The 484,507-nt window shown below is 38.8% G+C and overlaps 1 protein-coding gene across 2 annotated transcripts; it reads left to right on the forward strand.

Annotated features, from left to right (window-relative positions):
• Positions 1-24,839: 24,839 nt before the first annotated feature.
• On the forward strand, positions 24,840-461,726 carry zbtb16a (zinc finger and BTB domain containing 16a). 2 transcript variants are annotated; one of them, XM_020917836.2, is made up of 7 exons: positions 24,840-25,188; positions 38,248-39,578; positions 193,918-194,015; positions 326,358-326,444; positions 421,809-421,979; positions 447,584-447,754; positions 460,821-461,726. In XM_020917836.2, the coding sequence occupies exons 2-7, from the start codon at positions 38,374-38,376 to the stop codon at positions 461,048-461,050; spliced, it is 1,962 nt and encodes a 653-aa protein (XP_020773495.1). In that variant the 5' UTR covers positions 24,840-25,188; positions 38,248-38,373; the 3' UTR covers positions 461,051-461,726. The 2 variants fall into 2 exon arrangements, with proteins under 2 accessions (XP_020773495.1, XP_020773496.1); XM_020917837.2 differs by lacking the exon at positions 24,840-25,188 and adding an exon at positions 26,459-26,535.
• Positions 461,727-484,507: the final 22,781 nt, after the last annotated feature.

Consider the following 484,507-nt stretch of genomic DNA (forward strand, 5'->3'; position numbering starts at 1 on the left):
AGAACTGTGAATGGAACAAAGCACAACTCCAGTTTTTTTTTTGACAAGGAAACTCTTATAACAGCGATCACATGGGCCCTTCAATCACAGTCCTTCCATGACATTGGCCACGTTTACATGATGTTTTTAAATTCTGATTTAATTGTCCTGAATGAAATAGTTCAGAATTAAAATATACCCCTTCGAGACACGTTAAATCGACTTAATTTAATCTTGCTCAACGTCTGAGGGTGGGGAAGGGTTCTGATTGGACAGGGATGCGAACGTATTTAAGTCGACTGTAAGAAAACACACACTTCAGCTGCTACCGGCATTTTTAGCATCTCGGTTTGTCGTTACGCCACGGACACAAACATGATCTAAACTTTTTCCGCAGTCGTTCCAATGATAATGAAGCAGCAGCTGGAGGATTCTCTCATCACGCTTTACGTCTGTCAGCTGAGGAGGAGAAGGGAGGAAGAAGACAAATGAAGGCTACGTTTATATGATGATGGTCTGAACAGAAGATGCAAGAGCGGCGTCGGTCTTTGTTCCGGCTTTAGATCCTCGATCTCAGGAATTGTTGCCAACACAGAATGTATGGCTCTTCGCTAATTGGCTGGTGCCCGAACTCGCACTTTTGTGACTTTTTGTGAACTGTCTAGTGTATTCCGATTCCTGACCTAGTCTCTGTAGAGAAATTAAATTGAGCAGCGGCACTATTTGGCACTAGCCTGGCTAATACTTAAAGCAACAACAATATTTGGACATATAGAAGTTTCCAAGCGACACATTTTCATCAACTTCTCCTTCCACAAAGTTGTCCCACCATCGACTGGTTCTCCAGGTCTCGCCCATATCCATCTGTCTTGCCTGCGACGAACTGGTGCATCCAGAATTTGACAGAGGTGATTGCAGATCCTTCTCTGGTCACTTATAGTATCTCTGCAGATTCTGTACATTTGTGGGAACCTCCTTTAAGTTTATTAGAGTTGAAGGTCTGACACATGGAAATGATCCGACATGTTTGTTTCCGTGTACTGTATGTATGTGACGTAAACGCGTACATGACGTGAGCAGATCTGACCAGAGTTTTGCGTCTTGGGCAGTGTAGACGGAAACTCTAAGGTGGAGCATATTCAGCTTTTCCACTCTGGAGGGTGGTTTCAGATTTTTATGTTTTTAAGCCCCAAAAACGCCATCACCGTCCAAACGAAAGGCACTTCTGATAAAACATTTTGCCGTTTTTACCGGCAGACATTCTTGTGTAAACTGGCCCTGAGTCAACGGCTGCTCTACCTCAACCCAAATCCAAAGAGCAGTTGATGAAAGTCCGAAGCGAGTACTGGTGGAGCCGGATCGTCGGGATCACGTCAAAAGTGCGACCCAACGAGCATGCGCTAAACGACCGGAATTATTTTAAAGAAGAATAAACATTTACACGATCGAGGAATACATCAATTTGGCTTTAAAATCTGAATAAACCACCCACTTACTTCGGAATTAAGCCAAAGAATTCCGAATAATCATTTTTATTAGGAATTAAGTGTTTACGTGGTCTTTTTGGAAGTAAAGCTGTCATGTACACGTGGCAACTGTCCACCATTTTGACAGACCTGCCTCGAGAACTACATTTCAACTTTCCACTCCCCACCTTGTCCGTTCTTGTCAGTCTAACCCCGATAATCTTTTACCTGTGTGCCCGACGCCGACCCCTGACCTCTGACCCTCTGTCGTAACACCGCGCTTTTGTCCGGTTACGAAATGGAACAGGTAAAAAGCCCCTCGGATGACCACACAGCTTCATATTTGCCCACTGAAAGCTTACCTGAATGTGCGGGTAAACAGACAAACATCTATAGGTCAACATATTAGCCATTAGCTCGCCTCGCTCCGGCCCTTTATTATGTGGAAGGACCAGTACGCAGGTAAACATCGGCCTGGTCAGTCTCAGGTCAGCGGCTTTGAAGAGAAATGTGAGAATGCAGCGGATTTTACAAGATGCAGAAGCGTACAGGAGAGACAAAGCAAAAATACAGGTCAGAGCGAGCGCTGGTTTTACAGGTTTACAGGCAGGTTGACGTGATTTTGGACACTTTCTGTGATTGTGATTAGATTAGATTTGCGTCGCCCATTGCGCAATTTTCTGATCCATGTTATAATTTTATTTCCTCGTCAAAAACACATTTGGAGTTGTGTTTTGTTTCATTCACACATCTTTAACCATTCCAGATCAACAGTATCGACATGTTTTACATAACCACACATAATTTTCTTTCTTTAATAACTTTATTACTCTCTTTTCTTGCTGACAGTTGCGGTTTTATGAGCATATTTCCAGCATTATCTTACATTACACGCTGTTTTTCTCAAGTAAACGGCAAATTACACATCCTAGTCGGTGTATTTGTAGTCTGACCTTGCAGCATTAGAATTCGTTCACTCGATGGTAGGTGGGTACTTCTTTTATTTAAACAATCGCTACTATTTGGTCATGATGTATGTAATGCGCCTCTAACGGGACTAACTGGTATATTAAGCTTTTCCCAAATCCTGTAGGAAGAAGGGCAATAACGTCTTTCCCCTTGATAAAATTCACCAAACATTCTCTTTGTTCCGGCTTTAAATCCTCGATCTCGGGAATCGTTGCCAACACAGAATGCCTGTCTCTTTGCTGATTGGCTGGTGCCCGAACTTGCACTTCCAGGGTTTTTGCAGACCATCTAGTGTATTCTGATTCCTGACCTAGTGGCTGGAGAGAAATGAAATTGAGGGGAGGCACTAGGTGGCGCCAGCCTGGCTAGACAGTTGCAGCTTTCTGAGCATATTTCCAGCACTATCCTTCGTCAATGAGAGTCCAATAGGTACTTTGTTTTCTGCCAAATGCATGAGAATGAAAAATCCATCCATTCTGATCGGCCCAAATTTTGCCAAAGAGTGTAGTGAGTCAAAATGGTTGATTTCTCTGAGCGTCTGTGTTTGTAACAATTGTCGCTCAAAGTGCAGTTATTTCTCAATTAAATGGAAAATTACACATTGTTCTGCATAATTGTAGCCTGATTCATCAGAAGTCTGACCTCGCTGCATTAGGATTTGTTCGCTTGATGGTAGGTGGGTACTTTTTTTATTTAACCAGTCGCTGCTATTTTGTCATGATGTATGTAATGCGCCTCTAACAGGGCTAACTGGTATATTAAGCTTTTCCCAAATCCCGTAGGAAGAAGGGCAATAACGTCTAGTGGCTGGAGAGAAATGAAATTGAGCGGAGGCACTAGTTGGTGCCAGCCTGGCTAGACAGTTGCAGCTTTCTGAGTGCATTTCCAGCATTATCCTACATCACACACATGCTGCTTAATGATGTAGGGAAAACAAGTGTCCAATAGGACCTTTTTTCTTCTCCCAAACACATCCGCTCCTTCCATTTTGATTGGCCCAAACTTTGCCAAAGAGTGTAGTGAGTCAAAATGGTCGCCTGCTCTGAACGTCTGTGTTCATAACAATTGAAAAAGCCGCTCTAAATGCAGTTGTTCTCAAATAAATGTCAAATTATGCATCTTGATCTGTGTAATTGTGCATCCCTTGCTATTTTTATTTGAAAGGTTTATTTCAGTCAAAATGTACTAATCCAAATGTAATAAACACCATGGAAATGCAGGAAGTGATGTGGCTCTGTGCCCTCGACCTGACACCAGCTGTTTCCACGACTGGCACCAGGAAAGTGATTAGGATATTTTTATTTTACTTACAGACTTGATATTTTGCACTTTTGTAGCTAAGGCCCTGAATTAAGCCTTTTTTTATGTCCAAAAAGTTGTTTATACATGTTTGTTGTGTGTTTTGTATGAAAGAGTGTGAATTTTATTTTCAGATTTTTTATTTTATTTTTTTTTTTTCATTTGTATTTCTGGTCCTTTAGCTTTTATTCCAGCCATATGACAGAAGTACAGCAGCAGATTGTGAAATAACAGGTTGTACTGAAAAAAAGGATGTATAGCACTTCATTAAAGGGGTAAAAGGAGGAGTTTTAATAGCAAAATTATGAAAAAAATGGACTAAAATTGCCCTTAGGTCTGGAAGGGTTAACACACAAATCCTGCATTTTTCGGATGAGTTCTCCTCACAATGGCATTTGTAGAGAGAGAGAGACGGAAGATTGAACTGTACAATTCATCACGATCGAATCAAAATCATAATTTGAACGCAATTAGCAAATTTTTGAAGTACCATAATCGTCTCAACAAATAACAAAATCTCGTGGATAAACCTGCTCACCCTGTATTTCAAGTCTGTACAAAAATGCCCTGAAATGTGATGCTTCTGTTAGTTTTGTCAGTTCATATTTCACTCTTTTTTTTCTGCTTTCTTCGGGATGCGTTTAAAATGTAAACCTAAACTCATTCTTTAAAGGTGTGTCTCGCAAACGGAAAACACTCGCGCAATTAACTGATTCGATTTAGGCGTCAAACGCGAGTTGAAATGATTTAGTCTGAATACATTTCTGTTTTTCTATGCCTTATTTCATGTTCAAAGTATATTTTATTCATTTTATGTTTTATACATCTCAAAACTGCTCTAAAGTTCATATTTGTAGCCTGTGTTTATTTTAAATTTTGTGTAAATTATCAGTAACAAAGTGTTTTTTTTAGAGAGAAATGCTCAAAAATGCATCATTTAACAAAAAAAATAATCGTTTGAATAATTGTGATTTCAATATTGACAAAAATAATCGCGATAAAAATTTTTTTCCAAAATCGAGCAGCCCTTGTGACACCACGTGGCAATACAGGAAGAGCTCCACTGTGTTTTTAAACTCCATCCACCTTCTCTAGAATCATTTGGATAATTTCAGCCCTGAAATTGGCAGTCTCTACCGAACAAAAGGTAAAGTTTATGTTTTTGAGGAGGTAACAACTAGGGATGTAAAGATATCCAAATCTCACGGAATTTCACGGTACAACATTTATTGCGATATTTTGAAGTGGCTAATATAAAGATAGGACATGTTTCTGCTTTTAAAATACCTTGACAAGATTTTGGTGTGAATTATTTCCGTCATAATCCCAAGAATTCTAATAAAAAACATATTTCTTCACTGAAATGCATCATGGGATATGTAGTTCCCAATGTTTATACAGTAAGCTGTTGCCACTATAAAAGCATGTATTTAAGCAAAGGAACTTGTAATTTGATATATTGAGAGACTTTTGACGATACGATATCAGGATATTTTGGTTATTGTTACATCCCTTCATTTCTCAAAAACAACGTAGATGTTTCCCTCTGTTGTGGATGTTTGTGACAGGGGCATCACCTTGTAAGCTCACGCATTATGTTTTTTCTCTGCCCAGCCCTGACGACCTTTTGGCGGGTTTACTTTGATACTTTGTCCAGTGAATGTTTCTCTGTATGTAGTGATCTTCGGTCTCCCAGAAGACTTCTCTAGCTATTCACCTTTAAAGCAGCAGGTTTTGGCGTTTGCTTCTCTTGTTGCGAGGCGCCATCTCCTCTTACATTGTAAATCAACAAAAACCCCGTCCAGCCTGAATGGATTCATGAAGTTATGTCTTTTTTGAAAGTAGAGAAGATTAAGTACTCCAAGAAAGGTAGCATAAAGATTTTTTTTAGAAAGTGGCAACAATTTATTGACTTTTTTGAATTTTCTTATTGACTTTTTTGAAACAGTCTAAACCAGGGGTGTCAAACTCATTTTGGTCCGAGGGGCCATATCCAACCTACTTTGATCCCAAAGGGGCCGAATCAGAAAACTCATGGCATATAAACCCCAAAAATAACAATAAGTTCAAATATTTGTGCAGAGAAATGCAAATCTATTACAGAAATATTTTTTAATTGATGAACTCTTTTACAAAATATTATAATATTATGAACAAGCTGAAACTTTAAGAAAAATGCAATTTCAACACAAAGTTTTAACATGAACTTGTCTGTAAACAGGAATAAGTCAATTTTTGTTGTAAAATCCTGAACTCAGCTCCACTTTTCTCATTTTGGACATTTTTCTGATGAGGGTGTCACGGTCAACTGTCAAAACGATCGTCCTTTAAGAGCGTTTGGAAAGAGACAAGTCTTAATTTGTGCTGCTCTGGTGGGAGGGGCCACGTACAGAGACGCTGGAGACGCTGCTGTGATAAACACTGCTGAAAATTTACAATATTTTAATAGAAAATATAATTAAAATATTTTAGTAGAAATTCAGCCGAGGGCCAGATTAAAGTTCTTGGAGGGCCGGATCTGGCCCCTGGGCCGTATGTTTGACACCCCTGGTCTAAACCACCCACCCCTTTTTTTCTTATGATTTTTATTTTATTTTATTTTATTTATTTGCTTTTTTTTTTTTTTTTTTTTATCTGGTCCCCAAAGGGTTGACCAGGTTTTGTATTCACTCTGTGTGTCTCTGTGTGTGTCTGTCCACCCGCGATAATTTCACCATTTATGGACCAATTGTCACCAAATTTGGTACGTTGGTCAAGCCCCCGTGCCAGATGCTGCAAGTCCGAGGTCATTTGAAATCAAATATTCTTCAGAAAGTTCTTCACTTTTTTTTCTACAATCAGAAACGCTAAACTTTTGTGCCTTTGTTAACATTACTAGACGTTTGTACGACCATAAACGTAGATAAACAAAAAAAATCCTTCTCAGTATGATTTATTTTCTATGATCATAAACGATAAACTTTTGTGCCTTCGTTAACATTAGTATTAGTTTGTATGACCATAAATGAAAAAAAACAAAAGACAAATCAAGGCTGGCATCTTAAAAAAAAAAGAACAAAGAAAAAAAGTGATTGTATTTATGTTAGAGGGGTTAGGATTATTAATTTAAAATAAGTACATTTTTGCACTTGTGCATTTGTAAGATTATGTCAAGAAACCAGGATACTACATTTGATCATGTATAGAGTAAAATGAGTGTCCCGGTTTCTCAGTGCGTATGTACCGTATTTTCCGGGCTATTAGGCGCTCTGGATTATAAGGCGCACTGTCATTAAATGGTCTATTTTTAAACTTTTTTCACAAATAAACCGCACTGGACTTTAAAGGAAACACAACAGTTGGATGGGTCAGTGGGACTTTGTCGCGTTCACGGTGACTCTGGGCTTTGTTTAGTTGTGGCGTGTAGGGACACAGTGACTCAGTTGTTCAGTTGTGTTTAGAAGTAGCACATTGCGCTCGCTTTTTCGGTTCATTCCTTCGTTCCGTTCCTCGTCGGCGTGGAGTGATGAGTGTGTCTGCGGGTGTGTTTCGTTGCGCAGTCGCTGTCTGCTCCGTGTGTGTTTGTGTGTTCTGTGGGTGGTGCGGCTTTGTAGTTTACTAAAGTCGTACTGGGACACCTGAGTGGATTCGTGTATAGGGCGCTCTGGATTGTGAGGCGCGCGATAATTTTTTGATAGGGTTGGAGGCTTAAGAGTGCCCCCAATAGTCCGGAAAATACGGTATACACAGTATCCCGAGTACTGACATAACCGGGATACTGATGTGCACGTATACTCACTCATTGTTACATCTCTAGTAACATTATAACACGGTTTGAAGCTCACAAGAGTCAATTTTGTGTTATATAGGATTCTGTTGCGAGTGCAAACATAATAAACAATTTCAGCTGCATTCACATTTGAGAGAAAACATCAAGTCTGAACTGATAAACTCATTAAAAAAAACCTCATGTATTTCAGTTTGAAAAGGTCTAAACTACAGCTACAACAGATGATGTTTTGCTCCTTGCACATTCTATTACACTACATAATTGCAGCTTTTGCGATTTGATAATTGTGACAACTCAAATTACGATTATTTGTGCAGCCCTAGATAATTGGAGAGGTTGAAAGATTTTTCGACAATAATTGTATTAGTTGAGGTATTCGAGAGGTATTTTTAGTTCAGAATTGGAAAAAACAAACAAACAAAAAAATCAAAATGCCATTGTGAGGGAACACATTTCACAAAGTAAGAATGCACAGTGTAAAACAATGATTATATAATTCAGTGACTTACAATAAAACGCTGCAACAAGTCTGTTCGAAATTACAAAAATATATAAAATGGTATTATATGGTATTGTTACTGCAAAACCAGAGATAAAAATTTAAGTTATATTGTTGCGGGGCCTGAATTTTTTAGCAAAATGTATCTTGCCACAGTACAGATAGCACTCAAAAGTTTTAGAACACCCTCATTTTTCCAGTTATTTATTGCAATTCAAGTCGTGCAAGTTGAAAGAATGGCTTGAAATACAAAAACAACAAAACAAAAAAAGATAAAGGATACAAAACACAAGTCCAAGCTCTGCCAAAACTACCTCAGGAAAAAAGAACAAGATGGCAAAGCTTGAAAACATGGAGTGTCCAGCAGCAGCACAGTGTCCAGACTTCTGTCCAGATGAACTGGACAGAAGAGTGAAAACCAAGAAACCTACAAGTGCCACACATTTATGGGAACTTCTGCAACAGACTTGGGAAGAACTTTCTGAAGAATATTTGATTTCTATTGTAAAAAGAACGAGCCACGAGTGTGTTCAGCTGTTATATCTGCCAAAGGTGGACACTTTCATGAATCAAAAGTTTAAAATATGTTTTGGTCGATAAATTGATTCCATGATTTATTTTTCAACTCAAATTGCTTATTTATTCTAAGCTTTTCAAACAGTAAAAAAATGGAAAATGTGTGGTGTTCTAAAACTTTTGACCGGCATATTATATGTATGGGCCCGGTCAAGCAGAAGTAAACAGCAAGGTCAAAAATTCAAGTTAATGCATCTGATATAAAAATGTATTCAACAGATACATATGTACTCTAGTTTATGAAACTGTTGACCTTTTTTTCTGTACCATTTTTGGTTCTAAAGTTCCATACGTTTTAAACAGACCATGTATAAAACATGGAACAAAAATTATTTCCCCAATTTCAAAGACCTGCAAATCATGTAAATAAATGGATGTATTTCATCATATCTTGTGTTATTCCATCTTTGAACTGTTGATGAAGGTACATGATTTTTCAAAAAAAAAGATTTAAAATTATAAAAATTTGCTTGGAAGGACTGACATATTTTATACTGCACTGCACCTTTAATCTTCAATTCTTATAAATGCAACTATTTACAGCTCTTGACCGATATCATCATATTGTATACTGAATGCATTCTCACTGTATGCATTCAGAGCGTCCTGATTGTTCCCCGTGATGAGTCTTTAAATGTTTTTCACAATTCTCAGATCAGAGCTGGTCAGAAGTTTTAGACCACACTTTTTCCAGTTTTTTACTGTTAACCAAAACGTATTCTAAACTTTTGATTCATGAAAGTGTCCACCTTTAGCAGATATAACAGCTGAACTCACTTGTGGCTTGTTCTTTTTACGATAGGAATCTATCGAATATTCTTCAGAAAGTTCTTCCCAGGTCTGTTGCAGAAGTTTCCATAAATGTGTGGCACTTGTAGGTTTCTTGGCTTTCACTCTTCTGTCCAGTTCATCCCAAACCAACTCGATGGGGTTTAAGTCTGGACACTGTGCTGAACACTTCATGTTTTCAAGCTTCACCATCTTGTTCTTTTTTCCTGCGGTACCATATTTTCCACACTATAGGGCACACTTAAAAATCTTTAATTTCATCAGAAAACGACTGTGCACCTTATAATCCAGAGCGCCTTATATATGAATTTATTCGGGTGTCTTAGTATGACTTTAGTAAACTACAAAGCCGCACCACTTGCAGCGCACGTAAACACGCACGGAGCAGATAGTGAAAAATACTTGTAGTCACATGTATTATTCGAGGAATAGAATGGAGGAATGAACTGAAAAAGTGAGTGTAATGTGTTATTTTTAGTTATAACTGAACAATTGAGTTATTGTGAATACACCAACAATTTAGCATCTCAGACAGTATTTTTTTTTTACAAAGTTGAGAGTTATTGTGAACGCGTTAAATTAAATTTGACTGACTTATGGTGCGGTTTATATGTGAAAAAAGTTTGAAAATAGACCGTTCAATGACAGTGCGCCTTATAATCCAGAGCGCCTTATAGTGTGGAAAATACGGTCATTTTGGCAGAGCTTGGACTTGTACTTTGTTGTCTTTTATCTTTTTTTTTTAACCTCTGTCTGTTCAGTTCTTACCGTTGTAGCATTTCAAGCTCTTCACTGAACTTGCATGACTAAAACTGCAATAAATACCTGGAAAAATTTGGGTGTTTTAAAACATTTGAGAGGTCGTGTATCTGTACAAGACAAGACATGAAAATAGAATCAGGTACAGGCTTTTAATTAACAATTCTTTTAAAATCTGTAATTATTGACTTATTCTTTTTAAATTACCTTTCAGAAAACATTTACTGTTTATTCATGCAAAGTCTTCCCTCTCTTTAGACTGTGCAGAGTACAGACTGCGAGCACATGGCGAGCCCGGAGCGCTTCCTCCCCGACCCGGCCCGGCACAGGTCAGAGGTGACGGGTCAGGGGTCGCGGGGGCGTGGCCTCAGAGCCGGAGACGCCCCCCAGGTTTACACAAGTGTAAAAAGAGCCCATTGAGAGGCAAGGCATGGGCCGGGTTTCACAAAGCTGTACTGTTTGGAGCTCACCCCCCCCACACACACAGGAAAGCATGTCATCTGTGTACAAAGGAGCCCAAATCTACTTATCATATGGTAACATCTTGACAACGAGGGCTCACTGGGTCATCAATAGCTTTAAATATCCAATTCTGTAAACTGGATTGAAGTTTTTTTGGTTTTTAGGATGACCGAACATCGCTATTTACCAAGGACAGTCCCAGTTTTGAGCCTCGTGTCCCATGTACCAGCAGATTTATTTATCCAAAACCAGTGATTTGTCCCGGTTTTATACAAGAAATGTCCCAAGTGTCGCTATTTTTGACCAACCTGATCCCTTCCAAGTAAAAAAAAAAGGCATAAATTGACATTTGTTGAGGTAAAATACAAAAAAGCTGCTTTAAAATTACAAAAATGCAAAAAAAATGTGACTATACAGACTCACATTTGTGCCGAGTACATAAGAGCCTGGTCAAGCAGAAGTAAACAGCAAGGCCAAAAATTCAAGTTAATGCATCTGATATAAAAATGTATTCAACAGATACATATGTACTCTAGTTTATGAAACTGTTTACCTTTTTTCTGTACCATTTTTGTTTCTAAAGTTCCATACGTTTTAAACAGACCATGTATGAAACATGGAACAAAAATTATTTCCCAAATTTCAAAGACCTGAAAATCATGTAAATAAATGGATGTATTTCATCATATCTTGAGTTATTCCATCTTTGAACTGTTGATGAAGGTACATGATTTTTTTTTTTTTTTTTTATGTTTTTAAAATGATAAAAATTAGCTTGGAAGGACTGACATATTTTATAGAAATAGTTTCCTTTCATTTTGATGTAATATTTAAGTATTCAGAAGAAAGCTGACAAATGATGTAAAATCCTGCACCTTCTACTTGTTTGCACAATTTTCCCTCCGTTACCATGACCTTTCTTAATAAAAAATCTCATGACTCAAAAAGTAAGAGGTTTTTCAACCTAATCTTGTACCATATGGTAGAAAACTATATGAAGCAAATATTCAAACCAGTTTGTTAAGGATATGTAAGTGAGAACCAAGAGTTATCACTGTTTGGATTTATTGCCCAAAAAGTGCTGCATATTTCATTCCCTCCGTTACCGACATGAGTTTTTTAATTTTTTGTCAACAACTTGAAAGAATATCACAGGTTTAACTTGACCCTGTTGGAGTGTAACTCTTTCCTACATTCTGATACTTTACTTATTTCAATAGTCCCTCTAGTTTCTGAATAAGAGACATTTGAGTGTAAAAAAATCTGCCCCTGTTTCCCTCCGTTACTGCTTGACCGGACCCCTTTAGTTCAGTAGAGATTGGCAATTCCAGGACTGAAATCGTCCAAATGATTCTCGTGAAGGTGTTTGGAGTTTAAAAACACAATGTAGCACTTCCTGTATCACCACATGACATCACAGGGTGAAAATGGAGGTGGAGTCTTTTCAGTTCGAGAGAAGAACTCAGCCTAAATACGCAGGGTTTGTGTGTTAAACATGTGTGAATGAAACAAAACACAACTCCAGGTCTGTTTTTGATTAGGAAACAACATATATACAGATCAGAAAAGAGTAATATGGGCCCTTTAATAGCATTTGTGAATTTACCGTTTGGATATTTCAGTGTAAAGTACGATGTAATAAATAGGGAAAACTGAAAAATGCCAGTAGGAGTTTGTCTTTGCCTCACCTGGTCAAGAATTGAACCTGGAACCTTCTTGCTGTGAGCTGAAATTACTAATGTCTCTAATGTCCCAAATTCCCAGTCCATCTCTACATGCAGTATTACAATTTCCCTTTCATAATTTCACTCTTCTGCGCTCTCTCTCTCTCTCTTTTGGGTATAAAACGGTGGATTATTGCCAGATTAGGGAGTGCCTTTAGCCTGATCCGCGGGTAAGCCTCACAGCACGCAGCCCCAGAGCTAATGAAGCTCCAGTGTGATGGGCCCGGGATGGAGCAGAGGCAGAGATTCTCAGATCTGCTCCGGCGTCTGGAGGAAATGAGAAAGTGTCCCCCAAAAAGCCCCCTGCAGAGGAGAGGACTTTACACCGGGAGGCCGAGGAGAGAGAGTGTGTACAGAACAGGACAGAAGACACACAGAGAGAGATTTACACAAGTTACAAGTTAGATCTGTGAACATTCCAGGCAGAGCAAGGACATATTCATAGAAACAAGTAGGTGACGGACCCCCAGGGGTGTAGTGGGCGTGGTACTCGGGGGTACGCTGCCCACCCACTTCTCCCGACATGAGATAAAAAAAACAAAAAACTAATATAAAATAGCTACAACTTAAATGTCAAACTGGAGCTTTTGACAATGGTGAAAATAACCTGCACAGGCTCATGATATCCAGGACTGATCCAGGCCCAAAACAGAACTAAACCAGGAAAGTGTGGGACAGTCCAGAGGTGCGCCCGTGTCCAGGTCACAGCCAGTCAGACAGTCTTAAAAAATCCTGTACCACTTAAAAAATCCCCACTATACCACTGGTTGTATGGTCAGGATGTTTAACCAATTAGAAGAACACATGGTGCATGGTGCAAAACATTTGTCACACATACACACTGCGATATTTTTGATTGTTTCACTCAGCCCCAGCTCAAACTGTACGACCAAATCACAGGGTTTAAAAGTTCACAGCTCGTGGAACTACTTTAACAGAGCGAAGCCCTCACGACAGACGACTGGATTTCAGACAGGTTTGATATTCTTGCGACGAACGACTGCTGATCAGGAGCTGGTCACGAGGTATCAATCAGTCCTCGTTACCCATGTTTACTACATGAAACACGACACACGGTTAAGCCAAAACTCGGCCCGATCCCCCCAAAAAATCTGAAAAATCGCAGTGTATTCCCGGCTTAAGACGCCTGTCCTTTTCTCTTAAATGGATGTGACAAAAGATAGATTCTAGATTCTAAGGCTTGTTCCACTGTTGTGATGTTTGCTGTCACGATTTTCCTCTTTCCCGATCTCTTTCAGAGATCCGTTCCAGATTGATAAATGTGCAGAACTCAATTTGCATAGCTACTCCATCGAATCTGGCTCCAGTGCACTTTCTGTTGTCTGTTGTCATTTTGGTTTTAACTGTTGGTATTGACGCTCTTTATATGAGAATACGATCCTGGTAGTTTTATTTAACTTTTTTGTCCGTAAATCAAGATATGAACGTTAGTAACAGACCAACCTTGTGCCTTCTTTCCGCAAGGTCACACCCGCTACTGTGAGCTACAGGTTTGATTGACAGCGTTGCTCAGCTTCCAGCAGCCTTCCGAATAAGAAACTTGGCTCCAAATTCATCCCTATAACTACAAACCTCAACACGCTTCTTTAAACCGTCCATGTGCACCAGTGACACGATGACAGTCTGCTTATGAAACGTCCCGACCCCATTTTCCCTGAGCCAAAGACACTGATGCCGTTCCTTTTACCTGAGTCACAGCAGTTGTCCATCAGAGCCTATATATGTACGTGTATATATAATAGGCCCCAGAGCCGCGGGGGGCTGATTATCTGTGGAATTATCCGTCTATGATGAGCTATATGCTAAACTCACGTAACACTTAAAACACTGATTTTCGGAGAGCAGTGAAGAGGAGTGACAGGCTAGGAAACTTTGATTAATCAGATTTTAATATATTTTAAAAAATACATGGTTTAGTTGATTTAGTTCAGTCTGTTCAAGTTGACGTGGAATTTACACATGAGTGAAAGCAACACATAACGTATCCAAAACTGCATCTGTGCGTTCTCACCGTCAGAGTTCCCAATATGGACCACGTCTCCAAATTTGTCCCCATAACTACTAGCCCCATGAGCTTCATTTGGCTGGGGCCTAACGCTATGGTATACAGTTTATGTGAAATCCAAATCCACTTTATTTCTAAATCCGTGTATCATTCCTTCATTTGTTTTTTCAATATAAAACCAAAAATAAGAAAACAAAAAAACAACAGTTTTCTTCATTATTTGTCTCCAAAACCAAAATGAAAAAACAGATAACGATTTGTTTTTTCAGTTTTCGATTTTGTGTTTAAATGAAGAATGGAAAAAACGGATAACGACCGTTTACGAGACTTCCGTGGCTCCGATGCCGGACTTTTGCACCTCATACGGACTGAACCAGGACTGATCCAGGTCCGGGACCAGACCAGGACCAGACCAGGGCTGAGACCAGGACCAGAGCAGGACTGAGACTGGGATCAGAGTGGAATCCAAGCTTTTATGCCGAGCCTCCCCGGGGTCCGAGCCTCAGCTTCGAGGTTTGAGCCTCTGGTGTGGTCCCGGCCTGGTCCCAGCTTGGTCTCGGTTTCACTCCCGGTCTCAGTCTCGGTCTGGTCCCGGTCTGGTCTCGGTCTCAGCCCCGGTCTCAGTCTCGGTCTGGTTCCGGTCTGGTCCCGGCCTGGTCTCGGTTTCACTCCCGGTCTCAGTCTCGGTCTGGTCCCGGCCCGGTCAGGTCTTGGTCTCAGTCCTGCTCTGGTCCCAGTCTGGTCTCAGTCTCGGTCTCAGTCCCGCTGTGATCTCGATCTCAGTCCCGCTGTGGTCCCGGTCTGGATCAGTCCTGGTTCAGTCCGTATACGGTGCAAAAGTCCGGCATCGCAGTCACAGAAGTCGTTATCCATTTTTCATTTAAACACAAAATTGATGTACTGAAGAAAGTGTAACCGTTTCTTTTCAGTTCGCAATTGTAATTCTTGAAATCGTAACTTTTCAATTCATATTCTGATGATGCTTCAGTACTTCAGTAATACTTTTAATATGTGTGTTCTTGGATCAAAACGGTTCTTTTTCACTGTGCATATGAAAGGTTTTCATTCTGCACTCTTCTCTCTAATTTATGTCTCTCTTTTTTAATTTTATATCTTCATGATTATTTATGTTTTGATTAGTTTTTATTGTGATTTTAATGTCTTTCTTTTTCTGTAAAGCACTTTGAGTTACTTTGTGTACAAATTGTGCTTTACAAATAAACTTGCCTTGCCTTGTGATTTATCTCAGGGCACGGGCGGGTAACGGGTGTAACGTTAACGGATCCGGGCGGGTGCGGGTTTAACTTGGATATCATCACGAGTTAACGGGTGGGTGCGGTGCTGCGAGCGGGTGTGGGTCTCCAAAAATAGACTCGTGCCTGACTCTACGGAGACATACTGTGGGGCTAATCCATTCAACGCTTTAAAAACAAACAATAAAATCTTAAAATGATCTCTAAATAATTCTAAAATCAGGTTACTTGCAGATTGCCTGTTACTACGTCAACTGCAGCGCGTATTTCAGCACAGAAACTCATTTTCACAAGATCACACACGTCTGATGATCTGAAAACCGCTCCACAACGCCGCAGTGTCCGAGAAAAACAGAGTTCTTGTGGATTCTCTCCGCAGACCCATGCCTCAACCGGACCTGCACTGCGCCGAGGTCAGTGTGGCAGGGCGCATTGATTTGAAAGACTATCTAAATCTTGCAAGATTCCTGAACCGCACCGCACTTGTCTCGTCTGGCATGACCTCCAATTTACACCAAAGCAGTAAAAAGGCACGGCAAAAAGCGCGGCTATCACTTTTCATTTTAACCGGTTGAGCAATCTACACCGGCAAATTAGATTGGAGTTCTAATTTCTCAGCGTCGACAGTGTCTCAAGGCTTTTTTTGCAAGGGGAAGACAGGAAATAAACAATCAAAATAAACTTCCAATGCCCTTTCAAAATACACCACCGTCGTGTCCAGGAGCTCGGGCAATGACTCGTGATGGACTGCGGAAAGTTTACAGCCTTGGAGGATAAATATAAAACTCTTTATGACATGAAACGGGAACAACTTCTGAAGGAAAAGGCGCGTGGTGCAGACAACGAAAATTAAATTGTGAGTAGCCTAACTAATGTGAGCACTGCCAAGCTCCGTCCCTCCTGTCAACTTTTCTATTGTGATTTAAAACGTAATTAATCCGATCCACAATGAATACATAAGCAATTTAAAATAGTTTGGCGTTTGAACGTGAGAAAATACAGAGGCAAACGTGGCAGGAGCAGCTCTGTTTACACGAGAAAGCTTGCGGGTAAAAACGACAAAATATTTTAGCGTTTTTAAGTGCCTTTCGTTTAGGCAGTGACAGCGTTTTTGAAGAGCTACTGAGAACCGGGGGATTGGAGTGATCCTCACAACTCGGCCCGCTAGATCGACACTGGTTTAGTCTCGATTCAGTTCTATACCAGTCCTGGATTAGTCCCGGTCCAATCTTGTATCAGTTCTGGTCTAGTCCTGATCCAGTCCTGGTTTAGACCTATTTTAGGTCTGGTTTAGTCCTGGTTTAGTCTTGATTCAGTTCTATACCAGTCTTGGATTAGTCCTGGTCTAGTCCTGGTCTAGTCCTGATCCACTCCTGGTTTAGACCTGGTTTAGACCTGGTTTAGGCCTGGTTTAGGCCTGGTTTAATCCTGGTTTAGTCTCGATTCAGTTCTATACCAGTCTTGGTCTAGTCCTGGTCCAGTCCTGATCCAGTCCTGGTTTAGACCTGGTTTAGATCTGATTTAGGCCTGGTTTAATCCTGGTTTAGTTTCAATTCAGTTCTATACCAGTCCTGGATTAGTCCCGGTCCAATCTTATATCAGTTCTGGTCTAGTCCTGATCCAGTCCTGGTTTAGACTTATTTTAGGTCTGGTTTAGTCCTGGTTTAGTCTCGATTCAGTTCTATACCAGTCTTGAATTAGTCCTGGTCTAGTCCTGGTCTAGTCCTGATCCACTCCTGGTTTAGACCTGGTTTAGACCTGGTTTAGACCTGGTTTAGGCCTGGTTTAGGCCTGGTTTAATCCTGGTTTAGTCTCGATTCAGTTCTATACCAGTCCTGGATTAGTCCTGGTCTAGTCCTGATCCAGTCCTGGTTTAGACCTGGTTTGGGCCTTATTTAGTCCTGGTTCGGTACTGATCTAGCACTGGTCTAGTCTCTCTTATAGTCCCAAAAGAGATAGAAGCAGATGTCACGATGTCACGACATATCCGGTCGTAATATCAGTAAAACAGAGTCATTTACGGACTTCTTCTTATCCCGTGCGACCGGACTTTTGGGCGGTAATTTACAACTTAGACCCAGGGTGAATAGAACTAATGACAATAAAGGAACTGAACTGAACTGAAATGAGGGAATTCTGGATGTCTCTGCCTCCACACCCGGAAGAAAACGGACGATCGGAAAGATGGACGATGAACTCTTTACGACGCCAAGGTAAAATTCTTTATATTGACATAGTTTCGTTGCATTTTAACACAACACTGGTATCGGATCAGTAATACTTTTCCGCTTTTGACTCGGTATCAGATCAAAAACAGAAATCTCTAACATTGTCCTTCACTTGTTCAGAAATGGGCCTCTTAATATGACATAATGTAACGGATGAGGTGCTCAGATGCAGACTTAAAAGCTTTGCGCGCGTCATGAGTATGTGACCTAATGGACGTATTCAGACAAAGGATTATGGAAAACAACATGCACTTATTTCAAAAAAAGGGCATTAACTTGGAAAAAGGTTAAAAGCGGTAAGTTATGAGGTGGGATTGCTTTAGCGGTCATGACGATAAACGGAATCGGTTATTTTTTGGGAAGCAATTTATGGGTCTGAATTCAAGAGTTTTTCCTGTCACGGACGCCATTTTGAGGACTTCTGAGCACAGACGCGTTCAAGCGGCGGTCAAGGTTTCAAAGGAAGTCACGGAATTTCAGCTTCGGTCTCTGCTCTTTTTTTTTTTTTTTTTTTTTTGCGTTTATTCGATTACAGGTGTTTTTGTACACCTGGACTACAACAGGTCTAAAAGTGGACTAAACCTGGACTACAACAGGTCTAAAAGTGACTAAAACTGGGACTAAAGCAGGTCTAAAAGTGGACTAAACTGGACTACAGCAGGTCTAAAAGTGGACTAAACCTGGACTACAGCAGGTCTAAAAGTGGACTAAACCTGGACTAAACAGCAGGTCTAAAAGTGGACTAAACATGGACTACAGCAGGTCTAAAAGTGGACTAAACCTGGACTACAACAGGTCTAAAAGTGGACTAAACCTGGACTACAACAGGTCTAAAAGTGGACTAAACCTGGACTACAGCAGGTCTAAAAGTGGACTAAACCTGGACTACAGCAGGTCTAAAAGTGGACTAAACCTGGACTACAACAGGTCTAAAAGTGGACTAAACCTGGACTACAGCAGGTCTAAAAGTGGACTAAACCTGGACTACAACAGGTCTAAAAGTGGACTAAACCTGGACTACAACAGGTCTAAAAGTCTAAAAGTGGACTAAACCTGGACTACAAGCAGGTCTAAAAGTGGACTAAACCTGGACTACAACAGGTCTAAAAGTGGACTACTGGAAAGCTGGACTACAACAGGTCTAAAAGTGGACTAAACCTGGACTACAGCAGGTCTAAAAGTGGACTAAACCTGGACTACAGCAAAGGTCTAAAAGTGGACTAAACCTGGACTACAGCAGGTCTAAAAGTGGACTAAACCTGGACTACACAGGTCTAAAAGTGGACTAAACCTGGACTACAACAGGTCTAAAAGGGACTAAACTGGACTAAACTAACTGGACTACAGCAGGTCTAAAAGTGGACTAAACCTGGACTACAGCAGGTCTAAAAGTGGACTAAACCTGGACTACAACAGGTCTAAAAGTGGACTAAACCTGGACTACAACAGGTCTAAAAGTGGACTAAAGCTGGACTACAACAGGTCTAAAAGTGGACTAAACCTGGACTACAGCAGGTCTAAAAGTGGACTAAACCTGGACTACAACAGGTCTAAAAGTGGACTAAAGCTGGACTACAACAGGTCTAAAAGTGGACTAAACCTGGACTACAACAGGTCTAAAAGTGGACTAAACCTGGACTACAGCAGGTCTAAAAGTGGACTAAACTGGACTACACACAGGTCTAAAGTGGACTAAACCTGGACTACAACAGGTCTAAAAGTGGACTAAACCTGGACTACAGCAGGTCTAAAAGTGGACTAAACCTGGACTACAGCAGGTCTAAAAGTGGACTAAACCTGGACTAGATTTTAACATAAATTCTAACTCAAATTTCATTTTGCATCGTTATATTTTTACTTCATTGCTTCCTGTATGTTATTTTTATGCTTTTTTTTTCTGTAATGTTTTTATTTTATTATAGTTGCTCAAATAGTAAGAGACTTTGGGTTCTCCAGTTGCATTTAGGCTACTGCTTCACTTGAATAAAATTAAAATATAAAATTGTATTTCTCAGAGTATTTTTCAGACACCACATGTACACTGCAAAAAAATGAAACCTAGTCAAGTTAAGATGACTTGAATTAAGAAAGTTTTATCATGATTTGAGTAAATTTCATTTAACACTTAACATAAAATTATCTACCAGTGGAATAAGACTTTTTGTACTTAAAATACATCTTGCTACACTTAAAAAAAATAATAAATAATTTTACTTGTCAAGTTGAATTAACTCAAAGTCAAATGTTCTAAATTTAAGTCATTTTAACTCAACTAGATTTTTTTTTTTCTAGTGTACACCTGTCATATTTGAAAGTGTAACAAAACTAACTTGAGTAAAAGTTTTAAATCTACAAATGATAAAAGTTTCATGTTGACAATTTGAAATGATTTTGAATATGTCTTTTTCGCACTACTTCCTCAGATATGATTTTGGGTTTTTTTTTGTTTGTTTTTTTCTCATTTGATCCTTTGAAAACACCAAACCTTGTGTATTTTTCCTGTGTATTATTTTGAAGGTGCAGGAGTGTGTTTGTGCTTCTGCAGGTGGAGGAAGTCCTGGTCACATGATCTCACACTAATGCCAATGATGAAGCACCTGTGCGGGTGGTGCACTGTACCTGTGTGCACGGACAAACCAGAAACAGTAAGTGCACGATTCTACTGTCTTTCACTAATACTTTAAAGTACTTTTTGTTTACTGTGTTTACTGTACACTGACAGTTACGGCTGCTTGTTATATTTTGGTTTATTTTCTATATTTATGGCAATATAACCTTCCAAATTATTCTTAAAGATGCGACAATTTACTACAAAAAACAAACAAACAAACAAAAAATATTATTCAGAGTATAAACTGGGAAACACTGATCATAAATGTGACAAGGCAGTACAAACAAATTAACCCAAAATGCACTGCAAACATGATTTTATTTGTTTGTTTATTTACTTATTTTCAAAAATGTGACACAGCCGAACATGTTTCTACCTGAAAGTGTTTGTTATTATTCACAACACGACTTTCTGTGTGCAATTTTAAACAAGTAAAATAGTCCAACATATATAGAAGATGACATGATTTGTAACTTTACCTATAAAATCATTTAGCCAAATATTAAATGAACTGATGCAATTAAGTAAAAATGTGGCCTGAGTTTCAGAATTATTTCCGCAAAGTTTACATCATTTTTAAGTTTATTTATTTTTCTCCTGTTGCTTCTTATTTGTTTTAAGTGTCTTTGTGTCCAAAAAAACACTATACAAGTTTGATGCATTATTATTTTTGCTACTAAAGAACATTTTTGTAGTTGACTAGTCATTGATTTATTAAGATTTTTTATTTTTTTTTATTTTTTCCCAATTAGTTAACTAAACAAACGATTATTTATATTTTAGGCCTAATTGAGGTAAAATATTCTTCAATGTGGTGATTAAATCTTCTAACTCTGCCAAAAGACAAATACAAATATGAAAGAGTATTACTGACTACATTTATTTATATTTATATGTATATGTATTATATATATGTATGTGTATATAATATATGTGTGTATATATATATATATATTAAAACGTCATTTTACAGACCCAGATTCTAATGATCAAATTGCATTTTATTTATTTATTTAAATTTAAAGTCAGCCATAATTTAACCTAACCTACTAACCTAGTGCTAACCTACTGTTAGTGTCATATTGTTTAGTCCTGGTTTTAGTTCTAGTTTAGTCCTGATTTAGTCCTGGTTTTAGTTTTTCCTGGTTTTTAGTCCTGGTTTTAGTCCTGGTTTAGTCCTGGTTTTAGTCCTGATTTAGACCTGGTTTAGTTCTAGTTTAGACCTGGTTTTAGTCCTGGTTTTTAGTCCTGGTTTTAGTCCTGGTTTTAGTCCTGGTTTTAGTCCTGGTTTTAGTCCTGGTTTAGTTTAGACCTGGTTTTAGTCCTGTTTTAGACCTGGTTTTAGTCCTAGTTTAGTCCTGGTTTAGTCCTGGTTTAGTCCTGGTTTAGACCTGGTTTAGACTGGTTTAGTTTCTAGTTTAGTCCTGGTTTAGTTATAGTTTAGACCTGGTTATAGTCTTATTTTTGTTTTAAGTGTCTTTTTGTCCAAAAAAAAAAACACTTTATAAATCTAATGCATTATTATTTTTGTTACTAAAGAACATTTTTATAGTTGACTAGTTGTTAATTCATTAAGCTTTTTTAAATTTTTTTTTTCTTTTCAATTAGTTAACTAAACAAAATATTATTTATATTTTAGGTCTAAATTGAGGTAAAATATTCTTCAATGTGGTGATTAAAACTTCTAACTCTGCCAAAAGACAAATACAAATATGAAAGAGTATTACTGATTACATTTCTATTTTTATTTATTTATTAAAAACGTCATTTTACAGGCCCAGATTATGATGACCAAATTCCATTTTATTTATTTATTTTATTATTTATTGTCATTTAAACTCTGCCATAATTTAACCTACTAATCAATGTCTCAAAAAAAATAAAAAAAATCTGAATTCTTGCTCTATTTTCCTATGACCTCTTGTATAAAGCTGAGATTTTATATTTTATTTTATTTTTTATTTTTTTGTTTCGACTTGTACGTTTACATTTACATAATTATGACTTAGACAAAAACTTTATTGATCCACAAGGGAAATTATTTGGACACAGGAGCTCACACATCACAATATAATATAATAACAAAGAGCAAAAATATAAATAGTAACAATAAATTCTAAATAAATAGCACAAAAAGAGCAAGAGACAAAATGATATAAATGTAAATGCACAAGTCAAAATTAAAAAGAAAGACAAGTAATAAAATATAAAATGTGGGCTTTATACAAGAGGTGCCTCCTTTTGTCTTCTATCTTTTTTGCAACTTATTTATTTAGAGTTTAGTTTATTTTATTTTATTTAATGAGACAGGGACAGTGCACAGTCTGAATTTCCACCTGTCGTCTCTGGGCAGATTCATTGATTAATTGTATTTAATTTTCTTTAACTATCAGATATCGGCTGTTCTTCCTGGAGACTTACTATGTTTTGGGTTGGGTTTTTACTATTAGTATTTATATTTTTATACTCTTTGTTATTTTATTTATTGTAATGTGACAGTGTGAGCTCCTGCGCCCAAATAATTTAACTTTTGGATCAGTAAAGTTTGTCCAAGTCTAAGTTTAGTTTATTTTCTCGGATCATTTAACATAATCGTACATCATATTACAAAGATTTAACACACAACTTATGTATTTTACGTGTATCACTAAAGTTATTCTACAGATCGAAGAGGTTTAGGCTGAAGTTTTGACACAAATTTTGCCTAAACTTATTAATAAATACGACAAAATACAATTATATATTACTAAAACTCATCTTTTTTGAGAAAACGTGCTTAATTCTTTTTGGTTTACACACATACACACTGTACATGTTAATATTTCTACTTGTTGGTTTATAAATACACATAAGACACTTTGTATAATTGAGGTTTATAGTTAATCTGTAAATTCCATGTTCCAGTTTTATTGTATTTCTGTATATTTGTATATTACAGTGATTTAACACAGAAATGATGTATTTTATGTACGTCACTAAAGTTATTCTACAGATCGAAGAGGTTTAGGCCGAAGTTTTAACACTAATTTTGCTTAAAGTTATTAAAAAAATACAACAAAATCCAATTATATGTTACAAAAAACATCACAAAAACTCATTTTTTTATGAGTACAAAAAAGAAAACGTACTTAATTCTTTTGGTTTACACACACCCAACAGGCACAAAATCTAATACACACGTTCCCACACGCACACGCACACACACACACACACACACACGCACACACGCACACACACACGCACACACACACACACACACACACACGCACACACATTAGTATTCATGTCAATAGGTTTATAAATACACATAAGACACTTTGTATAATTGAGGTTTATAGTTAATCTGTAAATTCCATGTTCCAGTTTTATTATATTTCTGTATATTTGCATATGACAGTGATTTAACACACAAATTATTCTTTTTATGCATGTCACTAAAGTTATTCTACAGATCCAAGGGGTTTAGGCCGAAGTTTTAACACAAATTTTGCTTAAACTTATTAAAATATACAACAAAATACAATTATATGTTACAAAAAACATCACAAAAACTCATTTTATTTGAGTGCAGGAAGGAATACATACTTAATTCTTTTGGTTTACACACACGCAACAGACACACAATCTAATACACATCGATGCACACACACACACACACACCCACACACACCCACACTTATACTTATTGGTTTATAAATACATAGACACTTTATACTTTATAACTGAGGTTTATAGTTAATCTGTAAGTTCCATGTTCCAGTTTTATTGTATTTCTCTATTTTTTTCTATAATTCTGGTCTTCTATATGTATTTTTGTTTTTTGTTTTTTAATGTGTAAATTGTTTGAGAACCTTTTAATTTTAATGCTTCATCCAGACAGTTCCACAGATGGACACTTTTTGGTGGAGACGCATGGACTTTTGGTGCTTGTAAATCTAAAAGTTTACAGCTTCAGAATAATTTTAGACATTGTAGACGTAGTTCAGAACATACGAAATCTTACTTTTATTTGATTTGATTTGAATGAGTTGCTTTTTTTTTTTTTTTTTTTTTTTTTTTTGCACTCCGGAGTTGTGAGAAAAAATAAAAAATCCTCCGTGTCTCGTATGGAGCGCTATGGAATCCCCGCATGACCCCTGGTACAGTAGAGGCGTACAGTAGCGCACAGACACAGACAGAGGGGGCGTGTCCACCACCACCACCACCTCAGGCTCCGGTCCGCACCCCCCCCCCACCCCCACGCGCGCACACACACTCACACACACACACCCTCTCCACGTCCCTTCGCGCGCGCACGGACGCACACAGCAGCAGCAGCGGCGAGCAGCAGCAGCAGACGCAGCAGACGCAGACGCACAACCCCCTGTAGGTGTCTCACTTTGTCACCCTCCCCTTCCCTTCCCCAGTCAGTCAGTCACCACCACCAACACCAACACCAACACCGCCGCGGCTCCTCTGGCTCTCGCTCCTCCGGCTCTCTCCGGGCTCTCTCTACGCTCTGTGGCTGCGCTGTGACGGGGTTGACGTCAGCGCGCGGCGTCGATTCGCTCAGGAGCCCGACCACGGAGCGCGATCCAGTTTAGTGCGTGCGTGCGAGAGAGAGAGAAGCAGAGGGAACGCGAGAGAGAGAAAGAGAGAGGGAGAGAAAGAGAGAGAGAGAGAGAGAGAGCGGGCACTGCGAACTGCCTGACTGACTGCCCGTGCCCCTGCGTGCGTGGAGAGACAAACGGAGAGACGTGGATAACCCCAGCCCCACAAAACTCCCGCAAGTACCCGTGGGTGAGTACCGCTGCTACTACTACTCCTACTCCTGCTACTGCTACTACTACTACTACTACGACCGAGCGACAAGTGGCAGCGCTCGCGTCCGGAGATCCACGCGTCTCCCACGGCGGCTTTCTCCCCCATTCACCCATGTGCATATGTGTACGTCCCCCCCCTCCCAGGTCTGGTCTACACCCGCGCTTGTCCCCGCGCAACCTCTCCCGTCGGGGGAACTTTTTTTCGCTCGTGGCAAGTTACGGTGTTCGCGGAGAGAGGAGCAACACCTTGTGCGCGTGAACAAGTGTCGGTGCTTTTTTCTTTTTTTTTTTCTCTTCGAGCTTTAAGTTTACTCCTCCAGAACCCCCTGACGTGCAGCCTTGCCTCCTCTGTCGCGTTTTTAGTATGCGCTACGGCTCGCGGCGCGGGGGTTTAATCGGGCTATACCGCGGGACGTGAGCTCCCGGCGGTGATTTCGCACGACGTGACCATTACGTACATTTGTGTGCATGGCATGACAGCGCGCGTTGACATTACAACATCGCGCGCTGCACACTGCGCGTTACGACCGGGTTCGGCTGTCGTGTTTACTGTCCGCCGCGATTGGCACGCTTCACTCACGTCTCCAAAACAAAGTCCACCGCCACCGCCGCCGCCGCCACCTGTGATCCGATAGGACGCGCGTGTGTGTGCGTGCGTGTGTGTGTCCCCGGTGTAGCTACGATGATGGACTTTGGGATATTTTTCACCCCCCCCACCCCCTCTCCTCGTCTGTCTGCCCGTGCCAGCCGATCCGTGCGTGCGTGCGTGAGAGCGAAGTCATGTCTGGAATATTGAACGCTGTTTTATGCTTGTTGTGACTGGCGCTCGCTCGCTGTGCCACGGGTAGACACGAGCTCGCGATCCCCCCCCCCCCCCTCTCCAATTGATCCGCTCTGTCTTTCCCTCCTTTTTTTTTTTTTTTTTCCATCGCGTGCATTGTCTCCTCTCCTCCTTTTCCTCCTTTTCATCCTCTCCTCTCTTCATCTCCCCGCGTAACGTGCGCGTTTCGTTTCGCTGGGTTAATTTGTCTGCGTATACGTCGCTGTCTAGACACACGCACGTCCTGTTTGATTCGTATTTTTACCCACAGCTCACTCGCGCACTGCAAAAAAAACCAAAACAAAACGCCAAAACTGTAACTTTCCAACCGCGCGCAACAAGCATCGATCCTCGTAAATCCTCCTATTGGCACGAGGAGCGATAACGAGAATAATGCGAGCGTTTTTTTTTTTTTTTTAGGGTTGACCTCTGCGGACTGACTTCGCGCAGCCGTCGATTTTATCAACGTGACGTAAAGTGGCGGAGATAAAGTGCACCAAAAACGTAAAATGCAACCTTCATTCCTTCATTCTTGCGCACATCTGACCGCACGTACCCGAATGTCACGCTGCGTAAACGCCTGAATTACCTCCTTACTTGTTTGCAGTTCTCAAATTGTCCTGCTTTCGATTTCGTGGTACGTTTTTTTTTTTTTTGTTTTTTTTTACGTAAATGTATCAGCTGGATTTGAGGAGTTGGAAGAATCTCACGTCGTTAGGACCTTGAGTGCACTTGTAAAACATGTAGCAGGGTGAGCAGGGAAGCTGGCGTGTAAATGAAGAGTTCAATTGCAAAAACAGAGCTCTGTTGCCCAAAAAGTTTTTATTTATCAAGATTTTGTTACCATCTTCTCCAGTGACAATAATGTGTAGCGGATTTTATCAAAAAGCGCCGTGAAATAGATTTGGCTTTTAAAAATGTAAAGGGGCTGATCTGTTTTTGCAAATTAACTCTTCAAATGTGTCAAAGTTGGTTATTTGTGCAAGAAAGCAGTGTCCAGATTTGTAAATTTAGACTCAAAATGAAAAATAAATGAACAAATCAAACCAAAGTAATGTCACAAAGTGTCATTTTGCATCGCATGTGTTTATGAAAAGAACGTAAGCAATCCTAGAATTTTTTTATAAGTTGTCAATTTTGGTTTGTGTTTCGTTAAAAAGTCGAGCAAGCTCTCTTTTAGTGCGCACTTTGGAACAAAATGTGACTTGAATTTGGCAGTTGGCAGGATATTGTTCGAGCCGTGACCTCTTAAATGTCTCAAATGTGAAATAATGAGATTTAAGCGAAGTGAAAATGTTTGAAATTGTGAGAAAATTTTGAGATTTGATACTACAGTTGACGCATTTGAGGTTATTCCTTATCTGCTTGGGAAAAAGGAAAACAAAAGTGTGGTTTTCAGACTTCAGATTAGAGCTGAAACTGTGACCCGAATGTGGTTTTGAAAATGACGATCAAATGTTTAAATTTGAAAGTTTCGCCAAAGAAATCGCAAGCGGCAGGACGAGACAAGATGAAATTTTGACAATTTTGAAGTAATTTGTAATAAAAAAAGTAGTACAATCCATTTCACAATTCTAGCTTCACTATTTTTTGTTTATTTTATGTAATCTTAGTTCTGCTTTTTGCAACTAAAGCTTCTCAAATTGTAAAACTTTCACATTTTTGTCCAAACCAAATGTAATTTTAGGAGGAAAAAAAAAAGTCTCACGTGATACTTTTTCTCACGCGTGCACGATCTTTTGGCAATTTTGTCTCGCGAGATTTTGTGTCACGAGATCTCGCCCCACCCCTTGAAATCCCAGTGATGAATTTTAGATTTGTGTTTAAGAATTTAAGAATTTTATCTACTTAGAAATTCACAGGAGACCAGACAGACTAGACGAATGACGAAAGAGGAATTTGGTATTAACTTGACACAAAATAAGTTGCGAAATTGTAAAAATTATAAAAGCGGTTTCTTCTATCGTTTTTTTTAACAAAGTTAGTCAGAGTTGGCAGATTTCTTCGACTGCAGGCCTAACGCGAAGCAAAAACTATGACAGAATTATCGAATCGTCCCAAATTTCATATTGTTCGTCGTACAATAGCAACGTGAAGTTTTGGAAATTGAAAAATTGAGCTGCAATCAACAAGTACGAGGCTAGTCTCTAAAGGATTAAAAAAGCGTGATTTCACTTTTATTTTGTCTCTCAAACTTATCCAAATTGTGAAATACATACAATTTTACCCTTGCACGTAATTGGAGGAAATTGATCGCCGAGTTTGGCAAGAGCGGCTTAACTAGAAGCGTGATCCAAAGCAGGTTTTGTGAGTGAAATTGGTCTGACTTTGAAATCGTCGTGAAGAATCCCAGCCACAATTTGCATTCTTCGAAGTGATAAAAGCTCTATTTTTTACTACGGTGAATTTATTTTTAAAAATTTACAAGAGACAGGTGGAAAGACACAAGTTTAGGTTATCTGTGGTGTCTAAATTTAGGAGAAAAACTGGTCCCAGCGCTTGCAGAAGAAGAAAAAAACAACAACAGCAACTTCAATTTCAACCCAGATTTGATTAAGATGGATTGCTCCTTAAATATATTGTGAAATTTCCAGGTATTTGTCTTAAATTTGCTTTGCCGTAAACGCATTTTTCTCTCATGAATCGTCACATTTAGTTGGAAAGCAAAGGAGGTTCAGTCTCAGCTCGATTTCCTTTTCGTACGTGAGATGAGCTTTGAAAACCTGTAGTAAAATGTGGGAAAAGTTAAATTGTTTTGGAAATTTTCGTCACAAAATTGTTCAGGGAATGCATTTTTCTGCCGTGATTCTTTGGAATAGAGGATGTCCTGTCATTTGGAATTTATTTTATTCTTTTTTTTTTTTTATTTAAATGCTACAGTATGTGATTTTAACCCAGCTGTTGTTCGATGACTAGTACATTTGAACTTTGCAAACTGTTGCGCAAATTTAAGCCAGAAATTGTGAATTTAATGTGAAATTTTCCAAGTCGAAATGGTACAAAACTTAAACCAGAAGATATTGAAATTTAAAAGTTTATTCCTTCACTATTATATGATTGTGTTTTGTTTTAGATGAAACAATTGCGTTGATTGGAAAAAACAAAACAAAACAAAAAAATGCAATTCTAATTTGTAATTGCGGCAAAATTGCCTTAAAGGTGCATTGTGTAACTTTTCCGGTGGAGGGTCCGTTCTGTCGAGATGCTCATGTTTTGTCTGGAATATTTCACAGTATGGCATTAAATCTTTCTATCTTCATGGAGTTACAGGTCAGATCTGTGGAGAGGCGTCCCCGCTCACAGTCAGAATGCAGCTTTTTCTAGGTATTTTACCCCTGAAATGGAAAAGATAGAGCTGTCATTTGGAATTTATTTTATTTATTTATAATTTTTTAAGTGCTGATGTTTCTGATTTTAACCCAGCTGTTTTTTGCCACTACTACATTTGAACTTTGCAAACTCTTGCACAAATTTAAGCCAAAAATTTGAAATTTAGTGTGAAATTTTCCGAGTTGAAATGGTACAAAACTTTTAAAAAGGAGATATTGAAATTTAAAAGTTTAGAAGTCATTCCTTAATTATTGTATGATTGGGTTTTGTTTTAGATGGAACAAATGCATCGAAGGAGGTATTACGCAGTTGAAAAAAATAAAATTTTAAAATATAATTTGTAATTGCGGCAAAATTGCCTTAAAGGTGCATTGTGTAACTTTATTCCGGTGGAGGGTCCGTTCTGTCGAGATGCTCGTGTTTTGTCTGGAATGTTTCACAGTATGGCATTAAACCTTTCTATCCATCATCATGGAGACCAAACCAGACCAAGTTACAGGTCAGATCTGCGGAGAGGCGACCCCACTCACAGTCAGAATGCAGCTTTTTCTAGGTATTTTTCAGCAGTAAATCCCCTGTGCTGGAAAAGATAGAGCTGTCATTTGGAATTTATTTTATTTTTGTAAATGCTACAGTTTGTGATTTTAACCCAGCTTTGAATTGTGCAAACTCTTGCCCAAATTTAAGCTAAAAATTCGGAATTTAGTGTGAAATTTTCTGAGTAGAAATGGTACAAAACTTAAACCAGAAGATATTGAAATTTAAAAGTTCATTGCTTCATTATTGTATGATTCTCTTTTGTTTTAGATGAAACAATTGTGTTGAAGGAGGTATTACACAATTGAAAATAAAATTAAAAAATATAATTTGTAATTGCGGCAAAATTTCCTTAAAGGTGCTTTGTGTGAATTTTCCAGTGGAGGGTCTGTTGAACGCTTTTCTCAGTGGAGATGATATTGCTTTGTCTGGAATGTTTCGCAGTATGGCTTTAAACCTTTCTACCTATCTTCACGGAGACCAAACCAGACCAAGTTACAGGTCAGATCTGCGGAGAGGCGACCCCGCTCACAGTCAGAATGAAGCTTTTTCTAGATATATTTAAGCAGTAAAACCCCTTGTAATGGAAAAGATAAAGCTGTCATTTGGAATTTATTTATTTTTTAAGTGCTACAGTATGTGATTTTAATCCAGCTGTTGTTCGATGACTAGTACATTTGAATTGTGCAAACTCTTGTGCAAATTTAAGCCAAAAATTGTGAATTTATTGAGAAATTGTCTGATTCGAAATGGTACAAAACTTAACTTGAACGCTTTTTTCTTTGGAAATGCTGTTGCTTTGTCTGAAATGTTTCACAGTATGGCATTAAACCTTTCTACCTATCTTCACGGAGACCAAACCAGACCAAGTTACAGGTCAGATCTGTGGAGAGGCGACCCCGCTCACAGTCAGAACGTCAAAATCAAGTTAAAATCGCAGTTTTTCTAGGTATTTTTGAACTATAAAACCACTTGTAATTGCACACTGTGGAACATTCCAGGCACAGCAATGACATCTCCATGGAAACAAGCAGATGACGGACCCCAAAACCAAAAGTTACATGATGCATCTTCGACATACAAGCTTATTTTATTGATGCAAACACCAGAAAACATGAAGAATTTAAAGTACATCTCATATTCGTTTTATCACATTTTGTTGTTGTTGATTTGTTGTTTATTTACAGTTTCACCTTTCATCTTTTTAAAGCGAAATTGCGTTCGTATGGATGAGTCAATACAGTAGACTGATGACATAACGTAATGCAACATGTTCGTGACATTTCCCAAGGCTGTTTTTTTTTTCAATCACCCCAAACACGCCAAAGCAAAAACACAAAACCTCAAGGAATTCCCAGTCAAATTTGTCCATTTATTCTGCACTATTTAGTAAAGCTTTAACCACGTTTAAGCAAATCCGTTCTACAAAATCGACTTCTCAGAGCTTTAACCATGTCGTAGTTGTTTCCCCTTCTCGTTGTTGTTGTATTTGGAGCCATTCCCGTGTGTTTGAGTCATACTTTTAGGCGCCATATTGCAGATTAATCCACCGGTGCACGCCCACGGTGACGTACTTACTCCGTTCTCGGGTTTTATTTTCTTAATCTGTGATAGACTTCGGAATTGGCGGCGTTTCGTAGTCATTTTGGCGTAAATAAAGAAAAAAATCAGACTCTTTGTTGTGATGATGTTGCCTATGTTCCCTCATTTCTAAGGTCTTTTTCTTTTCTTTCTTTCTTTCTAAAATTAGGCCCCGTGTTCCCAAATTTCCTTTATCGTCAATTTGCATCAGATTTTATCCTCATTTCTCCCAATTTGGTCGTCAATTACAACCGACGTATTCTCCAGTTGATTACAGATGTAATGCAGAGGTCGTGGTGCGAAGGATCCTAGGTTGAAAGGACTCTAAAAACAAAAAATTACTTGATTTAGAGTTTAATTTTGAGAAAAATCGTAGAAATGAGGGAACATAGGGCTGAGGGATAAACGTCATCACAACAAAGAGTCTGATTTTTTTTTTCTTTTTTTGTGCCAAAATGACCACGAGACGCTGCCAAATCCGAAGTCTATCACCGATTTAAGAAAATAAAATCCGAGAACGGAGTAAGTGTTTGAATCATATTTTTAGGCGCCATATTGCAGATTAATCCACCGGTGCACACCCTCGATGACGTACTTACTCTGTTTTCGAACTTTATTTTCTTAATCGGTGATAGACTTCGGATTTGGCAGCGTTTCGTAGTCATTTTGGCGTAAATAAAGAAAAAAATCTGACTCTTTGTGATGATGTTCCCTCATTTCTAAGATCTTCTAAGTTTTTTTTTCTTTCTAAAATTAGGCCCCGTGTTTCCAAATTTCCTTTATCGTCAATTTGCATCAGATTTTATCCTCATTTCTCCCAATTTGGTCATCAGTTACACCCGACGTATTCTGAAGTTGACTACAGATGTAATGCAGAGGTCGTGGTGCGAAGGATCCCAGGTTGAAAGGACTCTACGTCAAGTCATTTTTTGTTTTTAGAGTTTAAGTTTGAGAAAAATCTTAAACATCATCACAACAAAGAGTCAGTTTTTTAATGCATTTGCTCCGAAATGACAGCGAGACGCCGCCAAATCTTACGTGTATCACCGATTTAAGAAAATAAACCCCGAGAACCGAGTAAGTACGTCACCGTGGGCGTGTACCGGTGGATTAACCTCCAGTATGGCGCCTAAAAATACGACTCAAACACGCGGGAATCGCTCCAATACAACAACTAGGTTAAAGCTCTGAGAAGTCGATTTTGTAGAAGAGATTTGCTTAAACGTGCTTAAAGTTTTACTAAGTAACAGAATAAATGGACAAATTTGACTGAGAATTCCATGTTTATGTCGATGTTTTCTGATTTGACACGGAAATCGGCGGACTTGTTTCTTTTATTAAACTATTTAAGCTTAATATTACGATTTAAAAGTGCACAAATGATTACATAATGATCCATAGGTGTCATAGATTGTAACTTTATAGCGGACATAAACACAATAAGTCTTCTTTAAACAACTAACTCACTGAACTGGGACAATATACAAAGGCAGAACAATGTGTACAAAGCGTGTAAAGCGTGATGTTTTGAAAGCTGTCGAGCTCTGGAATGAATGAATTATGCCTTGAATTTTAACTTATATTTTGTCTCTTATATATACAGTAAGTCGTAAGTGAAATTGTACATGCAAACTTGTTCATGCGATGCTTTTCTTTCTTGGAATTCTGTCATTGTTTTATAACAGGGGTCACCAAATGTTTTTTTCTCCGGGGGCCACGTTATCGGTCCTGACTGTGACGGGGGCCGGGGTCGGGTCGGGGCCGTATATAACAGAACTGTACGACAACGATGACGCAGGTTATTCTATGAAAACCGTCACACTTTCTTTACGTATCAGACAAACTGCACGGTCCTTACGCCGAACGAACGTCCACTGTTCTGTGAAAACTTTGCACTCTGCGTCAACTTTTCATACTTTAACACTCGACATTTTGCTGACGTTAACTGCACTACAGAACTGTCACTTTTTGAGCTCGAGATTGTCAGGTGACGAAAATTCTGCGGCAAATGTAAATACGTCATGTAATTATTTAAATATAAATACTTCATATAAACATATTTTTTTAATTGAAAGAATCAACAAAATACAAGACGCAGACGTGTTATTATTTGCAAAAAATAGGCCATGACAACTTTTGAGGATTATCGTATTTTGACTGTGGATTATAAGGCACACTGTCATTAAATGGTCTATTTTTTAACTTTTTTCACAAATAAATCGCACCAGACTTTAAACGAAACACAACAGTTGGATGGGTGAGTGGTTTTGTTTGTTTGGTGCGTTCACGGTGACTCTGGGCTTTGTTCAGTTGTGGCGTGTAGGGAGGGTGCTGTCTGGGACCAACGGATTGTCGGCGTGTTCGCAGTGACTCAGTTGTTCAGTCGTGTCTAGAAGTGGCACGTTGCGCTCACTTTTTCGGCGTGGAGTGATGAATGTGGCTGCGGGTGTTTTTCGTTGCGTGGTCGCTGTCTACTCCGTGCGTGTTTGCGTGCGCTGGAGAATAGGTTGGGTGTAATTGATGACCAAATTGGAAGAAATGGGGATAAAATCTGATGCAAATTGAAGATACAAGAAATTTGGGAACACAGGGTTTAATTTTGGAAAGAGAAAAAAACAACAACTTAGAACTGAGGGAACATAGGGCTGAGGGTGGTGCGGCTTTGTAGTTTACTGAAGTCGTACTGGGATACCCGAGTGGATTCGTGTATAGGGCGCTCTGGATTGCGTTGCGCACGGTCATTTTTTGATGGGGTTATAGGCTTAAGAGCGTGTCTAATAGCCCGGAAAATACGGTACTTCCTAGGGCCAGTTCAAGTGGTGAGCGGCAGAGGGGCTGGGGGACCGATCAAAGGGGCGTGGAGAGCCGAAATTGGCCCGCGGGCCTTAGTTTGATGATCCCTGTTTTATAGGATTAGGTGTTTTAAGCGCTTTTTACTTCAGCCTAAACCTGTTCGCTCGTGATCCATGGGGTCGTAGTCTTTGTTTTGGTTTGTTTTGTTCTGTAAAGCTGCAAAATGAGCGAATAAAATAAAAACTAAATAAAAACCGGTTGCTATGTAAAACTGAACTTACATTTATACACGCAAGTTTTATTACGTGTAGCAACAAGTGTATGTCTTTATGTGTCTTTCTCTTTTTACCACCTCCCTGTGTCTGTTTCTCTGTTGGTTTCTGCACACCTCTTCTCCTTCTTACCTCTTCCTCTCCCTCCCTCCCTCCCTCCATTCCTGGCCACTATACTCCCCGCTTCCCTCTCTCTCTGTGATAGGAATACTGAGTGCGACGCTATTTAATTTTAGGGTGTCTGCTGCCCGTGCCCGCTGCTCTGCGCGTGAAAACACAAAAAAACCCCAGCGTTCCTATTTGTTTAAGTGACAATGACAACATCCATATTTTTCTCCCCTTTCATTCCCGGCCGCCGTTCTCGCCCATAACGTGCTCGGCGGCGATTTGTATGCGTTCCCAACAGCCACGGACGCTACACAAATTGTCTGAGCCAGTCTACAGTCAATACGGCGCTCATTTTAAAGAACAATGCCAGCGCGCCCGGCCTGTTTACCATTCTCATAGCGTGTCCGTGTGTGTCTGATTTGAAAACCCGCCAGCTTAACCTTGAGATAGCCAGTTTGTAAATGCAGCCGAATTCACCCGGCAATTTGGCAGGATTGTTGACATGTGTGGGAAGCTGGTGTGCCGGGGTTGTGAAAAGTATCGAAAATCTGATATTAATCGAGGCTAAAACCAGGATCGAAACTAGACAATCATTTGAGGAATTAATGCTTACAAAAAGTCACATTCACAAAGCAAAAATGAACCTTTCTTAAAGCTTAAAACTCTTATTTTCTGATCTATGTTCTAATGTTGTTTCCTGGTCAAAAACAGACCTAGAGTTGTTTTGTTTCATCCACAAATCCTGCATTTTTAGGCTGTGTTCTTCTCTGAAAAACATTGAAAACACTCTGTTCCACCTTGTGATATCATGTGGCAAAACAACAAGTGCTCTGTATTTTTATCCGTTTTATTTATTTATTTAAAGCAAGGACAGTTCCACAAAAAAAACATTAATCTCGCATAGAAAAGATGCTCCGTGCAAGATTTAGCTACAAGCTTTTAAACTCCATACACCTTCACTAGAATAATTTGGATATTTTCAGCGCTGAAAGTACAAATCTCTACTGAACTAAAGCCGAAATCAGGTTTTAACTTGAAAACAACCACGTCGTGACATCACAAGGTGGAACAGAGCATTTTGAGAGATTTTTGGAGATATATACAGCGGCGTCTCGTGGTCATTTAGGAGCAAATAAAGGAAAAAAATCGGACTCTTGTTGGCTTGTTGTGATGACGTTTATCCCTCAGCCCTATGTTCCCTCATTTCTAAGTTTTGTTTTGTTTTTTTCTTTCCAAAATTAAACCCCGTGTTCCCACATTTCCTTTATCGTCAAGTTTGCATCAGATTTTATCCCCATTTCTTCCAATTTGGTCGTCAATTACACCCAGACTACAGATATAATGTAGAGGTCATGGTGCAAAGGACTCTAGGTTGAAATGACTCTGAATCATCCCTTTTAAATGTGATACGAAAATAAAAATGATTTGACTTAGAGGTTGACTTTGAGAAAAATCTCAGACATAAGGGAACATAGGGCTGTGGGAACATAGGAGACATACACAGACGAATAATAAAGAGCTACTCAAACCAGAGGCGGCGCTACCATTAGGCAAAAGTAGGCGGCTGCCCGGGGCCCCAAACCCTAGAGGGGCCCCCAACTAATTTGACCTCAGTGCCACAAATCGCCAAGGCCTCAATCTAAATCCAATCCAACTTTATTTGTATAGCACATTTTATAAACAAAACAAAACAGTTTCCAAACTGCTTCACATAGCAATTTAAAACGTTTTACTTAAAAAACACCCAGCAGAATTATGTTTCAACCATAAGGAAACTAATAGAATAAATAAAATAATCATAAAATCAATGAACAAAAATAATAAAATTAAAAATTTTATTAAAATTAAAATAGATAAAAACAATAAATAATAAATAAAATAAAATAAATAAATAAAGGGGGCCTCAGAGCAATTTAAATTTTCTCTCAATATGATATTGAATGAGAAAAATGAGAGAAAAATATTATATACACTACATATGATTTTTATTAAACAAAAATTGTACTAGCAAAAGGTTATTTAGTAGGCGACTGAACTAATACGACAAGTTTCCAATCCACCATAATTCAAATAAAGAATAATGAGGAAAAACAGACAATAAATATATTATAAAAACAAATATGGTGCATTATAGTGAGAGCCCCAAACTTAAGCTGACCTGGGGCCCCCAAATTGCTAACTCCACCACTGACCCAAACACAAATCCAGATCTGTTTTTGAGGACATAACATTCTAACATAACTAAAAATGAGTAAATTTAGCAATTTTATGACCTTTAAGAATAATCTTGAGCTGTATCAGAACAAGTATAAGAGCACACAGACTAGTACACGTCTGCTTGGTAATATAAAAGAAAGTACTATTATGTAATGTTGTCAAAATACAGTCTTTTTTTTATTCTCATCGTTGTATAGGAATTGTTACTGAGTATCGAGTCAGTTCAGGTTTCAGATTTCAGTATCATGCCATTGCTGCTCAGGTGGAGTTTGCTGTTTAACTGTAGATTTGTTGACCTGGTTTATGGTTCATTTCTCCGTCTCTACTGGGCCTATCCACATGAAACCACAACTGGCACAAACCCAAATGAACAAAAGGGAAATGCCTTTTTCACAATAGCTTCAGAAACTAGGGCCATTATTCAACCCCAAAGACGTAATTGTTGTCAGCCGTGAGATTAATATGGTAAATTTCAGCAGCCAATCCCGAAAAAATAATGAGAAGGTTCAGCTTTGGTGTGTTGTAAATTTGGATATTTCTTTCAAAAATAGTGAATCTCTCGTACAGTTTTAGTGTATGTGTGTATAGTATTTACACATAAGATTTAGGCAACTTTTGGTACTAATAAATAGGGTGTAACGATAATATATCATGATATCGTCTCTCAATAATATCGTGGGCCGTCACAATATATCGAATCATAAGTTTCTTTGCTTAAATTCATGTTACGGTGCAGCAATAGCTTAAAAAAAACAGTGGGAACTACATCGACCATGATCCTTTGCTCCATTTTGGTGCAAACTGCGTTAAGAAATAGCAGTTCTAAGCACTTTTAAGTCTTATTTTTTCAAGTTTTGTCAAGGGATTTTAAGAGAAAAAAGTGGCATATTCACAATTTTGTTAGCCTCCAAAAAATATCACAATAAATCTGTACGGTGAGATGAATATTGTGAAAATATAGTGAAAATATTGTGAAAATTTGTACCATGAGATTTGGATATTGTTACATCCCTACTAATAAAAGACATTTTAAAAGTTAATTACAGAAGTAGCATTAGTTTAAAATAACAACTGTACTCAATGAAAACCTAGGTTCAAGATGTACTTTTGTGGAGAATTATAAACTTGCGTTCTTACTTATAGAACAGTTAAACTGATGTAGACATTACATAAAGAAACTTATTGAAAGTAAGTTGTCATAAATTAGCTTTGTGAGTTAGAAAAACATTGGAAATCATGTTGACAGCTCACACAAATATGGGTTTAAATAGAATAAAATGGCTTTCGATTCATAGATGTCAAGCCTGAACAGCTGTATTGTTGCTTTTGTTTATCTGTGCATCAGAATTCACCGGTGCGATTCTCCTTCTTCCCGCAGGTCCTGAGTCTTGTTTACACGCGAGCGAGGAGCACTGCTGAGCGGGAGCAAAGCGCAGCCTCATGAGTGGGCCCCGATCGCTCCCACCAGAGACACCCCTACCGCTCCGACTGCCAGCTCCGCGCCATGGACTTAACTAAAATGGGCACCATCCAGCTCCAGAACCCCAACCACCCCACCTCCCTGCTGCACAAGGCCAACCAGATGCGCCTGGCGGGGACACTGTGCGACGTGGTCATCATGGTGGACACCCAGGAGTTCCACGCCCACCGCACCGTGCTCGCGTGCACCAGCAAGATGTTCGAGATCCTCTTCCACCGCAGCAGCCAGCACTACACCCTGGACTTTCTATCGCCAAAGACCTTCCAGCAGATCCTCGAGTATGCCTACACTGCCACGCTCCAAGCCAAGGTGGAGGACTTGGACGACCTCCTGTACGCCGCCGAGATACTGGAGATCGAGTATCTGGAGGAGCAGTGCCTCAAGATTCTCGAGACCATCCAGTCATCGGACGAGAACGACGTGGAGGTCAGCGTCAACGATGATGACGAAGAGCGCAAAGGCCACAAGAATTCCCGAAAGCATTCCGCCGATAGCCACTTTCAGCACGTGTCCGCCATGTCCGGGATGGTCGACCAGAGCCCGTCGGTGTCCACATCCTTCGGGGTTTCGGCGCTGAGTCCGACCAAAGCCGCCGTGGACAGCCTGATGAGCATCGGACAGTCCCTCCTCCAGCAGGGCTTCACCTCCGAGCAGATCCTGCACGCCACCAACTCGCACCACCACCACCTCATGCCCGAGATCAAGACGGAGATGATGCAGGTGGACATGGGCGGCAACGGACACGGCAGCCCGCACCACACGGAGGCCAGCAACGGCGAGCGTAGCGGCGAAGACCGGAACCGCGACGGACCGGGAACGCCAACGAGGAGCAGCGTCATCACCAGCGCCCGGGAGCTGCACTATGTCCGAGACGACGGGATGGGCGACCAGCCGGTGGAGGTCGGCCAGATGGGGTTGGAAGCCATGGCGGGGATGACCGAGAAGCACCTGGCGCAATTCTACTCGCTGCCCACCAATCACAAGGCGGAGGCGGTGATGTCGATGCCCGTTTCCATGGCGTCGGCGCTGCCCATGTCCCCGGCGCTGGCGATGTCCATGGACTTCAGCGCGTACGGGGGACTGCTGCCGCCCAGCTTCATCCAGAGGGAGTTCTTCAACAAGCTGGGCGAGCTGGCGGTGGGCATGAAGCAGGAGGCGCGCAATCAACACGAGAGGTGCAACGTTTGCGGCGCCGAACTGCCAGACAACGAGGCCGTGGAGCAGCACAGGTAGGACCAATATTTACTTTGCTTTTCTTCCGTTCACCCTCCTTATTTATTTTGCGTTTGCATTTTTATGCCCTAACTCTCAAACATTTCCCAAACTTGAAGTGCAACGTTGTTTTCATTTCCACCACAGTACACAATCACCATTTCACCTATTTAAATATATTCTTTGGACAATATAAACGTAAAGGTGCACTGTGTAACATTTCTGGTGCATGATCCAACATCTGCTGCTTTAATTAATAAGTTTAATGCCGTGCGGTGGAACATTCCAGGCAACGCACTAACCTCTCTAAAGAGCAGTGGTTCTCGACCTTGTCCAGTCGTGACGCCCATAGTAACAAGCACTCGCAGTCACAAAAAGTAAACTCCCCACAAAATGTATGATTTTATTTCAAGATATCGGCTGATGAATTTGTTACTTAAAAAAGGAATTATTTACAACTGACCTTTGCATTTGGCTCTTTTAAAAAAATACTCCTTTCATGTAAATGTGTACGCAATTTGGTACACCTGAAATAATTCAAATTCTGTACAGACAAGCAGGTGGTAGAGGTTACATGGTGCACCTTTTAACTATGTCGGGGGAGGAAAATATCTCTCTCTCTCTCTATATATATATATATATACCTTCCATGACCAATTTTCCAGAGTTTTCCCACAGTTTACTTTTTTTTTTTATATATATCTTGACATATCTTAAAATAAACTGATGAAAAATCATAACAAACTAAATGACAGTAGCAGCAGCAGTAGTAGTAGTAGTAGTAGTAGTAGTAGTAGTAATAGCAGCAGAAGTAGTAGTAGTAGTAGTAATAGCAGCAGAAGTAGTAGTAGTAGTAGTAATAGCAGCAGCAGTAGTAGTGCTTTAGGAGTAGTAGTAGGTGTATTAGTGGTAGTAGTTTAAGAATAGGGGCAGTAGTAGTAGTAGTAGTAGTAATGGTTTAGGAATAGTAGGGGTAGTAGGAGGAGGAGTAGTATGAGTAGTAGTAGGGGTAGTAATACTAGTAGTAGTAGTAGTGGTAGGGGTAATAGTTATTGTAGCAGTAATAGTAGTGGTAGTAGCAGTAGGAGCAATAATAGTAGGAGGAGTGGGAGTAGGAGTTGTAGTAGTAGTAGTAGGGGCAGTAGTAGGTGTAGTAGTAGCAGTAGTAGTAGTAGTCGAAGGGGTAGTAGTCATGGGGTAGTAATAGTAGTCGTAGGGGTAGTAGTAGTAGTTGTAGTATTCATATGGGTAGTAGTCACCGTAGTAGTAGTCGTCGTTGTAGTAGTAGCAGTAGTACAAAAATGGACTTCATTCATATTTCATATACAGTTTTATTGTAATATTTTGATACTTTGCAGCTGGTGTCATTGACATTCTCTGGGTGTGTGCCGCTAACTGTAGGCACTGCTCCGTCTGAGGCTTTATTAGACTTTAATCTGTGCTTTATTTTAACACAATCTCACCATAAACCCTGGAAAAAACAAGTTAAAATGACTTAAATCAGGAACATTCTACTTTATTTGAGTAGAATAGACTAGGATCTTAAAACTTTTTTGCCAGTGTTTGGTAATGTGTGCATTGTGTCGCCATGGTAACGCTTCAACAATCCCCCCATTAGCGATCGCCTACAGGTAGAACACCCCCAGCGCGACTTCACTGCGAAAAATATCAATTGTCAATGTGTCAAAACAACAACAACAACAACAGGCCGAGGCGCGTACACACTTAACACTTGTTTGTTTACGTTCACGACCTCGCGGCGCTAATATTTCTCATCTCAAATGGTTATCACGGCCCACGGGGAGAATAAGCTCGCTGCTATGTGTAAAATGTAAATAATTCTGGCAGATCCAACGCGAGTGTCTGGCAACCTCCGTCTCATCCCGTAATAGCAACACCCAGGTGACTGCGTATAAGCCACTGTCTGAGGCAATTAGCCACAGTTTGCGAGGTAGAAGAAGCAGCTCGCGAGTACTTACCAAAGCAGCGCTCTTTTATCCAGGACAGCCCCACTTGTGCTGTAACCGCCGCTGGGAGATATGGATGTCACTGGAGGATGGCTCTTTTTTGTGCTTTTTCAAGTCTAAATTTGGGCTAAGTGAAGTTATGACTTGTCAAAGCTGAAAGTGTGAAGCGAGGATAATGTGCCCCAAACCAGGATCCCTCCATTTTGTTATATTGCTAATTTGTCATGTTTTGGTTTACTTTTGTCATTTAAGACTAGTTTGGTTTTGTACTTGCTAAAACGAAGTCTAGATTTGGGTTAAAACGAAGTCTAATTTTCGGTTTAAATGAAGTGTGAATTTTGGTTTAAACGAAGTGTGAGTTTTGGTCAAAAGAAGTCTGGATTTGGGTTAAAACGAGGTCTAGATTTGAGTTAAAACGAGGTCTAGATTTGAGTTAAAACGAGGTCTAGATTTGGGTTAGACAAAACAAAGTGTAGATTTGGGTGAAAACAAAGTGTAGATTTGGGTGAAAACAAAGTGTAGATTTGGGTTAAAACCAAGTCTGAATCTGGGTTAAAACCAAGTCTGAATCTGGGTTAAAACCAAGTCTGAATCTGGGTTAAAACCAAGTCTGAATCTGGGTTAAAACCAAGTCTGAATCTGGGTTAAAACCAAGTCTGAATCTGGGTTAAAACCAAGTCTGAATCTGGGTTAAAACCAAGTCTGAATCTGGGTTAAAACCAAGTCTGAATCTGGGTTAAAACCAAGTCTGAATCTGGGTTAAAACCAAGTCTGAATCTGGGTTAAAACCAAGTCTGAATCTGGGTTAAAACCGTCTAAAATTGATTTTAAAAGTCTAAGTTTAAAATTCAGAAGTTGGGACCATGTCATTGTTTTTGCAAGTCTCAAGTAAGTCTCAAGTCTTTAGCCTCAAGTCTGAATCAAGTCCCAAATCAAATACAGGCAAGTCCAAGTCAAGTCTCGAGTCAAGTCCAAGTCATTTGCTTTGAGCTTCAAGTCATTTCAAGTCTTTAAACCAAAGTATCTTAGGTTTTTGCAATTTATATAAAATGTACACTTCACTGCACTTAAAAAGTCATGGTATATTTATATATGAGTATTTATAAAGATTTGTAGAAATGGTAATTTTTCCTTTTTAAATGTCTTGACAAGATCTTTGTGTGAATCATTTCGGTCAGAACAGAAAGAATTCAGATTTTCAGTACTAAATAACAGTTATTTTGTCATGTCATCTGCACTGAAATGGAAGGATCATGTTCTATGTAGTTCCCTCTGTTTTACTGTATTGTACTGTATATTACTGTAGTATATTTGATGATACTGTATTACAGTACTTCAGTTACATCCAAAGTAACAAATAGAGAAGTGGGCGCGATATGTTCTAGTTTGTTCCTGTAAAACTGAAAAACAAAAAAATTGAAAAAACAAAAGCATTTTCTAAAAAAAACATCTATATATTTTTTAGGAGAAGCATCAAGTCACTGACCTTCAAGTCTAAGTCGAGTCCCAAATCTTGGTCCATTTTATCAAGTCAAGTCTCAAGTCCTAAAAATAGTGACTCAGGTCTGACTCGAGTCCATGTCATGACTAAATTTGGGCTTAATTAAGCTGAGTGAGAACCCAAGATAATACAAATCAAAATAATACATTTTTTGTACATTGCTCATTTCTTTGTCATGTTTTTGTTTACTTTCGCCATTTAAGAGTAGTTCGTTTTTATACTTGTTAAAACTACGTCTAAATTTGCGCAAAATGCATTTTAATACGTCAAAGCTGAGAGTTTGAACCCAATAAGTTCCAATCCAGGAAACTTCCATTTTGCTTGTTTCCTTGTCATGTTTTTGTTTACTTTTCATGCTTCTTTGGATTATTTTGTTGTTTTGTTTGTTACTACGAGTTCTTCCAAGTTTTATCCTTGTTCTTTGTCACGTTTTTTTATTTTCAATCACATTTTAAACCACTTTCACTTTGATCAGAGTCATCATAACGTTTAAACTGGAAAAAACACCAAATTATAATCGAATCAGAAATGAAATAATATTTAAATCGCGCATCATTTTTTGTTAAAGTGAGTCAAACATTTGTGATTTCTGGACATATTTTGGCCTTTTTAGTTTTTACTTCTTTGCCCGAATCGCCGTTTGCAGTTCATTTGGAGATTCTTAACTAGCACCCCCACATTTTAATCCTCGTAAGTGTCACAAAATCTCGTTCTTTGTCGATCGCAGAAAGCGCCGCGCTCCTGGTGAGACCGGTGTCCTTGGAGTTTTTTGTTTTTTTTTCAATTTTCTTTTCTTTTTCGGTAGCGACTGGTGCTGTGTTTGTCAAGGAGGTTGCATTGTGCGCACTTCAAACCGAGCCTTGAGCGTGAGTGCTTATTAAGAAAATCAGTTCAATATTTTGTAAATGTGCCACTATGAGCTCATTTTAAGGGCCCATTTGTTCGGATTTCACGGCGAGTCGGGAGGAGAAGACGGGAGGGGACGCAGCCAAAACAATAAAACAACAAAACCGTCTGGAAATAAAGTGAACTGAACGGCGTTTTTAAAAGAGCAGGATCTGATTTTTACAGTTTTAAAAAAGCAACAAGTTCATTTTAAACATTTCGCAGACGTCCAAAGTTACTCCTTATGCATTCTGAGCAGAGTTTCGTCTACTATCTATAATGCTAATGCGCACTTCCTGATTACCAGATAGCAAAGTGCTTTAGAATGAGATGCAAACAGGACGCGGTGGACTTATTTTGACCTCGAGAGCTGCTTATACACTTATGCACACTTAGTTTTCATAAAAATGCATAGAGGTGTAGGGTCTGTTACCATGGAGATGCTGTTGCTTTGCCTGGAAAGTTCCACAGTATGGCATATCTAGTTTAATTATTCATTCAGTTGAAGTTGTTTTTATTGCTCAAAAAATTATAATAATAATAATTTGTAAACCTGGCATCATGGTGGTAACGTGGAACATTTTGAGCAAAACGGTAAGATCGCCATGGAGACATTAAAGTCGAGGAGAGGAGTTTGTGTTTATACTCTGCTCATGACTGGTTCAGTCCCGGTTTAGACCTGGTTTAGTCCTGTTTCAATCCTGTTTCAGTCCTGGTTTATTCCTGGTTCAGCCTTGGTTTAGATCTGGTTCAGTCCCTTTTCAGTCCTTTTTCATTCTTTCTTTAGTCCTGGTCAAGTCCTGGTCCAGTCCTGGTCCAGTCATCATTGAGTCCTAGTCCAGTCCTGGTTCAATCCTGGTTTAGTCCTGGTCCAGTCCTGGTTTAGTCCTGGTTTAGCCCTGGTTCAGTTTTTGTTTAGTCCTCATCCAGTCCTGGTTCAGTCCTGGTTCAGTCTTTATTTAGTCCCGGTCCAGTCCTGGTCCAGTCCTGGTTCAGTCCTAGTTTAGTCCTGGTTCAGTCTTCGTTTAGTCCTGGTCCATTCCTGGTCCAGCCCTGGTTCAGCCTTGGTTTAGATCTGGTTCAGTCCTTTTTCATTCTTTCTTTAGTCCTGGTTTAGCCCTGGTCCAGTCGTCATTGAGTCCTAGTCCAGTCCTGGTTCAATCCTGGTTCAGTCCTGGTTTAGCCCTAGTTTAGACTTGGTTTAGTCCTGGTCCAGTCCTGGTTTAGTCCTGGTTTAGCCCTGGTTCAGTTTTTGTTTAGTCCTCATCCAGTCCTGGTTCAATCCTGGTTCAGCCCTGCTTTAGCCCTGCTTTAGTCCTGCTTTAGTCCTGCTTTAGTCCTGCTTTAGTCCTGCTTTAGTCCTGCTTTAGTCCTGGTTCAGTCCTGGTTCACTCCTGGTGTTTGTGGCTCTCAGGTTTTCCTCTTTCTTCTCCTTTTTCCCGGTTACGTCTCTGGATAACCGTCCCTGATTGTCCTCCACCAGATCCTCTCCTCACCAACTCCTAAAAACGCACCATTTTCCTGAATGTCCCTCCCTGCTCTTCGCCCCCATCACTCCTGTTATCGGCCAAAACGTAATAGAAGCCAAAAAAAAAAAAAAAAAAATCTCAAAAAATCAAACACGAGTAACAGTTCTGAATCCACCTTTCATACCAAAACAAAGTCTCATCATGTCTAAAGTGGATCTCGTGAAAAGTCTGGCATGTGAAATTCGGTTGCCACTGTTTCAAGAGTTATTTCGTCAAGTCGCTCAAGCTGGGAAATGGTGTATCAAAGGAGATTTCCAAGCCGCCCGGCGCATTGATCTCGCCGCGCTGCGCCCCTGGCATACTAATGGGTTAATTTGGACGGGCTGATAGGCAGACACGGCGCAGTTTAATATTGGGCGCGTGTAAGGCCCCCGCCCGCCCGCCTACCCAGAGTGCCGCGCTGGAACCAAACATTGCATCACTGCTGTCTGCTCCGCCGTCAAAGCACATGAAAAGATACGAGCCGCGAGTGATCAGGGTTCCCACGCACGCACGCAGTCTGGAAGAGCGAGAATATAGTCCGCGTGTGAGGTGCCCAGTCATGGGAAAGTCATGGAAAAAAAAAAAAAAATGTTAGAATTCAATTTGTAGGGTTCAGATCAGGATGGGGGAATTAAAGCGGTAAAGACGGGTTGGACTAAAACGCGGTTAAGGTCGTTAAATTTAAGATTTTACAACCAAAAAAGTGAATTAAAGTGTTATTCTTCATCCGAGTTTGGGGATGTTTTAGGTTTAAAATTGTGTTGAGTTTAGTCCTGGTTCAGTCCTGGTTCAGTCCTGGTCAGTATTGGTTTAGTCCTGGTCCAGTCCTGGTCCAGTCCTGGTCCAGTCCTGGTCCAGTCCTGGTCCAGTCCTGGTTTAGACCTGGTTTAGACCTGGTTTAGACCTGGTTTAGACCTGGTCCAGTCCTGGTTTAGTCTTGGTTTAGTCTTGGTTTAGACCTGGTTTAGTCTTGGTTTAGACCTGGTTTAGTCCTGGTTTAGACCTGGTCCAGTCCTGATCCAGTCCTGATCCAGTCCTGGTTTAGTCCTGATCCAGTCCTGGTTTAGACCTGGTCCAGTCCTGGTCCAGTCCTGGTTTAGACCTGGTTTAGACCTGGTTTAGACCTGGTTTAGACCTGGTTTAGACCTGGTCCAGTCCTGATCCAGTCCTGGTCCAGTCCTGGTCCAGTCCTGGTTTAGTCCTGGTTTAGTCCTGGTTTAGAGTCCTTGGTTTAGTCTTGGTTTAGTCTTGGTTTAGTCTTGGTTTAGTCCTGGTTTAGTCCTGGTTTAGACCTGGTCCAGTCCTGATCCAGTCCTGATCCAGTCCTGATCCAGTCTTGGTTTAGTCCTGATCCAGTCTTGGTTTAGTCCTGATCCAGTCTTGGTTTAGTCCTGATCCAGTCTTGGTTTAGTCCTGATAGTCTGTTTAGTCCTGGTTTAGTCCTGATCCAGTCTTGGTTTAGTCCTGATCCAGTCCTGGTTTAGTCCTGATCCAGTCCTGGTTTAGTCCTGATCCAGTCCTGGTTTAGTCCTGATCCAGTCCTGATTTAGTCCTGATTTGTGGACTTAACTTTTCTGTGAGGATTTGTCCAGTAAAACCTCAAAATCTGGATTTATTCTTTGTGAAAAAAGCAGACTGTCTATCACAATCTCCTCTCATGTCAAAAAAAAACAAAAAAACATAAAACACAATTGTAAATGTTTTTAAACGAGCTCTAATATCACTCACATGTGTCTGAGCAGTTTTCATTCTCCAAATTTCACTGGATTTTTTTCAGATTTTGTGTTTTAAATACACAAACTCACATCATGTTCCACTTCGCTTTTGCCTCCAGTCTGGAATTTCGAAGGTTTTTGTTTACAATTTTTTAATACTTCAAGTCTGACTAAGCACTCGTCTGGGCAGTGATACTTTTTTGGCAAAATGTGCGCAAAAAAAAAAAAAAAAAGAGACCAATAACAAGACGACAAAAAGAATGCTTTGCCAAATATTTACAAAAATAGGCAAAAATTAGAAGCCAGCTAATAACTAAGTAGGAATAAGAAATATATCAGGAAAAATGGGAGTAACTTCTATGAAAACAACAAAAAATTGATAAAATACTACAAAAAATAAAGACAATAAACATACCGGAGAAAAAGTGGCTAAACATAACTGATTAGTATTTGCATGTTTTATAAATAACATAAATTTTAGTCATGAAAAAGCAAATTTTTTCATTGTTCATCTGATTTTCAAAGCACTTTCACTAGTATTTATCCATTTGTGAGGCTCTGTACATGATTTTTACGATCTTAAAACAGTTTTATTTATTAATGACTTCAGAATATCCTAATTTCTCACCAGAATTAAGTGAAAAAAAGCGAAGTTTTGTAGTCACTTTAATGCCAGAAACAACTAGCATGCAAACTGCGACTACAAAACACTTTATACTGTAATTAAAAGCAAAAAAATCAAGTATAAATGTTGATACTGATGCAAGATGAACCTCAAATAACTAAAGTTACTAGAGTTAGACCAGTGTAAACCCAGGTTAAAAAAGTTTCAAACTGGGACAAAATTGTGCAGTAAAGTTACGTCCTCAGCTTTGTTTCTGTTTATTTTGTCATACTTCTTTCTCGTGATCTTTTATTTATTTCTCTTCATGTTTTGATCTCGATTAGACTTGTCATAACAATGAAATCATGACTCACGACGACAATATCTGCAGAAAAAATGTGATTATAAACACGGGGGTATCACAAAAGCCGAAAAGAGAAATCACTCCTAATCGCTTGGCATTTCGCTCGTAGCTCCTGGCTCCTAGACCTTGTCAAACTGGCTCAAACGCCCGTGATTTGAGGGCACGTTTTAAGCCAAAAGGAGTCATGTTCCCTGCGACTAATTACACATCATTTCCCAACTGCCTCCCGTGTCAGGGTCACCGCTTCAACCAACAAATGCATGAAAAAAAAAAAGTTTGGGGGTAGAAAGAAAGGAAAAGAAAAAAAAGAAAAAAGTTTGGAGTTTTCTCGGTGCAGCCAGGTCAACTCGAACACGACCAGAATAGGTTCCAGATGTGGCACAGGTCACCGGTGTGAAACCCGTGTGGCGCTCGGGCTCGATCCAAAAGTGGCGACTTCCTGTATAAATTGCTGTTAGCGCGGCTCTTTCATTCCACAGTGTCCTGGATTATATCATAAACTACCCCACCCGGAGTAAACGGGGTGGTCGGGGGCGCAACAACCAAACAGAGAAATTACGCAAGAGCTTTGGTAGTTGATTTTTAAAAGGTTTATTGATCCACAAGGGAAACTGCACTGCAAAAAACAAAATCTAGTCAAGTTAAGATGACTTGAATTGAGAATTTTATCACGATTTGAGTAAATTTCACTTGACAAGTAAAATTATCTACCAGTGGAATAAGACTTTTTGTACTTAAAATATGAAAATGCATCTTGCTACACTTAAAAAAAGAAAAACAACAACACTTTTTTTCACTTAAAATAAGAAACAAAATCAAATGTTGCTTGAATTAAGAAAAACACAATTATTCCAATGGTAGATAATTTTACTTGTCAAGTTGAATCGACTCAAATAAAGGAAAAAGTTCTTAATTTAAGTCATTTTAACTTACCTATATATTGTTCACTAGAAAAAAACAACTTTACACCTGCATTTTATGATAATTAAACAGTAAAATAGTTTAAAATTTGTGAAATAGTATGGTTTTACAAGTGCAAAATATGATTTTTTTGAAATCAGTGTTTTTTTATTGCCCAATAATCGAGAACTGTACTAGTTGTTAGGTGTTAGTTTTACCGTGATTTTGAGTATATTTTCAGTGATTAAGTGATGAGCAGATGTAAATGCTTAGGGATGTAACAATAACCAAAATATTGTGATATCGTATCGTCAAAAGTCTCACAATAATATCGTGGGCCGTCACAATATATCGACTTGCAAGTTCCTTTGCTTAAATGAATGGTTTTATAGAAGCAACAGCTTATAAACATCGGGAACTACATATCCCATGATGCATTTCAGTCCAAACAACATGAAGAAATATGTTTTTTACTTGAATTCTTGGGATTATGATGGAAATAATTCACACAGAAATCTTGTCAAGGTATTTTAAAAGCAAAAAAGTGTCCCTCTCCAAAATATCGCAGTAAATATCGTACCGTGAGATTTGGATATCGTTACAGCCTTATAAATTCTAATGGTTTTACAACATTATAAAAAAAAATAAAGAACAGTTTAGAATTTCCAAGAAACACTTTTTACTTAATTTGCTTCTGTGTTAAAAAGGATGGAAAAATAAAAATTTCTAACCCCCAAAATTGTATTTGAACTTCACAAAATGTAAAATTTATGACAAAATCTGAAATATAACTGTACATGAAGTGAAAAAACTGTTGACTCAACTTTTCTGTGGAGATTTGTCCAGTAAAACCTCAAATCTGGATGTTTCCTTTATCAAACATGCAGTGTCAAGAAGTACACGGTTAGCATGCTAGTTGTTAGATGTTAGTTTCACCATATTTTTGAGTTATGCCAACCTAATCTATTTTTAAAAATTAGTTCTAGATCTAGATGGGTCATCAGAATGTTCAAATTATTATGTATATATTATATTTTTAGTGATTAAGAGATCAGCAGATGTAAATGCTAATGGTTTGGTAACATAAGAAAAAATAAAGAATCATTTTGAATTTCCAAGGTTCACTTTTTAGTTAATTTGCTTCTTTGTTAAGAACCTCAACCCCAAAGTTTAATTTGAGCTTTCCAAAAACTAAAATTTACAACGAAATATGTAATATATTCATAGAAACGGTAGTGGACTCAACTTTTCTGTGGAGATTTGTCCAGTAATACCTCAAAATCTGGATGTTTCCTTTATCAAAAATGCAGTGTCGAGAAGTACACTATTAGCATGCTAGTTGTTAGGTCTTATGTTGACCATGTTTTTGAGTTATGCCAACGCAAACTGTTTTAAAAAATGAAGTTTAGATCATTGTTATATATGTATAAATGTATAAATCAAAGAGATACAGTAAAACTAACAACAACTAGCATGCAGAGCACTTCCTGATAGTACACAGCAGACTTATTTTGACTTCCAAGAGCTGCTTATGTAATATATTTTTACAGGAGCAAGACATATTTTGTGTAAATACATCAGAAAAATCAGGTACCAGCCCTTTAGTTTAAATTTTTTAATGTCTTATGATGCACGTTGAGCTTTTCGCACGTGTTTTTCCAGTGGGTTTTTAACAAATTCCGCAAACTTACAAACATATTCTGCTAAAATGTCAAACAGGGAGCTGGTCTTATCGACTCTAACCTCTGTCCGGGCTATTTTACAGTCCGCAGTGAACACACAGACACACGGCACGAACCCCACACTCTGAATATACCAAATGAATCGCCCGCTCTCCTTGTAATTCTAGACGCAACCCCTCGCATTATTAAGTTAATCTGTTTGCTCGGGACAATCTCATCTCGGAGTTAAATTCAAATTCTACACCGGCTTTGTTGTTAAAATTGATTATCTGTGCATTCAGATGACTAAACACTGCACAGCCCGCGCCCAAATGTCGTCTTTTATGGTCACACGCTGCAGGTGAATGGGAAAATAATGTTATAAATCACGTAAATAAAAGAACGAAATGTATTACAAGTCTTTCCTCGTGTGATGTTTTTGTGTATTTACATGTAGGAAAGCATCAAATCGTAAAAATCGCACATATCTCGGACATATGATCATTTATTTTATTCATTTTGTCGACTTATTTGATACAAAAAACACACAGGATTATTTAGTATTTGAGTAAACTGGATTTTACCGAAAACAATCTTCAGAAATCTTCAAATTTCGCAAATCTTTAATAAGTCAGGCTTAGAATAATAAGTCTACAAATCCCCAAAATCTTGTGAAGTATAGCACTGGAAAATTTGTTGTATGTAGGTGCTTAGAGAAAAAAGTATTTTTGCATAAACAGACTCTGAACTTCACTTTATAAATCCACAACGGTACGATATTATCACGATACACATCTCACGATACGATATTTATTGCGATATTTTTGAAGAGGTTAATGTAATTGTAGATATAGGAAACTTTTTTTGCTTTTAAAATACCTTGTGTGTGAATTATTTCCATCATAATCCCAAGAATTCAAGTAAAACATATTTCTTCATGTTGTCTACACTGAAATGAATCATGGGATATGTAGTTCCCGATGTTTATAAGCTGTTACTTCTATAAAACCATGCATTTAAGCGAAGGAACTTGTAATTATTGTGATATTGTGGCAGTCCACGATGTTATTGTGCGACTTTTGACAATACGATATCACAATATTTTTGTTTATTATTGTCACATCCCTAATATTTTTATGACATATATTTGAGCCAAATGTGTCTTACCCCAGTACAGATATATTGTATAAGCAGCTCTTGAGGACAAACTAAGTTGCATAATCAGGAAGTGTGTTGTTAGCATGCTAGACTCTGCTCACTTCACATTGCGCTTTAACTTGTTACCTCAACGCCGTGAATAATTTGGATGCTCAGAATTCGTAAAGTAAGTGAGGAATAACTTTGAACCCTGAAAATAGTTTAAAGGTACGTCATTGCTCTGCGTGGAATGTTTCACAGTGTGACATTAAAGGGACAGTCAGGAATTTTTGGACATAGGGCGTCAGTTCCTCCTGAGCCAGAGTGTTGGAGACGTGTGGAGACACTTTTTAAAAATATTCCATCCAGTCCTTGTATTTGCAGAGGTCACTGGTGCTAGGCTAGTGCATGTCCATGGCCATAGTTATCCTGCCACTAAAAACAGTCTTAACCACTCCACAAAACACCCGAAGAAAATCTATTATTACACCAGACTGTCCATGTAAATGTCTGTGTTGATAGAATAATTTAAGAAGTAAAACCAACCTTGCATTTGAAGGATTTATGTCTGAGCAGCAGCAGTGAGTTGTACTTCCTGATAGAAAGCTTGGGAGCGGCGGACTGATATATGAGAAAATAGTCCCTCAACGTGCAACAATTCAAGCATTGCAAGGTTCGTTTTATTTCAAACATTATTCTATCAACACAGACATTTACATGGACAGTCTGGTGTAATAATAGATTTGCTTCGGGTGTTTTGTGGAGTGGGTAAGACTGTTTTTAGTGGCAGGATAACTATGGCCATTGACATGCACTAGCCTAGCACCAGCGACTTCTGCAAATACAAGGACTGGATGGAATATTTAAAAAAGTGTCTCCGCACGTCTACAACACTCTGACTCACTAGGAAATGAGGTCCTATGTACAAAATTCCTGACTGTCCCTTTAATGTCATGAATAATTTGGATGCTCAGAATATATAAGTGAAGACTAAAATTGAACCCTAAAAAACGTTTAAAGCTACGCTGTGTAGCTTTTTGGTTTGGAGTCTGCCACGTTTCTATGGATATGTCATTGCTCTGCCTGGAATGTTCCACAGTGTGACATTAAGCAGCTCTACCTTATATTTCTGCAATTACAGTTGATTTTATAGCTCAAAAATACCTTGAAAAACAGGCCCTTTTGTACCTCTCCACAGATCTGACCTGACCTGTCACAATATATCGAATTATAAGTTCCTTTGCTTAAATGCATGGTTTTATAGTAGCAACAGTTTATAAACACTGAGAACTACATATCCCATGATTCATTTCAGTGCAGACGACATGCAGTTATATGTGTTTACTGGAATTCTTGGGAATGTGATGGAAATAATTCACACCAAAATCTTGTTAAGCTATTTTAAAAGCAGAAACGTGTCCTGTATGCAATTATATCAGCCTCTCCGAAATATCGCAATAAATATTATACCGTGAGACCAAATTTGAACCCTGAAAATAGTTTAAATTTACGCTTTGTAACTCATTGCTCTGCCTGGAATGTTTCACAGTGTGACATTAAGCAGCTCTGCCTTACGTTTCTACGATTACAGACGGTTTTATAGCTCAAAAATGGCTTGAAAAACTGACCCTCTCCACAGATCTGACCTGTAACTCGGTCTGGTTTGATCTCCGTGAAGATGGAAACGTTTAATACCACACTCCATTCTCCGGCCGCACAAGTTACACCACGCGCCTTTAAATCAAACCCAACGACGCCTCTCTGACCGCGCAATTTCGGTAACGTTTCACCTCCGCGCCAAATAATGCCGAAGACAATGGCGCGACGGGCCCGGGCGATTATCGTGCGGAATAAAACGCGTGATGCTGTGGCTAATTCTACAGCACAAGGCATCGCGAGGGGAGAGAAGAAAAGAAAAGCAAGCTTCTGCTGTTTGGTATTCCATCCACAACATCCAATTCAAGGGAAACTAGCCCTGGGTCTATCTCTCTCTCTCTTAATCGTCTATTCTCATGCAAATGTCTGACCCTCGCTGTAATGTACATAAGTGAAAAAAAAGAAAGAAAAAAAACGGTTTGAAAAGAGCCCCGCGCCGCATATAGCTGTTAAACATGTCAGATAAGCATCGCGGCAGAACAATTGGCTTTCATTGTGGAGGGATTTTGTAAAAAGGTGTTAATACAATGAATCAATACTTGTGTCAGCGCGCCGGAGAGAGAGAGCGATCGGAGAGAATATGATATGCAATTGAATTAAAGGGTCTGAATGTGGGTTTCAGCGCGCGAGCCGAGGGTTAAAAAGGTAATGGTGTTGTAAAGTGGAGTGGCAACAAGTGAAGGAAGTCCAAGGTTGGTCGGCTGCGAGGACGGCGACGCGGTTTTAGCTCGGATCAGACGTTTCAGGGTGGATTTTGCACTTTCGCGATGAGGTGTAATCAAAATGTTGTCGTAAAAAAGTAAGAATTGTCGTAGTTAAGTACAAATACGGGCATTGTTGTAATACAAAAATGGCAATACAGTTTTAGTTTCAAAATTTAAGCTTGGATTTTGCGCTTTTGCGATCAGTTGTAATGAAAATTTTGTAAGAAAGTAAGAATTGTTGGAGTTAAGTACAAATACGGGCATTGTTGTAATAAAAAAATGGCAATACGATTTTACAGTTTCAAAATTTGAACTTGAACTGGATTCTTAAATGTATCTTATTGCGTTCTTTTTTTTTTTTTTTTTCCAGAGATTGATATTGGAATACAAATGTGATGAAAACATATAAAAATGTCATACTTTTATGAACTAGAAGATGCCAATTTACTTGAGGAAAAACTTAAAATTATAATAAAACTGAGCCCCTAATTCAGACATGTCAAACTCAGGCCCGGGGTCCAAATTTGGCCCGTGACATCATATCAAATATGTATTAGAGCTGCCCGCCGGCTACAGATAGACTATAGAGACATTATTTATTTAAAATGTTGTTATTATTTTATATTCTGCTTGTTCTAGATTCAATGTTTAAGCAAAACTATTATTAAACATTTATTTTAATAAGAAAAGGTTTAACATTACATATCTCGAAAGAAGAGAAAACGTGTAGATGATGTTGAAATTTTTCAATAGTTTGGCCCATGGCTTAGTCCCAGTTTTTAATTTTGGCCTCTGTGAATTTGAGTTTGACACCCCTGACCTAATTCCTTTTCTTTGGCTGTATCATGTTTTTATGCATTTTCTATATTGTTACTTACTAGGAATGTAACAGTAACCAAAATATCGTCATATCGTATCATTAAGTCACAATATGTCGAATTACAAGTTCCTGTGCTTAAATGCATGGTTTTATAGAAGGAACAGCTTATAAACATTGGGAACTACATATCCCATGATTCATTTCAGTGAAGACAACATGAAGAAATATGTTTTTTACTTGAATTCTTGGGATTATGACAGAAATAATTCACACCAAAATCTTGTCAAGGTATTTTAAAAGCAGAAACATGTCCTATCTACAATTTTATATCAGTCTCTGGAAAATATCGCAATAAATATCGTACCGTGAGATGCATATCGTGATAATAGCATACCGAGAGATTTGGATATTGTTACATCCCTACACAGCAAAAACTGGAGGGTTAAAATTTTAGGGTAAAATATTTCAGAGTTGTTTTTAACACCAAAAGTGTTATTTTCACCATTTGAAAGTTAAATGGGGTTTTGAGTCGTAGTTATTTGTCAGAGTTGATGTGGTTGAGGTTAATTCAACTTCCTCTAGTGTTAATTCGACTTTTCGTAGTGTTAATTTGGCTCCTCCCATTCATCCACTTCAAACTCTTGTGAGAGAAAACCAGTTTGAACCAGTTTTGTTCATAATTTCATCTTAAATTAACTAAAATAAAGTAAAAATAAAATAAAACAAAACTGTGTGTTGTTTAGCTAAATCAGAATAACTCTACAAAGTGTTATCTGTTTACCCTCAAAACATTAATAAAACTCTTGATTTCAGGGTTAAACAGGAACTTTGGTTCAGTGTTACTTAATTAACATTTCCAAAAATGACAAATTAACTCTAGAACAGATTGGACTCATATAAACTCTGAGAAAATGTTAAAATTGATTCTGTGAGAGTCAATTTTAACACTCCACTTTTTGCTGTGTAGTAAATATTATATCGTGGATTTATAAGGGAAATTCTTGGGATTATGACGGAAATAACTCACACCAAATCTTGTTGAGATATTTTAAAAGCAGAAAAGTGTCCTATCTACAATTTGATATCAGTCTCTGGAAAATATCACAATAAATATCGTACTGAGAGATTTGGATATCGTTACATCCCTATTCCTTACGTATGTTTATAGGTTTGTTTGTAAAGGAACGTCACACAAAACACCTTTTTTATCACTAATTTCCACATTTTCTTTCATGACGTTGCATTTCCATTTCCTGCTCTTTTGTACTGTAGGGCAGGGGGGTCTCAGGGGTCTGGGGGGGGGGTCGTCTAATACCCCGGGCCCCAGGTGTTTAAACACAGGCCCCTGCTCCTTATCTGTGCATATCACCGCAGGACAGATAACCCCGCTAAACTAAGACCAGACAGAGGTCCCATTACAAACAGGAACAATGGGGCAGCCTTCATGTTTATGTAGTTAGCCGCTTTAGTTTTGGCTTTGGTTAACTATTAGTGCCTTTTATCAACTATAAACCGAGAGATGGGGCGCGCATTTACCATTTTAACACAAATTTGGCGTAAAATTGTGTAATTACATAATCGTGTTAGAACGTAAGGCTGTGCAATTAATCGAGTTTTAATTCGAGTCGAATGAGATTGTAGAACAGCTGGATATAGTTTATTTTGGATACTTTTATGGTTTTCTATGCCTTACTTCATGTTCAAAGTATATTTTATTCATTTTTAATAGTATAGGTGCATATTTGTAGCCTATATTTGTTTTCAATTTAAAAGTTTTGTGTAAATTATCAATAACATAGCACTTCCTGATTATTGAACAAAAACCTTTTAATGTTCCGACCCTAGTTCTTTGTACTGTTTCTCTGGCTGTCTTATCTAATGCAGAGAAAATATGATTATGAAATTCTTTTATTCCCAGATTCAAGATTGGACCCAAAATCCTTTTAAGTCTTTGGGTATTTCTTTGTGGTCGAAGAAATGCCTAGAAGAATAGATCCACTGTCTTCACAAGTAAACCACAACTATGAACTAAACACATGACCTTTTCTTTTGATACAGTCAAAAACGATAAATTTTGTGTCTTCTTTATCGTTATTATTAGTTTCTACAGCCATAGCATGACATTTATTTTACTTTATGTAAATATTTCTAAAGTTCCGTGATCAGTGTACATAAGAAACCACATCATTTTTGAAACTATGTCATGAAGAGCGGTAGCCAGGCTGGCGACACCTAGTGTCTCTGCTCAATTTCATTTCTCTCCAGCGACTAGGTCAGGAATCAGAATACACTAGACCAGGGGTGTTAAACTCATTTTGGTCGGGGGCCGTATCCAACCTAGTTTGATCCCAAATTGGCCGGATCAGAAAACTCATGTCATATAAACCCCAAAAATGGCAATAAATATTTGTGCAGAGAAACACAAATCTATTACAGAAATCTTTTTTAATTGATGAATTCTTTCTTTTACAAAATATTATAATATTTTGAACAACCTGAAACTTTAAGAAAAAATGTAATTTCAACACAATGTTTTAACATGAACTTGTTTGCAAATAGGAATAAGTCAATTTTTCTTGTAAAATCCTGCACTTGGCTCCACTTTTCTCATTTTTGACGTTTTTTCTGATGAGGGTGTCACGGTCAACAGTCAGAAACGATCGTCCTTTAAGAGCGTTTGAAAAGAAACAAGTCTTCATTTGTGCTGCTCTGGTGGGAGGGGCCACGTACAGAGACTCTGGAGACGTTGATATGCTCAGCACCGCAGAAAATTACCAATATTTTAATAGAAAATATAATTAAAATATTTTAGTAGAAAATCAGCCGAGGGCCATATTAAAGGTCTTGGAGGGCCGGATCCAGCCCCCGGGCCGTATGTTTGACACTCCTGCACTAGACAGTTTGCAAAAACCCCGGAAGTGCGAGTTTGGGCACCAGCCAATCAGCGAAGAGCCAAACATTCTGTGTTGGCAGTGATTCCCCAGATCGAGGATTTAAAGCTGGAACAAAGAGAATGTTTGGTGAATTTTATCAAGGGGAAAGACGTTATTGTCCTTCTTGCAACGGGATTTGGTGCATTACGTACGTCACGACCAAATAGCAGCGATTAAAGAAGTACCCGCTTACCATCGAGCGAACGAATCCTAATGCTGTGAGGTCATGAATCAGGTTAGAATTGGGTTACTTTAATATAGTTTTTTCTTCTTCCAGCTCCTTTTCGAGAAATGTGTTTTTCTGTCGTTTACAATGTATATGTAGTATGTGTATGAATATTCTTTCTGTCTTGGCACAAACTCGAAATAAAAAACGAATCAATCAAATTACCTACTTTTTCCAAATTTTTGCTTCTTGACTCTTGAACAAAAACACGCTTTTTTAGAATAGAATAGACGCAGGCTTTTAACCCTGATTACACTTCTCCGCACTGTTTCATTGTCTCTCTTATGTATTGCAGTGAAAGTATGATTATGAAATTCTTTTATTCCCAAACAGTCCACTTAGAACACCCCACTATCTCTCGAGAGTACATATCTCCTCAAATCAACACAACTTTCTTCTCATTTTATACAATAACACTAGCTGAGACTCGGGCCTTTCAAGTACACAGCCGCCGACCGATTCAATAATTGGACCCAAAATCCTTAGAAGTCGTAGAGTATTTCTTGCCAGCTCTAGTTTCCATACACCTTTTAAAAAATACATCAATTGTCCGTTCACTAACATCTCTTAGCCTCCCGCCGTGGAACAAGACTTCTTCCCCAAAACTAGCCCCTCTCTCTTCTTCTTTTGTCACTGGAGATAAATAATTGGTGTTGATGCGCGTTTGCTTGTCTGGGAACATTGTTAGAGCCGCGCGCCGCTGTGGCCCTCCGCGCGCTCTGGTTTTATCATCAAACGTCCACTGATGTCCTCCCGCTGAAGAAAAAAAAAAAAAAAAAAAGCCTGAAACAACACGAAGCATCAAGCGGTCGCCTCGTGATAACTAGCAGAGGAGAGGAGCGTGCGAAATCTGCCTCCTCTGGGCTGTGTGCTGATGCCAGGGTTTAAACGGACTCACCAGCTCGTCAAAGGATCCCGTGGTTTAACTTCAACTAGATTTTTGATGATTTTTTATTTTTTTTTTTATCTTACTGTTTTGGAAGTTTGTATCAAGATTTAGATGTAATCGCGTCCAGTTTGGTTACATTGGTATCTCAAAAAGCCACCTGTTGAGATCAATACGGGCGCTGTCAAATATTATTCTAATCAACCGGTTTTAATGTTGTTTCGTACGTTTTTAACACATAAATCCTGCAGATCTGCGCCGAGTTCTTCTCTCAAACAGAGAACACTTCATTCCACCGTGTTTTTAAACCCCACACACCTTCACTAGAATCATTTGGATGATTTCAGACCTGGAATTGCCAATCTCTACGAAACAAAAAGCAAAATGTAGCTGCTTCGTGACATCACAAGGTGGAACTGAGCATGTTGAGCTTTTGAAATGTAGACATAAAAGATTACTCAAACATGTGTGAATGAAATAAAACACAACTCCATGTCTGTTTTCGAGGAGATAACTCTTCTAACATTCTAACATGTCTTAAAGCTCACAAGAGTCAATTTTGTGTAATCCAGAAGCTTTAATAAGTCACCAGGTTTTGTGGTATGATTTAAACCAGAGGTGTCAAACTCAAATTCACACAGGGCCAAAATTAAAAACTGGGACTAAGCCATGGGGCAAATAAAAAATTTCCACGACATCTGCATGTTTTCTCTTCTTTCAAGACATGTAATTATTAAACCTTTTCTTATTAAAATAAATGTTTAATAATAGTTTTGCTTAAACATTGAATCCAGAACAAGCAAAATATAAAATAAGAACAAAATTTTAAATAAATAATGTCTCTATAGCCTATCTGTACCAGCTCTAATACATATTTGATTATTTGATATGCTCTCGTGGACCAAATATAATTATATCACGAGCCATATTTGGTCCCCGGGCCTGAGTTTGACATGTCTGATTTAAACAAAAAAGTTAGTTTTTTTTCGTGATGATTTTAGTGTTTGCAAAGTTGGTATCGAGACCGAATGCAATCTCGTAGATAGGGCTCAGTATCATTAAGAAGTTGCCGATACGATATATAGGCCATGATACGATACATATTTCAATACAGTGCACTTTCTGTTCGATACGATATGTTTCAAATCGATTTAGTATGGTTCAATAAAAATAATGGCTAAATCAAGGCTGTGATACTAAAAGTTTTTGTTAAACCACTTCTTGTGCAAAGTTCATATGAAACACAAACATCGGCAAAACACTGAACATGTCAAATGTCGTCTCCTACTAAAAAAGCAACAAAACTTGAGCACTGTAACAAAATAACTGAGTAAAATATACCAAAATATACTCTTGGCAATATATCGATACAGCAGCCCACGATATCGATACTGTATCATCACATTAAACGATACGATATAACAATATTTCGATATTTTTGCACACCCCTGCTCGTAGAGTTTGGTTACTCTGGTGTCTCCAAAAGCCTCATGGACGCTTTATTTGTAGATCAATATGGTTTCAATTTAAATAACATTCTAATGGGCTGACCGTGTAATAAGTAAGTCAGCAGATTTTGTGGTATGATTTCATTTATTTTTATGCATGTTTGCAGAGTTGTTATCGAGATCGAGACACAATAGCATCAGCTCTGGTTTCTCTGGTTTCTCTGGTATCTCGTAAAGCCCGCTGGATCAATACCTTTGCAATGAAACTGCATTCTAATGACCCAATATCTTAATAAGCAACTCGACAGATCTTGTGATGTGGTTTCAGCTAGATTTTTGTTTTCGAGTTTTATATTTCAATGATGATTTTCGTGTTTGCCAAGTTGGCAATCGAAAGTTTGCAATCTTGTCAAGTCTGGTTAGTCTGGTATCTCGTAAAGCCACATGGAGGCTTGGTACTTGTTGCATGTTGATATTGAGGTCGGTGGCAGTCATTTCACATAACATTCAAGAGCCTTAAATATTGGGGAAGTGGTCAAAATTGTTTGGTAAGATTTGTCGAAATGCAGATGTTTGAACTGGTGGAGCCTCTCTTTATTGGTATGGTTGTCCAAGGTCTTATATTACGCAAAATTGGTTCTTGTGGACGCAAAAACATATCTGGAGTTGTTTTGTTTCATTCGCACACTTAAGGAACACTTTATTATTGGTCTGACTACCTTTTTAGCTTTAGTTTCGGTAGTTTGAATTAGGGATGGACATTCGATTAAATTTTCTTAATCGATCGTCGATTAATCTTTAAATTTATCATCATTATTATTACTATCTGCACTACTGATCTGCATAAATAAATTCAACTTTACGACATATAAACCGTAACCACTCTAGAGCCACATCAGCCCGTTTGAGATGATAAACTTTGCGCAGCTTAAAACCACATGGCTAATTTGCATAAACTAAGCGAAGGAAACGACACGACTCAGTGGAATACAGGTTAGTGTGACCATATTTGTGCTTGTCAAAACCAGAACACGGTACGGGGGGTGGGAGGTGAGGACTCGTCATCGACATCGCGCTACTCTCACCTGGCAAAGCTTTTTCATGTTTTCTGTGTCCTGGTGAACTTTTTCCTCACTGGACACCGAAACATCTGTGCTGCTTTGTACACTTTTCACATGGACTCGCACTTGTCCCGACCAGAACAGAAAGCGTGAAATTTCTTGTACAAGTCATTGTTAAATACGCATTTGTGCTTCGGCACGTTGCAGACCAACCGACTGTTCGTGTCTCGCTCCTTCTGAGTGCAGAGAGCTACAAGTAAGGACCCCTGTTTGGTCACGCTACGCTACGCACAGCAACCTACATCCGGTTTGTCGATGAAAATGAGCATAATCGATGAAATTCTTAATGATCAATTATCGATTAATTGACTAATCATGCCCATCCCTAGTTTGAATGAGACAAAACGCAACTCTAGACCTGTTTTTGACGAGGAAACAACATTATAACATCAGAAAATAGAGTAATATGGGCCCTTTTACGTCTCTAGATTTATTCCTCGATAAATGGTGATACTTCTGCAAGTGCTGACATGTTCTGCGCTGTTTGTTCATCTGCATAGGCCAAAAACGGTCCATGGTAAGTGCTTGAGTTTCTGGCATGTTCTGAACACAACCTGCAGAGCTACTGTACATTTTCGTTTTGGTATGAGGTAATATTATTGGAGAAGTTGCGGTTACGTGGTTGGGACTTTTGCGAGTGTGTATGTTCTTCCTGTGTCTGAATGGGTTGCCTCATGTAGCACAATCTTCTCATGACCAAAAATAAGAATATACTATTAAAAAAAACAAAAACATCTGGATTCTTATAACTTACATCTGAACTGAACAGAACCTTCCTTCCTTTCCTGAACCGTATATTCTTTTTACCTTACATGTACCTTGCATTAGGTTATATCAGCTGAAAAGGAACAAAAAAATAAGAGCACAATCCTAACCTGCAAACGTCGACTTCCTAAAAGCAACAGCACCGACAAAGCATCCATTAGAGAGCTCAATTAGACTCTATGTGAAATGACTCTGCGAGCTAAGTCGTTTCTGTCTGTACTCTGTTACATTTAAAGTATGATGTATAACCTATAATTCCGTACCCTAGTTTGGTCATTACTGATAAATATGCAGCATTGTCGCTATATGCTATAGAGTTGGAGGTTTTTATCCCCTTTTTAACTAAATAAAAGCGCGACTGTGAGCTGCTGGTACTATGTTCTTTCTATACCTAGTAGAAGTAGTGGCTATTATACTGTTCTGTTCTCCTGTTCTCCGCCAAGACACTTCGCCTTACGATTGTGTTAGTTTGACAGTTTAGTTCAGTCAGTAGGTGACGAAAGGACTTTAATAAACTGTATTTTACCGTTCAAAAGCTTTAAAAAACACGTACCCATGAGAAAAAAACTTGAACCAACCAAGAAATTCAAATATATTCAGGATTCTTAAAGGAACTGTTTTTAAAATGAAAGGTATTTTGATCACAATTGGTTGGCGAGTACCTTAATCCAGTGTTAACGACCTTTTTTTCTTGGGGATTCATATTTTAAAAGTCACAAACCTTCGCGACCCAAGTCAATAGACATTATTCGTAAATCACAAAATAAATTTGGATTAGACCATTATTTTATTGTTGACTGAGTGATCGTGTCTCTTTGAACAATTAGTATTACTCAAGTTTTAAACAAAATTGAACCAGCAGTAAAAGGATCCATAAGTGGCCTATTTGGACATTAAGTGTAGCCTTTTTCTTTTTCTTTTCAACCTTCAATTGAACCAACAATATTGGAACAAAATAGTCAATGAAATAATTACATAAACATTAGAAATGATACAAAACATGTCTTAACATTTCAACATTTCTAACGAGATAGGTGGGCCTGTCTGTGTTTTTGTAGCGTGTTCCAGTCCGGGGTGCAGGAGGAGAACGCAACACTCATGTATATTTCAGACCTACATGCAGATCGTTACAAGGCGACCCAAAAAAAAGACCCCCAAAAATCTCTTGCAACCCAGTCTTTGGGAAACAATGTCATAACCTGCATAGGGAGGAAACGTACAAGTCTTTCTCCTACTCAGAGGCTGCACTAGCACTTCTATGGATGCAGGGGTTTAGGTCTTGACAATTCAGATCAAAGAAAGTCCTTTTAGGTTTAAACCAACTGGATTTCAGCGTTGGAACTGGCAACCCAAATTAAACTCATTGCGCTCTCTGACTGGTTAATCGTCTTGAGAACCCTGACTAATTAATATCATGTAATTAAGAATAAAACTTTATTACCTATTGTTCTCTGTAAAATAATATTTCATTTGAACGTGTCGTATTGCCTGTTATACTGTTGTGTCCTCGGGCAAGACGCTTCGCCTTACGATTGTGTTAGTTTGACAGTTTATTAAAATCCTTTCATCACCTTTTGACTAAACAGTATTTTACAGTTTGAATGCTGAAGAACATCACAAGAACAAGAACCAACCAAGAAATTCAAATATATTCAGGATTCTTAAAATATATTATAATCACTATTGAAATTTGGTTTGTCGGTACCTTAACCTGCATAAGGCCAAGTTTTTCTCCTTCTCAGAGGCTGCACTAGCACTGGTTGATGGATACAGACGCTGGGGTTTACAATTTTGTGTAATATAGTCCCTTTAATAAGTCACCAGATTTTGTGGTATGATTTTAAATTAAAAAGTTTGTGTGTTTCGTGATGATTTTAGTGTTTGCAACGTCGGTATCAAGACCAAACACAATCTTGTAGATAAGGCTGGGTATCATTAAATAGTTGCCGATACGATACAAGCCTCGATACATAGGCCATGATACGATACTTATCTCGATACATAGGCCACAATACAATACTTATCTCGATACATAGGTCACGATACGATACTTATCTTGATACAGTGCACTTTTGATTTGATGTGATACATTTCAAATCTATTTGATATGGTTCGATAAAAATAAGGGCTAAATAATGGCTGTGATACTAAAAGTCTTTGATAAACCACTTTTTATGCAAAGTTCATATGAAACACAAATATTTTAACAATAAACAGTGAACAAATATACCAAAAAAATACTCTTGGCGATATATCGATACAGCAGCCCATGATATCGATACTGTTTCATCACTTTAAACGAGCCTCATGGAAGCTTTATTCGTTGATTGGTCGCTGATTGATGGATACCGGTGCTGGGGTTTAGTCAGTGACAATTCAGATCAAAGGTTTAAAAACTGGCAACTGTGCTCTCTGACTGGATAATCGTCTTGAGAACCGAGACTAATTAATATCATGTAATTAAGAATAAAACTGCATTACCTATTGTTCTCGGTGTTGTATCTGTTTTAGCCTCGTATCTGGGGACACGGGGAGGCCGAGTTCACGAAACGTAAAATCAAAATCTTACCCACAGTTCCTTTAAAACAAGCCTCCGTTCTGCCTGGCACGTCCTTATCCTCTCAGGTCGCATTGCCCTTATTGAATGGGGGGTGGCAGCGTTTGTAGAAAAAGGGGTTTTCTGACCACGTCCCGGCCCAGAGCAGCAGCTGGCCCGCACCCAATTATAGACGAGCTTTAAAAGGCGGCGCTTGAACTGTAAAGATTTACAGCACCGCCGCTCTGATCTCCCATCTCTGGCCCTGTCCTCACTGTCAGAGCAGCCAGATGTATCGATTAAAGACTTAACACGGAGGCTAGCGGCGCGCGCCCAATGGACTCACGCACACACATACACAAAACCCCACAACGCACTCACACACAAGCAGGAGCGCATACACACATACACGAGCGGAGAACGGTATTGCCTCAGATCAAACATTTCATTGCAGCCGGCCGGTCGCGTCCTGTCACCGCGTTACGTCAGGAGCGGCGGATTTCCAAGGAAGACGAGTGTTTGAAGAGAGGAGAGGAAGCGAGCGAGAGAGGGGGAGTGATGGAGAGCTGTTCAGTGGGCTGTGCAGACGACGCTAATGGAGATACATTGCAGACAGCGTCAATTATCAGGCGATTAAGAGCGAGCAAAGTCATTTTTGAATGCGAGGAGAGAGCGCGTCGGCATTGGACAGATGATCTCCGTAAACCATCGGAGGTGATTGGCGCATCCCCGCGTAACTTGACCCGCCTCGCCCCACCTGGCCTGTAGGATCGTCTGGGGTTGGGGTTGTGGAGGTGTTGGTAAAGCTCTTGGTGCAGATCGGCAGCCGTGTTTTTTTTTTTTTTGTCACTCTGTTCTGGCAGTAGATGTAACCTTTAAAGCGTTACCAAGAAGTGAATAGGCCAACTGAAAAGGGTTTTGTGGAGTCTCAGAGCAGCTACATCATTCTAAGCAATTATTAAACCACCTTCCGATCTCTTAAAGGGACAGTTCGGAGTTTTGGACATAGGGCCTCATTTCCTAGTGAGTGTTGGAGACGTGTGGAGACACTTTTTTAAATATTCCATCCAGTCCTTGTGTCTGTAGAGGTGATAGGCAAGTGCATGTCAACGGCCACTAAAAATACATTTTTCTGTAGCGTTTTTCCACCTTCAAGGCACTCAAAGCACTTTACAACAAGGAACCACTCACCTATTCACACACATTCACACACCAGTGTACACAGACACTGGGGGCAGGGTGGGTTAAGTATCTTGCCCAAGGACACAACGACAGCATTCATCTGTGGGAGCTGGAATCACACCGTCAACCTGTGGGGCAGTGAGATCTGACCGCTCAAACCATGATGTTTTTGCCAAGAGCGGGATTTGAACCGCCAACATTCCGTCAGTGGACGAACACTTTACCAACAAAAAACCCTAAGTAAATCTATTATTACACCAGACTGTCAACGTAAATGTCTGTGTTGATAGAATATTTTTAGAAGTAAAACCAACCTTACATTTGAAGGATTTAGTTGTATTTCCTGATAGAAAGTTTGGCAGTGGCGGACTGATATATGAGAAAATAGTCCCTCAACATGCCCCAGTTCATGCGATGCAAGGTTATTTTATTTCAAACATTATTGTATCAACACAGACATTTACACTGACAGTCTGGCTTAATAACAGATTTGCTTCGGGTGTTTTGTGGAGTGGGTAAGACTGTTTTTAGTGGCAGGCTAACTGTGGCCATTGACATGCACTAGCCTAGCACCTGCGACCTCTGCAAATACAAGGACTGGATGGAATATTTAAAAAAGCATCTCCACACGTCTCCAACACTCTGGCTCACTAGGCCCTATGTCAAAAATTCCGAACTGTCCCTTTAACGCCATTCATCGTCACTGGCAGACGCACGGTACATTGTGTTTTTTTGTTTTTGTGCTGGATGCTCTTCCTGTCACACCCATTGTAATATCAAGTGTCTTGCCAAAAGGCCTAATGACATAATTAGGTTAGAATGATAAGAAAGCTGGTTTGATGAATTATGGGTTCATCAAACTGTATTGTATTACATAATCATTGAAATAAAAATAGGCATGTGCTGTGTTGTGTTGCTCAGCTTGTGTTGCAATACAAAATAATGGAGTATGAATAGAGAGTTACGGAGAATTGTGTAAATGCAAACAATTCCTGATAATTTGCAGGTGAGAAGTTGGTAACAAATAACAAAAAAAAAAATGGATGATTTGTGTGAAGCTGTTTCTGTAGATGTGGCATGCCAAATCTGAGCTCGTTTGGGAAAATGATTGTAGTCCATGGTTTTTGGTCCAAACACGCAGTGGCGAGTTTTTGATCCAATATGACCAACTTCTTGTTCATCTTAGGGACTTTCAATGATTGGCTTTCTTGGTCGTCTCCTTGAGTTCTATCACTGTTCCAAATTTCGCGAACCTACGCCAAATTTTGCGTCTCAGCCTCCCATTCATTTAAAAATTCTAATTTTCAAGGCGCCGTTGAGTGGGGTTCACTTTCGGCATTGTCATGATGCACATTTTATCCAATTTGTTGCCAGACCGGTCGATCTGATACCGGTTTGGGGACTTTTCGGTGATGTTTAGGCTCTCAAAAACACGATCGTTTGCAAGGAAATAAATAAATAAATAGTAATAATAAGAAAAACCGACGAAGAGCAATACCCCTCACCAGTAAAGAAGTTAATGGTGAGGGGTATTGTTCTTCGTTGGGTTCTTCTTTTTTTTTTTTTATTTTGAGGGCCTAAACGTCGACGAAAAGTCCACAAACTGGGTATCAGATCGGCCAATAAATAAATAAAATTAAAAACAGTTCTACCAGGACTGTGACTGTACTATGATTGCTCAAAAGTCTTAAAACGTAATGGGATTTGTTGGGGTTTTAACAGCTAAGATAACAATAAAATATCTAATAAGTTAAATGTTTTGGGAGATAAAATCAATAATCGATAAAGAGCTATTAAAAAAAGTTAAGAGTTTGAGTTACCACATTGTTATGCAAGCCCACAGAGGGGAGGAGGTGGAGTGGGGTCTTGACGACTCCAATAACAGACTCAAAAGAATTAACAAAATTCCTTAATCGACCTTTCTGTAGTTGTAGCTGTAATTCACGTCCTAAGCACCTCTCGCGCATGTTTCTTTACCAGAATGGCCGCGGTTCCCGGGGGCCGCTCTGAGACGGACCCTGTGCTGATACGCTGTGGCAGGGCTCGCACACTGGGGCCCCCGGTCCTTTGTCCCGCGGGGCCCTGGCGCTCCATCGGGGGCGCAAGGAAAACATACTGTACAAGTGCCACACTACTGAGAGCGCTAATTACTGCCGCTCGCAGGTGACGGGCTAATGCGCGATCTGCCGCTTCCTGACAGGGTTCTGCGAGCAAAAGGCGCTTGGGTTGGTGAATTAAAGCTGAGATACTGTTCACAAAAAAAAAATAAAAATCTAGAATCATTTTGGAGTATTTTTTATTTTTTTTTCTAAGGATGTCTCAAAGGTGAAAGGCTAGACTTTTCTGAAGAGGATGTAAGTGCACAGCGGAATTTACTAAAACCACGAACCTTTAAGAACTGTATTTTTTGGTTAATGTAAGCATCAAATGTATAAAAAACAAAATGAGCTTGAGTTTTAAAGCCCAACGACGAGCATTAGCATAGATCGAAGTGTTGTAGTATTAAAAAAAAAATGTAAAGTTGATTTGAAAACAACATGCAAGATCTAAGTAATGAGCAAACACCCCTAAGCTATAAATTCTGGCTTAAAGGCATTTTTGCTACCTTAAAATCATGAAATACAGATCTCGTTTGTTTTAATTTGCAGCCGTGTTTTCCTAGTATCGAAATTATTCACAGCAATGGGTAAAAATAAGCGCTTTTCGCACTTGTTTCGCACCTGACAGTGGTTTAGATTCGCTTTTACAAAATGATTTTTACTTTATTACATGATGAAAAATATTGTGTAACAGCCCCTTTAAAGACCCAAATCTTTGACACAATGGTTTGCTCCGAGTCCTTGTGGTCTCTGCTGCACCTGTACACCGTTGGGTTTTAATCCGGTTCTGATCCCATTAAAGAGCTCTCCGGGTCAACACCACATGAAAGAGGATGTACCGAGACTCTCCCTCCTTTTCCCTCTCTCCATCCCTCTTTTTACAGTCTCCCGCTCCCTCTCTCTCTCTCCGTCTCTCTTCTTTCCCACTTTGGCATGACGCAGGGAGGGGGGCCAGCAGAAAGGGAAGCCCGGCGTACATGTATGTATGTGTGCGAGGCAGAGAAAGAGGAGGGGGGAAAGAGGGCAACCTTGCAGGCCCCCTCCATGGGAAGTATCAAACCAGAAAACCCCACTCTGGGCTTCTAATTAGCCTCTTTGTTGGCACTTGAATGCGGCTGCCCGGGACTGGCATGGGGCCCCGGCGGAGTGATACCAACATGCCCAAAAGCTCTAAATATGATTGGCCAAAAGCTACGCTGTGGTAGATGATGAAGTGCAGGCTGACCGCAGGTTTGACACTTGTTGGATGAGAATTTACTTTTTAATTTAGTGGATTGATGCCTGTATTGTATTATGTAATTGTTTACTGTAACTGTGTTGGCATGGCTTAACTTGGGTTGCATTGGTCACATTTTTCACCTTCAAGGTACTCAAAGCGCTTTACAACAATGAACCACTCACACATACTTTCATACACCAGTGTACGCAGACACTGGGGGTGAAGTTGGTTAAGGCCCCATCCACACTAGTATGTATTAGTCATTTTTGTTGCGGTTGCAGTGTTCGTCCAAACTACCGTATTTTCCAGGCTATTAGATGCTCTCTTAAGCCTCCAACCCCATCAAAAAAACGCACGTCCCGCAATCCAGAGCGCCCCATGCACAAATCCACTCAGGTGTCCCAGCGTGACTTCAGTAAACTACAAAGCCGCACCACCCGCAGCGCACGCAAACACGCACGGAGCAGACAGCGACCGCGTGGCGAAACACACCCACAGACACACTCATCACTCCACACCGACGAGGAACGGAACGGCGGAACGAACCGAAAAAGCGAATGCAATGTGCCACTTCTAGACACAACTGAACAGCTGAGTCACTGCGAACACGCCGACAATCCAGTGGTCCCAGACAGCACCCTCCCTACACGCCACAACTGAACAAAGCCCAGAGTCGACCGTGAATGCAACAAACAAAGTCCAACTGATCCATCCAACTGTTGGGTTTCATTTAAAGTCCGATGCGGTTTATTTGTGAAAAAAGTTCGAAAATAGACCATTTAATGACGCGCCTAATAGCCCAGAAAATATGGTAATCTGATGGAAAACGGCCTGAACACCTGAAAACGTTGATACAGTGACGTAGGAGCTCTAGTTGCCGTCCTTCTTGCACCTTCCTGATGCGATGGGTTCGTGACATCGGTCATGTGACGCTATTGCGGAAAACAGTTTAAACAAACCATAGACAAACGGGAAACAGCGTAGCTAGAACTACTTACTACTTTCACGCTTGCCATTTTCCTCGGCTCGAAATCGGCTGCTGCAACGTCAGACACGGCGCTCCGCTTCCTTGTTTTTACTGCCCACGTGATGTCCTGACGTCGTGACGCCAGCCTGGTCATGCGTTACGAAAGGCTTTGATCGCGGACACAGAAACGACGTGTCTGAACGCAAATCATTTCCGATGCGGTGATTCGCTTCAGTGTAAATGTTCCCTAAGTGTCTTGACCAAGGACATGATGACAGCGTTCATCTGTGGAGAGCTGGAATCATAGCAGACAATCTCAACCTATCACAGCAATATTCGAACCACCAACCTTCAGATCAGTGGACAAACGCTGTACCAATGGAGCTACTGTCGTCCATAATGTAATTCCTAACAACTTTTGATTCAGCTACAATAATGTGGTACAATTTGTAGAAAAGAAAAATCTGTATTCTGGTTTGGGTTATTTTATCTCCAGCAAAAAGAGTAAATTTGCGACATATGTTTCAAACTTTGGAGTCTGTTTGAACAAATACAAGAATCACATTTCAGAACACGGTTATACAGATCCAAACTAGAGGGTTTTCAGTTTAGATGCAGAATAAGACGAGGTATTTTCGCGTTTGTGACAGAAATTACGGTATTAAAACAGACGCAGTCTTTGCAGTTTGCTAATTGCGTCCATTCATTTCATTCATTTATTTGAACTACTTTGCACGATGGGTAGATTTCATCCTTTGTCCTGAGGTAAAAACACGAAACTGTCAATAGACAACTTCACAACTTTACTTGAACATTACACAACATTAAACTAAATAGAAAACAGACTCATAACACGACAGCACATCTGAGACATTACAAAGATGGCGGTTAATCTCGCGGCCCTGGTTCTGCCGTACCTACCGCGTGGCGTGCGACGTCTCGGGTCCTCGGTGTCAGCGCGAGCCCCGTAAGCCTCGCTGTAATCCCGCCCGGATCAGTTGGGTAAATCATGGCACAAAGCTTAAAACCATAATTGATTTATGTATTTGCTGACCGCAGACGCCCGCAGAGCTTAGCCACGGGAAAGAGTTGATGATGGATAGGCCTACCCCCCCCCCCTTTCTCTTCCTCTCACACGCACACGTTCACATATACACACACATACATATACACGAGGGAAAGGGAGGGTGTGGGCAATACAACAAAGCTTTAAAGTCTTATGAAAGTAGTGCCGTGACACCGGTTTAAGAAACAATGAGGACTATTTCACTCAAGACATGGAGATGATGCTAACAGATGCGCAGGGGAAATAAACAGCTTGCATGTGGTACTGTAAAAGCAATCGTGATGATATTGTTATGTAGACTTCTGATAGTTGTCTTGCAGGCAATCTTAAAACGGGCTCTAAATTTAGATTCCTAATTTTTGCATTATTAAAATCTTCAAAGTTCAAGCTTGTTTTGCTTTAACTTTCTACTAACTAAGGCTACGTTCAGACTGCAGCCTGACGTGATCCAAATCCGCTTTTTTCGCCACCTGTATCTGATCTTTTAATGACAGTCTGAACGATACAGATATATTTTTTCAAATGTGACCCAGGACACTTGGATATGTGCTCCTAAAACCGATACATATTCGATCTTTTGACATGCAACTTCAGTCTGAACGGTCAGGTCGCATTCATCCCACCTACACGTCATCAACAGGCTGGCTGCCGAAGACGTGTTTCCGCTTGTCAGAGTTTTATAAGTAGGCGCTCACAGATGTACACAAACATTCTTCTCGGCATATGAAAATTGTGTATGAACTCCATGTCAGTGAAGCAGCGAAGCACGTAACAGTCCCACCACGCCTGGCTGTGACTGTGGCACACTTAAAATTTTCTCAAAAAATTTACAGTAAGCCTTTTGTATTCATTCTGATTCTGCTTACTGACCTCGAACCAAGTTTACATGATACACAATGCTCAAAAATCTGTCAAAATGTTTTAGTACGACTTTAGTAAAAAACGAAGCCGCACCGCTTGATGGATTGTTGGAGCATTACAGCTACTGTAGTCAGGAGCCTCGTGGAGTCGTGTCCTTTTGTCCGACAGAAGCTGATAGCATCAGCAGCACAAGAAACGAGCTGTTTTTTTCGGTGCTTATAGTTTATGCAAATTATCCATGTGGTTTTTAGTTTTGTTTCTGTAAAATGTAAACATATGTGCACAAAGCTGCATTAAACAAATTATTACTCAATGTGTATTTGAATCCTCCTCAGAAAATAACAAATTTAAATTATCCACCCACATTCACATTCATAATACACATTCACCAAGACTTCCGAATTACGCTACGATCTGCCAATGGATCGTGGACTCCTGGGCTAAGGGATCAGTCTCAAGAGTCGTTTGTTTTGCTTAATGCCCCTTATAATCTGGTGCTCTTTATGTATGAAAATAGATGAGACAATTCAGCATTATTGATATTGCGTCTTTTAATCCGGTGCGCCTTATAGTCCGAAAAATACGGTAACTTGTAACATGACCATTTTGGAGCATGTGGGATTTAAAAAAAGCAAAATTTACTCATTCACAAGAACAAAGTGGACATAACCGCATCAGAATTAGACCATTTTAGCATCACTCTGCCGTGTATTATCTTCCGTGTCCCTCATGACGTCTTAATCTCAGCTGACATCCGGCTTTCTCAATGTACTCTTTGACTGCCCATCTCTTCTAATCACTTCTCCCTCTTGTTTACCCTCCACCTGTCAGCCATCTTCCAAGGTCTGCGCCGCTGCTCCCAGATTGTTGTGTGTGTTTGTGTGTATCTGTTTGTGTCCCTGGGCCCTCCGTGGTAAAAGCCATAGTAAAAAAAAAAGAAAAAAAAAAGAAGATATAAAAAAAAGCGTATAGAAAAAACAGCATTCCATTTCCGAGAGTGATCGCTGAGGCGTGTGGCTGTGACATGTCGTGAGTCAAACGGCATCATTTCTGCCAGCGCTGACCTTACAAATGACGCTGTAGGGGGCGCCGTTGCCATTAAGCGCCGTGTAAAGAGTAATGGGCTTTTATCCGCGCGCACAGGGGCTCAGGCGCTGGTCACTCGGCTACTCTGTCGACTTCGGAGTGCAAGGGAGATGGCGCCTCCGGAAAGTTCCATACTGTACCTTTTATTGTGATTTTCATTTTTTCAACTAGTGTACACATTTTTTGATTATAAACCTTAAAATTGGCTTTAATATAAGACAACAATGACCAAAAATCATCTTAATCACCTGTTTTGTTTTGGGGTTTTTACATAATACCATTCTCGATTATATTTTGTTTTATTAAAGCCACAGTATGTAAATTTTTAGCCATAAATTAACAGAGATAAAAGCAATTCGGTTGTGTTTATTGCACTGAAAAACATATATGCATCCTTCTCTCTGAGTGGGCTTGCATCTCCACAAACCTGACTTTTATTTGGCTTCCAAAACCACCAAAAATGTCAATACAAGGATGAATAATATGACCAAAAATCATCATGTTTTTTTTTTTTTTCTTCAATTGCTCACTGATTGATTATATTTATTTGGGTTTTTTATACATATTTGTTACACAATATGTAACTTTTAAGATAGAAAATAGACTAAAATAAAATTGTTGGAACATTTATTGTGCTGAAAAAAATTTTTTTTTCTTGGAGCAGGCTTGCATCTCCACAAACCTGACTCAGGTTAGGTCTGAAATAGGGCCTCCTTCTGCTTGTTTCAATGGAAATCTTGCTCCTTTGGCTCTGATCTTCTAGCCTGATTCATCCGCCGGTTTCACTTCGTAGAAACCGTCTGACCTCGTAGTATTAGGATTTGTTCGCTTGACGGTAGACAATACTTTTTTTCATTTAACCAATTGCTGCTATTTGGTGGTGACGTATGTAATGCACCAAATCCCATACGAAGAAGGCAATAATCTTTCCCCTTGATAAAATTCACCAAACATTCTCTTTGTTCCATCTTTAAATCCTCGATCTCGGGAATCGTTGCCAACACAGAATGCATGTTTCTTCGCTGATTGGCTGGTGCCTGAACTCGCACTTCTGGGATTTTTGCGAACCATCTAGTGTATTCCGATTCCTGACCTAGTCGCTGGAGAGAGATGAAATTGAGCGGCGGCACTAGGTGGCGCCAGTCTGGCTGCTGCTCTTCCATAGTACGTCATAAAATCCACGTTTGTCTCCATGGAGATTTAACGTGATGTGGTGGAAAATGTATTAATTCATTTTTATTTCGAGTTTGTGCCAAGAGAGAAACAATAATCATACATTCTACATATACATTTCTCAAAGAAGGAGTGGGAAGAAGAAAAAAGTTATATTAATCCACATTTATCCATTAGAGTTTCAAAAATTACGTGGTTGCTTGCACATTGATTGAACTTTACAAATATTTACATATAAATGACATACTACATACATAAATTCTATTCACCCTGCACCAGAAAAATTGAGCCAAATGAGACAAAACCTACAGTAAAAGTAATTGAAGTACTCAGGTTTTTTACTAAGAATGACTCCAACCCTCTAAATACTTTTGTCCATGTTTATAGCGGGTTGCATAATCTTGTTTTGGAAATACTTGTCCGTTCGTTTTCATTTACAGACTGCGGCTCGGTCTCTCCCCTCCTTTCCCCTGCGCGCACACACACAGATCCGGCTCGGCTCTCGTGTTCTGTTATATTCTGACTGTTGGATGTATGCGTTTTTATTGCCTCTCGCGGGTGTATCTTCTAACAGGTGTTGGCTGCTTATCGCTTCACGTCTGCGCTGGCCTTATCTCCAGCCCCTCAAGCTTCCTGCATCCTCCCCTCCACACAACGCCTCACACCCGGGGATAGATTTCACTTAGCCTATGACCCACGCCTACTCCTGGGCTAACGCGGGCTAATGCTGGCTAAAGCTGGCTAATGCCCGACCCCCAGAACGGTACAAACAGAGACATAAGTCATAAAACTGAAAACTAATTTGAGTGGGTCTACTAATTAAGAGGTCGTGTCAAGGTGGGATCGTAAAATTAATGTTGTATTCAGAGTACATAAACAAGTACGTCAAAATATGTATAAGATCACCTTTGTGAGGAAAATGTAATTAAAAAAAAAAAAGTTATGTAATGTAAATAATAAAATAAAAATATAATGATCATAGATAGATGGATGGATACATAAAATACATACATACATAAAAAACATGCAATTTAACTATTAGTAAAAAAATTAAAATAAAAAAATTAATGTAAATAATAATAATAATATATAATAATAATAATAATAATGACCATTTGCAATTTTTATTTGCAAATGAAAAATTACAAAAAAATCATAAAATAAAATAAAAAATAACAATATTTATAGCTATTTATTTGTAAGTGAAAAAACAAATACATAAACTATTAATAATAAATCAAAATGTAAATATTACTGCTACTACAAAAATAATAATCACATTAATAATAAATAAATAAATACAATAAAATAAACTATAATAAATAAATAAACTATAATAAAATAAATTACTAACTTTTATTTACAAATGAAAAAATAAAGAAATAAAATCATCAAATAAAATAAAATAACCATCTTATTTAGGGTTATTTATGGTTATGGAAGGGGCCCCGGGGAAGAGCCAGGACATTCTGGAGGGACTATGTCTCTCAGCTGGCATGTTAACGCCTTGGGGTGCCCAGGAGGAGCTGGAGGAAGTGTCTGGGGTGAAGGAAGTCTGGGAGTCCCTGCTTAGACTGCAGAACCGAGCACAACCCTGCCCCCGGAAAATGGATGGATGGATATTATTTATAGCTTTTACTTGTAAATGAAAAATAAGAATAATAAAAAACATAACAAACAAAACAAAACTCCATTCACATTGTGTATGCCGGCTGCTTTAAACTGTCCAGCGTTTTGGACTTGCACCAGGAGCGTGCAGTTGGTGACGATGCCAAGTGTCCAGTCCAGACCACATCCTTCCTCTCGGGTGTCACATCAGAGGAGCCGTGTGTGCAAACCATCATTGGCGCCTTTTCTCTCCCCCATCCCTCCCTCCCTCCCCTCTTCACCTTTCTTCTCTTTCCCTCCGTTTAAACCCCCCTCCCTCCCTCCCTCTCTCTCTCTACACAAAAGTCAGGTCTGTAACCCCTCCGGCCCCACCCCCCCTTGCCCTTTGACCTTTAGGGGAGGCCTGGCTGAGCACAAACAGTGGACCTAACCCACGCCACCTCGCCCCGCCCTCCCCTCCTCAAACTTCCACTACAGCCAGCTCCGGTTTCACTAGACTACACCAGAAGCCCCGTACTGTAAATAAAGCCTCTTGTTCATGATATTTCTTCCTGATTTTTCTTTCTACTTGAGCATAAACTAAAAATAAATACATTAAAACGATGACATAATTGGAAATAAGTTGACTACACTGTTTTGTTATGCTAATGAATGTATATAATTGGCTTGTCTTATAAACTTAAAGCCACAGTATGGAGTTTTTTAGTCAAAAAACAGAAAAAGCACAGTTATGTTTTGGTTTTCTGAAACAACATTCTTACTGTGAGCGGGCTTGCATATCCACAAACCTGACTCTTTATCCTTTTGTTTCCGCTCAAGTGCTGCTCTTTTGGCCACAATATTCCACAGTAGGGCATTAAACACGCAGTATCTATAGAGAATGTTCCAAAGTGCTGGACTGTTAAGTAATAAACAACATCCCAAAAGCAAAAATAGCAATAATTAATAATTGAATATCTGCAATGTGTGTTTGCGCTCTTATAAAGAGTAGGCGATTTTAAAAAAAATATTTCATTTTGATTGCATTCACTGCCAAAAAACAAAATTTAGTCACGTTAAGATGACTTGAATTAAGAAAGTTTGAGTAAATTTCATTTGACAAGTGAAAAATTTTGAGTTAGACTTTTTGTACTTAAAGTATGAAGATGCATAAATGAAATAAATAAACCAAAATAAGAAAAACAACTTTTTGCACTTAAAATGAGAAACAAAATCAAATATTGCTTGAATTAATAAAAACACAGTAAATCCATTGGTAGATAATTTAACTTTTCAAGTTCAAATAAAGTAAAACACTCTTAATTTAAGTCATGTTAACTTGGCTAGATATAGTTTTTTCCAATGCTCATGTTCTTAGGTGAAATGCTGACTATATTTAAATCTATTATATCACTGTTTTCCATTTAAATAGTTCAAAATCCAAATCCACTTTATTTCTACAGCACTTTTTACAAACAAAACACTTTCCAGAGATCATAAAATGAAAACAACAAAAAGGTAAATTGCTAAAATGTGGTCATATTAGTCCTAAAACAATAAAACCAGTCAAATCAAATAAAAGCAAAACCATAAAAAGCATAAAATAGCAGTAAATAAGTAAAACAAATAAAAGACTCAAGGACCACACAACTCAACACAACTTTAAGACCCAGTTTATAAATATATATAGGTTATTCAAGTATTGAATAGGGTTTTTGTAGATATATAGTTTGCTTGGATCAACACAATAATAAGTTCCATAATGTATTTAAATTGGGTCAATATTTCTCTTTTTAAATGTATTATTTATCTATTATTATTATTTTATTTTATTATTATTTTATTTTATTTATTGGCAATTAATTTATATATATAATTTATTTTTATTTTTTTTTGAGTGCACAGGCATGAAATTTTTTTTTTTTTATAAACTTCAACCTCCTGACCCTCCGCCCCATCTCTACCCAGGCACCCAACGCACACCCCCACATACTGTAAACAACACGAGGGGAGCGGCCTACTGTAACGGAGCCCCCCACACCCTCACAATGGGACCCTCTCACGGGCTTTGGACCGTGGGCATGCTCCCCTCTGTGACCACTCCAATGGGGATTACAGTCCAGGAGAAGGGGGCAAGGGGAGAAAGAAAGAAAGAATAGAGGAGGAGAAAAAGGGCACCCCTGTCTGGTCCTTCAGCCGGGATCGACCCCCACCTCTCCGGCCCTCCGCGGTAGCAGCACCCCCTGACACTTTAGCCTTTGTCCCCCCGAGTGAGAGGAGAGCCGGGGGTATGAGGAGAGCCAGGGGGGGACGGGGGAATGTGGAGGTGGGGGTATGACCGCAAAGGACCAATCACATCGGAACTTTTATGCATTGTGCTATGGATACTTTTTAGTTTGTGTACTTTTACATGTATAACTTTTCTTTTTTTTTTTTTTTTTGGAGATGTATGCCAAAAAAGAAAAGAAAACAAAACAAAAAAAAGCAGAACTAGTTAATTTTAAATAGTTTGCAGTGTCCCAAAGTTACTCCTCAGTTAGGGCCTGTTTGACTGGATTTGACATACAATTTTTAAAACTATTTATTCTTATTTTTATCTGTGCTGCTGTTTCGTTTCTCTGTAGTTTTTATACTCAAATGACAAATAAATTCTGATTCTGATTTACACGAGAACGTCTGCGGGTAAAAACAAAGTATTTGATCAGAAGTGCCTTTCGTTTAAACGGTTACGAATGTTTTTGGTGCTTAAATAATGCAAAAATCTGAAACCACCCTCCAGAGTGGAAAAGTTGAATACTCTCCGCTGTAGTGTTTCTGTCTACACTGCCCAAGACGCAAAACTCTGGTCAAATCTGCTCACGTCACCTACACGTTTACGTCTCAAATCTCATTATTTTGTGTTCTATGAAACATACCTCAGCTCCACTGTGTTTTAAAGAATTATTTGGACATTTCAGCCCTGGACTTGCTCATCTCTAGAACTACTGAACTAAAAGTAGCTGGGGAGATGTAGACAGAGTAATAATAAAGGTTTATTCAAATGTGTGTGAATGAAATGAAACACAACGTTTGAGTTGAGATAATCCCGAATTGAGGTTTACATGGAAAACAAACTGTCTTTATTTAATTCCGCTCAACGTCTGGTTTTTGGGGCTTAAAAATGCAAAAATCTGAAACCACCCTCCAGAGTGGAAAAGTTGAATACGCTCCGCCGTAGCGTTTCAGTCTACACTGCCCAAGACTCAAAACTCTGGTCAGATCTGCTCACGTTGCATACGCGTTTACGTCACATACATACAGAAACAAACATGTCGCCTGGCGTGCACACCCAGCTGAACTCCACACACTTTTGCGTCACCGTATGCACGCAGATTTCTTCCTGTAAATTCTCCTAAACGCGGAATAAAAAGTGAAAACGCGACGCCACTTTTGCGTCTTCTGTTCAGACCGTCATCGTATATAAACGTTGCCTAAAATGCATTCTGAGCATCCTAATTATTCACCGCAAGAGTTTAAGCACTTCCACAACTTTCACAGACCTAACTGGAGTTTTGCTTTTATGGTAAAGATGCATGCTAACACGCACTTCCTGATTATCGGACAGTAAAACGCTTTATAATTAGATGCAGACTTATTTTAACCTCAAGACCTGAAAAAAAAAATATATATATATATGCTTAAGGACCATCGTGTACATGGATTTTTAAAAACACCGAGAAGCATTTTGACACATTATGATGTCACAGGGTGAAAACTGAGCATTCTGAGTGTGTGACAGACAGATTAGAAATGCAGAATTATTGGAACAAGCTGAGACAGTGTCGTGTCCTCAATTGAACGGGTCAGATGGGTTCAAAATCTACCAGGAATGTTCGATAGCAAAACACGGCATTCTTGTTCCAATGTGTAAACAATATTATGCAATAGTTCTCATTCAGAGCTCAATTGGTTTTCTACATAGCAGATAAAGCATGAGCACTCGTAATTAGGGTTGTCAAAAGTATCAGGAATCGGATATTCATCAATACTAAAACTGATATTTAGTAGTTTTAGTCATTTTAGTAAATACAAATACTGCAAAAAAATCACATAAGCAGGACAAAATGAATTTAAGACGTCTTGGTAACAAAGAGAAGTCATTTATTTTGTGTTGAAAATGATATTCTATCTAGCATTTTTTCATCTGGTATTGTAGTCGGTATCAAGAACTGAGTAAATGAAATAGCGCTTGACATTTTTGTGGCAACACTACTTGGAATTGAAGTCGCTGTTGTAACTTAAACAAAAAAAAAATGAGTATGTTAACAAAAACAAAAACGTCTGACTTGAAACTTTGTAGTCTTGGTCTAAAATTTAATCTGTGTATCGTTCGTTCATTCGTTTTTCAATATAAAACCAAAAATAAGAAAACGAAAAAACAACAGTTTTCTTCGTTATTTGTCTCCAAAACCAAAATTAAAAAATGGATAATGATTCGTTTTTTCAGTTTTCGATTTTGTGTTTAAATGAAGAATGGAAAAAACGGATAACGGCCGTTTCCCGTTTACGTGACTTCTGTGGCTGCGATACCGGACTTTTGCTTCGCATACGGACTGAACCAGGACTGATCCAGGTCCGGGACCAGACTGGGACTGAAACTGGGACCAGACCGGGACCGAGACCGGGACTGAGACCCCGGGACCGGGACCGGGATCGAGACCGGGATCGAGACCGGGACCGGGACCAGATCGGGACCAGCTTTTTCCATTCTTCATTTAAACACAAAACTGAAAAAAAAAACGAATCGTTATCCGTTTTTTTCATTTTGGTTTTGGAGACAAATAGTGAAGAAAACTGTTGTTTTTTCGTTTTCTTATTTTTGGTTTTATATTGAAAAACGAATGAATTATACACAGATTAAATTACTTCAGCATTTCCTGTTTAAACGTGTTATTTCCTGGTTTAGTTACACCTGTTGTAGATCTATAAACTAATATTTTGTAGTTTTACTCATTTTAGCAAATAACAATACTGCGAAAAATAAATAAAAAATACAACAGGACAAAATTTAAGCTTTTCTGAACAGTTTTAGTTTTCATTTGAGCTTTATCAGAACGGACGTAAGACCGTTTTTTCCATCTTTAAATGAAATAGTATTTGAAATGTTCATATCATGGCAACACTACTTGTTATTGAAGTCGCTGTTGGTATGTTAAAAAAAACCCAAAAAACTCTGACTTGAAACTTTGTAGTCTTGGTTTAAAATTACTTTAGCATTTCCTGTTTAAACTTGTTATTTCCTGGTTTAGTGACACCTTTTGTAAATCTTTAGTTCTGTTTCTAAAATAGTCTTGCTTCAGACCTGGTTTAGTCTTGGATCAGTTCTTGTTTGTTTATTGTTCGAGCCTGTTTCAGCCCTGGTTTAGGTTTGGTGGAGCTTTGGTCACGTAGTCCGGGTTTAGTCCGGGTTTAATACTTATTTTTAGTTTAGTTTATTGCAAAATGACAAACACAATTAAGTGAACACATGTTGTAAATGGGACAACCCTGAAGCAATCCTTATCTTGTAAAACGGACCCTAAATGCATTTAAATACAGCTAATACACTTTTCTTGTTCAGCTTTAGTTCTAGTTTAGTCCTGGTTCAGTCCTTGTTTATTTTTTGTTCCGTATTGCTTTAGTCCTGGTTTTCTCACGGTTTAGTCTTGGTTCACTTTTGTTTTTCTTATTAAGCTTTAGTCCTGGTTTAGTCTTGGTTTATTTCTGGCAAGTCCTGCTTTAGAGCTGGTTTAGTCCTGGTTTTCTCCTGATGTAGTCTTGGTTCAATACTTTTTTTGTAACTTATTCCGCTTTAGCCCTAGTTTAGAGCTGGTTTCGTCCTTTTTTATTCCTTGTTCAAGCTTGGTTTAGTCTTCGTTCAGTACTTTTTTTTTCTTGTTCAGCAATACCCCTGGTTTAGTCCTGGTTCAGTCCTTGTTGTGTGAAGCAAGTCTATTGCTTCACTCCTTGTTTATTTCTTGTTCAAACCTGGTTCAGTCCTGGTTCAGCCCTGGTTTAGTCTTGATTTAGTCTTTGTTCACTACTTTCATTTTGTCCTAGTTTAGTCCTGCTTCAGTCCTGTTTTATTTCTTGTTCAATCCTGGTTTACTCTTGTTTCAGTCCCAGTTTAGTCTTGGTTCAGTAGGTTTTGTGTGTTCAACATTAGCCCTGGTTCAGTCCTGGTTTAGTCTTGGTTGAGTACTTTTTTTTTTTTTTTAGTCCTGCTTCAGTCCTGGTTTATTTCTTGTTCAGTCCTGGTTTAGTCCTAGTTCAGTAATGGTTTAGTCTTGGTTCAGTACGTTTTGTGTGTTCAACATTAGTCCTGGTTCAGTCCTGGTTTATTTCTTGTTCAGTCCTGGTTTAGTCCTAGATTAGTCGTGCTTCAGTACTTTTTTTTTTTTTTTTTTCAACATCAGCCCCGGTTTAGTCGTGGGTTGGTCCTTGTTTAGTCCTAGTTTAGTCCTTGTTTCACCCTGGTTTAGTCTTGATTTAGACTTGGTTCGGTACTTTTATTTTTTCCTAGTTTAGTCCTGCTTCAGTCCTTGTTTATTTCTATTTAGTCCTGGTTTAGTCTTGGTTCAGTTGTTGTTTATGTCTTGTTTCATTCTGGTTTAGTCTTGATTTAGTTTTGGTCCAATACTTTTATTTTGTCCTAGTTTAGTCCTGGTTTATTTCTTGTTCAAACCTGGTTCAGTCCTTGTTTAGTCCTTGTATTGCCCTTGTTTAGTCTTGGTTCAGTACTTTTATTTTGTCCTAGTTTAGTCCTGGTTCACTCCTGGTTTAGTACTTTTTTTTTTCTTGTTCAACATTAGCCCTGGTTTATACATGGGTCAGCCCTGGTTTAGCCCTGGTGGTTTAGTCCTGGTTTAGTCTTAGTTTAGTTCTTGTTTAGTCCTTGTTTATGTCTTGTTTCATGCTGGTTTAGTCTTGATTTATTCTTGGTTTATTTTGTCCTAGTTTAGTCCTGCTTCAGTCCTGGTTTAGTCCTTGTTCCACCCTGGTTTAGTCTTGATTTAGTCTCGGTCCAATACTTTTATTTCCCCCTGGTTTAGCCTTGGTTCAGTTTAGTTTATTCCCTCTTCTACCCTTGTTTAGTCCTTGTTTCACCCTGGTTTAGTCTTGATTTAGTCTTGGTTCAATACTTTTATTTCACCCTGGTTTAGTCCTGCTTCAGTCCTAAGTTATTTCTTGTTCAGTCCAGGTTTAGTCCTGGTTCAGTCCTTGTTCAGTCCTTGTTTAGTCCTTGTTTCACCCTTGTTCAGTCCTTGTTTAGTCTCGGTCCAGTACTTTAATTTCCCCCTGGTTTAGTCCTGGTTCAGTTTAGTTTATTCCCTCTTCTACTCTTGTTTATTTCCCCCTCAGTCCCGGTTTAACCCTGGTTTACCATAGTCCCCCGTCCGATTGTCCTGGAATGACTCTTTGACCTACATAACTGCATACTGCCCCCCCCCTCCTGCCCCCTCCTACCCCCTCCTACCCCCTCCTGCCCCTCGCCCTTTCCCTTCCTGCGCCCCTCCCCTCTTCCCTATAGGCCAAAGTGACATACAGCGGATGGGAGCGAAAATGTACACACAGCGTAACCCGACCCTCGCATACTTCCATACGGGTCATTCTGGGACTTCTCTGCACTGTTATGTCAGAACGCCGCAGGCCGCGTTACACCGCCACACCGGACCGACTCGGTTTACCTGACAGATGAAAAGCGTCGACCGCAGAATTTGCCTTTTAGTCTATTTACCCCGAATTTACAGCTTAATTTGCATGGGATTTGCATGAAATGAAAACCGGTGTAAAGTTAATTGTTTTTCGCTCTAGAAAATGCTCCACGAATGGTGTTAGAAAATGAACAAAAGTGAAATAAAAGCGAATGAAATATGAAATAATTTTGACCCAACCTAGTGTTTAAAAGAAGACTGTGTAACCTGTCGGGATCCAGCTGGAAAGTCTCGCTGGCTGGAAGGTCCCCAAGCTGGAAAGTCCCCCTGAATTGTACCCTTTATGAAACTAAGTACTTTTTTTTATCATTGTATATAATGTACATACACAAATTACAATATATTTTAACACATTTGTTCATTCAATTAAAAAAAATACATGCAAAAATGATGTGGTCTCAACTGTGCCACAACTATTTCAATCAAGTACATAGTTAAGACCTTCCTAAAAGTGATTCTGAATGATTTTTTAATAAATTATATAGCTTTTCTTCCCAAATCAACAGTTACAGATGCTATAGGACATGGGAAACAAGAAAAAAATGATTTAAAATATGAGGAAATGAGGATTATATTGATGTTACAGACTGAAAAAATGTGTGCCGCTTCGGGAAGATCGGTAAAATGACAAACAAGGCCCGACATTTGGTCTAACATTTAATTTTATTATGATGTAGAAGCTGTTTTCCTAATTCAATACATGACAGTGCGTGACGGGGCCTATTAAATGAAATATTTCAGGGTTTTAGGTTACATATTTCAATGAAACACATAGTTAAGACCTTCCTAAAAGTGTTTCTGAAGGATTTTTGAATACATTCTGTAGCTTATTAAGTTTCTTGTGCTGCGCTGCTTACAAATTATATTCATGGCAGCAGGTAAGGAAATAACTCAATACATCACAGATTAAAGGCCGGCGAGAGCGTCCCCCCACTCCCGGGCACAGCAGATACCCGTGTGTCGCCCAAGAGAAGGGGGCGCCAGGAGGAAGGAGGGGGATCGTTTCTGCCGAGAGAATGGGACGTTCGAGCTGGGGCTTTCAAGCCAGGGGGACGCTCGAGCCGGTATTCCAAGAAGGTGACCCGACATTAAAGTTCAGATCTGTGGAGAGGCGAGCCAGCCCACTGTAAGAAAACATGCTGGTCTTTACTCTATCAAAAATGTCTTTAAAAAAACGAACAACATTTTGAGCTTTGTCAGAACGAAGAATAAGACCTTATGATAACTTAAAGAAAGTAAAAAAGTTTTGTTTTGAAAATAAAGTTCGATCCATAATTTATTTTCCTTCTGGTATCATAATCTGTAAGGAGTAAATAAATTAGTAGAGTTTGAAATTTTAGTATCGTGACAATACTTCTTGTAATTGCAGGCTCTGTGGTAACTTAAACTAAAAATTGGTAATGTTTTTGCAATGATTTTTACAGTCTTTAAAAGTCTTTTAAATGATTTGCAGCGCTCCAAAGTTAACCCTCAGTGCAATGAATTTTTACACGGTTTTCAATACTCTGAGTAAAGATAATAACAACTATCACACTGGAAAAAAAACAAAACAATATCTAGGTAAGTTAAAATGACTTAAATTAAGAACATTTCACTTTATTTGAGTCGATTCAACTTGACAAGAAAAATTATCTATGAATGGAATAAGTATGTTTTTCTTAATTCGAGCAACATTCGATTTTGTTATTTTTAAATGCAAAAAGTTGTTGTTTTTCTTTTTTTTTTAAGTGTAGCAAGATGTATTTTCATATTTTAAGTACAAAAAGTCTTATTCCACTGGCAGATCATTTTACTTGTCAAGTGAAATTTACTTTCAAGTCGTTTTAACTTGGCTAGATTTTGCTTTTTGCATCGCATACGAACACAAACCTGGCTTTTCGGGCAAGATTGCTGATTTATTTTGACCTCAAGAGCTGCTTAAACGATATATCTGTCCTAAGGTAAGACAAAAACATGAAAAAAACAAAAACCATAAACAGGCCGGCATGGATATTGTGCTTTATTCGGAATGCCAGCATCTTCCAAGTTACCAGCGCTTCCCATTCATTTCGAGCCTAATCCCTCATTGCCCATTACTGACCACATGCTGTTTGTTGTCCCTCCATTAAGACGTGGGAAGGAGCCAAGTGTTCCCATGCAGCCTCAGCCGTTCGCCCAGCACGAGAAAGGCCAGCATTACCCCCGCCGCCCCATCTGTCCACCAACTACCCGCCGTAATCTTCCTCATAATCTTACCCTCGACCTTTCCCGGTACAGATGCGCCGGCAAAGTCACCCGCCCCGCGATACACCGGGATGCAGCGCCGGGTCCCCGCGCCGGGTTTGTCCGGAACCAGTTTTATTATTTTTGCCACCACAATGACGCCAGGGGTGAAAGGTCAGGGCGAGAGGAGCGGGGAAGAGAGAGAATTTGGACAGAGGATGTAGTGTGCTGGAAGAGAAGATATGGGACGTGTGTGGGCTTTGGATGAACTGTTTGGTTTGGGCTTTTCTGACAGATGTGGATTTGGAAAATGTCGTTTTTGTGTAAATTTAGTTTTGTTTTTATTTCAGCAAGAACAGATGAGGAAGTGTGTATTTTTTATAGTAATGTTTTATGTTTTGTTTATTTAGTTTTTGTATGGATAGATTAAAACATATTTGGTGTGAGCTTTAAAAAAGATGGAGATATCAACAAGTTATGAGTTGTAGTAGTAGTAGGAGTTGTAAATGTTGTAGTAGTAGTAGTAACTGTAGGTGTTGTAGTATTTGTTGTAGTAGTTGTTGCTGTTGTAGTAGTAGTAGTAGTAGTTGTGGTACTATTGTTAGTAGTTCTAGTTGTAGCAGCAGTAGTAGTTGTAGTCGTAGTAGTTGTTGTACTTGTAGTTGCAATTGTAGTAGTACTTGCAGGTGTTGTAGTAGTAGTATTATTTGTAGTAGTAGTATTTGTAGTATTTGCAGTTGTCATACTTGTAGTTGTAGTACTTGCAGTAGTAGTAGTAGTTGTAGTAGTAATTGTAGTTGTAGGAGTTGTACTTGTAGTGGTATTAGTAGTGTTAGAAGTAGTTGTAGTATTAGTTGTTGTAGTAGTTTTAATAGTAGTTGCAGTAGTAGTTGTAGTACTAGTTATAGTAGTAGTTGTAAATGTTGTAGTTGTAGTAGTAGTTGTAGTAGCAGTTGTACTTGTAGTTGCAATTGTAGTAGTACTTGCAGTTGTTGTAGTAGTAGTTGTAGTTGTTGTAGTAGTATTTGTAGTATTTGCAGTTGTAGTACTTGTAGTAGTAGTAGTTGTAGTAGTAATTGTACTTGTAGTAGTTGTAGTAGTAATTGTAGTTGTAGGAGTTGTACTTGTAGTGGTATTAGTAGTGTTAGTAGTAGTTGTCGTAGTTGTAGTATTAGTTGTAGTAGTAGTTGTAGTACTAGTTATAGTAGTAGTTGTAAATGTTGTATTAGTTGTAATAGCAGTTGTTCTTGTAGTAGTAGTTGTAGTAGTATTAGTTGTTGTTCTTGTAGTTGTAGTAGTAGTGTTTGTTTTAGTTGTAGTAGTATTTGTAGTAGTAGTTGTATTTAGTTTATTTGTTTTAGTAGTTGTAGTTTTTTTTTTTTTTTTTTTAAATAAACAGTGGAGAAAAAAAGATAAAAAGTTGTTTATATAAAATGACAAAAACACAACTTGACATTGCAGAATAGACAGCAAACTTTACTGGAAAGGATGTGGAAGTGAAATATGGGGGAGGGGAACACACTTTTTAAGATTCTTTTAAAACAAACACAGTGTAATGTTTTTTTTTTTTATTTTTTTTTTATTAAGCACTGCAAAAACTCTCATTAGCATAAATCATAAGGAAAAAAAATGATAAAACACCAAAACTTACAAAAGCTCTGAACTCACCGGACAGGATGTAGAGACGTGGGGGGAGGGGCAGGGGTGGGGGCAGAAGTTTTGGGTTGACCCCCCCCCCCCCCCCTCCTCGTCCTCTCACCCTCCTATTGTCCCCGGCAGATACAATGGCCCCTGTCAAACCCTAGTGGTCAGCTCTTTGGCCAAAGCCACTGAGCTGTACGCACATAAAAGCAAGGAGCCCTGGACCAATCAGGCGCCAGCGAGACACGTCTTACAATGTACAAAGAAGTGGACAAAAGTGCCAAATGTAAATATCAAAGTTTTAAAGAGCGCTGAAACATTGCGAGACTTATCGGGCACGGTTTTGTATGTTTGTTCTTTGTTTGTTTGCATTTGTTGTAATTAATTCCTCATTTTGTTGTGTTGTTTTGATCATAGTCCGATTGTTCACACCTTAGGGCAGTTCAGCGGACTTAACTAATGACAAATACTCCTTACTGTAAATAACTAAGGTGTGATAGTTTCAGTGTAGTTAGCTCCTCCCTTAAGACAGTGACTTAGGGCCTGTTTACACGAGAACCTTTGTGGGTAAATACGACAAAATATTTTACCGGAAGTCCCTTTCGTTTAGACGGTGACGCCTTTTTGGGGCTTAAAAACGCAAAAATCTGAAAGTTTAATATGCTCTGCCGTAGTGTTTGCGTCTATGCTGCCCAAGACGATAGCCTGATTCATCAGCCGGTTTGACCTCACAGCGTTAGAATTAGTTTGCTCGACAGTAGGCGGGTGCTTTTTTATTTAACCAATCGCTGCTATTCGGTCGTGACGTATGTAATATAATTTAACCTTTCCCAAATCCCGTAGGAAGGAAGAAGGGCAATAACGTCTTTTCCCCTTGATAAAATTCACCAAACATTCTCTTTGTTCCGGCTTTAAATCCTCGATCTCAGGAATCGTTGCCAACACAGAATATATGGCTCTTTGCTGATTGGCTGGTGCCCGAACTTCTGGAGTTTTTGCGAACCGTCTAGTTTATTCCGAATCCTGACCTGGTCGCTGGAGAGAAATGAAATTGAGCGGAGGCACTAGGTGGCGCCAGCCTGACTACCAAGAAGCAAAACTCTGGTCAGATCTGCTCATGTCGTGTACTTGTTTACATCACATACATGACCACTGAGCTGCCTGGCATGCATACCCAATCAACAAATTCCACACATTTTCGCCGCACCGTATGCACGCTCGTCTAAACACAGAATAAAAAGTGAAGACGCAACACCACTTTTGCGTCTTCTGTTCAGATCGTCATCGTATAAACGTAGTCTTATAAGTGACTTTCCAAAACCCCTGTCAGAAATTAAAAAGTTACTTGGATGAAACGTACGCAGTTAACAGAATTTAAATTTCCTTTGCGAGAAAATTCGTTTTGTATTTGTTTCCTTTTTGAAAACTCAGTTTCATAAGCATTTGTTGAAATTCTGCGTTAACAAAAAACAAAACACTACATTAAGAAATTACGTCAGAAGTTTTAGCCAAATTTAACATCACCACTAAAAGCCTCCTATTATTACCTGACTTTTTGTAATAATTTCACATTCTTATAGCTCAGTACATGCTTTCATAACTTAATTTTGGCTCACTTTTTTGTATTTCAGTCCTTTTTAAAAAAAATAATAACCAAACCCTGAACTAAAGTAGACACTGTGACGACTATCAAAGCTCTTTGGTACCACTTTAGAATAATAACTACCTCTAATTAGCCTAAATGAAGCACGAACAAAAACGTACTTTGCAGCTCATGTCGTCAAACATTCCCTGGAGGTGTGACGCTTACTGTACGCACTGCTGTGTCTGAGGCTTTGTTAGACTTTAAGACTTTAATCTCTGCTTTATTTGAACAATTTGACCAGAAAGAGCTGGTTTAGTTGGAACTACAATAGGTGAGCTGATTTCTACTGTTACACAAGTCTCAAATAATCATAAATATTACAGTCAGTTTTTTCAGTTACTCGCACCTTTTTGTTGAAAATCCCCAAAATAGTTCCATGAACGCCCGTACTGATCACAGGCTCCTGAAAATGTGCTGTTTAAATCCCAATTTTTTTATTTTTTTTTTGAGATTTCAAACTGTCTTAACATTTTTTGGCAGTGTTTGCATCATGTTACTGTGGTAGCTTCTGAACTTTCCACCATAAACATCCATGTAGTACTAGGGCTGTAATGATATCCAAATCTCTCAGTACGATATTATCACGATAAGCATCTCACGGTACGATATTTACTGCGATATTTTAACTAATATAATTTTAGATTGGACACTTTTTTGATTATAAAATACCTTGACAAGATTCTGGTGCGAATTATTTCTGTCATAATCCCAAGAATTCAAGTAAAAAACATATTTCTTCATGTTGTTTGAGCTGAAATGCATCATGGGATATGTAGTTCCCATTGTTTAAAAGCTGTTACTACTATAAAACAATGTATTTAAACAAAGAAACTTGTAATTCGATAGATTGTGAGACACTTGATGATACGATATCACGATAAGACTGTCTTAAAAGATTTTTGGCAGTGTGTGCATCATGTTTCTGTAGTAACTTCTGAACTTTACACCATAAACATACATGCAGAACTAGGGATGTAATGATATCCAAATCTCACGGTACGATATTTATTACGAAATTTTGAAGACGCTGATATAATTGTAGAGTGGACACTTTGTTTGCTTTTAAAATACCTTCACAAGCTTTTGGTGCGAATTATTTTTGCCATAATCCCAAGAATTTAAGTAAAAACATATTTCTTCTTGTTGTTTGAGCTGAAATGCATCATGGGAAATGTAGTTCCCAATGTTTATAAGCTGTTGCTTCTATAAAACCATGTATTTAAGCAAAGGAACTTGTAATTCAATATATTGTGAGACTTTTGACGACACGATATCACAACATTTCAGTTATTGTTACATCCCTAGCTTTAAGACTTAAGATCTTAAATTTCTTTGGCAGTGTTTGCATCATGTTACCATGGTAACTCCTGAACATTACACCATAAACATTCATGCAGAACTAGGGATGTAACGATATCCAAATCTCACGGTACAATATTTATTGCGATATTTTTAAGAGACTAATATAATTGTAGCTGGGACACTTTTTTGCTTTTAAAATACCTTGACAAGATTTTTGTGCGAATTATTTCCATCATAATCCCAAGAATTCAAGTAAAAAACGTATTTCTTCATGTTGTTTGCACTGAAATGCATCGTGGGATATGTAGTTCCCGATGTTTATAAGCTTTTGCTACTATAAAACCATGTATTTAAACAAAGGAACTTGTAATTCGATATATTGTGACAGCCCATGATATTATTGTGAGACTTTTAACGATACGATATCACGGTATTTTGGTTTTTGTTACATCCCTTTGCAGAAAACAAAGTGTTAGAAGTTAGGGTTTTAAGTCGTTAACTTAAATAAATCTTAATAAACTATCTCTTTATTGTCAATTAAAGTATCTGTTGATGCTTTATTAAGACGTACTTATTGTCAAACGTTGCCAAATGACGTTTTATCTTAATTTAAACAATATACCACAATGTTTTAACTACTCCTAACGCATTCTAATGTCCCCGTCGTGTACATTTTAAGGTCAGAGTATCATCTGTCTGTCGGAATGTCCCATGCCCCTCCTCCGCTCACAAACACCACCCCATTGTTACCTGCTCACAGTAGTAAACCCGTCAACAAAGAAGCATCCAGCATTGTGAGAGCCACGTAATAGATGACCGCTTCCAAAGCCTTGATAAGAGCAGCTTAGCAATCCGTTTTGGAGCCGGTCGAGCGCGATGGATCATTGACACTTCGTACACAGTTTGATGCAGAGAAATTTAAAAATGCAAGAGAAGTAACCGTTGTATGTATTATTTATCGAGCAAAAGTTGTCAATACATGAGAAACAATTAGAAAAGTGGGTTACAGGGCGGGAAAAAGTACCAAAACAATGCAAGAATGGGCTGGTAGAATGACGTTTTTGCTCTGTACTGCTTTTCGTAGTTGTGAATAGTTTGTAAAGTGGTTTAAATAGAAATATTCTTAAAAATATATAATAAAAGCGCTAAAATTGCCCTGAATATAGCTGGTGGATGAGTGGAAAGGTTCTGGGTTTGATTCCCGGGCTTTTTTTCCATCGAAATGGGAAATTCCAGCGCTGAAATTATCCAAATGATTGTAGTGAAAGTGTATAGAGTTTAAAAACGCAGTGGAGCAATTCCTATCAAAGTGGAATGAAGCGTTTTCTGTTTGAGAGACCAACTCGGTAACTAAATATGCAGGATTTGTGAGTTTATACATGTGTGAAAGAAACAAAACACAACTTAAAGTATGTTTTTGATGAGGAAACGGATCAGAAAATAGCATAAAATTATCCTTTAATGTCCTGCTAAATAAATTAGATTTTAATGCATTTATTAGTAATACTTAAACGTAATTCGTGCTTAATTAAAATATCTGAGTAGCGTTGACGTACTGCGAAAGTAATGGAGATTAATGACCAGTGATGTATAGCTTCCAGATAAGTCTCTATTAAAGCCATTTCGAGACTCGGCGCGGCGTTGGCGACAGAGGCGAGCGTCTGAGAGGTGTGAAAAGCAGCAGTGGAGCGTGGTCTGGATCAGAGCGGAGTCCAGGAGCGGGCACCCTCCTCTGCACCGTGCCCTTTAAATGCCCTTGACAGTCGGAGGAGATCAAACGGGAGCGGAGCCATTCAGAGGCAGGCCGGGAAAACGGCGCTCCGAGCGGGGAGAGGGCTGCAGCACCGAGGCCTGTGCGACGGAAACGGACAGGACGGTGTCGAAACTGAGATTTTAAAGGTGTAATCTGCAAACAAATATTACAAATAATTTTCTACAACTCTGCCATTGATGTTAATGTTAATGTCTTTTTATATAAATGTTTTTAAAAAATTGGAAATTGTATACAAATCTCCAAAAAGCATGATGTATTGAAAGAAAATATATATTATAATGGAATAAAACATAACAGCCATTCAAGATATAATTACACAATATAAAATTCAGTATTAAATGCAGCCTTAATTATTACGAACCATAAATAAGTTTTTAAAGTACATTTTTAGTTTCATGGTTAGTAAAGCTTAAGACGATTGATTACAATATTGACTTGTATTATTCATGGCTTTCAGCTTCCTGTGATATGCAAAATTTTGAGCACATTTTTCTAGTCAAAAGATAGAATATTTAGTTTTAAATTGTTGAACATTATGGCAACAGTCATAATTTATCTCATTATTCCAAAACCCATGAATAGGTTCAGTATAATCGTCCATTTTACTACACTGTAAACCCAAATAAGTTGCCAGAACTGAAAAAAATTGAGGTAATCGATTGTCTCAATTATTTTAAATTGATTAACTTAAAAGTCACAATCTTCCAGAACTTAAAAGGTTGGATGGTTTGCTGCTTGGACTTTTTGATAAGAACTGAATTAAAAGTCATTCAGCTCAACTCAAATATTTGCAGTTACAGTTTTCAAACCAATGGAATAATTTAATTCATTTTCAGTTTTATATATAATCCATGATTTTTGTGCTCACACTGTACACACAATCCAGTATATCGAGACGTATCTAAACACATTATAGTATAAACACATTATACACAACATAGGAGGGGGACTTGAACCCAGCCCCCCCCATGTGAAACTTATGAATGAAACAAAACACAACTCAAAGTCTGTTTTTTTTTTTTTTTGTTTTTTTTTAAATGAGGTAACAACATTATAACATAGATCACAAAATAGAGTCAAATGATCCCTGCTAAATAAATTAGATTTTAATACATTTAATACATACGACTGGAATAATTTAATTCATTTTCAGTTTTATATGTTATCCATGATTTTTTTGTACACACATTGTACACACAATCCAGTATATCTGGCTGTATCTAAACACGTGGCCCCCTATGTGAAAGTTTTACTAATCTAATCAATATTATCTAATAGTTTAATAATACATAAATACATACACACATTACACTTTACAGTATACATATAGTACATTATACACACATTATGTATTATTTTTTTAACTACTTAATTCTACTAAGTTGTACCTCATCTCCCTTTAATTAAAAAAAAAAAAACAAGTCAAAATTACTCAAAAAGAAGAACATGTTTAAAGCAACTTGACATAATTAAGTTAGTACGATTATTTCTAAACTTTGAGTAAACACAACTTAATCTGTTTAATTACTTTGAACGTTCGGGTTTACAGTGTAGTGAAGCTATAAAGACGTTATATAAACACAGTTGAAGTTATTGAATTGATTAACTTGCTGCAAACTAGTTCCTGAAAAAAGTTTAGAAAATATCTGAATGAAACACAAACTGCGTACACTACTTTGGCTAAATCAAATATTGATCAGCATTCCTCTCTGGTGTGAACAGGTCTATTCTTTCTTGTCTTGGTCCAGGGAGGGAAAAGAGGGTGAGGGTGGGGGTGATGGGGGGGCATCTCCTTTGACCCTCACCAAATGTACCCCCCCTACCCCACCCGCTTTTTTCCAAACTGCCCCCATCCCCCCGCCATCTTTGTCCAGTCAGAACTGTAAAGCCTCCCTCAGTGTCCAGTCCGGTGCAGAGGTCAGCGGACACATTACGGCTTTCACATACCCCCACCGGCCCTCCCCCACCCCGAGGTCCTGACCCCCACCTTTGTCCCGCCGCTGCCCCCCCCCCTCGCTCACCCATCCCGACGGGCCCTTTGGGTAGCTGGGACCCTCGGACCCCTGCGGCGCGCGCCCCTCCAACCACATTAGCACTGGCACTGGAACTAATGGCCCCCCGAATGGCGCGATGGGCCCGGGACACTGCCTCAGCTGCTGTAGTCTCGCTCGTACACACCAATAGACCCGGACAATAAAAGCAGATTTACATAAAGAATCGCCGAATTGAATGTAAATTGAATGTTCGTTTTCATTGTACGGGGCGAGTTTGATTCAAAACACTCGGTTTCTTGTCCTAATATTGTGCGCACATAAGTCGAACATTTGACACTAGACACTTGGATGAACTTTGCTGATCCACAAGCGAAATTATTTGGACACAGGAGCAAAAACGATAGGAAGATTACTACATACATTTATTTTCAGTTTGAGTTGTACTGTATTTGAGTAGAAGCGATGACTCTGAACACAAATATTTGTGAAGTTATTGTGATATATATTTAATTTTTTTTTTATGTCTGATGACTTCTCTCGTACCAGTATTGTTCACAGCTTCAAACGAACTCACAGACGTAGTATTTTTGTTTACTTATACTTGCCAACTTTGCATCAAGAACAGAATATATACACTACTGGTCAAAAGTTTTAGAACGCCACACTTTTTCCAGTTTTTAGAATAAATATATCATAGAATCATAGAATAAATAAGCAATTTGAGTTGAAAAATAAATCACGAAATCAATTTCTAGACCAAAATGTATTCTGAAGTTTTGACTCATGAACAGCTGAACACACTCGAGGCATTCTTTCTACAATCGAAATATTGTTCAGAAAGTTCTTCCCAAGTCTGTTGCAGAAGTTCCCATAAATGTGTGGCACTTGTAGGTTTCTTGGCTTTCACTCTTCTGTCCAGTTCATCCCAAACCAACTCGATGGGGTTTAAGTCTGGAGACAGTGCCGGACACTCCATGTTTTCAAGCTTACGGTCTTATTCTTTTTTCCGTTTGGCAAAGCTTGGACTTGTGTTTTGCAACTAGGGCAGGAATCGGAATACACCAGATGATTTGCAAGAACCCCGGAAGTTGTAGACCATGCACCGGCCAATCAGCGAAGAACTGTGAAGCCATAACTGGGTCTCTTTTGTGGAACAGCACAACAGTAAACAAAGCGTCGAGATGGATGCAGAAGAAGCCATAAATTCCGTGTTGGCAACGATTCCCGAGATCGAGGATTTAAAGCTGGAACAAAGAGAATGTTTGGTGAATTTTGTCAAGGGGAAAGAAGTTACTGCCCTTCTTCCTGCGGGATTTAGCGCATTACATACATCACGACCAAACAGCAGCGATTGGTTAAATAAAAAAAACACCCACCTACAGTCGAGCGAACGAATCCTAATGCTGCGAGGTCAGACAGTTTCCACGAAGTGAAACCAGCTGAATCAGGCTAATTCATTGGACTTGCACAACTTGAATCACAATAAATAACTGGAGAAATTAGGGTGTTCTAAAACTTTTGAGCTGTAGTGTATATTTTGAAGGTTGTTAAAGTATAAGTCATGGTCAACTTTTTACTTTTTAAAACGTTTTATTATATTGTTTTCATTTCTGATTGCGTCGCAGAACATTTTAAATTCATTTGTGTTATTTATTCTCTTTTTAGCTTTTGTTATTGTCTCGCATGTGCACATTTTTTAACTCCGACTTCTTTACAAAGTTGCATTTTGTCAGACTCAGGGTTCACTTTGCTTTTCTGAGCACAGCCTGTGGTATGTTTCCATGTAATGTAATATGTAGCCCGCTGAAACTGTACCAGTGACATTTCAGCTGCTAGTTTTCCTCATTTGAGTTTGTTTTTGATCACCATTTTTCCTCCAGTATCTTCTGCAAAAGTGCATCCATTTGCGTCATCAAACCCGCTTTTATATTCTGCTCTCACACTCCCAATGTAAGTTTTATATGACCTAGTTTTCTGTACTTGAAGCTACCTCTATAGACAAAAAGTCCCTTGCGTTTTTGTGGCTTCTGACGGCTTTCTATCGCAATACGGCTCCTCAATACGTTATTTTCCATAGCGTGGCACTTTAGTGTTTTAGCATATAGGAGCCGAACTACTATTGTGCCCATTTTCTCGTCTGGAAATGGCTTTAAGTTTGTCGCAAATGCACGTTGACGTTGCCTCCTTTTGTGTCTGCGAAATCCCTCAAAACACCACTGCAATGCCGAATCATATGACCCACTTTTAGTCTTACACGCCGTCTATTTTTAACCATTTTCGGGGATTTTTTCTTTTCTTTTTTGTCATCTTCAAAGCGCGTCATTCTTTCACTCTTCCAGGCTTTTTTCCAAATTTCACCCTCCGTTTCTTTCTCGCGTCCTCCAATCCTCATCACCCCTTTTCTTCGCAACTAGACATTTTGCATCCCAATCGTGCATGGATGTAAACATCGGCTGGCATACTCACCGCACTGTAAAAAATGTCTACGCACTGACATGACTTGATGTGACACGGGTCTGGAATATTAATGCGAACCGTTTGAGTCGCTCTGACTTCAAAGCTACAGTATGGAACTTTCTGGAGGTACACCGTCACTTGCATGATTCCATGAAAATAGAAAGTTAAAACCATACTTCGGAACATCCTTCATGGAGATGGATACGTTTTATGCCTTAACGTGGAATATAATGGCCAAAGGAATAATATTTTTACGGAGACAAGTAGGAAAAGGCCCGTGTCTAGGCCAGATGAGACCAAATAAGAGTCAGGTTTGTGGAGATGCGAGCCTGCATCACAGTAAGGATGCAACAAAATAAGAAAACATACTTTTAGTCGATTTTAATTAATTCATTTATCCATTTATTTGGTCTAAAAAGTTATATACTGGTGGTCAGGGGTGTCAAACTCAAACTCACAGAGGGCCAAAATGAAAAACTAGGACTAAGTCATGGGCCAAACTAAAATATTTATTGAAAAAACTTTAACAACATCTGCGTGTTTTCTTTTCGTTCAAGATATGTAATGTTAAACCTTTTCTTATTAAAATAAATGTTTAATAATAGTTTTGCTTTGAATCCAGAACAAGCATCATATAAAATAATAATAAAAAAAAAATTTAATAATGTCTCCATAGCCTATCTGTAGCTTTTGAACTACTTTAAAATGTTTTTTTTGTTTTGTTTTTTTTCACAAGTCAACAATGAGTCAAAATGCGCCAACACATTTGCAAAGCATTCTGGGATTCGTAGTATTAGCAGCATACTGGCATGGCAGCTGGCAGGCCAACTCTAATACGTATTTGAGATGATCTTGCGGGCCAAATATAATTATATCGTGGGCTAAATTTGGCCCCTGGGCCTGAGTTTGACATACCTGCTGTAGGTTTAAATTATTTACTAAAGAAAAATATTTCTCTATTGGGATAAAGATGAGTATATATGTATTTTTTTTAATCAATGCTCTTTTTTTATTTACTCCTTCAGGGCAGTTGATATATTAGACAGTAAAAAAAGAGAGAAAATAAAGAAAAAAATACAAATGGGGTCTTATATATCCATACACATACATACATTGCATACATACACATATATACACTTTTATATATACATAAAATGAATAATTCTGATAGATCTAGATTAGTTAACTATTTATATACTGTTTCAATTCAAGCTAAATTTCACTTTCACTGAACTCAGAGCGTTATTTTTTGCAGTGTACGTACATCTCCACGCTGTGTCGAGGCATTTCCCATGACTCGGACTCCATTTTGAAACAGTCTTGACTCCGATAACTGACCCCCGTGTTGAATTCCGCGTTTATCTAATCCATCCGGCCCGTCTTCGCGGACATCACCTTCTCTCGGTGAACGGTGAACTGCTGCGGCGGGTGCAAAGTGGTGTCTAGCGCCAGACTGTTGCCGTTCGCACGTCTGGCGTCTGGGCCCGGTTCAAAGAGCGGCTGACAGGGGAAGGAAGCAGCCTCGCAGGGGTTTTATGATTTTATTGGGTCGGGGGGGGGGCATTGTTCTGAAGGTGTTGAACCAGGAGAGAGGGAGATGGAGAGAGAGAAGCGCCCTAGGGTGTGGTGACGTGCCTGCTGTCAACACATTTGGTGATGTGTACAGTGCTGTGCAAATGTTAAGATGGCCACTGACGATAATCAAGAAAGTACCAGATAAACAAAAACTTTTAAAGATAGTTGGAATTTAAGGTCGGCAATTGATAAGTAGTAGTAGTTTCTTTCTTTTTTTTAAAACATTGTTTTCTCTGCACTTTACAGTTAAATAATAATAATGGAGTATAATAATAATAATAATAATAATAATAATAATAATAATAATAAAATACATAAAAATTTAATAAAAATAAATTAAAATAAAATAAATAAATAAATGTAAATAACATAAAATAATAAAATGGTTAGCTCTGGTTGAATTATTTGCAACTTGAGACCAGATTTAATTTTTTGTTTTCTTGCATAATTTGTTGTATTACAGGCAAGTCTAGATTCCTATGTTAATTAAACAAGGGGAACAGAAAAAAAATATTGGTAACACTTACTAACATCTAACTACCTGCTAATTAGCACAGTTGTAGATAATTAATTAGCATTTATTCAGCCTTTAATGATGTCTAATTGGCCATAAGCTTGTTCTGCTATTTGTTATGAACATTTTCCTATTAATTCACTCATTATTACTCCTTATTAATATGATACTAGGCCATTTTTGTCCATGAATTGTTTTGTACAACTACCAGAACTACCTATTCATATATAAACTATTAATACGCATGCCACAATACATGAATTAAGCGTGAAGAAGAGACCACTTTAAAAGATTGATTATATTTAATTTTAATTTGTGTCAAGCTTATCATTTATTAGCTACGATCAAAACATCACTTCATATTTAGAGCTTAATGACTTAATTCATGGCTAGGTGGACTCTATTGATGCCTAACAGAGAGTGTTTTATTACACAAGAGTAAGCAAAATTTATTAAGTGCAAATAAATAAAAAGTATATTGCTTGTGCTACTAGTCCTTAACAACACGCTGATTACCAAAAGCTTATTAGAATCATAATTCATGGACAAAAATGGCCTAGTATCAAACTAATAAGCCATAATAATGAGTATATTAAAAGGAAAGTGTTTGTAAATGTCTAGTCTAATAGCAGAATAAGCTTATGGGGAATTAGACATTAATAAAGGCTGAATAAATACTAATTAAAGACAAATTAACCATCTACAACTATACTAATTAGCAGGTAGTTAGATGTTAATAAGTGTATCGTAAAAAAGTGTTGCCAATATTTTTTTTCTGTTCCCCTTGATTAATTAACATAGGAATCCATACTCGCCTGTAATACAACAAAATATGCAAGAAAAAATAAAAAATCTTATCTCAAGTTCCAAATAATTCAACCAGATCTAACTATTATGTGCTACAAACATCTTGGACTAAACCAATTTGGTCTGTATGCTCTGTTCCATATCTTCTTCTTATTATCATCCATAATTGTAAATGTCTAACTAATAGCAGAATAATCTTATGGGGAATTAGAGATTAATAAAGGCTGAATAAATACTAATTAATGACGAATTAACCATCTACAACTGTGATAATAAGCATGTAGTTAGATGTAAATAAGTGTACCTTTAAAATAAAGTGTTACCAAAGTATGTTGTGAGTGGATTGCAATTGGCACTTTTGTACCTTTTAAACATTATTTAAAACTAAGCCAAAGATGTTAATTTTGTTGTTTTCTTATGTACTTCAACTTCACAAACAATACAGTAAAGCGTATTTACCTTGTTGACATGTTTTGGCCTCGAGCCGCAACCCGTCTTCAGAACTGTCCGACGAGGTAAACACACTTTACTGTATCGTCTTTAAAAAGAACCCATGAAAATGAGCTTAATTTAAAACTCTACGTAAACAAACATTGTAATACCGAGCTTTGTATTTCTATTTAATTCCTTTTATAGTTTGGTTCATGGTTAATACTTCATATCACATGGAATAATGGTAAATAGGTTTCTAAAGTCACGTTTGTTTGTTTCTGAAATTCGAGTTTAGTACAGTAAAAAAAGAATACAAACTGAGCAAATGTATTTAAACCCCCGTACGGAGTGCACTGTAAGCTCAGGCCTTTCTGTTGACAAAGACATTCCTCGTGTTGACGTAGAATAGAGGGGAATTGTTGGATAGATATTTGCACTCCTACTTAAAAGGCGGCTTATCTCTGCTGACCTTTTCGTGATAACAGCAGAGTTAGCATAGGAGCTAGTTAGCCTTTCCGCAAACATGCTGTTGGAGGTAAAATGAGGTCTCGCTCGTGTTCTGAGAAACGGTGAACGGGGAAAGGCATCCGGACCATAAATGACAAATGGCAGAGAAGCTTTGCAGGTAATAATAATAAAAATAATAAGTCACTGACCGCGTGGAGTGACAAAACTGCTTATAGTGTTGGTTTGTTGGGAAGGGCATCCAGTGTAAAAACAATGTACAATTTTATATGTTGGGTATTTGAAATTTTGAAATCATGTTACAGCAGCAAAACATTTGACCATGTCTGAAGGAAAAAAGATTTTAAAAATTAAGAAAAAAACAAAAAACAAACAAGAATGACAAGACCAAGAAAGAACATGAAGTAGAACAAGAAGAACGAGAAGAAGAAAAGAACAACCATAACAACAACCAGAACAACAGCAAGAACAACAACCAGAACAACAGCAAGAACAACAACCAGAACAACAAGAAAACAACAACCAGAACAACAGCAAGAACAACAAGAAGAACAACAAGAACAACAACCAGAACAACAAGAACAACAACAGAACAACAACCAAGAACAACAACAAGAACAACAACCAGAACAACAAACAACAAGAAAAAAAACAACGAAGAACAACAAAGAACAACAAGAACAACTAAGAAGGACAACAAGAACAACAAGAACAACTAAGAAGGACAACAAGAAGAACAACAAAACAATGAAGAACAAGAACAAGAACAACAAGAACAAGAAGAACAACAAAACAAGAAGAACAAGAAGAACAAGAACTACAAAAAGAACAAGAAGAACAACAAAAAAACCAAGAGCAACAATGACAAGAACAACAAAAAGAACATCAAGAACAAGAACAACAATGATGAACACACAGGCAACAAACCACTTTATATTTCTCATTTCTCAAGTCCTGCTAAATGTTTTGTGTTGGGGAAGGGCATCCGGTTCAAATTTGTAAAACTTTAGATGAAGAAATCAGGAAAACAAAGCAGAAAACAATAGTGTATAAAAGCCAAAAGTTACATGACAAGGCTGTCCTGTAACTCCTTTATTTTTTTGGATCCGTTTGTTTGTTAATGGCCTCTGGAACCTTCTAGCATGGAGCGTCCAACATATGGTCTTCTGAGTGGAAAACTTTACTTTTACTGTTTACTTTTGACACTCCGCTCTTTGCACTAGCAACAGTTGGACCACCGCACTGTCTATGCAGCTGTCCAGTGGTCATCCCGCGACTAGTAAAACGTGCTATGTTCTGTATGCTGTTGGCTCTTGTTACTGCGAGCTTTAACTTGTCTTGACCGCACCAAAATCGCACAAAAAGCAGACAAATTGTGCACTGTTTTACTTTTGATCACCTTACAATGGTGTTCCTGCATTATTAGTTTACACAAATCCGTATTTTTTAACGATTTGTGCTGAGTAATTCACATTTAAGTTGGTTTTATTTTATTTTACAGTGCCTGTGTGAAGCATAAATAAAAGAAACATTGAAGATTTGCTTTTTACCAGACTATAGATCTCGGAGCTCATTTCCATTCGCGGTCCTTGAGGCTTACAAAGCAGAATCCACGAATAGCATACAAAAACGCAACCCGTATACTCAAATAGTACGATTATTTCATGATAAAAATTACAATGGCATTAATTTACTCTTTTTTTTTTTTTTTTCCCCCTACATTTGGAAACACGACAGGTTGAAAGGTCTAAAAATACCTGTTTCCACCTAACCCTCATCACAATCCACCTCCCAGAACTCACTTGTAATTAGTGAAAAAAAAAATCTGTCTCTACATACAGTACGGTTAAATCAATGGGCAGGTCAATGCTATGGTTTTCAGCGAACAAAAGTGAAAATTATGATGCACGTACTGTAGTTTCACCCCGAAAGACGCAAAGAAAGAAGCAGATTTACCCATTCCGATGGAAGAAGCTGTTTCACAATGAGAGCTCCAGTCCTTTTTACAAAACAGCAGTGGAAAAGTTTAGTAATGTTTATTGGGGGAGGAAGGGGGAATCTTTCCAAAAATACCTTTGTTTACAGTTTAATTAATTCAGTCAGCTCTTAAAATGGTGGTTAACAATGGACAAGAATGTATTCACTGTACAAAAAAAAAACCTATTGTTTAATTGTAAATAAGTACATAAGGTTAAAGGCCCTGTACCTACTTTTGGTCCATGTATTTCAGCAAACTTTGTACTATATTGTATGAACAGCTCTCGAGTTGTGCCATATTATCTGTGTCTAATTATAAAGCAGTTTAATTGTCTTGATATTCAGGAAGTGCTCCTTTTAGCATGGTAGTTGTTTGCAAAACTCTGTACTGACCACTGAAAGTTGTGAAAAGTGCTCATAAACTACCATTACAGTAAATAATTGCAAACCTGGAAATTGGGCGACAGTTTTATACAAGAAATGTCCCAGTTGTCCCTAGTTTTGACCAGTTTGATCCCTGACAACAGTAAAGAAGAGGCATAAATTGTCTAGTTTTTTTGTTTTAGGTTTTTGTTTAGGTAAAATTAAGGAAAACACAAAGAAAATATGACTATACAGACTCACATGTTATCGTAAATAAGTCATGAATGCGCCAAGTCCATAACAATTTCCTTCAATTACACACTTATTTCACAATTTTATTATTATCAATCACAACCAACCCGGAGGTGTCCCAGTTTTTGATTTTGAAAATCTGGTCACCCTAGATTTATGGAATTAAAGAAGAAGAAGAAGAAAAAAAAAAAAGACTGACATTACCATAGATAACTGACAAGTTTGAGACATATTTTCAAAATAAACTTTAAATCATGATTTAAAAACTCAGTGAGGGTTGAAAGTTGTAGTACAGTTTAATTAATTCAGCTCTTAAAATGGTGATTAACAATGGACAGGAATGTATTCACTGTACTAAAAAAACCCCAAAAAGATTGTTTAATTGTAAATAAGTACATAAGTTTACTGTATTTTTGGTCCATGTATTTGAGCAAAACCCCAGTACACATATACTGTCTTATATGAACAGCTCACTAGTATACTCTATACTACTATATACTACTACTAATAAAATATACTACTACTACTACTACTACTACCAGGTCCATAACAATTTCCTTCAATTACACACTTATTTCACAATTTTATTATTACCAACCACAACCAAACTGAGAGAGTCCCAGTATTTTTTTTTTTTTTCTGGAATAAAAAAAAAAAAAAAAAAAAAAGACTGACATTACCACAGATTTTCAAAATAAGCTTTAAATCCTGATTTAAATCCTCAATGGGGGTTGAAAGTTGTATTACAGTTTAAATAATTCAGTCAGCCCTTAAAATGGTGATTAACAATGGACAGGAATGTATTCACTGTACTGCGTTTTATTGTCTGATAATCAGGAAGTGCTCTTTTAGCATGGTAGTTGTTTGCCAAACTCTGCACTGACCTGAAAGTTGTGAAAAGTGCTCATAAACTCATGACAGGAAATAATTTTTCGACAAACTGGGCGAAAATAGCTGGGTTGGTTGAGCGGTAACATCCAGTAAAACACAGGTTGGCGGTGCGATTCCAGCTCAGATGAACGCTGCCGTTGTGTCCTTGAGCAAGACACTTACACTGGTGTATGAAAGTGCGTGTGAACGGGTGAGTGGTTCCGCTTTGAGAGCCTTGAACGTGGAAAAACGAGGTATAAAAATGTGACCATAATGCAACCAACTATTGACTATTTCACATGAAAAAAATAAAAAAAAAGAGAGAAATAAGAAATGTATTTGGCATTTGCAGGCCATGCCAACTGAACATACCAGCGTTCATTTCCAAGCAAAGTGCAATGATAATTTCAAAACTAGAAGATCATTTAAAACCCGGCTGTAGCGAAATCAAACCTTGTGAACCTGAGAAAATTTCACCGCTCTCTGAAGAGGCAGCATCGTCTCCGCTCGGAAAGAATTTGAGCTATGTGGTCTTTTTGAATGGAGTTGACACTTCTTCCTACAAGGGCCAAGTGCGAGCCAAGGTAACGCTTCTTGGCGCTCGCTAACTGTGAGCGTAGAGAGCCTGCACAATCCGCGTCACTCGGTCTTTTATCTGGTAATGGATTGCACTCATATCAGTTGTAAGCGCGTTCGGTTCTACGGCGGATGGAAAATAGTGATATTATTTATCACCGGAGCGTATGTGGAGGTGAGGGGCAGAAGCTTCCAGAAAGACTCTACTGGTAGCTCTAATAAATATAAAAAAGTTAATTAATAAAACTAAATTGCAAATATAAATAACAATTATAGCAGCAACTCATGATTCAAATGGGGTTGTAGTCTATGTCCTTACTGCAGATGACCAAATATACTACTACTACTACTACTACTACTACTACTACTACTACTACTACTACTACTACTACTACTACTACTACTACTACTACAAATATTAAGTGACCTAATTATATCCTACAAAACTGGAGATTTGTGTAAAGTGACCAGACATCCCTATTTACTCGGGAAGGTCCCAGTTTTGAGCCTTGTGTCCCTGTCCCAGCTGATTTATCCAAAACTAGTGATTTGTCGCAGTTTTATACGAGAAATGTCCCAGGTGTCCATTTTTTTTAACCAATTTGACCCCCGAGAGGCATAAATTGTCTAGGTTTTTTTTGTTTTAGGTTTTTGTTTAGGTAAAATTACAAAAAATATGACTACTGGCTCACATTTTATCGTAAATAAGTCATGAATGGGCCAAGTGCATAACAATTTTCTTCAATTACACACTTGTTTCACAATTTTATTATTGCCAACCGCAACCAACCCGGGGATGTTGAATCACCCTGGAAAATCACCCTAGATTTGTGGAATTTGAAAAAAAAAAAAGTAATTGACTGACATTACCATTGATAACTGACACATTTGAGACATATTTTCAAAAATAAGCTTTAAATCCTGATTTAAAAACTCAAGGAGGGTTGGAAGTTGAAGATGGTTGCAGCTTCAGCTTAAATTTTTTTTTTTTGGGTCTCACTTTAAGACGCTTAAACCCCATTACCCAATCTATTCCTAACTGGTTTCAAGTTTATGGGAATCCAGCCTTTAAAAATACTGTCTCCTTTTTTATATATTGCTCCCATTTTATAATTGTTTTTTTTATTTTATGATTTTTGAGTTTTGTTTGGTCGTTTGTATGATCGATTAGGCAACATTCTTTCATTAATAATCATAATTAATATTGCTGTAACGATATTCAAATTTCTCTGTACGATATTTTCTCGGTATGTATCCCACGCTACGATACTACTTTTTCCTTTTAAAAATGCCTTGACAAGCCTTTGTTTCTGTCATAAACAAAAGAATTAAGATTTAAAAGTGTATAAAAAAGTTATTTCATCATGTAAAGCAGTAATGTAACAATATCTAAATCTCTCTGTACGATACTTTCACGATATGCATCTCATGGTACGATATTTACTGCAAAATTGTGAATATGTAACTTTTTTTCATGCCTTGACAAGCCTTTGGTTGTCATAATCCAAAGACCTTAAAGTTATAAGTGAAACAAAGCAAAAGATCGTGGCCCCAAAAATGCCGTCACCGTCTAAATGAAAGACACTTCCGATAAAACATTTTGTTGTTTTTTTCCCGCAAGCATTCTCGTGTAAACAGACCTTCAGGAAAGAAATTGTCAGTTCAATATATTGTGGCGATATGATATCATGGTATTTCAGTTATTGATGCATCCCTAATTAATAAACATAAAAAGTCACAGCTCCATTTGACAAAAATGTAAAAGAAAAGTAAAAGAAAGCAAACTCAGGAGGAATCAATTTCTCGCGAATTCCCTTTACCGTTTCCCTCTCTCTTCTCTACATACTGCATCATCCTCTCATAAACCCATCCGCCGGGTTCATATTTGCACGCCAACGTATAATCCGACGCGGACTCTATTTCTTCTTCTTGCTCCTTTCGATGAACCCTCTGCGTCGTCGGGAGGAGCCGCGCCGAAACTGCCCTCCCGGCATCTCCGGCCTCTTAATCCCCCGAGGACGGAGACGCACGCACGGCTATCAAGAATTACTCCCACAATACTTACGAGGACTCCAACAAGAGGATAAAATATATACGTAAACAATCCCGGACGCCACGGGACCACTGTAATCCCGCTCTTTGTTGCATGTTCGATAAAATGTTGTGCTTGATAACAGTTTGAAATCAGGCGGATTAGTCGTGTTTAGGTGTGAATGTGAGGAATCAAACCGCTCTGAAAAATATGAAAGAATAAAATTACTGTAATAAGGGATTTGGAAGTATTTTTGTGTAATCATTGCTCTAATCGCAGCATGATCCAGGTTAAGCAGGTCGACCCGTTAAAGCTGCCAAGTCATTTTACGGGAAATTAGATTGAGATGGAAGAAGGGTCCTGATTTAGTCCTGGTTTGGTTCTGGTTCAGTCCACGGTTGGTTTTGGTTTGTGTCTTCTTTTAGGACTGGTCTAGCCCTGGTGTAGGTCCTGGTTTGTTCTTGGTCTAGTTCTTGTCTAGCCCTGGTGTAGTTCTGGTATAGTCTTGGTCTAGTAGTGGTTTAATCCTGGTTTAGTCCTGATTTTGTTCTACTTTGGTCCTGGTGTGATCCTGGTCTAGCCTTCTGTCTAGCCCTGGTCTAGCCCTGGTCTAGCCCTGGTCTAGCCCTGGTCTAGCCCTGGTCTAGCCCTGGTGTATTGTCATCCTGGTCTAGTCTTGGTTTAGTCATTGTTTATTCCTAGTCTAGTCCCGGTCTAGCCCCGGTCTAGTCCTGACTTTCTTCTGTTTTGGTCTTGGTTGAGTCCTGGTTCAGTCCTGGTCGAGTCCTGGCTGAGTCGTGGGCTAGCCCTGGTGTAATGTAGTCCTGGTCTTGTCTTGGTTTAGTCATTGTTTAGTCCTAGTCTAGTCCCGGTCTAGTCCCGGTCTAGTCCTGGTGTAGTCCCGTCTAGATCTAGTCTTGATCTAGCCCTGCTCTAGTCCTACTCCAGTCCTGATTTTGTTCTGGTTTGGTCCTGGTGTGGTCTTGGCCGAGTCTTGACCGAGTCCAGATCTACACCTGGTCTAGCCCGGGTGTAATGTAGTCCTGGTCTACTCTTGGTCTAGTCATTGTTTAGTCATGACTTAGTCCTGGTTTAGTCCTGGCCTGGTTCTGGTCTGGTCTAGTTCTGGTGTTGCCCAGCTCTTGCCCTGGTCTAGTCCTAGTCTAGTTCTGGTCTAGTCCTAGTCTAGTTCTGGTCTAGTCCTAGTCTAGTTCTGGTCTAGCCCCTTTGTGTAGTGTTGTCCTGGTCAAGCCCTGGTGAAATCCTGGCCTAGTCCTGGTCTAGTCTGTGAGGTGTGAACACTTGCCCCATTATTTTAAATCCTCCTTGTTTTGCAGCCATGCGGTTCTGCAGGAGGTTACACGGACACAGCCAGGCTCTTCTGACAGTTCCCAATGTTTCCCCGAAATTTGTGCTCTGGCTCTGACCTACATGCTATTTTTAACTACAAACACTTTTCCACGTTTGTGCTCCGCGGCCGTGGCTCGCTCCAGGTATTGTGGCCGCTTTTTTGGAAGAAATTCTAGACCAAGATTTAAGGCTGCCAAGTCATCAAAGAGGAAATTCAACATAAGATCGAAGAATAGTTCTGGACTGGTTCTGGTTCAGTCTGATCTGGCCCTGGTCTGATCCTTATCTAGTCCTTGTTTAGTCCTGGTCTAGCCCTGGGGTAGTGTAGTTCTGGTCTGTATCTACTGTATTTTTCAGACTATAAGGCTGACCAGATTATAAGGCTCAGTATCAATAATGTTGAATTTTCTCGTCTGTTTTCATACATAAGACTCACCGGATTATAAGGCGCCTTAAGCAAAACAAATGGACGACTCTTGAGACTGATCCTTAGTCCAGGCGTCCACGATCCATTGGCAGATCGTGGTGTAATTCGCCCGGCGTTGCCTCCTTGTGTTATGAATGTGAATGTGGGTTAAGTTGTTTTATTTCCTACGAGGATGACTCAAATACACATTGAGTAATAATGTGTTTAATGCAGCTTTGCACACATTTGTTTACGTTTTACAGAAACGAAACTTCAAACCACATGGCTCATTTGCATAAACTATAAGTTCTGAAAAAACAGCTTCCTCCTTGTGCGCTGATGTGGTTCAGCTTTTGTCGGACTAAAGGACACGACTTAGTGGAATATGTGTTCTTTCTGAGACAAGACAACGGCAGCAGTGTGCGTTGAGTCGGCGCAAAACTATACTTCGCTCTTTACTCCACGACGATCTGACTACAGTAACCGTAATTCTTGGACAATCCATCAAGCGGTGCAGCGTCGTAGTTTACCAAAGTCGTACTAAAACATTTTGACACATTTTTGAGCGTAGTGTACCGCATAAAATCAGTTCGAGGTCAGTAAGCACAACCAGAATTAATACATAAGGCGCACTGTCGATTTTTGAGAAAATTAAAGGATTTTACGTGCACCTTATAGTCTGAAAAATACAGTATGTCAATTCGGATAAGGTTCGGTAGAAACAACTTGGACAAACTGAGAATGACGGATTTAATTGGGAAAATATCACACACAGTTGGTGGTGATGGAGGAGATGAGGAGGTTGATGGTTCTACTGCTGCGGGGGAGAGAGAGCGCATTTATATGAAAGGCAAATACATCCTCGAGAGATTTGTACTTTTTTTTTAGCAGTGGTTATTCCTTCCACTTACCTTATGCATTCTGAGCATCCTAATTATCCACCGCGATGAGTTATTGAGGGCTTTTCAAAGATTTCAGAGCGCTTCCACTGTAACGCCAACAGCCGGCATGCTAACCGTGCACTTCCTGATTATCGGACGGTTTATTTTTGAGGCGTTGCGGACGATTGTTTTTGTTTTTTAATAGCTCGGTCGCATGTTTATCTCTGAAAATCCGGCATCCTTATTCGATTTGCGTCCCGCTCGGTTACTCGCGAACCCCTCCTCGTCTGGTAATTAGCGCCTATCCTTGAAGCGCACAAAAACATACTTGTGATGTTTAATTTAATGTTTATCTCCGCTTGGGTTATTTCAAGCACTTGAGAAAAAAAAACACGAAAAAAAAAAAAAAAAAGAAAAGAAAAAATAACATCCTCCTCGGCGTCATTGTACGTTCTGAAAAGTGTTTGAATAGCGCTCTCGAGTGAGCCATGGAGACGCTGACCTTGGGAGCCAGTCATCTAAGCGCGCTCCCATAATGCATCAGTGCGAAATTACAGTTGTTAACACTAAAGCGCACAATACGTACCCGGCTCCCTTTCTCAAGCAAATGAACGCCTTTGTGGGTAGACGCGCACGCCGCTGACAGCCCGAGCGCCCAGGGCTGGGGGCTGACGTGTTCCGCCGACGGAGGAGGCTATCGTATCGTCTTCAGCGAGTCAAAACCGGGTCACGTGCTGTCAGGGGGATTGGGGAGACGATCGGGAGATGGTTGTTGTCGTGGCGTTTTGACGAGGAGTGAAAAGATACTAAAGAGTGAGACGTGGAGGATTGTTCACGGTGCTTTTGAAATGTTTGCAAAGCGTGAAGAAAGATTTAAAGGGCCCATATTACACTACTGAATGAAAAAAACACAACACTCGGTTTGTTTTTGAGGAGTAATATTCTAACTCGAGTCAATTTTGAGTAATGTAGATCTTTTAAAAGCTTGGTACACATTTTTTTAATTCCATTTTGTCAGGAGAATTGGTGAGACAGTTGTGGAGTGCTCAGGAGATGGTTGTCGTGGCATTTTGACAAAGATTGAAAAGAAGCTAAAGAAGTGAGATGTGGAGGATTATTTAACAAAACTTGGGTGTTTTGAAATGTTACAAAGCAATAAAGAAAGATTTAAAGGACCCATAATAGACTACTAAATGAAAAATTAAAAAACACAATACTAGGTATGTTTTTGAGGAGTAACTTTTAGACTTTCGAGTCAATTTTGTGTAATGTAGATCTTTTAAAAGTCCGGTACACATTTTTTTTTATTCCATTTTGTCAGGAGAATTGGTGAGACAGGTGTGGAGTGATCATTTTGACGAGGATTGAAAAAAATCTAAAGAGTGAAGCGTGGAAACTTTGGTGCTTTTGAAATGTTTAGCAAAGCAATGAAGATAAATATTGATTTGCAATGACTAGACTATTTGTAGATTAATAAAACACAACACCAGGCATGTTTTTGAAGAGTAACAATCTAGCTCAAGAGTCAATTTTGCGTAATATAGATCTTTTAAAGGCCCAGTACCTGACAGATTTAGCTAAATCTGTCTTGCCCAGTTCAAAATAAGTTCGCTGCCTGCTGTCTGCATGTAAGGATTAATCATTTTATTCCCAGGGAATCAGGATGTAGTACGAGTTAACATGCTGGTTGTGTAAATTGACCGTACAAATGAATAGAATTGGGAGAAAAATACTGAGCTACTGTCAAATAATTCAAATTTGTTTTGATTAGAATATTCAACATATTGTATTTCTATTGATACTTTGCAATGACGTCACGCTGGGGGTGTTCTACATGTACCTCTGATGGCAGAATGTTCAAGAGTTCAAGAGCATTTGCATACACTTTCAAAGAAGTTTTAATATTGTCTGAAAACTCAAGAAAAAAGACTAAATGGATTTCAACACATTTTCAGGAGCCTGTGATCAATACGAGCGTTCATTGTCCTGTTTAGGAGTTTGAATTTTAACAAAAAAGGTGAGAGAGTAACTGAAAAACCTATTTGTATTTGTTAGGCTGCGTTCAGACTGCAGCCTGAAGTGACCCAAATCTGATTTTTTCGAACCTTTGCGACGTGTATCTGATCTTTTAGTGACAGTCTGAACGACACAGATCTGATTATTTCAATTGTGACCCAAACCTCTTGGATATGTGCTCCTAAAACCGACACATATCCGATCTTTTGACATGCGACTTCAGTCTGAATGGCCAGGTCACATTCATCCCATCTACATGTCAGGCTTGGAGTCTAGTCAATGGAGGGAAAGCGAGCTTAGAGAGTTTATTCATATTTGATTCGCTGTAGTCAGGTCAAATTGGAGAAGTCTCGGAATTAAATGATTGCGAAAGAAATGTCCAAGCGCTGCTACAGGTGGTCCTGGCTCCAATGTCAAAGAAAAAAAAAAAGAAAGTGCCTGTGAGCCAAATACAAGGAGGCTGAAGACTCAAACAAACGAAAAAGCTGTGGATGTATAACCTGTCCATTTAATGTAGAACTGGACCATCTTTCGGGAGACAAGACCAGCGTTTAGGTGACTTCCGTAAACACTGAGCACAATCGCTGCCTATAACATCGTTGTGCCCTCCAATGCGCATGTGGGACACTTTTGGGGCGTTTAAGGTTCACACTGGAGATCACGTCCAAGTCGCATTTAATTGGAAATGTGAACGACCTCGCAAAAAAATCGGATTTCACAAAAAAATCTGAATTGAGCATTAAATCCTGCAGTCTGAACGCAGCCTCAGAGACGAATTTAACAGCACAAAGCGACTCACCTGTTGTAGTTCCAGCTTAGTCAGTTCTTTACGGTGAGATTGAGTTAAAATAAAACTCAAATTATAGTCTAACAGAGCTTCAGACAGAGCAGTGCCTTCAGTTAGCGCCACACCCCCAAAGAATGTTGAAGATATCAGCTGCAAAGTATCAATACAAACCACCGATCTTCGAGTTATCAGGCAGCTGCTGTACTACATGAGCCACTGTTATCCAAAGAATCACCATGGACAAATTCCTATCGAGTTTTACTGTGCATTTTATTCTAACAATTAAGTATTTTTTTTACCGTATTCCTCAAAGCACTTCCTTTTTTATCTCTCTATTTATACTATATCAAGACTACCGTTGATTAATAGTCAGATAGCGCTTCTTCACACCACACGCTTTAATCATTTGGGATAAAAACAGTTTCGGAGACTGGCAACTCAAGTTTATACCATCTTTTTTATAGCTACAAAAGTACTTCTGCTTCTTTACATTCACTACTTCCAAGCTTACATCAAAACCAGGCTGGTTCAGTGCGAGATATAATGACGAACAATAAAACCAAGGTAACGGTATTCAAATAATGACACCGTATTGTGGCATTCTTAGAACAGCAACAACAACAAAAAGACATTGAAAGTAGCGTCTAACTTTTCGCAAACTTGTTATCTTGTAAAAATAACATCGTGTCACAACAGATTCAGGAAACAAAGCGAATGTTTGCGTCACGGCTTTGAATGGAATATAGAATTCTGTTTACGAGCTCTGAGCAATTTGGGTTAAACATCTAGTCGTGATTTTTCTGACAAGATTTTCGATTTTTAATAATGGGATTCTGTTCAAAGTTTGCATTTTAAACATGTTTCAGAGCAGGTTTGTGCAGATCTTAACAACAGTGTTTAGTTTTTTTTTTTTTAAGCAGAATTAAGGATTTTGTTGTTAAACTTAAAAAAAAAAACTGCAGCCTTGGCGATTTGTTGATTCCATCCATTCAGATTTTGATGAGGTTAATCTCCCAGTCCTGCCTTACAGACGCTTAAGGTCACAGTGTACAATAGGTACAGGCCTAAATTGTATTTACAGTTTTCTCCAGTGACTGTCATGAGGTCAGTATTGTCCTCATGTGATGTAGAACAAATGCTGCCTTTGCATCGGGTCAAAGATCCACTTTTCACAACTGGCCAGAATTGAATGGGTATTTCATACATACATTGCATTGTATAGAAGAGTATATGTCTTTCCCACGGAGAGATTTGCAATGTCGACAAAAAGGATTCCATGCTTTATTGGTTTAACAGTTTATTTTACACACACACACACACACACACAAAACAGTTTTACGGTAACAACTGAATCTGGGTTGGCAGTACCTAAACCTGCAAATACATGACACTTACTCTGCCGGTCAAAAGTTTTAGAACACAACACTTTGTCCTTTTTTTAACCATTTACTGTTGACCAAAACATATTCTAAACTTTTGATTCATGAAAGTGTCCACCTTTGGCAGATATAACAGCTGAACACACTCGTGGCTCGTTTTTTTTTTACAACAGAAATCAAATATTCTTCAGAAAGTTCTTCCCAAGTCTGTTGCAGAAGTTCCCATAAATGTGTGGCACTTGTAGGTTTCTTGGCTTTCACTCTTCTGTCCAGTTCATCCCAAACCAGCTCGATGGGGTTTAAGTCTGGACACTGTGCTGGACACTCCATGTTTTCAAGCTTTACCATCTCTTTCTTTTTTCCTGAGGTAGTTTTAGCAGAGCTTGGACTTGTGTTTTGTTGGTTTCAAGCTCTTCGTTGGACTTGCACGACTTGAATTGCAATAAATAACTGGAAAAATTAGGCTGTTCTAAAACTTTTGACCGGTAGTGTATCTCTATCCCATTCCCACCCTGCTCCCTCTGTGACTTAATCCGGTATAATTTAGTTCTCAGTTAATGTTGGCACTTCTGCGTTGTTAAAAAAGATGTTCTTAATTCAGCTTTAAACTTTCTGAAGTCTTTGCATAGTTTCTGTCCAGTTCATCCCAAACCAGAGACCAGAGACTGTGCTGGACACTCCATGTTTTCAAGCTTTACCATCTTGTTCTTTTTTTCCTGAGGTAGTTTTGGCAGAGCTTGGGCTTGTGTTTTGTTATCGTTTTTTTTTTTTGTACCATTTCAAGCTCTTCATTGAACTTGCACGACTTGAATTGCAATAAATAACTGGAAAAATGAGGGTGTTCTAAAACTTTTGACCGGTAATGTACATGTTCGTCTCATTCTCAGTAAATTGACTTTTCGTGCCTCGTGTGAAAGCTCAGAACCTCCACAATTCCCTCACTGAGCTACAGAGGCTGCACTAGCACTGATCCGTGAAAGTGCTGGGATTTAGTGAACATTTAGATCAGAGTCCTTTTAGGTTTACGCCAACTGGAGCGTTGAAAGTGGGAATCCAATGCAAAACTCAAATTATTAACCATAAACATCACAGGACATCATTTTTTTGGCCACCAGAAAAGTTCCGTATATCTGATTTGAACATGTTTACGTCATATCTGGTATAAATTTAAACTCAAAATCCGACATACGGCTCCTTTAAGATTCCAGCACTATAACACAGGTTTCCTTTGTCATCAGAGATACAGTATCAGTGTAACACAAACAAATGAATGAAGTGTCACACCTCCTCCATTCTTCTTTTCAGTGACAAAGCTAATTAAAAACAGTGTGTGTTGTCGGTGCCAGTGACGTTGCCAACGGGAACAGGAAAAAAGACACAGAAATGGACGATTAGAAAAAGGCTGCCTTTCCACACCACCTCACCAGGGGAACAATGGAGGTTATGTTTATTAAAAGACAACAGAGGGAGAGGTGGATTCGGCGCCAGGGACGAGCGCGGCCAAAACCCAGGCATGCTCTGTGATCACACAAATATGCAGCCGGATATTAATCAAGAGATAAGCCCGATGGATCCGAGCTGTTTGTGTGAAATTGGGCAGATTTTAGGCAAGAAAATAAGTAATAACAAAGTGGTGGGCTTGTAGTCGTTTAGTCAATAGTGTCTAAAAGGTGCATTGTGTAACTTTTGAAGCGGAGCGTCCCGTCCGTGGAGATGTTTTTGCTCTGGCCAAAATGTTCCACACTGATATTAAACAGCCCGATCTTATACCTTCACGATTTCTCTATCCCTAAAACGCTGGCATACGTTGAACTATCAATGTTTTTTTGTCAATTTTGGGCGTATACATAGTGTTTGTAATTCATATAGAATGTTTTGATAACTTAGATATAACTTATACCTTTTTCCTCCGGTGAGCCACTTTTACAACATGAAAATGCCAAAGAGCTTCTCATCTTAGCGGTCACAAGAAATTTAGTAAATTTAGGAGCCACGGCCTTAAATGGAGCACAATTAGATGTTTATACGTTTATTTAGTGCACAACGTTAGTCATCAAAGTGATACATTTACAATAGTAATAGCCTTTTAATCAATCCAATTTTAGTTATGCAGGGCAATACGTGTAATTCAGAAATCCCTTGGCGAGCTACTTGGAAGGGAGTGGAGAGATACTGGTAGCGCCCGAGCTGCAGGTTGGAGACCCCTGACTACCTACTATTGCTGACCGTGTTGCCGGCGTCCACAACTTATGCCCAACAACAGTCAGCAGAGTCTCGCCAACGATCACGCAGTAACAGCATTAATTAGCGTCATGCCAAAGACAACTCCCAACCATGAAGTCTGGAGGAGTATTGACAGTTTCCTCCCCATTTTTATAAACAGATTCCCCTTCACGCTGCCAATACGCCATTATACAGTAGCTATAAGTTAGAAACACGTTCAGTAAGTTCTGTGGTCACCGGAAGATGTCAAATACGTACGTCAATATGTTTTGGAGTCAAGTTCAATATAAGTTATACATAGGTTCATAGAACGTTACTCATAGTTTATGGGTACGCTAGACATTATCTCAACGTATTTGGACTTATGAGTAACTTACAATTAATGTGTGTCAACGATCGCAGAACTTATCTACAACTTATGGCCCACATGTGCAGGACGTATAAGCGTACGCTGAGATACGTCGAGAAATGTTCAGCATGCTCTGAATTTTTTGACGATCTTGCCATATGTCGACGTATGCCAGCGTGCTCATAACTTATACAAAACTTATCAGACGTACGCCAGTGTATTTACTAAATTTTTCATATGTCGGCATAAATTGTCAAGGTGTGACAGCCCCTTTACATTTCTTAAATTACAGGTGGTGGTTTTATAGCTCAAAAATACCTAAAAAAAAAAAACAGACATTCTGACTCCAAGCGGGTTGCCACTCCGAAGATCTGACCTGTAACTTTGGTGTGATCTCCATTAAGATAGAAAAGTTTAATACCATACGGTGAAATATTCCAGACAAAGCAATAACATCTCCACGGATAAAAACATTTGACGCTCCCTCCACCAGAAAAGTTACACAATGCATCTTCAAGTCGACCAATTTTTTTTTTACTTTACTAAAAAAATTGTACTTGTTCCAGCTCTAGTGACTCAAAAAATGTTTAATCATTGGCATCCCTAACCACAAATCTACTCATTTTTGTGCAAGTATTTCTCAAAATCAGATTGCTTTTGCTCGTGTGGAAGTAAGGAGTAGCTAGTTCCCGTACCGAAGGCCTATTCAGTGTATTGCGAAACTATAGAGGAAGTGATAGTGGCAGCTGGGTTAGAACGCTCACATGAGTCTTATTCTTAGACAAACGCTCAGGACATCGGCGGGTTCACCATCGTACACCGAAGGCACAATAACAAGGAAGAGGAACTGTCGGCACGCGTATGGTACAGTGGCACGCAATCAAAGAAAAAGCTGATGCAAAAAAAAGTTGGAGTAAGACAATAGGTCAGGGCAGGCCTATTCATCTCGAGTCCCAGGAGCCAGATCAGGTCTAATTGAGCTCGTGACCCACCTTCCCGATGTTTAAGAGCTTATAGTACGCTATTTTTTATGTTAAAATGCTGTTTCCTGATCAAATATAACCAAACCTGGAGTTGTGTTTTGGTTCATTCGCACATGTTTAACTCACAAATCCTGCAAATTTAGGCTGAGTTCTTCTCTCAAACTGAAAACACACTCTTCCACCTTGTAATGTCATGAGGTAGTACATTATTTTGTGTATTTAAACTCCATACACAGATCTACAAGCATACCTAGAAGAAAAAACCGCTCAAGGCCAATCAAAACTGAAAACAGAGTGGAACAAATTACCAGCACATTTGAAACTATGCAAAGACTTCAGAAAGTTTAAAGCTGAATTAAGAACTTTTTTTTTTTTAACAACATTAACTGAGAACTAAATTATACCTGATTAAGGCACAGAGGGGACAGGGTGGGAATAGGATAGAGATACACCACCGGTCAAAAGTTTTAGAACAGCCTAATTTTTCCAGTTATTTATTGCAATTCAAGTCGTGCAAGTCCAACGAAGAGCTTGAAACCAACAAAACACAAGTCCAAGCTCTGCTAAAACTACTTTTTGTTGTAAAAGAACGAGCCAAAAGTGTGTTCAGCTGTTATATCTGCCAAAGGTGGACACTTTCATAAATCAAAAGCTTAGAATATGTTTTGGTCAACAGTAAACGGTAAAAAAGTGGAAAAAGCGTGGTGTTCTAAAACTTTTTGTGTGTAATGTCATTGTACTTTTTATAACTGCTTGTATATGGATTGCGTTGTTTATGCCATTTTTGTATTCTGTGCTTTGTCTGTCTCAGAGACTATAGATGGAAATTAACTCCAAGAGCTACAGTCTTGTACAAAGCATTAATCAATATTTAATTGATTAATGCGCCTGTACGTGGTCTCTGTAAAATAAACAATAAGATAAACTAGACTAAACACGAACCATTTGGATAATTTCAGCCATGGAATTGCCAATCTCAAACATGTGAATGAAACAAAACACAAAACTCAACACAACATTATAACATGACTTGAAGCTCCCATGAGCCAAGTTTGAGTAATATAGGACCTTTAAAAAATGTATTTTTTATTGGTTTACTTAGTCCTGGTTTAGACCGGGTTTCATTCCGGGTTAGTCCTGGTTCAGACCCAGCTGCAGGTTCAGTGCATTTTTACAGAGCAATGTTGGTGAAGCCTTTTGTATGTACAGTATGTAATTTCAAAATCAGAGAATTTTGACCAAGTTTTTTTTTCTATTTTTTATTTTAATTTTATTTTATTTTAATTAAATTATTTTTTGTGTATTTTATTTTAATTTAATTTATTGAAATGTGTTTTTTTTTTTTTTTATTAAAATATATTTTAAATTAATTTTAATATTTTTTTATTTATGCACTATTAAAAAAAAAAAAAAGAGTTGAGCAAAATGACAAACTGACCCCTTTTTTGTCAATTAACTCTTTTGTGTCATAATTTTGATTTTATTAGTCAAGTTATTTCTTTCTATTAATATTTTCAGCTTTTGTTTTCACTTAAAACTCTTACTACTCTTAAACATATTCCCTTTTACACCATCTGCACTCACGGTCCAGACTCATCGCGTCATTTAGTTACAGTCCCCGATCACTTTACTGCTGCTTTTAAACTCTCCTCCTGTAATGGCCGCCTCCGTCTCCCAGGGCGTCATCATGAGAGCTGTAAACATGGCCGACAGCCCCGGGGGTGACCTCTGACCCCTGAGCCCGGCCAAGGCAGCAGTGCAAATATTTAGCATACAGTCAAACATTGGACACACATGCCGCTCCGTGTATATTGGTTAGCCTTGGTTAACGCAACGTCTTATCTGCTGTTTATTGCAGGCGGCGCTGGAGTATCAATACAATGGATTGCTTGGCTACGTTTGGAGGAGGCGATTTTGTGAAGAGGGATTTACAGTTTTCTCATTTTTGAGGGGAAAATGTTGGAATTGTTTTTATTTTCTTGAAATATTTTACCAATATACAAGTCTGACTTTCGAAACCTTTGTACTAAACATTAGGGCTGGGTATCACTAAGAATTTGCCGATACGATACATACCTCGATACACAGGCCACGATACGATACATATCTCAATACAGTGCACTTTCGATTCGATATATATTTCAAATCAATTCGACACAGTTCAATAAAAATAAAAGCTGAATCATGGCTGTGATACTAAAAGTGTTTGTTAAACCGCTTCTTCTTGTCCAAAGTTCATATGAAACACAAACATTTTAATCCTCAAAACAGGTAAAAATGTCAAATGTGTCGCATAAATGAGTTTCCTTTCACTCCACAAGCAACAAAACTGTAGCACTAACAAAATAATTTAGTACAACACACCTAAAAATATTTTTGGTGATATATCGATACAGCAGCCCACGATATCGATACTGTATCATCACATTAAACGATACAATATACCGATATTCCGATATTTTTGCACACCCCTACTAAACATGGTAAAAAATAATTGAATTTAGGAGCTGTTGAGACTTTTGCTTTCTGCTAATGCCTTGAATACTGAAGCAGTTTAAATGAGGCATCAAACATTAGCTGCTCATGGCTTCAGAATTGTGCTTTAAGTAAACTGAGCGCTGAAATATCAGTGGACGAGACATGATTTTCGCAAGACGAGACACCCCACGAGAACGACACAAGACGAGATTTTGACGTAATTTGCAATCAATAAGTAGTGCAATCCATTTCACAAGTTTGGCGTCAACATTTTTTATTTATTTTGGTCATTGTAGTACTGCTTTTTGGAGCTACAGCTTTTCAAATTGTATAACTCACCTGCTCTTAACTCTTTTTTTTTTTGTTTGAAAATATCGCACAGTGTAATGTCCGGCATGAGACAATCGTTTCACTCAGCCCCAGATCAAATCCATACGACCAAATCGCAGGGTTTAAAAGTTCACAATTCACGATTCAAGTTCTCACACGATACGAACGGCTTCAACAGAGCGAAACCCTCACGAGAGGCGACTGGATTTTGAACAGGTTTGAGATTCTCGTGGCCTACGATTGACAAGCTGGTCGTGAGGCGTTCATCGGTTCTCGTTACCCCATGTTTACTACACGAAGCTCGATACACGATTAAGCCAAAAGTCGGGCCGATTTCCATCAATGAAACTTTATTTACAGAGCGTTTTTCATACAAAACAGCTTCTCAAAAACCTGAAAAATCATCTCAAAAAGGCCCAAAGATCGCAGACTGTACACTCGGCTTGAGGTGAAGGTAAAATCAGGGTGAAAAAATCTAAGATAATTTTTCGCATATGCGCACGATCTTGTTGCAATTTTGTCGCGCGAGATTTTGGGACACGAGATTTTGTACCATCCCTAGTATGGACTTTAAAAACTCGGAGGAGCACCTGATGATGTCACAAGCTGGAAAGAAGCATTAAAGAGGCACTACACGTAAGATAACTCAAACTTGCATAATTGAAACGACAACAAAACTTGACTCCAGGTTTGTTTTAGAGGACGTTGAAGTTATAAGGGCTGCACAACTTTGCAAAAAAAAGCGATTTAAGTTTTTTTATCGATTTAGACTTGAGATTTAAAAAAAGTAAGACTCCGCTCAGACTCCAGGAGTGTTCACATTTGAGAGAAGACTGAAATCTGAACGGTTACTCTAACACAACAATCTCACGTATTTCAGAACTTTTTTTTGTAGAGGTCAAAAATACAGGTCCAACAAGATTTTGGGTGAAAAAAGACAACACATTAACACACTAATTGCAGGATTTGCGATAATTGTTTGATAGTTTGAGTTTCACTTAATCTTGCAGCTGTAGAAAAAGATATGTAACCTGGCTCAAAACTTGAAAATTACAGAATAGTTTTAGTCCCTGAAGTCGTTTGTGTGTCTCAAAGTTCACATGCAGTGATGGGAAGAATACTTTGAATTCTTAGAAAAAGTATTTTGCAACATTTTCTGTTACACTGTCCAATGAGAGTACTGTATTCTGCATTCTTGAATACTTTAAACGTCTTCTTATATTGCGCCAAAAATGACTCCTCAGAGCTTTAAGCAATGCGATAATGCAGTTTCCTCATCCAATAACATTCTCCAAGTTGTGTTTTGTTTCATTCACACGTTTGAGTAATCCTTTATTATTGAAGTAGTTTCAAATTAAAAGCTCATTTTCTACTTTTTGTTCAGCACAGATTGGTTAATTCCAGGGCTGTAATTATCTGATTCTACTGAAGGTGTATGGAGTTTAAAAACACAGTGGAGCAGTGTTTTGTGTTTGAGAGAAGAACTCAACTCTGGCTATAGTTTTGACAAAGAAACAATGTTAGAACAGATCAGAAAACGGTGATCTTTTACCTAAAAATGTCAAAATTCTATCAGTCTTTCTATATTTATTTGACTTTTTTTGACGATCACCAACTATGCAATTCCAGGGCTGTAATGATCTGATTCTACTGAAGGTATATGGAGTTGAAAAACGTAGTGGAGCAGTGTTTTGTGTTTGAGAGAAGAACGCAACACCGGCTTTGGTTTTGACGAGAAAACGGTGTAATGTGGGCTTTTTTTTTTTTTTTTTTTTTTTTACTTTAAACTCACGGTCTCCTTTTAGTCACATTGATTCAAAGAAAGTTTTTTTTCCTTCCTGCTCTCTCGGGGCAGGTGAATCAGACCCAAAAATATATTTTCTCACCTGGCGACAATTTATTTGAAAATACATTTTTGGGTCTGATTCACCTGCCCCAAGAGAGCAGAAAGGAAAAAAAAATTCTTTGGGTCAATGTGACCTCGAGGAGAGCGTGTTTAAAAGGGCAAAATTCTGTCAGTCTTTCTAAATTTTTTTTACTTTTTTGGACGATCACAAAGTATGCAATTCCGGGGTTGTAATTATCCGATTCTACTGAAGTTGTATGGAGTTGAAAAACACAGTGGAGCAGTGTTTTGTGTTTGAGAGAAGAACTCAACTCTGGCTTTGGTTTTGACGAGAAAGCAATGTAATTTGGCCTTTTTTTAAATATTAAAATGGCAAAATTCTATCAGTCCTTCTACATTTTTTTTTACTTTTTTGGATGATTACCAAATACGCAATTCTACGGCTGTAATTATTTGATTCTACTGATGGTGTATGGAGTTTAAAAACGCAATGGAGCAGTGTTTTGTGTTTGAGAGAAGAACTCAACACCGGCTTTGGTTTTGACGAGAAAATACTGTTATAACAGATCAGAAAACTGTGTAATTTGGGCTTTTTTTTTACATTAAAATGGCAAAAATCATACACAGTGTCTTTTTAAAATATTTTTTACTAAAGTCTTTGAAAGTAAGTGTATTTTGACGATCAACAAAAACACAAATCCAGTTAAATAGTATTGTGAACTTGTATTATCAGTGCATGTACTCATTTACTTTCCAACAATGACCCCCTCCCCTCTCTCGCTCTTTCTCACTTACTCCCTCCGTCCTTCACTTCAGCCCTCACTGTCCGCTCCTGACCACCTCCATGTTGCGTTCCTCAAACTTCCCCCATTGTCCGGCCTTGTTTCGCGTCCGCAGCCCCCTCCTCCTCTTCCTCCTCTTCCTCCTCCTCTCCCCCCGTCTCTGCCTTCACTGGACGAAAGGTCACTCTTCACGACAGCATAAAGCCCTGCACCATTAACGGGTTGATGAATGACCCGGCCCACCGGTCAAGCCTTGACCTCTCTCCCCCCTCCCTCCCTCCCTCCGTCGCTCCGTCCCTCTCCTCATCCCTCCCTTCCCCCTCCTCAGACTCGGTTACATTTACTTGAGTAACTTTTTGGAAGAAACTGTACTTTTCTAGGAACATACCTTAACTCCTACTCCAGTCAGATTTAGTTTTGAAGTATAAGTAGTGGGAGTTTTGGTTCCTTTTCGCACTGTGAGGAAGTCGATACGTGATAAAAGCTTTGTGTTTCTTGCACTTTTTCTTGCACTGCTCTTTCAGAAGTGACAGATCTTCATTCAGTTATTCTTAAAATTACTTGAGTACAGCTTTCTCCAAGTACTTTTCCACTCTTTCATTTCATGCAACACTATCTGCACTTTTACTTATTTAAAAGTAACGTTATTTCTCTTATTTAAATCACATTCGACAGGTTTTCATTAGGACTGTGGTCAATCTTTATCCTCCCAGGACATGAACTCTTGCATGACATGTTTTATTGATTTCTCCTTGTTATTTGAGTTGATTGGGATCTGATGAAGCAAAAACAAAGAATTATATTTTTACATGATGCAGTTTCTCAGAATAACGATCAGGGTTCTTTTTGTTTGAACGCACGACAGTAAACGCAGTGGCAGAAGTTGGAATGTTTTGAGTGATTGATTAGTTTTTATTTCGAGTTTGTGCCGAGAGAGAAACAATAATCATGTATACATTACAAACAACACATATACATTGGAAACTACAGAAAAGCACTTTTTCTTAAAAAGGAGTGAGAAGAAGAAAAACTTAAATTAACCCATCGCTGTTCATTAGAGTCAAAAATGATGTTTTTGCTTATGAACACTGATCATGGAACATTACAAATATTTACATGTAGTATCCAGTATCCAATATCCAGTATGTTTTGTGTTGACTTTAGTTTACAGCATGTACAATTCTTCATTTTTAGATTGTAAAACTTAAACAATTTTGTGCAAAAGATACAAACTTGTCCAAAATACATATAGTATATAGTATAGTATACATATAGTATATAGTAATGACATACTATGCATACAAAATATAATTTTAATCACATTTTTTTTTTTTTTTTTTTTTTTTTTTTTAACACAACAGACTCCAGGCACTTTAAAGAAGTAAAAATTGCATGAGAAAAAATATAGTTAAAAGGCCTTTATTTAAATGGACAAAGCCAACATGTTTGGACCAACCAGTCTTCATCAGGGCTTAGTTAAAGTTAGTTACTTTGTTTGTCACTGTCACTCACTCTTATACCACAAAAGCAAAAGTTCTTAATAATTTCTTTTTAAGCCGCACTGCTTCAGGTTTTCTCCCAACCCAGTCCACAGGCTGACCCCACGCACACAAACACACAGATACACACAGATACACACAGAAACACACAGATACACACAGAAACACACAGATACACAGAAACACACAGAAACACACAGATACACACAGAAACACACAGAAACACACAGAAACACACACAGAAACACACACACATACACACAGAAACACACAGATACACACAGATACACACAGATACACACAGATACACACAGAAACACACAGAAACACACAGAAACACACAGAAACACACACAGAAACACACAGAAACACACAGATACACACAGATACACACAGAAACACACACAAGAAACACACACAGAAACACACAGAAACACACAGAAACACACAGATACACACAGACAAACACACAGAACACACAGATACACACAGAACACACAGAAACACACAGAAACACACACACATACACACAGAAACACACAGAAACACACAGATACACACAGATACACACAAACACACAGAAACACACAGAAACACACAGACACACACAGACACACACAGACACACACAGACACACACAGATACACACAGATACACACAGAGACACACAGAGACACACAGATACACAGATACACAGAGACACACAGAAACACACAGAGACACACAGAGACACACAGAAACACACAGAGACACACAGAAACACACAGAAACACACAGAAACACACAGAAACACACAGATACACACAGATACACACAAACACACAGAAACACACAGAAACACACAGACACACACAGAACACACAGAGAACACACAGACACACAGAGACACACAGAGACACACAGAGACACACAGAGACACACAGAAACACACAGATACACATAAGCTTTTCCTGTTTTTTCTCAGTTTCTGCTTTAAATTGACCCCTTCCCCTTCATTCATAGTGCATGTCTTGTGTACTGAACAGTTTTTGGATATTTAATTTTCAAAAACTATAATCCCAAACCATAAGGTGAGTGGAAAAGTTTGACATTTCTTATTTAACCCTAAATGTTTGCTTAATTCTACACATGTAGGTGCCGTAAAATTGTGGAAAATTCACTTTAGGCCATGAAAAAGTTATGGAAAAGTTTTGAAATGTTGTCCGTGAAAGATTTTTGAGAATTAGTTTTAATCATTCTGATGGAACACAGTAAAGTCACAATTCAATAATGATTCGCAAAAGCTATTAAGCTTCTGAACGACCTAAAATGTGTTGATGCCTGTTCTTAGGAAGCAACCAGTTTTACATCTGTGTCAGTTTGTAGAAAAAAAGTCCAAAAATACAGGAAGTAGCTCAAAGAAAACAGAATATAATGACCTACTGTATGTCATCAGAGCCAAAAATACATCTATAGTCTCACCGTGACTATTTTAGACACGTTTTGACCTTTTATTTTAACATTATGTCATTAGTTATGTCATATCTCCAGCCATAAAGTAACATGATCAAGAACTAGGAAGATTTCAATAGTAAAACATAAATATAATGACGTTCACCATGTTTTATTGAGTCGTTTAACCTTTCATATAAACAGTGTTGGGGAGTAACAGATTACATGTACTGGAGTTATGTAATCAGAGTGCAAATTATGAGTAACTGTATTGAGTTACAGTTACTGTTTCAATGAGTGGTAATTGGATTACAGTTACTTTGTTGAAAGAAATGGATTACATGGCGGGATTTTCCTGTTTTTACATTTTGGGCTAAACCAGGACTAAAACCAGGACTAAAACCAGGTCTAAACCAGGTCTAGGACTAAAACCAACCAAGACAAAAACCAGGACTAAAACCAGGTTTAAACTAGACCAAACCAGGTCTAAAAACCAGGACTAAACCAGGACCTAAAAACCAGGACTAAACCAGGTAGATCTAAAACCAGGTCGAAAACCAGGTCTAAAACCAGGAAAACCAGGACTAAAACCAGGACTAAACCAGGTCTAAAACCAGGACTAAAACCAGGTCTAAACTAGATCTAAACCAGCACTAAAACCAGGACTAAACCAGGTCTAAAACCAGGACTAAAACCAGGTCTAAACTAGATCTAAACCAGGACTAAAACCAGGTCTAAACTAGATCTAAACCAGGACTAAACCAGGTTTAAAACCAGGTTTAAACTAGACCTAAACCAGGACTAAAACCAGGTCTGAACTAGATCTAAACCAGGACTAAAACAGGACTAAAACCAGGTCTAAAACAGGATTTAACAGGACTAAATCCTGCTGTGTGGACGTGTTTCCTCGTCTTCTATCAATAATATTTTTAATTTGGTTCAGTAAAGTTTGGGCTTTTTATTTTCTTTTAGCAGATAAAACATCTCATGTTACGATTTCCTCGTCTTTGCTTCTCTACAGCAAATCAAGTAATCCAAAGTATTCAGATTACATTACTCACTTTAAGTAATTTAATGGATTACGTTACAAACTACATTTTGGTGTATGTAATCTGTAATCTGTAGGGGAATACATTTTAAAAGTCACTTTCCCAACACTGCCACTTTCACTCTTCACAGCCTAATCCCAAAAAAACCCGGTGACTCCTGGAGATCCCTGCCTGCGTGGCTTTACTGTAGCCCTACCCCTTCACCCCGGGGCAGGTATTAACCCTTGCGCGCTCGGGACTCTGCAGGATGCTCGGGACTCTCTTATCAGGCCCCGGGTCCGAGACAGCTGTTGAGTGCAAGGCGACGACCTCTGACCCCGCGTCACCAGCACGACCGGCGCGACCACCCCCCACCCCGTCTCAAAATTCCAGTCCGCGCTTTGTCCCGATAAGTTGCGCGCCTCTGCCTTTTTTTCGCTTTTGTGGTGAGAAAAGCGTTGTGTGACCGAAAACGGAGAACGGCTGGTTCGGCGTCAAAAGTTATCGATTGTTTTGTTTAGGTTAAATAAAGGAAAACTCCCTGGAGGAACTTTTTGGAGAAATTTGAGTTCGGCGCGTTGTCCACACCTAAAAGAATGCAGCATGTGGTTCCCCTGCGGTGTTTTGTGTTGACTTTAGTTTACAGCGCGTACAATTCTTCCACTTTTTGATTGTAAAACTTAAACAATTTTGTGCCAAAGATACAAACTTGTCCAAAAACGGAGAATTGTAGTTTCAGTATTCGTGCGTAGTTATCAATTCTTCTTTTTGTCCATACATTATTTTATTTTTTTTAATCATGTTTCAACATTTTCCACAGTTGTTATAATTGCTACTTAAGCTTTACAGTTTCATCACTATTTATTAGGGATGTAACAAGGACTGAAATATCGTGATATCGTATCGAATCAGTGTATTAATTAATCATTTGTTTTACAATTTAAAACCAAAAATGAGAAAATGAAAAAAGCAATTGTTTTCTTCATTATTTGTTTCTAAAAGCAAAATGAAAAAACGGATAACGACCGTTTCCCTTTTCTGTGACTTAAGCTGTGACCAGGACTAGACCAGGACTGAACCAGGACTGAACCAGGACTGAACCAGGACTGAACCAGGACTAAAACAGGACTAAAACAGGACTAAAACAGGACTAATACAGGACTAAAACAGGACTAAAACAGGACTAAAACAGGATTAAACTGATCTCAGTCCCAGTCTGCTCCTGGTCTCAGTCCTAATCACCCGACCTTCTGGTTTAGTCCTGGTTTAGTCCTGGTTTAGTCCTGGTTTAGTCCTGGTTTAGTCCTGGTTTAGTCCTGGTTTAGTCCTTGGTTCCGTCCTGGTTCCGTCCTGGTTCCGTCCTGGTTCCGTCCTGGTTCCGTCCTGGTTTGGTCTTGGTTTAATCTTGGTTTAGTCTTGGTTTAGTCTTGGTTTAGTCTTGGTTTAGTCTTGGTTTAGTCCTGGTTTAGTCCTGGTTTAGTCCTGGTTCAGTTCGGCATTGCAGTTTAAGTCAAGCGTCTTCATTTAAACACAAAATCGAAAACTGAAAAAAAACGAATCATTCATCTTTTTTTTTTTTTTTTTTTTGCTTTTGGAGACAAATAATGAAGAAAATTGTTTTTTCATTTTCTTATATTTGGTTTTATTTTAAAAAACAAATGAACAAATGACACACGGATTGTATCGTCAAAAGTCTCAATAATATGAGCTGTCACAAAATATCGACTTACAAGTTCCTTTGCTTAAGTGCATTGTTTTAAAGCCGCAACATCTTATGAACATCGAGAACTACATATCCCATGATGCATTTCAGCGCAGACAACATGAAGAAATATGTTTTTTACTTGAATTCTCGGGATTATGATGGAAATAATCACACCAAAATCTTGTCAAGGTATTTAAAAAGCAAAAAACGTGTCCTGTCTACAAAATATCGCAATAAATATCGTACAGTGAGATGCGTATCGTGATAATATCGATTTACGTCATTGTTAAAACTTAAACCAAACTATTATTCTTTCTCCGCCTTCCCAAATCTGTATTAGTAACTCTATACCAAAACAAAACCCCCATGTTTGACTAATTAAACCGTGTTTCCTGTCGCGCTGTCCTCTCCACCTCCACCTCCACCCCTCCTCCTCTTCCTCCTCCTCTTCCTCCTCCTCTTCCTCCTCCTCTTCCTCCTCCTCTTCCTCCTCTTCCTCCTCGGGGCTCCATGTGTGTTGTGTTACAGGGGACATGCCCGAGCTCCACATCTGTACATATCCACACACGGGTCGGGGTCTTTTCAGGTCAGCCTCCTGCGTCTGCGCCCCCTTCCCCTTCCCCTCACGGGACCAGGCCGCCCGAGTATGGAAGGAAAGGGGAGGGGAGAAGAAAGAGAGGAAGAAGGAGAAAAGAGGGAGAGAGAGGAGGAGAGTCCGCCTAGAGGGCACTACTGTACACGGATTAGACTTAGACTTAAGACGCAGACGAACTTTATTGATCCACATGGGACGCAGGAGCTCAAACGTCACAATATAATATAATAACAAAAGAGAAATGTCATAATAAATAAAAAAAAAATAAATAAAAAATTGGAAAAATCGCAAGAGACTGGTGTCAAATAAGGCGTAATTGTATGAATGTATATGTACACGTAAAAATAAATAGAGCTCAGCTTTATACAAGAGGTCGCTTTGCAGACTCGAGGCTATAATACAAAATGAGAAAATTTCTAAACTTTTCCATGACTTTTCCATGACCTAAAGTGAATTTTCCATGACTTAATGGCCAGTGTTGGGAAGGTTACTTTTAAAATGTATTCCCCTACAGATTACAGATTACATACCCCAAAATGTAGTTTGTAACGGAATCCATTAAATTACTTAAAGTGAGTAATGTAATCTGAATACTTTGGATTACTTGATTTGCTGTAGAGAAGCAAAGACCAGGATATCGTAACATAAGATGTTTTGTCTGATAAAAGAAAATGAAAAGTCCAGACTTTACTGAACCAAATTAAAAATATTTTTATAGAAGAGGAGGAGACACGTCCACACTGCATGGTTTAGTCCTGTTAAATCCTGTTTTAGACCTGGTTTAGACCTGGTTTTAGTCCTGGTTTTAGACCTGGTTTGGACCAGGTTTAGAACTGGTTTTAGTTCTGGTTTAGAGTCCAGCAATAAGTGGAATTACCAAAGAAAAAAAAAAAAAAAAGGGAATAGTCCAAAATGTGAAAACAGGAAAATGCCTCTGTGTAATCCATTTATTTCAACAAAGTAACTGTAATCCAGTTACCACTCACTGAAACAGTAACTGTAACTGAATACAGTTACTCATAATTTGTACTCTGATTACGTAACTGCGGTACATGTAATCTGTTACTCCCCAACACTGTTTACGCACCTACATGTGTAAAATTGATCAGACTTTTAGGGCTAAATATGAAATGTTAACACTTTCCACTCACCGTATGGTTTGGTTTTACAGTTTTTTAACATTCAAAATGCTGTCAGTGCGTTTATTGTCGTCTCTTTTAAAGCAAAAGGTGCAGATGTTCAGAAATAAGTTCTCATTAGACTATTTTGATTAACAAAATGCTGCAGTTATGTGAAAGAGATACAAAAATTCCATGACTTTTCCAAAACCTTCATTGAATTCCCCAAGTTCCATGACGTTTCCAGGCCTTGGAAAATGACATTTTCAATTTCCATGACTTTTCCAGGATTTCCATGACCTGGGGAACTCGGAATACAGTAGGTCTGAACGAACAGATGACAGTAGCGCAGTTGGTAGAACTTTTATCCACTGATCCAAAAGTTGACTATTGATACTTTGCTGTGACATAAACTCTGGGGGTGTTCTACATGTTTTTCTATGGCGGAATGTTGAGCAATTACCGTGCCGAGAAAAAGCCAAACACTGCCAAAAAAGATTTAGCAAAAAAGTACAAAATGAATTTAAACAGCACATTTTCAGGAGCCTGTGATCAATATAATCGTTTGTGGTTCTGTTTAGGTGTTTGATTTTCAACAAAAAGGTGAAAGGGACTGTTTTAGTTCCAGTGAAGTCAGTTATTTAAGGTCATATTGTGTTAAAATAAAGCCTAAATTACAATCTAACAAAGTCTGACAGAGCAGTGCCTACAGTTAGTATCACACCACTAGTGAATTTTCGTAACATTAGTTGTAAAGTATCAAAACGATCACAAATGAACCTGGGATGTCATTACTGGTCACAAAAAGAGGTCACATCAGAACATACAGAGCAGGAGCGTTAAAGTGATTTGTATTAGCGGACAAACTTTCATGTTTTTCACGGATTAAGAGTTTGTCTGAAAAGATATTTTAGAGCGAATTGTCTTTAATTATTGTGCGTTTCAGGGGAATGCGTTGCTACGGGCTCCCTTTCATCTTCTGACAGTCTTTTCAGCGCTAAACGGAATCAAAAGAGATTCTTCTGACAAATCTCAGCACCCCCTCTTGGGCCAAATTAGACCCCTGGAGGGCCACGTTTGGCTCACAGGCCCCAATTTGGTCAGTACGTTTACTGGAGTAACTTTGAAAACTGCACTTCACAGAGTACTTTTCATACACAAGACTTCAGTAATAATTTATAAAACTTTAGAGAGCAACAGTTGTAGTTCTTCTTCCCTCTGTGACTAAGTCCAGTCGAGGTGATAAAGTTTTATGACGACAGTATTAAATCAGCTCATGTTTGAACGTTTACTTTTCTGGCACTGTTCCTTCAAACACTATTTTATCCTCTATCCTTTTGTAAACTGCGCATTTGTGTCCTTCCGAGTACATTAATCCAGACAATTATTCTTACTTGAGCAGTAGTTTCACCAAATACTTTTCTACTTTCTTGGACCGAAACTGTACTTCTACTTGCGTAATGTTACTTTTAATAGGCCTCCGTGTAATTAACAAAATTTGTCTTCTGAGCGTTGAGTTTAGTATTGAAATGGTGTTTTGGCTGCGGTTTTAAAACTGAAGGAAGGGAGTTTTAAAGTGTCATTAATAACCTTTGTGACTCTCGCTAAACTCAAAGCAAAATTTGTCTCGCCGCAGTACAGATATATCGTACAAGCGGCTCTTGAGGTCAAAATAAGTCCACCGCATCTCATTAGAAAGCCTTTCTTGTCCGATAATCAGGAAGTGTGTGTTGGCATGCTAGTTGTTTGAAATACGATGCGATGGCCAAACTCTATTCTGGCCTCTGAGAGTTGTGTAAAGCACTTGTAATCTCAACACGGTGAATAATCAGGATGCTCAGGATGCATAACGTAATGGCCCTGTTGCATCTTGACGATTTATCCAGTGTTTGCAGACGTACCAGAATTTCCCTAAAACCCTGGCATATGCTGAACTATTGATGTTTTTTTTTTTTTCAATGCTGGGCATATACATAACGTATTCATAAAGAGTTGGACATATAAATTATACAAACTAGTGCTTAGCGTGTTGCCAGCGTCCACAACTTATGCCCAACGATAGTCTAACTTGTGTATCGCGCACGGCAGCATATCGGCCAACGCGAAGGCTGCCATTTGACAATTCATAACCGCACTAGACATCGCAGTAGCACATTCATCGGTGTTATGCCGACGACAGCTCAGAAGAACGCTTCTTATTACACTTATTCTCGTCTCAACCTTGCTGGAGTCTCGATTTGTCGGATGATACGTGTCGCGGGTGGTACCACGGGGTCTGCTCACCATGAAGTCCGAAGGAGTACTGACAGTTTCCACATTTTTATTAACCAATTTCCCTACACACAGTCAATGTGCCATTATACGGTAGCTGTAAGTTAGAAACGTGGTCAGTAAGTTCTGTGCTCGAACTCATGGCCCACGTAGTACACATTGGCATACGTTGACAAAATTTTCAGCATACTCAAAATTTTTCGACGATCGTGCCTTATGTTGACGTATGCCATGCTTCAGCTCATAACTTATACAAAACCTATAACCTATCCAACGTACACCAGTGTATTTGCCAAATTTTTCACACGTTGGCGTACGCTGGCTAGATTGTTAAAATGTGACAGCCCCTTAATTTTAACTTTTTATTTATTTATTTAATAGTGCATTTTAAAGAACATCTACAACACTGCAGTGTAAATATGACAGATTATAGCAAAAATGTTCATTTCCATCTGAAGTCCCTCGGCAGCACAAATTTAACAAAGAAAAAACAATAACAAGTAAAAGTGTCCAAGTCTGGTTTTCCTTTAGCCACTGTTTCAAATGGGAAGTGAAGAATAACTTTGGCCCACTGTAATCCATTTCAAATTAACTTCTTTTTATTTTTATTAACTTTGAGACAATAAAAATCAGGTATAACGCCTTTAAATACATGTTTCTTGTTTCTGTGGAGTTTTACGTTTCATTGCTCTGCCTAGAATGTTCCACAGTATGAAATTAAACGTCTCTAACTTACATTTATTCAATTACAATCAATTACAAGTGATTTTATAGCTTAAAAAACAAAGAAAACTCGAAACCTGACATGTAACTTGGTCTGGTTGATGATAAAAAGTTTTAATATCATACTGCAAAACATTCCAGACAAAGCAATAACATGTCCGTGAAGAAAAGCATTTGACGGGCCCTCCGCCAGAAAAGTTACACAATGCGCCTTTAAGTAACAGCACTTACTTGAGCACAGTTTTCGGCTCCTCCCACAGCAGCTCGGCTCCCCTCTCCGCCGCTGCCTCCGACTCCTAATAGAGAAAGTGAATTTGATAATCAGCTGAGACAGTCAATTTGCTAATAAGAGATTCTAATTCACCAATCAATGAGCGTTTGGGAGGCGCGCTCCGCTGTTGTCGAGGGCGCTCAAGTGCAGTTCTGCCGGCTGCCCGGGCCCTGCTCATTGCTTAACGCCTAAGTTGATTTCAATTTCATTTGGCAGACTGCAAATGGGGCCGGGCGCGGAGAGGAGAGGGACAATTTAGACGTGAGCGAGTGAAACTTTTCTCACCAAGACTAAATAAGGCCAGCCGGGGTACCAAAGTGCACGGGCAAAACGGGCCTGTTTCTACCCCAAGAAAAAAAATACAGAGGTGGATACAGATGATTTTTTTAATGTTAAAGGTCCAATATTACACAAACTTTACTCTTGTGAGCTTTAAACCATGTTAGAATGTTGTTACCGTCTCAAAAACAGACCTGGATTTGTGTTTTGTTTCATTCACATGTTTGAGTAATTGTGATTTATAAGTCTGACAACATCTCCAAAGCTCACAATGCTCTGTTACACCTTGTGATGTCATGCAGTGGTAGTTTTCAAGTTAACAGCTACAAAGTAAAGCGATTTAATGTACTACTGTAGTTTTCAAGTTAACAGTTACTTTTTAAAACTTTTGTCCAGTAGAGATTGGCAAGTCCAGGGGCTGAAATCTTCCAAATGATTCCAGTGAAAGTAAGTGGAGTTTAAAAACGCAGTGGAGCACTTCCTGGATTACCACATGACATCACAAGGTGGAACAGAGTGTTTTCAGAGTGTTAAGAGAAGAACGCAGCCTAAATATGCAGGGTTTTGGTGTTAAATATGTGTGAATGAAACAAAACAGAACCCCGGGTGAAGTGCTTATGACAGATTCAGACTCATTTGATTAAAACACAGTTAAAGGTGCATTGTGTAACTTTTCTGGTGGAGGGTCCGTCAAAGAGATGTTATTGCTTTGTCTGCAATGTTTCGCAGTATGGTATTAAACCTTTCTATCTTAGTTGAGACCAAACCAGGCCAAGTTACAGGTCAGATCTAAGTATTTTTGAGCTGTAAAACCATTTCTAATGGAGTAAATGTAAGGTAGAGCTGTTTAATGTCATACTCTGGAACATTCCAGGCAGAGCAATGACATCTCCATAGAAACAAGCAGGTGACGCACTTTTAAGATCATTAATTAAAGATTTTGCGAAACATTTTACAATTTTTTTTTACCCAAGTAGGCAATTCCTTTAAGGCAGAACTACGAGCATGTACAGTATGTGACGTTATTTAAAGCCCTACCATGTAACTTTTTAGCCCAAGACTAAAATAAAAGCAGTATTTTGATTTAATTTTAATTGTATGATAATCTTTAATCTTCTTCCTTTCTGCAATAGTTTAAAATACTTTGAAAAATAGTGCAATAAAAGTGATTAGTGTAAAGTTCCCATTGAGCACCTCCTATAATAATAATAAATAAATACATGAAATAAAAAAAATAAAATAAATTAAATAATAACAATAAGGAGGATAATAATAAATAAAAATTTAATTAAATAACATTTTAAAAAAGGAAAAAATAAAAAAAAATAAAAATAAATAATGCATTTATTTGTATTAAATTACATTATGATCCAACAATAATTTTTTTTGGTCTTGTTTTTATTTCTACATTATTCTTGCAAACTCTCCAGTTAAGTCCTTAAGTTCTCGTCAGACGTGCATTGTGCGTCTGTTAACGTGTTGTGAATAGAGTTTTGTGCGTTCGGGACACTTCGTCTGCACTGCGTCTGCACTTCGTCTGCGGTCATATGAGGATTAGAAATGACAATAAAACAAGGCTCTACATGCACAGGGAGCACAGGGGAGAATAGAGGAGCCATTGACCACCGGGACTATAATGATCTGTCCACCTTCGGGACTTTTCTACAGAGTCTAGACGCAGCATACTCAAGTTAAAGAGCTGATATTGTGCTGTATTTTAATTTGTTGTAATGTTGTTTCCTCGTCATAAACAGACCTAGAGTTGTGTTTTGTTTTGTTTGATTCACACGTTTTAAACTCCATTCACCTTCACTAAAATCATTTGGATAATTTCAGCCTTGGAATTGCCAATCTTGACTGAACAAAAGGTAAAAAGTAGCTGTTAACCTGAAAACTACTGCTATAATAAAAATTATAACAAAAAACAGCCTTTAGTTAGATTTTAGTTTGGTTTTGGCCTCGAAACCGCTTTTTTACAGTCTTGGTCTCATCTCAGGCTCGGTCTCGTCTCAGTCTTGATGGAGCTTGGTCTCGGTTTTGTCTGGTCTTGTCTCAAGTGCGATCATATTTCATTACGGTGAATAAATATCCAGAGGCCGCTAAATATCACTGCAAAATCAGATAATGTAACTGTAAATATTATGAACTTGAAAAAAACATTTTGATCCACTGGCACTTTACAGAAAACGGCTTCAAAGTGAAAGTGGGAATAAAGAAGAGGTTCTCAAACGATGGGTCAGGGTCCAAAAAAGGGGCGTTTAAGTGCAACACAGTTTGCTTGGCCTATTTTAAGCTTAAACATTAACCAGATCAAATTGAGATAGATTTATAAAAAAAAACATTGAGATATGTGCCAAAATACACAAATAAATGTAGGAAATGGTCTCAATGGGCCGTGATCTCGGTCTTGTCTCGGTCTCGACCTTTGAAAGTCTTGGTCTCGTCTCGGCCTCGACTCTCCGAGGGAAGTCTTGGTCTTCTCCTGGGCTCGGGACCCTGTGGTCTCGACTACAACATTAAGTTAGTTTTCAACATTAAATCATTGTCCTTTCTTTTCTATTCTCATGTGGTCTTAAATCTGTGTAATCCTCAGTTGTCCACGTCGGTTCTATAGTCGTCCATGGGCATTTTCTAGTCTGTGTTCTTAAACTTGTTCTGATACAGCTCAAGATCTTTCTAAATCTTAATTTCTGTCCTGCGAATGTGACTCTTAGTATCAATACTTGCTTAAACGAGTATCTAGGTTCAATACAAGTTGTAGTACTGACTAGTATCTCTTTAAATACTTTTGAGAACCCAAGTTTGCAGTGGTTCAAAGTTATTCCTCACTTACCTTTATACATTCTGAGCATCCCACATGGCAAAAATCAATATCTAGATAAGTTAAAATGACTTAAATTAAGAACGTTTTGCTTTATTTGAGTCGATTCAAGTTGATAAGTACAATTATCTACCAAAGGAATAAGCGCGTCTTTCTTAATTCAAGCAACATTTGATTTTGATTCTTATTTTAAGTCCAGCAAGTTGTATTTTCATATTTTAAGTATAAAAAGTGTTGTTCCGTTGACAGATAATTTTACTTGTTGAGTGAAATTTACTCAAATCATGGTCGAACTTTGTTAATTCAAGTCATCTTAACTTAGATTTTAGTTTTTGCGGACTTTCCTCGTTTCTCAGTTTTGCCATCATCAACTAGTAGCATGTTTACCGCACACTTTCTGATTAAGAAACAATAAAACACGTTCAAATTAGTTTCAGACCGTACGCAGCTGACTTATTTCGACCTCAAGAGCCACTTACGCAACACGTCTGCGCCGGGACAAGACGGATTTTGCTGGGATTGCTTCGCGTTTAGCAAGAGCCACGAAGGTTACAGATGACGCTTTAAAACTCCATTCCTTCAGTTTTAAAACCTCAGCCAAAACACTATTTCAATACTAAACTCCACGCTCCCCAAACAACAAGAGGTCCACCAGCTGAGAATCTTCTGTTCCAACTGTCTGTGTAAACAATTCCCCTCGTGGATGGATAGTTCTGCTCCGGGTTTTATCAGCATACTCCAAAACATGCGTATTTATACTGGTTATCTTTACGCGCAGAGAAAGATCCAGCCAAACCTCTCCGCTGCTGTAGAGATAGAGAGGCAGGCTTGTACTTTAAGAATGTAAGTGTTCCCAATAGCTCCTAGCGCCGTGTCAAAGAAGAGATTAACGGTTTTGTGTAGTATAATGGGGCTATGCTAAAGTTGGGGGGAAAAAACGGAGGATTTAAGTGAACAAGCGATCGGAGCGAAATAAACCAAAGTACGCACGTTCGATTTGAAGCAAGGTAACTTTAAGGTAACTTTTCTGATGGAGAACTTGCTGGCTTCATGGTGTGATCGTACCGCGTGAAATGTCCAGGTAGTAATGTTATGTAATGTTCCGCAATATGGCTTTAACCCTCTCAGGCTCAAATTAAATTTTAGTAACAGGAAAAATCTGATATTTGGGGAAAATTATCATATAGGGGAGTAATATACAATCCTGACTTTTTTTTGAGAGAGACCTTCACATCCAATGCGTTCTGGGATGTTGCAGATTTGCAACATTGGTTCGGTGTGGGAAATTAACAGAAGACTGAAAATGATACGAATGCTAACTTTATTTGTATATCACTTTTCACAACAGTAAAAACAAAAAGCACAGTGTAACAGTGCTTTACAATGACAGAACAGAATCAAAACAACTTGGTATAGATCACTTTTTCATGTGGTACTCCAAGAAACAATTTTTATCCTTTGTAAATGAGGAGAAAATTCAGTTTGTCAACTGGACAAAAGTTAGTTGGTTGAAGACGTTTCGCAGCTCATCCAAGCAGCTTCTTCAGTTCAGAATGCTAGTGGACACTTCTGTATATCTGCAGGGAGGAGCTAACTAACAAACTAATTGACCTGTACAGGGTGTGGGGTCTAATCAGCATAACAAGACCCCACACCCTGTACAGGTCAATAGGCCTAACTAACTAACAGAAACTGTAAACAAGTAGGTGTGTTAGTTTCAGTGTAGTTAGCTCCTCCCTGCAGATATAAGGAAGTGTCCACCAGTGTCTGACCAGAACTGAAGAAGCAGCTTGGATGAGCTGCGAAACGTCTTCAACCAACTAACTTTTGTCCAGTCGACAAACTGAATTTTCTCCTCATGGATTCTACCTGGACGACTGAGGGATTCTTCACACATCCTTTGTAAAACACAAAAGTACTTTGCACTTCTGTCAGGCTGTTTGCGTGTAGCCATTCTTACACAGTCTGCATCGTCCACGTTTATCAGCATGGATGGGAAAAAAGGCTCCTGAGTAAAAAAATATGGATGTGGATTAAGTAGGTAATTGGCATTTAGCTGTTGCAAATCTGCAACGCCTGCCTGGAAAAAGACTTTTAGTGTCACAGCCATGATTTTTTAGTGAACCATATTGAATCAATTTGAAATATATGATATCAAGTCAAATCGAAAGCTCACTGTGTCAAGATATGTATTGTATCGTGGCCTACGTATCGTATCGGTAACTTCTTAACAATACCCAGCCCTAATTAGGAAGTGCACGTTATTTGAGATTGACGTGGGTTTTTTCATGGTCAATGCTGATACTGTTTATTTAGAATCCAGAGAAATAGATGGTCACTATTGGGTCGATGTGTAAGGCCGATTTTGATCATTTTCCGCATACTAAAGGCCGTCACGCACTACAGGAGAATTTGCCCGATTTTTGCTCAGATTTTTTTCTCCCTGAATTCCACGAGGCGTGACCCGACTTTGTGTATTCGTGTGCGATTTTGAAGCCACTGCTCCTAATGTGTGTGGTGTCAGTGTCAGATCGTAAACACCAAACATCAGCAACGCTACGGTAACAGCCAAAAAAACAGAGCGTCAGGGGCAGACGGAGTGACGGACACAGAGAAGCAGGATACAAACTTGGGATATAGCGAAAATAATAAGACTTTACTCCTCACCTCTCGTAAAATGGTAAACTTAAAGTGCAGCATCTCATCCACATTATCCAGAGAAACTGTCCTTCGCAAATAATGACATCCAGTCCACAAAACAGCGCTATTAATCCAGTTTAAGGTGTTGTTTAAAAGTAAAAAGGCAAGAGTAGTTCCTCACGTGTCTGTTTACATTCACACAGCGTACGGATCGAGGTGAAGCTCTGTCAGAACGGAAGATGCTACGCGGATGAGTGACAAAACACATTCACTATAAAAAAAAAAAAAAAATTGCAATGGACATACAGTGATGTTTGAAATGTTTTTTTTTTTTCTTGAATGATTTGAGGCGTCACACATCTCATCCAAGCATTTAATTAAACAATTTCCATGCAAAAGAATACATTTTCTGAATATTCATGTTATAAAAATGTAATCCAATGTATATCTGATTACAGTGACTAATTACTTGTTTTCTTTCTTTTTTGTCTCCTCTCTTGCTGTGGCCTGACTGAAAACAATTCTTCACCACTTCCTCCTAAAAGGTAAGAAAGTGTTATTTTAATGCCATTTTTGTTGTGCCTTGACTAAAAATAATGACTTGGCTTAATATTTTCCTGTAATTTTCAACCACAAACTCTCAAAATAGAAATACTTTTTGTTTGTTTGTTTTCCACTCACTCGTAAATGTGAATACTTGTCCCTGGATCATTTTGGCGTTTCTCTCTAATTTTATATCGTGTTCTTACCTTGTTGTACTTTGCAGAGGTGGGTAGTACTTGTGTAATATGTGGGTAGTAACTTTAAAATAAACTTTTCAGACACCATACTTTGACTCCGGGTTCCAACGGTCATGGAAATCCTGGAAATATCATGGATGAATGTCATTTTTTATCATGAACCCTCTCAGGCTCAAATTAAATTGATGAATTAATTAAAAAATCTGATATTTGGGGAAAATGATCATATGGGGTAGTAATATACAATCCTGACTTTTTGTTTGAGAGAGACCTTCACATCCAGTGTTCTGGGATGTTGCAGATTTGCAACATTGGTCCGGTGTGGTAAATTAACACTGAAGACTGAAAATGATATGATAACTTTATTTGTATGCCACTTTTCATAACAATGAAAACATAAAGCACAGTGTAACAGATTTACAGTGGCAGAACATCAGTTTTTCATGTGATTCTCCAAGAAACAATTTCTATCCTTTGTAAACAACAAAAATACTTTGCACTTCTGTCAGGCCATTTGCATGTAGCCATTCTCACACAGTCTGCATCGTCCACGTTTATCAGCATGGATGGGAAAAAAGGCTCCTGAGTAAAAAAAGCTCATAAAATATGGATTTGGAGTAAGTAGGTAATTGGCATTTAGCTGTTGCAAATCTGCAACGCCTGCCTGGAGAGGGTTAAAGTATTTTCTGATCTATGTTCTAATCTTGTTTTCTCGTCAAAAACAGACCTGGAGTTATGTTTTGTTTTATTCACACACGTTTAACTCAAACCCTGCAGATTTATGCTGAATTCTTCTCTCAAACTGAAAACTCTGCTCCACTTTGTGATGATACAAGAAGTGCTCCACTGCGTTTTTAAGCTCCACACACCTTCACTAGAATTATTTGGATGCTTTCAGTGCTGGAATTGTCGATCTCTACTGAACAAAATCTAAAAAGTGTAGCTGTTAACATGAAAACTACTAATCCATGACATCACAAGGTGGAACAGAGCATTTAGAGCTTTGGAGCTGTATGCAGACTAATAATAAAGGATTACTCAAATATTACTCCAAGTACAGAGTGTTACAAAAAAATTGACATTTCGCAGGCCTATAATTTTGACAATTCTTGTTGAAATAATCTCAAATTTTCACAGAATGTATAGAAACAGATCAAGACTTTATACTGAATGTTTTGTTTTTGTTGTGTTTTCAAGTTGAGCCGTTCACTCTCAAAGAAAAGTTGTTTTGCGTCTTGAAATATGCTTGCTTAGTAACCCAAGACTGTGCAGCGTGCCTTCAATGCAAAATTTGGAAAAACTTGAACAAGTGGCAAACAAATTTACAAAGACTTGGTATCAAAAATTTAAAGAGGAAGGATCTGGTACGCCAAACCGTCATTCGCGGAATCTGGGTACGCAAAACGACGTCTCTTTAGGAGTGAATGGCATGGCTCAACCTGAAAACAGGACAAAGGAGAACATTAAATATAAAATCGTGATCTGTTTCTATGCATTCTGCAAAAATTTGACATTATTTTTATAAAAAATTATTGCGCTTTTTAAATTTTTTGGGACACTTGAAGCTCAAAAGAGTAAATTTTGTGTAATTTAGGACCTAATGCCACCTAGTGCCACTGCGCAATTTCATTTCTCTCCAGCGACTAGGTCAGGAAAGGGAATACACTAGACGGTTCGCAAAAACCCCGGAAATGCGAGTCTGGGCACCAGCCAATCAACGAAGAGCCAGACATTCTGTGTTGGCAACCATTCCAGAGATCGAGGATTTAAAGCCGGGAACAAAGAGAATGTTTGGTGAATTTTATCAAGGGGAAAGAAGTTATTGCCCTTCTTCCTACAGGATTTGGAAAAAGCTTAATATGCCAGTTGACCAAATAGCAGTGATTGGTTAAATAAAAAAAGTACCCGCCTACTGTCGAGCGAACGAATCCTAACGCTGTGAGGTCAAACGGTTTCTACGAAGTGAAACCGGCTGATGAATCAGGTTAGGATTGAACGGCACGGCTCAACCTGAAAACAGAACTAGAATAAAACATTAAATATAAAATCTTGATCTGTTTCCATACATTCTGTAAAAATGTGCGGTTATTTCAACAAGAAACGTCTCAATTTTTGCCTTGCGAAATGATGTCAAATCTTTCGGGACACTCTGTATGTATTCTGAATAAGTCAATTTTGCTTAATTTATGAAGAAACTGACCCAGGCACAGGAAGAATATGCAAACTCCACCCACAGTCAGGCCTTCACCATATGATTGTTTGACTTTTCATATCTCAAAAACCTCCGTACTGTAACTCCCGTACCGCACGTGACAGCTGACCCAATCGCTTTCCCTTCCACATCCTCCACTTTGACAACACTATAGCGCGCATTAAAACCTCCGGCCTCCCCCGGCATTTGTCGCCACACATCCACCGCTCAATCCCTCTGCCCGGCGCCCCCCTCGCCTTCCCCCCGCCCGCCCCCCGCCAACCGCTCCGCACGGCAAGGCTCCCCCATTAATCAAAGACACTTCCACTGTCCCGTTACAGAAAACAGCGCTGCTCCGGCTGTCTCCGTCTGACACCTCGCCAATTCATCTTCCACCGCCACGCCGAAGAAGCCATCGGGGCGCGTGCCGATCCTACAGCGATTCTCTCTCTCTCTACCTCCTCCTCCTCCCCTCTTTCTCTCTCTCTCTCACCTGTTCAAACGCTCGCGAAGACCCCTCTCAAATTGTTTTCTCTAGGTCAGGAAAACAACAAAAAAACGGTAAATTGCTTGTCTCGGCGAGCTCGCGGCGGAGGGAGGGGAGGCTGGAGGGAGGAGATGGCGGCGAATGAGAGATGGCGGAGCGTTTTTGGTTAAAGAGGGGGTTTCGGGGGTTAGCGCGGCGGGTTAATGGCGGCGGCGGCGGCACCCCTCTCGTCTGGCGGGTCGCCCCGGGTACGTGCGCTCGCGGTCCCCCAGTGAAGCGCCCGGGGAGCAGGGGCGCGCTGGTTATCTCGGCGCGGGGCAGACGGGGCAGAGCTGGGGAGAATAAGACGTGATGGTGGTTAACTTTGCACATATTATACTTTTACGTTTAACTACAATGGAGCTATACTTCAATAGATTTAGGATTACAGATGATTGTTTTAACCCAGATGCCCTTCCTGCCATAACGAGTGTAATATGACAAGAGTATGAATGTACTGTCCTGAACAAGGTTTTGAAATAGTTGTGTTTTTTTAATATATTACTTAAGACAGGCGTAAACTGTGCAATTTTTGGCCCTTTTTTGGGATCAGGCCGACTTTTGGCTTAATCGTGTGTCGTGCTTTGTGTAGTAAACATGGGGTAACGAGAACTGATTAATACCTCACGACCAGCTCCTAATCGACAATCATCAGTGTCAACTTGACAAGTACAATTATCTACCAATGGAATAAGTTTGTCTTTCTTAATTCAAGCAACATTCGATTTTGATTCTTATTTTAAGTCCAGCAAGTTGTATTTTCATATAAGTACAAAAAGTCTTGTTCCATTGGCAGTGTTGTGAAGGTTACTTTTAAAATGTATTCCCCAACAGATTACAGATTACATACCCAAAATGTGGTTTGTAACGTAATCCATTAAATTACTTAAAGTGAGTAATGTAATCTGAATACTTCGGATTACTTGATTTGCTGTAGAGAAGCAAAAATGAGGGTATCGTAACATAAGATGTTTTATCTGCTAAAAGAAAATAAAAAGACGAGACTTTACTTAATCAGATTAAAAATATTATTGATAGAAGAGGAGGAGACACAGTCCACGCAGCATGATTTAGTCCTGTTAAATCCTGTTTTAGACCTGGTTTAGTCCCGGTTTAGACCTAATTTAGACATGGTTTTAGTCCTGGTTTCGACCTGGTTTCGACCTATTTTAGAACTGGTTTTAGACCTGGTTTTAGTCCTGGTTTCGACCTATCTTAGACCTGGTTCCTATAATCCATTAATTTCAACCAAGTAACTGTAATCCAAATACCACTCACTGAAACAGTAACTGTAACTGAATACAGTTACTCATAAATTGTACTCTGATTACGTAACTCCGGTACATGTAATTTGTTACTCCCCAACACTGACAATCATAGGATGCGAGAAAATCAAACCTGTTTGAAATCCAGTCGCCTCTTGTGAGGGATCTACCGAGGCATGTAATGGTTCACAAAAATCACGGTTCAGTACATACTTTGGTTTTGAGGTGATGGTTCGGTTAATTTTTTTGATGCAAACACATTTTCTTGTTGTTTATTTGTGTTTTTATTAAACCAACAATTTGTTATAACATTATACAAACTAATGAAAATAATATAAATGCAAAGTGCTGCTTGGTAATACTAATAAGTTAAATAAAATATTCTTAAATAAGCAGCAAATGTATGAAATATTATAAAAACTAAATTCCTTGTAAACAGTAAACAAAACTTTTCAAAAAGTGAAGCGCAGCACTAACAATTCCAACATGAAGTTTTACTCAATCTTCATATTCTGGGCCACAAAAACCAACTTGTCAACATTGCCTGCAGTAAATACAGATCTGCTGGCAGTTACAATATTTTCAGCGGTTGAAAAATACCACTGGGGGAGTGACTTCATGACGGCGAAAGGTGAAAGTGAGGGCCGGGGCATGACGACTGTAGTTTTGCGAGGATTCACGTAGTTTGGAGGGACGTAGTCAATTAGGGGGGCAATTGTCGTCAAGGTGACCGCCCTAACTATAAAGCGCTGCGGGAAACACTGACACCCCAATCACGGATGAGTTCTGTTGTGAATATTAAAAAGCTGAGTCCTCTGTGTAGCTGCACATGTAGCGGTGGAACGTAAACACAGACAAATTGCGCAAATTCACTCGTGCGCAGTCCTGCACTGAACCAAACGTCGAAACGGTTCGGCATGAATACATGTACCGTTACACCCCGAGATCCACCCTAAAATATCATAATTTGTGCATTAATTTTGTTAGGTTTTTTTTTCTTCCCATTACAGCCACCTCAAATGTTCATACAGTTATTCTTACAATTACTTTTATTCAAGTAGTAATTTCCCCAAATACATGTATAACTACTTTGCGTTCTCAAACAAAAAATACTCTATTCCACCTTGTCATGTCATGTCATACAATAAGTGCTCCACTGTGTTTTAAACTCCATACGCCTTCACAAAAATCATTTAACTACTAAACTCAAGGTTAAATGTAGCTGTTAACTTGAAAACTACCACTCCATGACATCACAAGTTGGAACAGAGCAATGCAGGATGACTCAAACGTGTGTGAACGAAACAAAACATAACTCCAGATAGGTTTTTTCTGCCCGATATAGGATCTTTAAACTGTATTTGCTGACATGTTTGCATGTTGCATAGGAAACATACCCATTTTTAAGTAGTAATTTCCAAATTTATCAACCGCCAGCGTGTCTAAACCCATAAATCGGCCCGCTCCTGTGACTCTCTACTTAATATTTTGACATGCTGAGTTTTACCGCAGTCACTTGGACACGATTGCCTCAAATTGTGCTTTTCCCTCTTCGCTGAATGATAGCACTAAACTGATCCAACTCTGGAATAATACCGGAGCACTTTGGAGAGGGGGCCAGCTGTGGAGTGGCCTGGAGGGGATTTTCCGCGTATAAGCCAAGGTTAAGTTGACATGACAAAGTTTGAGTCTGCAAATCGCTAGCTCACTTAAAGCCCCGTTATTATTTTAAAGTAGTTCATTGGCGCGCGGATGCTAAATAGTTGGGAAAGCAGCTGTGGTTTGGAGCAGATGTGGAAAGGCAGTGTTTGTGTTTGAGTTTGGTTTTGGTATCAAGTACTGCGTAGCAATACAGGCTAAAAGGTACTCTTGACTTAGTTTCTGGTTCTAAATATGAGGGAAGACGCTCTTGTTGTTGCATTTTGGTTAGCTGCTGAGACAAAGCTGGCTACTTGTTTTTTTTTATTAAAAGCATGAAAAACAGAACTAGAATGGCCCAAAGTTATTCCTTCTGGGCATCATATAGCGTTAGAAAAGGTCTTCACTAAAGACATAAGCCGGAGCAGAGCTGATACAGTATTGATCGCAACAACTAGCATGCTAACACGTGCTTCTGATGAGCAAGCTAGAAAATAGTTTTATAATTTGATGCAGACTCTACAAATTGGGCTTGTTTTGGCCCCAAGTCCTGTTTATTCAATATATCTGAACTGGGGCAAGGCTACATTGGCTCAAGTATGCATGAAAAAAAAATATGTACAGGGCTTTAAAACTTAAAATAAATTTAAGCTTTTGTGTTGGATCAAATGATGTTGTTGATTGAAAATAGTTATATTCTTTCATTTCATCCATTTGCTTAGGTTAGGTCAGGTTGTTTTATTCCAGGGTTTCCACTCTTTCACTAACACAATTTCAAATCTTTCCCATGACTTTTTCATGGCCTAAAGTGAATTTTCCATGACCGGCACCTTACGTGTGTAGAACTGATCAGACTTTTAGGGCTAAATATGAAATTTTAACCCTTTCCACTGACCTTATCGTTTGGTATTAGTTTTTTAACATTCAAAATACTGTCAATCAGAAGTGGGGACTTGCAAGACTTGGACTCGAGTCAGACTTGAGTCACTATTTTTAGGACTTGAGACTTGACTTGATAAAATGGACCAAGACTTGGGACTTGACTTGGACTTGAGACCTGTGAGCTGAAGACTTGAGAAGCACTTTTAAATCTGTTCTGTATTCTGACTGTATTCTGAATGTCAAGACATTTAAAAAGAAAAACATTACATTTCTACACCTTATATACTTTATAAATACTCACATATAATATACTATGACTTTATAAGTACAGTTTATCTTAAAAGTCATATAAATAGTAAAAATCTAAGCTATAGTTTAAAGACTTGAAATGATTTGAAGCTCAAAGCAGATGACTTGGACTGGACTTGGATTTATGGGCCAGTGACTCGAGACACGACTTGGACTTGCCTGTATTTGACTTGAGACTTGACTCGGACTTGAGGTCAAAGACGTGAGACTTACTTGAGACTTGCAAAACGATGACTTGGTCCCACTTCTCCTGTCAGTGCATTTATTGTCGTCTTTTAAATAAATGATCATAATAGCCTAATGAGAACTTAACCGAGCGCTGGGGTTGAGTGAAAGAGATACTAAAATTCCATGACTTTTCCAAAACTTTCATTGAATTTGCAAAATTCTATGACTTTTACAGGCCAGGAAAATTACATTTTCAATTTCCTTGACTTTCCCAGGATTTCCATGACCATGGGAACCCAGTTTATTCGTGCCCGTAGGTAAATTTGTTTTGCAGGTTTGAGAGGCTGGTCCCACATTTCACATTTCATTCATTCACACTCTACGCAATAAACATCCATAAAAACACAATTTCAAAGTGTTGCAATGTTCCATAAATAATAAATGAATTCATCACGCTTGGCTAAAAATCACAATAAATATGAAAATATATAACAAACATGATGGACAGATAAATAGCTTTTTAAAATTTGCTTTTTCAAAATAAAGTAAGATGATTCAAAAGGCTAAATATATATATATATATATAAAAACATGAAAAGGATAAAAATACATTTGGGTACATTTCACAAAACAGACCAAAAATTCCAGAAATTTCAAAAAGAATTAGGCGTATAAATATTTTGATTTGTTTACTTAGTAATGTTTTGGCATAACCATATTCTGTCTTATCCATTACTATTAAACCGTAACTTTAATAAGCGGTAACACTGAACTGAAGTGTGAACGACTAACAGAAACTCATCCGGGTAACACAAATGCTAAAGGAAAACTGCGCGCCAAAGACACCCACTCATATTAACAGCACTTCCTTCTCCCTAACGGACATCAGGAAAGGAGATAGGACAGCTTGAGCCCTCACCCCTCACCACCCCCTCTTACCCGCCCGGCTTGATTGGCATAATGAGGCGAGGGCTCGGTTGGCACAAGACTGGCTCCGCGGGGCAAAATTGAGACATTATTGCCGCCTTTGCCGCGCTATTAATTACCCCACGGACACGAGCCGCCAGACCCCCCTACACTCCTCGCCCACCCCACCTCCCTCCAGACCCCAGCTGTACCCCGCTTTTAGCCCCCCCCTTCTCGTTGGAGTCCATCTATAGGTGCGATTGATTTAGCTCGCCGCCAACGCCACGGCGCTTTTCATAACAAATAAAGAAATAAAAGACCCCAGCTGGCACCTACTGTATTTAGCCAAGCATGGGCGCCGCGTGGATGTGCCCGCCCCGGTGGCGTGGGCGCGGAGGGGGCACGGGGTGGACCAGCTGGGGGATTATGGAGGCTTGAATGGGGAGAAGGGTGGTGGTCCCATAGAACGGTAAACGTGTGTGTGTGGGTGTGCGTGTGTTTTGACTTGCAAAAGTGGCATCGATTTTCTGGGACAAAAGCTATAAGGGCAGTAAATGCCAAGTGTGGATGACCTGAACGGATTTATGTGAATGTAAGCAATGGGATGCAAGAAAGGAGTAGTGTGAAACCTTTGAAAAATACAACAAATATCTGTTAATATGTGTTAAGAGAGTCAGTATTACCTCCTAATTTTGAAGTACAACTGCAGAAGAATAAATTTGTGCTGATGATAAGGTAAAGCCCAACCGTTTCACTTTTGAATAAAAAAAAATAGACTTACATTTTCATTGTGATGGTGGTTATTGTACCAAAAAGCACAGACGTCCTTACTGTGGGCTTGCATCTCCACAAACGTGACTCTTATCTTGCCTTGTTTCCATGGAAATGTGTGCTATTATGTTCCACAGTTTGGCATAAAACTTGTCTGTTTTTATGATAAATGTCCCAAAGAATGGTTCTACCTTTCTGGCCAGTGACGTGCCGCCTAAAAAACTAAAACGGTGTTGCTTTAAGTCAGGTTAAGGTATTTTAAAATACTAAGATACTTTCTGTATTACTTGTGTACAAAATACAGTTTGAAATTTTGACTGATACCGTGCTGTCGACTGTACATTTGTGAGGATTCACGTGGTTCGGAGGGACGTAGTCAAGGCGAGGGGCAATTGTTGTCAAGGCGGCCACCCTAACTATAAAGCACTGAGGGAAACACTGCTGATGTTAATATATTTTTCCTATTAACATTTGCAGTTACCTTTTCACAAAAATCTACGCTTTTACACATTGTTGTTGTAATTTTAATAGGGTATTTTTTCACAATTACATCACAAACCAGGAAGAAGTTTGGAAATACAACAACTTCCAGCGGTAGTAACTGACAAAAAAAAAAAACTGGAGATTTTAAAGTTGCTGTCGTACCGGAGCCAGGATAAGTACAGGTTATTTGGTTTAGGGGGTAGACTGAGAAGGAGAAGGACGAGATTTTTGGCCGTGGTGTTTTGTGGGGCAGTGGCAGCAACATCCGTAGAAAGGAACATGTGGGTGCGGAGTCGCAGCCAAGAGTGCAGGGATTGTGATGTGCTTCACTGAGTTCAGACCGTTCAGACTGAAGTCGCATGTCAAAAGATCAGATATGTATCAGTTTTAGGAGCACATATCCAAGTGGCCTGGGTCGTATTTGAAAAAATCTGATCTTTTAATGACAGTCTTTACGACACAGATCAGATACAAGTCGCATAAGGGCGAAAACGTCGGATTTGGGTCACTTGAAGCTGCAGTCTGAACGTAGCCTTTTTGTCACTCGCTTTCTAACTATTAAAGCATGCGGTATCCAAACAAGCGGGCACCCAAAATTCACTTTTGGACCTCCTGTTCGTTGGTGGGGATATGAGCACCTGGACTGGCAACCATTTTGTATACTGCGGTCCATAGCGAGAAAAATTATTTGACAAAGGCTTTTTGCTGAAACGTAATTAAATTTTTTTTTAAAAGCTTTTGGACATCGACCATCTGAGTGTGCTTTGCATTTTTTCACTTTTAGATTGCTGTTCCTTACATTTGCACCTCTACAAAAACTTTGGTGTGTGTTTTCTTTTGTGTTTCATTTGATTTTCTTGTGGAACCTTCATGTCTTTACACTTTCCATACATAGACAGTAGCGTGGGCTGGACGCTCTGATATATATATATATATATATATATATATATATATATATATATATATATATATATGTGCATGTCTCTGTCTGCTGCTACCTGCTTTAGCCGATGAGCGCTGGTGACACGGGGAACCTTTAAAGCCCCCCGCACCTCCTCCCTACTCATGCACACACACACACGTACGCACAAATACACACACACACACGGCTGGTCGGTGACTCATTGCATTAGTGCCAAGATCGATCCTCCTCCTTTTCTATGTATTTGTTCCTCCGAGAAAAGAACAGTCTAACCTCTTCTAAACCCCAGCGCCGCAGTATTTCTGTCCGATATCCGCTCCGGACCCAGCCTCTTAACACCTGCCGGAGTTATGGAGACAAAAGTACAGTACAGTCGCGAAAGTAAAGTAAAGTTATACAAAGTTGGTTAAAGAAAGGGGTAAATTATGTATCGGGTCAGGTGCTCATCAGGATCACAGTGGGAAAAGATCACTTACAGACAAAATTCGAGGCACAACTGCATTAAAAAGTTAAATATTTAAAAAAACGAGATGAGCCTATGCAATACCAATTAGACAAAGGACAAATACCTGTAGAAGTAAAAGTACAATCTACAAACTTATGCAAAGTGGTGTTGGAATACAAAATAGTCAAGATGTCATAGTGGACTTCTTAATTAATTCTGTGCATCTTATGTCAAAAAATTGCTTAGAAGTGTGAATCTAACTAGAGGCACTACTCCGTCTAAAGCTCTGTTGCTCAAATTCGACTTAAATGTGGATTGTGTAACTTTTCTGGCGAAGGGTCCGTCTAATTCTTTTCTCCGTAGAAGTGTTATTGCTTCGTCTTGAATGTTCCACAGTATGGTATTAAATCTTTCACTCTTCATGGAGACCAAACCAGATCAAGTTACAAGTCAGATCTGTGGAAAGGAAACCCCATTCACAGTCAGAATTCCTGTTTTTCTTGGTAATTTTGAGCTATAAAACCACCTGTAATTGAATAAATATAAGGTCGAATGGTTTGGTTTAATGTCATACTGTGGAACATTCCAGGCAGAGTACAGACATATCCATAGAAATAAGCAGAAGACAGACCTCCAACCTTAAAGTTACGTAGTGCACCTTTAATCTGAGCTTTATTTTTACACCATCTGACCAAAAAGAGCTGGATTTTGGTTGGAACTACAACAAATCTCTCACACTTAAAAACACAATCACAAGTGATCCAGCGTCAGCCAACAGGTTTTTCAGTCAGTCACTCTCACCTTTTTGTTGAAAATCAAACTCCAAAACAGGACCATGAACGCTCGTATTGATCACAGGCTCCGGAATATTAGTTGTTTAAATCCATTTTGTATTTTTTCTTGAGTTTTCAGACCGTCTTGAAACTTTTTTGGTCTGTGTTCGTGATGCATTCAACTGTAAGAGGTAACTTAGACTTTGACAAACTTTATTGATCCACAAGGGAAATTACTTGGACAAAGTAGCTCACACATCACAATATAAAATAATAACAAAGAGAAAAAAAAATATATGTAAATGGTAATAGTAATTTATAAGAAACAGCCTGGAAAGTTTTAGACTTAGATTGTGTTGGAGGTTGACTCACTTGTTTCAGATCAGCAGCTGACGAACTACAGACCTTCCACTTTGGACTAGCACACGCTTCATTGTTTTGGTCTAAAGTGAAAGTAAAAGCTACGATTTCTGCCAAAAGTGTGGTCGTACTGAGGATGGTTTTTATTAGCAATTATAGCAGCAAAGGTTTAGCACTAACTTACTAGATGCATCTGGACATCTCATAGCTTCCAGTTCCCGTCTATTCAGTTCTTGTCTGGTTTGTAACCCCAACCAGGCCTGCTTAAAGATCCACTGTGTAACTTTTCCGCATGGATATGTCATTACTCTTTCTGGAATGTTCCACAGTGTGTCGAAGGACATAATATATTTCTGCCGGATGTTTGATTGGCAGATACTGTAACCAATCAGATGTTAACGTGTTTAAGTTTTGTTTTCAGTGCGTCGTGCGGAGCTCGTGGGTGTGAAGTCTCATGTGCGCATAAAAGAAGTGAGTAGTGGTTTAAAGAAAGGCACATATATATCAAGGTGTTTATAGAGTGTTTTGAGGTTTTTAGCAGTAGAAGATTATAGAAATGTGTGTTCAAGGGCCAATTATATGTTTCATGGAAATGCTAAGTGCTAGATGCTATTATTACAGAGCTATTACCGCTTGTTTCCGACATGTTTTTTAGCTATTTTATAGAGTGTATTATAATTTATATATCTTCCTTCTGTTTGTTTGTTTCAGGACCACACACACACACACACATACACACCCACATGAGTTCAACGTTTTTCATAAAGTCATAAAAACGCCATCATCTCTCATCGTGCATTCTTACCGATGCCCCCTGGTGGTCACAACAATTATAAGCCACACAACTAGTTCCCCATAACACACAGTATGACATTAAACAGCGCTACCTTACATTTATTCAATTACAGCTGGTTTTATAGCTCAAAAATACCCCAAAAAACAACATTCTGACAGTGAGCGGGGTCGCCTTTCCACAGACCTGACTTGTAACTTGGTCTGGTTTGGTCTCCATGAAGATTAGGGCTGGGTAACATTAAGAAATTGCAGATACCATGCATAGGCCATGATAAAATACATATCTTGATACAGTGCACTTTTAGGTCGATATGATATATTTCAAATCGATTCGATGCGGTTCGATAAAAAATAAAGGTTAAATATGGCTGTGATACTAAAAGTCTTTGTTACAGCGCTTTTTGAAACATGCCAATTTTAATCTTCAAAACAGTGAAAATGTCAAATGTGTCGCATAAACGAGTTAACTTTCACTAAACAAGCAACAAAACTGTAGCGCTGTAACAAAATAATTATTATAAATATACCAATAAATACTCTTGGCGATATATCGAGACAGCAGCCCACGATATTGAGACTGTATCATCACATTAAACAATACGATATATCGATATTTTGATATTTTTGCACACCCCTACAGAAGATAGAAAGGTTTAAATCCTTACTGTGAAACATTCCAGACAAGAAAAGTGACGTAATCCACCTTTAACATCACATTCTCTCAACACATTTCCAGACCCCATTTTGCATGAACACGACTTATTTTCTCATCTTACATTATTGCAGTGTGTTTCGCGAGCATTAGGGTCAGGGAAAGTCACTTATAAACTCATTTGTTGTCTGAGAATCAGAAAGTGCACGTTAGCATGCTAGTTGTTGTTAGTAAATCTTGAAATATGCTTATAAAATCATTGTGGTGAATAATTAGGAATAAGCAGTGAGTAAGCAGCTCTTGAATAAAAAAAAAAGAAAGTCAGTTGGGTTCTGTCTGGGTCTAATTCTGAAGCGTTCTGCTGTCCGAGAATCAGGAAGTGCACGTTAGCATGCTAGTTGTTGTTATCAGAGACTTGAAACATGCTTATAAATTCATTGTTGTGAATAATTAGAAATAAGCAGCTCTTGAAGTAAAAAAAAAAAAAAAAGTCGCTGGGTGCCGTTTGCATCTAATTCTGAAGTGTTTTGTTGTCTGGGAATCAGGAAGTGCACGTTAGCATGCTAGTTGTTGTTAGTAAACCCTGAAATACGCTCATAAACTCATTGCGGTGAATAATTAAGAATAAGCAAAGAATAAGCAGCTCTTGAAGTGAAAAAAAAAAAGTCAGCTGGATTCTGTGTGTTTAATTCTGAAACATTTTGTTGTCAGAGAATCGGGAAATGCACGTTAGCATGCTAGTTGTTGTTAGCAGAGTTTGGAAACGTGCCAATAAAGTCATCACAGTGAATAATAAAGAAAACGATACAGCAGCACACGATATCGATATTGTATTTTCACATTAAACAAGCAGTTAACGTCTTTAAGGAGAAAAACATTTGACGGACCCTCCTCCAGAAAAGTTACACAATCCTCCTTTAACATCGCTTTCTCCCACCACATTTCCAGACCCCATTTTGCATGAACACGACTTATTTTCTCATCTCACATTACCAGCGCCTTGATGTGTTTCGCGAGCGTTGGGGTCAGGGAAAGTCTGCTCCCCGGCGGCACCAGCGACCCCTCCGTGACCCCCAGACGCTACTATTTCAGAGTCCGCCCCCTGCGGCCAAAAAGCTGTCAGGACATATTTTATCCTCTATATTCACTCTCCCTCTTTCACCTCCCCTCTGTAGCACGGGCCCGCTGCCAAGAACAAGCCCGGCCGTAAGCCCACAAGGTTTCAAAGTTATGATTCTAGATTACCGGATCACTGCTGGGGCCTCTTTAGCGTGCCTATTAGGGTTTGGAATTATGGAATTAAGTCAGAATGTTACTACTGAACGGGGATTCCCATGCGGCCTTGGGTTGGATTTTTGAAAACTAAACCTCCCAAATTCAAGGGCTGAAATCCTGAAAATTTGTATTGTTATTGCATATTTTTTCACGTTTTTGAGAAAAATGTGTCCAGCCCCTGTACGGATATCTTATAAAAGCAGCTCTTGAAGTAGTAAAAAAGTCAACTGGGTTCTGTTTGCATCTAATTATGAAGCGTTTTGTTGCCAGAGAATCAGGAAGTGCGTGTTAGCATGCTAGTTGATGTAAGCAGAATCTTGAAACGTGCCTATGAACTCATTGCGGTGAATAAGCAGCTCTTGAAGTAAAAAGAAAAAGTCAGCTGGGTGCTGTTTGCGCCTAATTCTGAAGTGTTTGATTGCCCAAGAATCAGGAGGTGTGTGTTAGCATGCTAGTAGTTGTTAATAGTCTTGAAACGCGCTTATAAACTCATTGCGGTGAATGAGCAACTGTTGGAATTAAAATAAAAAGTCAGCTGGGTGCTGTATGCGTCTAATTCTGAAGTGTTTGGTTGTTTGAGAATCAGGAAGTGCGCGTTAACATGCTAGTTGTTGTTAGCAGAGTCTTGAAATGTGCCTATAGGAACTCATTGCAGTGAATAAGTAGCTATTGAAATAAAAAGCAAAACTCCGCTGGGTGCTGTTTGTGTCTAATTCTAGAGTGTTTTGTTGCCCAAGAATCAGGAAGTACACAATAGCATGCTAGTTGTTGTTAGCAGAGTCTTGAAAGTATGCTTATAAACTCATCACAGTGAATAATTATGAATAAACAGTGAATAAGCAGCTCTTGAAGTAATAAAAAAATGTCCACTGGGTTCTGTTTGTGTCTAATTCTTAAGCGTTTTGTTGACCAAGAATCAGCAAGTGCGCGTTAGTATGCTAATTGTTGCTAGCAGAGTCTTGAAATGAGCCTATAAACTCATTGTGGTGAATGCATAAGGTAAGCTAGGAATAACTTTAGACCACTGCAAACGGTTTAAAATGAACAAATTCTGTTTTTCACATTTAAAAAAAGTAAAAATCAGGTACAGCGCTTTTATAGTAAAGTGTAGTTACCTCAAAACTGTACTTTCAACACCAACTTAACCAAATTGGTGTACTACAGAAGCTTTGCATGAGTTGCTGCCACACAGTGAGAAGTTCCTAAGTTCTAATACCAGACCTCATGGGGCTTATCTCCCTTCGTCTTGGTGGTCCCCTGGTGTCCCTATTGACCCAAAGGATAAGCTGGTGCTATGAGATTGGCTCAAATGCAAAGGATCTACTCCTGTACCATGTAAATAAACTCTACTTTGAATCCACAGAGATGTTATTTATTTACACAAGAGCTTTAATTCCGAATAAAAATAAATTCTGCTTCAAAAAGACCACGTAAACACTTAATTCCTAATGAAAAAGATGATTTAGAATGAAACTTAATTCCGAATTAAGTGGGTGGTTTATTCCGATTTTACAGCCGAATTAACTTCAAATTAAAATTAATTTTGGTCGTTCGGTGCATGCTCGTTGGCACGATTCTGACGCGATGACGCACTGCAAGATGTCGACCTGGAGCAAACGTCGTCGGTCTTGAGCCGAAACGAAAAGCGTGATGATAGAATTCACTGCTTCATTATTATCGGAACGACTTCGAAAAAAGTTTGGATCGTGTTTGTGTCCGTGGCGTAACGACAAACCGAAATTACAAAAAAGCCGGTTGCAGCTGAACTGTGTGTTTTCTTCCGGTCGACGTACATACGTTCGTGTCTCTGTCCAATCAGAACCTTTCCCGACCCCTAGACGTTGAGCGGAATTAAATAAAGGCGATTTAACGTGTTTTCCATGTAAACCTCAATTTGGAATTATTATCTCCATGTAATCAGAACAATTCATTCGGAAATTAAAAAACGTCATGTAAACGTGGCCATTGTCTCCATGGAAACAAGCGTGTCAGATCTGTTATATGAGCATTAATGACAGATACCACAAAAGTCGAAAAAGTTGCGTTGTGAGGTTTTAAAGTAACCGGATAAATATTTGTTTTAAGAATAACGTAACTCTGGTCTAGTCAGAACATGCCAGGACACATTCTGCTTTTACTGTTCCATGGCCTATTTTGTAACAACTACTTTTATCTTTTCCATATTTAGCTCGAATTTGGCTCCGAGCAACTTTATCTGCATGATTTGATTCAACTGCTGTAGTGGAATTTACTGTACCATGGCCTAGTTAAAGGAGCTCGAGCTGCTGTTGTGTCCCTGGGCAAGACACTTCAGACATTGTTACATGGCAGGTTAGTCAGGGTGAAAACTGGCCTGGTTAAAGTCATATTTGGAGACGTTTCCAGGCAATGTTACGGTCGAGATCTGTAGAGAGGCAGAGGCGACCCCACTCACTGTAAGAATGGATGATTTTTAAGGTATTTTTGAGCAAAACAAACACCTGTAACTAAACCTTCAAGACTTATAAAGACAATTTTAGTACATTTGTCCTCGCCTGGATTATTTTTCTTAAATTTTGCTATTAAAACTCCCACTTTTACCCCCTAAATTGCCATTTATTTGAGAAATAACTGCACTTAGAGCGGCTTTTTCAAATGTTACCAACATAAACACTCAGAGCAGTCGACTATTTTGACTCACTACACTCTTTGGCAAAGTTTGGGCCAATAAAAATGGATGGATCATATGTAAAGTTTCTATTGGACACTCGTTTTCCTTACGTTATCACACAGTGCGCGTGTGACGTAGGATAATGACGGAAATCTCTTCGGGAAGCCACAACTCTCAGCTTTTCAACGGGAAAAAAAGTACAGTTCTTTTATGGTTTGAAAGCTACGTGTGGTTATATAAAACATATTCCCAGGTATTGAAGTTTTAAATTAAGCCAGAATCTATCCTGCACAACATCATCTATGTGGAGACAAGCAGGTGGTCTGACGTTCACCAGAAAAGTTCCATAGTGCCTTTAAATCGACTATATTTATCTATTTATTTATTTATAATCAAACAGTGCTAGTTTTATGACTAATGATACTACAGCGGGCTTCATTTCTAACAAGAGGCACTGCTCCCTCTGAAGCTTTATTGATTTGATCGATTTTTGATTTGATTTGTTTTATTGCGAATTCATGCCAAGAGAGAAACAAAAATCATATACATACAATACTACAGATACATGATATAACATTAACAGAAAAGCACATTTCTCGAAAAGGAGTTGGAAGAAGAAAAAAAACGTATATTAACCCGCACCTGTTCGTGACATAGTTTCAAAAATAAAAAAAATACCTGGTTGCTTTTGTACATTGAAGATGCAACTTTACAAATATTATATCAAAATAAATTACATCCTACGCATACTAAATACTTTCTTTTTTGCTTGTACAAACTAATAATAACGATAAAGAAGGTGCAGAAGTTTATCGTTTATGATCCTCTCAAAATAAGTTTTAATCTGAGTTATGTTTTTTTATTTTAACAATCTGACCTAAAAGAACTGATTTATCCACTCCCGACTTTTATCATTTTGTATTTCGTCATTTTGAGTTTTCAGACGATCCAAAAATCCAAAAAAGGTAGTGTTTACTTACTTATGTGTGCTTTGTGCCACCGTGCTCGTAACTACTGAACTTTCCACCATAGACATGCACGCGGTACCTCTCCAGAATGATGTCACATAATGAACTGCTGGGAATTGTCACAAACTAATCGGATTGCGCATTTGGGGATTTTTCGTTTAGGTTTTTAATATTAAAATACCATATAACTAGGGATGTAACGATATTATCACGATATTATCACGATATGAATCTCACAGCATGATATTTTTTGCGATATTTTGGATAATTGTCGTGTTTTTGCTTTTAAAATGTAAGATTTTGGTGAAGTATTTCCATCATAATCCCAAGAATTCAAGTAAAAAACACTTCTTCTTGTCGCCTGCACTGAAATGAATCATGGGATATGTAGTTTTGTATGTTTATAAGCTGTTACTACTATAAAACCAGGAATTTAAGGGAAGAAACTTGGCCCACGATATTATATTGAGACTTTTGACGATACTATATCACGATATTTTGGTTATTGTTACATCCCTACGTACAACTAATAAAGAAACGCAGTCCCCAGTGACACAGACATGTATTTATCTAAGGCGTGAGAAGCAGTCGAATAATAGTCTGATTTATAGTTGTTCTCTCTGTGCCAAAAACACCACGTCCCTTCAGTAAAAACAAGCAGCCTGTGCAGTACTGTGTGTCCTGTCTGCGGACCATGTGTGCTGCCAGTTTACTAAATAAATACTTTTTTTTTTTTCTTTTTGGCATGCGTTTTTGAGTTAACAGTGCGTCCATTTCAGTCCCTGTCGTATTTAAAATGTCAACAAATCTGGATGAGTATCAGAGTAGTTTTGACTTTCAAATAGAAGAAACGTATAGTAAGGTAGGAGTCAATTTATGTATTTACATTATAAGAAAAAAATAACTCAGAAAATGTATCAAAGTACCAACACAAAAAAGGCCATACAATTTAGAAAAAAAAGGATTTATTGATGCTAATGTTGTACACAAATTGCAATATTTAGTAGTCACATCAGGGCTGAGTATCATTAAAAAGTTACCGATACGATACGATCCCTCTATACATAGGCCACGATACGATACATACTTCGATACAGTGCACTTTTGATTCGATATATTTCAAATCGATTCGATACGGTTCACTAAAAAAATAATGGCAAAATTATTGCTGTGACACTAAAAGTCTTTGTTAAACCACTTCCTACACAAAGTTCATGTGAAATACACCAATTTGAATAATCAAAATAAAGAAAATGTCTTTTTTTTTTTTTTGTAAACGAGTTGGCTTCCACTAAACAAGCAAAAAAACTGTAGCGCTGTAACAAAATAATTTTGTAAAATATACCAAAAAATGCTCCTTGGATATATCGATACAGCAGCCCGTGATATCCATACTATATCATCACATTAAATGATACGATATACCGATATTTTGATATTTTTGCACACCTCTAGCATGTGAATACCTGATTTTTACGTCTTAAAACCATTTGAAACGGTTTGCAGTGTAACAATAACCGAAATATCGCGATATCGTATCGTCAAAAGTTTCACAATAATATCATGGGCCAAGTTTCTTTGCTTAAATACATGGTTTTATAGCAGCAGCGGCTTATAAACATCGGGAACTACATATCCCATGATTCATTTCAGTCCAAACACCATGAAGAAATATGTTTTTTACTTGAATTCTTGGGATTATGATGGAAATAATTCACACCAGTATCTCATCAAAGGTATTCTAAAAGCAGAAACATGTTCTATTTGCAATTATATCAGCCTCTTCAAAATATCGCAAGAAATATCGTACCGTGAGATGCATATCGTGATATCGTTACATCCCTAGTCCAAAGTTATTCCTCACTTACTTTATGCATTCTCTGCGATGAGTTTATAAGCACTTTTCACAATTCTTAAGAGACTAGAGCATGCCAACTGTGCACCTCCTGATTCTCGGATAACGAAACACTTTATAATTCGATGCAGCTGACTATGGCTATGTTCAGACTGCAGCGTGAAGTGACCCAAATCCCATTTTTTCACCTCTATGTGACCTGTATCTGATCTTTTAATGACAGTGTGCACGACACGGATCTGATTTTTTCAAATGCGACCCAGGACACTTGGATATGTGCTCCTAAAACCGATACACATCTGATCTTTTGACGTGCGACTTCAGTCTGAACGGTCAGGTCGCATTCATCCCACCTACACGTCGGGCTCGGAGTCTAGTCAACGGAGGGAAAGCGAAGTTAGCGAGTTGATTAATATTTGGGGGGGATCGCTGTATTCAGGCCAAATTGGAGGAGTCTTATTTATCGGAACTGGGCGGTTTTTGAAATGATTGCCGAAGAAATGTCCAAGCGCGGCTACAGATGGTCCTGGCTCTAATGTCAACGAAAAATAAAGAGCCTGCAAGACAAATACAAGGAGCATAAAGACTCAAACAAACGAAGCTCCCGTGGACGTGTAACCTGTCCATTTTACGAAGAACTGGACCGTATTTTGGGAGACAAGCCCAGCGTTTAGCCGACTTCTGTAAACACTTTTGGGGCGTTTAAAGTTCACACCGGAGCTCACATACAAGTCGCATTTAATTGGAAATGTGAATGACCTCGCAGAAAACCCCAAAAAACTGAGCATTAAGCCCTGCAGTTTGAACGTAGCCTTATTTTGCTTTCATTTTCAGGATTTGTGAAGTCTTGTTTTTCTTTTAGACGCTCTTATCTGCGCGGTGAGTCTCAGATCGATGGCGTAATCTCAAACACGGCCGTCGACTCCGCTCCGTCGGTCCCTGTAACCTCTTGTTAATAATTTGAGATGTAAAATGAAATGACTCTGTGTTTTTGGTGCGGCTTTCCATGAATCCGTCCCCCTCCTCTTCTCCTCTTCTTCTTCCTCCTCCCCTCCACGCTGGCCCTGTCGAGTCCCTCTCTTTCTCAGAATATGATGTTGTGGTGTAGTGTAACTCAAGCGCCGGTGCTGTTGTGTAATTCTCCACCGCCCGGTCCAAGGGTCTGCTGCTCATGCGAGTGTCAGCTGCTGGTGTCTGACTGTCCCCCTCTTTCTCTCTCTCCTTCCTTCATTCCACCTCTCTCTCTCTCTCTCTCTCTCTGTCCAGCTCTCTTCGCTCTCTCCTCAACTTCTCCCCCTCTGTCTCATTCTCTCTGCTCCCTCTCGTTCACCTCCTCCCCGTCTCTGCATCTATCACGTTCTCTCTTCTCTTTCCCTCCCGCCGTCTCTTTCTCTCTCTCCCCCGTGTCATTCTCTACTGTCTTTTGCTCCCTCACTCTCTCTCTCTCTCTTTCTCATCTTTCTTTCTCTTCCTACCCCTCATACTGTCTTCTCTTTACCTCTCTCCCTCCTTTCCTCTCTCCCCAATTTCATTCTCTACTCTCTTTTGCTCTCTCTCTTATCTTTCCATTTCTCTCCCTAGCCCTCTCTCCATCTATCTCTTTCTATCCCTCTCGCTCACACTTTTTTTCTCTGTGTCCCTCTCTCCCCCCTCGGTCTCTACCTCCCTCTCCTCTATCTCATTCTCTACTCTTTCACTCCTTCCTGTCTTTCCCTTTCCTCCCTTCCCTTTTATTCTTGACTCTCTTTTTTGTTCCCTCACTCTTTCTCATTTTCTCACCTCTCTCTCTCTCCCCTGTCATTCTCTACTCTCTCTTTCTCTCCCTATCCCTCTCTCCATCCATCTCATTCTATCCTCTTTCGCTCACCCTCTTTCTCTGTCTCTATCTCTTCCCCCCTCGGTCTCTTTCTTCCTTCTCTACTCTTTCACTCTCTCCCTTTTGCTCCCTCTCTCTAGTTTTCTCATCTCGCTATTTCTCTCTCTTCCAAACCCTTCTCTCCATCTATCTCATTCTACCCTCTTTTCCTCATCCTCCTTTTCTCTGTATCCCTCTCTCTCTCCCCCTCAGTCTCTTCCTCCCTCTCCTCTATCTCAGTCTCTACTCTTTCACTCCCTCCCTCTCTCTCCATCTATCACACCCTCTCTTCTCTTTCTCTCTCTCCCTCTCTTTCTTTCCCTTTCCTCCCTTCTCTTTGATTCTTTACTCTCTCTTTCTCATTTTTCACCTCTCTCTCCCTACCTCTCTTTCTCTCTCTCTCCACTATGTCATTCTCTACTCTCTCTTTTGCTCCCTCACTCTCGTTTTCTCATCTCTCTATTTCTCTCCCTATCCCTCTCTCCATGTATCTCATTTTATCCTCTTTTGCTCACCCTCTTTTTCTCTTTCTTCCTTCTCTACTGTTTCACTCTCTTCCTGTCTCTCCATCTATCATGTGCTTTATTTTCTTTCTCTCCCTTGTCATTCTCTTCTCTCTTTTACTCCTTCACTCTTTCTCACCTGTCTTTCTTTACCTACCCCTCTCTTATCCATCTCATTCTATCCTCTTTCACTCACCCTCTTTCTGTCTCGTCTCTCTCAACCTCAGTCTCTTCTCTCCTCAATCTCATTCTCTTTCACTCCCTTTCTCTTTCCCCCCGTCATTCTCTTTTCTCTTCTGCTCTCTCATTCTCTCACTTTCTCATCTCTCTTCCTCTCCCTACCCTTCTCTCCATCTTTCATCCTATCCTCTATTTCGCTCACCGTCTTTTTCTCCGTCTCCCGCTCTCTCCCCTCAGTCTTTTCCTCCCTTTGCTCTAGCTCATTCTCTACTTCCACTTTCTTCTCTTTCACTCCCTCCGTCTCTCCCGCTATCACATGCTCGCTTCTCTTTCTATCCCTCTCTCCCTCCCTCTTTTTCCCATTCTTTCTCACCTGTTTCGTTCCCTCACTCATCCTCTCTTTCTTTGTATCCCTCTCTCTCCCTCAGTCTCTCCCTCCCTCTTCTCTACCTCATTCTCTACTCCTTCCTTCCCTCGTTTGCTCCCGCTGTCTCCATCTATCTCATTCTATTCTCTTTCTCTCCCCCATCTCATCCTCTCTTCTCTCTCTTTCATTCCCTCCCATGTGTTCTCTCCTTTATCTGTCTGTCTTTCTCCCTCTCTTCTATCTCATTCTCTCTCTCATCTCTCCTCCTTTCTTTCTGTCTCTTTACCTCCTCCGTTTTACCCCACCTTTTAATGAGACAGTAATTTATTTAAAGTCTTTTAATTTGCAGTTGTGCACCGAACGACTCTTGGATTTATTTGGCAAAACAAAATTCAAAATCGTAAGCAAGCCATTTTTCTTCCTCTCCCATCCTTTCTCCTTTCTATCTCTGCTTTCTACTTTACTTTTTTTTCTTTCTTTTTTTGGCATATAAGAGAATTCCTTCGCAGCATCCAGTCACACAATCCCATAACTTTCCCTGTACGTTTTCCAAACATTCCCGCTGGTTTGTGTGCCGTGGTCTTCCGGGGCAGCAGGTGCACTGTGGTCATTACTATAAATAAGGGTGAGTTAGTGGCGCGGCGCTTAAATAAGGATTAGAGGGATCAGGGAAAATAAGTGCACACTTTTGAGGGCAGCAAATTGTGTTTGTTAAAGAGCCGAGTGGAAGTGGAGACACGTGACGCTTCTATCCCGGCTGTCCCTGTTTCTGTCTCTGTTGCTGCTCAGTTTAATACAGAGCTTCCGAATTATTTTCTGTCGCGCCCCCCATAGGAAGAGGAAAACATTTCGCGCCCCCCAACTCGACAAAAGCACTACCAAACCTGCACAAATCGCACCCTCGCCTTTAGTAGCCTATATATAGCCACTCCGACACTGACGTCTAATTGTTGTGTGGCAGCATTTCCATTTTTTTTATCAAACGTCCCGGCATTCCGACATTTTTTCGCCCCTTGGTCAACATTCCGCCATTCTGACACACGAGGTGATTATTGAGTTGCGTTTGTGCTTTTTTCGGGACAATATTTTCACAGACTGGCGGTGTAGAAGGTGCAGCGTATCGAAGGAGATGCGGTCTGTGATGCGGTGTTTAGTGTTCATTAAATCCTAGTTTAGACCTGGTTCAGTCCTGGTTTAGTCCTACATTAGACCTGGTTTTACTCCTGATTTTACTCCTGGTTTAGTCCTGGTTTTAGTTCTGTTTTAGGGGAGCAGGAGGAGGCGTGGTCCATGTGGTGTATATACAGGGCCGTCAGAATAGGAGCATGTCGGAATGGAGGGTTGTCCGAATGACGGAATGTCAGGGTGGGGGTATGTCGGAATAAAGGTTGAACTCCCATACAAGAGCAAACGTTTTAGTCGCATCTCCAAAGCGACTACGGGGACACATGCAGCATGTGTCCGTCCGTATTCCGCGCTGTGACCAACTGCGTCATGAGGCGGCCCAGTCCTGTGTCCTCCTCGTCTTTAAAGGTGATGTCCGTGTTAGAGTTCTGCAGTATCAGCTCCTCTGCTATTTGTTACGCCGCCTTATATGACGCTAATAGAGCTCACTGATTTACTGAAGCAGCTTTCAAAAAGCGAGATGATTGTTGGCAATATTCGGTATGTTTTTCCTGAAAAAACTCAAATATCTTTAAGCAACAGCGTCATTTATTTGGCTTCATGCTGTCCGCTGCCAACATTTTTAGACACAGTAAACACAGCGGTCTTTCCTCGTTTCCCATCGTAGTCACAGTGAAGCCGAGCGCTAAAAACGCTTTAGGCTACGTTTACACATAGCCAGCTTTGTTGAGAAACGAATATTTCCCACACTCTGTTTTCCAAAATAACATCGTGCATGTAGCATCGTTTTCAAAAAAGTTTTCATTTACATCAACCCGCATAAATACACCATCGAGCGCCGTCATAACTACGCTAAACCTCTGGGCGGCACCTGGATTAGATTCAAACCTGTAGTATTTATATCATTACAGTTGTAAGTATTACTCAGAAATACACGTGCATTACTGAGCGTGCTCGCCTCTCCACAGATCTGTTAAAGAAGTGGCAAAATCACTGACCTCCGAGCCCTCGTTTGTCTCTGGTCATGGATATGATACATCATCTGTGTGTGCAAATGCAAACACATGAAAAGTGTTTGCACCAGAAGAAACGCGACTGCTGCTCTGAATGTTTCCGCCATCACCATCACAGCAAAACGTAAACACTGGTCGCACTTTTGGCCCGTCAGCTCCTAAAACTCCACTTAAATCACTTTACACTCAAACGCCAAACCATAGTTTTCCAGAATCTCCACTCTTGTTGGAGTTTTTCAAAAGATTCGTTTTCAGAGGTGAATTTGACGTTTGCATGTAAAAGATGGGTACAAACGAAGGGAAATGTCTCTGTTTTTAAAAATACGTGTAAATGGGGCTTTACATACAGTTTGTTCTGAGCGCCACTGCCAACTACTGTAGTGGATGTGCAATTACACTTCATTCTAATACGGCAAAAAAACAAAAAGCATGTTCCCCGAGGTTATCGCACCCACTATTTGAGAAGGACTGGACTAATATAAAGCTGTGTAACGTCGGGGTTATAAAGTACAGTTCTTATTTTATCAGTGTTTTTTATTTGTTGAATCTGATGTTATCGAACTAATGGAACTAACTTCATAAACTTGACCTCTCCGTGTCCCTAGAGCCGCAAAACGCTGAAATCAAATATTGCTCTTACTGATTACAATGCTGGTTTAGATTTTGATTTTCCGTAAACACGACTTCTACGTCTCCTGAAACACGGTAAACATGTTCGAATTAAATATAGCTTTTACTGATAACAGTGCTCATGCTGATTTATTCTTAGTTACAAAAACATTGGACGCGATGGTCAAGTTGTTTCTGTTGTAATTTCATGTTTTGGTTCTCAAGACGATTATCCAGTCAGAAAACGGAATGAGCTTTACATGAGTCTGTCATTTGGGTCGCCAGTTCCAGTGTTGAAATACAGTCGGTTTAAACCTAAAAAGACTCCTGTGCGTATACTGAGAATGAGAAAAACGTGAGCAAGAAAAACTCCTATAGCTGAATAAATGCAAGATGAGTTTAATGCCATACTGTGGAACATAAACCTTTTTCACAACGGCAGGTAGTGCTGCGATGTAAGGTAAACGTGACTCCCGGTTAATGCTTTTCTACAGCGAAATATCTGTGGAAATGTCTCACGTATTTTCCACCAGCTTCATAAATCTGTCTACATCATCACTCAATCTTCAGCAAAGTTTTTGACGGGGTTGAAAAGCATTTTTGTTTAGCGTTCATCCTAGTGTGACCAGACGTTCCTATTTTCCCGGGACAGTCCACGTTTTGAGTCCCGCGTCTCCTGTCCCAGCAGATTTATCCAAAAACCAGTGATTTGTCCCAGTTTTAAACAAGAAATGTCCCTGGAGCCGATATTTTGACCACTTTTGATACCTACCAGCCGTAAAGAGTGGATATATTGTCCTTTTTTAGTGACAAAACTGATTATGATTGACCCACAAAACATGTTGAGAATGGACAATGCTATACGCTCTTTTCACAATTTTACTTGTGTGTGTGTGTCCCAGTTTTTTTTTTTTGCAAGAAAATGAACCACTTTAACAACATTTGAATTCCACCGTACATTTCTGTTCTGTCAATCAACCAACTGTGACTGGAATTTGTGAGTAATTATTACGCAATCAATCACGTCAGTTACATCTATACAAGAAAAAAAGCCAGTGACAACTTGACACGGCATCACGCGGCTACAAACAATGGTAAACAACAAGGTTCAAAGGATAAACATGAAGGATTTATCCACAACTATCAATGTAAGAAAGACGAAAATGTGAAGGTGAACAACGACGAGTATTAGTAAACTACTTCTGAGCAAAACTAACGTGATGGTCATGAATAAAACATAAGTAATAAGTTAATCATTAATAAGTAACTTGTGAACTCGGACTGATTCTAGAATTGAAATTAAAAATTGATTTCATAATGTCGATATTAGCATAGATAGATAAATTTGTTTGAATGCTACAGATGTTCACAGATTACATGTCGAATATTTAAACTACACAAATCTGTCTATGCTAATATCTATGTCATGAAATCAATTATTTATTTTAATTCTAGATTCAGTCTGAGTGAACAAGTAACTAACGTTTCATTCATGACCATAGCGTTAGTTTAGCTAAGTACTTCACTAATTCTAGTCGTCGTTCGCCTTTTTGTTTTCGTCTTTCTTACCTTGATAGTTGTGGATAAATTCTTCATGTTTATCCTTTGTCGACCTTGTTGGATGAAGATTTGGTGATGGGGCAGATTTATTTATTAAGCTGGTGGAAAATACGCGAGACATTCCCGCAGAGATTTTGCCGTAGAACAGCATTAACCGGGAGTCACGTTTACTCAACAATGTGGCACTTCCCGCTGTTGTGTGAGGAATAGACGTTTTTGACAACCATAGACGGGAGGGCTGACACTTGACCAGAAAAGGTACATAGTTCACCTTAAACGTGTTAAATAATTCAAAGATTCATCTGGTATTATGTTTTAGGTTCCTTCTCAGTGCTCTGGTTGCTTTGCTAGAATGTTCCACAGCATGGCATTAAACTTCCGTAGTAAGGCTGTGCAATAAATTGAGTTTTGATCATGATTTCGATTCATACATCAAACAGTCTCCAATAATAAAGTTAATAATGTTTATTTTGGGATATTTTTTATATAAATAAGTATATTTATTTAATTTTTTAAATGTAGAAATTGTAGAACAGCTGGATACAGTTTATTTTGGATACATTTATGTTTTTCAATGCCTTATTTCATGGTCAAGTATATTTGATTAAATTTATGTTTTATACTTTGTAAAGCGGAGTAAAAACAAGGTACATATTTGTAGCCTATATGTATTTTCAGTTTGAAAGTTTTGCATTTTTTGGGTGAGAAATGCTGAATAAATGCATCATGTAACTAAAAAATAATCATTTGAACAATCATAGAGTTTATTTTTGGATAGTTTCATGTTTTTGTATGCCTCATTTTATGTTCAAAGTATATTTTATTCATTCAAAAAATAATAGTTTGAATAATCGTGATTTCAGTATTGACCAAAATAATCATGATAATGAGTTTTTCCATCATCGATTAGCCCTTCTCCGTGGCGACAAGCAGCCAATTTACTAGTCAGATCTGCGCGGGATTGAGCGATACAAACACCCGTACTTGGACAAACTCAAGTTAGTATAAATGTAAGTATAACGCCGTGTTGTGTCGTGTCAAATTCACAGCAAAGCGCTAACATCTCCACGGAGACGAGCAGGTGACAGACCCTCCACCAGAAAAGTTCCACAGCTCCCCTTTAATGTAACTCTCTTTACATAAGCCCCAGGTGACTTACGGGCGAAAAAAAAAGTCAGATTTCAGTCCAACTTTCCACCGCAGTCTGATGCGCTAAGAGTCTGGGCGCTGTGGGAACAAAGCTTAGACGCGGAGGTGGAAGATCACATGTACAAAGTAGTCGTGTTAACGCCCCATCCAACAGACAAACTCCTCAGCTCCTGTCTGCTCGGGTTGGCGCATCAAACGCCGACGGTGCCATCAGAAATCTGAAAATAGCGCGTCAACATTTCCTCTTTCTTTTGAGTTTATTCTCGACAATGTTGCAGTTTGCTCGAGTTTTTTTTCCCTCTCTTTTTTTTCTTTTTTTTTTCTTCCTCCCTTCCCTCGCCGCGCCGTCTTGATGCGAGAGGTTACAGCACATCAAGTAGAAGAGTGTCTGGCTGCTTTTTATAGACCACCAAAGCTCGGCACACAAAAGTCTTCCCTCCCGCTCCATGAATTATGCATCGGCATCACCTTCCATCAAGTGGCAGAGAGAAACCTCAAAGATGTCTAACTTTAGCTCCCATTCTGAAAGCCAAACAGCGCCGCCAATGTGTTATTTTGACTGCCGCGGAGAAGCTAAGCACCTGTTACATCAATACGAAGAGCGGGGAAAAAAAAGAAGAAGAAGAAGCAGCCAGCGACAACCTGAGACGGCGTCGCGCGGCTACAAAGAACGGTTAAATGTGGGTAGTAGCGCGGAGATTGTCGAGAGCGGAGTTCAGAATCAAAGGTGCAAAAGTTTGGCTCAAAGGGTTTAGCGCGGTAGCAACAAAGGCTAACAAATACGGCGACGCAAGAAGGCAGTCTGTCGGTGATGTAAACTGTAGCATTTTCACACCAAACTCTTCTGTTAGCTTCAAACGTGAACGCTATAGAGGTTTTTTGATAAGGTCGGGTTGTGACAAAATTCAATGTTTCGTTTTAGTGTCGAGTCAAGTCTGCAAAGTTTTTGACGGGTTTGACAGAAAACGCAGCGGAAATATGAAAAGCGTTTGTTTAGCGTACATGCTAGTGTGACCGGACGGCCCTGTTTTCCCGGGACAGTCCACGGTTTGATTCTCGTGTCCCATGTCTCAGCAGATTTATACAAAACCAGCGATTTGTCCCAGGTTTATACAAGAAATGTCCTAGGTGTCCCCAGTTTTGATGATTTTAAGCTAAACCAGGACTAAATAGGACTATATCAGGTCAGTTTCAGGTCTAAACCAGGATTAAACTTGGTCTAAAACAGGACTGTATCAGTTTTATACAAGAAATGTCCGAGGTGTCCCTATTTTTGACCAAGTTGATCTAAACTAAACCAGGACTAAACTAGGACTAAACCAGGACTATGTCAGGTCTATTTCAGGTCTCTTTCAGGTCTAAACCAGGACTAAACTTGGACTAAAATGGGACTATATTAGTTTTATATAAGAAATGTCCCAGGTGTTCCTATTTTTGACCAATTAGATTGAAACCGTGAGTAAACCAGGACTAAACTTGGTCTAAAATTGGACTATATCAGTTTTATACAAGAGATGTCCCTGGTGTCCCCATTTTTAACCAATTTTATCTTAACCAAGACTATATCAGGTCTATTTTAGGTCTAAACCAGGACTAAACCTGGTCTAGAATAGGACTATACCAGTTTTATACAAGAAATGTCCCAGATGTCGTTATTTTTGCCCAATTTAATTAAAACTAAACTGGGACTAAACCAGGATTATATCAGGTCTGTTTCAGGCCTGTTTCAGGTCTAAACCGGGAGTAAATATGGTTTAAAAGAGGACTATATCAGTTTTATACAAGAAATGTCCCAGGTGTCCACATTTTGACCACTTTCATCCCCACCAACAGTAAAGAGGGGAATATATTGTTAATTTTTAGCTAAAATACAGAAAATTGAGCTTGAAAATGACCATATGAAAAAAAATGATGATGTTCGACCCACAAACACATTTAGAGTGAACAATACTACATGCTTTTTTCACAATTTTACTTATACCAACCATCCCGACCCGGGTGTGTCCCAGTTTGAGCTACTTTAACAATTTGAGAACGTTTGAATTCCACTGTACAAGTCTGTTCTGTCAATCAACCAAATGTTACGACTGGAATTTGTGAGTGGTGATTACGCAATCACATCAATCACATCTATAAAAGAAAAAAAATAAGCTAGCGACAACCTGAGACGGCATCGCGCGGCTACAAACAGCGGTTAAATGTGGGTAGTAGCGCGGAGATTGTCGAGAGCGGAGTGCAGGATCAAAGGTGCAAAAGTTTCGCTGGTAACAAAGGCTAACAAATACGACGACGCAAGAAGGCAGTCTGCGGTGATGTGACATGTTTGACAAAATGCGTCAATATGAAAAGCATTTTTGTTTAGCCTATATGCACAGACGCAGAACTCTTTTTTGAAAGAAAATGACTAACTTTAACAATTTGACAGAACAGACTTGTACAGTAGGATTCAAAAGTTCTCAATCAACCAAATGTTATGGCTGGAATTTGTCATTATTATGTTTTTATACCACATGCAGTGACATTAGTTACGTCAACACAAGAAAAAAAAAGAAGCCAGCGACAACCTGAGTTGGCGTTGTGCGTAAGGGGATCAGATTTTCAAAATCAAAAACTGGTTCCAGGTTTGAGTCCCGTGTCCCCTGTCCCAGCAGATTTATCTAAAACCAGTGATTTGTCCCAGTTTTATACAATAAATGCCCAGGTGTCCCTATTTTGGACCAATTTGAGCTAACCAGGACTAAACTAGGACTAAACCAGGACTATTTTAGTTATAAACCAGGTGTAAACCAGGACTAAACTTCAGCTAAAACAGGACTATATCAGTTCTAAATAAAGTCTAAACTAGGATTAAACCAGGTCTAAACTTGGGCTAAAAGAGGACTGTATCATTTCTAAACCAGGTCTACACCAGGTCTAAACCAGGTCTAAACTTGGGCTAAAAGAGGACTATATCATTTCTAAACCAAGTCTAAACCAGGTCTAAACTTGGGCTAAAACAGGACTATATCAGTTCTAAATAAAGTCTAAACTAGGATTAAACCAGGTCTAAACTTGGGCTAAAATAGGACTATATCATTTCTAAACCAAGTCTAAACCAGGTCTACACCAGGTCTAAACCAGGTCTGAACTTGGGCTAAAATAGGACTATATCATTTCTAAATAAGGTCTAAACTAGGATTAAACCAGGTCTAAACTTGGGCTAAAAGAGGACTATATCATTTCTAAACCAGGTCTACACCAGGTCTAAACCAGGTCTGAACTTGGGCTAAAATAGGACTATATCAGTTCTAAACCACAGGAGCATAAATTGCATTTGTTTAGCCAAAATACAAAAGACTGCACTTCTGTGTTTTGTCTCACAGATTATACACTGACCCAAACGTGAGTCGAGAATGGACAATGTTACGCGCTTTTTCACAATTTTATTTATACTTACCATCCAAAATTTTGAAAGTCTGGTCACCCTGTGTTACACGCCCATTTATGACTTATTTACAACTAACCTATGAGTCAGTATAGTCACGTTTTCTTTGTGTTTTGGTCATTTTCACGCAGATTTTCTGTATTTTACCTAAACAAGTGACAATGTATGCCTCTCTACTACTCGCTGGTATCAAATTGGATAAAAGTCGGGATATTCCTTGTATAAAACTGGGAAAATTTCCTGGTTTTGGATACATCTGCTTGGACAGGGGACACAGGGCTCAAAACTGGGACTGTTCCGGGTAAATAGGGATATCTGGTCAGTCTAGTTACATCAACACAAGAAAGAAAAAACGACGACAACCTGAGATGGCGTCGCGCGGGTACAAAGAGTGGTTGAAGACGGTTATGCGTGCTAACAAACAAAAACTAACAAGTACGGCGACGCAAGAGTTCGGTGTGAAAATGTTCCAGTTTAGAGTTCACCAACGGACAGCTTCAAATGTGAAAAATATATAGAGGTTTGTGATGAGCTCGGTTTGCGACAGAATCCATTGTTTTCTTCGTTGGTGGCGTTGCTTTGTTGTGACGACGTTTACCTCAATTTTCCAACCTGGAAATCAAATCCACGGGCGTCTTAGATTATAACTCTACAGCAGACAAAAGCATAATGTCGTCTTCTGGTGGCAGATCTATATTCATCCAACTCCAAGGACGTGACCTTCTTGACCCGTCACAAAGTATTGAATGTAAAGACTTTGAAATTACGTTTGAATGAGCCAATCTGCCTTTTTACACGCCTCCAAAAGAACAGCGCGGTGAGCCTGTGTGAATTCCACCTTCAGAGGAGCAGGGAGATCCAGGTATCTATGCGGATTAGCACCCAAGGGTGTCAGCCGAACAAAGAGCCGCAATTAGAACTTCAGGATTATTCCGCTTTGTACTGCAGACGGATAGCGGGCTTTGGAGAGTAGCACTGTTAGCTAATATCCACCGGGCTCGGCTAACATGCTAATTAAAAGTAGTTTTGAATGATAGCTGCCACGGGAAATTTGTGCCGTTTCAAAGTTGGTGAAATAGTTGGAAATTTGGTTGAAGTTTATAATTTTGCCAGCCAATTTTTACAACAGTTTAACAAAAAAAACTAAAATGTATTTAATTTTTACAAAACTATTGCTATATTAACACTAGGGCTGGGTATCATTAAGAAGTTGCCGATACGATACATACATCGATACATAGGCCACGATACGATACATATCTCAACACAGTGATCTTTTGATTCGATACGATATATTTCAAATTGATTCGATACGGTTCAGTAAAAAATAAAGGCTAAATCATGGCTGTGACACTAAAAGTCTTCGTTAAACCACTTCTTGTGCAAAGTTAAAATGAAATACAAACACATTTTAATCATCAAAACAGTGAAAATGTCAAATGTGTCGCGTAAACGAGTTTCCTTCGTCTAAACAAGCAACAAAACTGTAGCTGTAACAAAGCAATTTAGAAAAATACACCAAAATATATACTCTGGGCAGCCCTGGATATCGATACTGTATCATTAAATTAAACAATACGATATATAAATTTTTCGATATTTTTGCACACCCCTAATTAACAAACAATTAACCATTATCACCAGATTTAGAAAGAAAGAAAACAAAATACCTGCGTTGTTAAAGATCAGATCAGAATGTATCTTGCGTTCATTCAGTTACAGGTGTTTTTATTGCTTTAAAAAAGGCACGAGCAGCATCGCCTCTCCACAGATCTGACGTGTAACTTGACTTGGCAGTGTCGCTTTTTTTAACTCCATGGAGATATCTACGTTTAATGCAGCACATTCTGAACAAAGCAACAACATCAAACCTCGAAGACGACAAGGTAATGAACGCTGTAACAGAAAAGGAAAACTCACAATATGGTCTATTTTTTTTGTTTTTGTTTACTATTTTTAAGGTTTGTTTGCACGTAGATCTTTTAATTATGATCAGAATTCATATAAAAAGTCATATAAAAAAAACATTAAGACCCCTTTAGGCTTAGAATTAGACAAACTTTACTGATCCACAAGGTAAATGATTTGGACACAGGAGCTCACAAATCAAATATAATAGCAAAGACTGAAAAATATAAATGGTAGTAATAAATTCTAAAGTCAAAATAAAGTATTATATGCACTATATACACAGTCAGACTATGCAGATGATTGATTGATTGATGAATGATTATTTGGAATTAAACTTAATTCTGAAGTAAGTGGGTGGTTTATTTTGATTTTAAAGCCCAATTAACTTACTCGTTGATCTTCTTAAAAATAACTCTGATCGTTGGGTCGCACTGCAAGATGGCGACCCGGAGCAAACGTTTCTGGTCCCGAGCCAAAACAGTCAGCCGACAGACGTAAAGCATGATGACAGAATTCTCGAACTCCTGCTTAAGTATCATCGGAACAACTGCAAAAAAAGTTAAGATCACATTTGTGTCCGTTGCGTAACAAACCGAGATGACAACAAAGCCGGTAGCAGCTGAAGTGTATGTTGTTTTCTTCCGGTCGACGTAAATACGTTCGTGTCTCTGTCCAATCAGAAGCCTTCCCCACCTCCAGACGTTGAGTGGAATTAAATAAAGACGATTTAACGTGTTTTCCATGTAAACCTCAATTTGGAATTATTATCTCCACGTAAAAAACATTTTAATTCCAAAATATTTAATTCAGAACAATTAATCTGGAACTAAAACACATCAAGTAAACATGGCCACTGTAGGTTTAATTATATAAATGTATACGTACAAGTCAAAATAAAGTATCTGTACTCTATGTGTACATACGCAGTCAGACTATGTAGAACGACGCTACATAGCCATTATCAAAAGAGCACCAATCACGTGCCGCCATCTGATTTGGGGGCCGTCTGGTGTCACTGCTGCTATAAATAACCGGATGAAAGGTACACCCCTCTTTCTCTCCCTCCCTTTTTCGTTCTCTCTCTCTCTCTGTCTCTCCAGACTTGTTCGAGTGCCGGCGATGCGTCCGCGCGTGTGGTTGGAATTTCGATGCTCGTCTCGCCGTGCGGACGGGAGGGGGGAACGGGTGGGATGGGCTGTGGTTGGGCGGGGTGGTGGTGGTGGGGGCACAGGGGTGGCTGGGAGTCATTGATATGTGCGGTGCGACCTGGATAAACAGCCCCGCCGCGCGCTACATTCTGATGGGAGTGTAGGCTCGCGGGGGCACGCACGGATCGCGTAGGTGAAGAGTAAAGATAAAATGGGACAAGATGGGTGCTTATTTTTCGGAGCGGCGCAAAATGGAGTCGTGTATGGATATGAGAGGGCACGCGGCTCCAATGTCAAAATCGATGCGTGTGCGTGTTAAAACGTGTATGCAACAGCTGTTAAGCATATGCAACAGGGCGTTAAAGGTACACTGGAACTTTTCTGTCGGAGGATACGTCTCCACGGAAATGTCATCGCTTTGTCTGGCAACTTAACTATCGTGTCTTTAGTCAATGAGCTCAACTTGTGTTTTAATTATTCTAAAAGTCCAAATATTGACCTGATATACGAGCTAAACCAACTTTTTTTCTGGGGACCCACATTTTAAAAGTCACAAACCTTCGAGACCCAAGTCAATAGACAAAAATAAACGACAAACTAAAGGTGGATTTGACCATTATTGAACATTATTGAGGATATTTTATTGTTGACTGAGTGATCGTGTCTCTCTGAACAATTAGTATTACTCAAGTTTTGATTGAAGCAGCAATAAAAGGATCCATAAGTCGCCTATTTGGACATTAAATGTAGCCTGTTTCTGTTTTCTTTTCAACATTCAATTGAAGCAGCAACACTGGAACAAAATAGTCATTAAAATAATTACAAAAAGGTTAGAAATTGTACTAAATCTCATGTTTCAGAACTGTATTTTGCAGATCGTGACAAGGGGACCCCAAAAAATCTCTTGCGACCTTGTCTTTAGGAAACAATGAGCTAATCCAGGTGTGTCCAAACTATGGCCCGGGGCCCAAACGCAGCCCTCAAACCAGTTTCTGTTGGCCCTCAGACTTCCTGCTGAATTGGTCCGACTGATCATAGGCAGAACTTTATACAAACTTAAGTAATTCTACCTCTATAACTTCATTTGACATGAGTCTCTTGCTGTTTTTGTTACTTCTTGCTGCTTATTTTGAATGTATTACTACCACTTATGTTTTTGCTCTTTGTTATTGTATTTATTTTGATGTGTGATCTACTGTGTCCAAATAATTTCCCTTGTGGAGCAATAAAGTTTGTCTAATCAACAGCATCAAACTGCATTGTGATATAAACCTAAAAATTCTGTTCTAAGCTTTATTAAAAGGTACGAAGGCTTTATCAAAGATGTGTAAAATGCACCAATCTGAATCACTCACTGTATCTACATGGGTCTGTAGCCCTGTATCGAAATATTTTAGAAGCGGACCTCACTGAAAAAATGTTGATATATCAGTCCATCTCTAGCAGTTATCCTTCAAAAGTATCCAACTGTTCTTTAAAAGTGCACTATTAGTACTAGGGATGAAACTTGTAACAATATCGTGGCCCATCACAATATATCGAATTACAAGTCTTTGCTTAAATTCATAGTTTTGGTGCAGTAATAGCTAAAATAAACAGAGGGAACTACATAGACCATGATCCTTTGCTTCGTTTCAGTGCAGATTACATTAAGAAATGACGGAACCAAAGACTTTTCAAGGAATTTTAAAAGGAAAAAGTAATATATTCACAGTTTTCGCTAAAAATATTGAACTGTGAGATGTGTATCGTGAAAATATCGTACCAGGAGATTGATTTATTTACTTATTTTTGTTAAACTATTGCTGTAACAATGCAAACTCAATATTGCTAGATTTAAAAGAAAGAAAATACCTTTGTCTTTAAAGATGCACTGTGTAACTTTTCTGGTGAAGGGTCAGTCATCTGATTTTTTTTTTTTTCCCCCTGGAGATGTTATTGCTTTGCCTGAAATGTTCCACAGTAGCTTTAAACGTATCTGTCTTGCGTTTATTTTTATTGCTTAAAAAAAAACACAAGATCTAATATGTAACTTGGCTTGGCGGTGTCACTTTTTTGTCTCCATGGAGATAGACACGTTTAATGCAATACTGTGAAGCATTTTGGAAAATACCGTAATAAATATCAAACTGTTAGATGTATATTGTGAAAATATCGTATCGGGAGATTTATTTATTTACTTATTTCTATTAAACTATTACAACACAAATTCAGTAACCGCCAGATTTAAAAGAAAGAAACTACCTTTGTCATTAAAGATGCACTGTGCAACTTTTCTGGTGGAGGTTCTTTCATCTGATGTTATTGCTTTGCCTGAAATGTTACACAATGGCATTAAATTATTCAATTGCTGGTGGTTTTATTGCTTAAAAAATAACAAGATTGAACTTGTAACTTGGCTTGGCGATGTCACTTTTAATGTTTAAGTAAAGTTTAATGCAATACTGTGGAGCTTTTTGGAAAATATCGTAACATATATTCAACCGTATCGTGAAAATATCGTACCCAGGAGATGTATTTATTCACTTATTTTTTATTAAACCATTGCTATAACAACATAAACTCAATATCGCCAGATTTAAAAGAAGAAGAAAAAAAAAAGCTTTGTTTTAGGGGTGTAACAATAACCGAAATATCGTGATGTCGTATCGTCAAAGTTCTCACTTTAATATCGTGGACCATCACAATGTATCGAATTACAAGTCTGTTTGCTTAAATTAAGCGTTATGGTGCAGCAATAGCTAAAAAAAAAGACAGAGGGAACTACACAGACCATGATCCTTTGGTCCATTTCAGTGCAGACTACAAGAAGAAATAACAGTTCTAAACACTTTTAAGTTTTGGTTCTTTGGATTTAATCTTGTCAAGGAAAGAGGAGGAAAAAGTAGTATAGCCTCCACAAAATATCGCAATAAATATCCTACCGTGAGGTTCATAACATGACAATATCGTATCGTGAGACTTGAATATCGTTTACACCACTACTTTGTTATGTTGTAGGATATCGTTACATCCCTTTTGACGACTACTTTGAAAACATGTCGACCGGTCGCTTTCCGCCTTCCACCTTCTCCGAACAAACCACAAACCGCAGACAAAAGGACATTACATTACATTACGCATCCAAATGATCCCCCCGGTGTAAGTGAGCTAATGCGTCACCCAAACAAGCGCCCGTCCATTTGGGTGCTCGGCTAAAGCACCCGTCGGAGCCGCTGTCATGACGAACAAAGCCCACGGCCATGATGCACGAGGCGACGGGATGACACACGCTTCACCAACTTAATGCGGGCCTAAGTGGTGCGCCAACCTCTTATTTGGCAACCCATGACGGAGAGGGGCATGATGGGGATTGGAGTCCATTAGAGGCGAGCTATGACACTCCCAACAATATGGAGGAGCACGGAGGGAGGAAAGTGATCGGCAGCGGGGGTAAAAAAAAAAAAAAAAACATAGGGAGATTGAACCCAGACAGTTCATAAAGTAAGAAGGGTTATTGGCGCTTGACGTTTAGATTGCGCCGAACAATAAGAGCAGTTTTTGTCCAAGTGGTGCTACTACTAAAAGTACTATTAAATTAAATTAGTCCAACTTTGTCTGGTCTGTATGTCTTTATAAAGAGGAGAATCGTTGTTGTGCTTGGATTGTTAGATTGTATGTATCAGATACCACATACCATCGGCGCAAAACTGAAGTTGGAAATTCAAACTCTTCGTTAACAGGCTCGTTTTACGCTTTTTTTTGGTCTACTATATGTCATCATGCGGTTTTCTCATCACAAACAGACCTGGAGTTGTGTTTTGTTTCATTCACACATGTTTTAACACAAACCCGACGTATTTAGGCTGAGTTCTTTTCCATTTTGTGGTGTAACGTGGAAATACAAGTGTGTTTTTAAACTCAGTACATCTTCACTAGAATCATTTGGATGATTTCAGCCTTGGAATTGCCCATTTCTACTGAACTAAAAGTTTAAAAAGGAGACGTTAACTTGAAAACTACTGCTCCATGACATCACAAGGTGGAACAGAACATTTTTGAGGTTTGGAGATGTAGACTGACTAAAAATAAAAGGGAAATCAGCTGGAAAGTCCCCCTGAATTGTATCCTTTATGAAACCTAGTTAGTTAATCTATATACATATATATACATATAAAAAAACAAAACACTTTCTTTTTTCATTTTATATATTGTATTGATTACGTACACAAATTATTATGTATCTCAACAAACAAAACATGCAAAAACGATGCGGTCTCAAACACACACTCTGTAGCTTTCCAAGTTTCTTGTGTTGCGCTGCTTACAAATTACGTTCATGGCAGCAGGTAAAGAAAAAAGGAATATTTCTTCTCAAATCAACACTTACAGATGCTATAGGACATGGAGAACAAGAAAAAAAACAAGTGCATAGTAAACTTCTGCGAGCAAATGAGAATTATATTGATATTAGAAACTGAAAAACTGCGTGCCGTTTAGGGAAGATCAGAAAAATGGCATAAACAAGGCCTCACATTTTGTCTCACTATATTTACATTAATTTTATTATGTAGAAGCACTGGGTACATGCGATTAGAAGAGATGAGGTGCCAAATTCAAGATGATTCCAAACAGCACATGCAGTCTTCATTTTACCGCTGATCACATTGACTTCGGTGGGTTTGATCGAGCCCAGTGTCGGGAACTACACCGGAAGCTGAAATTGCATGTTTCCAAACGTCTTCCGTGTTTGTGACGTAAGCATGAACAGAGCCTGTTTCGAATCTAGTGGTAGTTTCACCTTCTAGTCCAAAGCCAGTTCCATACTTTTCAACTTAAAATGTAGGTTATACATGTGTTGTACCAATAGGGGTGTGCAAAAATATTGAAATATCGATATATCCTTTGGTTTAATGTGATGATACAGTATCGGTATTGTGGGCTGCTGCATCGATATATCACCAAGAGGATTTTTTGGTGTATTTTTCTAAATTATTTTGTTACCGTGCTACAGTTTTGTTGTTTGCTTTGAGGAAGGAAACTTGTTTATGTGACACATTTGACATTTTCACTGTTTTGATGATTAAAATGTTTGTTTCATATGAACTTTGCACAAGAAGTGGTTTAACAAAGACTTTCAGTATCACAGCCATGATTTAGCCTTTAGATTTTGTATTGAACTGTATCGAATCAATTTGAAATATATCGTACTGAACCGTATCGACAAGAAAGTGCACTGTATCGAGGTTTGTATCGTATCGGCAACTTCTGATACTTCACCTGCCTTTTTGAACGTGTTATTGAATCTGTAAACTAAACAATCATCAAATTATTCTAGTGACAGTGGAGCACTTCCTGTATTACCACATTACATGACAGGGTGGAACAGAATCTTATCAGTTTGAGAGAAGAACTCCGCCTAAATAAACATGAATTGTGGTTTGAAACGTGAATAAAACAAAACACAACTCCGGGTTTGTTTGTGATGAGGAAACATAGATCAGAACATAGCGTAACATGAGCCTCTAAGGTTTATATTTTACTTATCACAGTTTTTTATTACCTTTTATGTTGAATACTAATGTCAACATAAAAAATCTTGCGTCCTAAGGCAAGACGCTTCACCTGTTTTGCTAGTGTGAATGCGTCAAAGACATGACCAAGCAAAACCACCGGCCAAATTCCGAATTGTGTTATACATCCGAGCTACCTCTACCTCTCCCCAGCAGCACTAAATTCCCATCAACAGTCCAAGCTTTCGTTTTTTACTACCTAGCACACGGCACGCAGTAATCAGCATATGTTTTGTTGACATAAATTTGAGATTTATCGCCGCTGTCAGAGGAGACTGTTGGACAAAGTCGATTATTAACTGAGTAAATGAGCTGCGAGGCTTTTATGTGAACTTCCTTAATGGCTACAGTCAACCTGTTTCCAATCGCCCGGCAATCTCACCCCCAGCGCTATAGCGAAGCCGGGCTACTTAGCATATCTCCAGACTAGCGCAGACAGGCCGCAGAGCTGACACAATGTTTTACTATCCCGTTACATGCCATTAAGTCTCAGATGAGGGGAATAGACTGGGCCCCCCCTTCTCTGGAACCAAGGCTACACTAATATGCTAAAGGCTGTGACTTTGTGGAGCCGGGCCAAGCGTGACGTTTGATTGGCAGTTCGTGGAAAGACTGAAGCTTGATTTAGAGGTTTTAAAGAATAAAACGTCATGTTAATATTTCTGGACCGTGCAAAAGTGTGTTACAGCAACAGGTAGTTAAAGCTGTTTTATATTTGGGCAATTCGACAAAATCCTTAAGAAATAGGGATGCTTTGATCTAGCTTTTGCCTGTTCCAATTTCGATATTATGGCTTTGAATGTTGACATAGAGTGACCAGATGTTCCTGTTTACCCAGGACAGTCCCAGTTTTGACCCCTGTGTCCCCTGTCCCAGCGGATTTATCCAAAACCACTGATTTGTCCCAGTTTTATACAAGAAATGACCCGGGTGTCCCTATTTTTGACCAATCTGATCCCTCCCAGCAGTAAAGCCAGACATAAATTGACATTTGTTGAGGTAAAAAACAGAAAAGCTGCTTAAAAATGACCAAAACACAACAAAAATATGACTCTACTGACTCACATGTTAGTCACGAATGGGCCGAGTGCATAACTATTCTTGTTAATTATGCATTCGCTTCACAATTTTTACCTACCGCTTCAAACCAGGGGTGTCCTAGTTTTTTTTTATTTGAAAATCTGGTCACCGTAGCTAAGGGTGCACAATCTGAAAACTATATTGTGATGGTGACACTGCAAACACATCGAGAAGCGGCAACATTTGAGAGAAAAACTGTGATTAGATTGATCCAACACCAGTGATTTGTCCCATTTTTATACAAGAAATGTTCCTGGGGTCCCTATTTTTGACCAATTTGATACCTTCCAAAAGAAAAGTGAGACATACATCAACATTTGTTGAGGTAAAATACAGAAAAGCTGCTTAAGCATGACCAAAACTCAAAAAAATGTGACTATACTGACTCAGATTAGTGCGGAGTGCATGACAATTTTCCTTTAATTACGCACTTGTTTTGCAATTTTATTATTACCAAACAACCCAAAACCAGAGATGTCCCAGTTTTAATATTTTGAAAATCTGGTCACCCTATATCTGCTCAATACCGATATCAACCAATACCATGGCTGAGACTGAAAATATAATGTATTTCCTTTAAACAAAAACAACGCAAGTTTAAAAAAAATCGACGTTGGTCCGTAAATCGTCTTATTACACCAATTTATAGATATCAGCTGAATCACTATTTCGGAAGGCGATATCTGATCAACCCAAATTCTCAGTATCTGCGCAAGAAGCTCCTACCGTTTAATGATCTCCTAATATTTTGGTTTGCCCCTTACACGAACTGATTATTGCCATAAAACCCAAGCACAAACAGGAAATCTCTGGCTGCGGTCCACCATTTCGACAGGAAGAGGAAGAAGGTAGTTTGATTAGCGAAGAATGTTAACAATGGCCAGATGCCTAAATGATTTTGCCAGGGTAAAAGTGTGACGAAGCAGTTCTTAGCATGCATTTTGACTCTTCAAAGAGAATCGTGAATAAACAAATAAACAAATGGCCGCTAAAATGACCCATCCTTCAATTGTACAAAACTCTATGGAAATACTTTGTGTTGTTGATGAGAAGAAAACCGAACAACTGGAGGAAAACCCGCCCAAGACGTGAGGAGAACGTGCAGATTACAAACAGATCAATGCTGGTAATCACAACCGTAGACTGTATGAAGAAGTGCGACGTCACCCATGACGGTCAGCCCTAGTCAAGTGAAGCTCACTGAGGCCTGCAGTAATATGGGGCGAATTTGGAGTGGAGTTTCATATCAGAGCATCCTCAGGTTTGACTACTCCAAATTTAAGACTTTTTAAAGACCTTTTTAAGACCACTTAAAATTAAGACCAAAAACACCAGATCCAATTCTATCAACTACAGGTACTACATCTAGAATCTAAGAGCCTCTGTGGATTAAACCGACACTTCCCCATGATCCATCCAGCGTCTTCTTCACCTCTACTGATTGTTTACTCTTTGCCGTCAGCCCCAGAAACCAAAGTATTGTTTGCGCATACTCCAAATTAGACATTGATTCACGTTGGATGATTTAACGGTGTTGTTTTTATTTCTGTTTTTTCCCTCCTTCCATTTAACATCGCACTGCAGCCTGGTTAAGTATATTAAAAATAGGCTAATGAAATTTAAGACCTTTGTGAAAAAAATAAGACTTGCACAACATAATTTAAAACTTTTTAAGGCCTTAATTTAGGAAAAATAAGACTTTCTTAAGACTGTTAAGACCACGCGGCTACCCTGCATATTGTGAGTAGGAATTTATGGACAAAATATTGAAATAAAAACACCAGGATCATGTAGAGTGACTTAATTCGGACATTTTAGGCTCCGTTCAGACTGCAGGTATTTGGAGTTTTTTGTGAAATCATTTTGCAAGGTCGTTCACATTTTCAATTAAATGCAACTTGTATGTGATCTCCAGTGTGACACGACGACGTCACGTGCAGCAAGCATGCTCGGTGTTTACAGAAGTCGCCTAAACGCTGGGCTTCTCTCCCAAACTACGGTTCAGTTCTTAGTAAAATGGACAGGTTACACGTCCACGGCGGCTTCATTTGTGTGAGTCTTTAACCTTGTATTTGGCTCGCAGGCTCTTTATTTTTTGTTGACGTTGGAGCCAGAACCACCTGTAGTCACGTTCGGACATTTCTTTGGCAATCATTAAAAAAAAAAAAAACACCCGGTTCCAAAAAGACCCCTCCAGTTTGTCCTGAATACAGCGATTTCCCCAATTATCAATAAACTCTGTAACGCCGTTGACGAGACTCCGAGTCTGACGTGTAGGTGGGATGAAAGCGACCTGACCGTTCAGCCTGAAGTCGCATGTCAAAAGATCGGATATGTATCGGTTTAGGAGCACATATCCAAGTGGCCTGGGTTGAAGTAAATCAGATTTGTGTCCTTCAGACTGTCATTAAAAGATCAGATAGAGGTCGCATAGGGGCGAAAAAATCGGATTTGGGTCACCTTAGGCTGTAGTCCGAACGTAGCCTTAGAGAATACAGAAATTTGTGATGCATTTGGAACGTGGCCGGTTTAGCTATGTCCATTTAGTCCACGGGCACAAGGCTCGCATAAACAATTTGAATTGAAGCGTACTTTTGGATGCACTTTAAATTTTTACCATCCTTGAATTACCCAGAAAAACAACCTTGCACCGACGTAATTTTATATATAAAAAAAATAAACACTAAATATCCATATATTCCACCTTTAATCGCTACCAAACAAACCCAAGAGTGAAGGATTGTGCGTCTCTCTCTCTCTCGCACCTCCGCTGTACTCACACGCCGTAACTCAGATAAGAGCGTTCCACTAAACCACAACACGGGGCCCGCACAAAGCCTTTTCAGGGCCCCTTTGTCCAGGCCCTCAATCTGACCATTGTGCAGCAGAGACACCGCGCTGATAAGCTATGGAGCGACTTATTAAAGTGGAAGCGAGAGCGTATTTTCTCCGGGAAATGTAGCCTTGATGAGCAAATGGCCGGGCGCGTGTACGGCGGTGAATGCTACACGGCGTTAGCTTGTGTCGGACAGGCCAGTAACAGCGGTGATTTAAAAGAGAGCGGTCAGAGCTGAATTAAAGCTTTTAAGGCTAACATAAAGGCGGCGCGGGGCTAGCTAGGTCCGCGCTGCGTTTTGTGCGGTGCGTTGATTGCATTTACATTGGCTTTGAATGTGTGATCCAGCGTGTTTGTTCAATGTAGTGGGGAAGGTTTTATTAAAGGCCGTGTACCTGATGAGAAACAGAAGCTTTTCAGTTCTTGTTTAACGGTTTGCAGTTGTCCAAAGTTACTCTTCGTTTATCGTATGCATCCTGAGCTTCCTAATTATTCACCACCATGAGTTTATAAGCACTTTTCACAAGAGTTGTTAAATCTTTCTGATTATTGGACAATAAATGTGTATAGATCAGTGTTGGGAGTAACACGTTATAAAAGTAATGAATTACTGTAATGCATTGCTTTTTGCTGTAACGCAGTAATGTTCGGAATTACAGGGAAAATGTTTTTAATATTTTACTCGGTACAAATGTAAGTAACACATGCTACAATGCTTTTTTAAACTGGATTGAAGTGGTGGGTTTTTCTTCATACAAATTCGCTAAAATTACCGCAATATCAGCAGCGGTGAAACGCCGGGGACGCGCCCTCGTAGACCATGAGGTAACTGCGGGGGAAAGCACCAGCGCAGAACTCTTCACTGTTTAGACCTGGTTCAGCTCTGGTTTAGATCTGGTTTAGACCTGGGTCAGATCTGGTTTAGACCTGGGTTAGTTCTGGTTTAGACCTGGGTCTGTTCCAGTTCAGCTCTGGTTTAGACCTGGTTTAGACCTGGTTTAGTCCTGGTTCAATCCTGGTTCAGTCCATATACGGCACAAATTTCAGCATCTTTGCAGTTATTTTGGTGAGAGTAACTTAAAAGTAATGCAGTAGTAATGTAATGTCTTACATTTTAAATACAGTAATATTGTAATGTAACAAATTATTTTGAAATGACAGTAACAAGTAATAAATAATGCATTACAGTTTTAAAGTAACTTGCCCAACAGTGGTATAGATGTGGTAAGACAGGATCGGTTCAGGTTAGATTGCATCAGTATACTTTGTATTTTACTCTACGTTTATAAGATGATGGTTTGAACAGAATACGTAAATGTGGCATTGCGTCTTCACTTTTTATTCCGCATTTAGACGAGCATTTTCGGGAGGAAATCTGCATGCATACGGTGACACAAAAGTGTGTGGAATTCGATTGGGTACATGCCAGGCAGCGAGGTGATGATGTATGTGACATAAACGTGTACGCGACGTGAGCAGATCTGACAAGAGTTTTGTGTCTTGGGCAGTGTAGATGGAAACGCTACAACACAGTGTATTCAACTTTTCCACTCTGGAGGGTGGTTTCAGATTTTTGCATTTTTAAGCCCCAAAAACGCCATCACCGTTTAAACGAAAGGCGCTTCTGATAAAATATTTTTTAGTTTTTTACCTGCAGGTGTTCTCGTGTAAACAGGCCCTTATTTTATTGGCATGCGCGACATTTATGACGTCAGCCTGTCCGGGGGTTGAAGGAGGAAATGAGCAATTTTGCTACAACCTGCAAGGCACAAACATATGACTTCTTTGTGTAGTTCAGTGTTTTTTATGCACATTGTCCCTGATAAATAAACAAATAATCTAACTAAACTAAAATGCCTATAATAACTAGATGCATACGTTACATAGTGGACATATTTAGACCTCGAGAGCTGCTTATACAATATGTTCAAACACACGGCCTTTAAGTTTAGCCATATAAATGACCCAAAATTAGGGCTGTACCAAAAATAGAAAGCTCAATAGATCGCAATCTTAACTTTGGTCGATCTCGGTGATATGGCATGTGCATTTTACCATGTGGCAGTAAGAGCGCATGGAGCTGACAAGGATTTACGCTCTCTTGTTTAAGAGCTTGAGCCACATTGCGTCTCTTTATGTCTCCTCAGATATTCACAAGTTTTGATTTGATTCTCGTGAACTTTGTGTTATAATTAGGGATGTAACAATATCCAAATCTCACAGTACGATATTTATTACGATATTTTGGAGTGGCAAATATAATTGTCGATAGGATACTTTTTTCTTGCTTTTAAAATACAAGATTGAGAAGATTTTGGTTCATTCAGCTCAAGTAATAAAACATATTTCTTCATGTTGTCTGTGCTGAAATGCATCATGGGACACGTAGTTCCCTATGTTTATTAGCTGTTCCTACTAAAGAACAATACATCTAAGCAAAGGAACTTGTAATTTGAGATATAGTGACAGTTCTCGATATTATTATGAGACTTTTGACAATACGATATCACAATATTTCAGTTATTGTTACAGCCGTAGTTATAATTTTGTTATCTCCACAAAAACCATACCTGGAATTGTCTTTTGTTTCATACACACACGTTTGAGTAACACTTTAATACTACCTTGTGATGTCAAGAAGTGACAGTTTCCAAGTTAACAGCTCCTTTTACTTTAGTAGAGATTGAAATTTCCAGGGTTGAAGTCATCCAAATGATTCTAGAGAAGCTGTATGGAGTTTAAAAACAGGGTGGAGCACCAGTGTGGTAATACAGGATGTGCTCCTTTGTGTTTTGAAACTCCATACAGCTTCACTACAATGATTTGGATGATTTCAGCTCTGGAATTGTCGATCTCTACTGGACTAAAAGGTAAAAGGAGCTGTTAACATTACTCAAACACGTGTGAATGAAACAAAACACGACTCCAGGTGTGTTTTTGATGAAGTAACAACATTATAACATGCCTTAAAGCTCACAAGAGTCACTTTTGTGTAATCTAGGGCCTTCTAAACACAACCTCTTCTTCAGTCTTTTGTCTCTTAGTCCTTCATGGGTGTTAAGCGTCGCCATTCCCCGAGAGCGTTCCCCTTAATAATTCCTACTGCTGTTCCCGCCATTGTCAGGACCATCACTCTTGCTCCGTACCAACTCGGTCGCCGCGGAGACGGTTCTAAATCAATTTGCATGCGACATCTTGACATCGATCCGTCATGTTTGGGGCGAGCCGAGGCAGACGGAGAGACGGCCGCCGGAGCTCAAATCAAGGACAGGGGGTTTTCGCGAGAATCAAAACCAAGACAAAGAAGAAGAAGGGTGACGGCGAACTGTCACGCGGCGCTCACAGATATCGGAGTGTGGAATGGCGGCTATGTTTTGAAGGGGTCTGGGGACAAAACGTGGCGAGTTTGCTCAAAATTGTGCTGTTGGAGGAACTAATATTGCTCTTGTAGTCTTAAGAAATCAGTCGAGAGTAAAAAAAAACTATTGATTTTAATGCATCGTGTAACTTTTCCAGTGGAGGAGCCTCAAATACTTTTCTCCACGGAGATGTTTTTACTTTGTCTAGATGTTTCACAGTATAATACACCTTTCTATGTTCATGGAGACCAAACTAGACCAAGTTAAAGGTCAGGCAACCCCGCTCAGTCATAATGTAAGTTTTTTGTTTGGTTTGTTTTGTTTTTTGAGCTTTAAAACCGTCTATAACTCAATAAATGTAAGACAGTGCTGTTTAAAGTCGTACTGTGGAGCATTCCAGGCAAAGCAATGACATATCCATAGAATAAAGCAGGTGATACAGGTAATGCCTGACCAAAACCTTTTTATAGTGTTCGTAATCTTATAAGCTTTGTAATCAGAAACAATACATGAACATAAAGCTTTTGCCTATTGTAGATGTACAGTGGGAAGAGTAACCAAAACATTTACAAAGTAGTGTATAAAAAGTTACTCAAATGGAAAATGAAGAGAAATGACGAACAGAATTAGTTCCTTTTAAGTTTGAAGTGATCCAAATATATTCCTCACATATCTTACGCATTCCGAGCATCCGAATTAGTCGCCACACTGCAAAAAACAAAATCTAGCCAAGTTAAGTTGACTTGAATCAAGAAAGTTTTATCACGATTTGAGTCAGTTTCACTTAACAAGTAAAATTATCAGACTTTTTATACTTAAAAATACATCTTGCTACAATAAGAAATAAGAAAAACAACAACATTTTGCACTTAAAATAAGAAACAAAATTGAATGTTGCTTGAATTAAGAAAAACACACTTATTCCACTGATAGATCATTTTACTTGTCAAGTTGAATCGACTCAAATAAAGTCAAATGTTCTTAATTTAAGTCATTTTAATTTACCTAGATATTGATTCAGTTTAAGTCCCAGTAACAACTAGCAAGCTAACTGCTCACTTTCTGACTCTCTGACCAAAAAAAGCTTTGTAACTAAATGCAGACAATACACAACTGATTTATTTCGACTTGGGGAACGACGATACATCTGTAGAATGTGTCTGTAAATGTGTCTGCCTTCACTTTTTTTTTTTTTCTGTGTAAAATAGTGAAGATAATTTTGAAATCGTTGACCTAACCTGCCCCGTAACCCGTCGTTAAAGGGGCTCTGGGCACAGCTCGGCCTGATGTCTGGGCCCATCATCGTGTCGACCTGCTGATTGCTCTGTGATGACTCTCGATGAGTTTCTGACGATGGAAATAATCCACCGTTCTTTCAATTTCTTCATTTTTCTTCTTCGTTCTTGCTTGTTTTCTTCCTTTTTTCTATTTCTTAATTCTTTCTTCCTCCGTTCCCCTTTCATCCCTTATATTATCTTTCTGACTTTCTTCGTTTTATTTCAATTTTTGTTCCTCCTTTCTACCTTCATCTGTTAACTTTCTTTCTCTCTTTTCTTTTCCTCCTTTCTTTCTCTCTGTTGAGTTTCATTTTCAGCAGAGGGGCTGTAGGCGCTTTGGCAGATTGTCAGTGTATTTCACCTCTTCACGGAGAATTTGGTGATATGAAGTTCCACACGACAAGGAACTCGGGACAACATTTATGAAAACTCAAATTTCACATTGTCAGATTTGATGTCAACACGACCCGAGTGAAATGTGCTGCCACTCAGCCAAAAACGATCCACAAAACCTGCCATGTTAATACTCAAAAAGTGCTATGTTACGCAAAAATGAATATTTGAGCTTTAAGGTATGTTATAATGTTGTTACCTCCTCAAAAATATACCTGGAGTTGTGTTTTGTTTCATTCATGTTTGAGTAATTCTATATTATTTGTCTACATCTCCAACACTGGAAAAAAATCTACATCTAGGCAAGTTAAAATTACTTAAATTAAGAACGTTTGACTTTATCTGAGTCGATTCAATTTGACGAATAAAATCATCTACCAATGGAATAAGTGTGTTTATCTTAATTCATGCAACATTTGATTCATGTTGTTTCTTATTTTATGTGCAAAAAGTTGTTTTTCTTATTTTAAGTGTAGCAAGATGCGTTTTCATAATTTAAGTACAAAAATCTTGTTCCACTGGCAGAAAATTTTACTTGTCAAGCGAAATTGACTCAAATCGTGATTAAACTTTCTTAATTCAAGTCATCTTAACCTGTCTAGATTCAGTTTTTTGCAGTGAAAGCTTAAAATGTTCAGTTCCACCTTGTGATGTCATGTAGTTTTCAGAAAAGTAGTTTTTTAAAGCGTCTTTAAGTGTCCAAAAAAGTGCTATATAAGTCTGATGTATTAAATGAACAGCTCCTTTTACCTTTAGTTCAGTAGAAATGGTCAATTCCAGGGCTGAAATTATCTAAATGATTCTAGTGAATGTGTAAGGAGCTTAAAAACACAAAGGAGAGCACTTTCTGTATTCCCACATGACATCACAAGGTGGAATGGCGTGTTTTCAGTTTAAGAGGTTAAACATGTGAATGAAACAAAACACAACTCCTGGTCTGTTTGTGATCAGGAAACAACATTGTAACATCAGAAAAACACAATAGCAATGGTGTATAAAAATGGATTTGTTTAGTTGTGATAGTGGCTCAGTAGTTAGAAAGTTAAAGTAGAGCTGTTTAATGTCACACTGCGGAACATTCCAGGCAGAGCAATGACATATCCATAGAAAAACAAGAAGGTGACGGACCCCCCAAACTAAAAAGTAACACAGTGCAGCTTTAAACAAGACATAAATTCAGATTTAAAATAGTAATAAAAAATGTATCTAAGGAGGTAAAGTCATGGTGTTTTAAAGCAGACCTGTTACACAAACTTTGCACAATTTGTCTGAAATTAGAGCTTTTAACAATACTGTGGTTGTTTTCCCTTCTCATTTACTCAAAGTTGTTTTTGGAGCGATTCATGCATGTTTGGGCAATCTTTACTTGACGCGATACACCCACTGCTCTGTACTTTGCTCTCCAAATTTTGATTGGCGATACGCAAAGGATTTGTCAGCGTTCCGTAGTCACTTTTGTATATTCTTGGGCGGATAATTTCACAGCTTTTTGTTGTGGTATTTTCTAAACCGGAAGTGAGCAGAGTTACGTTTTATTAAGTCGTTTTAGATCAGTATTGTGATGTGCAAAATGTGCAAATTATAACAGTGATCCACTCCATTTGTTCAATACGAATTAAGTCTTTTTCATGCTGTATTAAAGTAATTAAGATGGAGTTATTATGAAGTGTTACCCAGACGTGTAGGGTTAATTATCAGACCTTAGACTTAGACTTGGACTTTATTTGGACACGGTATCTTACGGCATATTACAAAAACAAAGCAAAAGGGTATAATCAGTTCTAAATAAGTAGCAGAAATAGCAGGAGACTGATGACAAATAAGGCAAACATTAGTTTTTTTGTTGACCTGGTTTAATATCTGTATTTAAAACATCCGTTTTCTTTCTTTTATCCGGGGCCGGGTCATGGAAACAAAGTCCAATGAAGCCAAAATACAAAAGCACAATATAGTTCAATTTGTGTATCATTCATTCATTCGTTTTTCTGGGTAAAACCAAAAATAAGAAAAGGAAAAAAACAACTATTTCCTTTTTTATTTGTCTCCAAAACCAAAATGAAAAAACAGATGATTAATTTTTTTCAGTTTTTGATTTTGTGTTTAAATGAACAATGGAAAAAACAGATAATGGACGTTTCCTGTTTCCATGACTTAAACTGCGATGCCGGACCTTTACGCTGCATACGGACTGAACCAGGACTAAACCAGATCTAAACCAGGTTTAAACCAGGACTAGTCTTGGACTTGAGAGCGAGAGAGAGACGGAACCCTGAAGTAGGGTGTCCAGTTTAGTCCTGGTCCAGTCCTCTTCCAGTCCTGGTCCAGTCCTGGTCCAGTCCTGGTCCAGTCCTGGTTCCAGTCCTGGTTCAGTCCGGCATCGCAGTTTAAGTTTCAGAAACAAGAAACAGGAGTTATGTTTTTTGTTTTTTTTCAATTTTTCATTTAAACACAAACTCAAACTGAAAAAACGAATCATCAATCTGTTTTTTTTTTTTATTTTGGTTTTGGAGACAGATAATAAAGGAAATTGTTGTTTTTTCATTTTCTTATTTTTGGTTTTATTTTGAAAAATGAATTCACGAATGATACATGGATTTAGTCCAATACATTAAAAAAATGTTTACCCTGACTTTTTGTTGTTTTGAATGCTCCAGTGACGCTGAATCACGCCCTCAAATCCTATAACGCCGTCAACGCAGCCTGACTTCACATTTGAACTTATTTAAACTTATTTAAACCCCAAATGTATCCTAACAAGATCAAGTTAAAGTGATTACGACATTCTCGACTATAATATCCATTGTGTTCCGAAGCCTTTGGGAGGACTCTGGGGCACAGGATTCAGTTGCGTAACCTCCTCGGCCTTTGTCACGTGGTCAAATATTGGCAGTCGGTTCTCTTCGACCTTGTGAGGTTAAGTCCTTTTTACAGCTTAATCGCTCCGTTCGGGACAATATACGCTTTTACTGCACATCATTTTTTATGATGATACTAAATAGAATGCTAGATGTTGGATAGAAATGCTGGTAATTGGTGTTTAAATGTAGGTCATAAAACGATTTTTGAAATATTTTGGTTGAAGTCATCATCGTAATTAATAATATTGATGTATTATTAATGATTTTTTTTTATATTTAAATTTATTTTTAAAAAGCAAAATCCAGTTTTTTTTTTTGTTTTTTTTTTTATAAATCATAGTGAATTTTAATTGGATCTGTTATATTTTTTTATCTTTGTTATTTTGATCAAACGCATCGTCGCCGTACGCAGCAGTTAGTGAAAATTAATTAAAACCATATAATGAATCAAACCTGGCATTTAGAATCATTTGGCTGTATAATATTCCCCCAAGGACAATTATCATCATTATTTTTAAAAGGTTGAATGTTTATTACAGAGCACAAAATAAACACAAATGTAAATGAATGTGGATATAGAATTTCCACAAATGAGCGTCTATAGGGAAAATGGCAAATATAAGGCAAACAGTTTTGTATTTGTGGGTGGGAAAAAACAACTATCTACTGTTTATACTCCTTACTTAACTATACTATGATTTTTTTGCTTTTTAATGTACAGATTTTTTTTTTTTATTAGTTTTTTGTGGTCACTGAGTTGAATTTACACTTAGTCTTTGACAAACTTTATTGATCCACAAGGGAAATTATTTGGACACAGCAGCTCCCACATCACAATAAATATAATAACAAAGAGAAAACATATAAATGGTATTAATAAAGTCAAAATAAGTAGCAGAAATGGCAAAAGACAGATGTCATCCATGGATTTTTTTATATATACTGTATGTTACCGTGGTCCATAAAAGCATGCTAAAAAATTTAGTTTCAGATAACCTCGATAAGAACCCTGGCTTGCGTTAAGTTTTAGCATCTAAATGATAATTTATGAATAAATTGGGAAGAAAAAGGAGTTATTTGAGAGGTTGCTCAAGCTACATGAAGTTTCCTGGTAACTGACTAATTTTGTGTTTTCAAGGTACATTTTTATGGACTGTATGGACTTTCTAAGTAATTTTTATGCAAGTTTGTTTGTGCTTGCAGAATAAAATGGCATTTTATTATTTTTTTTAATACACCTTATTTATTTGGTTTGCTATAGAGTTTTAGATTATAGTATAGGGCAATTTTCAAGTGTATTGAGCAACTTCTAAATATGAATTAATTTTGATCCAGATATGGAACCAAATGCAGGGTTCAAATCTAGAGAATCTAAAAAAAAAAAAATGTTTGGACCACCCTACTCTATTTGCATTGAAGTCAAATTGAATAATTTTATGTTTATGCAAGTGGCAAACCCAAAATGTTTATGTTTATGTAATTATTATTATTATTATTGTATTTTTTGAATTATTTATTTTATTTTATTATTATATTTTTATTTATTTATTTTATGTTTTTTTGTTTTTTTTTTTCAAATTTATTTCACTGTGCAGTTGTTTGGGCAATTATTTTGAATACATGATTCCATTACCATTAAATTGTGCACAATTCAATATAAAACAATATACAACAATTTACATTCCAAGAGACCAAACAGATATATAATGTACAAGATTATTTTTCCTACTTATTTAGAATTCATTATTACCATTTATATTTTATCTACTGTGACGTGTGAGCTACTGTGTCCAAGTAATTTCCCTACAATAAAGTTTGTCTAAGTCTAAATGTAATGACAAAAAAGCAAATAAATAAATGCTAAAGAGTGTGTACATTCAAAATAACTAAAAAAAACTGCATAGTCCTAGTCTAAAATGTGTTGTATAGGCCTTAGTTTCCCAGTCCTTTATGTAGTGAATCATGACCAATGCTTTCTGGCACCACACCTCCACAAACAGCACAGCACAAACCGCACACCGCCAGCTTAATGTCAGCCTCCCAGCCGTGCAAATAATCCCATTGAATTTGCTTCTTTCGCCGCTCTCTGTTCTCCCTCTGTCGCGTTTGGCCTTATGGTGACGGGCGCGCTTGTTTCGCACACCCGTACATCTGGCCCGGTACTGACGGCGCGCTTGTTTTCTTGTTTTCTCCGCCCACAGGAAGATGCACAGCGGCATGAAGACCTACGGCTGCGAGCTGTGTGGGAAGAGCTTCCTGGACAGTCTCCGTCTCCGCATGCACCTGCTGTCTCACTCAGGTAGGACGGGGAATGCAGAACCAACGCACCCGCCGATAATACACGCTTCTCTTTGGTGTTTGCATAAGAAAATATTTAATACTTCTGACATATTTGCAATTTTGTGTCTAGTTCAGTTCATAAATTGCTCTTCGAAAATGCAGATTCATTAGACTTTTGAATGGCTAGATTGAAATTGTTCGTCTAATTCTGGAAAAAGTGATGACTAGTTGCTTTTAGGTTCTGTAATTGAAGCTTCTATAACTGAAAATCTAGTTACTATTGTACGTGTGCTAGTATAAATGCATTTTTTATATACATTTTTGTTAAAGCGGTGTAAGACTTGAAGCATTCATAGCTTAGTACAATTTAAATATTCATATTCTTGGGTTTTTGCTTCCTGTTATAAGCTCAATTTGGATGATGAATATAGTTTCATATATCTAATTTTGAAACTGAAAAAATGATTCTGTAAAGCTACCGAGATGTAGAGGTGTAATCCTTCATTCCTTCACGGGAGGTACAATGTAGAAACCTTTAAGGCCGCCACACACTACGGGAGAATTTGCCCGATTTTGGTTGCGAGTCTGGGGAGTTGTGACCCGATTTTCTGTCTTCGTGTGCGGTTTTGAAGCCGCTGCTCCTCGTGTTTGTGTTTCAGTGTGACTCTGAGCTGCTCTGTCGGAATGTAACCACCAAACATCAGCAAATTTACGGTAACAGCCACAGTTGGGCACTTGCAAGTCGTGACGTGGACTTGAGTCAGACTTGAGTCACTATTTTTAGGACTTGAGACCTGAATGGATAAAATAGACCTAGATTTGAGACTTGACTTGGATTTGAGCCCTGTGACTTGAGAGGACTTTCTATTCTGACCGTAATTATGCACACTAATCTTGACAAGACATTTAAACAGGAAAAAATCATATAAACTACAAAAATGTATTTTGATTTAAAGACTTGAAATGACTTGAAGCTCAAAGCAGACCACTTGGACTTGACTTGGACTTATGGACTAGTGACTCGAGACTAGACTTAGACTTGCCTGTATTTGACTTGGGACTTGAGACTTACTTAAGACTTGCAAAACAACGACTTGGTCCCACCTCTGGTAACAGCCAATAAAACAGAGCATCAGACAGAGTGACAGACACAAAGATGCAAGATAAAAACTCAGGAAATAGCAAAAAATAATGAGAAGACTTTATTACTCACCTCTTGTAAAGTTGTAAATTTTAAGTGCAGCATCTCATCCACATTATCCACAGAATGCAAATAATGACACCAAGTCCGCAAAACCAGTTAATCCAGTTTGAGGCGTTCTTTGAAAGTAAAAAGGTGAGAGTAGTTCCTCATGTGTCTGATCAGTGATAATGACTCTACTTCCTGTGAACTTTTGTGCTTTAAATATCATATAGCTGAAGTTTTGCACCACAGTTCACAAGTAATATTAACACAGTTTTGACTTCTATCTAATCTAGAAGTGCAGACATCTGATCTTTTGAACACTTCAGGTTACATTTACACTGAAACGAATCAGCGTATTGGAAACATATTTGCGTCCAGACACATCGTTTCTGTGTCCACAAGCCTTCTCTGTACACACAGCTTTGAGCATATTTATTTACATTTTACAGAGACAAAACTTAAAACCACATGGCCAATTTGCATAAACTAAACACTCAAAAAACAGCTCACTCCTTGTGTCCTGATCTGGCTCAGCTTCTGTTGGACTTAAAAAGGGCACAACTCAGTGGAATATGTGTTTTTTTTCTATGACGGAGGGATGTCCTGTTGATGGTGAGTCTGTTCAGTGCAATTAGTTCTAGCTATGCTGTTTCCCGTTTGTCTATGGTTTGTTTAAACTGTTTTCCGCAATAGCATCACATGACCGATGTCACGAATCAGGAAGACGCAAATGTCGTGGTCCAATAAGGACGACAACTCGAGCTCCTACATCAGAGTATCAACGTTTTCAGGCGTCCACACGGGGCCGTATCAGATCCGTACTCAGATGAGTTCGTGGGAGCTGGCGGCACCAGATCGTTCCGCCTCTGGAGCCGTTTTCCACACTGCACCCGCAACGAAAACGACTCGAATACAAACTAGCGTGGACGGGGCCTCAGAGTCTCAAAGCGAGTGGTTTTACTGTAGACAGGAAATCCTTTGGTCTGCAAACGTATCCCGCTGGAGTCTTTGCGATCGGAGATTTTAAGTCTCACAAGATTCTCCTCGTGTCTGCGGCATGCGCTTTTTGTCGCTTTAAGATAGAAAAATCCTGTAGTGTGTGGCGACCTTTAGAAACCGTGATCAGTTTCAACGTTATGGCTCGATCACAAAAGCATCTGCAAGTTTATTTTATTTCACCAGGCCTTAGTTCAGACTCACCTGTGCTCTTTGCTTTTCTTTTGTCAGACCAAAATGTGCACAGTATCAGACAGCAGTAAACATAGGCAGCATCTAGAGATGGAGTGATACAGATGGCAGCTTTAAAGACACAATATTTAATCCAGATACACGATAAAGCATATAGAATTGTAACGCCTTCTTCTTTTTCCCCTTTGTATAAGTGGAATATTCTGTAAGTGTGTATGAGCTGGCGGTGAGGTGATGGATCTTGAGTTGGAAAAGCTGAACCGGAGCGCAGCATGTGCTCGGGTGTATGGGGATGGTATGTTCCAGTGTATGTTCTTTATGCAGGAACAGGATTATTTATGGTGTCTGGGTTTGCTATCAGATCAGACGGAGTTTGGCTGACTCCCCGGTCCGAGTCCACTCCGTCTGGCCCGTGTTCGAGTTCAAGTCTTATCTGCGGCTGTACATGTGTGTCCGCGTATCACGATGTAAATGGACCGAACCCCGCTGCGTTCCCGTGCGCGCTGTGGTCAGGCGAGGCGGTCGTATCGCTGATTTATTTTATGTTTCTAACTGGTCCGGTCACCTTGAAGCCCCCATGTATCAGTCAGGGTCTATTATTGTTATAAAGTAGGTGTACCGTTACAAGCGCATTAGTCATCATTTGAGCGACATGAAAAAATAAAAAGACATCCTTGCCTTTTTTTGTAAATGTTTTGTTATTTAAATCGACTGTATGTACCATTTTGAATTTCACAAACATGACAAATCAAAAAAGCAACAAATTAGAAAGCAGAATGAGCCTCACGTGAGTCTCTTTTTCAAATTTTAGTTACAGTTTCTGAAATGCTGTGGTCTGTTAAAAACTAAGACTACGTTTATATGATGACGGTCTGAACAGAAGACGCGAAAGTGGCGCCGCGTCTTCGTTTTTTATTCCACGTTTAGGTGAAAATCGGGATGGATACGGTGACGCAAAAGTGTGTGGAATTTGATATGTGGGTGTCCATGCCGTGTTTCTGTGTACTGTATGTACGCGGCATGAGCAGATCTGACCAGAGTTTTGTATCTTGGGGAATGTAGACGGAAACGCTATGGCGGATCGTATTCAACTTTTCCACTCTGGAGGGAGGTTTCAAATTTTTGTGTTTTTAAGCCCCAAACACCAGACATTGAGCAGAATTAAATAAAATGTAAACCTCAATTCGGGATTATTATTTCCACGTAAACTAAAAGGTTGTGTTTCGTTTCATTCACACACGTTTGAGTAACCCTTTATTATTAGTCTGGCGACATCTCCCCAGCTACTTTTAGTTCAGTAGTTCTAGAGATGAGCTGAAATTTCCAAATAATTCTTTAAAAACACAGTGGAGCTGAGGTATGTTGCTGATGAGCAAACAATATTATAACATAGAAAACACAGAAAATAGTGAAATTTGAGCCTTTTAATGACGTAAACGTGTACGCGACGTGAGCAGATCTGACCAGAGTTTTGCGTCTTGGGCAGTGTAGACAGAAACACTACGCTGAAGTGTATTCAACTTTTCCACTCTGGGGGGTGGTTTCAGATTTTTGCGTTTTTAAGCCCCAAAAATGCCATCACCGTCTAAACGAAAGGCACTTCCAATAAAATATTTTGTTGTTCTTACCCGCAAAAGTTCTCATGTAAACAGGCCCTTAATTACAAAAAACAATACAATAATATAACCAGAAAGCAGAATGAACCTGGTGTGTTGCAAGTTTCAATGCTGAAATCCCGTCTGTTAAAAACTAAATGGAGTCAGCTCAGTGAGTGAATTCTTGAGATTCTGAGCTTTCATATGATGCATGGCCTGTCCATATACTGAGAATATGAAAAACGTGTACAGTATGTGTCTCTATCTGCAGGTTAAAGCTCTGGAAACACAGGCTCGGTTGTGATTTGCCACGTTTACCTGCAAAGCTTTAATTCTGACTTAACTTAATTCCGAAGTAAGTGGGTGGTTTATTCTGATTTTAAAGCCGAATTAGTTTATTCCTCGATCATGTAAATGTTTATTCTTCTTAAAAATAATTCTCGTTGGGTCGTCCTTCTGACGCGATCCGGCTCTATGTGTCCTCGCTTCGGACTTTCATCCACGTCTCTCTGGATTTGCGAGCGGGATGTGGGAGTGGGTTGAGGAAGAGCAGCCGGTTGACTCAGTTTGTCGTCTTCCTCTTTTATCCGACACTCTTCCCTTCTCCTCAGCCGACAGACGAATTCTCCAGCTGCCGCGCAATTATCCTCAAAACCACTGCGAAAAAAGTTTGGATCATGTTTGTGTCCATGGCGTAACAACAAACCGTAACAACAAACCGAGATGACGAAAAAGCCGGTAGCAGCTGAAGTGTGTTTTTTTCTTCCGGTCGACGTAAATCCGTTTGTGTCTCTGTCCAATCAGAACCCTTCCCCACCTCCAGACGTTTAGCGGAATTAAACAAAGACGATTTAACGTGTTTTCCATGTAAACCTCAATTCAGAATTATTATTTCCATGTAAAATCGAAGAAGAACATTTTAATTTCAAACTATTTAATTCAGAACAATTAATTCGGAATGAAAAACCATGTAAATGTGACCACTGTGAGTCTTTTTTTTAAACCGTACGAGCACATCCAGAGCTACATGCTGTTCCTTTAAAGCTCCTGTATTATACAAAATTGATTCTCGTGAGCTTTTAGACACGTTTTTTAACTCAAAAACAGACCTGGAGTTGTGTTTTGTTTCATTTACATTTTGAGTAATCCTTTTATTAGTTATAACCAGTGTTGGGGAGTAACAGATTACATGTACTGGAGTTACATAATCAGAGTACAAATTATGAGTAACTGTATTCAGTTACAGTTACTGTTTCAGTGAGTGGTAATTGGATTACAGTTACTTTGTTGAAATAAATGGATTATACAGCGGCATTTTCCTGTTTTAAAATTTTTTCCCCTAATTCCACTCATTGCTGGAAAGTAAACCAGGTCTAAACTAGATCTAAACCAGGACTAAAACCAGGTCTAAACTAGATCTAAACCAGGACTAAAACCAGGTCTAAACTACATCTAAACCAGGACTAAACCAGGAATAAACCAGGTCTAAACTAGATCTAAACCAGGTTTAAACCAGGTCTAAACCAGGTCTTAAACCAGGTCTAAACTAAGTCTAAAACCAGATCTATACCAGGATTAAAACCAGGTAAACTAGATCTAAACTAGATCTAAACCAGGTCTAAAACCAGGTCTAAACTAGATCTAAACCAGGTCTAAAACCAGTCTAAACTAGATCTAAACCAGTAAACCAGGTCTTAAACTAATCTAAACCAGGTCTGAACCAGGTCTGAACCAGGTCTAAACCAGGTCTAAACCAGGTCTAAACCAGGTCTAACCAGTCTAAACCAGGTCTGAACCAGTCTGAACCAGTCTAACAGGTCTAACCAGGTCTAAACCAGGTCTGAACCAGGTCTAAACCAGGTCTAAAACAGGATTTAACAGGACTAAATCATGCTGGGCGGACGTGTTTCCTCCTCTTCTGTCAGTAATATTTTTAATTTGGTTAAGGAAAGTCTGAGCTTTTTATTTTCTTTTATCAGACAAACTATTTTATGTTACCATTTCCTCGTCTTTGCTTCTCTACAGCAAATCAAGTAATCCAAAGTATTCAGATTACATTACTCACCTTAAATAATTTAATAGATTACATTACAAACTACATTTTGGGATATGTAATCTGTAATCTGTAGGGGAATACTTTTTAAAAGTCACCTTCCCAACACTGGTTATTACATCTCCACAGCTCCTTTTACTTTTCCAGGGCTGAAATGATCCAAATAATTCTTTAAAAACACAGTGGAGTTTTTGATGAGGAAACAAGAGTGAAACACAAAACATTAAAACGTTAAAATATTGAAACGTGAGTCCTTTAATGACGCGCCGGCTCAGAGAGATAAATAAGAGCGTTGGACCTGTAGGAAAAGCAGATTGATTTAAGCGGCGTCTCTTTTGACAAAATGGAGTAAAATGACCCGGTAGCAGTGACAGATAAATCTACAGTCGTTTGGATACACATATTTTGGGCACGTCGCATTGACAGATCCAGCAGACTTTGAGCAGACTTCCACAGGGAGACACCGCCAGCTTTCAATCGTCTGCTCTGTCACTTTGTATCCCCCGCACATCCTCCCTCTCCTCCCTCATCTCCCTCTTCTCCCTCTTCTCCCTCTCTCCCTCTTCTCCCTCTTTCTCCCTCATCTCCCGCTCCTCCCTCTTTCACCTCTCTCCTCCTTCTCCCTCTCCCCCCTCACCCTAATCTCTCTCTCTTATCCTCCATCTCCCCCTTCTCTGCCTCTTCTACCTCTCCTCCCTGTCCTCCCTCTTCTGCCTCTCTTCCCTCATCTCAGTCTCTCCCTCTCCTCTCTTCTTCCTCTTCTCCCTCTTCTGTGTCTTCGGCCTCTTCTCCCTCATCTTCTTCCCCTCCCTCATCTTAATCTCTCCCTCTCCTCCCTCTTCTATTGCTTCGGTCTCTCCTCCCTCTTCTCCCCCATCTCCCTTTTCTTCCTCTCTTCCCTCTTTTACCTCTCCTCCCTCATCGTAATCTGTCCCTCTCTTCTCCTCCATTTCCTCCTTCTTCTGCCTCTTCTCACTCATCTCCCTCTCTCCTCCCTCTTCTATCGCTCTTCTCCTTCTCCTCCATCTCTCTTCTCCTTCTCCTCCGTCTTCTCCCTCTCCTCCGTCTCCTCTCCTCCATCTCTCTCTCCTCTCCTCCCTCACTCCTCCCTCATCTCTCTCTCCTCCCTCTTCTTACCTCTTCTGCCTCTTCTCCCTCTTCTGCCTCATCCCTCTTCTACGTCTTCGACTTCTTCTGTCTCTTCTTCCTCTCCTCCCTCTCCCTCTTCTCCGTCTTCTATTTCTTCGGCCTCTTCTCCCTCATCTCCCTCTCCTTTCCTCCCTCTCTTCCTTCTTCTCCCTCTTCTCACTCATCTTCCTCTCCTCTCTCCCTCTCTTCTCCTCTCTAATCTCCCCTCTTCTCCCTCTCTCCTCTCTCCTCCCTCTTCTCACTCTCTCCTCCCTCTTCTACCTCTTCTCACTCATCTCTCTCTCCTCTCTCTTCTGCCTCTCCTCCCTCATCTACGTCTTCGACTTCTTCTGTCTCTTCTTCCTCACCTCCCTCTCTTCCCTATTCTACCTCTTCTCCCTCTCCTCTCTCTACTTCCTCTCCTCCCTCATCTCAGTCTCTCCTTCTCCTCCGTCTTCTCACTCATCTCTCTCTCCTCTCCTCCGTCTCTCTCCTCCCGCCTCTTCTCCCTCATCTACCTCTCCTCTTGCTCTCTTTTTTCCCTCTTCTTCCTCTTCTCCCTGATCTCCTCCTCTCCTTCCTCTTCTCCCTCTACTTCTTTTACTCCCTCTCCCCCTTTCCTGCCTCTCACACACTCTCCTCCTCTCCTTCCTCTCCTTCTGCCCTTTACTTCCTTTCATCCCTCTCCTCCTTTCTGCCTCTCCGCTCCTCTCCTCCCCACTTCTCCTTCTTCTCTTCCCTCTCCTCTTTCTCCCCCTCAAACCATCTCCCTCTCTCCTCCCTCCCCTCTCTCCCCCTCTTCCCTCTTTCCACTCCTCCCTCTCTTCCCTCTCTTTTTCTCCTTTCAAAACCCTCACATCTCCGACAATGCGCAGGGACAGCGGCGAGAGACAATAATTGCCGGGATCATTTGTTTTCCTTTTTTCTTTTTTTTTTTTTCCTCCTCTCCCCCTCATCCCCCTCTTCTCCCCGTCGCAAACACTTTTGAAACAATGACAGCGCCGCTCTGACACTGGCGCTCCAGCGTGGCGGCGATGAATGACGGACCCCCACTGTGGCGCTCAATTGGCTCACCGCATGGCTCAGCGTGTCAAAAACAAAAATCGCTCCCAGGAAATATTCACTGTTTATTTTAAAATTACACCCATGTTTCTATTTTTTTTTTTTTTTTTTTTTTTTTTGCATGCCCCCTGTTGCACACACTCGCAGGCCCGGTTGACACGTTGAAGAGACGTGTGCAAAACTGCCGGCACAAAAGATGGTTTCCCCAAATGGGCTCTGTGGTTCTGTGGTGGCGTTTTTTTGGATGTGATTGTTGTAAAAACAGCTTTGCAAATGGGCGCTACTGTCACCCAGTCGTACAGAGATATGCAGCTCAGCGTCCGATCTCATGGCTGCTATTGTCATTGTGATAAACAGAACCGGCTCATTTGAGACAGTTTGCCTCGTTCTGACAATATTTCTCACTTACCTTATGGGCCCGGTCAAGCAGAAGTAAACAGCAAGGCCAAAAATTCAAGTTAATGCATCTGATATAAAAATGTATTGAACAGATACATATGTACTCTAGTTTATGAAACTGTTGACCTTTTTTCTGTACCATTTTTGTTTCTAAAGTTCCATACGTTTTAAACAGACCATGTATGAAACATGGAACAAAAATTATTTCCCAAATTTCAAAGACCTGCAAATCATGTAAATAAATGGATGTATTTCATCATATCTTGTGTTATTCCATCTTTGAACTGTTGATGAAGGTACATGATTTTTTTTTTTTTTTTTAAGTATTTAAAATGATAAAAATTTGCTTGGAAGGACTGAAATATTTTATAGAAGTAGTTTCTTTTCATTTTGAAGTAATATTAAAGTATTCAGAAGAAAAAAGCAGAAAAATGATGTAAAATCCTGCACCTTCTATTTGTTTGCACAATTTTCCCTCCGTTACTTTTCCCTCCGTTACCATGACCTTTCTTCATAAAAAATCTCATGAGTCAAAAAGTAAGAGGTTTTTCAACCTAATCTTGTTCCATATGGTAGAAAACTATATGAAGTAAATATTCAATCCAGTTTGTTAAGGATATGTAAGTGAGAACCAAGAGTTATCACTGTTTGGATTTATTGCACAAAAAGTGCTGCATATTTCATTCCCTCCGTTACCGACATGAGTTTTTTAAATTTTTTGTCAACAACTTGAAAGAATATCACAGGTTTAACTTGACCCTGTTGGAGTGTAACTCTTTCCTACATTCTGGTACCTTACCTGGACACTTGGAGACATATCGGCTATTGGCCTTAATCTTGCCGATATGATCCGATAGTCCACATGGGCATGTTACACCTCGCTTTTTCTTTCTTTCTTTTTTTTTTTTTTTTGCCGTACTAGAATAAAATGTAATTACACATCCACTGCAGTAGTTGACAGTGACACTCTTATTGTCAGGAGGTAGTGCAGAGAGCAAACTGTATGTTAAGAACAAAGGCCTTAATCCAACGATTACAGACCCTCATCTGTAATTTGACTTGAAACCTGATTTTTATGGTATAAAAAAAGTAAAAAACAGAACTAGTTCATATGAAACAGTTTGCAGCGAGTTATTCCTCACTTACCTGACACATTCTGAGCATTCTAATTATTCACTGAGATGAGTTTATGAGCACATTTCACAACTTTCCCAGACCCGAGCCAAATTCTGCCATAATCGAATAAGAAAATGCTTTATAAACAGATGCACACGGTTCACAGCAGACTTAGGCTATGTTCAGACTGAAGGGCTTGATGCTCAATTCGGATTTTTTGTGAAATCCAACTTTTTTGCAAGGTCATTCACATTTCCAATTAACTGTGACTTGTATGTGGTCTCCATTGTGAACTTTAAACGCCCTAAAAGTGTCCCGCATGAGCATTGAAGGACACGATGACGTCACCCGCAGCGAGTGTGCTCAGTGTTTACGGAAGTCGCCTAAACATGGACTCTAGCGTCAAGCACCTGGATATTTTAAAGTTGCTGCTGTACCAGAGCCAGAACATGTACAGGTGATTTGTTTTAAGGAGGAGATTGAGAAGGAGAAGGACGAGGTTTTTGGCCGTGACGTTTTGTGGGGCAGTGGCAGCAACGTCCGTAGAAAGGAACGTGTGGGTGCAATCTCGCAACCAAGAGTGGTGGGACTGTTAGGTGCTTCGCTGCTTCACTGACACGAAGTTCAGACACAATTTTCGTATGACGAGAAGAACGTTTGTGTACATTTGCGAGCGCCATGTTTCCACCTACTTCAGCGCAGAATAGTGACGTTTGTCGCTTGTTGATGACGTGTAGGTTCAGACTGAAGTCGCACGTCAAAAGATCAGATATGTATCGGTTTTAGGAGCACATATCCAAGGCTACGTTCAGACTGCAGGGCTTAACGCTCAATTCCGATTTTTTTGTGAAATCCGATGTTTTTGCGAGGTCGTTCACATTTCCAATTAAATGCGACTTGTATGTGACTCCAGTGTGAACATTAAACGGCCCGAAAGTGTCCCGCATGTGCACTGGAGACACGATGACGTCAACCGCAGCGAGCGTGCTCTGTGTTTACGGAAGTTGTTCAAACATGGAGGCGAGCATTGAGCACCTGGACAGCGGCAGCGACGTCCGTTGAAAGGAACGTGTGGATGTGGAGACGGAGCCGTGAGTGGTGAGTGGTGATGTGCTTCACTTCAGTGACACGGAGTTCATTAACAATTTTCGCCTACTTCAGCGCAGAATAGTGACGTTTGTGGCTTGTTGATAACGTGTAGGTCGGATGAATGCGCTTTGACCTTTCAGACTGAAGTCGCATGTCAAAAGATCAGATATGTATCGGTTTCAGGAGCACATTTCAAAGCGGCCTGGGTCACATTTGAAAAAAATCTGATCTGTATCGTTCAGACTGTCATTAAAAGATCAGATACAGGTCACATAGGGGCGAAAAAATCAGATTTGGGTCACTTCAGTCTGAATGTAACTTCAATTTGACCTTAAGATTCAGCCCCATCGACAGAAATTTGGGGACCTGGAGCAAGAAACCCCTCACAGGCCCCACTCTAATATAAATGAATTCAAAGACGGACTAATTCTGAACCCTGGGCCCGGGACAATAGACCCCTTTGTCCCCCTCGGTGCATGTATCACAGTTTGAGAAACACTGAACCTATCAAACACTAACAGAATACAGTACGCACGTGTTGACATCTGCCTCCCGCTGTTGACTAAGATTACAGTTAATGTTACGTAATGCTCACTGGAAGTTGAAATGCATTCTCTGCCAGGGTGGAGCTCTAACAATCGGCAGCTGTCGATACAAATCTTATATTTGATTGTAATTATGACATTTTCGGCAATTATCATCTAACACAGCCCAAAAGTAGAGTCATTAATAACATAAATCATGTGTAATTACGCTGCAATTAAAGATAACATCGATTTTTAATGTATTTATTTCTTTTTGTTTTCTTTTTTTTTTTATCCTTCACATAGCAATAAAAACATGTTGTTGGATTTAGTGGGGTTTGTAATATCTGCGGTTTAAAGCTGCACTATGTAACTTTTTGTTCGGAGGTCTGTCGCTTGCTTGTTTCTATGGAGATGTCGCTGCTGTGTCTGGAATGTTCCACAGTGTGACATTCAACAGCTCCACCTTAGATTTATTCAATTACAGGTGGGTTTATAGCTCAAAAATACCTCGAAAAACAGGAATTCTGAAAGGTTTAATGCCATACTGTGAAACATTCAAGACAAAACAATAAGATCTAAGTTTGACAGACCCTCCATCAGAAAAGTTCCACAATGCAGCTTTAAATGCATTCAAACCGCGCTATCAACATGTTGCACACAATGACGTTTTACCTTTTGCTTTGACTTAGAACAAACCAAAAAAGTACAAACAAAAAAAAGAACTAAAAATGCACCTTTCCTTCCACCACCACCTCGAGAGACGCAGCCAAGCGGAAGATGCTGAGTATTTTTAATGTCATACTGTGAAACATTCTAGACAAAGCAATAACATGTCCATGGAGAAAAGTTACACAATGCACCTATAAATCTTTTTACATGACAGTGCCTTCAAACCGTGAGATCAACAGGTTACACACATTGACGTCAATACCTTTTGCCTCGGCTTACATAAGTGTAAAAATGTAAAAACAAAAATAAAATAAAAATAATTTAAAAAATAATAATATAAAAATAAATAAATAAAAACAACCTTAAATTTTTTTTTGTTGTAAAAAAATATAATAATAAAATAAAAATAATAATAAATAAAAAAATAATAATAAAAGGCCTTGCTATCAACAGGTTGGCTTATATAAGCATAATAATAATAATAATAATAATAATAATAATAATAATAATAATAATTTAAAAATATATTAAAAACTTACAAACAAAAAAAATTAAATTATTTTTGTAGTAAAAAGGCAACTAAATAAAAAAAAAAAAAAAAAGAAAACAAATTAAAATCTGACAATACATTCAGGCCGTGCTATCAACAGGTTGGCTTACATAAGTATAAAAAAGTAAAAAACATTAAAATAAATAAATAAAAGCATTAAAAAAAAAAACTCACAAAGAAAAAAACTTAAATTATTTTTTGTTGTTAAAAAAAACTAACTAAATAAAAACTAAATAAAAATAAATGTAAATAAATTTTTCAAATTTGCATTCAGGCCATGCTATCAACAGATTACTCACAATGACAGTACCTTTTGCCGTGGACTACATCAGTACAAAGTTAAATAAAATAAAATAAGATATATTTTTTGTTGTAAAAAATAAAAACTAAGTAAACACTCAATATATTTAAAAAATGTATAAAAAAAACCCAACCCCCCTCCGTCTTCACCACTACCTCGAGAGACGCAGCCGAGCGGAAGATGTGGGCAGAGTATTTTTAGCAGCAAATGCACAAAGTTTTTTTTTTTTCTTTTTCGCTATACTTACTTTCCTCTCCTCTCACTCCCTCCTTCCTCCTCCTGAGCGAGCAGGTCTGTCTCGACTCGATCCTGGCAGCTTTTGGTCTGGCGAGGCGAGAATACAAGAGACGGTTAAGAGGAAAGACAGGCCTTTGATCGGGTTTTGTTGTCTCTTTCTCACTCTTTTTTTTTCTTCTTTTTTTGAACACCACCTCCGCAGCCCGCGACATTTTGACTTTCAAGGCTTTTTTTCTGAAACGCGAGTTAAAGTTTTTTGTGCCTTTCCTTTATCATATCGCTGTCTGATATGATGACACCGGAGCAAGTCACGAACCCCTGAACACTTGAAACGTCTGTTTGAATAAATAGTTTGCATTCTGGTGGAGGGTTGGTGGAGAGTTTTGTCCTGTTAAAGGGATAGTCTGGAACTTTCTGGAAGTGCAAAGTTATCTGCAGGAGTCCGTGGAAATTGAAGTTAAAAACCAATCACCCTCTCTTTCGATGTTTTTCTATATGTTTTGCTACTTTCAACATTTTACATACAAACAGAAATATATCAAATAAGAAAAGGAACTAAAGTGAAATAACTCTACTAAATATATATATTTTTTAAAAAATATTTCATGTCGTATCCTCAAATTATTCACCCTTTACGTTGCTTTTGACTGGTACTATGTTTAAACCACACCAGTTAAAAGTTTTACTCTTTAAGTTTTCACTACTTTTTGTATAAAAACAGAAGATATCAAAAATATGAAGCAAGATATAATGTAATTATTTAGTAAAGAAAAAGTTACTCTACTAAATATTTACTAAAATATTATATAATATACTAAAAAAATTCTACTAAATCTTTTTGACTAACCAAATCTTCAAAGTAACCGCCCTTTGCTTTGACAATATTTTTAAAAAATAATATAGTAGTTTTTTTGTTTTGTTTTTGTTTGCTACATAATTCCATACATTGCATACTTACTTCATATATTTGATGTCTTATATATCAAATGTGGAGTATAGAGGTGTGCAAAAATATATTGTATGGTTTAATTTGATGATACAGCATCGGCATTATGGGCTGCTGTATCATTAGAATATTTTTAGGTACATTTTACTTAGCTACAGTTGTGTTGACATTTTCGCTGTTTTGATGAGTAAAATGAGTGATTTTTATATTAACTCTGCACAAACTTAGTAGACTTTTAGTATCAGAGCCACGATTAAGTCTTTGTTTTCCTCTAAACCGCATCAAATCGATTGGAAAATATATCGTATTGAATCGTACTGTATCGAAAACGTATTGTATCGTTTATGTATCGTATCGGTAACTTCTTAACAAATGAAAACCTCAGTCCTAGTACAGTAGTAGTAAGAAGTGTAAGTAGTAAGTAGTGAAAAAATTTGACGACTTGTAGACCTTCGTGCCATACTGTTGAATATTATAAGCAAAGGAACAACATTTCCACAGAAACGAGAGTCAGGTTTGTGGAGATGCAAGCCGGCTCAGAGTAAGAACTGGATGTTTTTCAGTACAATAAAATTCTGCTTTTATTTTTGTCTGTTTTTTGCCAAAATGTTACATACTATTAGTGCCTCCGCTCAATTTAATTTCTCTCCAGCGACTAGGTCAGGAATCAGAATACACTAGAGGGTTTGCAAGAACCCTGGAATTTCCAGACCACGCACTGGCCAATCAGCGAAGACCTGAACTGACCCGAGTTGTGATAGCAGACTGTATACGCTCTCCTCCTTTGGACTTCCTTTGTCAAATACAAACTTCGCATTTTTAATTCGCAAGTTCATCTCATAGAAACGACAATGATCGTTGACAGACGTGTTCACTCTCTGCTTTGTTTGCTGTTGTGCGGCAATTACTTGGGCTGATCGTTCTGGAACATTACATACGTCACGACCAAATAGAAGTGATTGGTTAAATAAAAAAGTTACATGTCTACCGTCGAGCGAACAAAGCCTAATACTGTGAGGTCAGACTGTTTCCACGAAGTGAAACCGGCTGATGAATCACGCTAACATACTTGAGCTTGAGTTTGAGTTTTTAATTTTAGTTTGAGTTTTGAGTTTGAGTTTTAAATCCATTTCTTTCCTTGATCGTACCTTTGTCTTAAGACGACTCTCAAGCAAGTCACAAGCCTTAAATACTTAACATATTTATCATTCTGGTGGTTGTTGAGAATAGAAATGTAAATGCAGACTTTGATACAGATGTTTTTGTCCTGCTAAGTTTTAGTTTCGAGTTAAAATCCATTTACTGTCTGCTACGATGACTCTCGAGCAAGTCACAAACCCCAAATACTTGGAAAATCCTTTTGAATAAATATTTTTGCTTTCTGAAGGTCGATGAGAATATAAACGTACAATTACAATATTTGATACAGATTTTTTTTTTTGTTTTAAATCTAAGTATTGTCATATCTTTGTCTGCTATGATGACACTTGAGCAGTCAGTTTGAATAAATATTTAGCTTTGTGGTTGTTGTTGTTGAGAATATAAGTGTACAAATGCAATACTTGATACTGAATTTTTTTGTTTTGTTACATTTTCGTTTTGAGTAGAAGCCTTTGTGTTATCTTTGTCTCTTCTAATGACACTTGAACATGCCACAACTCACAAATACTTGAAAAATCTTTATAAATATTTTGTATTCCGGTGATTACAGAAATATTTGGTCTTGTTTAGTTTTGGTTTTAACTTTTTCTGGTGGAGGGTGCGTCAAATACTTTTCTAAATGGACTTTGTTATGGTTATTGCTTCGTCTGGAATGTTTCACAGTCTGACGTTAAACCTTTTTAGCTTCACGGAGACCAAACAAGACCAAGTTACAGGTCAGATCTGCGGAGAGGCGACCCCGCACACAGTCAGAATTCATGTTTTTGAAGATTTTTGCGCAATAAAACCACTTGTAATCGAATAAATGTAAAGCAGAGCAATGACATCTCCATAGAAACAAGCGTGTGACGGAGCTCCAACCAAAAAGTTACACAATGCACCTTTAAATCTGTTGTCTGATTTGATGACACTTCGTCCAAGTCACGAACCCCGGGTACTTGGGGGGCGGAAAATTGTTTCATTGAATCCTAAGTTCCATCATTTTTTTTTTTTTTTTTGAAATGCTGTTTGTGTTTGTGTATTCTTCCTCCAAGTCCAAAGCTTTTGCACATGTGGAAATACAATCTTGAAATCATTTGAAAAAAAAAAGATGGACAAACGTTTTGCAGACAGAGATTTCAATATTTGTAAGAAAGATTTTAGGTTCATTCGAATGCCTTTAAAATGATAAATGAGTCATGAATGGTATTACGTTTTATTATTCTCTGCAAACCCATCGGATCTCGGATGTGACGTCACGTTCACACTTAAATCGTTTTATTATGTTTCGTGTCTCCGATTTGGAGAAAAACACGGACGCCACCCGGAAAGCTGTTGTCGTTGTTGTTGTTTATCTTCTGTTGGCATTTAAACCACCAAAGCGTCCTAACACAATCAAAACAGTTCCTACTTAAACGTGACAGTGCGAGGAAAAAGGGGCGTGTCAGTGCGTGTCGCTTGGCAAACGTCCTCAGACCTCCGAGTCGGATGGATAATCGAACGCGCTATTAATTATACCACGGTCTGTGAGAATTCCAATGTCGATCTGCCGTGCGTTAATACAGCGTAACGCACAAATAGTCCCTGCGACAGCCAAATCACGGTTCTGTATCACTGCTCCGCTGCCATCGCCATCACATCACCATAGTAACGGGTAAAAAAATGCTCAATTGCCGTGAATAAAATGCACGGGTCTATAATAAAATCTGGATAAGCCCCTCCTCGAAGCGCCTTAGTTAGTTTTGTAAGGTCCACACTAGTACGTATTCGAGTCGTTTTCGTTGTGGATGCAGTGTTCGTCCACACTAAGGTTTTCATTCCGCACTCTTCTCTCTAATTCTCTAATTCTCTCTAATTTAGGTCTCTTTTTTTTTTTTATCTTTATGATTATTTATGTTTTGATTTGTTTTTATTATGATTTTAATGTATTTCTATTTCTGTAAAGCACTTTGAATTACTTTGTGTACGAATTGTGATATACAAATAAACTTGCCTTGCCTAATCCGATTGAAAACGGCTCCAGAGACGGAACGATCTGGTGCCGCCAGCTCCCATGATTTATCTGAGTATGAATCTGATCTAGTACTGTGTGGATGCCTGAAAACACTGATACACTGATGTAGGTCTATGCACCGCGAAGTAATTCACCGTCAAAATGCTAAGAGTCTAGAATATATATCGATTCATATATAGGGTCTGTGTGTGTGACCTCCAGACGTATAATCTCTGAAAAGTTTAACATGAACCATTTCCAACGCGATAGAAACACAGAACAGACTCACCATCAGCAGAACACCCCTCTGTTTTTGAGCGCTCAGTTTATGCAAATGAGCCATGTGGTTTTAAGTTTCGTTTCTGTAAAATGTTAACAAATACGTTGAAAGTCGTGTGGATAGGGAAGGCTTGCTGACACAGAAACGACGTGTCTGGAGGCAAATCATTTCCGATACGGTGATTCATTTCAGTGTAAATGTGAAAGTAAAAGTGTGCAGAGTAGAATTTAGGGACTGACTTCATTTACAACACAGAAATAACTCATATTTGAGACAGACAGGGCTTTTCAGGTTTACAAGTGAGACATTTCAGTTTGCGTGTCCGTTAAAACTGCATAACTGCATGATTCTCAATTTTTTTTTTTCATTTGTTGGGATAATATGAGTTGTTAATATAAATTATAGTTTTACAATAGTCAATTTGTGAAGAAAAGTTGAAAAATATGTTGAAAATTACGAGAAGTACAGTTTTAGTTATAAGAAGCCAAAAGTTTGACACAGTTTACCCAAGAAAGAGATTTTTTTTTTTTTTTTTACGACATTTTAACCATTATTTAAACAAAATTAAAGTGTTTTGTTACATTTTTATAGGCCTGCGTCAAATAATAATCTCTGTTTACGTTCGGGGATTTTGGTTGAGCGTACGACACGGTTGCTAGGTAACAGTAACCAGAAACCTACAAAAATGTCCAAACTGGGGATAAAATATTGGGGAATTTTTGGGTAAAATCTTAAATATATCACGATCTTTACTCTGTTTTGGTAAATGAGTACTTCAGACCTTCGTAGGCGCTTTAATCCAGTTACCGTGACCACATTTGAACACGCCGGCTCCTCTACGCGTCGAGCCACTTATAAGAAAACCACAGTGAGGCCGCGGCATCACAAAAGCTAATATTTTGGCCTCCCGACCGGCGCGTAATCCATGTCCCACTCGGCTTTATATCTTAATAGAACAGGCTCGAGTATTTGGGGGCTTTGCAATTTACCAACTATTGATTACCCCGTACGGCAAATGGGGAGAGGAAAGTGCATGAAATTGTGGCCCGCGCGGGGAGATGAGGCTGGCTTTTTGGTATGCACGATGCGTTTAGTGTCAGACGCTACTGCCCAGTACTCTCCCTCTCTCTTCTCCTCCTCCTTCGCTCTCTTCTCCTCTTTTCTTTTCTTTCATTTTGTCTTTGTTAAACGGCGAGCTTATCTAACGCTCCACCTATACAGTACAGCTTTGGAAAGACGGAGCGAGGAACGGGTCGCAAAAATGAAGTAGATTTGATAAATATGTCGATAAATGCTGTTTGTAAAGGGTCCGTATTGCGTTATTTTGTGATTTAAAATGCTGTTTTCTTGTCACAAATACACTTTAAGTTGTGGTTTGTTTCTTTCACACAGGTCGAACACATTAGCCTGATTCATCAGCCGGTTTTACTTCGTTTTACTTCATTTCACTTCGTACAAACCGTCTGACCTCGCAGCCTTAGATTTCGTTCGCTCGACAGTAGGCAGGTACTTTTTATTATTTAACCAATCGCTGTTATTTGGTAGTCACCTATGTAATGCGCCGCTAACAGGGCTAATTGGTATATTAAGCTTTTCCCAAATCCCGTAGGAAGAAGGGCAATAACATCTTTCCCCTTGATGAAATTCACCAAACATTCTCTTTGTTCCGGCTTTAAATTCTCGATCTCGTGAATCACTGCTAACACAGAATAACTGGCTCTTCGCTGATTGGCTTGTGCCCGAACTCGCACTTCCATGTTTTTTGCAAACCGTCTAGTGTATTTTGTTTCCTGACTTAGTGCTGGTGAGAAATGAAATTGAGCTCTATTCCACTTTGTGATGTCATGTGGTGATACAGGAAATGCTCCGCTGTGATTTTAACAGAGGTGGGACCAAGTCGTTGATTTGCGAGTCTCAAGTCTTTGACCTCAAGTCCGAGTCAAAGACAGGAAAGTCCAAGTCGAGTCTTGAGTCACTGGTCCATAAATCCAAGTCAAGTTCAAGTCGTCTGCTTTGAGCTTCAAGACAATTCAGTTCTTTAAACCAAAAAAGTACCAAATCAAGCTTAGATTTTTATAATTTGTCTACATTTTAAACTAAACTGTACTTAATAAGTTGTGGAATATTTATGGATTAATTCATTTTATTAATTAATCATTGCATTTTATATAGAACCTTTCAAGACTCCCAAAGTGCTTTACAGTTCTTTTTTTATTCACTCCAGACTCGATGGAGGTAAACTACTATTGTAGCCTCAGCTGACTGACAGAAGCCAGGCTGCCAATATAGTATTTATAGTAGAGTATTTATATATGCCTATTTATATAAGAGTTGTAGAAATGTTTATTTTTCCATTTTAAACATCTTGTCAAAGGTCTTAGTGTGAATCAGTTTGGATTTTCAGTGCTAAATAACAGTTATTTTGTGGCTAAAAGTAACATCCAAAGTAACAAACACTGAAGTGGGTTGGACATGTTCCAGTTTGTTCTTGTAAAATTCAGCACCAAATTTATCAAGTGTAAAGAGAAAAGTATTTTCTATAAACATATTTTTTTTAGGAGAAGCATCAAGTCTTCTCAGGCCTTAAGTCCGAGTCAAGTCCCAAGTCTTAGTCCATTTTATCAAGTGAAGTCTCAAGTCCTAAAAGTGACTCAAGTCTGACTCAAGTCCAAGTCATGACTCGCAACTCCCCACCTTTTTTATCTCGAGATTGGAATTTCCGGCGTTGAAGCGATCCAAATGATTCTAGTGAAAGTGTACGGAGTTTGGACCTTACACTGCTGTATCGGTCAGGCCTTTTCAAACACAGCAATGGAGGGTAAAGTGTCTTGCTCAAGGGTACAGCGTGTTGATGTATAGATTGAGAAAGTCTAGCTCAAGCCTCTCTCTTGGTTATGATTATGATTTTTTGTAACATAAACCATAAACTGTGTCTAGAGGTGTGCAAAAATATCAAAATATCAATATATCGTATTGTTTAATGCGATGATACAGTATCAATACTGCGCTGCTGTATCGATATATCGCCAAGAGGATTTTTTGGTGTATTTTACTAAATGATTTTGTTACAGTGCTACAGTTTTGTTGCTTGTTCAGAGGAAGGAAACTTGTTTATGCGACACATTTGACATTTTCACTGTTTTCATGATTAAAATGTTTGTGTTTCATGTGAACTTTGCACAAGAAGTGGTTTAACAAAGACTTTTAGCATCACAGACATGATTTAGTCTTTACTTTTTGGAACCGTATCAAATCGTTTTGAAATAAATCGTATCAAATCAAGATATGTATCGTATCGGCAACTTCTTAACGATACCCAGCCCTAGTAGAAACAAGTATGTAGATTTAGTGTCTTCTTTTTTTCCCTTTTTGGCAGCATAAACTTTACCAGATAGTCTACGGTAACCTTGTAGCAGTGGAGCACTTCCTGTATCACCCTATGACATCACAAGGTTGGAACGGATTTCTTTTTGGGAGAAGAACTCGACTATATCTGCAGGGTTTTGGTGTTAAACATGTGTGAATGAAACAAAAATAACACAACTCCAGGTTTGTTTTTGACGAGGAAACATTATAATTTTAACATAGATCAGGGAATTGTGTAACATGGGGTAAAAAATCTAGAAAGATCAATGAGATTTGTTGGTGAATCTTATAAAATAATGAAGTAAAATGGCCCTGTGTCTTTTTTATTTGTGTATTTAACTAATTATAGATTTGCTGATTGCCGTTAGACGAACATTGACGTTACTGAAATGTTCCAAGATATGTCAATCAAATTATCCGTCTTGTCTCTTTGTATTAATTTCTGGCATTTTCCGAAGATATTCTGAGAGACATGATCCGCTTTTGTTTATCTATACTGACAGTTACATTGAACTTTGTGCCAGCTTTGTTCCGAGTGAATAGGCCCGGTAATTACAAAGCTATTAACCATAAACCAGGTCATATCTGCAGCCCGACAGTTAAACCGCACGTTCTCTCCCTTTGTGAACCCGCGGGGGATTCTGCTTTGCATGGACCTCTACGGCGGAATGCTCAGCGGTTACCGTGGCGACGCGACGCACGCTCATCGGCGAATGCGGTCGGAAAAGTTTTAAGAGCGTCTGAAAACCGAAGAAAAAGCAAAACAAAAATGGATTTAAACAGAGCGTTTTCAGGAGCGTGTGATCGATGCGAGTGTCCACGGTCGTGTTTAGGGGTTTGATTTTCAACACAAAAGCGAGAGCGGCGAACTCAAAAAAAACAACAACTATTGTCTCACTCTGCCTAGATTGTGGCTGCAATTTTATGTGAGGAAAAAACACAAATCAGCTCACCGGTCGAAGTTACAACGAAACTGGCGCTGGTTAGACTTTGTTAAAACACCAAACACCAAAATCACTTGTTTTTAAAACTTATTAACTGTGTAAATGAGTCTAAAATAGAAATGTATGTATGTAATGGCTTTTTAATGCATATTTGTTATAAAAGAATGAGAACTTTGCACGTTAGTTACTTGAGACGGGTGCGTTAGAAGAGAGGGAGCAGCCAAAGAACCTAGAAAAAAAATCCCGCACACCGTCTTATTTGCAAAATGTGAGATTTGTTAGGACATACAACGTTTCGGGACTAGTGCTTCATCAGACAAATGGGCATATTTGTTAAAAAAAAGGACTACTGGGTCAAAGTCGTGTCTGTAACGGCCTCTTTAGGATTAACTACGGCCAGAACATTTGAGTTTTCGGGTTGGACTAACGGCATCAGTGAGTCAGATGCAGGTTTATTACGTGACGAGCCCCTCTCAGCCACGCCCCGACCTGGCCCACCATGCCTGGAGAAAAAGGGAAACAGCGTGATCCGGGCACAAATATCCGCTCTGTTTCAAAACCCGAAGTGCACCGATCCGCGCCGTGTTGGATTGTTGTGGCCGTCAATCATCGATCCAGAGCCCCGCCCCACACCTGCTGGACGATTTTTCAGATTTTGCTTAGGAGCGGAGTAAAGCTTCAGGACAGTTTTGAATGGCTCTTTAAAGTCTGACAGAGCTTCAGACGGAGCAGTGGGAAACGTTGGTGACTTCAGCTGCAAAGTGTCACAAGGATCAAGTAAAAAGTTTAGAAAATGAAGCTGTTTTGAAACTATAATGGTGAACAAATAACCTGCATTTTACTTATAAACTGATCAGACACAGTAGTTTAGTCTAGTCTGTTCCTCTCTTTCTTCTTTCTCTCTCTCTCTCTCTGTCCATTCCCCCTCTATCTCCCTTTCTCTCCCTCTGTCTATTCCTCTCTCTCTCTGTTCCTCACCCTCTCTCTCCCCCTCTGTCTCTCTCTCTTTCTCTCCACCTCTGTCTACCTCCCTGTGTTTCTATCTCCCTTTCTCTCCCTCTCTCTTTCTATTCCTCTCTCTTCCTTTATCTTTCTGTTCCTCGCTCGCTCTCTCTCTCCCGCCTTCTCTCTCTCTCTCCCCTCTGTCTACCCCCCCACTCCCCTCTGTCAATTACCCCCCTCTTTCTCTCCCTCTCTGTCTCCCCTCTGTCTCTCCCCCCTTCTCTCTCACTCTCTCTCTTTCTCCCCTCTGTCTATCTCCACGTCTCTCTCTCTCTCTTATTCTGTCTATCCCCCCTTCTTTCTCTCTCTCTCTCCTCTCTGTCTATTACCCCTTATTTCTCTCTCTATCCCCTCTCTCTTTTTTGTCTCTCTCCCCCCGTTTATTCCCCCATTCTCTCCCCCCTCTTTATCTCTCTCCCCTCTGTCTATCACCCCGTCTCTCTCTCTCTCTCCCTCTGTCGATCCCCCCATCTTTCTCTCTCTCTCTCTCTCTCTCTCTCTCTCCCCTGTCTATTCCCCCTTCTCTCTCTCTCTCTCTCTCCCCCCCATTACCCTCTCTCTTGCTCTCTCTCTCTCCTCTGTCTATCCCCCTTCTCACTCTTTCTCTCTCCCTATCCCCCGTCTCTCTCTCCTCTCTGTTATTACCCCTTATTTCTCTCTCTCTATCCCCCCTCTCTTTATCTCTCTCTTTCATTTTCTCTCTCTCTCCCCTCTCTCTATCCCCCCTTCTCTTTCTCTTTTCTCTCTTCCCTCTCTCTACCCCCTCTCTCTTTATCTCTCTCCCTTCTGTCTATCCACCCCCTCACCTTCTCTCTCATTTTCTCTCTCCCTGTCTATACTTCTGTCTCCTCCCTCTCTCCTCCCTCCCTCCTCCTCTCTCTCCGTCTCTGTCCGTTCCCGTGTGCCTGTCTGCGCTCTGGCACGTCTCCAGTCCGGGCACGGTGCCACCTTCAGGGTACAGTACGTACAGTGGAGCTCGTGCCAGGATATTTCTTTATTTGTTACGTCCTGTCCACACGTTCTGGACACTATCTGGACACTATCTGAGCTCCGGTGTTTAATGTTTGACAGACTCTGATTCAGCAGGACGCACGAGACAAAAGAGACTCCACCGGGATTATGACCAGAAACCATGAGCAATAATTTGACTTGTAACATTTGCGAATCAAATCTGAGAAATAATAAAAACTTTTGGCTGAATATGTAAAACTAAACCACAAAAAATGACTCTGTTTTGTTAATTCATCACATTTTTGCATTGTTTTCTTCCTAAAACCTCTTGTATAAAGCTCAGATTTGATATTTTATTACTTATTTTTCTATTTTTTATTGATTTGTACGTATACATTTTCAAACTTTACCATAAAATATCCAAAAGGTAAACTCAAAAATGTTGAATCTAGTATTTTCTATGACTGACTAAACCCAAAAACTCACTGTATTGCAACATCATTTTGCATTTTAACAATATTAGTTTGAGTTAATATTGTTTATTTTATTGCATCTATCTTTTTGCGACTTATTCAGAATGTATTTTTACCATTTATATTTCTTTTTACTCTTTGTTATTATAGTTTTTATTGTTATGAGTGAGATACCGTGTCCAAATAATGTCCCTTGTGGATCAATAAAGTTTATCCAAGTCTGAGTTAAATATTCAATAGACATAAAGACATAAATCACCAATCAATTAAAGATAAGACGCAAGTGATAGCCGCGACAATATAATGATAGCTTTCATCTCGGAACAGAACCCACGCAGGTTTGGAATTAAGAAATGATTTGCGAAGATTTTTTGCTCACGGCTAAACTTTACGGGGTAATTGCTGGTTTGAGACGACACCACTGCTTTTTAGAGTCCAAAATGAATGAAAACGGATGGGACGCAGCTAAAACTAATGTTGTTTAAATGCAAAATTGAGTTGGAATACAGTGAGTTCAGCCGGTTTTACTTTGTGGAAACCGTCTGACCTCGCAGCATTAGGATTCGTTCGCTTGACGGTAGGCGGGTACTTTTTTTATTTAACCAATCGCTGCTGTTTGGTCGTGGTGGATGTAATGCACCAAATCCCGTAGGAAGAAGGGCAATAACGTCTTTTCCCTTGATAAAATTCACCAAACATTCTCTTTGTTCTGGCTTTAAATCCTCGATCTCGGGAATCGTTGCCGACACAGAATGTTTGTCTTCGTCTACATCCATCTCGACGCTTTGTTTACTGTTGTGCTGTTCCAAAAAAGGGACCCAGACAGGCGCTTGAGTTTGACGTCATGACTTCACAGCTCTTCGTAGATTGGCCGGTCCGCGGTCTACAACTTCTGAAGTTCTTGCAAACCGTCTAGTGTATTTTGATTCCTGACCTAGTCGCTGTAGAGAAATGAAATTGAGCTGAGGAGTTCCTGGGTTTAGTCTGTAATAGGAAATACCCGGTTCAGCATTTGTGAGTTTACCTTTTGGATATTTCACAGTAAAATATAGCTGAAGTTAAGGTCACCAGACGTAACTATTTACTCAGGACGGTCCCAGTTTTGAGCCCTGTGTCCCCTGTCCCTGCAGATTTATCCAAAACCATTGATTTGTCTCAGTTTTATACAAGAAATGTCTCAAGTGTCCCTATTTTTGACAAATCGGATCCCTTCCAACAATAAAAAGAGGCATACATTGTCATTTGTTTCGGTAAAATGTAGAAAAGCTGCTTGAAAATGAACAAAACACCAAGAAAATGTGACTACACTGACTCACATGTTCGTCATGAATAACCCTGAATTCTATTGAACGTCGGTTGTCAATAAATATGAGTCAGATCTCCCGACATTCGTTGGAAATGCTTTACATTGCAACAGCTGGGGAAAAAAGGGACGCCTGAGAAAGTTTAATGTAACGTCGGTATCTCCTGCAAATAAATAGTCTGTTGGCTCACGTTAGTTGTTGGAGACTCGAAAAAACTGAAAAAAAAACAACAAAAAAACAAATCTTGTGTCTACTGTCAAATGATGTCAAAGAAAGTCTAAATGTCATTACAAAGTTTTTAGAAGACACTTTCTCTACACAGACTCGACCTTCGCCGAACTAGTACGAGTTTGTGTTTCAGAACCCCGACTTGATTTGGCCGTTCCATTGCGCTTTCTTGAGGTGGAGGTTGGTTTTCCGAAGTCCCGAGCGCAAGAGAAGGCAGCATAAGTCATGAATGCCACTACAAAGTTTTTAGAAGACACTTTCTCTACACAAACACAACTTAACATATCAAAGTGACGAAAAGACAGTTCTCCCCATTTACTGTGTGCGCCGACATTTTCGCTGTGATGTAAATCCAACTGACTCGATCTTCGCCGAATTAGCACGAGGTTGTGTTTCGGAACTCCGATTTGTTTGGCCGTTCCATTGTGCTTTCTCAAGGTGGAGGCTGGTTTTCCCCGAGTTTTGAGCACAAGAGAACGCAGCATAAGTCCTGAATGGACCAAGTGCAGAACAGTTTTCCTTAATTTTGCACTTGTTTCATAATTTTGTTATTATCAACCATCACAAACCGAGGGAGTCCCAGTTTTTGTTTTTGGGTTTTTTTTGGCGACAGTAGCTCAGTTGGTCGAACGTTTGTCCACCGATCTGAAGTTTCGACATAAACATCATTGGTTGAGCGATTAAATCCACTGACCCACAGGTTTTCGGCACGATTTCAGCTCCCACAGATGAATGCTGTCGTTGTGTCCTTGGGCAAGACACTCAACCCATCTGGTGTATGGATATTTATGTGAATGGGTGAGTGGTTCCTTGTTGTAAAGATCTTTGAGCGTCTCGAAGTGCTGTATAAAGATGTGACCATTTACCATTTTTTATTTTGAAAATCCGGTCACTCTAGCTGAAGCTGATAGAAGTTTTTACAATACAATGTTTGCTTTTCGTGGTTAACTTGATGCACGCTAGGTTAATTTAAAACAACATTTGCGAACCATTTTTGCAAACTAAACATGTTTTAAAGGCAGCGTTGGAAGAATAAGCAGTTACGAGATCAAATACAAACTTTATAGGCCAATCAACGAAAAATGTTGCTAGCTTTTACCATATGTTTTCGTTGCTTTGTCAATGAACGCTAGGTTTGAAACGAAGAAATTAAAGATCAAACTAATCTCTCAAACGAATGAAGTGCAGAAAACTCGCGTTAATGGGCCCATATGACACTCTTCTCTGATCTACGTTCTAGTGTAATTTCCTCATCACAAACATATCTGGAGTTGTGTTTTGCTTCATTCACACATGTTTAACACACAAACCCGGCATATTTAGTTCTTCTCTCAAACAGAAAACGCTCTTGACAACCTTGTGAGGTCATGTGGTAGTACAGGAAGTGCTCCAGTGTGTTGTTAAACTCCATACACCTTCACTAGAATCATTCGGATAATTTCAACTCCGGAATTGCCGATTTCTGCTGAACATAAGATAAAAATGTAGATGTTAACTTGAAAACTACTGCTTCATGACATCACAAGGTGGAAAAGAGCGTTTTGAGGTTTAGGGAAGTGCAGATTAATAGTAATGGGTTACTCAAAGCTCAAATCCAGGTCTGTTTGTGAGGATCTTAAATAAAAAACTTGGACATCCTCGTTTTTTTGGTGACTGGTAGTAATAAAAATCATGAAACGAGTGAGTAATTAAGAAAGATTGTTATGCAGAGACCATTCATAACAAACATGTGAGTCAGTACAGTCACATTTTCTTTGTGTTTTGGTCGTATTTAAAGCAGCTTCTTTGTATTTTACCGAAACAAATCACAATTTATGCCTCTCTTTACTGTTGGCAGAGATCAGATTGGTCAAAAATACTGACACCTGGGACATTTCTTGTATTAAACTGGGACAAATCATTGTTTTTGGATAAATCTGCTGGGACAGGGGACACAGGGCTCAAAACTGGGACTGTCCTGGGTAAATAACTTCAGCTTTTTGTTGAAAACCTGGAAAATTGTTAGGCAGAGACCATTCATGACAAACATGTGAGTCAGTACAGTCACATTTTCTTTGTGATTTGGTCGTTTTTAAGCAGCTTCTTTATAATTTACTTAAAAAAAAAAAAAAAATACTCGACAAATATGCCTCTTTTTTTAATGTCGGCAGATACACTGTAAACCCAAATAAGTTACCAGAACTTAAAAGCCACAATCTTCAAGAACTTAAAAGTTTGGATGGTTTGCTACTTGTACCTTCTGATAACCCTTTAATCCAAAAAAAAAAAAAAAAAAAAAAAAAAAAAAAAAAAAAAGGTTAAAATTACTCAAAAATAACAACATGTTACAGCAACTTGACATAATTAAGTTAGTAGGACTAGTTCTAAAACTTTGAGTAAACACAACTTAATCTATTTAATTACGTTGAATTTTTTGGTTTACAGTGGATCAGATTGATCAAAAATAGAGACACCTGGGACGTTTCTTGGACAAATCCGTGGTTTTGGATAAATCTGCAGGGACATTGGGACACAGGACTCAAAACTGGGACTGTCCCGGGTAAATAGAGACATCTGGCCAACTTACTTAAAGCTTACAACAGTCAATTTTGCGTAATATAGGACCTTGAATGTAAAAAGGGTAAAGGTACAAGCGAACATCCACGCCAAAATGCAAGCTTTTACCATCACATTTTTGACTTTTCATACTGAACTCTACAACCTCGCCAACCCCGCCAACTTATCTTATCCCTGTATCTCGCAGTGTTGTCTGTCTACAGGCCCAAACCCAGTCCGTATCATAGCGCACAACATCTGCTTAATAAGATTATCCTCTCCGTGAACAGACCCCAAATCCTCCAACTGTACTCTCACGTGACCGCCGACTCCGCTCCAAATATACTCAGGCCAACGCTGATGCTTTTCTTACTGTACGTGCACATGGACAAAGGCAAGGGTGGACAAATTACAGAGCTATTAAGCAGTTTGGTCTATTCAAACAGCAATGGAGGGTTAAGTGTCTTGCTCAAGGGTACAATGTGTTGATGTAAAGATCAAGACAGTCTAGATCAAGTCTCTATTAGTTATGATATTGCAAACAGAAAAACAGTTTCATTATTTTGGCCAGAAGACAAGCTGTGATATTGTAGGTTTTAGTTATAGAAACAAGTATGTACATTGTTTTTTTATAATTATTTTTTGCAACATAAACCGTGTCATGTAGACTATACCTACAAGTATGTGGATTTTTTTTTTTTTTTCTTTTTTCCCCTCTTTTTTGGCAACATAACCTTTGCCATGTAGTCTACGGTAACCTTATAAGGGACATTATTTATTTCTTTTTTTTCTTCTTTTTTTTTTTTTCTTTTAGCTATAGCCTCAAGTATGTGGATTTTTTTTTCTTTTTCCTCTCTTTTTTTGGCAGAGTTTTATATTTATTTATTTATTTGTGTGTGTGTTTATTTATTTCTCTTTTTGGCAACATAAACTTTACCATGTATGCCTTGTTTTTTTTTTTTTTTTTTTTTTTGCTATAGCAATAAGTATGCTAATTTTTTCCCCCCACTTTTTTGGTAATAGAATTTTTTGTGATTTTTTTGATTTATTTTTTTTATTTATATTTCCTATTATTATTATTATTATTATTATTATTATTTATTATTTTTTTTATTTTTTTTTTAAAGCAAAATAGCAACAAGTATGTTTTGTATTTTTTTATTTTGGCAACATAAATTTTTCCATGTACTCTGCGGTAGCTTTGTGGAATATTAAAGCAATTAAAATTATATTGCTATAATCAAGTGATAAAACTCAACATGACCTTCTTTATTTTCCATTCACGGACATTGTACATTTCTAAAATATGCAGTAGAAGAAAAGGTATATTTAAACATTTTATTTTATTTTATTTAAGCTATTGCAACAAGTATGTGGATTTTTTAAAATTTTAATTAAATTTACATTTTTTTCTTTTTTGGCATTTTGCCAAGTAGGTTATGGTACCCTAATAGGGACATTCCTTTCTTTTTTTTTTTTTTTTTTTTTTTTAAGTTATAGTGACAAGTGTGTGTTTTTTAAATATTTTTCATTTTTTGGCAACATAAACTTTTCCATGTACTCTGCGGTAGGTTTGTGGGAGCATTAAAGCAGTTAAAGTTATACTGCTATAATCAAGCGATAAAACTCAACATGACCTTCTTTATTCTCCCTACATGGATATTGTACATTTCTAAAATATGCAGTAGAAGAAAAGGTATATTTAAACTTTTTTATACGTTTTGTCATTTGTAGTCAGAGCTCGGTGATGTGCTTCTCATTTGATTGTTGGATTTAATAAAAACATTTATAACATGATTTAAAACACTCTCAGACTCAAGGATAGTGGTTATTTTATTTTATGAGACGCTGTTAATGATGAAATGTTGTTGCTAGAATGTAAATACTTTCCTTTTGTATTATGTATTTTGTACCTGCTCAAGGACTGCACATTCTTTTCTCTGAGTTTAATGTTTTCTGTGTACTGTCCTTGTTTAAAAAAAACTAAACAAACAAAAAAACCTCCCCTCCTTGTTTTAGCTATAGCAACAAGTATGTGTTTTTTCTTTTTTTCTCTCTCTTTTTTGGCAACTGAACAACTTTATTTATTTTTGTGTGTTTTATATTATACATTTTTATTTTTTATTTATTTATTTTTTTTTTTTTTTTATATTTTTTGGCAACATAAAATTTGCCATGTAGTCTACGGTAGTCTTTAAAGGAATTTTTTTTTTTTTTTTTTTTTTGTATGTGGATATTTATTTTTTTCCTTCTCTTTTTTGGCAACAGAATTTTAATTTTATTGTATTTTTTTTTTGTTAGCTATAGCAACAAGTATGTGGTTAGTTTTTTTTATTTTTATTTTTTTTGTCTTTTTTTCCTATTTTTTTGGCAACAGATTTTTGTGTTTGTGTGTTTGTTTGATTTTATATAATTTATATAATTTTCCATATAGTCTACTGTAGCCTTGTAAGGACTTTTTTTTTTTTTTTTTTTTTTGTATGTGGATATTTATTTTTTCCTTCTCTTTTTTGGCAACAGAATTTTTATTTTATTGTATTTTATTTTATTTACATTTTTTTGTAATTTTATTACAAATAAGCATTGCTGATTGAAGGAAGAAATCATGTTCGCATTATTGTACCTCTTTCTCTTCTGTTCTATTACTGTGAGTGTCTCAGACTTGTTGCGTTCACACAGACACACAAACACACACACAGAGACACACACAGTCTCTCACAATCTTCCACTGTCTCATGGTTTGTCACACGGCGAGCTCTGGTATGCTCGCGCCGTTCCCATTCCTCCGCCAGCATCCTGCCTCTCCACTCCCGCGGCCAACACTCTGACATTCAATATAACAACCTCTGATATAGCATGCTACGCTAAGTCGCCGCTCACTGACAAAGCTATCATTAGCAATTAGCCTGCCCATTCCTTTTAATACTGGCTCGCACGTAGCATACAAACGAGCGCGGCTTTAGCATGTGACGCGCGGCCAGATGTTCACTCTGCGCACTAAATTAAAAGCTTTGTTTCGGACGTGATCCTGATCTCTGCCGAGGATCAGATGAGCCCACACAAACTGAATCCCGAAAGAAACTAGTCTTAAGGGTGCACTGTGTAGCTTTTTGCTTAAAGAGGTCCGGGTATGTCATTGCTCGGCCTGGAATGTTCCACAGTATAACTTTAAACACCACTATGTTGCATTCATTCATTTACAAGTGGTTTTATAGCTCAAAAATACCTAAAAAAAAGATGATCTCATAACTAATTCTTCCCATTTTTGATTACTGTGTGATCGTTTATCAAAATACCACAACTTTTATCTTCCAACAACTCAACGTTTTCTTGTCCGCTGTCCCCACTGTACGATGTATCACCGACTGTCCTGGTTCACGCTCTCCTCCCGACGTCAACTTCACTGGTTATTATTTGTCTTTAAATGCACTAATCTCACTTATCCTGAACATCTCAAACAGTATTTAGTTCCATTCAGATCCTCTTACAGTTTACGTCAGGCAGATCAGATATTTTTTGTTGTCCCAAGAGTCAAAAAACAAATAGATGAAGTACTCATTTAAATATAAAGCTCCTTCTGATTGGAACGAATTTCCGCTCACTGATTCGCGCATTAACTTTTGTCCCTTCATTTAAAAATGCTCTGGTTCAATATTTACAAAACTCATGTACCGTATTTTCTGGACTATAAGTCGCACCAGCCAAAAAATGTGCAATGAAGAAAAAAACATGTAAGTGGCACTTTTTGGGGAAATGTATTTTGTAAAATCTGAGACCAGGAACCAACATTTCATCTTGAAAGTCAAGTTATAGTAAAAACAACACAATAGAGAACAACAGGCTGAATAAGTCTTAATATGTTAACGTAACATATTAACAGTTATTCAGATAATTATACCATAAACAACAGAACATAAGTTTACCAAACTCACGATCTCATTCCAAATCACTAAATCCACTGAATTCTTCATCCTCAGTGTCACTTCTGTGCGACCTCTGGAGGTAAACCATAGATCCATGATGTATAGCTGTTGTCAGACTCAACATCAGTTCCAGTTAGAATTATTCCGGCCTTTCTGAATCCCAACAGGACGGTTTCATTTGTCACTGAAGTTCAGGCTTTGTCGATCCATCCAGTGACTTCCAGGAAAGTTACATGGTGCATCCTCCCGGTTGCCATGAAGTTGTGTTCTCCATCCTTGCTTTTCCGTCAGTCCCTCACAAGGTTCTCGCTCACTCCAAACATTCTTTTTGCCACTCGATTACCGTTTTTGTCTGAATATTTCACTTTTTGCAGCAGAACAGCGGCTTTTTCTACAGGAGACATGCACAGTAGAGTGAAGTGACAGTGGTGCAGGACAGTGGAGCAGCAGATACTGACACACAAGACTAGAGCCTCTCGCGGTTGTCAGTCTGAAATTTTTAATATATACGTCGCACTGGAGTATAAGTCGCAGTAAATACCCAAAAAATAAAAAAACAAAATGCAACTTATAGTCTGAGAAATACGGTAATTCTTTTTGATCATTTTGTTGTATTTTGTGATTATCTTTGAACTCTGTTTTAGTTTTTTGCTCAAATTTGATTTATTATGTGTCAAACAGTCAAGTGTGAATGATTGCGTGTGTGGTTGTGTTGATTTAGTTGTTTTGATGTCTGCCCTACTGTATCTGTCTTTTGTTGTTGTAATTATGAGGACCTCCTTGAAAACGACATGGCGAGACGTCTCAAGAGTCTTATCCTCCAAACAAATCAATTCACCTCTCCACAGATCTGACCTGTAACTTGGTATCGTCTGGTCTCCATGAAGCTAGAAACGTTTAATACCACACTGCGAAACATTCCAGACAACACAATAACATCTCCACCACACAAATTACACAGTGCACCTTTTACAGTGGTGTTATTAAAAACGCATTTCATTCATTTATTTGTAATTTTCATGCGAAAGATTGATTGACAGGGACTGTAATTAACTTTTAAACTACTTTTTATTTTTTTCTCACTACTGCTACTAATACTATTATTACTCGTGTTACTTGTGCAGTTTAAAGTAACTCGACGAGCTTTGTCCGCCAACAATCACACCGAGCTAATTACATCTTCCTTTATTAGTTAGGCATTTCTTTTCTTTTGTTATCCAAGTACAGTAAAAGTAATCGTGGTTACAGGAGTGCCTTGTCTAGCACCCCATATAAATGTTCTGTTTTGTTTCGTTACATTTCTTATTTTAAGTTTTACATAAACTAGTATTTAAAATGGATCACTCATTTGACCAGATCTTTGGCATTTTTTGTCCTAACAACCTGAAAATTGGCACTGCACACACCCGGACCTGTAGGATGACACCCAGCGAATTTGAGATCGGTCAAAGATTCCATTCGGGAGTTATGCATGGAACAATCTGAGACACAGACAGACGTTCCTTGCATTTATAGATAGACACATATTAAATTTTTTTGATCAAATTGGAGTAAACCAAACATAATGATACCCAGGTCACATTTTTTAAAGAGTTCAGTGCTTTAAAATACAGAACTCGAACAATATTGTGATACTTGGGACACTGCAAAAAACAATCTTGCCAAGTTAAGATGACTTGAATTACGAAAGTTTGAGTAAATTTCACTTGACAAGCAAATTATCTGCCAGCGAAACAAGACTTTTTGTACTTAAAATATGAAAATAAACACTACCAAAGGTTTTAAACACCACGTTTTTCTAGTTTTTTACTGTTTACTGTTGACCAAAATGTATTCTAAACTTTTGATTCATGAAAGTGTCCACCTTTGGCAGATATAACAGCTGAACACACTCGTATCTCGTTCTTTTTACAATAGAAATCAAATATTCTTCAGAAAGTTCTTCCCAAGTCTGTTGCAGAAGTTCCTATAAATGTGTGGCACTTTTAGGTTTCTTGGCTTTCACTCTTCTGTCCAGTTCATCCCATCATTAAGTCTGGACACTGTGCTGGACACTCCATGTTTTCAAGCTTAACATCTTGTTCTTTTTTCCTGAGGTAGTTTTGGCAGAGCTTGGACTTGTGTTTTGTATCATTTATCCTTTTTTTAACCTCTGGCTGTTCAGTATTTTCCTTTGTACCATTTCAAGCTCTTCATTGGACTCGCATGACTTGAATTGCAATAAATAACTGGAAAAATGAGGGTGTTCTAAAACTTTTGACCTGTAGTGTACATCTTGCTACACTTAAAATAAGAAAGAAAACAACTTTTTGCACTTAAAATAAGAAACTACATCGAACATTGCTTGAATTAAGTAAAACAAACCTATTCCATCGGTAGTTAATTTAACTTTTTCTACTTACATAAAGTCAAATGTTGTTAATTTAAGTCATTTTAACTTACCTAGATATTGTGTTTTTCTAGTTTATTAGTTGATATTGGAAGGAAACAGACTCAATATCACTAACTTCACTGCAAAAATCAATATCTAAGTAACTTAAAATGACTTAAATTATACACATTTTACTTTATTTGAGTTGACAAGTAAAATTATCTACCAGTGGAGTAAGTGAGTTTTTCTTAATTCAAGCAACATTCAATTTTGTTTCTTATTTTAGGCGCAAAGAGTTGTTGTTTTTCTTATTTTAAGTGTAGAAAGATGTATTTTCATGTTTTAGATTTCAGATAATTTTACTTGTTGAGTGAAATTTACTCAAATCATGGCTGAACTTTGTTAATTCAAGTCATCTTTACTTGGCTAGATTTCAGTTTTTGTGGTGTTTAATACAATATCAAACTTCTTTCTCATCTTTATAGGATCTGTATTTAGCCTGTGTCCCCTTTTTTATTTTATTTTATTTAAGGCAACAATCACAACTGATAGTGGGTTGCCAGTCTAGTTTTAAATCTAAACCAACTGGATTTCAGCTTTGAAACTGGCAACCGAAATCAGCAACTCGTGCGAGGCTCATTCTGCTTTCTGATTGGATAATCATCATCACCAAAACACCAAATTATAACATAAACAACTTGGCCATCACGTCCAATGTTTGTCTAATCAAGAGTAAATCAGCGCTACAATTATCGGTGTAAGATATATGTGATTTGAGCTTGTTTACCTCGTACCTGGCAACGCGGAGAGGTCATGTTTGTGGAATTTAACAATAAAATCTTAATCTAACTGTTGCTTTAATGCTCCACTTAAAAACTTGGATGGATTTAGATTTTTCCAGTCAGACATTCTTGAGAAGCACTACCCCTCTTCTCCTCCGCTGTAATCCCGTGCCATAACATTCCATAACATCGCCATAACATCGCTCTGTATGCCCCCTTTTCCCGTGACTGTGGTGTTTTTTGGTGTTCAGCTGTTTCTCTCGCTTTTTTCTTTCTCTCTTTTTGGTTTTTTTTTTTTTTTGGACCCTTCCCCTCGGCGACTGCAGGATGACGACATATTTGTGCCGGCAGCTCTCGATGTTCTGCCAAGCATTCCAACAGCAGCATTTATGATCGCTCGCAGATGTGGGCCCGTGCAGGAACACACTGTACTGTACCCAAACCCAGAAATTAATGAAAGTTGACTGCCTTCCAGGCCACAGATTCCTAAGTGTGACTGTGTGTACCGGGAGAGAGAGGGGGGAGAGGGGGGAAGAGAGGGGGAGTGGGAGGAGAGGGCTCTGGGGAAGGAACAGGGTACACGGGGCCAATGCTATTAATAAAAGCCAGTAGTTTGAGAATAAGTAGCCCGGATTGGTGCCAAAAAATATATTGTCTAGTCAGAAAAAGCATACTGTGTAGTGAGAGTAATGTTATCTATATAATATTTTGACTACAGTATTTTTCGGACTATAAGGTGCAACGGATTTATCAAGAATGTTGAATTCTCTCGTCTGTTTTCATCAGGGTATCCCCAGGTTTGACTACCACAAATGTAAGACTTTTTAAGATCTTTTGAAGACTGATTAAATGAAAATTGAGACCAACATTGGATCTGGTGTTTTTGCAGGTGAAAAACACCAGATCCAATCTAATAATGACCATTACTCACTGCTTTAAATAACAAAAAATACTTTTAATTAGATGTTTATTCACGTTACATGATTTTTTATTTTTTTTTATTTTCCCCTCTGTTTAACATTGCTCTGCAGACCAGTTGAGTATACAAAAAAAAAAAATAAAAAAATAGGCTAATGAAATTTAAGACCTTTGTGAAAAAATAAGACTTGGACAACATAATTTTAGACTTTTTAAGGCCTTAATTTAGGAACATGAAAAGACTTTTAAGACCCTGCCGCTACCCTGTTTCATACATAAGACGCACCGGATTATAAGACGCATTAAGCGAAACAAACGAACGACACTTGAGACTGATCCTTAGCCCAGGCGTCCACGATCCATCAGCAGATCGTGGCGTAATTCACCCGGCGTTGCCTCCCTGTCTTGGTGAATGTGTGTTATGAATGTGAATGTGGGAGGATAATTTAAGTTTGTTTTTTTTTATTTCCTACAAGGACTCAAATATACATTGAGTAATAATGTTTAAAGCAGCTTTGTGCACATTTATTTACGTTTTACAGAAACTAAACTTAAAACCACATGACTCATTTGCATAAACTTTAAGCGCTGAAAAAACAGCTCGCTTTTTGTGCGTTGCAGTGGTTCAGCTTCTGTCGGACTAAAGGACACAGACTCAGTGGAATATGTGTGTTCTTTGTGTGACAGAGGGTGTTCTGCTGATGGTGAGTCTGTTCTGTGTTTCTATCACGTTGGAGATGGTTCATGTGAAACTTTTCAGATATTATACAGTAAGTCTGCAGGTCATACACACAGACCGTATATGACATGTATGACATATGGACATATATTCTCTGTAGCATTTCATTGATTTCATAAATGCCGACACAAACCTACACTTCGCCCTTTACTCCGCGAGGCTCCTGACTACAGTAGCCGTAATGCTCCGACAATCCATCAAGTGGTGCGGTTTCGTAGTTTACCAAAGACGTACTAAAACATTTAGGCAGATTTTTGAGCGCCGTTTACTACATAAAATCATTTTGATGTCAGTAAGCACAACCAGAATTAATACATGATGTGCACTGGATTAAAATGTTCTTAATTTAAGTCACTTTAACTTATAAAGATATTGTTTTTTCCAGTGTTCTGAATAACTTAAAATAGACTTAGACAAACTTTTTTGATCCACAAAGGAAACACATCACAATATAATAACAAAAGGCAAAAATATAAATGGTAATGCTAAATTCAAAATAAGACAACAGGAGCACTGGATTATAAGGCCCACTGTTGATTTTTGAGAAGATTAAAGGATTTTAAGTGCGCCTTATAGTCTGAAAAATACGGTAACCTCAATCTATCAACTAATCTATAAACACAGAAGCCTGACAAAGGTGCAGTGTGCAACTTTTCTGGTTTGTTTCTTTTTTTTGTTTGTTGTTGTTGTACTTTATTGTCCTCGTAGGAAAACTGTCCTCTGCGTTGCAGCCTTCCTTTCAGGAGCAGTGAGCTGCACATGGGGCACCCAGGGACCCATCTCCACGATCTTGTTGCCAGGCTTGGTCAGGACCACCTTAGCCTGTGTCTGGAATGTTTCACAGTATAGCTTTAAGCCTTTCTCTGTTTGTGGAAACCAGACCAAGTTACAGGTCAGATCTGTTCAGAGGCAACCCCAGGCAATCACAGCCACAGTTTTTCTAGGTATTTTTGAGCTATAAAACCACTTGTAATTGAATAAGTGTAAGGTGGAGCTGTTTAATGTCATACTGTGGAACATTTTAGGCCGAGCAATGGCATATCCACAGAAACAAGCAGGTGATGGACCCCCATAATCAAAAAGTTACACAGTGCACCTTTCTTTTTTTTGCAATTTAAGCAGAACTTGTCTCGCCCCAGTACAGATATAATGTATAAGCAGCTCTTGAGTACCGTCTGAGATTTACTGTGTGATTGAATCAGGAAGTGCGCTGTCAGCATGTTGCTGTTGTGGCAAACCCCACTCTGGTCTCTGACAGTTGTTATGAAGTAATCGTAATGAAGAATTAGGATAACCTCGGGCCACTAGTTCTGTTCTTTCATGTTTTTAATACAATAAAAATGAAGTACAGCGCTTTTAACTCTATCACACCACACTGCCAGTAAAAAAAAAAAGTAAAAGTATTTTGTCATAACAGCTATTCATGCTACAGTTTATTTACACAACATAATTTATATTGATATATTATGATTAAATCTGTGTTGCTATAAAAGCCACATTGCACATCTCAGCCAAAATCACAGCAAAAAACTAAATCTAGCCAAGTTAAGTTGACTTGAATTAAGAAAGTTTTATCATGATTTGAGTAAATTTCACTTGACAAGTAAAATTATCTGCCAATGGAATGAGACTTTTTGTACTTAAAATGTAAAAATATGTCCTGGTACACTTAAAAAAAACAACTTTTTGCGAGTAAAATAAGAAACAAAATCAAATGTTGCTTGAATTAAGTAAAACACACTTATTCCATTGCTAGATATTTCACTTTTCAAGTTTAATCTACTCAAATAAGTTAAAACATTCTTAATTTAAGTCATTTTTAACTTAGATAAGTTAGTGATTGTGAGTTTGTTTCAATCCAATATCAACTAATCCCCCCCAAAAAAACAAAATCTGGGTAAGGTAAAATGACTTAAATTAAGAAATTTTTACTTTATTTATTTATTTTATTTGTTATTGTAAGTACAAAAAGTTGTTTTTCTTATTTTAAGTGCAGCAAGATGTATTTTCATGTTTTAAGTACAAAAAGTCTTACTCCACTGGCAGATCATTTTAATTGTTTAGTGAAATCGACTCACACTTTCACAATTCAAGTCACCTTAACTTGATTAGATTTTGTTTTTTGCAGTGTACCAAGTATCGAAATATTGATCCGATACTGATATCAACGAGTTTGGTAATTTAATGCACTCAACTGCTTAAAAATGTGACCTAGGCATCATTATGTTTGATTTACTCCAGTTTTAGCTCAAAGATGAACTATGTATCTATCTATTAATGCAAGGAACAGTGTTGTTTTTTTCATACTGACTTCGATTTAGACAAACGTTTTTGATCCACAAGGGAAATTATCTGAACACAGTAGCAGTAAAATGTAAATAGTAATAGTAATTTCAAAGTAAGACAACAAAAACTGCAATAGACTGGTCAAATAAGGCAGAATTGTATAAATGCAGGACACATATAAGATGTTATAAGTTCCATGTTGGCCTACACTCAAACACAATACACACATACACACACTGTATACAATAACACAGACTGGCAGGTGGCCCGCAGTGTATTAAGCCCAGTAGCGCACATGTGGTATTAACATAACTGGAGTAACAGGACGCCTGCTCCCACGGCCTCAGCTGCTGCTTCAATCACTTCCTCCAAACTGTTGACATACAAACCGCTTCCAACATGGCCGCCGCGTCATGCCTCCGAACACGCCGCAGGAAACACAGAACAACATCAGCGAACCACGGGGGGATGAGATAAGCTTTCGGTCACGCGATTGAAGGCGTTCTGATTTAAAAATGTGAAAAAAACAAAACAAAACTAGTTCATCTTAAACAGTTTGCAGTGGTCCAGAGTTATTCCGCGCTTACCTTACGCATTCAGAGCATCCTAACTGAAGTCAATTAAAAAATCTGAATCTAAAAATGTGAGTATTAACCCGCGCTACATGCTCCTGGTGTTTTTATTCTGCAATTTTGTCAATAAATATTATAATTCCTACTTTTAATACGGAACTCGGCTACAAATTCTCTCCTCGATGAGCTTCATTTGACTGGAGCCTTGATAAATTTGTAAGCGTTTATCACAGCCGCCATCATGGTAAAGCTAACGTACACTTCCTGATTATCTGAGGTCCGTGTACCATTCGTTCTTCTGAATTTAAATTAAGAAGGAAAAACAATAAAAGAGGAAAACAGTTTATTTTATTATTTCATTTTAGTGTCAAACAAAAAACGATGTTGACCTCTTTTTCCAATATTTAATTTAAAGTTTATTTCAAATAAGTCCTGGTCTTGGTCTAGTCTTGGTGCCTATTTTCATTTTGATGTTTTATTCTCGGGTTTATTTGTCCCGGAAGTTCGGATGCTAGAAGGACTTACCTGAAAAATCTTTGCAATGATGAACAAACATGTCCTCTTATTTTATAGCGACGCGTTTACTTTCACGTCTTGTTGAAGATGAAGAAGATCCGAGACGAGAAACAGGAAACACTGAGGCGATAGTTGGCACTGACAGCAGAATAACTTCCGGGGAAAATAAACCAGAGAGAATAAAATATCAAAATAAAACAGGTACCAAGATTTGATTGGTGTTATTTGAAATAAACTTTAAACTAAAACATTGGAAATAAAGGTGGAAATCTGTTTTTTTGTTTGACACTAAAACAGAAAAATGAAATAACAAAAGCTTAATATAACAATTAAGCCTGTTAGCGCCGCATTACATACCCACATACCATCGAGCGAGTGAATTCTAACACTGCAAGGTCAGGTCACTGCAAGGTTTGTACGAAGTGAAACTAAGTAAAACCGGCTAAGTACACGAACCGTCTGACAAAAAAAAAATAAAAAAAGCTTTGCAGGCTGCACCAAATGGACATATTTTGATCTGAAGAGCTGTATATAAACTGCTCAAATACATAAAAATATATTGATTACAGGGCCAAAAGGGTTTTCTTATTGTCACAGCCACAATAAACTAAGCAGTTAAAAAACACATTGTTGACAATTGAAAGTATAGAGTATAAGTGGTGCTTAATTTGTCTTAACTTTTGCATGTTGTTGGCTAAAGATGTTAATAAACACAAGATGTGATTGAAGTTAAACTGCTGCCGACTGCATAATTACCAATTTAACATCGCCTTATTACATTTAGGCCTTTTGTGATTCTAATCTCTTGGCCTTTGGAAGTATGTATTTAAATTTGGCCTCTTTCCATCTGTGTCTAATCTTTGTTTATATTGTGCATGAAAGCAAATACCGACCAAAGGAACATCTGCGAGGTCACTGAGTTGCTTTAAAACTAGAACAAAATAAAACAACTAAAAGTATTCTGATTCGTCACAGTGGAGTTAAGCGTTTCCCACTAACCAGAGTGTAGCTGGTTCATTGTTAACTTCCCTACTGGCAAGACAAGATTGGCAAAAAATAATATTGTGATTAACTACAGCAACTTTTAACCACACCTCTTATTATTATTTTAGCACAGACCTGGGCATTGTACAGCTTTTTGATCACATACGGCCCTTTGGTTGACTATGACTGGCACGTTTAAGCTCATTTGGAATTACAAATAAACATATTTTATAGTTTTACCTCATGCATGTTCTAAAGTTGCATTGCTGTCATTTTAGAGGGTTAGGGTTTTTTGTTTAAATTTTTTGTAAGGCAACCTCACTTTTTCATTGCCTAGTCACAACCAAACCAAAAGTGACATCGCGTCTTGACTTTTTATTCCGCGTTTAGACGAGCGTGCATACGGTGACGCAAAAGTGTGTGGAATTCGATTGGGTATGCGTGCCGTCTGTCTCGCCTGCGACGAACTGGTGCATCCAGAATTTGACAGAAGTAATTGCAGATCCTTCTCTGTTCAGTAATAGTATCTCTGCAGATTCTGTACATTTGTTGGAAGCCTCTTGTAAGTTTATTAGAGTTGAAGGTCTGACACATGGAAATGATCTGACATGTTCGTTTCTGTGTACTGTATGTATGTGACGTAAACGTGTACGTGACGTGAGCAGATCTGACCAGAGTTTTGCGTCTTGGGCAGTGTAGACGGTATAGATAGATATTACTCTTCCACTCTGGAGGGTGGTTTTAGATTTTTGCGTTTTTAAGCCCGAAAAACGCCATCACTGTCTAAAACAAAAGGCACTTCCGATAAAATATTTTGTCATTTTTACCCACAAGCGTTCTCGTGTAAACAGGCCCTAATATTATGCAGAATTGAGTTAAGCATTTTGGCTCGACCCTCCACAATATTTTCAGTTTCTCATGTGGCTCCATGGAAAAAAGATATAGAGGGATTATCAGACTACATCACTTCACGCTCTACTGCGCATGTCTCCTACAGAAAGAGCCGCTGTCCTGTCTGTATCATGTCAGTGTCTCGCAGGATTTCAGCAGATTTCAGGTTTTCGGGACCGGGGATCGGTGCATCGATCAGGTATGAGTGGACGTCCGGCTACTGAAGTTTGAGACGTTTGTTCTCCCTCATTTACGCACTCATTTGCATTTATCGCATATGGGTCAACAATATCAAAGTCTCACGATACGATATTGTAATGGTATGAACCTCACAGTACGATATTTATTGTGATATCGTGGGAAAGCTCACGATATAGTGGGGAGACTCACGATTAGGGATGTAACAATATCCAAATCTCTCGGTACGATATTTTCACGATATACATCTCAAAGTACGATATTTATTGTGATATTTTATGGAGGCTACATGCTACTTTTTCCTCTTAAAATGCCTTGACAAGACTTAATCCAAAGAACTAAGACTTAAAAGTGAGAACTGTTATTTTGTCATGTCGTTTACACTGAAATGGAGCAAAGGATCATGGTCTATGTAGTTCCCTCTGTCTTTTTTTTTTTTAGCTATCGCTGCACCATAACTCTTAATGTAAGCAAAGAGACTTTTAATTCGATATTGTGATGGTCCACGATATTATTGTGAGAGAACTTTGACAATACGATATTACGATATTTCGCTTATTGTTACATCCCTACAAATCCATCTATTGGTTGCAGCATTGTTGTAGCGAATCAAGTGCTTGCCCATTATTCAAAGAATTACTGGTTTCAACATCGCCGAAGCACATTGTCATTGTATCTGGCAAAACGGGTGGGTCAAACTTGACACCGGCACATTCCGTTCCAATCAAAGTTCCTGTATTATGCAAAATGGACTCTGGTGGGCTTTAACCCATTTAAGTTATAATGTTGTTTCCTCATCACAAACATACCTGGAGTTGTGTTTAGTTTCATTCACACGTGTTTGAGTGTCGCTTTATTGTTTCTGTCCACATCTCATCTATGTTTTTAGCTTACAGTTCAGTAGAGTTTGGAAATTCCAGGACTGAAATTATCCAAATGATTCTAGTGAAGGTGTGTGGCAGAGGTGGGATCAAGTCGTCGTTTTGTAAGTCTCAAGTCTGAGTCAAGTCCCATGTCAAATGCAGGCAAGTCCAAGTCGAGTCTCGAGTCACTGGCCCATAAGTCCAAGTCATTTTCTTTGAGCTTTAAGTTATTTCAAGTCTTTAAACGAAAGTACCAAATATAGCTTAGATTTTTGCAATTTATATGATTTTTAAACTATGTACTTAAAAAGCCATGGTATATTTTTACATGAGTATTTATATAGTTGTAGAAATGCAAATTTTTCCTTTTTTAATGTTTTGTCAAGTTCTTAGTGTGAATCATTACAACCTCAATAAAAAGAATTCAGATTTAAAAGTGCTTAGTAAGTTATTTTGCCGTGTGTTTGCACTGAAATGGAAGGATCATGTTCTGTGTAGTTCCTTCTGTTTTACTGTATTGTACTGTATATTACTGTAGTACATTTGAGGATACTACATCACTGTACTTCAGTTCCATCCAAAGTACCAAACAGGGAAGTGGGACGGACATGTTCTAGTTTATTCCTATAAAATTCAGCACCACATTTATCAGCTGTAAAGAGAAAAGTATTTTATAAAGAGAGATTATTTTTAGGAGAAACTTTAAGTCTTCTCAAGTCACAGGCCTCAAGTCCAAGTCAAGTCTGGACTCACTGACCTTCAAGTCCAAGTCAAGTCCGAAGTCTCAGTCCATTTTATCAAGTCTCAAGTCCTAAAAATAGTGACTCAATTCTGATTTGAGTCTAAGTCACGACTCTCAAGTCCCCACTTCTGGACTATGAAGTTTAAAAACACAACTCCATGTATGTTTTCGATGAGGAAACAACATCATAACATCAATCAGAAAATAGTGTAATGTGGACCCGTTAAAATATGACGAGCAAGTACAAAATATATTAGTATTGTGTTGTTTTCTTTTTTTTTTTACTTTGGCACGAACGTCTTGCTTCTTGGCGATCGTTGCGCTTATCCCCGTTGCCTTGATGTTGGATAAATAAAGCCAGATTTATCTTATTTTATCTTATCTCCACTGTCTACGAACTACAGTCTGACTGCTGCTTCTGCTGCTTTTACACCTGTCACCATAAATACTAGATCAACTTGGATGAAAGAATAATTTTGGGAGTCAGTATTTATTGTGGGTACTTTTTTTGGGCATTTTTTCTGCAGTATGATCAGATTTGAGCTGAAGAAGGTTGAATCATGAACTAAAATTCTGCTATTTATTCATCGCAGCTCATACTTTTAAACAGTATTGTAGATTTTCGAATATTTTGTGTGATTATTCTGCTTTATGGTTTGGTTTCAGTATTATTGTTTATCTGTTTTGCTCTTCAAGATGTGTTATCATGACAGGTCTAGTATCAACTACCAACCAAACTGCTTTCATTTTCCACATTTTTATTTCTTTCAGCTGCAGTGGTGCTTTTGCTTGTTTGGTTTTTAGATGTCACTTCACCGCCAGAACTTTTTGTACCAGTCAATGTCTTGTAATCATTTTTTTCAGCAAAATGAGTCATGCCCCAGTACAGCGACATTGTATAAGCAGCTGTTGAGGTCAAAATATTCCCTTGTGTCCTGTCTGAATCTAATTATAAAGCGTTTTATTACTTGAGAATCAGGAAATGTGCATTAGCATCATGGATTATATAAAAAAAAAAGACACAGCCAACCTACAAGCCGCCACGTTTCAAATAGAAAGTGAACATTTTGGTCTAAAAAATGTTTGTCTTAACCCGCGCTACATGATCCTGGTGTTTTTATTTTACAGTTATGTCTTTAAATATGATCATTCCTATTTTTAATATGGAACTCGGCTACAAATTCACTCCTGTAACTGCGGCCTCAATGAGCTTCATTTGACTGGAGCCGAATGATGTAGGTGAAGTCACGCTCGCTCAAGGCCGTCGCACACTACAGGAGAATTTGCCTGATTTTGGCTGCAATTTGCTTCTCCGCGAGTTCAGGGAGGCGTGACCCGACTTTGTGTCTTCGTGTACGATTCTGAAGTGCTGCGCTCCTCGTGTGTGTCGTGTCATTGTCAGATTGTTACCACCAAACATCACCAATGCTCATGAGGCGCAAACAAAATAAGCATATAGCGAAAATAATGAGAAGACTTTATTCCTCACCTCTCGTAAATTGGTAAAAAGTGCTGCATCTCTTCCACATTATCTATAGAAAATGACATCCAGTCCACAAAACAGTGCTATTAATCCAGTTTGAAGCGTTTTTTGTTTTTTATTAGTAAAAAGGCAAGAGTAGTTCCTCACGTATTTTTGTTTACGTGATTGCACTCTGATGAAGGCTTTGTAGCTGTTCAGGCTATGTTTATATGATGACGGTCTGAACAGAAGAAGCAAAAGTGGCGTCGCGTCTTCACTTTTTATTCTGCGTTTAGACGAGTGTTTTCAGGAGGAAATCTGCATGCATACGGTGACGCAAATGTGTGTGGAATTCGATTGGGTATGCATGTCAGGCGGCTTGGTGCTGTATGTGAAGTAAACGCGTACGCGAAGTGAGCAGATCTGACCAGAGTTTTGCATCTTGGGCAGTGAAGACAGAAACTCTACGGCGGAGCGTGTTCAACTTTTCCACTCTGGAGGTTGGTTTCAGATTTTTGCTTTTTTAAGCCCAAAAACACTGTCACTGTCTAAACAAAAGGCACTTACGATAAAATATGTCCTTTTGAGTTCTCGTGTAAATCTTTTTACATTGGGATTATTTCTGTTTAATCTAAGCTTTTTGGTCCGTGCGCAGATTCTTTCTTTTTTTTGGAGTTTCTTTACATCCACACAGTGCACGGATCGGGGTGAAGCTGCAGATTCGCGATAGTGACTCTACAATTATTTTCTTCATTATTTGTCTCCAAATCCAATTTCCATTTCTCGTTTCCGTAACTTAAACCGTGATGTTGAACTTTCGTGTTATATATGGACTGAACCAGGACAGGTCTCAGTCCTAGTCTGGTCCCGGTCTCAGTCCTGATCACCCGACAGTCTACGTGGGCGCACCTCCAGGCCTGTTCCGACACTCAGTGCTGGTTTAGTCCTTGTTTAGTGCTGGTTTAGTCCTGTTTTAGTCCTGCCAAAGTCCGGCCTTGCAGTTTAAGTTTCAGAAACGGGAAATGTCCATTATCCATTGTTTTCCATTATCCATTTACACAAAATTGAAAACTGAAAAAACGAATTGTTATCCATTTTTTCATTTTGGTTTTGGAGACAAAATAGTTTTTTTTTTTGTTTTTTTTGGTTTTATTTTGAAAAACTAATTAACCAATGATACACAGATTTCCTCGTGTCTGTGGTTTGCTCTTTTTAAAAATCGTTAAAGACCGGCCTCGTAAAGTTGTGAGAAACATTTACAATCTCATCACGGTGAAGGTACAGTACATGAGGAACAACTTTGGAGCGCTGCCAAAACCACCTGCGTTCATCACGTTTTCAGACACTTCAAATCATGTGCAGCGCCTTTATACATTTCTGAAAAAATAGATCATGGACAATAATTAAGGATCTTGCGTAACAAAAACAACTGTGCAACAACAGCAGTCATCTTAAAATATCCGTGACGAACTGAACTCCACCAGAAATGCTTTTGTATCCTGTTACGTTGCATTCTGAATTTAATTGTCACTGTCAAAAGCGTGTTATAAGAAAACCCCAGTACCACATTCCTGTAGTCAGACAACACGAACAGGCCCAACCTTCCACCTGACATGTTTTTTGGCAGCGCGTAGATTTCTTGCTCAAGGAGTATTATTGCCAAGATGTACAGCCACCTTCACTTAAATATAAATAAAAAAAATAAAGTCGGTGAGTGAGTGACGGCGGTTGAAAGGCGTATTAGACGACTACGTGAAATTTACAAGCTACAGGTGTTTTATTGACTTTTATCGGTCATATCTGTTAGCTTTATCGCTTGTTTAAGAAATTCCAACTGCGCACTTACTGTATTAAACAAAATGTGTATAGAAATAAAAAATTAAAAAAAATGTTATGTCAAAGAATTGGCAGAACTTTTAAAAGAAAGTCGTTGATGTTTTTTGGTCATACCCGTGAGCTTTATTGCTAGTTAGCACAAAACAGCAGAATTTATGAAAGAAATTCTAACTGTGCACTTACTGTATAAACCAGTCTTTGATAAATAAAAAGACAAATGTAATGTCAAAGAATTAAGCAGAACTTTAAAAATAAAGTTACTGACGTTTTTAGGTCATATCTGGTAGCTTAATTGCAAGTTAGCGCAAAACAGCAGGACTTGTATGTACTGTATATACTGTATGCTAATGTAAGATGATAATTTATTTTATTTTTTATTTTTTTATGTAATTTGAATTAATTAGCAGAACTTTTTAAATGAACGTGATTGACTTTTTTAGGTCATACCTGTTAGCTTTATTGCTAGTTAGCGTAAAGCAGCAGGATTTATGTAAGAAATTCCAACTGTGCACTTACTGTATAAACCAAACTATGATGACACAACATGAAAAATTAAATACAAAAGTAATGTAAAAAAAATAAAATAAAAAGCAAATCTTTTGAAATAAAGTGATTAGCTTTTCAAGAGCATACCTTAGCTAAATTAGCTTAATTGCTTGTTGGTGTAAAATGGCAATATTTGTGAAAGAAATTTCAACCGTGCACTTACTGTATAAACCAAACTATGCTAACCCAACATGAAAAATGTAATTAAAATATTATATCAAAGAATTCGCAGAAAATAAAAAAAACCCCAAACTGTTATTTACTTTTTTTTTTTTAGCTTAGCTTTACTGCTAGTTGGTGTAAAACGGCAATACTTGTGTAAAAAATTCCAACTGTGCACTTATAAACCAGACTATGATAATGTGAGATGATCAAAAATATCAAACATTTTTTATGTGAATGAATTAGCAGAATTTTTAAAATAAAGTTGTTTATGTTTTTAGGTTATGTTTTTTTGGTCATACCTGCTAGCTTAAATGCTAGTTGATGTAAAACTGCAATATTTTTGTAAGAAATTCCAACCGTGCACTTACTGTATAAACCAGACTATGATCATGTGAGATGATCAAAAATATCTCAAATTTTTAACGTGAATGAATTAGCAGAACTTTTAAAAGAAAGTTATTGACCTTTTTTTTTGGTCATACCTTTTTGCTTTATTGCTAGTTGGTGTAAAACGGCAATATTTGTTTAAGAAATTCCAATCATGCACTTACTGTATAAACCAGAATAGGATAAATAAAAATAAAAATGTAATGTCAAAGAATTAAGCAGAACTTATAAAAGAAAGTGATTGACGTTTTTTGGTCATACCTGTTAGCTTTATTGCTAGCTAGCATAAAATAGCAGAACTTGTTTAAGAAATTCCAACTGTGCACTTACTGTATAAACCAGACAAACGCAAAATGATGAAAAACTATATTTAATAAATGTAACTGGAATGAATTAGAACTTTTGCTAGAAAATTGTGTAGAATTCAAACCTGTTCAAACCCGCTGTTTTAGCATATTAGCACGCAATTAAAAAGCCGGTTTCGCTGATACATTAAAAAAACAACAACAGCATTATTTTTACATTTTAGCATGTACTTAAGAAGCACGCTAACGCACTAAATAATAAGCAACCTTTCATTTTCTTTATTTATAAATTTCAGCAGCCACATTTTTAGCACGTTTCTGTCAATGAATCTACGACAACTAAATATAAACGTCGACAAAAGTCTGACATTATTCAAAGTTACATGAAGTTATCCGGCCAGTTCGCATTATCGTATTAGTAATCTCATTCCTGTCTCCGCATGCACGGTTTACACAGCCCGCATACCAGGCTGGAACTCTGCCTTCCGACCGGGCCCATAAACCCGTACACTTCAATTATGTCATTAAGTCATCTGACAAAAGCTCCAGGTACACACAGTGCCCCATCGCAGCCTTTACGAGCTGTCATCACGATAATCCCTACAATAACAATATAAATCCATCTGTAACCTTACTTTGCTGCTGATGAAAGATGGAATGACGTGCGCTGAAAAAAAGCCAATGCGATATTAAAAAGATTATTTATGTATGTTCTTATTCTTTTAATTAGGTTTCTAACAAAAGGGACTACAGCAGGTGTTTTTTCAAGTGTTTAAAGCCGCGCTGTGTAACTTTTTTGGTGTATCTATGCCCAAAATGTTCCACAATGTGACGCTAAACAGCGCTACTTTACGTTTATTCGATTACAGCTGGTTTTATAGCTCAAAAATCCCAAGAAATAAACGAAACTAGCTCATTCTGACAGTGAGCTGCGTCGCCTCTCCACAGATCTGACCTGTAACTCGGTCTGGTTTGGTTTCTATGTAGATAAAAAGGTTTAATGCCGTACTGTGAAACATTCAAGACGAAGAGATAATATCTCCAGAGAGAAAACAGAAAATGACGGACGCTCCACCAGAAAAGTTACACAGTGCACCTTAAAACTAAATTTGTCTTACAGTACAGATTGTTATTGCTTAAAGCTGCATTATGTAACTTTTCTGGAATTATGCTCGGAGATTGCTTTACCTGGAATGTTGGCATTAAATGTCCTTACGATTTAATTATAGGTGTTTTTATTGTTGTTTTTAAAACAATAAAACAATACCTTGAAGCGGTTCTCCTTTCCACAAATTAGACCTGTAAATTGCCATGGTGCTTGCTTGTCTCTATGGAAACAGATCATTTTAATATCATACTGTGAAAAAATCTAGTCAAAGCAGCATCATGATCGTGGTAGGTGAGTTGTTGTATTTGTTGTTATTCCGTGTATCATTCGTTCATCCGTTTTTCAGTTTAAAAAACGAAAATTAAAAAAACCCAAAAACAAACAATTTTCTTCATTATTTTTATCCAAAATCATAACGATTCGTATTTCCGGTTTTTGATTTTGAGTTAAAAAAAAAAAAAAAAAAACGGATAACCGCCATTTCCCTTTTCCGTGACTTGAACTGTGATGCCGGACTTTTACACCGCATACGGACTGTGCCAGGACTGAAAACGGTTCAGTGTGGTCCCAGTCTCAGTCCCAGTCTCAATCCTGATCTCAGTCCCGGTCTCAGTCCCGGTCTGGTCCAGGTCTGGTCCCGGTCTCAGTCCTGGTCTCAGTCCCGGTCTCAGTCCCGTCTCAGTCCCGGTCTCAGTCCTGGTCTCAGTCCCGGTCTCAGTCCCGGTCTCAGTCCCGGTCTCAGTCCCGGTCTCAGTCCTGGTCTCAGTCCTGGTCTCAGTCCCGGTCTCCGTCCCGGTCTCAATCACAATCTCAGTCCTGGTCCTGTTCTTGGTCTCAGTCCCGGAAATCTATCGCAGCGAATCGAAAGTGCACCGTATCATGATAAATGCATCGTATCGGCAACTTCTTAATGATACCCAGCCCTACTTTTAGACTCATTTTGGTGAATAAAAACAGAGATAAACGAGAAATAACTTTGGACCAAAATGCACAATGTTTTAAAATGAAAGGAAAACCCGTTAGAGCGCCTTTTAAGCAACCTAAATATACCAACTTAACTCAGGTTTCAGTTTGACCTTGCACAGATTTGAACTTTTTTTTTTTGTGTCGTGCAGCTGCCAGTCACGAACCAGAAAGCTCAAAGTTTGGCTTTTGGCCCTTTGACTGCCAAAGAAAAGCGGCGCGAGGAGGGAGGGAGCCCGGAGTTGATCTTATTCCTTTTATTACAGGGATATTGCAGCTCTCAATCGTCTCTCCCTTTTTTTTTTTCGGTTGCTAAGTAGCGGCTGCCCCTGTGCTCCCTTAATGGGCCCGATTTGGTATTCCACGCCGATGCCAAGTCGTATTTTTGTATGCAAGACAAAGTGTTTTGATGGAGGGTGATTGCTGCAACGTCTGCGCGCGTGTCTTCTAAAGCGTTTTTTATTTATATATTTTTCCGCTCTTTTTTTTTTTTATTTCTTATTTTTTAGCCGCAAGCGAGTTTTACGGCCCTTCTCGGTACAGTACACCATGTGCCTTCTGCTCAAAACAAGACGACACAGACGATTGGATTTTGGAATCGCTTCATCACAGTCTCTCTCTCCGTCTCCCTCCCCGCGCCGCAGCAGCTTTGTTGTGCGTCTCGTGCGCGTGGGTGTCTGTCTGTGTGTGCGCGTTCGAGTCAATTATTGTAAAAGGCCTCACGATTAATCCGCCTCTCCTGGAAATGCAAGTGATACTGTAGGTGAGCCGGGGCCAGGGAGGACGGATTTGAACGAGATGTGGCTACTAAAAACCATAGTTGAGCCATTCCAATATGTGACATAAGGTTTTTGGGGGGGGGGGATTCTGGGACACACCACTTCAAATTTATTTAAAAAAGCAAAATAAACTATCTGTAGCTCATTTTGAAACTCTTTGTAGTTGTCCTCACTTATCTTTTGCGTTCTAATTATTCGCTGTGATGAGTTTATACGAGCGCTTGTCGTAACTTTCGGAGTTTGACTGTCAACAACTAGCATGCTTACGGCGCACCAGAACTGCTTCCCCGTTTGTGGTTTGTGGATGATCGTTATAATTAGATGCCGGCAGCGCTCAGTGGGGCTTTTTTGATCCTAAGAGTTGTTTTTAAAATATTTCCATTTTAAAAACAGCTTAGAGTTTATTAAAAAAAAATTAAAAAATTGGGTGTTTTAAAACTCTTGATATGTAGTGTATATATTTTTTCAGTCCTGGCCTGGTTCCGGTCTGGTCTCAGTCTGGTACCAGTGTCAGTCCCAGTCTGGTTTCGGTCTGGTCCAGGTCTGGTCTTGGTCTCAGTCCTGGTCTGGTCTGGTTCCGGTCTGGTTCCAGTCTGGTCCCGGTCCCGGTCTCAGTCCTGGTCTGGTCCAGGTCTGGTCTCGGTCTCAGTCCTGGTCTGGTCCTGGTGTCAGTCCTGGTCTGGTCCAGGTTTGGTCCTGGTCTCAGTCACAGTCTCAATCCTGGTCCTGTTTACGGTCTCAGTCCTGGTCTCAGTTCTGGTTTTAGCACTGTTCTGGTCCTGGTTTCAGTCCTGGTCCTGGTCCTGGTCCTGGTCCATTTTTTCCATTATTCATTTAAACACAAAATTGAAAACTGAAAAACAAATCGTTATCTGTTTTTTCATTTTGGTTTTGGAGACAAATGAAGAAAATATAGTGTATATATTTTTGTTTGCTCAAAATTATGAACATTTAAAAAAATAAATCCTCAGGTCTCAGACAATAATAAAAATAATTTTACTTTTCAGTCCAGTCAAAAATTGTTGTAGAGTAAAAAGTACAGATACCTGTTCTCTAGGGATGTAATAATAACTGAAATATCATGATATCGTATCGTCAAAAGTCTCACAATAATACAGTGGGCCATCACAATATATCAAAAAATTACAAGTTTATTTCTAAATACATAGTTTTATAGTTGTAACAGCTTATAAACATCGGGAACTACATATCCCGTGATTCATTTCAGCAAACAATATGAAGAAATATGTTTTTTACTTGAATTCTTGGGATTATGACGGAAATAATTCACACCAAAATCTTGTCAAGGTATTTTAAAATCAAAAAGCGTCTACAATTACATTCGCCTCTCCAAAACATCGCAATAAATATTGTACCGTGAGAAGCATATTGTGATAATATCGTACAGAGATTTGGATATCTTTACATCCCGATTTATTACAGGAAGAAAAGAGCAGTGTAAAAGTGGACAGACTCTTTACCATATGCTCAGTGTATACTCTGAACCCAGTGACGAGGGACCAGGTGTTCAATTACATCCACAAATCCACTACACTGTGACTGTATTGTGATTTAAAGGTGCTGTACCTGTTCATTTTATGAGTTTATAAGCTCTTTACTCAAGGGACCAGAGTTTTACTGTGACTGTAAACAACTAACATTAGACTTAAACTTAGACCGCAGAAAACTAAATCTAGTCAAGTTAAGATGACTTGAATTAAGAAAGTTTGATCATGACTTGAGTAAATGTCACTTCACAAGTAAAAACAAAACAAAACAGTGGAAGAAGACTTTTTGTACAGTTGTAGGGAGTATTATTTTACGTAAGGGTGTGTTGTTGTACAGTTGTAGGGAGTATTATTTTACGTAAGGGTGTGTTGTTGTACAGTTGTAGGGAGTATTATCTGTTACATAAGAGTGAGTTGTACAATTGTAGGGAGTATTATCTCTTATATGAGACAGAGTTGTACAGTTGTAGGGAGTATTATCTGTTACATAAGGGCGAGTTGTTGTACAGTTGTAGGGAGTATTATTTGTTGATAAGGCTGAGCTGTTATACAGTTGTAGGGAGTATTATCTGCCACATAAGGCCGAGTTGCTGTACAGTTGTAGGGAGTATTATCTGTCCTCTATCGTCTGTGCATTGTAGGTGAGTTGTTGTACAGTTGTAGGGAGTATTATCTGTTACATAAGGGTGAGTTGTTGTACAGTTGTAGGGAGTATTATCTCCTCTGTCCCTCTATAGTCCGGTGCAGTGGGTGAGCTCTTGTACAGTTGTAGGGAGTATTATCTGTCCCTTTAAAGTCTGGTGCAGTTTGTCCAGTGTCGTCTTGTCCCACACGTTTTAAGAACTGGTCAAACACACGGGACAAAAAGATAAAAAGTCTTGCCTTTTGTGTCATTTTTGTCTTAAAACTATAATCTATGACATTCCATTTCTCCGCTCTTCCCGCTGCCCCCCCGCTGCCCCCCCACACCGGGAGACGGCGGAGCACTGCCACTGTCATTTGATGTTAAATTAGGCCATGGTGCGTTCAGGGCCCTCGCTGTCTGAAGCAGTATAAGTGTTGCCTTTGGGGGCCTATCGGGGATCAGGTGGTAGAGTCTGGTGTCGGTCTCCAGGTGATCTCTGAGTGTCTTTTTATAGTCGGGGGGGCGGTGGGGGGGCTCGCCGATGTCAGGATGACAAAGGGCCGGTCTGATCCGCCGCTCTCCGGGGGGTGCTCCTCGGACACACGGACGACGAGGTTTAAAGGTGGCACTTTTTTGGTCCGGAGATGTCACTGCTCTGCCTGGAATGTTCCACAGTATGACATTAAACACACCTACTCTACCTTACATTTATTAAATTAAAGGTGCACTATGTAACTTTTCTGGTAAGAGTCCGGCATCTGGAGTTATGCTCGGAGATTGCTTTACCTGTATGGCATTAAACTTCTTTCTTTTTTTATTTATACATGTTTTTGGTTTGTTACAATAAAACAATACCTTGAAAAATATACTGTAAGCGGCTCTCCTCTCCACAAATCAGACCTGTAAATTGGCGTGGTGCTCATCTCCATGGAAACCGATCATTTTCAATTCATATTGTGAAAAATTCTCGCCAAAGCAGGATCATTTCCAACATAATTTTTCCATCCGTAAAGTTTCGCCTTTAAGCAAGTCTTGAGATCGCAATGTGTTGAAATATGTTGAAGTGCACGTTAGCATGCTAGTTGTTGCTTACAACATTAGAGTGATGGCACAACCCCACTCCGAGAATTGTAAAAAGTGATTATAAATAAGGGTGGGCAAAAATATTGAAATATTGATATATCGTTTAATACGATGATACAGTATCGATATATCACCAAGAATATTTTTTGGTGTATTTTACAAAATTATTTTGTTAAAACACTACAGTTTTAGTGAAAAGAAACTTGTTTATGTGACACATTTGACATTTTCACTGTGCTGATGATTAAAATGGGTGTTTTTTGTATAAATTTTACACAAGAAGTGGTTTAACAAAGACGTTTAGTAGAACAACCTAGACAAAGCAATAACGTCTCCACGGAGAAAAGCATTTGGAGAACCCTTCACCAGAAAAGTTACACAATGCACCTTTAAGACCCTCACCAGTCGTCTTCTCGTGGCTGCTCCGCCCCGAGTCACAGTGGACAGGAAAAAGTCTAGTGTCCTTCCATAAGACCTTGGAGTTCTGGGTTTCATAAGATCGGCGATATCACAGGATTTTGGTTTTGAACAAATATTTGGCACCAATATTTTTTCACCATTGGCACTTTTTTTTTTTTTTTTTTACTTTTATTAAAACCAGTCCCCCTCACATATGCCACATCCACAAACAAACAATTTATTTTTTTTTTCTGTGCCCATGTGTCATTCCCAGTTTGTCCTCAGTGCATCAGATTTGTCTTTTTGAAGGGACTAATAAAGTAAAAAAGTGAAAAGTTCATTGATAAACTTCATTTAACAGAATGAGAACTTCGCACATCAATTACTTCTTGAGACGGGTATTTTTGAGGGTTCTTTTTGCCTGACGAAGGCCTAGTGCCGAAACGTTGCATGGTTTGTCCTAATAAATTTGCAAGTAAGTCAGTGTGCGGGATTTTTCTCTATAAACTTAATTTAAAAAAAACTAAAATTGGGTCCAGTTATTGGCCACAACTCAGACAAACTTCGGAAATTAAGTATCGTCTCAAAATCGGCTCCATATTGGACCATCCCTAGATTAGTACAGGCACGACTACTGTTACCGTTTCCATTTTAGTAGAATTATGAAATGAATGTCAGAAATGTTCCTCAGCATGGCATTAAATGTGTCTCTACATGTGGACAAGAAAGGGTTGAGTAGAAAAGCCAATAGTTATACTCAAGTTAAAGTATTGTTACTTCAAAATAATATCTCTCAAATACAAAGTCGTGCTCTCAGAAATGACTCAAGTAAAAGTATTTGGGGAAAGTTTTACGCAATTACATTTACATCTGATTTATAATTTGAAGTTAATATGAGTTGAAGGACAAAACACTAAATAATGCACAAAAATGAAGAAAAAAACGAAATTATATCTGAAGGAACAGCATAAAAACCACAAATGTTCAAATAATTTCACGTTGTCAACACAGAACCTTTGTACTCACTTGGAAAAAGGAACCAAAACTTTTACTCGAGTAAGAATACTGTTTCACTGCCAAATGTTACATAAGTAGTTGTTAAAGTACACGCCTGAAAACTACTCCAGGAAGTACAATTACTTTAAAATGTTTCTGTAAGTAAAGTCAAATTAAAGTTACTGTACAATAAGTTTTAACAGGGTACCGCCTATCTCTGCCACCAGGCCAATTTACAGGTCAGATCTGTGGAATGCTCGCTTTGTTTTGCATTTCCTCAGCAATAAAAACACCTGTCATTGAATAAATAATAGACTTTTAATTACACACTATAAAACATGTCTTCACTCCACCAAAAAGTTTACACGGTGCAGCTTTAATTGGACAAAACACATACTCGCATCATATGTCTTTTTAAAGGTGCATTGTGTAACTTTTCCGATAGAGGGACCGTCAGGAATGCTTTTTTTTTTTTCATGGAAATGTAGTTGCTTTGTCTGGAATGTTTCACAGTATGATATTAAAACTTTCTTTATTAATAGAGAACAGTTTAATGATATAATATCGTTGACTTTTTGTATGATGAACACTGAAAAAAACAAACAGCACATCTTTATAAGAAAGGGTGAAATGGGATCAGTTGTGAAGTAGGAAGTTGTGTATCTGTTTTATGAATTCTTTCCAAAAACACACAGAGTCTGGGCAGGTCCAAAATAAGTGAGAGCTGGTTTCAGTTCACAAAATGTACAGATGATTCTTTACCGGATAGTTTGCTGGTGATGAGATATTTGTGTGAGCGCACGAGTAGGGCTCTGTCTGGGAGGCGCACTTGTGGTGATAGTCGCTCTTTTTCGGCGGCGACTCATTATAAGACAAGTTTAATTGAAGATGGAGCCAAGTAAGTTCCTTTTGAAAAAGTTTTTCAAAGTTTGGTGCACCGCGTCTTCACTCACGTCTGCTCAAGCCAACATCTTCGGGGGCTGAAACTGACCAAACAAAGACGATTTTAAGTACAACTAATGGGGGAATGAGCTTCAATTAGACGCTAGTTTGTTCATGGTAATTGGTTTGAATGTTTTGGTTGTCGTTCTATCTTAAAGACGTATTCCCCACTTGAATTTAACACATGTAATTCTTTAGCAAGTTGTAGCCTTAACCTAGAAGCATTCCTTATAATTGTGATTTGTTGGGACAAACTGTTTAGAAATTGACCCCAGTTTAGGCTCCTGACTCCACTAATGACATCACTCTGTTGTAGCCAGTGTTACAGCGGCAGGAGTAACACTGTCGTCACATCACTGAATACATCTCAGAACGTCTAATAAACAAAATGTGAACTAAAACATGTTCAATTAATACTATTGAGATTGGAAAAATATCGGAATAAATGTATATTTTTGTTTATTAAAATACAATGGTAAATATTGGGAGGGACTATTTTGTCTTCTCCAAATATAGTTAGGTTAGGTTACGTTGCTTTATTCATACCCGTAGGTAAATTTGTTTTGCAGATTTGAGAGGCTGGTCCCACATTTCACTCATCCACATTATGAACAATAAACACAAATAAAAACACAGTTACAAAATAAAGTGTTACAGTGCTCCAGCGCAGATTAGGTTTGTTCCATAAACAATTAGTTAAATTCATTGATCATGCTTTAATAAAACACAATAAATATTAAATATATATTTGAATTTTAAACTAAAATTTTAATTTAAAACAAACGTACTAAAATTGATAAATAGATTACCATTTATAAGTACAATAGCACCTATAACGAAGCTCCTTTTAAAATGATGCGTTCTAGGTCTTAAGGTTTAAAAATGGCACTTTTTTGGTCTGGAGATGTCACTGCTCTGCCCGGAATGTTCCACAGTATGACATTAACCCTCCTGTTGTCCTCATATTCTGTATACACCCCGTGTCCTCTGGGTCAAAATGACCCGTCTTCACTAAATCCCCAATATAAGCAGTTTAATTGAATTTTAAACACCAAATTTTATTTAGCTTGAAGAAACATTCACCACAAAATGTGTGAATACTTGAGTTTTCCCTTTTCACCTGCATTTCTATAGCTTTAGAAACAAAAGAAATGTGCAAAAAGGAATTTTGAATGCGTTTTTATTCATCCCAATGAATAAGATTCTTCAGGGGGGGTTTTTTGTTTGTTTTTTTTGCCAGTGAACAATGTAAGAAAATATACAATCCAAAAAAAACAATAACTCATTCAACTAATTAGCACATGTAGAGCAGTACGCAAATGCACAGCTCTTGCAGATATATTTCTTACACCTACAGCACACAGTATGTGTTTTACAGTCCTTCTTTGGCAGGCAGAACTGACATCTCTTCCTCTTACTTGCCCCAGCTGGGCCAGCGGCTGTGGCAGCTGGATCCTCAGGTTGATCAGGAGCTCCTGCACTCTGTATAGCTTTGACAACTGCTGCAGAGGCTTCTGTGCAGGGGACATGCTTCCTTCTTTCAATGAGTGGAGTTACAAATGCCTTTCCTAGCTGCTCCAGGAACACCCTCCTCTTGTTCTGCTCATGAGGCATCCAGGTTGGGTTGATCTCTCTCCAAATCACAAAGGCATTGTAGGAGGAATCATCAATGATGTTGTGGAAGATGACCAGGGGCCAGTGGGCAGTCATCCTTCTGCAGCTGTATGTTCCAATCACCTTATTCAGGTTGTCCACACCTCCTTTGTTACAGTTGTAGTCTAGGATGATGGATGGCTTCCTGTCCTTGTGATCATAGTGCTATGCCAGTGTCTGTGTGCAGTGTGCTCAGAAGTACTACATTCTTATTTTTCTTTGGGATGTAGGAAACTAGGGTGGTGGTGAGCGTGAAGGCAAATGTTGATGAGAAGACCTCTCTCTCCTTTGTTGCAAGCAGTGCAGGTGGAGCTCAGGTTTGTTCTTTCAAACTGTGCCAACCATGGTGATCTTCCTCTTCAGGAGCTGCTGTCATAAGAGCTGAAGAAATTGTCACATGTCACATTGTGACCCCTCAGTCCCACTGTCACATCAAGCACAACTTGCATCCACTGGTTCCTCTCTGGGCCTCCTCTGGTCTGAATCAGAGTTGTCTTGCTGGGTATCTGGAAAAATCAGCTCTAGAGCCTTTTGGACATCATGGATTCAGCACAAAGAGAATTTGGGGTAATGTCATCTGCAGCACCTTTATAACTTCTGGAAATCTACAGATCAAAGGCACTGTCCACTAGGGCGGCAGTAGTTCAGTTGGTAGAGCATTCGCCCACTGGTTGGTGGTTCGAATCCAGCTCTCGACATAAACATCATAGGTTAAGCGGTCAGACCCACTGACCCACAGGTTGGCTGATGTGATTCCAGCTCCCACAGATGAATGCTGTCATTGTGTCCTTGGGCAAGACACTTAACCCACCTTGCCCACAGTGTCTGTGTGCACTGGTGTGTGAATGTGTGAGTGGTTCCTTGTTGTAAAGCGTTTTGAGTGCCATGAAGGTGGAAAAGCAATGTAGAAAAATGTGACCATTTACCAAGGCCACCTGTCTTGTCTTGTTTACATCTGCTACTGATTGATCTGAAACAGAACTAACAGAACATTCTCATTCTGTGGTGTGTAGATAACTCTGTGACTGTGATTTTAACTGAATTTCACTGTTGGGTCATTTTGACCCGAAGACGACCTTTGTACATTTTTTTGTACAGCATACATGATAATGTGAATAAAGGCAACAATTCACTTTTCCTAAAGTTTGGGTCAATCTAGGAAAAGTCATAAAATTTCAAGTTCAAAAATTATCGTTAAGATGATTTTTTGTTAGTTTTTAACGTGGTAGCGGGTCATTTTGACCCGAGGACAACAGGAGGGTTAAACACACCTACCTTACATTTATTAAATTACAGGTGGTTTTATAGCTCAAAAATACCAAGGATCCACAGAGCGGATCTGGAACTTGGTCTGGTTTGGTCTCCATAAAGATAGAAAGATTTAATTCTAAACTGTAGAACAACTGAGACAAAGCAACAACATCTCCATGGAGAAAAGCATTTGGCAGAGACTCTACCAGAAAAATTACACAATGCACCTTTAAGACCCTCACCAGTCACCTCCTCATGACTGCTCTGCCTCGAGTCACTGTGAGCAGGACAAAATCTAGTGTCCTTCCATAAGATCTGGTGTTCTGGGTTCCATAAAATCGACGATATCGCAGGATTTCCAGATACTGTACTAAACAGATATTTGGCACCGATATTTTTTCTACATTGGCATTTTTTTAAATTATTTTTTTACTTGTATTAAAACCAGTCCCACTCACATTTCCCAAATCCATAAACATACAATGACTATTTTACAATGTTTACAATTTGTTCTGGATCTTAGATCTAAAGGTCTTTGAGCAGAGGGAAGCAGCTGAATGAGTTTAGTGGATGTTGGCACGTCTTTTAGAATACTCTGGGACATCCTTTGTAACTTTCTTGAGTACAGGGAGTCCAGGCGGCTCTGAGGATGGACAATCACCTCACTCGTCCCTAACATCTCTATGCAAATCTACGCCTTTGACCAAACCAGACCAAGTTACGGGGTCAGAATGCTGTTTTTCTAGTTGTCTTTGAGCTATAAAACCACCTGTGATTTAATAAATGTAAGGTCGATCTTTTTAATCTTATAGTGTGGAATATTTCGGGCAGAGCAATGACATGTCCAGAGAGACGAGCAGGTGACGAACCCCCAACCAAACCGTTACGTAGTTCAGTGTCCACTCCCCGTTCTGTACTGTGTATTTGCTGTACCCAATGTTCTCTTGGATAACGCCTTATTTGCTCCTCATTTGTGTTTTTTAAGCCAGTCTCCGTCGCCTTCCCATCCATTGTGAACCATTAAACCAATCCCCATTCTTTCACATGTAATTGCCACTGAAGCCTCGCCACAATTACATAAAAGCGGTATAAAAGGGGGCTAAATTTGAAAGTGTTTTTTGGTGAGCCTGGTTAAGATGAAATAAAAGGCCGCGGGCTCCTGGCGAAAACATCAAGCCCCAGCCAAGCGTGTCTGTGCCTCTGTGTGTGTGTGTGTGTGTGCGTGCGCGTGTGAGAGTGCATGTGAGCGCGCACGTGTGGCACAGTACCGAGGTCCAGTGGAGCCGCTGTGAATAGCAATTAGCGGTGTTGGCCGTGCTGAGAGGGCCGCAGCAGATGTTCAGAAAAAGCTGAGATGTTTTTTTTTTTTTTTCTTTTTTTCGGTTTGATATACAATTAGCCTAAATACGCCCATGGATCAGTGGAGGGCCCAAGTTTAACGTCTGTATGTGTTTGTGAAAGTGTGAAGAGATGGGAAAGAAGGGAATGGAAAGACTTGTTTTGCTGTGTACGACTGTAGTTGTTTACTTAAAGGTCTTACATTACACAAAACTGACTCTCGTGAGCTTTAAGCCATGTTTTAATGCTTTTATTTCTCAAAAAACGACCTGGAATTGTGCTTTATTCATTCACACATGTATGAGTAATCCTTTATTATTAGTGTGTTTACTTCTCCAAAGCTCAGAATGCCTTGTTCCACCTTGTGATATCATTCATTTCAATTCAAGTTTATTTATATAGCACATTTAAAACAACTTCAGATGACCAAAGTGCGTCACATATAAGTCAACAAAACAGAACAGTTACATAGACATATATACAGATATCATGTGAAAACCACAATAAAAACACCAAAATAACCTGACTAACTCAAACTAAATGCCAAGGAGAAGAGGTGAGTTTTCAGTCGAGTCTTAAAAACTGCAGTACAGACAACAGCTATCTTTTACTTTTTGTTCAGTAGGAGACTGGCAATTCCAGGGCTTAAATGATCCAAATTATTCTCGTGAAGGTGTATGGAGTTTAAAAGCACAGTGGAGCACTTTCTGTATTACCATATGACATCACAAGGTAGAACAGAGTGTCTTCCGTTTGAGGAAAAATCTCAAAACAAATGCAAGATTTGTGTGTTAAACGTGTGAATGAAACAAAACACAAGTCTGGGTACAGTATATTTTTTAACGAGGAAACAACATTATAATTTTGGGCTTAAAAACAGCATAGGGATTTTGTCTATGACGCAACAAAACTGGCAAGATGCAAAAAGGAGCATTTTTTAATTTCATTTTGCTCAGAGAAAACCACTTTGAGTTAATGCAATGTTCTGTAGCAAGTGTCCCCAACCTCCGGAGCGTGAAAGCGTGAATTCTACCCCCTTCCATACGCCGCGTGGACCGTGTCTTCTCATGTACACTGCGTGGACCGTGCTAACTAAACTAAATGATTAAATGAACTAAAACCAGGACTAAAACCAGGACTTATATGCTGTTGGTTCGTGAAAATATTGCCCCTAAGAGCGCCGCTGCAATCAAAAATATTGTCGGACATAAGGTTGGGGCCACTGTTTTATACTATTGCACTGATCTTGAGCTTCCTTGCGTTTATTCAAGTACTGATGGTTTTATAGCTAAAAAAACATGCGTTATTAGGCTATGTTTATATGATGACGGTCTGAAAAGAAGACGCAAAAGTGGTGTGGCGTCTTCACTTTTTATTCCGCTGAGTACATACATACATCTGAGTACATACGGTGACGCAAAAGTGTGTGGAATTTGATTGGGTATGCATGCCAGGCGGCTCGGCGGTGACACTAGGTGGTGATGTATGTGACGTAAACGTGTAAGCGACGTGAACGGATCTGACAGTTTTGCGTCATGGACAGTGTAGACGGAAACGCTACGACGGAGCATATTCAACTTTTCCACTCTGGAGGGTGGTTTCAGATTTTTACGTTTTTAAGCCCCAAAAACGCTGTCACCGTCTAAACAAAACTTCCGATAAAATATTTTGTCATTTTTACCCGCAAGCTTTCTCATGTAAACAGGCCCTGGACTCGCCTTTGTACAGATCTGACCTGTAATTGGCCTTGTATTGTCGTCTTCTTCTCTCCGTGGAGCTAGATTTCCAACCAAACTGTAAAACATTCCAGACATCCTCCGTCAGAAAAGTTACGCGTTACTATTTAACTTCGCGTGCACCGTTTCCGTGGAAATGCCATGGCAACGAACAACAAGCGGGCGATGCCATCTGTTCCAGTCGTCTCTCAGGACGGCATCCGCGAAATCCAACTTCGAAACGACCACCGCCTAACTACATTTCTGCAAAAAAAAAAAATTAAATAAAAAATCACTTTACATTGAAGAGTGAGAAGAATACATTAGCAGTCCAGCCCAAAACAAAGAGGAGGGGGACGGGCACCACACGGAGGGAGCGAGGGAGGGATGGAGGGAGGGAGGGAGGGGGGACCAGGCCGGGAGAGCACGAGGCTAAATTTAAATCGTAATTGGCCGACTTCCACCAGCTTGTGGGCATTTTAATGAGTCATAATAACTTCATTTAAAACCAGCTGAGCAGAAAATAGATTGGAGAGGGGCCTGTGGCTAGTATGGATTTGGGCCGTGCGAGAGAGAGAGGGATGGAGGGATGAAGAGAGAGAAAAAGAGAGAGAGAGGAGGAAGAGGAGGGAGGGAGGAGGAGGGGGGTGGCAGTATGATCCAGGACAGCTACCAGGGACAAAATGCAGCCTGGTGTTCCGACGGTGATCGCGCCAATGAAATAGACAATGGAGAGCCTCTTATTTCCGATGGCGTAGTGGATTCTTCGATGACTCCAATTAAAACGTCATTACCTGGAAGTATTTGCGGAGCGACGCAGATGGGGCGGCGTTCAGGGCCACCTTTGTGCGCGCCGTGGGAACAGTTGGACGCAAATCGTAGACTGAATCGTAGTTTTGTAAAGGGTGAAGAGGCATTATGGAACTTTTACGGTCGAAGATTCTTGTTGTTATTGCTTTGCCTACAGAACCAGTCAGAAGTTTGAACACACTTTTTCATTTATGCTTTTATTCCCATGTTTATTTACATTATAGGTTCCCTTTATGAACACTTATGGAATATAAAAAACAGAAAATGAACAGAAGTTTTTGTAAAATCTTAAATATATTTGAACTATTTTTTGCTGAAATTGTCAAACAACCCACATGCACTTAGACTATTTACCCAGTGGTGGAACATAATGAAGTAAAAATATTAAAGTACTGCACTTAAGTATACATTTTACATATCTGTACTTTAATTGTGTACATTTAAAGTAGATACTTTTTTACTTTACTACATCTGAGAGCAGTACGGATGTATCGATATCCAAAGCTCTCGGTACGATATTATCACGATATGCATCTCATTGTACGATATTTATTGTGATATTTTGAAGAGGCTGCTACTTTTTTGCTTTTAAAATACCTTGACAAGATTTTGGTGTGAATTATTTCCATCATAATCCCAAGAATTCAAGTAAAAAACATATTTTTTCACATTGTCTGCACTGAAATGAATCATGGAATATGGAGTTTCTGATGTTCATAAACTGTTGCTACTATAAAACCGTGCATTTAAGCAAAGGAACTTGTAATTCAATATATTGTGACAGTCCACGATATTATTGAGAGACTTTTGACGATACTTTGATTATTGTTACATTGCTAAAAAGCAGGTATCTGTACTTTTTACTCTACTACATTTTGTAATTGTCTTTTTATTATTGTCCTGAGACCTGAGGGTTTAATTATGAAATGTTCATAATTTGAGCAAACAAAATTATATACACTACCGGTCAAAAGTTTTAGAACACCCTCATTTTTCCAGTTGTTTATTGCAATTCAAGTCATGCAAGTCCAACGAAGAGCTTGAAATGGTACAAAGATAAGAACTGAACAGCCAGAGGTCAAAAACAGATAAAAGATAACAAAACACAAGTCCAAGCTCTGCCAAAACTACCCCAGGAAAAAAAACAAGATGGTAAACTTGAAAACATAGAGTGTCCAGCACAGTGTCCAGACTTAAACCCCCATCGAGTTGGTTTGGGATGAACTGGACAGAAGAGTGAAAGCCAAGAAACCTACAAGTGCCACACATTTATGGAAACTTCTGCAACAGACTTGGGAAGAACTTTGTGAAGAATATTAGATTTCTGTTGTAAAAACAACAAGCCACAAGTGTTTTCAGCTGTTATGTGTGAAAAAGGTGGACACTTTCATGAATCAAAAGTACAAAAAATACTTTTTGGTCAACAGTAAACAGTAAAAAAAAAAAAGTGTGGCGTTCTAAAACTTTTGACCAAATTTTTAAACTAAATCAGCACAAACTTTGTCAAAATCTGTACATTTGAAGCTTTATTAGACCTCAAAATTTGTTCAAAATACTTTTACTTGAGGTCTGGTATCTCTATTTTGCCTTAAGTAACAAAACCCGAGTACTTCATTCACCACTGCATCCGCCTTTACATAAACTACAATGCGTACTTATTCCGACATTATGCTAAGGGCGCTGTTCCCATGCCAAACTGCGCCTGTCTGCACTAAACCCAAAAACAATCTTTCAAAACACAATGAAGTATCTGTGCCTCTCCATCAGCTGACGTCCATTCTTCATAATGTCATCTAAATATCTCAAGGGCCACGACAACAAGGCCCTCGCCGTTAGGACCGTGATGGGCAGGACACGGGCGCAGTGAGCCGGGGGAGCGGAGGCGAGGAGGAGGAAGAGGAAGGGGTGAGGTTGGCGCGTGGTGACAGCTTGGACTGGGATCATAGCGGGTATTTGAAGTAGAGTGACAGTAAATGTAGGCAGGTATGACAGCTACGGAGTACAGAGGAGTATGGAACAGACAGCAGAATGGTTTCATGTTTGGGCGAGAGGAGCGGGGAGTGGTGGGACTGCATGAAAAGTGCCGAGCTACAAGTGGTTCTGTTTAAAATTTGTGATGTTGAACGAACGGGTGGCGTAGTGGGTTAAAGACTCGCCGGTAAACCAGAAGATAACTGGTTTGAGAATGGTTTTGAGCCGGTGGTGTAGTGAAGGTTAAAGGGGTCTGATATTGGTTTTGAAAATGGTTTCATATTTCATAGTTGGTGGGAATGCATGAAAAGTATGGTGCTAAAAGTGATTCTGTTTAAAATTTACGATGTTGAGCGGGTGGTGTAGTGGGTTAAACACTCGCCCGTGAACCAGAAGATAACTGGTTTGAGAATGTTTTCGTGTTTGGGTAAGTTGGTTGGAACGCATGAAAAGTGCTAAAAGTGGTTCTGTTGAAAATTTCTGATGTTGAATTGGTGGTGTAGTAGGTTAGGTACCACAGAACCAGAAGATAACTGGTTTGAGAATGGTTTTGAGTGGGTGGTGTAGTGACTTAGGCATTTGCCACTGAACCAGAAGGTTAAGGGGGTTGATATTGGTTTTGAAAATGGTTTTATATTTCATAGTTGGTGGAAATGCATGAAAAGTATGGTGCTAAAAGTGATTCTGTTTCAAATTTGATGTTGAGTCGGTGGTGTAGTGGGTTAAGCACTCGCCTGTGAACCAGAAGATAACTGGTTTGAGACTGATTTCGTGTTTGGTTGAGAAGAGTTCACAGCTGGTGGAAAAGCATAAAAAATGCGGTGTTACAAGTGGTTCTATTTAAAACATGTGATGCTGAGTTGGTGGTGTAGTGGGTTAGGTACCAGAAACCCAGAAGATAACTGGTTTGAGAACGGTTTCATAGATACTTACTTGATTGATCCCGAATGAAATAACATTTTCAGCAGAAGCAACAATGAAACAAACATAATAATATAGTAGCCATTTATAGTGATGTGTTGTACAGACCAAACTCGTTATATTTATATTTTGCTGTATTTGGGTGATGTTGACAGGTGGCGTAGTGGGTTAGGTACAAGACAACCAGGAGATAACTGGTTTGAGAATGGTTTCATGTTTGAGTGAGTTGGTGAAACTCATGAAAAAAAATATATATATATGTATGTACACAAACACATTTGATGTTTTTTGAGGTAACCTTCCATTAAAGATAATTTTAACCTTATCTTAACCTTATCTAATTTAGCCATTTTCATTTTCTCATCCATTTTCTCATCAAACTGCTTACACCACCAACTCAGTATCACACATTTTAACCAAAACCATTTGTAGCACCATATTTTTCAAGCATTCCCACTAACTCACCCAAATATGACACCATTCTACAAAATATTCTCAAACCTTTTCCCATTCATTGGCAAATGCTTAACCCACTACACCGCCAACTCAACATCACACGATCTTAAACAGAACCACTTGTAGCACTGTATTTTTCATGCTTTCTCACCAACTGTCAGCTCTTCTGAAATGAAACATGAAACCCTTTTTCAAAACCAAAAGAAACCAGTACAGGGTTTTTATGGGTCATGTAAATCCTGGAAGAGTCATGGAAATTGAAAATGTCAATTTCTGGGGTGGAAAAGTCAAGGAATTTTGTAAATTCAATGAAAGTTATGGAAAAGTCATGGAGTTTAGTATCTCTTTCACACAACTACAGCGTTCTGTTAAGTTTTCATTAGACTATTATGATTATTTCCGAACGTCTGCGCCTTTTGTTTAAAAGAGACGACAATAAACGCACTGACAGGATTTTGAATATTAAAAAATTATAATACCAAACCATAAGGTGAGTGGAAAGGGTTATCATTTCATATTTAGCCCTAAAATCTGATCAATTCTACACATGTAAAGTGCCATAAAGTCAGGAAAAATTCACTTTAGGTCATGAAAAAGTCATTCTGTCAATGAAAAAAGAGTGGTAACCCTGACACCAACAATACCAATTAAAAATAGTACATATTCTAACACATGTGCAAAATATTAAAGCAACTATAACTTTAAAATGACAAAAGTTATTGCTGCAGATGAAGGCCATTGCCGTGACGATTGCCCGGTGATTACATGAGGCTTCCCTTATGAAAACCAAACTTGCATGTAGTTGCGTGCGGCCAGTCTCCTCTCTGTGCAAGTTACAGGGTTTATTTCTGAATCCTCACTTTGAGCACAATGTTCTCTCCGCGTTTTATTTTCTTGTACTGCGACTCGTGGCAGAGAGCTTGGATGTCATGGCTCTTTGGCTGTAGATCCTGTTCTTTCACACTCCCAAAAGGGAAAAACCAAGTGGGAGGATTGTTTGCGACATGTATGGCAATAAAAGTAAATATTCTCCGCCAGCATAACCTTTATTATATTTTCTTGCGTTATGTAAGTGAGGCCGACCGCTCTGGGTAAGTTTTTAGATCAATTTCGCCGTGCAGATTAGCGAGCTATGAATCCCATTTATGGAAGAAGCTCCCTCATGAAATGCCGCTTTGAAACTTTTATATTTTGGGATGAAGGAGAGAATGAACCCGGCTAAGCAAAGATCCGCCAACGGCACTTTCATGTGGTGGGGAAAAAGAAAAAAGAAAAGGAAAAAAACTAGCAAGAGAAAGTGAAAGGAGTCAGCTAGCGGAAGATAAAACGCGCACACAAAAGCCATCTGGAAGTAGCCAGGACACACAAGGATCGCTGCTAATTCCGCGGGGAGGTACGACATGAAAGCTTTAAAGCATGGATATTGTGTTATAACTGTTGAAAACAAGCAAGTCTGTGCCACGGAATACTAATGCGCCCAGACAAGGAGAGGGGAGACAGAGATACGCAACAGCTATCCCAGAGTAAACAAGGCCTACTCAGAGACGGCTGCAATGGGTCCCCCTGCCGCGTAGAGGGAGGTGGAGGGGTATTGATTTGTAACTGTTGATTTGCAGGATTTATTTTTTATTTTTTTTTGAAGTTCAAGTTGAGCTTATTGAGGTGTTGAGAATAACTATGGAAAACGGCAGCCACATTGTAAATTTGAAATGGAGAAATGAGCAAATAGGATCTGGTTGCGTCAAATCAAAGCAGTACTTCCTTAGCAAAGGTTCTACGCCAATATTCAGTGGCGGTTCCAGGCGTTTTTTTTCTGAAACAGGGACCATTAAGGGGCCACATGTTACATTCAAGGTACATCCAAGCACACAAATGATTACCGTATATTTCGGACTGTAAGCCGCACTTTTTTTCATGGTTTGGGTGTTTTCTGCGACTTATACTCCGGTGCAACTTTTATATTAAAATTTTCAGACTCAGTCACGATAGGGCGCTCTATGCTCATGTGTCAGTTTTCTACGCATGTCTCGTGCAGAAAAAGCCACTGTCCTGCTGCAAGTAGTGAAAAATGCAGCCGAAAACGGTAATCGAGCAACAGAAACAAAGTTTGGAGTGAGCGAGAAACTTGTGATGGACTGGCAGAAAGCGGGAATGGAGAACACAGCTTCACGGCAACCAGGAGGGTGCGACTTGTAGTCCAGTGTGACTTATATGTTTCTTTTTTTTCTTCTTCCTTACACATTTTTTGGCTGGTGCAACTTATACTCCGGAGCAACTTATTGTCCAAAAAAATAAGGTAATTCAGTATGGTGCAATTACATTTGGACAGTCATCCAGTACCTTTTTTTTTTTTTAACACAAATAAGACATTATGAAGCAGTAAAGTTTAGAATCCAAATCTGTGAATAATAAAATCCATTGACAGTAACAAAAAGCCCGATGCTGGTCTGTTTCTTCTCTTATTAAGTTGTTCTGACGCAATAGGTCTACTGCCGCCAAGAGTTTGGGGGTGGATTTGCATCAGTGATCACTGAATTCTCCGGTTGTTCTTCTCATCAGTTGATTGACAGAATAGGGACACTTCAGGGGCCAATCAGATTAACGGTGGGGCCAGGACCCTTGTGGCCCCTGGAAATCGCCCCTGCCAATATTCAAACTAGTTTAAAGGGCCCATATTATGATGTTTTCTGATCTGTTATAATGTTTCCTTATCAAAAACAGAGCTGGAGTTGTGTTTCATTCACACATGTTTAACACACAAATCCTGCATGTTTAGGTTGAGTTCTCTCAAACAGAAAACACTCCACCTTGTTCCACCTTGTGATGTCATTTGGTTGTTGGTTTAACACTTTAACTCTTGATTTAGAGCTTCAGACAAACAATTTGAAATGAATTGTATGTTTAGTGAGTGTACAGTGAGTAGGGCTGGTTATTATTGAGAAGTCACCGATACGATACATACCTCGATACAGTGCACTTTCGATTCGATACGATATAATTCAAATCGATTCAAAATGGTTCAATAAAAAATAAAGGCTAAATCTTGGCTGTGATACTAAAAGTCTTTGTTAAACCACTTTTTGTACAAAGTAAATATAAAACACACACATTTTAATCATCAAAACTGTGAAAATGTCAAATGTGTCACATAAACGAGTTTCCTTTCACTAAACAAACAACAAAACTGTAGCTGTAACAAAATAATTTCAGTAAAATAAACCAATAAATACTCTTGGCGATATCGATACATGTAAATGATTTCACATCAACCTGCCGACGGACTGAAGATGGAAATGAACCACACTGTCTATCATCTTTACATAGTTACATTTTAAAAGTTCAGTAATATGTGATGTCCCTTTACAAATAAATAAGAAATAAGAAATGGAGCAATACAGTTTTAAACACCGTCACTAGAATAATTTGAATGATTTCAGCCCTGGAATTGCTCAGCTGAACTAAAGATAAACAGTAAATGGTAAAAGGTCACATTTTTATATAGTGATTTTCCGCCGCACTCAAAGCATTCACTCACACCAGTGCAGGCAGACGCTGTGGGCGAGTTGGGTTAAGTGTCTTGTCCAAGGACACAATGACAGCATTCATCTGTGGGAGCTAGAATCACACCGCCAACTTGTGGGTCAGTGGATCGGACCGCTCAACCAATTATGTTTTTATGGCAGGATATGACCTGCCCACCTTCTGATCAGTGGATGCTCTACCAACTAACTGAGCTTCTGCCGCCCAAAGGAAGCTGTTGACTTGAAAACTACCACTATATGACATCACAAGGTGGATATTAAGTATTTTAAGTTTTGTAAATATAGCTATAACAAGGAAAGGCGACAACATTATAACATGGTTTAAGCTTAGTTTGGAATTTTGGACATAGGGCCTCATTTCCTAGTGAGCCAGAGTGTTGGAGACGTGTGGAGACACTTTTAAAAATATTCCATCCAGTCCTTGTATTTGCAGAAGTCGCTGGTGCTAGGCTAGTGCATGTCAATGGACATAGTTATCCTGCCTCTAAAAACTTCTTACCCACGCCACAAAACACCCGAAGCAAATCTATTATTACATCAAACTGTTGATGTAAATGTCTGTGTTGATAGAATAATTTTTGAAATAAAATTAACCTTGCATCGCATAAATCATTGCATGTTGAGGGACTATTTTCTCATATATCAGTCCGCCACTGCCAAACTTTCTATGAGGAAGTACAACTAAATCCTTCAAATGTAAGGTTGGTTTTACTTCTAAAGTTATTCTATTGACACAGACATTTACATCGACAGTCTGGTGTAACAATAGATTTGCTTTGTGTGTTTATGGACTGTTTTTAGTGGCAGGATAACTATGAGCCATTGACATGCACTAGCCTAGCACCAGCGACCTCTGCAAATGCAAGGACTGGATGGAATATTTTTAAAAAGTGTCTCCACACGTCTCCAACACTCTGGCTCACTAGGAAATGGTAGCCAGGCTGCCGCCACCTAGTGCCTCCGCTCAATTTCATTTCTCTCCAGCAACTAGGTCAGGAATCAAAATACACTAGACGGTTCGCCAAAAAACCCGCAAGTGCGAGTTCGGGCACCAGCCAATCAGCGAAGAGTCATATATTCAGTGTTCCCAATGATTCCTTGAGATTGAGGATTTAAAGACGGAATAAAGTTTGGTGAATTTTATCAAGAGGAAAGACGTTATTGTCCTTCTTCCTATGGGATTCGGGAAAAACTTAATAAACCTGTTGGCGGTGCATTACGTACGTCATGACCAAATAGCAACGATTGGTTAAATGATAAAAAGTACCTGCCTACCGTCGAGTGAACAAATCCTAATGCTGCGAGGTCAAGACGGTTTCTATGAAGTGAAATGAAGTGAAACAAAGTGAAACCGGCTGATGAATCTGGCTAATGAAATGAGGCCCCATGTCCAAAATTCCGAACTGTCCCTTTAAGATCAAAAGATTACATTTTGTGTAACATCTGACCTTTAAAAACAAAACAAAAATAAGAGTAGTTGACACTGATTGCACTAAAAAACTTGCCAGTTTAAGTCAAAGTCCAGTTTTTGTTTAGTCCTGGTCCAGTCCTGGTTCAGATCTGGGTCAGACCTGGTTTTCTAGCCTAGTGTAGTGAAAATATTTGTCTCGTTTTATTTCATTGCATGTTCGCCTTGTTATACTTGTTAGTCGTGAACCATTTTCGATGCTATGAAAACTCTAGTAATAGCCTTTTATATATGTTCAATAATAAAACAGTAAAATTGAAAAGAAAATTCAATTACGACTCTTATTTAGACCCAAACGACATTCTATTTGCCTAATTAAAACCAATACACCAAACCGACGGCGGCGTGTTTCCCCCGGAGCGCGTTGAGCTTGATGGATGCAGCCCGCCGCAGTTACTCTGGGAAATGACTCGCTAATAGCCAGCTAAGTTCCCCGCGCGTTGTCCGATCATGTCTCAACGTCCCGCGGGGAAGTGACATTGAGGGGGACAAAGACGTAATGAGAGCGGCACGGATACGGCGAGAGACAAGCTACACGTGTCCCCTGTCAAACTGTCATGGCCGCCGCGCGTCAAAACCTCAAACGCCGTGTAAACTGCCGAGGAGGCGCGCGCGGGAGCCACGGAGAAGCTGATGGGTTCCAAAAACGTGCGTCCTGTCACTCAGACGGTCGGACTGTGTGGTGCGTTCAGCAGATACACGGTTGTAGTCATTGTTGATGCATAATTTATAAATTAGTGGTTTAAATTCAGTTGGAAGATTTAGTCTTGGTGCTTCAGATTTTGCAACTGAAAATACAGCAGACAAAAAAGGAAAAATGTTCTGGCACCATTGATCTACACAAAACACTGAAGGGTACAAGGACTTGGAGTAACCTGTAGCGTAAAGGAACTTTATACATGAAACATACATACTTTATATCATATACAGTACTTATATACTTTACATACATTATACATTATATTATATTTTTTTTGTATTTATTTATTTTTACTTCCCTCTGTTCCCTAGACTGACTGTTATATTTTATTTACATATCTCTTTATCTGCATTATTGTATTATTATTTGGATTTATTATTTATTTATTGTTATTATTTATAATAGTAGTAATAATAATAATCATCATCATCATTATTGGTGAGTTGTACAGTTGTAGGGAGTATTATACATTACACATTATAGTACACACATAGCACATTATACATACATTACTTTTTTTTTTAACATAATGTTGAGTTGTTGTACAGTTGTAAGGAGTATTATCGGTTAAATAAGCGTGAGCTGTTGTCCAATTGTAGGGAGTATTATCCGTTACATAAGGGTGAGTTGTGCAGGTGCAGGGAGTATTATACATTAGATATTATAGTACATACAGAGCACATTCTACACACATTACATTTTTTTTTTTTTACATAATGTTGAGTTGCTGTACAGTTGTAGGGAGTATTATCTGTTACATAAAGGTGAGTCGTTGTCCAATTGTAGGGAGTATTACCTGTTACATTAGGGTGAGTCCTTGTCCAATTGTAGGGAGTATTATATTACATAAAGGTGTGTTGTTGTCCAGTTGCAGGGAGTATGATCTGTTACATCAGTATGAATTGTACAGTTGTAGGGAGTATTATAAATTACACATTATAGTACACACACAGCACATTATACACACATTACATATTATTATTTTTAAATTACTCAATTCTACTAAGTTGTACCTCGTCTGTTTTTAAATTATACTCACTTATACCCACAATAGTTCCCTTTAATCCAAAAAATATTCATTAAAATTACTCAAAAAGAAGAACATGTTACAGCAACTTGACATAATTAAGTTAGGACTATTTCTGAAACTTTGAGTAAACACAACTTCATCTATTTTAAGTTTTAGAACAAAATGTAAACCCAAACGTTCAAAGTATTAGATGAAGTTGTGTATACTCAAACTTAATTATGTCAAGTTGCTGTAACATGTTGTTCTTTTTGAGTAATTTAAACTAATATTTTTTTAATTACTTAATTCTACTAAGTTGTACCTCATCTGTTTTTAAATTATGCTCACTTATACCCACAATAGTTCCCTTTAATGCAAAAAATATTCGTTCAAATTACTCAAAAAGAACACGTTACAGCAGTTAGTAGGACTATTTCTAAAACTTTGAGTAAACACAACTTCATCTATTTAATTAATACTTTGAACGTTTGGGTTTACAGTGCGTTCTAAAACTTAAAATAAACCGCATCGGCACTTTTGCCCCAGACAGATAAGACGTGAAAAGCTGCATATTTCACACAGTGTACAGTACATGTATATATGTGTGTATAGGGGCCACGGCAGGACACGCGAACTCCCTGAACTGTACTCTCACTGTTTGGCCTATTTCTTCCTCAGCTGACTCCCCCCCCCTCCCTCTTCCCCCTTCCCCCTCGTCGCCCGCCCTCTCTCCAGCCGTACAAATATATACACACACTTGGCGTGTTTGGCCGGCTGCCAGGAGCTGTCATAGCGGCTCTGCTATCAGCGCCGGCTCTATCTATATCCGGAGAGGCAGTGCGCGGTGGCCAGCGGCGCGCCCGGGCTAACCGCTCTGATTTAGCGCTCGCAGTGCATTAGGCTCAGCGAGGAGGTGAGCTTATATAGTGTATATTAAAGAGGCCTATCCGTCGGCGGCGAGCGGTTATGACGTATGGAATGTGCAAGGAGAGGATTCCCCATATGGTTTCGCTTAGACACGGAACAGGCTGTAATGGGGCTGGCCTCGTATTAGACATCCAGGCAAATGTTTGTGGTTTATTAAACACGGTGACATATGGTTTTGACAACTTAGCTTTGTTTTATGCGTTTGTACTTTATTTATGTTGTAGTTTTTCACGTTTTTCCACAAACACGGATGACAACGCTCGTATTAATCACGGCAAAACTTGATTAACTCTCGCTTTCACAACGTGCTGAATAAAGTTGTGTGAACTCAAAAACACTGTGCTACTATTTTAAGTTGAGTGATTTCTTTCATTAAAATCTTTAAATCCAACAAAATCCAAATCTTTCGGTGTGATATTATCACGATATGCCTCTCATGGTACGATATTTATTGCAATATTTTCGAGAGACTTTTTGCTTTTAAAATACCTTGACAAGATTTTGGTGTGAATTATTTCCATCATAATCCCAAGAATTCAAGTAAAAAATTTATTTCTTCATATTGTCTGCGCTGAAATGAACCATGGGATATGTAGTCAAGCAAAGAAACTTGTAATTCCTTATGGCTCGTGATATTATTGTGAGACACTTGACGACACGATGTCACGATATTTTGGTTATTGTTACATCCCCAAAATGAAGTAATCAAGAATAACATAAAAGAATCATAATATTCAGAGTACAACAGGAGCAGGACATTACAGCTCATTTATTAATTGTGTAATGCCGCATTTTAAAAACATAGTTTGGCACAAGAGAACACTTCCACTATAAACTGACTGTAGATCACAGGTTTGAGCATAACAATAAACTCAACCAATGTAAACGATTGTTAATGAATAATACAAGGTCAGTTACACAGACAATTAAGACTCATCAATGTTAAATGTGTCCAAAAGCTTTTTTCAGTTTGCTGGAACAGTCTGTACTTATGTTAAAAGGAGAAGCTGTTCAAAAGCCTTACATCAGGGATCACCAAACTCTTTTCTCTGGGGCCCACATTATCGCTCCTGACTGTGTTGGGGGCCGGGGTCGGGTAGGCAAAAAAAAAAAAAAAAGATATACAAAAACATAATCGGTCGTCCATTGTTCTTTGAAAACTCTGCACTCTCTGTCAAGTTTTTGTACTTTAACACTCACCATTTTGCTCTCACTGTTTAATCTTGAGCTTGTAAGGTGACAAAAATTCGGCTTCATAAATGTCAAATAATTATTTAAATATAAGTATAAAATGACATGACGACTTTTGAGGATTGCCTCATAGATTCAGTTCAAGTGGTGCGGGCAGAGGGGCTGGGGGCCGGTCAAAGGGGCGTGGAGGGCCAGAGTCGGCTCACGGGCCTTAGTTGGATGACCCCTGTCTTCCATTGTTCATATTTGTATGTTCAACAAGTAAGAATCCTTAAACACTATTTTGACAGTTTGACATGTTTTAAATGTTCTGCATGACTGTACATGTTTTAGGAATAACATATTCCAATGGTGGTGAAGGTATTAAGGACAAAAGTAAAAGTACAATACTTAAGTACAATTTTTAGGTATCTGTACTTAAGTACATTTTACAGTGGATACTTTTTACTTTCACTTCGCTGCATTTGAGACCATGCATCTGTACTCCACTACATTATAGATTTAGACTGAAAAGTAAATTGCTTTTCTATGTTTTGAGACCTGCTGAAATGGCTGAGTGTTATTTTTTAGCAAATTTAATTTGAGTTATTGTCCCAACTTTGAGCAAACCAAACACACGAAAACACAAAACAGCCTGAAAAATTATTTGTTAATTTTTCTATTCAGTTGAATCACTTAAAATCCACTAAATGCATCATCAAAATCATTACATTTCCTCCTTTTATTGTTCTAAAATTCTCTGCAAAATAGGGAAATTATTTGGACACAGGAGCTCTAAATATAATGACAAAAAGCAAAAAATATAAATGGTAATAATACATTTTAAATAAGTAGCAAAAGACAGTTGTCAAATAAGGTATAATTATATAAATGTAAATGTACAAGTCAAAATAAAATGGAAAAATAAGTTGTAGGGAGTATTATTTGTTACATAAGGGTGAGCTGTACAGTTGTAGGGATTAGTATCTGTTGCCTAAGCGTGAGTTGTTGTCCACTTGGAGGGAGTATTATCTGTTGCATGAGGGTGAGATGTACAGTTGTAGGGAGTATTATCTCTCACATAAGAGCGAGTTGTAGAGTTGTAGGGAGTATTATCTGTTACATAAGGAGCATTTGTTGTCCAGTTGTAGGGAGTATTATCTGTTACATAAGAGCGAGTTGTTGTCCAGTTGTAGGGAGTATTATCTGTTACATAAGAGCGAGTTGTTGTACAGTTGTAGGGAGTATTATCTGTTACATAAGAGCGAGTTGTTGTACAGTTGTAGGGAGTATTATCTGTTACATAAGAGTTTGTTGTCAGTTGTAGAGTTTATCTGTTACATAAGAGCGAGTTGTACAGTTGTAGGGAGTATTATCTGTTACATAAGAGCGAGTTGTTGTACAGTTGTAGGGAGTATTATCTGTTACATAAGAGCGAGTTGTTGTACAGTTGTAGGGAGTATTATCTGTTACATAAGAGCGAGTTGTTGTACAGTTGTAGGGAGTATTATCTGTTACATAAGAGCGAGTTGTTGTACAGTTGTAGGGAGTATTATCTGTTACATAAGAGCGAGTTGTTGCAAAATACTTAAAATTTTTACCCTTTAAGTACATTTTAAAACAGATACGTTTTCCTTGCCCCGGTGTGTGTACTTTTTACTAAAGCAAGAAAATTAAGTACTTCATTCACCTCCTTAATATTTTAGCCGTAACCTTAAGACCTGCAAGCGATTTATACACCCGTACTTCCTTTTCAAAACCCGTAAATCCTTATATAAAGTTAATCAGGCCCTGGCCCACCATCTGAGATTATGAATCAGCAAATACTCGAACCCGACCCCGACCTGTACCGTGAACTCTGCGATGTCCAGAAATGTAATTAAAAATACCGCTATTGCCAACGCAGGGATTATAACATTAGCTTGCTCATAATTGTCACCCATCCCCTTTCATCCAAACTCAAAAATAATCGCCCGCCTGCCAGCTAATCCCTACCCCGTGTCCTCACCTGCTCCCAGCCCTCGCCGCGCTACGCCAGCCGCCACGAGCTCGCTTTAACTGCTGCGGTTTCCGAGTGAAACCAGCTGATCGGCCGGGTTCTCATGACGGCCTCATAATTAGATCTCCATGTCATCTACGAATCTGCGCTTTCTTCGCAATTTCTGTTTGTTTTTTTTTTTAATCCTTTTTTTTTTAACGCTTTTGCACCCCATCGAGGAACGGCGATGACTTAATGGAAAAGTGCTTGCTAACCTGCGCATGTTGTCATTTGGCAGATAGCGGAGCCGTGATGACTGCTATGTTTCGAAGGCGAGTTTATTCCCCCCCTTAAATAGCTCGCGTTGCCAGATTTGCCTAATTGATCCGATTTGCCCGTTTGAAGTGCACTTATTAAGTTTTATGTGGAAGGTTTTAACGCGCTGGAGGAAAAAGGGGATTTTTTTTTAGAATGGGGTAAAATAAACAATGTACTAAGCCGACGCACCTGAGTGTAGTAAAGGGAAGAATGCGATGGGAGAAAGGCTTCCCGCTGTTTGGCTGTGAGGATCCCCCATCATCTGGTACAGCTAAAGACTTTACACAGACGCAGCGGTGGTGAATGAGCCATGTGAACAAAGGGATTTTTGGCTTTTAGCTCGGAAAATATATCAGCTTTTACAGGTATAGAGTGATTACTTAAAGACACTGTGTGTACGATTTTGATTTTTGATTTTATGAACGCGACTGTGGCTCCATATGCAAAGTAAACCTGTAAACCTCTGCAAAATACTTTTACTTTTTACTCTTTAAGTACATTTTTAAACAGGTACTTTAATGTTTAAGTTGATTTTTCTCATGTGATACTTTTACTTAAGGGCCCAGTCAAGCAGAAGTAAAAAATTCAAGTTAATGCATCTGATATAAAAATGTATTGAACAGATACATATGTACTCTAGTTTATGAAACTGTTGACCTTTTTTCTGTACCATTTTTGGTTCTAAAGTTCCATATGTTTTAAACAGACCATGTATGAAACATGGAACAAATCATGTCAATAAATGGATGTATTTCATCATATCTTGTGTTATTTGATCTTTGAACTGTTGATGAAGGTACATGATAAAAAAAAAAAAGTAAATGATAAAAATTAGCTTGTAAAGACTGATATATTTTATAGAAATAGTTTCCTTTCATTTTGAGGTAATATTAAAATATTCGGAAGAAAAAAGCGACAAATTATATAAAATCCTGCACCTTCTACTTGCTTGCACAATTTTCCCTCTGTTACTTTTCCCTCCGTTACCATGACCTTTCTTAATAAAAAATCTCATTACTCAAAAAGTAAGAGGTTTTTCAAGCTACCATTACTTTAATGGTGCACTATGTACTTTTTCTGAAGATGTTGTTGCTTTGCCAAGAATGTTCCACCGTATGCTCAGGACTACTGTAGCTGGAGGATAGCTGCATAAAAAAAACATATCATGGATTATGTACTATTATCACTTTTAAGCAAAATACCATACCGTATTTTTCGGACTACAAGTTGCTCCGGAGTATAAGTCGCACCAGCCAAAAAATGCATAATGAAGAAGAAAAAAAACATATATAAGTCGCACTTTTTGGGGGAAGTTTATTTGATAAAAACAGAGACCAGGATCTGACATTTTATCTTGAAAGGCAAGTTACAGTAATATAAATAAAAAAGAGAACAACAGACTGTTAACGTCACATGAACAGTTCTTCAGATAACTATAACATAAACAACAGACCAGAACAAGTTTACCAAACTCTCCATCTCACTCCAAATCACTGAATCCATTCAATTCTTCATCCTCGGTGTCACTTCTGAGCAACTCCACGACCTCTGGAGGTAAACAGAGCACCACTTCTTCTTCTGTATCGCTGTTGTGAGACTCAGCATCAGTTCCAGTTAGAATTATTCAGGCCTTTCTGAATCCCGACAGGATGATTTCGGTGTCACTGAAGTTCAGGCTTTGTCGATCCATCCAGTGAGGAAAGTTGCATGGTGCACACTCCTGCTGTCACAAGTTTCTCGCTCACTCCAAACTTGCTTTCTGCTGCTCGATTATCATTACAGCTGCAGATTTTGCTACTTGCAACTTCTAATCTGCAACATATGATTTTCTGTTTGGGGGCATTTGTGTTCAGTCTCCTCAGTCGTCTTTATAAGTTTGGTTAAATTGGTACAGAAGTAATGGTGCGATCGACTGACATAATACAGACAGGACAGAGGCTCTTTCTGCAGGAGACATGCGCAGTAGAGTGTCACACCAGAGTATAAGACACAGGACCACCCAAACCATGACAAAAAGTGCACCTTATAATCTGAAAAATACTGTCTATTTCTCACTTATGAATTCAAATTTAGTTTCCGTTTTGGCATGCTCATGTGGTTAAATGAGAAATTCAGCGGTAGAGTTTCCTGTCTCGCTCACACTTTGTCAAAGAAGAGCTCGCTTCAGCAACTCTACCGCTGAATTTCTGATTTAACCGCATGGACAAGCCAAAATGGAAACCGAATGGAAACAGTATTTTTTGGAGTATAAGTCGCACCGGAGTATAAGTCGCAGGAAACACCCAAACCATGACAAAAAGTGCACCTTATAATCTGAAAATACTGTATATTTCTCACTTATGAATTCAAATTTAGTTTCCATTTTGACTTGCTCATGCGGTTAAATCAGAAATTCAGCTTGAGAGTTGCTGAAGCGAGGTCTTCTTTGACAAAGTGCGAGCGAGACAGGAAACTGGGCCATAAAAGGTGTCGGGTGATTGAGTGGGGAGGTGGGGAGGGGGAGCGCAGTGGACCGTTGGCCTTCACTGTACACAAGTCTGCACATAATTACTACGAGCAAAAGAAACAGGGATTTATTTTAATTATAAAGTCAAATTAGCAAAAAAAAGAAAGTAATAGTTTGTACATTCATATTGCTACTTTGAAAACAACGTAAGCCACAATGTAAAAAAATAGACTGGCAATATTTACGGCAATTTGGTGACTTCATATTTACTCATTTATATTTTAATTTCATGCTTTTAATTTATGTATTTTTTGGTTTTCATTTTAATATTTTTCGTTTTATGCTTTTATTTTATTTATTTGTGTATATATTTTTTGTTACATGAGTTTTAATTGGGCGTTCGTCTGGCTGAGAGCTGCTAACCCCTTGTAAACTGGCCGTCCCTTTAATTCCCTCTCATTCCAGTCCTTAAAACCGTTCTCAAATTGGACAGTATAAAAGTATAAAAGTCCTCGTTTTAGCGCACCGTAGATGCTGGTTTCACTTCTGTCCCAAAGGTTGCAATTTCAAATCCGCAAAAGCACTTTCCTTCCACTCGCCTCGACTCGCGCATGCAAACTCCATAAACGCCGCCGAGCTCTCGCCCTCCTCCGGCCTGCAGAAAAATCAAAAATAAATAAAAACCCAATGTTACAAGTGGCACTTAAGCCCCCGTGCAATCATCTTAAACCCGGGGCCCCACGCCAGCGCCCCCCGCAGGCAGGGACCGGAGAGACGAGTCCAAATGAGTTTTCCTGGGCACACCCCCCCCCCCCCTGGATCATAAACGCATTTACGGCACAGTAAAGAGAAGCCGGCTCGGTCTACGTGCTGGTCACTGGGTTCACGCGCTGGTCAGGTGTGAGCCAGGACCTGGATACTTCCCGGAATGTTCTAGTCGATATGGGCGGCGCCTCTTGAAGTCATGTGGGAAAAACGGCAACAGTTTTTAATAAACACATTTATAATAACATCATGAAGTACAAAGAAAGACTTAATTAATAATGAACAATTAGTTAGTTAATTAAGAATGATTCAGGCTTAATACTTCTATGGATATGTCATTGCTCTGCCTGGAATGTTCCACAGTGTGACATTAATCATTTCTACCTTACATTTATTTATATTTATATTTATTTATTTTATTTTTTTAGTACTGCATTTATTTATTGATTTTATAATTTTTGTCCATTGATTTTATTATTATTATTTTATTGTTTTACTTATTTATTATTTGTTATTTTATGTATTAGTTTCCTCATACTTGAAACATAATTCTGCAAATTTAATTTTATTTTTTGTTAGTACATTTAAATATTTTACATTGCTATGTGAAGCACTTTGAAAACGGCCTTGTTTATAAAATGTGCTATACAATTAAAGTTGGATTGGATTATTCAGTTATAGGTGGTTTTAAAGTACAAAAATATCGTATTTTTGGGACTATAAGGTGCACTTAAAATCCTTAAATTTTCTCTAAAATCGACAGTGCACCTTATGTATTAATTCTGGTTGTGCTTACTGACCTTGAACCGAGTTTATGTGGTACATTGCGCTCAAAAATCTGTCAAAATGTTGTTGTGAGTCGTGTTTTTTAGTCCAACAGAAACTCTTTTTTTCAGCGCTTTTCGTTTATGCGAATGAGCCATGTGTTGTTTTTTTTTTGTGTATAACGTAAACAAATGTGCTCAAAGCTGCATTAAACACATTATCACTCATTGTATATTTGAGTCGTCCTTGTAGGAAATAAAAAAAAAAACTTAAATTATCCAGCCACATTCAAATTCATAATAAACATTCACCAAGACAGGGAGGAAACGCCGGGCGAATTACTTTGCCGATTTGCCGATGGATCGTGGACGCCTGGACTCAGGGATCAATCTCAAGTGTCATCTGTTTCGCTTAATGCTCCTTATAATCTGGTGCAACCTTATGTATGAAAATAGATGAGAAAATTCAACATTATTGATATTGCTCCTTATAGGTGAAAATATTGCTCCTTATAGTCCTTATCGAAAAATACAATATAGAATACTGGAATTCTTACTATGAGCAGGGTCGCCGCTCCACAGATCTGGCCTGTAACTTGGTCTGGTTTGGTCTCCATGAAGCTAGAAAGGTTTAATGCCATATTGTGAAACATTCCAGATAAAGCAATAACATCTCCATCTCCTTAAAAAAAACGCTTTGCTTCTGTTTGCTTCGTTTTTTTTTTTTTTTTTTCTGCGTGCAAAATTTGACAGATAAATTGTATAAGCAGCTCTTGAGGTCAAACGTCTGCATCTGACCTAAATGCATTTCATTCCTCGATAATCAGGAAGTGCGTGTTAACATGCTAGTTGCTGATAGCATTACAGTCCGAGCCAAACTCCGCTCTGATGATGTAAGGAAGATGCAAATTTATAAGCACGTTTCTCAACTTTCAGAGACAAGAGCAGAGCTTATCATGCTAACGCACACTTCCTGCTTATCGGACGGCGAAACGCTTCACATCTGCACGTAGACAGTACACGGTGGACTTGTTTTGAACTCGAGAGCTGCTTATAGCGCATATATATATATCGCTTTGCTTTGCGCTCAAACCCCCTGAACTATAAATACCAGATCCTGTGTTGGCTCACTTCCTGTCTGCCCTCACAAAGAAGGCCCCTCGTCTCCTCACCTCCTCACCTCCTCGCTTCCTCGCTCGCTTCCTCCCTTACTTCCTTGCACAACTTTGGGCTTTTTTTTTTTTTTTTTTTTTTTTTTTGAGATATCTGCATTTCCTGTAGCCCCCCTTGCCCACCCTCACACTCTCACACACTCACTGTCTCTCTCAATGCCCCATATTCATGTCTGGTTCAGGGGGGTGGAGGTTGGAGGGATGGGGCGGGGGGGGGGGGGGGGGGGACCACACGGGCTTGGGTTTGAGCGAAAAAGGTGATGCGGAGGTGGGGGTGAGCGGGGTCAGGTTTAGGGGTGATGGGGGGTGTTGGGTGACATTTGCGTCTGGAAACTGCAGGATAATTACGCAAACTAGACGCCCAGACTGGACAAATGTACCACTGTATAGCACCTTTGAAACGTCCAGCGCGGTGAGATGGGCTTGAAATTGGCTTTCACTAATTTATTTACTTATAAGTTTACTTACAATTTACTTATTTACTTTATAAGAATTCAGTTATCTAAGTCAGGGGTGTCAAACTCAAATTCACAGAGGCCAAAATTAAAGACTGGGACTAAGTCGTGGGTCAAACTAAATATTTATTGAAAAATTTCTGCAAGATCTGCATGTTTTCTCTTCTTTTCTTATTAAAACAAATGTTTAACAGTAGTTTTGCTTAAACGTTGAATCCAGAACAAACTAAATATAAAACAATTACACAATTTAAATAAATAATGTCTCTATAGTCTGTCTGTAGCCGGCGGGCAGCTCTAATACATATTTGATATGATCTCACAGGCCAAATATAATTATATCGCGGGCCAAATTTGGCCCCCGGGCCTGAGTTTGACATGTCTGATCTAAGTTGTCACAATAACAAAACAATGAAGTTAATTAAAGCCGTCGTATGTAACTTTTTAGCCAAGAAAAATAGACTAATATGAAAGCATGTTGTTTTTGTGTGTGTGCTTTTCTCGCAGAAAAAAATATAAGTCCACTCACAGTAAGGATGCATCTTATTGGGCCTGAAGGAGGTCCTCTTCCTGCTGGTTTCCATGGAAACGTTGTTACTTTTCTATATTGTATAGTAGTGGCATAAAATGTATCTTATCGACATGGAGAGTGTTTCGAAGTATGGCTTTAACTTTCCATTTTTCATCCACGCAGACATGCTGGTGATGTGCCATGTCTACAAAGTTGCACACTGTTTAAATGTTTGGATTTTTGAATACTCAACGAATAATTTTGATCTTTGATTTTAGAAGTTTCAAACTTATGAACTGATTATATTATTCTATAAATCAAGTAGTTCAAGGTGTGGCAAGGTGTGGTAGAGTTGGTTGTTGTTTTTTGGTGTGTAGAGTCCCAAAATGACTTACTAAACTGGAAAAAATAATATTGAGGTTAATTAAAATGACTTAAATTAAAAACATTTTACTTTATTTGAGTCGATTAAACTTGATGAGTATAATTATCTGCCAATGGAATAAGGATTTTTTTCAAGCAATATTCGATTTTGTTTATTTTAAGTGCAAAACGTTGTTTTTCTTTTTTTAAGCGTATTATTTTCACATCACATTTTAGGGACAATTGGGGTAGGACATTATAATTATTTTTTTTTTTTTAGACTTCATCCTACTCCTTTTGAGCTCCCAAATATGTTCATGTACATATCCTTTTTTTTCTTCTTTTTTTCTTTTTTGGCTTTTTCTGAGTGTTGTAGATTGTGTCTTACCTAAAAAAAAAAAAAAAAAAGAACTGCAAAGTCTTATTCCACTGGCAGATAATTTTGTGAAATTTACTCAAATCATGATAAAACTTTCTTAATTCAAGTCATCTTAACTTGGCTAAATTTAGTTTTTGATGAAAATTGTACATTCCTATTTTTAAAACCAAGGCCGTAAACACCAAAACAGAAAATCCACGCGTGTTTTATTTACATATTTTATTTTAGTTTCATATGGATTCACGCTCGTCGCAATCGTATCAACTATAAAACTATAAACCAGGTGAAATCATGAACGTTTTCGACGCACTCTAACGGCTCCTAACAATCTGTCCGATCCGCTCAGTGCGACGCACGGGTAAAATTACATGAAAGAGCTTTACGGATCCGTTCAAAGCTCCGCAGTAACAGTGAGTTTAAGATGGCGGCGCGCTGAAGGAGAGGGGTTCTGGCAGCTGCGGAGCTAAGGGCCTTCTCTTAAATGATGCATGTCTATTTTGCACTCAGCTCACTTTTAAAAGCACGATTCACTCAAGACGAGATTTGAGGACGAGAGGGAGAGGAGTAAGTAATTCAATAGGTGGTACGGCCTGCGGAATAAAATATGCGAACGTCTGTGTGAAATATTGTGGAGAGGGTTTACTTTGCCGTTTGAAAATACAAGGTGCAACTGGGTCAGAAAATAAAAAAGGCTCGTAAAATCTTTTAAAAAAGGTACAGGTTAATGTGAAAAGTATCACTTCATGACATCACAAGGTGGAGCAGAGCATTTGGAGCTTTGGAGATGGAGACAGACTCATAATAAAATGTTACGCAAATTTGTGTGAATGAAACAAAACTCAAAAAAAAAAAAAAAACTCCAGGTGTGATTTTTTTTTTTTTTTTTTTTTTTAAGAGGTCATGGCATTCTCACGTGACAATTTTGAGTAAGTTTAGTATTAAATTAAAAAATAAAAATAAATAAAAGTGTGATGTTGTTTAAGTTGTTCACCTCCAACCAGAATGTAGCTGGTACACAGACGGGGACAGGGACGGAGACAGAGACAGGGAAAAACCAACAAGGACCGAGACAGGGACCGAGACAGGGACAGAGACAGGGACAGAGACAGGGACCGAGAGACAGGGACCGAGACAGGGACCGAGACTGAGACAGGGACAGGGACTGAGACAGGGACTGAGACAGGGACTGAGACGGGGAAAAACCAACAAGGACCGAGACAGAGACAGGGACAGGGACAGGGACAGAGATCGGGAAAAACCGACAAGGACAGGGACGGAGACAAGGAAAAACCGACAAGGACAGGGACAGAGACAGGGACCGAGACAGGGACAGGGACAGAAATGGGGAAAAACCGACAGGGACTGAGACAAGGACCGAGACAGGGACCAAAACAGGGACAGAGACAAGGACAGAGAGAGGGAAAAACCAACAAGGACAGGGACAGAAACAGGGACAGGGACAGAGACCGGGACACAGGGACAGAGACAAAGACAGGGATACAGATGGGGACACAGACAGTGACAGGGACAGATGCCGGGACACAAACAACAAACAGGGACACAGACAGGGACAAACAGAAAGGGACAGACACGGGGACAAATGGGGACAGAGACAGGGACAAACAGAGATAGAGACTGAGACAGAAACGAGGACAGAGACAGGAACAGAGAAAGGAATAGAGAGGGGTAAAAATGGGGACAGAGACAGGGACAAACAAGGGCAGAGACAGGGACAGAGACAGACAAACACACAGGGACACAGACAGGACACAGAACAAAGGAAAAACACAAAAAACAAATGCGGTTCACGAGGACTGACAGACTGGGACAGATACAGGGACAGAAACTTCCTCGCTGAGAATAAGTTGAGCGAGGGAACAACTTCGGACCATTGAAACAGTTTAAAGCGACCGAGTTCTTGAAGACTGTAAAATCAGATACGACGTCTTTTAATACAAACCGGTACTTCCTCCTTAGAAAATTGGGTAATGCAGCCGTTCACTTGTTTTTGTTCCAGTGCTTCTAAAACCTTAATTCTTTGCCTACATTTATCAAGATTGCTTTTCCAGTTCTTAATCAAAGCGCGAGTGCGAGTGGCCGATAATGGTACAATACAGTGGAGCCGCTGGGAGCTAAACACACAGGCCCGGCATTAGAGCGATGGAGCAGGGGAGATGCACTCAGACAACCTTTATTTCCTGGGGGCTCTTTGCTCTGGAAAATGGCCGCTCCGTTTCACAGAAAAGTAAGACAAAAACAGCAGTAAACATTTACAAGAGGCCCGGGAACATGTGGCGGTCTGTCTGTGGCCTACTGGACAAATAAATGGCTCCAGCCCCGGTTCGATCCGGCGGAAGGCAGGTTTTGTTCAGGTTTAGGTCTCGGTTTAGGTTTGTCATGGTTTCGGAGCATGCAAACGGCGTCATTCCTGTCTGCTTAAAGGTGTGTTGTGTAATTTTTCAGGCAGAAAGTCCGCAAGTTGTTTGTCTAAATGGTGATGTTACAGCTTCGTATTTTTATTGCTCAAAATTGCCTTAAGAACATGCACAGAAGACCAGAGGTGAAGTGGGGGTTTTTTTTAAAGTGGGGGTTCGTCATCGATGTTATTAACGTTATCGCCGTTCATAATCAACTACAGAACATAAATCATGAGCTACAACACATGAACCAGAACTGAACCAGGACTAAAACAAGGACTAAAACAAAGACTAAAACTAGCTCTAAACCAGGTCTAAACCAGGACTAAACTAGATCTATACCAGGACTACATCAGGACTAAACCAGGACTAAACTAGCTCTAAACCAGGTCTAAACCAGGACTAAACTAGATCTAAACCAGGACTACATCAGGACTAAACCAGGACTAAATTAGCTCCAAACCACGTCTAAACCAGGACTAAACCGTGACTACACCAGGACTAAAGTAGCACTAAAACAGGACTAAAACAGGACTAAAATGAGGGCTGAACTTGCTCTAAACCATCACTGAACCAGGACTAAACCAGCTCAAAAACAGGACTAATACAGGTCTAAACCAGGATTAAACTAGCTCCAAACCAGGTCTAAAACAGGACTAAACCAGGGCTACACCAGGACTAAACTAGCACTACAACAGGACTGAACCAGGACTAAAACAGGACTAAACTAGCTCCAAACCAGGACTAAACCAGGACAGAAATCAGGACTAAACCAGGTCTAAACCAGGACTAAACCAGGACTAAACCAAAACTAAACCAGGTCTAAATTAGCTCTAAACCAGGACTAAACCAAAACTAAACTAGCTCCAAACCAGGACTAAACCAGGACTAATCTTGGACTTGAAAGTGAAAGAGAGAACCCTGAGCACATGGAGCAGGGTGTTCGCAAAGCGTGATCGGGCGACTGCTGCTTTAGCCCCATGGGGCGTGGAGCTCTGCACCGATCCTTTCGCCTGCGGTTACCCGATGGTCTACGCGGGTGCACCTCTGGGCCCGTCCCAACACTCAGTCCTGGTTCCTGGTTTAGACCTGATTTAGACCTATTTTAGACCTGGTTCAGTCCTGGTTCAGTCCTGGTCTCAAGTCACTACAGGACATTACTGCAGATATCATGAGCCTGTGCAGTTTGTTTCACCATTGCCAACAGCTCCGGTTTGACATTTAAGTTGTAGCTATTTGTTATTTTTTTTATATCTCACGTCATGAGAAGTGGGTGGACGCCGTACCCCCGCGTACCACGCCCACGCCACCCTTGTAGACGCCTCTCCATAAATCTAACGTGATAAATCTACCGTGTAACTTTGTCTTGTTGTCGCTTGCTTCTTTTGAAAGTGCTGTGTTTTACGCTGTGCTGTAGAAAATTCCAGGCAAAACTAAGTCATCTCCGTGGTCACTACAACGGGAAAGTTACGCATTGGACCTTTAAGGGGAGGCACTACTGGCAAAACTATTTGTATTGTTTCTTTTTTGGTCGAAAAATGGTCCACTCTGCTCCAAAATCATCTTACCCCAGTACAGATATATTGTATAAACGTCTCTTGAAGCCAAATCGAATCAAATGATAAAGCATTTTAATGTCCAATAATCAGGAAGTATGATTTTGCATGCTAGTTTTTGGCGTTACTGTGATGGCAAACTCCTCTCTGGTCTCTTGAGAGCTGAAGAGAGAACATCACTTCTAAACTCATTGCTTTGAATAATTAAGATGCTCAGAACAGACCACTGAAAAAAAAAGAAAAGTTCTGGTTTCTACCTTTTTAAAATGGTAAAAATCATGTACAGCACCTTTAAGATTACCTTGATTTCATGCAACATAAACAAATTAACCTACTGGCCAACCTCAAAAACAATCCTGACAAGCCTGACTGATGTCCCAACCTCAGTTTATCCCATATTTTCCTTTTTTTTTTCCCTCTCCAAATTTTGTTCCAAGTTTAGAACCTCGCGGATTTGTGCAGCAGCAAGTCAATATTTGTCTGCTTCCAGAGACATCCCCACGGTTTTCCGACGCAACAGACCGTGAAGCTGTCAGAAGCGGCCTGAATATTCTGTCTTCATCCTCTCCCTCTCTCCTCCTCCTCCTCTCCCTCTCTTTCTCTCCTCTTCTCGCTTTGATTTCTTCCCCCCTTCCATCAATAACAATTTCATCAGGAGGGCCTTTTGATGGGGCCGTCTAACCTCCGTGTTTGCTGAAAAAACAAGATTATGGTCTCTTATCTGTTGCCATGAAGACATTGCGTTTGGTCGCCGCTCAGACTACATTATGTTCTATGTAGTGTTTGCCAACTACAGATATCATTTTTTCCGATTTGAGACAGACTCTTTTGTAAGTGCGACTCTTGCCTGGAGATATTCGTGTTTTCAAATGTCGGAGGCCTGATCAGAGACCTGTTTAGATGATTTGAGCGTTTGGCTTTCAGAAATAAACCTAAGTGCACGGTGCAAGCTGTAATTGTGCGCTCATAGTACATGCTCAGGGGGTGAAGGCTGTTTGTGCAATCATTTTGGGATAACACTTTAAAAGACGTGTGGGTGAAAGAAATCAATATTATTTGTTGTTAGTTGCGCAACGCATATTTGGTAACACTTTATAAACGCCGAACATTATAAACTCTGAACCACGTAAAAACTGAAATTGCACTGAATTCCCGATTATTGGTGAATTTTCCAACTTAAAAAATGTGCAAATCTACAAACCAAGTGTTTATAAATGTGGTTTAAGTAATACAAATTGGTTTTAATTTGGCTTTAAGTAATACAAATTATTGTTCAAATGTGATTATTTTTACTGTCTAGTTCGTTTTAAGCAGTTTGCAAGTTATTTCTCGCTTTCATTCAAGGATTCAATATATTTTTAATAACATGGATAAATATTTGGATATAGTTTTTGTGAATATTTTAACTGGTTGTAATAGAATTTGACATTTAAAAGTGTAATGGTATTTCATGTTGAGCTGTGCAACAGGGATCACTACTACGTCCCTAAGGCTCCATCTACTCTAGTAAGTATTCGAGTTGTTTTTGTTGTGGATGCAGTCTTCATCCACACTAATCCGATAGAAAACGGCTCTAGAGACGGAACGATCTGGTGCCGTCAGCTCCCACGAATTCATCTGAGTACAGATCTGATCCGGCACCGTGTGGACGCCTGAAAACGCTGATACACTGATGTAGGAGCTCGAGTTGCGTCCTTATTGGACCATGTCACTGTGACTTGTGCCTTCCTGATTCTCTGAGTTCGTAACATCGGTCATGTGATGCTATTGCGGAAAACATGTCGAGGAGAAAATTCAGTTTGTCGACTGGACAGAAGTTAGTTTGGTTGAAGACGTTTCACAGCTCATCCAAGCTGCTTCTTCAGTTCTGGTCAGACGCTGGTGGACACTTCCTTATATCTGCAGGGAGGAGCTAACAAACTACTCTGAAATTAACACACACACTTGTGTTATAGTTTCTGTTAGTTAGTTCGGCCTGTTGACTCGTACAGGGTGTGGTGTCTACTGTGTTGTTATGCTGATTAGACACCACACCCTGTACAGGTCAATAGGCCAAACTAAGTAACTAACAGAAACTGTAAACAAGTAGATGTGTTAGGTTCAGCTTTTGTCCAGTCGACAAACTGAATTTTCTCCTCGACATGGATTCTACCTGCACGACTGAGGGATTCTTCACACATTGCGGAAAACAGTTTAAACAAACCAGAGACAAACGGGAAACAGTGTAGCTAGAACTTCTTGCTAGTAGGCCATGGAAAACGAGGAACAACTTTGGAGGTCTCTGCTCTCTCGCTTGCCGTTTTCCTCGGCTTGAAATCAGCTGCTGCAACTTCAGACACGGTGCTATTGCCCATGTGATGTTGTGATGACGTGACACCAGCCTAGTCATGTGACTTGTGTTTCAGGCAGTTTTGCATTACTGTGTGTATAGGGAAGGCTTTGTTTGCGGACACAGAAATGACGTGTCTGGATGTAAATGGTTTCCGATACGGTGATTAGTTTCAGTGTAAACGGAACCTAATTATTTTTTTCTTTCCTTTATATACAAGTTATTTCAAATCTTATTGGTGCATTCACATTCACTTTTTAATGTTCAATGGCATTGTATTACTTTAATTGCTTTAAAAATTGAGGTGTGCAACAAGGATCAGTTCTCGGCCCAAATCATCTTGTATTATTGGGCTTTTCAAATTCCCACCTGTCCCACCTCCACCTCCTGTTTTCATTCCAGTCTGAACTGTGCCCACTTTTTACCAATGTACAATGGATTTAGTTTGTGCACAAATACTTCATAAATATACCTCACGCAGCATATATTGACCTCAATAGCTGCGTATACCGTATATACATTTTTCTCAAGTAAATGCTCAAGTAAATGCTGATTACTTGCACAATGGGCATTGCCATTTAAATACAGAACTTAAAAGCCTTCAATCTATTTTTTCCCCTGTACTTGAGCGAAATTCATATATTATACAGTATAAGTAGCTATTAAGGTCAAACTATGCTGTGTACTGTCTGCATTTAGATATAAACAGGTATATAAAAGGATGTAACAATAACCAAAGTATCGTGATATCGTATCGTGAAAAGTCTCACAATATATCAGATCCCAAGTTCCTTTGCTTAAACGCATGGTTTTATAGCAGCAACAGCTAAAAACATTGGGGAACTACATATCCCATGATTCATTTCAGTGCAGACAACATGAAGAAATATGTTTTTTACTTGAATTCTTGGGATTATGACAGAAATAATTCACACTAAAATCTTGTCAAGGTATTTTAAAAGCAAAAACGTCTATCTACAATTACATCTGCCTCTCCAAAATATCACAATAAATAGCGTACCGTGAGATGCATATCGTCATAATATCATACCGAGATTTGGATATTGTTGGACATCCCTAGGTATATGTACTTTTGTTAGCGTTTGTGCATGGTAAAAAACGGCCGAACATAACGGAACGCTACAATGACATTTAGATGAAGAAAACTGGGCCGGGGAAGTTGTAATCGCATCTTTTTTTCTAGTTTTTCCTGTTTTTAAGACCGTAAAAATCAGTTGTAGCGCATTCACACGGCATGATTTCATCCTACTTACTAAAACAATTTAATGGCATGTGGTGCTGTCATCACGATTCTGACTATGTGAAGCCAAACAGCCAGCGAACTAATAAAGAAAACTACACAAGGAGTACTTTTCTTGTTTTTATGGAGGTACTAGCTACGCAAAATACAAGTAATTAGTTTATGCACTTGTAATACGGCAGTAGTTAGCTCCTTGAAACAATCACAAGTTCACATTTCACATGTTCAAAATAAAATACAACACGTAACCTCAGTCAGAATGCTTGTGAACATATAAATACTTACAAAGACGAAAGTTTTCCAAGGTTCAAACGTTTATCACAACACAATCACAATCAGCATGCACAAGAGCAATTTTCAGACTTCATTTGCGTGAAATGAGTTGAACTGATTTTTACCGAGAAAAAACGTCAAATCATCTATGACGCAGGAACACTGACTCTGTACTGAAAATAAAACAATCCGTGAAGTTGAAGATATCTCACTGTGATGGCTTTACCTAAATCTTTTTAACAGTTTGCAAATATGAAATGAACAAGTTAATTCTTGATAATTTATTATCTATCTCTTGTAACTAACTTATTAACATTATGAAATATCCTCCATTCATTTGTGTCCTTTACAGTGGACATTGAGTTAACCAGTTTATCTTTTAAGTGTTTTGAGACAGACTCTTAATGGGGGGACGAGGTTCTTCTAACTAAATAGGGCTGGGGGATTATAGGGGACTGTCATGTTGGGCTGGCCTGGGAACGCCTTGGAGTCCCCCTCTGCAAGAGCTGGAGGAAGTGTCCGGGGTGAGGGAAGTCTGGGAGTCCTTGCTTAGACCACTGCCCCCGTGACCAGGCCCCGGATAAGTGGAAGAAAATAGATGGATCATATCCAAGATTTAAAAAAAAAAAGAAATTAAAAGGGAGTCTAAAAATGTTTTGAGGTGACTGGTGAAGCTTCTCAGAGACATTTGTCATCAAATTGTTCTTTTGTTAGGTTGGATTTAACACCAAAAAATCCCCGGCATCCATTACTGAGGACATGTTACAAAATTATAAATAAAAATAAAATGAACACAATCTAAATGCTAAGGTGTTCATTTACCTCCAAATAGATAGAAAAATCACACAAAATATATATTGCAATTAGGGTTGTCCTGATCCGATCGCCAATCACGTGACTGCGGACTCGATCTGGACTCGGGGGTTAATGTGCAGTAATCAGGTATTGGATAAATAATATACGTATATAACACACAGGACACAACAGTTTTTCTGAGGTGTGGGATTGTATATTAGAGTGTATTAGAGGTGCACTCACGCTGGGACTTTTGGGGCGTGTCGTGCTTGAGCACTGTTACCTGTGGTTCTGTGGCCCGTGTTCACACCTGCGCGGCCGATGGCGTCATCGCACGGCGCTGTTGCACAGTGGAGCTGGTGCTATTGGTGGAAAGGATCCATCCAGCGGCATGAAGTGTCTATTGAGCGGTGGGACTGATGTTGCGGTGCACACTCTGCTGTGGGTTTGTGGATGTGGTGGTGGTGCGGGGGGGAGAGGCTGTGGAGCTTCTGTCATCTCGTTTTCATTTGGTAAGATTTTTGTATTATTTGGATTTCATAGACAAGCCTAAATGTTTCAAATATAATGCACATGTTTCCATATAATATCAAATATACAAACTGTAGATTGTGCAGAGTCGAGTCTCAGGTCTGATCTGATTCTGGTCTGGTTCCTGTTTTGTCCAGTTCATTAAGTTTACTAAGTTCCATGACCAGACTGTGAAAAGTCAAGATTTTCAACAATGATGGTTCAGGTTAGAAAAGATAATTTAAAAAAAATAAAGTTTTGGATATTCAATTTTTCACAAGTTCAGCCCAAATATTACACATGAAATCAACACAATCTGATCCTACACATATCCTGGATCTTATTCTTTGCTCTTAGTTCATTTGATAATGTTTTATAGAAGTATTGGATCGGGACTCAGTATCGGCAGATACTCAAAATCGAAGGACTCGGACTCGGGGGCAAAAGACTGCGATCGGGACATCCCTAATTGCAATACACTTTTTTTCTTGGGGTCCCAGGAGGATATGAAAGTCTTTTAACCCCAAGACATGACACATTCAGTTATTATTTGATATAATTTAAAGCAGTTTAAATCTTGGAGTGAAAAAAACCCCAAAAAGATCATGTTTGTTTATCATTTTAAACGCGTCAAGGTTGCCCACTCAGCCCCTTGATCTTTCTATTATCACTACAGCCCTCGCACTTCCACCACCACCTGTCTGCTACCTCCCGGCCGCTGTTATGATTCCTGTCAGCTCTCGGCCTCCTCCCGGCCTCCGTAAACGCTCGCGACAAGTGGGCCTACCCTTCATTACATCCTTAAACGGAACACCCCCACCTTCCCTCCATTCCCTCCTCCCTTCTCCCTCCGCCTTCCTTCCTTCCTTCCGCGTACTACCTGTCCATGTAACCGGAGTGACTTATTATTTGCTACAGCAGCTGGCTCGGGCCCAGACTGCTTGATAACTCCGCCGCCGAGGTCCTGGCCGGGTGGAGCGGTGGAGGAGGAGAGGTGGAGGGGTGGAGGAGAGGTGGAGAGGCGGAGGACGGTGGCGGGGGGGGGGGTTCTCGACACCTCCTCCACGCAACGTTAGGTACAGGCAGTTCCTCCATGGCGGGCGGCGTGTTCTCTTTCGCTTTTCTCTGTCTGTCTCTTTCGCTCTCACTCACTCACTCTCTCCCTCACTTCTCCCTCTTTCCTGCTCCGTTTCTCTCCCTCTTTCTTTCTCTCCCTCTCTCCGCCTGTCCTCTCCAATTGGCAGGCTGTGTGCTGCTGTGGCGCTGATAAGGGGCCGGTGTAAATAAAACTGTACGGCACGGCTTGTTAAAACGCTGAAGGTGGAGAGGAAGAGGAGAGGAGAGGAGGAGGGGGAGACAGAGAGAGAGAGAGTGAGAGAGAGACGAGGGGAGGAGAAGAGAGGAGAGGAGGAGAGGAGGGGGGGTAGTGTCTGTACTTATTGTTCTGACGGTGTACCGCGTCTGGGCACGTGCGAGAGGGGCCAGTGTTCCGCTTCATGATATCATTGAGTTGCACGTTTCGAGTGCTCGCTGTTGCCACTTTTTTTTTTTTTTTTTTTTTTTTGAGGAAGACGACATAATGCAACAAGTAGGCTAATGCCACTGTCACTATACCACTACTGCTTAGAATACTACTACTACTACTACTGCAGCTACTACTTTTGCTTTACTTACGATGTCAAGTCTAAAAATGTAACATAACGCAATCTGATGCAATGATTAAAGCTCAAATATGACTATTTTCTGATTTAGGTTATAATATTTCCTCATCACAAACATACCTCGAGTTGTGTTTTGTTTCATTCACACACATTTATCACAAATCCTGCATATTTAGGTGTATTAATTGAAAATACTCCTTGTGATGTCATGTGGCAGTACAGGATTTGCTCCACTGTGTTTACACGAGAACACTCGCGGGTAAAAATGATGAAATATTTTATAGGAAGTGTCTTTTGTTTAGATGGTGACGGCGTTTTTAGGGGCTTAAAAATGCAAAAATCTGAAATCATGCTCCAGAAAAAAAAAAAAGTTGGATACGCTCAGTCATGCCCAAGATGCAAAACTCTGGTAAGATCTGCTCACAAAATGACCCGACTGCTAAATATGTCGGATCATTTCCATGCGTCGAACCTTTAACGCTAATAAACTTACAGGAGGCTCCCAACAAATGTACAGAATATGCAGAGATACTGTTAGTGAACAGAGAAGGATCTGCAATCACCTCTGTCAAATTCTTCACCAATTATGCACCAGGTCGTCGCAGGAGAGTCAGACGGATATGGACGAGACCTGAAGAACCAGTCGATGGTGGGACAAGTTTGTGGAAGGAGGAGCTGATGAAAATGTGTCGCGTGGAAACTTCTGTATGTCCAAAGATGCCCTTGTTGCTTTAAGTACAAGCATACACAATCCAGTTCTACACACTTTTGCGTCACAGTATGCACCCAGAATTCCGAAAACACTTGTCTAAACATGGAATAAAAAGTGAAGATGCGACGCCACTTTTGTGTCTTCTGTTCAGACCCTCATCATATAAACGTAGCCTAAAACTTCAGGTATCTTCACTAGAATCATTTGGATGATTTCAGCTTCACTACTCCTCACTACTACTACTACAACTACTACAACTACTACATAAACTACTACTAAACTACTACAACTACTACAACTACTACTATACTACAACTACTACAACTACTACAACTACTACTAATACTACTAATACTACTACTACTACTACTACTACTACTATTACTACTACAGCTACTACTACTATTACTATTACAACAACTATTACTACTACCATTACTACTATTGCTACTACTACTTCTACTACTATTACAATTACTACAACTGCTACAACTACTACTACTATTACTACTAATATTACTACTACTACTACTGCTACTATTACAATTACTACAACTACTACTATTACTATTACTACTACAACAACTACTACTACTACTATTACAGCTACAACTATTACTACTACTATTACAACAACTAGGACTACAACTACTACTATTACAACTACTACTACTACTACTATTACAGCTACAACTATTACTACTACTATTACAACAACTAGGACTACAACTACTACATTACAACTACTACTACTACTACAACTACTACTACTACTGCTACTATTATAATTACTACAACTACTACTACAACTATTATTACTACTACTACTACTACTATTACTACAACTACTATTGCTACAACTACTACTATTGCTACAACTACTACATTTACTACAACTACTACTACTACTATTACTACAACTACTACTACTATTACTACTACAACTACTACTACTATTGCAACTATTACAACAACTACTACTATTACTATTACAACAACTACTACTACTACTATTACTAGTACTACTACTACTACTATTATTGCTTGTGATGCCAAGTCTAATGCCATTTTTAAATGTAATTAATCACATACAACTTATGAGTGCAACTTGAAGTATGAAGGTCAATTATTATTAGTATATATGATATTAACTGTGTCGTTATACACATGTTTTTTATTTTTATTTAGTATTTACGACCTTCATCATTAAACATTATGAACTGCTCTGCTCGTTACGTTTGCCTGTTCACATCACTGTCTCCTGCGCTGTACCACTGAGACTATGGAGATGGATTGTATTTAGCTTTGGGAGTACACAGCTGTCCTCCCCGGTGTAGTCATCCGAGCGTGCATGTGTGCGAAGAGCGAGGAGGGACGCCGAGCACGCACGTGAAAGGGTGTTTATCACGTTGTGTGGACTGCAATCTGTATATATACACACTCGCATTATGGGCACAAAAACAGATGTGAATACCTCATTATTAGATTGACCACGTGATTTAAAGTTCAAATACGGGTTAAAATAGCTTAAGGTTGGGGTTTAGGTTAACGGTTTAGGTTTTGTTTATTTTTTTGACCATGAAAAATAGAACAACTGTATTTTGGGACTATAAGGTGCACTGGATTATAAGGAGCAATATCAGTAATGTTGAATTCTCTCGTCTATTTTCATACATAAGGAGAACTGGATTGTAAGACGCATTTAAGAGAAACAAAGGGACAACACTTGAGACTGATCCCTTAGCCCAGGCGTCCACGATCCACTGATTGTGGTGTAATTTGTTCGCTGTTACCTCCCAGTCTTGGTGAAAGTGTATTATGAATGTGAATGTGGGTGGATAATTTAAGTTTGTTTTTTTATTTCCTACGAGGAGGCCTCAAATATGCATTGAGTAATAATGTGTTTAATGCAACTTTACGCACATTTGTTTACGTTTTACACAAACAAAACTTAAAACCACATGGCTCATTTGCGTAAACTATAAGCGCCGAAAAAACTGCTCGCTACTTGTTCGCTGATGTGGTCCAGCTTCTGTCGCACTAAAGTAATGTTCTGACAATTCATCAAGCGGTGCGGCTTCGTAGCTTACTAAAGTCATACTAAAACATTTGGACAGATTTTTGAGCGCCGTGTACCACATAAAATGGATTTGAGGTCAGTGAGCACAACCAGAATTAATACATAAGGCACACCAGATTATAAGGCGCCTTAAGCAAAACAAACGGACGACTGGAGACTGGAGACTCAAATATACATTGAGTAATAATGTGTTTAGGGCAGCATTGTGCACATTTGTTTACGTTTTACAGAACTTAAAACCACATGGCTCATTTGCATAAACTTCACTTCTTGTGTGCTGATGCGATTCTGCTTCTGTCGGACTCCGCGAGGCTCCTGACTACAGTAGCCGTAATGCTCCGACAATCCATCAAGCTGCGCGGCTTCCTAGTTTAACAAAGTCGTACTAAAACATTTTGACAGATTTTTAAGTGCCGTGTACTACATAAAATCAGTTCAAGGTCAGTAATCAAAACCACAATAATACGTAAGGTGCACTGACGATTTTTGAGAAAATTAAAGGATTTTTAAGTGCACCTTATTGTCCAAAAAATACGGTAATCAATTTAAAGTTATCTAAAGTTTTTCCACATTTACCTTATGCATTCTGAGCATCTTAGGCATTCACCACAATGAGTTAATAAGCCCTTTTGTAACAGTATCTTGGTAAAACTAGCAACAACTAGCATGGTAATATACACTTCCTGATTAGTGGACAGTAAAATGCTTATGGTAAGATGCAGACAGTACACAGCGGGCACGTATTTCAAGCTGTTTATACAATATATCTGTGCTGGGGCAAGACATATTTTGGTATAGAAAGGTTAGGTAAGTAATAATTACGGTAAAAGTGAAGATTATTCTCCGGAAACGAAATGTAAGTCGATGTAATGTCCCCGAAAAACTTGTGTGAGTGTGTCTCCGAGTGTGGCGGAGGAGGGGGGTGTAAGCGCGCGTTTGTGTTTATGGATGTTTTTTTTTTTTTTTTTCTTTTTGAGTTTTTTTTGGGGACTAGCAGTGCACTCTTACGTAAGCCATTTCTGCAGCCTCAGTGCTCAGACAGGCTATGTTTTTTTTTTTTTTTTTTTCCTTTTTTTTTTTTTCAGAGACTAGATTTGTCTGGCTCCCTGCATCTCTCGCAAGCAGACGTGGTGACATTCTGTTCCCCACTCTCCACAGTACAGCAGCCGCTACATTCGTTTTATTTGCAGCGGCTCTATTCTGGAGTCAACCCGGGCCCCTGGAGAAGTCTGTCATTGTAGTAGTCACTTTTGAGAATATCCAATGGAGTAAGGACGGTACTGAGGAAAAGAGATAGATACAAATGATAGGCTTTTTTTGTTAAATCGCTGTGTGTACGTCTGTTTGAAATAGATGTACAAATAAAATGATAAATTGAAAACGTACACAAAGGGGAAAAAACTGAAATATAAATATGACGGGCAGAGTTTTCAGCTTTGTGACACACCTTAACACAAAATACAATGGCAATTTATTTATGTATATAAAAAACAACATAACAAAAGCAAACAAACACATAGAAAAACATGCGTAATAAATGTCTTGAGCAAAAATAATAAGTCGTTTATTCCATTTAATTTAATTTTTGCATACAAAGCAACACCTTGTAACTTTGTAGATAGTGGCATATAACCTGCAAAATTCCATGAAAACAAAGTTAGAACCATGCAGATCGATCGGTTTTATGCTGGATTTTGGAATATTGTAGCCAAAGGATCAACATTTCTGTAGAAACAATTGGCTCTCTCTGCTAACAGTGAAGATATTTTTTTCAGTGCAATAAAAACATTCAAAATGAAAACTAAAAAACATGCATATTTATTTTCCATTTAAAAATCCCCATGCTTTTTCATCCAATCCAGTCTGACTTTATTTGTATAGCACATTTTTATAAGCAAAACAGTTTTCAAAGTGCTTCACATAGCAATGCAAAAAAAAAAAAAAAAAAAATCTGCAGAATTGTTTCAACCATAAGGGAACTAATAGAATAAATAAATAAAATAATAATAAAACCAGTGAACAAAAATGATAAAAGAAATACATAAACGCAGTACTGAAAAATAAAATAGATAAAATCAATCAATCAATAAAAATAAATAAAAAAATAAAATAAATAAATGCAAATAAATTAATAAAGTAATTAATTGATAAAATTTAAAAAAGAAAAGAAAAGACACAAAGGACCACACAACTCGCGAGAGTTTCATGTTAAGTTGTGCCACAGGGATCGTAACTCGGCCCTCTGATATTTTCTTTACATTTCTTTCATTTGGGTACATTTTCAATTAATTAAAACTCTAATCTTTAACATTATAAATATTGTTTAGGTGCACAACAGGGATCAGTACTTGGCCCAATGATCTTCTCTTACTCACCTCCTGTTTTCTTGCATAGACATGTTTTTTGTTTGTTTGTTCATTTCTACAATTTTCGATACAATAAAATATCCCACATTTATTTAAAAAAAGAAAAACTCTGTCTTTTTAAATTATTTTTTTAATTTTTATTTTTATGTTAGACAGTTTAGGTTCAGTTCAACATTAAAACTGCGCAACCGAGGCAATGATTAATTCCACTCCACGTGTGCAGATTAGATAAACTATTGAGCAATCCATACAGTAGCAGTTTAGATAGTGGCCTTTATGTAAACAATTCCTCACCATATGTTATAACAGTCTCCCTCAGCACTGACACTGCGCAGACTTTTTCACATTTCATCACATACAGGCAGCGGGGCCCCATACACTACAAGTTGGATCTAAAATATAAAAAATATTTGGAATTATTTAACATTTTTGTCTAATAATATAATAATAATAATAATTCCATACATGTGCGTCGTACACTTGATGTCTTCAGTATGCAGCTGCCACGAAGAAAGTAGTGTCATAGTAATCGAGACCGGCCTCGAGACCATTTTAATGCGGTCTTGGTTTCATCTCGACTGCATTTGGACTTGGTCTTGTCTCGGTTTTGAAGGTGCTTGGACTTGGTCTTGTTCAGTCTCGAGGTCTGATTTATAAAAACTTTGATATATATGTCGCAAAATAACTTTAAAATACAAATAAATATCCAAAATTACAAAGATGGTCTTGATGGGCCATGGTCTCGGTCTCGTCTCGGCTTCAGCCTTTAAAAGCCTCGGCCTTGTCTTGGTCTTGCCCCTTAGAGGTCTTGGTCTTGTCTCCGTCTCGGGACCCTGTGGACATGGACTGGTCTTGGTTTCGATTAGTGACTACAACATTAGAAGAAAGTAGTAAATATAAAGAAAAAATAAATAAAGTAGAAGGTGTGTCTTTACAGTAGTGCATTTATTAGTTAAATAAAGTTTAGTAAAGTAGTAAACGTAGTAAAGTAGTAAAAATAAAGTAAATAAAAATAATTAGTCTTAAATGCCCTGCACCCATGTTTTTGAACAAAATGCTGTTTGTTTTGCCCAGAACAGATATATTGTTTAAGCAACTCTTTCGGTCAAAATACTGTATGTTCTAATTAATTATAATGTGTTTTATTTTTGCGAGTATCAGGAAGTGCACTTTGGCATGCCAGTTGTTAGCTTTGCTGTTACGTCAAAACTCCGCTCTGGATTTTGAAAGTTGCGAAAACTGCTTCTAAACACTACAAAAACTCAAATCTAGCCAAGTGGAGATGATTTGAATTAAGAAAGTTTGACCATGATTTACACAAATTTCACTCAAAAAGTAAAATTATCTGCCAAAGGAGCAACACTTTTTGTACTTAAAATATGAAAATACATCTTGATGCATTTAAGATAAGAAAAACAACTACTTTTTGAACTTAAAATATGAAACAAAATCGAATGTTGCTTGAATTAAGAAAAACACACTTATTCCATTGGTAGATAAATTTACTTTTCAAGTTGATTCAGCTCAAATAAAGTAAAATATTCTTAATTTAATTCATTTTAACTTACCTAGATATTGATTTTTGCAGTGAACTCATTGTGGTGAATAATTTGGAAGCTTAGAATACATTAAGTAAGTGAGGAGTAACTTTGGATCACTTCAGAACGATTAAAAAGAACTAATTCTGTTTTTTAAGACAGTAAAAATTGGATACAGCGCTGTTAAATACATGAAAATTGTATGATTTTTTTCGTGATCTGTCCTCATCTGACCTACCAAACATCTACAGCTAAAAACACGAAGTCTGCACCAAAGTCTGAGTAAGCCTAACCACATCCCCCTCCACTCCACTCTTAGTCCCAACCTACTTTAGCGTCACAGGTAGGAGATGGTAACTTTGCGACAGATGCTTCTCCTCGGGGACCGCGAGTCTAAACAGAATGCTTCATCAAAGACAATGGCGGAATTAAACATAAGAGTTCGAGGAGGATGTCTGCTCCGAGCCGCGCGCAAAACTAGGACAGCGTGTTGTCACTTAGCGGCGCGCTACAGAAGAGAAGGATCCCGGGCTTTTGATAACAGGCGGACATTTTTTTTTTCTGTTGTTTTATTCATGTGATTGGTTAGATATGGAAAGACTTGTACGGTTGTGTCACCAGCTTAGCATTTGTTGGATCTTGTAGTGGATGGTTTTGTACAATACACCATTTAAAGCCTTAATTTGTACGTTTTTCGTTGGGGATCCATGCTTGTTTTTATGGATCTGTCATTGCTTTGCCTGGAATGTTCCACAGTATGACATTAACACTTGTGCACCCCTTAGTTACGCCTTATTTTTACTTTTTTTTTTTTTGATGTCTTCTTTTACTTCTGCTCTAATCATACATACCAAATATTATAGAATATTTTTAAATTTTAACCCTTTAAATGACATTTTTGACAGTGAAAGTCTCAAATTTTTGTGCATGAAAAAAATTTAAGAAGTGGATTATTTCTATATTTTTTCAAATCTTTTTAAATTGTTTGTCTTGAGGTTTTCAGATGCAGGCTGGGGATGTCACAAAATAGTGCCAACACAGATTTTTACATTCTTTTTAGTTTTTGCACAAACTCAAATAGTTAAACCTGTGGTCCTTCGAAAAAAAAGAATACCACAATGTTTTTATGCAGTACAGATTTGTGTTCAGCTTTTTTTTACATCATTGTCTTCATTTACTTCTGCCCTAATCATACAAATGTCTTTCTGTTGATATAACCTTGCAATGGAAGATGCACAGTAAAAAGATAAATATCAAAAAATGCAAAAAGACACTAAAACTAAAAGATTTTGAAGGGTTTTCAACACCAAACAATGAAATATAAATTTAAAAAAAGTTAATTTATACTGGCAAAGTTATGCCAGTAAAAAAAAGGGCATTTTGAACGGAAGTCAATGGGACAGAAATGTACCTAAGGACCACAGGTGTGAGTATTTTGATTATAGACCAATTACTATGATCTCAAAATAAAACTAAGAAATTAAAAACACATCACAAAATACACAAACTGGAGATTTTTTTTCTTGCTATTTGGTGCAATACGGCCAAAGTTATGATGTGCAAAAATGTACTGAGGGGTGCAGGAGGGTTAAACAGCTCAACCTTACATTTATTCAATTACTGGTGGTTTTATAGCTCAAAAATACGTACAGATCCAGTGTTTCCTGCAGAAAATTGGTTAGTCAAGGTGGCGCCACCTAGTGCCTCCGCTCACTTTCATTTCTCTCCAGCAACTAGATCAAGAATCGGAATACACTAGACGATTTGCAAAAACCCTGGAAGTGCGAGTTCGGCCACCAACCAGTCAGCGAAGAGCCATATAGTCTGTGTTGTCAATGATTCCCGAGATCGAGGATTTAAAGTCGGAACAAAGAGAATGTTTGGTGAATTTTATCAAGGGGAAAGACGTTATTGCCCTTCTTTCTACGGGATTTGGGAAAAGCTTAATAAACCAGTTAGCCCCGTTTGTGGCATATTAGATACGTCACGACCAAATAGCAGTGATTGGTTAAAAGATAAAAATACCCGCCTACTGTCGAGCGAACGAAATCTAACACTGCGAGGTCAGTGAAACGAAGTGAAACCAGCTGATGAATCAGGCCAGCTAAAGTGTGCTGGTGAAAGGTGAAAGGACGACCTTTGTTTTTGCGCGAGTTCGTTGTGATATTGTATCGTCAAGTCTCACAATAATATCGAGAGCTGTCACAACATATCGAAGTATAAGTTCTTTTGCTTAAATGCATTGTTCTTTAGTAGAAACAGTTTATAAACATCGGGAACTATGTTTTTTACTTGAATTCTTGTGATTATGACGGAAATAATTCACACCAAAATCTTGTCAAGGTATTTTAAGAGCAAAAAAGTGTCCTATCTAGAATTATATTAGCCTCTTCAAAATATCGCAATAAATATCGTACCGTGAGATGCTTATCGTTGCGCTTCGGGAAACACTGAGATCTGACCTGTAACTTTGTCTGGTTTGGTCTCCATGAAGATTGAAAAGTTTAATATCATACTGTGAAAGATTCCAGACAAAGCAATAACATCTCCAAGGAGAAATGAATTTGATGGACCGTCCACAAGAAAAGTTACACAATGCACCTTTAAAGCCACAGTAACTTTTTTTTCCCCATTTTGGTTGTATCAGTTGCAGGGAAAAACTTACGTCGCATGAGAGGGCTTGCACCTCCTCAAACCTGACTCTTCTTTGGCCTCCGTGTAAATGTTGCTCATTTGACTATTATCTTTCATAGTACGGTGTCACTGGAAATGTTCCAAAGTATTACGCAACTGAATTATGAAACTACTTCTGTCATCATTATCCCATATTGCATGCAATGAATGGTTAGCACATACTATAATCGTTATGGAAACCAAACAATTCAAATAAAAATATTAAACTAGTATTTAACTACTAATATCAAAGTACTTCAAAGTATTATGCAACTGATTTATGACACTACGTCCATCATTATTATACCAAATTGCTGCAATCAATGGTTAGCACATACTATAATCGTTATGTAAACCAAACAATTCAAATAGAAATTCGGGATGTAACAATATCCAAATCTCTCTGTATGATATTATCACGATATGCATCTCATGGTACGATATTTATTGCGGTATTTTGGAGAGGCTAATATAATTGTAGATGGGACACGTTTCTGCTTTTAAAATACCTTGACAGGATTTTGGTGTGAATTATTTCCATCATAATCCCAGATGTAAACCCTACTGACTCGGTCTGCTTTGAACTAGTCCTAGAACGAGTTTGTGTTTCAGAACCCTGATTTGATTGGCCATTCTATTGCACTTTCTCGAGGTGGAGGTTGGTTTTCCTCGAGTCCTGAGCGCAATAGAATGCAGCATTATTCCCAGTGTTGGGAGTAACTCGTTATAAATAAATTACTGTAATGCATTGCTTTTTGCTGTAACGCAGTAATGTTCGGCATTACATGGAAACAACAGTAATATTTTACGTTGTACAAATGTCAGTAACGTGCATCACACTGCATTTTTAACCTGGATTGAAGTGGTGGGTTTTTCGTTTTTCTTCATACAAATTTGCTAAAATCACCGTGATACCAGCAGCGGTGAAACATCATTGTTAGGGTTTTTTAATGTAGGGACTTGTCCGGAGGTCTGCCCGTGTAGACTGTCGGGTGACTGCTGGCGAAAGGACCAGCGCAGAGCTCCACACTCCACGGGGCTAATCGCATCTGACGCCTGATTGCGCTTTGCGGACACCCTGCTCCACGGGCTCGGGGTTCTTTCAGGGGCGGTCCTAGATTCCAAGTTCTAGCCCAAGATTAGTCCTGGATTAGTCCTGATTTAGACCTGGTTTAGACATGGTTTAATCCATACACAGCACAAAAGTTTGACATCTTCATACAGTTATTTTGGTGAGAGTAACTTTAATGTTTTACACTTTAAACACAGTAATATTGTAATGTAACAAATTACTTTGAAATGACAGTAACAAGTAAAAAAAAAAAAAACACATAACAGTTTTGAAGTAACTTGCCCAACATTGATTATTCCTCACTTACCTTATACTTTATGAGTGTCCTAATATTTCACCGTGATGACTTTATAACAGTTGACAAGTTTCAGAGGCAAGAGCGGCGTTTTTCAGCTAACGACAACTAGCATTCTAACCGCGCACTTCCTGAATCTCTGACACAGTTTGACCTCTAGAGCTGCTTATATAATATTTCTGTCCCAGGGTAAGACAAATTTAGCTCCAACTCGTGAACAAAAAGTCTGCGCAGGCCTTGTAACTCCCCCGACTGGCTTTGCGACGCCATAAAAAGCTTAGCCGGACATAAAACTCTTTACAGTACGTATACGCACATTTATATAGCTAAATGGGAAATTAAAAAAGGGTAATTACAGACTACGTGTTCATGGCTGACCAATCTAACACTCAGAAGGTTTTACAGTTGAAAAAGGGCCCGGAGAGGGAGCACGTCCGGATCTCATCTCACTGTAATGTGGAGTTGATTCAGAGGACTTTTCACAGTAGACTGCGAAGTGCACATTGTGTAAAAAGCTATGAATTAATGATCAGTGTAACGGGCTATGCTCCCAATCACATTTTAGTGCTCCGCTTTATGGTTATGCAGACGACACTGTAAAACGTGTTAGAGGAGTGAATAGTAGTGGGTTTATTTATTTAAAATCTGAACTTGACAAATTCATATAGAACCGCGTAAGGAACTGAACGGCAAAGCAAAGACAAAAAGGGAAGTATCAGGAATAAAATGGGAATGGAGGAAGCTACTAGCAAACTACTAGGACTGGGGATCATTAAGAAGTTGCTGATACGATACATACCTTGATACATTGCACTTTTGATTTGATACGATATTTTTCAGATCGATTTGATACGGTTCTGTAAAACATAAAGGCTAAATTAGTGCTGTGATGCTAAGGGTCTGTTTACATGAGAACACTTACCAATAAAAACGACAAAATATTTGATCGGAAGTGCCTTTCGTTTAGACGGTGGCGGTGTTTTTGGGGCTTAAAAAAACGCCAAAATCTGAAATCAGCCTCCAGAGTGGAAAAATTGAATACGCTCTGCCGTAGCGATTCCGTCGACACTGCCCAAGACGCAAAACTCTGGTCAGATCTGCTCAGGTCGCGTACACGCTCATGTCACATCACCACCGAGCCGTCTGACATGCATACCCAATCCAATTCCACACACTTTTGCGTCACCGTATGCACGCAGAGTTCCTCCTGAAAACGCTCGTCTAAACACAGAATACAAAGTGAAGACGCGACTCCACTTTTGCGTCTTCTGTTCAGTCCGTCATCGTATAAACGTACCCTAAAAGTCTTTGTGTTTCATATGAACTTTGCAGAAGAAGTGGTTTAACAAACATTTTAATCATCAAAACAGTGAAAATGTCAAATGTGTCTCAAAAATGAGTTTCCTTCCTCTGAACAAGCAACAAAACTGTAGCTGTAACAAAACAATTTAGTGAAATAAACCAAAAAACACTCTTGTTAATATATCGAAACAGCAGCCCATGATATCGATCCTGTATCATCACATTAAACGATATGATACCCCCCACTAGCAACTATCGTAACCAGACATGTGAACCAAATTTTTGCGTTTTTTTCAAATGTTAGTATATTTTCTTAATTCTTTTCAATTGGGATAAATCATTGCTTATAATTGGTTGAATTTGCCTAACAATAGTGACGATTCAGATTAAAGAAACATTTTGGGTTTTAAAATCAAAATCATACACATGGTTTCATCACTGTGTTGTCAGCTAGTGCAGCCTCTGCAGCTCAGTGAGTGACTTCTGGAGGTTCTGGGCTTTCACATGACACCTGTCCATACACTTGAGAAGGAGAAGAACTTGGATATGTTTCTACCTGCAAGTTTAGACTCTATTAACCAAGGTTTCGTTGTGGTGAGGGCTGTAACGATATAAAAATTTCTCGATGTTATTTTCACGATATGCATCTTACGCTTCGATATTTAGTGCCATATGCCGTTTTTCCTTTTAAAAGCCTTGGAAAAACCTTGAAAACTACTGTTATAATATGAAGAATTAAGATTTGAAGTGCTTAAAACAGTTAATTCGTCATGTATTCTGCACTGACAACACCAAAGCATCATGGTCTATGTAGTTCCCTTTGTTTTTTAGCTCGTGCTGCACCATGACAAGGCAAAGCGAGTTTATTTGTATAACACAATTCATACACAAAGTAATTCAAAGTGCAAGAAAGACATTAAAATCACCATAACACTTACAACAATTTAAGCAAAGAGACTTGTAATTCAATATTGTGAGGGCTTCCGATATTACTGTGAGACTTTTGACGATACGATATCACGTTATTTCGTTTTTTGTTATATCCCAAGTTGTGACAGACAGCAGGCGAGTTTGACACACTAGTACATACTTCCATAAATGTCGCAATCATCAAAATACACAAAGTTGATGAGGACAGTATTTCAGATGTTTGAAGTAGTAATGGTTGAAGCAAAAGTATCGAGTGTGCACTACTTGGAAGTTCTCCTTTTCCCTGTTTTTATGAAATACTGACATGCAATAACTGGACTTGTGCAATCCTCCAGAGAGGGAAGTGAAAAGGGAAGTGGTGTGAGCAGAGTGTGCCACCTGATCACCGGCGTATCTGGGTACCCTAACCTACAAAAAAAAGATTATGCAGTAAAAAAGTAAAGAAAATATTGGCATTATCTAACCCCAAATATATGATTGTTGCCAGTTGAATGAACTTTAAACTAAGATTATTTTTAGTTTTTAATGTGATTCTTTACTAATTATTAAAAAACTAATAAGCAAAAATAAGGAAAGAAAAAAGGTTTGGGTGTAGATTTCATTCCTAAATGGACATAACGTCATAAAGTGTCATGGTTTAAGTGCATACGCAAATCAGCAAATGTGTTCAATGTGTTCAGTGTGTATACATGCATCATGAATTTCGGACTTCCGGTCATCGCGCAATGCATACTGGGAAAAATTTTCTGAAAAAGTTCCCAGTGGGAATGAGTCTATTGTCAAAGCCAATCTTTTCAAGTCTTTTGAACCATATCACTTTTGTTTCTGGTACTGATATTGTCATATTTTAGTTTTGGGATTCAGACATCGTAATTGTGTGGTTGTTGGATGTCATAACAGAGGAAAACGGCTTGAGAAATGGGCTTCGGAAGTTTGCAAACTCCAAATCAGATCTGTGTGACTGCAAAACTGTTCAAACTGTTTCCTTTCCCAACAGAATTGAAAAATAGTGTAAAGCGAATGTGATGGGCAGTACTGATACACAGGAAGGACGAAAAAGAACACCTTTGGCTACCTAAGAAATCATCCCGAGTTTGCAGCAAACATTTTGTATGTGGAGCGTCATCAAAGCGGGATCCAGTTCGTTAAGCGAGAGGTGCAGAAGTCAATCAGGCTGAGCTGCACTTTCTTGTTCTTGTGGTTTTACAGCAACATCACGTCTTGGTCCCTTTGCAGTGGAAGGTGTTTTTTTGGCGAACAGTTGTGCCTTTCGTTTTGGCGTTGACTTTTAAATTCGTAACCAAGGTTGAGCGAGGGATCGGGATATGGAGTTCGCAAACTTCCGAAGCCCATTTCTCAAGCCGTTTTCCGCTGTTAGGACATCCAACAACCACACAATTACGATGTCTGAATCCAGTAACTAAAATATGACAATATCAGAACCAGAAACAAAAGCAATATGGTTCAAAAGACTTGAAAAGATCAGCGAAAATCCTTCCCAGTATGCATTGCCCGATGACCTGAAGTCTGAAAATTGTGATGCATGTATTGATCTAAAAAACTACAATAAAAATCACGACCATCTGAGACAAAATCTGCAACAAAATATTACACTTTATTATGAAATTTGGCTAATCTCATGACCTCTTTAATTCATAAATTGACGAGCTGCGACTCATCTTTATGTAATATCTTAACCTTTTGTCATGACAAATCACTATTTCATCTTTGTTTTCCTTCACCGCACCCCCTCTTGTTTTAATACTTTGCGGCTGATGTCATCCACATTCCCCGGGGGTGTGGTTCTATCTGTGGGCATGCTCTGTCTGAGGCTCTGTTGCACTTTGATCTGAGTTTTATTTTAACACAATTTGACCCGAAAGGAACTGGTTAAGCTGGAACTACAACAGATGCGCTGATTTATGCTGTTAAACAAGTCCTCCCCAAACAAAATTAGTTTTTCTCTTAGTCACTCTCACCTTTACGATGAAACTCAAACTCCTAAACAGGTCAGTGGACGCTCGTACTCATCACAGGCTCCTGGAAATGTGATGGTTAAATCCATTTTGTATTTAGATTTTTCATCTGGTAACTTATTGATATTGCATTATAGACATACATGTAAAACACCCCCAGCATGATGTTACTGCAAAGCAACAATAGCCCAGATGTATTTCAGGTTTACTTGGCAATACAGACCAGTGTTTCCCAAACTTTTTCTCGGGGGACCCATGTTTTAAAAGTCACAAACCTTCACAAGTCCATAGACATTATTCGTAAATCTCAAAATAAAGGTGGATTTGAGCATTATTGAACATTAATGAGAATATTTTATTGTTGACTCAGTGATCGAAATTAGTATTACTCAAGTTTTAAACAATGAAAAACTGTAATTGAACGAGCAATACACGGATCCAGAAGTCGCTTATTTGGACATTAAATGTAGCCCATTTCTTTTTCTTTTCAACATTCAATTGAACCAGCAATATTGGAACAAAATAGTCAATAAAATAATTACAAAAAGATTAGAAATGATACAAAATGTGTCTGAACATTTCATTATGTGTCGTATGTATATTGCAGACCTACACGCAGATCATGACAAGGCAATTAAAAAAAATCTCTTGCGACCCAGTTTTTGGGAAACAATGATATAGACTATAGTCTTTTTGTACACCAGGCATGTCCACATTATGGTCCGTGGGCCAAATACGGCCCTCAGATGAATTTTTCTTGGCCCTCAGGCTTCCAGGTGAATTGGCCCAAATTACCTTGCATCATTTAAAAATGAACTTTTTACTGCAAGTTTTTAGAAAGCCTACCTTGATAAAGCAAATATTTAATATTTAGTGTGTCGGTTTTGAGGATCTTCGCATGAATAAAGACTGATGGTTCATTCTAACGTGTTAAACATGCACATACTTCAATTACTCACTGTAATAAGTCCCAGTTTAAGGCCCTCGATCATCCCTCTGCTTCGTCTGTGTTTAGATGTGTGGCTCTTGATTAAAAAAGTTTGGACACTCCTGTTGTACACATACAAATCTCTATAATTTTATTTATTTTGTTATTTATTTAGAATATTAGTACCATTCACAGGGTTCCCAAGGTCATGGAAATCCTGGAATAGCCATGGAAATTGAAAATGTCATTTCTCAGACCTGGAAAAGTCATGACATTTTTTTTACTCAGTGAAAGTTTTGGAAAAGTCATGGAATTTTAGTGTCTCTTTTATGCAACTACACCGTTCTGTTAAGTTATTATGATTATTTCTGAACGTCTGCGCCTTTTGTTTAAAAGAGACGACAATAAACGCACTGACAGTATTTTGAATGTTAAAAAACTATAATACCAAACCATAAAGTGAGTGGAAAGGGCTAACATTTCGTATTTAGCCCGAAAAGTATGATCAATTCTACACATGTAGGTGCCGTAAAGTCATGGAAAATTTACTATAGGTAGAAAAGTTTTGAAATTTTGCCAGTAAAAAAGAGTGAGAACCCGGCATTCATAATCTTTGCTCTTTGTTGTTATGTTGTGATGCGTAAACTACCGTCTCCCTTACACCCCTTTGGATTAATAAAGTTTGTCCAAGTCAAAATATACAAAAAAAAAAGAGGTTAATTTCTTCATGTTTTATCGCTCTCCCAAATTCCCCTTAATTGACTTCCTAAGTGGCAGATTTATGACGGCTCCCACTTGTGTCCAAAAACACTTTGTCGACCAAGTTCCCTTTTCAGTGCGCCTACCTACTCCCCCTTAGATTTATCACTTTAATTTGGCAGTCAACCCGGCCTATGCTACCAGCGGCACCCCGATCCCCCTCCTTTGCACTTAGCACCGCTCATTAACCTAACTGGCATCTGGATGGGTGGCTAGCTCGCTACCCTTAAATTCCTCCGACTCGCACGCACCCGCCTCCTCGGCCGCGCGGCCCCCGGTGACCCCAGCGCGAGCCGGGGTCCTTGAAGCTATGCGGTCCCCCCGAAATTTATGCCCCAGCGCCACAAGCTAGGGGCACGGCCTGCACTAAAACCCTATCCGGGGCCCATTTAGCAGACGGGCCCCCCACGCCAGCGTCTGAGGGCCCGCCAGCCACAGCGGTGCGAGCTTGATTTACTGCTAATTACTTACTGTATACTTTACAACGCAGCTAACTTGACGTTCCAGACCATTGGCTGCTGTCGGCGTTTTCGCACAGGGCTAAATAACTGTAAGGGTGGTGCGGAGGTCAGAAAAGGGATATGGGATTTTTAAAGGGGAGGTTTTTAAAGGGGTACATCTGGAAGGGACTAAAGGAGCGGAGTAAACTTTTCATTGACTCGTAAAAGTTTGGCGAACTCCAGTGCGTCTTAGGTGAGAGGTTGTAATGATACATGTTTTGGAAGTACTTCATAAAAACTACACCTTAATTTGCCTTAATTAAACATGAACAAAGACTCAGTTAATAATAATAAAGCTCCTGTATTACACAAAATTGACTCTTGTGAGCTTTAATCCATGTTATAATGTCGTCACCTGATCAAATTCAGACCCGGAGTTGTGTTTTGTTTCATTCACACGTGTTTTCGTAAGCCTTTATTATAAGTCTGTCTACATTTCCAAAGCCCAAAATGCTCTTTTCCACCTTGGTATTTGTAGTGTTCAAGTTAACAGCTCCTTTTACCTTTTAGTTCTCTAGAAATTGGCAATTCCAGGGCTGAATCATCCAAATGGTTAGTGAAGTTGTTGCATGGAGTTGTAACAGTCTGTGGAGGTGGAACAGACTGTTTTCTGTTTGAGAGCTCAGCCTAAATACGCAGGGTTTGTGTGTTAAACATGTGCGAATGAAACAAAACACAACGTCGGGTATGTTTTTGATTAGGAAACAGCATTATAACACATCAGAAATTGGGGCACTTTAAACAGATGTGAAAAATGTACTTTATGTATTCAGAGGCTCAAAATTATTCACCATGATGACTTTAGAAGTGCTTTCAGAGACAAGAGTAGGCGGTGGCGGTGGCAGTGGTCCCCTAACCCAAGGGTCGGAGGATTAATTCCTGTTTGGACCATGTTCTGTCATCGTGCTCTTAGGCAAGACACTTATCTATAGTATGAAAGTTGCATGTGCATGAGTTATTGCTGCTGGTCAGAGGGGCTGAGATTGGTGGTAGAGGAACAAAAAGTACCGCGCAGAAGAATTGTAGTTTTCGTTCCTGTTCCCGTCCAGTCAGGCTGGCGCCATCTAGTGCCTCCGCTCAATTTCATTTCTCTCCAGCGACTAGGCCAGGAATCAGAATACACTAGACAGTTTGCAAGAACCCCGGAAGTTGTAGACCGCGCACTGGCCAATCAGAGAAGAGCTGTGAAGCCATGACGTCAAACTCAAGCGCCTGTCTGGGTCCCTTTTGTGATGCAGCACAACAGTAAACAAAGCGTCGAGATGGATGTAGACGAAAACAGACATTCTGTGTTGGCAACGATTCCCGAGATCGAGGATTTAAAGCCAGGAACAAAGAGAATGTTTGGTGAATTTTATCAAGGGGAAAAGACATTATTGCCCTTCTTCCTACGGGATTTGGTGCATTACTTACATCACGACCAAATAGCAGTGACTGGTTAAATTAAAACAAGTACCTGCCTACCATCGAGTGAACAAATCCTAATGCTGTGAGGTCAGACGGTTTCCACAAAGTGAAACCAGCTGATGAATCAGGCTAAAAGATAACAGCAACTAACATTAGAGCTGGATATCATTAAGAAGTTGCCGATACAATACATACATTGATATATAGGCCACGATGCGATACATATCTTGATACAGTGCACATTTGGTTCGGTATGATATCCTCTATTTCAAAATGATTCAATATGGTTCAATAAAAATAAAGGCTAAATCATGACTGTGATACTAAAAGTCTTTGTTTAAATCACTTCTTGTGCAAAGTTCAAATGAAACACAAACATTTAAATCTTCAAAACAGTGAAAATGTCAAATGTGTCGCATAAACGAGTTTCCTTTCACTAAACAAACAACAAAACTGTAGCGCTGTAACAAAATAATTGAGTAAAATGCACCAAAATATACATTTATAACAGTACAGCAGCCCACGATATCGATACTGGATCATCACATTAAACGTTACGATATATAGTGATATTTTGATATTTTTGCACAGCCCTAACTAGCATGCCAACTACACACTTCTCAGACAAGAAAACAACTTATAATTGGATGCAGACAGTTGATTACTTTGACCTCAAGAGCTGCTTATACGATATATCTGTACTGGGGCAAGACGAATTTCGCTCAAATACACGGAAATTTAATGAATATGCAAACGAGCAAAGCCCGCTTTACCATCCTGCGCTTCCTGTTTGAAGTCGCCAAAATTGCCCCGTTATATCCCAGAGTCATAATTACAGCCTCTATTATTACTGTCAACCCGCGTGACACTACAAGAACTCACTCACAACATCATTATTCCCCGCGTATAATTCTTCAAACTTCCACATCAATGGACCTTATTTGAAGTGGACACTTTTTCACAAGCGGAAAACCAGATATTGTGCGCGCAAATGGTGTCAGCCGGATCTACTTAGCTCGGTGGAGTGATACCGCGCCGAGACAAGGCCGTGGAGTGCGCTGCTCTTGAATCCTGACGATGAATGCTTTGTTTTCCGGCCGTGGTACAGTACAGATGAGAGGGGCCAGCCTTGAATGGAGCTGAGGGTCTGATTTGCTTGTCTGTGTTAAATGAAAGTCGAGCGGCCGTGATGGTACAAGCTGATGTTACAGATACAAAAGGTGAACGTTTGAACTTGCAGAGATCTATTGTTTAACTTCATTAAAAAAAAGGAATAAAATGAGTAGTTGTCGTCAATGAAAAATGGATCGTTTGAGCGCTGTACTTGACTTTTTAATTTGAGTTAAAAGTCATTTAAACATCCCAAATTACGCTATTTCTGATTGATGTTATCAGGGTAAATGGTCACATTTTTATGTAACGCTTTTCCACCTTCAAAGCGCTTTCATACACCAGTGTACGCAGACACTGGGATCGAGGAACACCACACTTTTTTACCAGATTTTTACTGTTTACTGTCGACCAAAACATATTCTAAACTTTTGATTCATGAAAGTGTCCACGTTTGGCAGATATAACAGCTGAACACACTCGTGGCTCGATCTTTTTACAACAGAAATCAAATATTCTTCAGAAAGTTCTTCCCAAGTCTGTCGCAGAAGTTTCCAGAAATGTGTGGCACTTGTAGGTTTCTTGAAATTCACTCTTCTGTCCAGTTCATCCCAAACCAGCTCGATGGGGTTTAAGTCTGGAGACTGTGCCGGACACTTCATGTTTTCAAGCTTTACCGTCTTGTTCTTTTTTCGGGAGGTAGCTTTGGCAGAGCTTGGACTCGTGTTTTGTTATCTTTTTTTCGTTTTCTTAACCTCTGGCTGTTCATTTCTTATCTTTCCACCATTTCAAGCTCTTCTTTGGACTTGCACGACTTGATGTTATTAGGTTCTTTTTTCAGACCAAGATCAGATCAGAAGACCCAAATGAACCTCATTTGATGACTTGAATTGCGATTGTGTTCCAAAATGGGCCTGATAATCAATAAATCAAGTAATCGTACGATAACTTTTAAGGACCTCGATAACTTTTCCAGCCGCGATACGTTCTATTTGCATGCTTGTTTGTTTTCCTTCCAAAGAGAATAAACGTCAAAAGACTTCTATCGCTCTCTGACTCCTCTCGTCTCCTTTACTTTTAAGGCCACTTTTGTTACAGAGATTTAATAATTCATTATTTATTAATTATTTATTGTTTTGGTTGTGTTTGGTTCAACAATGGTTTATTCAAGTGCATTTTTGTTCACAAGTCCTTGCTGTGAGCCAGACTACTACAGGCTATTCTTCTGTTAACAAGTCTATTTTATTCAGGCCTGTTGTTTTTGGTCGTCTTGCAATTCCTGTTTTAAACATATTCTAAAACTTTTGACCAGTAGTGTAGGTTAAGTGTCTTGCCCAATTTATATATAGTTTTGTCTTCAGTTATACTTAAATTATCTGTAATATGAAAGTATGTTGTGTATTTATTCATACTGTACACACTATACTGCGAAGTCACTCGTCTGTCAAACTGTTTTACTCTGATCAGCACTAAACAGGAAATCCAAAGCTCTTCTGTATCATTTCAAAAAAACGCCATGATGACTCGACCTTGGTGAGGTGTTTTTCTTATCATGGACAGAAGTCTGGAGAAAATCAAGCAAAAAATGATCATGTCAGTTTCTGCCTTTGCACGACTCCTTATTTTTGACTCATGATACAAAGGCAGAGCACAGGAACTGACAAATAAGAGTCAAAGGTCAGTTTTGAGCTCTAAATTAGGGATGTAACAATAACAGAAATATCGTGATATCGTATCGTCAAAGTTCTCACAATAATATCGTGGACCATCACAATATATCGAATTACAAGTGTCTTTGCTTAAATTAAGAGTTATGGTGCAGCAAAAAGTCAGAGAGAACTACATAGACCATGATTCTTTGCTTCATTTCAGTGCAGACTACAAGAAGAAATAACAGTTCTAAGCACTTTAAAGTCAGATTAAGTCTTGTCAAGACATTTTATGAGGAAAAAGTAGCATATTTTAACAGTTTTAGTTGTTTAGCCTCCACAAAATATCACAGTAAATATCGTACCGTGAAATGTATGTCGTGAAAATATCATACCGAGAGATTTGGACATTGTTACATCCTTAATCATGAGCTTCCCCACCATATCTTGAGCTTTCCCACAATATCGCAATAAATATCGTACTGTGAGGTTCATAGCATGACGATATCGAATCATAAGACTTGGATGTCGTTACAGCCCTATTCAAAATTTTTCGCATACAAATATTTCTTCATTATAGAAACTAGTTGTTAAATTTTGGGAGTCTTACCTATTATACTTTTGAAACTTTGAAGTAATTTTTCTCAGTTTCACATTCTGGAGAGTTAAGATCTTTTGCCTTTGCAGGGCAGTATATCATCATCATCATCATCATCATCATTAACTTTTTTCCGGACTCATGGTCCATTTTTAAAACAGACAAGGACAGTGACAATACAAAACAATAAACATTTATGTTTTTAATAGACAGTCACACCAGTGTTTCCACATATTGCACTGAATCTCATATTTGTGAGTGATATTATTATTTCATTGTCTGATTTGTTCAGTCTGCAGATAAAACTGTACATTAAAATTCTTAGTGGAGCTTGCAAAGTGTTCACTCCTGCAGGAACAAATATCTCCATCACACTCGTCCATCGTGGCCTCCTCAAAAACACCCGTAAAGCGTCATTGTAGACACCTGCAGTCTTTGCAAACTGGCTTTTTATAATTAGTCCAGAGGTGAGCTGTGTACAACGGTGAACAATATGATTTAAACAAAATATAATATATATTCTGACCTGCCCTTAAATCAGTTTTACAGGTTTTCTGCTGAAAGGTTTGCCACATTGTTGTCCTTAAAAGTTCCACAGTATGGCATTGAACCTCCAGCTTGCCTTCATTTGGTTTGTGCTGAAAAAAAAACAAAAAAAAAACTCTTGGCGTCTCCTTCTCGTCTCCATGGAGATAAACACGCTTTACTCCACACTGTGCAACAACCGGGCCAAACTGGACCGAGACTCCACCAGAAAGCTCCAGAGTGCGTCTTTAAAATGTTGTGTTGTCACGGGAACTAGTGGCAAAGAGGGCATTTGGGATCACACCCATGTTTTTTTATTTTTATTTTTTTTATGACTTTGGCAAAACTCTGGGTACATACCATCCCCTCCGCACATCAAACCAACACATGTGATCCACATCTGGTGACTGTGCTCATTCAGGATTGCTCGCACTTGTATTTATGCATGTGTGTGTTTAGCATCTGTTTCAAAAGTTGTTTTCCTCTTTTTCTTTTTTTTTTTTTTTTTTTTTTTTTTTGTCCTCGCTGGAGTCCGGGCTGTACTTGGCACGGTCGGCCGGGGGGTTACGACACCTCCAGCGAGGCGAAATCAAAAGCAACGCAGTGAAAACAGGATGTCGATTCTTAGATGACGGTGGAAAAAGTGGCGGATATAAAAAAAAAGAAAAAAAGAAAAAGAGAGAAATTGGCCGGTGCGGTTTTGCAAGCACACATAGTTGGGAGGGAAAGGAGGAACGGGGTGTACTGTAAGCTGGCGGAAAGCAGAAGCCACGCTGGCCGGCCAAATATTACGCAACAAGTTATGCAAAAAATTCAAAAACAACACACTGTAACATTCATAACAGTGTGGTGAGGTTTTACACCACTGCACTGGACAATCGAGTTAAAAATAAGAATATTTTTAGTAGTATTTAAAAATATATATACACTATCTACCTATATTTACTGATTTGTTAACAATTTATTTTAGTTTTTTTCTTTTTTAACAAATTCTCAATACATATTAGTTAAAAGTGCATTGTGTAACTTTTCTGGTTTTTCTTCATGTAGATGTTGTTCTATTGACTGAAATGTTTCACAGTATGGCATTAAAACTTTCTATCTTCATGGAGACCAGACCAGACCAAGTTACAGGTCAGATCTGTGGAGAGGCGACCCCGTTCGCAGTCAGAATGCCTGATTTTTTGGGGGTATTTTTGAGCTATAAATCCATCTGTAATCGAATAAATGTAAGGTAAATCTGTTTAATGTCATACTGTGGAACATTCCAGGCAGAGCAATAACGTCTCTATAAAAACAAGAAGGTGACAGAGCCAGAATCAGAAAGTTACACAATGCAGCTTTAAACTGATCAGGTGTCTTGGGCTATCAAACTAAAAAACAAACACAGATTCTAACTAATTTGAACTGTTTTTTGTTGTTGTTGTTTTGTTTTGCAGTGCCTTTATGATTTCATTTTTATATAATATTTGTTTAAATTTTGAGATACATACATTTTATTTTTTGTCTGTCTAATCGTTATTGTGCAAACATGGTCACTAGGCAACAGTACACTATGAGTCAAAAGTTTAGACGCACTTTTTAATTTGTTTTTGTCCGTCAAATGTTGTTTTGCTGTTAAATAGGTCTTATTGCTTTGCCTGGAATGTCTCACAGTATGGCATTAAACCTTTCTATCTTCACGGTGACCAGACCAGAACAAGTTACAGGTCAGATCTGTGGAGAGGCGACCCCGTTCACAGTCAGAATGCCTGATTTTTTTTTAGGTATTTTTGAGCTATAATTCCATCTGTAATCGAATAAATGTAAGGTAAATCCGTTTAATGTCATACTGTGGAACATTCCAGACACAGCAATGACATATCAGACCTGGAACCAAAAAGTTACACAGTGTAGCTTTAAATTAGTCAGGTGTCTTGCGCGCAAACTATAGAAAACAAACAGATTCTCACTAATTTAAAGTTTTTTTGTTTTGTTTTTGCTTTATACAGTATTTGTTTTAATTTTAAGATACATACATTTTATTTTATTTTATTTTTGTCTATCTAATCGTATCTATTTTGCAAATTAGGCATCGTTAGCCCTTGTCACTAGGCAACAGGAATTACCTCTACGTGCACTACAAGTCAAAAGTTTGGATGCACTTTTTTTTTAGTAAACGAAAAGCATTCAACTAAAATAACAAGAGTTTGCATTTTTAAAGATGCATTGTGTAACTTTCCTGTAGGGTTGCTGTTTAATAGTTTTTGCTTTGCCTGGAATGTTTCACAGTGTGGCATTAAACCTTTCTAGCTTCATGGAGACCAAGTTACAGGTCAGATCTGTGGAGAGGTGACCCCGCTCACAGTCAGAATACCTGATTTTTATTTATTTTTTTAGGTATTTTTTGAGCTATAAAACCACCTGTAATTGAATAAATGTACTGTTTAATGTCATACTGTGGAACATTTCAGGCAGAGCAATGATATCTCTATAGAAACAAAAAGTTACACAATGCATCTTTAAACTAGTCGGGTGTCTTGTGCTATCAAACTAAACAAAAACTAACAGATTCTCACTAATTTGAAGTTTTTTGTTTTGTTTTTGCAGTGCCATTATGATTTTATTTTTATACAGTATTTGTTTTAATTTTGAGATACATACATTTATTTTGTGTTTGTCTTATCTTTATTGTACAAACATTACGGTTACTAGGCAACAGTTAAGGAAATATCTCTACGTACGCTACGAGTCAAAAGTTTGGACGCACTTTTTCTTTGTTTTTGTTTATGATTATTTACGTTCTAGGGCCAATCAAAAATGCTGTTTTGCTGTAAAATAGATCTTATTGCTTTGTCTGGAATGTTTCACAGTATGGCATTAAACATTTCTATGTTCAAGGACAACGAACCAGACCAAATTACAGGTCAGATCTGTGGAGAGGTGACCCCAATCACAGTCAGAATGCTTGCTTTTTTTTTCTTTTTTTTAAGTATTTTTGAGCTATTTGAATAAATGTAAGGTAGATCTGTTTAATGTCATACTGTGGAACATTCCAGGCAGAGAAATGACATCTCCATAGAAACAAGGACCCAGAACGAAAAAGTTACACAGTGCAGCTTTAAATTAGTCATGTGTCTTGGGCTCTCAAACTCGAAAACAAACACAGATTATGACTAATTTAAAGGGATTTTTTGTTTGTTTTGTTTTTGTTTTACTTCAAATTATGGTATCAAAGCTTTCTAGCTTCATAAAGACCAAATCAGACCATGTTACAGGTCAGATCTGTGGAGAGGCGACCCCGCTCACAGTCAGAATGTCTGTTTTTCTAGGTATTTTTGAGCTATAATTGAATAAATGTAAGGTAATAACATCCGTTGTAACATCCGTTTAATGTCATACTGTGGAACATTCCAGGCAGAGCGATGACATCTCTATGGAAACAAGAAGGTAACGGACCCAGAACCGAAAAGTTACACAGTGCAGCTTTAAATTAGTCAGGTGTCTTGGGTTGTCAAACTATAAAAAACAAACACAGCAGTACCATTGTGATTTTATTTTTATACAGTCTTTGTTTAAATTTTGAGATACATACATTTAATTTTTTGTCGCTCTAATCTTAACTATTGTGCAAATTAGACATAATTAGCCCTTGTTAACCTTATGGTCACTAGGCAACAGGAATTAAATCTACATACACTACGAGTCAAAAGTTTGGACACGCTTTTTTTTTTTTTTTAGTAAAAGAAAAGCATTCAGCTAAAAATAACTCCATTAAATGCTATTTTGCTGTATAATAGTTATTGCTTTGGCTTGAATGTTTTACAGTATGGCATTAAACCTTTCTATTTTCACGGAGACCAAACCAGACCAAGTTACAGGTCAGATCTGTGGAGAGGCGACCCCGTTCACAGTCACAATGCCTGGTTTTTTAGGTATTTTTTGAGCTATAAATCCATTTGTAATCGATTAAAATGTAAACAAACCGGACGGACAGGTGACGGACCCCGAACCAAAAAGTTACTAGTTTTATCATTTTCAAAAATACCCACTCTTTTCTTTGATCACTGCTTTGACCCTGACTCGGCCCAGCTGTGAAGTGAAAACCATTTCAGGAGACTTGCATCATGTATTTGATGTATAGAAAATGTAGAAAGAGGTTCAATGAATGAGAGAAATCCTCTGTATCGTTCCTTCATTCATTTTTTTAAATAAAACCAAAAACAAGAAAACGAAAAAAATGCTATTTTCTTCATTATTTATCTCCAAAACCAAAATTAAAAATGGATAACGATTTTTTTTTTTTTTACTTTTCGATTTTGTGTTTAAATGAAGAATGGAAGAAAAAAAAAAAAAAAACGATAATGGGCGTTTCCCTTTTACATGACTTAAACTGAGATGCCGGACTTTTGCACCACATAAGGACTGAACCAGGACTAAAACGGGACTAAAACAGAACTAAACCAGGACTAAAATGGGTTTAAACTGGGACTAAACCGGGACAAAAACGGGACTAAAACGGGACTAAAACAGGACTAAAGCAAGACTAAACCGGGACTAAAATGGGACTAAAACAGGACTAAAACAGGACTGAACCAGGACTAAATCAGGTCTAAACCAGGCCTAAAACAAGACAAACCGGGACTAAACCGGGACTAAAACGAGACTAAAATGGGACTAAACCAGTACTGAGTGTTGGGACGGTCTCTGAGGTGCGCCCATTTAGACTGAGACCGGGACTGAGACCGGGACTGAGACCGGGACTGAGACCGGGACTGAGACCGGGACTGAGACTGGGAACTGAGACTGGTTTAGTCCTGATTTTTTCCTGGGATCAATCCTGTTTTAGTCCTGTTTTGGCCCTGGTATAGACCTGGTATAGACCTGGTATAGACCTGGTATAGACCTGGTTTAGACCTGGTTTAGACCTGGTTTAGACCTGGTTCAGCCCTGGTTCAGTCCTTATGTGGCGCAAAAGTCCAGCATCACAGTTTAAGTTACGGAAACGGGAAACTGCCTTTATTCGTTTTGTAATTTTGGTTTTGGAGCCAAACAATGAAGAAAACTGTTGCTTTTTCATTTTCTAATTTTTAGCTTTATTTTGAAAAACGAATCAACAAACTATACACAGATTGAGACGGTATGCCCAAACTTTTGACTCGTAAAAATGCAACGTTTCTGTATCCGCCGTCCGTGTCCAAACAGGAGACAAAACGATTAAACCCTCCACACACAAACACGCAAAAATAGAAAAAAACACTAACAGTTTTCCTGTAAATGAGTCGTCTAACCTGACAGTTTAAGTCGCTGCTGAAGTGAAACAATAGGACTCATCTTTCGGTCTCGGCGGTTACAGAAAAGAGGGGGAAAAAGCCGCCCGAGGGGTAGATCCCAGGAGAGAGAGAGCGCGCCCTAAATCAGAGAGTAATTGCAGTGATTGTAAAAGTGGTGCGGTGTGGAGCGGCCGCGGGCTGCACAGCTGGAGCGCAGCACTTAAACCGGCTGGAGAAGAAGAAGAAAATTGGACAAAGCTTTAGGGATAAACTTTACTGTCACTTTAGGTTAGACTGCTTTTTTTCCCCCTTCTTCTTTTTATTGTTTTAAGTTTATTTTAGCCGTTTTACAAAGACGGGAGGCGCTGGTGGAAAAAAGTACAAAAGTGAAAGTACTTAAAGGACCTACATCAGATTTTTTTAGCTCTTCAGATCAAAATATGTTCGATGTAAACTGTCTGCCGCTAATTATAAAGCGTTTTGTACTCCTTGAAGTAGGAAGTGTGTTGTTAGCATGCTAGTTGTCATCAGCATCGACCTGTGAAAGTTCTGAAAAGCTTTAGGGTTAAACTTTTTAGGCTGTTTTTTTGTCCTTTTTCTTTTTATGGTTTTATATTAAGTTTATTTTTAGTAGTTTTACAAAGACGGGAGGCGCTGGTGGAAAAAAGTACAAAAGTGAAAGTACTTAAAGGACCTACATTGCCGATTTTTTTAGCGTGTATTTTCGGCAAGGCACGTTGTTCCAGTACAGATATGTTGTATAAGCAAAAGTCAAAATGTGTTCGATATAAACTGTCTGCTGCTAATTAGAAAGAATCTTATAGTCTGCGAACCAGGAAGTGTGTTATTAGCATGCTAGTTGTCATCAGTATCGGCCTGTGAAACTTGTGAAAAGCTTTAGGGTTAAACTTTTTAGGCAGTTTTTTTGTCCTTTTTCTTTTTATTGTTTTATATTAAGTTTATTTTAGTCGTTTTACAAAGGCAAGGAGAAAATTCAGTTTGTCGACTGGACAAAAGTTAGTTTGGTTGAAGACATTTCACAGCTCATCCAAGCTGCTTCTTCAGTTCTGGTCAGACGCTGGTGGAAACTTCCTTAGATCTGCAGGGAGGAGCTAAATAACTGAAACTAACACACACACTTGTTGAACTGAAGAAGCAGCTTGGATGAGCTGTGAAACATCTTCAACCAAACTAACTTTTGTCCAGTCAACAAACTGAATTTTCTCCTCGACATTAAAGCAGGGGTGTCAATCTCAAATTCACAGAGGGCCCAAATTAAAAACTGGTCAAGTCATGGTAGCCTGATTCATCCAACACTTCGCAGCGTTAGGATTCATTCGTTCGAGGGTAGGCCGGTACTTTTTTTATTCAACCAATCGCTGCTATTTGGTCGTGACATTTGTAATGGTCTGGTATATTAAGCTTTTCCCAAATCTTGTAGAAAGAAGGGCAATAACGTCTTTCCCCTTGATAAAATTCACCAAACATTCTCTTTGTTTCGGCTTTAAATTCTCGATCTCGGGAATCGTTGCCAACACAGAATATTTGGCTCTTTGCTGATTGGCTGGTGCCTGAACTCACACTTCCAGGGTTTTTGCGAACCGTTTAGTATATTCTGATTCCTGACCTAGTCGTTGGAGAGAAATGAAATTGAGCCTGGCAGAAGTCGTGGGTCAAACTAAATATTTATTGAAAATTTTCAATCATCTCCATGTTTTCTCTTCTTTTCAGATATGTAATGTTAAACCTTTTCCTATTAAAATAAATGTTTAATAATAGTTTTGCTTAAACATTGAATCTAGAACAAGCAGAATATAAAATAATAATAACATTTTAAACAAATAATGTCTCTATAGTCTATCTTTAGCTCTGATACATATTTGATATAATCTTGCGGGCCAAATATTATTATATCACGGGCCAAATTTGGTCCCTGGGCCTGAGTTTGACATGTCTGACTTGAAGAGGCATCTACATCCGATCTTTTACCGTGTATTTGGGCAAGACACATGTTGCTCTAGAGGTTAAAATATTCTGTGTGCTGTCTGCTTCTAATTATAAAGCGTCTTATAGTCCGCGAACCAGGAAGTGTGTTATTAGCATGCTAGTTGCTGTTTGCATTGGCCTATGAAATTTGCGAAAAGTGCTTAGAAACTGTGAATAACTTTGGGCCATTGCAAACATTTTACACATGAACTAGTTTTGTTTTTCAAGTTTTAAAGACAGTAAAAATCAGGTGCCGCACTTTTATGATTAATATAAACCTACGCGAATGTCTTTTATGAGTATTTTCTAACAAACTCAGTATGTACATTTACTTGAAAAACTTGGCATACTATGGTGTTTTTTTGTTACAACAGCTGCCCTGGGTCTAACTTACAGAAGGCGGCTGCTAGTCTGTGCCAACACGATCCCATTCACACAAACAATGTGGGTGAAGTGTCTTGCCCAGTAACACGATAACAATATGAACTCATCAGACCAGAATTTGAACAAGCATCCTATAGGCGAGTTTCATTGTTGATAAAAGCGCGCGTTGCATGCTGGGAATTATTTTGGTCGGCGGCAAGAAACACTAATTCAACATGACGGACGGAGTGAGAAAGCACGTAAAGGGTATTGATCCTGGTTATTTATCCACTCTAACGGCAGAGGACCCAAGACCATTTGACCAGAAATTGGTCATAAGCATCGACGGAGCCAAATCACCCTTTTCAGCCCCGACAAAAGGTGGACCAAACCAAATTTCTGGTCAGAATCGCCAACTACCTGGCCAAATATTCACTTCAGCGATATCCACAATGACTTGGTGGAAACTCCTGGGCCATTCACAGCAGAAAAGATGAAACCCTCCAAGAGTCTCGATGTGTTGTTGAACTTGTTGGAGTCCACAGTTTGCTAGGATCTTCTACGTTTGCTCTGCGGATGTTTGAAAGCCGTTTAATTCACCGTTAGTGGTTCTTTTCACTCAGAATACGAAAAAGACATTTTCCTTCTTCCGTGCTTCTATTTGTGCATCCGATAATGCAGCAGGAATTTACCATTATAGGGGATAAATACGCGAGGTTACGCACTGTGTTTGACCGCTACCGTGTTTCTTGCCTCCGACCAAAATATTTCCCAGCATGCAACGCGGGCTTTTAGTAACAATGACGTCAGCTGAAACTCTATTTGTTACCGACGTCTGCTCTAACTCCTTATGAACTTAGAGCACATTCATGTTTCTTTACAATATTTAAAGGTCCTATATTACGCAAAATTGACTCTCGTGAGCTTTAAAGTCATGTTATAATGTTGTTACCTCATGAAAAACAGACCTGGAGTTGTTTTGTTTCATCCACACATGTTTGAGTAACTTTATTATTGGTCTGTCTACATCTCCAAAGCTCAAAATCCTCTGTCCAACCTTATGATGTTATGAAGCGGCATTTTTCAAGCTACTTTGTTATTACTTTTGTTCAGTAGAGATGGACAATTCCAGGTCTGAAATAATCTAAAACACTCTACTGGACCAGGACTGAGACCAGGACCAGGCCAGGACTGACATGGTTTAGTCCTGCTTTATTCCTGCTTTATTCCTGGTTTAGTCCTGTTTTACTTCTGCTTTATTCCTGGTTTAGTCCTGTTTTACTTCTGCTTTATTCCTGGTTTAGTCCTGTTTTAGTCCTGCTTTAGTCCTGGTTTGGTTCCGTTTTAGTCCTGGTTGAGTCCTTATGTGGCGCAAAAGTCCAGAACCACAGTTTAAGTCATCTAAATGACTCTACTGAAGGTGTATGGAGTCTAAAAACACCGTTTAGTTTTGAGAAAAGAACTAAATCTGCAGGGTTTGTGTTTTAAACATGTGCGACTGAAACAAAATACAACTCAAGGTCTGTTTTTGTTGAAGAAACAATTATAACATAGTCAGAAAATAGTGTAATATGGATTGGGTGACCAGAATTTCAAAATCAAACACTGGGACACCCTCAGTTTGGGGCGGCTGGTAATAATTAAATTGTGAAACAAGTGCGTAATTGAGGAAAATTGTTCTGCACTTGGCCCATTCATGACTAACATATGAGTCAGTATAGTCACTTTCTTTGTGTTTTGGTTGTTTTTAAGCGGCTTTTCTGTATTTTACGTCAACAAAAGTCAATGTACGCCTTTTGTTAGTGTCGGCAGGGATCAAATTTGGTCGAAAATAAGGACACCAGGGACATTTTTTGAATAAAACTGAGACAAATAAATGGGTTTGGATGAATTTGACTCAAAACTGGGACTGTCCCGTGTAAAAAGCGACGTCTAGTCACCTTAAATACGTGCGCTTTAATATAAATAAGCATATCAGAGTCACACATACTTCAACAAAAAACAGTAGTTGCTCTGATCGTCCCACTTCAGTCCTCATTAATTCATTATCTGTAGCGTTAGAGTACGTCGCGCCTTCGCTCGCGTCGGCATATGGCGCGCTTGTGTCAAATGCACACAGGAGCATATGGCGGCATTAGCGGCAGAAGCAGCCACTTAACCTTGGAGAGGCTCGCGCGTGTTGTGATCTGTACGCCGTGGCCCCTGCTCAGCTCCGCACAGGCGGGGCCCCGGGCTCCCATGAACCGCTTTAGCATTAGCATCGCATAACGAGCGCGTTCACGTGTCATCAGTCCCAACGTGCTTTGGAGGACCGGAGCTCAAAGTGAAATATATGACGTAGCGTAAACTATTGTTATTTGCATTTTTTATACTCTATTGCAGTGTTTCCCACATTTTAAAAGTCACAAACCATTGGGAATGATTCATAAATCACTAAATAAAGCTAGATTTGACCATTTTTGAACAATAATGAGGATATTTTATTGTTGAGTGTTCGTGTCTCTGAACTGTTAGTATTACTCAAGTTTTAAACAGTAAATTAACCAACAATAAAAGGATCCGTAAGTTTCCTTTTTGGATATTAAAAGTAGCCCATTTCTTTTTCTTTTCAGCATTCAACTGAACCAACAATATCGGAACAAAATAGTCAATAAAATAATTACAAAAACCCCCAGAAATTATACAAAACACGTCTTAACATTTCAACCTACAAGCAGATCGTGACAAGGCGACCCAAAAAAAAAATCTCTTGCGACCTTTTAGTTTTTCACTCTTTGTGGTGTATTCTTTGAGGGAAAAAAACAAAAAAAACAATTTCTGCTTTTCTCGTGGATGGTGTAATTGTTTTGCTTGGAATATTTTACAGTATAGCACAGACGTGGGCAGTGTGCAGCTCCCAGGTCACGTACGGCCCTTTGGTTGACTCTGACCAGCCCGTTTAAGCTCAATTTGGAATTACAAAATAAACATGTTTTATAATTTTACCTCATGCATGGACTAAAGCTGCATTGCTTTTATTTTAAAGGTGTTTTTAAGGCAACCTCACTTTTTCATTGCTTAGTCAAAACATATACTGTATTTTTCGCACCAGGTGTCTTGGTGAATGTGTATTATGAATGTGAATGTGGGTGGATAATTAAATTTTTTATTTTAATTTTTTTTTAATTTCCTACAAGGACTCAAATACACATTGAGTAATAATGTGTTTAATGCAGCTTTGCGTACATTTGTTTACATTTTACAGAAACAAAACTTAAACCACATGGCTCATTCGCATAAACTATAAGCACTGAAAAAAGAGCGATTTTGACAGATTTTTGAGCGCCGTGTACCACATAAAATCCGTTCAAGGTCAGTAAGCACAATGAGAATTAATACATAAGACGCACTGTCGATTTTTGAGAAAATTTAAGAATTTTAAGTGCACCTTTATAGTCTGAAAAATACGGTATTCTTACCAACTTGTCAAAACAATGTTATTTACTGCTTTTTACAAAGAAATACAATTGATATTATGCAGAATTGAGTGGAGTTAAGAGTTTTGGCCTGGCCCTCCACAATATTTTCTGTTTCTCATGTCGCCCCGTAGAAAAAATACTTGACTATCTCCATGGAAAGAAGCAAGAGATGCCATCAGACGAAATACCGGTCAGATCTGTGTCAAGGATGACCTTCTGACTGTAGGTTTACGTGTACTTTGAGCAATAAAAACAACCATAATTAAATGAATGGAAGATGGATAAGTTTAATGCCGCACTGTGAAACATTTCAGAACGCACCTTTTAAAATCGTGAAAACAGAACTGGTTAATTTTACGCATTCTAAGCATCCAATCATTCACAGAAGTTACTTTAGAAGCGCTTTTCACAACTTTTTGGAGTCAGAATGGGACTAGCATGCTAATCAGTGCACTTCCTGATTATCGGACGATATAATTAGACGCAGATAGTACACAGCTGCTTATACAGTACATGTTTTAGTAAGATATATGGGGAAAAAATACGATACTGGCCCATAAAAATCCTTACAATAACATTAAATTCAAACTGTCAATCAGATGTTTATGTTACTTTTACAATTACTCTTTACAGTTACTCCTATTTTTTTACTTTTTAATTGAAAAATTAAATTAGTTGGACCACTACTTTGTCTGCTTTTAGTTAAAACAAAAAAAAGTAGTATCTAGTACATTTGAGTACAGTTTTGGACGAGTCGACCCGCTGGCTCGACAAAACAGAAACAAAATCTCGAAATCAAAATCAACAGTCTTTTTCTCCATGTTTTGTTCAGTTTGTTCTTTTGTCTGTTTATGCTAAAATAAACCGTCTTGTCTTATTTACATAAACCTTTTAAACTGTTTTCCATTTTTCTCTGTTTCATCTCCCACTGTCGAGGCCTGGAGAATATGACAAAATATGAATCACTGCGTTTGATCGATCCACATTTTTTTTATTTATTTAGCTATATTAAAAACAAATAAAAACGGCTTTCAATATTTGTTTCGTTAACGTAAACAAAGCAACATTTTGACCAAAAAAATAGCCACATTTCTTCTGAACTCAGCTCCAAACCACATGGAGGACTGGCTGTAGACCCAAGAGGATCACGAGCTGTGGTTGCATGCGCACTCAAACTCAGATTATTATCACATTTTTGGAGTTATAAAACTATTATAGGACGATTATAACATGTAAACAGCAAAATCAGCCCATTTATTTCTGGTTATTTGTAGTTTGTATGTTATTTAAATGACCCATATTATGTTCTTTTATGATTGATCTATCTCTGTTGTAAAGTTTTCTCATCAAAAACAGACCTGGAGTTGTGTGGGGTTTTTTTTTTCATTCACACATGTTTAACACTCAAACCTTGTGTATTTAGACTGAGTTCTTCTCTCAAACTAAAAACACTCCTCTTTGTGATAATTCAGGATGTGCTCCACTGTGTTTTTAAACATACAACTTCACTAGAATCATTTGGATGATTTCAACCTTGGAATTGAAAAGAAATCAACAGAACATAAGGTAAAATGTAGCTGCTAACTTGAAAACTACCACTACATGACATCACAAGGTGGAACATTTTGAAATTTGGTGGTATAGACAGTAGTGTTGTAATACATATAACATATAAAAACATTGATATATTTGTGCCAAAATAACTGTAAAATACAAATAAATGTTGAAAATTACAAAGATGATCTTGATTTGGTCTCAGTGGGCCGTGGTCTTGGTCTTGTCTCGATCTTGAAGGCGCTTGAACTTGGTCTTGTCTCGGTCTCGAGATCTGACATTCAATGAGTAAGAAAATGGAGATAGATTTATAAAACACACTGATATATGTATGCCAAAATAGCTGAAAAATCCAAATAAATGTTGAAAATAGAACAAAGATGGACTCAATTTGGTCTCGATGGGCTGTGGTCTTGGTCTTGTTTTGGTCTTACAATTCAATATGATACACGATACATGGCTCACGACATGATATTATCTCTAGTGTCATAGTACTCGAGACTGGTCTTGGTCTCCAGACTGGCCTCGGAACCGTTTTTTTTAACAGTCTTGGTGTCGTGACTGGCCTCGAGACAGTTTTTTTGCAGTCCTCAAAACGGTCTTCGTCTCGTCTCAGTCTTGTCACGATCTTGAAGGTCAAAGATCTGAGTAAGAAAATGGAGATAGATTTATAAAAACATTCATATATATGTGCCAAAATAACTGTAAAATACAAATAAATATAGAAAATTACAGAGATGGTCTCAGTTTGATCTAGATGGGGGGTGGTCTTGGTCTTGTCTCGGTCCCACAATACACGATACATGGCTCAAGACTCGGTCTAGGGTCGTAGTACTCCAGACCGGTCTTGGTCTCCAGACTGTCCCCAGAACCGTTTTTTCTTGGTGTCGAGACTGCCCTCAAAGTCTTCGTCTCTTCTCAGACTCAGTTTGGTCTTGGTCTAGACCTGGTCTCTGGACGCTGTGGTCTCGGACAGGTCTTAGTCTCGATTCCTGTGGTCTTGACTACAGCACTAATATACAGACTAGTAACAAAGCGATAATCAAATGTGTGAATGAAACAAAACACAACTCCAGGTCTATTTTTGACACGGTAACATCATTATAACATTACTTAACACTCACAACAGTCAGTGTTGCATAATTTAGGACGTCCAGAAATCAGATACTCGGATAGATTTCGGTGTACACGTGAACATAACCTGACTGCGTTTCCATGTTGTTTAAAAAGTCATCAGCACACAGTTGTATCACTTTCACTAATGTCCCATCTTCTGTGTTTGTGTGTGTTCAGCTGGTGAGAAGGCCATCGTGTGTGACCAGTGCGGTGCCCAGTTCCAGACCGAGGAGTCCCTAGAGGCCCACCGGCAGATCCACACTGGTAAGGAGCTCCAAACCACCAACCAAAATAACTATCGGCAGCACATGCTATTTAAATGCCGTCAGTATGTGGGTTAGGCCATTTCAAGGACACGTTTACTTCAACTCAACAATTCTGAAAAGGAGTGCGGAGAAGAAAATACTTATTTGCCCTCACTCCGTTTTACCATGGCAACAATAATCAAACTTCTGCCATACTCTACCGATATGTTTTTAGGTTCTTTTGCCAGACCAAGAGTTTGTTTTCATACTTGACAGTTTCGTTTTCCTCAGAGTGGTCACGTGATGTTGCTGTGATGCGTCCGGTCAGCTGATATAAACAGGTTTTGGCGCTGTTTTCCTACCAGTGGAGGCAGGAGGACAGCGCCATCTGCAGTCCGACTTCCTCAGGACAGTATCCCAGGTGTGTGAGAGTAAAAAAAGCCCCCTCAGCACCAAAACTTTAAATCAGCTAACCGGACACGTCACAGCAACATCACGTGACGAAACTGTCAAGTATGAAAACAAACTCATGGTCTGAAAAAAGAACCAAATAACATAAATTATCGGAAGACCAAATGAACCTTATTGGACCATACTCTACCAAGTTTACTGCAAAGGTTTTCCATACGTAAGAACTTTTTTGTTGAGGGTTTGTCACCTGCTTGTTTCTATGGATATGTTATTGCTCTGTGTAGAATATTCCACAGTATGACATTAAACAACTCTATATTACATTTATTTAATTACCGTATTTTTCTGACTATAAAGCGCACTTGAAATCCCTTAATTTTCTCAAAAATCTACAGTGCGCCTTATGTATTAATTCTGGTTTTGCTTACTGATCTCAAACCGATTTTCACATATATTCCACTGAGTCGTGTTCTTTAGTTCGACACAAGCTGAACCACATCAGTGCACAAGGAGCGAGCTGTTTTTCAGTGCTTATAGTTTATGCAAATTCGTCATGTGGTTTTAAGTTTCGCTTCTGTAAAACGTAAACAAATGTGCGCAAAGCTCCATTAAACACATTATTACTCAATGTATATTTTGTATAAATAATTGTGTATTCTCCTCATAGGAAATCAAAAAGTCTCAAGTGTCACCCTTTTGTTTCACTTAATGCACCTTATAATCCGGTGAACATTATGTATGAAAATAGATGAGAAAATTTAACATTATTGATATTGCGCCCTATAAACCGTTGCACTTTATAGTACAAAAAATATGGTACAGGTGGTTTTATAGCTCAAAAATACCTAGAAAAACAGACATTCTGACTGTGAGCAGGCGTCACCTCTCCACAGATCTGACCTGTAACTTGGTCTGGTTTGGTCTCCATGAAGATAGAAAGGTTTAATAACATTCTGTGAAACATTCGGGACAAAGCAATAACATCTCCAGAAACTATTTGACGAACCTTCTACCAAAAAAGTTAGGGTCTCCAAGTTTATTCTTCTACGTACAAATTTTGCTATAATTTATATTTATTTATATTTATACTTTTGCTTAAATGGTTTCATATTTGGGGATTATTACACTTCTGTTGGCTATTAAATATCAGCACACAGCATATTTAGATCATCATGTTACATTTTATTGTTTTGAAAATGAAATATTCACCGAAAACGACGTATAGTTTCAGTTTTGTTTTTGGCATTTTAAAACTTCTGCTCATCGCATCAGATTTGTGAAGTTGTAGTGTCTTGTTGTGGATCCTGCTTTTGTATATTTATGAAAATCTAAAGAAGAAAAATAATATGTCCACAAATTTTGAGCTGAATACGAATGGATCAACAAACCTGCAATCGCAATGTTGGAAAATAAGCCAGTTTGATTGCGTAATACCTTTTTTGACCATGGAGTTTTTAAATATTAATCAGTTTTTAAAGGTAACTTCTACTGAGTCCTACCTACCGCTACATATTTTTCATGTTGGTGTTTTATTTTAGTCCTTCGCATTAAATGAATTCCCAATTTCATTAAACCTCTCCTTGAACTGACAGATCACGTCCGCCCGTATGAGACGTGACTCGGGCTTAGTTACCGTAATCTCGGTAATCTGCAAACTAAGTCAACTTGGCAGCCCCGCTTTGTTTATCAATGCGCTGTTATGAGGAAGAGGAGGAGGAAGAGAGGGATGAGGGTGAGGAGGAGTGAGGAGCGGGGAATCCAGGTGCCAAGTTTAGACTGTATGTATAAATGGTCATAGCTCATGCACAAAAAGGAAGTTTGTAAGTGGGATTTTCCAGCTCCTTCTGATTTTGGCTCCCATTGACTTCCATTAGAATATTGTGGCTCCTCTCTCTGTACCTGCTGCTGTGAGCCTCGTCGTTTTGGTCTTAAAATGTTCGTATTAACCTGCTCTACGTGATCCTGGTGTTGTTGTTTTTTTTCGCTATTTTGTCCGTCAAAAAAAATCCTATTCATAAAGTACAGCCCGGCTCCAAATTCTTTCACAAGGTGACGTCTGTGGTGCCAAGACGTAAATATTAACGTTGAGAATCACAAGGTCCTTCACAATTCGATACGATACACGGCTCACGACAAGATATTATCACTTGTGTCGTAGTACTCGAGACCGATCTTGGTCTCAAGACTAGCCTCAAGACCGTTTTTTTTTTGTCTTCTTGGTCTCGTCTGACTCGACCGCGTTTGGTCTCGGTCTTGTCACGGTCTTGTCACGGTCTTGAAGGCACTGGGACTCGGTCTTGTCACGGTCTTGAAGGCGCTGGGACTCGGTCTTGTCACGGTCTTGAAGGCGCTGGGACTCGGTCTTGTCACGGTCTTGAAGGCACTGGGACTCGGTCTTGTCACGGTCTTGAAGGCACTGGGAATCGGTCTTGTCACGGTCTTGAAGGCGCTGGGACTCGGTCTTGTCTCGGTCTTGAAGGCGCTGGGACTCGGTCTTGTCTCGGTCTTGAAGGCACTTGGACTCGGTCTTGTCACAGTTTTGAAGGCACTTGGACTCGGTCTTTTCACAGTCTTGAAGGCGCTTGGTCTCGGTCTTGAAGGCGCTTGGACTCGGTCTTGTCATGGTCTTGAAGGCGCTTGGACTCGGTCTTGTCATGGTCTTGAAAGTGCTTGGACTCAGTCTTCTCTCGGTCTTGAAGGTTTGACACTCGACGAGTAAGAAAACGGAGATAGATTTATTAAAAACACTGACACACATGTGCCAAAATAACTGTAAAACTGTCTCAGTCTTTTGTTGATCTCTGCTTTTAAAAGTCTGGGTCTGGTCTAGGTCTCGGGACCCTGTGGTCTCGGACTGGTCTTGGTCTTGATTAGTCCATTGTTTTGACTACAACACTAATTATCATGATATGGTGATACATGTGATACACAAATCTGAAACTCTGACATTTTGCTGTTTTTTTAAGAACCAGACACATTTTAGTCACAATATTTCTATGTTAAATCACTACTTCTACTTTAATCATCAAAACAGTGAATAAGTCGAGTGTACTGCATAAACAAGTTTCCTTCAACTAAATAAGCAGCAAAATTATCATGTGATCAGAAAAAAAACAAAAAGATACCAAAAATACTCTTGTCTTGTCAATACAGCCATCCATTATAACAATACTGTATCACCAAATTAGCATCACGATATATAGATATTGTGATATTTTTGCAGAAGTACGGTAAATATAAGTACAGAACTGATCTCGGAGAGCAGAAAACTAAACCGGAGCCTGGTTTGTCTGTACAGGAAACTCTTTGTAAAGTGCATGAACTCAGGTGTGTGGATGTGGGAGGGAAGTACGGTCTGTTCTTGATTGGAATGTGAATAAAAAAAAAAAAAAAAAAATGTGGGTTGATTACAAAAGTAAAGGCCCCCCCACAAAAAAAACAAAAAAAACCCAAACAAAAAAAAAAAAAAGTTCAAAGTTCAACGTTTGACTGAGGCTTATCGACTCTGGAGTAACTTTTTAATTATTTATCTATTTATTTATGTTTATTTTTTGTATGTTTTTGAGCATTTTGAATTTAAAATGCTTGGTGATAGGAGGTAGAGTTGTATAAAGTATCAAAAATCTGATCCTAATCAAGACTAAAACTAATACTGAACCAAGGTACTCATTTGTGCAAGTATCGATGCAGCAACAAACAAAAAAAAGGTCAAAAACAAAACTTTTCTGAGCAGTTTTTGTGTCATTTTGAGCAAATATAAGACAAATATGCAAAAATAAAGTATCAAAACTACCTTCTGTTATTAAAAATCAAATCAAACAAATAAAAAATTGTGGTATTGTAATCGGTATCGAGCACTTACTCAATCCCCCAGTGTCGATATCAGCATTAATAAACTGTAAATGGACTTTTGTGTTTATTTGGTACATTTCTGTCAGCGGCGTGTGGTTGTGTACACTGCAGGTGTGTCAATGTTTGGGGAAAAAGAGAGTACAGATTGTTCTTGATAAGAATGTTGTTTTAATATTAGATCATGTGAGAGCGATTGGATTTGTGACAGAGGAAGACCAGCGGCTGGAATCTCGACACACACACACCAGGACTAAAACAGGACTAAAATGAGACTAAAATAAGACTAGAACAGGACTAAAACAGAACTAAAATGAGACTAAAACAAGACTCAAACGAGAATTAAAACAAGACTAAACCAGGGCAAAAACAAAACTAAATCAGGACTAAACCAGCATTAAAATGAGACTAAACCAGGACTAAAACAAGACTAAACCAGGACTTAAAGGAGACTAAAATAAGACTAGAACAGGACTAAAACAAGACTAAAATGAGACAAAAATAAGACTAGAACAGGACTAAAACAAGACTAAAATGAGACGAAAACGAGGATTAAAACAAGACTAAACCAGTACTATATCAGGACTTAAATGATACTAAACCAGGACTAAAACAAGACAAACGACACTAAACCAGGACTAAAATGAAACAAAACCAGGACTAAACTAGGACAAGAACGAGACTAAAATGACAGTAAAACAGGACTAAACCAGAACTAAACCAGAACCAAAACGAGACTTAACCAGGACTAAACTGAGACTTAAACAGGACTAAACCAGAACTAAACCAGGACAAAAACAAGACTAAAATGAGACTAAAACGAGACTAAACCAAGACTAAACCAGGACTAAACCAGGACTAAACCAGGACTAAACCAGGACTAAACCAGGACTAAACCAGGACTAAACCAGGACTAAACCAGGACTAAAATGATACTAAACCAGGACTAAACCAGGACTAGAATGAGACTAAACCAGGACTTAAACAGGACTAAAACAAGACTAAACCGGGACAAAAATAAAACTAAACAAGGACTAAAACGGGACTAAACCAGGATTAAAATGAGACTAAAATTAGACTAAACCAGGACTAAACCAAGATTAAAAGAAGACTAAATCAGGACTAAAACAAAACTAAGCCAGGACAAAAACAAGACTAAACAAGGACTAAAACAAGACTAAACAAGGATTAAAATGAGACTAAAACAGGATTAAACCAGAACAAAAACAAGACTCAACCAGAACTAAACCAGGACTAAACCAGGTCTGCCGCAGGAGGCCGGTCCCCCTCAGTGGTTCACGTGGCTCTAACATGTCGGAGTTGTACTTCGGTCTTGGGCCGTGCAGAGACTTGTGCACAAACAGAGCTGCTTTAAAGTCTGCTCAAACACAACATCACACTGTTTTGTTTTAGCAAAGAACTTCTTACAGCTACACAAACAACGAAAACAGCTTTTGTTAAATAACTCGCAATACAACTTTGACATTTGTATAAAATGATCAGAAAATACAAAATGTGACCTTGGTATGGCATTTCAACTGATTTAACTTTCAGATATGGATCGTACTTACGTTTTACTCAGTTACAAACTTAAGTAACTTTTTTAAGAACTTGTATTTTTGTACTTTTACTCCTAACTGAATAATATTTTTTTATTGACGTAACAGTTTTCATACTTGAGTAAAACTGAATAAGTCACAAAACAGACCAGGACTGAGACCAGGACCTAGGCCTAGACCAGACCAAGATCAGACCGTGATTGAAACCAGAACTGAGACCAGACTGGGACTTAGACTGGGACTGAGACCGGGACCAGACCAGACCGGGACTGAGACCGAGACCAGGACCAGGACTGAGACCAGGACTGAGACCAGGACTGAGACCAGGACTGAGACCAGGACTGAAAAGGGTTTAGTCCTGGTTTAGTTTTGGTCCTGGTGCAAAAATCCGGCATCGCAGTTTAAGTCACGGAAACGGAGCATTTTCCATTATTTATTTAAACGCAAAATCAAAAACTGAATAAACAAATCTTTATCTCTATTTTCATTTTGGTTTTGGAGACAAATAATGAAGAAAATAGTTGTTTTTTCGTTTTCTTATTTTTTGTTTTATTTTGAAAAATGAATGAATGATACACAGATTTGATTTGAACAAAAAACTACAGGTATAGAATGTGATAAAAAATCATGTCCAAACTTGTGTCCGTAATCTGCTTAGAGACTCTCTTCTTCAGGGTCACCATCACTTTTACCTGAAATCTGAAATCTTTACACACACACGAGGGCTAAAACAAGACTAAACCAGGACAAAAACAGAACTAAACCAAGACTAAACCAACACTAAACCAGGACTGAAACAAGACTAAACCAGAACTAAACCAGGACTAAACCAGGACTGAAACAAGACTAAACCAGGACTAAACTAGGACTAAAATGAGACAAAAACAAGACAAAAACAAGACTAAACCAGGACTAAGCCAGGACTAATCTTGGACTAAAACAAGACTAAAACAGGACTAAAACAGGACTGAAACAAGACTAAACCAGGACTAAAACAGGACTGAAAAGACTAAAACAGGACTAAAACAGGACTGAAACAAGACTAAACAGGACTGAAACAAGACTAAACAGGACTAAAACAGGACTGAAACAAGACTAAACCAGGACTGAAACAAGACTAAACCAGGACTAAAACAAGACTAAACCATGACTAAACTTGTATTTTTGTACTTTTACTCCTAATTGAGTAATATTTTTATTGAAGTAACAGTTTTCATACTTGAGTAAAACTGAGTGAGTGACAAAAGCTTTATGATGATGATATAAAATGATTTGAACATTTGTTAGATATGATTTAGTTTTTCAAAATGGCGCAGTATCAAACAATAAAGTACAGGTTTAAAATGTGATAAAATAATATACAGATGCATAAATAAGTTCTAAACGTCAAAATCACGTCCAAACTTGCGTCCGTAATCTGCTTGGAGACTCTTTTCTTTAGGGTCACCATCACTTACTCATGTCCCGTCACTCCGCATGACCCCCGGCGCAGTTAAACCATCAACCCCGTCCAAAATAGCCCCCTCATCATCCTCATTACCGTCATCTTGCCTTCGCCCTTCACTCGCAGTCGCCCGCATTAACCCTCGGGCGACCAGTAGCAGCTTCGGTAGCGCGTCTTGTGGAGGCCCCTCGCTCGCCGGCGTTCGCGCTCGTTCACGGCACAGGCACGAGAGCGGGGAGGAGGGGGGGGGCGCCGGGTCAGATCTGGCCAATCGGCTCGCCCGGAGGCAGACGAGGGTTAAATAAGACTAATGATCCGGCAGTCATAACAGCGGAAAGCGAGGGGCTAAATATAGAGCGGAACCACTGGAGGAGTAGAAAGGGCAGGGGGGAGCTATAGGAGGGCGCGCACACGAGGATACACTGACAGAGTAATACGGAAAAGCATCGTTTGTGGAGAAAAATAATTGTACTATTGTATTTTTAATAAGTACACATCAATACCAAAATACTGATCATCCTGTACTGACGAGGTATTGAAAAGTTTTGATCCTCGTGCAAAAATAAGTACTTGAAATTTTGCAACAAAAACGGCAAATTCAGATTTTGTTTTGTTTTTGTTTTTAGTTTATCTGCACCTTGTTGTTTCTGGATCATGCTTCAGTATCGGAGTGAGAAAAGGGACTAAACGACTGAGGAAGCAGTTCATTTAAAAAAGTGTTCCCCCTTTTTTTTTCTACTTGCATTTCAGCAAACTTTTCTTGCCGTGTTTAGATATACAGTACAGTTTTGTACACGCAGCTCTTGTATTGTCCAATAATTAAAAGCATGTTTACTGCTAGTTGTTGTGGATTTATTAAAATAACTGGAGGGTGTTGCTGCTTGTAGTGGTCACTCAGTGGAACTTCAGCGGAAAAAAATCCCCTGGGCTGAGACAGGATTTTTCTCGTAGAGCGTAATGTACGAGAGGATTATAAGGCACACTGTCATTAAATGGTCTATTTTCGAACTTTTTTCACAAATAAACCGCACCGGACTTTAAAGGAAACCCAACAGTGTGATGGGTGAGTGGTTTTGTTTGTTCGGGTGCGTTCACGGTGACTCTGGGCTTTGTTCAGTTGTGGCGTGTAGGGAGGGTGCTGTCTGGGACCGCTGGATTGTCGGCGTGTTCGCAGTGACTCAGTTGTTCAGTTGTGTCTAGAAGTGACACATTGCGCTCGCTTTTCCGTTCCTCGTCGGCGTGGAGTGATGAGTGTGTCTGTGGGTGTGTTTCTCTGTGCGGTCGCTGTCTGCTCCATGTGTGTTTGTTTGTTCTGCGGGTGGTGTGGCTTTGTAGTTTACTGAAGTCGTGTTGGGACACTCGAGTGGATTCGTGTTTAGGCCACTCTGGATTGCGGGGCGCGCATCCGTTTTTTGATGCGGTTATAGGCTTAAGACCGCGTCTAATGGCCTGGAAAATACGATAATCACAAACTACTCGTGTTCGTCTGACAGGGACCTGCAACTTTCAAAAATGTCGGATTTTGTGGTGATTTTTACCTTTTTTTTTGGGTCATAAACTTTTTCTCAGCTCAAAACCCTTCAGTTGTCTTAAACACTTCATAATCGTTCGGTCCGGCTACATCCTGCTCCGCTCTAGCTCCTCTCGCTCTGATTGGTCAAAGCGATCATGTGATACACCAGCCCGCGCTCCATGCATGCACTCGTGTGCATTGGCGTGTGCCAGTGGGAGAAAAAAGACACTACTGCACATGCTGGTCGACCCACAGTCACCTGAAATACCTCGCTGCCTGGGCTAAAGGTGAATACGGAGTCATGCGCCATTGAGCTCGGCCCATTGACTTGAATGAGCGGCCATTTTGAAACCCCGGGGCTCGCCTGGTCCTGACACGAACTGTTTCCATGACTGGCACCAGTAAAGTTGCACTTTTTGTTTTGAAGTAATAAAGATATTTTTAGTTTACCTACAGGCTTGATATTTTGCAATTTGTAGCTAAGGCCCCAAATTAAGCATTTTTTTATGTCCAAAAAGTTGTTTATACATGTTTGCTGTGTGTTTTGTATGAAAGAATATGCATTTTATTTTATTTTTTAATTTGTATTTTTGGTCCTTTAGCTTTTCTTACAGCCATATGACACAAGTACAGCAGCAGATTGTGAAATAACAGGTTGTACTGAAAAAAGGATGTGTAAAACTTCATTAGGAGGTAAAAGTGGGAGTTTTAATAGCAAAATTAAGAAACAAATCCAGATGAGGACAAATGTACTAAAATTGCCTGTAGGTCAGGAAGGGTTAAAATGAGCTTGTCCTGTTTTTGCCCTTTTTTGTTTTTGTTTTTTGGCCAAATCTGCAAAATGAATGAAAAATGAAAAACAAGTCTTTATTTTTGTTATTTAAATTGTTCCGTCCACAGTGTTGGTGAGTAACAGATTATATGCACTGAAATCACAGTACAAATTATGAGTAACTGTATTCAGTTACAGTTACTGTTTCAGTGAGTGGTAATTGGATTACAGTTACTTTGTTGAAATAAATGGATTACACAGCAGTATTTTCCTGTTTTTACATTTTGGGTTATATCCCCCTTTTCTTTTATTTTTTCCGTAATTCCACTCATTGACGGACACTAAACCAGGTCTAAAACCGGGTCTAAACTAGGTCTAAAACCAGGTCTAAACCAGGTCTAAAACTGAGTCTAAACCAGGTCTAAAACCGGGTTTAAACTAGGCCTAAACCAGATCTAAAACCAGGTCTAAACCAGGTCTAAACCAGGTCTAAAACCAGGTCTAAAACCAGGTCTAAAAGGTCTAAACCAGGTCTAAACCAGGTCTAAAACCAAAAAAACCAGGTCTAAACCAGGTCTAAACCAGGTCTAAAACTAGGTCTAAACTAGGTCTAAACCAGGTCTAAACTAGGTCTAAACCAGGTCTAAACCAGGTCTAAAACCAGGTCTAAACTAGGTCTAAACTAAGTCTAAACCAGGTCTAAACTAGGTCTAAACTAGGTCTAAACTAAGGTCTAAAACCAGGTCTAAAACCAGGTCTAAACCAGGACGAGATTTTTATTGTCTTTTATCAGAAAAAACATCTTACGTGAAGATATATTGGTCTTTGCTTCTCTACAGCAAATCAAGTAATCCAAAGTATTCAGATTACATTACTCACTTTAAGTAATTTAATGGATTCCGTTACAAACTACATTTTGGGGTATGTAATCTGTAATCTGTAGGGGAATACATTTTAAAAGTAACCTTCCCAACACTGTCCGTCCAACGCGTCTTATTTTGAAATCCCCAGTGACTCCCGCTAATCCAGCGACGAGCCGCGTACAAACCCACGCTCCTGTTTACACTCCCGTGGCCCCTTAGTTACCCAAAGCCGGCGCGCTCATTACGACATCGCACCGTAGCCGCTCTTAAACGACACAAATTGCCGACTTAACACCGCGCTAACCCCAGACGTATAATAGCATCTTATGGACTAGCCTCTGCTCGCGAGTCTCCAGATGGCTCTTTGGAGTTGTAAAAATATGTCATGACTTTTATGGCTCGACATTAGAACACTGTGTAGTAATAAGCAGCGGAGCCTGACCCGCTAAAACGACTACACTTAAAGCTTAGAGTCACTTAAATACAGTGGGTTTAAAAGGAGCAGACGCAACGCTCCTCGCAGACGGAGCAGAACTGTTGCATGTGCGCTAAATAATCGAGACGGATTCACTAAAATGGACGCCGGTGATGTTTGGAGTCGTTTGTGAGGCTGGAATCGTCTCGTGTGCAGATAAACATGTGCTTCTCAGAGTCATATAATCTTACGCATGGACTTTAAAGGGACCACGCTACGCAAAAGTGACTCTTGTGAGATTTTAGGCGTGTTATAATGTTGTTACCTCATCAAAAATAGATCTGGAGTTGTGTTTCGTTCACGCGTGTTTGAGTGATCATTTATTATCAGTCTATTTACATTTCTGAAGCTCAAACTGCTCCGTTCCACCTTGGTCCATGTAATATTTATTTTTTTGAATGAAAAACAATAAAATGGGAAAACAGTTTATTTCATTTTTCTGTTTTAGTGTCAAACAACAAGACAGATTTCGATCTCTATTTCCGATATTTACCTCCGCCAAGGAGGTTATGTTTTTGCCGGCGTTTGTCTGTTTGTTTGTTTGTTTGTTTGTCTGTTTGTTTGTTTGTTTGTCTGTTAGCAACATAACTCAAAAAGTTATGGACCGATTTTGATGAAATTTTCAGGATTTGTTGGAAATGTGAAAAGGAAGAACTGATTTCATTTTGGGGGTGATCCGGAAGAAATCCTGGATTCTGGATCACTTTGAAATTTTAGTTAACATTGTGGTAAATGGGGCCAAAAAATTTGTTTCTCAATATCTGGGTTAATTATTGACCAAACCCCATGAAATTTGACTCAGGGATGGACAATGGGATCCTCTTTCATATTCCAAAGGCTGATCCGGATCTGATCCAGAAGACTGATTGTATCGCAATTTATATAAAAAATGGGGGTAGTCTGCTTTTCTAGTTAATTTAAAGTTAGATTTTTGATTGGTGTTATTTGAACTACTCTCGGTGCCTATTTTCATTTTGATATTTTATTCTCTCTGGTTTATTTGCTGTGAGAAGAAGTTACCTGAAAAATTGTTGCAAAGTGTCAACTATCCCCTCGCTGCTTCTTGTTTCTCGTTATGGAGTTCAACAATGACTTTCTAAGACGCGAAAGTAAACGCAACGCTATAAAAGAAGAGAACATGTTCAAAAGCAGGGTCCGTGTAACATTTGCTCTTTTGAATTTCAATTAAGAACAAAAAACAATAACATAGGAAAACAATAAAATGGGAAAACAGTTTTAGTGTCAAACAAAAACAAAAAAAAACTGATTTCAACCTCTATTTCCAATGTTTAATTTAAAGTTTATTTCAAATAACACCAGCATCATTTTATTCTCTCTGGTTTATTTGAGGTGAGAAGGATTTACCTGAAAAATTGTTGCAATTTTTGTGGACAAACATGTCTCTTATTTTATAGCAATGCATTTTCTTTCACATCTTAGAAAGTGATTGTTGAACTTCACGATGAGACAGGAAGCAGCGATAAACTCTCCTTTGGTCAGTTGACACCATAGAACTATCATAAAATTATTAATAAATCTTAATAATATATTTAAATATATGTCCATGGTTAACACTGAATTCACAGGCGGTGTGCTAAGTAGCAGAACTTCTGAAGCAAATAAACCAGAGAGAATAAAATATCAAAACTGACATAGGCACCGAGACTGGAGGTATTATTGGAGTTATTTGAAATAAACTTTAAAATAAATATTAGAAATGGAGGTCAAAATCTGTCTAAAACAGAATAATGAAATAACAAACGGTTTTCCCATTTGATTGTTTTTCATTCTTAGTTGAAATTCAAAAGTACGAATGGGACACGAAGCCACCTTGTGATGTCACAAAGTGCTAGTTTTAAAGTTACCAACTACCTTTTTTACCTTTAGTTCAGTAGAAATTGGCAATTCCTGGGCTGAAATGATCCAAATGATTCCAGTGAAGGTGTGTGGAGTTTCAAAACACAATGAAGCACTTCCTGTATTACTAGATGACATCACAAGGTGGACAAGCGTCTTTTCAGTTTGAGAGAAGAAGAACTCGGCCAAAATATGCAGGATTTGTGAGTTAAACATGTGTGAATGAAACAAAACACAACTCCAGGTCTGTTTGTGATGAAGAAACAAAATTATAACACAAATAAGTAGAAAAAAGTAGTGAGTTTTTTTGAAATCTTGGCCTTAATTCTTCTAAATCTAAATGTGTGTCTGTTTCATTTTATCATGTTTGATGAACAGATCTGAACATATTGCCTTGATGTGTCACACGTGTGTCCCTGTGTGTGTTCAGTGTGTGTGTTGAGTGTGTGTGTGTTGGTGTTTGTTGTCGTCTTTTGGCTCGTCTCTGTCTGATGTGATTCTCTCGACTCCTGACAGCTCCGCAGCCCCGAGACACGTTACGTCATCACAATATTTGCCCCCTCGCTTCCCTCTCTCTTTTTCTCTCTCTCTCTCTCTCTCTGTCTGTCTCCCACTCTCACTCCCTCTTTCTCCCGCTCTCTCCCCCCTTCTCTCCTTCTCTCTCTTGCTCTCATTCTCTAACTCCCTCTCTTTCTCCTTGTCTCTCCTTCTCTCTCTTTCTCCACCTCCCTCTCTGCCTCTCTCTCTCTCTGTCTGTCTCTCTCTCCCATCCACTCTCTCTTTTTTCTCCCACTCTCTCTCTCCTTCTCCCTCCCTGTCTGTCTTGCTCTCTAACTCCCTCTCTGCTCTCTCTCCTCTCTCTCTCTCTCCGTCCGTCCCTCCCTCGTTCCGTAGTGAAAGGCTGGTATTGTGGCGTGTGATCAGCTGTGCAGTGACTCACCGTCGCACAGACTCGGTCTTTTGTGTGACGCTTGCATCATTTTCACCTGAAATGCTCCTCGCGACAGGGGGGCCCAGTGTTCACCCGCGACAGGTGCCCATTCACCTTTTGGGTTCAAATGGAAGTGCAGGTTCGGAGTCTTAAAATAGATCGAAATGTGGTTATTATAGAGTGAGCGGGACGGCGGGCGGCCTCCGCTCATAACTACAAGTAAAACTAAACGCTCCATTCAATTCCTCACAAAAAAAACAAAAAAAATTAAAATAAAAATGACTTGGTGAAAAGTTTCAGAATTTGTTGGACACTTTTCATCTGCATAACTTATCTAACATTTAAAAAAATCTGGTTTATTTTATTATTTATTTTATTTTTATTATTTTTATTTATTTATTTATTTATTTATTTATTTATTTATTTAACTATAATGACATTTCTATGAATTAATTGTAAGAGTTAAAAATGTTTGGTGATAAAAACTAACCACTAGGGATGTGCAAAAATATTGAAATATCAACATATCGTATAGTTTAATGCGCTGATACAGTATCGATATCGTGGGCTGCTGTATCGATATATCACCAGGAGTATTTTTTTGTATATTTTACTAAAGCGCTACAGTTTTGTTGAGGAAGAAAACTCGTTTATGCGACACATTTGACATTTTCAGTTTTTTTGTGTGAATCATATAGGGATGTCACAACAATTGAAATATCGTGATATCGTATCGTCAGAGTTCTCACAATAACATCATGGTCCATCACAATATAATGAATTACAAGTCTCTTTGCTTAAATTAAGAGTTATGGTGCAGCAATAGACAGAGGGAAATACATAGACCATGATCCTTTGCTCCATTTCAGTGTTGACTACAAGAAGAAATAACAGTTCTAAGCACTTTTAAGTCTTAGTTCTTTGGATTAAGTCTTGTCAAGACATTTTAAGAGGAAAAAGTCGCATATTCACAGTTTTAACTGTTTAGCTTCCACAAAATATCGTACCTTGAAATGTATATCGTGAAAATATCGTGCTGAGCGATTTGGATATTGTTACATTCCTAATCGTGAGCTTTCCCGCGATATCGCAATAAATATCGTACCGTAAGACTTGGATATCGTTACACCCCTGGTTTCATATTCACTTTGCTCAAGAAGCGGTTTAACAAAGACTTTTAGTATCACAGTCATTATTTTTTACTGAACCGTACTGAATCGATTTGAAATATATCATATCGAACTGAAAGTGCACTGTATCGATATATGTATCGTTTCATGGCCTATGTACCCAGATATGTATCGTATCGGCAACTTCTGAATGATTCTGCCCTACTAACCACTCTGCCATACTGCAAATTACGCATCTTTCTATTCACAGTTTTTATTTATTTTTTTATTTTTAAATAGATAAAGTAGAAGTGCAATATATTATCTGGAATTAGTCTCTCAGAATTTAAAGCCCTTCTCAGAGAACAGCTACACCACCTTATGATATCAGCAGGTGGGACTGACCTTTAAAGAGGTGACCCTGGATTATCTCAGAAATCTGATTAATCTGATTCATTTTATGATGATTATTTACGTTTTGATTCATTTGTATTGTGATTTTAATGTATTTCTTATTCTGTAAAGCACTTTAAATGACTTTGTGTACGAATTGTGGTGTACAGATAAGCTTACCTTGCCTTTCCTTCCTTAAACGAACAATAAAATGCTTTATAATTAGCTGCAGACAGCACACAGTGGACTTATTTTGACCTCAGGAGCTGCTTATACGATATATCTGTACTGCGGCGAGACACATTTCGCACAAATTCGTGGGAAACAATCGGGGATAGAGTCTTTAACTAAATGACTGCAATTGACAGCGGTGTTTTTTTTTGCGCTCTGGGAATACTGCGCTGACTTTGCTGAGCTGACAGTACCCACAGTAACTCAGTGTACCAAAGTCCATGAAGCCAGCCTGTTTGGAGAAGAGTGTGACGCTAATGTGAATCACAAGTGAGCGGGGCATTCTTAAAGTGCTCTGTGTGAAAGTGTGAATGGGAGCCGGAGAATGGGGCGAGGGGGCTGACTGAGTAATTCCGCCTCATGATGTTTTGCTGCGAGTTTGCGAGCGGCGTAAGCTGATTCCCGATAATAGAAAACGGCCGGTGGTGGAAGAAGAGCTTAATTTAGTTAGGAAAAAGACAGTTGCACTAGCAAAAAATAAAAGTAAAAATGTTACATGAAAAAATTGACTCAAGTAAAAGTGCTTAAGTGTCCACCCAGGAAAAAAAACAATATCTAGGTAAGTTAAAATGACTTAAATTAAGAACACTTGACGTGACCCGAATGTGGTGAGTTTAGGGTGACTACATGTCCCAGTTGTTTCAAACTTAGGTTTCAAAATGGACCCTGATCTAAAATTTGATCAGCGGATTAGTGCTGTGGTAAAATAATTTTTTTTCCAGCTAAGACAACAGGCCGAAGTGAAGCCTGTTTTGTCAATGCAACATTTCGAAACTGTCACACATGTATTTGTGACGACTAGATTGGATTACTGTGATGCACTTTATGTTGGTGTGAGCCAAAATTTTTGGGTCCAAAACTCAGCAGTTCAACTTTTAACTGGAACCCGGAAACACAAGAGCATCTCACCTATTTTAGCCCCTCTCCATTGGCCCCCAGTGTCTTTTAGAGTCAATTTTAAAATTCTTTGATTTACTTTTAAGTGTTTGCACAAGTTAGCACCTTCTTACCTCGCTACCTCCTACCTCACTGACTTGATCCACCCTTACGCTCTCACACTTCATATTAGGGGGTATGATATTTATTGCGATATCGTGGGAAAGCTCACGATATGGTGGGGAGGTAAGTAAGTAAGTCTTTATTTATATAGCGCTCTTTACAGACATATGTCACAAAGACCCTTCACAGAGAATTTATAAATTCATTATTCTTTTTCTCCACACCCGGTGGTTGGTAAGCTACTATTGGAGCTACAGCTGCCCTGGGGCAGACTGAGGGAAGTGTGGCTGCCATGCTAATCGGTGCCATCAATCCCTCTGACCACCACCATCACTCACGCACACACCACTTTCATACTAGGCAATGTGGGTGAAGTGTCTTGCCTAAGGACACAATGACAGTTTTTATTCTTATTTTTTTGTGCCCCTGTGGCAGCTGATTTTCCCAGCGATCTCCCATCCAAGTACTAACCAGGCCCGGCCTTGCTGAGCTTCTGAGATCTGACGAGATCAGGCTTTGACAAGCTGGTATGGCCACAATTAGGCTCACGATTAGAGATGTAACAATATCCAAATCTCTCCGTACGGTATTTTCACGATATACATCTCATGGTACGATATTTATTGTGATATTTTGTGGAGCGAACAAAACTGTTAACTGATTTTCTCTTAAAATGCCTTGAAAAGACTTAATCCAAAGAACTACAACTGAAAAGTCTTAGAACTATTATTATTTCTTCTTGCAATCTGCACTGAAATGAAGCAAAGGATCATGGTCTATGTAGTTCCCTCTGTCTGTTTTAGCTATTGCTGCACCATCACTCTTAATTTAAGCAAAGAGACTTGTGATTCGATATATTGTGATGGCCCATGATATTATTGTGAGAACTTTGATGATACGATATCACAATATTTCGGTTATTGTTACATCCCTACTAATCTGCACTGTGCCTATTAGATAAATCAAATAAATAAATCATTTCTTTAGCCAAAATACAGAAATCCATGTTTGCGAATGACAGTAAAACAAAAGAAATGCAGCGACAGAAGCTCCTCAGATTAAGACTGACACGAGAATGCACAATGTTACACGCTCTTTTCACTCTTTTATTTATACCAACCATCCCAACCCAGATGTGTCCCAGTTTAGAATTTGGAAAATGTGGTCCCCGTAAGTGCGTTGTGTGTCCGAGTCGCTCTGTGGAAGAGTGTAGTAAAGAGTGTGGGCCTATGCAGTGACTGAAGGGTTATGGACCAGCGTGGACTTTCGGACAAAGCTCTAGTTAGTATTCATTAGATAAAGATTTTAGCCTTTTTTTTTTTTTTTTTTAGCTCTTTATAGCCCACATTTTTGGCAATCTTCCTTTTCCTCACTCCATTGCCACTAAGCTTTTCTTATGTTTACCAAAACCTGATTTAAAAGTACAATTATCCACAATTTACGCGATAAATAGCCAGATGCTAGGTAGCTCCACTCGCGCAGAAGCCCCCGTTCCTCGTGCTCTTCACACGGCTCTGAAACACATTCGATTTGGAGTTTGTTTATCTAAACCAAGGCCAATCAAGAGCGTGGGCCCATCATGCATCTGAGCTGCTGAAAAGTGCAGCAAAAGCACTACATATTGTCAGCTGTGGACAACCATCAATGCGTTTTGTGTTTTCGAAATCTCCGTGGGATAAAGGCGGTGAAGGACGAATGACGATGGCTCTATAAATGCGTTTTGATAAGACGTGTTAAACAGACCCAACCTTGCATGAAGAGGCTTAGGGACTCGTGTGTTCTGCGGTAAAGAGTTCTCTGTTTAACATGGAGGCTGTCGATCGCAAAACGAGGTGGTCATTACTGGTGGTTTTGTCTGCTAAAAGGAAACAAAATGGTTAAAGGAAAAGAATAATATGTAAAATAACAATCTATTATCTTTAAAAAATCTGATTTATTTACAGTATTTTTCAGAGTATAAGTCGCACCAGCCAAAAAATGCGTAATGAAGAAATAAAAAACATATAAGTCTCACTTTTTGGGGGAAATCTATTTTATGAAATTAGAGACCAGGAACTGACATTTAGTAATAACAATAGAACAGAGAACAACAGACTGTTAACGTCACATATGAACAGTTCTTCGGATAATTATAGCATAAACAACAGAACAAGTTTACCAAACTCTCCATCTCACTCCAGATCACTAAATCCACTGAATTCTTCATCCTCAGTGTCACTTCTGAGCAACTCCACAGCCTCCAGAGGTAAACAGAGCGCCGCTTCCTCTTCTGTGTAGCTGTCGTCAGACTCAGCATCAGTTCCAGTTAGAATTATTCCAGCCTTTCTGAATCCTGACAGGATGGTTTCGGTGTCACTGAAGTCCAGGCTTTGTCCATCCATCCAGTGACTTCCAGGAAAGTTTCATGGTGCATCCTCCTGGCGTCACAAGTTTCTCGCTCACTCCAAAATTTCTCCTGCTCTATTACCGTTTTCTGTTTTAAATTTAGCTACTTGCAGCTTGTTTTAGGGGCATTTGTGTTCGGTCTTGTCAGTCGTCTTCATAAGTTTGTTTAAATGTTAAAATGGACAGAGGCTCTTTCTGCAGGAGACATGTGCAGTAGAGTGAAGTGACAGTGATACAGGAGGAACTGGAGCAGCAGATACTGACACACAAGACTAGAGCGCCCTCTTGAGGCCGTCAGTGTGAAAATTTTTATATATAAATCGCAGGAAACACCCAAACCATGAAAAAAAGTGCAACTTATAGTCCAAAAAATATGGTATTCGGTATTAGTTTACATAATTTATTCAAATAGATAATAAAAAATGTAAAGATGAATACAAAATGCATATATGTGTGCAATAAACAGGAATATGAATAATAAAAATAATGAAAACTCATTATTTTCAAAATACTTGGATTTAAATGAAATGCAGTATATTTTATCAGTATATGAGTCCACTGTGTACTCTCTGCATTTAATTATAAAGTGTGTTATTGTCAAAGAACCAGAAAGTGTCCAGTTATCATGCTATTTGGTCTCTGAAAATTGTGAAAAGCGCTTGCAAACTCATCCCAGTGAATAATGACGATGCTCGGAATATGAAAGTGAGGAATAACATTGGACCACTGCAAAATGAGTTAAATTTTTCACGTTTTTAAGATGGTAAAAATCAGCTACTGCACCTTTTAAGGAAAAAAAAAAAACAGTCAATTAAATTACTTAAAACTGACCCTTTAGTAAATGTTTTCATATCCTTGAATAATCCGTGTCAAATTTCCATATTCCCAGATGTCCGCGTCAGATATTGTCTCTGCTCCCAGACTAACACTCCAGCGTGTTTTCCAGTGCGGTGGCAGCTGTCCTCATCTCCTTTTCATTAGATTGTTTTGGTGCGCGCTGTAATTCACGGCGCTTGTATTTTATTGGTAAGCCCACCGCACTCTCATTCCACTTGATTAAACTTTCGCGGGGCCCACAACAAGCAAAAGGTCAGAATGTAGCCGGAGAAAAGTGTCGAGCAAATCAACGTTTGCCATGAATTCGGATGGAGCCGGAATCCGCAGTGGATTTTTGAGCTCGATTTATCCCCGTCTCACTTTTTTGTTATAACTTTTTGGTTGCGCAACGTGTGAACTGCAGGTGCACGGATTCAGTGAGCAATTAGTGCCCTATTTTAGGCTGTTGAGTTCGCTCCTGAGCTCGTCAATTGATCCAAGTGCTGGTGGAGGTGCTGTAATACGCAAACCAGGCTATTTTGAGTTTTTAGTTGTAAAGTTGCTACCTTAAAGCCACTGTACCTGATTTTTACCATCTTGAAAATGTAGAATTTATATATTTATGGATGTTTATTAAACCAGGATAGACCCACAGGTGCAGTATCCAACGTTTCAGCTGTGAAGATGTTTCTGCTTTGATTGGAATGTTCCACAGTGTGCCATAAAACAAATCTATCTCGTGTTAAGTAAATTACAGGTATTTTGATCGCTCAAAAATGCTCTAAAAACATGGATTCTCATTGTCAGTATAGTCACTTCTCCACAAATCTGACCTGTAACTTGGCTTTGTTGCGTCACCTGCTTGTTTGTTTAATTCCGTGCTGTATAAAAATTCCAGGCAAAGCGATAACATCTCCAAAGAAATGAGCATTTGGCAGATCCTCCATCAGAAAAGTTAAGCTGTGCACCTTTAAGAATCTCTTAAAGGCACAGGGGGAACATGCAAACTCCACAAAGAAAGGCCCCCGCGCCCTCGAGAATCCAGAACCTTCTTGTTTTAAGGCAAGAGCTCTTCCCGCTGTGCCACCGTGCCGCTCGAAACCAAAAACCAAAAGCACTGAAATGGTTTGCAGTGGTCCAAAGTTCTTCCTCACGTACCTTTTGTATTCCGAACATCCTGATTCTTCACCGTGACGAGTTCCTCAGCACTTTCCACAACTTTCAGAGCCCAGAGTTTGTCCATCATAATAACAACTCACTACAACTAGTAGAGCAGGTTGACTTCTTAGCGTCGAGAGCGATGCAGCCCTCGTCCTCAAACTCCTCCCAATGGATCACACTCGCAAAAAAAAAAAAAAAAAGGACGGGACGTAAGAACTGTTCGTTGACGCCAAATTGTTGTAAAATTTCTAGCCTGCAAACATCAAAAAAGAACTGGAAAGAGGTCTCGAATCAAGGAGTCTGAATTATTCAAGCAATTGTGTGCTCACACTCACAGAACTCCCCATCCCTGTAACAGAGAGTCCATCCCTCAGCTGTGACATAACAGTGTGTACAGTTTTTATACCTCACGAGGGGCATGAGGCGCAGGGATAATACAGACACATAAGATAAGACCTGGTCTCTCAGAGAACAAGTCAACACAGGCTGGGTCAGCACAAGTCAAGACACAACAATCAGTAGAGTAACAAGTTAGGATTGATATAAAGGATAGACTTAAGGAGCACAAGGCCAAAGTGTTCGACGTAGGATAACAGGATTACAGTGAGCTGTCAAACTAGTGACAAAAATCAACATGTAAGAATCAAGAGGTTCTGATAACGTTGCTTAAAGGTTGTATAGAGGATTTTCTTTTTTTTTAAGTTTCAAATTGTCAATGAAAGTTTAAAATACCATTACAGAGATGCAGCAGCCTTGTAATTATGATGACCAAAAAAAAAAAAGAAAAAAAGCCAAGTACAAGGAGGCAAAAACTCAAACAAATGAAGCGGCCCCAGACGTGTAACGTGTAATGTGTGTCCATTTTACAAACTGGACTGTATTTTGGCAGACAAGCTCAGCGTTTAGGCGACTTCCGTAAACACTGAGCACACTCGCTGCCTGTGACGTCGTCGTGTCCCCCATTGCGCATGTGGGACACTTTTGGGGCATTTAAAGTTCCCACTGGAGATCACATACAAGTCATGTTTAATAGGAAATGTGAATGACCTCGCCAAAAAAATCCAAATTGAGCATTAAGCCCTGCAGTCTGAACTAGGGATGGGCATGATTGGTCAATTAATCAGTAACTGATCATTAAGAATTTCGTTGATTACGTTCATTTTAATCGACAAACCGAATGTAGGTCGCTGTGACCAAACGTCCATTTTTCCTCGGACGTGTCCGTTTTCCAAGTCTTGTCCTGGCTGTCCAGGTTTTTTTAATAAAGTGATGCAGATGTTCAGGTTTTCATTACCTTTCATTGGGCCATTAAATTGAGCAGCTCTTGTAGTTCTCTGCACTCAGAAGGAGCGAGTAGACACAAACAGTCAGTCAGCCTGCAACATGCCGAAGCACCAATGCGCATTTAATGATGACTTGTACTAGAAATTCCACACTTTTCGTCCCAGTCGAAACAAGTGGGAGTCCATGTGCACAGTGTACAACGCAGGCATGTATGTTTCAGTGTTCAGTGGCGATGCCAGGGACCTCAAAGCTCACCAGGACACCCAAAAACATTAAAAAGCTTTTCCAGGTGAGAATAGCTCAATGTCGATGACGAGGCCCCACCTCCCACCCCTGTACGGTGTCCTGGCTTTGACAAATGCAAATATGGTCACACTAACCTGTATTCCACTGACTCGTGTCCTTTAGTCTGACAGAAGTTGAACTGCATCAGCGCAAAAGAGCAGTTTTTTTCTTCGCTTAGTTTATGCAAATTAGCCATGCAGTTTTAAGTTTCGTTTCTATGAGACTTGCACAAAGCTGCATTAAACACATTATAATGTTAAACGGGCTGATGTGGCTCTAGAGTCGTTATAGTTTATATGTTGTAAAGTTGAATTTATTTATGCAGATTAGCACATAGCCTATATAAGGCTATGTGCTAATCTTGCTCTAAAACATGGACAAACTCTAAAGGCCCTTTAATAATATACTTGCATTTCTTGTTTACGTATCACCTAACCATCTACACTCTCCAAAGCTTTCACACACACACACGCGCACACACATGCACACGCATGCGCACACATGCTCGCGCACGTGTGGCCGGCCTGTCACTCACTGAAATGGGGCCAGTGACAGCCTTACACAGGGGTCGAGTCACAAGTCCCGATGGTCTCAATCACATTATAGGCCAGCGCTAGCATCTGTTTAGCATTTACTTAATTGTGATGTTATTAAGTTGTCACTGAGCATTAGGGCGCCGATAAGCAAAGCAAATATTCCCCCAGCTCAGACGGGCCAGACGCAGGACACAAGGACCACTGCTATTGACACGCTCTGTACCGCAGCGCTATTTCAGCTTTTACTGCTAAAGGCGACAGCAGGTTACACTCATTCTACTAAAACATGCTTAACTCGATTATATCTAAAGGTGCACTGTGGAACTTTTCCGGTGCGGGGTCCGTCAAATGCTTGTTTCTATGGAAATGTCAAATCAGTTTTATTCGTTTTATTCAATATTCGTTTTTCAGTTTTCAATTTTGTGTTTAAATGATGATAATGGAGAAAACGGATATCAGGTGTTTCTCGTTTTCGTGACTTTAAAACTGCAATGCCGGACTGAACCAGGACTGAACCAGGACTGAACCAGGGCTGAACCAGGACTGAACCAGGGCTGAACCAGGACTGAACCAGGGCTGAACCAGGGCTGAACCAGGGCTGAACCAGGACTGAACCAGGACTGAACCAGGGCTGAACCAGGGCTGAACCAGGGCTGAACCAGGGCTGAAACAGGACTGGGACTGAGAACAGGACTGAGGCCAGGACCAGACCAGGGCCAGACCAGAACTGCGACTGAGACTGTGACTGGGACTAAGACCAGGACCAGATTGGGACCAGACTATGACCAGACTGGGACTGTGACCAGGACTGAGATTGGGACCAGACCAGGACTGAAAACGATTTAGTCCTGTTTCAGTCATGGTTCAGTCCAGCATTGCAATTTTTCATTTAAACACAAAATAAAAAACGGAAAAAACTAATAGTTATGTGTTTTGTTTGTTTGTTTTTTTTTTTCATTTTGATTTTGGAGACAAATAATGAAGAAAATTGTTTTTTTTTTTCCTTTTCTTGTTTTTGGTTTTATATTGAAAAACAAATGAATGAAACAAATGTACATAAGGAACATTGTTATGCACTTGGCAATAATGTGAGTCAGTATAGTCACATTTTCTCTGTGTTTTTGTCATTTTTAAGCAGCTTTTCTGTATTTTACCTAAACAAACGTCAATGTATGCCTCTCTTTACTGTTGGCAGAGGTCAGATTGGTCAAAAATAGGGACACCTGGGACATTTTTAGTGTAAAACTGGGACAAATCAGTGGTTTTGGATAAATCTGCTGGGACAGGGGACACAGGGCTCAAAACTGAGACTGTCCCGGGTAAATATGGACGACTGGTCACCCTAATGTCTCACATACTTCCTTGTAGTAGCTTATTACAGACATGATTGTGCTTAGGAGTAGCGAGCTGGAGGATTATCCAACTCCGCACAATAGAACTTTAGAAACATGGACTCTCTGCACAGCTCTGTCCAACTGGGGAACTCCTCATTGCGGGTCCAGATTGCTTAGCACCACACACCACACACCACCACACCGCAGCGACGCCAACAAACAGTCCAGAGTCTTATCTTGTAAACTGACAATCAAGCAGCCAGCATTAGCCGCGATGCTCATGTTCCACAGTGCATATTTGATCGTGGCACCCAGCTGGCGCGCTGTGTAGCGGGCGGATCAGTCGCCCTGGTGCTAATCGGAAGTTGACTCACCAGATGACACTGTTATGGGGGCAGCGTGTCGGTACATTCTCTGGTCGGCGGGTACAGTGCTAATGCTAATGCTAATGCACATCTGCCCGTGCACATAGAGGGAGCGAGGAGTCGTGATGGTGCACCCGGCTCCAACCAGGGCACGTTATGTCTTGTTAGTGAGTCTTTGTTTGGTGCAAATTGGCAGCTGTTTCTTTTGACATCGAGTGACAGTGGGGAGTGTGGGAGGAAAAATGCAATGTAAAGTATAACGTAAGAGTGTATAAATTTCAGAATCAAAAACTGGGACACTCTCGGTTTGTGGTGGTTGGTAATAATAAAATTGTGAATTGAGTGCGTAATTAAGGAAAACTGTTCTGCACTTGGTCCATTCATGCCAAACATGAGTCAGTATAGTCACATTTTCTTTGTGTTTTGGTCACTTTTAAGCAGCTTTTCTGTATTTTAGTCTGTATTGTAGTCGCAGATTTGTTTGTTTTGTTAAGTCATTTTACAGGAATATTGCGATTTAAAATGAAAAATTTCGAATAAAATTGAGAAATGTAGTTAGCGGTGGTCATTTCGAAGTTGGATTTCGCGGATGTCGTCCCAAGAGATGACTGGAACAGATGGCATCGCGTGCTTGTTGTTTGTTGCCATGGTATTTCCACGGAAACTTAAACAGTAATGCGTAACTTTTCTGATGGTGTTTTCACCAGTATGGTAAATGGTCACATTTTTCTATAGCGCTTTTCCACCCTCAAGGCACTCAAAGCGCTTTACAACAAGGAACCACTCACCCATTCACACACACAATCACACACCAGTGTACGCAGACACTGTGGGCAAGGTGGGTTAAGTGTCTTGCCCAAGGACACAACGACAGCATTCATCTGTGGGACTTGGAATCACACCAGCCAACCTGTGGGTCAGTGGATCTGACCGCTCAACCTGTGATGTTTATGTCGAGAGCTGGATTCGAACGACCAACGTTTAGTTCAGTGGGCGAATGCTCTACCAACTGAGCTACTGCTGTATGAGGTGTTAATGTGTTGCATGGAATGTTCCGCAGTTTGGTTGAAAATCTGTCTCCAAAGAAAAAGGCAAGTCTATACACAGCAAGGGTCTGTTTACACAAGAACACTTGCAGGTAAAAATTACAAAATATTTTATCGGAAGTGCCTTTTGTTTAGACAGTGACGGCGTTTTTGGAGCTTAAAAACGCAAAAAGATACTATTAGTGAACAGAGAAGGATCTGCAATCACCTCTGTCAAATTCTGGATGCACCAGGTCGTCGCAGTCGAGTCAGACGGATATGGACGAGACCTTTAGAACCAGTCGATGGTGGAACAACTTTGTGGAAGGAGTAGCTGATAAAAATGCGTGACATGAAAACTTCCGTATGTCCAAAGACGCCCTTGTTGCTTTAAGTACAAACATACCCGATGGAATTCCATACACTTTTGCGTCACCGTATGCACGCAGATTTCCTCCCGAAAACGCTCGTCTAAACAAAAAGTGAAGACGCGATGCCACTTTTGTGTCTTCTGTTCAGACCGTCGTCGTATAAACGTAGCCTAAAAACACACTTTTACTCAGCGGCTTTTAACACGGCGTGAGAATTGTGTGCACCTCTGGCAGTTTTTTATTGATTTTTATTTGCCATTTTTTTCTGGACTTGCTTATTTATTTAATTCTTTATTTTATTTAATGTGTTTCTTATATTGCACCTATTCTGTGGAGCACTTTGGAGACTTTTTATTGGTAAAATGTACAAATAAAGTTGGATTGGACTGGATAGATTATAACGATAGAGCAGACACAAGCAGCGCAATAGGTCTGGTTTAATGACATACTGTGGAACATTTTAGGCAAAGCGTCTAACCATCCACTCGAAATGTTCTGTAATGCAGCTTTTAATCGTCGTAGCAGTGCATCAGGATTCGCCGGGTACCAAAAACCAGCGTTATTACATTACCAGGTCTTAGTGGTGTACTATATTTATTTCCTAACAGTTCCTTTGCCAATCTTTCACACTTTTTCTCCAACAAATCTGCAGTCCTCCCTTCCTCCCTCCATCTCCCCCGCTCCTCCACTCACTCAGCGCCCAAAATAAGAAGGGTACAAGTGGTCCCAGACACTATCGGACGCCTAAATTAAATCAAGCGGCGCGCGGCTAGCTCCTCTACAGTCACTTCTCCAGCGACTAACCGCCCTCCTCACCCCTCCTCCTCCTCCTTCCTCCTCCTCTCCACTGCAAACAAATTTTTCCCCAGATAAGATCTAAATGAGTTTTTCCAGCCGGGGAGAGATGCTCCGTTTCGCGTTGATGGATACGGTGTAAGGGGGCGGCCGCGTGGACAACCCCATCTCTAATCATGCTCTCTGGGTATACAAGTGTTAGAGGCACCTCCAAGTCTCCAGGAATATTCAACGCTACGAAGTATGAATAATGTATGTGGGTGTCACCGGAATATCGTAATACTTACAGAAATAGATACGTAAAGGATACCCGGTGTCAGTGCAATGTGACATTTATTTTTAGGGTCAATTTAAAGCGGCTATATCAGTTTTTGCGCAACTATTGATACTTTGCGGCAGATGTCTTCAACGTTACGGCGCTAACTGTAGGCTCTGCTCTGTCTGAGGCTTTATTAGACTTTAATTTGTGCTTTATTTTAACATAATTTGACCATGAAAATTGATTTGGTGATGCAAATGTAGGCTCTGCTCTGTCTGAAGCTTTTTTAGACTTTAATCTGGTTGATTGTTTTTTAAAATTTGACCATAAAAATGGACTCTCTGCTGTGTCTGAAGCTTTATTAGTCTTTAATTTGTCGTTTATTTTAACACTTTGACCATAAAAATCAACTTCGTGGTGCTAACTGTAGGCTCTACTCTGTCTGAAGTGTTATTAAACTTTAATCTGTGCTTAATTTTAACAAAATTTAACCATAAAATTGACTTTGTGATGCCAACTGTAGGCTCTGCTCTGTCTGAGGCTTTATTAGACTTTAATTTGTGCTTTATTTTAACAATCTGACCATAAAAAATGAGTTGTTGTTGCTATCTGTAGGCTCTGCTGTGTCTGAGGCATTGTTAGACATTAAATCTATGGTTTATTTTAACACAATTTGACCATAAAAAGGGACTCGGTGATGCAAATGTTGGCTCTGCTCTGTCTGAAACTTTTTTAGACTTTAATCTGTGTTTTGTTTTAACAAAATTTGATAATAAAAAAAAAAAAAAAAGACTTGTTTATGCTAAAACTGTAGGCTCTGCTCTGTCTGAGGCGTTATTAGAGTTTAATCTGAGATTTATTTTAACAAAATCTGACCATAAAAATTTACATGTTGATGCTAATTGTAGGCTCTGCTCTGTCTGAAGCTTTATTAAACTTTAATCTGCACTTTATTTTAACACAATTTGACCATTAATAACAGAATTGACTTAGTTAAAACTACAATAGGTGACAAAAACAAGTTTAAAAAAAAATTACATTCACAAAATACATAGTTAGACAACAATTTTTCTGTTACTCACACTCTCCAATCAAAATCAAAATCCATTTTGGTTTTGAGTTTATTTTGGTAACACCAAAGTTACAGTATATATATAGCGTCTGTTGCTCATTGTTATACACAGACAGGCCCACCTATCTCATTAGAAATACTGAAATGTTAAGATATGTTTTGTATAATTTTTTAAAAATCTTTTTGTAGTTATTTCATTGACTATTTTGTTCCAGTATTGCTGGTTCATTTGAATGTTGAAAAGAAAAAGAAATGAGCTACATTTAATGTCCAAATAGGCGACTTATGGAACCCTTTTATTGCTACTTCACTTTACTTTTTTTTTTTCATTGTTTAAAACTTGAGTAATACTAATTGTTCAGAGAGACACAACTCTGTCAACAATAAAATATCCTCTTTAATGTTCAGTAATGGTCAGATGCACCTTTATTTTGTGAGTGACTTTGGTCGTGGAGGTTTGTGACTTTTAAAATATGGGTCCCAGGAAAAAAAAGTTTGGGAAGCACTGGCCTGTAGCATACTTACACCTTGACAGTCCCTTTGGCGTCCATTGTCCCTCGCGGCATTAGTATTCCCTTCCAGCCCGCAGTCGTGTAAATGCCGCATGTACACACGCCTGAATGGGACTCGTGAATGAACGGTTGGCACGGCGACATTCCATCGCACCCAGCCTCTGCATTCTTTCGCCCATTCACACACACAGTCCCGCATGGGCCCCCGCGCGGCACCCGGGCCCATGTCACGGTCCCTCTGCCCGCTTTAGAACGGCCTCGGCGGGGGTCCGTGGGATGGACTCCTCTGATGGGAATGAGGGGGCGGGGCGGCGGGGAGGTCGCCGCGGAGATGGCACAGTCTGGGGCATTTGGAGGAATCCTCACACGGACATGGTTAAACGGGGCGCAGAGGATTCCGATTCATGTCCTCAGTGTTTGATGGTGTTAGCGATTTCAGACCGAGGGAGAAATCGTGTAAAGACGCTTCCTGGAGTGATGCTCTATTGCCGTAAAGGGGCACTATGTCACTTTTTTCGGTAATGGGTACACCACCTGCTTGCCACTGTGGAGATGATATTGCTTTGCCTGCATGTTCCGCTGTATGGCATTAAACGTTTTCACTTACATCCATTTTTCTTTTACTTTTTTATAGGGACGTAACAATAACCAAATCTCTGGGTACGATATTTATTGCGATATTTATGCAACTTTTCTATCATAATCCAAATAATTAAGATTTAAATGTGCTTAACAACATTTGTTTTATCATGTAGATTGGACTAAAACAGAGCAAAGCATCTATGGTCTATGGTCTATGTAGTTCTGTCTGTTTTTAAGCTGTTGCTGCACCACAACAATGAATTTAAGCAAAAAAAAAACTTGTAATTCGATATATCGTGATGGCCCATGATATGATTGTGAGACTTTTGACTGTACAATATCACGATAATTTGGTTATTGTGACATTTCTACTTTTTTATCTTGGTGTTGATGAGTTTAATGTCTTATACAACGACATATGTACCTTAATCTTTGACTTAAATGTTTACAAAAGAGAGTATTACCCTTCTTAACTGCTAACACATAACATATTTAGATCACCATGTTAAACTTTTCTTGTTTTGGAAATGCTGTATTAATCAAAAACAACGCAGTAATGTGTTATTAGAGCATTCCGCTAATAAAACTACTGCACATCACGTCAGATTTGTGAAGTTGTAGTGTATTGTTTTGTATCCTGCTCTGGTGTAGCAGAAATGGCCAAGGTTTGTGGGCTGAGCTTGGCTTAGGATCGTACTTTTAACCGTAAGGATACTGAGACTGGTATCGAAGATAGACTTGGACTCAAACAGACTTTATTGATCCACAAGGGAAAATACTTCAACACAGTAGCTCACATACTGTATCACATTATATTACAATAACAAACAGTAAATATATATATAAATTAATAAACTTTTAAATAATTTGCAATAAAAACAATCCATCCTCTCGGAAAACGTTTTAATAGAAACATTAGTCCACCTAAAAAATGTATGTATTTCACAATTTGACATCTTTGACTTTGACTTTTTTTTTCTTTTGAATTTTCTTGCGTTGTTATGGCAAAATGAACCGTGTGAAATAAACTGTACCAATAAAACAAATTCCTTTCGCTGTTCTAGAAATCATCGCTCACGCTCATAAATTACAGCTTGTGTAATGACAATGTCTGCAGATATCAAAGCAGAACACCATTTCTCGCTAAAGAAACAATAACATGTTTTATTTAGTTTCTAAATCGGTTGTTAAAAGGTTTTTTTAGTTAAAAAACGTGAGAAAGGTCATATTTTTATGTGAGGAAATTGAAAGTCACGTGAGTCTGATAGAAATGAATGTCACAAGTAAACTGTGATAATGTCACAATTTAAGAGGCCAAATTGTGAAATACATTTTTCAGATGGACTAATGTTTCTATTATACAGTTTTCTATGAGGATGGATTGATTTAAAAAAAATAACAAGAGAGAAAATAACAAGAGAGAGGTATCAATAAGACATAAATTATATAAATGTACAGTACAGCAAGTAAAACATATATTGTAATAGAATTGAGTATATTACAGTTATATACAAGAGGTCTTAAGGAAACTGTGCACAGATGATATGATGATTGACAGAAAAACGGACATTATCTGTTACATAAGGGTGAGACACAAATTTTCAAAACTGGCGGATTGGATATTTGGATTGGGCTTTCAAAAATACTGTATCTGTTCTGCTGTAATAAGACGTTTTACTTGATCGTACACGACCCAGAAAGATGTCAGAACTTTTATTATACAAGGTTCTATAGTTACTTCAGAAATAAATTATAGCTACATAGCACATTTGGATTAGTTTTTCTTATTTTATTTTTGTATAAAGGAAATCAAGTTATGTTTCTAGTCTGCGCTGGTGTCGGTCGGTCGCAAATACTTAAAGAAAAAGCTGGTTCGGTGCATCTCTACTATTTAACGTGTAAAGAATGATCACTATTTCTGTTCTCACTCTAAAAATACAAGGCGCTACACTTCAGGTCACCTTTATTTATTTGAAAATACTGTATTTGCTCTTAGTTATGAAGTCGTTGCAGCTTCATCAAACAAGTTCTGATCTGCAGCTTCTCCCGTAGCGTTCGCAACTCGATTTCAACAAACCGAAGATCCTTTGGAATGACATCATCAAACACAACCTATAAAAACACTGCGGTCTGTGAGCGGTTGGTTACAGGGTGTATGTGTGTGTTTTTTGTGTGCGTGCATGTGTGTGTTAGTCCGGATTATAGACTCCCAGAGGGCTTCGCGATTCATGGCCCATAAAATAGCAGTCAGCAGGGTCCATCCAGCCAATCTCCGTCCTCCTCCCCTCAGACCTCCGCTCCCAGCCCCGCGGACGTGTCTCTTGGGCGCGTCGCCACAATGCCACCCCGGCGAGAGCATCACAGAGCCGGACAGCCACCCCTCCCGGTCCCCTCCTGTTGCACTGGCACGTTAGAGGCGCTGCGCTTTGTCCTTGATCGGCTTGGGAGGAATACGCGGCTAATCTTGAGAAAATAGTTCCCCAGGATATGGCTAATTAATGTTGCTGCTACAATGGGAGAGCCACAGAGGGTACGGGTTTGCTCTTTGGAGATAAGATGAGGTTCGGGGTTGTGATTTGGTGGATTTCCGTGTTTTTTTGTTTTAGTAATATTCTTTGGAATAAATAAATGGAGAGAGTTGTTGGAGGCTTGTCAGTGATGAATCAGCTCGTGTGTCACCATAAAACGTATGCGATGAATTATATAATCAACTTGTATAAGATTTACATAAAACTGCTTTTTTTAGCGTTTCGTGTCAAGTGTGCGATTAGCTTTTATTTATGTTTTTCTGTTTCATATAAAGGAATTTAAAGGCGCTGTGTCTGATTTTTACTGTCTTAAAAATGTGAGAAACGGAACTAGTTCATTTCTAACAGTTTACTTATTTTATTTATAGCACAGTTCCCGGTATTGCCCACTCCATTCATTACACAGTTCCTATTATTGCACATTCCATTCATAGAACAGGTCCCAGTATTGCACACTCCACTCATTAGACAGTTTCCATTATTGCACACTCTATTGATTGCACACTCCATTCATTACACAGTTCCCATTATTGCACACTCTATTCATAGAACAGGTCCCAGTATTGCACACTCAACTCATTGCACAGTTTCCATTATTGCACACTCCATTCATTGCACAGTTCCCATTATTGCACACTCTATTCATAGAACAGGTCACAGTATTGCACACTTCACTCATTACACAGATCCCATTATTGCGCACTCCATTCATTGCACAGTTCCCATTATTCCAGTATTGCACACCCCATTCATTGCATACTCCACTAACTGCACGGTTCCCATTACTGCACACTCCGCTTATTGCACAGTTCCCATTATTGCACACTCCATTCATAGAACAGGTCCCAGTATTGCACATTGCACAGTTCCCATTATTCCAGTATTGCACATCCCATTCATTGCATACTTCACTAACTGCACGGTTCCCATTATTGCACACTCCACTCATTGCCCACTTCCCATTATTGCACACTTCACTCAAACTCCACTTTATTGCACAGTTCTACTTATTGCACAGCTCCCATTATTGCACACTTCACATTATTGCACACTCTCCTCATTCCACAGTTCCGATTATTGCACACTGCAGAGTTTAGCTAACAACAACTAGCATGCTAACTGCACAGCTCCTGATTCTCAATACACTGCTTTATAATTGGCTGCACACAACACACAGCAGACTTATTTTGACTTCAAGAACTGCTTATACACTATATTTGTACTGGGGTAAGACCATTTTTTCCCCTGAAATACATGGGTGAAAAAATGCGTACAGACCCTTTAAGTACTTTTTTAAGGTCACAGATTTATATTTTTACATTCCAAATGAAATCCGGTCCACTCCCCATCTCAGTAACCCTGGTTAAGGCCTTCGTTTCATTATTCTCAATTTGAACATTTTGCAGCTAAACCATATCTGCTTTTTTTTCCTTATATTGACATAATCTGCTCGAATACTTACACGATACGGCCTAATAAATATCTCCACTTGAACATTTGTCATTTACACTTAAGTCTATTTTGAAACAGTCAATTCACGTTAACCCCGACCCGCTTAAGACCCCCGCTATAGGACCGACCCAAACCCGCCGGCCTCCCTTTGTCCGGCCTTTTCATCCGCACTAAATCTCCGTCTGTAATTAGATCCGGGGCTGTTTGCGGACATCTTAGCGCCCGCTCCGACGTTAACACGACAACGCCACCGAGCCCTTTGAATTTACAGTGCAAACACCTTTCGATCGGCGAGGGGCGGGCGGCGGGCGGCGGGGGGAGCAGGACAATGGGGCTTTCTCATTGGCTGTCTTTGGAGAGGGCGCCGCGCGTAGATACTCCTCTGTTCCTTAATTGTGTATCCGAGGAGATTAGTAAAAGTGCTCGGGACCTTTCACCCCGCGACAAAGACGGCAGCGAGTCCGGTTGCTTAGAAACAGCGGGCGTTTCACAGTGTGGCATTAAACTGAGCTGTTTCCACGGAGACGAGGGCCGAGTTACGTTTCAGATCTGTGGAGATGCCGCTTACAGTATCAATGAAGGTTTTTAATGTGGTGTTTTGTTGTTTTCCGTTTGAACACGTGGCACATCCTCCACCAGAAATGTTACTTAGTGTGCTTTAAAGGTGCAGTTACCATTAAAGGGCCTGTACCTTATTCTGTACCCATGTATTTGGGCAAATTTTGTCTTGTAAAGTAAAGATATATTGTATAACAGCTCCTGAGATGAAAATAAGTCTGTGTTCTGTCTGCACTGAATTATAAACAGGGGTGTGGGGGCACGGTACGCGGGGGTACACCGTCCACCCACCAGGACTGAACCAGAACTGAACCAGGACTGACTGTTGGGACGGGCCTGGAGGTGTGCCCACGTAGACTTTCGGGTGATCGTAGGTGAGCGAACCGGTGCAGAGCTCCATGCCCCACGGGGCTAAAGCAGCCGTCGCCCGATCACGCTTTGTGGACACCCTGCTCCATGTGCTCGGGGTTCTCAAATCCAAGATTAGACCTGGTGTAGACCTGGTTTAGTCCTGGTTCAGTCCTGGTTCAGTCCTGGTTCAGTTCTGGTTTAGTCCTGGTTCAGTCCTGCTTTAGTCCTGGTCTAGTTCTGGTTCACTCCTGGTTTAGTTCTGGTTCAATCCTGGTTTACTCCTGGTTCAGTCCTGGTTCAGTCCAGGTTCAGGCCTTTTTTTAGTCCTGTTTTAGTGCTGGTTCAATCCTGGTTTAGTCCAGGTTTAGATCTGGTTTAGTTTTGGTGTAGTGCTGGTTTAGTCTGAGTTCAGTCTTGGTTCAGTCTTGGTTCAGTCTTGGTTCAGTCTTGGTTCAGTCCTGGTTCAGTCCTGGTTTAGCCCTAATTCAGTCCTTGTTCAGTCCTCCTGGTTCAGTCCCGGTTCATGTGTTGTAGTCTAAGTGTAAATGTTAATAACATGATTCTGCATATTTTTAAGTTTAAAAAAACATAAAATATTACTGATTTTTACTAAGCTGGCTCCTTTATGTTTGTACTGAAAGTGAAAAAAATAAAAAAAAATCTATATGACAGCTCTGTGTATTTCAGCATGACAAGTTGACGTCACGAACCATGTACCCCCACTTAAAAAATCCCCACTACACGACTGATTATTAAGTGTTTTATTGTGCAAGAATCAGGAAATGTGTGGTTAGCATGCTAGTAGTCAAACGCATTTGGTCTCTGAGAGTTGTGAAAAGCAAAGAAAGTGAGGAATAACTTTAGACGACTGAAAACCGTTGAAAAAAAGAACGTTAATTTAAAAGTTTTTAAGACGGTGAAAGTCAGATACATCTCCTTCAAAGAACTCGATACGACTTTTTTTAATTTCCATGAATCTGTCTAAATTTCCGATTCCTTCAGTGAAATCTCTCCGTCTGAGCGGGGCCTTGATGTCCGCCCGCCCTATAGCGTCCTGTCTCGTCCTTCCTCGTCTCCCGTCCTCTCTCTCTCCTCATATAAAAGTTAATGTACCCGCTCCGATGACATTCACAAGAGCGTTTAAGTCGCGCGGGACGGAGGCGGGGGCGGTTAGGCGGTTAGGGCGAGGGTGGCGAGTGGGGGTGGGGGGTGGGGGGCTATGTCGGCGGCGGACGGGAGCAGCCGGGCCCTCGCTAATGTCCCCGTACGCCGCGCCGAGCTCAATCAAAGGGCACTTAGCGGTGTCATATTGATTATAAGAGCTTAACCCCCGTCAGTCTGCAGTGGGTCTGAGCGGGGCCGGTTGGACGGGATCGGTTGTGGGGGGAGGAGGAGGAGAACGAGAACGAGGAAGAGGAGGGGAGGGGGCGACGTCTGCGGAGAGGAGAGTGCATTAAAGGGCCTGGACGTGACTTTGAACCATGAGTCAGGAACATGTTTTAGTTTGAAACGCTAGACCTAGACTCTAGTGATTTGACACAGAAACAGCTGATAGTGTCGTGGATTTGAACCGTCAACCTCCCGCCGCCGACCTGCGTCATGTTACACACGACCAGAGCTTTATCAAGGTTAGATGTTATGGTTACATATACAGGCACTTTTTTTGTTTTAATCTTGGGCTTCAGTGCCGTTGGACAGTTGACCTCGTCTCTGTTTACATCTGCACTTTCATCTCCTCTTAAAATATCTCTAAAATGGCCGCTCACTGTTGCATCATTCTCTCGGTGTTTTGAACCGTTACACACTGTTTGTTGTGGGCCCAGCGGCAGCTGCACACACGACATAATACACACACTACTACACACAGTACTACATACAGTATTACACACAATACTATACACAGTACTGCACAGAGTACTACACACAATACTACCTGCCATAATACACACAATACTACACGCAGTACTGCACACAGTACTGCACACAGTACTGCACACACACAGTACTACACACACAGTACTACACACAATACTACATACAGTATTACACACAATACTACACACAATAATACACACAATACTATACACACAGTACTGCACAGAGCACTACACACAATACTACATGCCATAATACACACAATACTACACGCAGTACTGCACACAGTACTACACACAGTACTGCACACAGTACTGCATACAGTACTACACACACAGTACTACACACACAGTACTGCACAGAGTAGCGCACATAGTAGTGGACACAGCACCACACAAATAGTACTGCACACACATAGTACTACATACACAGTAGCATACACACAGTATTGCACACATAGTACTGCACACATACAGCACTGCACACCCAGTACTGCACAAATAGTACTACACACACAGCACTACACACCCAGTACTGCACACAGTACTGCACCCAGTAGTGGACACACAGTACTGCACACACACAGAGTACTGCACACAAAGTACTGCACATTAGTGCACACCCAGTATTGCACACACAGAGTACTACACAGAGAACTGCACACACAGTACTACACAGAGAACTGCACACACAGTACTACACAGAGTACTGCACACACAGTACTACACAGAGTACTGCACACACAGTAGTACACAGAATACTGCACACAGAGTACTGCATAGGTAATGAGGGGCCAGCTCGGACACAACAGTTTGCCGCATTCACACCTATTTCCATCTAAATAAATTACCGCCCTCTTGGCTTCATGAATCAGATGGTCTCACTCGGATTGAAAAATAAAGGCTCAAAAAAGCGAGTGGGTAAAATATTTTATTATATTTGTTTTTTTTTTTTTTCAAATAATACTAATAGAGTAAAGTGTGATGTCACATTTAATAAGGAGAAAATGAACAGTTAAAAATAAAACTGAATATGTGAAAATGCATTACTCAAATCTACCAGTAATAAAATCCTCCCGTGTGTATTTTCATAGACCTGGGGCATTCTGTTTACTTACCAAATGGTTACACAACTTTCCAAAACATTTAACCCCGGCCTGGAATTTAATCTGGTCAAAATATTGTGCAACCTTTTCAAAACACACACACAGACTTTAAATGTTGACTGCAACTCTCAAAACTGTGACGCACAAACTCTAAATATTAACACCATTTGAGTCATGTGGACAAATCAGCCGTCGAGAAGGTTTCAGAAGATTTTACAACAGTGACTAAAATAGACGTAATAATTATTTCTAAGAATGTCGTACACTTTAACTGTGAGTCAGTCTTTTGACATTTGGACAATTCCGTGAAACTAAGTAAAATGTTAAATTTAAAACAGGTTCAGAAGAGACAGAAGTGTAATTGTGTGGGTTTTTTTTAAATCTGAAACTTCTGATTTTGAGGCTTAAAATATTTCTTTATAATTTCATTTACTTTTTGGCTTTTTTTCTGTTCAGGGTTAGTTTTTTTGCCCAGTTTTATTTGTATTACATTATTAAGCAAAAAAGTGAAGTGTGGTTTTGGACACAGTGGTCAATACTACATATTTTCAGTAGTAGTAGTGATTCTGATAAGGAATTGTGCTGATTTTTGTTCAGAAATAATTGAATCAATAACTTACAGTTCTTGTGTAAACCACCAGTCAATGTTTTTTTTGTTTTGTTTTGGTTTTGTTTTTTAATACTTTTACTTCCTCAGAGTATCCACCTTTTGCTTTGTGGACAGCTGCAAACCTTGGCCTTCTCTCGATGAGTTTCAAACCAAAGCGTGACTTATTTTTAGTATTCTTATTTTACAATCTAAAGCAAGTTTTGAGTTCTTTTGAGTTTATTTTTTTGTCTGCTACGTTCCACATGTGTCCATTCAAAGTTTTGAGAATCTACAGTGTAAATAATCATGGAAAAAATAAGAAAATATGAAAAAGTGTCCAGACTTTTGACAGGTGGTGTATTTTAGGTTGCTTAAATTATAAACATGTTAAAAATTAAAACCATTTCAGCAGGTCTCAAATTACCGTATTTTTTGGACTAGAAGGTGCACTTAAAATCCTTAAATTTTCTCAGATACCGACAGTGCACTTTATAATCGGGTGTGCCTTTATGTATTAATTCTGGTTGTACTAATTGACCTCGAACTAATTTTATGTTGAACACGGCACTCAAAAATCTATCAAAATGCTTTAGTACGACATTGGTAAACTACAAAGTCGCTCCGCTTGATGGATTGTTGGAGCATTACGGCTACTGTAGTCGGGAGCCTCGCGGAGTAAGTGAGTCGTGTCCTTTAGTCTGACAGAAGCTGACCGCATCATCGCACAAGGAGTGAGCAGTGTTTTTTGGGGCTTATAGTTTATGCAAATGAGCCATGTGGTTTTAAGTTTTGTTTTTGTAAAACCTAAACAAATGTGCACAAAGCTGCATTAAACACAATATTACTCAATGTATATTTGAGTCGTCCTTGTAGGGAAAAAAAAAACAACTTAAATTATCTATCCACATTCACCAAGACAGGGAGGCAATGCCAGGCGAATTACGCCACGATCTGCCGATGGATCGTGGACGCCTGGGCTAAGGATCAGTCTCAAGTGTCGTCCGTTTGTTTCGCTTAATGCACCTTATAATCCGGTGCACCTTATGTATGAAAATAGACGAGAAAATCCAACATTACTGATATTGTGATTTATAATCCGGTGCTCTTTATAGTCCAAAAATATAAAAATGTAAAATAATGTTGCAGAGTAAAAAGTACACACACGTGCTCTCAAATGTTGTAAAGTAAAAAGCATACACTGTAAAACTGAGTACAGACACTTTTGTATTTTGTTCTTCTCCTTCTTCTGCTTCATACTGGTCAGATCTATGGAGAAAGGAGGGCCTGTCTTGGAGGTGGCTAGCCCAGGGACGGTGCTCTTAAAGGGGAAGTGAAATGGGAGCGATTACGCCCCCTCGGTCCCTCTTATCAGTTAATAGCAGGTTTCCTTCTGAGAGTCGATGGTTTTTGATAGACCACACCTGGTAGGGCTGAACAATTTCACACAGCTGTCTTGTTGCGATTATATTTTGCGATTTTAATATGTTGGATTCTGATAGTATTTTAATGCGTCTGTACCTGCTATTTTTCCATGTATTTGAGCAAAATGTGTCCAGTACAGATAAACTATTATTGTTTAAGCAGCTCTTGAGGTCAAAATAAGTCTCCTGTGTGTCTAAGTATTAAGTGATTTATTGTCAGAGAATAGGGGCTGCATGTTAGTTGCTGTTGTTGCTTTACCCTCACAGCAAAACTCTTCTCTCATTTCGTGAAAGTTGTGAAAAGCACTTATCTTATACTTTTATTAGTACAGAGATAATGATCAACCATGCATTAAAGGTCCTATATTATTCAAAATAATTGGCTCTTGTGAGGTTTAAGTCATTTTTTTAATGTTACCTCCTCAAAAACCTGCGTTGAGTTTTGTTTCCTCCAAACTAGAACATTCTCCTTTTGCGATCTTTCAGAATTTCGTTTTTTTTTATATATATATTGCAGTCCTAGTACTTGGTTTGTGGATTTGATTTCACTTTTTTATTGCAACAGAAAACAGAAACACAGGAAAAAGCCCATCCCGGCGTGGAGCTGTGTCCTCGGAGGGATGAGTCTCTTCCAGTGGTCGGGTTATTGGCTGGAGAAGGCTGAGTCATTGGATCATGTGTGGTCAGCTGTGAAGTGGACACAGAGTCCAGGGCTTATGTGTGTCTCAAACTGCTCCACAGGTTTGGTAATGTCGTGCTTTGATTTGAAACGCGGACAGCCTGTATTTTCTATTTTTGAATTTGTTTATTTCATTCATAAGGCATAAAAAGACATTAACAGGGTCCTAACATTAAAAGCACAAGAAACAAATGAAAAGGAGCAGAAAAAAAGAGTGATTTTATGTTATCTGCTCCTTCTTCCATTTTCATTTCATTTCAATCACAAATATTCATTAAATGCAAACGTAAATCTTCATCATTTTATATGCACAACTAGTTTTCTTTTTCATGCATACATATTCCACTGGTTTTAATGCTTTTTTTCTTTTTTTAAATGCCATTATTGAACTTGATTCTTTGATATCTTTGTCAAGACTATTCCATAAATGAACTCCTTGCACAGCGACGCTTTGTTCCATAACCTTGGTTCTGAATTTTTGGTTCTGTTTTTTTTTTTTTTTTACATGTAATTTCCTTTTAAATTGCAGTGGTTTGTTCTTATCTCGAACAGTCTTTGAATATTCACTGCTAATACTTTGCACTTTGCTTTGTACATGACTTTGAGGATACTCAAGTCAGCGATATAAATACTTTAACACATTTCCGTGCAGTGGGATTCCTATGGCAATATATGGTATGAGACGCTTATCGAAACGTCAACTTTTCCTTATATTTCACCGCTATTCGTATTCTCCAGGGTTCAAAACAAACCGCCACTAAAAACACACTAACATCTTATTTTTCTGACCACTTGAAACCGTCTTCGATCACCAGCCACGCCTCCAGAAGTTCATTGATAACGTCTTTCCCTAATACACTCTAAAACCCCACAAGTTAAGGCTAATCAACAAAACTGATAAAACTGATCACATAAAAAAAAAAAAATGAGCAGTACATTTACTGTTTTTGAGTTAACAAACTGTCTATCTTTAAGTAGTAGCAATTAATATTTTTCATATTTTTCAACAAAACATGACTAGTACACAAAACTTAAAATGTTTTGGTGCCTTCAGTACAAAATGTTTAACTGTTGCTACAACCTTTTTTTAACCAGAACTGACTAAATTTTTAGTAAATGTGCATGGATTAGTATTAATACACAGTGTTGGGGAGTAACAGATTACATGTACCGGAGTTACGTAATCAGAGTACAAATTATGAGTAACTGTATTCAATTACAGTTACTGTTTCAGTGAGTGGTAATTGGATTACAGTTACTTTGTTGAAATAAATGGATTACACGGCGGGATTTTCCTGTTCATTTTTTTTTTTCCCCGGTAATTCCACTCATTGCCGGACACTGAACCAGGTCTAAAACCAGGTCCAAACCAGGTCTAAACTATGTCTAAACCAAGACTAAACCAGGACTAAAACCAGGTCTAAACCAGGACTAAACCAGGACTAAAACCAGGTCTAAACCAGGACTAAACTAGGACTAAAACCAGGAATAAACCAGGACTAAAACCAGGAATAAACCAGGTCTAAACCAGGACTAAACCAGGACTAAAACCAGGTCTAAACCAGGTCTAAACCAGGACTAAAACCAGGAATAAACAGGACTAAACCAGGACTAAAACCAGGAATAAACCAGGACTAAACCAGGACTAAAACCAGGACTAAACCAGGACTAAAACCAGGTCTAAACCAGGACTAAACCAGGACTAAAATCAGGTCTAAACCAGGTCTAAAACCAGGTCTAAACCAGGACTAAAATCAGGTCTAAACTGGGACTAAAGTAGGACTAAACCAGGACTAAAACCAGGTCTAAAACAGGATTTAACAGGACTAAATCATGCTGCGTGGACCGTGTCTCGTCTTCTATCAATAATATTTTTAATACGGTTCAGTAAAGTTTGGGCTTTTCATTGTCTTTTAGCAGACAAAATATTTTATGTTACGATCTCCTTGTCTTTGCTTCTCTACAGCAAATCAAGTAATCCAAAGTATTCAGATTACATTACTCACCTTAAATAATTTAATGGATTACGTTATAAACTACATTTTGAGGTAATGTAATATGTAATCTGTAGGGGATTACATTTTAAAAGTCACCTTCCCAACACTGTTAATACATAAACAGACTGAAGCATACACATTTTTGAATTACATTACATTTTTATTGGCAAACTGTATAAACTTACAATGTAGGATGTCACCCATGCAAATAAGCATCTATAATGAAAAAATAATATAAAATAAATAAAAATAGTTTGGACATTTTCCAACAAGTAATGGTCCAGTGATGGAAGAAGTACAAGTTTGTCATGAAGTTAAAGTACAGATACCAGAGTAAAATAACTGCTCAAGTATTGATATCATATAAAACAGTCTACTTAAGTAAAAGTATTAAAGTACCTGTTTATAAATGCACGTAAAGGAGCATTGTGTAACTTTTCTTGTTGCAGGTCTGTCAACTGCTTTGTCTCCATGGAGATGTTATTGCCTTGTCTTTGAATGTTTCACAGTATGGCATTAAACCATGCAGTCCTCATGAGACCAAACCAGATCGAGTTACAGGTCAGATCTGTGGAGAGGCGACCCTGCTCACAATCAGAATGCCTGTTTTTCGAGGTATTTTTGAGCTATAAAACTATCTGTAATTGAAAAAATGTAAGGTAGAGCTGTTTAATGTCACACTGTGGAGCATTTCATATATATATATATATATATTTATATATATATCAATATCATAACGACATATCCATAGAAACAGGCGTGGACCACCAACCAAAAAGTTACATATTGCAGGTTTAAAGAGTAAAAAGTTAAGGTATTTCCCTCATATTTGAGAATAGTAAGACTTAAAATTTTCTGATACAGATATATTGTATAAGCAGCTCTTGAGGTCTGGATAAGTCCTCTGCGAACTGTCTGCCTCTAATTATAATTATACTGTAAAATTTACTGCGTGTATCTTTAAACTTTCACTCAATAGAGAAACGTTTCCAAGACAAACAAGAGGCAGGCAGGTACGTACTAGCTTTAACAGACTCATTTTCATATGCAGTCTTGAATGGGTGCAGTGTCACAGTGCCAGTTTTACTTACAGGGCTTCTCTCAAACAGAAAACACTCTGTTCCACCTTGTGATGTCATGTGGTAAAACAGGAAGGAAGCGCTTCACTGTGTTTTTAAACTCCGTACACCTTCACTAGAATCATTTGGATGATTTCAGACCTGGGATTGCCAATCTCTACTGAATTTAAGGTTAAAAAGGTAGCTGTTCAATTGAAAACTACCACTTCATGACATCACAAGGCGGAGTGGAGCGTTTTGAGCTTTGGAGATGTAGACAGACTAATAAAACAGGATTACAATATGTGTGAATGAAAAAAAAAACACAACTCTGAGTATGTTTTTGAGGAGGTAACGACATTATAACATGACTTAAAGCTCACAAGAGTCCAGTCTGTCTAGGGTGACCACTGGTCACTGGTCAGTGACCAGATGTCCCCGTTTACCCAAGACAGTCCCAGATTTGAGCCCCGTGTCCCCTCTCCTAGCAGCTTTATCCAAAACCAGTGATTTGTCCCAGTTTTATAGGACATAACAAGAAATGTCCCATGTTTCCTTATTTTTCACCAATTTCATCCAAACCAGGTCTAAACCAGGACTAAACTAAGACTAAACCAGGACTACATCAGTTGTAAACCAGGTTTAAAACAGGCCTACTGCAATTTTTGACTAATCTGATCCCCACCAACAGTAAAGAGAAGCATAAATTGTCATTTGTTTAACCAAAATTCAGAAAATTTACACCCCAACCCCGGTGTGTCCCAGTTTTGAATTTTGATAATCTGCTCACACTAAGTTTGTGTAATATAGTCAGAAAATCTTGTATGCACAGGGTTCCAATGGTTTTAGAAATCCCGAAAAAGTCATGTATATTAAAAATGTCATGGAATTTTTTAATTTTAATGAAAGTTTTGTAAAAGTCATTGAATTTTAGTGTCTCTTTCACGCAACTACAGTGTTCTGTTAAGTTCTCATTAGACTATTATGATCACATATAACGTCTGCGCCTTTTGTTTAAAAGAGACGACAATAAATGCACTGACAGGATTTTGAATGTAAAAAAATATATAATTGCAAACCATAAGGCAGGAGTGTCCAAACTTTTTTCATCAAGGGCCACATATCTAAACACAGATGAAGCAAAGGGCCGATCATGGGCCATAAACTGGTGCTTATTACAGTGAATAATTGAAACAGGTGCATGTTTAACATGTTAGAATGAGCCATCAGTCTTTATTCATGCTAAGATCCTCAAAACCACACACTAAATATTAAATATCGGCTCTATCAAGGTAGATTTTCAAAAAAAAACTTGTAATAAAAAGTAAATTTTTCATTGATGCAAGGTAATTTGGCCCAATTCTCCTGGAAGCCTGAGGGCCAAGAAAAATTTGTCTGAGGGCCGCATTTGGCTCATGGGCCAGAGTTTGGACACGCTTGCCATGAAGTAAGTGGAAAAGATAAAAAATTTCATATTTAGCCCTAAAAGTCTGATCAGTTTTACACATGTATGGTGCTGTAAAGTCATTGAAAATTCACTTTAGGTCATGAAAAAATCATGGAAAAGTTTTGAGTTTAGAGTGGGAACCCTGTATGTATGCCAAGGCTACTTTTGCTCTGTGGTATTCTCACCCACCACACTTGAAGGCATTTTCGGCACTTTGTCGCACTATTTAAGACCCGATCGCTTTGTACAACCGTCCTTTTTCTCCATAGCTTCTTTTTTCACGAGCGAACCTAACCCATCTCAGAAGCACCTGTATGTACCCGCTATTGAACTCTGTTAACACGCCGATGAACTCAGTGGAGTGTTTGCATTCATTCTTCTCGACGCCAGCTTTGTCGCCAACATTCCGCGCTCGAGTACCACGTTACGGGCTAAAACAAAGGCGTAAAGGAGTTGGCATTGAGCGGTGTTGGCGTACTTAAAAGCAATACAGAGCTTTTCCTTGGAATGAAGACGGCGCTTTAAAAGAATGTCCTTTCACCTGCGCGCGCTCTCGAAATGTACAAAATGTAAATTGATAAAGCGCATTGGAGATCTGTGTTTATGCATAAGCAAATATGTAAAAACGTGGAGAGGAGCACTTATGGTGATCGTTGGCGATAACCTTGAGGTGGATGAGTTTAATACAGGAATATGATGTTTTGTGTAAGTATATGTGAAATAGAATTAGCATATAGTACAAAAATATACACATAAATAAGAATTAAAGTTCTTAAAATATGCAAAATTGTAAATGTGTATATTGGATTCTAAGTAAATATTAAATTAAAGGTCCTGTGTGCCCGATTTCTCCTCATGTTTTTGCCTCTTTATGGATATATTGTTTAAAAAGCTCAAAATATTTCTGCTGTGTACATTCTGCATCTAATTATGAAGTGTTTTTGGCGAGGAGGTGCGCGTTAGCATGCTATTGGATGTAAGCTTTAACTGGTCTGCTCTCTGAAAGTTGTGAAAAGTGCTTATAAACTCATTGTGGTGAGTAATTTGGAATAATTAGGATCAGTTCGCAATATGTAAGGAATAACTTCGGACCATTGCAACTTGTTTAAAGTGAACTAGTTCTGTTTTTCACGTTTTTATTGATTTCATTTTAATTTCTCTTGGTTTTTTGGTGCGTACACAAACAAAAAACTGTGACTTTGAGGTGAATATTCACAAAGAGAAAATTCAAACAGTCAGTGAAGTTAAATACCTTGGCCTCATTCTGGATGAAAATGTCAAATTTATCAGTCATACAAAATACTTTTGTAAGCGAAGGAGATTAAAACTAGTCTCAATTGCTTTCATTTTATACATAAAGAGCTAATGCTCCAGACTTCAAAACTAATCATGAACGCGATGATCTTCCTGCATTTATCTTATTGTATCACCTCACGGTCGCAGGCCTCCTGAAAACCTTCTCAACCACACTGAAAACTCTGTTCATTTCACAAACTGACCCTTAAGGTACTTGACAAAAAGCCCAGACACTGGCACCACTGTGAAATTTTTAAGAAACATAACCTATTTAACCTTGAAAATTTTACCAATTTCAATCATCTTAAATTCTTTTTTAAGTGTCTTAACTGAGGTACACCACTGTATTCAGAATTTGCCAGGACCATAAACACACAGAGCTACTAAAAAAAGTTCTACTAGTGGCAATTGCGTTGTCCCATTGTACAGGAAAACTCTTGGTCAGTTCTTTCTCTGTTAAAGGGGCCCGACTGTGGAAACTGGAAACAAATAACAACAAATTTAAACCTAAATTAAAATTATTGTATATTTCCAATCAAAATGTATCCACTGAAAACTTACTCTATATATTTTATCTGTATGTGTCTTGTCTTATCTGTTTTTATGCATGTAGTTTCGATTTTTATTTTATTTTTTTATACGGACAGGTGTTGAAAACTCGCACTTGTGCTAAAACACTTAAAGCAATGCATCTGGCTTGACTAATGTGATTGTGATGTCCTTAATAAACCTTAATAAATAAATAAATACATTTGTAAGACCTAACTTTCTTCCTAGACATGCAGATGCTATTGCTTTACTTGGAATGCCCCTTAGTGTAGCTTTAAAATTAGCATTTATTCCATTGGAGTTGTTTTTATGGTTTAAAAATACCCTGAAAAACAGATCTGGGCTGTAACTTCCCATGGTATATATCAGTTTAATGCCATATTTTGGAACATTCTAGGCAGTGCAGTAACATCACTCTGTATACAAACATGGTGGACCCATAGTGTCACCTATTTCAGTGGAGTAAACTTGGACAAGTTGGGTCAAAATTATATTCAGTCTTTGTTTTCTTACATTTTTTTTTTTTTTTACAAAACTTGTGAATAATCTTAAAAATGTTCCCCCACCCCCCTGGACTGGGAGCGATTACTGCCCTGTGGAATGCGAGGGGCGTGTATGTGGGTCACTATCCACTGTCCAGTCCTGCAGAGGAGGGGGAGGGGTCAGAGGTCAGCCAGGAGGACCCTACGCAGCAGCTTTAGAGGTCACCACTCTGCCCTCTGGCCAAGCCGCTTCCTTTTGTACAGTGGCCCCTCCCGTCACTCGCCATCGCCCTGGGAAAGTCGGGAGGTAGTTTAAGAGCGTCACTGGATTCTGATTTGAAAACAGGAATGTGTTGAGAATATTGTTTTATTCTTAAAGGGACAGTGCGGATTTTGGACATAGGATCTCGTTTCCTAGTGAGCCAGAGTGTTGGAGACGTGTGGAGACACTTGTTTAAATATTCCATCCAGTCCTTGTATTTGCAGAGGTCACTGGTGCTAGGCTAGTGCATGTCAATGGCCATAGTTATCCTGCAACTAAAAACTGTCTTACCCACTCCACAAAACACCCGAAGAAAATCTATTATTACACCAGACTGTCCATGTAAATGTCTGTGTTGATAGAATAATTTTAGAAGTAAAACCAACCTTGCATTTGAAGGATTTATGTCTGAGCAGCAGCAGTGACTTGTACTTCTTGATAGAAAGTTTGGCAGTGGCGGACTGATATCACCTAGCATCTATCTTACCGGTAAAGTAAAATTCCGCTGCTGCTGAGAAAATAGTCCCTCAACATACGACGATTCATGCGATAATGTTTGAAATAAAACTAACCTTGCATCGCATGAATAGTTGCATGTTGAGGGACTATTTTCTCATATATCAGTCCGCCGCTGCCAAGCTTTCTATCAGGAAGTACAACTCGCTGCTGCTGCTCAGACATAAATCCTTCAAATGCAAGGTTGGCTTTACTTCTAAAATTATTCCATCAACACAGACATTTACATTTACAGTCTGGAGTAATAATAGATTTTCTTCGGGTGTTTTGTGAAGTGGGCAAGACTGTTTTTAGTGGCAGGCTAACTATGGCCATTGACATGCACTAGCCTAGCACCAGCGACCTCTGCAAATACAAGGACTGGATGGAATATTTCAAAAAGCGTCTCCACACGTCTCCAACACTATGAAATGAGGTCCTATGTCCAAAATTCCAGACTGTCCCTTTAAAACTGTGGAACTGTGTTTTGATTCATGTCTGAGTGGTCCTGTATTCTGCGTCCTTAGTCTTATTAGTATTAACAATTAGTAATAGATTTTGCTATTATAATTATTACACTTTTTTATTGCTGTTTTGTTTGCCCATTAGTCTTACGTAGTGTTTTTCTGGATGCTCAAATTCGCTTTACAATTTGTTGCATTATTCATTCACTCTGCACTCCACTTTCAATGTGGGTGAAGTGTTTTGCTTAAGGACACAAGGGTAGTTCTTGCCACTGGCGCCCCCCTGTGACACCTGTTTCTCATCCAAGTACTCACCAGGCCCCTGCTTAGCTTCTGAGATAGGACCATCAGGTTTTAAAAAGAAGGTTTGGCCACAAATTGTATTGCACTTTTATTATTATTATTACTTACAGAAATAGAATAAGACAACATGAAAGACTGAATGAAAGATTAAAAAAAGTATCTCAAAGTCTGTGAACCTTCCACAGAAATCATTCTAATCATTTCAGTGTTCGGATTTCCTCTTGCATCTCAGCTTCAATATCAGTCACTGAATCGCCTTATTTTCCCACGTATTGAGTAAAAAATGTCTTGTAAAAGATTATGAATGTTGTAAATGAGGTACAACTTTGGACCACTGAAAACTGCAAATGAACCAGTTCTGTTTTTCACATTTTTATTATAGTAAAAATCAGGTATAGCGCCTTTAACTAAAAACCGTAAAACCTGAAATAAGATTGGTGGAGTAATACTTAACGTGTCTCCTTTAAGCTAAAAGCCCAATTCTTTAGGTCTGATTACAGAGAGAGGCTTTCAGGGACAATCCTCTGTGTAAAGGAGGTTTGTTAAGGTTGGCTCTGAATAAAACTAATGATAATGGCGCATGCAAGCTGGTGTCGAAACAGTCCTTAATGGATTACTTAAGCTGGCAATTAGCAGTACACTAACGGCCACATATCAGGCTCTGAGTGACTCCAGTGAGCCCGCCGTAAACGTGACTGAGGCTCCCGCTCTGTGAGGAGACGGATGAGCCTGTGTCAGACCGAGGCTATTCCATCATCGCTTCAATGGAGCTTTAATGGGAAAGCAACGTGAAGCCTGTGGGCCAATACTGTACGCACTAGATATGAGTAAAACGCGTCCTTAAAGAGGGACTATTCCACTTCTGTGGGGTATTAATTGCGAACTAATTACATAATTAGATCAAAATGTTACCTTGCTGTTAGGGATGGGCATTTGATAACATTTTCTTAATCGATCGTCAAAGATCACAGCCATGATTTAGCCTTTTTTTTTTTTTTTTTAAACCATATCGAATTAATTGAAAAAATATCGTATTGAACTGAAAGTGCACTGTATCGAGATATGTATCGTATCGTGGCCTATGTATCGAAATATGTAATGTGTCGTGGCCCATGTATCAAGATATGTAGCATATCGTGGCCTATGTATCAAGGTATGTAACTTATAGTGGCCTATGTATCAAGGTATGTAATGCTTCGTGGCCTATGTTTCAAGATATGTATCGTATCGTGGCGTATGTTTCAAGATATGTATCGTATCATGGCCTATGTATCAAGGTATGTAATGCATCGTGGCCTATTTTTCAAGATATGTATCGTATCGTGGCCTATGTATCAAGATATGTAGCATATCGTGGCCTATGTATTAAGGTATGTAAATTATCATGGCCTATGTGTCGAGGTATGTAGCATAATGTGGCCTATGTATTGAAGTATGTAACATATTGTGGCCTATGTATCGAGATATGTATCGTATTGTGGCCTATTAATCAAGATATGTATCGTATTGTGGCCTATGTATCGAGGTAGACAGTAAAACGCTTTAAAATTAAACGCAGACATCACTCAGCGGATTCATAAACCCTCCCCAAAAAAATTCTTCTAAACAGAAATTGTATTGTATTTTCCTCGTTGAGCTTGTGGTTTTGCGTAGTTGTGGCCCTCGCTGTAGCTGTGCAATTCTGAAAATGTGTGGGCCCCGAGCTCCCAGGGGCCAAGCCTTTGTGTCACAGGACCAGGATTACACTTTAACCCTCCTCCTCTAGCTTCAGCCACGGGGTCAGGGGAAAGGCCAAGAATCCTAAACAGAACACACACACACAGAAAAGAGGGACAAATAATGACTCTGAATGAATACAGGTGGTACTCACATTGTATACAGCTACTGCGCTCTTTTAAACGCCACATTTTCTCTTTGTGAGTCACGTTAGAATGTTGTTGCCTCAATTGTGTTTTGTTTCATTCACACATGTTGGAGTAATCCTTTATTATTAGTCTGACTACATCTCCAAATCTCAAAATGCTCATGTAGTGAGAGTTTTCAGGGTAATGGCTGCCTTTTACCTTTAGTTCCGTAGAGATGGGCAATTCCAGAGCTGAAATTAACCAAATGATTCAAAGTGTTTTCTGTTCGAGAGAAGAACTCGGCCTAAATCTGTGGGGTTTGTGTGTTCAACGTGTGTGAATGAAACAAAACGCAACTCCAGGTCTGTTTGTGATGAGAAAACAATATTATAACGAGAGGTGTGCAAAAATATTGAAACATTAATATATCGTATAGTTTAATTTGATGATACAGTATTGATGTGTCGCCAAGAGTATTTTTTTGGTATATTTTACTAAATTATTTTATTACAGAGCTACAGTTTTGTTGCTTGTTTAATGAAAACAAACTCATTTATCTGACACATTTGACATTTTTACTGATTTGAGGATTTTTTAAAAAAAGACTTTTACTATCACAGACATTATTTAGCCTTTATTTTTTTTATTGAACTATATCGAATTGATTTGAAATATATCGTACTGAACTGAAAGTGCACTGTATTGAAATATGTATCGTATTATGGCCTATGTATCATATCGTGGCCTATGTATAGAGGTTTGTATCATATTGTGGCCTATGTATCAAGATATGTATCGTATCGAGGTATGTATTGTATCGTGGCCTATGTATCGAAATATGTATCGTACTGTGGCCTATGTATCGAGATATATACTGTATTGTGGCCTATGTATTGAGATATATACTGTATTGTGGCCTATGTGTCAAAGTATATATCATATCGTGGCCTATGTATCAAGGTATGTATCGAATCGTGGCCTGTGTATCATACAGTGGCCTATGTATCGATATGTATGGTATCGTGGCCTATGTATCGATATGTATGGTATCGTGGCCTATGTATCGATATGTATGGTATCGTGGCCTATGTATCGAGGTGTATGGTATCGTGGCCTATGTATCGAGGTATGTATCGTATTGTGGCCTATGTATTGACATATGTATGGTATCATGGTCTATGTACCGTGTCGCGGCTTATGTTTCGAGATATGCATCATAAACTAAACCAGAATAAACACCTTAATTTATTTGTTTTATTTATTATAAATTCTTGCACTTTGACGGAGCAGTTCTGAATTTCATTATACTATATAATGACAATAAAGGCTTTTTATTCTCTATGTATCAAGATATGTATCGTATCGTGGCCTATGTATCAAGGTATGTACAGTATCGGCAACTTCTTAATAATACCCATATTTTATTTATTTATTTTTTTCATGTTTTGTCTTGCCCCAATACAGATATATTGCATAAGCAGCACCTGAGATCAAAATAAATCTGCTGTCTGTAAATGAGGAATAATTTTGGATTAAACCGGGACTAGAACTAGACCAAACTGAGCCTTATTTTTAGATCAATGTCCCTGATTTGCAAAATGTGAAAAACCGTATTTCAAAGATCATGGAAAAAAACCTACAATTTAAAATCCGTCTAAAATAAACGCAGCCTCCTTTTACCTTTTACACATATTTGAACTCCAAATTCCTGCTCGCCTATCTCGCCCCCTCTGACCTCTGACCCCTGATCCAGACTCCTGACCGGTCTAGACTGCCGTCCGTCGACTCGTTTCTGTCATGTTTCAAATCATAAGAAGATCTTTTTTTTTTTTTTTTTTTTCCTGCAGCCTGTGAAGGGGAGGTCATGCGAGGACTTTTCTCTCTGTTCTGCTCTGGTGGTGGGAGTCTGCAGACAGTACAGCTCCCCCTGCTGGACAATACACCACATTGCATCACTTCATATGTAACTGAGGAGATGTTTGACTAGGAAGGTTAAATGTAGGGCTAAACCAGGACTAAACCAGGACTAAACCAGGTCTAAACCAGGTCTATGTCAGGTCTAATATTAAAAGACATCTAAAGCAGGACTAAACAAACTAAATCCACTTTAACTAAAACTTAATCCAGATCTAGAAGAGGTATAAACCAGGACTAAACCAGGACTATACCAGGACTAAACTAGAATCAAACCAAGACCAAACCAGGACTAAATCTGATCCAAACCAGGATTAAACCACACTGGGACCAGAACTAAACCAGGACTAACCCAAGATTATACCAGGACTAAACCAGGACCAAACCAGGATTAAACCAAGACCAAACCAAGTCTAAACCAGGACTAAACCAGGATTAAACCATGACTTTCCTAGGACAAATCCAGGACTAAACTAGGACTAACCAAGGATTAAACCAGGACTAAATCAGGCCCAAACCAGGATCAAGCCATGACTGAACCAGAACTAAACCAGGACTAAACCAGCACCAAATCAAGACCTAAACAAAACCAAACCAGGACTAAACCGGGACTAAACAGAACCGCACACATCCACGGTCCCTCCAGAGGATCCGCATCTCCTCGTGAGCTCGTTATGTGGGGCATCGAGCTCCAGACTCCCCCCCCCAGAGACCCAGGCTTAAAACGACGCTCTTTTAGTCCCGATTCTTCGTTCTCGAGGCCTCGGATGGTCCCAGCACGCACGTGAACGAGGAGACGGATCAGCTTCTGTGTTAGCAGAGTTGAGAATAACAGACTGAGTGTTGATTCAGTGTGGCGGCGTAACGGGACACAGAGGAAAAGATTTATGTGTGTTTTGTAACATGATGAGATCAATTAACTGGACCGGACTTCACTTGACTTTACAAAATCTACAAATTGGGGAGAATTATATCGTGGTCTGTCCCCATTTCAATTCAAAGAGCCCATGTTACGCTATTTTGTGGTCTATGTTATAATGTTGTCTCCTCATCACAAACAGGCCTGGAGTTCTGTTTTGTACATTCTTTTTTTACGGTCTTGGTCTCGTCTCAGATTTGAGCGCAACTGGACTCGGTCTCGTCTCGGACTCAAGGTCTGAAGCTTGACGAGTGCGGTCATATTTTATTACGGCCGGTAAATGTGCATAGGCCAGTAAATATCACTGCAAAACCAGTAAGATCATGTAACTGTAAATGTTATGAACTTGAAAAACTCACTTGCTTCATTTTGACGTTGTTTTCTGTAAAGTGGCAGTGGAAGTGAGATTAAAAAACAGGTTCTCAGACTGTGGGTGAGGGTCCAAAAAAGGGGCGTTTAAGTGCGGCATGGTTTGCTTTGCTTATTTTAATCTTAAATGAACATTCACCAGATCAAATGGAGATAGATTTATTTAAAAAAAAACATTGATTTATATGTGCCAAAATAACTTTAACATACAAATAAATGTAGAAAATGACAATGATGGTCTTGATTTGGTCTCGATGGGTCGTGGTCACCGTGGATCCTCTTGTAGACCTGAATTAGTCCTGGTTTAGTTTTGGTTTAGTTCTGGTTTAATTTAGTTTTAATTCAGTTTTAATTCTGGTTTAGTTTTGGTTTAGTTCTGGTTTAGTTTCTGGTTTAGTTCTAGTTTAGTTTTGGTTTAGTTCTGGTTTAGTTTTGGTTTAGTTCTGGTTTAGTTCTAGTTTAGTTTTGGTTTAGTTTTAGTTTAGTCCTGTTTAGTTCTGGTTTAGTCCTGGTTTAATTTTGGTTTAGTCCTGGTTTAGTTTTGGTTTAGTTCTGGTTTAGTTCCTGTTTTAGTTTTGGTTTAGTTCTGGTTTAGTTTTGGTTTAGTTCTGGTTAGTTTTGGTTTTAGTTCTGGTTTAGTTCTGGTTTAGTTTTGGTTTAGTTCTGCTTTAGTTCTAGTTTAGTTTTGGTTTAGTTTAGTCCTGGTTTAGTTCTGGTTTAGTTCCAGTTTAGTTCTGGTTTAATTTAGTTTAGTTCTGGCTTAGTTCTGGTTTAGTTTTAGTTTAGTTCTGGTTTAGTTTAGTTTTAGTTTTGGTTTAGTCCTGGTTTAGTTCTTGTTTAGTTCTGGTTTAATTCTGGTTTAGTTTTGGTTTAGTTCTCATTTAGTTTCAGTTTAGTTTATTTCTGGTTTAGTCCTGGTTTAGTTTTGGTTTGGTTTAGTTTTGGTTTAGTTCTGGTTTAGTTTTTGTTTAGTTTTAGTCCTGGTTTAGTTTTGGTTTACTTCTTGTTTAGCTCTGGTTTAGTTCTGGTTTAGTTTTAGTCTTAGTTTAGTTTAGTATTATCCTAGTTCTGGTTTAGTTTTAGTTTTGTTTTGCTTCCGTTTAGTTTTAGGTCTGGTCTAGTCCTTGTTTCGGTCACTCTAGCGCACGATTATAAAGTAGTGTTTTGTATTTTCCTCAGATCATATTAGTGCTGCTGTAAGTGCTTCATGTAAGCGAGGTGAAATTCCTGGAAGTGCTGTTCTTTCTGCATCGGGACATTTTGACTCTGTTTATTTCTGAGGTGCACGTGCCCGTTTCTTGGTAATTGCTAATGAGCGGTAGACCCAGTTGTGTTTCGAACGCAGGTGGTTGTTTCTTTCTTTCTCTCTCTCCGTCCTCTTCATCCTCTTCATCCTCTTGTCTGCTCTTCTCTTCTTCTATAACTTTATAATTTGATGCAGAAAGTACACAGTGGACTTATGCTGACCTCAAGTTAAATGTTGCTTCAGTACGTGGAGAAAAATTGAGTGCAGGACTTTTAAATGTTTTTTTCTTTCAAAATAATTTTCTAAAATGTATTCTAAAATTTAATAGTAGGAAATGCAGAAATAGACAAATATTTTTGCGTTAGAAAATACAATTTGTCATGAATGGGTTACAGAATCTTGCAGCCTTTATACAACTTACTCAACTATTTTGAAGAAAGAAACATTTGCAATATTTAATTCCAGTATTTAGAATAGTGGTAGATAAAAAACTAATAATATAAGAATAAATTAATGATTTTTTTGTTTTTGTTTTTACGTGTGTCAGTTAAAGCTTAAAGGTCTTTTTTAAGTAAAACTGACTCTTGTGAGCTTTAAGCCGTTTTATAATATTGTTACTTCCTCAAAAACAAACCTGGAGTTGTGTTTTGTTTCATTCACAAAAATGAGTTCATGTCATTTTCTTTGCATTTGAGACCTCCTTTATCTTGTGAATAAATATCGTGAAAAATACTGAGCTCAAAATTGACCCCTGACCCTTATTTGTCAGTTCCTGTTCTGTCTTTGTATCATGAGCCAAAAATAAGAAATAAGGAGTCGTGCAAAGACAAAAGGCTGTAGCAGTGTGAGTTTTGTTTGTGTTTTAGTTCATAAATATAGTTGGTATCACTTTATAATAACTACACCTTACTTAGCCTTAATAAAGCATGAACAAAGGCTTAATTAATAATGAACAAAGACTTAATTAATGATGATTCACGCTTAGTAACTACTTAATTACTACCTTAATTAGCACTTGCTCTTAATTTGCCTGTGCTGTAAATAGTTACTCATAATTTCATACTTAATTACTCATGAACTAACCATTTGAGCATTTATTAATCATTAATAAGCTATGAGAGAATGATTTACTAATAATGCAATGCAATGATCATTCAGGCAGCTGTTATCTGTTAAGTCTTTTTGAGATATTTTTCTAAAGTGAAGACAAATTATGCTTTATTAAGCGCTTACTAAGCTTGAATCATTATTAATTAAATCTTTGTTCATTATTAATTAAGTCTTTGTTCATGCTTTATTAAGGCTAAGTACGGTCCTTCTTTTTGTTGCGGCCTTGGCAAAGGGTCTTAACACATTAAATAATTATCCCTTTGTATTCAGTTATATTTAAATTATCTTTAATGTGAAAGTATGTTGCGTATTTCTTCATACTGTACACACTGTACTGCAGAGTAACTCAAACTGTTTAACTCTGAAAGTGTTGCCGCACGATCCTGATCAGCTCTAAACAGGAAACCCAAAACTCTTCTGTATCATTTCAAACAAACTCCATGATGACTCGACCTTGGTGATCATTATTATTTACTTGATTTTCCACAGACTAACATCCATTATGTCAGTTTCTGCCTTTTGTCTTTGTATGACTCCTTATTTTTGGCTCGTGATACAAAGGCAGAGAACAGGAACTGACAAATAAGAGTCAAAGGTCAATTTTGAGCTTAATATTTTTCACATACAAATATTTCTTCATTATAACTGTTGTCAAATTTTGGGAGACCAACCTGTTTTACTTTTGTCTGGACAAAACAGAAACTTTGAAGTAATTTTTCTCAGTTTCACACACTCTGGAGAGTTAACGTCTTTTCTGTTTGTCAGGCAAAAATAGTCTGTGTACATATCCAAAACTCAAAATGCTCTGTTCCACCTTGTGATGTCATGAGCAGCAGCCACCTTTTACCTTCAGTTCAGTAGAGATTGTCGATCATCTAAATGATTCTAGTGAAGGTGTGTGGAGTTTAAAAACACAGTGGAGCACATCTAAACCAGGACCAAATCAGTACCACATCTGGACTAAACCAGGATTAAACCAGGACCAAACCAGGACTAAACCAGGACCAAACCAGACCCATATCAAGACCAAACAGGACCAAACCAGGACCAAACCAGGACCAAACCAGAACTAAACCAGGACTAAACCAGGACCAAACCAGGACTAAACCAGGACTAAACCAGGACTAAACCAGGACCAAACCAGGACTAAACCAGGACCAAACCAGGAATAAATCAAAATTAAACCATGGCCTAACCAGAACTAGACTAGGACCAAACCAGAACTAAACCAGGAACAAACCAGGACTAACCCAAGACTATATCAGGACTAAATCAGGACCAAACCAGGATTAAGCCACAATTGAACCAGAACTAAACCAAGACCAAACCAGAACCAAATCAGGACTAACTCAGGACTAACCCAGGTCCAAACCAGGACTAAATCCGGACTAAACCAGGACTAAATCAGGCCCAAACTAGGGCTAAACCAGGATCAAACCAGGACTAAACCAGGACTAAACAGAACCGCACACATCCACAGTCCTTCCAGAGCGGTCGTATCTCCGCTCACAAGGTTTGTTCAGTTTTCGAGAAGAACTAAATGTGCAGGTTTTCGTGCTGAACATGTGTGAATGAAACAAAACACAACTCCAGGTCTGTTTTTGATGAGGAAACATGACAACAGATGAGAAAATAACGTAATATCGTCCCTTTTAATCAAAGTTAATGAACATGTGAGTCTGGTGCGTAATATTTTTAGCCCTCACTAATGATCCACTCAAACCCACCAGGTAATGCGCAATTAACCGCTTTAAAAATCTGTTAACCATCACTGAGAACATTTTGGTAATTGTAATAAACTGTAAATGAATCTTGCCTAGTTCCTTTCTTTTTTTTCTTTTTTTTTTCTAATCAATGTTTAATTTGTTATAAAAATGCCATTCCTTGTGCGTAAATTGTGTCTGTGTTGAAGATGAATGAATGTTTCGTGTTGATATGTAGAGGGATTCTGTTTTAGGACTCACCACTACTTCCTGTATTTTTGCGCTTTTTTTTTGGTTTTCTTATGTTATTTTCCACAAACTGACACTTTGCTAAAATAATTTAAACATTTGCTACTGGTTCTATTCTGCCAAATCAAGTCTGAATTAGAAAAAAACATGAAAACCCGTCACTTTCACTTAGAGAGATTCGTTCTTATCCACTGTAACTGCATAAAATAATAAAATAATGACATAATTTTACAATATTACGACAATTTTACTTTAATTTTACAAAAAAAATTTAAGAAAAAAAGGTAAAAAGAAAAGAAAACAAACATAATTTGAAAGCTGTTTTGACTATGACGACTTCCGGCAAATTTCAAATATTCAAAATCCAAAAATGATTTAAAAAAAAAAACAAAAAAAAACATTTGATGCGAGAAAATTTTTTTTCCTCCTCCTTCATCCCTTCTCTCTCGCTCTCTGTCCGTCCTTTCTCTCTCCAGCCCTCCTGTCTCTCTCTCTCTGTCTCACTCGCTCGAGCTTTCTCCTCTTTTTTCCTCCTCTTTTTTCATCCCTCATCTCTCTCTCTCTCCCAGCTTTCCTCTCCCTCTCACTTCCTCCTCTCTCTCCATCCCTCTCATCTTTTTCTGTCTCTCTCTCTCTCTCCAGCTCTCCTCTCTCCATCCCTCTCGTTTTTCTCATCTCTCTCTCGTCCCTCTCTCAATCCCTCTCATCTCTCTCTCTCTCTTTCTCTCCAGCACTCCTCTCTCTCCCCATCCCTCTTGTCTCTCTCTCTCCATCCCTCTTCTCTCTCTCTCTCCATCCCTCTTGTCTCTCTCTCTCCATCCCCCTTGTCTCTCTCTATCCCTCTTCTCTCTCTCTGTCCATCCCGCCTCTCTCCATCCCTCTTGCCTTTCTCCAGCCCTATTCTCTCTCCATCCCTGTTCTCTCTCTCCATTCCTCTTCTCTCTCTCCATCCCTCATGTGTTTTTCTCTCCTCTCTCTCTCTCTCTCTCCATCCCTCCTGTCTCTCTCATTTCTCTCTCTCATTTCTAAGACCCTCTTGTCTCTCTCCATCCTTCTTGTCTCTTTCTCTCCATCCCTCTTGTCTCTCTCTCTCAATCCCCCCCTCCATCCCTCTTGTCTCTCTCTCTATCCCTCTAATCTCTCTCTCTGTCCACCCCTCCTCTCTCCATCCCTCTTGTCTCTCTCTATCCCTCTTGTCTCTCTCTCTATCCCGCTTGTCTCTCTCTCTATCCCTCTTCTCTCTCTCTCTGTCCACCCCTCCTCTCTCCATCCCTCTTGTCTTTCTCCAGCCCTATTCTCTCTCCATCCTTGTCTCTTTCTCTCTCTATCCCTCTCGTCTCTCTCCATCCCTCTTATCTCTCCAATCCTCCACTCTCTCCATCCCTCATGTGTTTTTCTCTCCTCTCTCTCCATTCCCCTTGTCTCTCTTTCTCTCTCATTTCTCTTTCATTTCTAAGACCCTCTTCTCTCTCTCTCTCTCTGTCTCTCTCTCCATCCTTCTTGTCTCTTTCTCTCTCTCCATCCCTCTTCTCTCTCTCGCTCCAAATCAATTCTCTTTAAATGGAATTAAGTGCGACTGAGGCACACCACTGTATTAGCCCTTCAAAAACAGCAACCCTCCCAGCTACACGCACCCCTCCTCTCTCTCTCCCTCTCTTTTTTCCTCTTCCTCTCTCTCTCTTTCTACCCTTTTTCTCCTCTTTCGTCCCTCTCTCCCTCCTCGTTCATTCTTACGGTCTGTATCTTCTTGTCTCACCCCGTCTCCTCCTTCTCTCCATTTCGTCTCCTCCTTGTGTTTTCTTTTCTACCTTTATTCCTCTATTTTCTAAACCCTCCTCCTCCTTTTCGCTCTCTTTCTGTCTCTCTCTCTCATTCTTCCTCTTCCTCGCTGTCTCACCACCTCTCTCTCTCCTCTCCCTCTTTTGGTTTCTCCTCCGTCTCCCTGCTATCTCCTCTCCCTCTCCTCCTTTATCTGTCTTCAATCTCTCTCTCTCTTTCTTTTTTTCCATCTCTCCTTCCCTTCTGCCATCTCCTTCCCGACGGACTTTGATCGCCACCAGATCTATAAATAACGGCTTTTCCTTTCTCTCTCTCCCTCTTCCTCTCTCTCTTCATCTCTCTCTCTGTTCGTTCTTTTTTTCTTTCCGTCCCAAAGTCAAGTCTCCTCATCGCAGTTTGGCTCCAAGGTCACAGCTGCCCTCGCCCCACGCCCCGCTCGCTCAACACTGCGTCAGAGTGATCTCCGCACAAACACCTGTAGTACATTACACCGACGCTCTGACTGACGCTTCTCAATCAGGGGAGAGCGAACGGGCATTTCTAAGATCAATTTCTACGACCATTTTTTCTAAGACCATTTCTATGATCATTTCTAAGATCATTAAGATCATTTCTATGATCATGTTTAAGATAATTTCTCAGACCATTTCTAAGATCATGTCTAAGATCATTCTAAGATCATGTCTACGATCATGTCTATGATCATGTCTACGATCATGTCTACGATCATGTCTAGATCATGTCTATGATCATGTCTAAGATCATGTCTACGATCATGTCTATGATCATGTCTAAGATCACCGATCACTGATTCACCCTCGCTGTGTGAAGGAGAGGTTTCGCAGGTCTTTCCTTCCTGCTGCTGTCAGATTGTACAACAAACACTACTAACACTGAACATGTACCAGTCAATCATAACCATGTGCAATTATTTTTAAGTCTATTTTTAAATTATTTTAAGCTATTATTTATTATCTGTGTTACCTTTTCCTGCTGTTCTGAAATTGTGCGTTGCAACATTGGAATTTCCCCACTGTGGGACTAATAAAGGCATATCTTATCTTATCATTTCTAAGATCATGAAGATCATTTCTATGATCATGTCTAAGATCATTTCTAAGATCATTTCTAAGATCATGTCTAAGATCATTTCTACAACCATTTCTAAGATAATTTCTATGACTATTTCTAAAATCATTTCTACGATCATTTCTATGATAATTTCTATGATAACTTCTAAGGTCATTTCTAAGGTCATGTCTAAGACCATTTCTACGACCATTTCTAAGATGATTTCTAAAACCATTTCGAAGATCATTTCTAAGACCATTTCTACGATAATTTCTAAGACAATTTCTAAGATCATTTCTACAATCATTTCTACGACAATGTCTCAGACCATTTGTAAGACCATTTCTAAGATAATTTCTGAGACCATTTCTATGATCATTTCTATGATCATTTCTAAGACGATGTCTAAGATCATTTCTTAGACAATTTCTACGATAATTTCTATGGTAATTTCTAAGGTAATTTCTAAGACTACTTCTAAGATAATTTCTAAGACCATTTCTAACGTCATTTCGACATATTTTTGAAGCTTCATTTTAGATTTCATCATGGTTCAGACCAGTGATGGGTGATTTGGACTCAAATCAGACTTGAGTCACTATTTTTAGGACTTGAGACTTGACTTGATGAAATGGACTAAGACTTGGGATTCGACTTGGACTTGAAGGTCAATGACTTGGGACTCAGACTAGAAAATACTTGAGAAGCACTTTTAAATCTGAATTCCTTCTATTCTGACTGTAATGATTCACTCTAAGAGCTTGTCAAGTAAAGACATTTAAAAAGGAAAAATTAACTAAATTAATTTCTACATCTCATATATACTCTATAAATACTCATATATAAAGATAGTGTGATTTTTTTAAGTATAATTTATCTTAATAGTACAAATAAAAAAATCAGGTACTGGCCCTTTAAAGTTATTATTATATACACCTTACACATTTTTATGTAACAGGGTATTTTTATGTAGCCTGATTCATCAGTGTGAAAATAATTAATTTGAAAAAATAAATAAATTAATTAAATAAATAAAAAAATCAATTTTGATCTGAAATTTTAGTTGGAATTTTTTTTTTTTTTTTTTTTTTTTTTTGTACATGTATTTCCCCAAATCTTCAAAAGCAGCTATAAAATGCCCAGTGTGATTTTCTCCGTACACCCGTAGACTGATCCCGTCTTGGTTCATTGCCCCGTATGTTAAATGACGGAGGATTTGGTGGACTCCATTGGTTTCCGTCTGTTCGCGTTCACCCAAAATGATGCATGACTCAGGCCGTTATTCAAACAAATGACGAGAGATCAGGATCGGCTTAATGCAGGTTTATGAGGGGGAGCTAATTATGATAAAATAGTCCCTGGACGGAGGTTGGATCTAGAGACAAATTCATATCGTATGCTCGTATAGGCAGATTTTTGTTAAACATGACTTAAAATATATATTCTTACAAGAGCTGTCAGTGTCAAATTATTATTATTTTTTGTAATTCAAGCTTGTATTTATTTCATAACAGCACCTAGTTTAGATATTTATCACATCTGGGCCAAAAGGATAATACAATTTGACACACACAGACAGGAGCAAACAAATAAATAAAAATAAAAAAAAAGCTAAAGAGGCATTGTGTGGAATGTTTCACAGTATGGCATTAAACATTTCTGTCTTCATGGAGACCAAACTAGACCAAGTTTCAGGTCAGAATGTCTATTTTTCTATGTGTTTTTGAGCAATAAAACCACTTCTTCTTTTAAATCTAAATCCACAAAAGCGTCTTGCAGTTTTCCTTGACTTTTTCCGCCACCACAAATGTCACAAGATATAATAGACTTTTTTTAAGCACCATGACTCATTATTAGATAAAAAAAAAATAATAAAATAAAATAAAGGATATAAAAATGCAATAAAATACTTTGGAGTGGTACATTATTTTGTATTTTTGTACGATTGAAACATGGACCATTTGGACTATTTTCTTTACAACCATCTTCCCATCTTTTACCTGATCTCCGACGCTCCCTTTTCATCCCATTCTTGCCTTCCTCCTAAACATCTTCACTTTCTCCACCATCTCTCGTTCTTCTTCTTCTCCTAAATCTAAATCCACAAAAGCGTCTTGTAGTTTTCCTTGACTTTTTTGCACCACTACAAATGTTACAAGATATAATACAGTCATTTTTAAAAAATATAATTTTATCTTATTTTATTGAAATCCACGCACCATGACTCATTATTATATTCCAAATAAATAAAGAAAGAAAGGATATACAAGGATTACAAGAAAAGGATAAAAAAAATGCAATAAAATACTTTGTAGTTGTAAATTATGTTGTGTTTTTGTAACGACTGGAACATGGACCAGTTGGACCATCTTCCCGCCTTTTACCTGTACTTTTTGACTTTTTCCACTTATTATTATTATTATTTTATTTAAATCCAAGGACCATGACTCATTATTAGACAAAAAAAAAACATGTATTTTGTGTTTTTTACTAGAACAGACCATTTTGACTATTTTTCCGTACAACCATTTTGCCATCTTTTAATCTTTTACCTGATCTCCGGTGCTCCCTTGTCATCCCACCATTCTTTCATCAAAAACCAAAAACTTTTTAGGCTTTGCAGCATTATCAAGATTATTAGATAAAAATATGTATCAGACCAAATTATATTCTGTTTTTGTATTCTCAAACCACCTTCCTATCTTTACCTGATCTCCGACGCTCCCTTGTCATCCCATTCTTCTCTTTCTCCATTTTTTCTTCTCCTCCTTCTAAACATCTTCACTTTCTCCATCACCACTTCTTCTTCTTCTTCTTCTAAATATAAATATAAATATAAATATAGATCCACAAAAAAGTCCTGTAGTTTCCTTGACTTTTTTGTCATAATTTTTGAGTCATTATTAGATAAAAAATAAATACTTTGGAGTGGGAAATTATGTTGTATTTTTGTACAACATTATCAAAATTATTACATTAAAAAAACAACAACAACTAAAAAAACTATATATCACGCCAAATTATATTCGATTCTTATATATTTTTTGTTTGCATCTGGAACCATCTCTCCATCTTTTATCTGATCTCCAGTGCTCCCTTGTCATCCCATTTTTCTCTTTCTACACTTTTTCTTCTCCTCCTAAACATCTTCATTTCCACCATCACCTCTCATTCTTCTTCGTCGTCTTCTTTGTCTTCTTCTAAATCAAAATCGAAATCCACAAAAGAATCCTGCAGTTTCCTTTTTTGGCTTTTAAAAAAAAAAAAAAATATATATATATATATATATATATATATATATATATTATTTTTTTTTTTTTGAAATCCAAGCATCATGACTCATTATTAGATAAAAAAAAAAAATACTTTGGAGTGGTAAATTATTTTGTGTTTTTGTACGACTGAAACATGGACCATTTGGATGATTTTCCTTACAACCATCTTCCCATCTTTTACCTGTTCTCTGGCGCTCTTTCCATCCCGTTCTTTTCCTCTTCTTTTCATTCTCCATTTCTTCTCCTTATACATCTTCCCATCCTCCATCATCTCCTCCTCATTCCCACACCACTTCTTCTAAAACCCACACCCAACAAAAGGGTCTTGTACTTTTCCTTGACTTTTTCCGCCCAGGCCCTCACCCCACAAAGCCCCTTACAGTAGCTACATTAAGCCTTACCGAAAGCATCTCCGGGCCCTTTGTCGCTCATTGGTTCTGCTATCCCAAATCGAGGAGTCCGGACGGCGCAGATTTAGGCCCGGGACAGTGCGGAGGTTGCGACGAGGGGCTTTTGTCCGTCCAAAATGGGGCAGGGGGGCGTGACTAATTTGAGTTTGCAGCGCTGTAAAGAGGACTGCTTTTTGAACATTGTCCACGCCACTGTCCAGATGGTCAGTGAGAAAGGAAGAGTGGTCGAAAAGGAGGAGGAGGGGGACAAAAAAAAAAAAAAAAGAAAGGATTTGGGGATTCCAGTGCAGGACGGGGGTGAAGGTGGAGACGTGGAAAAAGGAGGGAGGGGTTGGGTGAGGGTTTGTTGATGTAAGTTTAGTGGTGAGGAATAGTTAAGTTTGCATGGGAGACCGGAGGAGTTTGTAAATTGTGATCAAGAGCCCTTTAGCGAATTTTTGCCCCACATATTTGACTTGCGTTTTATTGTCAGGAAGTGCGCCATTAGCATGCTATTTACCATTGATGTTAGACTAGATCATGGTAAAGCTGAGTGCAGATCTAGCCATTTTTTTTCTAAACATTTAGAAATAAAAATATAAAAAATTTGTTGTCGTTTAGGACTGAGTTTTTAGCCAGGCTGGCACCACCTAGTGCCTCCACTCAATTTAATTTCTCTCCAGCAAATAGGTCAGGAATGAAATTACACTAGACGTCTGCAAGAACCCCAGAAGTGCAAATTCGGGCACCAGCCAATCAGCAAAGAGCCATATATTCTGTGTTGACAACGATTCCCGAGATCGAGGATTTAAAGCTGGAACAAAGAGAATGTTTGGTGAATTTTATCAAGGGGAAAGACGTTATTGTCCTTCTTCCTACGGGATTTGGGAAAAGCTTAATATATCAGTTAGCCCCGTTAGTAGCGCATTACATACGTCACAACCAAATAGCAGCGATTGGTTAAATGCAAGGTCAGACGGTTTGTACGAAGTGAAGTGATTTAAAACCGGCTGATGAATCAGGCTGGTGCCACCTTGTGCCTCCGCTCAATTTAATTTTTCTCCAGCGACTTGGTCAGGAATCGGAATACATTAGACGGTTTGCAAAAACCCCAAAAGTGCAAGTTTGGGCACCAGCCAATCAGTGAAGAGCCATATATTCTGTGTTGTCAACTATTCTAGAGATCAAGGATTTAAACCAGCAACTAGGTCAAGAATCAGAATACACTAGACGGTTTTCAAGGACCCCGGAAGTTATAGACCACACACCGGCCAGTCAGGGAAGAGCTGTGAAGCTCAAACTCCTGTCTGCGTCCCTTTTGTGGAACAGCTCAACAGTAAACAAAGCATCGAGATGGATGTAGACGAAGACAGACATTCTGTGTTGGCAATGATTCGCGAGATCGAGGATTTAAAGTTGAAACAAAGAGAATGTTTGGTGAATTTTGTCAAGGGGAAAGACGTTATTGCCCTTCTTCCTATGAGATTTGGCACATTACATATGGCATGAACAAATAGCAGGGATTGGTTAAATAAAAAAAAGTACCTGCCGACTGTCGAGCGAACAAATCCTAACGCTGCGAGGTCAGACGGTTTCCATGAAGTGAAAATGGCTAGTGAGTTTTAGGTTGGGGCTTTAAACCTCTGTGAAGTTGGCCCCCATAAAGCGCAAACCTACACAAAAACTATGTTCAATTGTTTATGCTCCATTTGTCCTGCTTTAGTTTTTGAGATATAATTTTTTTTTTTATAGGTCAAATTAGGGTCAGCCTGTGATAAATGATCTGAGGCTGTGGAAAAGTCTGTTTTAGTCTTTAGTAACTTGCTTTTGATTCATATTTTATATAATAATACAGACTTGTCCACAAGCCTCAGATCGTTTATCTTCACTAGTTTTGCGGAGTTTCACTAAAGCCGCTGTCATCATCTAAGCGGAAATAACGTCATACAATCTCCGCAAAAATAATAATTGTCACAGCACAGAACAAGACAAATGAAATACAAACATTTTGCATAATTTTCTGCCTGTTTTGAGGCTATTTAATATTTTGAGAGGCTGGACGACGCCATCAGCCAAAAATAAAACTGTTAATATTTTAAGAACCATAATCGCGCAAACGAAACACAAATGATTGACATAATTCTGGGTCATTTTTGAGCATTTTTAATCTTCCTGGGGGCTGGCTGACCCCAATTTGACCTATAAAAGAATCGTTAATATCTCCAAAACTAAAGCAGCACAAACAAAACTTTGCAGAACAAACGAAGCGCAAATGATTGACTTAGTTATTGTGAAGGTTTACGTTTGATGTGGGGCCAACTTTACACAAGTGGGCTTTAATGTAAAATAAAATAAAATAAATTATAAACTCAAAGTAATGGAAGATAATTATGATGTTAAAGAAAGGTAAGAAACATTTGGACAGTCAAAATGAGATACTATTCCCCAGTAACTAAACTAACATTCAAATGCTCAATGTCACAGACGTATTCAAACAGATTACATTTATTCTGGATTGCCTCCTTCTGTTGCACATAAGATTATTAGAACATGCTGTGCTCTAGTTCACGTATATAGGAGCCAAGGTACGACATATAAACACTGCGAGTAACCAAATGAACCCAGCGGTAGTAATCTCCACTCACCGATCCAGCTGGAGACTATGATACTTTAGAATCTTAATCCTTAAATCCACCAAATCCTCGCAGATCCGGCTGATTTACTGTCACTGCGGCGCTCACTGCTCCCTGCCTCCAACTGTACAGCTGCAAGTAACAGGACTGACCCCAAAACTGTACATCTGCAAGTAACAGGACTGACCCCAAAACTGTACAGCTCCAAGTAACGGAACTGACCCCAAACTGTACATCTGCAAGTAACAGGACTGACCCCAAACTGTACAGATAAAACGTAATTCGACTGACCTGCATGGACGTGTATTTATAATATCAGTGTGCCAATCAGTTATGTCAAAGTATAAATCATTTTCTTTCTTATTTGTGTTCTGTAAGTATTATTTCTGCCCTAAAACATTTTTCTTTTCTGTATCGCCGTTGGTCTAAATCAGGACTGAACCAGGACTGAACCAGGATGAAAATAGGACAAAACCAGGTCTAAACCAGGTCTAAACCAGGACTAAACCAGGTCTGAACCAGGTCTGAACCAGGACTTAACCAGGACTAAACCAGGACTAAACCAGGACTAAACCAGGATGAAAATAGGACTAAACCAGGTCTAAACCAGGAATAAACCAGGTCTAAACCAGGCTGAAAATAAGACTAAACCCGGTCTGAACCCGGTCTGAACCCGGTCTGAACCCGGTCTGAACCCGGTCTGAACCCGGTCTGAACCAGGTCTGAACCAGGTCTGAACCAGGTCTGAACCAGGCCTGAACCAGGCTGAAAATAGGACTAAATCAGGACTAAACCAGGACTACACCAGGTCTAAACCAGGTCTAAACCAGAAATGAAAATAGGACTAAACCAGGTCTAAACCAGGTCTAAACCAGGTCTAAACCAGGTCTAAACCAGGTCTAAACCAGAAATTAAAATAGGACTAAACCAGGTCTAAACCAGGTCTAAACCAGGGCTAAGATGTCAAAATCAAACGTTTTAGAAAGAAAACCTCTGGTGTCCTAAAGGGTTAAAAGACCTGAGCTGCAAATAAATAACAGAATAAACCAATAATTAACCATCGAATTTATTTCATCAGCTCTCTACAGCTCAAGGCTAATTATATTACAATCAAAATAACAAAAACTCAACACACAATAAATATTGAGCTCCAAAAATTATTGTTCCATCTGTCCTCAATCTGTACAGCTGCAAGTAACGCACCTCACCCCCCTGTAGTATGTTTATTTAACATAAAATAATGGAAACAAAGACGATACCCTTTTTTTTTTCCTTTTCCTGCCCTGAAAAAAGTAGTTACCGAAAGCAATCGAATAGAATACCATTTAAAAAAAAAGAAGAAGAAGAAGATTTCAAGTCCTTTTTAATTGCACGCATCCTTGAACCTTGTGCGACGGACCCGGGCGGAACGGCTCACCTTGAGGGAGCCATTGGAGAAGGAGTAAACACTTGAGCTGGATAACATCTCCGCTCGTCACAATAGGCTTTTAAACATTACACTGCAGCCTGCTGTAGTGTCAGGCCAGTGTCACAGGAAGCACATTATCTGACGGCTGTGTTTGTGTACGCTCTCGTGTACAAGGTAAAGCGAGAGTTATGGACCTTAATCATATCCGTGAATGAGGGGACATATGGCATTGTGTGTTTACTGTATAGATGCTTATAGAGGAATAGATAATAACTGTAAAGTGTTTATATTTTCTACTCAATTGGAAAAGGTTTGGGAGTTATTGGTCTAAGATATTTTTCAAAACAGGTAGAAATATATAAATTGTGTTGTTGTTGTTAAGGAGTAAGACTTGGGTTAGGGCTTTAATACTGAAAAATGAATAAGTTGGGTGAACGATATGCGATATTTTGTTGGCTTGTGAAAATTTAAATAACTTTTTATTTGAGCCAGATTGGATTTAAGAATAAAAAAAGTAAATATAACTTAAATGTACTGTATATACCAAAGATTGTCTTCAGAAATCCATCCATTCATCTATTTTCTTCCAATTCTTCGAGGTTTGGTCACGGGGGCAGCAGTATAAGCGGTCACTCCAACACTTCCCTTGCCCAAGACATTTCCTCCAGCTCCTCCGGTGGTAGGCAAGGCAAGTTTATTTGTATAGCACAATTCATACACAAAGTAATTCAAAGTGCTTTACAGAATAAGAAATACATTAAAATCACCCTGAGGCGTTCCCAGGCCAGCAGAGAGACACAGTCCCTTAAGCGTGTTCGATGGAAAACCTCTCGGAAATCACATAACATAACCAAATCTTAGAAAATTCCGTATTAATACCGTCTCTATTGCAGTACCAGTTTTTTGTCAAATTATGACATGATTGATCCAAAGTTCATGGATCCACCTGACGCCACCTAGTGCCTCCACTCAATTTCAATTTCTCTCCAGCGACTAGGTCAGTAATCAGAATACAATAGATGGTTTGCTAGAACCCCGGAAGTTATAGACCACGCACCGGCCAATCAGTGAAGAGCTGTGAAGCCATGACGTCAAACTCAACTGCCTGTCTGTTTACTGTTGTGCTGTTCCACAAAAAGGACCCAAAGCAGTCGAGATGGATGTAGATGAAGACAGATATTCTGTGTTGACAACGATTCCCTAGATTGTGGATTTAAAGCTGGAACAAAGAGAATGAATTTTATCCAGAAGACAGACATTATTGCCCTTCTTCCTACGGGATTTGCCGCATTACATACGTCACGACCAAATAGCAGCGATTGGTTAAATAAAAAAGTACCCACCTACCGTCGAACAGTCTTTTTCCACGAACTGAAACCGACTCATGAATCAGGCTATAAAAACGCAGGACGTGAATAAAATACCTAAACCCATAGCATTTCATTACCAATAAACGACGTTAAAGATCCACTTTGAATTTTTTCTAGTAGAAAGTCTGTCGCCTGCTTGTCTTCACGTAGTTACTGTTTTTCCAAGAATATTCCATATTTGACCAAGCTGATCAAGTTACAGGTCAGATCTGTGGAAAGGTGACCTTGCTCACACTAAGAATAAATGTATTCAGGATATTTTTGATCATTTAAATTCTTTATCATTGATTTAAGTGCAGGATGGATCTTTTTAATGCCAGATTATAGATCAGTGATGGGCAATTATATTTTGAGAAACAGACAAATTCTTAACTTGATTCTGCGTAATATTAATTGTACTTGGACAGTTTTGAATTTTAACAAGGAGAAAGACGTTATTGCCCTTCTTCCTACGGGATATGGCGCATAACAGACGTCACGACCACGACCAGCGGTTGGTTAAATAAAAAAATTCCGGCTTACCGTCGTGTGAAGAAATCCTAACACTGCGAGGTCAGACAGTTTCCACGAAGTGAAACAGTGAAACATATTACGCTATTTTCTGATCTATGTTATCTCATCAAAAAAAAAACATAGCTATTAACTTAAAAAACTACCATTAAATGACATCACAGAGTGGAACAGAGCATTTTGAGCTTTGGAGATGTTGCAGACTAATAATAAAGCGTTACTCAAACATGTGCGAATGAAACAAAGCACGATATGTTCTTAATGAGGTAACAGCATTAGAACCCGGCTTAAAGCTCACAAGAGTCAATTTTGTGTAATACAGGAGCTTTAAATTCAGATCAGGAGCGCCCACATTTTGCACCTGCCGCCCTCGATTCTTGCGCCGGCCCTGCTGCTACAATAGCTCACAGACAGTAGCCAGTTGCCTGTATCTGGACATTATACGGCGCAGTTTTGGCTCCGCGTTTGGGGAGGCCAGCTGTACATGCGAGCCTCTCATTTCCACTTCATTTACTCGCCGTCCTCTCTCTCTCCCTCTCTCCCCTCTCTCTCTCTCTCTCTCTCAGTGCCATCCATCCATCCGCTGCCCCCCCCCCCCCCATACCCCTCCACACACCCCCCCTCCTCCTCTTCTTGCCAGTGGACCAGCGCTGTGCCCAGTCAGCTGTGGCCCCGCAAATGGGCTCCTCTTTGTTTCATTCAAGCCCCGCACGGCAATAGCTTTAACTACAGCCTGTCCCTATATACATTACACGGAGAAGAAATATAGCTCTGGGATGGTGTACGACTTGTTGCTTCTATTGATATAATAACGATCCTATTGCCGATAGTAAAATGGTTACGAGGGCCATAATGCAAGCTTATGGGATGCTATGCCATATAAGGGTGGATGTTATTGTATTATATTTGAATAGCCTGTTTATTTAAAGGTTGTGCAACTTTGCTGGCGTGGGGTTTGCCACCTGCTTGAATTCATGGAGACGGTATTGTTTTCGGGCGATGCCATCAGGCCAAATTACTCTCTTTGCAATTGAACGAAGCCACAATGGAAATTTTTGTAAGAAAATGGGACACTCAATCATAGGGGTGTGCAAAAATATATCATAATATCGACATATCGTATCGTTTAATGTCAGGATACAGTATTGATATCGTGGGGAGCTGTATCGATACGCCACCAAGGAGTATTTTTTGGTATATTTTACTCAATTATTTCGTTACAGCGCTACGGTTTTGTTGTTTGTTTAATGAAAGGAAACTCGTTTATGCGACACATTTGATATTTTCACTGTTTTGATGATTAAAATGTTTGTGTTTCATATGAACTTTGCACAAGAAGTGGTTTAACAAAGTATCTCAGACATGATTTAACTTTTATTTTTTACTGAACCGTATCGAATCGTTTTGAAATATGTCATATCGAATTGAAAGTGCACTGTATAGAGATATATATCGTATTGTGGCCTATGTATCGAGGTATGTATTGTATTGGCAACTTTTTCATGATACCCAGCCCTACTCAGTCATAAAAGTTACATGGTGCACATTTAAAAGGCCTATGATCTACAGCAGACCTGGGCATTGTGCAGCTCCCGGGTCACATACGGTCCTTTGGTTGACTCTGACCGGCCCGTTTAAGCTCATTTGGAATCACAAAATTAAAATATTTGATCATTTTACCTCATGCATGGACTAAAACTGCATTGCTTTTACTTTAGAGGTGTTTTTTTAATGACATTTTTTGTAAGGCAGCTTCACTTTTACATTGCTTAGTTGTAACATAAACTCTCACGAGCTCATCAAAACAATGTTATTTACTGCTTTTTATAAAGAAAAACAATTCATATTTTGCAGAATTGACTTAAGCTCTCTACAATATTTTCTGTTTCTCAAGTGGCCCCATGGAAAAAATTATTTCTCACCCCTGATCTACAGTAATATATATAGTATAAGGTAATTTCATCTTCGAAACACATGCATGGATTTGTGGTTTATTTAATTCACACGTTTAACACAAATCCTACAAATTTAGGCAGAGTCCTCCTTACAAACAGAAAACATTTGGTTCCACCTTGCGATGTCATGAGGTATATATTTTGTATATATATTGGTCTAAGTTTGAATCCAATTTTTCAAAACGGGTAGAACTATACAAAATGTGTTGTGGTTTAGAAGCAAAATTTGGGTTTTAATACTAAAAAAAAAAAAAGTCAAGTGAATGATATGCGATATTTTATAGTCTTTCGAAAATTAGAAGAAGAAAAAATTTGAATAAGAATAAATAACTTTTTATGTGAGCCAGATTAGATATAATTCCACCTTGTGATGTCATGAGGTGTATATTTTGTACTTAATTGGTAAATGTTTGGAAATTATTGGTCAAAGTTTGAATCCAGCAATATTTTTCAAAACCGGTAGAAATATACAAAATGTGTTGTTGTTCAGGAGCAACATTTGGATTTCAGGTGAATGATAGGCGATATTTTGTAGTCTTGTAGTCTTAAAAGAATAAATTAGAAGAAGAAAAAATAACTTTTTATGTGAGCCAGACTAGATATAATTCCACCTTGTGATGTCATGAGGTAATCCAGGATGTGCTTCACTGTGTTTTTTAACTTCATACATCTTCACTAGAATCGTTTGGATGATTTCAACCTGGGAACTGCCAATCTCTCAAGTTGAATTAAAGATCAAATGTTAACTTGAAAACTACCACTTCATGACATCACAAAGTTGAACAGAGCATTTTGATTTTTGGAGATTTAGACAGACTAATAATCCTGGGTTACTCAAACACGTGTGAATGAAACAAAACGCAACTCGGGGCATGTTTTTGATGAGGTAACAACATTATAACACGGCTTAACGCTCACAAGAATCCATTTTGTGTAATACAGGACCTTTAAATTCAACCAGGATTTGCCACCTGTGATGTCATTAGGTGATAGTTTAATCCCAAACTGCATACACCAGGTTTCAATTTAGTGTATTCCTCGGTATAAAACGTCTCGGTCTTCACCTCCAACCCCTTATCGCTCCAAAATCTCACCGAACATTTTCAAGTCGGTCATTTTTCCATTTTTTCTTATTTATTCATCTACTTTCCCTTAACCTCCAGACAAGGACATGACTTTGTACATTCACCTGCTGCTTTCTGCTCTTGCACACGCGCCGTAAATACCAAGACGGTTTCCCCCCCTCTGTATTTACTATGCATACCAGTCAGAATATCAGTCTCTCTCTACAATACCCATTAGCGGCATGTAGACCTTGAATAACAGCCCCTGAGCACCTTCTAAATGCTAAAGACCCCCTTCTCCTCTCCCTCTATGCGGCGAACATAAATCTCAAAATGGCCGACGAATTTATTTACCAGCGCTTGTTTTGTTTCTCCGACTGTAAGGATCATAAAAGACGCGCGCGGCGGGGAATTAACGTCAACGTGAAGAACGGTGGAGCGCCCCTTTACCGTAAATTCAAGTTGTCGCGCGCAACCAGAAAAAACGTGGATCATTTAGTAAAAAGGCAATATCGGATTTAGGCAGACAAACCGTGCGGCAAGAAAACTAGTAAGAGAATTAGTAAACAATGGAAAAGCCAGACGACGTTCTAGTGTGTTCATATTTTTCAGGTATTTTTGACAAGAAGTTGTTTCTTAGCAGTGTTGTCACGACACTAAAACGATGCTCAAACTCAATAGAAAATAGTTGATACTGATTCTAAAACCACGATGATTATAATGCATCTTTTGTTTCTCTTACAGCCCCTTACCGTAAATTCAAGTTGCCAGAAAAAAACAAAAAAACAAAAACATAGCTCATTTAAGCTGCACTGTTAATAAAAATGTCCAAGTATTACTAAAAATATACTATATATATAACATTGTTATGAAAATCTTGTTTGTGTTAGCATTGTTTACATAAAAATCGAAATGGTGGGTGACTTTGTTTACTACGACATTTTTTGTTCTGCCGACTGTAACAAGAAACGAGGATCATAAAACGCAACAAGGGAATTAACTTCAACTTGAAGAACGGCGACGCGCGTCTTAAGCGTAAATTCAATCCACAGCACACAACCGGAAAAAAAATTTACGAGCATACCAAAAAAGACTGTATTTTGTAGCTTACTGTTAGAAAATGTTCACGTTATTGTTAAAAACTTACCTAATTACATGATAAAATAAAATGACTAACTCTAGTAATGGTTTTAGTTATATAAATCTTGCATTTTGAAGATATTTTAGTTTCAAATCTCAACAATATTCCATAAAACTGCTTGTGTTAGCCTAGCATTGTTTACATCAGAATCAAAATGGCGGTTTGTTTACCAGTGTATTTTTTTTTCTGCCGACTGTAACAAGAAACGAGGATCATAAAACGCAACAAGGGAATTAACGTCAACTTGAGGAACGGCGACGCGCCTCTTAAACGTAAATTCAAGAGAACGGCACACAACCAGAAAAAAACTTTACAAGCGTATACCAAAAAGGACTGTTTTTTTAACCTATTGTTATAAAATGTTCACCCTATTGTTAAAAATTTACCTAATTACATGATAAAAAATGAATTGACTAACTATAGTAAAGGTTTTAGTTATGAAAATCTTGCATTTTGAAAGTATTTTAGTTTCAAATCTCAACACTGTTAAATAAGACTGGTTGATTTTTACATCAATCAAAATGGCTGGCTAGTTTGTTTACCAATATGTGTTGTGTCTCTCTTTACAGTCAGAGAAACAAGGATCATAAAAAGCAGCAAGGGAATTAACGTCAACTTGAGGAACGGCGATGCACCTCTTTACCGTAAATTCAAGCTGCTGCACGCAACCTCAAAATCAACACAAAAAACACAAAAAACCCACATATCTCATTTACCAAAGAGGCGAAAACGTGATCCTCGTAGCTGCCCATGTCCGAGCTCGCCTGCAAATCGGATTTGGGCAGACAGTCGTGCAGTCGTGGCCGCGCGGTAAGAAAACGGATAATTAGTAAACAGAGGAGAAGCCTGCAGAGCGCCCCGGCCCTCATTGGCATTCGCGCCCGGTTGCCGTGTCCCATTTAAAATGCGCTGTGATGAAGTCTACAGAATCAAACCATTTGTTACTCCTATTGAGGGGGCTCCGGGCTACTGGCAATTAAATTGGAATTAGCGGCGGGGAATGAGATACGGCAGATTCATAGCAGGGTCGAGGGGGGGGTGGTGGCGAGGAGGGGGTGAGGCGGGTGAGAGGGGGAGGGGGGTAAAGAGAGGAGAGAGAGAAGGCTCTGTCCAAACTTGGCACGGCTTCATAAGGGGTCAGTACCAGAGTGATACTGTATACTCCACACACTGCTGGGCTGTTTCCTGCAGTGGAATTATGAATGAGTCTGAGAAACAGGACGCCTTTGGGTGTTGTAGTAGTAATTGTAGTAGTAGTAGTACGAGTAGTAGTAATGGCAATTTTGTTGTAGTAGGAATTATGAATGGGTTTGAGACACTGGAGTTGTTGGTGTAGTGGTGGTAGTAGTTGTTGTAATTGTTGTAATTGGGTTTGAGAAATGGGAGGACGGGGTTTTCGGTGTAGTCGTTATAATGGTATGTTGTAGTAGTAGCAGTAGTAATAGTAATAGTAGTAGTTAAAATTCTTCTAGAATTTATGAATGAGTTTGAGAAACAGGATGCCTTTTGGTGTAGTAGTAGTTGTAGTAGTAGAGGTATGAATGAGTTTGAGACACTGGAGGACTGTGTAGTTGGTGTAGTAGTAGTAGTAGTAATGGAAATTCTGTTGTAACAGAAATTATAAATGGGTTTGAGACACTGGAGGACTGTGTAGTTGGTGTAGTAGTAGTAGTAGTAATGGAAATTCTGTTGTAACAGAAATTATAAATGGGTTTGAGACACTGGAGGACTGTGTAGTAAGAGTAGTTGGTGTAGTAGTAGTAGTAGTTGTTGGTGTAGTGGTAGTAGTTTTGTTTTTCCATTGCCATAATTTTATGTCAAAAACTGACTTCACGGTGCATTGTCTAACTTTTCTATTCGGAGGTTTGTCAAATGCTTTTCTCTGTGGAGATGTTATTGCTTTGTTGGAAATGTTCCACAGTATGACATTAAACAGCACTACCTTACATTTCTTCAATTACAGGTGGTTTTACTGACCTGTAGCTTGGTCTGGTTTGGTCTCCATGAAGATAGAAAGATTTAATACCATATTGTGAAACATTTTCAACAAATCAGTAACATCTCCATGAAGAAAAGCATTTGACGAACCCTCAAACAGAAAAGTTACACACACTCTTGTTTGTGGTTTACATTAACATAGAACAACATGCTCCTATTGAATTTCCCTTATACCCACCTATTATACATATTTCAACTGAACATTCATATTAAGCCCAAGTGGGAAAACACGGCTGTCAAAACTTCTAAACATCAATGAAAGAAAATTAATAAGTGATAACATGTACTGAGAATGAGAGCTTTAGGGGCCAATGCCTGCGTGGTAAAGACACACGTGGTTCTGATGTGCGAGTGTGCATTGTTTTATTCAGTATGGTTTTTATTATTGAGCAAACAGAGGCTCCGACATCAAACCACTGCATAAGAGATGCTTAAAATGGAGACAAGGGGACGGGGAGTGTCACAACACGTAAAGCTACTCCATTGAGTTCTATGTGTTGTAGATTTAAAACAGAAACGCAGGTAACTTTTTTTCAAGAGCAAGTATTTGTTATTTGTCTTCATTGTTGTTAAATTAGATGTAATGATGTGGTTTAAGGTTATTAATTACAACTTATTTGAAAGGGACCGTCTGGAATTTTGGACCTAGGATCTGACCTAGGAGTGTTGGAGACGTGTGGAGACACTTTTGTAAATATTCCATCCAGTCCTTGTATTTGTAGAGGTCGCTGGTGCTAGGCTAGTGCATGTCAATGGCCATAGTTAGCCTGACAGTAAAAACAGTCTTGCCCACTCCACAAAACACCCGAAGCAAATCTATTATTACGCCAGACTGTCGATAGAATGATTTAAGAAGTAAAACCAACCTTGCATTTGAAGGATTTATGTCTGAGCAGCAGCAGCGAGTTGTACTTCCTGATAGAAAGCTCGGCAGCGGCGGACTGATATATGAGAAAATAGTCCCTCAACATGCGACGATTCATGCGATGCAAGGTTAGTTTTATTTAAAACATTATTCTATCGACACAGACATTTATGTCGACAGACTGGCGTTGTAACTGTTTTGCTTCGGGTGTTTTGTGGAGTGGGTAAGACTGTTTTTAGTGGCAGGATAACTATGGCCATAGCACCAGCGACACTAGGAAATGAGGCCCTATGTCCAAAATTCAAACTGTCCCTTTAATAGAAAATAGTGAATATTTATTTTGGTACTATATTGGTATATTTATTATTTATTTTTGTATTGTTTTTTATATAAATTGTTACAGTATTACCAAAAAATATCCTTTCTCTTCCTATTCTTTGCCTATTTTCTGCTCTATGTTGTGTTGTTTTCTCATCAAAAACATACCAGGAGTTGTGTTTTGTTTCATTAAGACACAAATTCTACATGTTTAGGCTGAGTTCTTCTCTCAAATGGAAAATGCAGTTCGACCTTGTGATGTCATGAAGTAATACAGAAAGTGCTCCACTGTGTTTTTAAACTCCGGACACCTTCACTAGAGTCATTTGGATGATTTCAGCCCTGGAATTGCCAATTTCTACTACAGAAATATTAAAAAGGCAGCTGTTAACTTGAAACTTGATACCACTCCATGATATCACGAGGTATAACGGAGCATTTTGGCGTTTAAAAATGGACAAAAACACAACTCCAGGTCTGTTTTTGATTAGGTAAAAACATTCTAACATTGTTTAAAGCTCACAATAGTCCATTTTTGCGTAATACAGCGTCTTCAAGCAATCCTGAACTTAACGTCTGTCCTTATTTACTGCCGTTACAATCATCGTCTATATTTCAGATTACCCATCTCCCATAATCATAATCCCGGTAACGATTTTCACAGTTAGCCAGCTCAGAATACATTCACAATCACATTCGCGAAGGCTATAAAGACCTCTCCCTGTCAACTAAATGGCCAGTTGAGCTCGCCATATGGTCCCGCCGACATTATCTCTGGGTAATTAATATGGCATCTCGCCTGGCATCTGGTGGCATTAATCTGGCTGGGAGCGCTCCATCATACAGTGTCAGGGCTGTGTGCCGCGGGGGCCGGGCGGAGACGCGTGAGTTATCGCCACCCCACATCACCGGCAGCCACTCGCACACCAACAAAACAAACACACACATATAACACACGTCTACACGCGCCTCGCCCCTTTTTTGATTTCTTGTTTACAGCCGGAGTAGGTAATGTGGCGGCGTGGGGCTGGCGGAGGCTCATTGTCATTCAGTGAAGGGCCCGCGCTAGGATTGATCATAAAGAATAGCTATCAGAGGAGCTAATGCACTGACTTCTCTGAGCGTCGCAATAAGACAAAATCAAAGCGCTGGAATGGGTGGCTGGCGTACGCGGTTGACACGGGGGCTGCTTGGTTAATCCGAATGAGAGCGCGCCAAGGGCTGTCTCCAGAAGATTATAGCAAGTAGCTTTTGTCTTGTTTTAAAGGAACTATGTGTAAGATTTTGTTTTTAAATTAAACATAAACATGACCTGACTGTGTCCCCATGTACAAGGTAAATGTTGTGTCCCTGAGCCAGACAACTGTACATTAGTGGGAGTAGTAGGAGTACTTGTAGTAGGAGTAGTAGGAGTACTGGGAGCAATAGTAGTAGTACTAGGAGTAATAGGAGTAATAGGAGAAGGAATAGTAGTACTAGGAGTAATAGTAGTAGCCACAGCAGTAGTAGGCGTAGTAGTAGTAGTAGTCGTAGTCGTAGTAGTAGTAGTAGTAGTAGTAGTAGTAGTAGTAGTGTAGTAGTAGTAGTAGTTGTTGTTGTAGTAATTGTAGTTGTAGTAGTTATAGTATTTCTAGTAGTAGTAATAGTAGTTTCAGCAGTTGCAGCCATAGTATTAGTAGTAGTCATAGTTGTAGTAGTAGTAGTAGTGATTGTCACAGTAGTAGTAGTCATAGTAATAGTCACAGCAGTAGTAGTACTTGTCACAGTAGTAGTAGTTGTCACAGTAGTAGTAGTCATAGTAATTGTCACAGTAGTAGTAGTAGTAGTAATAGTAGTAGCAGTTGTTGTCATAGTAGTAGTAGTGGTAGTCACAGTAGCAGTTGTAGTAGTGGTAGTCAGAGTAGCAGTAGTCACAGTAGTAGTAGTAGTAGTAGTCATTTTGACAGCAGTAGTAGTAGTCCCAGCAGTAGTAGTTGTAGTAATAGTAGTCCCAGCAGTAGTAGTCATAGTAGTAGTAGTAGTCCAGCAGTTGTAGTCGTAGTTGGAGTAGTAGTCCCAGGAGTAGTAGTTGTAGTAGTTGTCACAGCAATAGTAGTAATAGTAGTAGTAGTCCCAGCAGTAATAGTTGTAGTAACAGTAGTAGTAGTTCAGCAGTAGTAGTCGTAGTTGTAGTAGTAGTCCCAGCAGTAGTAGTAGTAGTAGTTGTCACAGCAGTAGTAGTAATAGTAGTAAGTAGTCCCAGCAGTAGTAGTTGTAGTAATAGTAGTAGTAGTCCCAGCAGTAGTAGTCGTAGTAGAATGAAGTCATTCAGACCGTGCACCATGTGACCCTGACTCGATGACCAGCCCGGCACTTCCATACGGGTCCCTACCAGACTCTGCTCTCCCTGCCCTGCTCTCCTCTCACTCCTATAGATAAACTATGGCTTAGCATGGATTGGTATTGACAGGTTGGTCTGAGGAGGGGGTGAGGGTGGTGGTAATGGCCTGTGATTGAACACCGCGCGCTGGGTCCCGCTGCTCCGTGCCTCATTAACTCTGGCAGCTCCTCCTCACCGCCGTGCCTCCTCCAGACGCCGGGGCAGCCTGGTGCAATGCAGAGCAGTCAAGTTTAAGTGCACTCTCCCGCTCTCTCCGTTTGGACTGGGAGTTTAGGGGGAGTTTCGGGGTGTTTTAGTGGGAGAATGGTGAAGAGGAAGATGAAGGATGATGCTATGGATACGCATGTGTCGTTATTAAAGACCCAAATGTGTAATTTTTTAGGTGGAGGGCCTGCTATCTGCTCACCTTGTGCAGCTCCCAGGTCACATATAGCCCTTTGGTTGACTCTGACCGGTCCGGTTTACCTCATGCATGGACTAAAGCTACTTTAATTTTATGTTAGAGGTGGTTTTTTATGACACTTTTTCATTGCTTAACCCTAATATAAACTCTTACCAGTCTTACAAGCTTGTTGAAACAATGCTAATTATGCCGAATTGAGTTAAGCATTTAGTCCTGGCCCTCCACAATATTTTCTGTTTGTGAAAAAATAATCTCCCACTCCTGATCTACAGTCTGACATTAAAAAGATCCATCTTGCACTTAAATCAATAATAAGGAATTTAAATGGTCAAAAATATCTCGAATCCATTCACTGTTAGTGTGAGCAAGGTCACCTTTCCACAGATCTGACCTGTAACTTGATCAACTTGGTTAAATGTGGAATATTCTTGGAAAAACAATAACTGCGTGGAGACAAGCAGGTGGCTGGCTTTCTTCCAGAAAAGTTTCAAAGTGGATCTTTAACATCATTTGTTGGTAATAAAATGGTATGAGTTTAATGTTTTTTATTTACTTCCTGCATTTTTGTAGCCTTATTTATTAGTTGGTTTCACTTCGTGGAAACCGTCTGATCTCGCAGCATTAGGATCCGTTCGCGCTCAACAGTAGGCAGGTACTTTTTTTTATTCAACCAGTTGCTGCTGTTTGGTCGGGAGGTATGTAATGCTCCAAATCCCGTAGGAAGAAGGGCAATAACGTCTTTCCCCTTGATAAAATTCACCAAACCTTCTCTTTGTTCCAGCTTTAAATCCTCGATCTCAGGAATCGTTGCCAACACAGAATGTCTGTCTTCGTCTACATCCATCTCGACCTCTTTGTTTACTGTTGTGCTGTTCCACAAAATGGACCCAGACAGGTGCTTGAGTTTGACGTCATGGCTTCACAGCTCTTCACTGATTGGCCGGTGCGCGTCTACAACTTCCGGGGTTCTTGCAAAACCGCCTGGTGTATTCCGATTCCTGACCTAGTCGCTGGAGAGAAATTAAAATTGAGCGGACAGACTAGGTGTTGTTTTTGTACTTCTTCTCGACTTATTTCCCTCACAAACTACCACTTAACTGATGTAAAACTACGATAAATATTTGAATTACACGATTATACGACTGTTCTTTGACTACTTCCTCTCCTCTCTCCACCCGCCTCCCCTCCACCTCCACCTGCACATCTTTTATCCGCTCTATCTCCCAAGCGCCCATCGCCTCCCCCCGAAAACGTCACCCCAAATTCCTCTCTATTACCTCTCCCCACTTATTTAACAGCCAGCCTGCCACTCTGCCCTGTACGCTACCAGCCCTCGCCCCTACAAATAAACCCGGCATATAGACTCTGTTTAGAAAAGGTAAATTATCTCCTCTCTACTCTCCAAAAAAAAAAAGAAGAAAAAAAAAAAGGCATCTCTGCAGTCCGCCAGCTTCCTCTTTCAGGTGTCACTTAGAGCAGACTCAATTTTACACTGTAATGGACCTCGGGGTCAACTAGTTTTCGGCGCGGGCTTCCTGGCTTCTTTATCTGGGCTGCGCTCCTCCACTTCTTCATCTATCAGGGACTGACAATGCGTTTGCTTTGCAGTGTGGGAGGAGATACACGGCCCCGACTCACTGTAGAGACGCACTCAGTTTGGGGCGCTAATCAGCAGGCTGCAAGGGTACGAGCGGAGGAGACGGCGCACACACAAGAGCGAGAGTGGAGAGTAGAGAGTGTGTGTTTGTGTGTATGTCGTAAATGGAGTTTAAAGTTAGGATAATGTCGGGGTAGGGGTGTTTATGATGTCTCGGGCTTGTCTCCACGGCGATAAACAAGTTTAAAGAGCGGGGATTTTACGTATATGTCGTATTAACATATTTAGATCGCCGTTTTATCGTTTAGATCGCCTTTTATTGTTTTGAAAATGCTATATTCGCTGTAAACTCTGAGTTATTTGGAACGTGTCTTTTTAGTTTTTAATGCTCTGAGGCTCCTTTCCCTTTGCTCTCCGCGCTGAGTCACTCCCCCTTCAGAGCACTATCACACAATAAGCGTGCAGCAGGTTCGTCGAGTTGTTGTGCGCAGTTTTGTATCATTTTGTAGATTTATGGAGTGTGGACGACGGAGGCTTGTGCACAGAATCTTCAAGGAGGGTTTGGATAGGGCCCGGGAGAGATCGCTGAATTATTGAAACATGTATGGATGATATCTAAAAGCTCTTAATGCCTCGTAATATCCCGTCTTTCATGACATACTTTGGATCAGGGTTCTCCAACCTTTTTTCTCCGGTGAGCTCCTTTACAAAACAAAAACACCAGAGAGCTTTTCATTTTAGCAGTCACATGAAACTGAGTAAATAAAAGAGCCACAGCCTTAAATGTGGCACAGTTAGATCCTTATAAAATATAAACCATTTATTAGTACACAAAGTTGGGCTTAAAAATTACACTTTTACAATGGTAACAGCCATTTAATAAATTTGTTATTAGGTTGTTTTTTCAGACTAAGAGTTCGTTTTCATACCTGACAGTTTCGTCTTTCTCAGAGTGGTCACGTGATGTTGCTGTGACATGTCTGGTCAGCTGATTTAAACAGGTTTTGGCGCTGTCTTCCCACTGGTGGAGGCAGGACAACCCCTCATCCAGGTTTATAGTCCCGTGGGCACGTTTCCGTATTTCAATTGTCTCTTTAATCCGAAAACGAACCTAATAACATAAATTATCGGAAGACCAAACGAACCTCATTGGACTATTTAATTAACCAAAATTTTCTTTGTTAGCACAGTGCTGAATTCTGAAATGTCTTGGCGAGCTTTTTGGAAGGAGTTGGAGAGCAAAGCAGTAACTAAATGTAGCATCTCAATGGAGACAAGAAGAAAAGTGCATATTTAGAATTAACTGGTATCTAGAATTTAAAAGCTCAAATCTAGGTGTTCTAGGCTACATTCAGACTGCAGCCTAAAGTGATCCAAACCAGATTTTTTCACCCCTATGCCACCTGTATCTGATCTTTTAATTAATGACAGTCTGAACGACACAGATGCGATTTTTTCAAATGTGACCCAGGCCACTTGAATATGTGCTCCTAAAACCGATACATATCCGATGTTTTGACATGCGACTTCAGTCTGAACGGCCAGGTCACATTCATCCCACCTGCACATCAGGCTCAGACTCTAGTCAATGGAGGAAAAGCAAAGTTAGTGAGTTTATTAATAATGGAGGGGATCTCTGTATTCAGGCCAAATTGGAGGGGTCTTATCGGAATCAGGCAGTTTTTGAAATGGCCAAAGAAATGTCCGAGCGAGGCTACAGGCGATCCTGACTCCAATGTCAACAAAAAATAAAGATCCTGCGAGCCAAATACAAGGAGGCTAAAGACTCAAACAAACGAAGCCGCCGTGGACGTGTAACCTGTCCATTTTACGAAGAACTGGACCGTATTTTGGGAGACAAACCGCAGCGTTTAGGCCACTTCTGACACTTTTGGGGCGTTTAAAGTTCACACTGGAGATCACACACAAGTCACGTTTCACTAGCTAGAACCACGCCAACAACGACATAGTGCGAAGAAGTTTATTGATAATGTACGAAGCGAGGCAGAGATGTCTGGGTTGAGACTATGGGTGGGGGCTCCGTTTCAATCTACAATTGGCCCAGTCTGAACAGGATCTCCCTTGTAGGGGTCTTATGACTGAAAGACAAAATAGGGGGTGGGAGAGTGGGGTCGAGTTCGCTGAGACAAACTGGGATGATGGGAAATGCTGCTACATATAGGCTTCTGGGAAATTAGAGGCGTGGTCGAGGTGAGGTGTGGTTCGCTGGTGAGAGGAGAGGGCGGCTGAGGCGTAATCGTATTAACTACATTTAATTGGAAATGTGAACGACCTTGCAAAAAAATCAGATTTCGAATTGAGCATTAAGGCCTGCAGTCTGAACGTAGCCTCGGAGATCTCAGCCTGTTATTTTGGTCGCAGATGGAAGGGCACCCGGCGTAAAAGTTTGGGCTCCAAGGGTGAGAGCGGAGGAGCCGGGGAGAGAGCGTGCACGCCAGAGGGAAAGCAGAGGCCCGTGTGTTCATTCAGTGCAGTTTAAAGTGGGGATAATGTACATTGGAGTTGTAGTTACGGCTGGTGTTGAGGAATGATGGACTTTAAAATGGCACTTTCAAAGCTCTGGTCCATTATGCGTCCTGGTTGTGATCTGTAATAAAGACTAAATGGGACGCGTGAGCTGTGTACTGCCCATTTTACTCTTGACCTGATTTCGTTGCATACAGTCTGGGATTACTGATTGTGATTTCAGTATTTTCTTGTGCTTGGTGCGATATTTGGCAGTCAGAAAGTGTCAGAGATTACAGTCAAGAGATTACAGTGATCAAAAACCTGCCCTAAACTTCAACCCTAACACTGACGAAACAAAGCAGCGTTTATTACCTGAAGTGCTCTTCTGTCTCTTTTCTCAGTCAAAAGATCGTTTAACTTTTTTGCAAATTCTCCGCCAAAATGTTTTCCAACTAAATAACAGACTCAAAGTTTGACTGCAGAGGATAGAGTGTACACACTGTTGCATTTACCTCCCCTCTTTTTCTCTTTCTCTCTCTTTCTCCTGTCCTCATCTCTGTTTCTTTCTCTCTTCTCGATTTCTCTGCCCTCTTTTCTTTTCTTCTCTTGCTCTCTCCTCTCTCCTCCCTGTCCACTTTTCTTTTCTTCTCTTTCTCTCCTTCTCTCTCATCTCTTTCCCTCTCTCTTCTTCTCTTTCATTCTCTCTCTCTCTCCTCTCTCTCTCTTCTCTCTTTCTTTCTCTCTTCTCTCCCCTTCTCTCCTCTTCTTTTTTGTCTCCTGTTTTGTTTTCTTCTTTCTCCTCCCTCTGTCCTCCATTTCCTCTTTTCTTGTCTCTCTTTCTCTATCCTCTTTTCTTCTCTCTCCTCCCTCTCTCCTCAGCTCCTCTTTCTCTTCACCCCTGCCTTTCTCTCTCTTCTTTTCTTCTCTCCTTTTCTTGTTTCTTTCTTCCTTTCTCTCTCCTATTTAGTTTTCTTCTTTCTCCTCTCCCTCTCTCCTCTGTCTCCTCTCTTTTCTTGTCTCTTTCTTTCTCTTTCCTCTTTCCTTCTCTCTCCTCCCTCTCTCCTCATCTCCTCTTTCTCTTCTCTCCTACCTTTCTCTCTCCTCTTCTTTTCTTCTTTTTCTCGTTCTTACTCTCTTCCTCCCCTCTCTCCTCTTATTTTCTTGTTTCTTTCTTCCTTTCTCTCTCCTGTTTTGTTTTCTTCTTCTCTCCTCTCTTTTCTTGTCTCTCTTTCTTTCTCTCTCTCCTTCTCTCTCCTCTTTTCTTTTCCTCTCTCTCCTCATCTCCTCCCTCTCTGTCTCTTTCCTCTTCAGTTTTCTTATCTCTCTTTCTCTCTTTCTCTCTCCTCCTCTCTTTTTCTCTTTTCTTGTTTCTCTCCTCTCTTCCCTCTCTCTGTCTTGCCTCTCTCTCCTCCTCTCCTCTCTCTCTGTTTTATCAATGAAAGAGTGTATTGATCGCGGGCTGATTGTGTCTGGGATCCCCGCGGGCGTCCAGGTGCTTAAGTGGCTCTGACTGACAAGCGCCGCCTCGCCATTCACCACGGGCCTTTTTCTCATTTTCGCTCGTGTATTTCGACGCATTAGCTCTGTAAACCCGCTCCTTTGCTCCAGATTAGCCCGGGTTTTCTGAGGAGTCACGGGGCGGCGGCGGCGAGGGGGCGGACCGGACGGGACCGAGCGGGGTCAAGGGGTCGTGGAATGCTGAGGGTTAAGCGACCTCTGACCTGGGTGTGGGTGGACATTGTGGAAATATGAAACCCGGGATGCTGCGAGCGCGAGGAGACGGGCAAACAGAAAAAAGAGGATTTGAGGGCTTTGAAGCGAGCTATTAGCTGACATGAAGGGAGCACATCTGAGAGTGGGTGATGACAGAGGCGTGCTCAGGTCAACCTAACAGGACAATGAACTGTTGGGAGATTAACAGTCTATACTAGGGATGTAACAATAACTGAAATATCGTGATATCGTATCAAAGTTCTCACAATAACATCGTGGACTGTCACAATATATCAAATTACAAGTCTCTTTGCTTAAATGAAGAGTTATGGTGCAGCAAGGGCTAAAAAAAAACAAAGACAGAACTACACAGACCATGATCCTTTGCTCCATTTCAGTGTAGACGACAAGAAGAAATAACACTTCTAAGCACTTTTAAGTCTTCGTTCTTTTGATTAAGTCTTGTCATGGCATTTTAAAAGGAAAAATCGTTAACAGTTTTAATAAAATATTGCAATAAATATCGTACCTTGAGATGTATATCGTGAAAATATCGTACCGAGAGATTTGGATATTGTTACATCCCTAATCGTGAGACTCCCCAGCTTTCACACGATATTGCAATAAATATTGTACCGTGACGTTCATAACCTGACAATATCGTATCGTGAGATAGGATTGGATATCGTTACACCCCTAGTCTTTACATTATTTATATTATTTAGGCTTTTGGGACTTTGTGTGGAAACATATAAGCATGTTTTTTCATAGGGCTCTGCAAAAATATCAAAATTATCATGGGCTGCTGTATCGACATATTGCTAAGACTATTTGTTTGGTAATTTTACAAAATAATTTTGTTACAGCTGCAGTTTCGTTGCTTGTTTAGTGGAAGGAAACTCATTTACACATTTGACATTTTCACTGTTTTGATGATTAAAATGTTTGTGTTTCATATGATCTTTGCACAAAAAGTGTTTTAACAAAGACTTTTAGTATCACAGCCGTGATTTTGTCCTTTATTTTTTAGTGAACCGTTTTGAATCGATTTGAAATATATCGTATCAAACCGAAAGTGCACTGTATTGAGGTATGTATCGTATCGGCAACTTTTTAATGATACCCAGCCCTAGAGTCCAATGTTGAATAATGTATATGTAACTAGTAAAAGGGGAAACAATAGTTGGGGTACATGTTCATGAAGGCATTCTGAGCAGTGAAATCAGTGATAGAATTACTCGAGGCGCTTAAAAAACATGTTTTTTTATTATTTATTTTGCATATATATGCCATATCACAATAAAAAAGCACACTAGATAAAAAAAAAAGTAGGTACCAGAAGAGGCAAAAACCCCAAAGGGCTTATTAAATTATATATTCACCTTATGAATACATTAAATTTGAACACTAGCCATGCATGACTAAAAGATTACATTTACACACCTTTGATTAAATGCATTTGATTCAAATACTATGAAACATTCCACAACTGAATGATTATCAAACATTATTATGAAATATCAAACATCTTTGATAATCATCTTTTTAAACATTTGTGATCTGCCGTCACTAACCAGATGTGAAAACTGGCTCCAGAATTTACAGCCTCTGCATCGTAGCAAAACTGAGCTTTTGATGTAACACATTTTGGAACATGAAAATTATGATTTTGATGAAAAAAATACTTATATAATAAATATTAAGAATGTTAAGTTTGATGAAAAATTATTTTGATGATGTGATTTTGAATTTCCCAGTTTTGTGACCTCATAGGTAAAAGTCAGAAGTCCACTAATCAAAACAACAATTCATAGCCATTGCAACTGCATACTTCATACTCTTGGCATGTCATAAAAAGTTGCTTATTCTAGCTGCGACTTTTTTATTGAACAGTAATTCCTCCTTCTGCCAATAGATGGTGTCCTAACCCCAGTTCTTAGTTTTTAGCACTATCAGTTTGAGCTGTATGAACAAGTATAAGAGCACAAAGAGTAGAAAACGCACATGGACCACTATGGAACTGACCTGGACGACACATGGTTATAAAAAAGAAAGTACTATTATTTATTGTTTAAGGAAAGCGTGTATTAAAATATCATTGAGTCTCAAGCATTGAATCTGTATCAAATGTAAGTTCAAAATCGTAGAATCGTAACAATGCTGGTTTGAAAAAGGGCAACAAGTGCTCTTTGGTTGGTTTGTTCTGCCATTTCAAATCATATCGTGTGGCAAAAACGATCAAAATCAAAATATCGGCAATATCGACGGAGCTTATTGGCCATTGGTTTCTACGGTTACTAAACAATCGTCACGGTAACCTCTGAAAGCTTATGTAAAGTCCCGGCGGTGTGTGTGACCCTGGTTTGGCTGTTCACTTGTGTGTGTGTTGTTGACTGTGGCTCCAGTGCTCCTCACGTAATGACTGCAGCCTCCTCACCTGGAGCCTCCATCGATCCAAGAGCTGCTCAACAAGTGGCTAATGGAAACACACGGCCGCACCACACACACGAGTAGTACACATATGAGCATAAAGGGCTACACACACAAGTACACGTATGAGTATAGAGGGCTACACGTAAGATTACACACAAGTACACGAGGGACTACACACGTAAGAACAGAGGAGTGCTACTCATAGGACTACATATAAGACTGCACATAAGAGTATACATATAAGTACAAAGAGGATATAGGACTACATACTACACACAGAAGAGTACTACTTATAAGACTACACATAAGAGTATACAAATAAGTACACAAGAGTACATAGGACTACACACATGAGTACAGAAGAGACTACTACACATAAGACTACACATAAGATTATACATGAGAATATATTTAAGAGTATGCATATAAGTACACAAGAATACATAGGACTACACATTACACACAAAGTACACAGGAGGACTACATACTGTATAAGAGTATACGCACAAGTACACAAGAGTACATAAGACTACACACTAAGTACAGAGGAGTACTACTTATAGGACTACATCTAAGACTACACATAAGAGTATACAAGAGTATACACATAAGTACACAAGAATAAAAACAGGAATAGGAATACACATAAGAATAAATAAGAGTATACGCATAAGTACACGTAAGTACATAGCACTACACACTACACACATAAGTACAGAGGAGTACTACATATAAGAGTATACACACATGTACACAAGAGTACAAACAGGAATAGGTATACATAGAAATACACATAAGAATACATACAAGTACACAAGAGTACATAGGACTACACACTAAGTACAGAGGAGCACTAAATACAAGACTGCACATAAGAGTATATACAAGAATATATTTAAGAGTATACACATAAGTACACAACAGGACATAGGACTACACACTGCACACATAAGTACAGGAGAGTATTACTTCAATCCAATCCACTTTATTTCTATAGCACATTTTACAAACAAACAGTTTCCAAAGTGCTGCACAAATACACAATAACAATAATAAAATGATAAAATAAACTCTCAGATTTAATCTCTATAGTATTAATATACGTATATTCTTGTGTATACTCTTACACTATATTTAAGAGTATACATATAAGTACACAACAGTACAAATAGGACTACATACAAGTATGATAGAGTACATAGGACTACACACTAAGTACAGAGAAGTACTATTTACAGGACTATATATAAGACTACACATGAGTATACATACAAGTACACAAGAGTACACAGGACTACATACATAAGTACAGAGAAGGACTACATAAGAGTATACATGAGAATATATTTATGAGTAGAGATTTAAGTACACAAGAGTACAAATGGGAATAGGTACACATAAGAATACACATAAGAATATACACATAATTACACAAGAGTACATAAGAATACACACTACACACATAAATACAGAGGAGTGCTACTTACAGGACTACATAAATAAGAGTATACATAAGAATACACATAATAATACATATAAGATTATTCACAGAAGTACACAAAGTAAACAGAAGTACACACAAGAGAGCACTTGGAAGTACAGACAGGAGTACACAGTTACAAAACCCGTACTTACCTCATTAAAACAGACCTGGATTTATGTTTTGTTTCATTCATACATGTTTGAGTAACCGTTTATTAGTCTGTCTACATCTCCAAAGCTCAGAATTGTCTGTTCCACCTTGTGATGTCATACGTTTTTTTGTCTGAAAGAAAAACTAACATGCAGGATTTGTGTGTTCAACAAGTGTGGATGAAAAAAACACAACTCTGGGCATGTTTGTGATAAGAAAACATTATAAAATAGCTCAGAAAATAGCGAAATCTGGGCCCTTTAATGCAGGTGTTTAGTATTCTGTTACATACGTTTTCTCCGCAGTCACACATAAGTTCATTTCAAGTAGTTTACACGTCTCGGTCCCTACGGCAGCCTTGGAGGGACACACTTACAAAAAAAGTTCCAGCTGCCGTCGACATCATAGCTCCGCACTTTGTCAATATTTACCTCTCCAATTCCATTTTTGCTCCTCTCCGCCCCTCCCTCAGCTCCTATCTGCGCTCCCTCCATCACTCCCTTCTCCCCGTTCTCCGTCTTCTCTCGCTTTCTATCATCCGACAGTTGAGTAAAGTGCGCTGCCAGACAGTGATTGATCCGGCGAAGAGAGAGAGCGAGAGAAAGACAGACAGAGAAAGCGTGAGAGAAAGAGAGAGAGAGCGCTTCGGCTAGCCTCCCCCCTCCTCCTCGTCCTCCTCCTTCTCCCTCTCCTCCTTCTCCCTCTCCTCCTTCTCCCTCTCCCTCTCCACCCACCAACCTACGAACAAGCGGCCGCTCTTCATAGATTTTTAAATTAGTGTCAGCTTTTGCCCCAAAGATGTGTTATTGACGGATGAAATAGAAACCACGCAGGCAAACAGTGGCGCGGCTCCCCCCTTGAGTTTTGCCTCAGCCTTGGTAATTGAAAAAGTGCAGAGGGAAAATATGTGAGTGTGTGTTTGTGTTTGTGTGTGTGTGTGTGTGTGGGTTTTGAGCTTGTGTACGAGCTCGGAACGCCGCTCTTTATCTCGGCGGAAGAAAAATGGCGAGCGCGGAGAGAGCGGATTGAAGTGTTGCGGAGGAGATGTTTATCGGCGCGCGCACACCTAGGCCCAGACAACAGTGTTACAGGGCGTATAATCCTGGAAATACAGAAGAGAGAAGCAGAGAGAGAGAGAGGAATATGATCAGAACTACTGTTATGTAATAGTAAGGACTCATGTGAGGGAGTGTGTTTACAAAGTGAACTTGTAGCGTGTTGTAGCAGCAGATTGGAAGAAATGCTGAAGGGATGTGCAAACTTTTTTCGTTAAGGGTCTCAAATCAAAACGAGGAACACAGACTGATGGACAATACGGCGGATAATTTAAATACACGGATTTTTAACAGGTTAGATTGAGCCACTAGATGTGTTTTCAAGCTTACATCCTCAATAAGACACTCTAAACATTTGATATTGGCTTTATCATGGTAGATTTTCAAAAACTAGTAGTTGAAAAAGTAAAAAGTACTACTTAAAGCAGGGATCTGACTCATCAGCCAGTTTAATTTCGTGGAAACCGTCTGACCTTGCAGCATTAGGATTCGTTCGCTCAAAGGAAGATGGGTACTTTTTTTAGTTAACCATTCTCTATTATTTGGTTGTGACGTATGAAATGCGCCAAATCCTGTAGGAAGAAGGCCAATAACATCTTTCCCCGTGATAAAATTCACCAAACATTCTCTTTTTTCCAGCATTAAGTTCTCGATCTCGAGAATCGTTGCCAACACAGAATGTATGTCTTCGTCTTCATCCATCTCGACGCTTTGTTTACTGTTATTCTGTACCACAAAATGGACCCAGACAGGCGCTTGAGTTTGACGTCATGGTTTCACAGCTCTTCGCTGATTGGCCGATGGGCGGTCTACAACTTCCGGGGTTCTTGCAAACCGTCTAGTGTATTCTGATTCCTGACCTAGTCGCTGTAGAGAAATGAAATTGAATGGAGGGACTAGGTGACAGCTGCCTGGCTAATCAGTAGCTCTCCACCCACTTCCAAGTAGCTCGCCAAGCGATTAATGAACTATATATATATATAGTGCTGAATAACTCAAATTTGATTAATTGATTTTCTTTGTAAAAGTATAATTTTGATACCTAATTCAACTGGATAAGTAGATAATGGGTTATGTTTTATAGACATCTGACTGTAGCTTATCTTCGGCTTACCATGCCTCCTGTATTTACAAAATTTCTGGCGGCTGCTAAAATTAGTAGCTCTCTGGCATTTTCATTTTATACAAAGTAGCTCACAGGAGGAAAAAGGTTGGAGGCCTCTGACTTAAGGCGATATGGGCCAATAAAAATTGGTTTTGAGGGCTGGATTTGGCATGTCTGGTGAAAAATTTTGATCTGGGAAGAAAGTTAGAACCAAAAGTGTTTTTGACAACATTTTAAAATTTGTATTTGTAACACTTTTTGTAACTAGTTTTGGGACAACATATTATGACATAGATCTTAGAATAAGGTTTAATTTTCATTTTCATTGAAATTTTCGTTCAAAATCATATAGGCCTATGCATAAGATTTACCTCCTAATGTTTAGTTTTTGTCTTTGGCCATAATTTACTATAATTACTGTAATTTAAGTTTTGCCCCATTAACCACCACTTTATAATAATTACACTTTACCACGTTTGAATGACTAACTATGGGACCATTAGTCGTTTTTGAAGTTTGTTGTGGAAAATGGAAAAACAACTTTTTTAATATTATTATTTAATGGTTGAATAATATTGGTTTACATCATGATGGAGATTTCTACATGAGTTTTCAAAAGCCTGTAAGTTCAAATACTTGAAGGAACTATAAGAAAACACTTGGCCTAAAAACTCATATAGGGGTACAGCTAACAACAACTTGCATTATAACAAGCCTTTCCAGATTCTCTGACACGAAAACATTTTATATTTAGATGCAGATACAACAGAGCAGACTTATTTTTACCTCAAGTGCTGCTTATACAATATATCTGTACTGGAGTATTTGAGTGAACAAAACATGCAATAAAACTACTTATTTCAGAAATGTATCTATTCAGTAACAATAAGTTTAGAATTGTACCGTGTAATTTAAAGTTTCCTCCGTAATGAAAAGGCTGTGAAGTGATTTTAGGTCACGCTGTTGCATAAAGTGGTGCATAGTTTAAAGCCAAAATTTCCCGTCGTGTGGAGATCCTCTGGAGGTCCTGTGCTCCTCTGGGACGAGGTTCTGTCCCATGTGAGAGAATCAAACACAGGAAGCAGCCCTTACGCCCCAATTACCTCCAACTTTTACAAAAACATCTGTGCCAAAACCTGCACAACTTTTAACAACTATTTTGGGTCATGTCATTTCAATTCCCTTCCCTTTTGCTTGTGTTAAAGGTGCACTGTGTAACTTTTTTGGTGAGACTGCCACATGCATAGACTGGATAAAGAAGTAGACTAAGGGCCTGTTTACACGAGAACACTTGCGGCTAAAAACAACAAAATATTTTACCTAAGTGCCTTTCGTTTAGACCAGGGGTGTCAAACTCAAATTCACAGAGGGACAAAATTAAAAACTGGGACTAAGTCGTGGGCCAAACTAAATATTTATTGAAAAATTTTAACAACATCTGCATGTTTTCTCTTCTTTGGAGATATGTAATACTAAAACTTTTCCTATTAAAATAAATGTTTAATAATAGTTTTGCTTAAACACTGAATCCAGAACAAACCCAATATAAAATAATAACAAAATTTTAAATAAATAATGTCTTTATGGACGATCTGTAACTCCTTTTTTCCCACAAACCAACAACTAGTCAAAAATGACAACTTGCTTCAATGAAAATCCAGTCTTTCAACTATGAACAGTCAAAAATCATAAAGAAAACATTCATCCAAGCTCAGTTTACTAGACTGTGATTCATGCTGATACACATGGGTCTAAAGCAGATACAAATACTTGGTATCTCCTCTTAGATACAAGTTCATCAAAGTAGTAGTATTAGTAGTAGTATTAGTGGTGCATGAGCCATACTGGCATTGCAGCCAGCGCGGGCCAGCTCTAATACACATTTGATATGAGCTTGTGGGCCAAATTCAATAGTAATGCGGGCCAAATTTGGCTCTTGGGCCTGAGTTTGACATGTCTGGTTTAGACAGTGACAGCATTTTTTGGGGCTTAAAAATGCAAAAATCTGAAAGCACCCTCCAGAGTGAAAAGTTGAATACATACAGTACACAGAAACAAACTTGTCGCCTGGCATGCATACCCAATCCAATTCCACACACTTGTGCGTCAACGTATGCACGCAGATTTCCTCCTGAAAACACTCATCTAAACACGGAATAAAAAAGTGTAGAGGCGACACCACTTTTGCTTCTTCTGTTCAGACCGTCATCATATAAACGTAGCCTAAGAGAGTGTGACATTGTCCGTAGCATTCAGCTCCAATCAAATGAAGCTCTTTGGAATTTGGAACTGAGTTCATAACAGGAATAAGATTTGATTTATGGATAAAATCACAAATAAAAACACCAGGATCACGTAGAGCGGGTTAAGATGAACATTTTAAGATAAACATGAGGAGCCTGACAGCAGCTGACACATAGAGACGGGTGACGTTTTTGTCAACATAAAGTGAAGTGAAAAGTAGAGTCTATGGAGCCAGAATTGCACCCATACTCACTTCTTATCTGGAACGTGGCGACCAGTGGGTTAGTTACTGCTGTAGAAGATTCCAGCTTGTCCATGAAACAGTGGAAGTAAAAGGCTGGAGACCAACTGGACGTCTTAAGCAGGAGAAGTTTATTCACCATGTGTTAGTTTCAGAGTAGTTTCACTATAATTAGCTCTACCCTGCAAGCAGATATAAGGAAGTGTCCACCGGCATTCTGACCCGAGCTAAGAAAACGTGTTCAACCAAAGAAACTTTTGTTCTGCTGACGAATAGAATTTCTCCTTTGCCATTTATTTCCCGTCAATTGAAAAGTCAAAATAGTTTGATTTAAAAGTGAACACAGTGTGATCTTTGAGTATTAAAGCCCCTTGACTCTGCTTCCAAAGGAGGAGGAGGTTTATAAAGCAAGTGTGGTGAGACTGAAGGCCAGTAGGCACCAGTTAGATAAAAATATGCCACAGTTTAGACAGTGGTATGCCAGTAGTATGCATGGTGTAAATATAGCTTTTGTGAGTCAATGATAAACTGAGATGTACATGAAGGATAAATTACTTAAATTCTTTTACAGCTATGTCCATTTATATATGTATACACTTTATGGCCACACACTCGTCTCCATGGATATGTTATTGCTTTGCCTGGAAAGTTCTACAATATGGCAATAGACTCCCACTTGCATTTATTCAGTTACAGGTGTTATTGCATTTTTCTCTGAGCAATCAAGCAATTAAGTTTAGTGTTTTTTAGGGGCAGCTGCGCTAATGTGACCAAGTCTACATCACTGCAAAACCTTTTATGGACCAGTTACACATGCAGTAATAAAACTACACTTGTCTCATTAATCTAACCTTACATTGTGTTGCTTTGTGTGTGTGCAGGCTCTGACATGGCCATCTTCTGCCTGCTGTGTGGGAAGCGCTTCCAGACGCAGACGGCCCTGCAGCAGCACATGGAGGTCCACGCCGGGGTGCGCAGCTACATCTGCAGCGAGTGCAACCGCACCTTCCCCAGCCACACGGCCCTCAAGCGCCACCTGCGCTCCCACACGGGTAAGACCACGCAGCTGTTCAGTACCGTGCACGTGTTCACTTTAAACATGCACCTCTCAGAATTTACAAGTGAAATCATGCAGATGGTCAGTACCATACAGGAAGGCAAGGCAAGTTTATTTGTATAGCACAGTTCGTACACAAAGTATTTCAAAGTCATTTACAGAATAAGAAATACATGAAAATCTCAATACAAACAAATCAAAACATAAATAGTAATCATAAAAGATTCTTTTTAAAAGTTTTCTTTTATGATGACATTAAGAGAGAAGAGTGCGTAATGAAAAATGAAAACCTTTCAGTCCTTTGCAGCTAAACAGAAACGGATTTAAACAGAGTCAAAGTAGAGTCCTGTCTCACATGTTCAGCTAGACCGTTCCTGGTTTTAGCTGCATGAATCTGAGGGCCTGTTTACACGAGAACACTTGTGGGTAAAAATGACAAAATATTTTATTGGAAGTGCCTTTTGTTTAGACTGTGATGGCGTTTTTGGGGCTTAAAAACACAAAAATCTGAAGCCACCCTCCAGAGTGGAATAGTTGAATACACTCCTCCGTAGTGTTTCCGTCTGTTTCCACACTGCCTAGGATGCAAAACTCTGATCAGATCTGCTCAGGTTGCATACACATTTATTTCACATACATACTGTACACAGAAGCAAACATGTGGGACCTTCAAGCTTCTCTGGCAGTTCTAATAAACTTACAAGAGGCATCACAACAAATGTATAGAAGATACAGAATGAACAGAGAAGGATCTGGCACGCAGACCCAATCGAACTCCACACAATTTTGCGTCATCGTATGCACACAGGTTTCCTCCTGAAAACACTCATCTAAACGTGGAATAAAACATGACGCGACACCACTTTTGCATCTTCTGTTCAGACCATCATCATATAAACGTAGCCTAAGAGGCTGACTCCCTGTGTTTAGTCCTGACTCAGGGCACCAGCAGGAGGCCGGTCCCTGAGCTCCTCAGAGTGCGAGATGGTTCATATGCCACTAAAATGTCACAGATGTACTTTGGTGCGAGGCCTTGGAGAGACTTGTGCACAAACAGAGCCGCTTTAAAGTCTTTTCTCTGAGGTATTCACTAATAATAATAATTTTATTTGTTAGGCACCTTTCTGGACACTCAAGGTCGCCAGTACTATGCAGGATTTAGATGTTCAGTTCCACACAAGACCATGCAGATGTTCAGTTTACACACTCAGACACGAGTGAGTCTGCAGATGTTCATTTATAAAGCCACCCCTGCTCACACACAGATGAGACCATGCAGCTGTTCTAGTTTATGCATACACTTCTTCTCCTACACAGACAAACTGCTCATATTCAGCTCACAAGGTCACGTACAAGACCATACAGCTGTTCAGACTCTCAACCCACTTCTACTCACAGACCGCTGAAACCTTACAGCAGCTCAGATCCTCTCGTCCCTCCTACAGCTATTCAGATTTACCACAGTGCCACATATAAGACCATGCATCTGATCTAGTTCTCGAAGCTCTCCAGCGCCACCTCTGCTCACAGACGAGCAACAGCAGCTGGGCTAAAAGCAGACTGCAGTTCAGGTTAGGTGAAGCCAATTACCTGTGCACTGGGGGGACTCTCGCTGAGAAGGAAAAATATAAGTAATCAACATTCAAGGCTGTCTGTGTGTCTGCGTGGACCCAAACAAAAATATCTCATAATATCAAAGTGAAGAGCAAAGATGAAAAAAACAGGCTCAAATCAGTTAATGTGACGTCCATATTTTGCTTTTATTTTAGTTAATTTTTTTGTCTGTGAATGTTTCATGTAGATTTTAATGCCAATAACATACCTACTGTTTTTTTAAGTAATTATTTGAGAAATTATTTTGTTTAAAGGCTCTGTATCGGATTTTCTTAGTGTCTTAAAAATGTGAAAAAACTAAATTTGTGGTCCAAAGTTTTTCCTCACTTATCTAATTATTCACCATTAAAGAGTTTATAAGCGCTTTTCAGAACTTTCAGAAGAGCAGAGTTTTGGTTTTATGCCGACTAGCATGCAAACGTGCACTTCCTGACAATTAAATGGTTTATAATTAGATGTAGATCGGACACAGTGGACATATTTTGACCTCAAGAGCTGCTTTTACAATTTTATTCAATTCTGTGCCTTTTTTTTTTTTTTTTTTTTACATGACAGCAAAAAAAAAAAAAAAAAAACTGGCTCCAAAATTGGAAAATCTCCTAAATGTTTTCAGTGTTGTAATTTATTTCACATGACCTTAAGGTTTGGATTTATATTTTAACATGTTGCCATTCTAATTAAGAAGCTTCTCTCAGATAACGAAAATCCAACCACAATCTGCAAAGATAAATCCGACGCTATGAGCCAGAAGAAAGTGGGTCACACGATTTCTTTTCACAATTTTATTTTCGATTAGGTTACATCGTCTTAAAAAACCTGAAAAGCAGAAATAGTTAATCATTTTTAAAGGTTTGCAGTGATCCAAGTTATTCTTTTATTTGACTTAAACATTCAGTGCATCTTAATTATTCAACAAAGAGTTTATAAGTGCTTTACAGAACTTTCAGAAGAGCAGAGTTTTGGTTTTATGCTGACAACTAGCATGCTAACGGCACATCCTGACAATTAAATGCTTTATAATTAGATGTAGATAGGACACAGGTGGATATATTTTGACCTCAAGAGAAGCTTTTACAATTTTATTCAATTCTGTACTAGGGCAAGAGACAAAATCAAAATTGTCTCCAAAATTGTCATGTTTTTTTTTTTTTTTTTTTTAATGTTATAATTTATTTCACATGACCTTAAGACCAAAATCCACAAAGATAAATCCCATGCTGTGAACCAGAAGAAAGTGGGTCACACAATTCCTTGACAATTAAATTTTTGTTTAGTTTACACCGTCTTAAAAAAAAAAAAGTTTGCAGTGATCCAGAGTTATTCTTCATTTGCCTTAAACATTCAGTGCATTATAATTATTCACAGCGACAAGATTTTCACAACAATTTTTTTGCCGTCATGGTCCTCCTAAAAACAACTAGCATGCTAAACGCGCACTTCCTAATTCTCGGAGAGCAAATTGCTTTATAATTAGATTTTTTTGTTATTTTTCATGGAGTCTAAAAGTGAAAAACTGCGTCGCACACAGGTCACGCTTCTTGCCTTGGACCTCAGTATAACCATTTTATATTTTTCATAGACACATCAGGGTTTTAAATTTGGAGAAAAAAAAAGAAACAAATTGCTAACCTATGCATACGTTTGGTAACAGTCCTTTCAGGCGTCCAGCTTGGCGGTAATCTGTTCGAACGCTTTCACCTTTGTATCTTTATCGCCGCGTTCCCTCAATGGGCCTACACTTTTTCCAACCTCACCCCTCCCCTCGGCGAGTCCGTACAGCAATTTACGGTGGCGCGGCGCGTTTTGTTTACAGTATTTCACCGTGTATTAGCGTGAATGATGTCGCCCGCGCGAATAAACCGCGTTCATTTCGCCGGCATCGCAAATGAGCCGCTAGCATATTTACACTAGCTGTTTATCCCCCATCGCGCCGAGGCCATGCAGCTATTCAGTCCGTCGGAATACAAACAAATAGATCCCATTTTGCGAAAGAGGATGCTCGTTTCGCTTCCTACCTCCTCCTCTCCTCCCGCCCTCCCTCCCTCGTTCCCTCTCTCCCTTTAGCTCGCCGCCTGTCTGTGACCTTAAATAGCAGTCTCGGTGTCACATGCGATTTCGCTCAGTGGCGCGCGGATAAATATTTGAAAGGAGAGCCAGCGAGATGAGAGCGCTGTCCGGGCTATTTACAAGTCAGCCCGGATGCAACGGTTACAGGAGAAAAAAGGGAGAGGAGGGAGAGGAGGGGGCAGAGAGGAAAAGCGGCGGGGATGGAGGGGGATGAGGAGGAGGGGGGGTCCGTACCAGAATACACGGGCGATAGTAAAACAGTGGTAGCAGTTGTCGAAATGTACACGCAGGATTTTTATTTATTGCATTTTCGGTGTTGTGAAGCAGTGCCGTTACCGTGAAAATCGGTGACATTTGGAATAAAAAAACGCAAAAAAATAAATAGCCAGAAGTCTGTATCCAATTTTTTATTTCCCCATGTTTGAGCAGAATGTGTCTTGGCCTAGTACAGATATTTTGTATAAACAGCTCTAAAAGTCAAAATAAATCAGCTTTGTGTTGTCTTCATCTACTTATAAAGCGTGTACTGTCTGATAATCAGGAAGTGTGTGTTCGCATGCTAGTTGTTAGACAGTTAGTAGCTTCAGTGTGACTGAATGTTGTGGGAAAAGCTTGTGTATACCTCTAAAATGTGAATTTATTAAGTATTATTAATAGAAATGTAACGATATCCAAATCTCACGGTACGATATTTTCACGATATGCATCTCACGATACGATATTTATTGCAATATTTTGATATAGTTGTAGATAGGACACGTTTTTGCTTTTAAAATACCCTGATAAGATTTTGGTGTGAACTTTTACTGTCAAAATCTCAAGAATTCAAGTAAAAAACTTCATTCTGTCTGAACTGAAATGAATCATGGGATATGTAGTTCCCGAAGTGTATTGGCTATTGCAGCTGTAAAATGACGCATTTAAGCAAAGGAACTTGTGATTAGATATATTGTGACGCCCCACGATATTATTATTGTGAGACTTTGTCATGATCTGCATGTAGGTCTGCAAGAAAAAGTTGTATACCTGGATCTGTGACCTTATCGTCTTTCTGGATCAGCATTTCGTCTGAATATCCTGTCCTCAGTAGGGCCAGTGTTTCTATGCTTATTCCTTTCACTACTTCATGAAACACTACCGGTCAAAAGTTTTAGAACACCACAGTTTTTTTGTGTTTATTGTGTCATTGCACCTGAAAGCATAGAATAAATAAGCAATTCAAGTTGAAAAATAAATCATGGAATCAATTTATAGACCAAAACGTATTCTAAACTTTTGATTCATGAAAGTGTCCATCCACCTTTTAACAGCTGAACACACTCGTGGCTCGTTCTTTTTACAACAGAAATCAAATATTCTTCAGAAAGTTCTTCCCAAGTCTGTTGCAGAAGTTCCATAAATGTGTGGCACTTGTAGGTTGCTTCACTCTTCTGTCCAGTTCATCCCAAACCAGCTTGATGGGGTTTAAGTCTAGACACTGTGCTGGACACTCCATGTTTTCAAGCTCAACATCATCTTTTTTTTTTTTCCTGAGGTAGTTTTGGCAGAGCTTGGACTTGTGTTTTGTTATCTTTGATCTTTTTTTGTACCATTTCAAGCTCTTCATTGGACTTGCACGACTTGAATTGCAATAAACAACTGGAAAAAATGGGGTGTTCTAAAACATTTGACCAGGAGTGTATGTGTGAATTGGGCTTTTCTGTGTTTACAAAAATGAAAACAAAGCACAGAAACAGACAGTCCTACAGCCCAGACTGAAACGTGCTACAAAAACACAGACTGGCCCACCTATCTCACTAGAAATGTTAAAATGTTGACATGTTGTGTATAATTTCTGATCTTTCTGTAATTTTTGTATTGACTATTTTGTTCCAATGTTGCTGGATCAATTGAATGTTGAAAAGAAAAAGAAATGGGCTACGTTTAACCAAATCTGCAATTAAACATTAAACCAAAATCTGCAAAGATAAATACGATGCTATGAGGCAGAAGAAAGTGGGTCACACTAGTTTACACCGTCTTAAAAACATAACAAAACTGAAAAGCAGAAATTGTTAATTTTTAAAAGTTTGCAGTGATTCAAATTTATTCTTCACTTGCCTTAAACATTCAGAGCATCCTAATTATTCACCATAAAGAGTTTATAAGCGCTTTTCAGACCTTTCAGAAGAGCAGAGTTTTGGTTTCATGCTGACAACTAGCATGTGAATGTGCAGCTTCCTGACAATTAAATGCTTTATAATTAGATGTAGATAGGACACGGTGGATATATTTTGACCTCAAGAGCTGCTTTTACAATTTGATTCAATTCTGCGAATGGAACGCGCTACAGAAAACGCAGACAGGTCCACCTATCTCACTAGAAATGTTGAAATGTTGACATGTTTTGTATAATTTCTAATCCTTTGGTAATTATTTTATTGACTATTTTGTTCCAATCTTGCTGCTTCAATTGAATGTTGAAAAGAAAAAGAAACAGACTACATTTAATGTCCAAATAGATGACTTACGGGGACCTGATTGTTTAAAACTTGAGTAATACTGATTGTTAAGAGACACGATCACTCAGTCAACAATAAAATATCCTCATTAATGTTTAATAATGTCCAAATCCACCTTTATTTTGGGATTTACGAATAATGTCGATTGACTTGGGTCGCGAAGGTTTGTGACTTTTAAAATGTGGGTCCCCAGAAAAAAAGTTTGGACATATACGAAAACGTGTACGCGCAATTACAAAACTGAATGTGCATTTTATTTACAGTGCAGTTATTCGTGCTTTGGAAGAAGAAATTAGGTCAAAACAAAAAAATACAAAATAAAATCTGAAAAAATAATAATTCTCTTGTAGAGACTCAGTATTGTGTCTGATGCAACTGGGTGTAACGTGCGCCATTAAATATTCTAATATGTTTGAAGGTCACTCAACTCATTTCTCTATCTTCACATTTGTTATTTTTAGGGACCATAGCAGTTGAAGGCGCAATTCCTGACACACTGACACAGATTGTTGCTGTGTCTTTGAGCAAGGCACGTCGCCAAGCATGTATAAACATCGCGGTGTGATGGTGCGATCAGCGGGAAGAGTTGTTACAGACACATTATGCTGGAATTTGAAGTTAATTTACACCAAGCAAAATTGCAGCTTAACTTGACAATTTCAAAACGCTATATTTGACGTTCTTTTGCACCACGTCTCTCGCGATGTCACACAAGCCCTCCTTTGTATGCGCATATGACAGGCCAGACTAATATTTTTTAAAATGCATATTATATTTAACGTGTCACAAAAAGTCTAGCTGCTTTTTTCCAGTTTTTATACATACGCTTTTGTTTTTTTTTAAATTTTGGTGACATTTATAATTTTACTTTTACAGCAAGGATAATATACAGTACATAGAGGTAATTCCGTAATTTACCAAGCAACCACAATGTTTACAAGGGCCAAAACCTGTTCAAATTGCACGATAATTATCATATATTTTCATTAGTCCAATAATAACACTTTAAGTTTATTCAATGAAGGTTTGAACTGTGAGAAAAATGCAGTCTTTGTGCGGAAATTGCCCCCACATTAGGGATGCATTGCAAAAAAAAAAAACAATATCTTGCTAAATTTAAATGGCTGAAATTAAGAACAAAATAAGAACAAATAAAATTATCTACCAATGGAATAAGAGCGTTTTTCTTAATTCAAGCAACATTCGATTTTGTTTCGTATTATAAATGTAAAAAGTTTTAGTTTTTCTTATTTTAAGTGTAGTGAGATGTGTTTTTGTATTTTAAGGGCCTGTATACATGAGAACGCTTGCGGGTAAAAACGACAAAATATTTAATCGGAAGTGCCTTTCATTTAGACGGTGACACCATTTTGGGGCTTAAAAACGCCAAAATCTGAAACCACCCTCCAGAATGGAAAAGTTGAATACACTCCGCCGTAGCGTTTTTGTCACTGCCCAAGATGCAAAACTCTGGTCAGATCTGCTCACGTCGCGCACACGTTTACATCACATGCATACAGTACACAGAAACAAACATGTCAGATGGCATGCATACCCAATCAAATTCGACAAATTTTTGCGTCACCATATGCATGCAGATTTCACGAAAATGCTCATCTAAATGAGGAATAAAAAGTGAAGATGCGACGCCACATTTGTGTCTTCTGTTCAGACCCTCATCATATAAACGTAGTACAATAGTCTTGTTCTACTGGCAGATAATTTTACTTGTCAAGTGAAATTTACTCAAATCATGATAAAATTTTCTTAATTCACAGTGTGGAAAAGTTTTAACCTTAACGCCCACTGTCACAAATATGCGACAATCCAAAGACAGCAGCTGCATTCCAACAAAATATTCCTAGGAACCTTTGGCAAACACTTGTCTGTAGTTGTCGCAAATTTGTAACATACCCAAATTTAAATTTATTTTTTATTTATTTGCTATAGTCAAATTAATAATCTCAACTTGATTTACCATGTACTTCAAGGCAAAAACACACACAAAACATTTTATTTTAAATTTACATATATATAAATTCAGGCATTAAGGGGTTAAAGTTAACTGCTGCTTTCTGTATTTTCGGCAAAGAGAAATTAAATTTGTCAACTGGGCCAAGTTTCAATAGGCCTAGCTGACAAACAAAAACTGTAAACAAGTAGATGTGTTAGTTCCAGAGTAGTTTCAGTGTAGTTACCCCCTCCTTTCAGGCAGTGTCCACCAGCATCTGACCAGAACTGAAGAAGCAGGTTGGATGAGCTGCGAAAATTTTGTCCAGTTGACTAATTTAATTTCTACCTGACTGAGGACTGAGGGATTTTACGTACTTCCTGTATTTTTGTACTTTTATTTGTTTGTTATCCACAAACTGTCACTTAACTGATGTAAAACTATGATAAGTATTGCTCGTCCTATCCCCCAAAACTTAGTCGTAATTATAAAAACACAAAAAGCTGGCCTATGCACTTTAAAATTTCACGTAGTCACTTTTGTCTGCAGATTGCGAAATTTAAAAAAATAATCAAATACAAAATTACGCTAGTCTACCCTTCATCACAGCTATCCCAAAATAGTCCCGAGCCCCTCCCCTGGACCAGACAGAGCACGACGCGGTTACACTTTGATGTTAATAATCTCATTCCGCCCCATCCGCCGGAGTCAAAAATAGACGGGATGATTCAGGCTGCGGGCTCACCTACACAAGGGATGTTTACCGCCGACAAAAAGTAGTCCCTTATCTCCTGACAGGGCCGGCGGAGGGGTACAGACAGCTATAGGGGTTTTGTTAAAGAAGTGCCACTTGAAAGGAGATCCGGCTCGCAACAGGTTTGATCGAAACAAAGGTCGTGTGAAGGTCGTGGAGTAGATGAGCAGAGGGAAAGAGATTTGTGGTAGTTTGAGTAGCACTAGTAGTATGGTTAGGTTGTGAGAGAAAAGTATAATTATTAGGAGTGGATAATACATTTATTTTGTGTTATTTATTTATTTTTTATTATTATTTTAGATGTATTTTTATATTTATTATTTATTTTTTTATATTTAATTTATTTTAGATTTTGAATGTATTATTATTATTTATTATTATTATTATTATTTATTTTTTATTTTTTAGTATTATTTTTAGTATTAGTCGCAGTTGTTATTGATGTTGTAGTAGTAATAGTAGTAGTACTTTTGGTAGTCAGAGGTATAGTACTTAACAAAATAGTAGTAATAGTAAGGCACTGTACTTGTCTTAAAATGTGAAAAACAAAATTAGTTTGCAGTAGACTTGTGCAAAAATATTGGAACCTCGATATATCATATCGTTTAATTTCATGATACTGTATCGATATCATGGGCTGCTGTATCGATATATAGTCAAGGGTATTTTTTGGTATATTTTACTAAATTTTTTTTGTGAAAGAGCTACAATTTTGTTGCTTGTTTGGAGAAAAGGAAACTTGTTTACGCAGTACATTGGACATACTCGCTTTTTTGAGTAAAATAGGCTTTTTATTAACTTTTCACAAACTTGTGGTTTAATATAGACTTAATATCACAGAAATGATAGAGCCTTTGTTTTTCCCGTACCGTATCGAATCGATTTGAAATGTATCATATTGAATCGTATTGAATCAAAAGTTCACTGTATCTAAAAATGTATCGTATTGTGGCCTGTGTATCTGTGTATGTATCGTATCGGCAACTTCTCAGTGATACCCAGCCCTAGTTTACAGCGCTTCAAAGTTAGTTATGCATCCTAATTATTCACCATGGTAACGCAGTGTAATCCTAACAATAACTAGCATTCAAACCACTGATTTCCTGCTTCTCATACAGCAAAATGTTTTATAGTTAAATGCAGACAGCACACAGCAAACATATTTGACCTGCTTAGGCAATATATCTGTGTCTGTGCGAGGGGTGTGTAAAAATATCAGAATATCGATATATTGTATCATTTAATGTGATGATACAGTATCAGTATTGAAATTTACCAAACATTCTCTTTATTCTGGCTTTAAATCCATGATCTGGAATTGTTACCAACATAGACTGTTTTACTCTTCGCTGATTGGCTGGTGCCCGAACTCACACTTCCGGGGTTTTGCGAACCATCTATTGTATTTTGATTCCTGGCCGAGTCACTGGAGAGAAATGAAAATGAGGGGAGGCACTAGGTGGCGCCAGCCTGACTACAGTTTTGTTGCTTGTTAAGAGTTTATGTGTCACATTTGACATTTTCACTGTTTTGAGGATTAAATGTTTGTGTTTCATTTTCACTTTGCACAAGAAGTTTTAGTATCACAGCCATGATTTAGCTTTCATTTTTACTGAGCCATATCGAATGATTTGAAATATATCAAATTGAAAATGCACTGTATCGAGATATATATCGTATCGAGGTTTGTATCGTATCGCCAAGAAGACATACACTCTTTTGCTCAAATACATGAGAGAAACAAACTGTATTTGGGCCTGACTCATGGTAAGAATCTGTCTTTTGTGAGGTGCTTTTTCACAATAAAACCACCTTTAATTGGGTAAATGAATATAGATATGCTTAGTGTCATACTGAGAAACATTTTAGAGCAATAACACCTCCACGGTGACAAAAACCTGACAAAACCTCCTCCAGAAAAGCACCACAGCGCACCTTTAAACAAGCACATCCATCTCATTCAACACGTTTAGCATGACAATCGCATCGAGCTCACTCTGCACTAGATCACCACGCTGGCTCGCCTCTTTTCCAGTTTAATTGACCCTAAATCTGTAATCTTCCCGACCTGGCAACCCTTTGTTCATATATCTTTTGTTTTGTTTTTTACGCAGGTTTAGCTTCATTAATATTCCGATGTCGTCCGGCGTTGTTGTTTTGAGATCACAGCTGTATTTGATAGCCGGGCATGGTTAAAAAAAGGAAGAGAAAAGGGGTGAGGGGAGTTTGGGGGGGTTGCCGAATCAAGCGAGGAAGAGGAGGGGGCAAAGGCGTAACATGTAACGTGATTTACAAGTCCTCGCCGTGCGTAATGACGGCCAGGCCAGTGTCCGCGGGTGCTGGGGAGAGATGTGGCTGGAAGTGGCCAGAGGGGAGGAGGAAGAAGAAGAGGAGGAAGGAGGAGGAGGAAAAGAGAAAGTAGGGGAGGGGGGGTGGAATGGGTGAGACGCAGGTGGCGGCGATCAGGGGCACCCAAGGGTCCACTCGGCACGTTCCAGCTCGCCGTGCCGGCCGGGTGCTCGCGTGTCTGCTGTGTGGGGGACGCTGGAGGAGAGAATGGTGGAAGAGGAGTCGGAGTTAAGCGGTATTTGTGATGTCGGTAGAAAAAGACGGGTCAGTTATTTTAAAGGAACATTTTTTTTGTGTGTTTGTTTTTGTTTTTTTACGTATTTGACCAAAATTTGTCTCGCCCCAGTACAGATATATTGCATAAGCATCTCTTTAGATCAAAATAAGTCCGCTTTGTGCAATCTGCGTTTAATTTTACAGCATCTTATTGTCCGATAATCAAGAAACTCATCACGGTGAATCACTGTGCAAACTGTTTAAAATGAACTAGTTCTGTGTTTTTTCACCCTAACCTTTAAAAAACCAGGTACAACGCCTTTAAGTTGTTTATAAAATCATAAATGTGCCTTTAATTTGAGATAAAATTGAAAGTGCATCATGTAGTTTTTCTAGATGAGGGTCTGTAATTGTTGGATTGAGGCCCTTGTTCTTTGTAATTATTATTTCATATATTTCTCTTAGACATTTCAGGCAATCTGAACTACTGTACTGTCTGTTCAGGCCTTTTAAATTCTATTAAAAGGCCTGGTATAATTTCACTTTATTCATTTTTGGCACATAAATTCATAGTACAGTTGCTGGTGGGCCATGTATATCTATTTTTTGGTCATTTTTTTACATTGAATATGCTAGTATTTCCCAAACTTTTTTTTTTCTGGGAACTCATATTTTAAAAGTTACAGTCAACAGACATTATTCGTAAATCACAAAATAAATTTCTGAATACTATTGAACATTAATGAGGATATTTTATTGTTGTCTGAGTGATTGTGTCTCTCAAAACAATTAGTATTACCATATTTTTTGGATTATAAAGTGCACTGATTATAAGGCACATTAAGCAAAACAAACGAACGACACTTGAGACTTGACTTTTTTATTTCCTACGAGGAGAACTCGTATACATTGAGTAATAATGTGTTTAATGCAGCTTTGCACACATTTGTTTACGTCTTACAGAAAATAAACTTAAAACCTCCTGGCTCATTTGCATAAACTGTAAGCAATAAACAAAAAACAGCTCACTCCTCCCTAAAGAACATGAATCAGTGGAATATATTTGGTTTGAGTTCAGTAAGCACAAACATAATTAATACATAAGGCGCACTGTCAATTTTTCAGAAAATTACGGGATTTTAGTGCACCTTATACATGAGTGTGAAGGAGATGTGTGCTACAAAGTCTAAATTTGAAGATTTCCCTTCAAACCGTGCCCTGTCTTATGCTGTACAGTTATATAAATATCTATTTTACTTTTAGAAAGAAGCATTTTATGGAGCTAAATTATTCCCTGATTGTGGTGAAGATGGACTGGCGTGGGTAGTGTTGTGTTTGAGTTTTTCCTCAAGTGAAGATGCAGCCACTATCTGTGTGAATGTTCATACTGTCTATGTCAGCACAAGGCGTACTGTCAATTTTTCAGAAAATTAATGGGTTTTAAGTACGCCTTATAGCCCGAAAAATACAGTACTCAAGTTTTAAACAAGGAAAAACAGTAATCAGTGTTCCCCACAGAAAATTGGCTGGGCAAGGCGGTGCTGCTGAAAAACTGAGGAGTGTGGGGATGTACAGAGATGTATGTATATGTATATGTATATGTATATGTATATGGCAGATCTACATGCAGATTGTGAGAAGGCGACCCACCTGAGGGACCCAGTCTTTGGGAAACAATGGAATATACTACTAGATTCTAAATAATGGTGGTATTAAAGTATTACAGTTTCAAATCTCATGTCTGGTTTCTTATAAACTCATCGAAGTGAATAATTAGGATGTCCAAAATGCTTTATGTAAGTGAGGAATAACCTTGGACCACTGTGGACAGTTTAAAATTTTTCGTTTCCAGGTTTTAAAACGGTAAAAATCAGGTACAGCACCTTTTAAAACCTGTGTTAAACTACTTGTATAATTAAAATGTAGTAATCAGAGCGTTCACATTTGATTTTTACCTCACTACATCACCTTGACACCACCGCACTGAAAAAAACATTTAACTTCCGTCTTTCTCGCTCTGTTCTTTTTTCTGCCGGAGAGGTGGAAGAAGACGCAGGTGGCGAGGATCGGGGTGGTGGGGGACGGCGGGAGGGGGGGGGGAGGGGGCACCCAAGGGTCCACTCAGGCCTCGGTGCGCGTCGCCCCTGCTGCCATGTGGTGACAGGACGGTGCGGGGTGACGCGGGGGGGGGGATGAGGATGAGGAGAGGAGGGGGGGGGGGGTGACACTCACAGGACTTGTCCCATTATTGAGCGGGCCCCCCGGAGGATAAACCCCGACAAAATGAAGTTCTGTCTCTTCCGCTGCAGGGCCTTATCTGGATTACATGGGCTCCGGGTGTGTACAGAGATGCGCCGGGGGGGACCTCTAGTGGCGACGGGAGGAAAGAGGTCGAGCTGTTGGTCGAATAAGTCATTTTATTTAAAGGAGCTGTACGTTTCCTGCGTTTGTTCAGTTTTTAAAAAGATACTAAAGTCACAACTGGGCCTGTTCTGCAAATTAAAAAAACTGCATACAAGTTTTTCTCGTTCTCAGTATACGGACAGGCTTCTCTGACGATACGATATCACGATATTTCGGTTTTTGTTACATCTCTACAGAAAACATATCGTATCGTGGCCAATGTATCGAGATATATATCGTATCTGCAACTTCTTGATGATACCTAGCCCTTGTTTGCAGTGCTCTAAAGTTACCGTATGTATTCTGAACAATCTAATTATTCACCACAGTAATGCCCAGTAATCCAACAAACTAGCATTCTAATCACTGCCTTCCTGCTTTTCATACGGCAAAATGTTATAATTAAATGCAGACAGCGCACGGCAAACAGGTTTGATCTGCTTAGGCAATATATTTGTATCTGTACTTAGGGTGTGCAAAAATATCAATATATCTTATCGTGATTAATATGATGATACAGTATTGATATCGAGGGCTGCCGTATCGATATCTCGCCAAGAGGATTTTTTGGTATGTTTTCCTAAATTATTTTGTTACAGCGCTACAGTTTTGTTGCTTGTTTAGAGGAAGGAAACTCTGACATTTTCACTGTTTTGACGATTAAAATGTTTGCGTTTCATAGTCACTTTGCACAAGAAGTGGTTTAACGAAGACTATTAGTATCACAGACATGATTTAGCTTTTATTTTTTACTGAACTGTATCGAACCGATTTGAAATGTATCGTACTGAATCGAAAATGCACTGTATCGAGATATGTATCATAATGGCAACTTCTTAATGATCCCCAGCCCTCATCTGTACATGGGAGAAGACATACAGTTTTTTTGGCTCAAATACATGAGAAAAACAAACTCTATTTGGGCCTGACTCATAGTAAGAATGTGTGTTTTCTGAGTATATGGACAGGCCTCACGTGAAAGCTCAGAACCTCCAGAATTCACTGAGCTGCAAAGGCGTCCTCTATTCATTAATTTGCTCTTTTGTTGTCTTTTTGTTGTTTGTTGTCTTTTGTCTATACTTCAATTCATGGTACCAACCAAAGCAGTTTTCAGTCTCTGCCTCCTCTCTCCCTGAGCCATATCTAGTCTTCTGGTCTTCTGGAAGTTGTTACAGTCCATTACACTGCGTTATGTTCTTGTAATTACACTATTATTACATGGTATAAAGGTTAATACAGGTCCCGTAGTACTTAGACAGTACTCTGGATAGTTTATTATCATTCTACGCAGCGTACGAATATTTCTCTCCCTCCGTTTTCCAAAATAACATTGTGCACACAGCATCATTTTCCAAAAAGTTTTACATCAACCTGCATAAATACGCCATCAAACGCCGTCGTAACTACGCCAAACCTCTGGACGGCACCTGGATTAGATTCAAACCTGTAGCTTTTATTTCATTACAGTTCAAAGTGTTACTCCTTGAAAAACGTGCATTACTGAGCGGGCTCGCCTCTCCATAGATCTGTTAAAGAAATGGTAAAGTTGCTGACCTCCAAGCCTCATTCGTCTCTGGACATGGATATGATTCGTCAGCTGTGTGTGCAAATGCTCCAAAAGAAATGCGACTGCTGCTCTGAATGCTTCCGTGATCATCGTAAACACTGGTCGCACTTTTTGGCGCGTCAGCTCCTAAAACTCTATTTCTATCTCACTTTACACGCAAACGCCAAACCGTAGTTTTCCCAGAATCTCCACTCTAACCGGAGTTTTTGGAAAGATTTGTTTTCAGAGGCGAATTCACCGTTTGCGTGTAAAAGATGGGCACAAACGAAGGGAAATGTCTCTGTTTTTAAAAATACGTGTACGTGTAAACTGTGTCTGAGTCACGATGGCGGCAAATGTGGATTTTTTTCTGAAATGGTCAGTATCTGTATTTAAATTTCTACAGAATGATCTATGAGAATGATTTTATTTGGTGATAGAAGCTGGAGTGTTGGTTTAAATAACTTTACACACTCAGTACTGCCTGATGTAAAGAGTGGAATGTTCTTAGCCATTACAGCCATACTCCGAGTCTCATAGGGTCATGCCAGTATCATTTTATGGGTTTATTCACTTAGAGAACTGACGCACGTATTGACATTGAATTGAAAGTCCTTACGAAAAGTACATAGAGCATAACAATGTATGATTTAAGTGCGTTTCATTATTAATATTTAAATATACTTTAAGTGTGTTTAAGTGCACTTGTGGTTTGCAGTGATTCAAACTTGTTCCAAACTTTCCTAATGCAGTTATTCAGTTTTGTTGTGTAGATTTATTCTTAATTCTTATTCTTAATGTTCAAGTTGTTTGTTATTTATATATTTCTGTGTTTTGGTTCTCAAGACGATAATCCAATCAGAAAGCAGAATGAGCTTTACGTGAGTGTCTCATTTGGGTTGCCATGCAGTTTCAATGCTTTAATCCAGTTGGTTTAAAACTAAAAGGACTCTCTCTGATCTGAATAGTCACTACCTAAACCCCAGCACCAGCACAGCCAGTCATGAGTCAATGCTAGTGCAGCCTCTGCAGCTCAGTGAGTTAATTTTGGAGGTTTTGAGCTTTCACATGAGGCATCATCTGAGAAAAACTTGTATCTGTTCTCTATCTGCAGGTTAAGATGCTGCCAACTCATGTTCTTTGTGATTAGAGGTGTGCAAAAATATAAAAATATCAATATATCTTTTCGTTTAATGTAATGATACAGTATCAATATCGTGGGCTGCTGTATCGATATATTGCCAGGAGTATTTTTTGGTATATTTTACTAAATTATTTTGTTACAGCGCTAAACTTTTGCTGCTTGTTCAGAGGAAGAAAACACATTTGACGCTTTTGCCATATTTGATGATTAAAATGTTTGTGTTTCATATGAACTTTGCACAAGAAGTGGTTTAACAAAGACTTTAAGTGTCAATATATGGCACTGTAATCGAAAATGCACTGTATCTAGATATGTATCATATCGCAGTCTATGTATCGAGGTATATATCGTGTTGGCAGCTTCTTAATGATACTCAGCCCTTGTTGTGATTGTAGTACCTTTTTTAAAACAAATACGACTCAGGCACAGTTCCCAATGAGTGCAGTTCAGTAGTATCCAGGCTGGCACCACCTACTGCCTCCACTCAATTTCATTTCTCTCCAAGGACTAGATCAGGAATCAGAATACACTAGATGGTTTGCAAGAACCCTGAAAGTGCGAGTTCTGGCACCAGCCAATCAGCGAAGAGCCATACATTCTGTGTTGGCAACGATTCCCAAGATCGAGGATTTAAAGCCAGAACAAAGAGAATGTTTGGTGAATTTTATCAAGGGGAAAGACATTATTGCCCTTCTTCCTAAGGGATTTGGAAAAAGCTTAATACATACATCGTCACCACCAAATAGCAGCGATTGTCTACATTAAAAAAAGTACCCGCCTACTGTTGAGCGAACGAATCCTAATGCTTCGAGGTCAGACGGTTTCTACAAAGTGAAACCAGCTGATGAATCATAGACCAATGCCAACAGACAGACACCGAAAACAAGTGTTAGTTTCAGATTAGTTTCAGTGTAGTTAGCTCCTCATTTCAAACACTCACAACTCATTTTCAGATATAAGTCAAGTGTCCACCAGAAATCTGACCCGAACTGAAGAAGCAGCTTGGATGGGGTGCGAAACGTTCAAAAAAACTCCAGTTGACAGAATTGAATTTCTCCTTTGCCATGGATCGTACCTGGACAACTAAGCAGGCTGCATGCAGTTCCTTTAACTTCTTGTATTTCAACAGCAAGTACTTCATCATACACATCTCACCATTACAACTCCAGCACAAACAACAACCCCCCCTCCCGTCCTCTTTCCCATGTGACATTTAAACACCATCGCCCTCGTCGCAGAATCAACAGGACATAAGCATAAACAGGTCTCCATAGGTTCCCCGGCAGCCTAAGCAATAGCATCGCCCCTCTCCCCCGTCTCCCCCCTTCCTCCCCGTCCTCTCCTCTCCTCTCTGATTGGAGCCCTAATTAAAGGCAGGTGAATCTGGTTCCGCGTCGTTGTTATTCCGATGGTGTAGCGCCGGGCCCTCCATGATGGATTGTGATCTTCGGCATCGCTAGAAAGAGCATGGCGAGGAGTACGGAGGCAGCCGCTGATAACTTCATGCAGACAAATAAATACTGTCACTTGTATTGATTTTTTTTTTTTTTTTTTTTTTTTTCTCCCCCCACTAGCCTTGGCTCTTTCTGGCTTTCCGTACACTCCCTCATCAGAATTGGACACTCATCTTTCAGAGTGTTGAGACTGAATGAAGTGGAAACAAAAAGGGGAAAGAGTAGACATAATGGAGGCGTCACTGAAATAGGCTAATGCTACAGCGAGGTAAATGAGAAAGCAAAGGATGAGAGGATGGGTCAAATGTAGAACAGTACATCTTGAACTTTGTGTAAATTATGATTAAAGAATTGACTCTTGTGAGCTTTAAGTCATGTTATAATAACTGTTACCTGTTCATAAACATACCTGAAGTTGTGTTTTGGTTCATCCACACGTTTGAGTAATACTTTATTATTAGTCTGTCTGCATCTTCAAACCTAAAAATGCTCCGTTCCACCTTGTGATGTCATGAAGCGGTAGTTTTTAAGTGAGCAGCTTCTTTTACCTTTAGTTCAGTAGAGCTTGGCAATCCCAGGACTGAAATGTTCCAAATGATTCTAGTGAAATGTTATACCGTTTAAAAACACAGTAAAGCACTTCTTTTATTACCAACATGACATCACAAGGTGGAGCAGCGTTTTCTGCATGAGAGGAACTCAGCCAAAGGGTTTGTGCGTTAAACATGTGAATGAAACAAAACACAACTCCAGGTGTGTTTGTGATGAGGAAACAACATTATAACATAGATCAGAAAATGGTGTGATATGGACTCTTTAAGATTTCAGTCTGGTTGAATAATTAGATGTACCAACTGTAAACTTTATGAACTTTCAGCGACAGTGGATCAGGTGGTAGAGTGGTTGTCTTACTGACCTGTTAGTAAGTACACCGCACACCGGCCAATCAGCGAAGAGCTGAACCAACCTGAGTTGCGATAGCAGATTGCATACACTATCCTCCTTTGGACTTCCTCTGTCAAATGCAAACTTCACATTTTTTACTGCACTTTTAATTCTCAAGTTCATCTCGCAGAAACAACAATGATCGTTGACAGACATGTTCAGTCTCTGCTTTGTTTGCTGTTGTGTGTGCAATTACTTGAACACGACCAAATAGCAGTGATTGGTTAAAGCAAAAAAGTACCTGCCCACTGTTGAGCGAATGAATACTAATGCTTCGAGGTCAGACAGTTTCCACAAAGTGAAACCGGCTCATGAATCAGGCTATGACGCACTTTCCTAACGCAGTTATTCAGCCTGATGAGAACTTTCCATCTTTTAGAAAGCAGAGGGGTTTTTTGTGCTTTTTGGGCAGGAGTAGCTCAGTTGTTAGAGCGCTTGTCCACTGATCTGAGGGTTGGCGGTTCAACATAAAGATCATTGGTTGAGCGCTCAGATCCACTAACCCACAGGTCGGCAGTGCGATTCTAGCTCCCAGAGATGAATGGTGTCGATGAAATGTCTGCGTACACTGGTGTATGAATGTAGTGGTTCCTTGTTGTAAAGCGCTTTGAGTGCTTTGAAGATGGAAAAGCGCTGTATAAAAATGTGGCCATTTACCTTTTGTTATATTTTGGTGTTTTGGTTCTCAAGACGATTATCCAGCCAGAAAGCAGAATGAGGCTCAAATGAATCTTTCATTTGCGTTGCCAGTTTCAATGCTGAAATCCAGATGGTTTAAACTTAAAAGGCCTCCCTCTGATCTGAGTGATCACTACAGCCTCTGCAGCTCAGTGAGTGAATTCTGGAGGTTCTGAGATTTCACATGAGGCACACACTGATGTACTTGAAATACTTGTACGTGTCCTCTGTCTGCTGGTTAAGATACTAAATACTAAAATAAAATGAAATGTGCTGTAATTTCACTATACTATCCTCCATACTATCCCCCATCTTCCCTCATCTATCTTTAAACCCCTCTGCGTAATCACCCCAAACACCAGTACTGATGCTACTGTACGAGCGGCGCATTGCAAAGATAACCCCCGATAAAATATGCACGACGCAACCCCGAATCGTCTCTTAACAGCGGCCCACATAACGAGAAACGCAATTTATTCCTCTGCACGTCTCCGCTCCGGACAGCCACGCTAATGAAAGACATAGGTCATTGACGGCAACTTCAGACCTGCACCGGAGGAGAGGATCACATTAAATATCCACAACGTTATAGAAAGATACAAGGTGGGGGGGGAAGGTTGGGGGGGTGGGCGCTATACCGACGCGAGGAGCTGCACCCTCATTAGAAGAAGCAGTTGGCGAGATTAGGGTCGGAGAGAGCTTTGTCCGCAAATCATAATGTCCCCCCGATCAGTGACATGTGAATATCCATTAGACAGGAGGAGGCCCGCGAGGGACGCACGGAGATCAGGCTGGAAGATTGACTGTGGAGGAATGCGTGGTCCGCTCGTGTGTAAATGAAACGTAATGGAGGGGGGTGAGGGAGCCGAGATAATAGAAAAGGCATCACTGTTAAGACAAAACGCGATGTAAGCTGCGGGTTTGGAAGAAGATTGGAGACTACTCAGAGTCGAGGTACAGGTATTAGAACAATAACTTTTTATAGGAAGTCATATTGTACTGGGCAAAGATTATAGACCGAGCTATTGTGGTCAAATGGAAGCACTCAGAATCACATTTACCACACACTACTGTAAGAGAATTTAAGTAATTTATCCTCCACGTACATCTCTCAGTTTAACATTGACTCACAGAAGCTATTTTTACACCATGATCTTCTCTTGGCAGACCATTGGCGTGCCACTATCTAAATTGTGGCATATTTCGGTCTAACTGGTGCCTACTGGCCTTCAAAGTCTCACCACACTTGCTTTATAAACCTCCTCGTCTTTTGGAAGCAGAGTCAAGGGGCTTGAACACTCAAAGATCATACTGTGTTCATTTTTGAAATCATACAATGTTGACTTTTCAAATCCCCCCAGGCCTGTATTATTGATGGTAAATAAACTTCTACTTCTCCTACTTAAGACGTCCAGTTGGTCTCCAGCCTTTTACTTCTACCCTATCTTGGACGAGCTGAAAACGCTTACAACTACTACTACATACACCACCAGTCAAACTTGGACGCACCTCCTTATTTTACATTTTAGATACAGAGTACATCAAATATATGAGGTTATATGAAATTATGTAATAAAGAAGGATGGCTACTTTGAGGATTTCAATATAATATTTAATTGGAGAGTTTTTCTTTACTACATAATTCCAAATAATCTTGGTATTTGATATCTTCTGTATGTATCTAAAATGTAGAAAGTAGTAAAAACAAAACAAACAAACAAACAAAAAAACATTGAATGAGAGTGTATGTCCAGACTTTTGGTAGTGTACTTGGTCTAGTACAGGCATGTCCAAACTATGGCCCGGGGGCCAAATGCGGCCCTCGGACACATTTTTCTTGGCCCTCAGGCTTCCAGGTAAATTGGCCCAAATGACCTTGCATCAATTAAAAAGAAATTTTTTGCTGCAAGTTTTTTGAAAATCCAGCTTGATAAAGCAAATATTTTATATTTCGTGTGTAGTTTAAGGATTTTAGCATGAATAAAGACTGATGGCTCATTCTAACATGATAAACAGGCACATATTTCAATTATTCCCTGTACTGAGCACCAGTCTACGGTCCTCGATCGGCCCTCTGCTTCATCTGTGTTTAGAAATGTGGCCCTTGACGAAAAAAGTTTGGACACCCCTGGTCTAGTATAACAGGTTGTGGATGGGCATGTTGGGTTGCGACTTTCAGAAATCGATATACAGGGTTCCCACTCTTTTTCACTGACCAAATTTCAAAACGTTTCCATGATATTTCATAACCTTAAGTCAATTTTACAAGACTTTATGACATCCTACATGTGTAGAACTGATCAGACTTTTAGGGCTACATATGAAAAGTTAACCCTTTCCACTCACCTTATGGTTTGGTATTGTACTTTTTCACATTCAAAATACTGTCAGTGCATTTATTGTCATCTGAAACAAAAGGTGCAGATGTTTGGAAATAATCATAATAGCCTAATGAGAACTTAACTGAACACTGTAGCTGCGTAAAAGAAATACTAAAATTCCATGACTTTTCCAGGATTTCCATGGCTGTGGGAACATTGTACATAATCTCCCACAACATAACAAAATTTCATTAAATAGTTTTTTTCTAGTAGTATCTTTTGCCTCTGAATGATATTCAAAATTACCTCTTTAAAGGCCCAGAACCTGGTTTTAACTTTCTTGAAAACGGATTTTAAGTTATTCCTCACAGAGCTTTGCCTTCATGGTAAAGCTAACAACAATTGGCATGCTAAGGTGCACTTCCTGTTTACCAGACAATAAAACACTTCATAATTTGAGGCAGACACCGCAAAACTTACTTACCTTGACCTCGAGAGATGCTTATACAATAAATCTTTACTGGGGCAAGACCAATTTTGCTCAAAAATACATGGGAATCTCTTCAAATGCTTGAATCTGGGGGAATTCTTCAAACTTCATTTTTAATTTGCACGGAGTAACTTTTCTGATGAGGGGTCATACCTGCTAGGCTCCATGGAGATGTCATTTGGTGTTAGACGTCATGAAACTCTTCGAAATGATCTCATCTTTTTTTCCCTATTTATTCCCAATACATCCCATTACTATTAACCACAGCACCTCGCGCCGCAGACCTTCAACTTTCGCTTACGTACATCCACAATTACTAAAACAACACAACTCCAGCCGCCTCTCCTCTCCGCGAGCTCCCCACCGCGCCGCACTTAGAATTCCAATGCCTCTCCCCTTTGAATAACCGCCTTGTTTGCCATTCCCTCTGCGTTGCCGTGTATTCCGCCGTAATACGTCGCGAGATGGCAAGGTTAGCTCATTATCCGGAGTTCAACGCATCCGTCATATCATCTATTAATGGGCCTCTACGCCGTCCACTATCCGGTCAATAATGCATCTTGTGTCCAGTCAACAGCCCTGACATGACAATCAGTTACGGACGCACGCCGAGCCAAAACAAACGCGCCGGTGATTTGTAAAGACAGGGGACAAGACGGATTAGGATGTCGGGGTATTGTGGCGCTGTTAAATGGCCAGCCCAGCCCATTGTTGCCGTGGTAGTCGATCATTGAAGTCATCCCTTCCACTGTATTGGACAGGTGTTAGCTCGTTGTTCTGAGCGCGTGGCGGTGGCGTTGTCACGACTGGAGCTGATGGGGTTTGTGAAAGCGCGTTGTGATGGAGGTTTTGAAGCTTTGAGCTACGGGGGGTGTTTATTTAAGGCTCCGTGGTGGTTTTAAGATGTTTTTTCAAAGGTTTCAAAAAGGGTATGTGTGTTTGGCAAGATGTCGAAATTGTTTTACAAATGCTGCAAGTGAGTCTTACCAAAAAACGTGAAAAGCTAGACGATTTTAAGCAGTTTGCAGTCCAAAGTTATTTCTCATCTACTTTATGCATTCTGAGCATCATAATTATTCACCACGATGAGCTTATAAGCGATTTTCACAACTGTCAGAGACCAGAGGTACAGCGTTTGATTTTTTTTACCAAAAAACGTGAGAAACTAGACGATTTTAAACAGTTTGCAGTCGTCCAAAGTTATTTCTCATCTACTTTATGCATTCTGAGCTTCATAATTATTCCCCATGATGAGTTTTTAAGCGATTTTCACAACTTTCAGAGACCATAGAGATGGTAAAGAGGGATACAGGCCTGGCATTTGATTTTTACCAAAAAACGTGAGAAACTAGAAGATTTTAAATAGTTTGCAGTTGCCCAAAGTTATTCCTCATCTACTTTATGCATTCTGAGCATCGTAATTACTCACCACGATGAGTTTATAAGCGATTTTCACAACTTTCAGAGACCATAGAGATGGTAAAGAGGATTACTGGTGCGGTGTTTGATTTTACTGAAAAACTTGAAACACTAGATGATTTTAAATGGTTTGCAGTGGTCCAAAGTTATTCCTCATCTACTTTATGCATTTATCATAATTATTCACCATGATGAGTTTATGAGCGATTTTCAGAACTTTCAGAGACCATAGAGACAGTAAAGCTAACTGCAACCAATATCCAAAGATGCACTTCCAGATTATCAAACAATGAAACGCTTCACATTTAAAGTTTTGCATTTAACAAACTTAAATTCTAGCTGTTTTTTGGTTACATGCTGCTATTCTGACATGCAGCCATTGAGATATTGACGTCCAATTGTCTGAATAGTCTCATAAACATTATTTAAGTGTGCCACCACTTCGACTTTTATTTTTTCTTTTAATTGTTAGAGTAGAGCCATTTTACTATTTTTCAAACATGCCGCTTTTCCGACATGAACAATATTAATGTGATAACCTATTATACGTTGCACATCCATATATCATTAAAAGAATACTTCGGGCACATACATTGGAAATCAGACCGTGGGAAAATGTCCTAACTGATCGCTGTGTGTGTGTGTGTCGTCATGCGTTTTAAAAAAGAGCATAGGCCAGAACTTCGGGAAAACATTGAATCTAAAACAGAGGCTGCATGGGCCCTTTGTGCTTCATTCATTTTGTCATGTAGGTGATCTGCGGAGAACACCGTATAGCCTAAACAAATAACCAATCAAGCTCAAAGAGATGATGAATATTAAGCGTCGGAAAACCGGCTCGTCTAAATAGAGACATGTTGTAATGAAGGGTTGTTGGAATAGGCGACGGACCCCCTGTTTTTTATCCTGGTTACCACTGTAATTGAGAAAAAACTTAACTCAGTAATTAGGGATGTAACGATACCCAAATTTCACTGTACGATATTGTCACGATATGCATCTCACGGTACGATATTTTGAAGAGGCGAACGTAATTGTAGATGGGACACTTTTTTGCTTTTAAAACACCTTTTAAAACACCGATTTTGGTGTGAATTATTGCGTCGTAATCCCAAGAATTCAAATAAAAAACATATTCATGTTATCTGGACTGAAATGAATCATGGGATATGTAGTTCCCAATGTTTATAAGATGTTGTTACTATAAAACCATGCATTTAAGCAAAGGAACTAGTAATTCGATATATTGTGATGACCCACGATATTATTGTGAGACTTTTGACAATACGATATCACGATATTTTGGTTATTGTTACATTGCTATCAGTAATCAGTCATTGTTTAACAGATACATTCTACAACATACTAGGGCAAAAATCTCCAAAGGTACTATGAGCCCTGAGTACATGATTAAGAATATGAATGTGCTAATCATGCTTTTTGGATCCAAATCTCATTTTGAAAATATGAGTTCAACACAGCTCATTAGCAGCTTGCAGATTTTGGATATACCTAACACTTATGAAGGTGTGTGATGCTGTGTGAGTGTGAATAGGTCAGAGTTTGAGAGTTGCCACTGTCTAAACTAAACTAAACTACACTGAAACTACACCAGACTTCTCGACACTTCTGCTTTCCCTTTCACTCTGTTGGCACCATGTTGATAGAATTAATAAATCAAATCACAAATGGAACTTCAAATATCACTGAAAAACTTATCGTATCCTTGTTTGTTTTTGTTTTTCAGCGGGAGACCATCCGTATGAGTGTGAGTTCTGTGGGAGCTGTTTCCGGGATGAGAGCACGCTGAAGGGGCACAAGCGCATCCACACCGGAGAGAAGCCCTACGAATGTAACGGCTGTGGCAAGAAGTTCAGCCTCAAGCACCAGCTGGAGACGCACTACCGCGTGCACACAGGTACACACACAAAACACTCATATTCAGCACTTAACACCCAAATATTCCTCATGACTTAGGCTTTATTGAGCATTGCTTGTTGCCTATTGGACCATTTGTTCTTTTGGATTTCAATTAAGAACAAAAAAACAATAAAATGAGAAAACTGTTTATTTCATTATTCTGTTTTCATGTCAAACAAACAAACAAAAAAACTGATTTCAGCCTCTATTTCCAATATTTAATTCAAAGTTAATTTCAAATAACACCATTCGGTGCCTATTTTATTTTGATATTTTATTCTCTCTGGTTTATTTGCCCCGGAAGTTCTGCTTCTTAACGCGACACATGAGCATTCATTGTCAACTAAACAAAAGAGAGTTTATTGCCTCGCTGTTTCCTGTTTCTCATCATGGAGTTCAACAATTGCTTTCCAAGACGTGAAAATAAACGCGTCACTATAAAATAAGAGACATGTTTGGCCACAAAATTGAAAAGATTTTTTTAGGTAAGTCCTTCTAGCAGCAGAACTTCCACGGCTAAACCAGAGAGAGAAAGAGAGAATAAAATATCAAAATTAAAATAGGCACCGAGACAGTTTTTTGATTGGTATTATTGAAATAAAATGAAATATTGGAAATAGAGGCTGAAATCTGTTTTTTTGTTTGACACTAAAACAGAAAAATGAAATAACAAACTGTTTTCCCATTTCCCATGGTACACGGACATCTACTTTGTTGTAAGAGCTCCTTCTTAAAAACTAAGTTATTCCTCAATTATCTCATAAGCACTTTTCACAACATTTAAGAGGCCAGAGCAGAGTTTTGCCATCATAGTAAATATAGAACAAGCACCGACTGTTTGGATTTGGCAGACTTTGAAGTTACAGCTGTTGTTTTAGCCTCGTTGAAACTGCTTCACTTCTCAATGACTTAGACTTAGACAGACGTTATTAAGGGAAACTACTTGGACACAGAAGCTCACGAATCACATTAGATTACAATAACAGAGTTAAAAAATTAAAAATTAATAAAAATGGTAATAAACTTCTCAATAAGTAGCAATAAAAATAGCAAAAGATTGGTATCAGTAAGACATAAATATAAATGTATGTACAGTAAGTAAAAAAACAAAACAAATATCAGAATATATATACAATATATCACAGTTATATACAAGACGTCATAAAGAAACCATGCAAAAATGGAGTGATGATTGACAGAAACATTTTATTATCTGTTACATAAGGATGCACCAGAAGATTTTACAAGACATTTCGATTGACAATTTCAAAAGTTAAAACTAAAATACTCAAAAACGTGACAACTTGAGGTAATTTAAAGTATTATATAAAGAAAAACAATTGAGTCCTAAAAATAGCTGTTAACCTTAAAACTACCACTAAATGACATCACAAGGTGCAACACAGCATTTTGAGCTTTGAGGATGCAGACAGACCAATAATGCAAGATTACAAAAACATGCGTGAATGAAACAAAACAGAAATCCAGATCTATTTTTGGTGAGGTTTTGTGTATATAGGGCCTTCAAAAACGCCATATACTGTATACACGATGTGAAAAAGATCTCCTCCAGCGTTTGACCACTGAATACACAAAGAGCAGTGGACGCGTAACAACTTAAATCCATTCATCATAATCATCTTTTCAATTCTCTCTACACTCGACGTTTATGGATATTTAATTACATATTTGGCTTACACGACATTGACATCTGGGATCTGTTAATGACCCAGTGCTGATCGCATCATTAAAACCACTGTACATCACTCACACGATGTAACGCAAATAAGACGGCTGTATGAAGGGCCTGCACTCAAGATTTTTATCCATACATTTGAGCCCCAGTACAGATATATGCCGCAGTCTATTGAACGTCGGTGGTCGATAAAGATGAGTCAGATCTCCCAACATCGTTGTAAATGCGTTCCATCACAGCAGTTGGAAAAAAAAAAAGGATGCCCGAGCAGAAACATCTGGACCCACATGCATCAGCTCATCCAACCTCTCCATTCCCAAAAATCTCTGGTTTCTCATTCAGACTCTGATTATGCTGGCCAAATATCATATACGCAAAACAAAATAGACTCAAAATAAACCAAACAGGCACCATTATAATAAAGAAATACAACAATATTTCCAAATAAAACTGGGCAAAAACAAAAAAGCTACTGAAACATACAATACCTATAGGAAATACTTAAAACAGTGTCACACTCCTGTTACAATTCCTTTTATTTGGTTAAGCATACTTGTCTTTTAGCTAACGGTAGTTGTTGGCGACTCAATTATGTCAGTTTGACTCTTACATGTTGCAAAAAAAAAAACTTGTGTCTACTGTGAAATGATGTGAAAGAAAGTCTAAATGTCACTACAAAGTTTTTAGAAGACACTTTCTCTACACATACACAACACATCAAAATGACAAAAAGACTATTCTTGTCCGAGTTTGTGTTTCGGAACCCCGGTTTGATTGGGCGTTTCATTGCACTTTCTTGAGGTGGAGGTCGGTTTTCTATAGCCAGGCCACCTAGTGCCTCCGCTCAATTTCATTTCTCTCCAGCGACTAGGTCAGGAATCAGAATACACTAGATGGGTCGCAAGAACCCTGGACATTGTAGACCGCACACAGGCCAATCAGCGAAGAGCTGTGAAGCCATGATGTCAAACTCGTCGCGCTTGTCTGGGTCCCTTTTGTGGTACAGCACAACAGTAAACAAAGTGGTCGAGATGGATGTAGACGAAGACAGACATTCTGTGTTGGCAACGATTCCCAAGATCGAGGATTTAAAGCCAAAACAAAAAAATGTTTGGTGAATTTTATCAAGCGGAAAGACGTTATTGCCCTTCTTCCTACGAGATTTGGTGCATTGCAAACGTCACGACCAAATAGCAGCAACTGGTTAAATAAAAAAAGTACCCTCCTACCATTGAGCGAAACAAATCCCAATGATAAGTCAGGCTAGGTTTTCCCCGAGTCCTGAGCACAATAGGATGCAGATATATTGATGCTTGCTGGTGGTGTTCTACATGTAGGTACATGGAGACAAAGGCTGCGTTCAGACTGCAGCCTGAAGTGACCCAAATCCGATTTTTTGGCTTCTATGTGACCTGTATCTGATCTTTTAATGACCGTCTGAACGGCACAGATCCAATTTTTTCAAATGCGACCCAGGCCACTTGGATATGTGGTCATGAAACCGATACATATCTGATCTTTTGACATGCGACTTCAGTCTGAACAGCCAAAGCGCATCCATCCGACCTACACGTCATCAACAAGCCACAAACGTCACTATTCTGCGCTGAAGCAGGCGGAAACCGGAACTGTAAAATCGTCAGGTGCTCAATGCCCGCGTCCATGTTTGGACAACTTCCGTAAACACAGAGCACGCTCGCTGCGGTTGACGCACGGGGTTGACGTCATTGTGTCCTCCAGTACGCATGCGGGACACTTTCGGGCCGTTTACTGTTCACACTGGAGTCACAGACAAGTCGCATTTAATTGGAAATGTGAACGACCTCGCAAAAACATTGGATTTCACAAAAAAATCAGAAGCATTAAGCCCTGCAGTCTGAACGTAGCCAAAATGCACACATTTGCAAACACAGACAAAAAAGTTTTAAGACAGTTTGAAGACTCAAGAAAAAACACAAAATGGATTTAAATAACACATTTCCAGGAGCCTGTGATCAGTACGAGCGTTCATCGTCCAGTTTCGGTGTTTTGAGTTTCAACACAAAGCTGAGAGTGACTGTTGGCTTGTAATTTTACATGTGAAAGACTTGTTTAAGCGCACAAATCATCACATATTGTTGTTCCAAGTCCTTTCTCTCTGGTCAGATTGTGTTAAAGTAAAGCTCAGACTCACCGAGCTTCAGACAGAGTAGTACCTCCAGTTAGCACCACACCCCCAGGGAATGTTGTTGACATCAGCTGCAACATAACAATTGTATAAGCAGCTCTTCAGGTCAAAATAACTCGGCTTTGTACTGTCTGTATCGAATTATAAAGAGGTTTACTGTCTGAAAAGTGCGCGGTTAGCATGCTAGTTGGTGTTAGAGAATCATGAAAAGTGCTTATAAACTCATCGTGGTGAATAATTAGGATACTCAGAATACATAAGGTAAGTGAGGACTAACTTTGGACCACTGCAAACTGTTTAAAATGAGCTGGTTTTGTTTTTCACGTTTTAAGGCCGTAAAAAATCAGGTTCTGCGTCTTTAAGTCCACAAATCCGACGAGCATGGATGCGTCTGGATGGATTTCCCTGTTGCCGTGATACAGTAGACAAACGCGGGGTACTATTGATCCGTGTATATTTAGAGCCTCATAAAGATGCTGATAAGTCGGGAGCCAACCACCGACCGTGTGTGGTGAAGACGCTGTACCTGATTTTTACTGTCTTAACAATGTGGAAAACAGAACCAGCTCGTTTTAAAGGGTCTGCAGTGGTCCAAAGTTATTCCTCACTTATCTTATGCATTCTGAACATCCTAATGATTCACTGTGCACAAGTTTATAAGAGCGTTTAACAGCTTTCAGAGTCCAGAGAGCAGAGTTTTAATTGAACTAGAATTCTAACAGCGCCTTACTACTTGGTTTGCGAACAATAAAATGCTTTATAATTTGATGCACACAGCACTTATTTGGACCCTAAAAGTAGGTATATTACATTAAAAAATGATTCAAATCTAAATCCAAATCCACTTTATTTCTGTTACACATTTTACAAACAAAGCAGTTACCAAAGTGCTGCACAGAGATCATAAAATGAAGACAACAAAAAGGTAAATTGCAAAAATGTGGTCATACCAGTCCTAAAACAATACAACCAGTAAAATCTAAACAAAAATAAAATCTATAAAAATCATAAAACATCTTTTAAAAGTACAAAACGGTTGATTTTAACATATTTTCTCATTCAACGCAAACATATGTGCCTGTAGAGTAAGAAAATGAAGTCAATTGCATGTTGATTTTGTAAAATTTACACCAGATGCCCTTCTTGTCACTCACTGCACCCCTGCCACCTTCACATTTGCCACATTTACATGAGAGATTTAATTCTGAATGAAAATAACTGAATGGATCTGAATTAAATTAAATTACGCTTTACAAAGACCATGTAAACATTTCATTCGTAATGAAAATGATTATTCAGTATTAAACTTATTTCCAAAGTAAGTGGGTGGCTTATTCTGATTTTAAAGCTGAATTAATTTAGTCCTCGATCAGCTCACAGGTACGGCCGTGTTTATCTAAAAGAAAATCTGAACAAACATTATGAAATTTTGTAAATCTGTTAAAGGGTGGACCTCTGGAACAACTGTACAGAAAACTTAAAACTGTGCACCACCCTCTTCCAGTTTATAAAGAAGTTTAAATGTTTAACTCTGGGCAGATACATGAATTATGATACTTAGTTTGTGCTGTACTACTTTGCTGTACTGTTACTGATTAGTTTGTTTCCTCTTGCTGTATTTATAAAGCTGACCTGATGTCAAGATGACGCTCTGATAAAGGAATAAAGGGTAAAGGCAGAATAAGTTCAAACTTCAGCCTGCACCTTTTGGGTCTGTGTATGTTAAATATGACGGCCTGTGAAATAATGTCGGAATATACCTGTGACCGAAATAAATCAATCAATGCAAACGTTTATTCTTTTTAAACATAATTCCGGTCATTCAGTGCATGCTCGTTGGGTCGCCCTTCTGACGCGATCCTGATGATCCAGCTCCACCAGTCTTCGCTTCGGACTTTCATCCATGTCTCTTTGGATTTGCAAGCGGGATGCGGGAGTGGACTCAGGCAGAGCAGCCGTTGACTCAGTTTGTCTTCTTCCTCCCTTCTCCGACACTCTTCCCTTCTCCTCCTCGGCTGACAGACGTAAAGCGTGATGAGAGAATCCTCGAGCTGCTGCTTAATTACTATTGGAACGACTACGAAAAATGTTTGGATCACGTTTGTGTCCGTGACGTAACGACAAACCGAGATGACAAAAAGTCCGGTAGCAGCTGACGTGTGCGTTTTCTTCCCGTTGACGTAAATACGTTTGCGCCCCCTGTCGAATTCAAAACCCTTCCCGACCTCCAGACATTGAGCGGAATTAAATCAATTTGTGATTATTGTTTCTATGTAAACTCGAATATTTTATTTCCAAACTATTTGCTTCAGAACAATACATTTTTAACTAAAAAACATCATGTAAACGTGGCCACTGTACTGGCAAATAACTAAAGAAAATATACTGATATAGAGGTATATAGAAGTCGTATATCATTGATTTTTTTATGAGTACATTTTCAGTTTTCCCCAAAGATTATATTGAGAAATGCAGAAGTTGAATGAAATACCTACTTCCTCAGATACCCCGGCTTTGATGTAAAATAAGATGAAAAGATGTGATTTAAGGTTCTCAATCCAGCAGCACTTTTAGGCAACACTACTGTAAAATAAAATGAAATAACTATACTTAACTCAAACCGTTTAAACTACTGCAACTACTCTTCAGGAAGCTAATAGTCCCCAACATGGCCCCGCTCCGAGCTCCCACTCCTCAGAGCAGCTTTTCCTACCCCTCTCCTTCCCAACAGCTTCACATTCAATAAGCCACATGTTAAGCCCCGCTATCAACACGCCACGTCCAATAACTGACCAGCCCTTCTCCCCCCACGCTCCCCTCTCCACGCCGGGCCCGCTCCGCCATTGTGGTCCGAGGCTTTAAGTCCGAGATAACGGGAGGCGAGTGACAAGCTCGAGCTGTAAAGGCCAAACCGCACAAAAGACACCTGCGCGAGGAAGCATCGACGTCGACCACGAGCCCCCTTCCCCACCCCGCCCCACCCCCATCACCAGCGCCGTGGCCCCTCCCCCCCCGCGTCCCGAATGCCGATGGCGGATCGATACGCCGCCTTCATTTGCAATTCATTATTAGCCTGTTGTTGAGCCTGTTTACAGTGGGAGATGTCGATAGGGCGGCTGTGTTCTGTAGTGTCCTTAGAACTCCGGGGGCTTCCAATATGATGGACTGATTCACTGATTATTATTTTTTCACAGTACTTTTAGTCGCCACATTTGTAAAAAAAAATAAAAATAATAAAATATAAATAATAATAAAAATATATAAATAAAAAAAATTAAAAAAGTATCCTAAAGAAAAGAAACTGGTTCTGAAATATGATTCTTAAAATGCTTTTCCTAAATTACTTTTCAATTTCTAAAACAATATAACACATTTACCGCAAGTAAATACAGCCTTGTTCAGGAAAGAAAACACTTTACTACAAATGAATCATCCTCGAAATTTTAAATGATTATTTAAAGTATTAATTAACTTTTACTCATTAATTTTTGTTTTGATTATTATTTATTTTTATTTTTTTTTTACCATACAGTGGTCACATGTACGACTAGACAATAGTGTGCAGACACTACGCCTGAAAAATATGTGATTACAATTTTTCTGACAAGTGCTGCGCTGAGATTTACAATTTATTTTCTAATTAAATTATTTACAGGATATACAGGATGGGAAATGGGTCTGTTGTCCCGGGCCTCAGGGTCATAGGGGCCCAAAATTGGCCAACATTATTTAATACAGCCTGGGAACAGCTAAATTGAATACTGTTAGTATGCTCATGTTTATTGTTATGCAGCAAGTTCTTGGGGCTAGACATTAATAAATAAAATAAAGAAATGATTTGTGAATTTACCTTTTGGAGATTTTCATGGTAAAGTATAAAAACTGAGAGTATGAGATCATCACAAAATCTGAAAACCACCAGTTGAACCCTCTAACTATTTATTTATATACAGCACAAACTAGAGGGTTCAGATTTCAGGGTAAAATATTTGAGAGTTGTTTATAACACAGAAAGTATTATTTTAACTATTTGAAAGTTAAATGGGGGTTCAAGTTGGGGTTATTTGTCCAAGAGTTGATATGGTTGAAGTTAGAGTTAGGGTTTCACTTCAAACTCCTGCAAGAGAAGACCAGTTTGAACCAGTTTTAGTACATAATTTCATCTTTTACAATGTTTTAAAGAAAATAAAAGCTTTACATGCACTGAATGTGTTTTTACAGTAACACTAACTCTCCGAAATATTAAATTAACTAAAATAGAGTGTAAAAATAAAGCGCCTCTGTGTGTTGTTTAGCTAAATCAGGATAAAGTTACAAAGTATTATCCATTTACTCTCAAAACATTTAAAATAATTCTTGAGTTTGAGGTTATACAAGAACTTTGTGTTACATAATTAACATTTCCAAAAAGTTAAATTAACTCTAGAACAAATTGGACTCATATAAACCCTGAGAAAATGTTAAAATGTTGTTCTGTGAGAGTCAGTTTTAACCCTCCACTTTTTGCTGTGTATTAGAGTGTGGGGGGGCCATGTGAGGCTTCTTGCCCCGGGCCCCTAAATTTCTGTGGATGGGCCTGGGTGGCATTTTAGGTCAAGGTTAAACGGGCTCCACCACCACCACCGCCGCTGCTGTCGTCATCATACTGCAAAGGCATTTCAGATAATGCGTGGGGGCGGGGGCGGCGCGGGAGCAGGGGGGGATGACAGCGAGCGGAGGACCAGATCACTTCCGACAGCTCATTTCAAATGCCAGCGTAAAAGGTCAGCATTTACATGTCTAATTTGCGTCTGCCAGGCTGGAGCGCCCTCGCCGGATTATGCGCCGCCATCACTCAAATCATTAGCACGTTTAGGGACGGCTTCTGTCGCTGAATGAGAAATAAGGAGGTCCTTCATGAAACCCAGAGACATGCCCTTTAATTGGTCACAGTGCGGGTCAGTGTAGAATTGGCTTTTAAGGTTTTATTGATAACATGTTTTATAATTTTGATGGATGTGAGTTTACCTATACCTCCTGATGAAAACAAGAGTCAGTACTGATTCTGGACAACAAAGAGGATGCAGAAATGAAAAAACAAAACAAAACTATATGCCAGTCAGAAGTGCCTTGCCAAGGGAAACAACAATAGTAAGTATAGGTCAGACCTGAGATGAACTCCCAAACGTTTTAAAGGTCCTATACTAAAGAAAATGAACTTTAATGAGCTTTTAGACATTATTGAATGTTGTGGCCTCATCAAAAACATGCCTCTAGTTGTTTTTTTGTTTCATTCACACGTTTAACACAAAAACTCTGCATATTTAGGCTGAGTTCTTGCCTCAAACTGAAAACACTCCACCCACACTTCCACCTTGTGATGTCATGTGGTAATACAGGAAGTGCTCTGCCGTGTTTTCAAACTCCATGCACCTTCACTAGAATCATCTGGATCATTTCAGCTCCGGAATTGCCACTCTCCACTGAACAAAACAGAGCATTTTGATTTTGATTTGTGCGTTACTCAAATGTGTGACTGAAACGAAACACAAATCCAAGTATGTTTTTGAGGAGGTAACAACATTATAACATGGTTTAAAGCTCACAAGAGTCCATTTTGTGTAATATAGGTTAAAAGATTTCAGCTCTGTAATTTTCTGTCTCTATTAAGAACTAAAGCTAAATGGCAGCTGTAAACTTGATAACTAACTCTTCATGACATCACAAGATGGAACTCAACATTTTGAGCTTTAGAGATGCAGACAGCCTAATAAACCAGGATTCCTAACATGTGTGAATGAAACAAAAGCACAACTCCAGGTATGTTTTGCATAATATAGGACCTTTTAAAACAAACTATATGCCAGTCAGGCATGACTTACACTGGCCTTGCCAAGGGGCACAACAATAGGTCAGAACTGATGCTGAACTCCCAACCATCTTAAGAAACAGCCACAGACATAGGCTACATTCAGGCCACAACCTGAAGTGACCCAAATCTGATTTTTCACCCCATGTGACCTGTATCTGATCTTTTAACGACACAGATGTGATTTTTTCAAATGCGACCCAGACCACTTGGATATGTGCTCCTGAAACCGATACATATCAGATTTTTTGACATGCGACTTCAGTCTGAACGGTCAGGTCGCATTCATCCCACCTACACGTGACAACAACACGATAACAAGCACCTGTTGTGAGACATTACAGCCCAACACCGACACGTTTGCTCACTGAAATAAGACGCCAAAGATGTGTTTCTTCCCGCGAGAGTCGTACAAGTAGACGCTCACAAATGTACACAAACGTTCTTCTCATCATATGAAAATTGTGTCTGAACTCTGTTAGTGAAGCAGAGAAGCACATATCAGTCCCACTGCTATTGGCTGCGACTCCACACCCACACGTTCCTTTCTATGGACGTTGCTGCCACTTCCCCACAAAACGCCATGGCCGAAAACCTTGACCTTCTTCTTCTCAAACTCCTCCTTATAACAAATAAGCTGTACATGTTCTGGCTCCAATACAACAGCAACTTTAAAATCACAAGCTACTGAATGTTTAGTCTACTTCCATAAGCACTGAGCACGTTGGCTGCGTGTGACATCGTTGTGTCCTCCAATCTGCATCTGGGACACTTTTGGGATGTTTAAAGTTCACACTGGAGATCACATAGTCGCATTTAATTGGAAACGTGAACGACCTCGCAAAAAAATCGGATTTCACAAAAAAATTCTAATTAAGCATTAAACCCTGCAGTCTGAATATAGACAAAGCTCGAAAGCATACTGTATGTAATATAGGACCTTAAAAACATTATTCTCAATGTCAGTGCTCATCAGAAAAATCGCAATCAGATATTTCTCTCAAATCATTCAACCCTAATATACATAAACTTAGCAAGTACACAAAATGGCTTCCTTTTGCATCGTTCTTCCACCACAACTGTGTAAAGGCAGCCTCACTAATCCTTGGGTTGATATTTAGCAGTCAGCAGTCAAGAGCCTTTCCTTCAGCGCTAATTGAAAGACCACAGATCTTTCCCTGCCGGACCCGTAGAAAACCCATCCGTGAGTATTATAATTGGAGCTGTGGTCGGAGTAAGCAACAAGTCTTCAAGTCCCCACTGTCTGGAGAACGGCACAGCACCGAGACTGGCGACGCGACCACTCTCTGGGCCTTTTAAACTCAGCCCTGTTGCTTTCTGTAATTGGAGCCAGCACAAAGGGACAGACTGGAGTGAGACGCGTTCACCTCCGGAGATACAATGTCAGCGCGCCGTCCACAGCTCCCAGACAGCGAGCGCGAAATGATGGGCTAATTATGAGCTAGCTTAGGGGAATACAAATCAGCCCGCTAAGTCATTATCGCCACCATAACTGTCTGCATTATAACAAATAGACCCGAGCGGAGACGGAGGAGAGGCAGTGGCGAGACGGAGCAGTTGTTCTTGGCTAAAGACTTAAAGAGAATATATTACTCTGTTTTCTGATCTGTGTTATAATGTTGTTTCCTCGTCACAAACAGACCTGGAGTTGTGTTTGTATCATTGACACATGTTTAACACACAAAGCCTGCATGTTTAGGAGAGTTCTTCTCACAAACTGAAAACAATCTGTTCCACCTTGTGATGTCATGTGGTAATACACACTCCTCCCACGGTCATGGAAATCCTGGAAAAGTCATGGAAATTGAAAATGTCAAAAGTAAATTCAATGAAAATTCACCGTTCTGTTGAGTTCTCATTAGGCTATTAGGATTATTTCCGAACTTGTGTGCCTTTTGTTTAAACGAGACGACAATAAATGCATTGACAGTAGGGGTGTAACAATATCCAAGTCTCACGATACGATATTGTCACGGTATGAACCTCACGGTATGATATTTATTGCAATATCATGGGAAAGCTCATGATATGGTGGGGAGACTCACGATTAGGGATGTAAAAATATCCAAATCTCTCACGGTATAAATCTCATGGTACGATATTTATTGTGAATATTTTGTGGAGGCTAACAAAACTGTTAATATGCTACTTTTTCCTCTTAAATGTCTTGACAAGACTTAATCCAAACAATTAAGACTTAAACGTGCTTAGAACTGTTATTTGTCTGAAATGGAGCAAAGGATGATGGTCTGTCTTTTATTTATTTATTTTTTCTATTATTATTATTATTATTATATTTTATCTATTGCTGCACCATAACTGTTAATTTAAGCAAAGCGATTCGATATATTGTGATGGTGTAAAGGGTTAACATTTCACATTTAGCCCTAAATGTATGATCAATTCTACACATGTAGGTGCCATTAAGTCATGGAAAATTCACTTTGGGTCATGAAAAAGTCATTGAAATTTTGTCAGTGAAAAAGACATAATTCCGGAAGAGTGTCTGTCTAGACTGAACTTCTTACCCTTCACTAGAATCATTTGGATAATATCAGCCCTGGAATCTTGTATTCTCTACTGGACTAAACGTAAAAGGTAGCTGTTAACATGAAAACTACCACTACATGACATCACAAGGTGGGAAAGAGCATTTTAAGCACATGTAAATTAAACAAAACATAACTCCAGGCATGTTTTAGTGAGGCAACAATTTTTTAACAAGGTGTGTGTGTACATTTGTGTATGTGAGAGGTTTTTTTTTGTTTGTTTCGTTTTTTGTTTATTTTTGTTTATGTTGTATGTAGGGCAGGGTATCATTAAGAATTTGCTGATACGATACATACCTCGATACAGTGCACTTTTGGTTCGATACGATATATTTCAAATCGATTCAATACAGTTCACGAAAAAAAAATAATGGATGAATGATTGCTGTGATACTAAAAGTCTTTGTTAAACTACTTCTTGTTCAAAGTTCACATGAAACACAAACACTGTAATCATCAAAACAGTGAAAATGTCAAATGTGTTGCATCAACGAGTTTCCTTCCTCTGAACAAGCAACAAAACTGAAAATTATTTAGTAAAATATACCAAAAGATACTCTTGGCGATACATTGATACAGCAGCCCATGATATCGATACTGTATCATCACACTAAACGATATGATATAATGATATTTTTACACAGCCCCTAGTTGTGTACATACTCTCAAAATTGAAAAAAAAAAATCAAAATAAAGAATCAAGACTCCATTTTGCGTATCACTGGACCTTTAAATGAACCACAGCGTACATTTCCACTAAATCCAAATCTTTTCTCCTTTCAGGTGAGAAGCCATTCGAGTGCAAGCTGTGCCACCAGCGATCCAGGGACTACTCGGCCATGATCAAGCACCTGCGCACCCACAACGGAGCGTCACCCTACCAATGCACCATCTGCCTGGAGTACTGCCCCAGCCTGTCCGCCATGCAGAAGCACATGAAGGCCCACAAGCCCGAGGACATACCCCCAGACTGGCGCATCGAGAAGACCTACCTGTACCTCTGCTACGTCTGATCGCCCAGGGGAATGTAACCCGGAAGAGATGGGCGGAAGAGTTCGGAGGGGAGAGTTGGAGTTGGAACAAGCAAAAGAATGTTAGCAACAACGAGACTTGAAAGGGTTTCGATTTTCGACGATATTAGTTTTCCGAAAGGGCAGGGATGGTGGCGGCGAGGTGTAAGGGTGCTAAACTAAAAAAGGAAGACTTTTTTTGGACATTTTGGGGAAAGCGTCTCCAAGAATATGTTCGGAATCATCGGGTCATTCACTACATCTGCAAGTTCTTTCAGTTTCAGGTCATTTCGCGCAGTTCTGCAAATGCGCTGTGTGGTTGCTGCTGCCTCTAGGTGGACGATGTAGATTCTCAAGGGCTATCTACACCCAAGCACCAATATTTGCTCCCAAAAAGACCATTTCTTTTGGTTGTGTATAGCGTGTAATCATAGTTGAGGTCACTTGACTAAGAAAGTAGAGCACTGATTTGCTCTAAATGTATCTGTAATGAGGATTTTGCCTCTGAAAAACGTGCAGCCGATTATTGTTGCATCTTATTGTTTAAAATATGTAAAAAATGATCAAACCAGTGAGGTCATGATTCGTGATTTAATGTTTATAACCTGGACTATTTTGACAACGTAGAATTATTGCGTTGTAATTAACCCTTCCTCCAAATATGGCCAATCTATTAACTTTCTAGACCAAAAAAAAAAAAGCATCTCAAATTTCAATAGTTTTGTTTGTAGCCATTATATTATTAGATATGTAGCAATTTCTAATCCATTTGTATACTAATAATATTAATTTTTGGTAATATTATTTACCATATAGTTGTTTTTTTAATCAATTCCCTATAAAAAAAAAATTAAAATCGCTTAATTCACGATTTTCTAAATAAGCTTCAAGGTGCACTGTGTAATTTTTCTTGGAGATGTTATTCCTTTGCCTTGAATATTCCACAGTAGAGCATTAAACATACAGTATCTCCCTTGAATTTGTTGAATTGCAGATGTTTTCTAGCTCAAAAAACCTTAAAAACATGAATTCTGAACTTGCAAACTTGACTTGTTTCTCCATAGATTTAATTAACCTGTTAATTAACCGGTTTCCATAGCGATTAACATAGTTTAATTTTTATACTGTGGAATAATTAAGGGCTAATAGTAATATAGTAGGTGGCAGACCCTCCGCCGGAAAAGTTACACAGTGCACCGTTCATGTTTTGTCAGGACACAAGCTGATTTTTCTCTCCCAACTTGTGCCAAATGATTAGAATTTTCTTCCTAGATTCTTCCCAATTAAAAGCTCCGGCGTGCCAGCGTAGCAGCGTAGCCACATGTGTAGGTCCCAGTGCGTGGTGCGGAGTGGCCCTTGAGAATCCGTCGCAGAGTTCCACGGCATATGCAGTAGACGAAACCGTAGAACTGGACAGATGGGAGCACTAATGTAAACTGCAAACCAAGCACCTACTTTGGTTTGGAGGGGGGAGGACGGAAATGCTGCTGTGTTCGTTGGAATCCTCCTCCCGAGTTTTTATTTTTTTATTTTAGATTTTTTTTTTTTTTTTTTTATGATTTCTCAGCAGTCTTCCCTGGTCCTTCATCTCTGTCATATCAAGGGCTGGAGGTGAGGTCGCCATCTTGCTCCGACGGTTCTCGCCAATGAGCCGACGGGCAACCTACAGACTTAAGTTTCGTTGGATTTTGCTTTTTGTCATATTCTGTTTTAGCTCCGCGTCGTAGTTTATCATTATGGCTTGATTGCACAAATCAGTTCACGACAACAGTCTTTGTTTGATGTCAACGGTATATATATTCTCTCTTCATATCCACTATTTACAGGACATTAAACCCAGCCTATTCACCTGTATCAGCAATAGATAACCTGGACTGCTATTACCCAAGTACATTACCCGGATCATAATGTTCCACGATAATGATGAACTACGCAAACGTTGGTCACCACGGTTACGCCCCATTTGAGCACATGGACACAGCCGAGGGAGCCCTGTGGAGCGGGACAGTGTTTTTACTACGGGCTCAGCTGCTCACCTGTAAAACTAGTGAAGCACGGTAGAGACTGTTATACGGCATTAATATGAATGTGAAAGACTGTAAGGCCGGTTCAAGCTCGTGCTTCGAACGCAAAACGCCGTCAAACGCTGCCTTTCCCATGAAGACGAAAAGCTCCCGGGACGAACACCGCATATGTTCAGGCCTGTAGATAAACATAAACACGGAGAGATTTCAGCAAATACTGCCATTTTGGAAAAGTGGAGTCAGGAATTATACTTTTCAAAGCTGTCGTGTTGCTAGTTGGAATGTATCTATGCAGACTTGACTAAAATGCAGTTCAAAGGGCCCGTATTACGCAATTTTCTGATCTGTTTTAGAATGTTGTTTCCTCATCAAAAGCGTACTCAGAGTTGTTTTTTATTTGGATCATTTCAGCCCTGGAATTTTCAATCTCTACTGAACTATCACTACATGACATCATAAGTTGGAACAGAATATTTTGAGCTTTTAAGATGTAGAGAGGCTAATATTAAAGGGTATGTTTTTGTGACAGTAACAACATTCTAACGTTAAAGCTCACGATAGTCAATTTGGCGTAATATAGGACCTTTAAATAACATAGGCACAAAGGCTGGCTAGCTTACCAAAAACGTTATTGGTATTAAAAATGCCATTTTGTATGCAACATTGCATAGCGAGCGTCAACTTTGCCGAGTTGAAACGCTGCTATGCTAAGGCTACGAGCTAGCTTGTAAAGGTTTACAATCGCTAAACTTGATTTAGCATAGTTTTATCTTTGGCTGAAAAGGGTATTTAGTTCCAGTACATGTCAGTGTTTCCCGTAAACAAGAGACTATGGTGGCCCTAGCAGTCCAAGAAGAAGAAGATGAACAAAATTTGGTGATACAATGAGTAGTTTTTCACAACGTCTGAAGTGCCACGTTTTAGAGTAAACATGACTCTTGGTTAAAGCATTTCTGTGGAAATGTCTCATATTTTCAACCAGTTTCATAAATCTGCCCCATCACCAACTCTTCATTCAACAAGGTCGACAAAGGATAAACATTGAAGAATTTATCCACGACTATCAAGGAAAGAAAGACGAAAATGTAAAGGCGAACAACGACGACGCATTAGTGAACTACTCCTGAGCAAAATGAACGTTACGGTCATGAATAAAACATAAGTAATAAGTAATTCATTAATAAGTAGCTTGTAAACTCGGACTGATTCTAGAATTAAAATTAAAAATTGATTTCATTATGTAAATATTGGCATAGATAGATTTGTGCAGTTCGAATGTTACGGATGTTCAGATTATATGTCTGCACAAATCTATCTATGCTAATATCAACATCATGAAATAAACATTTTTAATTTTAATTTCTAAAATCAGTCTGAGTTAACAACTTATGTTTTATTCATGACCGTAATGTTAGTTTTGCTCAAGAGTTCACTAATGCTAGTTGTTGTTCGCTTTTACGCTTTTGTCTGTCTTACTTTGATAGTTCTAGATAAATTCTTCATGTTTATTCTTTGTTGACCGTGCTGGATGAAGATTTGGTGATGGGGCAGATTTATGAAGCTTTTGGGAAATACGCGAGACATTTCCACATATTTTGCCATAGAAAAGCATGAACCGGAAGTGACGTTTACCCTGCATCGCGGCACTTCCAGCTGTTGTGAAAAACTTTTATAACGCCTTATGCTGTCGAAACAATACAGATGAATTAGTTTATCAGTAGGTGCAATGAGTGACAATGATATTCCAAAAATGGTATTGAATAACATGATTCAAAAATGTGCCACCGTATTCTCAGTATAAACCTGCGTGAAACTCTGACATCTGCAGATTTACGGTTAGTTCTGTTCTCAGCAATTCTCCAAATTTAAGCACAAAAAAAGTTAACCGGGAAGCAAGTGCAAATGCTTTTAAGGTTAATTACTGAACAAAACAAAAGGAAAAAAAAAAAAAAAAAGACAAACATAATTCTTGGCTTCACTTTTCACCAATAGTTTACCAAACATTTTACCCCAGCTCCACGTCGGACTTCGGCGAAAGGCAGCGTTCGGCGGCGCGGGAAACGTCAAATTCCGGTTGGTACGGTGGACTTTTCACAGCAATCACAAAACGAACGAAACAACCGCTGGAGGAGGGAACTAATCACTGATTGGACGAGCCATTGGCCAACAGCAGCTCAGGAGAATGGGTGAGGAGGGGAGGGAGGGGGAGGTCGGGGGATGGAGCCGTCTGACAAGGTTAAATCAACTCTTCCACTGTGTGTCCCCCACGCTTCGTCTCCTCTCTTTTTTATTATTTAGATTTTTTGTTTTGTTTTTGTTTGTTATCTTTGACTTTTTGAGTTCGATCTCAACACATTGTACTTGAATTACCTCGTTTTGTGACCTCATGTTGTGTTTTTTTCCCTTTTGTTTCATGTGTTTTGCGATGCATTGATGATAGCGTACGGAGAGATATCGTAAGTGCCACAATTGAAGAGATTTTTACTTTTTTTTCTTTTTTTTTTGGTAATTTTTGTCTTTCTGTGTGCATTACTTGTTACCAAACTTGGTATAACCCCGCTTGTTACGGAGCTGGAAGTTTGGTCATGTTTATACAAGCTACCTCTTTAATTTTTGCGTTGCATAAGCACAAGAGTTGTTGTGTTTGCATTACTTCATCATTGCTACTTCATCTCATTGCTTGTGAGTTGATTTACGATTGTTTTTCAGAGTGTACATAGGCTAAAGTTAATGGGGTGTGAAATGGTGACAGTCAGAAAGTATGGGGTCGGATATGAGCCAAAATTTAAAGAATACAAAAATGATCTCCCCAGATAAAACCTCCAACTAAACCAACCAACCAACCAACCGATTTAGAAAAAAGCAAACAAAAAAAAGCAATTTTGAAGCCTTAAAAGTGATGCGTTTGAGGGAAGATTACGGAGTATGTATTTCCGCTTTTGAGAGAAGCTCGAAAGCAAGAATCTAAACTTGAAAATATGTGAATAGAATTGTAGTTTTATAATGTGAAAACGGAAAAAAATGAGCGAGATGGTTCCTCTTGAGAAAGCGCCCGGTTCTGGTTGGCGATGGCGGCTAGTGCGTTTGGACAATTGGAACTGCAAAGTGGTAATCAAAAAGATGTTTTTTTTCTCAGCTCTCTACAATAAATAAGTGTATTCCTGAACAAGAGCCAACAGAGGCAATTTGATATATAAAAATTGTGATATTTTTGTATTCAGTCAGTGTCAGTCCTTTTTCCATTTGTGGAGGGTTAAAGCAGGGCACAACTTTGTATGTCTCCTATGTTTTTTACTTTCAATGGGTGTGAATCATTTTTGGCCTTGCTCCTCTTTGATATTGTTGAAAAAAAATGTTGTATTGTAAAATTAAATGTCGCTTTTTCTGGATGTCAAAAACGCATTGTAGGTGAAGGACTAAATCTATCCGCCACAAATTTTACAACGTGCGTGTGTGTTTCCGTGAAATTAAAAAAATACAAGACGGCAAGGGGGCGCCGTCGAGATAATTATTCTTATCTATGTCATTTTTCAATCAGACTTGACTTGTCCGCGATTTTATTTTTGTTTTTTGTACTTGAAAAAAAAAAAAAAACAGAAGGGATGGCATGTCCCGCTCGTGGTGTCTTGCCATTTTATTCTTAACACTGTGAGCCGAAAGGGGCGGAGCTATTGTGTGAGCCCGCCCCCCAAAATCATATCCACCCAATACAATATGCCCATTTTACGGTTGAGACTGAAAAGCCACAACGCAAAACCCAACCCATTGTCTTTTGAATGTTTTTTTACAGTGCGGGTGTGTAACTGTGTGTGTGTGTTTCGGTGGAAAAATGCACTAATCAAATCAGATACAAAATAAAATGATATTCTATGCCACTTTTTTTTTTCTCTATGTTGGAAAAAAATCTCTATATATCCATTGGCATTGATATAGTTCTTCCCTCAGTGTTTCTCCGATGTTTCTGTACTCTCTTTGTGCCTAAAATGGAAGTTGTTCAACAAAAATATCCATCTATATCTGCTTAGTTTTCTGTACTTCAGAAGAAAAATGTAAATGGTGTCTACAGTTACCTAGGGATGTCATGACGCCACAAAATGACCCCTTATTTTTCTTTTTGTATGTTTTGCTTTTGCTCATGATGCTAGCAAAACATGTATGTATGTATGTATGGAGTAAATTGAATACTGATAAAATTAAATATTGACTGAAGCACTTAAAAGACATCACAAATGAAAAACATGCGATCATGTCAACTAATGTTGAAAAAATAAAGGCCTAGCTTTCTCATGTTTTATCATTGTTGGCTATGCTAGTTTCAGCACTAATTCAAATGTTCAGATGTTAAAATTTTATAGCTCGTAGTTCATTAACTTTGTATGATTTATATTCTGAACCCAGTCTATTTAAGTTTTCTCAAAACAAGTAAAGGAATTTACTAATTTGGTCAGTTATTAATATATAATACAAGTCTTTGAACATTAAAAACAAAACAAAAAATAATAATTCAAGAGCCACATTGGCTATCTTAAATAAGCTTACTAGCTTAAATAAGAAATAGCACATGAGTTACTACAATTGACTTCAATTCAATTTAATTCAATCTTTCTTAAGAACACGTAATATTTGGTTCATAGTCTTAAAAAGAAAAAGAAAAGAAAGAAAACTTTAAAAAAAATAATGCTTTTCTTTGTGACGTCTTTCTATGTAACTTCAAAAAAAACATGTTATTACATTGGCCTCACCTTTTTGTAGGCAAACTATCAGAAAATTTAAAAAAAATTCTGTAAGGAAAAAAAAAAAAAAAAAACTAAACATTTTGTTTTTAGCCTGAACATCAGTCCTGTTTGTTTGCATTTCAGCAACAGGTTTGCTGATAACATTATAAAACCCAAAATGCATTTTTTTTTTTTTACTTTTTTGACCCATTTTGTTCTCCATACATATTATTTTTTTACAATTTGAAATAGGTATTTTTGTTAACCTTTTTGACTTGATACTTGTTCACAAATTCCAGCAGGCATCTTTTACCTTTCTGACCCTTTTTGAGTTCCGTATATGTTTTTCACAAATTCCACTATACATCTTTTTTTTAAACCTTTGTGGCTCTTTTAGGTTTCCGTACCTAACATTCCCCACTGTTATGACTCAAAAGGGGAAAGTTGAATCATGACATCCCTGGAGCTGGCAACTCTGTGTGTTTTTTGGTGTGGTGTTTCTTAGAGCAACGTAGCCATCCTCCATGCAGTGTTCAATGCATGTACCATCCCAGGTCTACACAAACTGTCTCCTGCACCAAGTTTCAGTCTCTTAGCACTGAGGACCAATATTCCAGTCGGACCAACATTCAAACTAAACGCTTTCTTTACCCTCTCTTTACCTGGCGTTGTCTGCTCAAGTGCCAGTCGAGTTATATTAAAAAAAAAAAAAAAAAAAAAAAAAAGATAGTGTTTTTATTATTATGATTTGAATTTTTCTAGTTTTTGTCTACCTCAGCACCTAATCTTAGCCTAATCTTAGAAGGTGCCCAATTATTATGTTTTAGTTTCTATTTTCTGTTGTCTCTTATCGATGTATCATTTAAACAAAATTAAATAAAAAATTGCATTAGAGCTTTGCAAAACTGGTCCTGTGTCTTTTCCAGCTATACGACGTTGTGCTATATTTTTGTTACCGTGGCAGTAAGATATATTTTTTTCTGTTGTTGTTGAGTTGTGCCACCGATCTATAGCCACCGTTTGTTAAAAAATAGTTTTGTTTAATTTTTTTCTGTTTTATTTTCCGATGTAGAGTCAGACACATCTCTTTGTAACATTTCAGTGTTCTCTGATGGAGTGTGAAAAAATAAAAAAGGAAAAATAAACCATCTAATGCTGCAGGTTCTCCTGGTGTCAGTGTTGTGTGTTTTATAGAGAATATATTTATATAGTATTTTTATATAACATAGAGCAGGGTGTCACTCAAATTCACAGAGGCCAAAATTAAAACCTTGACTAAGTTGTGGGTCAAACAAAATATTTATTGCAAATTTTAAACAACATCTGCATCTTTTCTCTTCTTTAGAGATATGTAATGTTAAACCTTTTCTTATCAAAATAAATGTTTAATAATAGTTTTGCTTAAACACTGAATCTAGAACAAGCAGAATATAAAATAATAACATTATAAATCAATAATGTCTCTATAGTCTATCTGTAGCTGGCGGGCAGCTCTAATGCATATTTAATATGATCTCACGGGCCAAATATAATTATATGGTGGGCCAAATTTGGTCCCCGGGCCTGGGTTTGACATGTCTGACATAAAGCATTTATACAAGGTCAGTGCATGGGGCCTTTCTGAATGAATAAATGATGAATACACTTTCTGTTTAATACATTTCTAATTTCCATTTAAAACATCAAAACTATATGTATAATTCCAGTGTCATTTTATTGTTATATAAGTTTAAAATCCAAAAACTCAGAAATTTGAATTCTCCTATAACATCTATTTTACTAAAAACAACAGCATTTTTTTAACACAAAAAAAAAAACTTACTTTATCTTATTTGATTAGATTTTTTCTACATTATTACATTACATTTTTATACTACACACACAATGTAGTGTTATAATATTTACAGTATAAACCAGGGGTGGGCAAACTACGCCTGGGGACCATTCGCGGCCCTTTAATCTTTTTAAACCGGCCCACCGAACGTGAAGAACAACAATAATAATAATTTTCAGTGTTTTTCAAAGTTATTTCAGTAAACAGTAAATACCGTGGGACTGGGAAACACAGATATTTTGTTGTAATGATTTTCAGTTATGGGACATTTCAATAACATGTGACATATTTTCTACATATCCCATGTTATTTTTTTCTCTTATGAGGTGGATTACCAAAAAACTCCATCCATCTGTTCCTGGTCCGGCCCTTTCGTCAAATTTTAGAACCCTGTTGTGGCCCACGAGTCAAAAAGTTTGCTCTCACCCCGGTATAAACTTTTGATAATATTTGTGTTTATTTACAAGTATCAGACAATAGTGACACACATTATAACATTTTATATATATATATATATATATATATATATATATATATATATATATATATATATATATATATTACATTATATAATATTATTAAGGTTATATAACATTATGAAGTACATTTGCAGTGTATTTATCTAAAACAGGGGTGTCCAAACTGTGGGCCACGGACCAAATGTAATCCTCAAACCAATTTTTGTCAGCCCTCCGCCTTCCAGCTAAATCGGCCTAAATGTCCAAAATTATACAGTTTATTTCAAATATAGAAAAATTCTGCTTTCATAAACAGCAAAATCAACAATAATAACAAAATAGAATAAAATAAATAAACAATATGTACATGACCTGTTGCTCAAAAGGAGTAGGAGAAAGTAAAAAAACACAAAAAAAAACACATATAGTGTCCTACCCCAATAGTTTTACATAATCACGTGGTTGACATTTTTTATTTTTATTTTTTTGATGTGATACAGACCAAATATTTGCATACAGGATGTGGGGCTCAGTCAAATCTACAGCAAATACAACATTTTGATTTTTTTTTTTTTTGTGTATCTGTGGCCCTTTGCTCTGTATCAGTTTCAGTATGTGGCCCTTGGTGAAAAACGTTTGGACACCGCTGCTCTAAAATATTTACAGTCGATCTGTGGTGTAGGTTATAATAAATAATATTCCATTACAGATTAAATTGAATTAAAATATGAAAATATGACAGACAGAGACAAAGCGGGCCCATCGTGGAGAGTTAAATGAAATCGTTGCTGAAACAGTTTCAAATGTGAAAAAAATTTAAGGGCAAAAATGTGCACACTTTTTTGTGTCTCTGCAGAACAAGAAAATAATTTGGGAGTTCATTCTTTTTTATTATGAATATTGGAGGGCCGAAGAAGTAGCTCTTAAGTTTTAAAACGCTCTAGGCCAAGATGATATTTTAAATTTTAAGTAGTAGTTAGTAGAGTAATAGTTTAAATAATATTTGTAGTATCATTTTCACATTTTTCCAGAGCAGCCCACAGCTTTTGGTACAAATATCAAATAAAAATTAAATACACATTTTTATTTAGGTGTATATAAAATAAAATTAGGATCTAGTTGTATTCAATATTTTGTTCTATGACAAGGTGATAATCCTGTTGAGTTGGACTGTGTGCGTTTTTATTGGAGAGTCTTTAAATGAGATATAATTTGTTTTCTCAAATGTCCCACACTATGGCTTTTTTGCATTCATTCAACGGCAGGTATTTTATTGCTCAAAAATAACTCGAAAAACATGCATTCTTAATGTGAGCAGTCTCCATAGACACATTACCAGAGGTCACCAAACGTTTTTTTCTCTGGGGACCACATTATCGCCCCTGACTGATGGGGGTCGGGTCGGGGCCGGATAACAGAATTATATGACCCTGATGATGCAGATTATATTCTTTGAAAACCCCCACACTTTCTTGACATATCAGAAAAACTGCACGGTCCTCACACTGAACAAAAACATAATCGGTCGTCCACTGTTCTTTTAAAACTCTGCACCCATCAACTTTTCATACTTTAACACTCGACATTTTGCTGTCCTTAACTGCACTACAGAACTCTGCGCCTGCGGTCACTGTCACTGTTTGATCTCGAGTTTGTCAGGTGACGAAAATTTGGCTGCAAATGCAAATTAAATCATATAATTATTTAAATATAAATACTTCATATGAATACCATTTTGAAAAAATCTACAAAATACAGGATGCTGATGTGTTATTTGCCAAAAAATAATAAAGAAAATAGGCCATAAAAACTTTTGAGGATTGCCTCATAGGGCCAGTTCAAGTGGTGGGAGGTGGAGGAGCTCGGGGGCCGGTCAAAGTGGCGTGGAGGGCCGGAGTCAGCCCGCGGGCCTTAGTTTGATGACCCCTGCATTATACATTTAAAGGTCCTATTATGCAAAGTTGACTCTTGTGAGCTTTAAACCATGTTATAAGTTATTATCAAATCAAAAACAGACCTGGAGTCTAACTCAGTTATGTCAAACTCAGGTCCCGGGGCCAAATTTGGTCCAAAATATAATTATATTTGGCCTGTGAGATCATATGGACTATAGATACATTATTTATTTAAAATGTTGTTATTATTTTATATTTTGCTTGTTCTGGATTCAATGCTTAAGCAAAATTATTATTAAACATTTATTTTAATAAGAAAAGGTTTAACATTACATATCTCGAAAGAAGAGAAAACATGCAGATGTTGTTGACATTTTTCAATAAGTGTTTATTAATTTTTCAATGATATTTATAATGGCCCACAAGTTGTAGATTTTAATTTGTCCCTCTGTGAATTTGAGTTTGACGCCCCTGGTTCTAAATGTTTCTAGTGAAGGTGTATGGAGTTTTAAAACATAGTGGAGCACGTCCTGTATTGTCTGTTTTCTGTATGGGGAAAAAAAAAGGAAAAAATGCATTTACAGCCTGACTTGGACCCCAGGACAAATAGTTGCTGTTTTTCAGTTGCTAATGGGGATCTAAATAAAAACAAACAAACAAACAAAACAATACCTCATGACATCACAAGGTGGAACAGAGTGTTTTCTACTGAAGAGAAGAACTCAGGGTTTGTGTGTTGTGTGAATGAAACAAAACAAAACTCCTGGTATGTTTGTGATGAGGAAACAACATTTTAACACTATCTATCGATTTTGCGTAATATAGGAGCTTTAAATAAAACATGTTTGAAATGCAACGGGAAAACACACTTTGCATAAACTTATTTAGATGTGGAGTTGTTTTGTGGGTGCAATCGGAGCTGCAAAAATATCCTTAAACCAGAAGTGATGCAATTCTGTGTAACGCATCCCCCTCGTGTAGCCTCTCTCTCCATCTGGCCCCGCGCCTCCGTCACACCCCTGACTCGCCGAGCGCCGCCGCGACTGTCTGTCTGTCCGGCCCCTGAACGTGCACGAGGACGAGGAGCGTGCACGTGAAGGGAGGAGGGTGTATGTGAAGGAGCGTGCACGTGTCATGACCGTTAGGAGGGGAAGGCAGCCAAGTCGAGACACTTATGTACAAGTGAAGGTCGTGAAAGGGCCTGTAGTACGCAGACTTGACTCACTCAGCTTTAAGCCATGTTATAATGTTGTTACTTCCTCAAAAAGTTACACAGTGCACCTTTAACATAAAAAAGAGGGTCCATATTATGCTTTTTTCTGATGTTATAATATTGTTTCCTCATCACAAACAGACCTGGAGTTGTGTTTTGTTTCATTCACATATGTTTAAGTAACCCTGGATTATTAGTCTGTCTGCAAACCCAAAGATCAGAATGCTCTGTTCCACCTTGTGATGTCATGAAATTGTAATGTGAACACATCCTTTTATGAGGTTCCCACTCTTTTACAGTGACAAAATTTCAACACTTTTCCATGACTTTTTCATGACCTAAAGTGAATTTTTCATGACTTTACGGCACCTACATGTGAAGAAGTGATCATAAATACAAAATGTTAACCCTTTCCACTCACCTTATGGTTTGGTTTTATAGTTTTTTAACATTCAAAATACTGTCAGTGCATTTATCGTCGTCTCTTTGAAACAAAAGGCGCAGATGTTCGGAAATAGTCATAATAACCTAATGAGAACATAACAGAACGCTGGAGTTGCGTGAAAGGAAGAGTAAAATTCTGTGACTTTTCCAAAACCTTCATTGAATTTACACAATTCCCAGACTTTTCCACGCCTGGAACACAACATTTTCAATTTCCATGACTTTTTCAGGATTCCCATGACTGTATGAACCATGCTTTTACCTTTAGTTGAGGAGAGATTGTGAATTCCAGAGCTGAAATAGTCCAAATGATTCTAATGAAGGTGTATGAAGTTTAAAAACACAGTGGAGCACTTCTTGTATTACCACATGACATCACATGGTGGAACAGAGTGTTTTCTGTTTGAGAGAAGAACGCAAGATTTGTGTGTTAAACATGTGTGAATAAAACAAAAACACAACTCCAGGTGTGTTTGTGATGAGGAACATTATAACTCAGATCAGAAAATAGCAGAATATGGGACCTTTAATTTTAATGTTAAAGTTAAAGTAAAGGAGAATATTTTAATTCAGAACATTTAATTCTGAATTAAAAAACACCATGTAAAGTCCTGTAAAAGTCCTGGTTTAGTCCTGGAGACAAATTATGAAAAAAATTGTTGTTTTTTCGTGTTCTTATTTTTGGTTTTATTTTGAAAAATGAATGAACGAATGATACACGGATTCACCAGGCAACATAATAAACGCAAAATGAGACAGAACTGAAAAACAACCGAAAAAAATGGCAAACTGTGGGGGAACGGAAGTGTGCCTGGCCAATCCGGCGAGGAATCGAGCGCACCGTTTCCGTCCGGCGGTCTCAGCTCCTGCGAGTCCGAGTCCAGGTTTGCAAACACACACAAAAAAAAACAAAACAAAACAAAAGAAGCAATGGGAGCACGAGATTATCAAATACCAAAAGACACACAGACAGCAGCGCTTTCTGCACTCAGACTGCGCGCGCATCTGCTGTGTTCATAAACAAATAATCTGTCTGTAAATTCGTCACATCATGGTTTAAGCTCCAGGGTTCAAAATGTGAGAAAAAAGTAGCGGCTTACAATCCTGAAATTACGTCACTACCTAAATCTGCTTTTTAATGGCAGTAATTTTAGCTTCCCCCAATTTTTTTTATGTCATCTGAAAGCAGCAATACGGCTTCACTGAGGCTGTATATCTTTTTACATTTACATTCTCCCTCCCTCTGTCGCTTCTTTAAGCCGGTGTTTGTTTGTCTTTGACTCTATTGACGCTCTATTCTAAGAGAGTGAGTCACAAACGGAGGAATAAACTCGTCTTGACAAATGTGAAAGGCCAGAGTCATCCGTCTGCTCACCTCATTTAGTCTCAGTTACTCCAGAGAGGTGAGTGAAGCGGGTTATGAATGCATTTGTATGAATTACAGTGAAAGCTTTCAAGGACCTGGACCATGTGTTTGTATTTGTTTCTACGTATTTGAGCATTTCTTGTCTTGCCCCAGTACAGATAAAGTGTATACGCAGCTCTTATGGTCCAAATAAAAGCCTCATATTGCGCTGTTTTCTGATTTATGTTATAATGTCTCTTCATCGCAAACAGTCCTGGAGTTGTGTTTTGTTTTGTTTCATTCACACATGTTTAACACTCAAATCCTGCACATTTAGGCTTTATAGTGGTCCCTCGTTTATCACGGGGGTTACGTTCTAAAAATAACCCGCGATAGGTGAAATCCGAGATGTTGTCAGCTTTATATTTTACAATTATTATATCTGTTTTAAGGCTGTAAACCCTGTCACCACACAGTTTATACACTTTTCTCAGACAAGATATTTAACTCTTTTTGCATCCTTCTTAAAACTTATTGCTGCTGTCGTCCTTTTGTTATTTTCCTCCTTCTTTATGTAATGAACTGAAGACTAATTTATTCCATAATTGAGCCCTACACCGCAGAGTCCTGCACGGGTCCATTTTTGGAGACCTACACCCACACAGTACAGTACAGCACCCGCTCGTTAACCCGAGATTATATAAAATTTTTGAGCTGCCCACGCCACGGACTGAACCGAGACTAAACCAGGACTAACCTAGGACTGATTCTATGAGTGAACCAGGAGGCTGAACTAGGATTAAAACAGGACTAAACCAGAACTGAACCAGGACTCACTGTAAGGATGGGCCCAGAGGTGCCCCCGTGTAGACTGTCGGGTGACCGCAGGAGAAAGGATCAGCTCAGAGCTTCGCGATGCATGGAGGTAAGTGCAGCCGTCGCCCGATCGCGCTTTGTGGACACACTGCTCCACGGGCTCTGGGTTTTCTCTCTCAGAAGTCCAAGACTAGTCCTGGTTTAGACCTGATTTAGACCTGGTTTAGACCTGGTTTAGAGTTGGTGTAGACCTGACCTGCCGGCTGCATACCCGCCCATAAAATTCCAGAACGTTAAAACCCACCCGTTTCAACAACAGTACCCGCGTGTACCCGACCCGGTGCAGGGTTAGGCGAAACAGCGATGCAGTGAAAGGTGAACGGCATTATAGTGAGGGACGACTATCACGCGGGTCACCTTTCACAGCCTCGCTGTTTCTCAGATATTTTTTTTGTGCAATTTTGTATGTTTTTTTTTTGTTTTTTTTTTTACAGTGTATGAACGTGCATTGTGTTCCTCCCGCTGCATCCTGATTGGCTAAGGAACTATAGACCATTGTCAATCAGTCTCTTCCGTGCCGTGTCTCCTGTACAGTACAGAATGTGTTCAGTTTGACAAATTTACATAAATGTTTGATCTCTATCAGTGTGACTCTGAAGTGCTGTGTTTTTGCAACTTGTTGTAACTGTCCTGTTTGAGAAAAGTGCATAAAGTTTGTGGTGAGGGGTTTTATAGTCTGAAAACAGATATAATAATTGTAATAAATAAAGCTGACAACTTTGTGGATTTCACCTATTGCGGGTTATTTTTAGAACGTAACCCTCACGATAAAACAGGGACCACTGTACAGCAAAATGCTCCAGAAAAATGTGTTTTTAAACTCCAGACACCTTCACTAGAATTATTTAGACAAGTCCAATCAATCACCAATCTCTACTGAACAAAATGTAAAAAAAAAAAATCACTTTTAACATGAAAAGTACAACAGAGGTGGAACAGAGCATTTTGAGCTTAGAAATGTAGACAGACTAATAATAAAGAATGACTCAGACATGCATAAATGAAACAAAACATAACTCCAAGTATATTTTTGAGGAGGTAACAACATTATAACGTGGCTTAAAGCACATAAGAAATCAAATGAAACAGAAAACACACACCACAGTTCTTGTAGAGGTGCAAATGCAACGAACAGAAAAATTAAAAATTAAAAATAAAAAATTGCAAAGCACACTCAGATGGCCGATGTCCAAAAGCCTCCTTTATTTTTAAATAACGTTTCGGCAAAAAAGCCTTCATCAGATATTTTTCTCGCTTTGGACCACAGTATGTAGTATACTCTGGTCCAAAGCGAGAAAAATATATTTTTTTCACTTTTATTAAAGCCCACAAGAGTAAATTTTTGTGTTATATAATGCAAAAAACAGAACTAGTTCATTTTAAATATTTTGCAGTGGTCCCAAGTCATTCCTCACTTAACTTATGAATTCCAAACATCCTAATTATTCACCATGATGAGTTTGTAAGTGCTTTTACAGGTATTTCTCACAACAACTAGAATGCTAACAGTGCATTTAGTGTTTCTCAGCATTAAACAGCTTTATATTTAGATGCAGACAGTACACAGTGGACTTATTTTGACCTCAAGAGCTGCTTATACAATATATCTCTACTGGGTCAAGATACATTTTCCTCCCTGAAGTTGGGAAAAATATGATTATTATTTTCTCATTAATAAAGATGTTATGGAACAACAACACCTAATTATACAATACTTTACAGAACCAATTAACAAGCCAAATCTTCATTAAAATTCACACAATCTGCTTTTGGCCTCTTTTCTAAGAACTCCTGAGCGTCCAGAGAGTCTTTAAGGACTCGACCACCAGTTTGGGAACGACTGCGTTAAAGGTCCCATATCACACCGTTTGCTTCACACTGTTGATCTATGTTAGAAAGTTGTTTCCTTATCAAAAACATGCCCAAAGAGTCCTATCAGGTTCATTTGGTCGTCTGGTAATTTATGTTATTAGGTTCTTTTTTCAGACCAAGAGTTTGTTTTCATACCTGACAGTTTTGACTGCTCACTGTGGTCTTTCTCAGAGTCATGTGATGTTGCTCTGACGTGTCTGCTCAGCTGATTTAAACAGGTTTTTGCACCGTCTTCTTACTTGTGGAGGCAGGACAGCGCCATCTGCAATCTGACTTCCTCTGGACAGAATCCCAGGTGTGCGAGAGTAAAAAAAAGTCCCCTAAACAGTGAAGGGATGTAAAGTTTAACATGAACCATCTCCAGCGTGTTTGAAGCACAGAACAGACTCACCATCATCAGCACATCCTCTGTCACAGAAAGAACACTCATATTCCACTGAGTCATGTTCTTTAGTCCGACAGAAGCTGAACCGTATCAGCGCACAATAGCGAGCTGTTTTTGTCAGAGCTTATAGTTTATGCAAATGAGCCATGTGGTTTTAAGTTCTGTTTCTGTAAAATGTAAACAAATGTGCTCAAAGGTAAATTAAACACATTATTAGTCAGTGTGTATTGAAAGAAAGGGAAGTGGAGTACAGGAAATGTCTGTAAAGCGGTGGTAGAGACAACCAATCACAGCCCTGATTGTCTTTGTAAATTGGGCTTTATGGTCCAGCATCAAATTGTCGGTGCAGGACTCTGGTATGATTCTGTGATGTTTGCAAATGTTGATGTGGATTGAAACTTTATTTCACAGGTGTCAAACATATGGCCCGGGGGCCAGATCCGGCCCTCCAAGACCTTTAATCTGGCCCTCGGCTGATTTTCTACTAAATATTTTTATTATATTTTCTATTAAAATATTGGTAATTTTCTGTGGTGTATATCATATCAGCGTCTCCAGCGTCTCTGTACGTGGCCCCTCCCACCAGAGCAGCACAAATGAAGACTTGTCTCTTTCCAAACGCTCTTAAAGGACGATCGTTTTGACTGTTGACCGTGACACCCTCATCAGAAAAATGTCCAACATGAGAAAAGTGGAGCCGAGTGCAGGATTTTACAACAAAAACTGACTTATTCTTATTTGTAAAAAAGTTCATGTTAAAATATTGTGTTGAAATTGTATTTTTCTTAAAGTTTCAGGTTGTTCATAATATTATAATATTTTGTAAAAGAAAGAGTTCATCAATTTAGAAAGATTTCTGTAATAGATTTGTGTTTCTCTGCACCAATATTTTTAACTTATTGTTCTTTTTGGGGTTTATATGACATGAGTTTTCTGATTCGGCCCCTTTGGGATCAAAGTAGGTTGGATATGGCCCCCGGACCAAAATGAGTTTGACACCCCTGCTTTATTTGAAAAAATTCATGGATGAAATCAAAATCGCAATATCTACCAGAAAAATCGCATTTCATTTTTTTCTTAAAATCGTAAATCAACTTTTAACAAGAACCAAAAAACAAGAACATATCACACCAATCCTTGCATCTTTGCACTGACTTCGTGTTCAATTTAGAATTGATTTTAAGATTTTATTGTTTGTTTTTAAAGCTTTGAAAGGACTGGCCCCACGTTACATCTCAACCGTAATCCAAACTTACACTCTTTGAGATCCGAGGTCAAGCTCCAACTCGTGGTGCCTAAGACGAGACTTAAAACCAGGGGGGACGGGACCTTCTCTGTGACTGGTCCTAACTTTTGGAATGCTCTGACCCCCGATGTCCGAACAGCTCCCACAGTGGAGAATTTTAAGTCTCGTCTTAAAACCCACTTTTACTTTCTGGCTTTTAACACCGTGCGAGTTGTGTGGTCCTCCACGTGTTTTAATTTTAATTCATTATTTTTATAATTTTTAGCTTTATTCATTTTAACTCTTTTTATTTATTGTTTTTATTCATGATTGACGTCTTTTATTGTATTAATTTGTCTGTGCAGCACTTTGAAAACTGTTTATAAAACGTGCTGTAGAAATAAAGTGGGCTGAATTAGATTGATACCTTCATAAAGACCAAACCAGACCAAGTTACAGGTCAGATCTGCGGAAAGGCGACCCCGCTCACAGTCAGAATGCCTGTTTTTCTAGTATTTTTCTGTTACACAACTACCTGTAAATGTAAATGTAATGAATAAATGTAAGGTAGAGCTGTTTAAAGCCATACTGTGTAACATTTTAAGCAGAGCAATGACACATCCACACAATACAGAACATTTAAGTAACTATTTGTTGAATAAGAAACCAAATCCGTGTTGCTGCGCTGAAAGAGAATATATTTTACCATAGAATTTTCACTGTCCTCTATCTCAATTTTAAAGTTCCTTCTCATGTTATGAACCCAAACAATAACTGCAGTATCTTTTCCCCTGATGTGTAAAACTTATGAAATAGTGATGATGCACAGCTGTCCCTCCCGCTCTAATGTCCCCCGCGCCCCAGCACCGGTGTGTGGACAGTTCCTCCGCGTTTGGCCGAGAGCGAAGAGGAAATGAGCTGTTTTTGTGCCACTTCTGCTGCTCTGCTCCCACTTTGATCCAATTGTGGAGCGTAAGAAAGGAAAAGCAGCGCCCGGTGATGGACAAAGCAATACGGAGGGGTGAGGATTTTGCGAATTATAACTAAATGAGATAACATCGGTCTCTCTTTCGTGTTCAAAGGTCCAATATTACAGTATTTTCTGATGTTATAATGTCATTTCCTCATCAAAAACATACCTGGTGTGTTGTTTTGGTTCATTCATACATGTTTAACACACAAATTCTGCATATTTGGGCTGAGGTCTTTCATCATAAAAGTGAAAAAATGCATCACACACTCAGATAGTCGATGTTCAAAAGCTTTTCTTTATTTTTAAATAACGTTACTCCAAAAAAAAAAGCTTTAGTCAGATCATTTTTCTTGCTTTGGACCACAGAAAAATGATCAGACGAAGGCTTTTTTGTCGAAACGTTATTTGAAAATAAAGAAACGATTTTAGCCATCTGAGTGTGAGGTGCGTTTTTTTCATTTTTATTTAGCTGTTTCTTGCATTTGCACCTCTACAAAAAGTGCTCCACTGTGTTTTTACATTCCATACACCTTCACTAGAATCGTTTGGATCATTTCAGCTCTTATGAGAAAAAAACAAAAAAGAATCCATTTTGTTTAATATAGTACCTTTAAATTATTTAAGACTGATTTCTTTCCTTCTGCTGTGCTGCTTTATGCTTGTTGTTTCCTCACCATTGTTTGTATCTTTAATTTTCCTCACCATTGTCGTATTTATTGCAACATAGTTATCAAACTATAACAGTGACTCTTTATTCGCACTTGTAAATAGTTCATATAGTTTCATGTAAAATGTCTGAAAACTTCAAAAGAAAGCTCATTGTGTTAGATGGGAAGAGGGACGTGGCATTAAATAAATTTTCTTCTTCCCACTCCTTTTTGGGCCAATTTTTCTTTATTTATTTATTTTTTGTTGCTGTTATTTCTGCTATGATTTCATTAATGTTATATGTTCCATTGTAAAAGAATGTACATTTCTTACTTGTCCAAAATAAATACATAAATCTCAATCTCAGTGTTCCTCTGATCACTAATGTGTGATGTTGTCGTTTGCATCTCATTAAATATTCTTGCAGAACATACTGTATATTGTGCTTGTGTCTGCTAGTTATAATCTATGACCTTTCATTGTGTTATAATTTGGACAAAATAATCAGTTTTGTTTAATATAGGACCTTTAAAATATTTTAGAATTAAAGGACACAAAATCCACATTCAAGGAAAACATCTGATTTATTTCTGATAATGTTCCCTCTGATCATTAATGTGTGATTTTGCGGTTTGTATTTTCATTTAAATAATCTAAAAGAACACATATTGTGCTTGTGTCTGCTAGTTATATCATCTATGACCTTTGTGGATTGGTGTGTTATAACTTGGAGAAAATTACTTAATAAAAGCAACAAGTCAGTTGATTTCCGTGTTAAAAAACTGTGGTGCCCAATGGGAGTTTTTTTCAGTTTGCGAGAAGACTAAAAATGCAAGAAAACACAACTCCAAGTATATTTTTAACAAGGAAACAACATTATAACATAGATTTTAAAAAATGTTCACATAGGCCAGGGGTGTCAAACTCAAATTCACAGAGGGCCAAAATTAAAAACTGGGACTAAGTCATGGGCCAAACTAAATATTTATTGAAAATTTTCAACAACATCTGCATGTTTTCTCTTCTTTCGAGATATGTAATGTTAAACTTTTCTTACTAAAATAAATGTTTAATAATAGTTTTGCTTCAACACTGAATTCAGAACAAACAAAATATAAAATAATAACAACATTTTAAATAAATAATGTCTCTGTAGCCTGTCTGTATCTGGCGAGCAGCTCTAATATATATATGATATGATCTCGCGGGCCAAATATAATTATATCGCGAGCCAAATTTGGCCCCCGAGCCTGAGTTTGACATGTCTGACATAGGCCTTTTTCTTTACACACAACTCTTACTTGGTTGTTTGATTTTTTATTATTATTATTTTTTTATTATTAAAAAGATGATAATGTTGCATGTAAATAGAGTTGCAATACTGTAAAAGTACATGGCTAGAATCCATGTTTTTTAAAGCAGTAAAAACATTAATATTTTGTTTTATTTAATTTTAAGCATCACTTGAGAGGATGTATTTTCAACAGTACCATGCCATCTCTCAACAGGCCAATGTACAACTGATGTGCTTGTGTTTGCTGCCCCCTTCTGGCTATAGAGTGTACTGTAGATTGCTCTAATATTGATTTCTGTATTATCTACCCTTAAGCATTAATGTATTTATATTAACATTTCAACTAAATTCAATTAATTGTATTTTTGGGGGTTTTAGGAATTTGTAATCCTCTATCTATTGTGTCTATTAGAATTATTGTCTGGTCCTGACTCATATTTATTTCCAGATCTGTGACTTCAGGGTACTTCTTTTGCAATAAAAACTGTTGTAATTGAATAATTGCAAAATGTCATAGTGTAACAGGCAGGAAATGCGATAAAATCTCTACGGAAACAACCAGGCATCAAACTCCCCACCAGAAAAGTTACAAAGTGCACCTTTAATAGCCAGCCTCACATATTTTGTTTACAATTCTTTGACATTTTATAATTTAATATAAAAGCACAGAGCAAAATAGGACACTCTTTACATGTGGAGCATCTTTTAAAGCAGTCATTTTTGGTATATTCCATTTCAGTGGGCATTTGTACATGTATTTCTATGGCAGAATGTTTTTGTAGTTATCGTGGTGACACAAAGCACACATTAGCAAACACAGCCACAAAAAGGTCTGAGGCAAAACTCAACAAAAAGGAGAAAAACTGAAAAACTGTCAGCTTATTCTCAGTAGTTTGTGATGTTGTAATGTTAACTTGAAAGAGACTTGTTTAACAGCACAAATCAGCTGACTTGTTGTAGTTCCAACTAAACCAGCTCTTTCTGGTCAGAGTTGTTTTTTAAAATAAAGTTCAGATTAAAGTCTAACAGAGCTTCAGAGAGAGCAGCGCCTTCATTTAGCATCATACCCCAGGGAAATGTTGAAGAATCAGCTGCAAAGTATCATTTATTACATAAAAATAAAGAAAATATTTCAGTCATTTGGAAAACTCTTACAGCATTACAGAACAGCTTTTGAAGAGTTTAACAAAAGGTTTACAGATTTTTAACAAATTAGGACAAGAGTGAGAGATATATAGGCTCTATTTATGCTTACGTCACAAACTAGAAAAATATTTAGAAACATGCAATGACAACTTCCGGCGTGGGCTCTGTTCAGTAGTAACTCTGACAAAATTTAGGAAAAATTTAAAAATGTCCCAGTTTTCTTCATCTACATGTCATTGTAGGGTTCCATGATGTTCGGCTCATCAACAATTACAACCATACCTCAGTTTTCATCATTTCCACACTGACACACAACTCTGAGCGCACTGGGTACATGCGATGAGAAGAGATGAGGCGCCAAATTCAAGATGATTCTAAACAGCACATACATTACCAGTCACCCTCAATTTTTCCAGTTATTTATTGCAATTCAAGCCATGCAAGTCCAATGGAGAGCTTGAAATGGTACAGAGGTAAGAACTGAACAGCCAGAGTTTAAAAAAATAAGTCCAAGCTCTGCCAATACTACCTCAGGAAAAAAGAACAAGAAGCTTGAAAGGTGAAGCTTGAAAACATGGAGTGTCCAGCACAGTGTCCAGACTTAAACCCCATCGAGCTGGTTTGGGATGAACTGGACAGAAGAGTGAAGCAACCTACAAGTGCTACACATTTATGGGAACTTCTACAACAGATTGGGAAGAACTTTTCTGATGAATATTTGATTTCTCTTGTAAAAAAGAACGAGCCACGAGTGTGTTCAGCTGTTATATCTGCCAAAGGTGGACGCTTTCATGAGTCAAAAGTTTAGAAAACATTTTGGTCAACAGTAAACAGTAAAAAACTGGAAAAGTGGGTGTTCTAAAACTTTTGACTGATAGTGTATGTACGTCTGCAGTCTTCATTTTACCGCTGATCACATTTACTTCAATGGGTTTCATCACAGTCGGTCAGTGAGCCCAGTGTCGGGAACTACACTGAAAGTTGTCATCGCAAGTTTCCAAACATCTTCCTGGTTTGTGACGTAAGTGTGAATAGAGACGATTGTCTTATCTGCAAAGAACATTATATTACTTACACAACTGTTGCCTTGACAACGACTTACTTTCAGATTTC

Source organism: Boleophthalmus pectinirostris, unplaced genomic scaffold (genome assembly GCF_026225935.1).
Source record: "Boleophthalmus pectinirostris isolate CB_2022bp ecotype Guang Dong unplaced genomic scaffold, ASM2622593v1 HiC_scaffold_12, whole genome shotgun sequence".
In the NCBI taxonomy this organism is placed as follows: Eukaryota; Metazoa; Chordata; class Actinopteri; order Gobiiformes; family Gobiidae; genus Boleophthalmus; species Boleophthalmus pectinirostris.

What these genes read in the sequence shown, in the direction of transcription:
- zbtb16a (XM_020917836.2), top strand. Translation starts at nt 38,374, where the DNA reads ATGGACTTAACTAAAATGGGCACCATCCAGCTCCAGAACCCCAACCAC. An exon ending in GAGGCCGTGGAGCAGCACAG is followed by an intron (nt 39,579 to 193,917) that starts GTAGGACCAATA and finishes CTCCGCCCACAG; the next exon opens with GAAGATGCACAGCGGCATGA. An exon ending in CCACCTGCGCTCCCACACGG is followed by an intron (nt 421,980 to 447,583) that starts GTAAGACCACGC and finishes TTTGTTTTTCAG; the next exon opens with CGGGAGACCATCCGTATGAG.